This window comes from Anopheles moucheti, chromosome 3 (assembly GCF_943734755.1).
Source record: "Anopheles moucheti chromosome 3, idAnoMoucSN_F20_07, whole genome shotgun sequence".
Taxonomy (NCBI): domain Eukaryota; kingdom Metazoa; phylum Arthropoda; class Insecta; order Diptera; family Culicidae; genus Anopheles; species Anopheles moucheti.
This window is the reverse complement of record NC_069141.1, coordinates 88,408,332-88,930,265: the sequence shown is the minus strand read 5'-3', so window position 1 is coordinate 88,930,265 and position 521,934 is coordinate 88,408,332. Positions and strand designations below refer to the sequence as shown.

Genomic DNA, 521,934 nt, shown 5'->3' with positions numbered 1-521,934 from the left:
GTTTATTAAATATACACCCAAATAATTATACTTACATATGGTTTTATCAATAAAAATACTTTCGGATGCTGCTTGTTGCGAAACGAAAATCGCGAATTTAAGAGTCGAAAGACAATAATTAATTTGCATTGCTGTTAGTATTTTCAGTTTTGTATCATTTATTTGTTTATTCGTTTTTTTTATTACACTCTTGCTTTTCCAACAAAGTAATTTTGCTTTGTGTTTCGTTCGTATGTTTGATGAATATGGTAGTTTTTCACATTACTTTCGATTTGTGTTGTAGTGGTCAGGGTGTGTTTCGGCATTTATGCCTCCATTTCGACAAAATATACCTCATTTATTCAACTTGTGATGCTTTGTGATGCTAATTGTGATGCTTTTAAATATTTGCATGACCGTGCAGGAAAACTGCTACTAACGCAGGCGATTTATTTGTTCGGGAGTTGTATTTTGTTCCTTCTTATGTCAGCGCTTCTTCTTATCTTATGTTATATGAAAAAAAAACGTTATTTTTCACAAACTTTGTGATAATTTTATCACAACAATTCTTGCTCAAACTAAACCCAAAACAAAGCCGCTGTTGATTATCTCAGTTTTCCATACACACACACAGGGGGAACGTACCGTAAAGCAAACAGCAAACTACTTGTGTGAGCAAAACGTGGGTGTTGCCCACACACACGCAACACAAAACCACACAAGACGCTTCCTCTTATCTTATGTTATATAAAACAACGTTATTTTTCACCAACTTTGTATAATTTTATCGCAACAATTCTTGCTCAAACTAGAACCAAAACAAAACCGCTGTTGATTATCTCAGTTGTCCATACACACACACAGGGGGAACGTACCATACAGCAAACAGCAAACTACTTGTGTGAGCAAAACGTGGGTGTTGCCCACACACACGCAACACAAAACCACACAAGACGGTTCTTCTTATCTTATGTTATATAAAAACAACGTTTTTTTCACAAACTTTGTAATAATTTTATCGCAACAATTCTTGCTCAAACTAAAACCAAAACAAAGCCGCTGTTGATTATCTCAGTTGTCCCTACACACACACAGGGGGAACGTACCATACAGCAAACACCACTACTCGCGGGAGCAAAGCGTGGGTGTTGTCCACACACACGCTACACAAAACCACACAAGACGATCGTACCGAGGACCACACAGTTCCACTCGCCTGAGTAAAATGTGGATACAGATCTCATACACGCTACCCAAAGCCAAACATGGCGATCGAATCGCTCGAATGGTGTGAGCGAGATCAGCTGTCGATGCTAAAGCCGAGCTCACTACCGCGCGAATGAGAGAGGGGATTTTCCCCTTAAAGCGATGCAGGGTTGGTGTCGTCTGTATTCACAAGCCGTACTCGGTGTTGTTTTGGTCGGGAACAACTAAGCAAAGGTATAATATGCGTAGACAAGTTCGGTAGAGCTTTCGGCAGACCGTCAAATGTTTTTGCTGCCAAAGATAACTTGCTGAACGAGTCAATTATATGAGATACCAAACGAGCCAAACAACATCACGCGGAACATGTCAAAAAAGACCCCAAGAACCCTGCAAAAATATCCAACGTTGGGGAAACTCCTCTCTCACGCGCAATGATAACACGCGAGAGCGGCTCAGCTATATGCACGCTGCAGGGACAACATGTTACCTCTTGTTTTGGATGCTCTCTTGGTGTCGCAAATCTGAAAACGGCCGGTTTTGTATGGAATTTCGCAGCAGCCGACGGAAAGTTTGGGCGAGGATGCCGTTTCATCCACCTTCCTTACCCTAGCGATCGCTCTCACGGGTTTGATGGTATGCGATGCAATACGGATGGGGAAATTTATTCCACGCCTTCTTTACACTATCGATCGCTTCACGGGTTTGATAGTATGCGATGCAACAGGAATAGGCAAATTTATTCCACACTGCAGGTGTCACCGCTTGAAAAACATGCTTTCACTCAAAATTAACACGTTTATTAAATATACACCCAAATAATTATACTTACATATGGTTTTATCAATAAAAATACTTTCGGATGCTGCTTGTTGCGAAACGAAAATCGCGAATTTAAGAGTCGAAAGACAATAATTAATTTGCATTGCTGTTAGTATTTTCAGTTTTGTATCATTTATTTGTTTATTCGTTTTTTTTATTACACTCTTGCTTTTCCAACAAAGTAATTTTGCTTTGTGTTTCGTTCGTATGTTTGATGAATATGGTAGTTTTTCACATTACTTTCGATTTGTGTTGTAGTGGTCAGGGTGTGTTTCGGCATTTATGCCTCCATTTCGACAAAATATACCTCATTTATTCAACTTGTGATGCTTTGTGATGCTAATTGTGATGCTTTTAAATATTTGCATGACCGTGCAGGAAAACTGCTACTAACGCAGGCGATTTATTTGTTCGGGAGTTGTATTTTGTTCCTTCTTATGTCAGCGCTTCTTCTTATCTTATGTTATATGAAAAAAAACGTTATTTTTCACAAACTTTGTGATAATTTTATCACAACAATTCTTGCTCAAACTAAACCCAAAACAAAGCCGCTGTTGATTATCTCAGTTTTCCATACACACACACAGGGGGAACGTACCGTAAAGCAAACAGCAAACTACTTGTGTGAGCAAAACGTGGGTGTTGCCCACACACACGCAACACAAAACCACACAAGACGCTTCCTCTTATCTTATGTTATATAAAACAACGTTATTTTTCACCAACTTTGTATAATTTTATCGCAACAATTCTTGCTCAAACTAGAACCAAAACAAAACCGCTGTTGATTATCTCAGTTGTCCATACACACACACAGGGGGAACGTACCATACAGCAAACACCACTACTCGCGGGAGCAAAGCGTGGGTGTTGTCTACACACACGCTACACAAAACCACACAAGACGATCGTACCGAGGACCACACAGTTCCACTCGCCTGAGTAAAATGTGGATACAGATCTCATACACGCTACCCAAAGCCAAACATGGCGATCGAATCGCTCGAATGGTGTGAGCGAGATCAGCTGTCGATGCTAAAGCCGAGCTCACTACCGCGCGAATGAGAGAGGGGATTTTCCCCTTAAAGCGATGCAGGGTTGGTGTCGTCTGTATTCACAAGCCGTACTCGGTGTTGTTTTGGTCGGGAACAACTAAGCAAAGGTATAATATGCGTAGACAAGTTCGGTAGAGCTTTCGGCAGACCGTCAAATGTTTTTGCTGCCAAAGATAACTTGCTGAACGAGTCAATTATATGAGATACCAAACGAGCCAAACAACATCACGCGGAACATGTCAAAAAAGACCCCAAGAACCCTGCAAAAATATCCAACGTTGGGGAAACTCCTCTCTCACGGGCAATGATAACACGCGAGAGCGGCTCAGCTATAGGCACGCTGCAGGGACAACATGTTACCTCTTGTTTTGGATGCTCTCTTGGTGTCGCAAATCTGAAAACGGCCGGTTTTGTATGGAATTTCGCAGCAGCCGACGGAAAGTTTGGGCGAGGATGCCGTTTCATCCACCTTCCTTACCCTAGCGATCGCTCTCACGGGTTTGATGGTATGCGATGCAATACGGATGGGGAAATTTATTCCACGCCTTGTTTACACTAGCGATCGCTCTCACGGGTTTGATAGTATGCTATGCAATAGTGATGGGCAAATTTAGTCCACACTGCAGGTGTGCAACAAAAAGTATGGAAAAATAAATAATTTATAAATAAATACATTACATTAAATTAAAAATATAATTGTACAAGAAAATCTTTACACGTTGCAATTGTTTTTTTCTGATTTTTCCCTCTACGACCAACATGGAGCAAAGTACCCTACAAGATAAGCTCCGTCGAAAATTCCTCAAAACCTTGTGCAGAGTACATTAAATTCCATTTTCACTCTTATAACTCAGAGGCAAACCATACGTCCATAATGGTTATTTCTCCAAGCAATATGTTAATGCGAGTAAATTTGAATACAATTTTTATATGTACATTTTATTTTTTTATTAATTACGAATAATTCCCGAATGATTCATTATTAATATATATAAATGATTGCTTGTTTCGAATGTTATTGCTGGTTTCTTTTTTATATTATAATATGTGTGATATAAAAAAAATGTTATATAATATGTTGTGATATAAATTTTGCATTATAGTTCTATATACAAAATATACTGCTCCATACAAAATGTATGGAATACCCGGGTATGCTAGTTGCCAACTTACGTGGTAAAGTTTAAAATTAATCAGAATAAAAAGTTGGGGGCTATTGAATATTACAGGTAAATACAAGCAATGATCAAAAGTAATTGCAGTTTAAAGTTAAAAAATTACCCGTGTATCTGGTTGTCTACTTGAAGGTTAATACTTAACTCAAATACTGTTCAATAAATCAAAATAAAACAATAAACGTTTCAGAAAGTGTGTTGTACAGTAATTAAAACACATTAGCAGGTGATTTTTATTAAGTTGGTTTTATTTATACACCGCAGTTCCAATGCTTTCTCGGTTGGTTTAGACTTGACCTGATAAGTTTTAGAGTAGATTTTGACGTTGCCGTTACGGTTAATACAATTTGAATGAGTTTTTTTTTTATTTCGTGCAAGAAACATTATTTTGGGTTGACATTGCATTGAATTGCATTTTGCTTCATCATTTATCTTCATTTTTCATCCATCTGCTATCTGAACAGTATGCATAATATGTGGCCAGTATACTGGCTTTTACTGAACATGATAGATAACCGAAAATGTGTGACTGTAAAAAAACTCAAAGCTAGGCTTTTCCAATATCGAAACCAACGTGTGGAATAAGGATTCTACGCTTATATATTTTACTAAACTGTTCAATGATCATTGGCTTTCGATTAGATTCAGCTAGCGTGATAAAGAGAAGACGGGGCAGGGAGCTATTTTGTCATAAACGCTCCCATTCCGAAAACACAGTCACAACGATTCAAATTACTGCTCATGCTATGCATTCACCGTTTAGTCCTGCTCTTGGCGATGTTTTACTAACTCCAAGGATGATCACAACATAGTTTACTACAGTCCATTATCCTTCTATCAAATCAAGTGATAAAAATGCATTCTTAATCCTTCTATCATATCATGATCGCGTCTCTGCACATCACGCGAGTTTAATTTCTTGGAAATTCAAACATGCTTGATTCGTTTCCGGGAGAACGTTATGTTACAACCATGCTGCTGTCTAGTTCATAAACTAATGAAGCGATCATACTGTCTTGTCCAACGGATAGGTTCAGAAGGTGAATTCAACTGCTTAAAACCTTTTCCATTGCGGTACTGAGGAACGTAAAAAGTATTGCTATCCGCGAATCTTTCTCTCTGTATTTTGTTCCGCTGGACGATTTTGAAGCTTGCATCATTAAGCAGTGTTCTTTCCATTGTTACAGCCGGTTGGTGACGCCTAATGCTAGTTGGTATGGTAGTTAGCTAGTTAAATAGTGAGGTTATGAAATTGTGCCTGTTTTTAATCGTAGTATTACATCCAAATGATCAGTAGCTTCGTATGCTTCATGTTAGCGTAATGCAATATCTGCCCTGTATTCCAGCTTCATGTCCGTAAGTCTTTTAGGTTAGTGTTTCAGCAGCGTGTACGTGGAATAATCGTATCGATCCTACTTATTGGTTTAACTGTGATGCATGCATGATCGCCACTCGTCCGGAAGAGATTGCCTCTAAAGTACGGTGTTTAGTTAATGTTTGGTAATAATTTGAGAACTCTCCTGCTCTCTCCTATGTACATCGGATAGGCAATAAGTTGCTTGCTAATATCCGCTTATTTGCGTTTCATGCTCCCCGGCAGTGAACGTCCTTGCATGTGCAATATTGCGCAACACCTTCATCAAATATGGTTAGCAATTATTTTAAATTTTAACTACACTCACGATATTAATTGCTGATAGAAGAGATGGATAAATTCATTACACTACTCTGTTCCTCCACTTCGCGTGTGCTACGAACGCTCTTATGTGTCTGACATGAATTATGAAGCTAAATCGGAAAAAGTGAGATATTCCCTTACATTATCGACATTCGACTTTATTTATTCGAGCTTACTCCGATCTCCTGTCGAAGACATGGCAACCAATGTTGTTCTGTTTCCCGAGAGTTGCCTTACAACTCACTGACTTCAAGTCCTTGAAGTCACTGTCCTTTTGCTGGTAAAGCAATCACCTGTAATAGTTGTATAAAAATGCTACCTTACGGCTTACATGACTGCATCCAGTTGGTGAATGTATGAAGAGTTCTCAGTGATGCAAAGCGCATAAGGCAATCGTTCAAATGCGCCATGCGTTCGTATTCCGAGCCATCCGCCATTCCGATTACGTCTATATTCCTGTGGTTGACTAAATTGCAAGAGCCCTACAGCACAGACAGGAAGGTCTGGGTTGTCCGGCTGAGGCTGAAACTTTCCATTCTGAGGTATATCATCGGTAGAGATGTACATTTGTGTAAACGAAGTAGCTGAGTGTAGGTGGTACGGTATATTAGCTAGAGATATTTACTTTCTCAGAGATGTATGTACAATGTGCTACTAATTTACGCGCCTTTCTGTCAGTTCGATTTGATGCTGCCGTGATCGACGTATGTATTATTTAGTTCAGCAAAGTAGAAAAGGATCGTAAAATGTTCGATCGTGGCATTGGGAAAGAGCAAAATGTGTAAGGAGGGCCTGCTGATATATGTATATTTAGGTTTCTCTAATCCAGAGCTAACGAGGTAAGCACTTCAGCAAATCGTTTATCTACACGCTGTAGAGGACGCCGAAGCTTGTACGTACACGTAAGCCCGCATTTGCACCCCGATGCGCACGCGCAGATCATCTTACAGTCTACTTGTTTACGTTTTCTGAAACCAACAACGGAGCCAGGAAGATGAACAGCCGGTTGCTGTTTGCCAACACCATTTGCATCAAGTCCTGGAAAAACTTCGAAAGAATTTATTTGATTTGCTACTAAAGTAATGCGCATTTTTGCCAGCCTCGATTTACTCAGCTCACTCGCTTCTATCTCAGCATTTTCGATTTTTTCCCTATTGACCACCAGTCTCTCCTACACGCAACACAAAGCCCCACCAATTGTTGGTGGGCAATCAGTCCACTGGTGGTACGATCAGTCGTCGATCAGTTAGTTTGTCAGTCGTGGGGCGGGTGTTTCAGTCAGTCAGTCAGACAAATTTATCTAGTACACTACAACTACCAGAAGGCTAGCTGGTACGCTACGCATTCGCTGGTTATCACTTTCCCTCCTACCAAAGTGCCCTCGCACAGATATGAAACCTGAATCTAGTTTTAATCCTTTTTCACAATGGTATGATTTATTCAATTGGAACCCACTTCCACCTTTCCATTCTTGGGAGGATGTGTTTAAGTTTTGCTAATATACTGTTGAATAGCTCCCGTAAGTGCGCTAGCTTAGGGCAACATTCTGCGCCAATGTTGTTGTTTATTCCTCAAAAAAATAGATATAGCTCTGTATTTATATAAACAAATATTTCATCGTGAACGTAATTGTTAAAAAGTAACACCTGCAACAGAATATTTTATCATTTTTGATACTAAAAGATAAACCGAGGTAATACTAACACTGGAATCTAACCTTGGCTTGGTAGTATTGTGAGGCTGCAGGAAATCAGCCATGATGATACTAGAATAGTACAAGCTAAATGATGAATAATGCTACCTTCTGCGTTGGATGCTATTAAAAAGATTAAAATCGAAAATTCTAATAACAAAATTTTAATTCTACATAAGTACAGAGCTTTTCCATCTTTCAGTGAAACTCGTGAGATAGTCCTTCAGTAGTTCCTCCGAGCTAGGGCACGCAGTTTCCGCTTACTAGCCCTTTCCGGTGACCTGATCTTTCGAGCTCAACTCAACTGCTCCTGACACTTAATAAGTTTCTACATTTGAATTTACGGTACAGCTACAGGGAACAAGGGACGAGGGATGTCTAATTTGCTCTATTATATTACGCTGGGGATGAAAAAGGTTGAGTAACATTTCCGTAGCTGCTTTGCTTGTATTTATAGTACGATAACATGATTCCTTTCTCTTTACTGCCTTCAAAAGTCGGTAAACGCTTTGCTTTATGCTTCGAACTTTCTCTATTGATTTTGAACGTAATTGTTGTATGTATATTGAGGTATATTTGCCATTTTGTTTGTTTGCTTTTTGTGTCTCTGCATCATCTATTCCTTCGACTCGTTCGATTACTGTAACATTCTTCTATTATACGATAAATATTGCACATTTGTCCTCGCTCTTTGCAGTGTGTACTTTGAGTTGCCATTTTTGTGTGACTGTTTTTGTATTTCATTTGCTTTCCCTAACATCCGTATGTTAGTGATGAGGTTTATGTGGTTTATTTGAACATTTGGACTCATATCGTAAAGCCACACCGCAGGTTGTGGTGTTGAAAATTTTACTAAAAATTACACTAGGAACACTCGGCTAAAAAACAATTGGACTATAATCGCCTTTGCGAAACCCGGCTTGAGTGCACGGTTCGCATAGGTAAGATAAATAAGTTTACTCTGATAAATAAGTAATTATTAGCGCACGTTTTTTGTTTTTTTTTATCGTCTCGCTCTCTGTGGCGAGGATTAAAATTTACTTTTACGCTGGAAATAGAATGTTCTAGTACGGGCATTATAGCTTAAAGTACGTGTTTCTATTAATGATATTGGTTTCTTTTTGTCTTCTTCAGCCTTCCTACCTCAATTTCACACTGAAACTATGCCGCTTCTTCACCAAAACACGTAAGTTTGCAAAAATTTGACTAAAATTAACTAATATTGCGAACATTTCCGGATCATGGCTCAATGAGAAGCTCTCAAATGTGATCTTCCGATAGCTTCCGATCTGTACAATTCTTAACGCTAATGAAATTTCACTCTTGCTGTGTATGTGTGTCGGTATGTATCCTTCACTTATCGTTTCCTAAAAAGTCGAAAAGAGTACAACTAGTATCTGACGTCCAAACACTGAGAATAGTATTTTTTGTTGTTTTTCTTCTTAAAGTTGCTTTCCTTCCATTACATCACGAATTTTCGTTTTTGGACCACACCTAGAAGTTCTTGAGGGGTGAAAATATGAGTTCCCGAGCGGAGGCCACTTACGGAACTGGAATGGCTGTAAATGGTGTATGACGTTACTACTAGAAATGGATTCGAAAAAATGAAGTAAACAAATATATATATATAATATACATCTGTATAATTGTAATGGTGCATTAAAAAATTCGTGCCAATCGTGTGTCTCTATTGTGCTTCTCGGTCGATCAATGTCGCCCTTCCGTACCTTCTCCGTACGAGAAACCGTTTGTTGTTTCAATTTTTGCTAGCCTTTTTCGTTTTCCACCACCGTGGCAAATGCAACAAACGTCACTAATCAATCCATTTTCTTTTGCTCATAAGTTGTAGTCCACCTTCTAGTAGCGTGTGTGTTTCTGTTTTGCGTGTATTGAAGTTCATGAACATTCAAAGTTTAGATTAATTTTTTTTATCACATCCAGTTTGCCAATTAATTCAAAATGCACCACTTCTGTGTTCCTCTTTTCCAATTCTGTCCGATTTCGCTTATGATCGCTTCATTCCCGCCATTGTTTAATACACAGCCAATCGAAGTTCCGTTCCGACGAGTGTTTGGACATTGCATAGCTCCTGTTTGTGAGGTTGACACCTCTTCTAAGTTCCAGCATCAAATGCCGATTCAGACTTTTTCAGACTCTTTCTTTGAAGCGGAAAATGTATTTTTCCTTGCCTTCTTCAAACATTATAATTTCGACATGCATTCGATTAGACATGGTTGGTTTTGTAAAGCCCTGGTTTGGTATTTCAATTTGAAACTTCGCGTTTACAGTAAGAGAATATGTTTAGTTTTGTTTCGCTTGCTTATGGGTTATCTTCTGTTTAGGGTTTCATTTTACTAATTCAGTCTTTTCCAATTAGATTAACACCTGACCCTGACCATTGCGTCTCATTTCCTTACTCATCTCACACCTATTTCACCGTTTAATAATGATCATATAGCTATATTGACATTGATTTAGTACTTAGTATTATCGTTATGGACGTACAATTCAATACGTAAACAAACAAATGTACTAAAAATGAAAGAGTTTTACCAAAAACACAAACACGATTAGTATAGTAATGTTTTTGCAGTTTCGCCTTAACAGATGCTTGTCTTTCTATAATTGTGTTGGATTTTTTTGTCATAATTTTAACTACCTATTCCGGTTGGGAAATGTTTTGTTTAATATGCGCCATGTGAAATAATACAAACTTTTGAAAAAAGAAAATGCACATCGACCAAAATTCTGTTATACATATGTATTCCGTACTGCACAATTGCGCCTAAAGTTATACCTTCCGCATAACCGCCGTTTTCATAAACTATGCGACGGAACAATTTCACTTAACTTAACTTAAATTTAAATTACATAAAATATAATGTATCACGCAAACAAGAACGCAAACAAATTGTGAAAATTACAACCTACAAAACACAACAAAAAACAACGAAAGAAAGAAATCATAATTTATATAGCGTTTTATTCGTCACATGTCGGCTGAAACGCGCGTGATCTTAAAAGTAGATATAATTTTACACCACGGTTGGCCGCGCCGTTTTTTTACAACAAAATATGCACAGTTTTGTTTTGCTTAACCATTCACTAGCTTCTCTGTTTTGTTTTACGTATTCACTATCCGTTAATCCGTTGCTTCTGGTTTTTCATCAGTAACTTATGTCAGCTACAAACCTTTTTTTTATCGCGCTTAATTTTTTGCACTTCACGTCTATAAATTCAAACTTTATGCACTAATCTTCTCTCACACATGTTATTTTTTTATACAAATTATTTATAAACAATCCATTTTTTGCCGATGCTTCTCGGTGCTCGGAGCGTTAAAAACTAATTACTTAATAATTCTCAATTATAAAACTTTTGCAACAGTTTAAAAAACATTTGCCCTCTAATACACAGTCGAACCAAAAACCACATACTCACACCTACTCACACGGAATCGTATGAGTGAGAGTACCGCATTATGTATGATTTGTTTGCTCTTTTGTGTGTTTTTTGTGGTTTGTTAGTGTAGTTTGTGTAATATTTTATGATTTTAAACTTCAACTATATCTATTGTTTTAAACTGTTCTGTTGTTGCTTAGAAAGAACGGTAAGTTTTGATTTGAAATTGTATTGTGTTTGTCACATTGTGTTGATTCTGTGTTTCGGTTCACTTTGCTGGTAGTTTTCTGCAATTTTTCTGCATCCCACAATTAAGTTTGTTATGATTCACAACAACAAAATAACAATTTCTTTAACTGTTTGTTTGTTTTTTTTTGTTTTATGTTCTTGTATTTTGATATGATATTGCTTAGAAATTAAAATGGTTGCTCAAAGGGTTTTACTGTTGGGCTCGCTAAAGAAGTTGGTGCCACTTTATCCAATGCAGCATAACTAAACATTCTTTTACAAAGTACAAATAGAAACCTCTTTTTGATTGTGTTTTCCCTTCTTGTTGTTCTTTATCTGATGTACACTCACACACACGCAGCAAAAATTAAAAAAAATATCCGCAATGCATACGGACGTGACCAATACTCTTCCGGAGGCAAAGAAAGCAGATGAATAAATTAATGAGATCAAGATTCTAACAACACAACACAAGAAAAAGCGAAAAAAACTTTCCAGAAATATATATAAAACTCAATAAGAAAACAATAATAAAACCGAATTGAAAATAATAAACACTAAGGCGAAAAGGAAAACTCCACATGGAACATACTGGTTTTCCTTTCAACTCTCTCTCTACTGCTCTCTTTTTCTATATCTCTCTCTTTCTTTTTCCTCGTTTCCTTTCATCTTGCCAATTTGTTTGCGGTGAGTATAAGTTTAGATGGGGGTAGAGTAGTGGATGTTGGTAGTATCTGCACCATTCTACCTCATCGTTTAATAAAATGGTGGTGAGCTCGATTGTAGTGGTCAAACTGTGACACAGAAAGCAATTCCAATTCACACGTAAATCAGGGCAGTGGAAAGCTATGACAGTGGGGTTGAAGAAGGACACATCAGTTTCACAGATGTGTCAAAACAATCTCAAATTCCTTCCAGAATTGCATTTCTTTAAAGTAATTATTTTAAAAGTTGCAGGCAGCTCCCAGCCTTCACAATTGAAGCAGGTAAAATAGGCAAAGTAAACTTGCGACCATAAGCCACACGCGTTCCTCCCTAGTAGGGAACTCTAAAAGGTAGTAGTAGATCAAAATAAAAGTACTAAGAATAGATGTTCTGTGTGAACGGAACTTGCCGCTGAGCCGGTGACATAACCTAGTATAATAAAATACAACTTGCCTTCCATTCTTTACACTTTTTTTACAACTCGTCCTTGATAAACGACCCTTTCTAAAGCGACTTACCAATATGTTTTGTAATAAAAAAATGTACACCAAACTTCGTTCGCACCACCGACATAGATCGCTTTCTTATACGCCCTATATCAACACAAATGTACACGTTAAGTGCTTTGCGTCCTTTGTAGGCCTGCTCTCGCTTACTTTCCTTTACAAGCTAAAACGACTTAAGCCAACTATCTTACAAAAAAAACCATAATTACAATGAGAACTTTCCGCTCTTAAGACAAAACACGCACGCGCACACCTACAAAACAATCTCACACGTGTCTATTTTTATAGGGGTGTAAAAGTAAAATAAAGCACAAACAAAAAAATATATAATAAAACGAAAAATAGCTTTAAAGGCTCTCTAAACTGATCAAAGTTTATACTTCCAAAGGCAGGTTACTGTTACTGCAGGTGGATTAGTGTTTCAGTTTGTCTGATAACCTTGTGTGAGCATACATCCGATGGTAAGGTGTGTTTACTTAACTATTTTTATCGAAGGAAGTGAATTGGGAGAGGAGAATAAACTCTAACACTATTTCACTATTGCCAGCAACATCTCTTATGTTTTATGTGTGTGTGTTTGATTCTTTTCTTCTTCCGTTTTTGTACTCTTAGCTTTCAATTCTACGTATTGCCTTTTTAGGGGTGGGTGATGGATCTGTGTGTCTGTAGTTGCCATGTGAATGCGGTTGAATTTTAGTACCACAATTTCCGGAGCTTCTGCTTTGCTTGTTCAATTGTACTACTTGCTTGTGTCCGCTTTAGTTTTCCGGCATGTGTAATTGTGTGTTATTGTCTTTTTTAACTGTATAATTTAAAATATGTCTTGCATGATTTTTTTTGTAAAAAAATGAATCAATTTCACACCCTTGTAAGGCATTTCTTCCTACCGGACACAGCTACTCCACACAAATTATAAACCACAATTCATCATGGCGTGCGTATTTTTCTGTAAAAGTTTAACATATACACTCTCCACATTTGTGGTGAAGGAGACCGCATTACCACTAGCGTATAACAAACAAATAAAAAAACTTAAAGAAAGGACGAATAAATATCAAAGTGGTAAAACGATCCAATTGTACAAAACGATGGAGGCAGGGGAAGGGTTAAAGAGGGAGGGACAGCCAGACAGAGACTCCGCGCAACTATTCTGGTGAGGTGACAGTGAGAAGCGCATACGAGAGGATACCAGCACCAATTCCATCTGCCTCAAGCTCTCAGCTATCTCTCTATCTCTCTGTTTTCTGGAAGAAACCGGACTAGCGTAGGATTTGTGGTAGTTGTTGGTGTTGTTGGCCGGAGGATGTCCCGTCCGTGGGTCGCAACCCGCATCGGGTACGACCCCGCCGCGGACTTCAGGCACCGGTACAGTCGATCTCGACGATATCCTTCGGTACGTCCACGAACTGATACACCAGCCGCTGTCCGTCTACCTTCGCCAGTATGCCCCGCTGGTAGTAATACCGCAACGCTCGGCCCATCGTTTCGTAGTTCATGTCCGGCTTGTTCTTGTGCATGCCCCACAGCTTCGAGACCGCCTTCGAGTCGACCAGCTTGAACACACCCTTGTCCCGATTGGTCCACTTGATGAACCGCGGACAGTACTCACGGTCCTGAAGCAACTTCAGCAAGAACTCCCACAGGTAGGTGGTGGACCCTTCGCGGGACTTTCGCTTTACGCCCATCTCAAGCTTCGGCTTCTTCGGCTTCTTCAGCTTCCGGGGTTGGAATCCCAGCTCTAGCATGTAGGACAGATCGTCGTTACAGCTGGAGGATACGTTGTGTGGTCCGTGCTGACCATGATGTCCCAGCCCGTTAACAATACCGTTCGCCATCAGAGCAGCAGCAGCCGCAGCGGCTGAGTTCGCGCCACTGCCGACATGTCCGGTTCCGGCGTGGGGGTGATGTCCGAGATGCTGCTGTCCAAGATGTCCGTGGTGGTGGGCAGCGTTGCCCGCATGATGGGAGGCAAGATGACCATGTTGGCCCATCGCTCCATTGCCCGGTAGCTGTCCAGCAGTGCCTGCACCCGCGCCACGACCCAACGCCCCAGCTGGAGGACCATTGCTGGCAGTTCCGTTCGTAGCACCACCGGAAACGAAGTGGTTTGCGGCTGCTGCAGCGGCTGCGGCAGCTGCAGATGGGTAGCCATTGGGAGAGTTCATCGAATGCAGGTAGTGATAGTTGTCAGACACTGTGTTGGGAGGGACCAGTGAGAGAGAAGGATTATCAGTAACGGCGGAATCGTACAGTGACATTGAACTTGAGCAGAGCTGATGGAGTAGGAGGAACCGTAATGCGCAATGAAGGGTGCCGGAAACTGATTAGGGTTAAGTAGTAGTGCGTGGTGATAGCAGAGAGAAACAGCTGTAGGCAACGAGTCGTGCATTCTCATTGACCGAACCTGGCAGGGGTTCTCGCTTATCAGTGTCGACGAGCTGTCCCGAGTTACAGCGCTTCCTTGTTGTACGCAAAAAAAAACTGCACATGCTGCCTCCCTGCGGGTGTATGTGTGTCGATAAAGGCCAGGTTTTAAGGGCTTAGTGACAAGGGGGGAGGGAATGTCTAACTGTCGTTGCATTATCGTTCGATGCCATTAGAGTGTGCGCTGAGAGACGAGCCTTCAAGCGTGTTTTAATTAATTTAAACTATAGCGAAACTTCAATTTCCGGCTGATGACACCTGAGGTGAAGTGGCCGGAATTTAACCATTTTTGAAGGGATAATTATGGGAAATCCTGCTACATGACATTCTACCATTAATGAATGCTCTCGAGAGCAACCCATCGCATCGCAAGTCTAGACCAATGTTTTCCACCGGAATTCGCGTTAGAAACACGCCTGCTTCCTGCGGCCATGAATCAGATATGACGGAGATGTGTGGTCTATGTTTGCGCTACCTTTGTGGGCGGAAGTATTGTACGGGGTTGAAGTGGTACTCTAGTAGGATGCCCGGATATTTATACCCTTGAGGTACCCACTTGCGTAGAAATGGGTGAAAAATTAAGCACCCTTTACATTGTCGCTACATGCGAGAGAGTTCCCGCGTCTGGCCGCACCGTGACTGTGGAGTATCGTTCCACAAAGTGTGGTGTTTTCGTTTGTTTTTTTCTTCGTCTTTGTTGCTCCTATTGAATTCTTGTTAGCGTTGCGAGATATTTCAAGATTACATCCGCTGCACTACACATCGTGTAGCGCGGCAAGATAATTGCAACAAGAGAAACATCCGCACACAGGTTACACTTCGCACGGTTCTTCTCCGCCACGCTGTTCTTCACGATACGCAGTTAAATTGATGGACAATGCATCTCTAAACACACAAACCATCATCAGCAAACGGGCCTCATAACCCGTTCGCTCGGACAGTGCAACATGCGCAAAAAAGAACTCCCGACATTCGTCCGGACATGTCCGAGAGAACCGAGCCAAACGATGAGACTTAGACGTGGAGGACCAATGACCAGGAAGCGAACCGGTGCCGACTACAGAGTGACCTTCAAATGTTCCAGCATGCAGGAAGATGCACCTCACTCTCATTTCCTTCCCCCCGTACGGGAACTCTGGGGGAGGTAGACGATGATGCACACCACACCTGAAACATTATTTGCACTCCATTTCCTTCTTTCGCGCCAAGCCTCTGTCTCCATCTCGCTCACCTTGCTCCATAAAAGCTTCTTCTATTCTATCTTGTTACTTTTGCTTTCTTGCGTGATGATGCAGCTTGAGCTTTTCTGCGTGCACTCCCGGGCATTTGCTGATGCATTCCGGGTGCATCGGTTTCTGCCTGTTTCGCCATCGCCACATTTTGCGGCGTTCTCTCGGGGCGATTATGTTTTTAAAAGCCATTATCGTAATCTCTTTGAGTCATCGGACACCTCTGGGAGGTGGTGGAGGGTGGATTTATTTAAGGGATTTAAGTTGGAGAATTTTCCACAAATCCTGGCAAACTTCGAGAAGGGGCCGTTCCGCGATGGAGTAGCGTTATCGTTTTTAGTGGTAGATTTGTGATCGTTAGAGTTGAGAAGAAATTCTCAATCGTCGGGTTTTTTGGTATAAATGTACTGCAACTATGGAGGCCTCCATCTTCGCCTCGGCCTGCTGGTATAGGAACTTAGATAAGCGCAAGCCCCGCGTTCCCAACGTTCCTGGAGCAACGTTTTTACTTCCACCATCGGGTCGAGAGCGATTGCAACATGCTGCACACTGGTGTAAACCGATTCGCGACGCACCGCCACCGTGAGCGTGTTGAAACACAGAAGGCAACACGCAGCGGCGAAAAAAAGCGGCGAGCGGACGTAGTTCTAAACACAAAACGAAGACGGTTTGCATCGGCTGTGGGGAGCGTGTATACAGGGTTCGCGTCGAACTCGACTGGGGGTTATCCCACGGTGGGATGGGATGGGAAATTGAGGACGGCACGGTGACGACGACGCGCGAACCAAACCTCCCCGTAGAAACCGAAAGAAAAACGGAAACGAAGGGCAGCGCGAAGAAAAACTAAATAACAAGTGACCTTCTATAGAGCGATCACCCTGCAAATCTCACCCTGCAAACTCCACCATACACAGGGACCATCCCACCCCACCGCCGCATGCCAGTTGCTGGTGTGCGCAAATGCACATAAAAATGCATCGATGCTGTACAGCCGCACAGCACTGCACTGTGCAGGGTTTTCGTTTTCTTATGCTTCATGTGTTGCTGGTGCTTTTTCTCTGTTTCGCGTTGAAAATGTGAGATCTTCAGTTCTAAGCCCTCGCGGTGAGTAGAAGCAAAAAAAAAATGGGACGAACACAAGGGTTCCGGTAGAAGTTGGTGGTAAGCTGAAGTACCTCTGAACGGGTAGTTGGCGAGTTCTCGTTGCCACGCGTTCGGTCGTACGAAAGCGTTCGAGTGCATTGGGTGAGTGCATCACATGATGATGCATCTCGACTGATGACGCTTCAACACACTGTTTGGGCGATGGCTCTTCGCGTATTTTGCCTTTTTTATGCGACAAAAAGAAGCCAGCGTATGTGGAAGATCCACACATCAACAAAAGCCTCTCTAGTATAACAGTTCGGTGTATAACAGTTTGCTGCACACGCCAGACGCTCACTGTCCTAGCTGATGAGTTTTGCTATTTTAACTTTATTGTTGCTCTTACCGACTCAACTTCCTCCAGCAAAAAAAAAAGAGAAAAACAATGACACCACACCGTGATGCAACTGCATTTCGATCGCAAAACCCGGCGTAGCATTGTGCCTACGAGGTCTGCGAGGAAACGAATTTCCGGAACGTGAGACAGTGACACGATTGGCTCAGTGCACAGAACGCAATCGGAAGGAAATGACCGATGAAGCCATCCGAAAGACACGGGTCTCACCGCTGTCCCCTACCCCATCTCCCACCTCCGATGCCGAAGGAACGCGACTTCCCGCGATGGCAGGTTATTTTTAATGCTTACCAAACAACAAGCACACGCAGATACGTATCGCGGGGTCTTATTGGATTGGAAGTGAGTTCTTTTGCACTTCGTTCCTTGCTTTTTTGGGTTCATCCTTCCACCGCATCTCTCGCCGTGCCTGCCGTCACTGGCTCGGTGCAAGCGAACGGGCTCACACGTGCATCATTTAAAGTCCACAGAAAAAAAACCCGAACTAAGGAGGCGCTTGACGTGCTTTGGGCAACGAAAATGGAGGTGTGTTTGGTAAGCAAGTGTCACCTTGGTAAAAGGGAAACAAACACGTTAAACCGGAAAAGATGTGTAAAAAAAATGGCGTAAGCGATGTTCTAGCAATTAGGTAAGTGATCGACGGCCACGTGCGTTTACTGTAACGTGTTCGGTACCGGTTCTTTACGTACTCATAATTACCACAACAAAACCTGGGTCTCAAATTCCAACAGTATGTGACATAAAAAATTCTCTTAGAAAGTTGCATCTTCCACCATTTCCGTTTCCTGCCATGACGCGGTGCTCATGAACGGAACTGACCCCACAGCGAATGATGGGGTGAATGTTTTGCATTACATTACACTATTTTAAATTATTTCACACTTCTGTTCGTCTACTGTTACCCTGTTCTACGCTCCTGCTCACTAGACAAGAGGCGGGTATGTACCATTGCATTCGCTATTTACATCGTGGCCAGTAATTGATTGCGCTAATTCTGACTTTTCTCTCTCTCTCTCTTTCTCTTTCGCTCCTCTGCTCGCTTCCTCTTCTTGTTTACCACCCCCGCAAGTGGTGTTCCTTCCGTCAAACGACGAAACAAGAAGGACGGTGTCCGTAACGCGCATGCCGCGCGCACATCATCGTCAACCGCCACCGCGACATGGTCATCGACACATTGTCTTTGGTTGCATTCGCTGAAGGTCACCTGGGTGGCGCTCGGGGTGTATTGCGCCACTGTACCAAACACACACACACACACGAAAACCGGAACGGTCCGAGTTATCCAATTGGTTCGAAAAGGAATAGAGGGAACCTAATATTTTGCTAAGAAGGAATCCTATTACATCAACGATTCCAAGATGCGGTAATGCGGTACAGCTCATCTTAAGGTGTTTGGACATCGTAATCACACGAGTCTTTTTTATGCTGAATACTGCTAAACAGGCAAAACAGTATACATGGAGAATTCTGATGGGGTAATGAACGAATTCCTGAGGATCTCTGAGGTATTTAACACACTATTAAGCTGGATGAAAGCGCTCTGGATGTACGAAGTCACACAACATGTGCTGTTCAAGCTGTGCAAGAATTACTTCCCATCAGGATCGTCTGGTACTTAGGTAACAGAGAATAGCATTAAATGCATCCCGACACTTTGCGGCCAAAATAAAGCGGATGTGCAGCTGACGAACCAAACCAGACAGTAAACAAAATGGCGCAAAATCAAGATCAAGCAAACAAGGGACAAGGGAAGAACCACCCTACTGCTCCAAAGAACCTGTCTGAGTATTCTGGAGCCGACGGAAGCAGACGAAAAACTAATTGCCATTTCGTCGCGGCAGCAAACAAAAAAACGCCTCCATCAGGAAGTTACCTGCACCAAACCGTCTCGAGTGTTTCCGTGTGAATGCGATTTGACTGCGATTTGCATGCGCAATTTCACGAAAGTGCAACTCGCCAAGTTCGTTGTACGGTTCGGGACACGTTCCGTACATTTGGCGTTGCTGCGTAATGGCGGATGGGGAGCACAAAAGGAAGAACCTTAACCATCCTTCGCTATGGGGTAGCAGGCGCATGATTAGAGGTTCCATACCAGACATGGACCTCCGCGCTGGAACGATTAATGGTCGATTTTATTTTGCAAATTGTTGCGTGAACGTGATAGGGGGCCGACACTAGCGGCACTGCACAAAGTGTCATAAGGAAGTATACATAAAGCAGCTAGAACAAAAAGTCACCAGAATTGCGATGGAACTATTGCGAATGTAGACGTAATTCTGGCGAGGTTTCGGCATGAGCCGGAAGTGTTTAATAATGTTTAACTGGACGCGCGGCGTTAGTGTTCAGTTTGGGCAAGTGATGACTTCTTCGCCGCTGTTTTGTTCTCGCTGGTTGTGCAATAAATAAAACGCTCGGTGTGTAATAAAATCACTCTCGTGTGGTCGGACGATACGGCGAGCGATATGTTTAGCAGCGGGCAAAATTAATTGGTGACACCGAATTTAACAGTCCCCAAAACCAGTACTGTCATACCAGGCTTTATGTGTGCGTATATTTATGTACTGCACTGGACTGCTCCAACAGCTCGTAAAAAATGAGATCGCCTATTCTTCGACTAAACTGGCTCCGGTGTGAAGGATGCCATCCATGCCATTCGTCTGCTAACGATGCCGCTCCATGCCGCAGAAAGATGACGAACGGAGTATATCGAATCAATTAGCACGGTATAATATAAAATGTGAAACAAGCAGCAAAAAGATGGCAGACAGGAAACGCATAAAAATAAATTCCACATTTTCGCCGAAATAAAGACTTCGATTGAATGGTTTCGCAAGGCGCTGGCAAAGAAGTCGGCAACTGCAGTGGAGTGCGTGCGTATTTACGGCATGGTTTAATTTTATCTGGATACTCCACCATTTCCTATCGGAGGCGAAGATGCTCACTGCAGCTGATGGTTGAAATGTGATCTTTGCACAGTGTTCCACTGGTCCAAAAGGAACTGCTCCAACAAAAAAAAACACGCAACTGGAACGGCGTGTAAAGGCAGCTCGTCTCGCGTTTTGTTTGATTGCTTAATTTGACTCAATTTCGGTGAAGCTTACTACTTCGTTCTCGTCAGATCACTTTCGCGAGCAGCAAAGGTCAACGATCTTCGCCGCAAGTCGCAACAGACGCCCGAAACGGAAGCGGAACACTGTGGCGAATGTTTGGGTTTTATGGCTACCGTATGCCGTTGTGTGTCTTGGAAGTCGCTTGGAAGGAAGCAGAATTAATCGCCATCCCGGCGAGATGGAGAAGAAAAAGGAATAAAGACAGTAGAATATCATATTGCGCACAGAAGTAACGCACCGAATGCACTTGCGTTCGGCAGTTTTGTGGATGCACATTGCATCGGTAATGATGATGCGCCAGAATGGAAGAATGGACAAAGCAAAAAAAAACCTCCAGCAGATCAAAACGGATGAGAAATGTTCGGAAAAAACACGCTCAGACTGTTTCCCTTCGTTGATGGTGTAGATGAAAGATGCAGGATGCCTTTTTTGCGCCCATCAACTCCCGGAACATGAACGGAAGTCACGAGGAAGTCTGTCTCGATCCACCAGAGCTAACTGATGGGATCGCAATGATACAGACGCGGTCCATGCCCATGCAGAACAGGTAGCCCAGGGGGAACGAAGAATAAATTATCCCTTTGGTGCATACGAAAGAAGTGCTGCTCTTGGCTGAGATACTTCGGATGCGGACACCGAGACAGCAAGGAAGAGTGATAGTTCCGGACTTTGGGAAAGTAATTTACATAGTGTCCCCGTAAACCACTGCAAGAAAAGCTGATCGCAACGGGCTGATCGTATCTGAAGCGCATCCGACCTTCAGTATGCAAAAGTGTGTCCTCAGTTATTTATGAGGTTTTGTGTGTGTGTGAGGTTTGGATGTGGAATGCGATCCACCGGAATGCACGCTCCGCAGGTAGTGTGTTTACAGAGGTGGTTTGGAGAATGTGGCCACGGTGGCGGTGCATTTACAAACAAGTGTTGCATAGAGTGTGCTTCCAGCGGCACCCAATAGAACCAGCGTTCGTTCCAGCGTATTTCCTAAGGCTTCAGCTGCAACTTAGCTTAGCAACTTCAACTTCAAGGGCTGCACGTTTACGGTGCTACGCGCGCTGACGGTTGGTCTAACCGGTGGTAATATCCGGAAGGAAGGAATTGAGCACTAAACACCTCCACACGACATTGCAGTCTCGTGCAGGTAATGGTATCCGACCGTTGCGTCACCAGTGTAGAACAGTTACGGAAAAGGGCCAGTTGGGTACAACCTTTCGGGGTGATTCCGGTTCCACGTTCTCGAGCGTATTTCATAAGCAGATTGCTTTCGATGTGACGAGGTGAGTCAGTGGAAAGTGGAATAGGCGAAAAGTCTCTTACAGAGCTCACTTCAGCTCCGATGAATCACGGCCACGAGGGGATCTCGTTTGGAGCAGGTTTTACCGGCAAGAATTTACGATGCTCCGCACGTACCCGGGGCGCACTGTCTGAAGGTATTTCCTTCTCAACGGGGCACCAGACACGTATACACACGGGGGTGGTGGTGGTGGTGGTGGCGGGGTGTTACTTCCGGTTTGCGAATTCCATCCATCGGGTTAACCATCGAGACGGGTATATGCAACTTTCAAACTTCGATTCCAATGGCGCCGACCTCTTACGAAAGGGCTCAACCGTTGTGTTTCACTTCGGTGGCCTTCGTACCGTCTCGATACGGTAGTTTGTCGGTGGAGCTGGCTTGACCATAAGTTACTGCAGGATATTGCGCGTATATGTTTTTTTTTGCCCATAGGATTGTTTACCTACTGTCAGTATATCTGACACCAGGCGAAGTTTCTATTTTGCATAGAACGAGCGTGTAATGGGAAACCGCATGCCAGTAACCAAAAAAGTGGCAGGAAAATAAAAACGGAAAAGCGTTTGTTTTTCCTTCGCCGCTCACTGCTGTGTGCGTCGTTCGCGGATTTCTTTGGTTTGCATAAGCACCCACCCAGTAGTGGGGATGACTGCACTGGCTTACCGGCGACCAGAAGCCCAAGAACTGACCTTCAGCAAGTCGAAACAAACGGAACGCAACGCAGCAAACAACGGCCAAAAACGGTACCGTGACGGCGCCATTTCCACACATACACACGCCGAAGGTAGCGTCGTTTTGTTGCAAAGCCAAGCGGAAGTGTGTACGGACGCGTCCACAACGCGCACCCATCTTCGTAGGCATCGGTAGGCTTTATTTTCGTTTGACTATTCGCTGAGGTAATGCACCCGAAAAAGCTGCCCATTAGGAAGGGCCAAAGTGGAGTGGTGTGAAATGAGGAGAACTTTACATTGAAGGCAGAAGGCACGTCTTAATACTATACCGGGTAACGTTTTTCAGCGTCAGCTTGCTGCTTTCTTCCGGTTGTGCATTTTTTGTAGCATTTTCCCATTATTTTTCGTTGCTAGTTGCGGACAAATATTTGTCAAATAGATTTGCAGTAAACCCTTCTACTTGCTATTTTGCACAGGGGCTATGTTGATGCAGTTCTGCTAGTCTCTGATGCACCATACCTCAATTTTCTTTGTAATTCGGCCTTCTTCAATGAACGAGTCTCGATCGACTTATGCAGTCAAATCATTTCATAGTGAGGTAGTTTCAAAGTGATAGCACACAGACCCGAAAAGCTACTTTAATTTGACGTTTGCTGCTTCCCAATCTAAACACCTTGGGGTTTGCTTGAAGCATCAACAGTTGTTAGTGGCACCATCTTTTGGAAAGTGCTCAAACCGTATCGCTAGTGATCGTTCTCCGGTGTCTTTTCTTTACCCTCTGAATTCTACTAAGGAAGTATATTTTAGCAACTGCAAACTTATCACCCACCGACACCCTCTCGCATGGTGACTTCTGCACCCTCCCCTAACATCTCATCCAAAAACGTCAGCTATCATCAGACCGCTGCATGCGGTTGCGTTCGTCACGTATGCACCTCGCTACGAACAGTGCTCGCGCTTCTTGGCCAGCAAAGTGTCTTCTTGCCATAAAGTTGCCCTTTTTATTATGTCCGCATCGGTTGTGCGTTCTTCTCTTTCCGACTGAAGCTAACCACATCAAATCATCTGATTCCTCGCCTCGTACGTCTGCCCGTGTACGCGCGAAGGCAAGCAATCGCGAGCATTCACAAAAAAGAACCGAAAAGACCAAATAAAACTGAAACGCATTCTTATCGCAATTGGCAAGGCGAAAAAAAACTAACACACACACTCACGATGGATGCGGTAAGGTTTGCTTCTCACTTCACGAGTTTGCGTTATCAATGTCTGTCGACAAAAAAAAGAGGAAATAAAAACAACTCCAAGCAGATGAACGAGTTTCCGCGATTTCGTCTGCCGTTTATTAGGGAGGTTCTTCATCGGTTTTTTTTTGGGTCGCTACTCCCCTCTTAGCACCGGCCAGACCCGTCACGAAGCACACACACACAGCACCTCGATTTTGCAGCAAGTTGGAGTCGGGCAACGCGAAGGCAATACGGAAGTTGCACAGCCATTGGCTGATAATAAATTTACTGTGGTAACGCGTGTGGCCGTGCGCCATGCAGCCACGAAGAAGGATGCATTAATAGACGTGACGTGCAAATATTCCTCTTTGTGAAAAAAGACGAGAACCTAAGCGATACGTTTGACATTCGCGAACGTTGGCTAATTGTTAGCGCTGTTTGCTAATAGGCTCTTAAAACAATCTGCTGGAGTACGGGAAGATTCCGTAGCGAAGTAGCGAGGTGACATCGAAATGTAGCAAAATTAACCATTTTGTCGGTTCCATGGTTCGATGTCAGGATCCTGGTAGGAATTTACACACCGTTTAGTAGGCGACGCAAAGTGATCTGCGAACAAGCCAAAACCTGGTGGCACCTTCTTGACGTGTGGATGATGATTATTATTGCCAGCGCCATTCGTTGCCTTCCAGAGCATCTCTACCCGACCGTCCACCCCTTCCCGGCGGTTGAATCAGGTGACAAACGGCCGGGTTTATGAGATCACTCGACTTTATGTCCGCTGCCGAGCCGGGGAGCGGCATAAGTGATTCGTAATTATTGCTCAGACAGATGTCTTTTGGAGCAGTATTTTGAGTGTGGCGCTCAAGACATCCGCTAGGTGCATTCGTTTTATTGGAGCACACATGAAGGCCCGGACATTGGAATGACAGTGGAGTGATTAATGCTTTGTTTACGAGATGCGTGACGTGTGCTCGGTTAGGCACACGGCAAACACCTTCGCCCAGTGCTCCGTTTTTAACCCGGCCCGAAGGGGGGACACTAGGTTCAATGACCGGTCAGTCAACGTTTCCGGCGATTGGGGGATGTTGTCTTTTCAAAATATCCCCAGCTGCAAATGCAATATTTACCGAATCTCGAACGCAACATCTCAGCGCCTCTCCCACGCAGCCGAAGAGGAAAGAGTTGCTCTTTTTATTACGTTTTAAAATATATTTGCATGCATCCCACGATGTGCGGTAATGTCCGTAGTCCAACCCTGCCGCCGGGGCATGTAATACACACAGGAGGGTGACAGTTGGTGTGTGATTTTTTCTCTTGTTGCTGGTGCAACTTCTTCGCAACAAAATAATGCTTGTTGTTGGGCATGTGCGCTTGATGTGTTTTTTTTTGTTAAAAAGATATTCCTTTTTCCTTGCAGTAGCTTAAATATAGACGACACTAAATGATCGGCACGTCTGCGTCTTACGCGGCCAAGCTTCCTGAGTGCAGCGGCTGCTACATCAGGCCTTTCCGTGTGGGATATTTTTCGCACATTGCACGGATTCTGGGATCTATTATCGAGCAGATGACGATCGTGCATGGGATGATCCGGTTCAGTCGGTGGGGGATGTACACATCCTGTAACCGAATGACCTATCGCGTTGAAACGCATTTCCGTCTGCGGGAAAAGTAACAACAGTTTGAAGGGGAGGCGGAAAAGCTTCTCAGCCCAATCCCCACCCCAGTACCCCCGGAGTAATCATTAGTGACATATGTGAACCAAAATTTGCAGTGACATGCCTGTCACTTTGGTGGTGTGTTGCACTGTGTCTCGTATTGTTGTTCATCCCTGTTCCCTTATGTAGCTGATAATTTTAGCAATTTGACATCGTTGTTTGGTTTGTAAAAATAAAAAACCGAACATTTGTGTGTGTGTTTTTTTTGGTAAGACGAAAAGGGGTTAACATTCCACGGAGGGCGTTCTTCCTTCCTATCGCAAATGAGGTAGAATAAAATACGTGTTCTGGTATGAGGAAATAAAGAAACACACCGCGCAGCAAATTGCATATATGCTTCACGGCGTACAGCGCGAGAGCCCGGGCAGGAATGTTCATTCGAAATGTAAATGTTTATCCAGACGGACGGCTTCTTTTCTTTGCTTTCAACTTCCCTGGATTTCGTCCGGGTTGTCCGTGTGTCCAAAAAATTTGCCTCCACAATTTCGGTACCGCTCACTTACTCACCGCGTGGTGGTAGTGTGCCCCCACAGACGTCACGCACTCGCGCCTCCACCATATCCACGGCACGGCCGCGGCCAGTGACGCCTTTGCGACGTCCTTGAAACGCAAATTTCGGAGACGGTTCTCGCTCTCTTTCTATCTACTCGAGGCTGTTCTTCGTTGGTTCGATAAGAATGTTGCAAATTTTCTTCCGCAAAGGGAACGCGCGCTTTGGTGGTTGTTGTATTTGAAGCAACTTTTGCGGTTGAGTTGCCGATATACTTAGTTACCAAGCGCAGCACGCCCCCGATTGTAGATCCTGTTGTTTTTTAAAACGAGAGACGCAGAGGGTTTGATGGAGTCGGCACACAAGACGATGGTAAAATGAATTTATCTTAAAGCAATAGGGGGACCCGAAGGTGTGCAAAAATCGCTTGCAATTGAGACACCCATTGTTTGTTTGTGTGACGAGGGTGCTCCATACGTCACAACACAGCTAGAGAAGGGGGCGCATAGATGAGATTTTATTCAACCCCCTTTCGGTGTGAGAGGCCGCGAGCTTTACCTGATGAGCAATTCATACAGCTGCGTCACGGAGCGCTACTAAGTCAATATAAACTTTAAGCTCCCTATCCTAATTTTACCACGTCATTACGTAATCGGAGTAATCAATTTTTGGTCACTAATCGATCTTCATGACAATCGTACGGAATGTCCCAAAAATAGCTCCGACAATCCACTGTCCACCATTACACGATCGTACGACGCACGCTATCGGCGCGGGCACCACCAAGGTGTAGTGGCGTCTTCAATCAGGAAGTGTTTTAAAGTACAATATAACTGATAAAACTGTTCCCTTCCATGTCCATGTTGCTCCCAACCGACACTTTCACCCGCTGCGCCGCATCCCAATCCCAAACCGTAAACGTTTGTAGCGCGTTTCACAAAGCAAACAGTGTAAAATACACATCGACTAATGAAGGTAGAAAAGTAACAAGAGGCCAAGATACGGCCGTGGCTTATCGGAAGGTAGCGGCCCGTTTTGCGTCTTCCTTCGTGCGCGTTATCGGGTATCACTTTCAATGCACGCTGCATGTGCACGGTTGCAACCGAAAACGCTTGCGGTGCTTGTTTGCACCGTGAGAGTTGTCGGGCGAAAATTGATAACCAACTCGCCCTCTCGAAATTTACTACCATCCCGCGGGTCAAAGACTACGGTATTACATCTGCGAAATGTCGGGAAGCCCGAACTTGGCACGTCAGTCGGAGGTGTTGTGGAGCCCAGCAGTGAAACTGAGATACGATGCACCTCGCAACGGTGGCGTAATCTCGGCCCAACTCGGAGGCACCTTGGTAGATAAGAAAAGAGGCCGTGTCGTGTCGTGCGCGGTTTCGGTTGTGGCTCACTTTGCTGGAGGTAATAATTCGTATTTGCGATGCTGGATGTTGTAATGCTGCCGTAGCAATGGGTGGGGTGATTGTACTGAATTGTGATTGATGTACTGACGGGTGTATAGATGGGTGATAGAGAATATCGTAGCTGGCAGATCGCCATCATACGAACATGACGTTCAAGATTTATAAATGGTAGGAAGGATACGATGAATAAGAATGAAGACACTTACGTGGTACACTCCGCTGGTTCCAAATGTTGCGAAGTGGCGGCGAGTTGTGATGGTAGAAGTTTGGCCGCAAAAACGGTCCCGACTGCAGATGGGCGGCCTGCTGCTGAAGGTGCTGTTGGGTTGCGGCCGCAGCAACGGCAGCCGCCGCCACCTGCGAGAGAGCGGACGAGGACGACAGGGACGTTGCGCCCCCGTTCGGTGAACCGGTCCCCCCATTCGGATGCACCGAGAGCGGTTGGCCCTGGGGATGCTGATGTTGGGGCGGTGGTTGTTGGTGATGTTGCTGGTGATGTTGCTGTTGCTGGGACGCTTGCTGTTGTTGCTGCTGCTGGTGTTGCTGCTGCTGCTGCTGGTGCGGATGTGACGGTTGGCCGGGATTGCTGACCGGTCCGGTACTGCTGGTCGGAATGCCAAGACGCGCCTTCAGCTCGTCACTGCAGGCCGGCTGGCCTCCGCTGCTGGAGCTGTCCACATCGGACACTCCACTGTCGGCGGGACTCGGAGGTAGTGAGCCTTTTATTTTCGGGTGTTGGTGGTCGGTTCCGGAAGTCGAAATCGGGCACGATGGAAGAGACAGAAATGGAAACGAAAACATTAAATTCTTTTCCAGCAACGACAGCTGACGAATGAGATGTGTGGATGTAACTCAACAAAACAATGCACAAAAAAAATCGTACGGCTCTACACAGGAATGATGGGTTGTATCATTAGGACTAGGACTCACAATAGACGATTAGCGAACAGAATAAAAGCAACAGATTCGTTCTAAACTATGCTCTGATTTTATGTGTATTTAGCGCAAGTATTTATTGCGTTTCACCTCAAGCGTCTTAATCGCGAGAGCCTTACAGATTTAAAGCCATCATTGAGGCGGATGCACAGCATGCACGCTTCCTGCATACTCCTTGCGGCTTTCGGGGGAAAGGATTTTTTGAAAGAAAATTTCTGTTGCATTCCATTGTTACTGGCTGGCCAGAGAACGATTACATTTTTTTATGCTGTTTAATCCTCTCCGATCAGGCCCCTCTTTTCGCGATGACTTCCCACTGCGCGAGTACCTTGTACGACCAGACCATTATAGCGCCCGAATGTTGTTATTGTTGTGCGACGCAAAAACACATTCCAAGCTTCTCCTAATCCAAAGCAGCAAAGGCAAAAGCAGGCTGCGCGAGGAATAAGGAAAAAAGGGGTCCTTCTTGCGATCGGAGAAAGGAAACGGAGGAAAACAAAATCCTTGCGTTGCTTTTTGTGTGTCGTTTCGCATACATACCCGCAAATGAGAATAGCAGAACTAGGGATCGGTGCAGGTGAGAAGAGATATAAATTTTATAGCAAAAACCCTCGAACGGTACGAAGGGTGACGAATAAAAGAGATCGAAGGTGTAGGAGGAGAAGGCGGCCGAGGGTGGGCAATTTCGATCAGCGGTCGTACCCGTCGAACAATTGGCACTGAAAATTAGCCCTGAAAAGGTTCGACTACCGGAGCTATTCGTTGTGGGAAAGTGTAAAGAAAAGGCAAAAAAAAAACACGCTCTCACAAGGATCAAGCCACATCGTCGGGATCGAGAAGCGATCAGTTATTGCAGTTTTTTTTATTGGGCCATGAATGAGAACCGATCGACGAGGATCGCCTATTGGAATCTAGGTACTTGATTCAATTCAAGAAGCGGTTTGCCATTCACAGTGCTCAGAAATTGATAGGAGGTTTGGGATTCATTCATCCTTCTGCTCCGGAGCCCATTCGTATGTGAAATTATAATCACACGGCATTGGAAATGCAGCAGCCAAAATCATTAAGAAACGGTCGTCCCATGCATGATTGGCAATTGGAATAATATTTGTGCGCGTTGGAGACATTTGTGCGGACCCGAACCGTACCGAAAAGGACGCATGGCTGCCGATCGTGTGGGTGCAGTCCCTAGCAAGGCGGGAAAGAATAACAAAGTATGTGCGGAGCGAGCATAATGTGAAGATGTCCACATGCGAAACGTTTCAATGAACATGATTTGACTGTTTTCCTTCGCACGCATTAACCTTTTCCGTGATTTTCTGAGGATGTTTATGGAAGATTTTTCGTTGGAATAATTCCGCTACCTTTTGCGCTCGTCTATTTCGAAGCAATATCATTAATTATCATTTTTCCTTCTCTTGTTTTCCGCGAACGCAAAACCCTTTCCAATCGAGTTCACTTCAAAAAGCATCTTCGAGAATACCATTTGTCAACCGGCTGTGCAAAAACGGAAAACGAATCGTGGGAATCGTAGAATGATGGTGCTTCCTCTCCGGTGAGCATGATTCATAATGCAAAGAAAAATAGCAAATCATACAATAAACAATTCGGAAGCGTGATTGAACCTGTGGCGAATAATGATTAAATCTAGGCGGCCACTGGTCCGGAAAGGGAGTCAGATTGTGGCAGTGGATATGTGTACGGTAACCGAACGTGTGTTGATGGGGTGGGTTGTACGTACTTGCAAGTTTGAGGAACGCTTGATGGTGGGAGCTTTTTAACTTCTCCATCGACCGCAGATGGAAAATGTTCTCCAGGAAACCATCGTCGTCCAGCTCGAATGCGCCCAAGGTACCGGGCGTTGCGTACGGAAATGGAACAGTCGGACAAACTGCACGGGTGTGCGTGTGTTTCCGTGCGCAAGTGTGTGTCATTAGTGTTTATTTTAGTTAGTAAATTTATTAAACAATTTTTTTGGGGTGGATTTACATTAGAATATGGATAATATTAGATGGAAATAGTTGTAAATATTAAATTTATTCTTAAAAGTGATTTAAGATAAAAAATTTAAAGATGAACATTGTAGGATATTTTGAAAGGTGCAAAAGTATTGTAAAAAGAAGTAAAAAGTGAAGTGAAAAAAATCGAAATATCGCTCTTTCGAAATATTCAAATGATCAAACAAAGTATCTCAAGGCTATCTACTTTATAGCAGGCAAAGGACAACAAAATGAACACAGCAGTACGGCAAGAAAAAAAGGCTCGTTGTATTAATTGCTGGAAGCAATTGTGCGCCACGCATCAGCAACGCCAAGCCGACCTCAATAAACAACTTCCGGTTTACGGCTTGTTCACTTTCGATCCAACCCGGAAAGCAGCCCATGACCAAAGGGATAGATTATCCTGGTTGCTTAGGGAATGTTTTGTCCTGTTCTTCTTCACCCATCTCGACTTCATCAACGCGCAGCGCAATGTATGGAAACTGAGAGCTCGTTATTCTGGTACGTTTCGGCCATGCATCGGCGACGAAACGATGCTGTGCTTCAGGTGAAACCAGGAAGACGAACGATGTTTGGTTTGCGCGTTTCCCTACCGCCAATCCTTTCAACGGCATGGAAATGTGGTTCCCGCTGCTTTTCTTCCGTTACCGGTATCGCGAAGGAAGTATTAGAAGATCACCTTTCGGGCCACGGTGCCCGGCTTCGCTGCCCAAGGGTGCGCTGATTGAGCAGCGCAGCTAATCGCAACAATTTGATGGACTAGTTCAACACTGGTCATCAAACCAGACCCCAGCACGGAGTCCGAGATTTTGTCCAACCGTACAATGACATACCCTGGTTCGCCCTGTTCGGGTTGCGCCAAAGTGGTCGAAGGGTAAAACAACGGTAAAGGGGACAAATGGAATGAACGGGAAAAAAGGACCTCACCCTGGTCAGCAGCATCCCTTCTTTCAAGCGTGTGCGACCGCTCGCGATCTACCGCGCCCGTCTGTGTGTGTGTGTGTGCATTTGATTTCTTTGTCATTTATGTTTGCATACTTTGAATGCTTTCCCCGGGGTGAGTTTTCCCTACCGACATGTCTAAAGGATCTTAAAAGCAAAAAGAAAGAAGGAAGTGAAATTTAAGAACGCAAACGGAACATAAGTTCGCATCGGCAAGTAACAACAAAAAAAAAGCTACAAAATGCGGGAACTCAAACATAAGGCCGCGGAATGTTATGTTCAACCGGAAACTCGTTCGTATGCGTGTGTCCCTTTCCGCGCACGCATCAAAAGCATCCGAACGGTCAGTTTTCCAGCGTTGGAAAAAGAAAGCCCGAAAAAGGGATTGCTGGTCGGGCCCCGCCAATAAAATGTAATCTTTCCGCGGCGCGGTTTAATTTCAGTTCGGCCAAAGACGTTTCGACCGTTTTTCTCACGTTTTTCCACGATTCGAAAGATCCCACAATGGCAGGTTTGACGGTTTGCTTCTATTTAATTGCTTCGTTTAGGATGTGTTTTTCGTTTTTCCAGGGATGAAGCCGCGATGAAGGGACGCGAATGATTTATTTGCTCAATAGCTGGTCAGCGCACTGGTCCGGTTGTGAGTTTAAAAAAAAAGTTTTCTATTCGTTACCCAAGAAAGGGTCCGAACTGCTTGGCGAGGCGGCTGCGAAAAAGGTGACGACTGAGGTCGATCAGCCAGGCGACAAAGAAATGTGTCATCGTAATTTATTGCTTTTCGCTTGATTTGGTCACGTTTGGTGTAAGGAAAGGCACCCAACCGGAGGGATGGGAGGTGGCAGCGTAGGGACGTGACACGGAAAAGCCATCAAACAACGATCACTCACGCAAAAATTCTTGGCACAGCAAAAGCAGAAGCTGTTTCTGCTTCCGCGCGCGACAACAACGCAGCGTCTTGAATCCTTTCGGTGCTGGTGTCGCAGCGTCGGTTACTTTCTTTGTAGTCTTGTTCATTTTTCGAACTGGCTGGACGGATGTGTTTGCTTTAATCAGCAGGATTACGAGGCGAAAAAAACCAACCAGCTACCAGCGAACGAGCCAAGCGAAAGAATGAGATAATCTTGGCAGCAAGGATCATCTTCCAGGCCGACATGGTCTATGACTGTTCGCCTGGCGCAAGAGGGGGTTTCTTTTCGTCCTAAACGGTGTTATGTGTCCGACGGTTTGCCGGGCATTATTACTATTACGCTTGTGCCAGCAAATCGACGCTTCCTTCTGCCTATGGTTGCTTTTTGGAGTAGAGCGTGCTGCGTACTTTAGACGCGACCGGTCAACTTTGCGTAATTGATTCATCTGTCATTTGAACCGCGCGCGACCATTTGGACGATGTGTCCGTATGGTTGGGCCAGATGGTAGCCTTGATTGAGCGGTGGAATAAAATAGATAGAAGGGAGAAAATACTTCGAAATGATCTTTTCATAAACTTAAACTCCGAATGAAAGTTGTTTCAAGGTATAAAATATCAAGCTCTAGAAATAGCTCGTAATACACAATATTTATAATATCCCACCAAATAAGCTAATAATAAAGTAAAAAACTTCATCCGCTGTAGAATTAATGTTCTATGCAACTTTTTCGTTTTAGGCCACAGAAGAGTGATGTCATTGTAAAATGTTTGCTTTTATTTGAGTAATTTCTATCCGCTGTCTTTTTTATCAAATAAATTATTTCGACAGCAGCAAAGCAACACCCTCTGCGATGGATCGTCATTCATGGGGTTTATTTTTCTCACTAGCGGAAATTACGAAATCAACTTGCTCCAACCGGTCCCCGGAAGCGAGAAGTAACGTGAGTTCTTTTATGTCTTCCTTCTAGCGGAGGATGCTTAGGTACACCCGGTACAGATCGTTCATGAATAACTGATTGAGGAGTGTTGCGGGAAAATCAACGTACCATTTCCCGGGAAAAAAGATGCTGTAGCCGTATAACCTATTCCTGGTGAGGCCATCCCGGCCACCGGAAACTCGACGGCTCCACGGCAACCAGCCAGGGACAGGGTGAGGAACGTGGGCGGATGCTCCGTGAAGAGTGTAACACGATTTCCGGCATTCAGGGTGCGAATGTCGATTTCTAGAGGGTCCGTGTCCGAATAAAAGGACTTGTTCTTCGCCTACTCGGGCAGATGGAGAGTCTGGGTGGGTGTTTGTTCGGTGGGTAGGACACTCAAGTACACACCCGGAGGATGTATCGCAGACGTATTCGATTGAAGAGCACGGAAGAAGAGGGCCGGAACAAACCTTCCCATCATGACTCATGCATGAAGCCGGGCCTACACTTCACTTCAAACGGCGAGCTTTTGTTCCGATCCACGTTCGTACCACAGCACTTTTAGCGCACGGTGTTATGGCGAAAGTTATGTAAAATACCTCAACGATAAAAAGAGAGCGCGAGAGAGTGAGAGAGAGAGAGAGAGAGAGAGAGTGAGGGAGAGTAATAGAAAGATGGGAGGAAATTCTCCCGACCAAGGTCATTTGTTGCCGTGGGGATGACTTGCACACAGGACGAGCTTTCAAATATTCATCTTCCATCGTCCGGAAAAGGTTTTTTTTTGCGTTGTATTTCCACCCACACAGGAACTCGCCCCACTCAACCGTTTCATCGCCTTTCCCTGGTACGTCTGGTGCCCGAAAAGGGAAAAGCTTCATTGTGTATGCCGCCATGCCGGGATGCTGCATTGTTGAACGAAGGGACCAGGGATCTTATGACACCCGCTGGTCAGTGTGCAAATAAAGTCCTCGTTTAGGGTGTTTGCATTGGGCAATCCTTTAATACCGTGCTCGTTCGTCACCTGTGCCGCAGTGGAAAGGATGCGTCCGCCTGCACGGATCAAACGTGAATAGATGCATCTGCTCTCGGTGTCCCTAAACCCAGACACACACTCAAACACAGAAGCATCAAATTTGCTACCCTTCTCATCCTCCCATCCGACACGGTTGGCTTTAAATCCTCACAAATCGGTTTCGGTTTGTTCAATCGGTTTGTAACTTAAGCTCAACAGAGAAGTGAGTGCGGCTGTTACACCACATCGCCTTGTAGTACGATTAACCCCGTGACGAAGTATTGCATTGGAGCACCAAAGGCGGCAAGAGAAAAGAAACCATATGATCAGGGTTTTGAATGTTACTCAGTCGCAGCGGTTTTGTTACGATCGGCGTGTGATGCACAATGGCAAGGGTAGAGGTAATAGTCAAATGTTTATTATTCTCCTCAACACTGTGAAGCCTCGGTAAAAGAAGCAGAAGGATTATTGTGGGATTCTTTAGCCGAAGCGGGATTGTTTCGCTTCCGAAAATGGATCAATAGTGACGAAAATTCGTCGTACCTCCTTCAAAACCCGTCCCGTACCGGGCCCGGCCAACAACGCGTGCCATTAACGGATTGAGTCACAGGCCAATTTTGACAGTAACGGATGAGAGACGGGTCTAAAGGATGCACCTTCCATTCCCCTTTTTGTCCGTGGCCTGGTGTCCTATTTCCAAACGTCATCGTTTACCCAACCAGCTGCCAATTGCCGGGATGGGACGACCGCAAGTACAATGCGTCATTGATTACTCAATTGAAAGGGGTCAAACGGTCGTCACATTGTGCAAAAACCCGTCACCTTTCCCTGTCACAAATAATCATTCGCCTACGCATTTCCACACCGGAGTAAGCAAATTTGGGCTTTGATGACCATCCAGTTGTTCCGCAGCAGCTGCTGGAAATGGATTTCATTATCGTCACATAATCGCCAGCACCTTCCACGCGTTCATCTGTCGCAAATATTGATCGGCTTTCGGTGTTTGCACGGATGATCAGCAAAATTTCGGGAGGAAAAGCTGCAATTCTATCGATGTAACCCTTTCTGCTGCTTTATGCGGGGAAAAATCATTACTTTTTCAAGAGGATTGTTCGATGGGAGCGATTAGGGATGAAGTTGGTTTGGTGGTTTGTAACTGTGCGGATTTTGCAATATGATGAGACAACAGTTTAATACGAAAGTGGGCGAAAGTGCAATCATTGCAATGGCGGTTCATGGTTGGGGTAGTGAAATGTGAGTGCAACAACCCGATTGAATTACGATGACTCAGGACGTTGTCTAACACGATCAAGAGTAAAAGCAGAGGGCTGTATAATTAAATATTGCCAACAAGAGTATATAATCTCCACACATAGTACATGTTGATTACTAACTGCACAAAAAAAAATAGAAAAATCTAGAAATCTTAGACAGATGTCTTACTAATAAAACTTCTTTTATCGAGTGGACATGTTCTATCCGAATTTGATATTCTCTCCGAAGTCTGATAAGAAGTTCCTAATACCCCAACCTCGTTACCGATTTTAATCCCTTGCTTTCGCTTTACTTTTCCAAACTTCCTTCGTGCGTGTGACGATTTGCGTTTTATTTCCTCATATAAAAATAAATAAATCCAAACCAACCGCATCGCCATCGTCCATTCGGATCGCGCTACCGTCGTCATCAGAATGATTTGCCGTGAACGATAAATGGTCCGACCGAGCAAAACGCGCAACGGGTAATGGAAAGGGACTTCTGTGTGTGATTTGCATTTCTATTGCCCGGCCGGATTCCCATGCCTCGGCACCGGTTGTACCTGCTGCCTGCCAGGGATGATCCTTCGCTCCCTTGACTTCTGCTTGATGGGTTCCGATTTCTAAAGGACCAAGATACTTCCGGTTTCATAATGGTCACTACTCTACCTTTCCAATGGGTTTCAATCTACTGTGCTCTGTTTTTTTTTTTATATTACCTCTTCATTCCTGTTCGGGGAAATTCCGTTTGCCTGCCAAGATAACTGGCTTGTTTTTTTTTGTTGTTGACATTTTGAAAATTCTTCCAGTTTCTTGGTGGTCGCTGCTGATCCCTTTCGCGCTCTTACTTTTCTCGCATTTGAAGGCTTCAGCGACGACGAAAAAAAAGGTCGCGATCATTTTTCTTTAATACTTTCTGCACCATTGCGAGCTAACTGGAGACAAAAAAAATCTCGCGGATCATCAAAAAGGGTGTCTTTATTTCGCCGTGTGTATGCGTGTGTTTGCATACGGAATTAAAGCAGTAGGGCATCACCATGCGGGTACATGCCATATCTAGCGGCCGGTCAGTGTGGCAGGGAATATTTTGATGGATCCGCGTGACGCGCGAGCTCGCGTATCGGAGCGGCCTCATAATTACAACTCGTCATGTGTAATAATTCCACATAATCAACATGCGGGATTGATGGTCTTGTGGCCGAAAGAGAAGCGAAGCGACGCGTTCTGTTTCGTTTCAGCACTAGGAACTGATTGGATCACTGCATGCTGTAAAAAGTAATAATAAAAAAAAAACGGATGAAGGTAAACAACTACCGGAAAGGCGCACATATAACGCACATCGAACAAATGAACAATGAACGCAAATAGCCATCACTCCGAAAACCCGTTCCGGGGTTTTGTGAGGGAATCGCGCCATATCGCACCGGAATCGCATAAGTGGCGACATTGCCGTTCAGCACCGAAGACAAACCAACCATCATCCCGAAAAGTGACCGACCGGGACCATCTTGACGAGCGCGGTAACGCCGATCGACAGCGTTTGGCAAGGATCGTCAGAAGCATCCTCCCCTATGTGTTATTTTTCTCCTCACCTATTGTGCGCGTTTGTTTGGTGGAAAAGTTGCGTGAAACTTGACGGCACAGCAACCGCAACCGAAAGCCAAAGGACAAACAACGGGCTTCGGTTCGGGAAGGAAAACAATCGGGACGAAAGGGGTCGCGGACGTGGAAAGTGGTACGCAATCGTGAAGGAACGGTGTGTTTTTTCCCTTTCTTATTGTTTTCTTTAAAATTAACTAGGCTTCGACGAAGAGAGCAGCGGAAAAATCTTAGTGGAAACGGTTATGACAAGTAATGTGAAATATACAAAAACGAAGCAAACGAGCAAATATGTGAAAAGTATTAAAAAATTGAGAAATGAAATAAAGTCTAATAAAATTTAAATAGAAATGTCACGTACAAATGAAAACTTTTTAGATTAAATGATTATTATACATAATCTACAGTGCTTGAAAATGTTAAAATTGTCCATTAACATCTCATAAACATAAAAAGGCATGGTCAACGATTGATTTTTAAAATTGTGACATTTAAAAGTGAGAGAAAAGGAATATTATTCCCAAATATTGACTAAATTTCATCTCACCAGCACATATTATTAGAGTAAAGTAAATTGAAGTTCAATGACATGTAAACAAATGTGAGTAAAAGACGAGAACAAGAAATTGTGGTGCACTTTAGCGGATTGAAAAAGCTGTTTATGAAGCTGCAAGAGAATATTGCTCTTCTTTTACTTATAAATATAACAATAAAAACGCTTTGCTATTTTTATCCCAACTTCAGCTTGCAGCCTCACATTAGTCGTGCACGTGTTTAGTAGCGGGTGTAAACAAGAAACCGATGCAAGAGAACAGGGTGGCGAAAACATTGAGTTGGAATTATCATCACTGGGGCGCACTAACCTGTGCTGGACGTGCTGTAGCCACGATGGTACGGACCCTGCGGTATGTGCGTACCGCTCAGGAGCCCGTGAAGCAGGGGCCTGTGCTGCTGGGACGGCTGTAACGTGCTGGCCAGCAGGCTGGCCGTTTGCTGCGACTGTCCACCGGCCAGGGACGACCGTTGCTGCGGTGGAGGACTCGGCGACTGCGGCAGGATCGGTATCTCGGTGTCCACTGGAATGATAAAAATGCGCAACGCGAAAAAAAAACAACACAGAATTAGTGAGATCATTCGATTTACGATCGGACGTTGGCTCTTATCAATGGGTAAATAGCGGCTCCGCAAATGTCGCTTCTTTTCATCGCGAAGGGGCACATGTCGTAAAAGTTGAGGGGAAGCTAAATCTATCAGAAGAAAATAACACATTCCACCCATGCGAATGAGCCGGAACCGAGAAAAGTTCTAGCGGCACGATGTGCTTCGTGACTCGGCGATAGAATTCAGTCGAAGGTTGTTTCGGTTTTGACATCTTTGCTCATCCGAAACGTCCAAGGTATCACGCTGATCGATTCAGCAACACAATTCAACCTGCGAAACGTGTCGTGAATGCACGTTACACCAAGAGGGGCAGTGTTTAAATAGATTTTTACAGGAAAATAACATTTGATGGTAGAAGTAATGGGTATCGTTACGAGTCATTTGCCACTAGCTTCAAGAAGCAGTTACGTTACGAAGAATCAATCTTAATCGACTAGTGCAAGGATGCGGACAAAATATACGGACGATAGCGAACAAGTCTATTGCCATCGGTCAGTTTGAAGGAGGGTCTGATGTAAGAGACGTGGAGCTCAGAATAATACAAAGGCTCAATTGAAATCGTACGTACATTCACCTTCGCTAGCAGGATGTAGCAGGATACCGTCGAAGGATGTGCGGCAAGTTCACGTTCCGCGTTACGTAAAAGCTTCACGTTGTCTGGCAAAAACCGGAACCGGAGAAGCTTCGAGAGAAAAACGCTTCATAACCGGCAACGACACGATGGGGGGGGTGAGTGAAACGGGGAAAACAGAGAGAGAGAGAGAGAGAGAGAGAAAGAGAGCGCGAGAGTGATGCAAACCCAAAAACATGGGCCCCACCCTCAAGGGTGGAAAAGTCGATGAGTATGCGGAAAATTGATGAAGATCAACAGATTTCCTCGAACTTCACAAACACGCCGATATTCCGGCAAACGTTGCTAATGCAGAGCGTTTGTAAACAGTATTAAACCTTTTCACAATTCATTTGCACCTCATGTGGGCTAATGTTTGCAGCCCTTCGTACCGATGGAAAACGATTCATTCGAGGAGTTGTGTTCCTTCCCGGCATTAATCGATTCGACACGATTCACACGCGCTCGCATTCTCTGTAAAGGTCGGGCGCTCCATAGGAGCAGCGGATAGGCTCAGCAGCAGGATCTTGCGGAAACCATTAGCATAAGCCGCCGACGATTCTTTACCGGAGCAACAGATGGTTGTGGTGGAAATTTTCCCCGGCCCGGGTATTCCACACGAGTAGGGACAGATGACGCTGTCCGTGACCGTGCCGAGCGAGTACATGGATATTGATTTTCACCGCAGGCACAAAACCGAGCCAGAGCGGTTTCCTTCACAGACATCGCTTTTCCTTAATGGAGGCACCCGGTTGCTCATTTCGGGCATGGAAAGTTTGCTGATAAATAGCCAATCTTCCCTCCCGAAGCAGGCCGGAAACCGACCGGGCAATTCGGCAGAAATTGCATAACAATGTCATAAATATTCACTGTACCCTAAATATGATGAAAAGTTCCTATCGTTTGTTCATACATTTTTCATTAATCGTCGCACAGCAGCCCGGAAATTGCTGCCTGTCTGTTCTCGGCCCGTGTGAGAGCAATGGCCGCCCTTCCTCCCCGAAAATCCTCCTCCACATCCTTCGCAAGCAGTGAAACGGAACGATGTCGCTTAACAGGTGGAAATCGTTCCGCGGGAGGCCCGTTAATTCTGTTCGTGGAAATCGCTCTCACCGGCATTTCCCAACAGAAGGGAAATGGCTCTCGTGAGTGTTTTTCGGCCGAACTTCCGGAGAGTTGTTCACGGCGGTGGATTCGCCACGGTCCTTTCGCTTTCATTCGGTGCCGGGTGGCGTTTCCCCATGTTGCGGGCTGGCAGGAGCTGTGGAGGGCGAGCACTCAGCAAGAGTGAAAGTGGGGCGGTTTTCCGATGGGGCCGAGGAACTCACTGGCGGATAATTTAATAGGTGAAAACGAGCCGGCAAACGGTGGAAGCAACATTCGGAAACAGCTGTGATGGGATGGGATCAAGGTGCTTCCGTGGTTTCGAGAATGAGAACGAGAGTGGCCTAAGAGCAGTGGCGGGTTACCAACTCAACGGCAGCAGACAGATAGTGTTCGGGCTTCTCGTCGACCGAATCCTTGTCGCCGTGTGGTACGACAAAGGCACAGGGTAACGAAACCGGATCAATACGGCTAGACGGTTGAATGTATGGTAACAATCGTGCCGTGTAGGCCTGTATTAGTGAAAGCTCGTTTTGGGTGGGCTCTGTTCCGCTGATTTCCGGCAGGATGCCCACGAAACGAAGCAACAGCAGAGAAGGGATGCAAATTGCGTGGATGTTAAGCGTCCGGAGAAAGATAATGCTCGAAATGAATCCCGATTTGTTTCCTCGGCGCTTTCGTAACGACGTTTTTGGGAGATTACGCCATGCGCCTTGCGTAAACATGCCGGTATAGAACCGGACAGAAAAAGGTGTGTGTTTTCGTGCGATAACCCGAAAATTGTGACATCTTCCCGGTGCTAGCCGATGAGCGTTAATTGGAGAGTGAATAATTACCAGATTGGCTAAGAACAATTAGAAAAAGCAAGTTGAAGCTAAACGAAGACAAGTCTGAGAGACGGACTGAGCATTGTTTGGAATATTGGCTCGAGTTTGGCAGTTCCTCAAAGTATATCGTTAATGTCTGGAAGAACTTTCTGATCATTAGTCGGGGCCTGGTTGGGTTTATCCAAACCCACAATCCATGAGATCACAATGGCCAAAACGTGACAACGATCCCAAGCATTACTAATCTCTCGCTAGACACATCACTGTGCTAGTCATTGTTCCAAGAACCAATGTCCGGAAAACCCGAAATGTCTAAAACTCGAAGCTTACCGCACAGTTCGGCCATCTTTTCGTAATAAAACATTTCCGCTCGACAGTGCGAGTTCGGAGCTTGCCGTGGTAGCGAACAACACCCCACAACCTACCTCAACCAAAGCCACAATCAGTGTGATTAACCTTGGCCTACTGCTCACTGTTCCTCGCCTTGAAACTAGTCGGTGGCAGTCCACGGCGAGTCCACTGCCTTAGCTGTTCCTGGTGGCCGACTTCCGACTTTCTTTTCTCCTTGCGGGCTCTTGTTTGGAGCTGACGACGCGCTGTCAACCTCAATTCTCTTACCTCCGGACTGGTGTGGTCCGGTGGGGTTTTTTTTCCTTCTGATTTTGTTTTGCCCATTTTCACTCTCACCTTTCGCACAATTACAACCGGTAGGCAAGAAATATGATTGCCATTATCGTAATGAGATTTCATGTGCCAGCACCTGACACGGAGGTTTCCGTCTCCGGGAGGCTTTTTCCATTACCTGGAGGAGATTTTGCGCACTTCCTAGGATGGGCATGGAATTATGGAGGTGTAATGAGCTGGTGATGCTGGTGGTGCTGGCAAAACGTCCGCACCGTCCAGTTTTGCAGGCCTCTGATAAAGAGGCTTTTTGCCTGTACCTCCCGGACCGACATCCAACGTTCGACGTCGGAAGGGAAAGTCAAACGTTCCGAAAGACATACCGTTGGTAGAATGTTAATCGTTTGTTTCTTTCTTTCGCGCCTGCAGGCAAACATTAGCGACCGCTGACAGGCCACGACAGTTAACCGAACCGGCTTCCTCCCTCCACTGCACTGTGTGGCCCCTATTGACAGACAGGTTGTGTGAAGCAACCGACGAAAAGCATGTCATTTGCTGTGTGTGCTGTGTTGGATGTTTGTGCTGTTGTAGTTCCCTACTGCCAACACCGATTTCCCGAACGACATTCCACCGGTTGGATGGTTGTTGTTGAGAAACAATAGTGAGGAGAACAAGATCTCTCGCCGTCTGCCCTGTACGAACTCCACCACTTGGGGCCCGTTTCGGAGCTTCACAACTGTCACTCGTTCTCCTCGTTTGATTTGAGCGCGTGGTTAGGTATCGATTGCTTCACTAAAGTCCGTTTGTTGTGGTGTGTTTCCTTTCTGACTTTGAGACGAGTTCCCCTACGGCCCTTATGTGCGTCGATCTACCTCTTCTTCTTAGGTTTCACGCGATGTCTGATGCTGCACGATGCTCCTCTCTTTCTTCTTTCGCTGATCGATTCACAATCGTTTTTTTTCCATGCGAACCCTCTGTCGTGTGTCGTTTGTTTGCTGACGGTGTACTGCTGCTGGTGGTGGAGGTGCTGTTGTTATTTTAGTAAGCAATCCCTCTGTTCAACCTCCAACCTGCTTCCCATACATCCAGATACACACGGTAGTATCTTCCGGAACTTCCACAAATAGTAGTCACCCAAAGACCCAAAGCAGTCGGTGAGAAAGATCCGTCGGTGTCTCTCGCTTGGACACGTTGCACATGCGGGTCGGTGCACACATTGGCACACGTACACAAGTGTCTTCGTGAGTAGGGGATAGGGGAGACAGAAGGTGAGGGAAAAATGCGGGGAGAGACAGTGAGCAACCCATCCGCGATGGCGGCGCTATTATTTATGTATACCTTGTTGTAACACACTGAGTCGCGCTAAGCCTTGACCCAGATTGTAGGCTTGTTCAGTTGCGTCCGCCCCTGCTCGGGTCGCTCCGCATACTCCGCACCCGACCGTGTCGCCCCCACCGCTTCACAACCTCCCACCCAAACTCCCAACCAGCATCACACCAGGTCTGGTGGCAGTAGCACGCTCGTTAATGGTGGAACTATCGCCGCTTCTCAATATCCAACCGAAAAAAAAAATTTGCCACTTGCTGGTTTCTTACGCGATCGGAAACCATCAGCATTTACGAGCCCCCCAACAAACCCACACCGCGAACGATCGCACTTGATCGCGCTATTTTCGTACAATGATGGTTTGCAAACTACTAGCTACTCCATTACAATCATCTGTCATCAGTGCGCCATCTTTGTTTACATCGCCATAGCTGCATCTCCCACAGCAGGGAGAGCCCATGGCGTGTGAGGTGAATAGCATTTAATTGAGATCCCCTCGCAGTCTCCAACCAGCACCCACCTTTCTCCTCTCGATTAATCGAACCGTTTCACTTTCGTCACCTAGTTATTTTTTTTGTGTCCCATTCCACCATTGTACTATGGTAGTGAACTGTCAACTGGGCTACTCCCATTGCGTACGGCGTGGGTTTACTCGTTTGTTTGCCCGCTTGTTTGTTTATCTGTTTGTTTTGCTTTACACACGACTGTCACGCAAACGGCACGTAATCTTCTTCTCCTCCTCCCCATTTATCCAACCCCTTTCCTTCATGGCTTTGTAAGTGGGAGCTGTCAAAAAGCATTTTAATATATTTTTTTGACGTAATACGATCACGGTCGATCGTGACACGGGTATCGTGTTTGTGCTTTCGGTAGCACTTTGGCTTTGGGGATCACCCCATCACACGTGCCCATGTGTGTGTGTGTGTTAGTTTTACGTCATTTGTAGTCCTTCTTCGTCAAACCGTACGACGGATCCATTGATTTATCGACCCAATTTTTCGTTCCCTTCCCTTTTCAAATCGGCAGTTCGGACTGGGTGGAATATTCGGGGGATGACTCGCACCTAGGCCGGTGTGTGAGTACAGTTTATTTCATAATTAGAGCTGACATTTATGTGCGACTTTGTGATCTTGTTACGTAGCCACAAACGCTTCAATGGGTTGTCCCCGGAAAGGGAAATGATATGTACAGTGCTTACAGTCGGTGTGTGTTAGCGGGTTAGTATGCGGGGCATACAAAATTGACAAGTTGGCACGGTGTGGTGTGGTTGTGGTTGGGGTTGTAATAGTAATGATATGTTGGTTTTGATTCAGTCAAAACGAAACGAAAACATTCGAGCCATCGTCCAGCACTGATAAGGCGATCCGGGGAATGTTTCCAGTGAACGAGTAATAGGAATGGCCACCAAGCCACTTTCCCATCTTTCCTGGGAAGAAAACATTTCATTGGAACTGATATTTTTCCCCAAGTATCTGCTCCCGAGCAAGCAAGCAACGGAAAAGTAGCATCCTATTCAAACCCATTCCAACGCTTCCATTTCGATCGATGCGAAAGTTCCCTTTCAACCCTTGAAAGCGAAAACCGGAGACCAATTTGCAGAGCGTTGGCAGAGTCTGTTGTTTAATTAAACACTGAATAAATAATTAAAATAAACTTCGCTAGCAGCACCCGGGCCAAGTCCGGCGGCCCATACCAGACCGAGACTCAAGGCTAAACGAGTAGCTACCATCATGCACACCACACCGCCACCCCAGTCTGCCCCGTAACCGCAGCTATAATGTTGTTTCCCAAAATCGTAAACTACCCAAATGGTTCATTTCCCTTTCAACGAAAGGGAAATAGTCACCGGGGCTGTCGGTTATGCCACAGTGCTGACGGTAGCAACAAAGAGTCGTAATCGGGCAGACCTGATATCCTGCTGCACTTTAGACGAAACGAGACTGCAAACCGAACTCCTGTCGGTGGCCATTGACACTGGTGCGGTCGTACGTTTGTCTTCATCCAAGGATAGACGAGAGTGCATTTTGGAAGTACATCGCCCGGTCTGGTAGAATTCTTCGACTCGCTTTAGTTCCCCAAACTCCCGAAACCCCCAAAATGGGCTGAGTTCCAAATCCTTCAAACCGAAAGGCGATTCCTGGTACGAAAAAACAAAAAAAGGTGGGGAAAAGCTTAGCATACGCTCACTTCATCAGTGCACTATCGCAAAAGAGCTCCTACCAAGACCCGGGAGCTACAGCGGAGTGAAAGTAAAGTTGTACGCTTTATAGCATGCACACATTTTACATTTTACAGATTCAGAAGCAAGAAGCCGATAGCTTCGACGTGGTGGTCTGGGAGCGCTCGGGATAGAAATGCATTTCATGTCTTAGCCACTGTCTGGTATACGGTGGAAATGGCCTTAGTCTTTTGGCTCGATCCAGAACACAGAAGGAAAGGATGCAAACGGACCCATAAAATGTACGACAGCGTTTGGCAGCAGCGTCCAGAATTTAGATGGCTGCTTGATAAGTGCACAAGAATGGGGGATTACGTTTTCTACTTTTTGCACCGTCGTTCATCTAAATGAGTGCAACGTGCAGAGAGACGTGCACTAGCTCTGCACAGCGCAAGGAAGGCAATCTTCAGGACGAGAATAAAGATCGGTACGATGACAGAGCACCCCGCAAGCGAGGATGAGATGCGGTTCGTTAGTTTTAAAATTGGAAAATTGTTGGATTGAAGAAAACAAAAGGATGCACAAATAAAACGAGCTGTGTTGATTGTTTTGAGCAGGTTCGTGATCCGTTTGTCCCATAACTTCTTGAAGGAATTTATCGAATTCGCGACAAACACCTTTGTGCCCGCCGGGCTTAAAAATAGAAACAATACCACAAATTCGTTTCCTCAAACGTCAGTAAAATATGATTGCCAATTTAAAGTACACTGTACGGTGCGTTTTGACATCTGATCCGGCTTTGTTGCTCAGCTGAGCTGGTTCGCGCCTGTTTTTTGTTTGTTCCACCACAAGTGCACCGTTCCGCTTCGGTTGCGCGTTTGCACCGCGAGGTGATAAATATGGCGCGCGGCAATGTCCGCGAAACGATGTAAATGCAAACCCCGTTGACATGGTTTAAAGGTGTGTGTGTGTGTTGTTGTTTTACTACACCCCCCTCCACCCTGGTCGTGTTAGCGGAACGATTGTGAGCTCTCATTGTTTATCACTTCCGCTGTCCACCGACGCCATTTGCCCGGCGCACTTCCTGGTATCTTCGCAAGCTGTGGTGGTCACACCAGAAACGTCACACTTTGTCACATCATCGCTTTGACAGCTGTGATGATGGTAGTGCAATAGAGAAAAAAAACACAGTAAATCGTGGATGATTCTGCCCTCCCCTGCTCGTAGAAGTCGATGCCCGGATCGGAATGGCGCTAGTTAATGGCTTCCAATGCACATGATAGTGCGTGGGCGAGCAAGCTGTTTGCGAACCTGCATCTCCTGCAAGTGCTTGTTCTTCTCGTTGCAAGTGTAACTAACCTCACAATGCCTCACCGTCTCAACGCTAGAACAGACAATTCGATGCTCGAAGTCTGCAGCACAAACAAAGACTGGCTAAATTAGCGACAAACTAAATGACCGATTGACGGGGAGGGTTGTGTCACGCATAACAACAAATTTAGAACATTACCTCGCGCGAGTAGAAAGTTTCTTCCGCCTGGTTGATGGAACTCTCTTTTTAATTTTGGAATTATTACAAAAAAACAGCATATTGGATCTATTTTTTCAATTGCCATACAAAAAACAACTCTCGATTTCATTTGCCTCTTGGCGCACTTTAGGTTGCGCTAGTGTGTCGAACGATTTGCCTGCGTGTTACGGTTGAGTAGTTGGCGATGCACATATAAATGCATTTCCGACCGAGTTTCCTGTGTATACAAAACGCACTCGACAACTCCGCGCGGTATGCAATCGCGTAGGATATTGCGCACGGAAGTGCACGAACGCGCACGAAACCCTCCCCCCCCTTAAGATATAAACCCACCCCCTAATGCAAGCGCATACACTATGTGCGCACACACATGGCATTCGCGGAGGGGATGTTATTTTTAATGCTGCTACAAATGCATCATGTCCTACTTACCTCAATTTATAGACCATTTTACACACGTGTGTGCGTGTGCGAAATTCATGCCAAAAAGAATCCCCCCCCATAAGCGCGACAGAGTCCCTCTTCTACGATGCATCGATCGCAGCGTAACGCTCCCGGGAGCTGACCTTTTGCCAACGGTGTACGATTAGGGTGTGAAAGGGTTTGCACTGGGAGTGAAATCCAGCGCGTGAACCCATTCGCGAATGTCCACTCGGACATAATCGAGGAGTCTCCGACTCAGACAGAAGCACTGCGGCCGTGAGGTTGTTATTTCATTCAGTTGCATCGTCTTCCATCGGCCCGTGTGATCAGCATACGTCGTCTCAGTAGGCTGGGAGAATTCGCAAGACGTATCATGCACGTCAGCAAAACTGCTTAACTGCATCGCTAGACACCGCGAGCGTACCGCGGGCATGTGTGTCTTGACGCTATCTATCTTGACATCTTGCAGTTGTATGCATAAGACGTGCAGCAGGGGAAAGGGAGTCGGGCAGGGTGCAACTGTTGCGGCAACAGTTGACTTCTCCTGGCGCAATGTCCGGGGTGCGCTAGAGGAAGTTTGTTGCGCGTGGCGTTTCTGTGCCAAGGATGTGATGTTGGTTGAGATGGAATTTCCTGCTTCAATGCAGCACCATTGGAATCGAGACCAGAGCCGGATAGATAGTACGTGAACAACGTAAGGAAACGCTTACATGTGGGATTTAATTCACTCCCATTGTGCGCTATTTAGAATAGTCACTCTCTTCCGGTACAGCAGTCGAATATTCTTGATAATTTCATGGGAAAGTACAGTATTGGCATTTTCTTCCTGCCAGTCAGCTGACATCCCGCCATCTCACCTCCAAGCCTTACCTCCAACCTGGCATTGCGTTGTTTGAAGAGTGTAACAACCCACCATACCGACCGAGTCGGTCCGTGTATCCAAACAGGGGGGGATAGACGCAAATTAGTGTCGGCCTTCGTCTCTATGCTTCCAATGAGGTGGTTGGGAGATTTTATCTCTGCTAATGAAAACACATCGCTCATCAAGCCACGTTGCGTCACGTCCTGTTGCAGTATGTAACGTAATCGGGGGGTTGCCGGTGATAGGGTTGAAATGGTGGGGAGTGTAATAGGTAAAGATGATCGCTGCAGGGCGGAAAGCAACCCCGTTTCGATTACTTCTACCAGAACGCTTACTTCTTGATGTATCATTAATAATGAGGTAATTTTTCCGTGTCTTTTAGTAACGACTTTCTATTTGCACGATCGAGATCAAGAAGTACACTGTAACAACTCGTAATAGTGTAAAAATATGAAACTTTACATGGAGACTCTAGCTAAAACATAAAACAATTTAAATTTATTCCAAATTATCAAATTATCTAACTAGATAGACGAACAGGACGAACCCTGCAACAGAAAATTAAAGCAAATTTCGCTTTCATCGGTTAACGGACTGTGTCAAAACACCTACAGACAAATTTGAAGATGCGTTGAAACGTACCCACATTGATGTACCAAGCGAAACAAAAGAAATAAAATAATCTACTCTTGTTCTGAACAACCTTCCGCCAAAATGCAAAACAAAAAAAAAAGAATCAACTAAATTTGGTCACTATTTTGCACAGTAATCTTTCATTCATTTTCTCTTTTGTCTTCCATTATTTCTCCCCCACCCCTGCTATTGATGGGACCATTATGTACACTTTAAAATTTAAATTACTCGCTCATCTTTCCGCGAGCCGCAGTGCGAATCGTGGCGGGTTCGGAGCGAGCCCCAGCTCTTCATCCAACCCGTCAATTTGGAGTGCGATCGTGTGATCGTGCAAATAGTCGAGAGCGTCGTACGAGCGGGAGCGAGAGCGCACCGTGTAGCTACAAATTCCACCACAACCGCATTGACCCAGAAAAGAGCTGCGCGATGATGCTGCAACCCCTTTCGCTCACGCTGCTGTCACCCCTCGGTTCGCGGTTCGCGTTCCTTGTGCAAAACGCATGCCGATGGTAAATCGGGGATGGCTGACTCGCCATCATCGTCGTGCTACCACCACCGTACTGTTTTTGGGGGGTTTTTGTGTACTTTTTCCTCTCCCACCCCCTATCTACCCCTAAACCCCACCCCAACAATTGACGATCGCGAATCTACGATGTGCGGGATTTGGTGAGTATATGTGTGTGAATGTTAATCCGAATGCGTCTCTGGTATGCAGTTCGGTTATGATGGATGCTTTCGGCGCTTCCTTCTCAATGGGCTGCCCAAAGGGGGGGAATTTCAACGATGTAGCAGCAGTAATTGGTAAAAGGCAAAAATAGTGAAATAATTACTCTCGCCCTCGTGCTGCTGCTTACTACACCACAATTAGCGTGGATGGAGATAATTATATTTCAAGCAGCTCATCACTAAACCCCACCGTTGTAAACTAAATCGTCCTCTTTGAGAGAAAAAAATAAATATAGGAAGCAGGTTCTTACTGCTGTGCAAACGATCCTGCCATGGTGGGATTAACAGAGAAGCGTTTAACTCATCCCACCCAGCCGGGCCACAGTTGCTATTGTCACAGGGTAACCACATGAACCATAAAGTCTCATAAAAATACTACCCCTGCTGTCTTTCTCTTTCTGTTTATTTTTTTTTAGTTACTGCTGGTTGACTGTAAATGTTGCGGAATTTCTCGAATTAGTACTGTGCGCCGCGTATGCTTTCGACGTTGGCAAAGGAAATCGGGACGGAAATTATGCAACGCCGGTACTACTGTGAGATTCTCCATCGTATTTGTGTGTCTGTTTGTATTTCATCAATGACTCACGATGGTCTCACGCTGTTTGGTTTTGTGTTGGGGGCGCTGTTTTTTTTTGTTGTTGTTGTTACTATTGCATTTCCAATCCCTCTCACCTGTTGTTTCATTCAAAAAACGTGACCCGTGGTGGGGAAAAGGGTGGAACGGTTTGTTGGACGGACAGCAAGTGCAGTGGGGCAGTGAGTTGCCAAAAAAAAGACAAAACAAAAAAACACACGAAAAGAGACGGTGCGGTCACTTCACCTACTTAGGGAGCCGAATTCGGCGGATGTTGCGAAACGATTACGCGCTACTTTTCCGGTTCCCGCGTTGCAGTGTGAACGTGAACTATTCACCAGGCACGATCGGACGGGAAACCCTAATGACACTGGCTGGATAAGGGTTACCGTTGCACCTGCCCTTAGGTGAATACAAGAGTTTTATGAAACAGCGGATGATATTTTACTTTTTTTAAATAATCATGAGAATAAAAATGAAAATAGATATAAAATGGTTTGCTGCTCGACAAATCAAATTTCTACAGCATAGCAGTATATTATGATGCACAGTAACAGAACAGTGCCAACGCCAGGCAAGCACTAGACATAAAAGCGACAACATTGTGGATATACGCACGGTCTATCTCCGATTTTACGTCATCATTGCGTGATCGCTGTAGATTAAAGTTGCTCGGTTCTGGTTCCTGCTCGTAAATCGAGCAAGAAAAAATCGAACCATAAAAGCGAAACTCCCCATATACATCAGACATTGCCGTCAAACAGCTGAGCATCGGCAAACATTCATTGCCCGATCGTGTGTCATTCGATCGTGCACTGGAGCTGATTCCGCGTGAAGTTCTCTCCTGGTCGAGTGGAGGGGAAGAAAAAAAAGAAGCATAAAACATATCAACCCCTTTTTTCCACCCTCCAACGCTACGCCCGAGCACGGTAAAACCGTTCGTTAAACCCGTGGGCCACCGAGTCCGGTAAACCGGACTGAACGGGCCACAGACACAAAACAACGCCGCGCAACCGGTTCCGAGCGCTAGTAGTGGACGGCCCCAAACCATTGCGACAGTTTGAATGAATGATGCAAATTTCCGCTTCTGAAATGATTATTCGCCCCGCGGTTGGATCCCCACCTCAGGGGCACGGTGAGGGCGAGCCGTGGGAAGGGATGATGTGCGATAAAAACGCACAAGGAGTGATGGTACCGTCGGGTGGGGTGGTATGAATGATAGCGAGTCGTCGAGAGAAGGAGAATTTCCATCATTCATCGAAGGGTTTTGCGCAACGTCCACCGGAGGGAAAACCCCAAAGGGCGTGGATGCGGGTTGGTTGGGTTGTGAGCGGCTTACGCAAAAACAGAAACGAGCAGCCGGAAGGATACGTGTGGGTAATGGGTGGTGGGAATTTAAAACCTTCTTAAGAAAAGTCGAGCATCCAGCACGAGATTGATTGTTTATCACCTGGAGATGTGTTGAGCATTGGACAAAATGTGTGGGATGAGCCTCCCAAGAATTTGCTCAACTCGTAGCTCGCAGTGGTTGTAACCGATATAACCAATCCGATGTGATCATTAGAAGCTTAGGGGCGAACTTTAAAGAGTTCAGAAACTATTGCACGTATTGGGTGGCGCGAAACGGATTGCGGCACGGTTCTTTGTGATCATAAGGGCCTACCGAGTGCAAACGGTCGATTGCGCGGAACGCGAGAAAATTATGGCGCATTTAAAGAAATTCTGCTTTATATGGAGTGGCAAACGTTGGCCCGGCTTGGATTGGAGTTGGTTTTTTTCGTTCGCTTCCGTTACTGATCGATTCGAGCCTTATACGACAGGGTGACTGCGTAATCAAATGCTCCAACAGCGTCGTGTGCCGTCGATGCCGTGTGTTTGTTAAAGGGGTGGCTTACAGCAAAGCAGGTAATGTTACACTGGAACTCGTAAACCGTACCCCAGCACACACTGGAAATTCGTCATTTAATGTGATAAATTATCAAATTTTACGCATTTTTCATACTTTCCCATACGGTGCACGACCCACCGTTGATTCCCTTTTGTTGTAGCGGAGAGTTTGGAACAAATTTTACGACCAACAGGAAACAAACCTCCGGTATCCGTTTCCAAGCCAGTAGCAGCAGGGAGAAAGGTCGTAAAAACTGCACCCGTGTTGCTTCGTGTGTTGCAGTTGTATGGATCTGTCCGGATGACTCACCAGGGTTCACCAGCTTTCGGGCTGAAGTGGGTCATAAAAATATTAAACTTCTTATCGATCGCGGGAAATTCAGCAGCATTCTTGTCGCTGTTTACTTTTAATGTAAAGATGGTAAACGTTGTGCAACGGTTTTGGTTGAATGTCGCGCAGAGAGAGCGAAAGAGAGGCTTTCAGGTTAAGGTTGGAATGTTTAGAAAATTGTAACAATAAAGCAAGCGGAAAATGAGTCCTTTAAGGAGCTTCTGTTTGGGTAATTGTCTCGAAATGTAAGAGGATGTTTAACACACCAAACAACAAGGGTATCGGCGAACAACAGACCAAAAAGAGGATAAATAAGCAACCGTACATCATTGCAGTTGGTATTTCGATAATAAAAATTGTATTCTCATAAAAATACCATAAAATCCAAACGGTGGGAATCGTTGCGAGGACTTTCGCCTTGGAGTCCGACGTAACGCTCCTAGAGAAACAAGATTACGCCAAGCAAGGATAACAATTACCGGAAACGAATTTAGCACGGAACCATGTAATCTCGCACATCTCCTCTCCCGGGTGGACATGTCCTGATCATGGTGGAAATATTTTCATCAATGTGTGGGGCCACCGGTGGGGGTAAACGCTTCGTGTGTCCCATTCCCGAAACCCTTTCCCGACAGCAGACCATTCATTGTTGTATTTAATATTTATGATCTCAAGCAGTGCCTTCCGGTGTGGAGCTGATGGAAAGAGTTGGTAAAGCTTTCATCCCTTACGGCTGTAACATCCTTTTCTATCGTTGCCGGCTACATGTCTGCTATCATCCGCTGCTATCCTGACTTTCTACCGAACGTCAACAACTTCGGGGCGCTACGGCACAAACATTTCCGGTCTGGAAAAAGTTGGACGGGCAAGTCTTGGTCGGGCCTTGTCGGATTCGTGGAAAGGCGTAGCAAATACAAAGAAAAGCTTCCAATTTTTTGTTTGGTTGTTGGTCTGGTGTGTTTGTATGTGCGCCGTGTGCTTGTGTTATGCAACGCGCACATGTTAATGGAAAATAACTTGATTCGTGGTAAATCTCGCAGGATTTACCCAACCCGAAGCAAGAGTTGATAAATCGGCCCAGCTAATGCCAAGTTTGTTGTGGAACTCGACATTCGAGGGCCTAAAAGTTGTGCAGTCTTGTTTTATGCTATTTTTTCTCTTGTTGTTGGCTCCGACGAGAAAAGTTCTCAAAGCCTTGAAGACTTAGTGAGCCTTGAAAAGTTGCTAGAGAAAAAAAACGTAAAGTTGGAATAAGTAGGAAACTGTGGTACATGCACAATTTACAGAGCTTCTGAGAATCATTTAACAGTTGCTGAATGCGTTGTGTCAGATTGCGCGGATTTGATGTGGAGAATAAACCCAATTTTATCATTCACACGTGCCCTTCATAATCAGATCACCTCAATTTTGCGCTGGAAAAGGCCATAACGTATTAAGAACGCAACTGTACAAACGAAACGGGTGTGCCGGAAAAAAGATGTCCTAAATTTCCAATAATTAAAACTTCTACTCGTCAGATCTGTGCTGCATTACGCCATTTATGTACACATATGCTTGGAAGGTGTTTTAGACATTCGGGCAACCATACGAAAAGCATCATGGGATTTCTGGGAACGACCAAAAATTTTCCATCCTGTCATTCCCCATGGTACTGCAAATGGGTCAATTGCAAAATATTTGTCCAGTCTCACGCGGTGACAAAATGAGGTCTATTTATGTAGAGGAGGGGTAGCATGCGGATGAGGATGATGACTTGCAGGAACTTCGCTCAACACTTGAGGCAACAAAGTGTTAGATTTTTTTCTTGATATGTCGCGATCTTGTTAGCGTCTGATGAGAATACATACAGGAGGGTTTTTCTTCAAAAGTGGTATTCGAAATAAAAATTGTAGTTTACTCCACACAATTTAACACATTTAATGATCATTTTTCACTGGCGCAGAGGTTTCTAGAGGATATGAACTTACCATCTGTAGCGTTCACCATCTCTTACGCTAATCGTCAACAAAAAGAGCAGTAATTCAATGTTTACCGTAGCTTGCACCGGCACGTCAAGAATTCCAGCAACGGCAACGACAGCGACTGACGAGTTCGATGGAAAACGGTCATCTTATTATGATGGCATCCAGCAACATCCGTCTGATGTGTGAGATTCTATTGAACAATGCTTAACCGCACGCCTGCTAACACGCATTGCACGTTAGTCACTTCCACTCAATCCCAAGTGTGCCGGGGGATAATCGTGCGAGTAGTAAGCGTTATTATTTGTTTGTGTTTAATGTTAAACAACCTTGTCCTGAATTGTTTTTATTAGCACGCTTTTTAAAGCGACGCATTATATAAGCACATGGGTCGAGCGCGAGCGCGCGCGCGCGATCGTTCGTATGTGGTTGCCATTACTGTACGACGGGTCGATCGCGAGCTGGAGCCAATGAAGTCGTCGCATTTATTATTGCGCTTGGTTTAAAAATGTCGGCACTTTCTCTATCCGATCCGCGTGGCGCCTGCTGAGTGCATCAGGGAATGCATTCTCAGGCAGAGGTGATCTTTTCCGCGCGATCTTCGCATTAGCAATTCATGCCACGATATCATTACGATCCTAAATGTCAACCGGAGTTTCCAAGCGGGTTTGCTGTCGCTAATGTGGTTGCCTTGGGTTTACCTCTCGCTACCTTAGCTTGCGCGTTCGTATCGTCTCGTTTGTTTAAGAATTCTTGGAAAACGGTAAAGTTCCTGTTCCTGACAAGTGGTGCGCGAGACTGAACATTTTGCAGTTCATTCGCCCTGGTACCATGTACGCCCAATTCCTCAGTACGAGGGTTGGAAGAAATGAAAACAATTAACACATGTTTTTTAGCGACGAGTTGTGTGCTTTGCATTGCGGGCTGTAACGGACAACGAGGGGGTGTTTTAGTAGCACAAGAGGTAGATTTGGGCAAACACATATGAAAATTTGTTTGATTTTGCGATTGAACCCAACCAACCCTTGTGAAGGAAAAGTGCCAAGAAAAATTGTGTTGGAGGTTAAAGACTGGCATGATTAAAAAGTCAGCACGTTGCTCTCGATTATGATTTGATACTTAAAAAATACTTCTTACCTTACAGACTAGGTATTTTACTTGAAACTGTTTTAAACGAAGCTTCAAATTACACTTTTTCGAACACCTTGTACAGTATTAGTTATTAGGTGCAGCATTTATGACATTTAATACTTGTTCAAGACCCGATAAACTTCAAAGCGGTGGTTAAGATGGTGGAATATAGCGTGAAACGAATTAAAGGACCACACAGCATAAATATTACAATTTCTTAGAATCGTTGTAACAACTGTTGCTGCATATGTTTTCATTAACGCGCTATTATTTGTATTTACAAATAAATTTCCCGTATACTTCAACATCCCACTCAACGTGTGATGTTGTTCTACCTTCCTGCCTGTTTTTTCCTTGCTTGTCGCTTCCCTTTAAACCTTGAGCCGGCAAAGTTGTTTTTCATATCCAACGCCACCCTCACCTAAGCTGAGGGTCACACCGTGTAACCTAATTGTAAAAAACACGTTCGAACGTTTTGTGGCCAACCTTCACGAAAACCAAATCTCGACTAGTGGCACGTTCACGAAATTATCTCACATCCATTTGCAAAACGGAGGGAAGCGTGTGGGGTACGATGACGAAAGGAAACTAGAATTTTCATCTACATGTACCGATCAAACATTGTCATTAGGTATTTTTCAACTACAGTCTATGTTTAATTTTAAAGATCTTTACGTTTAACAAATTAATGTTGTTTTAGATTTTATATTAAAGGAAACATATTTCCGATATTGTTCCAACTCCCGTTTCTTCACAATAATTTGCTCAATTAACTTGTTCCGAGCTGGGTTAGGCGGTTCCACCAGGGGAAGTACGTGTTGCGAGATATACACCCCGGACTGACTCAATTTGCCCAATCCGTACCGATTAGCGATTTTAAACACGTACCGCTGAGGCATGGTGGCGTTGCATGGGAGCCTTCGCCATTCTTCTGAAATGGCCTTTTTTCTCTCCATCAATCCAAGCGGAACGCGCGCGCATTTAGGGGAAACCGAAGGCACAACCGAAAGAAACGAAAGCATAATAGTAATGGACCGATGCTCAGGGAGAAGAGAATGGTGGAGAAATGGGTGATGGCAGATGATGAGAAAGTAAGAAAAGCCCCAAGCGAGGCATGAGCAGCAAAGCGTAAGTCGGACAAGAAGAAAAGCGTCAGGTAGGTCATGGTCGATGGGTGGTATTTTACATAAAACAGCAGCGTGCTCACTATCGCAACACTTCCAAGTGACTCCCGGAGGAGTGGATGGTGTAGTTATTAATTATTTATCAGCATGGAAGGGATGAAAATGAAATCGAAATAATAGCTTTGCTGAAATGTACTAACTCTTACCAAAAAGGACCTTCCTTAGCGGCTTCTGTTACGTGCCATGCGCAATTGATTAAAACCTGTGCATAGAAACAGTTAACCCAATTTTTGCAGCGCACTCAACGAGCATGGTTGATCGTTTTTCAACCAATTACTATTACGCAGCATGTCACACTGACGCTTTCGCCCAGTATGAATTATGATCGTCCCTCATCTGCTAGCCGTTTCCCTGGGGAGAACACAAATTCATCTCCCGAAAGATGCAAGAGCAGCAGCAAGCAGCGTTAGAAAGCGAGAAAAGTAATTCAAACCAATAAAAAGAACGACAGCGTAACGATGCACACAACCAGCTGAAATCGTAAAAACCAATAATTTTCGCCACTGCACAGGCACGCAAGCGAGAGGCAAAATATAAAACACTCACGCTTTCGATAAGGAAGAACGAAAGTGAGGTCACCGGTTGACTTTGGTTGTTTAAGTTAATGAGCTCGGGAAGGCAAGAACCAACGAGAAATAATAAAAAAAAATAAAACTACCCCCCAAAAACGCCCATTAACCATTTGCGGGCGATTAGACCTTGCACATTGCAGAAAACATTTTTCTTTCCGTACGAGGTTTGTTTTTTATTTTCGTTTTTCGGTAATGTACGGTCGGATGTCCAACAGATGAAATACACGCAAAACCGCACACAATGCTGCATACATCGCGGGGCATAACTCATATGAGCGATTGAAACGGAACAAGTGTGAGGTTTTCTTTGGTTGTGCTTTGGTTTTGCTTTTCACTTGTCAGTTGTCGTTCGTTTCTTTGGTGGGGGTTTTCAAGCAAATGTGTTCCGCGTGTCGAGGAAAATCAAGCTGAGTTACAAGCAAGGCAAAACCACCAAACACGTATTAGATAACGTGTATTAAAATAGAACCATTCCTGCACAAGAACTGCATCGGCTCTGTGGGGATGAGCCGATCTCGACGAGAGATAGAATGAAGAATTTAATGGTAAATAAGAAACATGACGCTCGTCAACATACATAAATTGTCGCTGAAACAATCTGCAACCGTTGCAGCATCCGTCACAAGAAAAGTGCAGCAAAGATTAAATAAATACACCCCTATGAATGTGTTGTTCTCGAACAATCGCCCTCATCGTGACCCATGTAGAAAATAGGAAATGATGGAAAATTCACTTTAAATTTACTAAGCACAACACTCAGTGTTTCAAAACAACGTTCATATAGGCGTATCTCTAGATACTATGGACACACACGTCATAGCGCCGCCGATATTGCGAGACCGAAGAGATAGCGATCGACATCTCGCCACGGCGCACCATCGGAGCATCCGTAATGAAAAAGACCTTGAACTTGAAGCGACAGTACAATCTTCACGTTCCTTCGCTTCTCGGTCACTTTCTCGTTCGGGCCGTTAACACCGTTTCACACCCCTACGAAACGGTGCGCCAGCGTCTTTTACACTACCCACTGACACTACCGGACTCGTGAGGCAAACATCATAACTGCGGACATCTCATCATCATCTCACTGCGCGGCGAGATATTGCCACCGCGCGAAAAAGATCTTGGAGCAGCGGAGCGAGCGAGCGAGCGAACCGCATGATCAACTTTCTTTCCTGGATGCCTTTCTTCGTCGTCTTCTTCGCGGGCTATGCAAATGCGGACTAACACACGCGAACGAGGAAGCGCTGGAAACGATTGGACTCTTCCTGCATCTCCAGCCCAGTCAAACGTGTGTCAACACAACACCCGTGCCACCACAAACAACACCAAGACCACGGCACATCCGGTCGCGCAGGGGATGAGCGAAAAAAAAAACAAGGTGTAGGGGGTTGCGGTTTTGTTGCTTCTTGTTGTTGTTGTTGTTGCTTATCTCTACACCTTCGCAACTGCTACCGTCCACCCGAGCAGGGTTTGCGAATTGTACCAATACATGCGCCTGCGCTAAGCCCCCAATGGAACCTGTTCGACAAACGGGAAACGCGACTTGGAAACCGATCCGACAGTGTTACTGCAATTCCCGGAATATAGCACCACCCAGCATCAACTTTGGGGGGTGAGCAAGTGTTTCCCTTGCTTTCAGTGTGTGTGTGTGTGTGTGCGTATTCTGTCAATGTTCTGCAAGCGTTCCAAACCCACTTTACTCAGTGTCTGAGGGTGTTGAATTTTTTCCTACGTTCGTCAATCGGTATGATCGAATTTTGATCGGTTTTTGCTACTCGTTCGAGCGCTCGATCCCGGATGACGTATCGGGAGGAGTGTGAGTGATGCGTTGTGTAACGATCGTGGGTGATTGTCTGTAGTTGATCTTCAATTTTTCCCCATGTTTCGGTCGCAATATTGGTAGCGATGGTCAGATTTCGGTTGCTTACTAGCCAAGAGCACATGTTTTTGGGAGATACTGTGTTTATACTGCTCCCTTCAAACCTTGCGTCGGTTAATGCGACTATTTTATTAATACTAAATTTTCATTCACCTCCCATTATTGACTGCGTACTTCTCCTTCATTTTACGCGAACCGAGCAGGGGTTTTGTAGTCAGTGGGAAAGGGAAAGATCACGGTTGAAACTACTTCCAGTTTTAATGTGCAATATTTGTAAGGGTGTGCCCGTGACTTCCCAAAACAGTGAGCCGAAATGGTGGCATTTCCCCCCAGGGGGCCTTCCGGTGTTCAGCGGTAACAGCATGTCTGCTTATGTATTATTTCCGCACCATCCTTTTGCAACCTGATGAATATCGATTTTTCATCGGTTCGCTTTTCGCCCGCAGGCTGTGGCAAAGTTAAAATGTGCCCCGACGCCTGTCGGAACGATGCTTGCGATGCCGTAGCTTCTGTACTGAAGGGTTATGCGGTTTCCGTCGGTATTGATTTTTCGTGGCGGAAGTTATACAATGGTTGCGAAACGGCCCACCGCTCACCAGTCTGGCCTACATTAGGTGACTTGGCTGAACTGTCGAACCGTTCCTGCACATCAACTAACGCTGGTAACACCTTGTACTGCAGTATCTTCCAGATAGTTTTCGTCTCTCCCGAGTTGGTTTTTATGTTGCTGTGACTTTACAAACAGGAATCGACGCTTAAGGTTTATACCAAAACAAAAAGGGGAAGCACGGAAATAGTTGCCTAAAACGAGCGGCTGTCTTATGCAAATGACTTCCCAAAATATGGTGAAATCTAAACTGAAAACTGGTTCTAGTAGAAGGTGCACAAACAACCAAACGAACGGAACCTCAGGGGATATATAGTGGGATCGCACATTCCACGTTCGAATGCTCCAGGTATTGACGTCAATCGGGAGATGTTGGGTTCATCCCGGTGACGCCGTTCGGGAGACGACGATAATCACATCAATTAAAAATCACATCTTCTAGAAGATCTCAAAACTCGGGACGACCATCATGTTCTGCAGTTTAAAATATTCCTGCAAAAATGTCTCAAGAAGTACGCATTGTTCGTGGTTTCCAATGAAAGTGTCTAAGCTGTTTCCGGCGCACTGTAGTACGCACTTCAAACAATGTTTTACATAGAAACGTTGAAAATCGTTACAGCCAGATATAAAGGGTTCGGCCAAAATTCTGAAGCACTTTTTAGCAATTCCTTCCACACGTTCTTGGCCAGGAGTTACTGTACATAGTTTGAAGTGCACTTCTGAGTGCAGCGTTAGATCGTCGCGGTTAACACCAAACGAATTCGCGACTTCTGAGACGGAAATGAGAAAAAAACAACACAATTCTAAGGCACACAAATATTCTGGCTGCTTCCGTCATTCGTTTGCCTTCCGGCATTGTGAGTAACTCTCATCAGTTCGATTTTCTTTAAAGCATCGGAAGAAATGGAACCAACTCCTGCTGACTAACTCTTGCTGCCAATTTATGCACAGAAGAAGCAGGCAAGCAAACAAAAAAACCCACTGCAGAAAATGTATCCACTAAAGGCTAAAGAATGCCCATTATAAAGCAAATGGGAACCCCTTTTTCGGTGCGCTGACCCGTTTATAACAGTTACGGTAGTTTGATGACTTCGATCGAACACACCACCGTCACCACGCCCCTGCAGCTTCCACCGCTTGGCGCAGGGGACCGGTTCACACAAAAGGGCTTCATCCTTCAGATGTGTGCAAAACCGGCCAAGGTCGGCCGGTAGGTTCTTGTCGGGGTTTGTGCTCAAGAAGTTAAAAGGAGCTCTGTTTTCCCGGTGCAAATTCCGAAGGGATCGATCACCTATAGGGAAAAACCTTTTATTCTTTCTTTTCGGGATGACCTAATTCCCATGCAGAGACGAAACGGTTAGCAATGCCGAATGGATGTTGCTAGAGCAACAACTACTAGACCATATTGACCCCTTTGCTGAGGGATTTTTCTGTCGCATTAAATGCTAACTTCGCCAGCTTCTATCCCACGATGCTAAACAATCGCTTAAAAACGGCAACTGTTCAACTTTCGCAATTTAAACTCCCTTTCGCTAAATATTCCGCGTTTAAAGGGTAATAGTGTGCAAACTTACGGTATCGCTTCATTAGACTCTTCTTGTACGCGGCACTCTCGGGACCACGGCTGTGATGTTCGGCTGCCGAATCGTCCGAATCTTCCGTCACGGAGCCACTTCTGTGGCGACGCTTGATCTTCATCGACAGATCCAGTGGAGCGTCCAGATCTTCCTCCTCCAACTCTTCGTCTTCCTCGTCATCTTCCTCTTCCTCGGCGTCACCTTCCGCTTCCTCCTCGTACCGCTCCGTCCTGGGCAGGATGGTGTACCGATCGGGTCGGGCCAACCGTAATCGTTCGGATCGTTCCGTCTCTTCGGGTTCCGTCCGGACCACTTCCGTGCCGTGCGGAGCGTCACCCGAGCGAACCACCGCACTACCGTGGCTACGTTCGCTGTAATCGGAATCATCCTGATCGGTGATCATGCGCCGCGGACTGCTAGAATCGCGACCCGATCGAACATGGCCGCTGACAGACTTGTGGTAGAGTCGTTGATGAGCGTACGGCGTGGCGGCGGGTTGCTCGGAAATCGTTCGATGCAGCGCATAGGGTCGATACGGGCTGGAGCGTCTAGTGGCGGCTGCGTAGTAGTCACCAGACCGTGGTTCGTCCTCTTCATCGTCGTCCGCTTCGTTGCCCGTTTCGGCGCTGTAGTGCCGACGGCGATGCAACTCCGGTCGGGATTCCTCGGTCGACTCCAAATGTGACGGACGCCGGTCGGTGTCCATCTCTTCGGCTACGGAGCTGCGTCGTATGATGGAACTGGGACGTTCTTCCTTGATGTAGCGGATAACGTTGACCCGCTCCGCTGGCTGCACTGTCTGTGCGGGTGGTGGTGTTTTGGACCGATCCACCGACTTGTAAGGTGCCGGAGACCCGGCAGCAGATCTGGGAGATGCGGACCTACACCTGGACCTTGAACGGGATCGGCTTCGAGACTCGTGGGTCTGTGAGTAGTCGAGAGAATTTCTCGCGGGTCTTGGTGAGTGTGATGTGGCTACCTTTTCGACAGCTTCTTCCCGATGATCCTCCGACATGTTGCTGGATCGCTCCAGTGCAGGAGGTGATTGGGAACGGGGAGTTCCTGGTCGCGGTTGATGATGGCGTATGATAATTCGCGACTGTTCCGGAGCGTCCCTGCTGTCGGGTTGTTCCGCATCGATGACAGGTGAGGGCGGTGAGGAGGCAGTCGGTGGAGGTGTCGGTGTGTCTGAAGGTGCCGGAGGTGATGGAGATGCTGTGGCACTCGTCGTCGAACCGGCCGAACTGCCGACGAACGTATGAGACGGCGGTAGATGCTGTAACATCATCATCGTTTAAACCGTCTATATGCGTGTGTGTGGGATGGGGACTAAGAATAAGCAATTTTTCTATATCTTATCCACTTTCACAGTGGTATCCTTTCTAAGTCTGCTGATGTACTCTACTATGACACACTGAACAACAGGAGCAACACAATGTACTATCTTTGCTAAACATTTGCACTACAAGTTCAACGCTAACTTCCAAACTAACAACTGTCCACCCATTTGCTACACTTTCGGGGACGCGTCGTGGATTACTTCGCACTGGGAAGTACTGTCGCCTTCCGTAACATCTAAACAATTCGAACTATCTTCATCGCAACACTAACACGCGCACACACACAAACCCGATTACGTACATAAACTGAACGGGCGATAAAGAATATACTCTGTGCAAACATAAAAGAACCGAAAACTGTCACAAACTAACACAAACTTTTCGATCTACTGTTCAATCCATCAGACGCGATCTTTAGTGCGATCGTTACACATATTTACTACACAGTCAAGTGCATCTGACTGCGTCACCGCGCTACTGTCACTCGATTTGTACGAGAGATTGTTTAGCTAAAGACTCCTCCTAACTGGAGATCCTGACAGGACGACTACTTGGCTCGTTACTTGGCTCCATCATTTCGAAAGTGTTAGCTTGCACAGGAACGGGATTTCAGATACGGCGTGGTGGCGCATGTTTCTAACCACAAACAGAAGAATTCTTTGACACTGTACTGCTAGTAACGAGACTCCACCACAACTGACTCGTAGGGGGTATAAACACTGTTACAACGTCAACTAGAAACGTAACGAAACTCAGCTAAATGTTTGTTGGGACCGCGCTCGACTCGATCGCACTTTTGCTATACAATTTGCACTAACTTTGCACTATAGATGTGTTGTTGTTGTGTTCTTGTGAGGTAGATGAGTTTGTTTCAGGTGGTAAGGAAGGTATGCTGACGATTTACATCACCGTGGCCGACCAACTTCCCCGCTCACGCTTGGTCACTTCGGTCACCCACCAGCCGATTCGATTGATCTTTAGCATGTTGCTTCACACCATCTCATGTCGGTCTGCTCGCGGCCAATGCTTGAAGGTCTTTACCGCTGGTTCAGCAGCCGGCCAGAACATTTGCTACCGTACGGCACATGAAAGAAACGCCACGCCGCGCTGTGGGCCACAAATTTTCACTCTCACTTTTTTTGCCCACAACAACCCGCTGCCCGATTGACGGCCACGAACGAAACAGCTGGGCGGCACTTGGTTTGGTCGATGTGCCGGGAAATTCGGGAAAATTGTTGCCGGCTTTTTTTTTGCCACCCGCGAACTTCGCACACGGACACGATACGGGGTTGGAATTTTTCACCAGTGCGCGCCCGTTTGTGGTGTGCGTACGAACGGACCGGGAAAGCAAACAACCAAGAAACGCCAAGCAACTAAAACACTCAATTTCCTCTCCCGGAACTGCCGTGTCGTGTAGGTTAGAATTTCCCAGTCGCGGTTTAGTGGTCTTTTTTTCCACGGCCTACTGGGTGTTTTTCTTTTTCTTGTTTTGGGGCGTGCGTGTGTGTTTTACGTTTCTTGCGGCACTGGAGATTGGTGAACTTTTTCCAATATTTTTTTTGCACAAAGTGTGGCGCACCGTTTTGTTTTGTTTGCCAAGCACAATTTTATTACAATTTCACTAAAACAGAGGCGCTAAACCTGCACTCCACTGTACGGGCTTACTGAGCTGCTCGTCGGCAAAACTTCTCGGTTGCACTTATCCCACTCGGCTGTCGCGTGTGTTGTGTGGCAGCAAGTGCAGCGGGCACCTTTTGCAAAAACGTTGCTCTCTTCGACGCAACAACGGTTACGCGGTGACAGCGAACGCGACGACGACGACGGCGACGTCGACGGGAACGATAAAACAAAACGCGTACTCACGCGACCCGTTCTTGAATTGAAATGAACGTGGGTTCCATTCCGATCCGAAAAATTCATAGCGCTTCGAAGCGGTTCCGACCTTCCTCTACGCTTTTCTGCTTTTTCCCTTTGCCGGAGGGTACCCCGTTCATATGCGGAGTACCTACCCCTAAAATCCGACCGTACCGAACGCAGCGCGACGGCGATCGTGCGCACCACCACCACCACCATCACCATCAGCGGGCCGAGATCTCGCGGTGGTAGGAAACAGAGGAGAAGCGCTCGGTCCACGCAAAACGCGGCTAAACCTACACCAACATCCAATTGGACGCACTCTCGCTCTCGTGAGTGCTCTACACCCCTTGCGGTGCGAAAGCGAAATTGTTCGAAATGCACTTCTGCCGATTTTCCCCTATTTCTGCCGAGGGTTGGTTTTTCCCGAAGCACTCCCCTCCACTGGACTGGGTTGGACACCGGCACGGGTGCCACAAACAATACCGGAGACCGTGCAATCGCTGTAAGAAGGGGAAGTGCAATCACGCACCAGACGAAGATTGTGCAATGCCGTTTCGAGGGGGCTGTGTGTGAATGCTTCGTCTGTGTGGTGGTGAATTCCGAACAGGGTAACTCGGCCGTCGCGACAGCACGACGAACTCGGAGAGCGATTGTTGAACAGTAGGTTCGACTTTTTCGAAAAGAATATTTTTCTTAAATTATTGTAAAACAGATTCATGGAAAAATATATTATTTGCAGATAGAAAAAGTTCTTACGTCCATAGAAATCGATTTTACGTCAATAGCATTGAAGTGCTATAATTTTGTTTTATAACACACTTAAGGTTTTGTAAAAACACTTTCGAAAAAATATATCGTATTACAGCGCATTGCACAAGTTAAAAATTGTAAAATATAAGAACTTTATAACCAACTAAGTGGATTAAGTATGGAATAATGGTGAAGATAACAAAAAAAAATACAAAACGGAGAAGATAATATTGAGGAAACAGCACAAGTGGAAATCAGAGAACAGTACTCTGTTATATAATTGTTGTAATTCAAGAGCAAGGTGCCATGGACCCATCTGAAACACATAAAAACTTATAAAATATGAAGTTGCGATTCGATGAGTGCAGCATGAAGATTGAAAGAATTTAGAACCGACCATTTTTCACTAAATGAGAAAGAAAAATTTTCAATTCAACGTTAAAAATGATTCAAAATTCTAATCGCATTCCATTTGGCCATCCCTTGCTGAACGTTCGTCCCATAGTGTGAACGCCGTGCGCGCTTGTTGCGCGATGGTGAGTGGTGAGTGCCATCGTGAAAAGCGAAAACACCTCCCAGCATGCATCCCTTAGCCGAACGTAAACCAACCCCCTTTCGCGTTGCACGGTGCCGCAGCGACCGATTCGCTTTCGCGCGTCGTTGGAAAGGGCAAGAAGGCCAGCACAAAACGGAAACGGAAACTACGTCCCACCGTGCAGCCACGCACGGGTCGTGGGTTGGGTGGGTGAGTGAAGAAAAACGGCAGGATGGTGGCGGTGACTAGACGTTCGCACACACCATATGATTCCGAACCAGACGTTGCGCCCCGTCAATTCGTCGTCGTCGTCGTCGTCCGTCAGCTGTGTGGAAGAAAAGGGGAAGCAAGGAAAGGGACAGTTGGGACGAATGCATCGATCGTCGTCGAATGCGCGCACGAAAAGGATGCCAAGCGTCGGAAAAAGGGCGCTCGGTAGAAGGGAACAGAACAGTGCAAGGGCTTGCACAACGGTACGGTCGAGCGAAGGAGATGAAGAATGTGTGGTGGAATGCAGAACGGTCCGCAGGAGGTAAATGGAAAAGGAATAAGAAGGCGGGGACGCAGGAAAGGAGAAGGATCTGCCCGTGCCTGTGCCGAGGGTGTACTACTAATTCCGGTGATAAATTAATGATGATGCCCTGGCCGCGTGCGAGTACTCCGCTAATTATTTACAGAGCCTCTCATACGCACAGTAATCTCCTACGCCAACTACCCACATATGTTTGTGGTTTGTGTCCTACTGCACCAAGAACCGGGAGGGATCCTAATAAAACAGTTTCGGCCTTATTATCAAACCACTACTAGCGAACGAGCAAACTCCCATGTACTTACAACAGCAAACAAGCAACCAAGCAACACCTTTCTGCGCATTCCACTGTACGGTGGAAGCGAAAAACCTCCGCAAAAGGGAATCGATCGTGGGTGTGGGAATTTGTGTGGTGTGCTGGAAAAAAGTGTCACAGCAAGCGATTCCAAAGGAGCGAAAGAAAAAAAAAGCACCTGGTAAACACAAAGTAATGGCACGTTTTGCCGACGCCATTAGCGAGTGGGAAACGAAACAGGCCATACAGCATGTGTTTGGCAGGGTCATTTATTGCTTTTAAATTTAGAACTTTTAAAAACCATGTTAGTCAATACTTTGGCTTCGGCCACAGCGAACTCCTCGTTAATTTCCGCGACGTTTTTGATACATTAATGCTTATGTCACAGACTATTTGTCTTTCTCGGTCAATCAAAATAGGGCGTTCAGCCACGCTAAAAGTTTAATTGAAATAAAATCCTATTCATGTTCCATTCCAATTTACCGAGCAGTTCCAGGGAGGTTGAGCTGAATTTTCGTGCCCGAAGTAGTGATGGTTTCGGTCCTTTGCAGAATTATACCATGGCGAGCTCCTATGGACGTCATGGAATTTTCCACTTTTTACCGAACATTAACAACACCCCACACTAAACATCACCCTTCTATTCCTATCGAGCTGGTCAGCTAATACAGCTCATCCAACAGTACCTTTCAGAGAGCCTTCGGACATCCGATACCACCGGATTTCCACCGATCCTCACGATCGGACCACGTTGGGCCTCCCACAAAACCGTTACCAGTAGAAAAAGTTACCGAGCATGAACAAGGCCGAAGTTACGGGTTGGAGCAGGGCAGTCGGGCTAGGTCTAGCAGGGGGTCTAAATAGGACCAGAAGGTAAAATTATGCCTCTCAACGAGAAAAAAAGTTTCGAGATCGAGTTTTGGGTGAATAAAACACAATTATCTATGAGGCTCATCGTAGTCATCATACGGGGATGTGATGGTGCTGGCTAGAAAATTTCCAACATTCAAAAAAAAAAAGGAATATGTCTGCACGCGTCACAAAATTTGTTTGCGAGGGTTTCCAAGTTTGCAGACAAAATAAGTAACTTAATGACATAAACATGCAAATGTTTCCTTTCAAGGTCGTGAGCGCGTGTGTGAGCTAAGCTTTAAACTCTGATAAGCGTATGGGTTATTGCTTCTGATTATATGTTGTGGCTAAAGGAGTGGCATATTTGTTAGCACTAAACGGCATTTGCCTTATCGAATTTGTGTGGGCAATATTTTTGCTGAGCATGTTTTATAATTGCACAATTATCGGAACACCGGTTTTTTACAAATTAATTCGATTCTTTCCTCACACGACACGTACCAATCGTGTGTACAATGCAGTGCCAATGGCACCGTGTGCACGTTCATAAAGTCACAATCACCGTAAATAGCGTCACGGAAGTCATTTAGACGGTTCCGCAAAGCAATGAGAAGATTTCCGTTCGTCACAAATTATTTTGCCTGCATTCGAAAGGCCTCCTACGATGGGTAGATATTTTCCCTCTAGACTGGACGGACAGACTGAGCACGATGTTCCTCAGGGCGGGTGAATGCATCGATTGAATTGTGTCCACATCGGGGAGGGAAGCGTTGGGGGGTGAGAATTGTCCGGTTCGGATTGTCCACATGCAAAACACAATCCAACATTGTCGCATCTACATCTTGCGCTAGGTGTAACGTAGTGTTGGTATGGTCACGCGTGTCTAGAATCCGGAATGATGAGGAAGTCTTAATCAACTTGCGTCACCACCAGGCAAGGGCCGGATTGCGATACCGTCCGGATGGTTTAAGATTTTTCGGCAAAAGATATACGGCATGCAATTGATGTGTAAACCGAATAAATTGTACAGCAAACATTCGAGTCGAAAACGCCTTCGGTGCCTGTTGAATAATTTCATTTCGTCCATCCATGCACACGCAGCAGTCCCGCGCGATAGGAGCACATAAATCATGCGTGAATTTTGAGCATGTCTGACCCAGATTCGCTCGCCACTCGCGATGTCGCGTACGGAATGTGACAACATTTTAAAGCCACCTTACGAGGAACGAGTGGTGACTTGGGAGCGGGCTGTCCGTCGTATACCCGCTGCTGAATGTTGCGAATGCTTCCATCGGAGTGTGTGTGTGGAATTCCGGCGATTGGGCTCAATTTTGGGTTCAAGCGAGCATGATTCTTGGAAGAAAAAGGAAGTAAATCTCAAAGACTGACGTCTCTATCCTGCTGACATGAGTCATGCATTGGTTACAGTTCCGATGGTGATCAAGCGAATCAAATTCACATTAGAACCATATCAGGAGTTGTGCTTGTTTTTTTGTTTTTAATTCGTTTTGGAGTATTTAATTGGACACAACTGGCACATTGCTGTAATGAAAGCCACAACGAAGAGAGAGGTGGTGGGACACTCATAGAGCTTGGATTTCGCCTTCCTTGTGTGCGGTTTGTGTCCAATTTTTATAAAAAGAGGAGAAACATGCGCGACGTGCTGGCGTATCACTTACCGCACTTGCAATTGGACGAGCCGCAATAAAAATGCAAATTATGTTGCTTACCTGTAAAATAGAAAGAAAGAAAAATTAATGGTCTATTATAATTTATGCATTAACAAGGAGATATGAAGTTTTAATATTTTATATATCATGAGACGAGTGACGTTCATTAGAAGAATTGATAAGAATAATCTATAGACCGCAAAACATTATGTCTATTTCTGTATCAACTGCATACAGTACAGTGACCGATACTTCTAACCTGCGAAACAACATGGTGGTTAATCAGTATAGGGTCACTTCTCTGAATTCGCTACTCATTCGCAGTTAGCCTAGTTCACAAGCGGCATTTGAATTCCGGAACATGTTAACACCACTTAGATGTGTGGACAATAATTTTTCCATCGAAAACTTGCAACTGATACCCACCGACGACCAGAGTGTCGTCACAACTGGTAGGAGAATTGTTTCGACAAGTTCTAGTAAAAGGGCAACCCCGCGTGCGGCGGAACGTGTGGCTACCTTCCACGAAGTGCAAAACTCCGGGCAATTGGATTAGGAAAGCAGTGAGATGAAATTTATATAGGATTTTTTGTTGTTGCAATATTTATGTGCTCGATGTGAGCGAGTGCCAACATTATATTTGAGAACAAGGCAAAATTGGGCAATATTTGAACGGGCGACACTTGCCATCGGATGGACAACATTTCTGTTGGTTTGGGACTGAACATTCCCACAGTAATGTTAGTTTGGGAAAGGGTAAAGATATTAATCGCTGCGCTTAACATCCCACCGTGGGTGCAGATCAGGGTGAAATGAAAAAAATCATGGTGGAACATTTCACTAAGCTCGAGGGTAAGTGCCTTTGATATAGAAAATTATATCAAAATCTTATCTGTTGAGATAGACAGTTGGGAAGCAAAAAACAAACAACGCAATAGAACGCGTGCTTTCAGCAGCAGCGCGCGACAGATCATGCTCAACCACGATCCGGAAGTGTCGCCTGGTACGATGGATTTGCTAGCGCGAAAGAATGACGCAAACGAGGGGTGTTTGTTGAAGAATTCCCCACCCAAATTTTCCACCTCACTTTCACGCACTTGCAAGGAGTAACCGGGTGATGATTGTGATTTAAGACTGTTTTCAAATGGCGAACCAGACCCCAAAGCTAACGCGGGGCAAGAGTGACACAGGGTTAAGTGGATCGAACGGAACACAGATAAGCGCAATGGCCGCGGTGGAGCGGTAGTTGTGTATTTTTAAAACAAAAAAATTGTACACAAAACACAAAACATCCATCCAAAGAATGTTGGCTGCGATTATGCTCTGCGAAAAAGGGTTAGTGAACTGCTGACAGGCTGTTCCGTGTTTGTCGGGGAGGGTTTTGGGACGGTCGTTGTGTTTTGACAGATATATGAGACGCTAAGCTTACCTCCCCCGAAGGGGTCAATAGTCGAATGGATCACCGTGTGACGAATATCCTTTTTTAAGGGAAAGCACTCCAAGCGTCACTGGCGATGAGTCGTTCTATTTTATAATGTCTAAGCTCAAAGATACGCCTCAAAACGTTTAAATATTAGTAACATTTTTGTTTTAATTATGTCGTTCAATCAACAGGTCGTTAGAGGAAGTTAAAAGAAATTAATATTGCATATTAAGAAAAACAACACACAAAAGTGAGCTAGGTCAGTTTAAAAGCGACGATGAATCACAACGTACCAGAGCACGTACTACGTAGCGTTACCTAACGCGTAAGTTAAACGAAATGGTCGTCCATGCACCTGCCTCTTTGCTGCAGTCGAGCCTGATTTCAATTCCGTGGAATCAACACCTCCCTTTGCTTTATGAAATTGCGCTCGCAGCGACGCACAAACAAATGTCACCACCATTAGCTGCCATTAACCCTGTTCCCGGCCAAAAAGGGGTAGGAAGAACATACTTTCGACAACAAAAAAACAAACAAACTACCAATTGCGCCGTTTACGTCACTTTGCATAACGTCGCGCAAATGAAATTTCGTTAGTTTGACCATCGGGTGTGTATTTCTCTTTCCCTTTTTTTTTTTTTGGTTATGAGCACGACGAAACATACACCATTTTTTCTTCCACTGGTGTGGATTTTTTTGGTCGCGTTTCAAGTGCATGCGTTCGTGCGTGCCGCAAGGGACGGTAAACGCAAGAGCATTATTTAATAGGCCTCGGTCAGTTTGGGGTGTGTGTGTATGTGTGGGTTTAGTTTAAGTAACGCGCGTACATGTACGTGTTAATGCTATTTTTAAAACTATATAGTGAGCGATGGAACAGAAGCGGAAAGAAGACCCAGCAGAAGCAGCGCCTGATGCGCCTGTTCTTGCGCACACGTTTCGCCGGCGTGCGCTTGGCGGATGTGTTTCCATGGCGCGCAATGAAGCTGAAGTGCGCGAACCAGGCGTCCGCAAATGCCACACGATGCACACGAGCGCCGGTGACGGTTGTCGCCTAGAGTGGAACCATCATCCAGCCCGTGTTGCGATTAGTTCGGGAGTCGATCGAGGTATGGTTGAAACGTGCCATTTCCTAGTGTCCCCGATAGCCCCGAAGCCCTTCAGATGGGATTGATCAGTCAGTGAGGAGGATGAAGAAGGGATTGCTGGTGGAGTATGTTCTGGATCAAGTGGGATCGCTCACGGGATGGCGCATGGATGCATGATGTGGCGTAGTGGTGAGCCACGCGAATGCAAATATTTCAAGACACTTTGGCATTCAGATGGGACATGCTAGTTTGCACCATACCTACGGTTCACGGTGGAGAATGGACGTGCTGAAAGTGGCACTGAAGCAGGGATCGTCAATCGAACCGGATGTATAGATTATAGTAAGGAGTCTTGCTGGGACTGGGGGAGTTGTTGGAGAGAATATCTGAGAGCATATTCAGCTTAATAGAATTCTATTATAAGTAGATCTATTATCTAGTAAAGACTTTGAAAATGAACTTTTAGAAAGAAATCTCTAACAGTTCCACACACTCTCTGCGAGATTCTCAAGTACCCTTCCAGTACAAACGAGCTGTATTCCGGTTTATAGCTTTACGGTGGGTGTTAGCGTCCTGTTTCGATTGGCGCCACTGGATGAGTCGTCAATCGCCTGACAATGTTTACAAAGTGTTGCACGAGAACATGAGAGCATTGTGTGTGTGTTTTGTGATTGTTTTGTTTCCCCCTGTTTCCGTCACAAGAATCACACTACCGCCAGGAAGCGTTGAACTAATCTCGTTCCATGCATATTCCTAGCTTTGTTCGTGAAATTATCGCCACTGGCCATGAAGACGCGTTCGAAGGTGAAGGTGTTTTCCTTCCCGTTACGATATGCATCTCGCGTAATCGCGGCTAATGGTGGCACTTGCCGCGGTGCAAAACGTTGCAACGCGTGAAGAGGCCTCCGCATGGGGTGTAAAACGTTCCACACGTGGATCGTGCTATTGATTTCCTGGAGCATGCAATTTCTGGGTAATTGTGGCGGGAGCGGGATAGCAGTAGGCAAAAAGCGGTTCAAGCGTTCTGCACGGTTGATGATTCGGATTAGATGGGAGGATAAATTAAAGGGTGCTCCAGAGGCGTTAAGCTTAAGTGTTATCATCAATTTATGATACAACCGATGTGCTGAAGCAGAGAGGCATTACTTTGGGAGGTGGGGTTTATTGCATTCTTGGGTACGAGCAAGGGTTCCAAAAATAGGATTTGTTGAATAATCTGATGTTCTAGAATTAAAATATTCATTTACAAACTTTATCATTGTTTATTTGGATTTTATGAATTTCATTATAAACTTCGTATTTAGTTCTAAAATTTCTATCAATGTACACCATAAACGGGAGACACCCATTAATGCTATTTTAAACCTAACTTCCCTGCCCTAATTGACATTCTCTTGACACACTAGTTCGCTCACACTTAATTAAGCTGGTCTGCAAAAAATCCTCCCGATCCCCAAGCACGTAGAAAAGCCTTGTACTTTAGCTGGTCGACCGGTCGGTGAGGACTGGCGCAATTTTATGCCATCGGGTGTCGTGCCGGTTGAAGGTAATTTCCGCACCAATCTGAATCACAGCGAAAAATTCCTCCCCGTAGCGCAGTGTTCGCGGGGATCGCGCAGAGCTGCATGGTTCTATTTCCAGCATTGGAGGGTTTTGAATGTGCAGTGGAACAGACGCTTAGAAGTCAAGCCATCTTTTGCCAGCGTTTGGTGGTACACGTAACAAACGTAACGTAACCATCGCTGTCCGTCATGTTACGCGAAAGGGTTCGCTCCTCTTATTTCAGCTCGTTCTTGTGTTCCAGCTTAGCTGTGTTCTACGAAACTTCGACGAAAACGGGACAAGATTGGCCACTTCCGCCTGAGTTCTCTAAAGTTTGTCTTGGCGTTTGGCATTTTTAGTGAGCGACTTTATGTGTCTAATTCTAGATTTTTGATGGCAAATACACACACACACACACATACACTATCGACAGAAAAGGGAAGGAGGAGACGATAGAAAGAGAAACCACAGAGGCAACTATAAATAACGAAGTCCCGCCGCGCGCCGGCTCGAACTGGCTGGATTTGTTGGAAAAATGTAACGAGGCCAAGGTGCACTTGTGCGTACGCGCCGCAATTTCCTGCCTTTAAAGTTGCCCGGTACGCGTGACAGTTGGCGGTTTCACTGTCAACACTTTCCCGCAGCATCGGTTGCGGCGGCATTGGTTGGAAAAACGGTGGCAAGATCATCACCGGTGGTGCAGCAAAGCTAGCGAACGCAATGCAACGAGGAGAAGAATATGAGACGATGCATTAAAATAGCATCGATGCGTCGTGCTTTTTTCATGTTGCGACTAGTGATGCAGGAGGGAGAAAGATGGGCAGGGAGGAACGGAAGATGAAATATACCGGGAAACCATGATCAGCAGCCGCACCAGGCCGAGACATCGATGCGACCGGCGCTGCAGCATAAAGGGAAAGTGGGTAGAAAATTGAATGCTTGGAAAACTGTTTTCCACCACTGGAGGGTGGAGGTTTGGGAAAGCGCAGCGAAATGCACATGCACCAGCAGCGCACTACAGACAGCCGGTGTGATGGAGGAGCATGTGGACTGGGCAGGAAAAGATTGCTGTTATTGAATGGGAGGCATCAGAGTCGCGGGCAATTATGCTCCGCGTTCGAACCGGATCATGCTTGGGCGCTTGAATCCGAAGCTTACCGAAGGCGTCTCCTTAAGGGCCTGTTGTCTTTATCTCCGCAAGGAAGGAAAACGTGTTTTCTTCCTCTCCATCTTCAACCGTCCGAGTATCGAGGGGGTGGGGGCGCACAATATGGCGTGCAGGCGTGGTGAGATTTTCTTTTCGCCAAGAAGGAAAGTGTTGCCGCGATGCCAGGGAAAGCCAATGTGGATACGGAAAATGGATGGATGGATGGTTGTGGATTGTTTTCGCTTGCTGTTATCCGCGTGCACAGCTCACGCAATGTGACTTATGCTTGTCGTGCTTTTTGGCGCGGGCCAGCTACAATCGCGCGCAATGTTGTTCGAGCACTCGGGGCTGGTAAGCGTGGAAAGCAAAAACCCTCAAGCTTACAAGCGGAGAAAATCGAAATTTTGATCGATCACGTTAGAGAGTAGCTGCCGATAGCGTTAGAGAGGATTCTGTCAATACCGACGGTGTAGGACTTCCAGTAATAGATGAAATACTTGTACCAGAGACGATTTATCTCTGCTTGGACAGTCGCGACAGGTGGTTTGAAGAACCTAAGAATATATCATTAACCGTTAAGGTTGTTGGATGTCGGGATTGACTCTTAACCTGAAATTTTGGGCATCGTCAAAGGTGTGAGCACGTACCTCTACATCAACCCTTTGCTAATGGGCCTTTGTGTACAAATTTTAGGAGAATTGATTAGGAGAGTATAATTTTCGTTTTTTCACTGCAGAACACCGGATGGCCATCTACAGCTTTAGGTTAAAGACTAGATAATCCAGCCATATTCCCAGGCAGTTCTGTGAGGTCCTAAGAGTTTTTTATCCACCAACACTTGACATCTTGTAAGATTGATAAGCTCGGACGGTGTTCCAAAAGAGCTCATAGGCTTTAACCTGAACGTTAAATAAAGGAAGAGATAGTAGAAGTGATGCTCCACTATCTTCTCCGTGATCTGGTATCCAAATTGGGCATGAATCTTGAAAAGCTCTAGTAGATGTCTCTATTGTTGCTACATTTTGGCTTGAAGATTGAAGAGCAAGATGAAGATTCAATTCATACGGCTTCAATCCACTATTCTATATCTTCAATTTTAATATAGTCTGATACTACTCGTCGGTTCTGTAATATTTTAACAACAGTAAACTTGGAGCTTGAATCCGTTCTCGAATCAATGAAATATTTTAAATAAAAATATTAATTATATGTATGTAAACCACAACATGAGGGATTTCATTTCTTCTGTCCATAAAGCGAGTAGCGCGCACGTTGCGATTGTATGAATATATCGTTTCAACACTCCCGATCGGAATGAAGTCAGAAGCAAATTGAAATATATTGCCGAGGAAATGAATGTTCCGTAAGATGACAACCCACCCCCGTGAGAAGTGCAACGATACAGTGCAGTTATACTGCAAATGATCTAACAATCCTGCCTTCCGCCACTTTCCACCCATCGGCTCACTGCATCGTTCCGCAGGCACACTGCACGGAAAACAGCCCCCGTCCGGGAAAGATTACGAAACCCAGGGAAGAGCAACTGTCCGCCGCAGGAATGGCAATTCCATTCCGTTCTCGCTCATTCTCCGGTCCCATTGTCGCGCCGTGCATTCAGCTATGCACCGACGGCAGCACAATGATCTGTTACCACACATTTTTGTGTTTTTATTGCAACCCGTTCTGAGATCGCACAGATGCACCCGGGGATGGAAAAAACGTCTCGCAGTGGGGAAAGAATGCAAACTATCCCTGCCGTTCCCGGGGTGTTTCGGACCGAGACAAGGGGCTCGTTTTGTTGACTAACGTATTGCATACAGTCCCACAAACACACACACATTTATGTGCACAGTATAATCATAGCGATCATGGCAAATATTTGCCATTGCACTGCGTCTCATCTCGTCCGGCCGCTACGGAGTGCAGGGAGGAGATCAGCTTTGCGCAATCACCTGGTGCAGCAGTTGTGGAATGATCGCTTCCGGATGAATTATCATTGGTATTCGCTGGCAGTGGCGATGTTCCCTTGGGAGGAGAAACGATTTTTTCTTCGCCATTCCCGATTCCAAATAAAACAGACAAAAATAAAGTGCATTTAAAATAGACCACCAAAACCACAAAATAGTACAACACGAGAGCGCCAAAACGATTTGTTCCGTTCAGCAGGGAAACACCTGCACCGGCTTTGGCAGCGATTTGTTGCTTGATGGCCACCGGCCAAATAACATGTTTTTCCTTACTGCGTGGCTGTTTGGTGGGCAGCAAACGGTTTTCCAACCCGTCCCACGAAGCGAATCCTGTGAGTCATTCGCTTGACCAAGGGAAACATGTGGTCTAGAATGAGTGGGATTGTAGGATTGCAGGAGAACAACAGCCGATGCTTACACCTCTTGGCACGGTTTGACATTTACACGACCAGATTTTGTTTCCATCCTCTTGTACGCTTTTTTTGCGTTACGATACTTCAAACCCTCAGCGCTGCTGGCAGTAATTTGTATTGGCAATTGTTTACAAACACTGACAAACGCCGCCACCATCCGGGAATAATATTGTTCCCGGTGTGGAATGCAAATCGCAGCAACCGTGTGCCGGACATGTGCGGCATTTGTTACACGATTGATGAAGCTGCATTGACATTTTACCCGATGAGTTGATGGATTACAATGGTGATCGGTCGAATCCGGTTTGCTGTGGATGTGGCACAGAGTATGACGTTTTGGTAGAAAAAAACAGGTTGGAAATTTCCGGTTAATGTTCGCTGTAAATAGTTTTGTTTGATAGAAATACATTCCTCAAAGAAATATTTGAGTATTTTAACCTTGTTGTAACTTATTCCACCACTTTAATGTAAATTCACCACTGTCAAGCCAATTCATCCTTCCACTTCTTAATGGTAGCTAGAAAATTTAAAATAATTCCCCGAGATCTCGGCAACATCCACTCAACATGTATTTCTGGCGTTATGAACCGTTCCAAGAAATTTAAATCCCATCATATCGTTGCAAGCTGTCAAACCACTTGTCGGCATCAACAGGGATTTAACATGAAACTGTCAAAGCTGTGGTATGGATTATCTGCCATACATGCAGCGAAGTGTGAATGGTGCCCGAGTTTTAGGCAGAATTTCATTCAAAATTTGTCTGCATGGGAAAGGGATTCGGTGAGTAAAGTGTTTTCCATGCGTTGGATGCCACAATTCTCAGGATCTTTATCGAAATTATGAAGTTATGCAGTAAAGAGTTTTCCTTTATTGAATTCCTTTCCAAAAAATTTGACAAAGCTCATCTTTGACATCACCACGTCTCCAACGCCACAACATTACTCACAGAAACCGGCGCTGTCATGCCGGCTATCTAATGATTTTCCCCAGTGTGTGGCATTCCACTACCGTGTGGTCCATTGAGGGTGGTCATCTTTGGCGTTTTCCCTCTGGTGTTTGGCACAACACATCTGTCGTTAAGGATGTGTCAGAACGCGATGTGACAAGGGAAAACAGTTTCCGTGATGAACGGGCACGAAGAAAACAACGACACTCTCATCCCAACGCGTGTTGCTGATGCTCATTATCAACTCTAAAACATAATCGCTTCCTGGCGACCATTCTAGCGTGCGTGCGTTACCTTTTCACTCTCGACTCATTATCGTTCGCAGTGCTGTACTGTACTATCCATATGAAACTCAACGCAAATCCGATGATCCATTCCGTAAAAGTTGTTTGTCGCTAGGAAATGGTTTTATTTTATTTTTTTGCCCTTCCCACTGTTTCATCCACTGTTCCACTCCGTTGGCAGGAGAGATTTTTTACTTCTTTGGTTAAAGGATGATAAAATGAAACAAAAACAAAACACATCGTTTCGCGTTTTGTTGAGCATCCGCTTAAAAATAGCGCGGAAATGGGAGGAGAAAACACAACCTCCCGTTGCATAGTTGAATATAAATAAATCTCACATGTACGGCATGAAACGGAAGCGCCAGCCGTATTCGCGTGGAAAATGTTTTCTCGCAAGGAATGCGGGTTTTTTTTTCAATTTGTGTGAGTCTAGATTTCGGAACCACGAGATTTACGCCGCGCTATCGGCGTAGAACCAATAGGTGAAAATACAAATTATCCGTTTTCCGATATGAAAAATTCGTCTGAATAATTTGTCAGCATATCGTCAGCGCGGCCGGTGGTGCAGCATAAACGCGCTCAAATCGGTTCGGAAATAAGTCGTTACATCGAACATGGGCAAATTATAATTAGTCACGACCTCACGATTGTGCCAACCACTCTTTCACTCATGTACGGACACACAAACCAACACAGCGAACAACCATTTCGACGCGTATTGAAACGCCTTCAACCAGCACCGGGCAAACCGCAAAGTGTAGTCATGGCGGCTCCAAATGGTGGGAAGGAGTCTGAAGCTAATTTCATAATTGTCATAATCTGGCAAGATTGCAGTTGGTGATACAGTCCGGTCGCACTGGTGCTGTTGGTGGTGCTTCTGGTGTTCAATTAAAACGGCATGGTCTAGAATTGATAGATTAGCGGCGTAGCCGATCGTTAGGAGGGCTGACGTACGCCGAGTTCAAGCCGACGCCGACGACGGGTTAAACGGTTGACGGCTTCTCAATTCCAGCGCGAGCCTACTCGGAACCACCCACCACCACCTCCACCAGGAGTGGTAAGGGGGTTGATATTAATTTGAAATGACTATTTAATGAAGCTTTGAATAAAGACACCGAAACCCCCGTCCCGAGCTGGGGCTGGCTGGTCTGATGGTTCAAATTCACTCGCTTGGCGATTGGGGAGGTAAACACGGCACCGCACGGCACGGTAAAAGTGTTCGCAACCAATAGAATTTTCACCTGATTTTAGAAAAAAAGAAGGGTCAGATGTAGGGTGACATGGAAACACATCCAGGGGGTAAATTATGAATGTTGCTTTGTGGAAGCATCGTAGAATTTTGATTCTAATTGTTTAGGTGATGTGATATTTTTAAAGCATTTTAGAAAATTACTTGCGGTCGTTGAACTACTTTGTGGATGAGGACAAAAAATGTGACCATCATTTCGTCTCACTGTTCAAACAACTACCCCAAAAATTGACCAAGCAAATAAAAGCATCACTCATCGTTATGCTCTTGACGCAATACGATGCCCGACGGCAATGGAACACCATTCTAGCTGGAATGTAGTAATTTAATCAGCGAAGTTGAATGAATTAATCATTTAGCATGAACTGGCTGGCGGGCCGGTTGGTTTGGGTGGGAATCATGCCCTTTGCAGTCCCAGTTGATTTTGACACTGTTTCCATGTTCCATGTTTGCCATTTTTAAGCGTATTTTCATACACATCTGTTCTTAATCCATCTAAACTGTGTGTCTGTGTGTTTTTTTCTAGTGACAGTGAATCATTTCATATAATGAGGAAAAGAAATGTTTGTAATGAATAATGTATGATTTATGAGGCTATTTCTATGTTGAGAAAGATCCACTAAACGAAATAACATTGTATGAAATCAATGATTCGCTAAGGAAATTTGGTGCTATAAAAGCTTCACAGACCTAAATATTTGCTTAAGGAATGTGACACTATAGAAATGAGAGTTGTTGCTGTTTCTTGGATGTTTCTTGGACATGTGATATTGACAAATCCCCATTTTTCGAATAGATCAATATTGTTTTAAAACTACCGCACAAATAATTCCCATCTCCCAAAACCAATGTATGAGGTCGGAGATGGAACCTCTTCATCATAAAATCTAGTTACTATATTTGAAGCTTTAAAACCTTTTTCTTGGCGAGTTATTGATAAGAACTCAACAAATAATATGTGCTTACTACAGGAAGAAATAAATAAATAATGTGTGCTTACCTTGATATTTAATTTCATCTGAAAATACAAAAAAAAAATCATAAATTAATATTTTTGTACCAAATATTGCAGTTAATTTAAAAGAGAAAAAAACCATTAAAGAGAAAAAAAACAGAGAAAAAAACATTTCTCTCGCCTGCCCTTTATAGCCGTTTATATATAAACAACTCAATTTACTGTCTCCTCAATTGCGTCAGTAAGTCAGTCAGTCAGTCTGTCAGTGGTTCAATCAGTCAGATGCCCTAGACGACGAAAAAACCGGTATCTAATGCGATACTTTTTTGCACCATCACAACGATTAAAAACTTTCCCATAAACACGTCGTACGGCAGAAGCGTCCCCATCCGCAACCAGTGGCAAACGCGCAAACCGACCCTGATGACAATGAAAGGAAAGATCAGATAGCATCGTAAACACATCTCCCGAAGCTGCAACCAAAACCCGAACTAGACCATAAACATTAGCAAACAATTTTCCTCACACAGACAGTTTCCCGGTTTTCTTCTGTTCGTGAAGCGTAGTTGTATTTTCTCTTTCATTTGATTATTCTCGCATGAAAGAAGAAGAGTGGGAAAAATATGGCAAAGCAACAGTCAGCTAGTCACGGTAGAAAGGAAGGGGCGGTGGGAGGCGAATTTTCCCCAACTGTCGTGACGATAAAATCCTAACGCTTTTCTTTCCCCATCTCGGTGCAGCACGATGCAAAAAAACTGCATTCAATAGAAAGCGAAACGCGAAAACGGAAAGAAAGAACGAAGGAAAGTGTGATTTCGGTGCCTTCAATTGGAAATGACGGAACTGCGCACAAGGCCACCGGAGAACGAAGGAAGGAGAAAGAAAATGTAACTAGCTTGGGCGTGTTGTTGGTTGTGTCGCGATCGATCGCTTATGATTAGCCGTTTCGCAATGCATCGGTGCAGTTTTATCGTGTCTGGCCCGTGTTTGCAGGCTGCATCCGCGCTTGGTGCATGCATCGGGAAAGCGACTCTTGCCGCGCCGTAATGAGTTAATTGTTCGATGGAAATGCGGGGGGGATGTTAGTTGGATGCAGAAGCTCAGGTGCTGATGCATGCAACGATGAAAGTTGATCGCTGCAAATGGGAGATGTAGCTTTTTTTTTCGCCTGCTGCCTCTCTGTACTGCTCTGTGTTGCTTTTCTCCACGCGAAGCGGAATGTGGCTATCGTTTACCAAATGGGAAGTGAAATGCATCGCTTTCGGTAATGCACTTATCGGTGCATACGTGCGTGAGCAATACAAGAATGTACTGGTGTAGGTAATTAATCGTCATTTTTTTCTACTCACTAAAGTTTTCTAACAAAATCGTATGGATAACTTAAAACTTTGAAAGAAGCTTATTTTTGTTCTTTTGCCGTTCCGAACACAGTTGATGGTTTTTTTTTATAAGCGCCAGGGTCATCGTATCCGGCCCGGACAGAAGGGCACAGAGTTTGACGAAGAACTCAGTGTGGCCCTTTTACCACGCAATGGTTCCGCAATCCGGCTCGATCCGTCGGAACGGGTGACAGTGTGTAGCATCGTCCATCCCGAAAATAGATGGTATTGATCTAGATTCCAACTGCCACCGACGTTTAGAGCTAGAAATATCCCATTCCCTTCACGTTGCAGATTGACTGCGGGGTCTTCCCTCGGCTGTAGGTGGATTTAGTGGATAATTAATAGCGCCCCAGTCGAATGGGGTTAAATCTAAACCATGCACCGTGCGGTAGCAGCGATGCCGCACAAGATGAAAGACGTTTCATGTTGCACTGGTGTACGAGCGAGTAAGAAGGATGTAATTAAAAGCACATAATGTGGACAGATGTGCCAATGAGGTTGTGAATGAAATAATTTGTTTTTTTTTTTATTATGGCGGATTAAATGTGGAATATTTTAATTAATATAGTAGAACTCTACTATTGCTTAAAAGCTTAAATTAGTACACAGCTTGCAAATTAGTGTTTTTATTTGTAATATTGAAAGAAGAATAAACATGAAACTTAATTTGTGATCAAAAGAACGATTGAATAAATAATAGTTTAGAAATAATTTAAAGACACAGCCATCATAATCGACGCATATTTTCGAACCCATTTCGCTTCTCCTTATGATATTGTGTAACATTTCTTATGCTCTCTTCCTCAATCACCCCACCCGGGAAAGCCACTACTTGAACTGTGGCCACGGCTCATCGAAATAGCGACAACTCTTCACATACAGCGTCCGACAGTCTGCGATCCGTGCTGTAACAGTACCTTTGACACCTGTTTATCGATTCATCTTCCACCGCACAGGAACCCAACGGACCCTCAGATCGACTACAGCATCACAAGCCCCAAGTTATAAAAAAACAAACATTCGTCTGCAAAGACATCCCCCAAAGCAAAACAAAAAAAAAAACAGCCAACAGCCCCCAGCGCGACTCATTCACCGCGACTCATACGAATTTATATTTAGCGTGCAGCGTGCGAGCCAAGTGGGAAAGTAAAACTAACCGAGAAGCGGAACGTGGGCCCTTTTTGGATGGCCTTCCGGTTCCCTACAAGGGGCGGAGGGAGGGGAAGGTGTAGGGAGTCACGAAAAAGAAGAGGATTGAACTAGTTTTACGCGCGTCGCAAGTGATAGTGCGGGACACCCTCGCTCGATGACGCAGGGTGACATTTAACGATGTCTGGGCGACTAGGTCTTCGCCTAGGAAGTGTATGCGGGATGAATGGTGAAGTTTTTCAGCAAGTAACCACCTCACACCCCGTTCGGGGGGAAAAAATGACAGAAGAAGAAGTTTGGATGGTGGTGAATAAATATAGGTGACTGGTTATTGCCTAACATCATCTCCCGTTTGATGTAAACTGGCCGAACTCTGTACTCTTGCAGCGGAGTAACTTCGATTCTAGTGACGGTCACCTATTTTCGGACGGTGGTTGATTGGCGGCAAAAGCAAAACATAAAATAAACAAGTGATCTCTGATGATCATTAAACCGACTCGGGGGGAGTGGTAGATCACTTCACGCAAAAAAAAAGTCGAGACCTACCGCACCGCTTTTTGGGAAAAGTGTTGGCACGTTGTAGACATGCAAGAAAACACATCAATTGTCATCGGTTCGGTGCGTTTCCGCTTCGACAGGGGACGAAAACTTCTTCCGCTGTTTGGTCCCTTGGGAGTGAAGAGAGTGGGTGGGGATGAGGCAAAGGTCGGGAGGCGATCATATGGGTAGAGAACTTATATGTAGGTCAGTCTGGGTAGGTGATGCTGATCTAATGAGACATTGCACACATTAGGGAGCGTACGAGAAGTACTGTTGCTCGTAGTTTATGTCCGACACGCAAGATTGGATTGATTTATGGGAGAAAAATGAGGCAAACGGGTGGAAGATTTGACACAAATGCAGTACGATTTGGTCAAGACAAATGTAAATAATTGCGCTCATGAATGAACGGTGTTGTTTGTGCTAATATTTGACAACATTTGTGCGGTGCCGAATATTTGCACTCATATTTGTCCTAACCCAAATATTTTCGTAAAGGTTAAATAACTGCAATGCAGGGGTTTCGAGTACCAAAGTGGAAAAATTTTAGCTTTTTTAATGTTAAAAAAAGTGAAATAAAAGCTGTACAACTTAAATTAGATTATGTCAAGATAATCTTTTGAATTCTTCCCAATTTCTGGACCTTTAAAATGTTTTCTATTCATTCATGGGAAGAGCTTTCCGAGAATCAATCGTGGAAACTTTCATCAGATTTAGATTCCAGATCTTATTCTACACATGCTAGTTCGTTGGCACTTTGGAGCTCGGAAACCCTGTATTGCTGCTATGCAGCGGTATGTTTCTTAAAGCGTCAAACTAATAACGTGATTAATACACGTACGGTGCGAGAAAAATACACACTGATTGGCGCACTATTGATGTGTGCTAATCATTTCATGAACTTTACCCAACAGACTCGCACATTTTCACACCCCGCACACAGAACGATTTGTGTCTGTGCCCGTTCGGGTGGATAAACCATACACATGCCGCACTTCATCAATCATTTTTCCATCTTTTCCTTCCCCGCTACCTCGCGTTCCGTTTCGACAAACCCTAAAGCCCACCCTCGAACTCTCAGTCAGTCCGTTAGACCGATTTGAATGACGGGGCGATCGGGCTCGCTGTGGAACTGGGTGCGGTCAAAATGGCAACGTCTCAATTAACGATCTTTTCGAAGTAAAATCATTTTCATAAGCACTATGGTATTTCTCGCTGGGGAGGTGATGTTAGTGGAGGGTTGCTAATACCGGGCGTCTCCATGGTGAGGCGCAGTTAAATGCACTTTAACCGTTGACGATCGACGGTATGGCTAGACGTGTGCGATGATGCAATGAGACTTCGGCGAGATTAAGACGAGTAGGTGGAGGCAATGTAATGGGGCGATGCAAGGATTTAATTCAATTGTAGGTGCAAAAAGGGATTAGTTGCAAAGACAGACATTGGATGGTGGAAATGAAACGTTTAATGTATTTAATTTTTTGGATTCATGCTAATTATTGGTTGCTACAGCTGTTTCATCACCAAACACCCGTGTAGTAAAAGCGAAGGGAGAAAATGATGTATTGAAGGAGAAGACATTTAGACACTCACTAAATCAATGCATCAAGCATCAATTGATTTATTCATCTGCTAATGTGGATTCAATACTCAAACCCCTATTATTAAACGTTCGTAGCTCAATTATGGACCTCCGGTTTCGTTTGCCAACCTCTCTAATTGCATGGGGAATTAGTTGGTCATCTTTACTAAGACTCACTCCCATGTCTATAAATCAGGTTAATAAACACACACCGAAGAGAAGGTGTTTTTGCAAGCAACAAACAGGTTGAATATCGGAAGAACGTTCATGCGATTAACGATTAACGAATGCATCGTTAGAATTGTGTTCGCATGCTGTTCCACATTTTGCGCTCCGTACTAAATCAAGCGCCCCATTCTAGCGGAGCGGGGCTTTCTTAGGTAATCGTAAGGACATTGATAAATTGAATTCCGTATGAATGGACACCTAATCTTTGCGCCTTTCGCGAGTGTTCTGCTAGTGGCGCGACTGAGTCGGAGCGGTGTTTGAATGGAAAAAGGGGGCGCGAATTCTATTTGGGACGGTCGTAAATAAGCGAAGCCTGATGGTAGAAGGGCTACTGTATGATTTTCAGACCGGGCCGATAAATTATCGTCCAGACTGATGCGGGTCAGCATTATGCAAGGTGTTGCAGGAATTGCAATGTAATGAGGTGTGGAAAAAGGCGAAAAAAGTCGTTTAGAGTAGTTATTTTTAAAATTTGTTTAGCTAAAACGATTTCTACTAAAAAGCACATCACAAAAATAAGTTAACTAATTGATGTTGGTGAAAGTTTGCAGCTCTCGGTCGATTAACCGAATCAACGTCCATGGCGCTGTCAATCAAATGTAAATAGTGTAACATCAAACACCCAACACGCCAATATACCGGAAAGAAACCGGAAAACTATTGACCAACTTTAAACCTTCCGCTGACCTCGATTCCACTAAACCATAAACGGATCCGAAACGAAAGAGAAAAGAAAATCCCTCCTCTCCGTTTGATGGTGAAGATGAAAGTTATGGACACTTTTCCCGTACCGCGGCTGGCTAATGCCGTTCCCGACTGCGCCTGCAACTGCACTCGCCCGACCGGTTGGAAATGGAGATGAAAGTGAATTAGAGCATCCGAGAGCAATATCAACCGAAGAACCGGGTGATGTTTTTGCACGAGGAGAATGATCCAGTTTTCACCGCACCGTAACGCCCCACTGCCTCGCTCCCACGTACGGGGCATTGCGCACACCCATGACGTCACGCTGCAGTCAAGATGCAGTTGCATTCCATATCTCCCGTAGCCCTTGTGCTCACTCATTCACTTTTCTCGGAAGATCGAGCACGAGCATGGGCAGAGAAAATGTGCGTGAAAAGAAAAGTTGTGTTTCCCATTCGGTGAAAGACAGATGCGTCTTCTAAGCGGAGCTAGACGCTAGAAGCCGCTTTAGAGAAATCGATCATCAGCGACAACAGGTATGGCACTGTTTTGTTACACGGTTAGCTGTGGCGAAAACAGCAATGGGCGATGGAAGCGATGTGCAATTTTCTTGTTTTTCCCCTGGCAGTAGCTGTTTTAATTAATGAGTAATTATGCTGCCTTTTTTGCGTTGATGCGTGCGATTTTCCAGTGGTGTGTTTTTTCACGAATGAACATATTAGAAGGTGGTTGGGAGGTAAGCAAAATGTAAATGCGTAGTGAGATAAACACTGGTTTTCTCGGTACGAAGGGCAATCTGTGTGGTTTCCATCACTTATTTCGAAAGGTAGGTGAGAGAAATTCTTTTAAAGGCAATACCATTTCATAAATCTCAAAATGTCAAAAATTAAATGTCAAATAAACGCACAAGTTTGAACATTTGCCATGACACTTGACACTCTCCAGACAATGTCCAGAATCGTACAGAATTAAAAAAAATTGTGAACATTGGAAAGAGTGTGGCCGGGTAGTAATATTCACAGTGGATACTGTTACTGAAAGCTTAAATAATTTTTGGAGCTATCATTTCAAAGCATCTCGGATGAAGCAACACCAAGTTGTATTTCATTAAATTGAAAAGAAATCTAATTCAAGCAGATTTGAGTATTTTTTTACTTATTTAAGTTTAATTTCCATTTAAATATTTTGGACCGTTGAAAAATTGTGTACTATGAGCTAATCAAAAATATTTAAGAATGATTGTTACTTAAGTAACGTACTGTTGCTCCATCGTTCACTGATGCATTAGATTCATCGTTTCTATTGCCGCTACCGATAAAGAAACTCGTGAACGCATACGCAAATGGGAACGTGCACAACGCACCGTGGGGGTGTGCGTTTCTCCATTTGCAGCAAACATCTTGTGCTAACCACCGAGCGACAGCCGGCACCTAAGAAAACTGTTGTTGAGCGTCAAATTGGAGGTGGGCGCTAAATTCAAAACGAACGGGTACTAGGCGTATGCTTGCGCATGCGCATGGTACTTGATTTGAATTCAGCCTAGACCTAGAAAAACGGAAAACCCATAATAACCAATGATGAATGTTAAAGCGATTTTTATCTCTCACGCCGTGTCTCGAGTTCCCTCTGCACGTTCGTTACGAAGATGCGTTCCATGCAAAGCAGTGTAGTGTGAGAGAGCAAATTCAAAATAAACGAGCAGTGGCATTGCATGTGGGGCTGGTTTCGGTTTTTGCGATGCGTCCTGAGCGGATGTTTGATGGTTTCCCATTTCCCACGTCAAGGCTGCCAATACACGGAAGCCGCTACAAAATTGAGATCTAACTGTCGCCACGGAAAAGTGTCACATTTTACGGTGCCATAATTCATTGGCAGCACTGTGAGTCACATCTGGGCCAGTGGGAAATGAAATAGAGGAAATTGAAGACGCCCATCGGGCCTTGGTATGGGGAGGATCTGTTTTCTTGCTAGCGATCAGTAATGGACCGAAAGATTCACGCCGTCAGCGTGCGATTGATGGGGGCCGGTGTGTTGTTAGGTGCTGCTAATGTATGCCGTAAATTTTAGTCGGTGTGTATGGTGGTAATTAAACGCTTTTTTGCCGTCAGTTTCCAATTGGCGGGAAAGTGCAATTTTCTGTGACACTAAACGTGAAGGTGGTGTATTCGTCCACTTCACACGTGTTTATAGAAGAGTTGTAAGTAGATTAAGTGCTGTATGTTTTACGCTTAAATATGTTAATTCTGTAAGAATCTATTCTCCGCTATACGTATCGAAAGATGTTCCCATTTTATTAGGGCGATTGGTAAATTTAACACATCATCTTTTGGATCTCTCTTCTGCAAACCTTTATAATTTTTAATGCAGCACCCCAACAAAAATAACAAAAACATATGCAAATTGACACCATCGCGATTCGCAATGCAAACATACGCATCTTGCCGACTGCAGATGTCCCAATTTCCTGGACAGAATCCGTTCCACCCTACCGCATCCGATGGAGGTCGTCCGTCGTTGGAACCATTTCCATACGCATACGCATTGAAAAACAAACAACGCGCGTCATCTTTACGATCGCCCGATGACAACGATGGTAATTTTTCAAACGTCATCTTCCCCGCCATTCGGGGTACGGGGCATATAGTCGTCGACGTTGTCACGTTGCAGAATGCAATCCTCCACTCGTGATGCACGCTCTACTGTCTGCCGGGACACGGTGGCATACCTCCGCGACGGATCGACTATTCTGTTTTATTAATAAAAATCACATCCACACTTTTGCAGCTCATTTTCCGCTCCATTCGCAGCGCGGATCCGAGGATGCGGGCAGGAAGGATGCGGTGTAATTCTTCAGCCTTATTTTGAAAATTAAACAAAAAATATACACTCGATAGGGTGAGGTTGTTTTGAAGCATGCAGCAATGCATCCGATTTACCGCGATGCAGATGCAGACCGGATCGGAACGGATCGGATCGAATGCGTTGAAGGAAACGATGACGCTCGGTCGAGCGTCCGGATGTAGAGGAGGGGATGCGAACGTGCAATATTTATTAAACAATTAGGTCATTTACACTAGATGCCCATTCAACTTTAGCGCCTGTCGCAACGCTTCTGTTTATGGGGCAAAGCACGTCGAAGAACAGGATGGAATATTATTCCGAATCATTTACATCCGTAAAGTTCTTAAAAGGGTAGTGCTGCTCTCGAAGTTCTTGGCATGTATCATCACTATATGCTGAGTTAGTTATTTAATTCCTTATTTGTCATACTAAATGATTTTAAATTTAGTTCAATAATAGTTTAATTGAATCCGATTTATTTAAAAAAAAATGTTTAGAGCAATACTGGAAAAATAAACACCATTCTTCTTTAACATATCTTAGAATGATTCTTTAAAAGCATGCTACTGTGGTAGAATAAAATTCCAACACAACTCGAGCAGAAATCAATATAACGAAGAACTGTAACCGCCAGGGATGGTGCAGATTGAGTGAATTAATTTTTATCACCCGTACGCTCATCGACTCCGATTAATAAATATTCTTCCAAATGAATCCGAAACGATACTTTAGCTCCGTGTTGCCATCGTCTGAATGGCTTACCATCGGGCTTACAGTAGGGGAAAAACTGCGCCCCGACCGCACATTGAGAAAGCGGAAGAGAGGAACGACACAAACGTGTGGGATTTCGTACGATGCACCACCACGGATGAGGGCAAACGAACTTGCAAATATTTCTATTGCCACCCGCATCACCTACTTCGACGAACCCGGTGTGCCGGTGTTTCAGTGTGTTTGGTGCGGCTTTTCCATTGTTACGATTTTGTTTTTTGTTTTTATGTGTGTAAGTGATACAAGCGGGAGCAATGGTTCAGTAATGAGATCAATATTCCGGTGCGGAAATGCCAACTAAACAAAGGGGCGCTATGAGAACGGAGAATGACCGAACTGACCCGGATCACGTACGCAGCCAGTTAGAAGGCACGAAGAACCGTGCGTCTCCATTATTGGCCCGTAGTGATGGGGGATTTAAGGATGCTATTATTGTTACGCTTTTTTTGGTCTCTCTTATTAAAAGCAACGCATTATATCCCACTGAAATTTCTTCGACCTGTCACCGGACTAATGGGGATGCGTGTTGCCCTACGCGCTTTTAATCCTGGCATAGAGGGAGATATTACTGAAGCTGACAAATTTGACCCAAATTCAACGCTCCAACCGAGCTGCACCAAGCTGAGGGCGTTTATGAGAGGGTTTTACTGCGTTCGAACGAAAAACAAAGCACGTTCTTGTGTTGGTGACGTAGCCACCGGTCCCAGTTTCCACCGTGCCGAGCTCGGTTTTGCCAAGAGTGTTCGCTCGTGTTGCGCCCAACCGTTGTTCCTTGTGCCGTTGCATTGGTTCGATTAAAAAGGGGATGTGATGTGGCGTGAAAATGAAAACAGCTTGTCCGCCAGTCAGGCGTATCAATTCGCGCACTTAATCATCGGCACGCAAATCGTTGTAAACAATCTGCTACAGCGTTGGGCGCACAAACCCACCCAGCTGTGTGGACGGCATGAATGGGTGAAATTGGAATTATGAATAATGGATTGTGAAGATCGTACAAGACACAAGGAAGAAACCATGTTTTCCCAGGAGGAAATATTACCAAAGATTGTTAAAAGCGGTAACAAAACATTAAATAACTTTAATTAATATTAATTCTGAGCTGCTGCATGCAACTATCGCCACCAACCGGTGGAATGGTGAAGCCGTAAAATCTAATGAGCAGTTTGACGGTCCGAATCGAAATCATATGATGATGATGATGACCCACTTTACAGACGGTCTGCTGCCAACTTTTTTCGTAGGATCGCCACTCCTTTCGTCTTCACGCAAATTGTGCTCGTCGGAGACGTGGAGAACGACAAGAGGTAGAGAGAGAATTACAGAGGGACACTTCCAATTTAACAGGCTGGTCAGTTGTTTATTTTTATGGCAAAACTTTGTCTCGGTGGGATGCCGTGTTCTCTCCAGCCAGACCCACCCATCCACCGCACACCGAGGATTGGCCGGTGTCGCGAAAATTATCTACAATAAAAACACCACCATCCACCATATCCCCGGGGCGCATTTGCCGGTGTCTAGGATGCGATGGGCCGCCAGCGCTCGAAATCAACCAAACAGAGGAAGACGATACGTTTGTTTGCTTGCTTTATGGGTGACATTTGGGATTTATCCAGCCAGTCGGCTCGGGCATAATAACTGCTCGTAATTTTTAGTACACACATGATGGATTTACGTTTCCAAGCTGACCCAGTTAGTCGATGCGATGCTGCAGAAACAGATGTATTTCGTTACGTTTGTTTGGATGGAAACTTTGGGTGGTTTGTATAAATGCATTTAAATAAGCACACCTTGCGTCTTCCTATTTTGGGAACAACATTTAACAGCATTCCGCATAGGCAAAGTATGGAAAAATATGTAAAAGATCGAATATTCCAAAGATCTTCTCAGTGACCATGTGTAGGCGATGATGTTATCAACTAGTTCGATGACGGCTAGAACCTTCATCATGCTAGAACCACCTTATGTTTATTCTATCCACACTCACGGTTGCATGTTTTATGGATCGCGGAAAGATACCGCCTCGAATGAACAAACAGACAGTCCCTTTGGGATCCTTTCCACGAAAAAAAAGGTAAAGGTTACAGATGGATCGAGAAACGAAAACTTGTTAGATCAGCTGATTTGGATTAGATGGGTCATTCTTTGAGCGCGTGCTGATTGCATTTAAACAAATCAATACGCCACACGCCATGGTTGGACATAACGCACATTGAACTGTTGAGGGTAGTGCTGTAGCATTCGTTACACGTCCATGATTATCCTTGAAAGGCTAAAAGCGATTAAAAAACATTTAAAAGTCTCTTCTTACAGTATTAAAATAGCCACCCTCAGAAATTTCTTTAAAAACCCAACGAAGGGGGTGAAACATAATGAAACAATGAATGAATCTCACCCCCTTGCACACAAAGTAATCTCGGAGATCCAATCCCTGTTTCTAATCGTAATCACATCCGGATGTGCAAATCGATCGAATCTGACCGATAAGAATCACACGCGGAAAAGCAAATGCACCCTCAATCAATGCTTCAATCGCAAACTGAAAAGAAACATTACCCACCATCGGGTTCCGTGCTCACAAGCTTGCACGATTCATTCACCTTTTGCGGTTTAGTCGATATTGCTCAACCAGCTTGGCCGGTAGTGTTAGTAGCATCGCTAACATACCGTGTATTTGGGGTAGGTACATGATTTAGACCGTTTGCTTTATTTCCACTTTGCGAAAACGTGCCCCGTAAGGTTAACGATTCCCTCCGCGGACGAAAAAAAAGGGAGGAAATGCAAATCAAAACAAATGCCCCAAAGTGCACACGTCCTTCTTCTTCGCTGCCGAACGTTTCCGCCTTTCCGCTCCGGTCCTGTCTAGGATGCAAATATAGAGGCACTGGTCACGGTGGCGGTGGTTGCCAGATAGGAAGCGATTTGGAAGACGGCAAAACGAGCCACAAAACAAAGCAACAAACAAGAACGCAAAACGAAGCAGAACGAAAGGGTGAGTACACCCGGGGTAGCATAGATAAGGAAACGATTTGAATGAATGAGTGGCTGCTTTCCTTTCCAAGCGTGTTTTGGGGGTGATGTGGCGAAGGATGGGAAAGGTGCGTGGGACAGAGGGTGTTTCTTTATCTCGCTGGTCGATGCTAAAGCGTCCTTTTCTTCTTTGTAGCACGAGGTGGTTCAATTGGTGCAATCGAATGATTAAGATCAAAGCTTTCCTGTGTATTTTTTCCTATTTTTGTTGGGTGCTGGGGAGGTTAAACACTCCACGACGTGACGTTACAAAGAAACAACGCGCAGGAGAAATTTGCAATGACGACGTTTTGCTTCGAGTTTGCTGAGCTGTTTTAGCATGCTGGGGGTGGTTAAGCGTTATGATAGTGGGGTTATACAGCAAGAGTTAGGAGGATTTCTTTTGTGAGGAATGTCACCAGAAGGGCCTTGGTACATCGATCCCAAACAGGTTAAAGTAAGGTTGGACATTCTATGCCCCAAGAAATTGAAGATCATCGATTCTTCCGAAAAATAGAATTCGTCAAACTGCAACGAACCCTTCATGATCAGTATTCCGACATTGATATCTTGTATTGGGAAAATTTAATTTTAATGTTTGTAATACTTAAATAAGAAATAAAATCAAGGAAAAAAAGATTTGTGTCATAAAACAACACAAAAACATTTTTTGCATTTTATACAAAAGTAAGGGCAAAGTTAAGATCAAGCTCTAAGGAGCTGGCAAAATCCCAAATTCTTCCCTATGCCTTCGCAACAGACAGACGATGATACTCCAGCATATGGTCATCCGTCGGATCATTCGTTCTCGGCGGCAACCTCAATCTCACCCCCTCAATTCCACCCCTTCCCGGCACACTCGCTCGGCAGAAATAAAGAGATGAACCCCAAAAGACGATTGCGTGAACGCGAAAGCTGCACACTGCACTGTTGCGAGCTGCCATCGATCCGTCCGGTTTCTCCAAATACACAACCCAAACATGTACACACAATGCAGAGCGGAGGGAGACTTGATCTGCCGACCACCGCGTTTCACGAGTGCTTCACGAGTTGTGTGTGTGCGCGCGCGCGCTCCCAAGACGCGGTCAGAGAAGAAAAAATCGCCGAGTGTGGGGGGGTAAATGAGTGCAGGCAGTGCGGGCACATTGCAGCAATGAGTGGCAACTAGCGGAGTGCAATAGAGCTATATTTATATACATTTACCGCGTCTCGTAGAGTAGTAAATACGCTCTTGCTACTGCCCATTTTGCTGCTGCTTCTGCTGCTGTTGCTGCAGTTCGACGAACGAATTCAAGGCTGCGATTGCGGCGCGTTCGCCAATGCGCGCGCGAATTCACCTCCCGGCATGGTCGTCGTCGTCGTCGTCACTTCGCTGCACGTCGCAGCGGCGTCTGCGAGAGCCGAATGCGCTCCACACACGCACACACACACACACACGGGACGCATGTGTTTGGCTGCGTGGTGTGTGTCTGCGTAGGTTTCCTTCTACGGGATGCGATCAGATCGTGGAGCTTCTCGCGTGTGCGCGCGTCTGCATGTGGTCGTTTGTTCTCCGTTCTGATCTTGATGCGAAATGAGTGGCCACCTCTTCGACGTTGCACTTTTTGTGCAGTGCTTAACCTCCCTGCGATGGGCGTTACCCCGTCACGCTCACAATCCCCTGCCCTCTGCATGCTCATGCGTCCCAGCTGCATGGGGGTTGATTTCAATCAAAAAACGATCATCATCATCCTCGGTCCATCTTCGTCAGGGCGGCAAGTAGTAGCAATTCCCGGACGCTTGCCATGATCAATGAGATCAGATGCATGCGATTGCGATCTTCGGGAGGGTGTGGATTTTACCCACCCCTCCCGCAGGGGCAAGAAGCAGAATGTACGATACGGCCCGAAAGTGAGCTGATTGCATTTGAGAGTCGTTCGACTATCGAGCGGTCAACGGCATGGGTTCGATTCACTTATAGATGCATCATAAGTGATGCCATTAATTTATAGAGCAATTTCGTTGACCCTGGGTGATAAGGGAGGCCGTCTGAGACGAAAACTTCAGTCGTTGCAATATTGCAGACGACTTCACGATTTTCGTGGAGGATAATTAGAGAATTCACACCTGTGAGTGAAGTTCTTTAAGAAGTTAGTTCTATTCCATTTTGGTGGCATTTGCCCTATTTTCTACACCGCTTGTACTGAATTTTTAACAAATTATGCAGGAAATTTCCTCTTTGCATTTTGATTGGCTCTTCAATGTTCGAATTTTGAAGATCATTTAACTTAATTGTCTACTAAAATGATTGAAGGGGTAACTTTAATAAAAAAGAAACTACTGACATACATTTTTTTAAATGCATTTTGCATTTTTGCAAGGCCACCTCAATATTTGAATACAGGGGTTTCGAGTTTAAGTAGCACAGTCGGAGCCTTTTCTGGATTCTTTTCAAGTTGAATAATAATTTAGAAGTTTAGCCAGATCGAGTTGGTATATAAAGCTATAAAGCAATTTTATCTATATGAAGCTCTCTCGGTTGGTATGACAAAAGCTTTGCAAATGTCTGAATGTAAACTTCTGTAAATTGTAAATTACTTCTGTCGTATATTAACCGTAAATTGGACACAACATCTGTGTTTATCGAAATTTCACTGGTTTTGCACAGTTACCCCTTTGTTTGACTGTTCATTGATTGACAGTTACTGATCTTCAACTCCTTTCAACACCCGATAAACCCTACCTTACCCGATCCACTGACCACCACCGCTTCTGGTGTCGAATTTCGATTGAAATCGATTAGTTGGTAAAAATAAATTTACATCAAAAACGAACTGGTCGCGATTGCCGAATGTCCCGAGCAAACAACTGCAAAAAAAACTGCTGCAGAAAAACACAGAACCCGATTTTCAAGGTCCTCCACAGTGCAAGAAAGAAACGAAACCGAAGCAAACCGGGCACCGGTAGGCAAATATCTTTTGCAATTTAGCAACAGTTTTGTGACGCGCGTTTAAACTGACCAGGCGGGGCAGGAGAGTGCCAGTTTGGGACACGATTGCGTAATGGATTTTTTGGCGGAAAGAAAACAAATGCACCGTAAAACGAAAACAACACGAAATACAACAAGACAAAACTCATAAAACCGCTTCCAAAGAGCGCCATGCTTCTCACCTTTGCGCGCGGGCTACAGCTGATTGAGCGCAACCTTGAGCGTGCGGGCCCGTTGGTGTGATTTGGGTTTTGTTTTTGTTTCGGTAGCGATGTTATGAGCGTGTGTGTGTGTGTGTTTTTTTTTTGTTTGTACCTCGAAGCTATTTCAGTGTTGTTGGACGGTGTGCTTCGGACTGTGCGTGTGCTTTTTTTTATTTCTCGTTTTCTGGAACCCATCAACCGTGACCAGTCGGTTAGTCAGTCCATTCATTCCATCGGTACGGTCCCCGTGTGCGCTGTATCGGATAGCTTCTGTTTGGCTAGCTTCCGAAACGGTCGCCAAATCAGCTGATTTCCTTCATCCGTGAAATGCAACCAGATCCGTTCCGCTGAGCGTGCGGCAGCGTGTTTTGGGGTGGCCGGAAAATCTCGAGGTGGCGAAACGCGTAGGCCATCCCATCGTACCCACGCGATGCACTGAACCGTGGTCGGTGCACGTGGAAATCGAGCCACCGCTGCGACCTTGCCCTCTTAAGGTGCGTTGAACTGGCCAGCTTGAATCGCTTACCAAGAGAGCCACACAAGGGTGCACAAGGTCGGAAAATCGTACAATCGGAAAAGCGGCAAATGATTGATTTGTGATTTAAGACGGTCATGGAGGACAAGTTTAGTATGGCGAACAAATGAAAATAACAAACAATAAACAAAATAAGTAACAAACAGAAATATATTAATGTACAGGCATGAAAGAAAATATGACAAAAGAAGAAAAAAGAGACGAAAGAGAATGCAACAAAATAATAAAAATCAAACAAATTAAGATAACAATGTCGTGCTACATATTAAAAAAGGGAAAACTCGGAAAAACATGAAACATGTGGTTCAGAATAAAGCACAAACGTAATAAATTACATGAAAGAATAAAATGACATAATATATAGCCACCATGTTAGGCTCAATTGACTATTACAAGACAGTAAGAAACATGAAACATGAAAATAAGATGAAAAGTTGAAACGGAAAAGAGAACGAAAATGGGAAAAAATGAAAACATTATTCGAGAGAAGTAAATTCAACCGAAACATAATTACACATTATGCATGCTTTTTCATGACCATATGTGAGCATGTTGTTGGAAGCAGCTGGAGATTAAAGGAAGGAATTGCAACATCCAGTCTGCCAAACCCTTGCCCGGTGTTAGCTCATTAGCTTTTATTAACTCCCAGCCCCTTAGGAAAGCTCAATCACATCTAGGTCGATTATCCTAGTGCCGCTAAATGATGGCGGCATCTTGTGGGGAGATTCGTTACGCATCTCGGCTGCCAAAATGGGCGACATGGAGAAGGAAAGAGCTTTTGGCAGCGTGGTAGGTTGGGTTGGCCAAAACCGAGGGATCTGGCGGAGGGACGCAAGCGACGCAACGTAAAAGTAAAAACCCGTTGAGTGACCTTCGCCCAGAGATTGCTTAAGGTACCACCGAAAAAAACACACAGCACAAGCCTCCATCACATTGAAGTTACCTCGAAGACGTACGTTGAACTACTATTCCGGCAAATGAACAAAGTTGTTGTTGAGAGGGGGAGATGGAGGTGGGTAAGAGATGCTTTTTTTTTTTTTTTTTTATAAACAGCAGGGTTTTATTTTATTAAATGTTTTACAATTTAAATAAACCCTTACCCTTCCCCCTGACCATTGACCCGCGAGGGTTCTAGGTTGGCCAAGGGGTTAATGCTGCCTTGCAGCAAACGCATTAATGCCTAGGGCATCCTCTTTTTTCCCCCTCTCTCTTTCTCTATTTACGCCTAGCACTGAACTAGTGCTCCCCTTTTCTTTTTTTTTTTTCTTTTTTTTTGTTGCCCCGTTGGGCCATCGCGGATTGTTCACTATGTGTTTTTTTTCCTTTTATCATCATCAACGAGAAGAAGTTTCCGCCTCGATTGCGGCAGAAGCTTCCGCCGCAGTGAGGCCTCCAGGTTGCTCTTCAGCGAATAGCTGCCGAAGGTCTACTTCCACCCGGCGACGTTCTTGGAAGCGCCGAACTCGTTCCCTTATGACTGCCAGGTTGGCCGCTGTTGTTGGCGAGGAAGGTGGTGAAGGGGGCCGCGAATCCCTCCTTTCCTCTCTGCGACGCACCGTCTGTGCCCTTCTGGCCGCGTTGCGCCTCTCGCTGCGGGCAGTCGCAACAGCGTCGCGATCGGCCAAGGCTTCAGCTGCAGCTCTCTCGCCTTCAGCGGCAAGCGCTGTCCGCTCAAGATCCCACTCACGCTGCAGCGTGGTTGTGATGCGCTGGGCTGCTTCGCACACCCTGCTCCAGTTCTGTGATGACTGGAGCATGTAATTGACGATGGTGTCAGGCGTCGGCAGCCGTTGATGATCGTCAAGCAGCGCTTGTCTTGCCTCCGAAAAACGTGGACATTCAAAGAATGCGTGCTCCACGTTTTCCGGCACTCCCGGGCACCGCCGACATTCCGGGGACTGCGTAAACCCCATCCTGCACAGGTAGTCACGAAAGAAACCGTGACCAGACAGTACCTGTGACAGGTGGAAGGTCACGTCACCGTGCTTGCGTGTATGCCAGGCGCGCACATCGGGCAAGACACGGTGTGACCACCGTACGAACCGGCTCGCATCCATTTGAGCAGCATCCTCATCCCACGTTGCTTGCCACTCATTTATGGTCCGTTCACGTTCTTGGCGCCGAATCTCAGTACAGGACTCGGTGCGATCGGCAGCATGGAGTCGCTCAAAAATCCGAGCGTCCTCTCGCACCGCCCGGCAGATTGGGACAAGACCAGCCAACAGCACTGCCGTCTCGTACCGCACTGTCCGGAACGTTCTGGCGACCCTTTTGGCCGTCGTCCGCTGTACTCGCCGCAGAAGCCTGCGACACTCCTGCCTATCCAGTGCCTCGTGCCATACTGGCGCTGCATACCTCATTACCGAGTCCGCAACTGCCGCGAGCAATCGCGACTTGCTGGTACCTGGACCTCGATGATTTGGCATGAGGCGGGTGACAGCATTGGCCACCTTAATCGCCTTCTCCGTCGCGTGCCGAACGTGTGGCAACCACGACAGATGGTCCTGCAACTGCACACCAAGATACCGAATAGACCGGGACGACCGAACAACCACGCCACCGATGTTGATGGACACCACCGGAGGGTGCCTCAAGCTAGAGATGAGCACCGTCTCTGTCTTGGCGGGTGCGAGCTCCAGATAGTGTCTCGCCATCCACTCGCCGATTGCCCTGGTTGCTTCCTCTGCAGTTGTTGCTGCGGCTGCCGGTGTTGTCGCTGGTACCAATATCAGCAAATCATCTGCGTATCCGATGGTCTGCACGCCTTCGGGAAGCTGCACTCCAAAAACCCCATCGTACATCGCGTTCCACAGGGTCGGGCCCAAGATAGACCCCTGTGGAACTCCAGCAGTGACCCGACGCTCAACAGGGCCCTGGCTCGTCTCGTAAACGAGACAGCGGTCACTGAAATAGCTGCCCAAGATGGTAAGCAGCGATGGCGGCACTCCCTTATCTAGCAGAGCTTCGGCAATGGACTGCCAACTGGCCGTGTTAAAGGCGTTGCGTACATCTAAAGCTACGGCCAATAGGCAGCGCTTGTCCCGCTGGTTTGTGCGGTTGTAGGACATCGCTGTACGTCCTGCCTCGATGACCTGTTGAATTGCGTTGATCGTCGATCGTCCTCGACGGAACCCGTACTGATGGTCGGAGAGACGCGGTTCATCAGGATCTTCCAGGTGCTCATTCAGCCTGTTGAGAATGAGCCTCTCCAGAATCTTGCCTAATGCATCGAGCATGCACAATGGTCTATAGGAGGAGCTCTCCCCCGGAGGTTTCCCTGGTTTGGGAATAAGCACAAGGCGCTGTCTCTTCCAATGTTCCGGGAACGTGCCACTGTCAAGACAGTCCTGATACACACGCCGAAATACCTCCGGGTACGCCCGAACAGCTACTTTGATGGCCGCATTCGGAATTCCGTCGAGTCCTGGCGCCTTATTGGTTGACATCGAACCAACGATGTCAAGCAACTCCTCCGTTGTCACTGCTCGCATGGAGCTCTGTTCAACAGTATTGGGTTCTGGCCAGGCGACCGGTTGGTGTTCTGGGAACAAATCCCCCACGAACCTGTCCATTTCCGCTCTATCGGTCTCCGGTGGGACACGAGCGCCATGCAGCTGAGCCATGACGACTCTATAACCAACCCCGAATGCATTGTCCACTGCCGTGTCGATCAAGTCGTCGAACATCTGTCGTTTGCAGGTCTTAATCGCCAACTCGAGCGCCCGTCTTGCCGTGCGGTGCTCAGCTGCGGCAAAACTACGTTCCTGCAGATCGGTGGTCTGCAACACACGGCCATAGGCCGCATTGCATGCATCTCGTAAATGGTCGAGCTCGGGAGTCCACCAAAACAGGTTTCGGCTCGGTTTCTGGTAGGCAGTTGGCACTCGTTGCATGATTTCGGCGCACGCATCGGTCATCGCGTCTGCCATACCAGTAGCTGTTGTTCCCCTCTCGTCGAAACGCGCGGCCCGCAGCGCTAGGAGAAAGGCCGCCGGGTTAAACTGCGAAGTCTTAAAGCGTCTGCCAGCGTGTAAGACACGCCTCTGGTCAGACGCTTCATTTTGTCTCGGCGGTCTTTGCAGTTGCTGTCGTCGTCTCCGATGTTGTTGCGTACTCCTTTGTTGATGTGGAGAGTCCGGTTGCCTTACCTCGAATAAAATTAACCGATGATCCGATGCAATATATCGGCTGGTCACTTTCCACGTGCTCGGATCTGCAATGGTGTTACTGGCGAATGTCACATCTACAATGCTTGGACCGGCTATCCCGTTTCCTGTAAAGGTAGGGGTGCTTCCTCGGTTCAGCAGCTGTAAGCCTCGGGCTTGCATGGCATCTAATAATTCTTCGCCACGAGTGTTGTTCCTCGCGCTGCCCCACTCTACATGCCAGGCATTAAAGTCACCGGCAACGATGACCTTAGAGTGGGACATGGCCTCCAATTCCACAGCCTCCAGGAAGCGCTCATATTCAGCAGCAATCAGACGTGGTGGAGCGTAGCAGCTGATGTAAACAGTGCCCGCAACTTGGGCTGCTACCAAACCAGGTTCCTGACTGCTCCACACCCTCTGGATAGGGTGCCTTCCGGTGGCTACCACAGCTACGCTCCTAGACTGGTCGAACGCCCATCTCCCATTGTTGGCAGGTGGCCCGTAGACTTCCGACAGCAGCAGCACGTCGGCGCCAAGTTCCCTCGCTGCTTGAAGTGCAAGGTCTTGAGCCATCCTGCCATGTCCAATGTTGGCCTGCAACACTCTTACACCGAACATCGGACTGATGTTCGGGCACAATCTCTGTGGCCGATGTAATGCGGTCCACCACAAATTCCACACTTCTGTTCCTCGGTGCAAGTGGCAGCGGGATGACCCTTACCTCCGCAGCGAATGCACCAATCTCGTCGATCCGCCTGCGCCCGGCAGTTGCGTGCCACATGGCCGAACTCCAGACACCGGTAGCAGCGCTGTCGCTCCAACGGATTGTCTTTCACTTCTTGAATGAGGCAAGCGCATCCATGAACAAACAGGCGTTTGCCAACTAGCTCAGCGACCTTCGTGAGAGGCAAACGAATTCGCGCTCGCTTTGTACCGTTGAAGATGGTCCAAAGGTGGAATGCTGTAGCACCCGCCTTCGCTCCGAGTTTGCTCTCGATGGCAGTGAGCACGTCTTCTTTCTCCGCCATGGGGTCGAGGTGACTAAGGTAGACCTCCCCCATCTCAGTTATGATGCGCGCCTTCCCGTCCTCCCCAACGATGTCCTGCACGACATTGAGAACGTCCTCGCTATTGGCAGATTTGGACAACGGCAACCGAAGATAGGAGAGCTGCGTTCGGGTCCCCATTTGCACATGCTGTGCCACTTCCGTCCCTTCTAGACCCTTGCGCACCTTGCAGTAAACATCCATCCATGTTTTACCATTGGCCGGTGCCACCTCAATCATGTCCGCCTTCACCCTACGACGCGGTACGGCAAGTTGTTTCTGCCGTTGCTGTTGTGAGCGCTGATGTTGCTGCTGGGAGAGTTGCTGCTTCGAGCACTGCTGCGGCTGCGAGCGCTGCTGTTGTTGTTGCTGCTGCTGTGCAGGGCGTCGCTTTACCACGGTCGACCAACCGTCTGCAAGTGGAGCAGGTATGCTGATCAGGCCTGGTATTGAGAGCGAAGGCATTTGCTTTTGCAGCAGATGCTGGGACTGCTGTTGCAGTGGTTGTTGCTGAAGCTGCTGCTGTCCACGCTGCTGCTGCTGATACTGCTGCTGTCCACGTTGCTGCTGCTTTTGTGACTGCTGCCGTAGGTTTTGCCGCTGCTGCTGTTGTTGGTGTAGCTGTTTCAGTGCTCGACGCTCCTTTTCTCGTCGGCCAGCACGATGTCGACGTCGGCGCACGGTGGGAGCAGATGTAGGTTGTTGCTGCGACGCAGCCTGCGCCTGGAGGTTGGTCACCACTTGTGTGCCTTGGCGGTATAGCTCCAGCTCCTTACGAGTGTTACTGAGCTCTTTCACCAGGGAGCACACCTGAGCTGTGAGGCGAGCCAACTCCACTTGCATCTCCGCCTGCAGTTTGTCCCGAATTTGCAGCTGCTGACGGAGCACTGCTGCTGATGTATAATCGCTCGGCTGGTTGTTGTTGCTCTCGGCCGATGGTTGCGAGTTAATCTCCTTCATTCGCGTCGGCGGCACATCGAGCTCCATGTGAGCAATTCCGGGAACCTCGACAACCGTGTTGTCCATGTCATCGTCACCTTCATCGCTGGAGGAAAGAATGAGCTTGAGACTCTCCTCAGCGTTAGCCACGGAGCACTGTGATATCGCTCGGACTGTTGGTGGTGGTGGGGGCGTGTCTTCCATGCGTGCCGCAGAGGAAGCTCTAGGCAACGAACGTGTCCTTGACCTTAACACTCTCGTACAAGGGCGGGTATCATCACCCAGCCCTGACTGCATGATGCATTTAAACACCAAGCAGGTGTGTGTTGTAGGGAGTGTTATTCAGGACGTTGGTGTAAAAAATTCGAGTACTATCGAGCAGCTTTTGAGTACTCTACTGGGCTGCTAGCGACTTGATCAAATTTCTCAAAAGACACTCCCAAAATATCCCGGAATTTCTGAATGTTCGAGCACTTTTCGAGCACTAACGACCGTTACCGAAATTTTTGAAAATTTTGCCAGCTGGGTATCTGGTGTTATTGTTATTGTCTGAACACCGCTTATGGAAAAGTTTTCACTATTTTGAGCTCAGTTTTTAACCGTTTCCTATCAAGTTTTAACTTATTTTGTGTATTTCGCTCCCAGTTAAGCGAATAAGCACTTCACAAATTATTTTGGACAACTTTTTCACATTTTTTTCCCGAATTAACACGGAGCGTCGTTTGTTTGCAGCACCTCCAAAAGTGACAGCTCGCTCCTGGGTAAGAGATGCTCGAGTGTGGGGCGGTGTAACAGTGAGATGTACTGCCGAAAAATGTGTGCCATTGTGTTAGTGGTTGCAATGGCATCTTATTGCGGGTTGGTTGCCATTTGCAAAAGAGGGTTATAGCCTCACATTTCTAGCCAAGTTCCCACCAAATTGGTCAGTAGGGTGTTTTTGTTGTTGTTATTTTGGGGTGTTTTTTTGTTGTTGGTTTGTTTGAAAGAACAACCTTTAGATGAATCTCAGCATTGGTCATAGTGGGTTGTGTGTGTGTTTTTTTTTTGGCGATCTGCGCACAAACCTTCCTCACATCACCATGTTGCACTCTTGATCGTTGATCGTGTTTCCTCATCGTGGTTCCTCCTCCATGACGCCTCCCTCCGCCGCGGACACGTGAACCGGTTGTGAGCAGCCCGGCTGCTGGAAAAGTTGAGCAACGTCCTGATGCTGGTACCTTTCGTCCGAAACACACCGCTGGAGATCCGTCCATTGTGATGCATCACAATCTTGCCGCGCGCAAAAAAACTAACGAAAACGTTAGCACCACATTCAGTCGCGACGGTAGTGGTGGTAGGCTCTTGTTTTCCGACCGTTGGGATGTGAAATGATGGCATTTGGTGGTGGTGTTTTTGTTGCGCTACTGTTTCCTTTCGGCAATAGATCGACGGAGAAGAGCGGGAGAGTTTTTCGTCACCCCCTTTGGGTTTGAACAAAAACAAGGGTGAAGGGAAGGGTAGGGGTGCGTTTTCCGTTTCCCAAGAGCCCAAAACGATCCGGTCATTTGAGTGGTTCATGGCAAAATTCGGCGGAAATGTCGACATCGGTTGCGAGGCTGATGGGGTTTTTGGAAGATTGGTGAAGTGCGCTAAACCTAATCAATGTGTCATTGGAGCAGAATACGAAAGAGTGTTAAAACTGGTTCTTTAATTAACATGCTTTCAAACTGAAGTAGCTAGCATACGACCATGCATTTCTTCTGGAATTGCCCTATGAAATAAATTAAATGCTTCTGCGGAAATGATCAAGGGCGATAAAACTTCCTGCCATTGGAAAGGAGGGAACTCGCGAGTCATAAAAAATGCTCAAGAAATCCTGGAAAATGGGCAGATTCCATGAGGTTGTGTTCAACCTCCATACGAATGACGTACGTATCCCGACTTTGATGTTTTCTCCACAAACTTCCCATCCAGACATCGAGGAAATTGGAGGCAGTCCAGCTGGTTTGATGGCAGCGGATCGCATCGGCCGAGATCAGGAAGTGATCAGGTCTCGACAAAAAACTCGTTCCCGGCCCAGTCACGATGCATCCTCCTTTAATTCAATTCAAGACGTGAGTGCATGGAGAAAAACTGGACTTCAAGCACGAGGATTTTACGAGTGGAGTCTCTTCCCGGATGGAGGCTCGCCTTTAGAAGCAATGCACTGGTGTACACAGGAAAAATTAAAAGACAACTACACATACAACAAGAAGAGTCATTCGTCTTTAGAATTGCATTCGCTTGGATGCCTGTTTCCACGGTAAAAAAAATTCTAAAGAGATCACAACCTGCAGAATGCATCTTGCATCATGTCGTCGAGAAGATAATTTGTACCGTAGAGGCCTCCGCAAAGGATGTGTTTCGCTTTTTACACAATCCCCTCTTTCTCTTCCCCCCTTTTTCATACAGTGCCCGGGGAGTAATTTACAACTTCTTTGTCTTGTGCAGTGGCGTTCTAGCGACTGTTGACTTCCGCGCTCTGGTACAGCGTCGGCACACCTGAGATGCGGACGCCTGTCTGGTCGGCGACTCCACACACATACGGTCGCTTTTTCCCGTTTTCCCTTTCAACCGGTTGGACTGGCTGGTAATTTCGTTTTATGGTCGCTGTGTTCGCTGTTTCCAGCGTTTAGAGGCTGAGAGCCCGTTCGCCCATCGGGCAAAATGGAAGAAGGCGGAGACCGGAGCGAGTAAAGTATCATTAAATCGCTTATTACTCAATGCTACCGACCTGCTGTTGCTGGCTCTTCTTCGATGTTTCGAGCACGATCGCTGGAAATGCACTTTGATATTTAGCGCATTTAGTGTATATGGTTGAATGGGTTAACAAAAACCCTTTAAAATACACAGTGCCGTTCTCCAGTTCAGCGTCCAAACGGATTGAACCAATATCGAGCCGGCAGTGCGTTATGTAATGCAAATTTAAATTATTTTAAGCAGAAATATCGTAAAGTTAGGTTGAAGGAAGATCGAATGAGATAGGAGACTACAACATTGTTTGCCATGGTAGATGACTGTCAGCATCATTTCCTAACTTCAATTAACGCTTTCATGCTGATGGCCATGCTTATGCTGCGATGTGCTGCAACACTGGCGTCACGGGACAATACTAAAAGACGGTTGTAACAACACAGATACAACTCAAAACAGAAGGTAGACGAGAAGCGGAAATGATGCGATACTATTTGGCCTTGGGTTGTTTTTGTCATCTGTGCACACTATCAAGTCTATTTTTATCGCTTCTATTTTCTTAGAGGCACATCCGAGGGCGGGAGCTATCACGCCGTGATATAAATGAGGCATGCGGCAAGATTAAAATTGTAGCGCGTTTTGTTGCATATTGCGATGGGGGGATGCTACAAAATATCAAAAATTTCTGGGTCTTTTTGTCAGAAGTGGGATTCGAACCCACGCCTTCAGAGAAGACTACGACCTGAACGTAGCGCCTTAGACCGCTCGGCCATCCTGACTTATTGGCTTGAAACGCGCCAGCGAACGTCCGGCTTACGTTTCCCGTAGATTAAGTTTAAAGAAAACACACTACCAGACTGTCTGGTGTGAGCAGCAGCAAGGTGACGAAGTGTAGGCGCCTCAGCTCGAGTGAGAAATCGTGCCGCTGATGATGGCAAAGATCCGATAAGAACACAGCCGCGCACGGAACCCCACCGAATGGGCGCAAAATCTAAGCCAAGGTTTGAACTACTTCACTGCCACTTGGTAAATTCACTGCCGCGTCGCTCCTCGTGACTTGCCGTTGGATTGGCTCCCATGTGCCCGCGTGTGCATACGTCGCACGGGTGTCTGATGGGCCTTCCTGTTTCTCGATCTGTGGCCAGGTGAGACATATTTCCCCCTTAATGCCCATCGGAAGTGTCCACGTTGTGTTATCTGTGCCCTTGTTTCCTTCCATATTTTTTTTGTGCGCTGATGGGCAGCATAATGCATTCCCACCTATCACGAATGGATGAAGGAAGTGACACAAGACTCCGTTCTTACACAATCGCGATCTCCGACGGTTTTGTATCGAGTAACGTTTCGTGGAGGGTTGAATCACTGCATGTTCTTATCTTCCCCCAGAGCCAATTGAGGTAGCCCTCTCTCGTAGGGTGATATGTTGGAGGTTGCCGGTTGTATATACGCAACGAGGCTTAAATCAACAATCGGTCGTGCGTTCGCCGTTCAGCTGTGTGTCAATAGCTCTGTTAACATTGCTTCCGATACGCACAGGTGTCGGGTATGATAACTCGCACGTAAATACCGTAGTAAGGAGACAAAATATAAAACTACGTAAATACCTGTAACCGGTATCAGTTTCTGAGGTCCATAAATTATGGTGAATATTACCTGTAAGAAAGGAAAAAAAATAAGTCAATATTATTCAGAATATACCAATTCACAATTGAAGATAATAATTCTTGATTTGTGAGAGTTCATTTGCAATTTTTACATTAATGTATATGTGTTAATATAATTATATGTGTGGGAGCGGGAGTGGGCGATATATTAGGTCTTAATATTTTCAACGAATATATAATTGATTACAATATTTCCATGCAATTGAACGTTGCTGAATGCGCCCCCGGGTGGACTCGAACCACCAACCTTTCGGTTAACAGCCGAACGCGCTAACCGATTGCGCCACGAAGGCGATGTGATTGTCCCAAGCTCATATTGTTTCGCATCACCAATTTCCTTCACTCTTTGATAACGATATTAAACGACAGGATTATCAGAAGTTATACCATTATCAGCTTTGTATTTTGGCTATTAAATCATTACAATTTCGTTGCTCTTGTTGAACAGTACCAAACATCACTCGTTTAAAATATGCACAAATGACAGCGGTAAATATATGACCAAACTACTCGTTAGGGGCTTGTAATTTAGATTTAAAACTGCTTTTAAAGTTCACCAGATGTCGGTTAGTGTCGCATAAACCTGTCCCAAACATTACACCCAAGCGACAGTACGCAGTAAATTCTTTCAAACTATTACCTCCCTGACCTCAAAAAAGTGCACATACGCCAAAAATAGAACCGTACGTTTCCGTCCGGTTGAAAAATACTCTTGAAAGAAACGGCCCCGAGTTTGTTTCCACCCGGGAAGGAGATAAATTCCTCCCTACTGGAGGACTGTGGCTGCAGCGTGGAGTATGATTTCCACCGATGCATTAGACATTTCCCATCCCCAGCTTACCATACTCTCGTGCCGGGTGACCGTCATGCGGGCCGAGAAGTAATTCCGGTAGTCGTCAAGGCGCTGGCAGAAGGGGAACAAAAAGAAAGCCGCAGTGAAAAGTGAGAGGAGCAAAAAAAAAAAAATGGCTACCGAGTCGATGCAGCCGTAGACGCTGCGATGCTTTTCACTTGTGCCAAGTGGGGGGCAAACAAGCGTTGGGGACGAGGCGGTGGTCGGTCGGTCGGCCGAGGAAGGAAAAAGACCATCCAGAAACTAGGCCATTAGAAACTGCCGTGTGCATCAATTGCATCGCACATTGCATTTGCGCCAACCGTCATCAAAAAATGCTGTTGTTTGTCGCTTCTAGCTGTGCGAACTGCCTCGATGTGGGCTGATGGTTGGTGCATGATGATGATGACGACGATGATGGGGTGGTTTTTGCAAAAGGGGCGAGAAGATGGAAGTCAAGCGGAAAGCCTTTGGCGTTTGAGTTTGCGAGCTGGAGATAAGAAAACTCACTCAATGAGAGAGGCTGAGATGATTTTTGGTCAAAATATTTAAGCTTAAACAGTCATGTAAACAGAGAATGTACTAATTGGTAGTTAGAAAATATGTGTTTCAAATTAATATATTTATTGAAAGTAAACAAAAAAGTAATGATGCCTCCAAAAACATAATAAATACGTAGCAGAATCGTGCAATAAATGAGACCGGGCATGTAAATACAGCAAACTCGCCAGCGAAACCTCAGCAACTCCTGACACAGAAACAATCGAACCGTTTGAAGTCATCGGAGCGACCGTGAAAAAATAAGGGAAAGAAGATTTTCCGGTTGGATGTGCGTGTGGAATATGGCTTCTGCAAGGTGGACAAAGTAGGAGGCGAGGTTTCATGTTGCCAACCCCGTCCGTCTCACGGCAGTTCGATCCGGTTTCCCAATGGTAGCTAGAGCCATGTTTCTATTAAATATATGTGTGCGTTTGTTAGAGGAAAAGAAATGTTCATCCACATCATCCGCTTCCCAGCCTATCTCGGGCCACCCTCAACATAGAGGAGGCGTATTTTCTTTTGCGCAAATGTATCCCCATCTCGCTACACTGCATTAGGAAATGTTAGGGGGGACAATTTGAAATTGAAAATCATACAAGCTGTCTCTTTTTCCCTTCATTTCCCCAATCCTCAGTGCGTGCCCCAACACGACAAAACCTCGGTTGCAGGGATCACTGCTTCCATTATTGCCCGTTGTGGTTTCGATTTCATTTCAAGCCTCCATTTCCGCTGTGCCCTGGGGGAGAGATGGCTTGAGTGGGAGGGTGGGAAAGGGAATGGAGCAGCTGGGAAATATCATCCCTGCTCCAATGGATGGAAAAGCGCATATCCGATTTCTCGGAAGCGGGCCTATGCTAAATCCTCGCTGATGTTGTAGTTCCGCGGCGACGAGACGAGTGTGTGGCATCAGGGCGCGAGGCAGGAAAATGCTACTTTTGCAAATGTTTTGTAATTCCAAACTCAAACAAGTAGTACCTCCAACCCCCACCCCACAGATGTCCTGCGGGTACGTGAAACAATAGCAGGACTAGGCAACAAGGATCGTTTTTCGAGGAAAATCCAGTAACATGCAAATGTCATGCTTAGCTGATGGGAGCGTGTAGCGGGCTCCGAGCTACCATGGCGGTTGTGATGTGGCTTTGTGAGTTAATTTGAGTAGTGCTGCGAGTTTAAGAAACAAGATAAGGGTTTTACGTGAATTTGATAGGTTTGAATTGAAATATTTTAAATAAATTAGATGAAAAAAATTAAACCCAATACCGATGCCAATATCGATGCCAATTGAGCGGTTACGTTTGCTTTCTCGAATTCACAGATGAAGGAAAAAAAACGGAACAAATGGTTGAGTCACTTCCATTGCTGCTACACTGTTTGCTTAGTTGCGAGCAGCAAATTTAACGCTCGTTGAACATTCATTCCTATCCGATAACTGATAAGTTGATTTGATTGCATGACACGGTGTGATGATGTTCACGATGTTGGTTAAAGGTATGTAGTACCGTGTTGCGGCAGGGTTTCTATTTTCCCGTCCCTGCACGATGGTGCTATTGAAAGTGAATACATTTAATTTCCTATTCACTGGATAGCGAAGATTCATATTTCGTTCCAGTTCGTTGGTTGCTGTTTCTGGTTGCTTTCTTTGCTTTCTCTAGAGTGTTTGTGTTTTTGGTCTAGAAAGGTATTTTCCTTAAAATTTCCATCGATTTCAAAGGCTGGTCCAGTGGTTTAGAAGGGATTTAAGGAATGATGGCTTCGAAAAACTCAGAAACACTCAGATGAATTGTTTGATGTTCTCAATGCGACATAATCGTATACGGGTTGCTCGGAAGACCGCAACATGTATGTCGCCTTCGTGGCGCAATCGGTTAGCGCGTTCGGCTGTTAACCGAAAGGTTGGTGGTTCGAGTCCACCCGGGGGCGCAAGATTGGTTTTTATTATACTACTACACCCAAAAACGTCTTTATGTAATTCATTACAAATAGGAAACCTCCCTTTAATCATCCCTTAATAATTTAAACCCTTAAAAACGTAGTAAATTTACATTGATAAGAAATGAATAGGCAAACAATTCCTCCTTTGATATTGCGCGATAGTTTCGTTTTGAAACGAGGGCGGGCGCATCTTTAAAAAAAAATTCGCCTAATGAATGGCAATAACAATATGCAGGTGTCTTGTTTGTGGGGTCGGTCGAGTATGTTAAATAGTGCTTTTGAAACATATTCAACCCCCGTAAGAAGGGGTGGGCAAAAGGTGAATGCGGGTTGTCGGTTTGCGCAACGAATTCGCACGACTCGGGAAGGAAAAGTTTTCCCCCCGAGTGTGTGTGTGTGGGGTGTGTCTATATAAACTGAATGCGTGTGACTAAGTGTCGAAGTGCGTTGAGAATGCGCTTTCCCTTGTGTTTCCCTTTTAGCCAGGCTTGATTTAATGAGACGTATCGCTAAAGATCGCAGAATTCATCTCATTACGGATTGTGTGCGGAGGTCTGCCGATGCATCTTTGCCAATTGGTGGAGGAGCTGGTGCGCCTTTTGTTGCAACAAGCTTATCAGAGAAACTCGTTTTTTCTTTTCACTTTCTTGCTTGGCATCTTCGAGCGCTTCGGGAGGCCAGTATGGACGATCAAACTTTGCATGGAGCTCTGTTGTGCATTGCGAACGATAGGAAACAAGATTTACTAGAGAGTTTAGTAGTATTGATTGCATTAGAAACAGCTAAGTATTTTTCAAGGCTATTTTTTACTCTTCCTTATCATTTGAGAATTATCTATCTTTTGTATTCAGTTTAAATTTTTTGTTGTGGACATGACATACTCAAAAAAAGTGTTAAGAAGAGGAAGTGAAAGATGCACCGATACCATTGTTCAGCGCACATGGGTAAGTTCGATCTAGCCCCACGCCCCTTGGCAACGCTTTACTCAATCATGAATTCTGATCTCATCAAACGGCGCATCGCTTTTATCTTGCACGGTTGCACTTGCAATCTTCACGCGTATGCAAAGAAACCTCTCCGTCCTACTCTACCCGTATCACATACTCATTTGTCGACGGCATTCGACACAGGTCGTTCGACGTCTTCGCTAGCTCCAATTTAGTCACCCGTTGAGGATGATCCTTGTGTAGGTTCATCTACTTGATTAACGACTTCGGTTTTCTTTTCTCATTCTTCGTACATAGAAATCTCCATAACACTGGAAAAAGTGTTCCAATAATTATGGTGCACAGCTAGAGGGTAAATATTTCTCTACGGTGTGCTTGTGCACATTATCCAACGTCTGCAGATTTATGACGACAGCTTCTGGCTTGGTGCATATATGTACAACATGTACTGATATGCATAAAAAGGGATGCCTCTTGGGTATTCCGGCAGTAATGGATAAACTGGATCCATCCCATTTTGTGATAGGTACAGGAAGAGTATTGGCTTTACAGTGGCCTTGTTATTCTATAATAGAGCGGCGCATTGCCAACTACTCTAGTTGACCAGGCAAATAGTTTTCCAAGCAAATAAATAAATAATACATTAGGAAAGTATTAGCGGATTAGTTTCTTAACCTTTTAGATTTTTTGGACTTTTAAGGAGAATTGTTTTGTTCTCAGACCTTTTTCATGAACGTGTCTTTTTAACGCAAGTCGAACTACAATTCTTTTCAGCAAACTTCGGAAGCCAAACCTCCTGATGAAGTGAATAGCAAAAACCGTCAGAAAAGCAAACCCATTAAGAATGTTTCCTGAGTCGCAATAGAAAAGGTTTGTAACTTCAAAACCTCAAGGAAATTAATGTTGCATCATGCTTTGTTTACGATACCTAGCTACGTGACTCGTGGTATTTCGTGTGTGTTGTTGTCTCTGGTTTCATGACAAAAAAACTAAAAAAAAATATCTTCTCAATCTGCGTTGCACCTAACACCATCGGCGGCACACATTTGGCATTGGCGAAAGGGGTTTAGACTGCGACGTACCGCGCTCCGTTTAAGATTTGTGGATTGATTGACGGTCAATAAGACGACGATCCAAACTGGGCAGCGAAAATTGGGAATGGTTGGAGGAGGTTCCAATGGCCCACACTTTTGCTGCCGTGTACCCTTGAACGTTCGGTGCTGTCGAAAATTTTACTTCATCATGGTAGATTTTCGATTGTTTTGCTAGTTGCAGCAACTGATGGTGTGTACGCAGGGGTAGGAAAAAAAATGGTAAAAAACATTCAAACATACGGCGGTGAAAATGCTTAGAAGTTGCCTGTTTTACTAAAACGTAATTTTCCAATTTTAAGCAAAGTGAATAAAGTAATCACTTCCTTAATTTATAGGTAGTATCACATTTCGGCGTGGAGTATGTTAAACCGGACACACGATTATGTTGTTTACCAGCGTGCGAACAAAAATTCCAACATCCCATTATAGAACCAGGTGGAGAAAGAGAGAGGCACTCAGCTCTTTTCTGTGTCAATGTCACGTTTGACGTTTTAGGTGCGTGCGTTTAGACACCCGTGCTTAGTCGGCCGATCGAGCGAATGACAGGTGGCAATAGGTAGTAGTAGTAACCGAACGCCAAGACGGAAGCGAGGACGCTGGTAGAAGTTACCGGTGCAGCCATTTGTTTTTCGTGTTTTGTTTTGGTTACCCTGCGCAGTGTGTTTGTTTCAGTTTTTGTTTGTTGTTTGTTAAGTGTTGTGAGTAGCGAACAAAATGGCATTTGTTTTTGTTTTTTGTTTCATTGCCCCACTATTGTGCTAGTCTTCGTTCGATTGTGGATCTAAAGTGGTAAACGGGTATACTCTATCGCGCACATTCTATTCAAAGGAGTTTAATAAGTATTTTCACAACAGCTGAGGAACGATAAAGTGACTTAATTTCGACGCTCTTATCCAAAGGTGGAGTGCGTATGGCGCGTTTGAGCAAATCGATTAATAAACGGTCCCCGGTCCCCGGGTTTGCACTTTTGCTAGCAACTCCGTGTGGATGAAATGTGGTACCAACACCGAAGCCGATTCAAGGTGGACCTGTGGAGCTAAATTAGCAGCACACGACGGGTAGCAGTGTTTTGGCGCTTTATTTCCCCCCCCTGGTACCGCACGTTGGTGCGTGAACGCCATGCACAAACAATCGTGTAATCGGGTTCTTATGTTTTTTCAAAATGACGTAACACAAAATCCCCAGTCGAGGTGTTTGCAGTACAAAACCCAAGCGTAAACCTTCACAAATGGCCGTTACGATTGGAAATTTCCGTTAGCCTGTTTTTTTACCTTTCGATTTGTTGGCGCACTTAAATGCTCCAAAAACGGAACAGTCGGAACGTGCGGATGTTTCATCGTTTGGTGCCGGACGACTGGAGACTACTGCCGGGCTTTATAATGAATGGTAATTTTCGGAGCCTTTCTGTTGTTATTTTCTTCTTGTTGTGCTATTGCTTCATCATTTTGTTCGGGTGATTTACAGCGTGGAGTGCGATCACGTGTCGACGGCTTCTGGTGATGCTAGCAAGGACAAACATGTCTGCATCTAAAGTGCCGATGAGGATGCGATTTAATTTCACATGCGTAGCTAGAATCGATGCTTCGTTCCTATTCTTGTGAGAAGTAGCGGCCCTTAGTAGCGATGTTTAAATAATATTTTTATTGATGGAAGTGAATCCATTTAAATATGCTGTCATTTCGTGTAGATGAGGCTCCGATGTATAAACTTATCTGAATTTAAAGATGTTAAAGGTAAAACTATGTCATGATATTGTTAAGTATTGTTGAGTCCAAATTCTCGTTGAGGTTTGATAGACTAAAATTTGTTCCTATAATTTCTTCTATTTTACTTCTGCTACTCTCTACGCACCCAATCACCTTTCTTCACACTTACTGCGCCTCCCTATCGCAACCCACCCTACCTGCTGGGAGGTAGTAAATAATGGACAGGAAAATTCACCCTAATGAAGTTGACCGTTATCGGCACACGCACACGTCGGACAATTATCAGCCGGGCGCGCAGGGTGCAATAGCTCCGGTTTACATTTCCGGACCTTGACTGAAATTCAGTCGGGCTCGCACTCGGCACACCGACCGCACGTTGCTTGCTCGCACCAATGCAATGTGTTGCATACTCAGGATTGCATTACCACCAACGGGCGGGCCCGGTACGTGGTTGGGAGTGCAGTGCGAAGCGATCGGGCAAAACCAGCATGGGGGCGATGCTGTACAAACAAGAAGATATCTACGGGCGATGCGCTACGTAGCGGTGCGGTGGATCGTATCTTCCGGCGTTGCAGTCCCCCGTTTGACCATTGCGTACATCGGGCGTGGTGTAAATAGCTGTCGCCAAGGAGAGGCGGGTGGAGAAAGAAGAAATTCTTTCGTGTTGAGAGGGGGGGTGTTCGATTCGATCCGCAGGCATGGGGTTGCAAGGGAATTGCATAATGCTGCCGTTTGTTGGTCAACGTAGCTTGTTTTTTGTTATTATCATTCATGCTGCGCACCCTCGGTCGGCTTAATCCGACCAGACATGGAGACAACTTGTGCTTGTGCTTGCTTTGCTTTTACTCGGTACCGCACCGTACGCATAACTTATCTCCGGTGGCCTAGATTTTATTATACGCAACGAAATCGATTGGCCTCGACCGATCGAAGGGTTACGGGTGGTAAAGGCGGGGAACCGGGGGTCGGTGGTTTGAGTGGTTTCCGATTGATCGGCCTGCTTGAGATTTTGTTTGCCTATGGTAAGACGTTTTATGTGCAGGGTGTGTGAGTGTCCGGAGGGATGGGATGGAAACGGAAATAAAAGCAATTTTGCCGGAAGTGAGTGCGAAAAAAAGGTTCAATAGGCATACATCCGTTCGAGAATGTGGGGCAAAACATATAAAGCAGCAAATTAAAAAGTGTTTTGTTTTAGTCTAAGTTGTGAAATAGAGAAGTGTCAAACTGATAAATTGATGTTTGTAACTATTTATTTTTACTAGAAAAGATGGCATCATATTATAAAGTAGAAAAAAAACTTCACGTGTTCGACCATTGATCAACAGCCTTTAAAGTATTACAAATTGTTAATAAAAAATGATAAACTTACATATTTGATTTGCTTTAGACGCTCACGTCACATATAAGTTGTTATACGTCTCTTACCTAAAAAGAAAAAAAATGAACATAATAAATTAAAAAGATTTTCTTAATTAAAAAAGTGTATCTAAAGCGTTGTTTAATTTTTAAAAGCTGTATAATATCTTATCAGTGATGAAACTAGCAAAATTGAATTTTGCTAGACACCTCCTTCAACATCAAGAAAGGCCTCTCGAATAGAATATTAAGCAAATTCTAATTATTGAACATTTGCGTATCGTCCTGGAATTTTATACGACGATAATGAATTTTTCAACTGGATGATCATTGCCGCCAAAAAGAGGCAATAGAGGATCATAAAAATGCCATTTTCAGGAGCCAAGCGGAATAAAATAGAAAGGCTCAAATTGAGGAGGAGAGATTTCATTAATTATTCATTATTTTGGAATTTTCGAATGAATATCTTCTGATATGACGATTTTCGTCGGATGCATTTGGTAAAGAAATGAATCAAACATACTATAAACACACAAAGCATGGTTTAACGTCCCGCGCCAACGTATCCCTCTCGTGTCGTGCATCTAAGCTTTTCCGCAGGGATTCCCAATTTTCCCTATCGAAACGATGCCCCATTCCTGTGGCAGGACTCGAATGATTATGGGAAATGGGTTTGCACCACTAACTACGATAAGCACCAGTCCTACAAAGGGAAGAAAATGAAATGGAATCGAGAGGATAAAACCGAGCGCTGCCAGCTCGAGCTCGAGGTTTGTTGTGTTGTGTCTGATTTTCGTGCAGCCAAAGCACCGGATCTATTTGCGCATGAAATCAAAATCACCGGCTAGCCTCTTCGCCCCGCTTACTGCCGCGTGATCTGTCGTTCCCTTGTTGTTTGGGTGTATCCCGTAAGTAAAGGATTTTCGGCGAGTTACACGAACCAACATAAATGATTCGTTTGGCGGGCAACAGGATGGAAGACCGGTGTGAAGGCGGAAAGTGCGGGAAATCCTTACAACGGGATCCAACTCTTCCAAACCATGGAAAATGGAAGAAGAAAACGACCACGGCATAATGCGCCAGGAGAATTTGCAGCCAACTGCAGACAAAGGTGAGCGAGAAGAGGGTGGTTTCAAAGAGGACAGAGGGGCTGATGTTAAGGTGGTGGAAAAGGTTAATGCACCCCTAAAAATTGAAACGTCTCCTCTGAATTCGTTGGTAGGGCTGGTCGTGGTTGAAGGACGAAAAGGACGTTCCAGGAATATGGGGAACCAGGAGTTGCTCGTACGAATCAGGCAGATCCAAATAATCGAGAAAAGATGCAGGAGGAGACAGGTTCTGTTTTTCCTAGAGTAATAAATGCTTCTTCAACACCAAAGGAAGGAGCGTACGGGATGATAAAGACGAGTCCCGACCGAGCAGCAGAGCGCGTTGCTCAGAGTTTGTGTGTACTACTGATGCTACCGCTGCTGCTGTTGCTACTTCAACCGAACATCTTCACCAAAGGACGCCCACAAGCGAGACAGCTGCCTTTTTATTCGCTGCAAGTCTGCCATAGCACGGTTGGCCTGTTCGGACGAGACGAGTAGGGTAGTAGGAGAGAAATGTAAGTAAATGCTTCATCCTTCCTTCACCGAAAATAGAATCAACTAAAGGAATAAAGCAGGATTCAACGGCACACAGCCATTTTCGTCGACATTCATCACCACCACCAACTGGTTCGGTTCGTTTCGAACCAAACCTCCAAAATGCAAGCAACTTTCACTTTAGTATCTCAACCACCCACACCATGAGACGACCGGGAAAATATGAACAGAGAAAAAAGTTTAACGGAAGTCGTCCTTTTCTTTCGCAAAGTTTACACTCTCCGCTGGAAGCTGCTTGTCCGTACACTGCGAAAGAAACGTCAAAAGGGAAGTACTTGCGGGAATGAAATGGAAACACGAATGTGTGCCTAGTTAGGGAGCATATCTCGTCGGTGGAAAAATGAGGCGGAAAGGCAACTCCCCTCGGGGACGGAAGCCTTGGGCAGGATAACCCGACAAGCGCGTCGAGAAGAAAAAAGGTTCCCCGGATGGCGTCGGATTCAGTCGGAACAAATGAACACAAATTGTCGGGATCATGGCACGCTGCCAAGCTTAGCTCTTTGCTAGGGAAAGATGATGGAGGGATGTGGTGTAAGTAAGCCGGGGCGCTCAAAGCTAACGAACGGCATAGAGGCGCACATTGGGCGGTGAATGTTTGTACTGTTGGACAAAATATTTTGCCTGGAGTAACGTGTTAGAGGGAAGTATTCTTCAAATTTCAGTTACATTCCATACAACTCTTTAGAAAGCTAACAAACAATGGGATTAAATTTTATCAAAAGTAGTAGAATAATTTTAAAACATAAATACTAAACTAAAGTTTAATTTTGCATTACATTGTAAAGTCTCAAAAAATCATAAAATAAATGAAACAAAAGAAAAGTTGCAGCCAAAAGCTCGCATCCACCTCAAATGAAACGACATCAAATGCGACCTTTATATTTCCCATCCACACTAACAGGAAAGGGAAACCCGTTTCCCTTTTGTTTTCCACAAACTTTTCCTGTCCATCATCACCCCCGAGCAAGCAACGAGAGCGAGAGTTTGATTGAAAGCGAAACAAGCTCATGCCAGTTTTATGGAAACATCGTCCTCACGGTTTCGTTCGAGATCGAGAAACACCGAGCAGCGAACTCGCTACAAAACGGCAAGCTTTCCTGGCAGACCCACGTCCTGCGTCCTGCGCTGCGCTATGTTGTTTTGTGGAATAACACTTTTCCCTAACCCGAGACATGGCAACAACATGCATGCAAGCCTTGTGCGGTTCCTTCTGACTGTATGCATATTCCAGCTATTGAGACGAGTCGTTGTTGGACGCGGGTGGGAAAAATGGGCACTAGCTAGACGAAACGTCGCTACGGTTTACAGCAATCGTCATCATCGTCGCTGTTGGTTGTGTTGCTGTTCTCTGCCACAAAGCGATAAAATGAACGGAAACTATGGCGAAGGACGAACGAACGGTGCATGCTAGGAACGTTCACGTCGAGGACGATAGTAAAACTAAGCATGAAAATGAACAGCAACGTAGAGACTACATGCTGCAGAGACGATGAGGCAGGAATCGTCAAGCGAAACGCAAGACGCTGGCTGCAGTTTTACGCCCCAACCGATAAGCGAAACGAACACAAACAAGGCAAGGACAGCTCCAAACCAAACTATGTTTCTCATGGTGCTCCGGGATAGTACTGCTCCACAGAAGTTACACCTTTGCCGGTGTTTCCTGCTCCTTTCTTGGGTGTTTGCCTCCGCTATATTTACCTTGACTCCTTCCCATTTCTCTTCCTTCCTCTGCTTCGGTGCGGTAGTACAGTTTGCCTCTCGAAAGGATTCACATGAAGCAGAACGGAAGGCTTCTAGACGGGTGCTTGAAGCAAGTAGCTGTCTGCGTGTAGTTGTACGCGATACCGTGGGAACTGTTCCCCGATCAACAAGAGTACGACATCGCACAGTGACTTCTTTTTGTTTGCCCTTTCCTTTTCCAAAATGGCAAAATAAAATGGAAAGCTCCTTTCGCACTGGTTCTTGGTTGACTGCGGGCTGGGACTGAACGCTCCTGCGATGATTTTCGTACATCGGAAAGCGATCGAACGTGTAGGAGAGGAGACCAAAAAAAACTTCGTGCTAAAATGATTTTACTGATCATTATTGCATCGAACAAGATTGACTCGGTGGAAAAGCTGCTCCGTGCTGCTGGTGAGCAAAGTGTAAGGGCATACTTTCCGTGTGTTCCGGACGGTGTTACGATTACGACCTCGCTAGGAGGATGATAGCGATGATTGTAATGATGATGGCGCTATGACGATCGACAACATTCCACCCGCCGTTGGGTAAAAAGCTGGGCATCGGAAAACGCGACCAAATGTGATTCAATAACGGCATTGAATGGAGCTAGCGATGGGTCCTACATTTTCTGCAACGACTGAGACGTGACGGGATAGTCCGTATGCACCCGCTACTATACTTGACGGATCAGAAAAGGTGGGAAAATGAATCGTTGTTTCGGAAAAGTTCAACATCGTCTCGAAACTGCATCGGAAAAATGGTTATGGAATGGTGATAAGATGAGCTTTTTATACGGACGTGCATAAAATTGACGCCCCATCGCGTTCGAGGCATCCACAACTATGGTGTTGGGTGGAAGGAAATGAGTATCTTCCTTTTTCGGTGAGTTTTCCATTCAATGCACTGTTAGCAAGCAGCGAATGGAAAAGACACTATTTGCCTTGCTTTGAAGCGCATGCACTTACAGCCCGTTGGCAGGTTTTAATGACAATGGCACGGGACTTTATGATCGTAACGTGGTCCATTGTCATAATTGGTTGGGTTGCAGTCGACGGACCTCGAACTGGATCTTGAAACCTTTAATGTAACAGCTCACCTTGAGGATATCTTTCATACCCAAATTTTAAAGTCGGTTTAAAAATAAATAGATCTGTTGTGTATAGATCTAGTGTGTCAAGTGAATAATTTAATCAAAAGTCAGATGTATTTGGCAAAACTTAAAGAAACCAGATCTTTATTCCCTCTCCCGTAGAACAAGACTTACCCTAAGAATGCTCAAGATTCCTTTTCATCCTTTCCCGATAACTCCATCCATCACGACAACAATCAACCATCATCAGCAAAGGTTCATGAACTTGGATCATTTGAAAAGTTTTTCCTTCCAGAAAAGAAAAACCCCGGGAAATCCATTACTACACGCCAAATTAAACCTTCTATTTAATAAATTTTCATTTCGATTGCTCCGTCCGGTTTCCCTTGGCCGTGCTCCACCCTCTTTTCCAACCCGGAGAAAATTCCAAAATTTCGCGGTTAGACGTACCCATCGGAGCCGTCAAAACGGAAACCCCAGCACCATAGCCAAGCTCGGATGGAGGAGGATGTTTTTCTTTGAATCGTTTTCCCTTTTATGTCACACTTCCTTCCCGTGTTTTCACGTTGGCCAAGAGCCTGTGTGCAGCAGTATACGTCCTTATGGGTGGTGTAGCACAGGCGGAAATGTCAACGACACTTGTGGTGTTGGAGGATTTCTTGTTATACTCGGTTCTTTCGCGATTCGTGTAAAACCTTCAAACATCCTTGCAAGCGCAACTTCACGGACGAACGCGCCAGGTACCCGGGACTCATCAGTGCTTTGCCGACCCGGGTACAGACAGACAGACGGTGAAATAAAATCCTGAACAAATTAGAGACGAAACTTGCAAGAAACACCCCACATAGGAAGCCTTAGCGAATGGTCAGAAGTTGGTCTAATTGAAATGTGAATTTCTTATCGCGGTCCGGGCTGTCGATCCTTCGCGCTGGTGCAGGTACATCTGCTGACCGCAAATGCTGGTGGAACGTTCGGATATTAATTACTGAACATTTCACTTGCTCTTGCAGAAGCTTTCTCGTGCCACACCACCGGCTAAAGTTGTCGGGAAACCTCAATGAACTCCGCGTATCCTCCCTAGGGGACTAGTGTGTCTTCGCAGGTGCATCTCCAGTAAAGTGCAAATTCATGAAATCGTTTAAATTTTAATGAACGTAAATTTATATTCCCTTCGTCGTCAGCCATCACGGTTCAATCCCTGAACGTTCCCGTACAGTTCCAGTGGGAGTTTTATGGTTATGTTGATTTTGGTAGCATTTCTCCACCTGGTGGAAATCTCGCTCGCAAACATACACTTCCACCGAAACCGCCGGAGCACAACATTAAAATCTACCATTTTACCGTCGCTCCAGACTCGCGAAAGTATGTACCAGCTAAAGAGTTCATTGGCTTCGTGGCACTCGTGCATCGACCACCGCAAAACCAAGCTGCGCCTTTGTTCTTCACGCCAGAACGCGCTCGTCCTACGGGCTATGGTCGTCGACGGTTTCGATACCGTGTCGAAAAAGGGAAATGCTGCATGTGTCATTAAGCCAAAGTTTGCCATGTTCTGCTTCATGTTTGCCGCGTGCGATGGGAAACGGAAGATAGCAAACATCCTGGCCGCTTCCATCCCTGTGCACGTAATGGCGTCAAACCACGAAAATCCGTTTTTCCGTGCCGAGTGCCGTGGATGAAGGCGAGAATGTTTTTCCGTTTTTTTTTCTGCTCCCTCTTACTCTCTCCTGCTAAAACGTTTGTGGTAGCGCTTAGGTTATTGAATTTAATTAAGTTTTCCTCCTAATCTCCTTCACCACGGAGCAACTTTTCACTCCCACCCATCCGTGCCTTCAACTCTGTACGATTCCTAGTTGCTTTTGTCAGTGACAAGTGTAATAGTTGCATCGCTATGGAAGGTCCTCAATACCTGACCTGTCCTCTCGTCAATCCGCTTCCATTCCCTTCGACCGTTTCTTTAAAACATACCCTTTTTCCTTTGTTTTTTCTTGTCTTCTCGTAATCCCAACATGGTGTGACGGCGGATGGGATAGATTATTTCTTCCGCTGGCCGCAAACCGGTGGCATCGTTTTAAAACGGCCAAAATTGAATCAACCGTCAGCGGTGTAGCGACCGAATAAGCGACAGGAAGTCAAAAGACCATTTATGGGGGTAAAGCGCTACTTAGCGAAGCTCATTAAAACAATTTTGTTGAGCTAATTGAATTGAGCAAGACAGCGGGAACTGGGACGAGACGAGAGAAAGTGGGAACGAATTGCCAAAATATCGGTTTGCACTAAGATGGGTGGGTGGCTAGCGTGGTGGTGCAATATTATTTGCGTAGGAAAATGTTATTACATCCAGCCAATGGATTTGGAGCATTTGAAACATTTAAGAGAAGAAAATATGCTTCAATTATGTAAATTGCCGAGGCAGAGTTGCGTAATTAAAACGGAAATGTTTTGGAGGTTATTTGAAGCACAAATATTTCGCATTTTTATGGAGTTCACAAAATTAGTCTTACACTAATTGTACATAATTTATTGAGTAATTTCAAGTCTAATCAATAGAAAAGTTCCATTATTCCAAAAATATTGGAACATTATTTTGTTCGTAGAATAACAAGCTTGTTATGTTTTCGAAGGTCAAGATAATCAAAGAATTAAATGAATTTTCCATTGCGTGGTACTCATTACCACATAAGCTTTGGTAACTTAACCTTCTGCCTATTGAATTGTTACTCCATTTCTAATCATTAGAACTCAAACCAGATTCCCTGCCAAAATGAGTGCGACTATGGCAGATTGATTTCGTTACCAACCTCCAAACACAAGAAATCCCATCCCGATAACACCGAGACAGCTAATGCTCGCTTATCTAGTGGGTGTGCGTGTGTCTCGTAGAAATAAATGATTCAAACGGCTGGTGTTTTGGAAAACCTCCTTCAAACACATCAGCAACACTTGATTATCGCGTCTCAAATTTCATCCCTCTCAAGCAAACTCCAAGGAAGGGAATGAACACCTCGATTTCACGATCATCTTTCGATCGGTTTAACCACCAGAAAGGGATGGGGTGCTGGTGAGCGGAATCCATTCCAAAACCCGCTTTAACCAACACCGAAAGCTCTTTGATGGGTGTTTAAAATCCGTCTGGGCGGATGATTTTCGCACTAACAATTCATCACAGCAATACATTCATAATCCCTTGCCGAACTGCGCGACTCGCAGCCCTGATGGATAATCGTGAAGTTTGGTGCTCCTTTTTGGTGGCAGAAAGAAATGAATAATTGAGTTGAATAATTATGAAACACTAGTCCGTAGTAGATTGATCACTCCCGTGAGTGGACTGGATGGTGAGGGTGTAGAGTTTGCGAAGATGCAGGGTAACTGTGGACATATTTCATAACGATTCATATTGCTGGCTTAGGCGCACTAGAACGGGATTAACGCTCGGGGGGTGGTGAGAAAGAAGGACCTGTTGTGCCTCACCAACAGCACAGTCGATCATAGATACAGAGGGAGGATGTTTTCATTCCCATTCTCCCCTTTTTTCGAGACGATGTTGCGATTTATGTGTGTCTTTATGAAACCTCATCCACCGTGGCATTGTTTGCTAGCGTTTTCCTCACACTACAGACACCAGAAAAAACCCATCCTCTCGTATGTGCCACCTGTGTCTTTGGACAGGCGTCCCATCCTCCCTTTATGCAGCACAGAGAGCAAGTGTCAGTCAATCTGCGATGAAAATTATCCTTCATCATCAGATATCCTTTTCCAAAAATGGTGCGCTTTCGCCACACACATACACACGAACAACCCGATTGTTATCGTTGTCGAGGGATGCATTATACATCGGTTAGGAGCGTACGGGCGAGAATTACCGGCGTTTCGATCATACACATCGTTTTTATGGTCCGTTTTTAGCTCCTTTCCCTGTTGACAGCTTACCGAAATCGGCATCACATCAGTTCATAGCGCATGAAGTTCCCATTCGTGCTTGGGATGGGTTAGTGAGTGCGAGAGCTGAGCGTGGTGCGAGGCGAGGCGGGATTCAATTTGATCAGAAACTCCTGTCGAGTGCTGCTAGTGCCGGGTAGTATAGCATAAACCTGTTACGCACAGACACGCCAACAACCTGCGAGACAATCGGTGTTAGCCCCTAGACGCTGAGCGACAGCCACGGGTTTAGCTTTACCACTTAGACGCATCCTGCTTCTTCCGTTCCCATCCTACCCCAAGCATTAATTTGGTGTCGAATGGAAACGCGATACCAATGCGGCCCTTCCTCCGTATGGGTGTGTTTGGGTGTATGGGTTTTGTTGGGGGAAGAGATTCATGCTACCTCCTCGGCTAACCTCGTCGTTATTGAAGCCACAGAAACGTTTTCATCCAAACGATCCGACGACGACTACGACCCAGACTGCCAACCAGACAGAGCTCCGCACTCGAAATGTGCGGTCGGTGTGTATGTGTGTGTGTGTTTGTGTGCATTTTCTCCACCACATGGCCGGGCGAGGATTCTATGCATCAGTGAAGAAGGATGAACTTGAGACAGCATTCTGACTGAGGAACGTCCGATTCAGCGTAAGCTGCTGTCAATGTCAAGTGAGTCTTTTGGCTAAACAGATTTGTTCGACATAGGAGCGAGCGTTTGCTATACTTTTCTTTATTTACTTTTTTCCCTTGAATGTTCGATGTGTTATGCTATCTGTAAGATGTTACGGAAGCGTAGGAAGGAATGAATCGTTCGAATATATGCACCCTATAATCATTTCAGTTTCTCAAGAAAATTGGTTACGCTAAAATGACATAAGAAAAGGACGTTTTTTAATCCACGTTTTTAAGTAAAGATTATACGAATACAAAACTATACATGGATCTGCAAGCATTGCTAAATGAGGTGCAAGACACAAATAAAACAAATAAATGCTTATTAACATGAAGAATCCCTAAGATACTCGATGATACTCCTAGAGTTTTTCTCATAGTTTTGAGAGACTTTCTTCTCATTCCTTTCCGTGAATTTTGTCTATCGTTTCAATATTGAAGGTATTACCCAGAGCTGCACTTCAAAGTTAGACATCGTGTTAGCTATTATTGCTCAAATACATATAATGGTTCATTATACGTTTTGAATTTCTCTACATTTGATTTAGAGTAAAAGTCGTTCAGAAGGAGATTTTTAAGATTCCACCACGCGAACATTTATGTACCGTCTTCATAACGAAGTACGCATATTCGGAACATTTACTTTCATCTTTTACTTTCAAAATTAATCAAATGTCACTTCTCAAAAATTCTGTGAATGAATAATAGCGCAACCGAGGCTCAAACTGTCAGAACGTTATGGAACACAAAACATTGATATAATTTTCTAAGCTTTCTAGTATTTTAATTTTCAGACAGAGAAAGTCCAGCGGTTCAATCATCTACAGAGGTGCTGATAAAATATGTGACAAAAGCAACATTACTGCTAGGGACAAATTGATGCATGATCCTTTTTTTTCGAGCAACACAAAAACAGCTCCTTTTTTATCGCTTACAACTTCTTTTTCGGTGGGAGTTAGGGGAAGGTTTTCCCCGGCACGATTGAATTGTTAAAGAGTTGCTTTTTTTTGTTTGCTGTTTGCTGCGCCGTCTCGCTGTGCCAGCTTTGTCGGGTAAGGTCCACTAACCCACCCGACTTTTTGATGAAACTGGGAATGCATAAAGCGGATGGAATGGGTGTAAAAGAAAAAAAATGGTAAAGGTAAAATATGCCATCCGGCCGGCGCGACAACACGCGAACCGAACCCCCGGGTGTGTAAATATTCATTGAATTGACCTCGGGATGTGGTGTGGATTTTTTTTTGTTGCTGCTCTCTCCCAAGCACACACTTCCTCAACCCGTTCGCACGTGAACTCAGGATCCAGACAAGGGAGTAATGGCCTCGGTGGGCGAGTGTGGGAAGGGAAGAGAAAATCGTCTGGATGTGTGTTGTAAGGAGCGTGTAAATTGCTTGACAAGTTAATTTAACCAATAGGGAAAGCAAGAGGCTCTTTGCCGAGAGGGTATTAGCACGTACGAAGCTCTTTTCTGTGGATTGTTTTTCATTTAATTCAACTATTTTCAAAAAAACGAACAACCATTGAAACGAAATTTAATAAATCAATTCACTTAAACAACGACATTCAATGAGATTCGTATCGCCGCCATGTGCCATTGTATCGTCGGTGCCGTTTCTAACGCTAACTCTCCACTCTCGGCACGCGTATCCGCATCCGGCTGTCACACTATGTAGCCAAACGTCAAATAAAGCACGAAAAGCCAACGACACCGACCAGCCAACGAAGAGACGCGGGAAAACACGGGAATATCAGCATGTATAAGTTACCTGTTTCGCGCTTGATTTTTTATTATTACATTGCTGCCTGTTCTACTTTTGCTCTTTATTTTGCTCCACCATGCGACACGCGAAACATCAGCGATTCGCATACGGTACCAGATGCTAGGCATCTGTGCCACACAAAATCCCACACTTCTGTGCCGCATTTACCCGGTCGAAGGATGTGTTGTGATGTATTCCAAATGATGTTGTGCTTTGCAGCGTAAAGCTCATGTATTTGTGTATTTCGGGGGAGTGAGTGGTGACGGTTGGGTCACACGGGTAGCTTTATTTATTTATTTTTGTGCACACCTTTCTGTGTGTATGTGTGCGTGTGATTTCATCGTCTGCACGGAACACGAGTAGAAATGGATCCACCGAAATTGGGAAATAAGAAGGTAAAAGTAGTTTCGCAAGTGGGAATAAAAACGAAACGAAGCAGAAGGAATGAGTGAAAGTTATGCGCTTCTCCTCCCTTTCGGGCCATGTTCTAGTTTTGACAACACAGAATACAGAAGTAAAAATAAACCTAAACAAAAAAGCGAAGGAAAACGGAACCGAAAATAAGGGACCAAATCGTTGCCGTTCCCCCATTGCGGCGCATCGGTGCGCTCAAAGCGAGTTCAATGACTTGCCGAATTTTAGGGTCTCCACTGAATAAGAATCTGCAGCATGCACGAACCACTCGGTACACCCGGTCCTGCCACATCAGAGGACATCGACACAGGACACCATCGGGCAGAAACGGTAGCGGACCAGACAAAAATGTCTCGGGTTCTTCCCAGCGAAAGAAGCATTCTTCCAAAAAATTAATTTCCGCTCACTCGAGACGCGCGCTGGTCAGGGCTATGTCGGGGCGAAGGAAACGCAGCCGAAACTCTGGTAAGCAGAAGCAGCAGCCGCATCGTTTGCAGGAAAATGGAGACGCCCGGTATCGGATAAAAGCGACAGCATAAGCGAAGGTAACTTTTTTTTTCTTACCATTATTTTTTCCTTGATCGTGCAACCTCGCGCAGAACATTTTCGCCTCATCACTCATGCATCTGGGCAGCTGTGGCTGTGGCTGTGTGGGCTTAACAGGAATGCATCGCGTTTTCTTTGCCGCGTCTTTGCGAGTGAGGGGGAAGCAGTGTTTTTTTTGGGTTTTTTGTTTTCGTCCGTCCATCGAATCGTGCATACTTCCTCTCATTATCCCTTAATGAATTCCGCTTCAATTATAATTCTACTCGAGACGTTGTAGCAGCCGGGATCTTGAGAGTTGCGGCGGTGTTTTGTTTAGCAAAACTTTCGATGCGAAATGATACTTCAGGTGGGCTGATTTAAGTTGGTGTCTGGAGATTATAGTCATTCAGCGGATTTTGTTTTCATTGTGTTCCCAGAAACATTGTTTGAAGATTTAAATTAAAGTTCACATAAAAGTGGACAGAGCACGATACAAAGAAAGTAGGAAAAATGGTGAATGTGTGGATTTTGATGATGGCAACATTTACTGCTCGTAGTGAACTAATTAAAAATGGACCCACCGACATTTCGCTTCTATTCAAATAAATGTTTATCAATTGTAGGAAAAAAAATTGCTACATGACGAATAATGTCGTCTAGTCTGGTAACAATATACTCAGCATTATTTTCCACGTGCTCAAGTCGTGCGTTACAGTAGCAAAATGCTTCTTCTCTCCATTCCAGTCACAATATACAAATGGAAATGGTTCACGGTGCTTTCTTCCTGCCATGCTTCAGTCGAGCACAATGGACGAGCTGTTTCCTTGACATCGATTTCGTCCACACAGACGACGGTGGCATTTCTAGTCACACGCACGCACACCAGAAGTTTAGCTCCACTTCAGCAAGCTAACGAAAGAAGTGTTTGCAAATACCGTCTCCATGTAAGGCGACGGTACTTTAGCGAAGTGTTCAATTGAAGTTTTTCTGCTTTTGCTTATCGCGCTGCACTTTCTCCCAATCTCCACACCTGTCACGCCGCTCCGAGCGCTTTCCACGAATGCATTCTTAGCGAATCGTCGGGTTCTTAGAACTCTTGTTCGCCCACCGTGGTCAGTGAACGTCTTGCCTTCGCGACACGTAAGTCATCCGTGCCCGAGGGTAACTATTTCACTTTCACCACGACACCTTAACTCGTTTTTCACATTCGTCTGGTCAAAGTTGGACGGTTGGTGCATTAAAGATGAAGTATCGCTTTCGGCGGGATCGTTGACGCGACCTAAACTCGAAGGACTCCTTTCCACTGGCCGGGAAAGGAGCACAGTGTCCTATTTTGGGATCGTCCATCTTTTGGACAATTTCATTGCTCTATTCCTTATTTCAGCCGTCTAGGTGTTTATTTCACTCTTTTTTGGGGTTTTGTCTTTTATCACTTCCAAGAATTGTGCAGAAATTCAGCATTTCTTTTCATTATTTCAACTAACAAGAGTATGTTTTACGTCTGGAGACTTTCCACAATGTAAGACTAACATAGAGTTTAGTTACACAAATATGAGTCATCCAAAGGGAAATTTTGCACCTCATCTTGCATTTTATTTACTCACTTTTAATAGTAGTAATAACACAAAGAATAACCCCAGTAGCTTCACATATTGTACATATAAACACCACGACACTCACGAAACCCTGCGGTAAAGCTACACACCAGCATTTTAAGACGAAAAGTTTCCCCATGCCTGTCGAAATAATCGGTGGAATAATCCTGCGGACTTAAGCACCCACATCAAAATGCTCCTAAACGCCTCACCAGACTCAATCAATCTTTCCTAACGGATATACATTTGTCTCGAGCTGGATTTATCACCACCGTTCCTCTTTATCGAACGAAAGTTTGCTAAGATGACCCGAGCGTTTCGTGACCTGACGACTCCCAGCAGTCGTGCCTCCCGCGAACTCGCTTTTCAAACGGTCATAAATGCTAACTGACGTGGAAGTGAACGTCTCTTTTGGCGAAATCAATCATCACCCTCGCCGAAAAAAAAAATGGAAGACGTTGAGCAAGAACTTTCCATTTAGAAGTGCAGCCGGCCAACAACAGAACAAGTGATTTCTAAAGTGAAAGAAAAATACACTTCCCTCCATTGCAGCGTGATTGTTTTTCACAAACCATAACTCAAACTTGAACGTAAATCATGACGATGCTAAGAGAGCGTGCTACTGCCACTCGTCCCGCCCAGCATTCTTCGGGAGTTTATATATTTGCGTATAATTTGGATGCCATCGTGCAAACCAGTTGGACACTTTCTGCTGTCTGCACTGTTTTGCTTTCGCTCATTCTTTGCCCCGTGCGTAATTTGTTTCCAACGGAAAGCACCGCCAAAACTTTCCAGACGCTGTACCGATACTTGCCCGATTCTTGGAAACCTTCTGAGTCACTTGGGTACCACTTGTTGCAGCTGCACGACGCTTGTGAAGTATGATGCGACCATTATGACGGAGTTTGGAGCTGGTTGGTGGAAACATTTTCACACAGCAACCCCCGGCGTTGGGTGTAGCGTCCAGAAAAGTGAGAAAAGCAACCGAAACTTTCCTTGTTAGCGGCGGGAAAGCAAAATATTCACTTTTTAGCCTTCGGGAAAGTTACGAGTTTTTTGAACGGCTTGCCAAGGACCAACGTCAACCGGATGAAGGGTGAAGGGACAAAGAAAAATCTCGGCAGAAACTTGGGTGTAGGTAACGTTGGATAATGATGAGGTCGGACCCGTTTCCTGCGCACCCACCGTTTTGCGTTGAGGCAGAACATGCATACGAATACGCAGAAAAACGGTAGTCATGTTCGCTTTTTGGGCCTAAACGCAACCCACCTTGCGGCGATGGGCGTAACGTACACGTGCGGCTCATCCTTCCGTTACATTCGTGTAAACCGGCTGGTATTGAAACACCGGACGATCTGTCTTCTGTAGGCAAAACATCCGGATAAGGTAGAAACATAACCTCGCCCGAGGTACACTCGTGGCGAGAACGGTTTTGAGGTGGTTTCATTTTGCGAAGCTCCCGACCGGTTGCTCTCTTCGGTATTTTCGAGAATTCGATAAACAGATGAGGTGCAATTTATGGATAAAATCAAAACCGTAAAACCACGAAATATGAATATTTTAAACTTTTTCAAATCTTAAAGCAGGCAGTCTTTCAAAACAATAATAAATAAAACGGATGAAGTTCGAATTACTTATGGTGTAATTTATTTCAAAATTGTTGCTCAATCGTAGGCTGCATCCGTTTGGCGAAATGTTAATGTTAAAAAATCATTCTTTTGTTTCTAATTCCACACTAACGCTGCCTTGAGGGAAAGATTTTGCAAACAATCACTCTGAAACAACAAAAAACAGCAATGAGCAAAAAAAAACGGCAATCGGCAAAAATGTCCACCTCAACATTGCCCCAGGAAGGTGTCATCGTCCGTGCGCGAATGTCCATAGCACACCGTTTTATCTCGTCTGGTCTCTTTAACCTTTGATCAAAGGACCCGCTAAAAGTACCACGTGCAAACTCCGAAGCCGGCTAGCAAACAAACGGAAATGGTACTAACAAACGGTAACAGTGTTGCTTCGCAGTACAAAGAAAAGACGAACCAAACCAACATCGTCAAATCTTCGCCCCATTTCCGGTCCGGGGCCGGATGAGAATGACAATGCGCGAACATGGTGTTGTACGGAGCAGTGGGGAGCAAATGGGGGACATTTGCGAACGAGAAACAATTTTCGAGAGGATTTTCTTGCCCGGAAGCATCACAATGTTTAATGTAGTTTGGTTTCGTTTTAGCCAGCAACGGAAGTCCTTTGTGGCACAAGTGAAGTTTTGTTGAGCGTAGAAATACGCAAAATATACGGTGTTTTTCTCGTAAAAGAACAACGGTTTGTGGATAATTTCGACGATTTACAAGTATAAAATAAATGTCACTTGATTTGTGGCGCATGTCCCTTTTAGACAAAAATTTGCCATCTTCAAGGTTTTGGAGAATTTCATGGGAAAGCTCGAAAAATGTATTTTACGCCTAATTGAGTTTGCACTTCAAAGCATTACTCATACACGCTTGCAATGAAAGAGACCCAGCAAAGGTACCGTAAAAAGTTGCCAGATAAACTTCTCGACATTTACAAAACTTAATCAAACGAAAGCGCTTGTAAGTAACACGAACTGTCCTACAACAATTTCTTTACAAGGCCAAACTTCAAACTTATCGGAAACAGTTTCTGGGCGGCGAAATTTTAGGCCCAGCGCCACCGACACGCTTTCCAGCTGAGTTTATTATTGCTAGCCGGCTGTTTGCTCTTGTCTGCTCTTGTCCGGTCCAGCACTGTCTGGCCGTCTGTCGATGATTGCGTTCCACCAGTGGACATTCTCCACAAAACGCCCTCAGATACCCACACGGTGTTGGCAGCGAGTTGGACCGTGGGTTGACGTGAGCCGGTAGCTTCTGAAGGTGATTACACAGCTGTTATTCCAGTCTAGCCATACGCCGTTCTACATGTCTTCAAAGAGCTTTAAAAGTGATCTTCCTCTGAACAATTACCCATTTGGGTGCACCAATATTCTTGGTACGTCTTGGGCAAAAATACCAATAATCGCACACCCAGCGTGATGGTTCTATAAAAAAAAGACTGAAACAGATTTGTGTCAGCAGCATGATAACTGCAGCTTAGAAAATATATTATTCAGCCCAAATAAACTGTTTGTTTGTGCGTGTGTTTGTGTAAAACTTTGCCTGAGTGTGCAAATTGTACAAAAAACAGGCCGCCAAAATATGTCGGTTTTGTTTTCATTTTTCCAACAAGCGCTAGGAAAAAATTTTCGTGTGGGCTGTGGCCAAGACCTTGAATTCAGTTTCCTAGTCTCGCGTCGGTCGTTTCCTTACCAGTGGAGGTAAATATGCTTCTCATGGTTTGGGTTTGGAGGAAAATCAACCGCTCACAGCATGATGCTGCTAGACCGCCGACAGTGACTAACTTATGGCGCAAACACACACACACACAAACCACTATGCCTGGGACGGCTTTTCGGTGTACACGTGCGTGCTTTTCCTTCGTGAAGCTTCGGTGTTTGGGTGGCCATTGGTAAGCACGCTCGGAAAAGGCTCAGCCAACGTTGCCCCGTAGAACATAAACAAACGAACACACGCCTACAAAAACGCCGCCAGTTGCGCTCCCAGCACTAAAAGGCATCGTGGTAGACGTGGTTTCCGGACCCACCGGTCGGTGGACGAAGGCGCGAATCGACAAAACGGGAAAAGTTCCACCAACCCACCGAACTACAGACAAAAGTGTAAACGAGCAAAACTCTGTAAAATTTCCACTCGGAAAAGTAGACATTTCCGCTGTGTGTCTGGCAATCGGTGTGGAAAGCTCGCGATGGAACGACAATGTAAAGCGCTTTACGTGGAAAAAGTGGCAAAGGTACGGGTGGTGGGAAGCAAAGCCCGAGGATGAAAACAACAACGGGGTGGAAAAACTCATTTCTATGCTTCCGGCGTTTGGCAGCCAGCCTGGCTGTCTTGTCAGGATGAACCGCACAACAATCATGACGGCGGACTGTCGGTGGTGGTTGCCGAAACGCTGTATCAATGATGATGATTATGTGAACTTCAACCCCAAGGATTAGGGCGGCCGGTTTCGCATCCGTTTCGACATTTCACGAGCGAGCACGTGTGCGACTTTGCCTGAACTTCGTAATTTCCTTCTCCGCTCGATCTTCCCGATAACCCGATAGAGGGTTACGACTAGAGTCGTACAGCCAACCGGGTGCCAAAAGGGAGTCAATTTTGTTTGCCATGTGTTACAAGTTACACCCGTATGTAAAAGAAGGCATCCCAGTTTAGGCAACGAAGATATTGAATAATACAAAAGAAAACAGGAAATGAGAGACAGTACATGCCTTAAATATTGCTTCCTCATTGATCAAATAGGATATAGAACCACCTCGGAGATAAGTTTTATCGATTTTGAACACAAGAAAAAGCGATCATAAAATCACAATGGAGACGCCTGGCCGCTCACGGTATTGAACTGGCTGCGTACTTTCCACTTCCCATTTCCGTATGGTGTTAGTTGTGCTCGCACCACTCGTCAAAATGTTCTGGTTTCACCTGGTTTCTGGCTGACATTCCGGTCCGGTCTATTTCAGTACTTCAGAATCACTTCATGTGTTGAGAAAGGATTTAACACACGACTGAGTGTGCCAACGTTCAATGTGAATGTTCCGCCATGAATTTTCTTCGCTCCCTTTCTGACTGCATCACCGCTTGTGCGGAAGGGTATTGTGTAAGACTAGACAGAATGAAGCCTTGTTGTGATTTATTGGTGGTGTATTTCAATGTCTACCATCCGAATTGCGCGATGGTAGGAGGGTTCGCTCAGCTAGGCATAGTTGGTAAAAATCAATAACCATCATATGGTGCTGTGCGATGTGGCCATTGTGAAAGTAACTACCGTTCGATAATATGGTCCGTATCGAATAGCTCGAGGTCGAAGAGTTGAGTTTCTTTAAGCTGGATTAGCTCCTATCGATACCGCCACAAAAAAAAGAAGGAACATAGCCTTTGAGCGGTATCCGAAAGAGATCAATTACAGATGGAAGGTTACCTGTACAATATTGGCAAAAGCCGTGGGACGATGGAAAATGAAAATTTCTCGGAAAACTTTATACAGGAAAACGATCATTTGCAAACATTCTACGTAAAACATTTTCTCCAGAAGCATTCTAAAGCTATTACTTATCCTTCTATTGTTATGGAACACACCAGTGAGCTTAGAATGTATAAAATATACGCTTTGTAAACGATATTCATAAATTTATGTTATTGCTTAAGTGTAGCAAACTTTAAGAAAATGAATCAGTGCAGAACATGCCACCATGAAGATTTATACAGCAAAACCTCCTTCGAAAGTACTCGTGGAAATGGGTAGAAAAAAATAACCCCTAGAATTAAACCATCGCCGTGAAGTGTGCGGTTTTCGGTCCTTATCGATGACATCAACATAATTTGATTGCAGAGGCTGAATAACTTAACAGTAAGTAATCAAGGTGGTATTAAAACAATCCGGTCTTTGCACACTGGAACAAAAAAACACCCCTCCGAAAGCCCCCTAATCAATGTTATGCTGCACGAACACGTCCATTTACACCAACCAATTCCGTACAACCATAAAACCGGCCCGGTGTAAGTAACTAGTCGGCGTGCGTAATTCGTAACCCCCAACAACGACGACTAAGGGCGCAGAAAGCAGATTGGTTTGCGTTGAAAACTTTCGTCCCGCATTTTATTTTCATCATCGCGGAAAAGCGGAAATCATATTTCCTACTTGCTTCGGAGCGGCACAGCGCCAACAACACCCGAAAAAATGTGCCACCCAAACGGAGCGAAATGGAACCGCACGGTACTACACGCGGTATGGTTCTGGGGTGTTATTTTTTGTGCGATTTCTACATAATTCAGTTGCGAGAATAGGGCGTTCCCACGGCCCGCTCGTTCGCTTTTGGGCGATCAAAGGATGAAGCAGTATTTGTAGGTGTGTGTGATGGCCGCGGTGCGGACGTTCGGTTACTGACTAATAAATAAATGAATATTCATAAGTCATGGTTATTTTGCTTACGCTTGCGGAGCGTACAGAAATGAGGAAACCACTGGTTTGGCTGAGCTAGTCAACAACTCCCAATACCGTCAGGGACGTTCTTGTACCCTGGTGGACCTTGGTTTTGTTGCTCCCAGTTCTACCAGGTCCTTGTCGTTTTGCACGGCACAGGATCGATTCCAGCCAAAGCTCCATCGCTTATGCTCAATAAATTTTATGGAACAATCATTATGAGTTCCTTTTTTGTTGGGGAGCCACAATACCGTACTGGGCCCTAAATACAACTTTCCAGCCTGCAAAAAATCTTGCTTCAGTCTATGGAAGCCATGGTATAAAGCGCCAGGCTTGACTTTGGGGATCATAATAACTGTTGGACTGGATTGGTTCTTCCGGTGCGAGATGAGAAGCGAAAGTGTACTTCCTCCTCGCCGCGTTCGTGTAAGGTTAGACTCGTAATTAAGCCAATTATTTACGACTGCCTGGTTTGTTGGCTTCATTTCCTTCATGTCCAAACATTAAGGATGGCTGTTCTAGTTTTCTAGTACGAACTTTTGGCATGCGTCAAAATAAGAAAGAAACCCACCCAAAACATATTGACTTATTAATGTTTAGCGGTGGTGTCCTCGTTGATGGTGTGTCTAATGTAGGACTGGAAGGCAATAAAATTAACAAGTTTTATAATATCCAGTAAGGGCAAAGACACAGAACAAAAACACATTGGTAAAGGTGGACTCATTATTGAGAAAGAAAAGTTTTCGGCAAGGTAATTAAGCATATTGTTACAAATGACATCACGTGAGGTTTGGATCACGAACAAGCCTACCAGTATTATTTTATAGTATCCCAGCTTATTGAAGAAGGAAAAGCTCATGCAGAAATTATCAATAGTTTCATATACTTTACTAGTTTAAGTAGGTTTTGTTTGAGTTCCTCTGTTGATTAGTAAAAGAAGATTTTTTCCATTTATTTTTATTCATTATGTTTTAAGTATTAGAAAGACTTCCATTCAATTTCTGACATTAAAATGTAAGGTTTGATATTATAACAATTTGTGTGTAATCAAAAGTTCAGGAATGAATTCTAAAGCTAAATTGTATTTTGCAATTTTTAGCTAACCGATTAAACGTAGATAAAAAATAGCACACCGAATAGCACATCAAACAAGAATATTATAATTTATACAGACCGGAACGAACTTCAAGAATTTTAACTTCAAATAAATTCGTTGCACAGACTTCTGAAAGTTCATAAACAATGTTGTGAAGCAAGTAAATCAATTACGATATTTCCGATCACGATTACGACCCCTTCAGCAATTACTGGCTATTGTCGCACGGCACCCGTTTCGGTGCGAAGCTCGATTCTCCCCATCAATTCTCGACAACACACAATTGTCACACCGCACCGCATACGAGCAGCAATGAGTAAAATCCATTACGGGCAGTGAAAGTGAAACGCCCTTTTCGTTTTCGTTACGTACGATGAAATCGACCTCGCGGTTCCAAACGCTCTCTCCGGCTGCAACTCCACATCCTGGCGCAAGCTTCTGCTCCGGCACGTTTTGCCTGCCTGCCGCTGGCATGGATGGAAACGACGATGTTGCTCGAGACTCGCCATGGCGGCAAAAAGGAACAACAAAATTCGTCCTAAAAGAGTTCCAACCATGTCGGAGCTTTTCGCCAAGTGTTCGGTTCTCACCATGAGATTCCGGTGAGAGTTTTCTGTTTCGGGCAGTAGATATGTGAATTGTGTGCTGTCGGAGAGCCAGACGGTATACGGCGGTCGTGTCCTTGGAACAACCTTCACTCACCGACACAAACCCCGAAAAAAAAGGAAGCTCCCGCACAAGGCGGACGAACCACCGGCACCGCTGTCTGTCTACGGGGCGAGAAAGGGAAATTTTATGAGCAGAATAAATAAACGGAAACACTTTCACTAATAGCCGTGTCGTCGTCCTTGTTGTAGTCTGTGTTTACACACACACACACACACACATACACCAACACCAACGCGCAGCTGGTGCTGGAGCGTTCGGGTCGAGTCGGACAAAACAGAACGCCCCATGGTGTGGGTTGTGGAAACTCGTAATTTCCTTTGCTTTTCCCGATGCTATTCCCCCCTTCAGACGACCTTCAGACGAACGTTGGTAAAGCACAACCCGCCCGCTTTGGCATTCCCGAAAAATTCCGAATCGCTCAATGCATTCCGACGATCCGACATGGTCTGGAACGGTTCGTTTTTTCCCGTCTGCAGCCCGTTTTGCGCTGGTGTTGGTGAGCGAACGCTTGTGTTGTCGATTTCCCAGCCACACAAACCACACAGCCCGAGGCCGAATGCGCCGACTCCCGGTGCATTTACATCAAGCACGTTCGACAATAATAAAAGAAAAGCACACACAGGAAAACTTATGCCCTCGCGGCCAGAGCGAGCAAGCGAGATGGGACGCCGAAGACAGGACAGAAGGGTATGGTCCTGCGAACGGTGACGGTGCGGGGTCAATTGGGTGGGTTGGCGAGAAAAAGAAAGATGGCCCATGGCCTACCGCAACGGCGACCTGCTTGTGCCAGACACAATCGATGCAGGATACGGCGAAAGGGCCATCCAGCTGGGAAAGGGTAGCACCGAAAGGACAATCGAATGGGGTGTCGATGCAGGCGACCGCATGAGAGAAGGACAACTTCGGCACGTTCGATGGCGTTGTCTTTGTCGGCTTTCGGGGTGTCGATGAGCGCAGCGAACAACACACGCACACACAGCGACGGTTTCGTCTCCGACTTCACTCTCCATAAACCGCTGCGAGGCACCGTGCAAACCAAAAGGATCAAACAGAACCGGCAGCTGGAAGCTTTTATTTCGTCACGCGGGACGAGGGCATTTTGTTTTCTTTTTTGGTTGAGTCTTGGCATAAAGCAAAATTTATGCTACGTTCGCGCGGCAAGGGATTATGGAATATGGTGCGTGGGATTATGTTTGTGTAATTTACCAAACCCACCTCCATCGACATGCCCTTAGAAAGATGGAAGGATTTAATTGCTACGTTTTGCTAATGAAGTTTAAAGATTCACCACAAAAAGCGGGCTTAATGAATAAAAATCGGATTTCGGAGACTTATTTTAGAGCTGAGCTATTGTGAGTTACTAACAGTGCAATCGTTCAAATGCTACCTTATCGTGGCATTGCATCGCATACAGGAACTCAAAGTTCGTTTATTAATCGCCCTAACAAACGAAACAACTCAATCTAGCCACACCAAACCAAAGTCTTGCTAAACTATTTTTTGCACCAACATTTCTCCTTGCACGGTTCAACATTCCAGTAAATTAAAAGGACAAACTTCTTTCGGCTCTCCAATAGCGGGGAACACGAACCAGAAGTTCGTGTTTACAATCGAAAACAAAGATCAATTATTGCGCCGAAAGTTGTCCAAGAGGTCACAAATCAATTTGGCGTGATTTTTATGTTCTTTCGTGAAGCAAAGATTACAAAGCACAGAAAGAACGAAGCAAAGGTAGAAGAAAAACACGTCCTTCAAACGCTTTCTTTCCTCCTCTTGGTGGAAATTTCGTATCGTTTTCCTAAAAACCCTCCTTTTTTCCGGGCCTAGAGCTAGAGCCGAATGGGAGAAAGAAGGAAAACAACTCACAACAGCATGTAATAAAGAATTCCAATTTCGCAAAGAACGTACGCATCAAACGGAAAGTTTTGCCGGGCCAAGAATGTCGTCCGGCCCGGCTTGGCGCAATCTCGTCCCCTGCTAGTGTGGCCGCTTCCCGGCTTGCGGAAAGTTCGCATACATTCCGCAACGGGAACGGAACCCGGACTTATCGGGAACGGAAGCGCGTGAAATGGGAAAGTCTCACGCAAAAGTCACATTTCCGGTTGACCAGCTCCACATTCAGTCATCCGAGGTTTTGTTTCTTGGGGGGCCAATCATGGCCAATCTTACCCGGTACTCGGTTGTCGCACGCCAAGAGTTGCGGGGTATTTGTGGTATTTTGCTTCTAAGTGTCCTTGTATCTTGATTTCGCTTTGCACACATACCTGGAACGAGAAGAAAAAAGGCGACGAAAACAACATGTTAGTAAAAAGTTTCCTTTTCTATTGACTGTGGGAGTTTGTGTTTCTTTTTTACATGGTATTTTGTTGGAGAGTTGTCGAGAATTGCCGAATAGGGATCTACAAACGCTGGATGTCCCTTCTCGACCATGCTAACCATAAAAGGATTCTTTTCCTCCAATGATTTTCGGTTTACACACGACCAGTTTTCCGATCCCAAGCTGTCATACATCGAGCCCATTTTCGTTAGATGATTAATGCTAGACGACGGACATGTGGTCCAACATAGACATAGACAAACGAGAAAAACAAGGAAGAAATAAAATATCCCAATATCTTTCATTCGATTTCGCCCTGTTTGAAAATTGATTTAAAGCCACAACTCCGACGGGAATGTCACTTTCTCATTAGAAACCCCGAAGGGGGAAAACACACGGAATCAATAAATAACGCAGCGCTCCTCCCGACTCTACCCAAGTCGCTGAGACACAGACCCAATGCACATTACACACCTCGGTGTTGATAAAAACTGATATTTCCACTTGCAGCTGCACCTGTTTGAGGTTAGGGTATGTTTACTGCAATTACGCGTTTGCAGCAACTCCAGTTAGTTTTTACTTATTTCTGGTGAGTGAATTTGTGAATCGAAAGAGAACGTTGACGCCCAGCTGCGACCAACCGTGATCGACGCACCGATGACGTGTTACTCGTAATACTTACAAAACTAGTTTGAAATTGTTTGAAAACGAAGTTGTTTCGGGGCCCTCACAGCCCGGTAACTCTACTCAAAGAGATCGGTTTATCTGATTCATGGGACGGGAAACGTTAAATATTCTATTAGAGTTATGTGACGCTCTCACTAGCGCAAAGAAAGTTATGTCATGCATGGCACCAATACAAACATCAATTAAGAGTCGTAACATTTTTCTCAGTTTTTGTAAATGTTTTTCAAATGGGTAAACTGATTTTATTGCTACTCATTTCATGTCAATTTAATGCAGTTGTAAGCAATAGACATCGATGCTATATCACAAAACCGGATATAGAAAATATCTCCGATTTTGACGAAATCTGTGGCAACTGAGAATATCTTCTTTCGATGAAAAATATGAGGCTCTGAGAAGAATCAATCAGTCACACCATGAGAAAAATACATGAAGGTTACTCGGGCACGTTTTGAAGGCCTAACAAAATAATTAACAATTAACAAATAAACTATGACCCTTTAGCCTAGCTTCAGCACATGTTCCATTGCATTGCCCTTAGAAAGGGCTATCTTAAATGTAACACTGAAATAATCTGTCAGTACGATGTAATTCGTGGCAAGAATCGTTCAACTAACCTATCTATCAGAGACCACCAGTCGCCTATCTTAAACGCTTTATCTAACAAATATTGCAGCAAATTGCACCACCTCGGCCAGATTGGCGGTGTGACTTCATGCGCACAGTGCTTCCTTCAAATAACTTTCATTTATGAACTGTTCAAAGCTTTTCCTTTTTTTTGCCCTCCCTTGCAGCAAAGGTTTTGCAGCTGTCTTGCGTCCGTTTACACGTCGACGCAGGTCACCGTTGGGGTTAATGCTTTGTCGTGGAGCGGTCGAAGAGCTGAGAGAAGGGGGTGCCCAATCCGACACCGACCGGTTCAATCATTACATCCCTTCGCGCAAGGCGTTGGTTAGGCGCAAAAAAACGGGCAAGGCGTTGAGCCGTCCATCCGCGTGACGGTGTGTGCGGATTGCGGTTCTAAAGAGGCCGCCACACCAAGATGTCGTCTAGATTGCGTTGCCTTTCTCCCTTCCCAAAACCCATCGGGCGATTACTCCGCACACGATAAAAAAGGGAAAAGTCGTTCCACCGGCGGACGGAGTGCGTTTCGGAATGTGTCACCGAAGTGTGCAACAGGTTCAGGTGCCCCCAAACGCTAGCCCGGTACGACCTTTCCCGGTCGTATTCTTTCGGTGCGGCATTCACACACAAGGGGCAGGCGGGGCGTTCGGGTGCTGTTACATTTACAAACGGCGCTCTCTTGCAGTGCGTTCCGATGCGGTGCACATTTTTCCATCCCCCGGTGAGGAGAAGCATTATGCAATCGGACGGGGTGCACTTTTTTGCTTCCTTTGCGCACACGCGAATGGCGGTGCGGTGCTGCGTACGGAGCTTATGCGTGTCACACACAGAGACGCATGCAATGGAAGGCGCAACTCGCAACAGCGAAAAGTGCCGTTTGCGCACCTCGCAGCTCGCACAAGAACGTCCGCCAAAGCTCTATTTGTTGTCAATAACAAATGGAGTGTGTTTGCCTGCGTCGGCTTGACAGCATTGATTAGGCGTCGGTTCTTTTTTTATTATTTGTTGCTGCTGCTGCTGCTTGCTTGCTTTGCTGTCCCGTGTAATCCGTTGCTCCCGCCGTCTTCGGAGCAGGCAGTGGTTTTATTTTATTCCGCCCGTTTGTGGCGGCTCACGGAACGGAGAGTTGAAAGCGAAAGCGCCGTTGAGGTGGTGGCCAGGTATCCACCCCGAAACCGATCAGACCGAGGCTGCGCACGTGACGCGGGGAATCGCAAAAGCTCGAGCCCGTCTTTTTAAGTCCGTGAATTATTCGCTCGCGGTGCAGCGTTAGCGTCTGCTATCGTCGGATTATCGTGTCACTTCACAGCGATGGTTTTCCACGGTTCGTTTCCACGCAGGCTCCCGGGGAGGGTGGAGAATTGGTGCATCTTAGCCGGAGTGTCGGGGTTTTTCCTTCTAATCCACTGCGAACGATGGCTGCCATTCCGCTGCTGCCCGAACCTGAATGATTAGTTTCAACACCTGCAGCAGGGACGAATTTGACCCGATTATTCAACCATTCAACCCAGGCCAGAACCGAGCGTGTGAAATGTAGCTCCGGTCGGCAAGGAAAGCGTGCATAATCTGCGCGGCAATTTATGGCATCGTAAAATATACATTTATCACTCAGCGCGAGGTGCAGTTCGGCCAGCGCTGGTGTGTCTGTGTGAGGCGGATAGCAACGGCTAGACGATATCTGTGCCGGTTTTTGCTTCTTCGCTGCAAAAAAAAAGGCGACACACACTCGCAATTTACCAAGCAACCTGTACACCCGGGGTTGCATTATTTCTTTCCGCTAATCCGCCGCTCGCAAACGTTTCCAGCGTAGTAAAATTCAATTATGTCGAGGACTTCTTTCGTATATTACTGTACTGTGCTGTGCGAAAAAGGTAAACAGATTACCGGTTCGAGCCTACAAGACTCCGGCCCGTTTTTTGGTGTGTGCTTAGCCCCATTTCCATTTCGTATTGGAAGTAATGTTTGCTTTAGAACAATTTGCTTCATTCCTTCGATTAGGAATTTTTACAACGTTTCTTCTCGGTCCGGGTTTTTTCCCATCACTTTGCTAAAAAATGGAACAACTTCCACCTTTCAACTTTATGCTTAACATCTTTCGACAGAAGGTTGGTAAGATTACAAACATCATCCACGGCTTTTAAAACTTGCCCACACCTTGCGATCGTCTTCAGACGTTTCGGTCTGGCCGGGTTTCTAGAACCGGCCGGAGAGTTCATATTAAGCCGGCTAATTTGTACGGTAATTGAAAACACCCTCCCGTGCAGTTAGGTTGCGTTTTTCGGACAGGTGCACTTTTTCTCCCGAGCCGGACGGACCGGCGCTTTAATTAAGCAACTTTGAACTTAGCTTAAAGGGAGCATCATGAAAAGGGAGATAAAGTACGGGGTTTGATAGGCTTTTCTGTTTCATGGTTTCAAAGAATGTTTTTTTGCGAAAAAACCATGAGTTAGGTGCATTCGAAGGCATTGGTTTTAATGAATTTATGTTGAGTAAATATACTACGAGGGAAAAATTATTATAAAAGGTATTTTATATTTATTCGAAATTCTGGGTCACATAAATTTGGTGATTGGCAGTAAGTAGAAAGTGTACCTAAGTTTATATGCTTGAATATGTTTCGTGTGGCAGTGCGAATTACCTATTGGACCATGAGTTCTCACAAAATAACGTGCACACCAAGCAAGGGCATAATGCTCATAAGGGATAAAAGAAACATAACTAATAACCGTTGGATAAAAATTTACAACAGAATACAGGTAGTACAAAAAAATGACCATCAATCTACCATCGATTGATTTGGAACGCACTCGAGTCTTTATGTTATACATAAATCTAGACACATAAACACATAAATATTCATCAGCTTAAGGTTAGAGACTCCAACGCCAGTTTGGGTACATTGGAGCAATTATTCATTTAAAATTGTATTACATTGTTGAAATTCTAGCACTAACACTAATGAAGGTCATGGGAGAAGCTTATTTCAATGAACATTTCTGCAAAAAGGTTGAAAAAACTATGACTGCCATTTTGGAGTTTCCAAATCAAATACAAAACTGGTCAACTATGCTTTGAAGTCCATGCTAACAAATCAAGCAAATATTACCCAAACACAATTCATCAGTCAAAAAATCAGTAAACATGCCACCGCATGTTTTACCTTTCGCCATTAACTTACTAATGTCATATCGATACAAATTTACATTTAGCTCGTTTCGATCATCATGACAAACCAGATGTCTGTGTTGGCACAAAAATGGCCAACGAATGGTCAGACCCACCGACCATACCCGGTCCGGCGCTGGGGGTATGGAGCCCGCATTAAAATAAAAATAATTGAATTATTATTATTTGCTTCATTAAATCGATATATTCGTTTCACTCAACGACTGCCATCGTAACCGGCCGGCCGCGCTCGCGCACCGAAACGTCCGAGACCCAAGATCGGGCGGTCAAGATACCGGGGACATTTTGTCAGAGCAGGCCCGTTTAGCCGATTTCACTCTTGCCCGGTTGCGACCGAGCTCGTTGGTTGGTGGTCCAGTGTGCTGTAAGACAGTCTCCGGTTGGAGCCACGGCCACCACAACGTTATCCCAGCATCGTAAAGCGGGAAAGGCTCGTTTGCGTCGATCGACACGACATTGCCGATTATTGAATGCCTCCGCGTGTGTGTTTTTTGCCTCTTCACTATCGCGGCTACCGGACCGGAGCCACTGTGCTGTGCCGTGTCACACTATAAAGGGCCGGTTGGCGATGGCGGTGGCGTGCAAAACAAATTGTAAATTTTAAGCCCCGGTGCTTTGAAGGCGTCCACCCACAAATTGCCACAACCCCTGGCGATTCATTTTCCGGGAAAAGCGCCGATGGTGGGCGGGAAACGGGAGGGCGAAAAATCTAACGCAGATAACGGACGGGCCCGACTGTCTGCAAGGTGGTTAGCTGCTTCGCAGGGACGCTGCTTAAGAAGTGGCCGATTTTTAGCAGGAGGTACGTACATTTTGATCGACATGGCGTGAACAACAATGTTTTCCACACCGAGTACACGCGTTTTGAGGAGATAAATTCATCATTTGCGTGCCACCCACGCGACCGGTGAGCCTTCGGAGTGGGATTGTTTTTCATTATCTAGGTAATTAAGACTCTGAGATAAAGTGCCGGCTGAGCTCCCTCGGACGGACGGCGAAGGAACGATTTTGATTGCTTGCTGCTGGAGCTTGCTAAACATGCCTTAAGGTTATGGGTATTGGAATGCAATTACGAGGTATTTCATCTCAACTAACCACAGTAGTAGTACACCTCTCTAGTTATTGCACACATTTAGCCGCAGGACATTATCACCTTTTTCTAACGCTGATGAACAAAACAAAAAGGAAGGATCTTTGGGAGCATTACAGGAAATCACAATAAAAAGATAACTCTAATCCCCGGGGAAAGGCGCAGACAGAATCGCAAAATAAATGACGGTTATTAATAATTTAAATATGTTATGTCATTATTACAGGGAACTGCCGGTGCCGTTGGCGATAACGCGAGCTCGTGCAGGTTGTGTCCAGTCGTCCACAAACGAGGTCTAACCGGCCAGCGGGTCTTAGATCTGTCCTGGGCGATACTCTGGACGTTCCAAGACGTAAGCGGTTCGTGTCCACATGCCACACGCGCCATCTCACGCGATCTGGAGCGTGGAGTGTCAGAACACCAGCCAGTCACCGACCAGTCACACCAGACCCGCAGATGAATCTATGTGCCGTGTGTGTACAAACGGGTCGCGCCCTAAAGCTCCGTAACCTTTGCTCCGAGAGTGGAGTGGTTCAAAACGAGGTTAAACCCGGACCGTACGCGTCGTAGCACGGAAAAGGAAAAGTGCAGCGTCAGCACGGACTACTGCTGGGGCGCCCGGGTGAACTGTTTCATTTCGTTTTTAACCATAATTTAAACAGGCTTTTTCCCGTCATCTAAGCCGTTGCATCTGGAGAAGACAGTGCATGTGCAGTGCAAACGATTTGTTTATTCGATTTCTGCATATCCTAGCAGCGTTGAGCTTCTCGCAGTTGCACCTGAACCTGTAGGTCGAACGACTGTGTTTAGCAAAACCGAAACGAAAGCGAAAGGTTATGCAGACCGCCAGCCGAAAAGCAGTCACACAAATGTTGCCGTTTGAAAAATGATCTGTTTGTTTTGTGTGTGTGTGTTTGTTTCTATGTTTGCACGGTGCATTGTTGCACTCGAGTGCCGTTGAAGCGCGAAGATAAATCGCTTCAGGTGTAATCGAGTGAATGGGCTTCCAAAGGTAAGCGGACACCACCCGCTGCAGGCTGCAGGTCCTGCCCGACCAGTGTTTTTTTAATGTATTTATGCATGTTTGATCGAACGATGAAGTGTTTGTCCCATTGTAGGCGGGTGATTGTTTAATGAGCTTTAAACACGATCTAGCCACAGTTTTCTGTGTTTTTCCTCGCACTGCCCCTGTTTTCCGTCGTTCGTTGCGATTGTAATAAATTACCGCATGTTTTAAAGTCGCTGGCTGCCATTTTCGGCGCAAGGTGGCTGTCGTTCGTTGTAAACGGTGTGATTAATGAGGTTCCCTACAATGTACGCGTGCGATACAGAGATACTTGTCTGCAGGTACAAGATGTTTTAATTAGGATTTTTCACTATCTTGAACGATCCGCGGTTGTTTGATGTGTTTTGGTTAAAAGAAACTTTAACGGTGCGGGAGATGCAGATAGCAAGGGATATTAAATAATTGAGCTTCTGAGTTTGGGAATCAAATCGTTCTGGTGCATCGATTATTATTACATTTATTGCATTAATTAATCATTTTAAAAAAGGATAACACAGAAAGATGTTAATAAAGGATATAACAGACCGAGTTAGATGTCGTCGTTTGAGTTGAAGACAAATATTCAAATTTAAAATTGATACAATTCTCAATACAATTACTCATTAGAAACCTTTTCATATTTATGTGATTTACGAGAAGATACTAAGAGTGTATCCTAACCAATTCCAAAGCCAATCAACTATTTAGACCAACATAAACTGATGAAACCAACAACACTTCTTCTGTAGAATAGAAGAAAATTTCCGGTAAACCTTGGTATGTCCAACGAAAGAAGACCAAACCTATAAAATTCTCAAATAAAATTACTGAACACCTATTTAATGAAACCATTAAACTAGATGATGATGGAAAGAGCGCATAAATTCTTAAAAATCGATTTCATAAATTGTCACAAATTTAGCTTCCTGCTACCTCATCAGCTCCCTGACTTCTCCCACTGATTTATTAGCCGTTTATGAGCAGCCAATAAATTACAATTTCAATTCAATCAATTGATCTCCTAACTCAAACTTAAACGCACCAAGCGGACTTAGCGGATCGATACAGAACGTAAAAAGCAAGACGCAGGTTCAACCGTTCGGCCATAAATAAGCATCGGGCCCAGACGGCAGACAGCGGGAGTGCTTGCGATCGGCATTAAATAATATAATTACCACCTTCGCCGCTAGGCACAGGCCGGTCGGACGTTTGTGCCGTTGTGAAAATGAGCAGCGAAGGACGGTACGCGTTGCCGCACGATCGTGCTACCATGCTGCAAAAGGGAAAATTCGAGCTGCTTTTCAACTCCCTCACTCCCTCTCGTGTGCGGTTGCTGAAACACCCGATGCACTCATGCACGCACCAACGCCTTGCATCCCCTACGGGAAGGAAGTTGCTGTTCAAAAGGAACGGTGCAAATGCTGTTCTACCGATCGAGGACGAACGGCCATTTACGTGCTATTGCTACCGTGAGGACCATTCCGCATCAGGTCCCCAAAAATGCCAATCACGATGCGTGCAACTGCAGCACGAACTGCAAGTCCGAAAGGTATGGTTGAAGCATTCTGCACACCACATTCGAAGACGTGAAGCTTCCTTCCTTTCTTTTTGCTCCAGCTCACGCGCACGAAACGAAACGGTCGCACTCTCTCAGGTGCGTACGGTTTAAGCCCGAACCGAAAGAGCAACCACACTCGAGCGCGCGCTAATCGATGTCAAGGTGCACCACCATCACGACAACGCGTTCCTTTAAAGCAGTGTTGTCCATTTTTTTAACTACTATTTTTTTTTGCTTGCTCCTTTACTTCTCTTCTTTCCAATTTTTGCACCAACTCGACGTAGATCGACGTTCGACGATCGAAACGGTTAATTTTATGTTCGTTTTTGATAGTCGTTTTTTCGTCGTTGGTTTACTTTTGTGCTTCCATGTGTCGGTGTGGTGGTTTTTATGGTCATTTTACTTTATCCACGTTATCAACGGCCGCACCGCTGTGTTGGTGTGGCACTACAACATTACTACAATCGTTAACGCAGTGGTGTAAATGTTACATAAGACATCAGGTTTACTAAGAACACTAAAGAGGGATGGTTGCAAATGAAAAGCAGGCGTCGCGCTGTGGGAAACAGCCTCCGCAAAGTCCTATTCTTTATAACGTGTTAATAAACATTACACATTACGACCAGATTTACCTCAAATATTCTTGTCGAATCTGTCTAAAACATTGCTTACCGAATAGGTTCATTTACTTTCTGATACTTTGCCACAGTGCTTTAGGGGATGCAAAGACTCGCAGGTTTTGCGTGGCACAAATCAGATATCGAACAACCTCCTTCTTGCGGGGTAGCTGCGGAGTCTCGTGACTTTGCCTTCAATACACCGAGGGAGTGGTACCTTTGACATGGTTCAACATGGTCCAATTCCTCAAAGGAGATCAACCTATCACGGGGAGGCACTCGTCAGCAGTGGTGCTAGGAGGTTGTATGCTCGAGCACTACCTCAATGGTCTCTCTTCTTTCTTCTTAACGGTGATACGGTTTCGTGCTATAATTTAAGGATCGTGCCATTCGACAACAGGAACTTGCATTGTAATGACCGGTTACAGATTGTTTCATAATAATTCGCACGACAGGCTGAAAAAATCTCAGCACACGGTAAAACAGGTGCGGAGCTATTCAATAGCGTCATTCAGCGTCATACGGCAACATATAGATGAGCCGAATGAGATCTGAGTGCTCTTTTATTTTGGACCGGTTAGACTGAAGATACAATTATTTTTGAACACTACAGCTGACAGTTAGAGCTATAGTTTGACAGCTGTCTAGGGTGGTTCTAGTACGATTTCAATACTACTATAAACAAGCATTTAAAAGATGTACTATTAAAACTGAATAATATACAGCATTTTTTCAACATTTTTCCTTTCTAGTGAACATTCTAGTTAAGGGGAAAAACTATACCAATCACTATTAACACCACTTCGTTCTGCAAGCACGCTAAACCAGCATCTAAACACCGCTCGAGCTGCCACTCTCCACCGATAGCAGTTATCCTCGTGTGTGCGTATCCGCACCATCCCCTGTACACCTCTCACGTAACGCTCGATCTCGCGTACCACCGATCGGTTTTGAGTGCGCCCTGTCACTTCACCCTTGAACGAGGTGCATGAACCAATGAACCCGCCCGTCGGGTCGTGATAAAAGGCAACAGATTAAGCTGAAACCCGACCCAGGTGGGCAGAATGCACAAACTCACGCACGCACGTAGTCGACGCACACGGTGAATGTTGTTGCGACGAAGCAATTATTAAATCATAGCCTGCGCGAGCTAGTTTCGCTTACCAGAGCCACCCTACATATATACCGAGACCGGTGCGAATCGTGCGTTTGGAGGCGATCCGTAATGAAGCGACGCACCGCACTTAACCGGACTGGCGAGCTGGTTTTTCATGCGTACCGACATGGTGGTGGTGACATGTGGGTCAGGAGGAAAGGAAAAGGAAACGTACCATACGCAGAATGAGGAGGAAAACTTGCGGCTCACCAACACACAGCCCCTTGCAGAACAAGCCCCAAACAGGATGTGGTACGCATGTATGGGCCCCGCTCGTGGACGCACGTTCGGAGATTCTGAGGTCATCGTCGCTGTTGGTTAACGAAAATGCGGATTGCAATCACTGTTTGCCTCTGATTGATGTCCCACTCGTTTGCGTTGCGCAGGCTTGGGAAGTCTCGTGTGCGCGGGCTCAGGGTGAACCAGAAAACTAGTGCGTGATCGCCACCATGTGCAGGGCTGGTAAAAGTGCGCCGGCTCGCAAACGCTACCGTTACAACTTCCGATTTACACCAAGGGAATGGTTTTGGTTTCATACGGGAAAGAGGCATAAAATGGATGATGATGTTCACTTTCAAAATACCTATTGAGAAAACTTCACATACATTTTTTTTACATAAGTAATGTAAGACTACTTAATGTAAAATATTAAAAATGGAACTCATGTTTTCATGAGACTATTTAAAAAAAATAACAGACATCGACATGATTTAGTATAAAATATAATAAAATATTTATAATATGTAATATTATATACTTATACAACTCAATTTTTATGAGTTTATTTGTTATTATTACGAGTTATTTGTTCACGAAAAAATTAACAAGCATTGGAAATTCTTGCCTCCGAATAAATGTAGAATGAACTACACGGTAAGTTCGTACTTCTGTTTTTGTTTTAAAGAACATGTTCGTCTAATACGTATGCTAATGGACTGTGTGTCAACCGCACTGCCCACTCCCCCCAGTAAACCCAACGGCCCCGCGATCGATTTGACTTTCGTCCCCAAAAGGCGATAGTAAATATCATTTGCTTCACTGCACATTCCCTCCCATTTTCGAACAGACCCTTACACACTTTGCATAATCAACCCTTAACTCCAACACGAGCGCACGCGCGCACACACCGCTGTCATCTATCGTGCTGCACAAAAGGCGCGTCCTTCTAATGCAGATCGATTCTGCTGCATTTCGATCACCACATAATCTACTGGCTACTGCCCGAGATTGCCCCACGTGCGTTTCGACTTCGGTGCAATTTTTCCAAGTAATTGAAATTTTAATAGTTCAAGCGCAATGTCGCCTCCTGCCTTCCCTGCCCGTCTGCGCACAAAATCCCGAAATCCTGCAAACCCAGCCGCAGTCCGCTTGCAATTGGAAGATTTAAACGATTTCGACGGGTGCGTACGCACGAACTGCAACGGCAGCAGCAGCAGCGAATAGACCCACATAAATAAAGAATGCAAAGCGCCGTGCTTGCGCCCTCTTCCAACGGCCCTAATCCTTGCGTGGCGTTTCGCACTAAACATGTGCTAAAAGATCGCGATACGGGCGCACGAGATAGGATCGGTCCGCTTTCGCGTAGGTGGGTATGTTTGCAAATGTCGTACACGCGTGACCCGCGCACCTCCAAACCGAAGCCCCTTTCGCACGCGTGGACTGGCTTCGTTTTGCATATGGCTCCGCCCCCAAACATGCCGAGATTCATCACACACAAACACAGCCTCGGTCAGGAGGTGAGGCGGAGGTGAAGCTGCGTCTAGCGGTCTCACAGACGCCTGGCTTCGCTATGCTACGGTACACTATGCTCGGTTCGTCTCGTATGCTTCGCGCAGTATGTACTATGCTACGGCATCCGTCTGCAGGCGGTCTAGCCGAATGCAATCGAATGGCTGCGGCTGAGTGTCGGGTGCATGTGCATAATTGCATCGTGTGGACGACCGACCCGACGGCCCGGGTCCGATGCGATGAAAGGCGGCAAGGGCAAACCGTCACCCAGCATTATTGTGTTGTGTCACCCGCGGTCGGTGGAAGACAGATACACACACGCACGCGAACGCTTGGTAACAATTTGTCACAATTGTCAACGGAAGTTACCGTTCATTACCGTCGATGGAAAATTATTGAGTAGGTATTAATCGTACATTATAATGATGGAGGCTTGAAGGTAGTAGGTTTGCTTCACATAAGTTTCTTCGTGGATGGAATGTGTGGTACTCTGGTAGTATTCTAACTAATTTCATTGTAATTATTGAAATAGCAAAAAATACAATTACTTTCAGAACTTACTGCAAAAGCGTTACATTGTTACATAAGAAATCATCACAAAGTCACTCATGTCAGAGCCAGTCACACCGAACAAATTGCATCCAACACTTGGGACTATCTTTTAATCCGGTGCCGCTCCTTCCCCCAAAACATGCAGAAAAACCATTCTACCGCGAAGAAGATACAGCAAAACTTTCGCGTCTGCTTCATCATTTGTTTTGTCTGCAAAGTTTTCCCTTTTGCACCACATTGGCACAAGGGAAGTACCCATTTGCACCCAGTTCTTCCTTTCTGTCCCGTCTATACTGCAGTTTTTATACGCTTCATGTAAGCTAAAAGAACACTTTATCCATCGACTTAGCGTGAACCCGTGGTGAGTTCGCTCATAAACCATTTACCGTGAAGCACCCAAATGCCACCAATCGTCCAATACGCAAGAACAGCCAGTGACTGAAAGACGAGTAGCGTTAAACTTAATTTGCTTCCAGTCACTGCTTACATCCGACCGTTCCGAAATGGTGTTAGTTTGAGTTAAACGTTACTGGAATGTGGACACGAGTCGGTGGCGTTGCTTAGAATGAAACAATTAATGGATAATTAAATAACACAAACATTCTTACCCTGGCCGGCTAGAGCAAGTTGTGCAGAATCGCATGTAATAGCGCGGAATTGACGCCGTTTGTAATGGATTAGAACAATCAAACTATTTGTACGTCCGAAAAGTTTCGTTTGGGGTAAAGAAATTGTGGGACAAATATGTCTCGATTGCTCATCACTAATCACAAAAGCAATTTCGAAAGCTTCAAGATAAATCCTGAATAAATCCAAATATTTTAAATTGGAACTCATGCCTAGAACTCCAAAGAAGCATAATCATTGGGAGGTCCCCTTGGACACAGATTGCATATCAATACGATAGTTATCTCTTCCAGTAACCTACGCTGTACAAAACATTTACACGATATATTCGCCTACCGTTCAGCGCGGTACAGCGATTATGTTTTTCGAGCGGGAAACAACACGAAACTGCATGGAATGTTATGTTACCCTAACAGTCGTAAATATGCGCCCGAATCGATCCAACGCCATTATTATTCATACAATTATTAATGCTCTTGTTTCAGCGCCTTCGACGTTTCGCAGTGATGCGCTGACGGGCGGCTGCAGGAGTAAGTTTTGCCGGGAGGAGGAGATATACTTCATTTGCATCTGCATCTAGCCAACCGTGCGCTAGGGTCTGGTGGACTTGGTGCCGATACCCGGGATACAGATCACGACCTAGGGGTCTCGTATGGTCGCTTTAGTTCATGACACACTGTACTCGGGTGCTCTGCCACTGATCACCGTTCGGAGTTCGGGGTTTGAGCATTAAACGTGTGCGATGGATGTTGAGCTGGTACAATGTTGGTAAAGGGTGCTGAGTACATTATTCAAAGTTGTAGTTTAAATCTGAAAGGTTGTCTTGGCGGGGAAGGCAACGGGAAGGCGACATGTATTGCTATTGATTGGCTCGAATTAGGCCTGATGGATGGTCTTGCGGATTTGTGTCGCATGCAGTTAGATCGCTTATGGTCTTGCGACATAATAAGGTGCGAATTGCAATGATTTATCCTTGGAAATGAGGTATCACGCGGGGCAGGTGCGAAATAAAGGTAATTTCCCGAACGTGAGTTTCGAAAGTCGGGATACTTGAAGTTATCGAATTCTCGGTCAACATAAGTGTTTAAGTAAAATATCCTTAAAGACCCAACGCAACGCTCGAAGTAATGCAGCTTACGTGTAAGCTTCAAATACAATAAATTGGAAAACCAAATCGAGGACAGTGTTATTGATTACAAGCGTAAGCTTTTCCCCACCAACTTTAACATTCCCATACCTTGGACGAGGTTCCCTAGAGGGCGTCCGCACACTCGGTGACAAACTGTCCACAGCAATCTAGTTAAAGCCGTCCGTTGGTCGCTAGGTTCCCAACAAATCTCGCGCAACGTTGTATTTGTCAATGCAGCAGTAGAAGAAGAAAAAAAAAAACACACCCAAACGGTCTGCGCTACCAAACCTTTCCAGGACGAGTTCCATGCAAAGCGAGTATCAGGAGGCGGAAGGTTGCTGGGCGAGTTTGCGTTTGCTTTGCGTCGATAACTAATCCCGCCAGATGGTCACAGTACTGAGCTGCACCGGTGCGCAGTAATCGGGAGCGACAATCTCTGCGTAAGTGCAATGCGATCCGCACCGCGGTCGGGGTCTTAACGTCGGGGACTTGCGTATCCATTTTGGTGCTAACGCGTAGACAAGGAGGGGTGATATTTAATAAAGAAGTACGGTTGTCGTCTAGCCCCCCGGTCGAGCGCCACTCCTTGTAGCCGTGTGACACACTGTCCAGTGCGTTGCCACAAACGCAAGCGAAACTAAAGTACGCGATCGAAAATCATGAAATCCTGAAACCGACCCCGAGAGGTTTCAGTATATCCTCCAGCCATAGCCGGAGCTCCGGATTCCATCTGGCACAGAAGACACCGGGGGGTCTCGCTTCGACATCGACGACTTTTGGCGATCGCAACTCTACGACTCCGCTCCGATATATCACTAGCAAAAAAAAACGTTCAAAGATGATGGATTTTTTCTCACTCTTATCTGACCACCCTGAGACCCTCGAAGCAGTTTGACTCCAAACACTCCCTCTCGACAGCGTAGCTCAAACGCTTTTTTTCTTTCTAACGAGATTCGCACCAGAAAACAGCATACAATCGCCTTCGTCACTGTTTCAAACATAAAACACCATTGGTTGAATCGTTTTTGGAACTCTTTTTTCGACGAGTTTCTCAGGAATGTCAGTTATGCGTTATGCGCTGGCATATACATATTCACATACGTCTCAACCACAGTGCCCCAGCTGGAGCGAGCTGGATTGCGTATCGTAATTGGCGTTTCAAATTCGATGCCGCTGGGACCGTCACAGCCCTGCAGACAACCCTTCACCAGCACCGAGGAAGGCAACCTCGGTGATTCATGGCGATCGCAGCAAAACGATCGATTTGTACTCCACAAATTAAGTGGGCGGAAAAAAATGGACTGGGGTGCGTGAGGGGGTGCAAACGAGCAGAAGGGTGCTAAGCTTATGCTGGCTTCAAAATATGCAGCTGATTAGTTGATGCTTCCATTTTTGGAAGATGTTCGAGCCGAAATGGAAATGGTCGGATTAGCTGGTATGGATTAGGTTTGTTTCCATCGAACTGAACGAAACGAAAACTGCAAATGGAACTTACAAAAATGGTTTCAAAAAAGTGATCACTTATAGGCTGGTGAACAAAGCGTAATAATTTCAGTATGAAGGTGGTGTTTTCTAGTCTCTTATCTGTTTTATCCCGAACTCTGTTGTACAGTTCAAATTATGTTGAACATATAATTTTATGCACAGTTTCTAGCCGTCTCCGGACCAAATGAGTCCTAATCTTCTATAGTTTATTATTTAATTTAGTTCTTAACAGCAATAAATAAATTGCCCGGGTAAATGTTAGCTGCTATAAATTTCAAGAACGTGAGAGCAATGCTTCCACTAACCAGCACGAACGGGGTTTCGATCGCAACCGACACAGTGTTGTGGAAAATAAAGCGTTTCAACCGAGGATGTTTTGCCGTAACCGTTTCCTTAAACCTGTCGCACCGCCGGCACACCCTTTCCGAAAATTCCCTTTTTGCCGTTAATTCATTGCTTCCTTCCGGTTTCAGTTTCGCCGTTTCCGACGATCGTCACGACCGTCCTTGCCTCGTTGGTAAAAGTAAACATCACATTATCGCACGGTCGTTGTACGTTTGGATGAAGCACCGAAAGACAATTTGACTAAGTGAGCTCAACGATGGTGCAGACACGGAGTGCTTATGCAACACGAGACATCCGCGAGAACGTTCCAACTTACTTAAACGTTCCCATAAAGTGGCTAGTTCGGTGTGAAAAGACACGTCTTCCCGTGCGCTGTGTTATTATGCAAAAGAAGCTTCTACTACGCAAAAGAGCGCTTAATGTCTAGTTCCTTCTGGATAAAAGATCCCGGGAGTTTTAAAGCCTCTTTGCTATCCACACTCGTGGCTCCACTTACGGCAACCACTCGATCATGTGCCTTTATTGCTCCGATCGATTGCGAAACAATCCAACCAGCCAACCCTCTCCTCGTTGAAACTACAATCACATAAATCTGTAACTGATATCGATTTCGCGATAAGAGCCACTTCGCACCGTTTCACGGCGACCCTTGCATAAAGGTGCGTGGCCAAAGGGCGGCCCACTACTGACCCCTGGCATCCAGGCGTCGAGGAAGTCCAGCGGCGTGAATTTATGGCACGTTCAAGACCGGTTGTTGTCCGTTTGTCCAACCCGACCCGAAACCCGCAGTACCTTAAAGATTTCCGTCCTGGTGCTCCCCGCCCCATTTAACCGCCGACGTGTAGCGTGCAGCTGTTGACGCTCACTTGGAGTGCGATCGAGGGGGCCACTCGGGTACGGGTGCGAAAAAAAAAACACACACCCGCGGTCCAACAGCCGAGGTACCGAGACTGACAAAGGCTGCAATGGCTTACGAAACATGCGCACGTACGTGTACGCATGTCCGCTACGCAGCATGGTGCGCCTTGTGTGTTACGGGGAGTACCGGGTGCCCGGTGAGGTTGTAAATCAAAACTTTGTACCACCCGACACCGGCACGCAGGACAGTTGACCGAGTGGTACGCCTCTTAGAAGCGATTCTGGAGTGGATTTGAATGGATGTTTATGTTATTCCTTTCCAATAAATGTTATTAGATAAATGTTTGTTTCGATTGCGGTTGCTGTTGAGTTACGGGAAACCATGGGGGATAGTAAACTACCGAGATTACCTTGTATCGGGCGGGAGTGGGTCATATGATCTCTCGGCGGACACAGAGAGATCCGAGCGCTTTGAAGCATGAAGCAATTCTTAAAACACATTTTAACCCACTTATCTTATCCTTTGCCTGAAGTGAATCATAATGATTTTCCCAACAGCCCAACAGTAACTCGTTAAATCAACAACTCAACGAGTTGTTCCTGCCTCAAGTCGGCCAATATTCTCGCCGCCATGCGTGGTCATTATTCAATGTCCAACTATTTGCACATCGCTGCATCGGGCACGGACTATGCGCCTACATGCGCTTCAACCCTTTGCTGATCAATGATGATTGATTCGTACTTGCAGATGGAATAGAAATTCGCATGATTCATGACGTGACAGACAATGCACTAGGAAAATGGAATTGTTCTCCAATAAATGTGACAATTATACATCACTTCAAACTCGACTCAATTGTACAGAAGTGCCATAAATTGCCGAAAGAGGGCGCTAGTAAAGGGACATCATAAAATAAAAAAAACTTCATTAGATTAATTCACATAAAATGATAATTTCTGCTACCATTCAGCCATAATATGTTGTAAGCTCCTGCTAGCAAACAGGTCCCACTTCTACCTATCTTCATCACGTCCGATAAAAAGATAAACACTTCCAACCAACTGTCCTGCCGGTTTGTCAATTAAACGCATAACCAAACACAATGTAAGCGTGCGGTGCAACAAGTTGCACATTTAGCTGCTTACCTGCACCAGATAATCTCGACCGAATGTGTCTGTCCGGCTGAACACGGCGGAACACATTAGCGACAGGCGCGACTAATCAATCATGGCCACAATCAACCATCATCTCGCGATAATTGACACAAATACCGCTGGAAAACCACTGTCACTGTCCTGCTCGGTCTCGGTGGTAGACTGTGGATGTTGCCAGCATCGCCAAGTATATCCGCAGGGCAAATGGTGCGGACTTCTTCGCGCGACCAAAGCCAAAGGTTATGCATGCATTCGGAATCAAATCCACTTCACTGCGCGTGTCACTTCATCAAATCGGTAGGAAGGTGAGCACTAGCCGGCCGAACCATTAGCTCTCCGATTATGTCCTCCTACGTGGGACGAGTCCGCGGGGCGACGGTGAACGTTAGATTCTTTGCGGTCACATATGCCACCGCGCTGTACGGATTAACCGTTTTGTTTTGGGTCAGAGCAATGGCAGTAGCCTGCCAGCCGTCAGTTCGATTGCTTGGGGCCGTAACGCTCTAGCGCTGTCTTCGGTTCTGTACAGCGCGCTTGGCCATTCCCCAATGCTCCTGCCGAACAGTCCCAAGGGTACAGAACGGCATACCGCACACTAAACGGGCACTGGACTGACTCAAAGTCGGCAGCCGTAGCCAAACATTTATCACTCGGCGCAATTCATTACGACAAAACGGCATCAGAAGTGGTAGTAAATAAACATCGAACAAACGCACGCATGTGCCGGTGGGGGAGTGCAGGAACCTACCTACCACATCCCGGTTAATGGACTATAATGATCGTTATAAACAGCCCGAATAGCCATATCGCAAAAATTACATGATTGAATGGTACGCGAAAACATGCCAGTGTTGTCGTTTGCAACTATGCAGCGGTGCGCTATTTGGTGCCGTGACCAGGATTCATGCAGAAGAGGCGAGCCTCTGGGAATGGCAGTACCGAGTGCACATTGTAGTTGACTGATGTTTGGAGTAGCTCCACCGGATCAAGAGACGAGCTCTGTCATTCCTTTGCGGCACCGCTACCTTTGCGGATCAAATTTCAATTTCATGTTGGCTCCACTTAGACATGCGTACGACAGATTTGCACACATGAGGTAGTGGATTAATCATCATCACAATACTGTGAGTGTATAGAGTGTCTGTCTGATCAGTCTGTTACAAAATCATACTCGTCGGCAGCAGATTTCCTATGTTACAATACTCCAATGAAATTGTTGAACATACCTGGAAAGAGAAGAAAAAATGCTACATGTTAGTAGAGGCACATTACACTTGAGAATTTCTTCAATTATCGATAAAAACAAGCGATTGACTATAACTATAGTTGGGTAATGTAATGTTAAAATTATTTTAAATTTTGGACAACATTGATAGCGTCTTCTATTACACTGTATGAGACCTATTTAAATTATAACATTTAAGATAACTGGTAAAATTTATGCTGGAGTAAAAATTAAAATCTGATTTGAAGACTTATGATTAAATTCAAAGCATTTAATATTAAATAATTCATTTTGTCTTTCAAAATTCGTGGAATCATAACAATTTCCCTTTACGACAATTTTCCACAAATGTACATGTTCCTATCCACAAGATACATTTTCAAAACAATTCTCACCCGCTTCTTGAAATTTCAAAGTCGATTTTGTTATCATTAACCAAACCAAAACAAAGTGACAAAACTAAACCTTTCCTAATAATCCTCTTCCCGTTCCCATTAGCACCATTTACACCCATTGTCTAACCCGTTCCCTTCAGTACATCGCACGCCAAACGGAAGCAGCTTGCAATGGCATTAAAATATCACTTTTTACCCCCGTGTCGTTGCATTTGTTGTGCGACAGAATCCCGCAACTCATCATAAACTTCCTGTGTCCGTGTCACACTTGTTGGTACTTTTTTTTTCTTTCGTTTCCCCCATTCGGCACTTCAACAACAACCGAAGGAAGTGAGAAGCATCTCCGAGGGAGAGGTCGAAGATGTGCACACCAAGATGCACTTGGTAGAAAGTGATTATTGTGTTGAGGTGAACCCTCGCCCTAGAAGATGGGAAATGGAAAACACGAACGTGACTTTCATGCTGGGAAATTTTCATCGAACGGTGGCGCGTACTTCTTGCGCTACTCTACGGGCGACATCGCAAACGAGCCAAGGATAATTGATGTCTTCATGTGTGTATGTGTTTGAGTGGGAGTAGAATCCGAAACGAAAACAATACACCAAACCAATCCTTTAACCATGTTGCTCGTTCGAAAAACAGTTGAGGCAACAAAACTCGTTCGAGTGGTTGTTTCCACTTGGGCGTACAGGAACCTCTTGAGCTGTAGTGGTAAAGAATTAATATATTTGCTCACAAAATATATTAGGTTAACAAATCTTTATCCTATTTCATTGTAAGAATTTGAATCTTTGTATCATTCACTAACCGTCATACATCTGCCATCCTAGACAATGGATCGTTAAAACCACATTCCAGCCTTCTAGTCCACGCTAAAGGACAGACCGACATTAAGTCATTGCTCTTACACCTCCATCAACCAATTATGCAAATTAATAACTTTTCTGTCGCTCGTCATTTCGTCGATGCACAAGTGCCGATTGCATAGCTAGACCGCTCTTGTGCACACGCTCTGGGTAGTGGTTATATCGGAAATTAAGAAAAAAAAATCAGTAACCCCCCGTGGGTTTTAGCGAGATCGTGTCGGATAAATTGATGAAAATAATCGTGACACACATCCTGCGGGTACCGCATGCGAGTCGGAGGAGAAAAAAATGTAAGAACAGATTTGAAGAGTTGGCGTAATAATTGCATTACTCAATCGATCGTCAATCTGTCTGTGTACTAATTGTGCGTTGAAAGAGATTTAAACTGTCGGCTATATAAAATCAATCTTTTCTTTTCTGTGGGCTTGGTATATCAATTTAAATGTACGATCAAGTTTAGTAACATAAAACATCACGGTACATTTTCGTAAATTCAAAAACCCACCATGAAATACATTCAACAACTTCATCCGGCCAGACACACTTAAATAATATTCAAGATTGCTGTTTCGCAATGGGTTTTGTCCAATTTTTCTTCGGCCGTAAATTACCATCCCATTAAATAGGACAAATTTAACACCTCGTTAGTTCGCGCACCGTTCACTCCCCAGAGAGAAAAAAACCGCAACGAACAGGTTGGCTTCCCTGATGGCTTCATTAAAGTGCAGAAAAATATGTCCAGCATAAAACTTTACGCGTTTTCACACGATCCCCCACATGAAGGGGGTGTACTATCTACCGAATACTTTCGCGAATACGAGAAGCAAACGAAATCCTTATGCCAGGGTGTATAAAACACCATCCATCGTGCACGGTACCGGTGGTTGTTCAAGTACAAAAAAAGTTCGATTAAAATTTGCTACGAAGAACGCAGAAAAAAAACGAACATCAACGGTAATGTTGTTTTATTTTTTACTCCATCTTTCGGCGGCCCAAGTGAAGGCAAACGGTCGATGAATCGCGGTTCGGAAAGAATCAACGAAAGTGAATGAACGTCCGTGAACGAAATCCCGTACAGTGTGCCACCTCCGTTCGCACCCTAGACCCCCCTCCCGAAGGCCCTTGTGCTTTGGTTGGCCCTCGATCTCGATCTCGACGCTCTGCTACAATGTGCCGGCGGCGATGCGTCAGTCTAGGAGGGGAGCTCATACGGCAATATGTAACGTATGTTGCAATCGCAAATGCCGTACATTTTCAACGTTTCCGACCCCGGGTGGGTTCCTCTGCGGGTTGATCTTCCTGCGGGCGATCGTTCGATTTAATTGTGCGTTGTAGAAGGGCTGTCAGCCAGTGTGCTGGTTACTTCATATCATTGCGAATTGGCCGAGGAATTTTAGAATTATTGGAAACAGTTTCAACCATTAGAAATCCGTCATTCTCATAAGCTGATCTCCTGCAATCAAAGATCTTTGAATGTTGAGCTGCATTGGATTGAAAATAGTTTCAAAAATCTTCAAGGGGTTTGAGATTGATAGGAATTTGATGGTTAGGACATTGTGGCAGTCAATCAGTTTCAAAATAGTCGCCTTTAAAATCCTTTTGCTTTAAAACAGCATTAATGCAGTGAGAAACACTTCGAGCGGCTGAATATGAGCACAATTTTAGGAGTCCTACTGAGTGGTTGACTGACTTTTCCTATTTCTGACTGGTTTTATCAGAAAATTTTGGAAAAAAACAACTACAGTCGTGGATTATGACATTGAATATTAAAAATCTCAAAAGATTCCAAGCATATCTTCCTATTTCCTCATAAATCTTTCACATTTTGACTGTTAGCTTCAGTTTGTTAAGCTCTGTTTGTCGCAAAAATTTGCAACATAAAGAAACCCCCGCCTAGCGCGGTACGTACGGTTGGCCATTCCTTTCAAATGACATTTTGGTGATCGTTTGAGAGTTGCCATTTTTGTTAGTTGTTGTATTCCGCACAAACACGCCACCCAGAAATGGTGCAATAAGTCGCGATTGCATCAATGAGCTGAGCGCTTTTTGGCAGCCGCAACGGAACATAAACCTCGACCACGAAACAAAAAAAAAAACGAATCAGACCAAAACATCCACCGGAAAAAAAATACACCAACATAAATCTACGAAATAAGCTGCGTGCGCCGGTCGACCGACAGTCCGAAAAAAGCTCGCGGAGAATGGAACAAGAAATACCTCCAAAAAATGTAAAACCACCCTTGTTGCTCCCCTAACGACTTGTGGCTTTGTTCCATACATGCCGCCCCCTGTCAGCCGCCCCAAACCAAACCAAACCCACCGGTTTATGCTGGTCCGCGACCTCCGGCCGGGCCATTGGCACAGATTTTTCGGGCCCAATGAAGCCTACCCACCACGCTTCCCATCCCCCCTGTGTGCGGTGCACTGCCGGCAGCATTAAACCACCCCGTTTGAGTGAGAGTGAAAGTGAAAGGGGATGGTAAGAGCGAGCGAGCAAACAAACGGCGCAACCGACAAAAAGCTTCGTGAGAAGAATCACCGTTTTGTGTGTACGTACGCAAGATCGCGCGCGGAAAGAGAATGAAGAGTCGCGAGATCGCACATTACGCAATGCCGCCACTGCGCGGATCGGACCGCCATGCCGCCCGTGTTCCGTTCATGACGTCCATGACGACGACGCCATCATCATCCGGTGTGTGCGCTTACGACAGCGAAATGGTGGGATGTTGTTTTCTCTTTCATCCGCCGTTCAATGAACACCGGCGGTACGTGTTTCGTGGTCAACATTTGGATGGGCTTTTATCTTGTTTTTTTTTTTTTTTGGGAGGTTGTTTCGGTTTTTTGGTGGGCGACCTTTTAGCAAATCCACCGCACGGGTGGCGCGCGGTTTTGTGTGAGTGTATCTTGCGTGATGATGACGGAAGATGTCGAAGCTGTACATCCGACTCGGTGCTGCATAAAATCCGATTGCGCATGCTGCGGCATGCTTTCGGAGTCGGTGTAATAAACCGATGCTTTGCGTCTCTTCCATCCAATTGTTTCTGTTTTTTTATGATCGCACCGGGCGGATTTCATTCACTTTCGGCCCGGTTCGTGTATCGGATTAGATGGGAGAAAAGCAGGGCACGATGAGATGCGAGCGCGAGGAAGGAAGCGCGAAATTCACTAACCTACATTGCAAACGCCGCTATTGCGTGCCGGTGTTGCGTGTGCGCCCGCGTGGACGGCAATGAACCCACGCTGAACTCGAGTGCAAAAGATGCAGCCGAAGCCTTCAACCTGGTGGCATTAGACGGCGGCAGCAGCAGCATCCCGAAGCGCACCGTGCGTACACGAGCGAGTTTGCGATTGCGGAGTGCGTTTTTTTCTTCTTCTGTTCTGTTTTCGTTGGGAAAGGTTGCTGCGGGTGGCCGTAAATTGTTTTCTTTCCACACGTGCACACTAACAAGAACTTCACCCGCCTAAACGCAACTAAATACATAAATGAGCGATAATGACCTGCTCAGCTGACCTACTGAGTGCGAGCGCTTCATGCATGCTCCTGAGGGCGTTAATTGCACGCTTTTGCTGATGAACGTTAGCGATGCACAAAAAAAGGGCCGATGAATGTGATTATGGACGTACGGCATGGTTTATCGTGGTTGACCTGTTCCAATACAACTTCCAATAATTGTCTAGTACATTGTATTGTCTTCATTCTAGTACTAGACTTGGACTGACTTTGAAGATTACACAGATAACAAAAAAAGATGTCTGTTTCACGCGAATACTCAATAAAATAGGCAAACTACCAATATGTTTCTTTATTTTTATACCTTTCAAAATCAGATGTGCACTTCCGCTCAAATTTTTCGTATGTGTTTCTTTTGGTGCAACCTTTTAAAATCACTCCTCAGCTCAGATTAGCCCTCAGCATTCATACATGCTTGTGGTTCAACACACTGAAGAGAACACACACTTGGCCACAACACGGCAGCATAAAAGCAGGTGATGCAGTAAGACATGGCACGCTCACCGCGCACATTGATAATGCGCCCTACCAACCATGCAAATGTGAAAGGGTGGTTTAACGGGAATACACAGCCTTGAAAAACGTGATGCTTTCGAGCCACAATCACCCGTAAAGCATCACGATTCATTATCGATAGCTTAATGTGACGGGGCTTGTGCTATTTTAAGCATCGAATGCATGGTAGCGATTCAAAAGCGAGGAAAAAGTTGTAATTTCTGCAATTCCTTACAATTGGAAGAGGAGTAAAAAAAACCCCTAAAAAGCATGAGCTAAACCCTCACCACATATGGATATTGTTGTGGTTTGTGTGTGGCTGATCTAGTTGCGATCATTTTTTGGTCTAATGCTGCTAGAAAGGAAGACATTGCGCAACATCTCCAACTAAGTGCTTTAGAGCGAAGCATCGCACTCGCCCCAGTTGCCAGTGCTCCAACGGCCGTATCTTGTCTAGCAGGCATTCACTTCCCCGGAGCGTTTTTACCTGCCCGTAGGCAAACCTCAACCACCTCCCACAGACCACCCTGCCAGCCGTGCAACAAAATTCTCGCACCCTTTTGCTTTCATTAGCACCGGCGGACCGAGCCGAAGCAGCAGACACGGGTTTTTTGGAGTCGAAGTTTGGACCGGGCGACCTACTAAATTGCAAACAATAAACTGCTCCTCAGTGGAGCTGTGAAGTGAAGTGAATGCCATCCGTGTGTGCACTCGGTTATTAGACGCGGTTTGGTGTCGATAGACGTATGACAGTGTAGTGACCTACTGTACCCACCAGTGGACGGCACCTGAGCGGAGCAGAAGGTCCCAAATGGGCGCAGTAAGGAAAAGTAACAGGAACAAAGTACATCGGGGCACAATGAGGGCTTCAGCATAAAGAACTATGTCTATGGAATTCAGACCAATGGATGTACGTCTGGTGTAAAGTTGTCTTGGAATTCCTACATACATCGGGTTCATTAAGACTCTGATCAAGCAACCCGCCAGCTCGCCTTCACGATCCATCTCTTACACATTGTTCATCGATAATTGTTCTCATCATTAGCTTCCCATCTTAAATATGCACCTCATCTTCGATTCTCGCTGTTCCACAACAGCGCCACCCATCATCCGCAACTGCGGAAAGCTCTCGAGCCAAGGTGCTGCGGACCCACTGACGAGCGGAGTGCTTTGAACTTTTACCTTCAACGGGTTTTGAGAGTTGAAGCGCGAAAAAAGGCCAAAACCGAGCCGAAACCCGAGTACGAAACGCAACGCAACTTGACCGACTGAATTGTGCGAGACTCGGTCAAAGATGTTGCCGGACGCCTCGTGCCGGTTTGTGTGCGCTCGCTCACCGCGGGGCCAGATTGCATGGGGTCGAAAAACTTCCAAGGTTCCCCATGGTCAGTTCCCTCTGCCTGGTGGGTTGAAAGCTTCAGAAAATTTGTGGACGAAATCGAATACCAAATCAACGAATACTACAACAAGCGCTGGCGGTGCTGCAACTGCCTACCAGGGTGTCCCCGAGTTTCCAAGCGATGTCGAAGCGAACGTCGAAGATGGCGGACACGGAGACAGCGGCCTAAACTACCGTTTTGCAGCTTGGCCCCACAAACATGCCTAAAAGCGGAACGATCGGACAATTTTGGGGAGGGTCCAACCTTCTCCAACCGAAAAAAGTGGTGCCGTCCAGTGTTGCTCGTTGACTGTTCAAGGTGATTCCTTGTACCGTTTTCGGAACGGCCTGAAGTCTTTCGAGCGAATCAAGTTTTTTTTGTCTCTCTGCTGGGCGCTTTTGTTACACCTGGGTGAGGGAGATCCGAGATGGGGAAGTAGTAATCTGCAATCACCAAAAATAACCAGTTCACCAGTGGGTGCTCGGGGGGTGGCAAAAAACGGGGGAAAGCAAAACGCAGAGTTCCTCTTTGGCTGGCGGTGTTACCCAAGACACTGGACGAGTAATCAGCTCAACCATCGTCAATGCACGATAAAGGGTCAGAGGTGACTTTTGACATTTCGCCACGAAACAATGGGCCAGTAATAAGACTTTGGATCCGACCCCACAACTGACAGCGACCCATAGATTGAACAACCTCACCAGAGCACTGATCAATCGCATGGCACGAGATGAGACAAGAACAAGGAAAAAATCAACACGTCCCAATTGGTTGCGAAACTGTTTTGCCCAATTCGTACGCATTCGGTGCAACATTTTCCGAGTTGCTCGCTGATGGGATGCCGCCCGTTTGGTGGTGGTCTCGATCGTTTGCACCAAAAACCATTTGTCAGCCCATCGGCTGTTGACGTTCGTTAGCCAACTACGTCGCACCGGAGCTGTCAATCGGTTGGGAATGGGTTTTTCGGTTGATTTGATTCCCGAGATGGAGAATGTAGACCCTCGGGGCATGATTTTGGTTTTGGAAGGTGCTGTGTGCTGTTGTGCGAAACAATTACCGTGCGCGAGGCAGGATACTATGCGGGATGTGAAGGTTTTCGGTTGTTGTCGATCGTGTGGACACATACGATCACTATTTGTGAAAGAAAAGTGTGTATGAAATCAGAAAATAGCACATTAAAATGACGAATGATTTTCGATACCATTTTACATTCCTCCAGAACCTCCGTACGGTCGTCGGCCCACACAAACAGTGAGTCAACATCGCGGCGTCTAGATCCCCCAATACACTTGCTCCGATTGATCACCCTGGGTCAGCAAAGCGATAAATTGCACGCAAAATTTGGAACACGCTATTCGCAATCACGCTTGTGACATGCACGGCACGCAGTTTCGGATGGTGGGCCGGGTTTTTGCATTCCGGTTGCGTGGCCTAGCTGCATGTTGCATGACGTGCGTCAACTTGCGTCGACTCAAGGTGTCGGCACTCGTTTCCAGGTTAGATCCGATACGGATTTTGGTGCCTTCGATACGGTAAATTAGCATGCAATCAGGTCGGTTGAGGAACGCTTTGTTTACAGTAAGGTGTTATTTAATTGTTTGCTTTACGTTTTTTCCAAAGAATTTCAACCAAAATACATCACAACATAACCTCAACGGTTCTAAAAACGGTAGATGGTAACGAGATTTAATTCATGCCTTCCTCAAGCTTCGCTCGTTCGACAGTCTCGCTCGTTGCCCCATTATTTCAAGGTAAACGCGATCGTCCATTACACCGAACCGTACGCACTTACCGGTCCGGTACGGTTTCCTTACGCATCGCCAACGGAATGTCACATAATGCATGAGCCGTTTCCTACAACGGTTGTCTCGAGTGCCCGCTTCGTGGCCGGTGTCATGTTACCGAAAAAGGATCAACAAGAAGGATGTGACCCGTGTACAAGATGGAGCGAGTGTGTGTGCGTGCGAGGAAGAACCGGAGTTAAGGAAGCATCGGCGCAAACATCGCCTTACGGTGCATACGCATCGGCGAGGACGTCATGTTGTTGTGCCAGCAGCACCATCAGTACGCATCGAGAGTGCTTCACATCGGTGCACCAAACGAGGCGCGAACGCGTTCCGCAACTGCGCCGTGAGAGGAGTTCGAAAGCACATAAACAACGTCGAGCTATCCTTGACCGAGTAATCACTTCGGGTGCTTGACTTGCCGCGATGTACTGTGCAGTGCAGTGCGTCGCAATAGCGGTTGGAAAGAGATTGCACGAGGCAGCTCCGTCTCCGTTGCACTTGGCGGATGTTCGTGAACCGGCACCGTGCGTTTGCGATCAAGTGTAAAACGAAGGGTTTCTGACGTGTCTTCCATTGCGTATTCACAACGCGCTGAAGTATTTCCAGCTCATTCCAAGCGTCTCGCAAAACGCGTGTGCTAGTTTCTAGAATTTATTTTGGAAAACAACGCCTGAAAGATCCTAAATAAAACTAACAAACTTAAAGATGAAAATAGCAAAACACCTCACTGCTCAGATGACATAAAGAGTTGACAATCGACCACCGTACTCTCTACCACTTTATTGTCTGGCAGGTCCACACCCTGTTAGACGAATTCGCGCCGTCTTATTAAACACGGTTTTGTGAATATTCTTCCTTTAACTAACCTAGATACTTTCATCCCACATTCGATCAGAGTGTTAGACGAACAAAGAGTCGTTAGCAATTGAGGCCGTTGCACTGCACTATGACAAAGACGTACGTAAATTGGATTCTTTCGCTCTTGTGTAAGACAAAATACGAGCGATACTCTGTCGCTGCAGTTTTGTCCTACGTTTGAGGAAGTACAAAACATAACAGCATCTTAACGCATCTCGCATAACTCAACGTCACAACATCTTGAAATTGGATCCTCCACGCTAGTGTCCACCACACACTAAGGTCTCATTTTCAAACGTCAGAACATAAAGTAGCCTAATTAAATGCTTCATTAAAGGTTTCATGTTCCATTTCGCGAGTTATGGATAATCAACCCAATCACCCCCCAACGACCCAACAGGTCGTGGACAAGAAACGGGGCGAGTCACACGAAACGATCGCAGAATCTCACGCCAACATGGTTACCGCGGCTAAGTAATTCGCGTAATCGCAATGAATTTGTCACTGTGCCTAACCAACGACCAGGCGGACGAACCCCTCCACACTGTCTGCGGCCGGTGGGCTCGACTGCTCGGTCGGAAAGGAAAAGCCTTAATTTAAATGTCATTTTTACCCATTTATGACAGTAACCACCGGCGCGCGCAATGCTTCGGTTTTGTGTGAACGTGATAAGCTCTGCTACATACATACTGCTGCCTACACCTTTCGATTTGTGACCTGACCCAACACACTGCAGCTAGTGCCAGGTGTACATCGCGGGAGGCGGCCAGCGGATGCATCTTTGCGTTTGTGTGGTTGTTCCAAGTCGTTCAACAAGCCGTGGTCGGACCGCCGTTCGGAGGTGCGTTGGCGCAAAATCAGGGCACTATCATGTGGTCCCGATCGCAGGTGAACCAACGTCCCTTTCGAGTTGATGCGCGACCCTTCCCGCAAGGTGTCAAGTGGTCAGGGTAGGAAGCGGCGGTTAAATGGACACACGCCGCCCTTTCCGTAACGGTTCCATGTAGCGCCAACGGTTGTGATGGCTGACCGAACATAACCGATGACATGCCCCGTAGTAGTTGCGGCCGTTTGGTTCCCGTGTCCCGGTGATCGTGATTGCCCATTTATGGACCTTCGTGCTCCGTGCGGGACGCATAACCGTCTGCTGCTAGATGTAGGCTTTGCCGGGCCTGTGCGATCGTACGGAGTGTTTGGAATAGAGATGGCGTGGGCATGGTCTGGCGCCCAGCTCAAACACGGTAACTTACAAACGCATTACGCATTACGCGACAAACGATCGCAATGCACTTACCCGGTGGGTTCGGGTGTCTGTGAAGTGGGATTTCCATTTTCACTCACTTTACTTGCAACAGGAGCAACAGAAACAAACTACATATCCAAATGGTCATAAAAAGCGTTGAAAAATGCACTTGTCAAGAGCACTTAAATTGTAACAAGACGTTTTTTTTTGTTTGAGGAAGAAAAGAACACAAATCATGGAAAGATTCATCCATGGAGAGAGATCATATAACACAAGGAACTCAATATTCACTCAAGGAATCTTGTTAAATCAGGTAGTATTCTGAAATTTATTAGACCTGTTCTAAAACAAATTCCAGGAGTAGATTTTAAATATTACAAAAAAATATATTACCATTTAAATTTAACAAATAAACAATCCAAACAATTCCTTCCTTCAATTCCTTGTTCAGTGTTGAATTTCGTACGAACCGTCGCGATTTCGACAAACCCTTTACCAAATTTACTCTCGTTATCTAAAACACAATGAATCAATGAACGACCGTGTATTCCGTCTACCTTTTTTTCCCCTGGCCTCCAGACCAGACACAGACGATCCTGATGCTGATCAAGAAAAAGATGGTCCCATTTCCAAGCCCGAGCGAAACGGTTTCCAAGCATTCCCATTCACTTTCAACGAACATGCTGCTGCACAACAAATGCCCCGAGGTGCACTTGTTTCGTCGACTGATTTATGTCCACACTGCCGAACACACACTCGAGCGGTAGCAAACGTTACGCGTATGCGGGATCCTTCTCCTTTGCGCTCCGTTAGCAGCTCAGAAGCTAAGAGGCGACTTGCTGTGAACCCGACCGTGTGTATGTGCGCCACTTCAACACAAACACACGTACGCTAAGATGCATGAGATTGTTGGTCCTTTGCTTTCGGTCCGAACAACTTCCTCGTGGCACTGTTATCCTTGCCTCCGAGACCGTACAGGGAAAATATGTCCTTTAAGCCTCTTTTCTCCAAGAGTGTCGTGGATGGAAAAAGAAGGTGTGTGATGGAAATCGGTTGAGTGTTAAACAGTGGGAGCCTTTTGTTACAATTTACTTTCCTTCTCAGAACCGTGTACCGAGAGTTCAACACACTTGAAAAAAAGGATGTGAGGTGTATTTTGTCTCACAACAAAATGGGACATGTTTCCTAATAATGATCTTCCTACGAACACAATACTTTTAGGATGAGAACTACTTTATCTCTAATTTTATATGCAACTTTAGAGCTGAAAACATGAACGTCAAACCTTTCCGTCGTCGTTCGTACCCTCCAGTCACATTGCACCAACACTCAGGACTTCTTTACAACCTATCTCAATATGGCAGGTTTGTCTGCAGGATGGCGGGATAAAATATTCCTCAACCACAACATCATCCTCCATAAAAGCGAGGGGAAAAAAGCAACAAAAACCATCAAGCCACCGCTAAAAACGAGGCCAACAAACTTGCCAGCAAACTTTACACGCTCGTACGACGCTGGTCCCGTCCCGTCCCGTCCGCTTCGATCCTGATCGTCGCTTGTCCTGCTCGTTTGAGCTTTCGCACAACCGACCGACGGTAGTACACAATTTGCTACCTTCATCATTGTGCACTAAACGAGATTTTTCGTTCGAATTTGGCTAACAGGCTCCCCAGGGCGCATCCACAACAGAGAAGAAAAATCGGGAAAAACTTTCCTCCTCGGGAAAAAAACCTTCATCGTCGGCGGTTTGGAGGACGCCGCTGACTGACGCCGGGGGTTGAAAAATAAATGTTTTCAATACCTGCAGCTACGGATGCTGTCGGTATTGCAAGCAAAAAGAGCAGAATCTTCTTCGGATCAGTTTATTCTTGTGGCGGTGGTATCAAAATTGTTTCGTTTTTATGCTACTTTTCTACTTTTATGCTTGCTTTCAAGGAACAAAAAAAAATAGCACGTTACAATATTCGCTTCCAATCCATCCGCACCCGAGCGATTTGGCAAAGTTCATACAATTTTTTTTCGGGTTGCAGTTTTTCCGCTCCCTTTCAAACGATGTTTGGCGAAATATTTCATTCTGCAATTTTTTGCGACCGCTTTTCCACCGGTTTCCTCGTCCAACCATTCCAGACAGTAGTCGGGAAGGTCGTACTTTATTTTCTTCGGGCGAAAGTTAATCAAATTCCGCCCCGGTGATGATGAAAGTGTTGCTCTAACGGGTTACCCGTTTTTGGGGTGGTGGTGAGTTAGTGTTTTACTAATTGGATGACGTTCGACTCGCTTTGATTCAGTTTGCGTTAGGGAGGTACGTTCACAAAAGAAGCAGGCAAATAACGCGCCAAGCTTCGCAGTGGGTCCCCGGCCATCCGTCAGCACGTAACAACTCAATCGAATCGCAACCCGGGATAGACGATGGTCAGCTTTATGCGCACCGTGTACAAGCGTACTAGCGGGACGTGAAGTACGTGACCATTTGATTGTTTCGGGTGGAGTTTTTTGATGAGACTGACGAAATGGTACTAACAACGGCGGAATAAAACGATGCTCCCGAAATCCTTCCACGCAAGCCCCCGCTCCTGATTGATGTTGCCGTCATAACACGCGCAACATGGTGCGAGTACTCGGACAAGAAGTTTCTCCCAGTCAATGAGAATTGTATTTTTTTATGTGCGAGATCTGCTTGCTTAGAACCACCACACGTCGAGCTTCAATGAGAAACTGATTGACGGGATTGACTGATCGGGTGTCCATCGTTGCCTGAGTAAATGACAAAAAAAAAGCGAAACCCCTTAATCTAGACATCCTCCAGGCGATTCTTTACCAATCTACGTCTTCAATCTCGACCAAAAGTTTGACTGATTGACAAAATGATGATGCCATGTGATGATACTACAGTTTCTGCACCACACACCAACTCCCCTATTCAGTTTACCGCCCACCGAACTAACCATCGATAAATCAGTCAATCTGATCGTCGGAAGGATTGTGCACGGTGCGGGAGGCGGCATCACTCACGTCTCGCCACACACACTCACGCGTGTGTTGATGATGGCCGGTTGATGGAGTTATAAAATATATCTCACCGCCCAAGAACAACGCCGGGGCGGTCGGGTTGCCGGGTGCCGGAAGAACGTCCACCCATCCGACCAAGCCCATGTATCAACGGCCATCTCCATCGGAAACGACCGAGACGAACTTTATTACATCACCGATTACGCTGACGATGGCGTCGGGACATTGTATTGATGAGCATTTTGTTGTGATTTTTTTTTGTCGCTGGCTTTGTGTCCCCATTCATTGTGAGTTATCTTCCGTTTGATGACATGAAAATTAAGGATGTGTTCCATCATCGCAGCGCTGTCCTGGGGTGTGTAGCAAAAAACAAGTGCACGATGGCCGGTTAGTTAAGCTGAGCCACTGAGTGATGATAAAACATCGATTTGGCTATATGCAGTGATGGTTTTTTTTCGGTTTGTAAGCGATCTTCTTGCTTAGAGTCTCAATTTAAAGCTGCAAGACAACTTCTTTCTTGGAAAAAATGCATTTTGACGTAACATTTTGCAAGGCTATAACATCGATGAATATTTTGGTAGAATTTCGTGGTAGTTTCCAATCAGATCAGTAGTGTGAAATGTTGATTGTGTTTGATGTCCAAGAAATCAATTACGTATATAAATTCATGCATCTCCAACACTGGGCTCAAGAATTCGAAGTTACTGATTACTGGAGGTACTTCGATTCTATAAAACTCTCAGATACTTCAGAATTTTTTCCTGGAACCAAAACCACCCAGACATATTTTTATTACAAACGAAAGCGACATGAGTTCGGCAAACTAACCACACCCAAAAAAAAAACTATCAAAAATCTTACTTTCAACCTAGACACACCAGGAGGACAAACTTCAACTGCAAAACTACTTCCACGGGTTATCATCTTTTGCTCGACTCTACTTAATATTCATACACTTCCTTCACCGCACCATAACGATTCGGTCGTAAAATTTCCTCCCCAAAAAATAAAACGAAAGAAACCATCCCATTTTCCAACATAAACAAAGCAGTGGCCAGAACCCGCAAACCCATCCAGCCAACCCGTTATATGTGCCGAATCGTAGGGGGTATAGAAAACTGCTTGTAAAATTTTAAAGTGGCCCAATCGAGATTTTTGATTGTCAACTATAGCGACCGTTAAGAGAATCGGGTGCGGGAAAGCCACTGTTCACCGGATATGGCTTTCGAGAGTTGTCGAAGCAAAAGTCTGGAAGCGAGCGTTGCTTTCGGTTGAAGCTGCTCGGTTTTGGACTGGTTTTCCCGGGGCACCATCCGGTACAGACATCGGTTTCGGCTGGTAAACCTGCTACCTAGACACCATGTCAACGGATTGTCATAAAACCCAAGTGCCCACTGGGCTAAATGATGCTACGGCAATGGCTATTAAATTGCCAGAATGACATCGATAGCTGCTGGCTGGGACGCGACCAGACTACGGTTGAAACCCGAAGGGACGCCACCTCTCCTTGCCCGCATCCATCCATCCATCCTCCAAACCCGAAAGGAACGGTCAAAAGAAAAAGGCTCCCAATCCTCGAACGTCCCACAAATAAAGGACCCCACAAGTCCTCTGTCGACACGGATGAATCGGATGTTCCAATTGCAGCCGGGCAGACGGTTTCGTTTCAGTACGCGCGCTCCGACCCTCAAAACATGCCGCGCTTCACTTGGCTAAGGATGCGTTTGCAGAATTTGTCATTCCACTCCCGAATTCAGCTCGCGCATCCTTCCGTTGACATTTTGGTCCTTCTTTTCCATGAGCTTTTCTTGTGTTTGTTTGCCAATTTTTTTCCACTGTCTGTGCAACCCAACAAAAGGCAACCGCTCACGTTACAGACGACGAGAACGAAATCAAGACCGTCGTGCATGGCAATGGCATTGGTGAGTCGAAGCTCGAAAGCGATGACGCCCGTCGATGATGATGATGCCGATGACGACGCTGGTCAATGATCGGGATGCCCGGGAAAAATCCTCGCCCCAGCAAAATGGTGTCACCAACCGGAGGAAGAAGGACGAAGCCAAACAAAAAAAAGTGGACGCTCCCGAGAGCTCCCGGGTCTCGGGTATCGGGGGCTCTAATCAATTTCGTTCCAAAACAGGATGCCCGAATAGCATCCCAAAAACCTCCGGAACGATGCACTTTTCTTCATTTCCACTGCACGGAAAACTCGCGCCCGCCCTTTCTACTCTCCACTCGCTAATGCTCGGATCCATTTGGTTCTGCTTCTTCGCGTCGGTCTTTTGGTGCTTCGTGCGCTTTTGGTTGTTCGTGTCCCATTTTTCGGTGCCGGTGTGGTTTAGCCGTTCTGGTGCTACTGCTGCTGCTACTGCCACCAGCCATTGTAGCGCGCGGAAAGTTCTCGGCGCTTGGCAGCGATTGTGGCGCGGTAGTGGATCATAAATTTTATTGCTTTCGTCTGCTTCTTGTCATTATTCCACTTTCACTGCTTTGGCACGGTCTGAGTGCTCTTTGTGCCCTGGCGCTGCAGTGCCCCGGCGGTTGTTGGTTAACACTTGTCGCTTGGATGCTTTTTTTCTCTCCCTTCTTCGAGGTTGGCACAGTACGATCTCGAATATCCTGCCACCTTCTCTCTGTCTCAGTCACGCTCCATATTTTCCATTTTCTGCGATGAGTTTCATATTCACTGGATTTTATTATAATTTTTCATTTACTCTTTCTCGATCACGATCCGGCCCATAATGCAGGACGTCGCGTTCGGCAACTCCTTCCGAGACGTTGCCCATTCGTTATCTCAATACCAAAACGTTCGAAGCGGTTCGATAGAAGATAATCTACCTATTTTGCATACGCTCACCACCACCACCACCACGTCTGATTCCTTTCCGTCCTTTGCTAATAATTTGCATAATATCCCAAATGCGTCGAGTTTCCCTTTCGCATTTTCCCTGTGTGAGCATCTCGCATTTAGGGAACTATTCAAATTTTCCCACTCTGTCCGGTACGTAACGCGTCACTCTATCGCGGTGGAATGCGCCCATCCAAGCGTCACAAATTTTGACGCACAAGAAGGGGCACAAAAAAAAATGGAATGCTCAGTTTATCTCAAGGTGGCAATTTTTTTAACCTCACTTTTCACACCTCAACCTGGGGGTTAACCATATTGCTCCCCATAGGGGATGTACAATCTGCTCCCATGCACATATACCCACAATGCTTTCCGGTGCAGTGTCCTGTCTGAGGATGACAGCAAAACATGACAATGTGACACTCTATCCCAACTCCAGCTCCAGTGCAGCCCTCTCTCTATCATGGAAAGGAAATGATAGACGGAAAAGCAAAAACACACACACAATCGTAACAACAAGAAAAAAAAACAGCTAAAAACTAGAAATAAAACTATGAACCAGACAATGATTGCATGACAATTTTCAATTTTACCATTCTCCATTCTCTTTTCCCCACCCGGGATTCCGGGATTTCCCGGGTGGAAATTCCCTTCTGCCGGTGACTAGACTTTCACTATCTCAGTTTTATCGACCTCGATCTTCACTGCGCCACTGCGAGCGCTGTCATCGGGAGTTATCCTTCTGGCTTCTCATTTAACGTTAGGAGTTTCATTTTGTGGATGAAATTGGAGCTTTTTTATTCCATTTCGAACAGTTTGCTTTTTCTTCCAGCTCAGCACGCAGGGATGTCTTAACCGTGGGGGCTATGCGCTTCGGGTAGTTTTTCCGCTATTTTATGGGCAGCAGTTTTTTCGCTTGTCTACCGCTGTTCTACCGTATAGATGTAATTTTATGCAACTTTTCTCGCTTTTCCCAGACGGTAATATATTGTGCTGCAAACATGGTAGCAACTCAGTGCACTTTATAGCCGAGCGCGAAAATTAGTCTTGTATCGCGTGGATTTATTAATCGAATTTCGTCCACATTTCCCAAAGCTCACGATCAGCCCGTCACTCATGAGGCGTGTTTCCGACTGACGTTGGCTGACATCATCTACCTACAAGCAGCAACATTCCCCGTTCCCCGTTGTGCTAAGTAAATAAACAAACAGCAAAACCAGTGCTAAGAACACACCATCCAATTACGGCGGACTGTGGCGCATTTGGCTTTTATCACTCCCATCGTCCCCTTTTTGGAAGGGAGTAGAGGTGCATTTGGTTTTTGCAACCCCTCCCCCGTTTGCTGGGTGAGTTCAGAGCCCAGCTTCAACCTGTGACCACCTAACTAGGACAAAACTATCTAAAAACTTGTGCCACCGCAGACCAGCGAAGGTAAAAGGACACGCGTGACCTTTATCGGACGTCAGACGCTGCTGTGGATGGTGGCGTCCGGTGGTGCACCGCCGGTTGCGAATCGTGGATTCATGTTGTTGTTTTTCTCTCCCCAGCTTCACAACACACAGTGTGAAGATATCGATAGCCTAACGGACACGCGTGGTATTTGGAACGCACCTTCAGAACAGATCTCACACGACAACATCAGTTCCCGCTCGGATCTACTCGCGGTACGGAAGGCCCGGACCGATTGGCTCACCACCATGTTCTAGAACAACGCCGTTCGAGTCCCTTCGCACGCAACCGATGCGTACGATTCGATCGACTTTGGGCGGGTGGGCCGATCTGCATACTTCTGCAAAGCAAGCACAAGTAAGTTCCTCCAAGAAAGAGGGTCTCCACCTTTCAGGTGGGCACAACTTTAGATTTTATGCACAACTTCTACAAATCAATCGGAAAAACAAACATGACTACTTGACAGGCCTGGGGAGACGGTGTCCAAATTCCAAACCAACCTCTGGCGGTGGGGAAGAAATAAATTATTGGAGCAGTCGAAACGAACGCGAAATACGAGGAATTCCTGCAGTGTTTCAAGGCTTTAGGAGTTTCCTTCCAGTTAGTTACAATCCAATACAAGCTTTCGTTTCGTTTTATATTATGAAACAAGTTGTCAGAAGTAATACCTATAATTACTTCTTCATACTGGATTCAGAAATAAGCGTTATATGATAAAAAAAAAAACATTCAAAAAAGCCTTCAAATATCGTATAAGTACATAATTTCTAAAAATTAAGCTTTTGTTGTTAGCTTATTGAAAGAAGTTTTGAACTAAAATGATTTTTTTAATGCGGCCAGCAGTGGTTTTTTGTTATTTTGAATAGAAAATCAATCAAAAGAATAATTTATAATATGCAAAAATATGACAGATACAATAAAATAAAGTTGTGCAACAACTAATAAATAACATCACACACAAACGCAACACTTCATTAGACTAATCGCGCTCATTCAAGCTCAAAATCAGCAACGTCACGCCGTCGCGTGTGTCTCCTGCACGCCTTAACAAAGAGCGGGATATCGTTGACTCGATTAATATCATCGTTACCGATCGCTCGGCTAATCGATCGACCGGATCCGAACCCAGGCGGTAGACCGTGAACCGTGATTTGTGCCTTAATAACGCGCACACCACATTCCCATTTCGGGCAAAGCTCGCACGGTGCGTGGTGTGCGTATCGGCGTTGTTGGCCGCATAGGGTCACTTATTAATTAATCGGAAATGACTCCTACCCTGTCTGTTCCTTCGCCATCCACCCTTATTGCACCGTGTCCGAGAGTGTGTGTCAACCTGTCCGTCGTCCTGTCGGCCCGGTTTTTGTTTTGCTAAATCGAGAAGGATCAGGTTTTTCGGTATCAGTCCACCCCGAAGAAAGTCACCTTCGCGTTGCGTTGATCGATTGTTCGACGGGAGTTGAACGGGAAGGAAGGGGTATGGAGGTGGATCGTGTGTGGAATCGGACGGGTGGAGAAGCGAAAAATAAAAATATCCGCTCAGCCGGTTAGCCATGACCCAGTGGAGACCCGTGTTGGGGTTGCTGTGGGGCCTGATCCGTTGTTGTTTGTTGTTGACTGTGACAGGCGAAAAAAAAGATTGCACGAAGTCTCACACACGAACAGGCAGCGAACTTCCGAAAGCACCCAATGTTGGTGCTCAGGTATTATCGGAGATTTTGCAGCTAAACGGGTGCGCACTGGAGGGGGTGTGAACAGTGCGTGGAGGCACCGTCGCATTATGCATTTCCTTTGCAATATAACTAGATAGGCTTTGTGAGTGTCACAGGTATATTCGAGGGGGATTTTTATGCCTTTGATAGAAATGACACAAGAGATCCACGACATGCCCGCTTTGATAGTGGCGTGAATGGTGAGTTGAATGGTTTATGACAAATTGGTCCCACCCAATTCGGGATAACGGCTTCCAGTCTGACTCCAAGGATCAAAACACTGTACTGAGCCATTCTAACAGAAAGTCATACAGTTCGTCCATACCTTCAACTTCACACAGTACTATATGATTACCGCTAACAAACGGTGTTCTACAAGGCCACCGCTGACACAGCTTCGGAAACAATATTGTAAATGTCACAACCGCAAGATCCTATACGATCCAAACCCGTACGGAAAGGGCGCCATCGGACGACAGACAGAACACGGGGGAAGAAATATACCTGACACATCAATGGGCCAACCTGCCCAGAAGGAGATACATAAAATGGTGACCCCAATTATTGCAAATATTTTTCACCTCCTAGGTGGATGTCTTCGAGAGTTGACGATTGCGACAGCCCGGAGGGAGACACAAAAACTACACCCTTCAGGTGGTCATCTTAGACAGCGGAGCCCAAGATGCCTGCACCTACGCTTCACGCCAGAAACTCATCTTCATTCGGAATGTCGAATCGATCGACACCACACCGTGTCGAGTGGTTTGTGGGGGAAGACCGCAACCTTTTTGGAGCTGTGTACCGCAAGAGGTCAGGCAGTGATGTCAGATCTTCTGATGCGATTCGATCGTCTCACAGTGGGTCGGATTTCGCCTTTACACGAATCAATGCCTTTAAGTACAAAAAGCCGAAGAATTTCATACGTTATACATAACGAATCTGAACACTTTATGGCCGTTCGGTAATTGCCGCTAGATGGCGCTTTTAATCCACACAAAGCACAGGCACTATTTACTATTTCTGCTGGTATGAAGTAATCGCATGGATAAAGGGTTTGAGTGGGACAATTTGACTGTGCGAATTAATAGAATCGTTCGATACCCTTCATCTAGCGATCAAGCAAGCTTTTGTGGGGGCTTCAAGCAAACTCTTTAATTTAAAAATAGAAATTTCGAAACGGTTTCTGGACTTCTCAAATCGCCTCAAGCCATTTCGCTTAGAAAAAAAAGTGCTCTGTGTGGAGGTGAACAGACCGATTGGATAGGTCTTTGCCCGTTAAACAAACCATACACACATTCTCTTTCACACCCACAATTATGCAACAGGCCAAAGGGTAAACTGTTTCCACCAGATGACAACCACAAGAAACCTCTCCAATGATCCTTTATACTTTCAATACAATTCGAATCGTTCCAGCGGGATGAATCCTACAGCAGTTGTCAAAACTACACATTTTATGCCCAATTTTCGTCGAACAATCAATCACGGCTTGGATCACGTTACATCGAACTCATCGCGAACCACCATTTGTCAAGCGAGGCGTGAAAAAACATTCAAGCAACACCAACATCCCGTAAAAGGACACTGAAAAATTGCAACCCAAACAAAGCGTGCCAATGGGAGATGTGGTGGATTAGCGGGATTGTGTGAGACCGAAGACAAGAAGAAAAACAGACACTAAACATCCACACGATCGGTATGCGTTTAAATGTCATGGTTAATTTTTCACTCCCCTTCTGCTGAACATGTGCGGCCGGTTGTTTTCGCTTACGTGATGGGCAAAACGGCACATTATCGAAACACTTTAGCACGAAACGGAAGCCAATCGCGTGCAATGATAAAGTGAAATATCAACAGAAACGATCGGCAAAGTAAAGCATGAAACATGAAGAAGAATCCAATCGAACCCGGAGCCCAACATGTCGTCCGTGTGTGACATAAACGAGCAAATGGACAGGAAGCTGCGATTTCGAGAAAGAAATGTGCCTTAAAAGAGAGGGAAAGTGGATTGTTTTCGGGGTTTTCGGGGTTTTCATTTTCATTCCGTTCGGGGCACGCAGGCTTTTGTGCTGTGCCTGTGACGGCGGGTTTTTGTGACACACATTTTCTCTTGGTGGAAGTTTGTGTTTTTTCTTCTTCTCCCGCTACAGGACAAGTAAAAGTAACGGACAGAAGAGAAAAAAAAGATCGATTATGTCCAACGAAGAGTAATAACTGCTTCCTTTTGGGCTATTATGGCCCACTTTTTTGGACCAATTCTGTACCGAGCCGGCGTTCGAAAAGCAAAATCGCGGAAAGGAAGTACAAGAGACGTAATGTATGGAAGGAGTTACATAAGCGTGGCCTTTGCATGATTCACTCTGGAATTGGTGATCGGATGAGCTGTAGAAGGGGTTCCGATTGTTTGGTGATGTTTGATTTCAATGATTATGCACACGGGAAGCAGAGCATTTGTTTTTTAACGGGTCGGATCGAAATTACTCGAGAAATTTGGGAAAGGTTGAGGATTTGGGAGCAAATATGGACAGGAATATGTTTGTGTTGCATGAAGTAATATTAGGGTTCCTTATCGGTGCTTGTTCATTCATCTCTTTTCAAATGAGGCACATTTTCTGGACATCAGGAATTCTGGAGTTATTTTTCTCTAGATCAAACGTGTTACCATCAGGGTTGTACAAACACGCTAAAACGCGGATTTGTTCTTTACTACCAATATGAGGAATTTCGATGCGATTAAATAAAGAACATCTAAGTGTTCTATTAATTGCGATAAAACAGCTGAATATTGTCTTGCTTCTGACCCGTTATCTCAATCGGTTCCTTGACAAGGTACAATGACCTTCGCTTTGAGCGCAAAAATGTGTCGCAAAATAATTTACCTATCTTTGCCGAGCCTGGGAATTCAACTGACCGGGAATCAGATTACGAATTGGACGATGAGCAATATGCTGCATGCGTTTGACAATGAGGTGGAGTGTTGGTTTTGTTTTTACCTGATTCGCTGTAATCGGAACCAAGGTTGGAAAATGCAATTGTTTGCCACGTGAACGGCATATTCAAAATACTGTTGATGTATTTTAAAAAATATACGTGAAGGGACAAAGGTTCTGAAAGTTCACAATAGTTTCGAATGATAATCTCATCTTGTCTTTACTCTCATCTTTATACTTAATATAAGAAAATGGTTGTTTAAAAAGGCTCGTAAGCTCATAAAATTAAATTGCTCTAATTTTCAACATTTACGCATTAGTTTGATCAACTTTGGTTTGGATTTTCACCCATTATGCGCTACAACCCAACCGACAGATCGGATTGCGGAAACTTGAACAAACATTGCAACGCACAGCAAAACCTTCATGGTCCCGAACTCCACCATGCTTTCTTTTAACGGACGCAATTGCAAATTTGCCGACCATCGCTACACCAGCGAGGCCACTGCACTTGACCGTCAAAAAGAACCCTCACGCATCCCCTACTCCCAGTATCATCCACACCCTGGATCAAACCCCCTGAGGTGCTCAAAAACAAGGGAAATAAAATCAATTACTAATTGCATTCTAGCATGAGTTAAATGGTTCACCCGCTAAAATGCACATTCTTCACAATACAATAGCCTCCCGGTGGAAAGGATGAAGTTCTTTTCCTTCACTGTCCCCATTGGGTAGGCTTCATATTTCAGTCCATTCCGATCACTAAACGGGTCGTGCTTCCGTTTCGGGCTGCTATTGTGGGTTACCATTTGCGTTACCGTTTTTGCTGTCGGGCGGAAGGAAAATGCTGTGATGGCAGATTTTGTATTTTCGGTTTTGCAAGTCAAACACGATGCACAGTTCGTTTATGTTGACTGTGTCGCCAAAAGCGAGAAACAAGAGATGGATGTGAATTAATGGAAAGATTAACGGTTTAACCGATAGAGGCTTAAGTTATATGTTAGGGCCAATCATTATATCAGCTTGGCTATGCAGCAATACAATGTAAGATGGTAGTAAAAGAAATCATAACAAAATTATTGGTCCGGGATTGGTTTGTAAAATTGCTCATTGCGTAACCACAAATTCATAACAACTCAATTGCAATGAAATTGTTTGACTGTTGCTTGATTTACAATAAAATAGAATAAAAATGATTACAAATATAGCAAACCAAGGCAAGTAACATAAAGAACCCGAGGAAAGAATTCTCTATTGTTTCCTGAAGAGCAACGGACAAAATTCAAATCGTCAATCGCTATAACACCGTGAGCTCTCCATAGATGGCGCTAGTATGCACATCACATGTTGGATGTATTTTTGTGCATGATTTGATTACCACTCATTGTTTTAAGAAAAAATGTCCTGCAGTTGAGGATTACGTTTAAAACTTAATAGATTTATAAACTAATAACGATATATTATTTCGTTACGTGTCATGAGAACGATGGATAACTTTAACCAATGTGTAATGAAACGATACCTACTTTAGTGTGAAATTATCATGATGCAAGCAAAACTGTGCAGATACCAATGAGATTAAAGCCTAGAATGTAACTCCATGTACGCTTCAAAGGTTAATTTTGAATATGAAACATGGTATCTACCCTTATTGCCATATTGTACAAGAATCGAACATTTCTTTCCTAAGCTTTCGGTATTCACCAAAACAGCCATCCCTTACCTTTTATGACGATATCGGGAGGTTTGTTTGCTCTTCCGCCGTGACTGCTACTGCTACCGTTGCTACTGCTGCTATTATGGTGATTGTTGCCATTGTTGCTGCTGCTGGACGCTATACCGAGCGCATCGAGATTGGTAACACCATTCTGTGTCGAGTGTGCATGATGGAGATGCTGCTGTTGCTGTTGATGGTGGTTCTGCAGCAACTTTTCGGCGAGCAGTGAATTGTTAAAACGATTTTGCTGCAGCAATCCTTGTGCTTGAGCAAGTAGTAGCTGCTCTTGGAGCTGCTGTGTCGTTAGCGTACCGGACCCGACGAGCTGATCGTTACCGCCCGAACAAAGCCTTTGCAAGCCACCGTCGAGTTCGTTTGGCTCAGTGACGGACAGGGCGCTTAACTGGGCGGCGGCTGCTGCCGACGTTAGGAACTGACTACAATTCTGCAGGAAGATCTGTCCATTTGCTTCCTCATCCAGCTGTAGATCGTTATTATTCTCCTCCTAAAAAGAATGAAGCATTGTTAGATTGACGACCCAAACGCTCGCTAGCAGCCGATACTACTTACGACTTTTATCTCGGTGGCAGGAAAATCTTGGAAAAACTGTTCCAACTCGAACGTGTTTTCCGTCAACTGTCGTAGCAGCTCGTCCGAATCATTGTCCAGCTGATCCTCTAACGTGTTCAACTCGCTCGCCAGTTCGGCTGTTTGGCTTGCCGTAGCTTGGTTGCTCTCCTGCAGCGAAAAGGAATAAGTAAACCTCATTGGTACCACTATTTTCTAGCTGGACATTTCCTTCAACCAAACAGATAAAACATACCGTTTGCAAGCATGCTTGCAGATCCACCATCCGTCCATCGTTGTCCGGGGACCACAGCAACTCATCGTCGATAAATGGCATCGCCACGATGGCAGAGCCACCCCGTAAACTCGCCAACGCCAGCTTTTATTTTCTTTTCGTTTAAATTCTACCTAGTACGATACTATAGCTGTACATTTGCAACGAATGCACTAAAATTCTCTAAAAATAAACTTCAATGATTTGAAGGTAAAATAATTGATTCGCTTTCTCACCACGCACTACACAATTCACCACACATTTAGCCAAGACGCAAACACACGCGCGCGCTCACCTCGCTGAGCTTCCATATAATTGCGCCTAGGTGGCGCTACACCGATCTAACTTCACCACGATTTGCTATTTACACATTCACCACAGCACCGTTTCAAATATTGCTTTATTCACCACTCTCACTATAACGGTCGTTTCTATTTTATCGCTAAATTTCAACTTTCTACACACGTTAATCACGTCAGCTTTGTTTCGCCGAATTAGTATCATTTATCACAGATATCGTTGCGTTTGAAGGTTAGGTGAACGGAGTGTAACTTTTTTCACCGTTTCTTAAAAGTTCCTGCGGCCGTAAATTGTATTGCAGGTTATATTGCTTGTTGTGCTTTGCTAGTTTGAAGGCATATGGTATTGCTTCGGTGGAAATATTTCGGTAATGTTTTCCAACGACTGCTGTCTCCGTTGTTCGAGGTGGTGAGCTTGAGTAGCAGATGTCGGATTGGCGGGATAAGTAGTTGGCAAGATTTGGCTCGTTTCGAAACTTCAGTATCATTTTCTGGGCTCGTTCAAAAGGCGGTAAATTCAGGTGAGGGTCAGTGTACGATCATCACAGTGTGTTGTTTCTCCAGTTCAACATTCTGAAACGATAGAAAACGAAACATGTTACATTTTTATCATGTATTACATATTATAAATATTGCTCTCGTTTGTAACAATCAAAATGAAAATGAAATTTATTTGCGTCCTGTTATTCCCATGATATGAATAGGAACGTCGATCATAGCATTCAAGTAAAATTATGTAACACGATACCATCTTCAACAGGTGACTTGACTTCAAGGGCTGAAAGCAACTATTCGGGTGCCGAAAGCATTACATACGAGCTTCTCGTTGAAATTCAATCCTTTCGTCTAGTCATGGTATTACCGTGTGACGAAAATTACGTAAAAGCATAAGCCAGTTAGGGCCATCTCATTAACTAAAACCGAAGGAACTGTACGTACGCAGTGACAACAAGAAGATATAATTAATGACGCAGAATAACAAATTCGTAATGTTAAGCTACAATTCAATTAGTTGGTAATGATACTAAATAAGGGTTGGAAAACCATCTTTCCTACAAGTAATAACTTTCATTGCACACATGCAGTAACGCTTGATTTAAATACGTATCCGTTCGAATTTAACTTCGAAAACTGACATCCATTTCGAAACCTCGTTCGAATGTTTTGTTTTCAACGTCTAACATATTTTTTATTCCCAATTATTCCCAATAGTAATAAATTATACTATCAGGAAAACTAATGACTAACATGTCGCTGGTGGTATGAAAATATTTCGATAACAAATACTTGCCCTTGCACCACCCATCAAGATGAAAATAATGAAACCATTTTGATGTTCGAATAGTTGCGCACCCCTGATGTAAACAAGCTTTTGACAGTAGTCAGTACCGCACGAAATCATTCGCATCTGCAAGTTGTTAAATTTGTTCTCCCAAAGCCGTTAATGAATCGCAGTTAAAACCATGGCTAGTAGTGATTCTGAAAGTGAAACAACCGATTCAGACAGCTCCTCAGAGTTGGACGTCGGCAGCAAGCGATTTAATCCGCTAAAAGCGCTATATTCTGGCAATATGAAAGTGCCTGTTGCAACTGCCCGGCTACACGATAACGTTAGCGTACTGGAATCAAAGCAAACCATATTGGGCGGCTTCGCGGAACCGTTTGATGAAAATCGGCTTAAGCAAATACGTTCTGCCACCAGTTTGAGTAAATCAAAAGCGGAACCAACAAACCTGTTACCGCAAAGAAGATTTCTTCCAGAGCAAGGCAAGTAAAGAGTTTGTGATGGCACCATGCTATGACGCACTGATGTTTTGATCACTTTTCTCGATTTGATAGGTCCAGTAAAGTATGTGAAATCGGCACGACATACCAAAAACATCTTTCTCCGGATGGAAAAAGGTTTCCAAGGACCATTGGCGTTAATGTTAACTTGGATGAACGAACGGAGACGCGTCCGTGTGTACGTTCGCAAACAGAAAGGGATTCGGGGCCATATTACGGGTGTGATTGAACTGTTTGACAAACACTGGAACATGGCCATTAGCGATGTGTGTGAAACGTGGACCAGACGCAAATATCGTTACAGCCAGAACAACCAGCATCCGGACAGTTTGCCATCCCCAGCTGACTGCAGCGAGCGATTGAGGCGGCTCGGAATTGTTCTCCCCAAAACAAAGGTACGCTCGGAAGGTAAAAAGAATGTGATAATAACCCGCAGGCTACCACAACTGCTCATACAGGGAATGCAGGTAGTGCTGGTTACACCCGAATCGTGCGATCCACAACCGAGTTCCTCGAAGGATGTGAAATAAATAGCCATATCCTTATGAAATAATTAATGTTCATCGTAGCTAGTAATAGACATAGGAATAATACGTCCGATTATATCAAAACCACATCTATATGACTGAGAGCTTACTTATTCGGTACTACAACTACTTCGCAGTCGTGGTCATGTACTCGAATCCTCCAAATGGACGATCACATTGGTGACTGAATCCATCATCCCAGTCTCTCTGGTGGTCGTTTCATTTCAGTTGGGAAAGTTTGGAAGTACCACGTCTCGTTTGGATGTGGATGGGTTCTGCGATCTGCCACATCCAAATCCTGTCTATTATTTTCCTATTATGTCTTTTATGAATGGGTCAACTCGCTTTTGAAGTATTAGAAAGAATATCTTACAGGCAAATTTCATCACCGCAATTTCCCTTGTAGTAGCTGCACTCTAGCTTATCTATTTAGGAGAGGTATTTAGCACCACATAGAAAGGTAATTTTGTCTTCCGAATTGCATTCTTCTGGGCTAGACTGTATCAACGATATCAACAAAACTGTGTAGCGTGGTTAACCAATTATTTTTTAATGATCTTTTCAATAATTTTACTAATTAGTGCAAAGAAAATTTCCTTCAGAAAACCATTTCCTCGTTCAAAGTTTTCCATCCGACCAGCCAGTTTCCCTGTTCATTGACTTCTAACCGAAAGTTCGCCACAGGGCAAAGCGGAAAGTCTATTGCCCTCGCCTGTTTTACGTCAAGCATGGCATTATCCGGCAAGGGGAACCACCATTTTGCCACCTTCCCATACCGTCCCGCGCGAAACCATTTTCTGCACATAAACACCTACGTGCTTCTAGCGCCATTCAATTGCATCCGACAGTACGTACGAATCGTGTACGTACGGTTGGATAGTACAAAACGGCGATAAAACCATGATAGGAGATGGCGAAGCAGAGAAAGTTGAAATCATTTCACTTTTCAATACACACACACACAGTCAACAGTGCGGCGAAGAAACTGGCCAACATCGTTTCCTTCTCCTTGCACGTCATTCGCAATGAAGGCGGGATGTGAGAGGCGCAGCAAACAGGGGGGCTTTTGATAGAAGTTGCGCATATGTTGCATATTCTGCGTCTTTCCGGCTACCGGTTTGCACTTGCGTACGAGCATCCCAAGCTGCCCACCGATGTGCGCGATTACATCTCCCGCAGAGATCGCTGGCCTCTGCTACGATGGTAGGGTGATAACAGCCAGCAGTGCTGTCTTTAGCTTCCGTGCGGCCTATGGTGGCGTCATTACGGCCACAATCAGTCACAATTCAACTAACCTTTTTTTGTTTTCTCCACCGCTGGGGTTGATGATGAATAGGAGATTTTCTCCGCAGCAGTCGCGTATGAAAAGGTCACAAGATTGACCATGATGGATGCTGCATGGCTATATCAGTCGCTACGCTGGATGGATCTATTGACAACATGAGCACTATTATTACGGCGTCATCAATATTCGCACCAGCGTTTTCCGCTGCTACCGGGGGTGGCTTTCAATGGTAAATGGCGCACAAAAGCGTCCGGAGCGTTCATTGGCCTTCTTGCGCGTTATGTTGCAGCATAAGGGCAAGTTCCCGAACCGTGTAATGCGATTGCTTGTTTAGCAAAGTACCGTTAGCGAACCCGCCCGCTCGCACCCCAACCCAACAACCGATGGAAGCATTAGGGAGCGGAAAAATACATAGTTCCACACACACACACACGGACCCCACATGATCGGGCGCTCGGTCACAGCGACTGCAGCGCAAAGCAGGTGCAAACGTGCGATGCATCGTTGCGTGTGCGGTGCGCATCATTTGCGCGCCAATCGTGTTACTAAATGGCCACGAACCAACGGGTGGTAGAGGAAATGCATCCCCCCCATCCCCACACACAATTCCTCCCACCCACCCCACACCGTTCCCGTGGTGTGCGTCACAAGAAAAAAGGTCATTTTTCTTTCGCTTTCGCCTCGGTTTTTGTTTTGATCGTGATCTTCTGGCTGAGTTTGCTTTTGCTTTCTCAATGAACCGACCAAGTGCAACAAACTGTCCGTGCTTTCAACGTCATCGGAAGTCGGAAGTGGGTGTGTGTGTGTGTTGGAGTGAAAACACAACATAAGAGCGCGTGAAGAAATGATAAAAGCATGCAGAAGAAAGAAGCAAAAAAACATGAAACGTAACGCAGAATTGCTTCGCACAAGATAAGCGAGCAAAGAGATTCGCATCTTGTAAGGCAACCGAAAGAGCACAGGCATTAGAAAGGCCTATCCAAATTGCAGCTTGATTGTCGACAATTTCCTCCACTGTGAGCCCTGTGCCTTGGGGGGGAAAGTGCAGCCAAAAAGGGCAATGGACTTGGTGCGCCGATACCGCGCAGATCGGTTGCATCAGTGGAGTGAATGGGGGGGAGGGGGGGATAATGCAATTTTTAAATGATTCCAGCGACGGTAGATGGACGCCTGATCGCATTTTGCCATGGTGCACTTTTACCATTTCATAATTATCAATAGACTTCAATCAAGCGGGAAACCCTTCAACAACATTGTGCAGCAACACGCTCGAACGCATGAAAACACGATTACTTTCACTACTTGTTCGCTTGACATTGTGCACGGGAAGAACGGGCCGCTCCTACAATCTTGCCAAGCGTCACCGTTGGAGGGATAAATTGAAATAAATTAAATAATTACAAATAGTGCCGGGAAAGGCGCACCGTTTGTCGTGCATCTTTCCAGCGCCGCGCAGTACCCGGGAATTCCCGACCCGATGTGGTCGTTGATGTAATGCGCCACAAAATGATTAACATTCTTGCCACGCATTCGTCGCGCTCCATTCGATTGCGAGATCGCAGCATACGATACGTTCGCCATAGCATGTAACGGAGCCGGAGTACGGTAAGGCACACGCCACCACTTGATGACGGCTGGGCGCTTGAGACACCGAAATCGATACCTCCGGAAGCGAACCGGTTGATCCGCCGTTAGATATTCCCAACCCTCCGACGAAGACTCTCGTTTAGCCGGCGACAATGTTAAGATGGCTTGGGGGAGGTGAGTTAATTACACTTTTTCTTTAATACGATCGATTAGTATTCTAATCGACCCAACGACCCTCGATATCTGGCGATCGAGTCGTGGCGATATCGTGGAACAGGGGGCTGATTTATGTCGGTAGAATCGGTGGCCGATATGTCGCCGAGCTGCACCTATCGACACACGACACCACCCTTATGTCTAGGCCTCGCCTAGTGAGAATGCTCTCCTCTCGTTGTGCAAAACTTCCATAAGGTGTGCATTTTCCAACTGTGTACGGTGTGTACTGACGCCGTGTACAGTGTGTTGTTATTTATGCAAATGTTCTACGATGTTACTGCCATGTGCCTGACTAGGCTGGCTGACCCCGGTGGCTTATGACAGGTCGTTTGTCAACTGTGAGAATCTGAAGCACGCTCTGTTGCAAAGTTCTGTCCATAAATCGTTCTCCGGTTGATGGTCAGTGGTAAGGGGTCGAATTCTGTCGAATTCTTATATCTCCTACACACCCCCCCCTCTCTCTCTCTCTCTATCTCTGTCTATCGCCCTCAGACTATGCGATGTGGAAGTGTGGAGTTTGGAAGCAAACGCATTGGTGATCACCGGGCCCAAGACCTTCGACTCGATGCTCTGCTGGTGATCTGCGCCGTGTTCTGCCACTAATGAACCGCCATGACATTGAGCGCGTAGCATGTGTATCGTCGCGGTCCAGATGAGTGGCGTTAAAGTTGGGGTGAAGCTCGCTTGGCGGAGGGCTTTGAAACCTGTTAGGTGCTAGTTTGGTCTGGTGGTGTTTGATCGATCAAATGTTTTCCGCATTCGTGTTGAGAGCGGTTTTTTGTTGTTGTGTTGTTACCTCTTCCATCAAGCGACTGTTTTGATGGCGATGCCTACCAATATCTCCGTGTGCTTCTGGAGTTGGTGCGAGTTCTAGCGTCCAAGGATAACGTGAGCATAGTATAATAATGCAGAGGCAGATTTTGAGACGCCATAGACACAGATCGCAACACTAGATAGTTTTCAAAATATCCTAATGATATCTAATCCAGGTTCTAAATTCCACACCTAAACTATTTATGTCCACGATATCTTGGATCTTTTTCCCATAACGAGATGATGGAGATCTTAAAGGATCTCCGTTGCTGGATGGTGGTTCCGTATTTTGGAGGTGTAAAGTTCCAAAAAAAAGGGGTTGAATTGCAACTCCTCGGCCAATCCTTGTTGAAGTCCCCATGACAATCCGCCACCGTTTCAATGGAAGAGGACGTGCTGCATTTGCAAAGCACCGAACGGACAGCTTTGCCATCGATCGACACGACTCGTTTGGCCGCCAACCCGAATGGCGGTGAGCAACTAAAATTTCAAGATCAAACCCCTCCACCTACTCGCTACTGCTACTCCACTCCGTTGCCCCAATCGTGTTCCCATCGCACCATCGACGGCGAAACTTTCGTAAGGTCAACCACTACAGCACGCGATGCTCGAAAGGAAGGGGAAACTTAAGCGGCAGAGCTTTTGCAAAGCGTACTGAAACTTCCCGTCCCCACCAGCAAGACCCTCTCCCCGTTACATCCTCCAGATGCAAGGGGGCGGGGGGTTATGTGCAAAGTAAAGCTGTTCACGCGAGACGTAGTAGACGACGCAACACCGACCGTGCGTCTCCGTCGTCTTATGCCGCCCGCGTGTATATTCATCACGGTTCTCACTCACGGTCAGCATCAAGGGGGAACCTTGATCGTGACGAATAACATGTTTCCTCTGTCCCTCTCCCTCCCGCATCCCTTTCCCATCCCCGTACACCTGGTTTACGTTCGATCCACGTTCTATCAAACATCTTCTCGCGGCGAGTCGTCGATGACGTCACCGGTCATTTGGCGTTCAACAGTCGACTAGCAGTTTGGGGTTTTTTTGTATACGTTCCGTAGATCGTTTGGTTGGTGGTTATTTTTTTTGGCAACGAGACAAAACAGACCGCCATCGCTTCCGATATTGCGATCGCGTTACGCTACTACGTCCGCTCATGTAGTGGTGGTAGTGGTGGCGATGGCGGTTTGGGTTGCGTTGGGTGGCGCGACACTGGAGACAGATATGCGCGGCCTTGCAACCGCCGTAAGCAGCTCGATTCGTCGGTGTGGTCGTCGTCGTTGTCGTCGTCGTCGTCGTAGTAGGTTTTGATCGTGAATTTACAACCCCTCAGGGCGGAAGGTCACCGCGAATTGGTGGTCTGCTGAAGGCTAGCTATATTGACGAACATTTCTGGTTTTGGGTGTATTATTCGGTGGTTTTAATTGCACGAACCAAGGAAGCTCTACAACTTCAGCTGAATTGAATATTAGATGTCACACAAAACTAGTTTTCATTACATTGCATGGTGATCGTGCATTTTGCAGTCATGTTTTCTACAACTTCCCCCTAGCAAGATCGAGATTTTTTGTTTGCTGTATCCCACTCTTTACCGTATCAGACTGAAGAGATTAAAATAATTACACTACTCCCGGGGTCTAATAATAGCAAAAAAAACATTGAAAGCCGCCCGTTACAAGTGGATCGAATCATAGCGAGCAGATTGGACGACCATTTTGCGTACGGCCGCGCGTTGTAATAACACCGGTACCGGCTACACTTTGTGCCTTTGTAATGATCGATAATTGATTCGACAGCAAGCATTAATCGGAGCAATTGACCCTCGATCGTTTGGCGGTAATAAATCGAAACAGACGATTTCCCGCCATGTTCGCCCAGGGTTCTGTATAATCATTTCATTTTACAAATCGGGATCGCTTGCTATCGCTTGCGACTTTCCGGAGCAACAGGTGGCTTTGTGTGGTAGGTTATATGGTGTAAAGTGGTATCGAAGTGATTACCGTGTTGATTCAGGCAATGGTATGGCATTAGCGTTACGGAAAAGTATTACGTGTATGATTTATCTGACAATGGAAAGATTACCCTTGGATGTGTTTCAGAATGTTGCAGATTATATTTGCTCTCGAACGTACTTAAAACGGAACTGGTCTCATAGCGTCATCAAAACCTCTCTGTCCTGTCATACGGATGCGGCTGGGTTCAAATCCCGACTAGCAATTTCTTACGCACTCACTTGGTGAAAGAGTCAAACGAGGCTAGTTCGAACGACGCATCGTTTCATTGCCGTCTGCCTTAGTATTAATATTCACATGATCACTTTGAAATAAACAACCATTGAATAAATTAGTTACATGTATATCCGTGTAATGACTTGCTATTATATTCCTAGAAGTTGTTATTAACAGCAAGCAAATATCCTATATTCATCTTGCGTGCTTCGGTGCTATTGATCACGTGGGTTCTAATAAAAGCGTGTATGATCATGGGTTCTTTCGGCCCTCATATGTGTTTGAGGCGTGAAGAGTCATAAACTATCACTTTTATGTCCCATTTTATTGCAATCGATTGTCACTATGGATGAAAAAAGCCGGGACTTTACATCGTCTGCGTTTTACTCCCGGAACATGCGAGGTCAGGCTAATTAAATGTCTTTAGGAATTTTGCTTAACATCCACCGATCAATGGAACGCTTGCATTGTTGGAACACATTTAAGAAAGGGTCGTAAATGTCCATGCACACGAGTAGACAATAAGTGACATAAAACTTAAATGATTAAAGGCGTAATGTTGACATTAACAAATCGACATGACTGCAAATCATGTGAAGAAATAAAAGATTAGATAGAACCAAACAAACTAAATGTGAAATGTCTGCTAAATCGAAAATAGTTACATTTGCCCACCAGTTCCGAGACCCGTAGCGCAATGGAAGGTATTGGTGTGCCAATCTAGTTTCTCGAGAAACGACAACGATATGAGTAACTGCATCTCTGCACCAAACGCCTTTCCTTTCTATAGGCGGACCGATTCGTCATCAACTTGGTCGTTTTCTAGTTCTATTTCTAAGTGCGTTACGCCATTCCCATTCCGTACGTGCGAGCTTATTGCGTGCACATTCGGGTGGTGCCTCGCACCACCATGCTACCAATTTCACCCTTTTGCCATCTTGTCCTTGCCAAGATGACGTTTCGCAGCAGCGACGACGATGACCGACCCAAGCCGCAAACGACCAGGAAACTGACAAAACGGCACAAACCTCAGCCTCGAAAGTGTTGATCAGAATGTCCCTGAGCCGTTGATTGCTATTGTCGGCCATCTTGAACACACGCGCGTGAACGCAACGCGGTGCGTTGAAGTTGAGCAGCGTGTTTTGGTGAACAGTTTTAGTTAGGTTTTGTACCGAGTTCTTCTTTCAGGTGGACTTTGTCGTGCTGTTCGCTTCTATTAGCATAATTAGCTCTAATCGTGTTCATGATGATAGCGCGCCTTTGTTACACTGGCGATGACGGAATTACTGTTACAGAGTAGCCTGGAATTGATTCGATTACATTTACCTCTACGAACTTGAATCCATTTGAGAATTAGTGAAAGGAGAAAGTTGATATATCGTGAGAACTTTGAAATGTAAACAACTATCACATTCTTGACGTGTCAAAGTCAAAGGAGGAATTGTGTACAATAATCCTTTCTAAAACTTTCGAATCATGTCTAATAACGTGGTGAATGGTGTCTACCGATACTTCCACCAAGAATCAAGAATAGTCCCTTCTAGAGTGCTAAATAAAGCATCTCCAATGTCGCCATCTTGAATTCACATTGTTATCAACGCATTCCTATTACTTCGGATGACGCAACGCTCTACTGACCATGACTGAGGACCGCTTCAAGTGCCCCACAAGTGGACTGCGGTAGCTTCCGGTTCCGCACGGCTCGTGCATGCGGCTGTGGCTCAAGGAAACGAGCTGGGCTTTCATGAACTTTCAAAGTCGGCCACACTTCACGCACGCCTGTCACGCCATTCAATTATGGGCCCACCTCCTCCGTTTGACTGTCGTCCACCCCCCGGTGCTGGCCACGCATTGCAGTTCGGTTCTAAAAATATCTCCCGAAAGGATTCAAAGTATTTACAGATGCGCATGCATAAACCGGTTCACCGGTTCTCTCATGCCGAAGAGCGGTATCGACTTCTTCGGCCGGCCAAAGCGGCCGGCTTCCTTGCCTTGAATTAAATTCACTTCCTCCCGCATCTCGATCACCTGAATGGGGTGATCTAGTGCCTGCGCATGACAGAGAGTAGGAGGGCTTTAATTTGCCCTTGACAATGTATCTAGCCCTGATCAAATCATTGCAATTAACATGCGATCGTATACCTCCGCATCAATCACATCAATACGGTAAACATCATAAGCGATTTCCCATTAGACAAACATCTGCGATCGTAAGCAGAACAAGCCACCAAAACCACCTCCAATGCAGTATTCACCGAGATCGAGTTCTTTCGGGCCTTTTTCGGAAGATTGGCCACAAAGAACCGCGATCCGCGTACAACGTCACTCTATTTTGGTGGTGCGTGTAGTGTTAGCGTTTGATTCGCTTAAAATGGCGTCGCGCATTTCGAGAATAGAGCTTCTAGGCATCCACCGTTGCTATCAAAATAAAAAAAAAACCAGCAACAACAACACCCCCTTGTACAATCCGATCAGTCATGCCAACACGAATGGCAATTGCTCCGGTGTTTGCCACTGCTGCTTGCTTGTTTGCTGCACTCAACGACTCGAAATGGTGATGGCAAAATCCAGGAAGTAAATAGACACAAAACCCCCCAATGTGGTAGAAACGCTAAGCTCGTGAACATACGTGTTTCTGCGTTTCTTCGTGTGTGTATGTGTGTCTTTTCACCCCTTTCCATGTAACTCTTTGCACGAGCAATGAAGTAAACAATCATTTTTCCAAGGATACACTATTCGTCACTAATACTACGCTACACCGCACTGCCTTAGAGACCGAATGGTCGATGTACGCGTACTCTTTGACTCCGTCTGTTGGGCGGTGTGAGGAGAATTGAAATGGCTGCCTCGCCAACAACCATGTGAGTGTGTGTGCGCACAGAGAAGTGCGTTTAGAAAATACTACCCCATCGAGTCGGAGCCGTGAACCAGAAGGAGACGCACAATCTAACCCCTTGTGCGGTTATTTGCAGTGGCGAATTGCAACTGGTACTGGCAGTGTTTGCGACTTGAAGTTGTAGAAAGTCCATACAGGAAGTGGGTGCATGGTGATGATTAGTAAGTGAATGACTTACGATCGGTAGATTTGTCTCAATGACGGTGTTAGTCAAGGAGTTGCGTGCGTATATCTGACTTGGAAATAGTTGCTTGGGTAGTAGCTCAACTTTGTAGTAGCTCAGAACTCCAAGATATCTGTGCGGGATCTTTACACTTCGATCATCAATTAAACCATCTTAGAGATCTTGCATGCGAATGCTTGGAGTTGTTCCTTCCAACAAACACTTTATTTGCGAAAACTATTATTCCACCAATTAAAACCCAACATATCACACACCACTACTCCAACACACCCAGCTTGTAAGACAAGCCATTCACCAAACCCCCAGTGACAGTGATGGCGCGCCTGATGGAACCCAAACGCAGCGCAAATGACACTTTATGATTTATGACAGACAGGCGATTAAAAAGTACTACACGACGACACCCTCCTCCCCCGAATCGTGGTTTCAATCGTGCTCGTCACAGATAGTCGATCCACCGTGCACGATCGCTTGCCGCTCGCACTCGCGACAGGGTTGAGAAAGTGCATCCTCAAGGACCAGATCCCATCCTTCAGAGCGTGTTGCCGCGTGCTTACAATCGCTTTGTGAATGTTCATCCCCACCCGGCCCGTTGGATGTTGGGTGTTTGTTTCCAATTACTGTTTCCATTATAGCACATTTATTACATTCCGGCGCAGAATGGCGGAGAGCAAATGGGTTTCACTTAGCAGATTGATTAAAGCTGGAAGTTCAAGAACAAGGGCGTCTCGCTTATTGATTATTGATCATTTGCAATTATGGTATTGTAGGAGAGCATTTTCATAAACGTGATACTAAAGAAGTAGAGCATACAATAAATAATCCTTATGTCTACTTGACATTGACAGCTGTCATTTAGCTGAAATGAGCGTTGACAGTTGCTAAAACGTCAAAAGGAATTTGCTCACTTTATCTCAATAATCGGAACTTTATTGCTAATTCATGAATGATCATGCCACTCATTAAAATACTTTTTTCAAATGTGTAACTCACTTTCACTTTCCTACTTATACTATTCCTACAATCGCCAGTATAAAACGGAATTGCATTGCTTTATTGCCCATTTTCGATCACGAAGATGAATGTGCCGAAAATAAATTCCTCCCCTAATGACGAATGCAACTGAATCTCGTGCTTGCTTCAATTGCAAAACTTTCGCGTTAAATTTTGCTACCATTCTCGGTTCTCCCGCGGGAGCACAACATGCCGGCATTTAATACCGGTGAACGGAGTCAACAAGCGAACCGGTGCGTGGCGAGCGAGCGCGGAATGGTAAAACCGGATCGATCTGATCTATTTCTAGCAGAAGATAGGGGAAAGTGTGCACGCTCGAAACGTGAGCTCGTGATCTGTCACAAAAGCGGGATGCTGTTCGAGATGCGAGCGAGAGACTGCGAGTCGACCGGGACACTGGGAAAGGAATGCATTATTCCCGGTTGTTGGCATAGGTCCCGCGGTGTGGCAACCGCGAACCGCGAGAGAGAGAGACCGTTCTACACATGCGGGAAGCCCAAACATTGAAACCCGGACCTACCCCAACGGGAGCTACAGACTGAAGATGACGGTGGTGTCCCGCTGATTCCCGATTATTCTCGCGGTTAGCGCAAAAAATGAACCGCGAGACGTCAAGCGAAAGGGAATTGAAACGCATTGGCAACACTGGTTCTGTTTGATCGTGCCTTTTGGGCTGGGGGACGTATGCAAATTCATGTTTACGAAGCACCAGCCTGCGCCTGTTGTCTGTTTGGCGAGCGTGATGGGAGAACGATTCTCGGCGCGAGATGCAGGCGAGATTAAGCTTTCAACTCTCTGGTGACGCCATTGCCGCGGTGTCTTTCGCACTCAAAACATCCGCGAGCTGCTCTCGGTGCGCGTTGCCTTCGCCGTTGAACTTGGCGTGGTAAACCTCCGCCGCGTAAACATGTTTACATTGAAACGTGTGAATTTTGCTCTCGCCTAAAGGTGACGTTTCGTGGGATGTGGGGGGGATCTTGAGATCGCCCGAGAGTTCATTCATTCGCGAGTTCATCCGCCAGTCACTCACCGGTGGTTTGCTGCTCGTGCTTCTGTTCGGTACGGGTCACGTTTTGCTCAGGTGTAACGCTCAAACCAACGCGGTGTGCTTTTCCTCAGCTTTTCCGCTGTAATCCGATTTATCAGCCTGTAATGGAAAGGCTACCACATGGGAACATTTTACCTTGAGCACAGCGAAACATGTGCCATTACAGCACATGGTGAATGAAGCGAGGAGTACGCGTTAGTTAGGCAGGTTCAGCAGCTCCTGCCATGTGATGGAGCATACCATTTTCCCACTCATTTTACAGGAACCTTTGAACCGTACGGACGAAGTCATTATTGTCCCCGCTTGGAAAGCAGGGTTAAGGTAAACGAATCATTTTGCAGCAACAGCAACACCCAACAGTCGGTGTATCGAACACTTCCCAAGGGGCTTCCCTGCAAGTCTTTCAACATGTGGGTTTTTTAAGAAATTGTCACGATGTCGTAGAAATGACACTGCCTCACAAGTGGTCGCTTTCACGCAATTTATTTTCAGTACTGGCGCGGCTTGTTGGGAAGGAACGCGAAACGTGTACGCGTGATAGGGGTCGGAAAATATGATCATCACGTGCTGGTGCAACGGGTCGCTATTTCGGGGTAAGCTTGTCTGACTGCCTGCCTGCCTACCAGTCAACTATTTCTTCCGCTGGTCAAGCTACAGGTAGCTGGCACGTAAATACTGTCAGCAAACTGTGTGTGTTTTTTTTTCCTCAACTCAACTATGTTTACTTCCCGCGAAAGAGTTAATTACTCAATGTGGTCGCCTTAAAGTGGGCTTAAAGTGCACAAAGTAGGAGCAGCAAACGAACACGACATTCGTGTGTACGCATATTATTGTGCGCACTTCACCCGGCAACGCTAACGGGTTGAAGGGAAAATTCCTACCAAAGCTATTGATAAATACTCGTCGTGTTTTTCGCTGCCCCCTGAAACAAATAACTTAAATGACAAGCCACAGTTGGTAGCGTCTTTCGGTGTTGTTTTTGTAGGAAAAGCTCCCATTTCACCCATCCACACTATCAGACCGAACTCTGCATCGCGAAACCTCACAAGTCACGTACACGGGATGGCCGTTCTTGTTGCTTTTCCTTTCGCACCCCATTTACACCCCGGGGTTCGTGTCCTGCTTTCCTGCCAGTTCCTGAAAGGTGGAATGAATCGTGCGTCTCGATGTGCGTCCGGTGTGATTAGCCCAAGTCCATGTTAATATTGCGCTGTGAGTGTATTTTTTTGCGGTTCATATTATTGTGCAAAATATTTTCTTTACTACCGCCCTAACATTTTCCACGCCTATTACATTTTAACGCTTCCCGCTTCTTTCCACAAGCTACCTTTTGCCCTACGGCTGTATACGGGTTGCTTATGCCAGCCACAGTCCGCGGAGTGGTTTGCAGTTTCAGCTGCACAGCTGATAATTGGCTGATTCCCGAATAAGTGAAAACGCGCGTACCGCGGTGCGTTTTGTGCGATAACAACTGTTATCTCACGAACTGCGTTTCGTGCGTTCCGGGAGATTTGATTGAGTTGGCATATCTTGCCAAAGGTAGACAAAGAATGCTATTTAAAGATAGCCTTGTAAATCATTTTTGTATTTTTTCTTGATTAAGAATTAGACATGTTGCGTGCAAATCAGGAATGTCCCATAAAAGACAAATTACCTGTCGATTTAAAAAAAACCAGGAGCGAATACATTATTTCAACAGACAGATGTTTAATTTAATTGAACAAAGAAAGCGGTAAAGTCTGGTACAACTTAATCAATAGTCAGCCTGGTAAGACGAGCACCTGTTCATGTACTGTCCGTTACCAATTGCAGTGGACACTTATTTTTATAGCACATAATCTAGGTACTATTTTTACAACAGTGCCTTTATCAGTCAAGTTATCGGTTTACATTATTATTTATTGCAGTTATTTTTTAGCAACTTTAATACCATCGATTTTCTTATCTCAATTGAAATACGACATGTGAATCGTTTGGAATCCCATCCCATCCCACTTAACAACGATAACTTTAAACGATAATTTTACTCACTCTCCAGACATTGTTAGCGTCACTTCTGCATCACTTCATGTTCTTAAAGACAAGATACAGCACAAACACATTGTTTTTGCCACCTCTGCTTTGTTACTTCTTGCATTCTTCCGAACGAATCAATGCGTTATCACCCTTTACTGGCATGTCCCTTATGTTTGCTGATAGTTGTTGCATAATTCTTGTTGATTGTTCTCCGATTTAAGTTCAACGAACGACGTGACAAGATGTGATTCGGTAATCGATACAGTTTGATCATTAATTATGTATGACGGTCAATTATAGCATCGTTAACCGTAAACAAGAGAAAACATTTTTTACTGTTGCGCCGAGGAAATGTGTTGAAAGAAAGAGAAAAGTTAAACCAAAACAAACAAAAAATCTCGTGGGAAGAAAGTCTCAGGAATGTTTAAAACTTACTTCACAAAATATCCCTCAATTCTGCACTGCCATAAAATATGCATGCAACAAATGTGCAATAATTTACAGATCTCCCATTCTTTTTTATGCGAATTGCCTTCAAAATGCCGTCCACCGTCGTTGCGATATAAAAGTCAAACATGCTGATGCATCGATTAGATAAGGGTGTGCAAGAATGTATTGTCTGAGGTCAGTGGAAGTCACGCATTAAGCACGCTCCGGCCAACGACGGTTCACGTTGGCGATCAGCCTTAAAAATGGATGAAGCGTGAAGAAAAATGATCCATAACCGAACAGCGATCAGTCGTTGGAAGATAGTTTTCTCCAGCACTGTTGCAACTGGCGCACACGCTGGATGCAACACAGAAACGACTCGCTCAATGCATCATTCCTATTACGCTGGTGTCCCTTTTGTTTTTCATCCTCTTCGCCAATTCCTCCCCCTCCCCGCCCCGCCTCCCTTTTCCGATCCAACAAACCCCCTTCAAGCGAGGGCGCACGATGGGTTAACTGTACGCTTGCATAATTTCGCTCCCTGTTTGCATCCACCGGACCCCCGGATCGGCGAAGTGAAGACGAAACAGGCGAGAGAAAGAAAGAAGGAAAAAAAACCGAAAGGAATTTAAGTGCAACATAAAGCGGAGAAACACGCTGATGCGCTTGAAGACAGAAAGTGAAACGGGCGGGAAATTTATGTTGGGATGCGTCGTAAAAGGTAAAAGAGCGAGAGAGAAGAAACCAAAATGGCAAACAAGGAAAGCGGGACGATAACCGGTTCTTGGTAATGGCGAAGAATGAATGTATACACATACAGGAAAAAAAAACAAGACATAGATGGTACAGTATTTTCCCACAGGCAAACGAACATGTTGCAGGAATATAACAAAAATATGTTGGTACGAATTTTTGCCTTCGAAAAGAATTTTTCGTGTTTGCACAACAAGTGGTGACAACAATAAGGTGATGTGTATTAATTACTGCCTATTTAATTTAAGTGTTATTGTCGTTATTTAACCACTATCTCTTACCATCCAGATTGAATCTTCGTGTATCAGTTCAGTTTTTTCATTCCCCTTATAGCTCTTCTGCGTGTATCACAACTCACCTGCAAAGAAAAAAAAAATAGAATAGAAATTGTATCAAACACTAACTACCATGCGTCTCCATCACTAAATCTAATGTAACCGATTTAGAATCGAACCGAAAGCGCGCAACACAACTCATACGAATGAGAAAATGTTGCCGAAAACGATAAACAATAAATAAACAATCCATCACTGTCAATGCGTGAACGAGGGCAACGAATGAGATAATGTAAATATTCGGCGTTCGGCCCAAAATCGACACACCGGCGAGAGGGTGGTTTCGGATGTTTAATGGTGATCCGTTCGCTGGCACCATAGAAACATTTGTTACGCGTTCATCATTTGGCCAAAACTCACCCACGATGTCACGCATCATGCCAATAACCTTCACCTTTTTTTCTGTTTGTGTTTGCAGCGGAGAGAGAAGGAGAGTCCTAAATTGGGAAATGTAAAAGAATGTGATGCAAAAGTTTGTTTGAAAGTTGGAAATTACTGTCGTGAAACATAACCACAATTTATCTCGCGAGCGTTAAAGTCAAACTCAATAGTGTGTTATGGAAATTGCTTCTTACAACATCCAATATCTCGCGAAATGATCCGAGTTCGGAACGGAAACTCCAAACAATCTTCATCTCGCTTTTTCCGACCCACCCCCAGTGACAGCTTCAGTGACAGCGAGCAAACATGTGCTTAAAAGTCAATGGCTGAACTTGATCGGACACGCGAAGTCAATGGCTTCGGACGGAATTGAGGATAATAGTTCATGGTTCATGCTGTACGCTTGACGCCCTGAAATTGACATCGAGAGGGCGAAAATAGCAAAGCGAAACACATAAAGCATTCCGAAACACGAGCGCCACCCGAGTTGTGCGGGTTATTCGTCTCAATTTCGATTGTCATAGAGCGTCGATGCTGGAGAAAATCGGCATCCTTCTTCATGCAGCTCCGTTCGGGAATGGTGCTGTGAATGGGGTTGTGAAACGAATATGAAGAAAAGAAATGACCACAGCCCAAGATAATGATGAAGTGAAGTGCAGAGCGGAATAAAAAGTTACATCCATGCACTTCATCGTGGAGCGAGACCAACATCGTTTGCTTGATTGCATAACTCGTTTTGTAGGATGCATTTTGTTTTCTTGTTGATTTTGTTTCGTTCAGAAGGCATGTTTGATGAAGTCATCCTTCTTTTATTTTTGAATTCTAAACGTATTTTTATTTAATTTTTCTATTTCCTAAGTTTCTTGCAAGGTACTGATGTACATAAATTCAACAATTTATTTTGTTTATGATGATTAACGTATTATAAATTTGTGCTCTTCATTATCAGGCGATCGTGCACCATATTCACACAGCATCATCACACATCGAGAATATGTGGTATAACACAACTGAGTTGAACAGTTTCTTATTCCGTGCGTGTAGTAATAAAATTCGCAAATCCATGTCTTTTCTCTTGACCTATCTTCAAGCTCCAAATCTAGGCCATTTCTTCGACAGACCCATAATGTCTGCGATCGTTTCGCCGTACGCTTTTACTAAAACGCAACAACCGATGTGTGGGCGACTGGTGGCAGATTTATGTACGTCCGTATTTTCACAACCGGAAAAAGCAATTTGACAACTGAAAAGTGAGGTTAGAAATGCGGTTCCAACTCTGGATTGTGAAGTGATGAGAATGGTTTTGCGTGAGAATGATGTAGTATTAATTAATTATTTTAGATAACTCAATGCAGCCACACTACTCAGGAAGTAATTGAACGTGAGGGGAGGCGATGCGAATCGTATAAAAATAGGTAATTAATTTAAGCTACCAATTAAATCAGCAGCAACCAAGAACACGTGAGCAATAACCTCCGCGAGCAACAGCATAACACTCGAATCAAACACCCCACGGTGTATCAATGCTACGGCCACGGTCATGGCGCCATCTGACTCACTATCGAGTTGCGATCTTTAGCAAGCAAGCCAAGCCCTTCAAACAGTGCACCGTGACTAGCATTCCTCGTCGGCGGTGGTGATATTTTTCCCGTTCCATTCGATGCTCACGCACACACTCGCACATTAAGTCATCTTACACCCACGACCTCCGTCCTCGGTAGGGCAACATTGGCAGCATAAAAAAGGTACAGATCGGTCGTACATGTGAGAGCGAACGCTGGAGGTGAGTGGGATGAAGCGAAGTTTAGGGCTGTGAGCCGGGCAATCTCTTCCCTACGAATGCAAGTTTTTCTCGCATTGCTAAATGGGTCCGTTAAGCGCTCTCACCATTTTCTAGGATGGATACAGCCATTTGGCTTCATCTAGCCACCCACACAAGCAACTGCCCTTCCTCCCCCGTCTTCGTCGCCCTCTTCCACCACGTGATGCACTTTAATCTTCTCCAGCCTCTTCTTTCATCTCATGCAAAACCGCTAACCGCTGGTGTGTTCGCCTTTCGCCGGTCTGTCTTCCGATCTTCTTGGATGGATTCACATTTTTCTCTCCATGTGTCGATTGAGTTAAAACACACTAACAAACCATTTCTTTCATCCTCTCTTGCTCTTTCGTTTGCAACCGTTGTTTTGTGTGCAGATCTGTGCTGCAAGACAGCGAGTGCATCGAATGCGATCGGGCATGAGTCGGTAAAAGGGCAACAAACGGCGGTGGTGGAAATATTTGTGCATTATCTCAAAGGCAACGACCTCCGCCGACCTAGCACAATGCGAAAAGGAAAAGTGCAACGGCCAACGGGTGCATGCAGGAAGAAGAAAACGGAAAAAGAAACGAGAACGCAAAAGTGCAATGCCGTGATCGGGTGGAAAATGCACCGTGTGTGAAACGGGGAGACGATGTCTATGTGTGTGCGTGTTTACGTTAGAGTGCCTAACACCGAAACATTAGATATGGGAAAGAAATGGTGGGCATAAAACGAAATCACTTTAACGAAAGGAATGAAAACATTGCACCATTGGTAAGGAAACGACCTGCGGGAGCCGGGTGTTGGTGTGGGCAGGACGATAAAGTGAATGCTGGGTTAAACGGAAAAAGTAACTTCGAATGCAACTACAGCCGGGCGATCTTTCCCGATCGCAGTTTCCAACGTTTCCTCGTTCGTTTGGAATGCTTGGTGGTGGGTTGGTTTTGGATCAAACCGGCTGCTAGTTTGCCTAGGTCGTGGGTGTGCAGCATAATGCCATTTTGTATACGCTGTTTCGTGCCAGTGCGGCGGCTAAGGTTGCCGTTTAAATCAATGAGGGAGGAAAGCTTGAAGTGGGCTTCAATCTCACTTCCATTAAAGGTCAATAAAAGCTGGGATCACATTTCTTTAATGTTGGAGCATGGAAGTACCGGATCAGAAATAGGTTCAAAATTTAGAACAAATTAGAATTAGGACAAACAGTACGGAAAATAATTTGAAATCAAGTAACGATAGAAATTTACACTTTGTGAGATACAAGGAAACTATATGGAAAAATCGACGGTACCGAAATGGAAACAACAGTAACTCTGTCCATTAAGCATCATCATTGACAGCATCAAAGTAACATCGCAATAGTTTGGGTGAGAAATTATACGATTCGATAAGCCCCTTTTGATTCTTATCTTATATTGTGTTACCCAAAATCTCATTCGGAACAATCCACCATAGGCTACGCGGTAGTACTGCAAGCATGTTCTCGAAGGTCATGACGCCAAGAAAAGTGTGAGACTTAGTAAAAGCTTAGCTTTAAACACGCTGCACAACCCTGGAAATTGCCGTTGATTCTTTCTCCATTCGCAAGCAAGAAGCACTGGATATGTTATCTCGTATTGTATGCAAAATGGACCAACAGCTTCAAAGATGAGCTCTATCGACTGTCCAACGCATTCGACTTAGGCTCCAATATTTTTTTTTTATCCAACAACCTAGATCCAAAAATTCCTTACAGATCGTCTGTGAAGGAAGTCCTTTAAGTCCAAGAAGACATAGCAGGACCAACATAGAAGACCAACTTGAGCTTGTTAATTTGAATACACTTAAGAGGCAAGTTTTGTGACACTACAACCAACCAAGCGGTATAGGCCTCCCGTTTCTGGCTTTCTTTGACTTAATTTACCCGCAGCTGGGTCAGTCTTGCATAGTAGAAGCTCACAATAATGTTTCGCTAAATCGTGAGGTAATCATGTTTGATAGCTGGTCTAAAAGAATTATTTAATTTTATTATTAACCCTTTTGATCCGACCGTTTTTCCTTACCACAAAGTGATGTGACATTTACGGTACATTTACAACCCTGCACCAATAACACACCCCAATTTGTACTCATTAATCCTAAATCATGCAGGTCACCAGACGGGGAGCGATCCAACTTCAGTCATATGAATCGCAAGAAGCAGGGGGAACACACACGGTTGGCACCCGACCCGGGGTGGGATGAAAATGTTAATGCGTGAAAAATCCCTCCAACACCAGTGCAACATCGGTCGGTATGTGAGCTGTCAAACAACATAAACAGAAATCGCACAACACAACAACCAGTCACACACAGGCAGCACAACAAAACACTATCGGTAGGAAAAACACACTTTACTGTCCACTTGGGAGGGGTAAGCAAAAGAGAAGAGATGCTGTGCTCTCAAAAATAGAACGTCCTTCAGCAAGAGTGCGCGAGGAACGACCCGGTACGAGGTCTTCGTCCGTGCTGAAGGGACGCCGGGTGCCGACAATTACGAGCGAGAGTTCAAGTTTACCGAATTTGTTAAAAATAACGCTCCCCCTAATCATACGATGGCGCTAAAACCACACACATACATGCATTAGCATACATGTGAGTATCAATCGTAAGGAAGTAACCCGCAAAGACTTTCCGCTCGAAGGCCATGCCGAAGATGTTTGGAACGTTTGATCAGCATTTCGGGATTTTCCTGCACGTGCAGCACTCTGGAACGTTCCACTGCCGAGAATGGGGCTCAGCTGTTCAAAGAGCTTCCAAGCGAGTCGTGGATCGTAAAAGCTTCGCCAGAAATTGTTCAGCTAAATCCAGATTCGAGTGACGTTGCTGGATTGTTTACACACGTGCTGGCTGAAAAACTCGCGCCATACTGGATCGCGTTGCTTTTGCCAACGAGTACCGAAACCGCGAGACGCAAAGGAAAACAATTCCACAAACTACAAAGCAAAAAAAGTTGGACACTCTGTACTCATCCGAAACGCTCCCACGCAATGGGGAGAATGAGGGTAGTGCAGAAAATATTCTCGACTACAAATCGTTGTGTATGCTCTGTGGACAGTTATCGAATGTAAACAAGTGGGCAATTAATCAGGTGGCTGTGAAGGAAGACGTACGCACCCACGCAAACACGGAATGGGCGGTGGGTCTCGTGGCTTGCGGTTCGGTTGTGTTTTGTGCGTCAATTTGGTCAGGTGAAATTGCAGACCAGTGAAACGGAATGACGTATGGATAAATATGAACTGACGCGGTAAATAGCAAGGTCAATCTCAACTACTATTCCAATAAAAATAGCTTCAATACTGGAATGCTTAATGCCATTAAATGAAATGCTGGAAGGACCAACTGCAGATTGAAAATTTGTCAGATACCTTTGTACAACCTTGGGCATCGCCACTCGATCGTAGACCAGTTTTCTTAGGAAACAGATTCATGGGATCCTCGGTTTGTATCTTAAATATCATTATTTTTTCCGCTGGTTTTATCACAGCGGAACGATTCGTTGTGGGCTTTCGCACGTTTTAGCATTTCATTTCAACGGTGCGTTACAACCCTTACCTCAACGTGCTGAACGTTGTAACACAACAAAAGGTCACGTCCATTCGTACCAACATCTTCACAAAAGATCGCACTAGTATTGTTTGGCCAAAGTTCACTTCCGCCTGTCTATGGCGGAAGGATAGTGAATGCACAAATTTACTGGACAATTGAACAAACGGAGAAGTGAAACGCACAATTTCAAATGTCGAACAAATCAATGGCAAACCCAATGAATGATATTTAAAAAATAGCGCTATGAATTGACAACTATGAATTAGTGTTTTTGTTGCATCTGAGTCTTATACTCTGTTACAGAGAAATAAAACCTTCATAAAAAATAATAAGATGCATAAGTACAGCGAATGAGGAAGTCGCCGCAATACTTCAATTAAAAAACGCTATGAGGATTAGAACTGAGAAATCTTTTTGTTTATAAACATCCGGTAATACATTAAGCAGTCTTGTACTTATTCCAGCATCAAAAATGCAGCCTTTGTTCTCGCACGACTCCATTTGCAAAAGGGTCTCTCGAGTTTGCTGCTGTTAGTTTATTGCACAACTGTACTCAAACCCAACGAAAAGCATTCACACTATCGGCAGCGCTGGAGCAAAACATCATCAAGCCCTTATCACGTTTCGCCCACGCCCTGAGTGGCTACACACTTGATAGGAGGATAAATAATTGTGCGTGTCGTATCGTACTTATCTATTACTTGGCCAGCTGTTTGCGACGCGTTTGCTTCTGTGCTGCTGCGTCATATCGTGGGTCAATCTCAGCATGGAACGAGCAGCAAGTGGTATTTAATGAGCTTCATTTGTTTCATTAGTCGGAGCATTTTTGGGCCAGACTGCGTTGGAAGTTAATTGTTTGAACGGTTGCTAAAGAAGACCGCACCGGACATGAACATCAAACCTGCCTCTAACCGGACCAAGCATAGCTTCGTCACCATCCACAAGCTTGAAACATTGAACTTCATCACGGTCACTCCCCGGTCGCTAGACAGCTCACCTCAGCACAACGCACTGCTGAAATTCGAACTCAAACCAGCGACCCAGCCTACGGAAGACGACGCAACCGCAGGCGGATGGTGAGTAAATTCACGATCACCCTCTCTCCCAACCGCCGCCATCCCCTTCCTAAAGCTACCCTCATTTTAATCTCCAGCGCGAACGGGTGGGCCCACTAGTACCAGCACAATCTGGGTCAAAGACAAGGTTACTGCGTGTGATTTTGCGACCACCCCTTCTCACACTCCGACGCGATCCTCTCTCACACACGCATCTTTGGCGCGCTCCGGCCATGCATTACGCTCACTCTCTCGCCGTTGCCGCGGAAACGAAAGCTACCCTCAGCTGGCGCCGCCGTTTTGTTGTGTGAGTTTTTTTTTTCGGGGGGATGAAGCATCACTTTTGTGGGTTGTTTCCACCCCATCGTTCATGGTGGCGTTCCGTTCATCATTGTGCTTCGTTTCACTTTCATCTGAGTCGAATTTTTGATCCCGTTTCTCACACGAACCAACAATATAAAAAAACTAAATGTTGGTTTTCCATTTCGGTGGGCCTCAATGGGATTTTTTTGTTGTTACAATTAATAGAAGAAGCATTTGGAGAGAGCTTAATATATTGTTTCGTTCATTAAAAGACGTTTTGCTGAGTGACGCTATTAGCAGCAACATTGTGCCGTGTCCCGTGCAACTCGACTCCGCTCGTATCGAGCACCAGCACCAGTAACAGCATAATTATAAGCGAAAATGGTTCAGATGCGACTTCGTTTCTTCTGGCGCTGGAATTCAACCATCAACGGACCGCGGGAATGACTTATCGTGGAAAGGGAAAACACAAACCAACCGCTACCGATGTTGACATTGTTCGTTGATTTGTGGAACATTAAATGGAGCCATTAGATGGGGAGCTTATTAAAAACGAGTTAATATTTTTTTTCCCTGCTCCGGTGTGAGTTTTTAGCGGAAGAAGAAACCATATCAAACGAGGTGACATTTTTTTTCAGCTGCGATAAAGCATCGGTGCATATCGAAGCTGGAAAAGCCGCAGCATAATGTGTGCTTATTGTTGGTGAAGTTCGAATGAGCTTCACTTATTTTACACAGCTCTCTTTTTCCAAACAAAACTCACTTTCAAGAAAGTCATCCAGAAGCTACGCAATGATTGCCAAGCCAATTGCCACAATGTGATCATGTAACCGGTTCAAATGATGTTTAACCTTCGACTGGAAAGTAAACTTCACTCGTGTGTTCCACCGACCTTCGCATGCGGTCGCTTCACCCACTGAGATTATGCAAAAATGTGTAAACTTTATCATGACATGTTGCTATCTTCCGAAGCAGGGAAAGAGAGAAGACTCAATGATGTACGCTACTGCGAGCATATAAGCTTCCGGTTGTAGTACGATCAATTATAGTGAATTCTCTGAGGACCAATAGGTATATAGATCCCGTTCCACCAACCCAACCGATCACAGCTGTTGATAACAATGATAATCAACCTTCTCTTAAGCTGCAATGGTTTCCCTTGCACATCACGAATAAACCACAAAACCCGCCCAGCGAAGGACACCGAACGCCCAATTAGACCTTTGACACTTGCCAATTTGTGCCGCGCGTCTGCACACGCACACGTCTGTGCGGATGTTGTCTGGGGCCGTTGAGGGGGGGCCTTCAGTACGCAATGGACTGACCTCCGCACTCACAAACACAATCCAAACCCCAATCCGCTGGAAAAGATCACTCTTTCCGCGTGGTGGACATAGCTTCGCTCAAATAAAACACCGAAAACCACTCCGCAGCGTACCGACAAACCGAATGATGCTGAGAGCCCCGAACGGTTCCAGCGCGGCCGGCAGACATGCAAACCGACGAAATCACGCAAAAATAAATCGAAAGCAAAGCTAGCGTCGCGAAGATCGCCAAGAAGCCAAAACCAGCACGCGTTTATTCGGTTTTTGTGTCACGGTCACGCGAAAAAGAAGCACTACGTTCATTGAAAGCAAAGGAAAAGGAAGAAGGTAAGCAGGAAAGCGAACGAATCACAACCAAAAAAAACTCACGCGAGCTGTAGGGCGGATCGCGGGAGATCATTTTAACGCCCGGCAAGGGTAGCGATGCGACGGCGTGGAAGTAGTTGATTAAACATCATCAAGACGACGATCCTGACCGCAGGTTTCACACACTGTCGTGGGAATTTTTTTATACATGACTCGCTACAATCGCGCGAATGATGCGGAAAATTAAAGGCAATAGTAGCAGGATCAAACTGAACAAAAAAAAAACAGACCCGAGGAGCTCCAGACATTCAGATAATGGAGACAGCAAGTGGTGATTGCGTGCTGTTTGCATTTTACAAAGTATATTGTCATGACTCATCCAAAGTGGGGCTAACGTACCAGTAAGTCATGAGTGTAAATATTTATGTAATCAATATTGTCACGAAGCCGCTCAAAAATACCGTTTCAAAACCGTTGCAATATTGAGCAATTTGATGATGGGACTGAATCGGCATCATATATTATGAGTATTTTGTAAAATTTTGATTTTTAATGCATGTTTTTTTTTAAATTACTTTTTGGAACAAAATTTTAATAATACAATTATGGTTAATGTGCATGTTGATGGTGGGATCACGATAAATGGATACTATGAGTTGTTTCTTTTTAAAGTACCACTAATTGGTGGGACTAAATCTAAAAGGTACATTGCGAGCTGTTGGGATGAAATCAATTGTTATATTTTTGTGCAGAAAATATTGAATGTGGAAAGCATTGTATTAGGGCCACTTCGTACCTCTTAGTAATATTGTTTTGCATTTGCATCATATTCACAATCCCAACACTACCTTTGCTGAAAGTGAAACCCACCTCATTATTTGCAAAGGTTTCATTACCCACAAAAGATCACACAACGATCCACACAGGCCTCGAAAATTCAGCGCCCGAAGCAATAATGATATAATCACACAACGTAACGATGCAAAAGTTTAGATAAACCATATTGCTACCGGTTTCGTGCCGTATTGCAGTTTGGACAGGCAGGGGAAGCGTATGACGCGCATTCAACTCACGGGGCGAATGCTATCCCTTCCCGAAGCATTGCCTCGGGTCACTCGAAAGCTGGATTGCTGGACTGCAAGGTTTCGGCTCGGTAGGCGGGTTGCGCCGGTATTGAAAAGCTCCAAATTTCCTCACTCAATGTCAAGCTAATAATCGTTTTGGCTTTACGCAAATGGAACTGCGTGAGTGTTGCATATCGCTTGGCTTTAAGTTATGCCTGTGTTGGTCAGCGGGCAACCTGGACATGATTAAAGACATGTTTCATAAAATATGTCCCGCTTGATTATTTAAGCACATTGAAATTCATTTCCCTAAGATAAGATAGTAATTGTAGATTTTTTTTACATTTTTCATATCAACAATTATAATAACAACCACAAACCCGACAGAGCCAACGAGCCGCACGGTGAGCGAGGCAAAAACCAGCTTCCAACGCTTGCTGGACATGTTTTCATTAAACGACAGCAAGATTATTCAATTGCAAAATATTCCGCACCTAACTGACCAAGGTTGCACTGATTGCGATGCTTGTTTGGCTGCGGTAGAAGACAATAAATGAAACGAGAAAAAGCTCAAAAACGCTCCAGCAAGATGTGAAACAGTGAACAAACATCCAGCAAGAATAGCACATCGTCGGAACACAAAGCGAAAAATGTGCAATTAAAGCTTGGAAAAAAAGAAACACATAATTGAAGGTAAGAACATGGCAAATACACGCCCAAACTGAGCACATATTCATCAAGAATGCTGACAGCCTCCAGCCCAACCACACGATCATCTGTCTGGCAGCGGTCTGGTTGATTTCCATCGTTCGCACGTGATTGATGCAGCGATGCATTCGCGTCTCAATCTCACGTCGCCCATAATCGAACGCTCCACATCCTCGTTCTTAGCGGGTTCATCTTCGTCGAAGGACACCCGGATCGGAAGGAGCACGCTGAGGCACGCGCCAGATAGCTGGATGATTCGCGAAAACTATTGTCAACATCGCACCTTGTTTGGGAAATGGCGAGCACTCGATCGCTTGTTATCTGATTGCGGCTACGTTTCCGCCCGGTTTAGCTTGTGGCCATTTCCGTTGCCCTTGGCACTTGGCAAAAGGAAGGCTCTCCACGGGCAGAAACCGGAATGCAAATCAGCTATAAAAGCAGTGTGAGCCGCAGCGGATCGAGCTCGACAAGGCCACTCGGTTCTGTAGCTGTTGGTCACGCTAGTCAAGGTCATGGTTGGATCGTTCATCTTAATTTGACGATCGTTTAGGTACGATTCATAAAGATACCTTTAAAGAATAAAATTACCAAAAATATATAATGCTATTGTATGGAAACTGTTAAGTTTATTTTTAAAAAATCAACCCTTCAATGTTTTTGGCATTGCTTGTAGCATTATAAATAAAGTACAAATTATTAAGACAAATATTACCGCTTGAAATTACGTTTACGTTTTATTTAAGATGGCTATTCCTCCAACGATTCATAACACATGGATGTTGCGGAAGAAAGAGAAACATAAAAGCAGTAGGATAACCCAACCGCAAAATATGTAGGCCATGGCTAATGCCATTTATGTGGTGATGCTCGAACCGTCCGAGGGCAACCGGGAGCCGCACCGAAAAAAAAACCGAACTGAGCAACAGTCAGCAAACATGAACCGGACGCTCGGGAACTCCCGTACCCACCACCCGAAAGGAAAACACGCACAGCGTAGTGGGCGCAAAAGGTATCGAGCCGTAAAGGCAATGCAAACATTACCTGCACACGCACAATAAGATGATCGAAAAAGATGAAAGTAGTTTGGCGTTTCGGGGAGCAGTGATACCTTGTGCTGATAGTGATATGGTGAAGTTTTTTTTCCCTAAATTTAAGGGATCCAAGCCGCAACATCGAAAGGAGCGCGAATTTGACTGTAAAATTCCGAAAGCGAAATCTTCAAACAAACGAAAGTTGTGAGCGAGTTCGGGTCCGGCGGGTGGCGCCTTCCAGCGAACAATGAAGCATCCCCACCGCTGCTTCATATTGCTGCCATTTCGGAAGGTTTTTGGCCTCCCTATACGCACCTCACGCACTTTTTTGGAGGATAGTTCTGTCTCGCTTCACCACGCTTAATGTCAATGTTGTAGTTGGTTTGTCAATTAAAGTTTTTTTTTCCTTTATTCAAACCACCAACATCGCTCGATTTACATTGCACATTGATTTCACTGACTTTGTTTCCTTCTGTCTTGAGTACGTGTGTGTGTTTTTTTTCTTAATCATCCTTTCCGTCTCCTTCATTCCACCTTTTGGGTGCTGCTTTGCATGCTTATTTGGGAGGCGATGGCATTAGGTTGCCACAGGCAGGACAAGGTTTGGTCAAAAGTGCGTGGATTAAACCTTGGCTTTTTGGACTCTGCCGCCTCTTTTTCTCCTCAAACCCCCAATTTGTTTAACATTTGAGTTGAAGGTTCGACTTATGTGAATGTTGTCAAATAGTGGATAATCTTTTAAACATTTTGTAATGTTCGAGTATTTACACTTCCATTTCATTGTATTTTACACACAATACATCTCTTTTGAAAATCCTGTACTTTGAAGGTAAAAAATGCTTTATAGCAACTTCAACCGTAAGCGCCGCTCAAAATGTGTATATCTTTTCTTTAATTAAATCAACAATAGTTCATCTAATCACTTCACATCTCCCCACCGGTCAATCAACCACTCAAATTCACTTTCGTTCGATAGAGCCGTCATATCGCTTTCGTTTGCATTAGCGTGATGATGCGGCTTCGGCCCGGTAAGAGCAGCGCAACATTTCGTTGCAAAAAGAAGGTTAAAAATAGACTTCGAGGCGTTGAGAAGGCAAGAAAAAAAACACGAACATATCCAAATATACAAATTTCCATTTCACCCGTAGCTAATGAGGAAGAAAGTAAAATCATCGCTATCGACCATAGTTGACCCGGTTCATTGGGGTGCTGCTGATGGTGTGATTTTCCTTTCATTTTCATACAGGTGTGTCTCGATATGATCAAAAGTTATGATTATGCTTTTTTGTACTATTGGGGAATATGTGATCGAGCATTGAACTCAGCGCGTCCGAAAACTCTCTATGATTTCGTGGTGAAGTGTGATTTAAAGGTGAAGAGGATTTGTTTGGCTGACTGCTTTCTTTGGCGTGCCAAACCTAATAAGATGCCATTGGTCGGGTTATCTATCGGTGTCGGGCTTTGCGGAAGTGGTATCATCTTCTGCAAAATGGCCAGGCTGGCCGAAAGTGTGGTGAAATCAAGCAAAACAGGTTCAATGCTCGATAAGAGGACTCAGAGCTTTTATCACTTCGCATGTTGTTACAAAAAATATATTTCCACAGATATTTTAAAGTTTCATTGATAATATGTGGGATCCAGACGGAGTTCTTTACTTCAGACCTGCATAAAATCAAAAATTTTAAGTTATTACTATAAACACAATTATTGTTAATAAATTTTGGAGATCGTTCTAGTAGTAATGATGCTTTACCTATTCGTCGAAAACCCCAGTTTTAAAGACATCCACTCGTACTCAGACATTTACAGACATACAGATGAGCGTGGAACCTATTTTGCTTCAAATTCGATGCCTAATATGCTTTTGAGTGCTTCCATCGTTTGTATACCTTCGTAAGGAAGTTGCAGTAGTAGGAAGTAGCGATCGAACCAAGCTCAAGGTGATTAACAACGCTACGCATCTAAACCAATCGGTCAAGGGATACGGACGAGTTACCTACTGATCATCAAAACCTTCACAAAGTCTCGCCGTCAAGGTCACGATGCTCCAGCAATGCAACGTTCTTACCTTCGCCGTCCAGGCCAAACCAGTGCGAAGGTCCAACGATTGCCTTGAGGTGCGTAGCCGTAACATGTGCGTTGTGAAGCATGCAGCATAAGCATCAAAGCCGATCATCAATGCTCAAACAATGGAATGCTATGCTTGCCAACGCACACCTGTTAATGTTCGCACTACTCGGCAAAGGAAGGGGCCATATCATTGACATCGCGGAACACCGTACAGCCAATCAAACATCCCCCGAACACGAGAAGAATCGAATTCCCTTTCCATGTTTGCTGTAATTAAAACACCGCAACATTAAAATAAAGCGTTAGGTTTGGTGGTCTCCCAACAGCGATCATACTCTCGCATCGATCAAACGATGACGTATTCGCCTTCCATCCACCTTCTCCCCAGACAACATATCGCGTTTCGCATTGCAAAGACTAGCTCTGACGGTACATAAAATACCCCCCTTAAAACAACCCCCTGGTACCCGCACGGTGGTATCGCGACGTGCAGGCCAGAGCCAAAAACGAAGGGCATCGGCGCCAAAAGCCGCCAACGAAAAAACGCCTTCGTATCGCGCATTTCGCTGCGACCGCGCTCGGTGTGGTGGTGAGCGCCACAATGAAACGCAATCTCGCCACGCGCGTTTCCAACAGACAACACACATCTCCCAGCTCGAGGAAGACCGCCAAATTGTGCCATGATGGTAGTGCTGATGGTGATCATGATCATGCGAATGATGATGATGATGATGATGGAGGTGGGATGGAAACCTCCACCAGCGGTAGATGCGTGTGGGGTGGAAAATTTAAACTTAACACACTTTTAAATTTCAATAGCAGGCCAGGGTTACCTTACATTGAAAAATAAAATTCATACCAACACCGCCGAGTTCGACCGATCGCGCTCTCTCGTACACTCTCGTTCTCTCGCTTCGACCACCGTTCATCTTCCGGCAGTGTTGAAGCGAGTTAGGGAGGGGTGGAGAGTTTAGGTCGAACGTCGGTGCGTTGGTATTGCAAGCAGGGTTGAAGGGTGGGAGGGACAGTTGCATTGGTAAAGGTTGACGCAGCGATGCGCAAGACACGCCGATACACAGAGGGGTGAATTTTTCGCGGCCGCTTGCTTGCTGTTTCGCTTGCACCTTTGTAAAAGGTGTGTGAGTTTATGTGATCGTCGATATGTGAAGTCGATTTGTAGCTGAGCGAGATCGAAGTTCCCGATCGGAGGTATGAATGGATAGCCAGACCAGGTGAGATATGGAAGATCGTACGCATAGCTGATAGGGGGAGAGGACGTAGACATACCGATACGTAATCAGACATGTACAAGAACGCGATGGAGTGGTTATGGAAAGGGACTCATCGTGACCATTCGCGAGTCGATTCAGAGTGGGACCCTTTTCAATGTCTGACTGTGTTACGAGATCGTTGAAATTATGTGACTTTCCGTTGGATAGCCCCTGTATCATGACATAAGTGAAATGTCAGCTCCAGCTTTAGTATCTCCGTGTGTGGTACAATCCCTTCACCTCATTAATTTAACTGTGGCCCATCAGTCCGATTGTGATAATGACAATTCAGATAAAGCCTCCAGCACGCTCAAGTGCAAGGATCACAAGACGGCCATCTCCTCTACGCTCCACACGGGTGACCATCAAGCTCGAGCGACTTTGCAACGATCGTATCGGACCCCGGACCCCGAACACGCGTATCCGTACCTCAGGGTGAACATGTCGATACGCACCGCACCTTCGCACGAACCGGGTATAGGCTGGGATTGACTCCTTATTTGGAGGCACTATCGCCTCCGGGTAACTTCACCGACTAATGCGATACGTGTCCTTTATGTACTGCACGAGCGGTTTTGCAGAAATAAATCGACTCCGCATCGACAGATACTGGTCCCCTGTCCATACTACCGGTCTGTGTAGCATAGTCGGAGGGAAGATGTCGACCGAAAATTAAAAAAAACAGCCCCTTAGGGCTATCGGATGGCCACATAGACACACGAAACGATTAGTCAAGTTCAAGTTGCCTTGCGCAAGTTGACGGGCGAAACGCTCAAGGTCTAACCAGGTGACCAGTGGACACTTCGCAAAGACATCGTCTTCGGCTTACGTCGATTGCATAATTTGCGGTTGAATGAGCGTATTCGGGCTGGCTATTGTAAGTGGTGGAACTGGTACGTGCCACAGCAGAAGAAAGAAGCCCCAGCACACATCAGCAGACACGTTGTGTTACCCGATAATGGTGGTGAACCATTAATCATAAGTTACATAAATTTCCTACCACGGAGAAGAGTCACGTAAAGATGTGCTAATGAACCAGTGATAATGGATGATATTATAATAAGTCGCCGAAGTCCTCCAGTAGTTCCCGCGATATGCGTACCTGCAAGAGAAAGAGAGAATACCAATGGATTACTTTTTTGTGCCAAAATCCTCAACGAACACGTTGAAAGCTTCCCGTGATAACACCAAACGAAGAACTGGAACATATCTCTTTGAGAAGCTGTTGCTATTGCTCACTGAAGCATCTTTCACGGCCCATTCCAAACCGTATGATCGTACTGTATCATGAGCTAAAAATACACTGACCCATTTTTGAGTTTCGCTAAAAATAAAAACCTCCCCGCTCCTCTAGTCCTCGCACTGCTTTATCGCTCCAAACCGACCGCCATCCACGTCAAACTAGACAAAGTAGATAATCATCTTTCCGTTACTAGCCGCCAAACCAGACTCCACTCTCACATGCAACGTTTGTTAATGTCTGTTTAATTTCGCTCCATTTTATTACATTCAAGAATTAGGAAACATCTTCCTTTCTCCCATATTGGCACGCATATAAATCGCACAACTAGCGCAACAAACATGGTCATAGGTCACAACTTACGCGTCACAAGGAAAAGTGTTTTTCAGACCATTTCCATCAAGCGCACGCTTGTCTGTCGGTTTCGCGCCTGATACCATCTCGGATTGCCTTTTGCAAACGATGGCGCAGCTCATGTAACGTAATGTACGGTTATTACTAGTACTAGATTATGTACTAGAACACACGACTTGCGGCGCGTACCTCCCGGATAGGATGTGCGGTGTGACCTCGATATATTTATTTGCAACAAAAGTCGCCACGGCAGCCGAAAGGGAAATAAATACCATCCTTAATCGTCCCTTCGCGAGCTGCACACCCCCTGTCCCGCCACTGCCGGTCTACCATATGGCTCATCTGCTGAGCAAATTAGTTGCGAATCACAAAAATAAACTTTCCCCACCGTCGCACACCCTGGGGCCCCGGGTGAGGCTCGCAGATTGTAGAACCCCTTTGGTACGCCGGACGGGTGTTCTAAATTTAATCGGCTTGGTCTGTTCGTTTTCAGTTGGTACACTCGTTGTTCGTGCGACGAGTGTAAAGCGTGCAAAACATGGGTTAATGTCTAGCCAATACTGAACACTATTCGCGGGTCGTTCCAGTAATATGTTCAACTCATTAATATCCGCAGGAGATAAGAGCTGAGAATAGAGTAGCACCCAAAAACACAAGAATTATTATCCCTGTACTAAGCTTTCGATCTTCAACTATAGCAGAAGAACTATAATTATCGTATACATCCCAACTCAAGAAACTGAGGAAGCGCGATCGCCGGATGTCAAGATCGAGTGGTATACCTATCTTATTTAATTCCAGTTTTAATCTCGAACAAAAACAAGTTGACTTTGGTTGAGAGACGATTCTCAATGCTCCATATCATACAAAGACAGTCTTGTCCTAAGTTCCTCAATATTATGGAGCTCCTCCTCATGACTCTCGATGTCTATGTATGACCTCCTGTACAATTGCAAAACATTTGCCTACTGATGGACATGGTGTTGCAAATATAACCAATATATCTATGATCCACCGCCCCTAGGAACGCAACACCGGTCCAAAACAAACTTGAACAATCCATCATCACCGATAGACACCGAACACATTGGACTTATTTGCACAAGGGACTCTCAACAATTTTGTCAAATTTACTCCTTCATTTGCAATTTGCGTGTTTCTTCTCCGTCTTGCTCTCTGTCTATCTCTCTCACGCGTATGCAATTGGGTCAAGGTTGAATTCGCGTTTGGCTATCAGTTTCGGACAGCTTCCCAATCTTTTCTTCGTCTTCTTGCGGAACGGCTTTCTCTTCTTCAGCTGTTGGTCAGCTGTTTGTGGGTTCAGAGTTCTCTTCGACTTTCACAATTAGGCAAGTCTAGCAAGTCGCTAGAGCCCCGAGGGGCTCAAACGGCCCAACTTGGGTTAGTTCAAACATGTTTCTACTTGAAACGTAACTTGCACAGCTTTATTGGTACACACCTGCGGATACAACAGCCCGACCAGACAGGTGGAGGTAGTTTTGACAGCGTTGTCTTTATGACTCAGATTCGCAACGTGAACTTGAAGTTAACGAACGAGCTTTTTTCATGGTCTTCTATGTCTAAGCCTATTTCACCTATTAGTGCACGGTGCGAGATCCTTGGGAAGCGTTCCTCGCCGCGCACTCAGCGACACTTCTCCCCGGGGGCTGGGAGTCTACACCTCCGCCAGACGATCAAGGAAACGCCAAACTCACGTGACAGTAGCGGAACGGCCCTGGCTGTGACGAATGCCAGCAGAGAAACCGGCGAATGCACGAACCGGCGGAACGCATCCATGCCCGGCTCGGTATTGCTGCTTTTTTGGCATGGGGACAAAATGAAATGGAAACAATTGAACCATTTAACCGGCGGGGCAACAGAAGAAAACTATCCTACGCCCCCCTAATCTCCCACCGCGCTCCTTCCGTTGCTGTCAACAACTGTCAATTGCTAATCGTCCAACCGTGATGATGGCGTGTAGTGGGAATTTTGGCGTACTTGGTGACACACTAACTCACACACACAATGCCGTTTGGGTTTTTAGGTCAAGTTCAGTCGAAAGTTTTTTGGAGTCTCTCTATGTCTTTGTCTCTCGCTCGATCACTCCACTCTTCCGCATCTCGTCGATGTATAAGAACCTAGGTCTCATGACAAAATTAAAAAAAACGGAGTAGTCAGTAGACAAAATGGCAGATTGAGAAGCTTGACGGAGAAACGGAAGACTCTACCGAACAATGTAGACAGACATGTTGTGTATCCCCTCGATTACTTAAGCCTCCTATACAAAATGACAAATGTTTGAGCGTTTCCTTACTGTGTGCTGCATCATAAACTACCAATACGCGTTCCTTCCGTTCATTAAACGCATAACAGCGGTGTACCGAACGGTTGAGACGGTAATTAAATAATAATATTTTGATTTCTCGCTACATACACCCGTTCAAACAAATCAGTGGCGGAAACCTTTTCTCATCAAGGCCATCTGTAACATCTGTTTCGCACTGTACGCCCTCGGTGCAAAAACGAAGATAGCGATCATCTGGTTTGATGTTATTTTTAAACATATCACCCAGCAAAACCGCCAATTATCACAAATGCGTGGCTGCAGTACGGTGTAATTAGCCTAGCGTTCAAGAAGTGGGGGCTAACGTCTAGCTCGTGCGGTTCTTTCCTTTTGCTTCGCCAATGCTAATGTATCTACCACAAGATCACACTTAACGGCTGAATTGTTCTGCTAAGCATGAGATAACACTTTAGAGTAGAAGAAGCCATAGCTTTAGTCGACAAGATGCCGAGAAGGACTACTGCTGCTGCTGTGTATTAGCACGATTCCAATATCAAGTCAAATTTGACCCTTTCAAATATAAGATATAAAGCGGAATTTAACTATCTTTTTGTAAGGTTCGGTCATTAGTTGGCATATCCTTACACCGTTTGGCTGACTAATCGTTGACGAATTGGTGTATGGACCATTGACAAATCTAGATCACTCAACGTTCTTCACGATCATCTCCTTTTTACCGAAAAATTCAATGGCGGTACGCAATCGTTGCCGAAATGAGTTGAAAACCAATTAACCCACTGGTTCAGCAAAAATGGGTCACAAACCAAAACCAACGTGAAACCATTCTTCATCACTTTCCAACGGAAACCCTACGGCCCGGCGGTCGGGCGTTCTGTCGAGTGCAGTAAATTAAGTCAACCGAGCGAAACCTGGCCACCGCCAAAAGGGATCGTCCAAAAGGACGACGGTTCGTTCGTTCTGAGAAGCGGTTGTAGTGGTTGCGCACGCGATCTACGCGACTGTCAAACAAAGAGAAGATCAATCATCGTCAAGTAGAAGCCGGTCAAACCGTAAGGCCAAATGCGGTCAGCTGGGGGTAGAACGCGTACGCGCCACAATAAGATCATTTGTACACCGTGGCCATTTGCTAGATATGGGGAGGATTTAGTGGGACTGTTTACCTCAACTGCAGTCCCATTTCTTGCGCTATGCTTTTATTTTTCTCTGTAGTTAATCCTTTCGTGTGACGTAAACACTCAAGTAAAAAGACGACTATCCTTAGTGAGGTGCGAATATATTTTTCTCAAACAGCATTCGCAGAGTTGCGTCTGCCTGCTTTGAGCAACCACAATCCAACACCAAACCATGGTGATTGAGTAAATTGCACTGGTGGTGGATTGTTTTTACTTCGCTAATTATGCTACTGGAACAACCCTCAAACCCAGGGAACCCCTATTCAGGTAGCCCAGATTTTCGCGAAAACCATGCTGACAGCGCGCAGAAATGGTGGCAATTGTCACCAATATATATATTTGCCAATGGCGGTACATGTCGGTCAAACTCGGCTCGCTACCTCCAACCGATCGAAGAATTTGTGCTGAGTTCTGCAAATTGTTTTTACATCGCCTTCACCGAATGCGGTTCGATTTGTGCTACTTAAAACCGTGCGGATTTGTTGCTGTTGCGCGATTGTTTTGTTATGGTTCTAAAAGCGCGCCAGTGGTGTCCGAGCGATTCAGTTAATTCTTAGTCGATCAGTCGTGTCAAAGCTTGCCGTTGGTTTTGTAACGAAGGGTGTTCTAGTTTGCTGATTAGTAAGAAATGAGGTCTACTAATCTAGTGCAAGTTTTATATTCACCGAAGAGGTACTTCAATATTGGATCAGTACCAAACATCGGACAGCAGGCTTGACTTGAAGTATTTTATTTTAGTTTGAAAACCTCAAGAATGGCAAGAATTTCACCATCCCTCGTAACATTTTGGAGTCGTTTACAATATTTCACTCACTCACCATCAGCACAGAATCTCGGAAGGAATTCTAAACATCCAGTTCAATTTCGAAAACCGTCTAATCCAATTACGAAACTATCGTGCCGTCGTTTTGTCCTGTTGCTGCTTCGAACGCACTGATTAGCACGCCGAAAGACCTGCGACGCACCAGCATTCACGGTCATATGCTTATCAATAAACGGCGGTACGCTGTTGTAGCCTCCGTTTAGGTGCGCAGCTCCACAAGGCAGCCGAAGGTCGTCCTCCACTTAGCGCGAGTGCGCGAGGCGATCAATTTCCAATAGTGGAGCTCGCACACTCGGCGATGGAACGGTCCGGCTTCACCTTGGCAACTATCCGATAAGATTAGATGAGAGCACACAGAAGCGTACCGGTTCGAAGCACTGCAGTGCGTTTTATTATGAGAATCTATACTGTTTACAGTACCAGCTACCATCCACTTGTAGGTGGTCGGACATTATTTTCTAACGGATTTATGATGAGTTTTTGTTATATTAGGATTTTTGCAACTTCTTTCAATATTCCTACTCCAATACAGTAACTAATAGATTTGTGTGGCGTGATCATACGAATAGCTAACAAAAAGCTAAGGAGATCATCTTTATCGCCCACAAATCAGAACTAGAGCACAAAGATACTTTACACAGCCAGTATCTCCTGATTTGATCGTAGTGAGCTCTGGACACGCAAACGGTAGCAAAACCCAGCGTGCCAACCAGTAGCATCCAGTACAACACGCACCGAGGTTATCACTCGTCTAACGGCACGATGCTTCCGCTTTCCGACAGCTTTACATCCCATCCGATCGTGCGGGGTTTGCACCCCGAAGGGCTCCACTGCGCATGCTAGCACAGGGTCACGGGAGCCCCCCGGAAGTTCGCTGGGGTGATAAAAGTATGATTAACCCGATCGCAGAACGCAAAATGGTGCAACAACAGTGGGGGCGATCGATGCACGCAGCAGAACACGTACTCGTACTTCACGGTTAATTGGTCGCACTGCGCTGCGTGCTGAGACCGGGGTGAGCATGAAGGAAGGCTGGGCCTAAGGTTAGCATATTGTATGTAGGAACGGCACGGTGGCACACAGCCATCAATTAGGATAAATGGATTTGAGTTTGAAACAATTAGTGCTAGACACTACTGGAGCGCCTTATTTACAAATTATCGATACGGAGTAAACTGATGCTTGTGCTCAGCACCATTGTCCCGCATGCTTTGGAACTTAAATTCTCATCGAAGTTGGAGGACAGACCTGCATTCGTCATTCCCAATATTTTCCAGTGTGCCATGGCGCGCGTGTCCTCCATCTTAATGCATCCTTCTGCACCGTGATTATCGTGGACGCATCAGACGCTAGACAGATTATTTACAGACGCAGACTTGATGCAGGTATGCGTGCACCAGGAGCGCAATACATCCGTACGCTATTTATTGTGACTTCCACCACCAGACCCCCACAACCTAACGCAGAGCCGTCATCAACCATCAAGTTCGTTCTTTGTGCTAACAAACAACAAGCGACCAGGCAAAAGATATCGTTATTTATTCGTTTATCTTCTCCAACTGGGCGTTTGTTTTGTTCCGAGTTTTGCGATCCGAGATCGTCCGTCGGTGATGCATTTCGCGAGCTGCAACCATATGCATGCACGCGTACCACAAGGCTAGTTTTATGTCTTTACTCGGCCCGCGGGAGCGTTCCGTACCGTCGGAGGGGGAGATGTGCGTTTTACGACCCAACAAATTGCGCCAATCCGCAACAAGTACGCCCTCACAGTCCGTCACCGAACGGGTAAGGCCTACCTCCCTGTTTCGCACATTAGAAGTCGAACGAACCGTGCGGGAATGTGTAATATCTCGTCTAAGTTCACGCCTAATATCTTACACTCATCCCCATCGATCTACCCCGGCAGATGTAACATTCGGCAGCTTACAACTTGCGCGCAATGAAACTCACACCAAAACAAACCGCACCCCGGGTGGGGTGTAAGTTTTCGCGACGCCAAAGAAAGAGGGCGTAAGTCTCAAGGCCAGTGCGCACACATTTCACCCGCGCACACTTGTCACTAGCGAAGCGCCCCAACAATGCCAGTAGCAATAGTGGGCAATAGTTTGCAATAGTCTATCGATTTGAAGGTCGGGCACGATTTGTTTCGTGCTTAATGCGAGCGCAGGACCCGACATCAGGAAGGAAACAAAGAGACGGATGAGTTGGCCTTCTGCACTAATCGACACAAATGTGCGCATCTGCGGTCCCGGCTCGTGCTGGATCGAATCGTTCGTTACAGTTACAGAGAAGAATGAAATTCGATAAAATACTGCTTGGACCGCGTCCAACAAGATGTCGAGCAGCTCGAGTGGAACTAAACAGTCCGGGAAGTATATATTTAGGCGAGATGCACCGTATCCGTTACTGTGAGCATTCCTCAGATTCTAAGATCTATCGGCTTCGTAAAACGTGCTCGCAATACCTTACCCTGCGCACTCTAGATCCAGTCAAAGTATCAAATAAAGCGCACATCTTACCGCTCTTGTCTACTTTGTGCGGGTCGAGTAATTTATTCCACGTCTTTCGAATGCTTTACACCTGCACCGTCGGTCGATATGGTGCAGTACTGCACGAGAGATAAAATCAAGATTAGGATCACACTTATGCAAATTAGCTCTGAGGTGGAAGTAATTTAGATTTCCCGCTCTTCCTTCTCCGTGTGGCTGCGCTTAACACACCAGAATAGTCTCCTTGCAATCAATTAATAGCTTAATTAATGTGACAGCTCTGGCGACACTGGCTAGAACACCGACCCCCGTGTCTTGCGATCGAGTGCGATATCCCGTCGCTTCCCTTCCATCCAGCACGCTCGGTACGTTGTTTAATCGCCTTGCGCTCGTCTATAATTTCCCAGCGCGGAACCGTTCCAACACCGCGTGGCAACCTAAACCTTCTAAAAGCCTAAGCTTCGCGGCTCCGGAGGTCGCTGCATCTCGTGGGGTTCACAACCTACCCCAACACGGACGCGATGAGATCTGTTTGCGCGCCGAGACCCCCACACTTCCGACACCTACACCACAGAGTGCGCCGGCACCCTTCATGACGCTCCTCGCCACCGCCTGATAGCGGCCGCAGTGTCTATCGATTATGCTAATCCGACTAACGCTGCGTGGCCGTATGCATTCTGAAGCCCAGCCGATTGCATTGAGCCGTACTGCATATGGCATACGCGGAAGGTCTTAGAATCGTACCGCATATGACTCAAGCTCGTTAGGGTAATGGCGTATGCAAGTATTCTGAGCTGGAGCTCGCTGGTGGGAAGCAGCAAAGCTGCAAGCAGATGCGGTAAAAAAATTACAAAAATATAACAAACAATTGTAGCGATTGATACAGCCGATAAGCATCGCGTAACGTGCGATGCCATGTTTATGGATGCAATCTGTTTTGATAGCTGCCATTAAAAGTGTTACATAAATAACCAAACTTTAATACGAACACTTTTTGACGGCCTACAGTATTTATTGTTGTCAAGCGGAATGAACACAGCGGTTTAATCTTTGGTAAACAATCACGCATTGTGCTCTGGAGGATCGACTCGAAAAGAACAAACCACACAATTATGAAAGCAATAACATATTCTCCTGGACTCATAATACATAATAACCTTCCACCTAGCCTTCCGCGGTCACTCACGAACCGGATGACATTGCGGCAAAAGGGGGAGAAGTTTGCGCTTGACGCCCTCGTCGAACTTGCCGAACGATGCACTCCTGAGACACGAACCTTGCACCCCACGTGCAGCAGTGAATGGATGTTCTTGAGACGCTGAATATTATTACATCACTACTGAATTGTCTAATTCATAGTGAAATAATATCAGGCTATTACATTGGTGAACTTCTTGACCGATGAGTTGCTTCTAATAAAACAGAACGAAATTAAAGATAAAATAGCGTGTCCTTATTTGAGAGATTCGGGAGTCTAGTTATCAGAATGTTGAATGAGAGCTGAGATAACAGATGGGATCGATTGTGTATCGACTTAATAAGAGCATTAAAGAGGCATCCTCTATATCCATTTCTCGATTAAAATTGGAACTTACTCGGCATCTTAAAAAAAAACAATTTTTTCTTCATTACATCGAACTTGGGTGTTAGGAAAAACGCATTTCATACACCAACAGCTAAAAGGCAGCACATACACGCGCCGTCAAGAAGGTCGAATGCGAATGCGGCAAAGCCGCTGACGGGGATGGACGACTTTTACTTGGTCGCTCGTGTAACATTGACGGCGACGTGCTTTTTACATATAAACAGAAGCCGCGTGCCGCACTGGGCCGGGAACGAAATTTAACATTTTGCCAACGTAATACGGGTTCACCTCCCTTATTTTCTCCGTTCTCTGCTGCACCTTCTCGTAATTCCATACCGCCTTACTGGTTTCGTTAAACAAAGCTCTGCTGCACTGCTTCGCCTCCTTAACGTGCGCATCGTTGCGAATGCGAGTACGGTTTAGGCGCGTTTTATTTTCTTATGCCTTTTTGTATTTGCAAATTTTCTCCAGCACGTTTACTAATCTTTAGCTATCGACGAGGTTGACGGGACAGGAAAGATTGAGGTTTGTTCCCCTGTTTTCAGAGGTAACTTCGGCCCTTCTCAAACAGCATCACCATACGTCCCAAGCTACTTGTTCCCAACCGAGAAACGGGAAGGATTGGAAACGATCGCTTCCGGGAATTGGAGATCGTGCCAATGAGCGGGTTTAGCAAGTGGCTCGTGTGTGATTTACGAGGTAATTAGTAGGTTAAAAAAAATATATATATAACTGCTGTTACGCATAGGAGCTGGTAGTGTTGCAAATATTGCATTCTAACGGAATTTTATTGCTCATTAGCAAAAAAATTTGAAGCGTACGACAGAAAGCAACGTAACACGTAACATTTCCTAATTTATTCCCAATCAGCATCTCTTAGTGACTTCTGCATAGTTTGCAACTCCACACGTGGATCTATTTGCGTACGAGGAGCGATTGTAAATGTGTTCTGAGACGTATTACGTAGTTTCATGTTGACTCAAACACCTTCTGTTTCCTGTCGGTAGTAACACAGTTTTGCCGCTCTAGATACAGTTTTCGGCTATTTGATAACACAGATTATATAACATCACCGTGACATTGTAAAGGTTGAATCGCGATATTTCCCACACGCTAGACACGATCCAAAATTTGTATTATTTTTCTTCTTTGGTGTTATTGGTTAACGTACAGCTGCACTAGCCGACGTGTCTGCTGCACTTGTGCAAACTTACCACTGTTGACGTTAGGCGCGGCGTAGAAATACGTTAACACAAACACTGTATTTTGGAACCCCCGTAACCAACACTCTGCCAGATACACATTCTTTTCGGCACCGATTTGATTCATCCAGTGATGTAATTAACTCATTGCTACGATCGAATAGGTAGCGATGGATAGAAGGATGCAGTACTGACCTCGAACTTCTTCACATTGGACTGTGAAAAGTTGGTGTTTTGGGGTGGTTTGTCGTGAAAATTCCACACAAGGAAAATAAAAAATTGATGCTTATTAGCACTGTTCACCATTTTTATTCTTAGCTGCTGGGCGAAGTAAATCCCTGAAGTAAGTACTGATTTTTTTTTCATTCTCTTTTTCACACTTTAACCAAAGGAAACTGCAAACATTCTCACGCATCAATTCAGCAAAACAATACAAGCTCCCAAAAATCCTTCCTCCAGCGGATTTGGACGATTCACACTCATCCATGAACAATTTAATATGGAAATATTCAATTGGACGCTTATTTTGACCGTTTTAGTTTTGTTTCATGGCAAAAATACGCATTTTACCATATTTGATCTCACCCCCTCCGTTCTACCTCCGCTCCTTCCCTCCTCCTTCCGCAAGGTCACGATCAACGGGCGGGAAGCATTAAACATAAAAATGCAGATTTTCAATGTCGCAGCACAGAGAACTAAAACCACCAGTGGGGCTGAGATTCCAAAAACCATGGCAGGAAAAGGAAATCCGCCGGTCGGAAAATTCATCACAGTTGGTCGATTTTATTTCGCATCGGCAAACTGCGCGCCCCGAGCTGATGGTGTGCGTGTGTTCAACGGTACGATCGACATAGATGGCAAAACACAGCGCGATACGAAGCCGTGACGATCTTGCAAACTCTCAAGGCCGTGCCCCTCGGTGGAGGATTTTTCGATTCAATTTTTTTTTCGGGTGGCTCTTGTTTTTGGGTTGGTGGGGAGTTCCAAACCAATCCTTCATTCGCAAAACACTCAACGGAACGTTTACAAAAGTGCCTCGAGGTCACGATCACGAAGCTAGACGATCGAGTAGCATGACGAGATTTACGAATACCCACCCTACGTCGGAAGCGGGACTAGGAAGGGGTGGAGATCGAGTAAAAGGTGGGTCGGACTGTCAATCAGCTGTCAAACGCTAAACACATTTATTGATACACATCTTCCTACCGTCTGCTCACCTGTTTAGTACCACCCCTTTCGCTAATGCCGGTGACATTGGGCGATGAAGGTGATTTTGGCACGAAGGATACGATTTAGCTAATTGTCCAAAAACAGATTGTGCCACCGTGATAGGATTCGCTTATCGGGTGCGAAAACCGTCCACTAATGGTTGATTGTTTTCTCATAAATAAACCATTTATTGGTGTGACGGTAACATTTACAGCAATCCTTGCCGACAGATATTTATCTTTCTATTTGAGAAGACAATTATTTCAAATTAATTAAATGTTTAACATTTATTTAAAACCTATTGACCAACTTATGGCCCACTTTATCCGTTAAACGAGTTACAATCGTATTCCTTTCCAAACTACTTCCCCTGCACAAATTAAGCATTATCCAGCTTGATTTGATCAGCGTATCGGCAGCGGTGCTAGACACTAAGCGCTAAATCGTGGAGAAGGCTAAACGTGTATGGAACACCCTGACCTTCGACCGTGAAGCGTCCAAGCTCGTGGTCAACAAAGCCGACTCGCACAATCCCGCGCCCGTTTGGTGTGAAAATCGCCAGTGTGAGAGAACAAAAAAAAACTTTACCAAACGAACGTTGAAGTTTCGTTAAGTAAATGAGTTGTTTTATTGAATTTCTCGCCCAACTTTTAGTAAACGGAGTGAAGCAAATTTTATTAATACAAAAACGATTTTAGCACCACTCTGAAAAGGGCACGGCCACATATACAAAAAAGTGACAACCGGTCATTTATATTCGAATAATAAAAATATTTCATGGCCAACTACCTTCGGGTGATAATTAAAATTGAATAAAATGAAACACCTATAAATGCCAAAGTCCAACCATGCCGAAAGGTTTCCTCAGTATCAGTATCCGCAGGATATCCGCTATCATCTAAAGGCGGTCCACCACTTCCGTAACCTTGCTTAAGCATTCTTTTGGTTCCCTCAGTACAAACTTTATGCCATTTCTTGCACGGAGCGGATATTTGCAGAAATTGTTTGCCCAATTAAATAATTAGTATGGTTCCAAAACCTCAGTGATGTGTGCCGACAAATGTCCTTCAAGTTATGCGTGGCCATTTATGGGTGTGCACTGTACATCCATATTCATTTCTCTTATCAATTTACGGTTGCGTTTAAGCTAGCTTTTTATCAGATTTATGCATCCGTGAAAGGATCACAGCGGAAAAGAGCCTTGAGATATTCGTTAACAGCTCGGGGTGGAATTAAATAGTGAATGTTGTTGTTAAGGGTTTCACAAACATACACGGAACGAAACGGTGAATCTGTGAAGAAGCCTCACGCATGATTAGCGCTGAATACATTTGCATCTGTTTCACGTGAGTGATGCGTTTGAGTATCCTTTGTTGACGTTCGTTGGTCGAAAGGATTTTAAACAATTTAAAATTATTCCACTGAGTTGTTGGTGACCTTTGTAGGTTTGATGGTAGATATAAAACTCGAAATAATGACCAAGAATTCGATATTCTTTATTCTATCTATAATTCAAAGGTTTTGCGTCCATGTTGTATCTCTTACCTTGCATTCAATCGACGACTGATGTGGATGTCTCTGCTTCCGCATTATAATCCAAACTCCAATAGTACGAGAATAATCCTTTCGAGGGAGTGCGTATAATCCTAAATGGTTCGTTTGTTTCTTCGTATTGTGAAGTCTCGTCCTTCGGATGCTCTATCACTACTCCTTTTCCACCTTTAACCAGTTACACACCGTTTTACTCTCAAGAGTGACTTTCTTGAATCAAACCTATCGCTTGCGCCACACTTTGGCCACGCTTAACGGCACAATCAATGCTATTTTTCCGGAAGATGTTTTCCCGCGCACGGAAATTGTTGAGCGCACCGTAAAACCACACTCCACGGCCCGAGTGCATCCAACACTAAGCCGACCGTTGAGAGATCCCCCACGGATACTCTTTCCCTTCGATATTCGAGCCGTTCAATAAGCACAACACACGCACACTTCAGGACACTCCGTAAATCGGTACTTCACTCAGCAGGGGGCCATTGAAATTTGAAACCACTACAGACTAGGTTTCGGTTGTTGCGCGAAACTTATCGAACTTATCGTTGTATCTTAGCGTATTATTACTCATTCATCGATTATCATTATTTTCATTTTCTGTTGCTCGAAAAAAAAACACCTTCACCCCCAACAGCCAATGCACGCACTTTTCTTGATTGGTTTATTGCTTTTCTTTCTAGCTCCGTTGCTCGACACTCTCGATTTTCACAACTATTTTGCTTTTCTTTTGCCTTCGAAACTACGCGCGAGGTTGCACGGTGCAATATTTTATGTCGAGGGCAATTATCAACACCACCAATTATGTTGCGGTGCTTATTTTCTTATGCGTTGCTGATGATGTGAACTCCGGGCCGAGAAGGCGAACAGCCTCGACCACAGACGTCCGCCAAAAAGAACTGTAATGGATGCTCCAATGGCGCGTTGCACGGATTCTGCTGTTTGGAAAAGCTTGCTTTTCGACTCTTCCAATGAGGCACAAGAAATAATTTTGTTATGTCACTGCACAATTTCACTAGCTTTAATTCTTCCAACTTTTGCATATACCGGTGAAGGTTTTAAGAACACTGTTGCACACGAAGGCAATACGTCAACTTCATCCACAGTAAGGCACCACAGCGTTGCAGTTAGATCAGCGCGCACAAAGCCTACACGTGTGCAGTAATTATTAGTATTCTTTTGCTTTTATTCGCTATCGGTATCTTACACTGCTTATTATCTTTGAGCAGGTCAAAAGCGTCAACACACTTCTCCTTCCCCCTCCCTTCCTCTGCTTACTGTCGCACTCTCTCCGGGTGTTCCCCCAGCTGCACGCATGAGCCAAACACTTTCACTACCTGCGTTGCTTGTTAGCGCTTGTTGGAGCAACAAATCAAATTTTATCCTCCCAGAACGATCCACTCAACGCGTGCACGAGCGTATCACCAAAAGTTTAGTGATCATTGCACTGCGCCCTTTGATTCAAACGCTACTCAACCCACACACACACACAGTGACAAATCTGTTAAAACTCATCAAACGACTCCCGGTACTGACAGCGTCCTGCAGGACTGGGGAGATGAAACAAAAGGCGCGCACAGCAGGTAAACGCATGCACAATCACACGCAAACTCAAATTGCAATCGAAATCGAAATGGAAATTCGACGCGGACGCGGACGCGCACGCACAAAAACAAAACACACAACGCGCCACGGTACACGCGGGAAAAAGCACAAACAAAAACGTCCGAAAAGCACGCGTTTTTCCGCCTTTCGGAGCACGCGGTTACGGGAAATACGCGTCAACGCGAACGGAAAGTCACAAAAGAAGTGCTTGGGATCGGTGCGTCGATGGACGGCCGAGTGACTTGCGTCGGCATTTACCCCCACTACACTATGGGCTATGGTGTGGGTAAAAAAAGTTTTGAAATTATAGGGAACTTCATACTTGGTGTGAAATTCAGTGCATGTTTATAATTTAACTTGTAACCTGATTGTCTTGTGTGACTTTGCCCAAATTTAAAACATAATCTAGAAGAGTCTATTAAAAAATATGTTCCCAATTCATCCACACGTCTCACGTCTTTATTGTTTTTTTACTGTAGGAGATGACACAACTACGCATATATAAACTTAAAACACAACCTGAGCGTATTGTTATATGATTTCAATGAATGAAAATGGCTGATTTCTTAAGTAGTATCTTATTCGCTTTAAGATTTGTACACACAATGCTCCCATAGTGCAATACTACCGATACGAATTCTCTCTCTCTCGCGCGCGCACATTCGCTCGCAACATAACGTGAGATGATTTGCAGGGTTTTTGAACAGAACTTGCTCACCGTGAGTGGTTGAGTGGTGGTAGTGGTTTTATTTATAAAGACGTTCAATTTTTCGTATTTATTCCGCTAGTAGTTAAATCGCTATCCAATGTGTCAAAGTAGTAAAAGTATTTGTTAGCAGAATTACGCACTTTTGTTAATATTTTTATGTTTATTATATTATATTTGAGAACAATGATTACACAACTATTTCTTGAAACGATCGAGAACTACTTTGATTCAACTTTTTCTTACAAAACTCTCGGTGCATTAATAAAATCAACTTGTTTTAGTCAACCATCATCAACCCTGCCCACTTCGATTCGCGAGCACAATTTTACACTCTCTCACGTGCAAAATGAATTCAACCTTTTGCACGTTTTCCCACCCTCCATTTTTCCCTTGCACCAGCAGTGAGTAACCCACGCGAGAGGTGGAAAATCCTCCCTTACTGAGCGTCCGTTCATGAGGGCGGGCCGGATGGAAAATGGTTCATTTCTCTACTCGGTGTGCGAGCGAGCGAGATTTTTCCGCCATCGAACCCGATCGCAACGACAACGTTCGGGGCCGGAAAAGTTCAACGAAACGGTAGTCCCGGGACGCTACCGGAGCAAGGGAAATGTTATTGAACTTTCCTATTTCTTCATTTACCCGAGAGTCAACGAGAGTTACAGTGGGTTGGAAGTGTTGGAAAACTGGATATCGAAGGGTGAAAAGGGTGTGCGTGTGGCGAAGGGTGCTAATGATCTCTCACTTACAGCACAGCGTACTTGAAGTCCAGCGACTCCCCGAAGCAAATGGCCAATTGGCTAAGCGTCAGTTACGATGTGCCTTCTCTTCTTAAGCCGTTTTGAAGAACATCTTTCTTTCCGGCTAACTATTTTTTTATGGATGAGCGGCATCATCTTCAGCCTGTTGCAGCGAGTCAGCAAACGCTTGACCTACTTTTGAGTTCGTTCAGTGCTGGGTTAGTGTCAGAAAATTGTATACATAATAATAATAATTAATGTGTTCTTGTAATAAACTAAATTTTTATCGAGCAACACGATTACAAGTAATGTGTACATATTAGAACGAATTTCTTAACACTTCTTTATAAATTCCAAAAATAACGCCTTAAACACCTCAAACGAATAATATCCTCTAAAAGTACGCAGCAAAATAATTGGTTCAAACAAGATATTTTGTTCGTAAAACAAACACCTACAGATGCAAGAAAAAGAGCAAAAACACCAGACCAAAACAAAAAACCTTCAATTAAAAAGCGGAAATAAATAAATCGCTACCGATCCGCAGTAACAGCACCGTAACAGTGGCACGGCCGGTGCAGGTGTTGTGTGTAGCCATTGAAGCTAAAAACCGACACCCGCACACTTGTTTTCTGAAGGCTATCGCTAGCGAACCGTTAAAGGATTCTCCGTACACACAAGGCGTTATTATGGTTGGGATCTTGCATAATTGCCCTGACCGCGAACGAAAGACCGTACAGGCACTGTTAAGCTTCAAGTTCATTGTTTTTGTTTCTTTACGTTGCGATGTTTTTTAAGCTTTTAACATACAGATTAGGGGATGTGGTACAGGAAACATGTCAATCATGTTCGTTGTGATTTTATGTCAAACATCACTAAAGTGTGTATGGTTCAGTGGTGTTTATAATAATTTTAATATCAGTTTTCGAAAGAATTTTGAAAGATGAAGTTCAACGATGAGATAGTTTATTATAGATTAGCAATGAACTAATATAATATTTTAATTAGAGAAGAACCCTCTTGAATGGGAATCGTATTCACTGACTTCCCATTATTAATATCTTATGCTAACACTATGTTATATTTACCACGATATGAACAAGCGTTGAAATACTACATCATTGATCATTTTGAGAGTCCCTAACAGTTTAAAGTAGTTTTATTACTATATATCTTGCTATTTGTATTATCTATCTTCAGCACTTCCTGTGTCAAAATTTGAATACCTGCAGCGAACCGATGCAACCGTTACAGTTTAAGCTTCAAGTTCAATGCCCCACACGGGGCTTATGTTGCCTGAACTCGTTAAACCCCAAACAACTTTCTCGCCTCAAATGTGGTTGCCCGGCCAGGCCTCCGGTTACTCACTCCGGAGATGTTGTTGTTCGCCCCATCCCCGGGTCTTCAATTTCTGCACGGACTCTGCTCTATTGCATCCCCTCGGCTCCATCGGCTTCCGTCCAGCACTAGCATCTTCACGATGCGGAAAGTCTTCACTCTTACCTTCGATGAGCATCACACCGCAAACGGTTTAGCTCGCAGTACGCTCGAGTAGCAACAGTGATCGCTCGCTGTTTGTTACAACCGCAAAACCCGGGAACAGCGTCAGCCCTAACCGGCTCCGCAAGGGGCTTGCCGAGGTGCAACGGGATCTATTATATTACGAAAAGTGTACTGCACACAATAGACAAAGCCACCGACACCGGACGAATCTCGGCGTGGTTAAGCAAATTGTCGGTAAAGACGGCAATAGAATGGGCCCTCCGATGCAATAAGGGGTGGCAGCAGGTTGAGGAAGGCACTGCCCCTGGTTGGCTGCAACTTGGTTCCGTTTAACCAAAGCCACACTAAGCGGTGCGGTGCGTGAAAGGCGAAGGCGTTCGGGAAGGAGAAAAATTGCCAAAGAACTGCACTCCAAAAAACCGGTGCACTTCTCAGCACGGGGCCACTGCACTGTGCCGCAGCATTAGGGCACGCGGGAAGGAGAAAGGCGGGAGGGAAACCGAAGCAGCAACAGCAAAAAGCACGAGTGCAACGGGCCTACCGTGTGCCGGTGGGAGAGAAAGCCATAGAAAACATGCTGGAGAAAAGTGAAATTATTTCACTCTCGTGCCAATAAACCATGGACGGTGTAATCTCGTTCGGGCCAACCTTCTGCAAAGGCCTAAACTGATGGAAATAGCGATGCAGACGACGAACCCGTCCAATGAACATTTTGTTGGTGAGTGAGAGAATCGATGCGAGGAAGGGGATGGGAATTAGGGGTAGTTTTGGGGCCAATGGCCAACCAGGCTGGGTTCGGCCGTAGAGAGGATGAAAGTGGAAGTGTAGAAATAGAAATAGAGTGAGCTCGAAAGAGAGAGAAAGAGAGAGAGAGAGAAAAGGAAAGAATGAGACAAAATGGCAACAGGAAAAATGGAAGGAATTTGCATTTTGTATGCTCCGAACACGACGTCATACTGGAAACGATGTGATTGTTGTTCCCTTCCTTTGCTCCCACAGTAACATCGGTTCGATGACACTGATAACCGTTCGCTGGGAATAGGATAATCACATAACCTTCCCCAATATGCCTGGCCATTGTACCATTTCCGACAGCTTCGTTGTACGTTTAAGGATCTTGGCTAAAAATAGAAACACTATCTATGCAAGCCCTCCGCAACTGGCTAAACTCCAATCTGGAGGAAACATTAGAAAGGCACTAGGCACCGTTGTCCATGATTCAAAGGAGAGCATTACCCCGTACAATAGTTTCCCGATCGTGAAAATCAAACTGATCGCTTTGGTCGCTTAGGTCGATCCGTGCCGTATAGCATGCAATGATACGACCCGTGGGTTTCTACGACGCCCACGTGATAAAGGAAAGCGAACGGCAAACTGGTCCGTGGACGTAGCATAGCATGCACGCGAGCATAAATCTTACGAATATTAAACGTTGGTCGGCTTTTATCGCGTGGTTTCGGGGTGCAACAAAGTAAATAATTAATTCGAGCATTACTTTAATCCGTGTTTGAATTAAAAAAAAACAAGGCAGGCATCGGGTATTTAAAGAATTTAGTATTCGATGCATTTTATTAAAAGTTCCCAAGGATATAAGGTCGGTGGAACCGGTTTTGCGTACTATATTATGAGCCAATGAAGAACTTTCGATGAAAAAAGGTTTTCTTAAATAATTATTAATTATTTTTTGTTAAATGTTCATGTTAACATTAAATCTCTATTCAGGTTCTTAACTACAAAATTCGTCATATATTATGGAGAAAACATGTTAAAAATCCTTAAATAAACATCGGTAAAATGTCATAGGTTTATATACCATGAATGAATCTTCCACCTTTCCATCATTGATTCCAATTAGTTCCAAATGATTTCATATAATTTGCAATTACATTGCTGCTACCCATGTACTTTCATTTCAGTAATAAAAAGAGCTCCAATCACCTCGCCGAACCGATCTAATCCAACCCGTCCGGTTCGCTAGATCGACCACCATCGAACAACGTGACGAAACTCTAGCAGCGCACCGGAAAGGTTCGTTGACATCGAAAAAAAAACAACCCTCCGCACACGGAGTGCAAGTGCAGTTACGATGCAGCGGCTGGTGCAATAAACTTTTGCACTATTTTCCACACTTTCCTTAAGTTATGCAGCGTTTCAATCACCCTTGCGAGTTGGGCTGGGACGGGCGAACTTTTACGGCGTTCCGGTGTAGAAAGGTGGAGCTTTAATTTCTTGTGTTATGTTCGGTTTCGTTCCACGACGCGGCCCTCTTCCATTTCACTTTTGTTCTGTTTTGACGTTGATAATCCACCTGGACGCTAAGCGTTAGACGTGTGAGCGGCCACTATCTCAACGCCCACTATCAGGCATCCCTTATCAGCGGTCTAGGTTAGTTTGGAACGATCACAGCAAATAGAGGAAGTACTTGCACGCCCCATCGGGATGGAACGCTGCACATTAAGGGCTAATCTTTTGCAAACCACACTCACACAAACGCGAATGGTAGTTGAAAAATGCACACGTTCGCATACCTTCGGGAGCAAGCGGCGACATTGGCATTGGATGCAAAATTAGGTCATCGTCAAGCACTGCGCACGGGATGGGTAGGAAAAAAGGGGAATAATAGTTCAGAACTGGCGGTACGCTCCAGACGTTATCTGATCGTTTTGCTGAAGGGCCATCGTGTCCTCCTTTTGCTTCGTTTCGAACGCATCAGCACATCCTTCCGCACGGATCAGGTCATGAATTAAAAAGCGTTTGTCAATAATGAATGTCTGGTGTTTAAAGTGACGCCACTATCAATACGCTGCATACGGTGCACGGCGATTTGCATGCTGATTCACCACGCCGAGATTGTTTAACGAAGAAAGAAGGCAAACAATAACATCGGCAAAGATTGAGGATACGGGGCGTAACATGGAATTCGAATTATTTGTGTAGCAAATTGCTGTACGGGCAAATTTATGACCTACTTTTGCATCGTCGGAATCGATGGAATTGATGTTGTTATTGAAGGGATTAAAATGCCGTGTTGGAAATAGTATCAAACACCTCAAAACAACCATAGGACCGTAAACCACTTCAAAAGCTTGTAGAGCAATAAGACAGGAATAACATAGCAAACAACACCTTTCATTTGTTTTGATGTAGCTACGAGTTTTTAAGATTGCATGCTCTACTCTCTACTCTCTAAAGAACATTTGGAAAGTGTCTAAAAGTTTAGAAAATAAAACATTGACACACTTCGCCTTTGGAGATTGTTATGCAACAAAGAAGCAGACCGTAGCAGCAGCAGAAGCACCGTTTTGGTCCCCGAGAAGGATTTATGTCAACTCTGTCAAGACTCAGCAGAATGCTTGAAGAGTTTCTGAGGAGTACTAGGTTGTCATAATGTTTCCAGAAAAATTAAGAAAACACCTTGACACAATGTATGCCAATGGCTCCTTTGAAGTCTTCCAGAATTTCTCTTGTCTCTTTGGGCAGCTTGATCTTGAGTTGCAACTCTTAAGGAAATATTCCACTGAGTAAACTCAATGTGACGGTTGAAACTGTCGAACTGATCTCTTAATGTGCAGGAAATTAGGCTAAGGAATTGTCAAACAGATGGACATATCATTAGAGCGACAACAAATCCATTTATGCCGTCCACTAATTGTTAAACTTCCATATTTCTTGTTTTCCAACAATCCAACAAGTAATAAATCCAATCTTCACTTCCCTTTGGAATGACGTCAGGCAAACATCAAAACATTGCTCGTCAGTTCAAACCTCTACCACAGCCACGCGATCACCGTACCAGCTCTTTACAATGGTAAACAACAAATATCAGCAAATCCCCAGCCGCCTGTCCTTGGATTCGTGCGAGTGAAATTGCCCGCAAACGATATTCATTATCAATAACGGTCACACTTGAAAAAGAATCATCTCCTTCCAGCGTCTCCCACTGTTCCACTTCTTCCTTCCAGCCGAAGCGAAGGGATTTTCTCATTGCAACTCGAGTTGGATGCATTCGGATAGACGATCGTTTGCCCTTTCTGTGGTGACTTGACGTTTTCCACCAGCTTCGTCGCTTCCAACGCCTGCCAACGTTATCTGTCCGGGGTTGAACTCCAAGACATACTGGCACACGCTAAGAACTTCAACACACAAACAAACGCTTAATTCGAACGGAACGCGTGCCTATGGGGTGGGTTGGTAGCAGCTCTCGACTTTTGCTTACATTTATCTTGAATTTCCCGCACTCCTTTTTGCATGGGACGTACAGACCCTCTCGACCATCCCTTGCGGATGGGTGGATTTCGCCCCATTGTTCTACTAGCATCACGGAACGTTTCATTGAATTTCTCTCCCTTTCTCTCTCTCTCTTTGTTGTTCTCTCCTAGTTTCCCGTAGGCGTACTTTCTCGATGGCTGGAATTCAAGTTCTCTTTGGATCTCCGTGGAGCACGAACTTCATGCTCGAACTCGAAGGAGAAAAGACCAACTGTCCAACCCACAGCGGCCGTGGTAGCCGTGATCGTTTGCCATACTATTATTATATTTAAATTGTGTTAAATTCTATCAATGCCACTGCAGTGCGCATATTGCACTCGCTCCTTTATCCATTCTTGCATTCGTCCGAAGCTGTCCGAATCGAAGGGAGAAGTTGAGGGTACTTTTCAATTGACTCCCTGCAACTGTCCCAGCCGTTTGAGTGAGTGGAATTTTAAAATGATTTCAATACTAAAATTATTTGCTTGTTTACGAAGCTACTTAAACTAAAATCTAAATAGAAAAACAGACACAATTTGCATCACGAAAGTCGCATGCTCAAATATTACATTCGTGCCATCTATCAAAGGGACAAATAATAACATCATTTCTCCAATTACTATCGCTCACTTTCCTCACTGGTAACGTCTTTCAATGAGGTATGATTGAATTGTACCCTTCCGTTTAACGAAGATGTCCTTCGGGCATTATTACGGTTTACCTACAGACACACGCGCTTGCACGCACACACTGGCGGACCCTAGCAGAGTCACAAAGCTCATGAGTAAACATGCATACACACCCGATAGCGATTGTTAGCGACAATGGCCGGCCCAATGACACGGTAAACTGATACGGCCATCCAAAGTTCCCTCATGTTCCGTTCCATCCATAGACGGCCGTTGAATTTACGGAAACCGCGCATGTGTGGGTGTGTGATTATGCGCGTCGTATCAGTGTGTCCTTGACAATCGAAGGGTTTTGGCCCATTGCATACCCGTGCGCCTTTACTGCTGCTGGGGTGTGATAAGAGTTTTAAACAAAAAAATAACCTCTTCCCCTAATGGAGACGCATGGTGTTGAGAAAATGCAATCCGCTCCTCCGCTCAAAACACACCTCAGCACGAATTAATTCAATTTTAAATATTAGTCTTTCGTGTAAAACCCCCACCCTTTTACAATAGTGCCACTCACGATCGTGAACTTCAACTTCAAACACATCGGCCCCCTATCCGAGTTCCACCGTACGGAACGCCGCGAACACATTCGGACGCGTCACAACCACCACCAGTGACGCCCATTCGAGTGGTTGGCATTCGCCTTGGACGGCGTCGACGCGGTTCAGAGCATTTCAATCTTATCTGGTGAAGGAGTGCGGCCCTTCAAGTGACTTGCCTTCCTTCTTGCCCTTGTTCCGCCCATCCCCCCAGTATCCCCACTCCGTCGTACCTCGCCTCGTGACAACTCACTATCGTGGCAAAACCGGGCAGCCAGCGACGCACTTGATTTGGGGTGAAGGATGTCCATTCGTGGAGGGTTGAACAGCCCTGCGATAGCCCTTGGGTTAGGATTATTGTTCGGCGGAGGTGTCTTGATGCAATTAGATAATTACATTGTAATCGATGTTCGATCCTGCGATGGAATCACTCTCGACGCGAGCTCATCCAAGCAGGGTGGCGTAATGGTTGGATAGGTTCTGAAGAGCATTCCACGAAGAAGTCACGACATGACATAAGCCCAAGTGGTGTTTTCAGTGGTGGGAAACAGTATTCTTGGTGGAAATTTTAAAATTGGATTGATTATTATTACCATCAATGCCATACAAAGTAATATTCCAGCAAACCTCCTGAAGTTATGCAATCCACAAGACAAAATCACCTTATACTGATATATTCAACAATTTAAAAGCTTATCTTATCATCGCAAACTAATCTTAGAGCGAATTATACGATATTAGCTTACTCGCGATCAAACTGTACAATAAATATCTATGTAGAGCAATCTCATGCACTCGCTTTCCAATTCCACCGCAACTTCTCTTCCGAAAAGGTCAGCCAACCTGGCAAAACCGAATAATCCATCACATCACCCCAACGGGTGCACTTTTTCCCCAATCCGGATGCATCGAGCACCCGGCCCGCAATGCATCGAGCGAAAATGAAAACTTTACACGATCAGATCGTTGTCTCTCTTTCGATTGCAAAGATCTTCAGCCCGCTCGGGTCTTCCCAACATCCCACCCGCTTTTTTTTTGTCGTGACCATCCGGCAACGCGGTTATATAGTGCGGTACGGTGGACGCACGTTGCAGCCACAACTGCAGCCGAACACATCAAACGCGGTTGATGCATGTGCCCGGGGATTTGAAAACGGTTAGAGCGGTTCGGCACGATGCCGCCGCGGGTTCGCCTCGTGGAGGAAGGAAAGCGGTGGGCAATTTGAACGCTGGCTTTGCACCACCACCATCGCCACCACTTCCACCAGCAGCGCCCGGTGCTGGTCCGATAGGAACCGTGTAATAAAATGGTTTGGACTTGCAGATTGGATCACAGCATCAGCATCAGTTCAATGCACCCGAGACAACCAAGACGCGAGTGTGTGACGAGGACGCTTGATGAAGGTGACGCGCAACGATGATGAAGCGGACCTCAGCCGGCCGACGTACCAGTGTCGTTTGCTGATCCGCGTTGCGGGATGAAAAGCGGCATGCGAGAAAATCTGCGCCAATCTAAACACTGCGCGAAAGCGACCGGTCGCTGTAAACGGCGAAATGCAGGAGGTTAGATTTCACGGTATAAAGACGGTTTTGTTTCATCGATTTGGTTTTCGCTTCATTTCAATGAAGATCTCCGCGAGAAACGTCTCTTGCGTAGGAACGAACTCTCAGAGCACTGATCTATCCCAATGTTTTACGCTCGCGCTCTATGTCGTATGCTGTATTTTATGTTGCGAGTAACTCGCGTGTATTAAATTGCACTTTTAGTTGCACTCATCAACATAAAACGAACCCCGAGAGTGTCTTTTAATTTACGATTTTAACTCTCTTTGATATTTTTCCTATCGATTTTATGAATGTATTTTTTGTAATGTGTCCCTTTCTTATTGTCATACTTGGTGTTGTTTTAAGTATAATAAGTGATTTTCTATTGTTTTATGTTTTTACTTTTCGTTTAACCTTTTTTTTCTAAATTTGTTTTGATATTTTCTTATTCTTAAAAATGTTATGTGTTTATTATAAAAGCATTAGTAATCGGAAATATTATTTCAAAGTTCCCCAGTGACGTACAACAACAACCACCGCACAAGAAAACAAATTGCATCGAACGCGCACAGTTTTCGTGAACATACAGTCGGCGGATCGGGCAAAAACCAAAGGGGCTCGATCGTTCAGCCTGCCCGGTTCATTAACCCCATCCAGTGGCTAGCCGGTACATTGCAAACCCCGCGTGTGTGCAAGTGCATTGCAACCATTTCGTCCCCCGTTTCGAGTGCGCTCGATTTTTGGACTCGATTCGGCTGCGTTTCTTTTTGTTTCACTTCTTTCGGGTTAGTGTTTTCTTTCCCGCATGACACAGTCGATTGATATTTCCAAGCAGTTGCGAACGGATTTTAGTAAATCAGTCAGCTTAAACACCAGATCGCTGGTAAAGTGATGGAAGTGGTGTGATTCAAATGTGTGGACCATGATTTCAATATTAACCATTGCTCGATCAAGTACCTTAATGGTCAAGATTAATTTAAACACTGTTGCTTTCCTCCTGTGGTAATTAGGAAAATGATATTCAAATGCAATATTCCCGTACTGTAAATAAACGTATGCACCTTAAATATTGAAAACCTAACCTGCTTTGAAACAGTCCATATCTTGCGTTATGCATACAACGATCAACCGCTGTCAATAGACTGTCAATGAATTAATACATTATTTTGTATGCTTTTCCCTGCTGTGATTATTCGACAAAACATCCCAATCTTCCCATCTACCGTGACACATGGTGCGTCCAGTTCACGTTGCATTTTCTTCCGCGCCATTTTCTTCGAACTATTTCCAACCCCAACCCAGCAAAGCCCTTTGGATGGCCTTTGCCCGTTTGGGGCAACACAAACAGTACACACAGCCGTTTGCCACCGTATGGCTGGCTGGATCCCGCACGGTGAACGACATTCCGACCACCGGTTGCATTGGCATTGCTGACTGCATCCCCACGCGGGAAGGTGTGTGTGGGTTCCGGTCGTTGTGTTTTCCTCTCCGTGTCTCGAGTTCAATGCTCCAGATTGACACGCTTTTCGAACGTTGCGAACAGTCGAACGTTTGCGATCCATTCGGAGCTGATGCATCGGCACAATGCAACTGCGACGGCTGTCGACGGGCGGCGAAGATGGCGGAACGAATTTCCAATGCAAATTTTCTGCCTTTCCCGCCATCGCACATCGCCGGCCATCCACCAGCCAGGGTCGAGCCTGCAGACGATGACTTGTTTTGGGTGGTATTGATGGGGCAGCTCGTTCGACACTGGTCGACGCTTTATTTGTGTAATACAGAAAGGTGGATGAGTGTGGAACATAAGACAAACAAACTCCAATTTCAATATCGGAAAAGGCAATTTGTTACATGTAATAAATTACACACTGGAAAAAATGATCGCTGAGTACAGATCACTTTCCATTTCAATTTTAACCGCACATATCGCCCTCGGCAAATATGGCATAAAAGAAAACCTCCCAAACATCACCTACACACGTACATATATCGTGGCAATATAATCATCCTCGTCCGCAATTACAATCACATCACGCCTGCAACGAGAGCAAATGTGAGAATGGCGCTAAATTGCAGCGCCGAATTTAAATCATGGCGGAATCGGATGTGGGTGGAAAGGCCATTTTCCTTCCCGGCACATATCGCACCGAGCTGAAAGTGAAAATCAAGCGGCGCGGCGCTTGAAAGTGAAAATTCGATAGCTTAATCACCCACCACTTGCTCCCCCGCCCCACTCCCCGCTCACACCCGCCGCCCCTTTCCCCACCAAGCGAACATGACGGCATCGCGGAATAAAAGGAAAATGGCTGAAGCGTCAATTCCGAACCTGTCAGCGGTCAATCGATGTTGGAATGATTGAAGCTGGGAAAAAAGAGGGAATTTTCGCTTTTCTGGGTCGATCGATAAATTTTGCTTTTCACGATTGCAAATCGTCGGCGTTTAAGTTTTGCCTTCGGGGCGTTGCAACCCGAGTTGCATTCTGGAGCAAAATAATGACCCTGAGTGTGCTGATGGAAGCACCTTCGAATGGCATGCTGCAAAAGCTGTATAATGTAAAGTATGAACCAGCAAGATGAGCAATGAGCGGCTCAAAATGTTCCTTTTTTTGATGAAAATGATGAAAGATTGATACACAAAAATATTGCAAATTGTATACACTCAAGGGTATGCACAATAAGCACACTAATATTCCTAAAGTTATGCAATACGCATGGCAAAATAAGAGAATTAAGCTAGTATCTTAAAACAAGGATTAATTTATAAAAAAAACATTTGGGGTTTTCTTTTAAATTAATCATTTATACATGATTTTTAAAAAGTTTTCATACTTTTCCAATCGTAAAACCCTCACCAAGTCAACAACTCTAATCAACAGCTGTTTCTATTTGATTTTCCCTCTTCCTTCTTCTTTAAACAAACACCCGACACGGTCGTTGTCCTTTTGGTTTCCAATGCAAAATGGTTGTCGAACGGAGCCATTTCCCTTTTATTCGCAAGGGCACAATCGAGAGAACGCATCGGTTTTTATGCGGGTGAACATAAAATCTCCGCTGCAAATCGGTACAATCGATAGCAAAAACTCTGGTAAAAGTAATAATAGTAAATGCGCGTAGTGCGATAGTAAAACCAGACCACTAGCATAATAAACGAACACGGCAGTAGATGGCGGGACGGTGCAAGGCCGAAGGGTGCAGATAATAATGCACGTGCTGAATGGTAAATTAAGGCAGTGCCGGCGAGTGCCGAGTTGTGGGCAAGTTTGACTGGGCGGCAAAACTTTCACTCGTAGCTCTTATGCGAAAACTTTGCGCAGTGCCCACGGTCACGGTTTTGTCAACCGATCTTTAAAATGATGTTGCTCGCAGGAAGAAGAACGAGTTGTATGATTAGCTGCGAGCTGTGAGGGAACGAAAAATTTGCTAAAATTCCTGTTTTTCGAACAGAAACCCTAGCACATCTGACTCATTCCCATGCGCCATGCAAAGTCCCCCCGGCACAATAAGCATTGCCTTTTCGTGGTTCATTATGGATAGTTCTGGTTGGACAGGCGTGCACGCTTGTCTTCCCCGTCCAACGGTCTAAAACCCTGTCACCGAACGCAAGCCAGAAGGAACACCGGCAGCTGACAATCGAAAGTGACAGTAACTGTGGCTTGGGATACTGAGCTGGCGACTTGATTCGTTTCGTTTCATTTGTATGTGCTGTACTTTCTTCGGTACTTGCACACTTCCCGCTGGGGTGCATCACTCGTAGCAATGCACTTTTCCATCCGCCAGCTATCCCTCGGCTCGTCTGCCCTCCTCTAATGCAGCCCACCGCGGATGGAAGTCACCACCAGGTTCGGGGTGGGTGCACCAAGAGAGGACCCAGCGGTTGCGGTAGGTTTGGGAGTTTCTGGCTGGTTTCTTGACCGGTTTCCACTAGGTGCAGCCGACGGAGCAAGGCGCAATGAACATGTTTAATTAACATCGGAAAATTGCCCGCTGTAATGCGCTCCCACCGTAATCCGACGTTAGAAGCGATCTGCACTGAGGCCCCGTCTGTCGAGTTGAGTTGATTGAACTGTTACTTGACGTAGCGTCACACGTGGGAGGGGAAATGAAGAGCTGCCTTTACTTCACCAGCACAATTCGCAAAAGGAAAATGACCTCCACACAATGGGGTTTTCGTGTGTCCTATTATGGTTGATGTGGTGTTCCTGTCTCAAGCAGGTTTGGCGTTTTTAATTTCTCCCCTTATAGCTTATAAATTACCCATCAAGAGCACATGACGTTTAACCTTAAGAAGTGAAATGCACATTCCGGGCCGATAACACGAAAACTCCCTCCACACGCGTGTCCTAAAACTGTCAGTAAATATCTGGCAACGTCCTACGGAGTAGTAAATTATTTACCGGTCAGTTCGATTACTCTAGCGATGAAGTCCAGGCCGCAACTTTCAACATTGCGTGGGATGCTGCGCTGCGATGTCCACCATGCGGGAGGGAGAATATATTTCATATTCCAATGCCGTAGAAAGCAGCACCACACGCAGCTAAGCTTGCAAAGATTGCTGTCGGCAGTATTGGAAAACAACTCCCATGCCGAAACGGTCCTCCCCCAATTGAGCCCGATTACATCGCGGCTTGCTTTCCTTTGGCGGTATCGATGTGAAGGAAGGAAACATTTTCACGATGGGAAATCGTTAGAGGTGCCATAAATTAGGTGTTCCCTTAGTGTCCAGGCTGCTTATTATTGGATCTCTGCAGTTTTTCGACTTTCCGAGTTCAAGATTATCACTTAACTCCTAGAGTTGATATGAGGTCACTTACTGCTGTAGAGTATACTTGTTTTTTTTTTCTGTCAGATCACTACATCAGTACACATCCTTGAGAGACCTTACTGATTTCACTCTTCACACTCTTCACAAAAACTCGTCTTGTGAGAAATTTAATGTTTTTCATGGAGTTCGTTCCTTTCGCTATAATATTTTTATAAACCCAACCCCTAGTATGTGATAATATCTACGTTAGATATTTTGGACGCATTGGGGACATGTCGAACGCGAATGGTAACGAGTTGTAACCGGACACGTAGCATCTCTATCATCAACCGCATGAACAGGCAGTTTTCGTCGGTATGGGTTGTGGGTCATCGATCTTAGGCAGAAACATTTGACCAGTGCATGTGCCAGCGGTTCGTTATTACCCGCCACTAGTCCGAACTGACAGATAGAATCTAATGAGCAGTGAAATGCACTTTCGGCTAGATTCACGGGGCTGGCAATAACAATATCTGCGTGAGGCAAGATCGAGAGTCCTTTCCACATGCGAATCTCAAGATGACAGCGGAGATGAAGATTTGAAAGATTCTGTTGCACAGCGTGCTGCTAATAAGCGTCCTTAGCCGTTCGCCTTCGACGTCTAATGATAATTATGAAAACGAAGAATTGGCTCTGTTGCGTCGAGTTGCGTCACCATTCCGTCGACTCGGGAACGTTTGTCTAGCGTGTATTCGTGCTCCAAAAGCGGACGCGAAATTCGTGTGCAAGCCCTTGGATGGTGGCAAAGACGCGGTTCTGCCAGCCCTGAGCCAGACGTGTCGATCGCTAAAAATAGCGACGCATTCAATGCATCCATGCATGCCGATCCCGGTGGGTCCGAATTGGGGTAGGCCAGACCCATCGCTACGGTTGCTCTTCCCCATCGCATTAGCATAACATTGCGAGCGCATCGAAAATAGTTACATCCAATGCTGGCCATTTGTTTCGTTCTGTGCTGCCGGTGTCGCACTGCTTCTTCGCACTGCAGCGTTCCATCGTTCGCTTCGCTTATTGTGGTAGGTTAAGGTATGGGACGCTACTTTGGAAGATGATGTTCCGCGATGGACCATTTGCGTTGGTTTGCCGCGTGACCACTACATGTGCGCGGACGAACGATAAACCCGCGAGGAAAGTGTTCCGTGTCGCGGGATGAATCGACCCCGTGCGATAGGAAAGGTAAGCAGAGGGAGGAGAGCGAGGGTTAGATTATCCCGAACGAGAAGATTCCACTGCTGAGCACTGAGGTAGCATCGATGCACGTCTACTGATGTGCATCGTACTTGCATTCTGGTGCAGCGCAGGGATGACAAAAAAAGAGAGATGAGTATATACCCAGGCCGGGATATTCGTCGTTGCGCCTTGACATCGTCTGCGGTGAGCGTGGCTACGACAGGCAGAAGAAGAATTGATCTACGGTTCCTAATCTAACGTTGGGATAGGTCAAGTGAAATTTCGAATCAAGTTTATAAATACACGGCAGCTTCTATAGTCGATGCACCTTAGTACCAAAAATGAGTCAGCCTGCACTGCTTCGTTTATGTACTTAGGAAACGAAATCGCTATGTTTTATTTAACATCTTGTTACAATAACTGATAATGTATCAAAAAATTGTTACGAAAAACCGAACGAATTGAGGCAATGATGCTTGAAATGTGCATCTGAATTGTCCATATTTAAGATATTTTATCGCATCTATACAAAAGGAAGGAAAGTTCCAAAATGGGTTGAATAGAAGAAATACAAGCATAAATTGGTTAGGCGCAAAAATAAATAAATCAATGCCGGCAAAAGAATTGGGAAAATAATTTCGAACCCCATACGGATTGTACCTACCCTGAAACGTTTCATGCACACCATCAGCAGCTTTAGGTCATGCGTTGTGACAAATTTAATGACGAAGAAAACCCTTTTGATACCAATTAAGATGATATAAGACAATTTAAACTTACCAGAACATAATGTAGAAATCTATATTATACGCATATTAACGATGAATAATTAATAACGGACAGTTCATAAGCAATACCACAAATTCTCATATTGCATACTTCTAGGCGTTTAACGATTTTCCTTACGGCCACAGTGTGCTTCCCACATCACTATAATGGTCAAATTATTTTTAAAATGGCAGTTTTTACTGATTGTTAAAAAAAAGATTAACTTTTGATTATTCCTTATTTAGGTGAACTATAATTTAATCAACTACTACGAGACTATATACGAGACTATATTCATAAGTTTCTACGAGACTACGAGACTATATTCATAAGTTTCTATGGTTTGAGTATTTTTTAAATAACTTTGAAAAAAAAAAATTGCATTCCTGTACGCAAAAGATAATACCACACTTTATAGTGATCCAGTTGATTTCTTTACTTCTGGTAAGATTGGCCAGGTTCATATTAACGTTATCGCCAAACAGCATTGCGCCTAGGGACTTATCGTCGTGCTTTTATTTGTAGTAGACCAGCCACTGGACCTGACGTCTAATCGTCCGATCAGTATTGCTATCGTTCCACCATTGATAAAGAGCCTGGTAGCGAAGATAATTATCAATCAGCTCTAGCAAGACATTTTATCAGTATCTGCAGTGCTACCAGGTGCACGCCTCGCGTGAGCAGATACGGTAGACATCGATGGATGTGTCGGGAAAAACCCTGCGACACGCCTCACAATAAACTATCTCCAACGCGAACTCGATATGATCATTTCGAACATACTGTCTCACTTATCGTTTTGATCGTTATTGAGCTGATACTATGCGACTTTGGTACTAGATGTGAAAGTACAAACAACAAGCATCTGGCAGGTTGTCTGGACCTGAAAGAACTCCAATCCAATCCTTCAACCTGGACCTTAATCCGTTGCTATCGATACAACTACGCACGGACCTCGTACGTGAGAAGTGTTTTATCAGTAGAGAGAAATATTATTGCCGACCATTAGCTGGTCGCACGTTTCGATAAGCGAAAGGTGGTAGTCGAGGTCGATCGATGGTCGTAGGCGACGTTAAAAAGCGTCCGTCAGATACGGAACTCGCTTAGTTTGCGTTTAGAGTCCTGAAGATGAAATCCCTGTTCGTGTTTGCCCTGCTGCTGGTCGCCGTGGCGGCTTATGCGCCCCGTGACAAGCGTGTGGTAGGCAGTGAACTTGCCACCCTCGGGCAGTTCCCGTACACGGTCGGTTTGATCACGCGCATCAACATTCTGCTGACGGGACAGTGCGCCGGATCGTTGGTGTCGGCCAACTTCATCCTCACTGCCGGTCGTTGTGTATCTGGGTAGGTTGAGCATGGAAGGTGGAATTCTGTGAAATGGTTCACTAGCAGTATATTCGATTACAGCATTCAGAGTGCCGTTGCCGTGCTTGGTGGTTTGCGCATCGACGATGCTAACGAGGCTGGTACGGTGCGTGTCACCGTGACCAACTTCATCGTACATCCGCAGTATGAAACGGATCCGGACATCTTTGACGTTGCGCTGGTGGGTCTGCCGCTGCCGGTTCCATTTAGCGACCGTGTTCGCCCAGTGCGTCTGCCGAATCTGCGTCAGGTTGAGGCGACGTTTGTTGGACAGCAGGCTACTGTTACTGGCTGGGGACGTTTCGGAGAGGGTACTACCACCTCGGATGTTCTTCGCTTCGGACGTGCACAGATCATCTCGACGCTTGCCTGCCGCATCAGTCTGCCAACGAACACGATCGTCGATGAGCATGTGTGCACGGACGGCGCAAACAGTTCGCCTTGCCAGGGTGAGTTCGGCGCCCCGTTGACCATCGTCGATGCTGACGGTATCACCACGCAGATCGGTGTATTCTCGTTCATTTCGATTCTGGGCTGTGAGTCGGGCCGTGCTGCCGTGCACACGCGCATGTCATCCTACCTGACCTGGATCGGTCAGAACTCGGATGTCGAGATCCGTGATAACTTCTAAGCAGATGTTGTTGCGCTGGGTTGCGCTGGGTTCGATAAAAGCACACAAAATAAACTCCAGCTAATCTTATCAATGCGAACTACGTTTAGGATTAATTTGGACTCTTATTTTTGGACGATATGGCTTCTTCCTTGGGGTTTGTTTGCTGTACGATGTTTTGCTTCTAGAAATTGGAAAGATAAAAATTGCTAAAATGATAATTGGTTGTATAAAAATCCCACCAGAGGACACTACTGGCAGTCAGAAGTGAGTGTGTTGTTAAAGCGAACGGACTGGTAAAATAATGCAGAAGCTCTCTGTTACATTGTTACTGGTCTCGGCGATCTGCTGGACAGGTGTGGCCAGCAGTCCTGCAGTTGGTTCGGTGGTGTCCGAAGATGCCCCAAAAGGTCGTGTGGTTGGTGGCGATCTAGCATCCGTTGGGCAGTTCCCGTATTCCGTTGGTTTGATAACGCATTCGACATCCATCTTTACGGGGCGTTGTGCAGCTTCTTTGATATCAGCCAACTACATCCTAACTGCTGCAAGCTGTGTGCAAAGGTTCGTGTAAAGCAGGAATCGTAGATGATCAGAACTTAATACTAGTCCCTCTCACAGCGCTACATCCGCTTTCGCGTACATTGGAGGACTTCGGATCGACGATCAGTCGGAACCGGGTCGTGAGCGTCTGCTGGTGGAACGCTTCATTCTTCATTCGAGCTTTGTCGAGGGTGGCGAAAACTTCGATGTTGCGCTCGGGGATTTGCCTCGTAGTGTCGCCTTCAACGATCGGATTCGTCCAATCCGGTTACCAAACCGTCGCCAGGTACAGGCATCGTTTGCCGGGCAGCTGGGTACGGTATTTGGATGGGGTCGTTTCGGTTCGGGCATCAGCAATTCCGCCGAGTTACGGTTTGGCCGGTCAGAGATCATAACCAATTTGGCCTGTCGACTTAATCTACCAACGAACACTATAGCAGATGCACATATGTGTACGGACGGTGCGCTTTCCTCGCCATGTGCCGGAGACAATGGAGCACCACTCACGATCATGGACGCGGACGGTATCACCACGCAGGTCGGTGTATTTTCGTTCAACTCGGTGCTGGGCTGTGACGCAGGTCGTGCTGCTGTGTATACACGACTCTCGGCCTACCTGGACTGGATCGGTGCGAACTCGGATGTGATTATTCGGGAAGACTTCTAAGTCGGTAGCTGGCTAAAACTCTCTAATAAATCAATACCGTCGAGTACTTAACTTAGGGTTATCAACAATATTAGTCTATTAAATTTTGTAATACACAACGCTGTATACCAAGATAGGCTTGTCTGGAAGTAAGTTTTCGGTTACATACATCATCTCACGGTCTTTATTCATACAACTACTGCGTCGGAATTGTCTTCTATCCACGTGAGATACTCTGTGATACGCGTATGTACCGATGGCCAGCTACGTTCGCAACCCATCGAAAATCCATACGAATGTACACCGATCAAAATGGTCTGCCCATTCTCGGTAACCGTAACTGGACCACCTTCGTCTCCGATACAAGCAGCACCGGTCCCGGTCGAAGTACAGATGTTGGTCGAGCTAAGATATAGTGGGAAGCTAATCAGACAGCTCGTGTTGGTGATGACACGGGCCCGGAAGTACAGTAGACGACGGACCGGAACGACTTCACCCGTGTTGGATCCCGTCCGTCCCCAGCCGGCTATCGTGGCTTCGTAATTGTTAAACGAATGTCCAATGTACAGACGGCTAGGAAGTTGCGCGATTTGCAAACGTTCACTGAGCTGCGCTGGACGGGAGAGCGTCAGGATGGCTATATCGTTCGAGGTGAAGAAAGAGCTATAGTTCGGGTGTACCAATGCGGACGAGACGGTAATGAAATCCTGCACCGAGGTCATGTCGTAGGCACCGAGCATGGCTGTTATAGTACGATAGCTGCAAAATCGCAACACCCGTCGATTAGAACTAATAATTTCTTTCTGGATACCTTCACTTACCCATCGACACAGTAGGCAGAGGTGAGGATGTGGCGCAGCGAGATTAGTGTACCACCGCAGAAGTAGGTTTGGGAAGGAAACGTCACCAGAATACCCACCGCGAACGGTACATCAGTGGGACCTGCTTCTATCCCATTGTTGATTCGTCTCTCTGGTACGTCCAGCAGCGGATTGCCACAGATTGGAGCGATCAAACAGCAACACACGACACCAGCTAGAAGGAATACAGCCCAACGATTCCACGATGACCCTGCCATGGTTGAACGATGCTCCCCGTCTAAGCTTGCCGGACTACAGCGGACACTAGCGACAGGGAGCGTTCTATTTATGCGTGGAAATTCCCTTTACGCAGAAAGAGTATAACCCAGCTATGGACGTAAGTGATAAGATGATCAGACAGTTTGATGACGATAAAGAGGATTTTATTGCTTCCGAAACAGTACTTGTGATTGATGGTCGATTTACTGCCGAATCAGGGCGTCAGTATTCAGCTCGAGCCAGTTCATGTACTCCGTGAGACGCACATGCACGGCCGGACGGCCACGCTCACAGCGCGACGCAGTGAACACGTGGATTCCGATCAGGAACGTTTCGCCGTTCTCGGTGACCGTCACCGGTGCGCCCTGATCTCCAACGCACGGTGCGCCAGCATCGGTCGAGGAACAAATGTGCGTACTGCGGATATTGTTCAGCAGGAAGGACAACTCGCAGCTCAGGTTCGTGATGACAGGGCTGCGGATGAAGCGAAGATTCGGCATCGGCAGAGGTTCGCCCGTGTTGGTACCAGTTTCACCCCAGCCCGAGATCGTCGTGATGTAGTTGTTGAACGAGTGGCCAATGTACATGCGGCGTGGCAGGTGAATGATTTGGATTTGGTCTACAACGAAGCGTGACTGTTAGTGTGATGTCGTGTGTTGAATCACCTCGGAACTTACCATTCCAGCGTGGCTCACGGGCCAGCGTAAGGATAGCGATGTCGTCCCGATCGAGGAAGGAACTGTAGTCGGGATGCACCCGTATATGAGACACTGGCACAAAGTCCGATGTAGTTGCAATTGTGCTCGCACCCAACATCGCCGTAATGGACGATTGGCCATTCACACAGGATGCCGCCGTCAAGACGTGGGTCGGAGAAATCAGCGCACCGCCACAGAAACTCGTGCCGGACGTAAGAGACACAAGCAATCCGACCGCCCACGGTACATCGGTTGGAGTTGCGATCTGACCATTGTTGATGCGACGTTCCGGTGCGTTCGCCTTTGGATCGTAGAATCGACGCACCTGGCTCCAGTCAACATCCTGCGCTGATCGGATCTCGCCGGACGCCACACACAACACGGTCGCCAGGAACAGCAATGCGCAATACTTTGCCATCTTGCTCGTACTAACAGTAGGTGCACAATGAACTGTAGTCGATGGGAGTTGGCGGGTTTTTAGTTCGAATTGTCCACACCGGAGAATAAAGAACTCATTAACGTGAAGTGTGTGTGGTGGATAATGGTTCGCAGGGGGGATTGTCACAATTGAAGCTTTTCTTTCTTGACATCGGGACGCTTATCGTGATGGTGATTGGACACAAAAACAGGGGCGCATTAAGGAGCCCGTCCATACTATCGCACCATCGTGGTAGCTAATCAATAAGGCTTAATGGCGTAAAGGAGGGGTTTTGCAAATGATTTGACCGGGCAGTTATTTTGAAAGGGAGCAGGTGTGTTTATGTGAAACTTTATCGATAAGGAGCGAGTGATAAAATTTTGCGCCTTGATTGTAAAGCATGATGTGCATTCTAGTCAGGTTTGTTTGTGAAGCAATTTTTTCTAAAGGTGGTCGTATTTAGATTTATAGATTATTATTTACATATATTATTTAGATCTATAATACAAATAAACGTTAATAAAGGCTTATATCAAAATCATAATGCTCTCTTTTATCTTAAATTCTACTGTTACAAGATAGCTAGTAATGAATGCATGCAAGGATGTGGATCGATTGGATGATTGGAATTGTCTCAATCTGATAGCTAATGCACTCTTGATGTGAGAAACCCACATGCAATTAGACGAAATCTTATCAGCGTTGAGTTTGGGTTTGCAACTCTAATTTAAACATAGCTTCACCATCGAAGCCCCAGTTAGTTGCATTCCAAAAGTCACCCCAACCATGCACACACTGCAAGTGATCGTCTTAAGTCTATACTGTTTCGCTGTAATACAAGCAGCTAAAATAATCTCCAGCCCTGATGATATCGACTGGTCTACGGTACGATCGATAAGAGAAAAACCTGGCTATGCTCCCGTCGAGCAAACTTCGAATCGCTCTGAACGCATCCTGAACGGAATTACGGTAGCCCGCGGAGATATTCCTTATGCGGCGGCCATTTTGATCAGTGAGGAGTTTGCCACCTACTTTTGCGGTGGAGCACTAGTATCGGAGCACTTTGTACTGACAGCTGCAACTTGTGTCGATGGGTATGTGGAGTACTAGTAGCATTGTAGCAAATCAATCTATTTCGCCATCGTTTTACAGCGATCGTGATCTATCGATCACGGTTCTGCTAGATGCAGCGCAGATAAACACAGCGGGAGAGTTTATTGCCGTGTCGGAGACTATAGTACATCCGGCGCCGAGTGATCATAATATTGCATTGCTTCGTCTAAATCGTGCTGTTCGACTCAATGGTAAGCAACCGTTATGCCACTGTTGAGGTAGATCCCTAACAATACAAGGATGTGATCTTTTTACAGACAACATTCGTCCTGTCACTCTGCCCAACCGTAGACAACGCACCATGACATTTGTCAATCAGCTGGCATCGATTTCGGGCTGGGGTCGAACTGCGTCCAACACGAACGAAGCGTTGCCGCTGAACAATCTACGAGTGGTGCGTAACCACGTGATGAGCAATTTCAACTGTGGCGTATCCTTTCCGTTTCAAATTTCCGATCAGCACATCTGCATAACGGGTGACAGTGGTAGTGCATGTGCGGGTGACGAGGGTGGACCACTCACAACGGTGGACGTGGTCACGGGACGTACGTTTTTGATTGGCTTGTACTCGTTCACGTCGTTCCTGGGTTGTGGTATGGGTCGTCCGACTGTACATACTCGCATCACGGAATATCTGGATTGGATCGAAGCGAATTCGGACGTGATCATACTGGACAACTGGAATACAAGAGTGGTGTAGAAGTGAAAGAAATAAAGACGGGATTTCGTTTCCATTTTGCACAAAATGATTGTATTTAACGGTCGTCGGCTGATTGTCATCTACGCGCGAATACTAGCTCCAGTGTAGATTTCAATCCAGTTAAGGTAATCCGTGACACGCGTATGCACTGCTGGCCAGCTACGAGTGCAGCCACGGGAGTACGTATACGAATGGATTGCAATCACTGTGGACTGTCCATCATCCTCAACAATTGTCACTGGACCTCCTTCGTCACCCTGAAAGAGTCATAAGAGTCACACATTAAAATCAAATAAGGAGATGCAAAGAACCATCGGATAGTATTCTTACCACACAAGGAGCACCACCGTCCGACGAGGTGCAAACATTGGAGGACCTCAGATAAAGCGGGAAGCTGATCGTGCAGCTAAAGTTCGAGATGACTTGAGATCGGACGGAACGCAGCTGCTGCATCGGAAGTGCCTCGCCAGTGTTGGAAGCCGTTTCACCCCAGCCACTGATTGTGGTCCAAGCGTTGGCGAACGATTCACCTGCCTGTGAACGACGTGGCAGACGTGCAATTTCTATTTGATCTGCAATTCAAACAGGAGGATTGATTAATGGTAGCTCTAAATCAAACCAGACCTCCAATTACCGTTGAATCGAGGCTCCCGGGAAAGGGTCAATATGGCCAAATCGTTCGCTTGGAAAAAGGAACTAAAATCGGGATGAACCCGAACGTGACTGACTAGTATGAAGTCGTGAGCGCGCGTAATGTCACTTGCGCCCAGCAGCGCCGTGATCGACGATTGACCTTCCACACAGGTAGCGGAAGTAAGGACGTGTGTTGCCGAAACTAGCACACCACCGCAGAAGTACGTTCCGTGTTCGACCGAAACCAGCACACCGACAATGTAGGGAATGTCGGTCGGACCTACGATGACGCCATTGTTGATGCGCCCACTTCGGACAGGTGCTGGTAGCGGTTGTACCGGTTTCAGATTATCCAAGAAGCGATTGACGAAGCTGGAGGCACGGTTTGCCTTGAATAGCGGACTTTCCTGCACCGGACGTACCTCGGCCCAGTTGATATCTTCCAGACGCGTAATCGCCGCCTGGGTTAATGCGACAATCGTCACTAATAACACGGTAGCCACTGATAGTAACCTCATCGTTAGTGTGTATTGAATGACTGAACGAGGATTAGCAACTGGCAGGTGTATATATGCAGCTCCCTAGCAGACTTCCCGTCCAACATTACGGTGTTAATCTTATCATTTTGATTTGAAATCTTGGTTGGTCAGCCGATGGAAAAATGGCTTCGAGAAACACCGTTAACGAGTGACGCATTTCGAGAATTAAAAACAAGGCAGGCCTCGCCTTACAACATTCATTCAGGTGTTCGGTTGATACAACTGATAAGGGCGGATGGATTTATTTACGTCGAACATTCGGTACAACTATGGCTCTACAATGGCATCCGAATTCTGCTGGATCCAGTCCAGATACTCCGTGATGCGTGTATGTACTGAAGGACGTCCACGATCGCATCCGAATAGACCGGAGAAGTGGAAGGAGTGAATACCCACGAGCATTGTTCGTCCACTTTCAGTAACCGTCACTGGTCCACCCTCGTCTCCCTGGGAATGACAATGAGATGGAGTTTGCGTTAGTGCACGGTGTGTTCTCTTACTCTGCTAGCAGTTGTACTAAAACTTACATTGCAAGCTCCTCCATTGTCTGTCAGTGTGCAAATGTGCGTACTGCGAATGAATGTGTGGGACAATCCACAGCGCAGGTTGGATGTAACCGCATCGACAGCGAACTGTAGATTCTGGACGGGAATCGGCTCATTTTCCCGACGTCCAGAGTTGCCCCATCCAGAGGTCGTAGCAGCCCAACTGTTGAAATCATTACCAACTTGGCTCCGGCGGGGCAGATCGATCGGGCGGATCGTATCCCGGATTGGAGCTTCTTGTGATAGCGTCAGGATGGCAATATCATCCCGATTGAAGAAGGAACTATAGTTCGGATGTGACAGAATGTTCGACACACCGATGAACTCTTCGACGCGCGTCATGTCGGAGGCACCCAGCAGGACGGTTAGCGTGTTAGAACTGCATAAACCAAATTATTAGTAATGTGGACGTTCCATTCAGTGCTTACCATTCACAAACACACCCGGAAATGCAAACTGCAGCCGTCAGAACATGCCGGCGAGAGATCAGCACACCACTGCAGAAACTGTGTGACGATGAACCGGATATGAGTACACCGGCTGCCCATGGAACCTGTGTTGGAGATGCAATCTGACCGTCGGCTATCCGTCCCGAACGAATCTCATCGTCCGTCAGCGGCGGAAGTCCTTGCTTCGCACGGAAAGCATCAGTTTGCTGCAGAGTGCGTACCAACGACCAATCGATTTGTCGTGGATCGACAGCTATCGAAAGTACCGTGGACAGAACGGCAACGGTAAAGAGTAGTAGGGTTTTCATAGTAGTGACACTGTAATTCAACTATTAGACGTCGCGAACAACTGATCGATTGTCTTCGAAGCTCGGCTCAATTTATGTCTGTGACGGCACATCGGCGTTATCAATGAAAAATGATATCGTCACTCCGTTCCGGTCAGGCAGGTTGATAGAGTGCTATCTACGCAGTAACTTGAATAGTTTTTTCTGTAACTTAGCTTCCTTACAGAAATTTTATGTGTATCAGATAAGATTTTCTTATCAGTCTATCAGTATTTGATACCTATTTTTGTACAGCAGTGCACAACTGTATCACTTCAGGGTTCGGAAAGATTGTATGCAAGTGTCTGAATCAGATAAGCCCAGACCAGACACTTTCAGAGTTAAGCAAGTAAATTTGTGACATACTAACACCGTTTTGCAAAAGACCACAGTCACATCTCGAAACCAATAGTTTGCACGTCCTATTGATACGAGATTGTTGATTTATTAGCATTAGTGAACTTTGTACATTACATCTTACATCGATCGTCCTCGGCGTACTTCGTAGCGACTTTCTAAAAGCAAATCCTTACGAGCAGCCTCACTATTACTGAATGCTGACATCGGTGTTATCCTGGATCCAGCCCAGATATTCGGTGATGCGCGTGTGCACCGCCGATCGTCCACGATCGCACCCGAACAAGCCGGAGAAGTGGAACGAGTGGATTCCCACGAGGAAGGTACGTCCACTTTCCGTAACGGTGACAGGACCTCCTTCATCACCCTGGAAATGGAAATGGATAGTAGTCCGATTGTCAGTTAGATAGGAACCAACCAACTAACTAATCCAGAAAAACTTACATTGCACGGGCCTCCATTATCAGTGGAGGTACAGATGTGCGTGTCGCGGATGAACGTATGCGACAGACCACAGACGAAGTTGGAGTTGACAGAATCCACCACGAAGTGCAGCTCCTGGATAGGGATGGGTTCATTTTCACGACGTCCCGTATTACCCCAGCCAGCGGTCGTAGCAGCCCAGTTGTTGAAGTTATTGCTCGCATCACTCCAGCGTGGCAGATCGATCGGACGGATCGTATCCCGGATCGGTGCTGGGTTCGAAAGCGTCAGGATGGCAATATCATCCCGATTGAAGAAGGAACTATAGTTCGGATGTGCCAAGATGTTCGACACACCGATAAACTCTTCGACGCGCGTCATGTCCGAGGCACCGAGCAGAACGGTTAGCGTGTTGGAACTAGAACGGAGATGAAACTTTCATCACAATTTGCTGCTCACGAGATGGCTTGTACTGCTGCTTACCCAGAAATGCACACAGCAGCGGTGAGGACGAAACGAGGCGAAATCAGCACACCACTGCAGAAGCTGTGCGATGACGAACCGGATATGAGCACACCTACTGCCCACGGGAACTGGGTGGCAGTGGCCATTTGTCCATCGGCAATTCTTGACGAGCGTACCTCATCGTCCGTAAGGGGAGCCAGTCCTTGCTTCGCACGAACGGCATCAGTTTGATGGAGCATACGTACTGCTGACCAGTCGATCGTACGCGGATCTACCGGGGAGGAACATACCGTCCCCAGAAGAACGGCTGCTAGCACAATGAACAACTTCATGATTACCTGTACGCTGGGTGAGAGTTAACTAGGCAAGGGACCGTGCTGTGCAGTCCGTTTTTATAGAACAAGCTTATCACGAATTTTGATTGGAGAAGGATTTGGGTAGGCCCCACGCGTTGTGCGCCAGAACTGCCTTGCTACAGAGATTAAGGGAGCAGGTCGAGAGATTCTGTATATCACGAAAACGATAAGCTAGATTTCACGAATCAATAGGGCTACCTATTTTAAGATATTGGGGGGTAATCTGCATACCCTGTTTTAATATATAGGTACATTCTGCGATTCATTGCTGTACGTGCTATGCGGTGACAACTTATGACACTGAAAAAAAGTGTGAAATTTTCTAGAGATGTTAATAATTTTTACCTTAGGACCAAAATGCTTCATGAAATTTTCTTTCGGACTATCTAATCCCCCGTTTAAAAATGATATCGAAACAGATTTACTTGTTGCAGTTTTCTCTCCACAATTTCTCCATTTATTTGGGAAACATTTATGGTCTAATCACAACATCGGTGTTGTCCTGTATCCAGTCGAGATATTGGGTAACGCGGGTATGTACCGACGATCTGCCTCGATCGCATCCGAAGAGTCCGTCATAGTGGAACGAATGGACTCCGACGATGAACGTCTCTCCGCCCTCAGTAACCCAGACCGGACCACCTTCATCGCCCTGATAAAACATAAGGAAGTAAAATGAAGAACATCCTTTCTTACGCACAATGATCGTTCCATTGGCACAAAACTTACATTGCACGGTCCTCCATTATCAGTGGAGCTGCAGATATTGTCATCACGGATGAAGCTGTGTGAAATGCCACAAACAAAATTGGACACTACCGATCCGGTAGCGAACAGCAGCTGCTGCAGTGGGATAGGTTCGTTGTCCCGGTTACCAGTATTACCCCAGCCGGCTACGGTCGCTGCCCAATCGTTGAACGTAAAGGCCGTGTGGTATCGACGAGGTAAATTGGCCACCTGAACATTCGGTGTAAGATTAGCCTCATGGGACAGCTGCAGTAGGGCAATGTCATCCCTGTTCAGCAGCGAACTATACCCCGGATGAACGATTATGTGCGAAGGAATGTTAAGCACTGGGATGATCTGCTCAATGCGGGTCATATCAGTTGCTCCTAGCAGTACCGTGAACGTGTTGGAGCTGTGTTTTGTAGTAGAACAGAGTTTAGTGCATGTAGGAAAGGATCACAATGTACAGCCATGTCTTACCCAACGACACATGCTGCTGCCGTTAGAACGAAACGGCGAGAAATCAGAGCACCAGCACAGAATGATCGATCGGAGGTGCCCGATATCAGAATTCCCGCCATAAACGGGAACTGGTTGGGACCTGCCACCTGTCCATCGCTGATGCGCGTCGAAGGATCGCGTAAATCAATCGCGAATGCTGCTCCAATAGTACAGCACACAAGGGCAATCCACAACCCAACACCGCAGAGCTTCATCATGATGGATCGTTTCGTTCGAACTACACAAACTCAACTGAGCTAATGTTGTGAATGTTTCGTCCCTGTTTTGTGGTGGGATTTTCCCAAAGAAACAACCAATCATCAGCCATGAAATTCGTTCGTGATCGACCATAAAAGACCATAAAGTCGAACCCTTTTGTTGCTATTTTATTCAATTTATTGCCAACACAGATAAGATAAAGGATCAACGGTCGCTTAAGTCCGGATTAGCCACTGCAATGACGTACGGCGATACCTCCCCCACGTAGCACCCCAATCTGTAATGGGTGCGAGCAATATCTTCGATGTAGTGACCGATGGTTTTACGTTCTGATTACTGCGTCCGAGTTCCCGTCAATCCAGTTGAGATAATTGCTAAGACGCACATGTACCGCGGAACGTCCACGATCGCACCCAAACAGACCGCTGTAGTGGAACGAATGCATTCCGATCACGATCGGTTCACCGGCTTCCGTTATTGTTACGGGACCTCCATCGTCACCCTTTAGAGTAAAGAATCGCAGTATTACAAGATACTGTATTGATTGCAAAACGGACCAATATACCTACATTGCAAGGACCTCCAACGTCTCCGGAGGTGCAGATATGATCATCACGAATGAAGTTGTGAGACAATCCGCACACAGTGTTGCTGATCACCGGCGTCCGGATGTAATGAAGGTTCGGAATCGGAATGGGCTCGTTGTCACGGTTTCCCGTATTTCCCCAGCCACTGACCGTGGTTCCGAAGCCGTTAAACGAATTGCCCATATGCGACCAGCGAGGCAGGTTAGCCACCTGAATATAGTCGTTCAACGGAGTTGGACGTTCCATCGTCAGAATAGCTAGATCGTCCCGATTCAACAACGAGCTATAGTTGGGATGGACCAGAATGTTTGCTACACCGATAAACTCTTGGATGCGTGTCATATCGCTAGCGCCTAGAAGTACCGTCAGAGTTGGGTTGCTGTAAAAAGAGGAGTAGCTTAAACAACATTGCAACAGAACCGGATATAAGCTTTACCTCGATACACAACTAGCTGTCGTAAGGACGTGCGTTGGAGAAATCAAAATGCCGGCACAGAACGAATGGGCCGATGAGCCAGAAATCAAAATGCCAACGATGTAGGGAACGGCACGAGGATCGCTAAGCTCGCCGCCGGTAATACGGGAATTGGGTTGCAACTCCTGCGACACATCACCGATGGCCATCGCACCACCGGCAACAAACACAGAGAACACTAGCAACTTGAACATGGTCGGTTCAGCGTTTCGTTGGACACTGGGAAGTGTTCGGATGTAGAGTGGTTTTCGGGCATCTGCTAACATTGCTACCCCGCGATAAGTAGATGTGAAGTTATCTTTTGATAAGGTACGAAAAAGTTTGAGTATTGCTATGTTTCATTACGTACGGGTCGTTGCAGCTTGTAAAGAAACCAGAATCATGTGCAACCCCGGAAGCTTGTCTTAGAAACTTTGCCCCCCCTAGCACGACCAACGATGCATTGTATTTTCTATTTAATTTGAATTGTAAACAGGTAATTAATACCTGAGGTGTTTTGAGATGGTTCTTGATTTAGACTGAGAAATTTAATTGGTATTGTTTGATAAGTAAATACACTCTAACGTTGTTATCTTTTTGTACTGTTTTTGTACTGTACTTTAGTTGCTTTTGCTCTGATTTTTTTCTAAACGCGAATATAATAAATAAGATGGAAATTACTGATTACTTTAATTTGTAGTCTTTAAAAATAATTATTTCAAAATACGAAACATGTGCTCGAATAAAAATTCAAACTGATCGAAATCGTTCGGAAAAACTGCGTGTACTCGATTATTCGTGCTTGACGCAGGGAGTTTTCTACTGCTGGCTTAATGGTTTGTGTTTTATTGGAATTGAATACTGTGTGAAACACTGTGTTTGTTTAAAGTAGCTCAAATTATAATTGTAGTACTATTAAAACTCTATTAAATTAAAATGGTTTTGTGTTAGCCTTACCCCTAGCGTTCGAAAAAGTCAGATTCTCTCTCTCGCTCTCTCGCCTCTCTAACTGTGTGTTGTTTGTGTTGCGCATGAATAGAACACAGCCGTAAACGGTGTGCGACTCAGCTCGGTGGATGCTTCTGTAGTTGTGAGCAAACGCCGCTCACAGTCATTCGAGCAGCCCTAGCGAACGGACGTGCGTGCGGTGCGTTCGTGCCTCGCTCCGAATGTTTTGCTTAGAACAGTAATATTTTAGGTATATGCAAGCAGCTAATCGAACTGTGCCGAATACAAAACCAGTTCGCTTAAATCGAAGGGATTGTGTGCCAATCGTCCACCACAGGACAAGCTGTCCGCGGGTGCGTTTGATGTTTGCAGTGTGACTCTGTGTTCACCGTCTGTCTAGGGTCGGCAAAGGGCTTTGGTGCGCGCGGTGATTCGTGTAGTGATGGCTGTGTAGTGGCATTGTTTAACAGCTCGCGTCGCGATTAGAATTCGACGAAAAATCCGCGATAACACACCCCTGAATTTTGTTGGCTTAATTCTGTCTGCTGGTGGTGTTGTTGGTGTTGGTGGTGGTGGCGGTCGTGGCAAGTGCGGTGGGTGGTGTGCGTTCTGTTTGCAAAGGGCTCTCTTGATCCTTGTGTCGGTGGTCGTTGGAAAAGTTGAATGAAAAGTGCACCAGTAAGTGCAGGCGTGTAGAAAAGCATAATCTGCATCCGGTGAATATGTGAAGTGCGTTTTTAGCTTTTTCACTAGCGGAGGTCCATCCATTCTTTTGGGCTTCTTTGTTTAGTGTGTGCAGAGGTGTGAGAGCGAGCGAAAAGCTGTACAAAGATACAGAGAAAGAGAGAGAAAGCTAGAGCGAGCGAGCAGTGCACAAATACACCGCAAGAGAGCAGCGGAGTGCGTGAGAGCGAAAGAGCGAGAGAGGCGCTAGATGTCTACGAAACAGAAGATACACTAGCAGAAGGGAAAACAGCGAACAGCAGCCAACGACCGCGTAAGTTCTACATTTTTCTTCTTAAATTAAATGACAGGAAAAACAGTGGAAAACTAATGTAAAGACTAATGTAAAGTTTCCGCGTTTTGGCGTAAAAATTCGTCCCACGTTTTAGCAGTAGTGGTAGTAGTAGCCGTACGTTGTATTCCGATGCACACACAACATGCGCATTTTGGTGACTGCATCCAGAAGAGCGGCACGCACAAATTGGGCCAGGGAGTGTTTTCTATGCTGCTTTTCGAATTTCGTCTTGGCTTGGTGTTACTCATACTTGTTTACCTGTCCCGCAGCATAGCCAGCGCCAAGCAGCGTATATATCGCGTTGAAACCGGTTTCGGGGGAATGGGAAAGTAGCAAACAACAACAGCAACATTACAAACGCACCGAGTAGAACATGTCGCCGTTCTTGAAGAGATCAGTATTTTCCACGTCCTTAAATAAGTTACAGCAACAGCTCATAAATTTGTATTACCCCTTGTTTTCCTTCTGGTTTGGTCTCTTTGTTTTGCTCGGTTGCCCAAAGACTTGACATCCGTAAAATTGTCTTATGTGTAACTGTTCTCCAATTGGTTTCGTAAATTAATCATTTAGTTTATGCTATATTATGTTAATTTATCTGATATGTTGTGGCTTTTCATCTATATATTTGTTATGAAAAATTGAATTCAATTCGCATGTTTTTGTTCGTGCATTGATATAGCTAGTACACAACAAAATTAGGAGAGACCAATCTAGTCTCGTCTAATCGGTATAAGTTGGACACCGCGGATTATTTAAATTAGAAGTTAGCACCCATGTGTTCTATAGTCGGAGTCTGTGATGTATCTAAAACTCCATTCAGCTGAATCTTTCATAGCCTCAATATCGCCTCGCTCTTCTCTAGCGGCAGTTAACCTTTTTGCACCGATATGGTGTAACTTAGCACAGTCATAAACTGATCCTACAAATTCCAATTCCCCGGTCGTTACGCTAGAAGTGAGTTTAGATTATTCTACCCCTTTACGGCCACCTCCAGACGCTACGGCTACCGTCGAACCTTGAACCAACAAAGTTTCATACGAATCCGTCCTCCAATATCGATGAATCTGCTTCCGCTCCATCGGTTAATTGGTTTCAATTTTACGATTTTATTGAGCAAAGTGTGCCGGTACTTTTGGGATATAGTTTACGTAGTTCAATAAACTGATGCCTCCAACAGGCCAGGCGAGGTTCTTCATTTCACAATATTAAATCCACCACCAGCGCAGTGCAGCGGTCATGAGAGACCGAAAAGAACAACATCCGTTCTACTCGAGGTTAATTTAGGAAGCGCCTTTAGTGTCATGAACATTCGGAACATTGCCAATGCTAAACATGAGTGTGATGTTTTCGTCACGGAAGTATGACATGATGGATTAAACTTGATGGCGCAGTAATATGAAACACCGCTTGGACAGGCGTTTGCTGGATAGCCTATTATTCATTTGATTGAATTAATTATTATAGTGTTTTTATTCGTATAAGCGAATTGAATCCATTTCCATAGACTTGTTATACTTCCTGGCATAGTGATTTGGGTTTTCATTGAAAATGTTATTAATATGCATTATTTTCAAGTAAAGTTTTTGTTTCCTTAAACGTTTTGGAACGCATTGCGACGTGGAAGCGTGAAATCTTACCAGCGGGTATTGGCATCGAAAAACCATCGGTGTGAAAACGTGTTGAACTGTTCAAAAATTTAACAAGCCAATGAGAATCGTTTTGAATTTTTCATGTACCCTTCAGGAGGAGTGTTGAGAGTAACACAAAAAATGAGGAATAAAGTGGGCTGATAGTGGAATTGGATCGGCAACACGTTTGTGGTTGGTTTGAGCAATCAACACATTTAAAAAAAACAAGAACTGTAGGAAGGAACAACGAAAACGGTGACTAACCAATATCCGAAAAAAGGTTTCAATATTTCGGTGCAGTATAGTTGTGTCAGCAAAGCTCAACTACTTGAAAGTGTTTGATAGTATCCATTTTATCGGTACACCCAATTACTACACAGTGTCCTTGATTACATTCTAATGCTTAGTAAATGAAGACGCATGCAGAAAGGGCTGTTCCCTCCTCATGTTATGCCATTAAATCGTTTGCACAAAAGATCACGTAAAGCTAGAGTGATTTGAAATATTAAAACAGACAGTGCTAATCGGGGTTTCATGCTTCAGTTTGCCAAGATAAGTCCCGGTGGAATTATTGGATTTCGGGGTCCAACTTTATAAATGTGCAGTACTGCGTTTAGGTACTGGAACTCGACAGCATTCTCGTAACGCAGCAAACAAAGGACGAGAAATGGAGACTGTTATGGCGCAAAACCACCCAACACAGCATTATGGAACTCCAAATGTGTTGACCTGATTTTGGTGTTCCCCTAGCAGCAGCAGCAGCAGTAGTAAGTCGGTTTGAATGAGAAGTGTTGAAGGACACAGTTAGTTTTTTCTTATTTTGGGGATTTGCCCTGAAGGTCGTCTGTAAGATGCTTTTCGTATGCACCAGCACGGTATTTTCTTTGTTGATAGCAAGAACGAAAACTACTGCCAATGAGAAGGGCCGATCCTGGTCATGGCACCATAAAGTTCCACACAATGGAATCGATCGAACGCCATTCGATTTTTTTTACGAATTATGTGATTTTAGTACACTTCTATGCCGTATATTTAGTATTCTTTCACGTAGTATAACTCACTTAAGGTGATTTAATTTTCCTCAATGATTAAACTGTCCCTAGACAACATCTTTTTTTCTCACAAGTTCGCACAAAAGAAAAGAAGAAATATCAATTTCGCAAGTGTTTGTGCGTGACTCGTACTGTTTATGGTGTTTCATTTCCCGTTTGACGGCGATCATTATAATCCAAAGATCCGTTGATCGTTTCCATGCGATTATATCAACACACGCCAATGTGCGCTTCAGTTTGGCACCGGCTCAACCATCGTGAACCGGAAAGCGTATGCCCCCTTTCAACCAAACTTGTCCCGTCCGCCCCGAGAAGCACCATCCCCCAGTGCCCGATGATCTCCAGCCAGGCGGAAACTGGCCGTGTTGGAGGTTATGTTGTACCATTGTTTGTCTAGTGGTGCTTTTTGTTTTCCAAACTACCCTTTCGCCGGATAACGCTGCTGCCCCACAAGTCCCCATCGGAATGGCTTGCGGGGTCGGGGTGATACTCATTTCGAAAGGTTGATTTAGAACCTACTGGGTTGACTGGGTTGTTTGGAAACACGCGGGCCGTGCTGTGTCCGCTCGGCGTATGTGCACGGGTTCTGTCTTCCGGGGTACGAAACAGCCCGCGGACGGTACGTACGTTCCGGGTTGGGGTTTTAGTCTGTTTGGAAAATTTCGTTCTTTTCCGGGCTTTGTAGCGAGATAGCCGTGGACAGCCCATGGGGTGGACATGTGATCGGGAAGTCGTGTGATAACGAGGGCGTGCTGACGGTGCTTGGGTAGCCAAAGGGAAATTGTAAATAACGTCACAATTGTCATGGAGCTTCCCGCTGGGTTATGGACGGTGCAACAGCACTTCACTATTTGCCGTAAGGCCCTGCTAAAGCGCAATGGTGCAACCACGCATGTGTGTTGTTTACTGGCACTTTGAGAAGGTAAAGTTATCAGTCTTTTTCCGACTCATCGCAGCGTGTGGAAAGGGTCCCCTTTTTTAGTTGTTTGTTGTTTTCAAACAGTTGGACACGAGCTTGAATTTTAAGCGCTCCTCTACGCGATGCTGCTGTGTTAACCACTGTCATCGATGCTGAAAACATTGTTGAAATAGTTGCACTCGTTTTGTGATACTGTTATCTACATCACGTTCGTTTTCACGTTGATATGTTATGTTTTAATACTATCTTTTAAGAAACAACTTTCACAGTTCACAGAAAAATATGTAAATTCCGAAGTTAGTAAAATGTTCGCCTCATTTACTTTGAAAACGGTAAATTTTTGCAGACAAGGTTCGTATTTTTTTGCTCTCTTTGTTCGTGCACAGCCAATAGCATGGCCTGTTGATTTTTAAGGATAATTGGCCGCGCACATTGAGCATTAAAGAGTGATGTAATTTTACTCCGAAAAAAAAAACAGCCCCGAACATGAGCGCCACAAACTCAGAACACGCAACCATTAGGCCGTAAACGCATCAAGAATGCGCAGGCTCAGCAGTTTCTGTTCCTTTCTGTGGCCATCCATCAATTAGTGCCATTAGCATTAAAACCGTTGTTTTTAGTGCGTATAGGTATGTCTTTTTTGTTGCTGTTTTACTTTCATGTTCGGATGAGCTTTTGGAGGGCAGGTTAATGTGGTGCATGTGTGTGGCTTGGCCGTTCGACATTAACATTCAGGCCCAACCATTCGCTTACGGTTTCATTATTTTGGCCAACGACGCTGATGGTCAATCCGGTTCTGGGGGAGGGTTGTTCGCCTGACCATGGCATTGGGGAATTGATGGTGCCAAACTTGCTTTTGTGTGCCACCACCATGGTTTTGGTGACATTGTTACCGGTTAAGGTAAATTGGAATGGAAATAGCTTAGCTCGTGAAAAAACATAAAGGACAGTTTCATGGGTTTCCGGAAAGAAGAAATTCTGGTTTGTTTTCGTCCATGTGTGGATAATAAAATGTTGAAATTGGGGTATTAAAAGTTCCCCCTAAAAATATATTGTTATTTTTCGTTTAAAGTAAAATTGGGATATTTAAGATTGGAAGTAGGAGATCTTCGCTATGGACAATCGTCTACCCTTCTTTTGGACCGCCAGACAAATCGGTTATGATGTATGTTTGCTGCCGTCGTAAGAATGTGTGATCATAACTCTGAAGAGAACTCTTAACCTGGAACAGGTTTTCTACGCCATCTCAGCAACATTCACTCCCCATTGAATTGAGAGTCGCGGACAGATAAAAAAGATATTCCCATCGCTTCGAGGCTAAGACGAGTGGGGGTTGCTTGCAATGGCTAAACCGCTTTCCACAACCGGGAAAAAGTGTGCCAACTAAGCAGCTGAGAACAACCTTTTACTACACCCCGAGAGTTAGCAGGACGGGACGCCATCTTGTTCACACTCGACACTAATCGTCCGGCCACTTTCAAGCTGAACTCTTCAAACTTCTCGGCACTTCTGCGGGTGTGCTGTGTGTCGGAAGTGTGTCAGTGGGAAGATGGCCGATGGGAAGAGTAGGGTTTTTTGTGTGCGCCTACAAGGGGCTACAAGACCCCCTAGAGACGTGCTTCTTAAACACGAAGTGCACAAAAACGGTACCTTTTCCCATATCAGAGAGAAGACACAATGGCGTAGAATGTGCTTTGGTAGAATGATCCATCTTCGATCCTGTCATGGACAATGTTCATTAGCCTTTTTCTACCATTTTTCCGATCGTCCTTCGAACAAATGTATCGAAATGGAGGATTTGCAATACAAGCTTCATCACCGCCGGGCACGTTTCGTTGCAGCAGGTCTAGCCCAGTTCCAGACTACAAAGACAAACGCCCATCCCAAAGACAGTGAAAAAAAGAAAAGCATCCAGGGCATTGACGTCTCCTGCATGTCGCCTTCATTACGCTTTCCGACCACGTGTCGTAGCTTGTTTTCCCGCTGCGCGTTTCTTTCTTCTCCCTCCGCACAATTCTTGGGTGGTGGTGCAATTCTCGTGTGCGCTTTGTGGCCCGAAGAAACCTGGCAATGACTGCAGAAAGATGATGCCGTTAATGATGATTAACGTAACTGTTCTTAAACCTGCTCTGCCGTGTGTATGAGTCAACCGTAACGCGTAAAGAGGAAGAGGGCAAAGTGAAGAACATGCCAAGAAATGGCATCACACAACCTTAAAAGACATCTTCCTGTTTGGCCCAATGTTTCGTTCGGTGACTCATTGGCTCGGTGCGTGTGCCTTGAGATGGTAGAACGCCCGAAATAGACACTTTGACCGAATTTTCACGCATCCACGAAGGGATGACGGATTCATTGATCGATGCACAATTGTATGCATTTCGTGTGCTACACGCCCGCAACTGTCTGCCTGACGGGGCGCTACTGACTGTTGACATGGTTCCGTTCGAAGCCGCGTTCATTTTGCCATGGCTTTAAGCCTTCGCGTTTTTTTTTGTTCCGGGGGAGCGGAGTGTTTATACCACTTTTCTCGCTTCAATTTTTGCACTGCTTCAGTTTTTCATTTCTTTTCATGCATCACAGGCACACTTTAACAGGGAGTGGATCGCGTGTTACAACCCCTGCATGTGGCTGGGGATAATTTAAAATGCCCTTCCGAATAGAATGAGACCAACGCGGTGGTGGGGTGACCGAAGTGGGCCAGCAGCAATCAGGGCGAGAGTAGTTGGTAGTGGATGTGTAGTGCAGGGTCTTGTTTGGCCAATATCAAAATGGACGGCAGGGCTTCGCCATTCCATTAGGGTCTCCCTCTGCAAACGGTCCTCTGCAGCTGCTGCTGCTGCTATACGTATACCAGGAGGGCATGTACAAAATGGGTCTAATTTTACTGTTCCCTTGAGCCGCAGCCATTACTTCGTGCTCTGGGGGTTGTATTACACATGAAGGGTCTTGAAGGGCGGGGGTGAACTGTACTTTCTGTAGAGCAAGTGTAGAATTTGTAAATGATGACGAGGCGTATAATGGCGACCGGTCATTTACCCTTTGATGGAATAATGCGCCCTAGCGGGAATCGTTGGTACGGGTTCTACAAAGACTCTAGGTTAGTAGTTTTAGTCGTCCAAAGTAACACATTACCCATGGATTCTCAAATGTTGCCTAGAAGATTGCTTCTAGTTCGGAACTCTGTTTTTTGAAGTTTCATTTGTTAATACAAAGCCATCAGGATTTATTGTAATTGACGCTAAAATTGTAAGGCAATCGAATTTAGTTTCAGGAGTTGTGTGTAGAAATTCTAAGGATATATGATGTTACAACTACATACATAGTCCTCAAAAGTGTCGTGACATATTTTATAGAAGATACAGTTTACATATCATCTATTTCGTTTGTCTAAAACGTTGACAGTTTTGCGATATCAAATGAAAACTCCCGTGTATTGGGAAATGGTATGAAATGCATGAAGCTAAATTAATTCTTCTATGCCTATTGTCCTCTTCCCGATTGCTATCGCACTACAATGTACGTTAGATAATAGAGCCGACGATTGCAGCTACTGTGCAACAAAAGTGCATGGCAACAATGCAAGGTGCATATTCTGATGGAAGTGGAAAACAGAGACCTTAAAAGAGATTAAATGAAGCCTGGCATGATATTGTGTGTGTATGTGTAGTGCTCAGGGAAGGGACGGACAGAGGGTTCGTGTAAATTCTATTGTACCGTGGTTCATCGTTCGCTAAGAACCGTGTTTAGCAGGCTGGCTGGCTGACACGATCTCGCTTGGGAAGGGCGTGTTGGTAATGGCGAAGAGAATGGGTGGTGTGTATGTGTACTTAAAATCTCAGCTGAATGCGGATATTTAGTTTTACCTTGGATGTACTACGCAAGCAAACGCCGAGGGTAGGTGTGGAGCCAGGGAAGTGCATTTTGCAATTGCAATTCTTCTTTTTGTCCGGTGTGAAGGTAATTGAGAGAAAAAAACGTTGTACACGGTAATGCCCTGTTACGACTTCTTGAAAGCATTGATAAATATATCCCTTAATTTTGTATCAGTTTAATTTCTTTTTTACAAGATTTATTCTATCACACACATGACATAACTCTTAAATCGCATTGTGTGTTCGTGATAGAACGGTTTCTATGATTAATGCATTACAGTGGAATAAGTATTTCGAACAAAGAAAGCTTGTTGTTTGCGGTATAGGGATAAGTGTCGACCTTAAACCTCATACATCATACGCTGCGGACACATTGGCCGATACTAATCTCCTCGCTTCGATAAGAGTGGCTTCTAGGAACCGTAAGCCTCCGGTGCAAATGGTTGTTTTCAAAAAGGCTTCTGCGTGAATCCGCAGCCAGATGACTTTGTGTGACATCTGTGGAAAAATAGAACACACCGGATGCTCTGGACTGTGGAAGCATCTTGCGTGCGAGAATTGAACCGAGCTGTCATATATTTCTCAGCTTTTCTATGCGATAAAACGTGTTTCGCATTCGCAAATGCAATGGCAATGGCCCATAATCGGATCACATTGGGTTATGTTTTCCACAAGTAGCGAAAATGCTGTGACCGTGTTAAATGCTAACGTGTGGCTAAAAAATCGATCGATTCATTATTATCTCCGCTGGGAAGAGGCACACGAAATCACTGCAGTGAGTTTTAACAGCGAACGGTAACGCGTAATCTCACACACCAGCCTTTTATGGACTCGGTGCTGCTGCGGAACAGTGTGCCGCCTTGTTGTGTGGCGCTACACCGTTGACAGAATTGTGTCAATCGAGAATCTGTGTTTTTTTGTTTTTGGTGTGTGGCTAAAACGCACCGAAAATCGATCGAGCTCTGTTCGTTGCGCTTTGGAATGGTCCCTCTGGGCCAGGGGAGGGATTGTGTTTTTGCAAACCGATTTCAGAATATCCGAGATACGCAACCACCCTCCTTGACGGCGCCATACCAGCCTATCGTTTGGTACTGCGGCAGTGGAGCAGCAAGAACGCCATTGGGGGGTTGATGGTCAAGCAGTAAATTTATTTCGCTTCGTGTCGTGCTGCGTTATATTGGTCAGTTATATTGGTTTCAACCCTCCCCCATTCGTGTGGAAGCGAAGAGACCAGAGTACGGCAGCAGCTGAAAAGAAGGTCAACAGAATTCAATTGCTGTGGATCATTACCCACCCGAAAGTGCATTTGAGCAGTGAAATGTGCATCTCGTAGTGGTGTGCGCTTCCCTAGACAAAACCATTTTAATAGTATTGGCGGTAAACGTTGATGGATACATTTTATCCATTTGCTGCTCTCGTAGCCGTGGTTCAGCCGTTGCCACTGGACAGAATAATGCCCAGCAATGGTTTCGCTGTTAGAATCTCGATACGGTTTCGTGTCTTGTGTTGCTTGTGTTTGTCGAAGCGTAGCATAACGGAATCGACATCAATTGACATTAAGTTGTTCGAATGAGGGGGTAGTAGCAGCGCAGACGACACGGACGATCTAGTCTGGTTGTGGTTAGCACTGTGTTGGTGCTTTAATAAAATTCCACCAGCTGGTTCATGGGGCAGTCTGATGACCGTGCATTACTTCATTTTTACTATGATTATGGTTATATCATAGTTATTAAAGAAACTATAGCGGTGACTGTGTTTTGTATTCATCTTTGTATCAAAGTTGTCTTGATGAGATTTTAAGGAGTCATACGTAAACGACTATGGGCACAATAACGTGGAAGTGGTGTTTTGAGGTGTTAATTTTATGAATGAAATCTTTGGTGTTGTTGAGCCGATGTTAGAAGAATGATCTTCCCCAGTCGGGGTTTGTTATACTCTCATTTTAAAGTGAGCGAACGAATTGAAGAATGTCTCTAGGAATGTTTGGCGATACAATTTGTGTGTTGTTACGAGTTATTAGCTAAGTTAACTAATGAACAAAATAAAGAATATAATTTCAAAATTAAATAGCTGACCTATGCAGAAGCATACAATTGCTTTCTTTTTCCTTCAAATCGCTAGGTTTAACATTCTACCTTGTTCCTGCTAATTGCATGTGAAAATATTTACCCCATTCCCGTTGAAGGTCGTTCATAAACTGTGCAAATTCAGGGCATGTCTTGTCTCTCGCCATAATTTCACTTTATAACTTCTTCGACTGCAACTTTTTGGGGTTGAAAAATCAAATATCTTCACGTCCGACGGGGGCTGCTTCTGCTGTTGCGCTACTATTACACCCGCTGGATTGTTGATGAAGCACTCACTTGATTCGTGGGTAGCGTCTGAAAGTGCAAGTGCGAAAATGGCAGCGATCATCTCGGTACACAAACATCCTCACTGCATCTCTCTCCCATCCCGGTTTAGGCCAGCCGCCTTTGTCCGATGGCAAGCGTTGCATTTAAGTTTAATTATAAATTCACTCGTTTCCGGTGCTTGGTCTTGCCGTTGTGTTACTTCGCGCCGAGGCACGACGATGTTTTGGAGGAGAGTCTTTTGTGTGCCAAAGTGAGCATAACGAACGCAAATAATATTAGCGAAACCCATGCACAGTGGGGTGGCAGACGCCGGCAAGGTGCACCGGACGCCCCCCCCCCCCCCCCCGGCACGGTTCGGGAAATTTTGCACGGCGTGGAAAATTCGCTCGTCATGCGAACTGACTCCAGGGCGTTGATAAGGTATTGCACACAAGTGAGTGATCGTGGAGATAGTGGATGGAAAATTGGTAAAGCACACGGGGCCGGTTTGATTTATATCCGAGCGCTCTGTATGCAAAGTTGTTAGTGACACAGAGTAGGGTGGGCGAATGGGTGTGTGTTATGCTTCGTTGGATGTAATTGAATGCTAAGCTCAATTATAGCGCACACGGAAAGCGAGGAAAAGGAAGCGAGCTGGCATAGAAAATAAACAAAAAAAAAGAAAGAGGAAAATATGCACCGAAGAGCGCTCGGAGTGCAGGAAAAGCGTAGTGCTGCTACGGAGCTCGGCAAATTATAAGATTCCGGTGGGCATTTTGTTGGGACGAACGAGCTGATGGTATTTTGTTGCTGCTGAAATCAAACCCGGTCGAAGCGTGATGTAATTGAAAATTGGCAAAATTAAAATGGCATAAAAGCGTACGGTGTTTGCTATGCTGTAAAGCTGCATGGGAAGTATCTGACGGAGGTGAAGATTGCACTGTTTGTAGCTTTCTTTCGTTGTATTGTATTTAGGGTGTCTATTAATAGGCCCATTTCCTTTGCTAACATAATCGACTGACATAACAGGTTTTATTGAATTGTAATGGAATGGAATGGCATTCACGTTCAATGTGAGTCAGTAGGCTAGAGTGAAGTTACATTTGTAGAGAGGTCGTTGAAATAATAGATAGTGATAGTTGATGATATTTGAGCGACAAAATGAATAAACTGATGGTGGTGTCTCTTAGGTGCACCATTTAGTGCTCAATATTTGAAAGAACAAAACCTCAAATAAGTCGTGCAACGTTGGCTTTGTCTTTTTGCTTGGGAATTCCAACTCCCTTTGTGGAGTTTTTAAGAGCATAAATGTGTGTCTCTTGTGCGATACGATACTACCACAGCGAACTTTTATATTCACACATTTTGATAGCCGTTTGTTTCTTGATCGTCCGATTGAGTCATGCTATGGTAATGGATCGTATGGTGCAATTCCGTCCCTCAACATGGCTGAGTCTGTGAGTGGGTCGTTGCTATTTAGTACCGAACCGAGGAAACTACCGTAGTTCACTTCTACCCTGGCATCCAGTTGGTAGGCGTTGCTCTAAAGAGTAACGCTGGTTGCGAATAGCACGGCAAAAGGCAACAAAGGTTGTAGCGTTGGGGAGCAAAACCAAAACTGAAAGTCAGTTTACGGCGAATACACCTAGCGTTGGAAGGAGCTTTAGTTCGCCAACGGAAATTGTACTGAACACCGCGTACCAGTTGACCTTGGGCCAAACTGAGGCTAAGCCTTCTTACCTTTGGGGGTTTGCGTTTTTGGTATGCTTGCCCATCCGATCTTCTCCAGTTAATTGCTGTTTTACCCTCAAATCTGTTGTTTCCTTCAATGACGAAGCTTCTCTAAGGGTGGTTTTCCGTCGAAGGCATGCCGTCAATGATCATTAGCAGCAACAAATTGCCGGTGCGCGGTTGCATTAAATTGCTGGGTTACGCTTATTCGCCGGCCATCCTTGGACGTTATTTGCATGTCGTGTTGATGAAACATAAATTTGACGAAATTAGTGCCCGAACGAGCTGTTGATTTGTTGGTGGTGGATTGCAAGCTTAGTCGATTGATCTGTGCTTGTAGCATAACAAACGGGACAAGAAGAGGTATTCCAGAATGGTCAACATCGGTGATTGTGGCGCTAGCGGACTAATAGTTTCTTCCATTATTTGTTAATGCAGCACTTGATTTCCATTTCTAATTCAGCAAATTTGCTCACGTTTTCGGGTACGGGTCACAGAATCTTTCATTTGCATATTGCTGGGTGTACCTTTTTTTCTTCTGTAAGCGAACGTGCGTGTGTGTGTCCCTAATCTTTGTTGTGCTCTGCAGTGTAATTAACAACCTACCCCCGGGGTACGACGAGCATAAATTTTGTGCTGAGTGGTAGGCGGACAAAGCTCAAAACAAGGACCCGAAAAAATGCCAACGGACAATTTTGGCTGTCGGTAATCCTTTAGAGATGATCGGCAAAAGTGATTGTTAAACCCCAAGTGCCGCATAGGAGGTTGAAATCTGAGAACAGCATGATCATAAGAGCTGCTCATAAAACCGGGTAAGATCTCACGCACACTTTTGCGGCCTCGAACATGAGCATACGTAAAGGTACCTTTCCCCGGCCATGCACGTGTAGAGTTTACAGCCGACCTTCCAGAGTAGGATCTCAACCTTTACCACATGTTTGGGACCGTCTCGGCGGGTAAAACCGAATGTTTACCGACCGAACATGTTTGAGTGTGTTTACGTGATATAGACCCTAGCCGCATATTGCACACCCTGGCAAAGTGTTGTGGTAGATAATGTTCAAGCGCCTCTGCCTGGTTTTGATGCTGTACGCCATTGGACGCTGAACGGGGATAAAGATAATGGAATTGAATTCGGGTTGTTTAAAGCGAAAGATATGCTTCGACCATATGCCCTACGCTCTGTTCCGCCGGCTGGTAAAACCCGTGGCCAGTAGTTGATATAAACAAATCGTTCACTTTTAATGGCACCCCCTGCGTAATGTATTCGGGGGTGCGTTACTGTAGCGCGCGGGTGTCGGTGCGCATTGAAGCATTTAAATGGTGTTTAATTTGAAACGTGTATTATATTGAATTGTTTTCATCTTTAGGAGCTTGTCAATTGCGGTAGCTGTTGTGTAAATAGTAGCAACATTGGATGTTGAGGTAGGACATTCGGGAGATTAATTGCTTTTTTTTTCATAACATATCGATTAGCTCCAGCTCGAGCAGGAATATTCGGAAGCAGGAGAAACTTCCAATGGAAAGACATTTACTTTCGTGTCGCTGTTGCTAATCTTCCAATATTTACATCCATCATTTTAAGCCCTCTTTTGCACATAGCATCAAGGTGAGCTTATGTGATACACACACACACTCGATGGTATCGATTTACAGGAGCTGTCAAAAAGCATTTCATCAAACATGTTCCTTCTCCGAAGCATTTACCTTGCGACGAGCGTGAAGGTCGTCGATGGCAACCGATTAGCAAACAGACCGTTAAGTGATAAAAGTGTGAGACGCTCTTATCGCTGTCAATCTGATCGATTCATCGAGGCTTTAGGTGTGAATTCTTGAGTAGGGCTTATCAAACAAAGACGAGCTTATCCTATCATTGATTGGGTAGAATATTGCTGTGTAAAAATGATTAATATCTGATAAAATCTTTCTATTAATCATATCCTGTTCCATTTTTTTCATCAAGTATACAAGTACCCAGATGTTTTCAACGAGCTGTTTCTATTACTAGTAACTACTACTGCTATAGTGATCTTTAAGTTAATATCGAATATACTTAAGTTTTTGTGAATTAGTCATCTTTACCATATTTTTCCTGATATAGACCCGGATTAAGACAAGAATGATTCATTTGCTATCGGTACACCTCTACATTATCTTACTCGTATTACAGGATTGTGTATTCGGGCTTTATCTTTAGATTGTATTGCGATTGTTATTCTAAGAAATTTCTATCAATTACATAGTGACTTATGTACCTACAGTAAATTGAGTATTGTATATTTCTTCAAATTATTTGACCACCGATACTACTCGGAGGTCTGTTGATTATTGTATGGTCTTGTATCAACTTGTGTAGTAAGATCAACACATCGTTGTGAGTTTGCTGTATGAATAACCGTTCCCCGGTCGGACATTCTTATCAGTAATGTGTACCGAGTGAGCTCAATATTTGCTTTAAGATTTGTTCCGGGACGATGCCCGTGAAGCTGGTCTCCACACGCACAGGCCAACCCGTACCCACTAATCATCTTCGGAGGTGTTACGGAACGAAATTGGCTCCCATCAGCCAGCAACACTATTGCCAAAGATTTGCTTTTTTCCGGCGGTGTTTCGCGGCTCCGCAGGAGGTTCGCTCCGAGGTTTAATTTTCTCGTGTAATAAAGCTGAAAATCGGATCGCATTTGCGCATTGGACCAAAGCTGGATGGTGAGCGGAGGCACTATGCTGCAAGCGCAGGGTTTCGGTGTCGAATCGCGTGAATCCTCCGTCCATCGTGCGTAAATTGCGATGATGATGCGTTTATCAGCAATTTCCTGTATCTAGCAAGGGTAGATGGCAGCGTAAAAAAGGCAAAACCATGATGGTGAAGCGATGTTTGCCTCTCATTCGCTCGCGACACGGACAGTGGATATGTGTCACCTTTTGGGGAAGTCACGATGGGAGGTCAAACAAGCTCCACTATTTTCCACCCAACAGTAAAGCAGTGTACCTACGGGACATTTCTATCTTGCACGAATTAGACCATCGAAATCAGCATACGGCTACTAGCAGCTGTCTAATCTGATCATCACCTACAACACGGCGTTCCTGCGCGCACTATCTGATTGCAGAGGAGGGTACAGAAGAGCCAATAAAAATGCCAGCACCGGCGTGGGGAACAACACGGGTGGCAGACAAGATGCCAGCGGAGAGTAATCAATGAAGCAATCATTTCATTCCCCCGTCTAGCGGAGCGTGTTAAAGATGCGTCGTTGCGCGTAGTTCAACAAATAGCTTCACCATGTCTTTTTCCCTCCTCCACTGCACACGGTCGCATGGCCGAAGGGCGGAAAGATTCTTTTTCGCTCTAACAGTTCCACTGACACATCGTCCCACTCGACACGAGTGTTTGATTACCATATCGAGCCGACCGTGTTGTTGGCCGGCGGGAATATGTGGTTGATTAAATTTACAACGAAAATGGCGTGGCACGAGGGAAATTATGCGAATGCAAATATGTAGCCCATATTTTCTGCCTCAACATCGGGGAAATGTGTTTCCTATCGGACATGGCGTTCAATCGGAACGTCGATCAGTTTCTAGGAAATGCTACTGGAGATAGCAAGAATGCGCAGATAAGATGGAGGCTGCGTAATAAAGAGGCTTTTAAATGGAGGCATCGAAACACTCAAAGTCGTAGAAATGTTTGACTGATGTGCTTCCAAATACATTTGCTGGTCGTTAGCAAGAAAGTGAAATGGTCAAGGGAACATCAAAGGTAGTATCGGCTGCACGGCACCACCGCCCGTTCGTGGGAAGCTTAGCACTCGGGCCAGTTGAGAAAGTGGAACTAAATTGCAGGCAAAGTGAATTGTCTTGCGCCGTCGATTGTGTGCTGACCTAAAATACACGACAACACAAAAAGTGGAAACAAATCCCATACCGCTTGGGTGGAACCCACCATAGGGTTGGTTTATCCCTTCTTCAGTGGTCATTAACGCCGACAAAATCGGTGGAAAGTCGCTACCACCCTGTCGACGAATGTGCGGACGCGTTTTCGATCGTGTGAATTTCTCGGTGTCGTGCCGCCAAATACGTGATGACAAATCACAACCATCGGGTAGAAAAAAAATGTTGAAATGGCAGAATTGGCTTCGAACTGAATGAATTACTTTGTTTTGACAATGGTGTAGTTACATGTGGTTACAAAAAGGGTAGCTGCAGCAAAATGACATTTTGAACGATTCATGAGAAATGTGAAACTCGCGAAACCTGTTTGTTTGCTTGATTTATTTTCGTTGATTGAAGCGAAAACAACAAGTTTTGGGTTTTTTTTAAATACGTTTTCGAACAAAATCCCTTGGGTTAGTTCAAATCTTTATAGACTGAATCATTTGTAGCACTGAATTAACGATAGTTTTATTTCTCTCTTTCTTCCCGCCAGGTGTTGCACTTATTCCAAGGTGTGTATAAGAGCGAAGGCAGAGACGACGGAATTTCGTGACGATTCACACTTTCCGCGCATGCATCACGGTAAATTCCAACTGGCAACGTCACAAACAAGTTCGATTACTTCACAAATAAGCTCTCGCTGATTCGTACATTCGCGCATTTCCCATCGCACATAAGCAGCGGGCGGTGAAGATGTCGTCATCGCCTCTAGCACGGCATTTCAAAACTGGTCGTGGTTTGCATTTGTATTTGCAGCCGCGAAAACGTCAAGCCACGAATGCCCTGCGGAGTTTTGGTTGGATGAGATCAACTATTGGTGCTAAGCTGCAACTTCACTTCAGGTTCTTCGGGGTTTTTGGGTGAAACCTTTCAAGCGACTTCCCTCCCAAGCTTAACGGAGCTAGGGAGGAAGAGTGGTATCCGACAGGTCACTGGGTCACACACCTGGCACACTGCTGATAGGCATGGGAAGCATTTCAGTTTAAAGCTTATCTGTAGCAGTTTTTGTTGGGTGTTTTCGTCAGGTTCTGTGAGGACATTTTGGAAACAGAGAATACATAAGCTTTCTGGGTTGTTTTTGCTGACAACCTACTAGGTCGTATGTTTGCCATAAAATATAGTAACACATGTTACTGCATAGTCAGTCTTGATTCTTGACCACATTAGATTTAGGACATCGCCGGTGCATCTGTGGCCTAGTATGTAGAGTATGTCGCGATAATATAATGTGATAATCATAAAATTAATTGTTGTCATTATATGCGCAGAGATAATGCTAAGCGTTCGTTACGCCTTTTGAGCTAAAGATAACTTTGTTACAAAATGAATAATGTGGAGCGATACGCAGTGATTCCTGATATATCTTTTGCCCATGATATGTGTGGATTGTGCTTGTTGAATGTCGGTTTTGAATGTGTTAATCATAACTGCTTCCTCGGCGACAGACAATACACGCCAAATCCTGCTCCCTTCCATTACCGTGATTAGCATAGACAACAAAAAATAATCAGCATTAGTACGTCGTTTGACGGACGTGTCGTTGAGTGTGACAGTCGCACGATGAGCCATCGTCGGTTCAACAACACTCGTTTCCATATCGACCATAAGGAAAGCCAGAACCATATCGTCACGAATTGCCGGTTGGCTGCATGTGCGGTAGCTTATCGCGCGAAGTTGCAGGCATTTGGTAGTTATGTTGCTTTTTCTTTTTTGCGCTCCCTTGCGTAAAACGGCAGAACTGGTTGAACGCTGGAAAAGACATGTATGCTGATTGTGGGCATATTTCAGCCAGATAACCGGGCGCTGGTTGGTGGTGGTTAAGTTGGGTGGACTTGACGGCGGTGCGCGCACATGTAAACAGGTGTCCGATGTATCTTCCACACGTTCCACGTTTGACCACTGTCCCGATCGGTACGAGAATAGATCGGATGATAGGAGTGCCCGGCTAGGGTCTCTCTATCGTTAATGAAAGGCAGCGCCGCCACATGTGGATGCGGACGTTTTAGTACGGTGCGATTTGAGTGTTCGATGACGGGGTGTTGTCGATAGCGACTTCCAACGTTGAGCGACTTTTTCCAATTATTTTCTATCCCTTCTCTATACGATTATTCCACCGGATGATGGGGAGACTCACTTTCTAAGCAATTTGGGGAGGAAAAAAATAAAAGAACCTCCATGCCCTCTAAAGCCGACACTGCGTTGTGGGTAAGACTTAATGTAAACCGCTGGAAAGTCACGATTTTAGACGAACCGATGGAGGTGGTAAGCCGGAGGTTTCGTTAGTGTGTGGCTTCCTATATTCCCCGGCTCGGCGTATTGGTTCCTGCGCCAGAAGGCGATCGGTCAAGAGCCATCGTCATCAATATTGAACGACGAGGGAAGAAAAAACGGAACGGGGAATTGGGCGGGTGGAGGGCTCTGAGGGCCGCGATAGTAATGATGGTTCTCTGTCACGTTAGGGGTCCCGAGAGCATGCTCTGAATGATTGATGAACGGATGCGACGTGGACATGGGTCCGGTTGCTTCCTCTTCTGCTGCTGTCCACAGTAGCAGTGAATTTTTCCCACTTGTGCAAAGTGCTGACAGTTAGTGGTGCAGAGATATTCATCTTTATCGACGTTTGTTGTTTTAGTAGTTCTCTTCTGTGTATGTGAAAAGACAACCCCCCCCCCCCCAGAAACACACATCTCATTCGAGAGAATGGCACATTTGGAGCATATTTTTAGACATCCATATTGTTTCCAGGACGTGGAAACGTGGCGTACGGCAGGAAATTGAATCCTAGAGCTAGGATCAATAAATGATGTGGATTCTTTGAGCATCGATCGAAAAGGTGCTTCTGATTGATGTGCGTGCGAAAGGGCGGAGTGTGTGTGAGTGCGTCAATGGACATATTGTTGATGAATATTGATAATCTAAAACCAGTGCCTGGTGGGTGTAGCGTAGCATACGTTTTTCTCTGCGATTAATTTGATGTATGCTCCAATGAATAGGATAAAGGGTGAAAACATGCTTTAATTAATGTTTTAGCTTTCCCTTGGTTCTTTTTTACATCACCTCCGAGACATAGCGTGATTGAAGGATGTTTTTCTCACTTGAGCAAGATGGAGAATAAAAAGGTGCGATAAATTGTCGGTTAAACGAATTTCAGCTAGGTTTTTTTTTATGTTTGATGTTGCTTATAGCAGCTTTGGCGAACAACGACTAGTTATTCTAATTTTTGGCCTTTTTAATACGTTATATTGCGCAATAATTTTAGTACACTTTCTCTTCAAACTTTAATCCGAGCTAAAGCTCATAATATATTCCACAACAAGGCGAGTTAATCCAAAGCTGAACTATTGTGTATCGATTATCCTCATATAAATGTACTTAGGGTTTTGCGTTTGGTAAAGAATGGCCGCATATATTAGCCATAAATGATGGCGGTTTAGAAAGATGGAGCCAAACTCGCGGAAGAAATAGAAACTACAGCGCGAAAGGTGGTTAGTTATGCTGTTAGCTTCCTGCGACTTCCATGTTTTTTTTTCTTATCCGCTGCCCAAAATGACCCACTTTGGAAAAAGAGAACGTCACTGGAAACGTCACCAACGGGTCGGGTCGTTCCTGTCGTTGTGGTTGGCACTTTCTCGAGAGCTGCTCGTTGTTTGTTTGCAAGCGCCTTGTAAGGTGGTGGATACAGTGGGGAACCCAACAAAAAAAAAAGAGGGAAGAAATAAACAACCCTAGTGGCATTGTGGTGCCACAGAAAAGTTGAGCTTTAGGCGAACAGTCGAACCGTTTGTTCGATGAGCCAAATGTGCTGGCACTAACCGCTAACGCGTCTTTTACTGGTGAAATTCGTTCGAAGCCAAGGAAGCAAAAAAGCATGGGTTTGTGAATGGCGCCGTAGGAAAAGGTTTTGGATCGGTCCACAAATAGACTGTGGCTGAATATTTGAGTGTTTGTAGCAAATATTAACCATTTGGCAATTTAAATAACAAAAAAGAGCAATATGAAGTATGTAGATGAAGCATTATCATTATATATTCTCTATATAGAATTTATACATATTGTATCAATTCTTGTATATTATATTGTGGTACAATAGAACTGCCTATCTCATGCTACACTTGTCGCCCTAGCTGTTCTTTATTGTTAGAACCAGTTTATTGCGATCATCACAATCACCACGAAAGCGACCTTTTGCAATATAAACTTCCATGCACTGAAAGTCATACTCCAATCGTGTGCTGGCTTTGATCTGTCTTATCACTTTTTGGTTGAACTGTTTATACCACTCTGGAACAGCTCGAGTGCATAAAAGTCATAGCAGTGAACGGAACCCCAACAGGAAGCATTCTATCAATCAAGAAAGCGACTGTCTCTGGCCATGGGTCTGATGTACTGGAGGAACTCCCGATCATAAGCACCCGAGCACGCAGGCAAACGCAGACCAAGTGCAACGGGGAGGACCGTAAAGTCAACCCTCGATGATGATGACGATGTTGTTTTGTGTTGATCCGTTGTCGGTGAAAGGTAATAAAATTATTGATTTAATTTCCCTTTCCGCCGCATTGCCTCAAGGCCACTAGGATGAGGCTTTACTGCAGGAAAACGGCAAGACAAAGACAGTGAACGAAGGGAAACATTTTAAAAAACACACACACCCATTGGTTAACCCACATTTTGTAGGGTGTGGTGAGAAAACTCGACGATTTGGTTAATTACTTTGTAGGACTGTGAATTGTTTAGTTGAACCGCTCCTAGTAGTAAATGATCTTTCATCTTTTAATGTATCGGGTACAATGAAGTGTTAAAACTCGATCACTGATATAAGATTGCACGATGTTTACCGTCTTCTTTAATTGCTGACACGCGAAACAGTTTCCTTCACTAATACCCATTAATGGAGGTAAACTCCAACTGCCGTGTTTAGCTTCGATAGAGGATAGGAATTTGATGTAATTAAGCCACTCAAAAGCGACATGTACCGTGTAATAGTTACCATTTATTTACACGGTTACGGTTTCAACCAATTTCGATAGGAAATGGTTAATATTTCGTTACTTTATTTATAAGGTTCGTTTAGCAGATCTATTGACTCATGATTTTGGATACGACGTTTTAATTTTAAATGTATTGCCTTTTGTTCTTTAATTCCCTGTGTGTTTACAGAACACTTCATGTATTTAGAAACAAGCGATGAGTCGCCTACCTTATCATCGTAAATGAAGGCAAACGGTCGCATGATAACGAAATGAAGACAACACTCGACATAGAGCGATAATAAATGTTATAAATGAAGCTGTTTAATTTTCCAACGTGACCAATTATGAGCTGCAGCGCGTTTTATGTGAAGAGCCATGATTCATGGGAAATTTGCTTTGTAGCTCTGTAATGTAAAATCTGTTTATTGTAACACTATCTGAATTGTTGAATGGACCATCAGTAAGTGACGGAATACAGCAAAGAACTGAGAGCGTCTTTCACACCGATGAATGTTTATGATTCAGTGTTTTTGTTTCCTTCCACTCCCATTAGCATATTCTTAATCATCGCAATTTTCTTGTTGCATCATTCGCCGGCCGCGCAGTAAAGCAATTGCTTAAGAATGCACTGCAGATGAAACCATTTGCTTCCCAACCGCCCGAACTAGGAAGATAGACCGCAGCTGTCATGGGATGCGAACCGGGATGTGGTTAGGTTTATTGGATGTTTAAATTATTATTTTTGTCTCTCGTTCTCCCGGTCTGGGAGAGTGTGGTGCTCCATTACTTCACGTTGTTCGTTTGCAGCACAAGCGGCCACATGATGCAACAGAACACTTTTACAGCGATCGCAGGGGTTGATTAACGCTGCAGGAGATCTTTGCCCGGCGGTGGAACAGAGGAGAGTTAAGAATGGTGAAGTAAAAAGTTTGTTGGGGGTTTTACGTTGAAAAGACGCATTCGAAGTCAGGCGAGAAGAATGAACAACGTGCTGCTCATATGTGTGATAAAATATCGCTTAAAAATGGGACAACATCAACGGTGAAACGGATGAGGAGGGTACGACTCATGGGAAGAATGATCGCTTCTATCACACTTCTTCCGTGGTCGATCGGATGAAGCTTGTTATGACTTTGGTGGTTTGGTTAATTTGTTCTCCGTAGCTTCAAGGGACCACAGCAGCAGGTTAAACGAAGGATTACGTCCACTTTATAATGGTTCTTGAGAAGAAAAGGTAAAATAGTCTTTTCTGTAAAATACTCCGTTTTATCCGTTTTGCGAGAAGTCATCAATCCATTTGGGACATTATGCTACCAGGCACGATTTGTTTGGTTAAGGTGTTGCGATGTGCGTCGTGTTTGGTCTTTGCTAACACGTTCTGCTGCTAGCAAGAAATAACAAAACGCACTCGCGGCTAGAACAATGATTCCATTTAGTGTCTGTATCTAAAGGACCGGACGAATAGTGGAGTTGATAATTCACGACGACTCAACAACAACGCACCTCCCGGCCGATCCGCGCGGCTACCACCATACCGCGGTTGAGAAAACCTTCCTGTAGGTGCTTGAAATCCTTAACTACAGTTGGATTTAGGTTGTGCATACGACCTAATGTGTTGAAGCAGAGATTTTCTTTATAACTACAATATTAGTAATGTGATGTTGAATCATGCAAAAATGAGAAAAGTACTTTCCTTCGAGAGTGCCGTTGGGTGCATCTTTCTATCTAAGCCTTTTCTTTTTCTAGAGAAAGCTATCATCTCGAAGGGATGATTCACAGGATTGTTCATGATCTTTGCTTTATTATTGAGTTTGAGCAGTACGATCAAATGATGATAGAAAAAGAGGACGAACAACTGGCTCAATGCGTAGTTTGCAACCCACTTTTAACGGAGCAGTTTGTCATTAGAACTTGCCTATTAACACCTAAACGAACATTTCGTGATGCTTTCACCTGAACCAACGGTGACAGTGGAAGTCCCTAATATCGCCGAATTCTTTAGCGGTCCGCCAGTTGAAGCCGAACTGGAACTGAAAAAGGCACCGTCAAACGTGTATTCATGCACAGCTATCGTAAAAAAAGCGTGACCATCGAGCAGTGAGTCACGGACACAAACAAAACAAGAACGTGAAGAAGCAAAATGGGTACGAAACCAAAACCACACCACCCAAGGGAGAAATAAATTGAAACTGTGTAAGGCTACCTTTTTTCTGCTTTACCCCTCGATGAGGGGCGAATCGAGCCCAGCGAAAAGAGTGTGTGGTTTCGGACAGATTTTAGCGGCCGTTTGATTGATAACCAGTTCTACCCCACCAAATCTTATTTAAAATGGTCTGAATGGGTACGATCCTTCTTAGTATTTGTGTGCGATACACACAGCTTAATTGCTTAAGCAATAGTTTAATTGCTGAAAGTGGATTTGTGATTGTTATTCGCAAAGAATTTCCATCATCGTTGTAAATTGTCTTAATATTTCCTGCACTCTATTGGTTGCATGGCATCCGATACAAGACATCATCTGTCTGTGTAGTTTTATATGTTCTTAACGCGCTACAGCTAGCTTATCGGTGGCTATAGGGGTCATTTTATGGACGGACCTAACGGGCAATTTTTATGTTCCATAAACCGGATATCAATATTTTATAATAACTTGTAAGGTAAGGTCACGGTTTGTAAGACGTCAACCACATTACTGCAAAATTTAGAAACAGGATGTTCGGTACGTTCAAACACTATAAACCATGAAGAAGGCGCTTTGAACCATAATTATCGTGATAAAACGTACACTCGTTTGTATAACGATTACATTCTCCAGAAGGGACTTTAGAGGGACGCTCGTTCAGTGCAAAATGTGTTACAAGTAGAGACACTTTTAATTTTGACTTGGTCGCAGTAGGCAGGTCGCATTGTACGCGTATAATGTATTGATTTTCCAAAAACAACATGATAGTAATATGGCTTGTGTTTCCCCATTACTATACAGGTTCGTCACTGCTGAGGAGAATCATCGCGAGTGTGAAGAACATTCATCTGCTTCAACGTTCCCACCGACAGCCGGAAGTTGCTACCTTCGCACGGTGAACCTTTTGCCGGGCTCGCCGTATCCTTCCATCCACTGCCTCGTAACGTAACCAAAGTGGCCAAAGTAAGAGTCTGCCATCGAACCGATACCTAAACCGTGAACACACTCTGCCAATCCACCGCGGAAGCTGGACAACCACAGACGTGTTGTGAGGGGTCGGTGTATTGCACAACCGGCGTGTAGTGGTATCCATCCAGCAGCCATCATTTAATGCCAACATCCCGAACTCCAACCATGGCGCCGGTGGCCATGGCCTCTTCCACGGGCCTTTCCCGACGACAGATGCTTGGTGTCATCCTATTGCTCATCCTGCCTAGTGCTTTGGTAGTGGTAGTGCATGCGGAACCGATCCTGAAGATCCGCACGACTGAGTTTACCCGTTACAATGAAGTGATTGAATATCAAAGCTCAAAGTCGTACAATCCGCGCGGTATGGCACCGCTGTACGAAATCACTAATCACATCATCGATCTGTTCGTCGATGAATATCCCATTCCGGATGGTAAGGAGGGCTTTAAGTTATTAATTTTGAGCGAAGTTATTCATCCGGCTTTTCCCAATTGCAGGTTACATCACCGTACAGGAAGGCAACATTGCTGCAGGACCAAACGTTGCGGACAATAACTGGGGTCCGTTGCTGAAACAATACTGGGCGATCTTGCTTGTGGCGGCACTATGCATCATAATGATTGCGATCATGCCTATCATGGGTCTGTGTCTGTGTTGCTGCCGGTGCTTCGGCGGATGTGGTGGACGATCCCAGCCGTTCGACAAGAAACACGATACTTGCCGTCGGGCAATTTTGGGCTTCCTGTTGATTTGTTCAACCTCAGCATTGGTGTAAGTGTTTCTGCTCGGAACAGTGTAGGCATCCATACAAGTAATGATTATATTCTTTACTTTCTTTTTTTAATTGAAACAATAGCTTTGGAGTGGTGGTTGCGTTTGTCACCAACAGTTATATGCAACATGGGGTGGAAAACATTACTACTTCCGCTCGGCATGGTGTGCACGATACTCGGCTGTACTTGAGAAGTACCTCGTCTCATATCGATCATGTGCTGAACAAGAACTACCAAGAACTGAACAACGATCTCAAACAGATGCTGAACGATGCTTCCGGCACCATAATCAAACGGCTGGAGGAGCAATCTAAGGCTGAGAAGTTAACGACGCTGTACCAATTTGTCGAAGATTTGCCAGGAATTAGCAAAAATTTGGAAAAGATGAAACAGCTCACTAGCGAGTTACGGATCACAGCATCTCAGTTGAACGATGGTGAGTTTTACATGTCATTGTGGAGGCATAAAGCGAATCTGAGAGTAGTTTTACCGTTTCATTCATAACATTTGTACGTTTGCTCGTAGGGCTTCGTGGTGTGAAGAGAGAACTGCTTACTTCGCTTAATAAGTGCGGCACTCAGGATTGTATTAAAGTGATGGAGGACTACAAGATTGGACGCTTAAATGTGAATGGCATCGACTACAACTCGGTAAGTTAGTGAAGGATAGTGAGGTTCTTTCATTAGCGGTGAGGTTTGTGTTGGTGATGGTGGTGGACGTGCAGATAATTTTTTTATTTTTCTTAATGATTGTAAAGATATCATACCAAAGTAAGTTATCATGGGTGCAAAAACAAAATGACGAATGCTGCACTGATTGTGATACATTTATTAACCAAACAGTAGAAACAAATGATCCATAAAGAGACGTCAATGAAATGAACTTTTGGAATCTTAGTATAAATTGAATATTTTCTAGCAATACTACAATGTAATGCTTACATTGCAAGCTTTTTAGCTTGTAATATATACGTTATTTACAATATTATGTTATACCTATGACATTGTTCACAATAATAATGTTTAAAAAAGTATTATAACATCGTTGGTACAGGATTATAAATGTTTTTGGTTGTAATTAAATTAGAATAAGCCTGCATTTTCTACATTTTCTAAATCATATCGATCTTTTTTCTCATCATGATTGATATTCACCATTAATGTTTCATGCGTTGATATGTTTCACAAATTTTAATTGATATGTTTGCTTATTGAAACATTCAAATTCATTCGTCATTTAGATAGATGTTTTTGTTTTCATACTTATCATCCATCGTCAGATCATACGCATAAATAAATAACATATTAAATACTACCCATAAGCACCATTCATTAATCGTGTGTTGTGTATTACAAATCCGTTCGCAAACCTTGTGTAAGCGAATTCATTTACGACAAGATGTTTGTTAACGTATCATCTCTCACCACCACCTTCGCCACTCCAACACCGTAATATGTAACACCCACAAACTAACTCAATTAATTAAACTCTCAACTATTATTCATCCTGGACACATAAATCCACCGTACATACTTTCATCGTCGAAACAAGATACAAGACAGATACTTCCCGAGGGTAGGTGACTCTTTCGGCTTTATCGCTAGTGTTGGTTGTGTTGTGTTCGAGTTGTGTTACGTTCGTTTTGTTAACAGTTTTATATTTTGGTCTTGCCATGTATTTTATTTGGATCTATTCGTCCGAAACCCTGTACAACACTGTGTCATTGTGATTTTTGGAATAAGTTTGTTACATTATTTTTATTTCGTGTTATGCTATGCTCTAATTCCTTTTATTCTCGTTTTATTAATGTATCTGTTAATCGATGATGGTTATATTCTTTACTTTTGTTTTATTTGATCTACTACTATATCAGTTTTACTCCATTTATGTGTATGTGTGCGTGTGTTTGTGTGTGATATTATCTGCAATGTTTATATGTTAACCCAAACCTCATCAAATTGAACGATTGACGCGTGTGTAAGCGTTACAGCGATTGGAGAACAATATTGGAAGCACAAGCATCAAAAGACTAATATCATTTCATACAACATGTTGGCATCAACTTAAATCCCATGTTATACCATCTTTGCATCTTCGATTTTAATTTCTAAGATAATTATGCACTTTTTACGTGTGTAAGTACTCTCTGTTTTAGTGCAAGTCTTTTCTTTTGTTGTTTTGTTTTATTTCAATACTATGCAGCTTTTCCAGCTCCGTGTAGTGCGATTGTTGTGCAATGGGAACTAATTTGCTGTGATCTTTTCTGTATCCTTTAGCTGCCGGATTTATCGGAAATCATCGAGAGCGTTAAGGAGCTGATGGATAGCAGCCTTGGAAGTGCCATACGTAAAGGCGTCAAGCAGATGGAACAGCTCAAGAGTACGCTCAACCAGACGGTTCTGGAAAATATTCCGAAAGTGCAGGCCGCTTCGGATTCAACGGGAAATGCAATAAAAGACGTGTCGAACATGCTCACTTCGCGACTAAACAATGTTGGCGATACCCTGGATAACAATTCATACAAACATCTGGACACGGCAGATGAGTACATACAGCAGTATAGCATCTACAGATATTATGCCGGGCTGGGAATCAGCTCGGTGCTATTGCTGATTTTGATCTGCCTAGTGTTTGGGTTGTTGTGTGGAATTTGTGGCAAACGTCCGGACGGTTATGGAGATGATTGCTGCAATAAGGGTGCTGGTGGAAGATTCTTAATTTTGTAAGTGGTCGCATAGTCGAATGGAGTATCGGGAGTACGAAATAGTGGAAGTTGCTAATTTGAAATGTTATTTTCTCCCTTCAGTGCCGTTGCCATTATCTTCCTTACCTTTTCTGTGATCCTGGCGGTTGCTTTGGCTTCATTCCTGGCAGGCACACTCGCGCGTCGTGCTGCCTGTGACTCGCTCCGTGATCCGGCCAATGATCAGATTGTCAGCTATATCGATCAGTTTGTTGATTTAAACCGCCTGTACTCAGATTTGCGAGCACAGGCCGAACGCTCAAAACCCAAGCTGCCGGTCAGCGATAATATGGAACAGATAAGCATCGGCCAGGTGATTGTGGCCTGTCAACAAAATGAATCGATCTACAAGGTACTGAAGTTGAACAACTTCGTCGACATTGACACGATTCGTGATTTCCCGGAGCAGTACGGCATTACACGCGAATTGAATGCGCTTACGCTGAAGATTAAAATAAATCCGGTACAAATTCTTACGCCCGAGGCAACCGAAGACATTAAAGCATTACAAGCGTCGAAGCTAAACGACTTCGATGTGGATAAATTCACGGATAATGTAAGTTGGAGTGATGCAAAGACATGGAAGGTTTTACGAGTAATTTGTTATAATATTTCAGCTAACATACAACATCACCGAGTACAATCTGAATGAGATAGCCCAAAAGTTACGAGATGTAGCAGACCGCGTTCCGCCCGGCAAAGATATGAACGACATCAAAGTGAACCTAAAAAATCAAGCTTTGCATCTGTCTTCCTATCAGGTAAGAGGGTTTTTTGGTTAAACAAAAAAAATCGGACATAGATTGATATAACCTGTTGCATTTTTAGACCAATCTTGTTGATCCGATGATTGTTTCTACAAATGAGCTTATTAAGCTCTCGACTACGTTGGACAGCAGCTTGAAGTTTGGGGAAAAATCTTTCTCGGATGCCATCGACAAATTCTTGACGCAGATCAAAGAGGCTGAAAATTACATCAACAAACACGGCATGACTTTCGTGCAGAATATCACCGAGGAGCTGGTGACTGGTTTTACCAACCAAATTTATGCGTACATCAAGTTCGTGATCGATTCCACAGAGAACGATATTGGACTTTGTGGACCGATGTACAACGTTTACGAATCGGTGATTGTTGCATCGTGTGATAGGATCGTAGATCCATTTGTAAGTATACATGCATGTTGTGCTGTCGAAGCTGTTGAAGGCGGACGGTAACGACAATTGTCCTAAATATCATATGTTTTATATTTGTTTCAGAACGGATTCTGGGCTGGTGTAGTGTGGTGTTTGCTACTGTTCCTACCGTCAATTATTTTTGGCGTGAAGTTGTCGACATTATATCAAAAATCGGATCCTTACCCTGGCCCGATGGTGGAATCGTAAGTGCAAAAGCTTAGTGCTTCCATCCTCTATTTATAATTCACAGACTATAGTAGCTACTCAACTGCATGCCCATATATCTGCAAAAAGTAATCTTTATGTTAATAGCATGTGTTATTTAAACTAAAAAGTAGTTTTTGTAGCAATGATTGCATGAGGTGCGTGTGGTGGTAATGAAGGATGTTTGGAGGTGCTTGGATGTAGGGCTAGAATTTGCGCATGCCGTTCGTTAAGATGCTTCCGAAAGTAACAGTATTTCTATTAATGCATGGCTTCCACTCAAGTTCCACTTTTGCTTATAATTTTGCTTTATTTTGAGGAAAAAATAGTAATAAGAACAATGCTTTAACAGTATGATTTTGACTGAAGTATGTTGCAATGTAATTAATAATATTTATATATTGAAAACACTTGGCAAGTTAGAATTGATTGTGATTTCCAAACCAAATCATGTTTTATCCAAACGATAATAATTTGAAGGATAGAGTGGTCGCACTAAAATGAAAAGAGATTCTTCTTCGATATTGAACATATTTGTTTAGTTGTGTACTTTCGCGATCTTTTAAGTTTTACACTGTACATCGAATGCACTAATACGTTAGTTAGATCATGCAAGCGAGTTGTAAATATGGGATCACAATTTTGGAAATAGTGTGTTTGGTCCTAATATTGTTGTACATTTCAAAATAACCGTACAAAATGTAGAATAGGTAAGTGTAGAAGATAACATTACATTCGATAATAAAAATATTTGACAATAAAACAAACATAACATTAAAGGTTTGGCAGTCTGGGACTTTGATAAATTTGTGAAATATAATGGCAATTACATTTTGTTAGAATTAACTATGATATTGCAAAATCAAAACTGCGGTTCACGAAGTTCTTTTGGAATATGCTAAAATCTTCCACCATGTAATGTGGGAAAACGATATTTTGGTTAAAGTTTCAATATACAACAAATTCTCGTGAACTGTGTGTTGTGTTCGTTGTTCATTAGATGGTCGTGTAAATGTGTTGGACCATACTTTGGTATTTTTTCCCCCTCAACGATGCACGCGTGCTATAAAAGTGCTACACCTGACTTTGCAAATAAACCTGCATCGTGCACAGCACTGCATTACAGCAAGAGCAAGAGTTTGATTTGTTGTTTAGTTTGTTCTACATTATACCCATTTCATGTGACACTTCATTATCGGTTGATCCCGTTCATTCTCGTTCGTGTAGAATTGATTCATAGATTGGATATATTGGTTTTTTCACCGTTTGATCAGAGTGTATAATAGTTTATCCTTTTCTGTTTGGTTCTCTGGTATTAGTTTATTGAAATGAAAAAAAAAACGTTTCCAACAAAACATCTCCTACGGTTCTTGCAAGTGTTTTGCGTGTGGTGATGGTGGTTTATCCGGATGCGATATTTTATGTTTGTGGTATTGTTTCTCTTCTTGTCATTTTCCGTTCTCATTACAGTGAGTATCTGTATGATGCCTACACCGAGCGTGATAACATTCCTCTTGCGAGGTAAGTTCATTCCCCAGAGGCTGCCAGATTCCATTGCAAGAGAATATTGAAATATTGAGTGCTAGGAATGATTAAGCTCAGTTCTTCCAACCTTTTCCATCTCTAAGGACCTCAAATTGTACTTACAACAATAATCCAATGATCTCTTTTATGTACGAAACGTTTGTGTATCACTTTCATTTGTTAATCGCCTGCATTTTATGTTTCTTGACTGTCTTTGGTTCCGTAATATTAATTCTTCTTTGCAGTTTGTATTGGTTTGTTATTGTTTATCCCTTGTTTTGTTGCTGTTTATCGGCGCCAAAACGCCTGTTACTGGATATGTTTAACTGATGTTTTGAGATGATTTTTAGGATTCTTCTGATATATTTATGATATATTTATCGACTTGGAAAGTATTGTATCGTACCTCATTGTAGTGCGTAATGAAACATATAAGAATCAATATAATTAAAACATACTGTTATATGTCAACATTGATGGCTCTCTGATATGTTGTGTATTTGGAGCAATATTCTTACCTCCTTTACTGGATTTGTTGTGCTTTCAGTGGTCCAAAAAATAAACGCCGCAAGAAGCAGGATCGCCGCCGTGAATCTCGTGATCGTCGGGAAATCTATTACGAAGAGGGCAGCCCATCGCACAGTCGTGACCCAAGGTACAACGATATGGCTCCGAAGTAAGTTTTGAAACGGTAGTATAACGGATAACACACAAACATTGCAACTCTTTGGACCCTTATGTCAACAGTGTGCCAAAGTATTAACTACATACGAGAGTCACTGATTCGTGAAGTGCACCGATTCGCATTTTCATGCCATAACAAATTATACATACACATACACATGAACATGCATTGTACGATTCCATCACAACCAAGCATTTTTCAACGAAAAGATGCGCTTCAAATACATTTCACACGTAGTGAAAGTATGTGTGAACATAATGCGTGCATCGCAATTCATCATAACAGTTCAATAGCAGGACCCACTAGCAATGGTGTTGTTTTTTGTACCAGAATGGTATTAGTAGGATTGTAGTAGTGCTAGGGTAGATGTTTTCGGTCCTTTGGTAGAGTCCAGAATTTTTGTCTAGCTAGATACCATCCAAAAGTCACGTTTTAGGATTTGATTTCCTCGTAAGCACACCATGAACTAACTACTCTGTGGCATTTAATCAACCATCGTTAATCCCATTTCGTTCCATTTGCTGTTGATAAGCGAACGATAGTGTTCGTCCGCTGTGTCTCTCATAAAACAATACAACATTGAAATTCTTCATTGAACGAACGAAAAACAGCTTGTTTAATTGTCGTCTGATATCGTGCCAGTGACCGTACGTCACTAACTTCCTGCATCTCATTTCTGTACTTCTGAACAGTGTAGAGTCACAGATCCCTTCAATACTAACCCATAGCGGAAGCGATACGGCGGCTTCATCGCCTCCGCCGGTACTACTAACAACTTCCCACCGGCAACGCCATACTTTGCACCAACGTCACCACTCTACCCCCTTACCAATGTCACTGCCAATGTCGTTACTAACGTCGCATGAGTCCCAAGAACAGGACCCAACGGCGTCCTTCGCGATGTACCAAAGTACTAGTCCGACAGGCGAACGCACATCCTCGCCTATGGCCGCATCATCGTTTCAACCGTCGCAACCGCCAGGCACAGGATCACCGAACCGTATGCTTAGCCGACTGTTTAGCAAAAGCTTCTTTGACGACTTCCATATGGCACTTAAACAATATGACCAGTACGTGCCTGCTGGTGGATCGTCCGATCTGCTAACAGTGACGGGGCACGATCGACGAAACCACCATCATCAACCGTCTTATCTACCTTCAATGCTACAGCAGCATCAGCATCTGCACCAACAACACCACCAGCATATGCCACGTACTGGCAATGTGAGCCGAAGCAATAGCAGTAGCGTGGGATCGGTGCGATCGATGGCGCTCGTACCAACGCGTACTCCCTCACCGCTGGACTTTCGTACCATGTCCTTCCGGCGGCCACGATCATTAGCCAGCGAAGAGGGCGGTGGGAAACAATCGGCTACACGCACGGACAGTGGTTACGAGAAATACTAGCTCGCCGTGGTGTAAAACTCAGTAGATCCCAGGGAGATAATACGTTTGAGGATGAGAATCCAAACGTAACGCGCGTTACGATAATCTGCATCGCGTATCGATCCAGCAAACGGAAGTGTTGGTAGCTGCTACTAAAATACAGAGGAAGCGAATGTGCTACGTGGCAGGTTTTCCTAACTGACCTTCAACTCTCTATGAAACTCGCTCTTGTATGTTGTGGCCATACCATTACAACCCATCCCGTTGTGCTGTTGTTGCGTAGCTGCATTGTTGTCGTTTGTTCCTCAAAGCCCACCTGTTTTCACCCTCTAATTGTACTTTCCTTTGACACATCACTCTCGTTCCTGCTTGGTTGTTCCATGGTTGTGTCCTAGATCTTAGTATCACTTCCTGTTGGCGAAACAGAACGCTTCCAACACACAATTTGTTTGGGGAACTTTGCGGCGTGTCTTGCAAATAATTCTTTTGTCTAAAGCTTTTTGCAAATTCCCCGTGTATATACACAACTTCTTCAACCTGATTTGCAGCAAGTAGCATGGAACGTGATTTGAGCAAAATGAAGTTACTGTCCTGATCGTTTGGCTATTGCTGTCTACCCCACACACAATTGCATTTTGCGTCTACTTGTTCGTTAATGTCACTGCTACTTTGGATTCTCCTGTTGTTTATCTATTTCGTGTTAGTATCATGCACAAAATCACACATTTTGTAAGACTCCCATTAGTCTCATGTTTCTCATTGGTTTCCTCAAAGCCTATCGCTTATTTCTATACCTCCATGAGGTACTTGTACTGTCTTTAATATTATTATGTGGTACTTCATTTTAATGTGTGTTTTCTTTTGTACACTTTTATCTATTTCCTCCTCGTACTTTGTTATACTGTGTGTGAATCAATCGATTCTGTATCTACCCGAACGATACCAACGTCCTAACTTTGCTTCTCAACCGCGCGAAATAGATGCCACTATATGACCTGTGATGGTCGGCCACGACCCGGGTTCGGTTTGCAGCAACAGCAACAATACTATCGTCCTATTTCGTAAAGACTCTCTTGCGCTGTTACTAGCAAAAAACACTCGCAATAATATATTCCAAGACAGTCGACATACACAGCATATAGCCTCTACAGTAATCTGTGAGTAAAAACGTTCGAGTGCATACATTGGTTGCCCAAGAATCGATACCAATGATCCTCTTCCGTAGCCTTTCTTAGCACGCTCGCACACTTTCCCCATCCCCTTTTGTCGATGATTTTACCAGCTGAGAATTGATTTGGTTCTGAAATTTATGGTTTTATAAAAGCAAAGTCTAAGCGCATTGGCGATGATAAAAGGAAATTGTTACCGAGCTATAAATCCGAGAGATATGCAAATAATTGGTACTGTAATTAGTTAAGGAATTGAATGATCATGCCAGTTTTACAGGAGAAATGTAAAGAAAAGGATTGATTAAGTGAACAATCATTAGGCCCAAAGATGTATGTTCATGTGTATGTGTGTTGGTGATTTGGATGAAAGCGCGGAACTGAAAAGAAGCCCGCGTGCACGTGTAAATGTATATGTATGACTGTGTACATAGTAAAGGAAAATTTGCACTCGTTTCTATTCCTCCCTGCCCTCTCACACCTTTCTTTCTTTCGCATTGCTAGAAGTGGCGAATCATTCGCGAACTTGCCGACGATCGGTACAAGCCACGTTGCTAACAAGTGTTTCAATTGTGTTTGAATAATTTCAGAAATTGGGATGGCGCTCCGCCACGGTACCAGAATCCTCCGATGGCCCCACCAGCAGCAGAGTATGAACGCCCACCGCCGTACTACTATCCGGGCGCACCGAGTGAACATGAGTAAATGGGACAGTAGTGTGTGTGGTCATCACTTTTGGGAGGAAGCATCGGAACTGCTCTAAACACGACGTAAAATATACTCCGTGAAACAAGAATTTGATATCGCTTCTTCTACAAAACACCCCGTGCCAACGCTCAGCTCAGACAGTTTGCGTGTCTGAACATACGTTCGGAAAATATTCGTTGCAGCACTCGGTTGAAGGCGAGCTGAATTGGACCACATTGCGTTTTCTTTTTTACTATGATAAATAAGTTCGCCATCGACGATATGAAAGGAATAGTTTTTCATCGATAAAACTATAATTGTTTGTATTCTTAAACGATGTACTGAACATGTGTAGGACATGCAGAGAGGCATTAAACAATAAGCAGCAAAAGTATTGTTTAGATCAGTGCGTCAACTTGAATAGACAGATTTTTGATATTCTTCTGTTGTGCTCCGCATAGACAGTCAGCAATGTATTTCGTTTTTCCTTTGCATTTCACCTCTACAAGCTGCAAACGATTGGTAAAAGCATTTAAAAGATAGAAACAATGTATGCATACAGTACAGTTGCCTAAAGCACCAGTTTCGAGTGCAGGATCTGACGTGTGAGCATCGGCAAGATTAGAAAGCACCTATCATTACCTATTGGCACAATTTGATACGTTTTTAACGGGCGTACATGAACACACAGGATTACCTTTGGTTACGTTCTGAGTGGGAACATACCACATTGCAGACAGTAGATACAATTCATTCCAAAAAAAGACCAAGCGATTCGAATGAGATCAATCAAAACACATATGTCATCCGCGATAAGTACAAGCATATATATTTAAATCGGTCATCCTCTGCACACGGTCGTCTGTTTGCTCAACGATGATAATTTTACAAAGGCATAATTGAACTATTGAAAATGTAAACTAGATTATGATCGTGCGATCAATCAGTCTTTTGCCGGACAAGGAAATCATATACTGCCCTTTACGAAAGAGATTGAATACTGAATTCTTACATTCTGTGCGTTTTTCTACACTAATTGCGTTCAGTGGCGTTAACACAAACCACTCACTTTTCAATGTAATCGATAGTGAATTCCACCTCTAGATCTCGTTTAGGAACGGTGGACAATGCTCAGTTTATATCCGTAGGCATAGCATTATCGGTAGCAAGGGGGAGCGTGTCTGAGTGGTGAGTGTGTGAGAAAAATACGAAGAGGAGTGGAGGGGGCAGTACGGGTAAAGGAAGGGGGCCCAAATGAATTCATCGATTTTGTGGTTCCGAATCGATGGGAATGCTGAGTTTAGGCTATAGTGTTTCGCTTTGTACGAACAGGAACACGTTCCTTAGTTGCATGCAAATCGACCTGCCGGATAAAAACAAAGCAAAGGGTCGAACAATTGTGCTGGTATAATGCCCAAGGCTGATTAGCTGTATATGTAAGTAAAATTCCAAGCATGGCGTTGAAATTGCACAGAAAAGAACTGTTTGCAACGCAGCCCCAAAAAACAAGGCACTGAAATTCATTTCACATCTTTGCCCTTTGGGATGTTTAATATGTTGCTTTTTTAATTTTTTCGTTCACTTCGTCCGGTGCTTAGAGCAGCGCTAAGCCAAATGCACAGTTGAGTAGTTGAGTGGATTGAAAAAGGAAGCCCAGAATATCCTTTAAAAGTAGCAGAATCTCGCTTTTAGTTTGTATGTTCGTGATTTTATACTGTTTTGCATACAAAGCATACACATTTAAATTTACTGCTGGAACCCTGATTGCACCAGTGGATTAAATCTATAGCTATCGGTATTGTCACCGATGGCTTGTTGGTGTGTGGCTCCAAGGCTGAATTTGCAAATACGTGTGTGTGTTTTTTTTTTAATAATTCGAATGCTCGTTTAGTTTAATTTAGAATATTTAAAAAAAAAAAACGGAAACAGTGCATTGTGAATTCGTTATTCTTTAGTATAATTTGTTGCACCTCAGTAGCTCTATATTGGTTTATTATTAGTTCGAGCAATTTAGTTTTGTTTGGCAGCAAGTGATGCGATTGCTGCAGTGTTTGAACCATATTTAACGGTCGGGAGAATTACGATGGGCAAATAGTGTGGATCGTTTTACGCTAAAACATACTGAAAGGAAGGGCAAAAATATCTACGAAATTATCGTGCTCAGCAAATAGAATTTTATCACTGTGTTGATTAAGTAAATGAAAACAGCAAATCTACAATCTCACATCCTCGTCCTTTTGAATGCCAGTCGAAACCGTTTCGTTCGTTTCGCTTTCGTTGGCAGGATTTTTGCCGGAGTGTGCGTGCGTGGATATTATAATGCGAATGGGATAAGACTTTCTTAACTTACTATTTAGCAAACAAAAAATCACATAAACAACTTTCACAAACCTATAGATGTGACGTCTGCGCGTGCTTATGGAGAAACGGAACAGTCAAACACGATTCTAAATGTACGAACAATAGTACTAAAGCTATTAAGAAAAAAGAAAACAAACAAACCCTTTTTATCCTTCTAAAACATCCCGTTTCAACCAACGGCAAAGTAAGTGCACCTCAGCACATACATATACATACATAAAAACCAAGTGCAGGAACTTAAAGCGATAGTGTAAAGGGATGAGAACATTTACATAGATGATCCGCTCCGTGGTAGTAGCGTGGTAAGGTTAAACGATGATTTAAGAAGCGTTTCGAACGAGACTAAAAAAGCAAGAAGACGACAAAATTAGAATCGGAACCGAAATTCGTAACAATTCCACCCCCCCAGGTGAGGGTGTAAATTACATGTTGCTGAAGTTGTTGTAATGAACATTTCAATGTGGTTTTTCCCTTATGCATGGCAGAACAGCAGAACGAAGCATTTATTCGTGTATAATTCGTGTGTACCTACTACAGAACATGTGGCAAACATGGAGTATAAAAATTCGATTTCAACCTGCCAAACAGCAGCTGCTGCCACACACAGGCATTGGGCCGGTGATGTTGCTGCCTGATTGGTGTACATGATCGTGACACAAACATACATCATCCGCGAAGAAATTTAGCACAGAAGAAGAAAGATTAAACTCGTAATTAGTACAGCGTATTTGTTTTTTTTTCTACATTGGAGCTTAACAAGGAACAGATCCCCGGTATTTGAGGTGCGGTTTGTAACTGGGAGGGAAAAGAGAAGAGGCATATGAACCTTTCCAATGTAATACAAAGAAATACCATACACAGCAACCAGAGCAGACAGGAGCGATAAACTATGGCAGATAACAGAAAACAAACTAAAGTGATAATATATGAATAAAAATGACAAACAGTAAACATAATGAATTTGACGATCAGTGCACGATGAATTGATGATCATATGATCATATGATCAATTGAGAAGATGTCGATAAACAACGAATCCGGTGTACCTGTGCCAGCTTCGAACAGTGTACAGATGAGGTCAGTCATGATGACAAGCAATGGTCAGATCGCCAAGCCGCAACACTACGGCTGGTGGTGATTGCGAATCTCTATCCGCCTCACGCACACAAACGCAATTTCGCCGTGCAATCGAAGTCGCATATTGCACTTTGACAGTTTGCACATACAGCTCCAAACGGTGTTATGCAATCTAATCACTGCAACGCGAGAACGGCACACGAGCCATTTTGCCGGTGGCATTCTACCTTACCATTCCTATACGCCAACATGGCCGCCAGTTCACACGGTTGCCGATCGCGCCGAGACAAACAAAACAAACTTACACGAGGCGCGTCTGCAAGTGCCATCCTCTTATCCCACCTTGTCCTCGGTTTATGGAGTGCAGCTTCTAGATAATGAGTAGCAGCCTGTGTGTGGTTGAAAGCGAGCATGAAACGAAGGGAAATCCACCGGCAATACGCCATACGGCGACGACAGAGGAGGCTCCAGGGTTTTGGAATGTGAACGTGACGTTTACCGTGTATTCACACCATTAGGAAGCGTGGATGGAGGATGGAGCATGGAGTACGAAGGGCAGGGAGCGATCCGATCGTAACTACAACGAGCACACGCCCGCGCGTATATCTGCATCCATTGTGCATCTTGAGCTGCACCGGGAGGGGTTTTCGCGCCATTTTAGACGACAGTCGCAGTATGAATGTAGTAAAACCTTATCTGCTGTGTACTTTGAACCGTAAAGAGGGCAGAAGTCTAACGTAACTAGACTTATTTATACGTGATAGTTGTATATCGTCTATCGTCATCTATGTTTGAACTGTTAAGTACTTATTGGCATTTATAATGCTACAATCGAATATTGTTGTGTTCTGTCGTGTGTTCCATCCAGAAGTCCAGAATCATCGATTTGAATCCGCGGTTGAGCCGAAACTTGTGATGCATTTTACGAGGTCATATGCAAAGAAAGAGAACCCGACCAAGAATGGATTGCCCTCTGCCTGAGTGATCAGTTCCGGGAGAGTTCCAAGAAGGGCTTCTACAATGCTGGGCAGTTTGTGTTGTTGTCTATACGCTTCCAGGCGGTTCCTCCGATGAACCTGAATACGACCACCGCCGTTTACCATAAATCCATGCAAGATGAGGAGGGAGCCCTGAAGAATCTTCTTGGACTGGGATGAACTTGCCTGCCTGTGTATGGAAGTTGCTCGAAGTTGCCATTCAGTAGCTGCTAGCTACGGTCTCTGTTCGAAACCACGATCGATGGTCGGTTGTCACGGTTTGTCACAGTTTCGAGAACATTTACCAGACACTGCACTAATATACCCTCCATCGAGGGGGTGGTGGGGGAGATGCTGGGAGAATAATTTATCCGAGACACAGATTTTTAGTGACACACCGATTTTTGGACTTCCATTCCGTTGTGATTTTGTTAAGAGATGTTCCGATTGGACATCGAAATCGATCGCTGTGGGAGGTGCTGATGTGTTGCATAATGCTTTTCGCGATCGTGTTTAGAACGGTCTGGATGGATAGAATGGATAAATAGAGGCTGGTCAGAAGCTGGAAGCTGCTCTTGATGACTGTTCGAACGACTGAGAACTGGTGACGCATTGCTTGACGAGTACTCTTCGCATATGAAAGGAATTGTACTGAGGTAGAATTGGATGCAGACACTTTTTTATTGGGGAATTTGTTGATGACATTAGGAAGTGTCTATGGTTTTTTTTAAAGAACTCGTAATAATTTGCATGTTGGAGCCGTTATATTGTCCAAAAGGGTTACTTTATTGATATCTTAAACACTGTAAGATTTGGAATTTAGTTTGGCAGATAATACCGCCTAGAAGGTGTGAGTATTTGAGCATTTCTGGCCAGTATTTCTAGTGTGAGAAGTTGTGTACTAGCAAACGATTCACTGACCAACTGCATCAGGCGCGTGCGCCCGTGCATTCATGCATTCCCAATAGAATGAACGCTCGCAGCCGTCGCGAGATGCGAGAACAACTCTCTGATTCGCCTGCATGCGACTCCCTGCTGGCGCAATACTCGATGAACCTCCGACACAGCTCGCCAAAGCCTACCGTCGATGAACGCACCGCGTTCAGTTGGCCGTTGACGCGCGTGCAAGGAAGGGCCGTTTTTACGACACCAGCCTCCAACGACTGCGATACTCTGCTCAGTTTAATCCGTTTCGATACGGATATTCAAAAACCGGAAGCCAAAGGTATTCTTTCTTCGTCTACCGAGTGTCCTGAAATCGATGTGTGTGATTGAGACAAATTGGAATAGCAAAAATGGCGTTCTAATGAACGGTTAAAGAAGTCAATTCAAACACGGGTGGCGTGTGGGAATGTTTTTATTTAGTAGTGCTTTTAATGATTAGGCTTCGTTATCATCTGCTTTGTGAGTTGTTGACCGGGAGTGTACGATGCTGCCTCGTGTGTGGCCCGATACGGCCACTCGAGCTCGCACCCACTGCAACAAGTGACACCGATTGTGGATGGGGGTAGTTTTATCGTAATTTATTTATTGTTCATGGCGCGAAAGAGATACTTCAAAACAGGGTGACGGGTGATCCATAGGTGCACCGACGATGTTGGCGCACTATAAAAAGCATCGTCTATCAGGGAGTGTATGTGTGTGTTGCGTTTTGTTCTGCTTGACTCCAGTTGCTGTAGCTGCAATATGTGTGCCGTATGTCGTCTTCACAATCTCACCAACTAGTCTCACGATCATCTCATCGCGTAGCAGCGGTTGCTGGAGAAGCAGAAGTTGACGTACTATTTCGCGGGCTCTATTCCGACTGCACACGTGTCGCGTAGTTTTACCGCCCTTCCTCATGTGTGTGTGTGTGTGTGTGTGTGTGTGTGTCCAGTGACCTTGCTCTTGGGTGCGCGTGGGTTGTGGAGGGACGTGTGCAAGATGGAGGGCAGTGGGGGTCGCGTGTGTCTTTACAACGTTCGATGGAAAAAGAGGAAGAGTGAGAGCGATGCAAAAAACAAACGAGAGGAGATAACAGCAAAAGTGCAATTTGTTTAGCCAGCTTGCAAGCTTGCATCATCATCGTTGCGGTTTTCTTCGTGCCGGAAGCATTACGTGCGTACATGCACTCTCTGTGTAAGTTTGTGTGCGTATGCTAGAGCAATGCAATTCTACCTGTGATAATGGAAGTGAGAAGCCCACGCACACACACGCACGAGGCCATCGAATGCAGTTAAAGAGCATCAGAACTGCAACGATGCGATTTTTCGTTTGAATGCTGTTTGTGATTGTGACGTTGTGCGTTGTGCCGTTTGTGCAATGTTTGCGGTTTTGAATGTCAACCAGAGTGCGGATGCGAAACGATGGGCAGTGGATGATTAGAAAGATCGATTAATTAATGCCACAGTACGTGTGATGCTAATAGTAGTTTTGAAAGTTTAAACGTGTCTCTGGAGGCTACTTTCTGTGCGGAACAAGTGAGTGATTACGAGTGATCGAAATCGAAAAAAACACCGAATATCTTACGCCCAACGGAGGCGCCTGGTTGTTCGCCGTCGGGTCAGGCTGTTAATTCGCATTTGCTAATGTTCCCATAATTTGTTGTGTATGTATTGGTGAGATAAGGAAAAGATCATGTGAATATAATGGCGAGTGTTGTTTGATAGTTGGAGAGCCAATTTGATGCCTATCGCGCAGCCACACACTAGGCTAAAGCTTGTTGCGTTCTTACCTCAGCCCGAAGAAAACGCTACAAACCGGATTTTAATTGGATCTTACACATTAGCCATTGTTTTCGTTGTTTTCGCCACTGTGCTATCGTAAGCGTAATTGGAGAATTTTTCTTATTTTTGGCAAAGATTTAGCATAGTTACTTCAAATTATTTGAAGAGGAGAATTGTTTTATGTGGAATCTCTTCAATGTCTTGTTATCGAAGGTCTAGTCCTAGTCTAGTTCCAGACGAGAACCTCGAAATAGTAGGCATTAGTTGATTATTGCAATATGTTATATAGGTTTATGTGAAAGTTAGTAGATAGATTAGTTAAGGTAAATGGCTGAACTGTTGAATCGCGTCTTAAATATGTTCGTTCTGTCGATTCTTTTCATCCAAAATATATCAATAATAAAAGGTAATGGTTATAATACATCATCCAATTCATCTAGAGATTTTGTAGTTTTATATTCTACAACTAGTTCTTCTAGAATCAGTACCCTATTATTTTCCCAGTTATAAAGTTTTTTTTAAGACAAAAATGTGCAATTTGCAATGGGGAACCAAAGCATGGTGACTTTGTCCTGCTTTCTTTTGCCCATTACATAGTTACAAGCAAACGATGTACCGTGCCGAAACCGCAAAAGTGCCGTCCCAGTACCGGAATCCAACTCCAACGTACCGATTCGTCGTCATTTGCAGCGCCCTTACGGAATACTTTGTGCTTGGGTTGGTTTCATTTTTATTTGGTTTTTTATTTGTTTTCACTACTTGGGAGGGAACGAGGAGACGGTTTAGGAGGGGTGAGCGAAGAGGTTGGATATTTTCTGTCGTCCATATCGCAACAAACATTCGAACTTCACCCCACGTACCCAACCAACGTCCCCAAACCCCAGTTACATCATCATCCATCCCCAGTTGCCGAAGAACGAGAGCCTGTTGAATAACGCACACTCGTTCCGTCCTGCCAGTCGCAGGCATCGGGACCTTTCTCCAGCATTATTGATGGGAAAGGAAAATATACCGACTCCCGATGGTGGGAAACGGTGGAACAGGTGTACAAACCGTTGCGATTTGAAAAATATTCGCTTACTTTGTCCTGCATTTCGTCCTTCTTTTTCGCACGATGCTATTCTCTCTCATTCTCTCTCTTTCTATATTCCTTACTCTCTCTTTCTCTTGTCTCTCTATTTCTGTCTCTCTCACTCGTTTTCCCTCTTTCTGTTGGCGTGCATTCAAATCCAACGTTTCATGGTTGCTTGGATGGTTGGATGGCAGGACGAGTTCGTCTCGTCGTCTGCACCGCAAATACACGATCGTCGGTAGGGATTATACCAGGCAGGATTACCGTGGTGGGCACATCGTTGTAGGGTGAAACAACCGTTTGCGTAATATATGAAAAAGCAGCTTGCAAAACGATATGTTTTTCGGCTTGTATCTTCCGTTTACCTATCACTGGATGCGTTAGCGCCAGAGGGTTGTAAAGGAGTAGTGTGTTATAGTGTGTTGGTAATGTGTATGCCCATACACCTATGCAATATGGTGCTTAAGGACATTTTAAGTAACAATAGATACAATGTGACTGTGAGATTTGTTAAGAAAACTTCTCCTAAATATTATTTCCATAGCTTCATCGCATTTTTTTATTCAAATTATTCCTGGAAAATGTAAAAACTATTTGCTTCAATTAGCCTCATCGCTCCCGGTGTAAGCACAATTTAAAATATCTGCAATGGACGTGCTTGTGTGCAACTAATTTTCAATATGGAGGGGGTTGTTGATCAAAAGATTAGCGTATTTATAATGGTGGATAATCGTCCGCAATTGCCATGTTGGAATCAGATTAATATTGTGTAAATTGTTTCAAGAATATCATTCAAAATAGTTACGAATTCGTTTGGTAATAATACACAGCAAATAGTTGTACATGATACATTTTAGCTACCATACGGTGAGGTGAGTTATACGTGAATTCGAACACGAACTCCACTTCGAATGTCTAGGCTGTGCTACTTGTTGTGTTCAATACAAATACGTTTAAGGCGAATATAGCTACCACGTTTGTCGGAAAATTGCTGCCTTACCTTTAATTAAGTTAACGGCCAGGGTGGACGGAATGGAAAACTGACCGTCCACCAGGGGGCAGCAAACCGACTGCGCGTAACCGAGGAAACCAGCAAAATTCTATGGGAAATTCGAATACAACCAGGAAAAGTCATCCGTTGCCACACAATTGAATAAGAACTGTGGAGGGGTGAGACAATTCCGTTTGATCTCTTGCTATCTCCCTTTGCACGCGAGCCTTATTTATTGTTCCTCTCGTTCCACCCCATTTTCCAGCAAACTCCAGCGTCTGCATTATCCTTGATTGATTGTGGAAGTGCAAAAAAAGGAAGCAAAATAAGTTCTGCTCCGGTTGTTACCCGATACGGCCAGCGTAAGAGGGTGGGTGTGCAGTGTTTCGTTATTGTAGTGGTGAAGGCAGGAAGAAAAAAATCCAGCAAAAAGAAAAACCCGGTTTACTGTTTGTGAAAAAAGCAAAGTGAGAAAGGAAAAAAGAGGGTGAGAATGAGAGAGAGTGAGTAGTCGGAAAATACCGACACCGGATGTTCCGGCGATGTGAAAAGCAACAGGAGGCTGTTGGGCGAAAAGGAAAGAAACAGCATCCTTCTGCCACGCCGTCCAGATAACCTTCTGCGTTTGTGTATGTGTGTGATGAATTATTCTTATTATTTCACCAACGGAAGTACTACAGGTATTCCCTCGAAGTGAGTAAAAGATTTTCCCCAAAGCCGTGTGTGTGAGTGTGAAAGAGTTGAATCTGTGATGAAGAAGTGGAAAAAGTGATTCAAAGCGAGAGAAAAATGAAACCACCACTTCTTGTGTAGTCTCGGCGCAGTATACGGAGCAAAAGAAAATGGTTGCCTAGGATTCCATCAGTGTTTCCGATTCCAGCAAATGCAACGTGAGCCTAGGCGAAGTTGCTTCAGCATGGTTTCGTAAAGCAGCCCCTAGTCGGTAAGGCACTGCGATTTGAGTAACCCCGTGTAGGAAATCAACAAGTGGGAACACCTTTATTCGCTTTTTTTCTACATCAACCGGCATTTGGGAGACTTGCCGGAGACGGAGATTTAACGGCGCGTGTGTGCTTTGTGACTTTGAGGAAGATAGTGATCGTGAGCCGATAGTGTATTGGTGAGATGGTGGTGAAATACGAGCTGAGCTAGTATTATAGTGGGTGACGTAAGTTGCAAACGCAGTGTTTTGTGTTGCGTTTAGGTGGCGCTAGTTTGAAAAGCAGTTCCCATCTGGTCCAAGTTTTTTGGCGAATAGTGGAGTTTTCAACGAAAAAAAAAGTTCTCTGTGGTATATGTACGAAAGTGTCCTTGCTGTTGTGGTATGGTTAGTGCAAAAAGAGCTGTCAGTGATTTGCCGGAGAAGGAAGCATTAATCTAACGAAGAAATTGAATCAAAGGTAATCAAGTATTTCAACATTGTTGCAATTTTCCAGAGCTCCAAAGAAAATCCAAACCTATTCAGATAATTGACGAAACAGGCATGAGTTGAAAAGTGAGGTTAGATAACAACTTCGGGCTCTAGATACTAAACAGAAGTAGGCGAAAAGAGCAGGAGGAAAGCGTGGTGAGCTTCGGAATCGATTCGCTTGCCAATTTTCCAGCTGGTCGTTGGGTGGGTTTATCTCAAGAAGACATTCAAGCGTGTGTGATTCGATTATTCAAACATCCAGCACTGTTGAGTGTGGTTCAAGTGCAAAAGATGTAGTCCCGCAACTCCGTGGCATTAAGTGACTGATTATGTTGGCATATAAGTGCCAATAATTTGCCAATTGTCGTCGTGTGGGCAGTGTGTTACGTACACTGTGTGGCCTGCGTGGCAAGTTACTTTCTAACAACATCATCACTGCTTTCCCTTGGCAATGTCAATCGAGCAACCGAAAGATCACTAGATAGATCAACAACTTCGCCCCAGAGTTCATTGGATTACAGGATTGAATATACTCTTCAAGGTACATTGTTGATCCATCCACAAGACCGAACCGAGAAGCATATTATACTTGATAATATGCGATCAGACATCACGAACAATCCGGCGATCGTGTTCCAATATGCAAAACAGCACCATCTATTAGATCACAACGTACAGGAAAGGTTCAGTGGCGAATTGATTTGAACGGCGCCGGTAGCGTGATTCCGATTGCCGGCTTCTTCGTACACGTAATAGAAGCTGCACGGATGCTGATGGCGTCTTGCAATGCGTCAGAAGTATTGACATCCGCTCATGACTAGGACGCATCGTTCGATATCAAACTGTCAAGGTATATTGCGTTTGACACGCGAAGAAGAGACCCTGTACTGTTGAATAAAACATCCTCTAGCGAGATGATGGATGCAGTTTTGGATTACATTGCAACTTCTTCTTGTGTCTTCTCCTTATGTCGATTATACGTTATGTTTTATTATTTTCGTTAGCTTTGATAGCTAATTGATTCGTTCACTTCTAGATGCTACTCGTGTGTCTGTAGCTTTGGACAGAGATTGAGCACGGACTATTCCTTTAACAGGCGACGTTAGGCAAAGGGTGAATAATGCAAGGACTGCAAATTGAATACATCAGTACATGATGCAAGATATTAAGGATGATTCTTGATTTTTATTGAGCGAGGTGCTGATTTTTTGCTGAAGGCTCTTGTGACTTAAGCATGATGCATTCATTCAATTGCTGAACGCTTCATAGTTGAGACTGCCCGAGGAACCGTTTCGTTAAATGATTATTTGAATGTTTTTTTTTCCTGGTGGCGTCCTTTTAGAATATTCAGCTGAGTAATGTTTCATGCCTGGTTTACATTCACGTGAAAGATGTTAATTATGATAGATGATATTTAGACTGGCATGCATGACTCCCTGAAGTCTCTATTTGTATAGTTATGAGATTCTCGTCCTACTGGAATAATTAAGGAAAATTTTTGCTTGAGTATAATGTTTCAAAACATGGGAAAAACATAGACAAAATTTGAGAGAGTTCTAGAAAAAAGTGCACAGAATGAAAAAGAAATCATTTCGTGTTTTTGTTCGGCCTAACCGTATTCTTGTAATCATTTGCGAGAAGTCGAAATATGATTGACGTGAGCGAACCAACTCTCAACACGGTGTAATTACGCACCTTTTTGCAATCGATCCATGGGCAAAGTGACCGAGAACGGGTATAATGAAGCTTTCCACTACACAGCGAGGCGGTTCCCGGCTAAATCAAATTACGGGCCCACTCGATCAAGGCAAGCATCTTTGCTAGTCGTTGTAATGCATTTGCTGGTCGGTGTTACTATTGTGAACGTTCTTACAATCGCGAGTGCGATTCTAACGGTGCATCACTCACACCGAGTGCAGTAGCTGAGGGTGCACCCCTAAGTTCCTCCCGACGACTAAATGCATCAACGTAGTGTGCTGCAACTACACTCACGAACACGTCTCTACAGCAGCCACCATCACTAGTTGTGGTAAGTGGCTGGTAAGTCCATCACTAGTTGTGGCATTGCGTAACACCCCTTTGCCACTCACCCTGCTGCACTTCAAAGCGTTGGGGCACGGTGGCGTTGTCGCGACGACAGTCCACTTGTTTATGACGCGTACGCGTTTTACTACGGTTTTGTCGGCGCTTACAGTTGTTTGTTTGTACTGGCTTTTTCCTATCGCGACCGGAATCGTTCCACACTGTGGCAGGTTGTTGTGATCGGTTGTCGGAATCATGAACGGTACATATTTGCCTGCTGGAATAGATGATCGGAGCCGTTGTCAGGCTTCAATGAAGTGCCCGTGAAAACAGTTCCCTTTGCTCCGGTTGTATGCATCACTGTGTACGGTTTGTGTGTTTATTGAGGAATTGTTCCGGTGTTTATTTTTATCGTACAATCAACCACAAACTAACGTGATGTTTACTGGTGCTATTCTCTATGCCGGAGAGCTTTCGGATGCTGTTTTTGCAAAGTTTTTATTTAGTCTTATTCGTTTCCATATAAAAAATACCTTTACCTTTCAATAAAATACGAAGAATTTCAAATCAACTGGAAAAGTTGATCCTTAAGGTACCTGACCTTGGAATAAGTTAAGAAAAGAAAAAGGGGTTTTGCACTGCTTTGCTTATTATATTGAGAATATCTCTGACTGTCTCGCGAAAAGTGTAAAGCGACACGTGTTTGCTACCTATTCTATTGAAAAGTTATCCTCCATGCCTACAATGGCTGAAGATTTCTCCGAAAAGAAAACCTAAGGATGTTATTCACGTGTCAACGTTTTAGCCTTTTTTTGTAATTATACCGGCATACCTACTGGCCTCAAACGTTGACTCATCGCCGTTGCTGATTTTAGCCAAGTTGGGTTGGATATAGGGACACGTTTGACTTTTTCCACTTTTTTGGCATTTATGGCAAGACTTTTATTTACCCGTAGCTAGTACAGCATGTCCTGCCGTACGTAGGTCGCGCCGGTCGCGAATTTTTCCAATTTAATTCCATTTTCCTGCTACATTTCACTCTTTTTCACGCATTTAAATGTGTTGTTTTCTTTACAGATTAGCGACCCAATTCACTGTATAGCCTCAGCCCATCCAAAGCATGGCATTTCGATCTGATGATATTTGGTGTCAACAATTGGAACATTCACTTCCGTGCTATCTGTTTGCGAACGTAACCTAATCAAGAGACATAAAGAAATCCCTTGACCACATACGAAGCACAGACAATTAAACACAACCCGTTTCGAACAGTGTTGGAAGTAGCCGCAGAGATCCTGAATGTGAAGCGTCATTACTTCGCTAAGGATACGTATTGTTTTATTTTTTTAGGAGCTTAAGAAAATCAATCAGCGGGATCCGCGTTCTGACTCAGTCATTACGATCGGTGGTTGTCATTTAGCGTAACAGAGTATTCCAGACTATTTTCTTCGGTGAGCGTGGGTTTACAGACCGGCAAAAAGATTGAGGAACTAAAGCACAACCCCGCCCGGGGGACCCTGTTCGACGAGGTGGAGGGTTACGGCGGGTCGATCGATCTCGATCACCATCATCATCACCATCACCATCATCACCACCATCATACGGATTCGAACTCGGCCATGGACGAAGATCCCGACGACAAGGATGACACGAAACGGTAAGATCTGGCCACATATGTCATTTTCCTCTGATATACTGATGTGTTTATTGATTGCTTCATTGTAGAAAATCTCGCAATCTCAGTGAGAAGAAACGGCGCGATCAGTTTAATCTGCTGGTCAACGAGCTCAGCTCGATGGTGTCGTCCAACAGTAGAAAGATGGACAAGTCAACCGTGCTGAAATCAACGATCGCGTTCCTCAAGAGCCATAACGAGATTGCGGTCCGTTCCCGGGTGCACGAGATTCAAACGGACTGGAAACCATCGTTCCTATCGAATGAGGAGTTTACCCACCTTATTCTGGAAGCGCTGGATGGGTTCATCATCGTGTTCTCCTCTACGGGGAGAGTATTTTACGCATCTGAAAGTATTACCTCGCTGTTAGGGCATTTACCGGTGAGGAAGAGTGGACGACAAGTTACGGTTGTGTAAGAAGTAAGCCGAATGTTTTTTGTTTTCTTCTCCAGAGTGACCTCCTGAATATGACGGTTTACGATATGGTGTACGAAGACGATCAGAACGATCTGTACAATATATTGCTAAACCCGACAACCGTGGTAGATCCCCTGCAGACAGGCATTAGTCGCGAGAATCAGGTGACGTTTTCCTGCTACATTAAGCGAGGAACGGTGGATTACCGGGCAGATGTGTCGTACGAGCATGTGCAGTTCACTGGATATTTCCGTAAGTACCACAATGGATAACGTCTTGTATCGAGCGAACTTTAACGACTAACTTGAACCTTCCATTACTTGCAGGAAGTGACGTCGACACGGAATCTCTCATGACGACGTCCCGGTTTAGTGGCTACACGAGCGATGCCGACTCGCGGCTAGTGTTCGTCGGCACGGGACGGCTACAGACACCTCAGCTCATTCGCGAAATGTCGATCGTGGACAACACGAAGAGTGAGTTCACATCCCGCCACAGTCTCGAGTGGAAGTTCCTGTTTCTCGATCACCGTGCGCCACCCATCATCGGTTACCTCCCGTTTGAAGTGCTGGGAACTTCCGGGTATGACTATTATCATTTTGACGATCTGGAAAAGGTGGTGGCTTGTCATGAAGCATGTAAGCTCACAGTGTTAATAAATTACTGGCCGCGATCGGTTCTGGCAGGCACGTCCACTAATGGTTCGTCCATTTTCCCCTTCCAATCGTGCTTTCGTCGTAGTGATGCAGAAGGGCGAAGGTACATCGTGCTACTATCGGTTTCTTACCAAGGGCCAGCAGTGGATCTGGTTGCAGACGCGGTTCTACATCACCTACCATCAGTGGAACTCGAAGCCAGAGTTCGTCGTGTGTACGCATCGAGTGGTAAGCTACGCGGATGTTATGAAGCAGATGCGCAACCAGACGGGCGGTGACAGCAAGTTCTCTGAGGATGCGGACAGTATCAGCGTCCACGGTGTGGAGCGAAAGTTCCAACAATCGTCCTCCCAAAGTTTGCTGGCTACCTCGCCTTGGAGTTCGAAGAGTTCCCGTACGTCACGGGTAGCTCCAACGCCCGGCGTTTCTCCAACAGGACTATCGAACCGTGGGCGACATCGGTACAATACGTACCATGGTCCGGGATCGGATTCGGCCACGTCCATATCTACGGAATCTCATACCAGCCGTCAGTCGTTGGTAACGCAACATTCGGTGAGTCAGAAGTCCTTGGAAGAATTGGAGCTGGTCTACTAAACGGGTTTTATTTCGTCTGTTTTAGCGTTCTCGCATGCGTACCAGTACATTTCCATCGAAGGTATCATCGCACGGTAGTCAACAGGATAGGAATTCTGTGTCCCATTTCCTGCTACAACAACCGCAGCAATCGCAACCGAACGTGGGACATCATTTACAGCCCGCACAGCTTCAGCAACAGCAACATCAACTCCAACAGCAACAGCATCAACTCCAGCATCAGCAACAACTTCATCAACAATCCCACCCACTGATGCAGCAGCATCAACAAATGCAGGGACACCAGGCGCAGCAGCAGCAGCAGCATCAACCGCTACAACAACAGCAAACACAGCACCCAACGATGATACAAAACCCACCGGTGGTTGACGTTTATCCGCATCAACTCCAAGCCCAGCACCACCCCCATCAGCAACCGTCTCAACAACAGGTACATCAACAGCAGCAACAGGTAGCTTCTCTTCAGCAACAGCAGTCAGCTGTGCAACAGCAGCAACATCAGCAGCAGCAGCAACAACAACAGCAATCCATTCCACAATCGTCAAGCACAGCAGCGATACGACCGCCGGCCACGATCATCACCCCACCGGTAACGCAAATCATCACTGCGACCGGTTTTATCGAACCGCAACAGTATTTGACGGCCATACCGGTACAATCGGTAGCTGGCTTTACGGAAACCGCGCCCGGTGTCCTTTCGCCGATTCAGTCCACCTCCCCGCACGGTGCGTACGCTGTTGCACATCATCCTGCAGTGACTGGGACGGGCGGTGTCGTTCTGACGCCCAGTCAAAACCAAGTGCAGGATCAGCTGCAGCGGAAACACGAGGAGCTGCAACATTTGATACTGCAACAGCAGGAAGAGTTGCGTCGCGTACAGGAGCAACTACTTATGGCCCGGTATGGGTTGCTACCGTCCATCGTATCGCTCCCCTTTCCGCCCGGAACGGGTAGCGCACCAGGACCAGGGCCAAGTGTAGGACCGGGAGATCGTTGCAATAGCGGAGGTTCGTTTCTACAAGCACATCACCAGGCAGCACATGGAAACTCGTTCCATCATCACCATTACCATCCAGCTTCATCACAGGCACAGCATCCTCCTAGTCATTCGGGAGTGCTCCATGCACAACAGTCACAACATCAACAGCAGCTTGTCCAAGAACAACAACAGCAACAACAGCTGTGCGTAGTTCCTCCGGATCAGAAGCCAATTTTACATCCCGATCCGGAGCAGCTCAATTTCACCGACACTGGACAGGGCAAGCTGGCAGAGTCGAATGAGATGATATCGTACATGCAGCTTACACCTGTACCACTGCATCATCTGCAGCAACACCAATCAAACCAATCGTCCACATCAACACCCGCCTCATCCGTCCTAAATCAACAGCAAAAGCACCAACAGCAGCACCAGCAGCAGCAGCAGCAGCTCATGCAGATGGGTGCCCAACCAGACGGTGCAACGGGAACCAGTGGGAACGGCAGCAACCCCAACAATATGGGTCTGCTGCAGTATCAGATGGCGCAGGAGCAGGCGCAAATATTGTTTACCTCCGGCATGGAACAACAACAGGGTCAGCAACAGCAACAACCGTCAGCCCAGCAGCAGCAACATCAGGGGGCAAGTAGTTCCGATGCCGGATCACGGACCTGTCCCTCGCAAACTAGTGAAATGTAGGGCGGCGCAGAGTAGGAGAAACAGATTTCATCTACACACAACGAGCTTAATAACAACGAAACAACTAGTGATGGGGTTGAAGATGTGACGGGTCCGTGAGGTTTAGGTTACAAAAGGTGATGAAATCACCAGGCATGTGTAGCGTAATACGAAGTAATTTTGTATGAATATGTAAATGACGAGGTTTCAGCTTGTCCAGCAACCAAAGAAGAATTATTCCATAGTGCAGATTAGCGTTTATATATTGCAAACTGTACAACTATAGTAGCTACTAGCCCTTATTGAGCCATTGTACTAATTAGCTTATGTGTAAGTAAGTAGAGAAAAGCGATAGTTTCCTCTCTCGGGGAAGAGAGATAGAGAGAGAGAGAGAAAAAGAGGATAGAGGATAGTAAACAAAATGTGGTGATAAATGCAGATTTCTTCTAGGGTGTAACGAGACCATCCAAGGGAAAATCGGTCGTTTTAGTCGGTTTAGTACAAACCAAAAAGTATAGCCGTTAGTGACGTATCCACACAGATGTACACACCAGCAAGAGGGTGTGATGAAGTCGTTTTTTACCGTGTATTTTGCACACAATACTATATATTTGTACAATACTATATATGTGAAAGCAAACCTTTACTTTGATGCGCTTTAGGGGTGGTACTTTTAAAAGTAATAGGAAGGTAACAACAGGCCCTGGCAATGGGAACAAGTGCTTAGGGTTTGTAGTTTTTTTGTGAGATAAAGTGTATGATAGGCGGCTAGTGTGGAGAACAGATAAACGAGTCGAAATAAAAGAAAATGTAATGGAGGGATGAAAGCGAGAAAATTACGCAAATGATTGTTTGAAAGGCGAGACCATTCTTGAATGGTGAAGATGCTTTATAACCCTGGGTATTCTAAATTTAGTGTTTAGAAGCGTTGGTCAATGAGCAAATGCAAGTAACATCCCGAATTGGCGGCTTTAGAATTTGGATGCATTTGAAAGCGCCTAAAAGTATGCAATGCTCATGCGAAGAAATGCCTTTTCCACGTGGAATCTCACGTGTTGCAACGCAATTCAAGCCAGAGTTACAAAATGTTCTCTAGAACCCTTCTACAGCAAACAAACCTTTCAAAACAATGCTTCGGTATTCCATTCGTCTTTATATGACATTGTTTACGTGACTAATGAGTTTGTATTATTTTGTCTATTTTAATCATCCGAGCATGAGAGAATCATGTGCCGGAATGATAAGCTAATCTACATTTCGGGAGGCGCGACCTGGACCATGTTGTTTTCTTTGCTCAAACCATGACGAATCATGGCGGGAGATTTACATCGAACATTACTTAGTTTTGTTGTTGAACAAGAATTATTGTTTTTAAGAAAATCGTAAAGCAGCTGCTCTGTACTGTACACAGAGCGCTAAGAGCGTACCACCGACAGCAATCGGTGAAAACCAATAATCAGTTCGCATGATGACCTTGCGACCGGTTCCGCATGATCGCAGTGCCAATTGGCCGAAACCGTGACACAGTGAAATCGCAACTTTCGGTGTGTGATTTTTCTTGTTTTCGTGTCAAGTGAGACTAAAATAATCTTCCAATCGAATCAGGTCCGATGGCCTTTGTGTGTTGTTATTGCGAAGTGGCGTCTTATTTTAGACCTCCAGCACGACAATTATCAATATGTCTCTAGGAACACCACCAGAAACATCTGAGGGTAAGATGAGAGCAACACATAAGTAAAATAACAACGTGTGATTTTTATTCACCATGTAGCTTAAGCTTTTGGAGGATAATGCTTAGAAAATATCATTAAAGTTCGCTCGTTCTTTGCTCAAACCAAGCTCTTACAAACAAAAACTTATCTAAAAGCACCAGCATTGTACTGAATGGCTCGTGTAATGTGCCCTGTTCCCTTACAGCTTCTTAAACGCGTTCTGCAACACCTCGAACTCGTTGTGGATGTTGCGCATTAGGTTGGAGATTTGTGGCACAGAGTCCAGAATTTCGATGCTCTGCGTGTACGCATCGTACCGTACACCGAACGGGCGGGGAATCGTATTGGCGTAGTTGATCATCTTCTGGATCGCATCCTCGAAGCTGTCCGACACGAAGTACACCGGCTGGTACTCTGTGATCGGGTACTTCTGCTCGCACGTCTTGGCCGGATCGAACTCCCTCAGTTCCGGTTTGTCCGTCAGGCAGTATTGCAGCTCACCGAACGACGAGAGCAGACCGGCACCGTACGCCTTCAGTTCGCCATTCTGGCGACACATGCCGTACTCAACCGTAAACCAGAAGCACTGCGAAGGACAGAAATAGATGGTAATGAATTCGGAAGAAGGTTCCAAAACCTGGCGACTTACTGTGGCTAGCTTCTCGACAAACTCATCCGGAGCACCCAGCGATGCTAAACCGATCTCCTGCGAGAACTGCGCGAACGAGGGATCGGCAAACAACGGTGCATGACCGAGCAGCTCGTGGCATACGTCCGGTTCGGGTGTGTAGAGCGGTTTGCTCGGGTGCCGGATGTACTGCGTTGAATGGAACACACGGAATGCCAACCCGGCGAGGAAATCTCGCGACGACAGCAGTCCAGCAACGGGACGGAGCGTGAACCCGGTACAGTCCTTCAGGAAGTTGGACACATCCTCCAGCTGTGGGATGTTGTCCTCGCGATAGGAGCAGTTCTCGATCAGCAGCGGAAAGACGTGGTTGTGCTCACGGCAGGCATGCGTCGGGTAGAGCTTCGTAAGGTTCCGGAACACCGTACGCCAGGTGTTGGTTTCCTCCTCCGTGTAGTCAACGTGTGGCAACGGTTGACCGTGCTTGTAGTTGAACGCAATGTCGGCAAAGTACTTGCGGCGCTCTCGGTACGTCTGGTCGGTAAACCCGGGATGGTCGGAATCCAGCTCGGCACCGTACGAAAGGATCTGATTAGCAAACCTATCCAGATCACGGATACGTCTCGGGAACCACGGAACGGTAGCTGTTAGGAAAGGAACACATGCAGAGAATTAGTTTAAATATTCTTGAATCTTGATCGATCGTGCTGCATCATACCTTCGTTGTCCTTATAATCTCGCGAGATGATGTTGAAGTAGTTGCTCCGTTCCCGAATCGCCTCAATAGCGGGCCCAAGGGTACCACGCTTTCCGTCACACTCCACCATAAACTCGTACCCAGGACCACGGGTAGACGATCGGGACTCGATGTGGAGCAGATTCACTCGATGATCATCGAAGATTTTAAGCATCTTCGCCAACGCTCCCGCTTCTTCCTGCTCGGGCGAGAAGATGAGACACACGTTCTTTGCCTCGGCCGCATCGTGTCCCTCCATGATGTATGAGCCGCCTTCCTTAAGGGTGGGCTGTATAGAAAAGTTTTGTACAGGACGCAGAAATGGCGTGTTAGCAATTGTAACAGCACACAGTGAAAGTTCTTGCACTGTAGCGCGCAAAGTCGGAAGGAAACTCTATATCAACCGGCAGAAGGATTGGTAAACACTGATCGCGAATCGGATCGCGTACTGTCGCTTTATATGGGACCCCTTCCATTTTCTCTTGCCACTTCGCCTGCTGAAAGGAATTAGATCTCGCGCGCGGTTCGGATTTCCCACCCTTTGGAGCAGGTTAACCAGTAGCGGTTAATGGCGTTTCCGTATTGTTTGTTTGCTTTTGTGTGCTCCGCAAGACACGGGGCTGTGCAAGAATGATGAAACAATCGCCCAAGATTGCCGATTGTGTTCCATGCTATTCGGGACGTTTGGGATGGGAAGTCGTAGACTGGGCATTTGGGTTTTTGTGCCGTCATAAAATGTTCCGTTCTTATCACTGAACGAACGCTTGGGGAAAAGGGATCGCTTTAAAAACGGAAGTCACTGTAACAAAGTGAGGCACAACGGACAAAACCCCTTCCAAGCGGTGACACACTGGCTACTTTGGATCGAGTGCTGCTGCTGCTGGTGCTGGAACGAGGTAGCGGGAAAACCTGTTCACATTCATCATTGCACACCGCTGACATTGACGGGTGATTGCACTTCGCTCAGCGAACAATTTGCAGAGGCGCTATGGGCACGTCGTCGATGTGCTTCGAGGTGAATTTATGCAGCGGTATCTACCGTGCCCCGCAAGTAAGTGAATGCGGAATCAAGCACAATTCTCAACAAGATTTTAGTGTGATTGTTTCTTTATCGTTCGCACTGGTTGAGTAAAAAAAACGGTTACAGATGTTTAATTATGTTAAACATGGAAACTGGTTTGAGGCGATTTTTGCTGGGGTTTTTCTAAATACATAATTATACAGCTACCAACCCAGGGTTTGAATTATTCTTGCGTTCATGCACGATCCAAAGAGAGACGTTTTAAGCTCTAATCTGGAAACGCAATTGATCAACAAGCGAGTATGTTTTTTTTTTGTTTTCCCTTTCGTTAGCGCTATCAAGCCGTCCAATCTGCCACGGAAAGGATCGGGAATATTCGAGTAGCTCCACACAATTACACTACGTACCCCCTGCGATTCCTGACGTTCGTACATGATGTGGTATGTAGTTTCGATAGTTGAGGATTAAGCAACCTTAGCACAATTCACTTCACCAAACGAAAACGCGAAACGATCGCTGAAATAATATGCACAGTGCGGAGAGTAGCACACCACGAGACTTTTTCAGACCGTGCGTACCGGTCCAAGCGGTTGTCCAGCTAGGAATGTGCCGGTACGACACCAAGAAGGAAGCATTTAAATCGCCTTATGCCACACACGGGCGATAGCGCAACAGAGATCGCGCGATCTGGTGATCTCTGCCTCTGCCGCATGTGAAATTGGTCCTGGTTTGTGTGTTAGATGGCGTCAATAGCTCGCGGTATAACGTTGATAAGCGGCTGTATACGAAGCAGCCAACCAAAGATCGATGGTTCTGCGGCGATCGGGCAAACCGGGGTGTCCGGTACGCGTTACTTAACGCTGTGTGCGTTATCGTAAACCTCTGTAAAAAGAGGTTACCAAACGAGAGGATAAGGACTGCCAGAACCGAACAACGCACAACGGACACTGACACTAATTGGGCCACCAAATTGTCATCCCGGTCGACGGTTTATCGGGACCAGCTTCCGCGTGAACGCACTCATGCGAGCAGTTAATCTCTTATCGTTTTTTTTTTTGTTTCATTATTTTCAAACTGACCGTTGTGTGGGGTTGCAGGACCAATTAAAGAATCAATTACTGCACGTGCATGGGAATGCGTACGTGACTAAGTTTGAAGTCTACGATCAATCAAAATGGTATTATTATTGGGTGCTGATAATACGTGGTGAACTTTGTTGTGAAAGGTTCACGCTGAAAGTGTTGTTAGGCCGATATTTGTTTGCTGCTTGTTTGTTTTCCTGCTGTCTGTAAGACACTCACGAGTTAGTGATTGGAAAAATATGTTTTCAATCTACTGCCCAAGTTGAATTCCTTATTTTGATAGAAGTTTATGAGAGTTCAAACTGCACTTAACGATATTTCAAAAAAAGTTTTACTACACTGGAAGTCTACATTACCTTATCCAATTCCTGATTCAATCGATACATCCTTGAGCACCTAAAACGCTTGATGGGTTACTTAGATGGATTACAATTTCACTTGCTACTTGAGACTTGAAGTTTGTTGCGTCCACACCGCACGAAAGTAAAAGTACAACTGAATGATCGTTCCGGTGTCCAATAGACTGTCGAATCCGGTCACCATATGGCTTCGTGTAGTCGTTTGGGCGAGTTCAACGTTGTTGCTGGAACACGGGAGAAGGGGCAACCCGCCTGGAATGGGTTGTGATAGACCACCCTGTTTGAAACTACCCTGCATCAGATAGTAACAAGATAGAGGTGAGCGAAGACTCGAATGGTAATTAAGAAAAAACTTCTATTCCGATGACGCTCTAGATGCATCTAGAGGCGTTGCCAGTGCTGCCCTGCTGTGTGATGGAATGCAACTGCGCAGCTATGGAATATTATTGAAACTACACCTGGCAAATAAAGTGGCAAACACGTGCTTCGATGAGAGTAGTAATAATGCAAATAGTTTCATTTGCATCACTATTGAATTCATTAAGGACATTTGTTTTATTGATAAGGCAGTCATAGAGGGTAGTGAGTAACCCACGTTTCACGCTATGCTGGCCCATCGTCCGAAAATCCTTCCTTTCATTTTGATGAAAGGTAAGGTATCGTGTAAAAGGAACAACTGTATCTAAAAAGGATACAGATGTTATTGAAAATGTGTTGAAAATGTCCCTGAATTCCATGAACAGAGCTAATTTATCCAATTGAATAGTTAACATCCGATATCGCTATTAATCGAGCGGTTATTTTCAAAACGAGCTTTTACCATAGTGAGAAGAGTGCAAGACAAGTGAGAAGAATCTGGTGGATAGTGAGAAATGAGCTTGACGGTAGTTTCGCTACTGTCCACAGTGGCGCTAGTTGCTGTACCACGGTTTAAAAAAGCCGTTTTATTGTCATTACCAAAAATGTAATAAATTGTCTATAAAATAGTGTTTATTTAAATTTCTACTAGTTAAATCATTAAAAAAATACTCCAATTATTTTTCTTTTGAAATTATTACTACTCTACTTGGGAGTCATAATTATTATAGCGTTCCAGTAGCACTGAATACCTTGGTTGAAAATTAATTATTTCACATAAAAGATACTATTTTTAGTACCACATTTATCGGAGTTTGGTGTAGAAATGTTGCAGATGCATCTTAAAATATTAACCACCAACTGCTCAACCTCGGCTCACTATGCACAATGTACTGAAGAGCATGCGCACGTGAATCGGTGGAGGAGGAGAAGATTCACTTGCCGTGGCTTCGCGTCCGCTTGTTCGCACAGTTTCCGCCAGAAAGCCATTACGAGATGAGGCACGCGTTCGATAGTCGAGCAGTGTCGGTTACGGAATCAGCTCCTGTATTGTTGTTGGTGAACGTTTAACGCTTACCCGGTAGTAGACATCAACACACCTGCCAGACTATCAGCACTGACCGGTGTGTAGTGTAGTTTTGTTTTTCCGAAGGTCCTTGTAAACAATTGTAAGTGAAAGAGGACAAACTGACAAAGCAAAAATATGTTCAGATCAAAGGGGGAAGAAAAAAAACGGTTAGGATCATCATCGTCTGCGGTATGTTATTAAAGCCATCATCTAAGGCTCCCCGTGGAGTTGTGTCATTCGACCGAACGGTGGAGTATGTGTTTGTTTTTTCTCGCGTTAGGGGTTTTCCGGGGCACGTGAATCGTCCGCGCGACCCAGTGTGTGTGTATGTGTGTGTAAGATTCAAGCAAAAATCAACCGAAAGGACAACGCGTTCGCATTCCCGAAGTACCGTAACACCGGTAAGAGTAGCCAACGGTGGTCGGATTTCATACTGCTGGTTCGTTTGGGATCGGCGGGAAGTTTTCTCCCAACGGAGAACAAATAACACAAAACAATCTACCCCCGTTTGTGCTATACCCACCTATCCCCACCCCACCGAGGGGCCGTTTGAAGTCGTAAAGGTTCGTGTGTGCGTGTCTTCATTCGCCGCTACGCTTAAGACCACCGATCGTTGGTGCCGGTGTCGGTAGCATGGAGAGCAGTTGGTAGGGGGATCAAAATTATAAGCGAAGGACATACAACAAATGACCTTTTTTCCACGTAGGTTTGTGAATCAAGAAATCGGGTGGGTGAAATCGAATTCGCAAAAGAAAAATCCCTTGCTTGGGGATAACCGTTCGAGTAGATCAAAGCCAACTGCGATGTCTTTATGAAATTCAATTTTCATTACTATTACTGTACCTCGTGCATCAGTGACTGGGAGTTGTAAAAAAGGATTGAATTTGCTCTTTTCCGTGATTTGGTGAAATTGTTTGGTTAAATATTCAATGCACACAGAAGTGGCATTAAAAGACAAATTTAAAAGGAAGAAATCATTTTAATTAAATTGAAATAGCACTGACAACTGAAATACAATTATTCACACCAGGTAATTGTGAAGGTACGATGAATGTGTAAGGGAGAAAGAAACACTACAATAATATACTAACCTTTCTACATAAGACCAGCTGCACAACACGGCAGGAACGTACCAGTAGTTTGGTGCATTCTAGATAGATGAGTAAATTAAATAAATTTTCTCGAAAGAATACTTCGAGGTCGGAAGGATTTATCCCAAGCCGAGCTACAAGCAACCGAAAATGGCATGCATTTTTCAAGTTGCTGCATTCGAACGTGCTTTTCCCTGCCACCGTAGTGCTCGAGAAAGATTCTAATTTTGTTTTTCGTTATCTGTTTTCTATTTTTCGTTCCACTCGCTCTCCTTCTTATATCACAGATATATGTACGAATGCATTTTGCACGATAAACATATCCACGTGTGATTTTCCACTGTATGTGTGTGTACGTGTGTGAAGTGTGTGTATTTTAGAAGGAAAAAATATAAGCCGATGCGAACGTGCCAAGCCTATCCAAGCAACCGAAAGCATCCGAGTTTGGTGTGGTGCGTCTGTGCCGAATCGAGGGGAAGAGTGGTGTGAAGGTGTGCACATATGCATCATAGGTGGGAAAAGTTTCGCTAAGTAGGATTTTTCCGGGGCCCCAGTGAAAACAGCAGCAAGGGCATTTTTCCCCGGTGCGAGGTGTCTGTTGTGGCAAAGCAGAAGAGGAAATAAAGGAAAATGTGCTTTGGTTAGTGCATCCTTTACGTAGCAGCCTAGTGTATGTGTGGTTGGGTTCTAGTATTCATTGGTGTCCCTGTGTACGTGTGTGAGTGTGAATAACGGTGGGGGGGATTGTGTGCATAGTGAATCAAGGGTGAGCTTCCGTTCGTTGCCGTTTTCGTTGAAATACACGCAAGGAACGAATCACCATAGCAAGGGAAGAGCGAGAAGGCACATCAGCTGATCCCACATCTAGCCAGAGCCTGCAGGAATGGGCTGCTGAGTTGATTTATATTATTTGCTTCCTGCTTTCCGGGCGTAACAGTGCGCAGCCAGGTGTGCTTGGTGGTGGTGGTAATGACGGCACGGAAAGGATCTTCCACCTGATACGTTCCAATTCCGAGCGTTTGAACCACGAACGACATCGTTTTTAAGTTGGCACATCTAGCCGAGGGGATACGAGAAAAAAAAACGTAGGAGAAGAAACAAAGCTACGAGATTGTTCCTTGTTTTTAATGACGACAGCAACCGAAACAACACCATGACGTTAAGGATAATACCCATCCTACTCAGCGCGACCGCTCTCATCCTGCTGGCGTTAAACTTTGGTAAGTATCGTTTATTCTATTGAAGGAAAAGTCTCCTGCTAATAGGATGCTGGCAGTGAAAAAAGCATAATTTTCTTGTGTGTCCTTGCAGAGTACCGCGTTAATGTAGCGTACCTTACATAGCTAGACCTATACTGTGAAAAAGCTCCTTAAGAGGTTGAATGTTCCCCCGGTTTGGTGGGTTGAATTTTGTTTTACGTGAAGCGTAAAAATGGTTTAAGGTTTTATGGACCCCAAACTGCCGCCAGGTTCATAAATTTAGTCCGGTGGGAGATGTCTAGGATTTTTTGCTCTGCTTCTCTCACGCCCAGTCCACTCCCTAAGGACATGCAATATTTCTTCAAGCGTCAAGCTTTTTTACTGTGTGTGTGTGTGTTTGAATGCTGCTGTTACCTTAAAAGTTCTGTTCCACTTCCTGCAGCGAATGCAGCAAAAAAAGTGTCACGACACACGGAAAAACTTTGCCATTCTTTCTCATTAAAAAAAAACACTAAGGACCCGGTATGATCGTTAGTTGCTCTGCTTGCGAAGAATACATTAGGTGGCAGGATGCCTGGCGTGTGTATACATTCCAACCCCATGCACAACTCATTGCCATACACTTCTCGCGCTCTAAACGGTAATATTGTTCCAGACAGTTGGAAGTCAATTCAATTTTTGGACATTGCACTTAGTCCAAAAGTGGTGCAAAAAACCCTTCTACTAGGGAGTAGGGAAGCGAAAGTAAGTGGAAAATGGGCGTTAAGTGCTTCAACTCTGCCTCTCTCTTGTGAGATGCTGGAAACAGCGCGAAAATGAAAAGTCCAAAATAGTTGCATTAAAGTTTGGATGTAAATTCCAGACATCATTTTGTGGGGAAATAGAAGCTGCCTTCGTGCCTCTTGTGCCTTTTAATTCTTGGGCCAGGTGGTTTTGCTTGCTATTTTTTCCATCGAGGATCGGATCATTAACCCTATCATATAATTCCACATTTATGATCGTAGTCGATGTGTCACACTGACATACGTTATTACTATGTTTAATTTGTTTCATTTACTGCTGAGATACTGCTCCTTCTTTTCCTTCTTTATTCTCATGGTTCACTAATTCCGTTGACGTCTCGCTGATGTTAAAGATATTCGTCATCCAAATTGTTAATAAATCTATCAATACTACACCAACTGTAGGCCAACACATGTAGTGTTTCGCACGTGTTTCGAGTACGTCAATTATCTAAGTAAGATCCTTATTGATTGTTTATTTTTCAAAGTCTTTCACTCTTTCAAAATGAGATATTTTTGTGAAGTTACAAATGCAGAATTCTGGAGCTCTGGAGTGCTGAAGTGCAGAATAAAGTTGAGACATATTTAATCTTCACACTCAATATACGGGAAAAAGAACTTTAGATCATTAGTGTAAGATGTTTGAAAAGAATACTGCGAGATGAGAGCATCTCAAACGGGGTCAAGAAAATGCATCGCAGAAAAAAACAAGCCACTAGGATGCAGCTCGGGTTACACCGACACCATTTAACCTACGGACTCAACCACCACCATCAGCGTTCCTAAGCGCTTCTTGCTATCCGGTGTAATTTGCTCTCATTCTTTTCACTTTTGCAACCTTCATGATCGTTGCTTTCATTTGTGTCCGAGATGAACATTAATTAAAGTGAACTTTTTACTTCATCACCGTACTTTGCCGAACACCCACCCTGACCCCCCTGTCACTCTCGGCCATCTTTTAAGCAGCCCGGTAGCGCGAGCTGATTCTGACAGTTGGCGGCAAGCAAAAAATGTGTTACAAAAAACCCATTCCATCCCGCGGGGATACTTGCGTTAATTTTAACCACACTTTGCTGCAGCGATCGCGGTACACTCTTTGCAGGCCGGTAATGAAGGGATAGCTGGAACACGACCGGGCCGGTACGGCATGCAATTTAGAAGGTGACTCCTCTGATGTGAAACGTTGTTTGACGCTGCAGTGACAGGCTGGATACTGTTGGGTCTCTTTGGAGTTTTTTTTATTGTTTGTTTGCCGGTTGTTGTGCGGCTGCCTTCGTTTCCATTTTAACTTTTCTCCGTCCGGGAGCAATTAATGTTTCCGCCGATGTTAGTGTTGATCTAATGAGCGCTACAGAAAATGGGAAAACTTTTGACGCGTGTTATGATTGTTTTTTTCTCACTCCTTTGTTACTTTATGTTCGCCTCATACATACAGCTGAAGGTTGTAAAAGCGCGTAGTGTTGCACATTTTTCAACGCCTGGCGATGAAATATTTATTGAACGTTGTGCGGGAAAGGACAACATATTCAATTATAAAAAAATGTCAAACGAGTAAAGGTATTTTACGACGTTTGCTTATGACTTTTTATCGTATGTTATATGTAGTGCGTTGCAAATGGAAGCAAAATGCTTACGGTAAAATATTGTCACATACAGCTGCAAACAGTAGAAGAATTTTTCGATATAATATTTTCTGGTAAACAACGTCGATATTAATTTTGAATTTTCAACATTTGATTGGAAATGTCCTGGAAAAAAGGAAATCGCAACCATTCTTGGCAGTTCAGATTGCTGGTTGTGCAGAATAATTGGCATTTTGTACTCGAAGAAACATGAGTGAGCGGGGCAAGCAGCTAAAGTTATTTATGTCAGCTGTATTTTAAAGCACGTCTATCGTTTTATTGTGAGTTTTAAACTCATATAGATGAACTTAGCTAATTTTACTTTATTCAATATACTGTGTATAATTTTTTATCGTTCATAACTATTCATCGTAATATCGTAATATCAATATTTACCTTGCTGTCACGTGTATTTACGTGGTAAAATTATAGCACGGCAAGAGACATCCAGTTTCGACAAAAAAGATATCGTTAAGTTGAAGGCTTTTTTGTCAATTTGAATGATGGAAAAGAAATGTTCTTTGTGAAGCTCTTGTAGCGTTTGATTTCCGTAGGAACTCTCTTCGGAAGGAACCCACTATGACAAAGTTTTCGGCGTCTATCGTGAAAATCTTCACCGGAATGCCTTTTCCCGACAGGGGCATAAGCGGCAGAACGGGACATAATTTTGAAAGCCAAAAAGTTAGCGAAATGCAAGACTTTTGGTGCCGGAGTCGAACGAAATGCCGTGCCGTTTGAAAATCAATACATCCGATAAGATGAAACGGAGCGAAGAATGTGGACGAAGTGCACTTAAATTCCTTGATACAAAGTTTAACATTCGGTAATTAAATTTATCGTACCATCAACCCGGTCCCGGTTCGGGTGTGGTTTAGCGTTTCAACACGATTGCAAAACTAGCGTTTTTCAGGGCTTTGCACCGGAATGTTGTTAGGCCACTGTGGCCGTGGTGCATTGACAATCGAGGGTGTGACTTTTCTAAGGCGTACGATTCGGAACGAAAAGCTGTACGAGAAACCAAGGAACTAGCAACGTAGTTATTTGAAGGTTATTATTATTTTTCAATTCTCTCGCGGCCACATTTTCCAGTCGATTGCCGGTACCGTTTGGTGTGCCGTGCCGTTTGATAAGCGATTCAATGCATTCGAAACAACGTTGCTCGATTTGAAGCAGGGAGAACTGCATCGTTTGGGCGAAGAAATTGATTGAAAAAGTTCGCTCTTAACCTTTGATGTGTGCGGCCACGGTTGGGAATAGCCTTTTCGAAACAGATAACTTTTTCTGGGAAATTTCTTTCTTCTCCATCTTTTTCGACATGCCAAGAGTTAGCGTTGCAAAGAGCGGTACTGGGTAGAGGGTGATGGATTGAAAAATAAAACGAACTAAATCGAAATGTTTTGTTCTTCGCAGCGCATTTGTAGGGAGCGTTTTTTCCCATGGAACAGTTGTTTTAATTGTATTCACTATTTCATGGTGATGATTTCCATCGATTATGTATTGAAATGTAGAGCAGTGAAGTTCCACAAAGCGATCGGGTGTTTATGAAAAAAGCTGCATAAAATTAATCTGGGACAATACTTTAGTTTTCATATAAACGGAAACAACCGATGAATAGTATAAATAACTCATTGCAACATTTCCGTGGAATTGAAACTTTATGGAAAAGAAAGCTGGCACATTCGTTGAATCAGTTGCAAATTCAATTGAATGTTTAAATCCGTTTTCACGACTCTAGCTAAAGATTTAGTCATTCATTGGGTTCTTTACTCGGAATTTACGGCAAACGTAATTCTTCATCGTCAATGCTAGTAACATAAAATATTCCAGTTAAAATGAACAATTAGCATCACAGCAAATCATACCTCGCTCGAGCAGTTTGATTCCCAAGTGCATTGCATTTAATACTAATTCAATGATCAATTCACTCTTAAAATGCATCTAACAACGGGAACTCTTAGTAGCTGGACAACGAAGCAGAACAACCTCCCAAGGGTCACTTGAGCCCTGTTGCATCTCTGTTACACATAAAAAGACACTCTCCGTTACGGTAAAAAGAGATGAATTTATGGAGGAAAAATAGGAAAAAACCTCACTTGTTTCAAGAATCATCTCTTATTGACCTTTCCAGAACCATCCCTGTCCACCAAGGGACTAAAAGAGGGGGAAAATATCTCTTAATTTATAGTATGCGTTAAGAGCTTTTCCATTCTTGTGCCATTGTTCAGAAAACTTACTGCTGCTAGAATGAAGGGTTCGATATCGGTATGCTGGATGACCTTTTACTTGTCTTTACTTATGAAATGCCATTGGGTGCTTCGGTAAAGAATGCTTTGCATCATTGCAAACAATTGCTCTAGCAGGTTTGTTTGAAGATGAATGCAAATATGTGTCCATTGGTTATGCATGCACAAAAAAAGGTTTCAAATGCAGCAATGCAATTTTATGGCACATTGAAAGTTTTTCGCCTAACACCGTCACCTTTTTTGTTGAATGTGAAGTTTGATTTATGTGATAGCTCTCCTTTAGAAAGATTAAAACTAACGAACGTTATTGGCAACGCTTATCGATAAACTGTCAAAACTTATATCAAGTTGATTCGGAACTGGACGTCCATCCCATTTGGTCACACACATTAAGCTTAAACACCTTTTGTTTAAGCGCAAAAGTCGTTGGACTTCGCATGAACTTTTGCTTCGTAAAACATGAAAGTGTCATCATCTCACCTCATCGAACGGTGCAAAAACCGTGCTCGCATTTAGATTTGTTCACCCGTTTGATTCGAACCCGATGGCAAGTAAGGAATGGCGTGAAAAGTTGTCCTGAAACGATATTTTTTGCAGCTTAATGTCTCTACTTCGCTTTCTCGCTACCATTCACTATGTTTGCGTGAAGTTTTAAGTAACTTTAATTGGATTAACATTTGTTGGGTAGCTCGTGGGAGCAAAGTTTTTCCCTTCGTACATGCATTAACTCCTCGAAATGCTGTGTCCGGAGTGGTCCGGAAAAACACTGGTGAGTGGAAAGTTACGCCCGCCCGCGCTGGTCAAAACCGGACGCAGCACGTTGAGCATGAAATCCGACAAATCTTGAAGCACTCTGGCGAGGCAGATTATCGTTGGGATTTATTTTTTTTCAATCGTGTTGAGCTGCGTCTGACTGGGAAAATGGCAAATTGAATACGGGTTGCTGTAAAAACATAAAACGAGGGCGAGAGCGCTCGAGAAAGAGACAGTGACAGTAGAGTTGATTTTGCAAATGTTGGCGTTGCATTGACAGGCATTAGGATGAACAATTAAATTCTTAGTATAATCCCACAAAGCTGCCAAACTGAGCTTTTCTCCTCGATTTTCCCATCCGACACTTCCATTTGTGACCACCAGTCGGGTTTTTGCCGTGGTGGAGTAAAATTCTTAAAATGTTTATACCGTTGTGGAGGCATTCGGTTGTAATCCCTCCTTCCGGTGGGCAACCGGCTGAAGCTGGCTCTGTGGTCGGTTGTTGGAGCTGGATGAAATTTCATCGTTGATTAACTTTTGCTTTAATTCGCTCGTTCCGACGCTTGGTTTGATTTTGCCTTGGTCGAGATTTTGATCCTTGTCCTGGTGTTTTTTTTTGCTGTTTTCGTTGGCCCTGCTAAAGAATGAGCACTCTGTGCGAGCGGCTTTTGCAAAGCGCAGCAATGGCATTCGGTCCGTGGTGAATGTAAATGTTGCCCGAGAGCAGAAGATGGTACTGCACGATTGTGAGGTTATGTAAGCTTTTGGTAAAACAGTAAAATTCAAAATTCCATCGCCAGCCTTGAATGGAAATCGGACGGCGTGTTTGTGGTGGCACGATGGTATGGTGCCATAGCGACGGATGGTAAACAAAAATGGTAAAATAATCTTGCTAGCAGACGCTTCCAGAACGATTGGTGAAAGTGAGCAAGAATCATATCCGCGGTGGATCGACGAGCGAACGTGTGGAGGTAAGGATTTGGAATTCATGCGAAGGAAGTCAATTTGGGCGATTACGAACAATGACGGTTCCTGTCTTATCTTATCGTCAGTCCCGCGTCAGCAATGACAGCTGAGTGAAGAGAAAACCGACGGTTCGACGGAGGCGGCGGTAGTGGTAGCTGTGTGGGAGATGGGACATTAAAAGGATGAAGAAGTGTACTCTGCACTTGATTTCTGGCCTAGACTTACCGGGAACTGATTTGGAATCGAAATTGGTAATCTTCGCAGGGTTTAGTGGAGCTTCTAAAAGGGTCTCTAAAGTGAAGGTTTTTGGAAGAGGGCTTCAACAGAGAGCTAGAGAGCGTACGAATTATGGGTGGGGAGGAAACGCAATTCAACAAGACATCTTACGAATGCGCTGGTACCGTTGGATTGAATGCTTTAAACATCTCGAGAATTTGGTGATAAAGAACGATAACGAGGAAGCGTACGTTGAGGCCAACCGAGCGGTAAGGATGTTTTTTTTTTCCTGTCGAGAAAGCTTGTGTATAACGATAACGTTACGGAGTCCTAAGCGAACAGATGGTCGAGTATGCTTCTCAGCGTTCTTACTTGCGCGGCGATGATCGAATGTCATTGACGGAATGGCGTCATTGCTTGTGAAGGGTCTTGAAGTTTGAGTTCGAGCAGCGTCACGTTCAAGCGAAGCACACGCTAAGGGGGTCGTTTGAACATATTCGCCACTGTTGAACAGATGGTCGCCCAGCTTGGAGAGCGATTGCGAACGAGCATGGTCAATATGTACTTCAAACCAGTTAGCTAATGTTCGCTGCACGAAGTAACAGATTCAATCTTTTAAGATGTGAAAAAGGACCCTTTCCTGACCGTGAGTGCATCTCTTACCGTGCTCCGTGGTGAGTATTCTCGGCAAGGTTAGCGATGGCTTCATTTTTATATCCGGGCTAAGATTATGCGATGCCTTTCTACCATAAGAGCTTTTCAAGCTTTAAAGAGGAATTGTTGTGATAGTGTCGTTTTTCAGGGTGGTTGCAGGAACGCTACAAGCTAATGTTGGTCAGTGAATGTGTTGCATTATTTATTTATTTCTATACAAATTTTTATAAAAAAAACTGTCCGTATCAAACAGCTATAAGAAGTATTACACGCTTATTAAACACTACAGCTGTTTCGAAAGATCACTTTCAAATATCTTATAGCAACTGTTATATTACAGCATCAATTCATACGTCAATCAATTCATAAACATAATGCACTTCTCGCAAGTATCTCGACTCGGTACAATTGTGCTAAAAGTTCGAGAAGTTTTAAATTACGCCCTGTCAGTTGTCTGTCAGTTTTCGCTGTTACCGATTTCAGTATCAGGTCGTATCAGATTTCAATCAACGATTCGGAAAATAAAAACTTTCCTTCCGACTTCCTTTATTTGTGCGAGCAGCATTGTTTGCCTGTCCATGTCTCCCGGGGCCTTCCATGTTGCTTTCCGACGTAGCAGTGTGGTTGACGTGGGTACACGATGTCCCGGAACGTGCAACAAATGGTCTCGGAAAGAAATTGCCTGTAACGCCGATAATTTAATGGTTGTTCAAGATGTGCTCGGTGCTTTTTATGCGTTGCGTTAAACTTTCTGACATCATCGGTGAAGCCACTTCGCGATCGTATCCCCGCCGGCGAAATTGGGTGCGGTGTGAGGACCATTAGGTTCCGTTTGACTTTCGTGTGGCATCCCGCCGTATGCCACGTCTTTCGCGCGTCGCAACGTCGCACATTTCATTTTTCGTCGTCGCTCAGTAATTGATCAAGTTGATACTTTTAAACTTCCCTCGTGGCCCCCCGGCCGTGTGCGCACGGGTAAGGTATCCCGCTATGTTAGGTAGGTTTCGGATAGAAGCATCCCGACAGCTATTCAAATATCCTTCTTCAAGTGGTGCAAAAACGTGTCGTAGGAGTGGTGGAGTGGTGAAACCGATGAAACGGTGCATTGAGCTAGAACTGGCGCGCTCTGTTTGAAGAAGCGAGGGACTCTTTTTTTGCACCAAAAAGGCAAAAGACACAGACAGGAAAAGGGAGGGAAGGAAAATAAAAAATAAACGGAAGTGAAGTTGCCTGTCGCTCAATTTATGATTCATCTTGCGGAGATGCGTGAAACCCGTCGCGCAAGGGAACGGAAAATGAAAGCAAAATTGGAATAAAATGTGCGCTCGTGTCGAACACCAGCAATCAACCACATTTTCCATCTTCTTGATCTACCAAAGTGCAAAGAGAGAGAGAGAGAGCCCCACACACACACACAAACTCGAAGCGTCACAGACACAGCGACAAATACCTGACATTGGCTGACAGCATTCTTTTCCACGCGGAGGGTTGATTTCGGAAACGTATGTTTCATCAGCACATAATCATCATCATGAACATCAGTTCGCCTTTTATCGCCATCATCGTCGGGGGCTGGTGATGATTTCCGTAATGGAATGAAAGCACTGGAAAAAGTGTGAGATGTTGTGTTCTAGCGGGAAATGTAATGCTTTGGGTTTGATCACCGCAAATACCAACGCCTAAGAACAGTTTTGTGATCAAAACTATGCTTTCCTAAAGAAAATAAGACCTAATATGTTATGTTTAATGTTCAAAATTGATTTAAGCAATTCTTGTTATTGAATATTTGTACAACATTAATTGTCATCAAAATAAGTTGTGGTAACAATAGTTAAAAGTTTGCGAAAGAAATCATGAACTACCAGGCGTCTCCATTATTTTTATTTTTTTCATTAGAACGACCAGGCGTCTCCATTAGTGTAAGATTTATTAGTATTCAATTTTTAATTTAATTTCATTATTCTTGAATGCTTGGTTCGGCTGATCACTTCTATTGAACAGCTAGAAGAACCGTTTAATGACTTCAAGCATGAAACGGAAGTTGTCATCGCACAGTGTGTCTCCTGGAAAATGTGACAATCTTACTATCTTACACAAAGAAGCACAATGTTTATGTATTTCATTTGTTTCTGTGGTGCGCTTGAGTGTGAGTGTGGGAAATTTCCTTTGGAAGAAGTCGCTTCCTTACGGACCGATGAGCGAAGAAGGAAAAACTCAACACTGCAACAATGTTGTGTCGTATTGAGTGAAAAATGATGTCCAGTTTAGTGTCCTGCACGCTGTGACCGTGTCCTAGCGTAAATAGGAAACATGTAAGCGGAACCGAAACAAGTACGTTCAGTAGGTTTATGACAGTAGCAAAGGGCAGGCAGTGTGTTGAGAGCAAAACATCTTTGTATGACCTTATCCAACCCAAACGATGTACTCCGGTTCAGGTACCACCGGGGTTGGAAGTTTTGTGTTGTCCCTTCATTTGTTTTGTATGGTCTTTTTGTAACGTTCCTTCGCGCCGGTAGGCTGGGCTTGCGATTGTAAAATGTGAAAATAATGCTTACCGATGTTGCGGAAAAGCAGCAGTCTTAGCGATGAAAAGAAATGTTTCTTTTCTGGTTCCTTTACTGGTCGCTGCATATTTACCTGTCCTCTGTTCAGCGGGCACGGTACTATGGTACGGTATTGTTGTTAAAAAATGGGCTTTGCACGGTTAACCCGAAACTCGACACGGGCCGCGAGTCGTGGGTTGAATACCACCGCCTTTGTAACCGTTTATCCGCATGCCGATTCGCTGAAAAAACATGACCCCGCAGACTTTACCCGTAGTGCGAGGTTTGCTTTTCAGCTCTCGCTAGTGTTGTTTAGTATAAAGAAAAGGGGTTTGTTTTTTTGCTTCACATTGTTTTGTTGCGTTAGACTGCCACTCTCATTAACGCGTCTGCAAGGGCGGTATTGTACGATTTACTGTTTTTTGTTCGCTTCTGGGTGTATTGTAGCTGGTGTTATATAAAAGGTGCTCTAATTATGGTTTGAACCGGTCAACCTTTCCCGGCCGGGCACGGTTTGGAAGTTTGCGTGGGGCCTATAATGAGGAAAAGTTGAGTTGGAAAAGTAATGAGTTTATAGAAAATGTAGAAAAATGGTCGTATTGTGAGACGAACAATGAAAGTTGCTTGGGCGAAGGCTTTAGTGCACGTGTCGATGGCGTGACAGTGACGAGATGCTGTTAAAAATGGTTAAACACGTGGCAAGAAATTGGATTGTTGTTAACGTAACGTTGTTATGAAATGTCAAACATCTGTGTCTTTAATATAAACATATTTTTTAGTAATGTTTTGAGTATTTTATATATATTTTTTCATAGTTAAATGTCGCTATAAAGCAGAGCTGAATATTGAATCAAATTTGAGTGCACACATTCGTTTCGAGTTGTAGTAAATGACTTAGTAGAAGAGTTTCAAGATGCGATTTTTTTATTGTATCTCACATAAAATGTGCGTCTGCATAATCTAGTCATCAATCTGGCCTGGAACTAGATACTGCTCAACAATTTTGTCAAAATGACGTTTTATGACATTGTATAATCCCATTCCATATAAATGTTATGTGAGCAAGAAGCACGTCCAAGGATGGACTTGATTTTTCATAAATGTTACATGCTATAATCTTCGCCGTAAAGTAGCAGTCGTTGTTAATTCAAGGAAAGCATTTGCGGCCATATTTCCACTTGCTGTTTAGTAACGTAATATTGAGAGTGCTGTGCTTAAGGTGACACCTCCGGTTGTATTTCCGTTGATTGCAATTGCTCCCGTCCATCCACCGGGAAACCGTTGGCCGTTGTTTTGCAGTACCCCGGAGAGTGTTACTTAAAAAAAGAGTGCTCCAGTCGAGAGTGACAAAAAAAACCATAGCTGCAGATGAGATTTTTTTGCGAGCCCATGAAACGAGCGTAATGTTATAAAACCAAAACCGAAAGCGAACCCATGGGGTGTAAAAGAGGGACACTGGAAAATAATCTCTCGCTCCCTTAATTCAGCTGCCTCGCCACCTAAACAACATTTTTACAGCACGTCCCTAGCCGGGGCCTGTATCGGTGGTGAGTGGATTGAAACGAATTCGGAAGCCTCGGGAAAATGGCGCACGGCATCCAACCGCAGGACAAGACCATAAAAAGCACTCATTTCTAGCAGTTTTATATTTACTTTCCTTCATTTACTGCCCGAGCTGGATAACAAAAAAAAAACTCATACTCAAACGTTGAACAATTTGGTGACAAGCCGTAACATGACGATTGCATAGAGCCGTCTAGTTGGGAGATAGGAGAGCAACACGATGGCATGAATGAAAGCGAATTGCAACACTGCTTACCAGCATCATTATTTCACTCCAAGGAAAACGATCATCAAGTCATGGTGCAGGGGGGCAATGAGATGAAACCCGGTACGTATTGTACTGCTTCCCACACTGTAAACACTCGAACAAAAGGATCTGTTTCTGTGTAGCAACACTACTAAACACCAACAGTGATGCAGATTGTTGACCGAGTTTACTGCATTGTTTTCAAAATTGTGTAGCGTGAAGTTGGTCCGGAATATTTTAGATGAAATGATGAATAATGCAAACTTTTGCTGCAATGGTGATTGGGTCAAATGAAATGGATGAAATGAGAAAAATGTACATATGAAATCAGCACAAATTTAAGCATTAAAAAATACTCTGTCGCAATGGAAATTAATAAGTGGTGTATTAATTTTAATTGAGAAAAAGTCACGTTTAGGTAGTTTTTGTCGCATGGGTATGAAGTATCTTTATACTTTAGCTTGGTATTTAGTTATGTTTTAGTTATGTTAGTTATTTAATTAATTCAAGAATGAAAGTAGAAATTAATGCCGAAGTGATTTAAGCGCTGAGGACGTGAAATGGATTGACATTTTTAGTAAATAAAGAAGAATAACGTCATCGCGGTTAGGGTCAACCACTATTTTTATTGTAAAAGAGAGGAAAAATAAATTTAATTCTTCGTTTTCAACTCGTCAGCTATTTGAAATTATATCAAGCACGCAAATGAATTGTGAGAAAACAAAGTAAGTGCCCTCGCGTTGAGGATTTGCATTGCAGAAAGCTCAAGAGTCGGAGACATTGTGTCTCCATTGGTGTTAGATTATAATGGCTACTGTACAATCCATTGCCATCGGGGGAAGACATTCCAGGTAAGGGTTGTATCAACGGCTACCAGTTTAATTATATGTCGGTCATTTAGGATTATAGTACAGACTTGGGTGGGGAAAATTTATTAAATTGTATGCTTCCGTTAGATACCGGTGCACCATTTGACGAAACCATTTGATAGAAAGGAATCGTTGCGAGAATGAAATATACTTTTGTTTGGATTGTTTGATGATTGTTTGAAAGAACACATTTTGAATCTTTTCCGAGTGAATTTATTATTTCGTAAATACACCAATCTTTAATTGTTTTAAGTAATTTACAATGTATTTTCATAAAATGTTGGGTAAACTAAATTTTCCAATGGTACCAACACTTGTACCGTAAAACTTGTTGGTTGGTGTGTTCATGTGTTTTCCCTTTTTGCTTAAACGATTTTTCCTCTTCATATGTGACCATTTGCAAACAAATTGCACTGGTCGACTCCCGGCAGTAGTGAGTAAAGCAAGAAGAACAAATTTCATTTACTCTGATAGCAAATAATCACCACCAGTGCAGACGATCCTAGCAATGCCCACCCTGGGAGCATGGGAAAAGCATACCATTTTTACACAGTTTCGCTTCATGATTCGGTATGAAATATTAATAATAAATGCAACAGTTTCCGCACGGTGCGGTGTCTACGAGCGGGAGAAAAGCTATAAAAGAAGCCGCTATAGGCGCTACAACGACTGCAAGCGTACCGATAAGACAATGAAAAGTTAGAACCAGTGAAAGGTGGAAAATAAGTTTTCGGATGAAAGAGAGCAACAGATAGAGTAACTAGGAACGCACTCGGGTGTCCTATGTGTAAGTGTGTGTGTGTGAGTTTTCTTTTTATTTCGTGTAGTCTTTTGAACGGGCTCTGTTTGACTTTTCAGCAGGACAGCAGTACCGGAGCAGGAGGTCTCATCGGGAACAGGCCGATGAATTTTCCATTTTAACAGAATCTCCCCATCATCGCACCAGAAAATGGTTGGAAATGTGACTGTAGTTGTTGTTGTTTTTTTTCACTTCTCTTGTTGTTATTGTGCTAGCTTTAGTTTCCAAGACGCTTTCCGTGTTGTTGCGTTCGTCCTTTTTTTGTGGTGGCTAGGGCCACGAACTCTCTCACACGCAGCGTCTGTTTTGCTTTTCCGCATGGTGGCATCTTATCGCTCGGTACATAAATTCATTCACGTATCGTAGCCCCAGCACCGGGAGAATGTGTTTTCTTTTCATTTCGAGTTGGCACTGCGGACAGCGATGTGATACCCACACCGTATGCTGGTGTGCCTGGTGGTACCGTAGGCACAAGTGATGTTGTCCTTTCGTTTGGTGAGTTTTTATTTTCTTAAATTGCCTTTTTGGTTGCTGTGGAGGAACCGGGTCCGGGTGCGAGATGGGACGGGCGAAGCGGGAACCGTTGGAAAGCATATTTTCTTTGCGTCGCTTACAGTGGAATCGAAACGGCATTTTGGCTCGCTACAAATTTGAAACAAATTCTTAGAAGTGGCTAAAGAAAACTTTCAACCAAAAACGACGCTGCTTAATCTCATTTGCCCGTAGCTTTGTATGTTGCGAATGTTGAGGCCAACAACTTCATACCAACACACCACACTCAAACGATGACGTCTGAGACGTCTTCATTGCTTCACGAGCCAATGGGAAAGGCTTTAGGCAACTTAATAAAGGGAAAGGATTCTATCTCAACCACACGAACCTACAATCTAATAATAATCAACCACCGATTCAACCGAGCAACAGACACTTACTTTACCTTGCAATCTTCCGTCCACGGGTAGAAAGCTGGCCGGTGTAACACTGCTGAATGCACTCGTGTTCTTGCACCGAAATCGACCCGACAATAGAAAGGAAGCTGCTATTCGCGGTTTCTTAAGGACTTTTCCTTCGAATGATGCCCCGGTTTGGTTGTGTGTTCTAGGGACATCTGAAGGAAAAGGTACAAAATGAGCTGCCGTGGCGACTGGTGTCGTACCGAAAAGGAACGGACGCTCATTCGGCATTCTGGTATGCAGCAGATTTTAAATTTATGGGACCTATTTCCACCTCCGTTCGGGTATGACCGCATCTTGTTCCACCACCACCACCACGAAGTTAGGACGATTGAGATAGTGAGCAGGCGGAAAACAGTGTGCCGACGACATCGTGTTCGAGCAGCACACAATGAGGGTTGTGGTACGAACGGATACTGTTTACCTCGCAGCGGAATGGAAAAGATGAAGGTACACTGCAAGAACCCTCGTCTAGCATCCGCACCGTATCTGCACGTGTCCTGAAGGATAGCCAAGGAGCACAATAGTTCGTCGGTTCGATTCAAAGTTTATAGCGACGGTGCGCTTGCTCCTCGGATGGTTTGTTCGCCTTTAACTCTTTCGCCAGAAATTAGGTTTGTAGTGGGATGATGTCGCATTACCGACACATACACAAACGCACACTCACTCAACCGTGCAGATACGTGGAGGAGTGGAATCGCACATTGGGATGGATGCAATTTAATTTATTGAAAGATTTATTGGCCTCTTTGTCGCCGGGGCAAACACGGTGCCCTTGGATAGATAGGTTTTCTACGTTATTCTAGCCACTCATGTTGGCCGTATCGGGAAGACGGAGGACACCAGTTATTGGAACAAATACTGCAGTTAAAGTACATGATTGGGAAAGGTACTTTAAGAAATATATTTCTTTATTCCAATTATCACAAACTGAATCAAATATCGAGACTGTTGTACGATGTTCTTTTTTGTGTGTCAATAATAATGTCCCCTTTATTGTCATTGAAAGTCAGTAAATCCGCGCTTAAATTCGACAGGCAACAAGGGTTTTATTGATGCCTATCTTCTGCAGGAGACTTTTTCAAACAGTTGCCCAAAGGTTGTTGCAAATTCTTCCTAATTGGATGGATTATACTCCGCCTTTGACAAATAATCTAAGTGGTTTCTGTTTTTGCGACCTTTACAGTTTACAGGTCATTTTTTTGTTTGCCTCACTGTTCGACCTGATTAAGATGTAATCAAGTGAGATGTTTTATGCGTAACATTGAAAGGGTGACCTCAATTTTGACATTAGCGAACGTTTAAATCCTTTGAAATTATTTCCAACTGTTGTAGCATTCAAAGCTTTTTTGTGTTAGCCAAAAACCATCCCGCTTGCCGTACCGTTTATTTTGCGTTGCATAAGCTGGCGAATTTATTACATTCCAATAAACCCATTTTAGAACGCCACTCAGCTGGCACGATCGCTTGTTCCGGATGGAAAGTTTCACTCGTTCGAAGCCACAAATAAAATACACGAAAACTTTCGATTGCGCGAAGAAAAACCTGCTCCGCCGTTGCAGGAGTCGTGCTCAGCAAACACGGACACGGGCTCAGCCGCACGTCAAGGTGCACGGCCTCGGAAAGGTGAATAGGAATCGCAACCGAATGCTTTATTCTGAATAGCGGTTTCTGGTGAAAAAAGGAACGATTCCGTATCGTTATAATATGTGATCCCAACTCAACCTCGGGGCCGGGAATATTCACGGTGTTTAGAAAATGGAACCACGTAGTGTCCCTTTTCAGCGTTGTCGCAACATCGGGTCAACCCCTTTCCCTGTCCGCCGTACCATTGACGGTCTGAGGACGGAGAAATACTTGCCGTACGTGATTTAATCTTGGTCGGTGCTGGCACTATAAAGAACCATTAAATTTAATAACTAAAATTTTAATGGTTGCCTTCGGTCGTGAGCAAGCGCGCGTGCTGACGAAGTTTACTGGGGTCACGGGAAATAGGTTCCACGGTTTTCTCACATTGCTCTTGCCATGTTCCATTTTGCATTACACTGTTTTTTTCTTTGCCAAAGATGGGCCCACTGGGCGAAGGCGGGATCTGTAAGGTCATGGTTTTGCGTGAGTTTATCTATCCAGATGGGTTCCGCGTTAGGGTAGTTTTGGTATTATTAACTTAAAATATGGCGCTCGACACGTAACACACGAGTGGTAAAGAAACCAATGTTTGGTAATTTATTGAAAAAAAAATCGTGAATTTCGTTCGTCTCCAGAGAGAGATAAACGGTTTACTATAGTTAGGGGTTTTGGAGGTAATTTATGTAATAAAGCTGTTTAAGGGAATTTAGTTTTGGTTTCGGTTGAGATAAGTTGCGATAGTTGTGTGTGCTTCAACACAGCTCACAGGCTTACGGCTTACGCACTGTGAACAGTTACACAACCAATGACGCGTATTTGGAAAGGATTAAATCGATTTGCTGGTGGTGAGCAAAATGAGACATTCACTGTTTGAGGTTGGTGCTCCCCAAAATATGAACTTAATCCCATTCCATGCCAACGGCATCTGAAAGGATCAAAAGCTTCCACCCGATGTATGTAAATGTGCCACCGGTTTACTTTGGAACCCGTTTGCGGCGAAATGATAATTATGTGTGGTGATTCGCGGAAAGTCCTGGAATGTTATTAGTATGTTTAACCAAACATTTGTTTGGGACTTATTACTATTTGAACATTGAACCAACAGAGTTCATGCTGACGCGGGAACGTTTTCCGATGTTCATTTTTTAATTTTCCACGCTACTTGCTCAAGGTTAAGAAGACACAAACTATCCCATTTCTTGGGGGATGTAGTAGAACAGCATATATCTTAAAACCACCCCTTTCCACCCATTCATGTTTAATTAATGACCTCCGGATGCTATTGATCAATATCGTAAATATAAATTAAATTAGACCAACATTCGACAGCTCTGGTGACTGTACCGTTATAAAATTTCTAACTTTTTGTAAACTTTTCGACCTAACAATGAAAGTGGAGACGCGTTGCGTTTGACAGATCGACGTTCAACTTATTGCCATTTCCGGCTTCCGATCGTTCCCAGTTTATTCGTGTTGCTTCACACTTCCGCCACTACTACTATTTCGGAACCGCAGTCGACCGGAAGCATCGATTTCACTGCTGAAAGAGCGTCCTCAAGAGATTGTTATTTGTTCACTTTCTTTTTCTCATCCATGCGTTAGAGGTTGTGTTTTTTTTTGCGACTCTTCTGCAGCCCGCTAGCAGAAAGTTGATGTTAAAAGTCAACCATTCGTTTTGCCGTAGTGCGGGCTGGCAAGTGACAACCCGTTCTGCTGACGGTGCTTTACCGAGTGTGGTGCGATATCGAACGTTTGGCGAAATTGCACGTAATTCGAGCGTTCCGAACATACCGATCGAGATTGCACCGGGGAGTGGGTGTTCGCCGGTGGCAAGCGAAGTAACAACAATGTGAACTACTTTTGCTGCCCGAATTAGGAAGAAGCGAAAAACGGAACGGTGCCAAATACACGAACACATTTGCGCCGTGTATTGTAGTGTGGCACTTGTACGTTCTGTCGTACCGTTTGAGTCCTTTCAATGGGCCACCGGAAATTGCCCCCGAACCGATGATGTGTGTCGGGGGTGTGTGGTTTGTGATGTTCTGCGATCCGGGTTGCTGGTAGTTGTTTGCTGATTCCAGAATTTTACAGCGACAGCATTCGACCGGGTAACAGCAGAAATGTCGTCAAGCATCATCGTCTGGGTAGTGGCACTCGTGTGTATCTTGTCGTTTTTAGTGCAGAATGCATCCAGAAGGAAAAACAATTGGGAAGAATTTCATAAAGTTTACTTGCACTTACTGCCAACAGCACTGGCGGGTGGAGCGTCCGTGCAGCTCTCGCGCAGGTTGGTTGCTGGTAGCGAGGGAAAAGTTTTCCCGATCGCTGAAATATTATGTACACTCGTACGCTCTGCCCTTCGATGCATGGGCAGGAGCGCGAGTTCGAGTTCGCGAAGACCATTCCCGGAGGAAGTTTGTGCACAAACTATTCGTAAGGAACCTCGCCTCATCATCCCCCTTCACGGCTACCTTCGTGTCGGCTTCCGAGCATAAGTGAAAAGAGCATCAAAGTTATGCGATGTTGGCAGTATGTTTCTTCCGCGGCAAAGGTCGCCAAAGGTGAAATCAATTGTTTAGCGATGGCAGCGGGAAAATTAATGGCAAATTGTGTCCGCATTCGTCGTCGTGCTCGCTGTCATCCTTGGTTCCGGTTCGTGCCCCGCTCAACAGCCGGATGTAGCAACGGATGCGTGCTGCAGGCATTGTGCATTCGGCGCAGTGTTCAGATAATGAGAAAAGTTATAATTTCCCACAAACGGGTTCGGTGTGGCAGGATGGCTGTGCCTCACCCGATTGTCTCAAGTTACGGTTTGAATGAGAAGTACGAATAGTTTTGAAACGAGTGCAGATGGGATAATTAAATTCGGCTCATTGACGGAAGGGGTTTGGGCATGACAGGGTTTAGATGATTTAATTGAATTAGTTTCGCTCGTCACAAACGTTTTCGACAGCTTAATTACAATGCGCTTACTGTAAAAGTATGCCTATTCTTGTATTCTAACGCAAAGTTACTTCCCTCCTAACACCAATGCCCTATTACTATGCGCTCTGAGCCATTCAAATTAAGCTCAATTTGATTAGTTCAAACAGAATTGAGTAAATGTATGTGCATGTCAATTAAGGCTAATAATGTTATACTTCACCCTGTCCAGCTCACAATGCCACCGGGCATCAGTAGGCATTCGATTTCATATTATAAATTCATTTACTCGCTTCCGATAGTGCTTCGAGCAAAGTTTGAGCGACACCCCGGAAGCAGAAATGCAAACCCGTCCATCTCATGTTCGATAATCCCCTTTGTGTCAGGGTATGGCTTTACGGAAGTATGGTTGGGTCGTTTAATACGGGGTTTCTCGTTAAGCTTCTTGCAGGGCTGCATTTACCTTTCTATCGCACCTGGAATTAGATGGACTTTAGACCACCCCAAAGGCCATCTTTGGGTTTTATGTTAAAGTTCATCCAGCTGTGATAGTTTCCTATGGTAGAATGACTGAATTTGCGGACTGTAGACTGAGGGGTTAATATATAGACATTGTTCCACATCCCTTTTGTGCTAGCGGCACCTGTTGAATTTTTGGAACTTGTGACTGGTTTTACGAAAACGGATAAATCATGAGGAAGCTAAAGTTATGCAAAATGGTACGTTCATTTGATTTCTTTACAACAAACTTGTCTGAAGAAATATCGCCTAACGTAATTTTGGCGATCGATTAATTGATCACGTAACCAAATTCAATTTCTTGCCGATAGGATAACTACAACAAACTTATTACTACTTCTCGGTGATATCTAAGTACCTGGAAGATGTACGAAAAGTCGAAGTTTAAAGTTTTCTTCGATGATCATTTCGTCTCAGGCTTGAATTTATACAGCTTTAAGATCACTCCATGAGTGTGTCGTAGCCCCATGCATGCACATAGCGTCTTTCCTTTCCCTTTTTCAAACTAAAACAATACAACTTGCGCAAACATAAAACGTTCCGCATTGGCGTTGCTTCGCACACGATTTATTTGCATCAGACCAAGAACCGGTAAGCATATGCTAGCATCCGTGCCCTAAGCGAAAGCGTTGATAGATTGCGTCGAAAGCATTTAAACGTGTGCGTTTACTTCCGCCTACTTCATTACTCCTACCTAGCGAAGCCATCTAAACTGACACGAACCATCCATTTTGCTTTCCGACGCTCGCAATACCGTTTGCTAACGCCAAGGAGCACGCCCCGGTGCTCCACGTTCGTTAAAGACCCGCAACACAAGACACGTCGTTGGCCGGGTGCCGTTTTATCACCTGCAGTAAGAGTTTCGCTCATATTTCAGTTTCTCTTTTGTAACACCTTCCCCGGGAAGGCTTTTTACCGCTGCGTTACACTTTTTACAGTGACTGTGGAGCTGAGGGAAGATGTAGGAAAGGCGGAATGAAAAGGGAGGATGCTGATGATCGTTCATTTGCGGAAGATGTCCTCGGTACCCATTCACATTTTGCAGCAACATCCTTGTGTGTAAAAAGCAAGTTCTATGAGTGACTTTGTTGAATGCCGGCCTGTGTTGGCCCAGCCTGATGTCCATGCCTGGTATCTGGAACTGGTAGGGAATCTCCAAGAGACCGCAGAATGAACGTTAAGGAGAACTGAAAAAAATAGCTTTGCCTCAGCTGCCAGAGATCCGGATATACGGATAGTAATTTTATTCACTCAAAACTTGAGTCTTCATTGCCTCAAAAACGGCAGCACAAGGAAAAGGGTAAAATGATCACGGTAAACTTTTGGGGCCACTAGCGTTGCTTCCGCAATCAAGAGGAACCGAGTTGATGTTTGGCTGGTTATTATTTAGCAGCCATCAGTTTCTCAAACATTGGTGCATTCAGTTTGAGTCCCGGGAGGTTGCGAAGCGAACAAGAAATTGTTGCTTTACCATTAGCTTGCGTTCTTGTGCAGAATCCTTGTCTTCCATTCGTATCCTGTCAGACCTCAGCTGCAAAGTAAGGCGCTTATTAAGCAGATTTCGTCTCCTATCGCTTCCTCACTTTGCGTTTGCTTCTTGTGCCAAAGGCAACTCCCCCTCTTTCTCATTGTCCCTTACTCTCCCTTTCTTTGAATTTCCTCCCAAAATCATGGCGCTGTTTTTCCTCGCTAGCATATTAAGAAATAAGCTCGGCCATTTTCCCATCGTCTAACGACGCGAAAAAAGAGAAAACAGTAAAGCAGTGTTTAAGCAGGAGAAAAATTCAAACAGGAAATAGCATAATCAGCGACGATGGCTCGGTTTGCAATGAAATCGTCGACGGATAGCATGAATAGCAATGAGGTTTTGCGGCTCACGGGAAACACAAGGAGTAGAGGGCGCAGGCTGAAGTAGCAAAATAAACCCATTCAACAGGACGTCCTAGGGCTGTTTTCTTTATACGACGCGCATCTCGACGTGAAAGCTGTGAAGTTTCTGCCAAGGATTTTCGCGGTACCAAGTGTCAAACTAAACCGCAGCCGAGGAAAAAAAACTTTTCGCCATCATCATCTGTTGAATACCGGCCACAGGGGGTGCGTGTGTGTGTGTGTGTGCGAGTATCTTTCGCTTCCTTCCTGTTTCTGTCTGTACACACTCGCTTTGCGCCTTGCCGTTCTGTTTGGTTTGAAAATTGTACCCAATCAAACATTGTGTACACATCTTCCATAACAAGCGCCCGAAAACTTGAGCACTTTACGTCCGGAAGCTGGTAAACAAGGCTTCAAGGCTAGCGAATGCTCCGGTGAATGGAGGATATTCGTTTCGCCTTTAAAAATATCCGACCGCGAGCTATTGATGGACCCGCTCCTCCTACTTGCCCGGAATGTGCGTCCAATGTCCTTGAGGGATTCGAGGTGAATGGGAAAGCAGCGTATGAATCACGTACGTGTTGCGACGAGCAATGCCGTTTTGTCCCTGGCGCGGTGGTGGAACGTGAAGCTCAATCCGAACGACGTACCGAAAGGCTTAAATGGATGCGGGAAGTTGGATAAACTTTTATGACTTTGGATTTGGCATGTATTACAAAGTTAAAAAGAAGAACGATGGGTAACTCTTGCAGTTTACAGCCGAAACGTGGGAGTGTGGAGAGATTTTTGAATCAGTAAAAGTTAGCTGAAAGACCTCCGGGGCGTACGCGCTGCTACTTGTGAGCGAGTGAAGATGATCCCTTTGGTAGATATTGATTCTTACGCAGGAGTTTGTCATCGTGATTATTGTAATGGAGCGCAGTTTGTGGCTTCGGGGATGGGAAACCGTATCACATTTGCCTATGCCCGGCAGCAGAAGAAGACTTCGGTAAGAAGGCGAACTTTCAGAAACGGGCCAAGAGTTGTCATTGTAATGAAAGTTTTAATGGATTTCTATAGCGGATGGAAAGGGAGGGAATGTATTGTACGCAGCTGAGTAATTTCTTAAATGCATTGTCTATGTACAACTTGCCGTGATAGATATGAAATAGCAGAACGGCATATGTATTGAAACAGTGTAGTGTAAAAATATAGAGCTATATTGCTTTGTTTAGCTCGAGAACTGTAAATATGATTAAAGAACACAAAGTATAACAATGTTTAATTGTTATGCCTTTTTAATAAATGTAACTGTCCAACGGTTCATTAAGAAAATCCTTTTATGAGGGAAATCTTTTTACATTATCTAAATTTATTATAGCATTATATTTGCTAAAGCCTAGATTTTTTTTCAAATAATCATATTCTTTTTTATAATCAATATTTATTTAAAAAGGGTATGAATTGTGTTTACATTCGTTTTAAATAAGTAGGACGTTTTGAGAATGCCCTATCGATTACAATCCTATTATAATTCTGTTGATATGCTGGGTTCCCCTTTTTACGAGGAATTTTGTCAAAAAAGCTCTCCGAATTTGCGCCATGTTGCGAATAAAAACAAATTCATGCTATCTTTGTGCTAACGTTATCGATCTTCATTCTTATTCACTGTTTCCTAATGTGATCACTTTCACAACGGTAATTGGAAACATGAGTACAGCCTGCGCATTGGTTCCGCACCGAAACGCTTCGTCAGACATCAGAGCAACAATTTCGAAAATTCGTGGTGTCTTGTCTTTTGTCTTTGCGATACTCCAAACATCCGGCTAGTGATAAAATCCCACCACCTGTATTCAGCCCGCGTGCGTGTGTATGTTTGGCACGTGTACGATACAACGCTCGATATGTTCCTTACCATCGGCGTATCAGCTTTGCAACAAGTTTGAAACAATCCCTGGCAATAACTTTTGCTCGTGTAATGTTCCCACCTCGCCAAGGGCTACAACATTTTGATGGAAATGGAAATTGAAATTTTGTGTTTGTGAAAGCCATAACAAAGGTGAATGGGGGATGAAAAATAAAAGCGTCAGTGTGAGCTGAACAATGCTTTGATTAGTGTTCTCCGTACGCCCGACAAAGGCTCCAGCGTGGGGTACCGTAGAACGACATCCGGTGACGTGTGATTCGGTTGGTGTGAAAGAGTTTAAAATTCTTAACGGAAAGAATTGAAAAACTTCCGACACAAGAAGTGTGAAACAGGCGGGAGGGGGTTGCTTGTGATGAAAAATACTTTCGAGATGTGCGTCGATGGTTCAATGGAGCGAGACGAGCTTGTTAAACTGTTGTGCAATCTGGCACCAGCGAGGAAAAGCGAGATGTTGCGCTGTTGGAAAACATTCAGATAAGGGCGTGGAAAGAATGGTGCAGAAATAAAAGGCTCCAGTTGATCCCCAGCGATGTAACGTAAGCTTGGCATTGAGTAGAGTAAGGGAAAAGTATTTGGTATCGATCGGGGTGAGATATTTTTAATTCTATGCTAAGGGCCATAAGACCGGGATGGCATTTCATTCCCAAATTGAAGCATTTGAAGTGTGTGCTTGATTAAATTTAGATTCAATTTTGGTGTTCCCCTACTTGTGACAGTGGCATTACAAAGTTTGAGGCTGAGAGTGTGAAAATACCTGATTGTTGGAGTTTATTAAATCGTGTGAAGCTTTATAGGATCACATTTGTATTACAATTTCATTACACCGAAGGTTACGTTTGATGACGATCTTACACATCCTCATTTTTGGTTTATTTCAGTTTGTGTTCTTGTACTCCCGTCCATGTCCTTCCATCGGAGCACATCGGTGAGCTTTACAAGCGTGAAGCAAATCCGCCCACTGAGCATGCACGTCTCCGAACCATCCTCAGCTTATTCTTGCGGAAGATACGTGATCCTAATACGATGTTTCCGGTTTGTTTTCGGCTCCTAATCCCCTTAATTAATTTCATAAGCAGCTCCGTAGGGACGGACGTACGGTATCGTCGGTGAGATTGAGGGAAACGAACCGTTTCCGTCCGTCATCCGTTCGAGCTCGTCAGGTCAAAGGCAAGACGGGAAATCCCTCCGGTACGGAATGGCGTTGCTTGGTCGGCGCAAAGCAAACCACGCACACAAATACATACATACGCGTGCACACGCACGAAGAAATCTAGTAATGATGAGCTTAACTTTGACTGTGCTAAGCAGCAAATCTTTCAGTCGCTTTCATCCGCAACCCCGTACAACATCACGCCGTTGTTTAGGTCCACTTCCTGTACACTCAACCACCCCTTACGAAAACGAGGGAGCACTGAAGGGATGATGATGGGCTTAGCTTCCCCTTCTGAAACCGGGAAACGTGTTTATCATTGCTCCGTCTCATTTAATTACATTTTTCGACGAAAGAGGTTTTCCAGGTTCCAGGCTGGCAAACAATGCGTGTTGGGATGGATTTGGGAGCGAAGCAACCGTTCTTGGAGTTAGTATCAGTGCAGGGTTATGTTTTGTCCTGCCTATTAGTTGATGACAGGCACAGTACACTGAACCCCCCAAAAAAAAACCACTTGATGTGCGCTAATCAACTGACACAGCTAAACAGCAGACAATTCACTCACTTAGCGCTATTAGCAAGAAAGGATTGAACAGCTTGTTCGGTGAGGGTATGGAAAAAATGGAAATGATAGAATAAATTAGAAAAGAACAACATTAACCGACCTCCGCAAGGTTAGGGTAATTAATGTGTGTGCTGCCTTAAACGCTGCTGCTGTGTGGAAAAGGTCCTCAATGAATTTCTGGAGGAATTGTTTTATCGCAAGTGTTCCCGTGACTGGTCAAGTAGTTTCTGGTCACGTAAATATTTATTTATAGTCCTAATGGTAATTATTCACAATTTGCAAAAAGCAAAACATTTTGTGCCTGTAATTAACCGAATCATTTTGAAAAAGATTTGTGTTTAAATGGGGGTTTCAATGTAAATCGATTGAAATAAATATTTTTTGCGTACGAATTTCATGACATTTACAAAAATAAAAGAACGATTAGCAATTCCAAGATATTCGGCACATTTTCGCAGTGAGATGCGTCATTGATTTTTTCATTGAAACCTACCCTGCTAATAATCCTTACAGCCTTCCACGCAGTGCTGGGAAATTGAACTATTCTATCAATTTTTCGCAGCTCGTTGTCCTCGCTTGTAGCAAGTCGTTTATTGGTGTTATTTGTTTCCCGTTCGTATTTCATAGAAAATCGTTGGAAAGCTGATTGAACAATTGTTCGACGAACTCATATCAAAAAACCTCACAAGCACTAGAAAAGAATCGGTTGTGTGCTGCGCCAAATCGGCGTGAAACCCTCCTCTTTTCATCGTCACATTGCTCATCAACTCTTCGAATGAAATTGGAATCGAAAATCTGAACGAACAATGCGAGTTGAAAGATGAAATTGGTTGCCGTATTTTACATGCCAAGCCGGTGGTATGGATTTCATATTTCATTTGTCTCCTTTACATTGCTTGACGCAAACAGCCGCCAGAAGCAAACCGCAATCTGTGGCGCTTTTTCATTCTTTCGCGTATTGCGATAGGAGGCGTATTGGCTTTTTTCTCGCCTTCCGATTTGATTAATGCTCAAAACCTCATCTGGAGTCTGTATGATGAAGGGGAGTCTTTGTGCGAATAAATCTAATTCGAGTCGCGCGGAAAATGGAGTATTCTCCTATTCATTACACCCTTTCCTGCAGGAAAGCTTCGCCTGCCACCGACGCGCTTCATCGATGGTACGAGTTTGAAGTAATTTGTTTAAAAGAAGTATTCATCATTCTTATAATACCTGTCATGTCAGTATTATTGCTTTTGGAGGGAAACTTTACCGAGAGTTTCGAGAATAATAGACAGTATGTAAAGGACTTGACGCGCCGCAATCGATTCGGCTTAATGTTATACACACCAGAAACGGTTCAGACGATTCTGTCAAGCAGCAATTGTTTTATGGAAATAATTAATCATACGCTGTTGGAGTGAGATCGCTGGGAAGATGCTATTGTTGTCTGTTTCGCTTAGTGTAATAAAAAATGGGTCATTTATTAATTGTTTGTGCATAAATAAAATAAGATGAATAGCTAGCTCAAGAGGATACAGTTTCCGGAAGTAATTTCTAAACGCAGTAGAAAGCAGGATAAGTTTAATTGATTTTCTTTAATTCAAACACATTTTGTAGGATTACGTTTATTGAAAATTTCACCTTGTTATTAACTAAGCTCCAGCAAACAGAGTTTAATGCAAATTGGTTTATAAGAAGAGTGTTTAAATCTAACATTCTGTTAATTTATTTTCCGTAATCGATGAAGTTTTGCTGTACCCATAATGGTATCGTTATGCAGTATAAGGAAATCTGATTTGCATCATCATCATCATAAATGCCCAACGTACAAAGTTTTCATTCTGTAGACCGACACAGTTGTGAAGTCGAAGGCGGAATTGCACCACAATCCAATTTGCATTAGTTCGTATTGTGTTTATAATCCATTATTCCACACCCATAACGGAAGGTCGAAGCGACGGCACACATGTACAAGCCTATGGAATGCTGCAAAAAGAATTGATCGTGTTGATGAGTTCATTTTTTGCACTCGATTGCACTCGAATTGATGATAACGAATCTGCATCTTGCATCGAGTTCTGGGGATCTTACGTGATGCAATTCTTCCTCAGCTTAATAACCATTCAGGCAAACCATCCGTTCGAGTTACCCTTTATTGGCTTCGGTTGATTCTGTTTCACCAGCTCAGCTCGCTGTAAGGGGTAGGCTTCTTGTTTGCATGAAAATTAGGCCACTCAAGATGGGAACAACGAAGCTATGAAGCTGAAAGCGAGGAAATGAGGCGAGCGTCAAGATGCAAATTCCGATGGTAATTGGACGCCTCGGCCTCTCGAGGGCTTTGCACTGCGCCGTCGGCATACATAAAACACTGTACCGAGCATGAGACGTTGGTGCGTCTTGCAAGCGGCATGGCGGACGGTTGTCGCGCGAAGTGGTGACTTTTCCAGTGCAGAGAAAATAGACTCTGTTCTATCACAACGTTAAGGGATCGGTACACGGGACGTAGGAAAGCGATTCGTTGAAGGACTGGTGGGAATGAAAACAAATTAGTTTCTTGATGAAGTCGGCCAGTCGGTGTGCGGTGAGGTCGAATGCAATGTTCTGCGATGGCCTCTAGATATGGTGGGTGTCTCTTCTGATGCATAATGCAACGCCCTGGGAAGTGGCATTTTGGTTCGAATCGATAGAGCGTGTGGGATCGAATCCTGCAGTTACACACTGCCTCTCATCCCATCTGCCCAACGGCGCTGACTTTAACTCAACAGGCCCTTTGCGACGGATGATTCGAAAGCCGAAGACAGTGACTACATCTTTGCATACTAATTAAGATTAATGATATGTTCACTGCGCTGACTGCGTTTGCGAGGGAAAATGCCATATGTACGGGGTTTACAGTTTCTTCAACTGTATGACTCAATTGTTGGAAAAGAGCAGATGGTCATGGAATAAAATGGTCGATGATTAAACATTCATTTACTTACAACAATGCAGGAATGTCTATTCGTCATGAAGGATCTATTGCAAAATGAAATTTAATTTTATCCACTTGTCACGTAATAATATTGCTACTCTAACCATTTATTTGTGTTCCTTCTTTATTCCACAGGTGAGTACAGTTCCGATTCGCAAGTGCTGATATTAAATTATTTAAGGTAATTAAAGTCGGTGAGATTCGAACATTTTTGACTTGTATTCCAAAGTGAAGGTCATTATGTATGAAGTTTTGGATAAGTTTGATACCTTTTACTCTCGATTTGGAGCCTTTTTTTCTTATTTATCACCTTCCTTTAGCATCGGAAAGATCGATCATGCACAACAAACGTTTCACTGTTCGATAGAAAGTTTACAACATTTATCAATCTGGATCTCCCACCTCTCCAACCCTCTTTCTCTGCCCTGCCCTTAAAAGTTGCCTCTCTGCTGTAATCATTAATATTATGTCTAGTCTTTGGAGCATTTGGCAAAGGTTCCATTAATCATACACACCGTGGATCGAGGTTAGAGCATCGATAAGGGCGAGTAAATTTACGGGTCGGGATAAAATATTATGTGCTACCCGGCTGTTCAGGGTACCATTCATTCGTTTGATGATGCACACGGACCGTTTAACCTACCTTTCAGTAGCAATATATCAATGGAATCGTAGAAAGAAAATGAGCATTCAGGGGATATTTAAATTGAAATTTATAAGCCCCTTTTGTTTGTTTTCGTGTTCCGTTGAATGAAGGAGAAATATTTTCTATCGCCTGCAGATACCGTGGCCGAATCGAATTGTGGAATGTAGTCTCGTAATAGCTGTTATTGACTTGCATCAGTTTGATGTATTTTTACGTCGTTTCGCTGCTTTGTTTAAATTACACGAATTCATCAATATGCATTCATTAGCAATTTACAGAAAAGTATTTTTCAAGATTTTTCTGCCCGGTGATGATTTACAGGCGCTCATTTATCATTTATCAATTGAATGAATGTCAATATTTGTTAAACTCACTCATACACGAAGACCCGAACCTGCCCATTAACACAGTGAAACAGTGTCAGTAATATCGTTAGGCTCATTTGTGTCGTTAGTGCCATAAATATTGCTATAAATTACCATATAATCCTCATTTGGTGACGTTAAATAGGGACAAAACGATCGTAACATTTCTCCCCTCTGTTGCTCATTATGATTTGCCACAATTCCCCGTTAGGGTGCTTGTACAAAATAAAAAAGAAATCCTTGTTCCATTATCTTTTATGTCCATTTACGTCATTATCTGGCGCCCTTGAAGGAGTAGCCTTTTTTCGAAAAATAAATAGTAAAAATCTTAGCACAGCGCCGTTTTCCTACCAGCTGATAGCCAACGGTGGCCTAAACTTTCACGGTATTAGAAAAAAGCGTAGAACATTAACCGAATACTATTGCCGCAAGCAGTTGGATGCTCTTGAAAAATTCCTGCCCTCAGCCAGGCCGGGGACCATTAGCTAAAAGTGGGACGAAAAAGTCGTTCCGACAAAAGTGTAATCCAAAGTTGTTACGGTCTTCTTATGGGACGTGTGAAATGACCCGGCGCATATCTCAATTAGTAGCTCCCATTCCGTAATTCGCTTTCCAGTTTTGCTCCCTTTTTCCCTTTTTGCGCCGTTCGCAGCCGGGCGTCTTTGCGCCAAATGTCGAACAAATCTTAAGCCGTTTCCTTCTCCATCGGACCCATTTGACCACACACTCACACACACGCACGCTCACGTTCATACGCATACGTCCTGCCGACTCGTGGCCTCACTATTATGTTCGTTTTATTATCCTTACAAGTTTTCCATTTCCGTGGAAAACATGCTCCAGCAAGAACGAGACCAAATGGAGGCGATGATGCTCCATTCAGCCATTGGGAACGGAATTCGCTCCATTTGTTCCATTTGCTCCCCTAATATGCACAGCGCTGTTCGAACAATTTGTAGCACTATTGTAAATTAATTTTACCTACACACTACCCGATGGTTCGCTTCCATCGTTCCGGGATTTTAAATGTGGGCGAAAGGCGAAAGTGAGTGCCCAAGCAGGGAAAGAAAATATCTGGAATTCCTTGCAGACCCTTTAGCGGTTAGTGATTTCTTTGAGAGGAAAGTTTAGATTTCCTTTCAAATTGCCGTGAAGGTTTTTCGCACGGAAGGTGGCAGTTAATGTTGCTCCGTTGTGGGTGTGCTGTAGACCGTCACGTGCGTAGCAAGAATGTGATAAGGAGCGTACTCTGAAGCATAAGGGAAACGTTTAACTAAGAAGGTGGTGGTCAGTCAGTATTTAATTCATGTTCGGTCATGTTTCAATTATAGATTGATTCAGCAATTAGATGTTGGAAAATTAGTGTGTATAATTGGTTTTCTTAATTTTATATTATTTAAATGTCAATATAGGAACCACATGAAAACCACAAAATGATGTATTTTTGTAGAAGATCAAAATTTTTGTCCTGTTTGGACTCTGGTTAGTCTATGGCTATTATGGCGGTATACTAGAGATTTTGCTTGTTTTAGATCCATTCGCGAACCCATTCACTACAACGAATGGCAATTCAGAACATCTCTATCAGCGCATCGAACGAATCGTTCGCATTCCCCCATATCGCTGTCAAACTGTACGAGCTTGTTGCACGTTGCATGACTGTCAAGTGAAGCAATGGAATCGTTGCACTATCCCACTCGGCAGTCAAGACGCAATCGATCCTTCAAATGCTGTCAAGTGAACAAATACTTTGCACACCTCCACACTTAAGTAGAGAGCGTGTGCTTTCGCCGGTCGTGGGATAGATAGTGTCGGTACACATTGGTGAAATTGGCTGGCAATAAATGCCATTAAGAGGGAATGGTGAGCATGGTGTGTCTTTTATTAGAATGTTCTTGCTAAAGTGGCAATTACTGCGCGGAAAATGATTTCGACAAAGCTTTACCATAAATAGCATGGTGCTAGAGTTGGATGAACCATGATAACTATTGACTTTGTCTATACATAAGTTAACGTTAAGGTTAACAAAACAAACATTTTAGGATATTTCAGTATGGTTTAACATATACGTTTTCGTTGCTTAATTTTTGTTAAAATAGCATAATTTTTGAATTGTTAAACTACTAATCGTGATGGTTGGCGACGAAAGTCACGCAATCAAACCACATCAAATTCAAATGAAATTGATTTTATAGCAAATAAGGAAATCCGGAAAGGTGAACTGTGGTAAATGATTACACATTGGAATCGGAATTTGTGGCGCGACAACCACTCACAAGCATTGAGAAAGCGATAATGTTTAGCGAAGTGTAAATAACACATCATCCTGCATGCGTGATAGTCCAAACATAATGCTTCCATTAGCATGCTGTTAGGGAATTAGTTTTAGAAATGTTGCTGATAATTATGATGATTTTCAGATATTGATAGACCAAACAAACTGTGTCCAATAAATGATATTGACATAGCGTACACCGGTCACGAACTTGGATAAAATGTGTTCGCCCTGGGTAACATTCGACGAATCGCATCACATTGCCCCGATGTACCTGGATCTGGCCGTCAGGAACGCTTGAGGGATGAAAATTTCTATCGGCCGTTTGATGTTGACCGTTGGAACTATCAGCAAGCTGACGTTTCGAAATTGTGTCACAGTGTTCGATTTTTGCAAACACATTAGAACATACTGTGCCTACCGTGCCGACCGTGCCGGGTACTCCTGCAGTTCCCGTGCCAGTGCAAAAGCGCATTGAAATGTTCTCCCGGCCACAATCGATCGATCGGTGTGCAGCGGAGAAGATAAACAAAACTATGCTCCAAACTGATTTCCCTACGGGCGTAGCCGTGCGGAAACAAACCAGTACCCCGAACAGGAGCTACCCGCACCGTGCCAAATCGGATCATTTGTTCTCATGTTCCTGGTGGTGAAGGAGGAAGAGAGGCTAGGAATGGAAGAGTCCCGTTGGTGGGTTTCATTTTATTCGCCTCCTTTTGCATTACCAGTTGGCTGGACTCCAACATGGCTGCAGGTGTATTGGTGCGCTTGTGCCTGGGAGGGATGGGAGCGTTGTCGACAAAATGGTCGTCGCGATGACCAACGGACGGCTGGTGGTGCAATTTTAGTTTGTAATCCTTTTTGGTTTTCATTCCGGTGAGCGAACGAACAGGAGTTCGGATCAAGCCCGACGGTTTGGGAAACGTAGCTCCGTGGCCCGGGGGTTAGACCCGTACGAAATAATGCTCAACCATTGCACGGAGATGGGCCGCACATCACTCACACTAATACGATTATTAGTGTTGCGTGCGGACGACCGATAACGGGCAGGACGCGATGTGTTGCGCGAGGGCCACAGCAATCTGCCCTCCAGGCTGAAGGCATGGATCAGCATCCGCAGCATACGGAACAGAACGGTGCGGTTTCGTGTCGTTTCATTCACGTGGACCGGAAGCGGTACAACAGCGTTCTGTTATGTTTTGTGTTACGTGTAGAATTTTGAATATTTTTGCTCGCCAAACCAAAGTCAACCCCAGCCAAAGGGACTTTCGAAATCGCGTGTGTATGGGTGGAGGAAAATCGCGTACTCCACACGACTATTGCGTTTTGCAAATGATGACGCAATGTGTCGACGATAAACCCAAACAATTCACGCCACTCGCAATGAAGTGCCAATTCGGCGATTTTGGAAAGCCAAACATTCGGCGCGGGAGCGACGTGCGAGCGGGCGAGAAAATTGTAAATTGAATTCCACTTGCAATCTCGCCAGCCAGGGTGTGTGGCCGGGTGTGTTCCTCTGGAGGCTTATAATAATCCATACACCGCCGGCAGATTGCGACTGCGTGTGTGCGTTTTAGTCGATGGTGCGGTCTCTGTGTGGCTTATCGCGAGGCGTACAGCTGAGAAGCCGAAACGTTGGACAGAAACCATTTGTGGATCGATGTTTGTGCAGGTTCGCATGATGAAATGCGAAACAGATTTAATAGATTTGAAAAACAGCCCTGCTGGATTGCTGGAATGTAGGCAGGATAGACAGCTAAACCATTGCATGGGAAAACTCGCTGGCATTATCAATATGGTGCACAAATGCCAACGAGATATCTGCAGCCCGTTGCTGATGCCCAGTTTGAAAATCGCACTTTTATTGTGAGAATGCAATGCACACTGCGTACGTATAATAGAAAATTTCTTCAGTAGCAGTACTGTCGGACTTTGAACAAAAAATATGATAAAAGAACACAGGGGTTGATTTTAAACGAAGTTTGGTGCTTGAAGTTTAATATCGTGCGGTGTAACTTCTGAATATGCTGTACAGTACATGAAAGATCGCTTGTTCTCATAACTCCCAGGGAAATATCTACGACTTATTCAAATAAAGCCAAAGTGCCGTACTTTGCCATTCACTGGTTTAGGCCAATTGAGAATAAAATTTTTGAATTTTCAGCAAAACAAATCTCCTGAAAATCATGACATATGAGGCACTTGATCCTTCAAAACAAATCGTAGTAGAAAATAAATCATCAGCACCATAACAGCCAGCGCAGACATGTTTGATAAACTCATCGATTTTACCCTACGAGTGATGGTTTCATTTTTCTTTTATCCAACAGCGCACGAGAACAAATAGTTGATCGATCATAAATTTTGCTACCAAATCCAATCATGTGCCAATCGCATGGGCGAGCGTTTTAAGCAAGCACATATCGGCACATAAATCGCTCGTTGGGTCGCATTTCGATGCGATGGTTCAAACTCTGCACGGACGATCCGGGGGCCTGATGCGGCAAATTGCAATTGTTACAGCTACAGACACCGATCGGGTACAGGGTTTCTGCGCAAGCTTTTCTTATGATAACATTCCCCACCCAGGAGGGTGATATTCTGATTTGCACCCTTCTAGTGCTGACGTGCACACATGCATGCTTGTTCTAGTTCATCCCGTTGCTTCGCTGTCGATTTCTTGCCCATCCTAGTTGATGGCGCTTAAGCAAGTAAAGTTTTCTAATAAAAACTATTTCTATAAGCTGACTGCTTGATTGAATTATGAAAACTGCTGAGAACGAAACGTGTGCAGATGTGGCACATAATATGCGCACACGAGCAAGTGGAAGAAAGGCAGGATGGAACAGGCAATGAGAACGTTTTTTTTTTCATCTTGCTCGTGGTAAAATTCAATTTTATCGAAGTGGTCCTGAAGAAGTTCATGCGCGTTTGCCCATCCAGGTCGCGATGGAGATGAAGTAATGGTTCTATTTTCTCGTTGAGTTGCTTCTTTTCAGCACCTTAGTTGCTTTTATATTTCGTTCGGGTTTTGAGATCTCCGTACGAGTTCGCCTTACTTTGACACTGTCTCTGTGTGTTCGGTGGAGATAAAACATTGCTTCAATAATAGCTCAATGCTAACAGCTAAATCAGTGCAATACAATTCCCATCCCTGGTGGTGCACATTTGGCGAACGAAACGCGAGGGTAAAATAAAGGGACAAAAAATAATTTCATTTGTGAATCAGTGCAACCGAAACGATTGAAAATTCTGTGATGTAATGAGAAGGAGAAAAACCAACGAAACACGAAATTAACTCTCGCCTTCGCGCCAGCTGCCATCGTCGCTTGTTTTCGTTCGTTGATTTTCATTAGCAGCGTAAATTGAACCGAATTGCTGCCGAGTTTCAATTAATTGCGAACGTGTCCTCAAATTTAGTGTCCATCGGTCCACTTGGTTGTGCGTCCACGGTACGATCCGTCTTAATCTGGGATGAAAGTCCCGGGACGTGCTGGGCAAAGCTGCCCGGAGGGTATGGCGCAGTACTTGGACGAAGAGCTTAATTCGCACTCATTAAGTTCGCACGCTGGTAACGCTTGTGGATGGCCGAACTTAATAAGGCCCTAGCGATTGTAACTCATAAAAAAGAATCATTCGAGTAGCTATTAATGAAGTAGTACACAGCAAATGAGATGGCAGCGGAGACGCAACACTTTCCAGTGAACACCAAGTTAAAAATCAACAAACCTAGTAAATAATTCATTAAAAAATGTGAAATATTGAATAAATTCTTAAATAAAACATAAAAAATGTTGAACTGTAAGCTATAAAACCAATAAATAACGCAACTAATTAAAAAAAATCCACAATAACGAAGTTATGCACGGAAAAAAATACATCGATATGTGGATATAACATCCAAATATAGGGCCTGTTATCTTTAAATATGGGAAATAAATGTGATGCTTTTAAAAATTTCACGTAAATGTTATGTAGTGAATTGCTGAATGAATGGTTTATGTATTTTCACAATACAAACATGCTACATCGAAATGTTATTCCTAACGACGCACGAATCATTTATCCATGCATTTTCTACGTTAGTCTTGACATTTGTAGCTAGAAATGGAACTGACGTGTAATGAACTTTATCACAGTGGTGAATAAAAAACAAGTGTACATGGAAAGGAATTCTTACACATTTACAAAAGCTGTTCCTTCTTCTGCTCGCTGGTAGCATTCCTTTGCATGTAACGACGCTTTTTTTTTGTTTACATAGGCACATTTCAACGAGTCCCTTTTGCTGTCACAGATTCGTTGGGCCGGTCACCAGCAGCACACCAACTGTACTGAAAGGAAATGCAGAGTTGGGTTTTTATTTCGCTTTTTCCCACCACAAATGCTGCACACCACGGATGGGAGTTGTCAACGAATTTGAAATTCCAATGAAGCACCACCAAGCCTTGGAGGATACCGTGCGCTTGGGGTTTTATGCAGTATGTCTCACTGCAAGGCGGCCGAAAAAAAAGACCGGTTTCGCAAAGTTTTTCGCCCTACTAGTTACGGGAATAATAGAGGGTGGTGGCCTGGAATTTGTTGCCGGTGTCGGTAAATCTAGTTCTATGCAAAACAGTACGAATCGCACGCAAACGGTAGTTATTTCTTTTCTTCCGTAGGCCTGAAAGTGACTTGACTGGTCGTTTATATTAGTGCGTTACGAATGGTAATTTTGTGGATGTGGTTGTGCCGGCGGTCGTTCATTTCCATTGCCGATTTGCTTGCTGGTACGAAATTATTATTCTCCGCTCGATGCGGAAGCTAAGAATTCCGAACAAAAAATAACGGGAAAAACCTCCACCCAGCACTCACAAATCATCATCTCTTTCATCGGTGACCAACGGCTGCACGGATCCGTCGCAAGCATCAACAGTATGATCTGCGTGTTATTAACTGTTACCAATGACACGCACCACCGAACGGCACGGACTATGACGGATGAAGGCCTTAGCACCGTTTGTTCTTTATCGCTTTGATTCCGGCGGCCGGGGGTGGCACGAGATACGTGGCATTGTGTGCGTCTCCCGGAGTGCAAAGGGTGTGAAAATTTATGAGTTTTGCGTGGCAATTTATCGTTGACTTATGGAAATGGCCACCGGTGATTAACAGTGGTATTTGCCGGTGGCAGTGCGATGGTTGGCCTCATTAAGCAAGCTTTCCTCGTTAGTTACGGGTGAATGAGCAACGCTTACATTGCGCCAGTATGGTTCCGAGAATTGGAGGAAAAAGATTAACTATTCGTAAAAAAGCAGCATGGCAAAACTGCATTGTAAACTGTTTTATTGATCACAAAAGGGATGTGTGTGATTTGTGAGGAAAAGTGTAAACTTTGACATCGTGTTTGAATATCATGCCGGTGATGCGATTTTCTTGCTTGTTTCAATTTTGTTTCTTTGTGAATTTACTTAACGATTCCTTAAAGTTGCTTAACATAATCGAACGTTAAAGAAATTGATGTTAAGAACTATTTTACATTATGTCAAGTGTTAGGTAGCACGGAATATACACGGAAGATTGTGCTGCAACATCGTGCTACAGGATCCTTAAGGCTAGTGTATGAGACCAACCAGATGATGCGTCCACTACAGTACCCGATCCTGTTTCATAAATATTAACAGGATACAAAGGAACATATACAACAGGAGAACACCATATTTATTATCCTGTGTATATATCAAACCCGTGAGAGCGATCGCTAGTGTAAGGAAATGGATGAAACGGAAAGCATCGGCTCGTACGAAATTCCGTACAAAATCAGCTGTTTTCAAATTTCCGATACCAGGAGAGCATCCACGGAAGAGGTAGCACCTAGTACAGCAATTTTGCTCGAGAACCGCCGAAAGGTATGCAATGTTTAAACACTAACTTTCCGTACAAAACCAGCTGTTTTCAGATTTCCGATACCAGGAGAGCATCCACGGAAGAGGTAGCACCTTGTACAGAAATTTTGCTCGAAAACCGCCGAAAGGTATGCAATGTTTAAACACTAACTTTCCCGTTGGTGGAGAAAAATTTCTTCGAAAACTACCAGTTTCCGAATGTATAGTACCAGGAGAGCATCCACGGAAGAGGTAGCTCCTGGTACTGCGCCGTAAGGTATGCAATGTTTATACACTAACTTTGCAACCAACTTGCAATGCAATGCGCCGTAAGGTATGCAATGCTTATACACTAACTTTCCATACAAACCAGCTGTTTTGAGATTTCCGTTACCAGGGGAGCATGTTTTTCAAGAGGTAACACCTGGTACCAGCAGAACAAGATGGCGCCCAACGTTTCATGAAATGTTTCATGAAATGTTTCATGAAATATTTCATGAAATATTTCATGAAAATTTCATGAAATATTTCATGAAAGATTTCATGAAACATTTCATGAAATATTTCATGAAAGATTTCATGAAATATTTCATGAATGAAATTTTCATGAATGAAATTTTTATGAATGAAATTTTCATGAATGAAATTTTTATGAATGAATTTTTATGAATGAAATTTTCATGAATGAAATTTTCATGAATGAATTTTCATGAATGAAATTTTTATGAATGAAATTTTTATGAATGAAATTTTTATGAATGAAATTTTTATGAATGAAATTTTCATGAATGAAACTTTCATGAATGAAATTTTCATGAATGAAACTTTCATGAATGAAATGTTTATGAATGAAATTTTTATGAATGAAATTTTCATGAATTAAATTTTTATGAATGAAATTTTCATGAATGAAATTTTTATGAATGAAATTTTCATGAATGAAATTTTTATGAATGAAATTTTCATGAATGAAATTTTCATGAATGAAATTTTCATGAATGAAACTTTTATGAATGAAATTTCATGAATGAAATTTTTATGAATGAAATTTTTATGAATGAAATTTTCATGAATGAAATTTTTATGAATGAAATTTGCATGAATGAAATTTTTATGAATGAAATTTTCATGAATGAAATTTTCATGAATGAAATTTTTATGAATGAAATGTTTATGAATGAAATTTTTATGAATGAAATTTTTATGAATGAAATTTTCATGAATGAAACTTTTATGAATGAAATTTTCATGAATGAAACTTTTATGAATGAAATGTTTATGAATGAAATTTTTATGAATGAAATTTCATGAATGAAATTTTTATGAATGAAATGTTTATGAATGAAATTTTTATGAATGAAATTTTTATGAATGAAAATTTCATGAATGAAATTTTTATGAATGAAATTTTCATGAATGAAACTTTTATGAATGAAATGTTTATGAATGAAATTTTTATGAATGAAATTTCATGAATGAAATTTTCATGAATGAAATTTTTATGAATGAAATTTTCATGAATGAAATTTTTATGAATGAAATTGTAATGAATGCAGTTTTTTGCAATGTTTCATGAAATATTTCATGAAACATTTCATGAAACGTTGGGCGCCATCTTGTTCTGCTGGTACCTGGTGTTACCTCTTGAAAAACATGCTCTCCTGGTGACGGAAATCTGAAAACAGCTGGTTTGTATGAAAAGTTAGTGTATAAACATTGCATACCTTACGGCGCAGTACCAGGAGCTACCTCTTCCGTGGATGCTCTCCTGGTACTATACATTCGAAAACTGGTTGTTTTCGAAGAAATTTTTCACGACCAACGGGAAAGTTAGTGTTTAAACATTGCATACCTTTCGGCGGTTTTCGACAAAAATTGCTGTACTAGGTACTACCTCTTCCGTGGATGCTCTCCTGGTATCGGAAATCTGAAAACAGCTGGTTTTGTACGGAATTTCGTACCGTAACCTTTTTTATTCGATTTGGTGCTATAAATTCACTCTGCTGTTTAATTTCCAAATTCGCACAATTGGCACAAAATTTTTGGGGCCCCCAACACGGCGAGGCCCTAGGCGACCGCCTACTCCACCTACCGTTTGTTCAGCCGCTGGTCAGTTCTGTGTACGGAGGAATGGATGGGAAGTTGGTCCGATCCGTTCGTGTAAAGACAGGCGCCGCTGCCATCATGCCACCGGGCGACCCCGATATATTTTTATACTTCTTTGTAAATTTATTCAAAATGACTCTGATGACCTGATTTTTTCTCACCTGACTTACTTAAGAAACATACATACGTTGCGTTTATGAATATGTGTCTGAAATTTAATTCCAATAAACAATTTTGTAATGTGAATTTGCTCCGACTTGCATTAAAATTTTCCCGGTTTCAAAGCAATTTTCTACTCGTTTTAGCACATCTGTTCGCCCAAACAAGTTTATGCGCTAGACGCTTCTCGTTGCGTGTAGCAAAATGCCATCGTAAAGGAATTCAAGTGTCTTCTGGCTTCCATAGGGTGAAAAGTGCATCGTTTAAGGGTTGCCCCTGCAACACGATGCGCTCATAAACAGCATCATAAAGAACGGCACGTTTCACGAGTCGTTCGTGGATGCGAATGGGGACCATCGTCATGATGATCATGATTTTCATGACGTCTCGTCTCGTTGCATGGGTGCTTTGGCGTTTTGCTCGACCCATCGTTCGGATCATCCCTTGTGCAGCAATCCAATTTGAGCAAATTTCTTTATTTATCTCGGAACTTGTTATGTTCCTTGTCCATCCGTTGTACCAGCTCCGGCAGAAACTCGTTGGTTGACGCAAATAACGTTTCGGCATGGGATATTTTAGTGCGATCTAGGCGCTTTCCTTGCCAAATGCCACCAAAGAAGTGATGCGTTATATTGCTCTGTATCGATCACGTCACACTCAACACCGACACGCTATCGCACGGGAACGTTCAAACGCACGCGAAGTTTCACCATTACGGTGGCTAAATGCTGGTCGCACACCGTAGCAGTGCTGTTAATTTTTCAGCCCAGATACTCTGTCGTTATGGATCGATGTGCCCACCCGATTACTAGTGAATGATCCGAGTGCTTCATCCCGCAGTGCCGGTCCAAGATTCGATTGCGATAAAAACAGCCTTACCGAGCTAAACTGAACCCATCCGGCTCGGAAATAGTGTCCTGATGATGGTAACGATGCCATCGCATCGGCAGGACGCACCGGTATGGGAATGATACTCGCATCGTGGCTTGTAGGAATCCTTGTTCGCCCCCATCCCAACGCTCCCTTGCTGTCTCTTACCTAGCTGTGTCTCTCATCTTGGGATGTAGTGCTTGCATTGCCAAAGATAAAAGGTGATAACGAGTCCAATCACATCGATGCGACGTTGTGGTGAGGGTGGGAACCGTTGTAAGGATGCGGCTACCTCACGAGCGTCGTGTCGGGTTGCATGACGCATCAAAAGAAGGCAAAACTAAGGACATCGCTCGGTTCCTTCCGGAAGGGAACGATCTGCTGAATCAGTGACGATCGTTAGTGTCATTAGAAAGTGAAGCACTCGGCAAGGTTTCGCTGTTCTACCTAGCATCATTCTCGCTTCCCACATGTCATTCTATTTTCTGCTGGGTTAAGAAAATTTGCTCTTTAATCAACGTTAGGCTGACGCTCGACGAAATCAGGCGGAGTGTAAATTTTTGGTACGATTAATTTCTACACTCCAATCAACGTGAAAGTGTACCGGTGTGTGCCGTGCAAATATTGCTGATTTGTTTGCTGACGATGTGTTTGCTTGCGCTGCCAAATGTTGCCCTTGATGTTTTCTAATTAATGTTTGCTTTTTTATTTTTCAGAACGTAGCTTTTTTATAAAAAGGATTAAGCTGACAAGAAACATTTCCGGAAACATAAGCTTTTTTTTATAGATACATTAAGGGTGTGCTAAGTCTAAACGGATTACAACTTTTTATAATTAAATCCGTGATCAAGAATATGTGCATGAAAAAAAAATAATTACATTAAGCTCATTTGTAGAATTCAAGGAAATTACGTTATATCTCAATTACTAGTATTTCGCCATTCGCTTCAGTAGTTATCTTTTCCACAAGCTACATATTTCGACAACTGATGTTGGATATGGTTCCACAAAATAAATAAATTCTTTCATTGAAAAAAGCCCTGTTTGATATGTTGTTTTTACCAGCTGGGACCCAAGCGTTGGTTATAACAACCAATATGAGTTACTCTCGCGGTATGAAAACCATGGAACAAAAAAAGTTCCGCGTAAATATAAACAGCTCTGGTAGGATTAAAGCTTGTGCTGCAAATGTGGTAGCAATGACAGTGTTGAAATAAATTCAACGCAGCCACCGGAAAACAAGGAATATTAAAAATAATATTAATCCCCTATTGAATGCATAAGAGTCGAGCGAAAAAAGCGAAGCAATAAAAACAGGCCGACAATTGGGATGGCATAAACAGGGAGAAGAAAAAACACAGCTACAAATACAAAAGTCAAAAAACATCTGTACAAACTGTGCTGCTGGAGGTGGTTTTGTTGGCGGGCACAACCAAAATATTGACCGATCGAATCAGCCAACAGGCGGAATACAACTGGAGATAAAAAAAAAAAACGTAATGCCGTACTGTCCCGTGCGTAAAAAACGAACTGTCCCTGTGCTGTTTGTGGATGGAATGACCCGGTGGTCCGTACCCGTGAGTTTGTATCGGAATGATTATTAATTATTTTTATTAATTTCTGCTGAACCATACGGGATGGGTCAGGAAGGGGAAAATACACGCACACATGGCCACGCTGTTCGTGACTCCATTTTTGCAGCTCTGCTCATTTACGCAACGCGATAAAGCTGATTTGAGCAAAAGAGCTTATTAAGGCTTGCGGTTCAGCTTTTGCCGAGTGGTGTAATGACAATGTATGAAAACATCCTACCTGATACGGGGGTTGCATCGAAAACAAACCGGCAGACAGACAGCCCGACTGGGCATATCAATATCGGTTTGTTTTTATAGTAAAAAATCAGCAGAGGTATTTTCTCTCGCTTGCTTGCGTTTCACATTTTGAAATAATTGCACAATACCTGCAAATATTTGCATTTATTTCGTATAATGTAATGCAGGTTTGGCATTCGTGCAATAAACGCGGTCGATCAGTGCTAAAAATACATGGTAAATTAAACATTCAAAACTAGCTTCACAGTAATACGTGCGGATTCTTCGATGTTTCACGTATACTGTCTAACGCCACGTGCGACACATGAATGTTTGATTTTGTTTCTCTTTCTTCGCTGTGGTTTGCAAGCAGCGAGATATGCTGCTCTACGAAACAAGCCGGCCAAACCTTGAGAGATAACAATCTCAAGGCTCGGACGCAAGCATCAAAAGTTGAACCACTTGACCCGTGCCGAGGATTTTCTGTCGAACACGATGTGTGTTTCGTGTGCCTGGGAAAAGGGTCAGTTTGTTTGTTTGGGTTCGTTGAATAAACGAAACAACAGCACATGGCAGGTTGAGAGTGGATCTCCACTTTTCAAACGGCTCCAAAAACTGGGCGACGTGTTGCGTAGAAAATCTGGCAGATAACTGCTCTTGGTTTATGGCAAATGGTGTTATGGCAGTTGGTGATACAGCGAAGCTAGCAGGGATGAATATATTTGTAACACGAGAGCGAGATATCAAGCGAACGAGTTTGAATGTGCTCCGTATGAGCCGTGTGGGTTTAAAGAGCTACAACCGTGAAGGGAAAAGCTCGTAGCATTAAATTTTCCACACCGAAAAGGGAAACCGACCCGATAACGTTTCGTTGCCGAAAGAAACGAAGGAGATTGTCTCGCTCTGTAGCTTGTATCAGTGATGAAAAAAGCACGAAAGGTGATCATTGGAAACTATCCACTTGTGGTTGAAATTCAACTTGAACAAAATTGAAGCAGGAAGCGGAGACAGGGAGGAAACCTTAAACCACGTGAAGGGACGTAAAATTAATTTATGTTTGTTTTAGATTGTGGTCTACCAACGGCCATGGCATGGAGAGATTTTCCGTACTAGCAAGCTCGACGCGCAAATAAAATGTCCCATTCTTGGCCTTAGTTTGCCGATGTAAAAGCCGCCCAAGCAGGGCGGCAATGGAAAATGGTGGTCGAAAGGGAAACGACGAGTGAAGTGATAAGTACAATTTTGCTGTTCGAGGAAATTTTCATCCTTCACAAACTCATGGGAATGGTACACAGCTGCATAATGTTGTATCGCCACTTCTTGAATGGAAAGGAAATTGTCGAGTTGCAGATTTTGCGAGAGAGGAAGGTTGCAAATTTTGCTTATAAATAATACGACACTGTAATCTTCGTACTGCGAATATCGTCCAGTAGGATATGTTGTTTTAAATGCTGTACCGGTGCGAGCTGAGGGTTTGCCTTCATATATTGGTAAGCTCCCAAGCGGTATGTTACACTGTTGTGATTGGATGGACGAATGAAGTTGAACGAAGAATTGTGTTAGTGTGAGTGCCTGCAATTAAATAGTAATTTGCTCGCCCGCTGCATGAGTGCTGGATGATTGCATGGACTGCAGGCAACGATTGTTTGTTATTTGCATTGCTATCTTCTCAATAAACGCTGTCGTGCTTCTCAAGCCTACATTGTATCCTTGAAATGCCTTGCAAAGCCGGAACGGCAGGCTTTGAAATGAAATTAATTTAGAAATTGTGTTGAATATCTTTTCGCATCATTTTTTTTTCTACTTGAAATGAGTATTCCTATGTACTGTAAATTTCCAACAAAAAGTTGAAATTGAGAAATGTAAACTTTAAGAAACTGTCTAGAAATGTTTGCTCTCATGTTTTTTCCAAGTTTGATAAACAAGCAACACTTCGATGGGTATTCCGAAAGTGCGAACCATCGATATTTAGCCACCCGCAAGTTAAACCCAAAGCAAACGAATGCTCTTATCGTTTTCGTTTTCTAAGACCAGCACCATAGAGCAAACGATCGGGGCTGCAATGGATTCTATAGAGCCATGGTTTACGCGCTGGCTGTAACGTACTTTTTTGTTGTCCACCTACAAGCGCCGCTGCGATTACGGGTTAAGGTTTTACCGTGCCAGCCATCGGAAATATCTCACTTTTTCCACACTCCAAGTGGCTTCCGGTCGAAAACACCTTACGGCTCTAATCCTCCCATCGTTCTAACCCATTCGAAGGGGAATTTGTTTTCCCACCCCGGTTTCGCCAAACATCCGACTCCAAACGGAACCATCGGGCAACCGAGACAGCGGCAAGTGTTTGGTAAATTTGTTTTTGCTTTGCTCAGCGGGAAAATCTTATTTATGGTAGAATTAAACTGGCCCCGGCAAAAGGGCGGCCATAATTCTTCGCCGGTGTGTGATGCTTGTAAATAAAGCGGATCTCGAGCGGGAATAAGCGTTCAAGCGTTACTGGTACTGTAATGCCCACACACACACACACATACACAGCGAGGAATAAAGAAACCCGAACGAATTTTGCGAGGATGAATGCGGAAAATTTGTACAAAAGGTAAAATACAGATAGCAGGAGTGCTTGCTTTCGTTAAGATTTTTTTTCTTTAATGCTGCGTCTCAATTATTCTGAATGGAAAGGAAAATAAATAGGGAACAAACAAAAATGTAAAAAGGCCTGTGTTTACTGACCATTCAATTAATGTTTGTAAGAAGATGTTTTATATTTTTATTGGAATGCATTATAGTATGGGTGTGTCAGTTCCGAACACGTAATGGGAAGATGGTTTTTGATTATGACTAAAATAGTTTGAACCGAACATTATCTATATTAGAATATGAAATTTTCATGCTTTTCCTCTGCCATATTTAGAGGCTATGTTTTTTTAAACTTTATACTATGCCTTGAGTTGGCTCATACACTCACCGAGTGTTCTCAGAACAAATACTGTAACTTTTCGCAACATTCCATTACAAAGGACCAATGGTGGCGTTACATTCAACCAGTGGACGACTAGCGGAAATGTCGCCCTAGTTCCGCTATGAAAGAATCCAACAATTTCCCTTTCCTGCTTAGCTGTATGTGTCGGTGCATTTTTTTTTTCGAACACACACAAGCAACAAAATCCGTGACAGGAGAACCACCATTACCCATTGTCGTCCATGCGACTGCCGGGAAGTGGTGAATCAGTCGGTCGTGCATAATTATGCCTTTCTGTATAAATACGAAATTGAAATTTATATGCAGATTAGTCCGTGTTTGTCTCCACCGGCAGCTCCACCGATGCAGCGTAGCGAAGCGTGTGGGAGGGGATAAGTGGGTGACAGAGCCCATCCATTATTCCGTCCATTTGCTTCTCTCGGCCGCCCGGTGTGCCGCGTTCTCGTTCACGGGCGTTCTTATGGTATTTTCGCAACATATGGTCCGTATGTGTTGGCGTGTGACCGGCTGAGATATCCTTTCACGTTCGCGGGCACAACTGCACTGGGTATGAAGCCCGATGCTATAGGGACAAAGAATCGGTGGGAGCAAAGTATCCTGACAAGCGCGATGGTGTATGCAAATTGCGAAAAATTAGATTATACCATGCTGCTTTCGGGGGCGAAACTTTGAAGAAAGCGGTCCCGCCGTACGGTTAAACATTGTAACGGTGTAGCAAATGCTGGTCCGAAGCATAGCGACGATGGAATTAGAAGACGCATTAAATCATTTCTTCCCCTAATGTTGCTAGCGATCATCATCCTGCCGGCGGAACGACATATCGGTTCGTCGTGCGGTCGTGTCCATATGTGGCGTATAAGTAAACGACTGTTCTGATTTGGGATACCGTGGTTACTAATACGCCACAATGGATGTGTGTGTGTGTGTGTGTTTTAGCATAATTTCCAACTCGGAAAGGTGTTTTGGGTATAAATTCAAAAGTTTTCTATTGTGAGTAATAAAGAAACGCTACGGAAGGAAAAAATAATGCTTTAATAATGCCTCGCAATTGTTGTCAGAGTTCTCACAGGTGCTCGTTAAAGGTACGCTTTATTCCAAGAAAATAATAATTTATTATTAATACACCAAACTTCCCGAACTTTCAATGTGAATCGCTCCGCAATAATGCTTTCATACGAAGACGCTGTACAACAACATGATGACTGTTTATCATTTCATACAATTTCCCGCAACGAAGCCCATCAAATGTAACAAGCCAAAGCTATCATTGTTCTGTACAACGCAAATTCATTACTGGGTAATATTTTATTCAATAATCCTGAACAGTTTTCTCAGAACACTGTCCATTTATCAAAATTTGTGTCCGGCTTCCGTTCACTCTTGCGAAACAGATAAAATGCATTTTATTTTCCATGAAAGCATACAAATCCGTTTCGCGTGAAAGCTCTTCTCTGAACCGTGTTTCGCAAGAGTCCGGCCAAACAAAGCACAAAGTTCCATCTCGCCGCTAAACAGCCACCATTAATGTGACGCGAGTAGTTTGTCTTGCATGCGCTGTAGCGTCATTTCACCTTCCTAAGCACCGTATTATTTTCACGAAAGGTATACTTGCTTGATACAAGTGGAACAAATTTCGCCTAACGTAGAACAAAACGCAACATTCGAAACATTGTTGAGGGTACTCCGATCCTCGGTTACACATTCTTTTTTATCGTCTTTGTTCTGCTGTTTGTGATGCAAACCTCTATTTATGTCCTTTTGCCACTCGTGTCGTTAATATCCACGACTTGCACTGCTCGATCACGGCATGGCTTGGTTGGCAGCACTGACATTGTTCCTTCCAGCAACGAGCATCCTCTTCTGGTTGGATAAAATATCACTCTGCATTCTTTGCTTGACCCCTTCCGAAATGGTAACGTTTGCCTCCGGTTGGGTAGTATATTCCCGGTGCAATTTGCCGTAAGAAGATCGTTCCTTCTCACTCTTCATTTGCCCCTGCTGCCCCCTGCCTTTGTTCGCGCGCCTGCGAGTGTGGGTGGAGTTCCCGCTTGATGGACTGCCGAAGGGTGGCACGGCAGCTGCCAACAGCATCATTCTTCTTTGCCCTGACACCTTAATGCTTCCCTCCAGTTGCGCGATGGGAAAGGGTTACGCTGAACCGTAGCAAAACATTGAACCGATAAGCTAAACGTCAAGGTTAGGTCGCAGTAAGTACAGCAAGACGACGAATTTCATCCAAACCGGGAAACCGAATCCCTTGAAAAGCAGCATTGTGCCACCCTTCTAAGCATTTTCCGGCAGGTGGAAGGAGAACGCGTCCATGCGGAGGGCAAAGATTTACAGAAAAGTGGATTTATTTCGAGAACGCTTTTAAAATTTATTTCACTTGTCCTTTTTCATGCCTTTTTGCGAGGTTCAAGTTGAAATTCGCTCTCTGTTTGTGAAATGGTTAGCTGTTTTTCTTGCGGGTCGCTTGGTTTGTTTAAAACAAATGCCACTGGAAGGCGTATTTAAGCGTGCTGAAGTTGGCATGAGCTGTGTTGAAGAACAATATTTGATGTAAAGTTGGTATTGGGAATTAAACGGGGCATGCAGATGACAAGCATTGTGTTGTGATTTAATTTTCCTTTGTATTCCGGTCTGCTGAAATTTGGTACGTATTTGCTTTTCAAGTTGGTTTTTTATTTGATTCAATTACTTGCCAACCACCACTAAGGTGCTTGATGCCAATCAGTTCGAGTAGCATTTCGATCGGTTGAACACCTCATGAGTGCTTTTTCTATAATTAATTTTGGAATTTGTATAAAACATCATAATTATAGGGGTTCTTTGTGCTATATTATTTTATTTTCTTCAGCGTTCAACTTGCCTCGAAGTAATATTTCTTTTTCAAAAGATCTCTTGCTACTAATGTAAATTAAATAATTGCAGCGTGTTTTAATCATATGTAGAAGGATTTTGAATCTAGTCGTTCTGTAGCATTCTTATTACATAAATTTCTGTTTAGATCTCAATTTAACGAATAAAAAAAAAACAAGTAAAATACTCACTCTTTCAACTGAGCGGATTAAATTAAAATACTTTAGCAAATCCCGCTTAAGGGAAACTTACGGAACAAATGCTACTGCATTCCAGGACCCTCGAAAAACTTAGCAACGCTTTGCTCAATTGTGCTCCAGCAAAGCTTCAAACTCTTTTACCAAACATTCACCACCACTCAGTGCACATAATGCTGTTCAGTTGCGTTGAATGAAGGAAGCTGATTGCTTGGTATCATAAAACTTCCTTTGTTTTGATGCGCCTCTGCGCAAACATCATCCATCCGCCAGACTTATCGGAAAACTTTCCGCATGCTGCTATCAAAAACTGCTCGATGCTTTTTTCGGGTTTTTGTTACTCCATGCGATGTTGCTCGCCTTGAAACGCGAAACAGTTGCGGATTGTTGATGGCAGGAGATGGAAGGAAAATTTGTACTACTTCCCGAAACATGGTGCCGCTTCTAATGTTTCTTCCACTTTTTTGCCCTGCATAGCGGCAGAAAGCAGATAGCAGCTCGATGATGGTGTAGCACAGAACCGCATCGATCGATCCGTCGTGGGATGGAGGGCTTTTAGCTTGGATCGGTTTAGTAGGCGTGCAGTGGATGTGTGTTTGTGTGAAACAGAATTTTCATTCAAATTCAGTCAATAAAGATGTGCGCCCGGTACACAGACTGGGAAGGAAAACTATTCGATTTCCATTCCATGTATTTATTCCTCCCGCACACCGCTATTCTTGAAGCATCCCGCTAGGAAACCCCAAGTTCCAATTTTATCCTTCCCCGCTTTGGTAGGGACGAACAGCCGAAGAAAAGGATTGAATTCCGTTCAGTCTGTCTGGCAATTCGAAGCCTATCCGTTTCAATTCACCCATCGGCAGAAAGCTGTCCGGGTGAAAATTCCTCTATCGGAGCAGAAAATTTATTCGCTTCGTGATAAGGGCGGAATGGTTGTGAGGGCGTACTGCCAGCTGCATACGGATGGGCGAAGGCGTACACCGACGTGCGGATGCGTTCGGTGAGAAACATGCTTTTGCGACACGCAGCCCACTCTGTTCGTCCTTTCTTACACCTCCTGCGAAATGAGATGCAAACCTTTCTCTCTTGCGGTGCAAAAACGACATAATAACGGTCCCGGGGATTGTAAAGAGGGGCGTACAGCAAAAGGGGACAAAGCGAAAGGAAGTTCTAAGAATGTTGCGATGTAAACGAGACAAACGAAGCGAACTCCATATTGGATCATTTTCCCGTGCAGCAAACGACGAAGAATCGTGACGAGGTGGTGCGGTGCGGTGTAGGAGATGAGCCGTATGATTGAAAATATTCGGTTCCATTGAGTGGCTGGGACGAATGATATTTTCCAAACCCCAACATCCCACACGGTACGGTACAGCAAGCAGCTTGGTTGGGTTACACGAAAAAACCCTCTACGCATACACCGACACACGGAGATATTTGTTTGACATTATTATTTTGTTACATTTCGATTGATTTGTTTGATATGGTATCGAGCAATATAGAAAACTGTTCATTTGTATTTTTTTATTAGGGCTCGTTCGTGCGTGCTAAGGAGGATTGATGAAGAGTGTGTGTTCTTGCTAGAAACGATATCCTTTTTGTGGCTGATTTATCCTTCGTTAGCATTAAATCGATAAAAAATCCTGCGTGCAAAGTTTTAGTCGTATTTATCATGGGAGTAATTGTTACCGAGATGTATAATAACTCAGATTTGTTATGTGCTTGTGTGTTATATTTTTTCTAAAATATTTATTGAGTTAACTTCAAGCCCGATTGTGTCTTTAAAAAGGTTTGACAGATACTTTATCATCGAGATTTATTTTGTCGACAGAGTAAACATTTCATATCTGTGTTTCTGCTGTGGCACGTGGGAGTGTGTACAAAATCACTTAAGCCCTAGAAACACGAACCATATGAGCATGTTCAGTGGAATCTATGCAACAGAATAAATGTCGCAAACCGGTATTTACATCCCTTCGCAAACCTGACATTATCCTGTTCCACACGAGTGGCAAATTTTAATACTTTTAGATCGCACAAAATACGAGTTCCATTAAGGGTGTGTAAGTCATGCGGGACTATTAACAGTCTTTTACGATCAATGGCCACGTTGCATGTTGCGTCGATTGAATATTCCGTTATCGGGAGGAAACCCGAACGCTACCAAAATAGACTATTCCAACCACAATGGTGGGATAAGTGAATGAAATCCCACGATTCAGCATCTGTCGATTTATGTTTGGTACTGTGCCATGTGCTGGTTTGATGCTGGATAAATCAGGATTTATGTACCTTGTGCTTTCTTCCTCTCTTCACTGACTTTTCGTCTGTGCTTCGCTGCACGCTTTCCATTCCGTTGGTTGTGAACGGTGGTCGATTTACGCGTGTCGTAATCTCGTCATAATTTAGAATTATCCATAAATTGGTAACCAAAATTGGCAATTGACTGCAGGCGATTTTCCCTCTCGCTCTTAAGCTTTCTGTCAGTGCTTGGATTCAAATGAATTCAAAGCTTGGTTTTTTAGGTGTTTGGCTTCGTAGAGCAGCAGGAGGCAAAGTTTATATTTTTGTTGAGAGTATGTATATGTTCTGCATCTATGACTCATGCATCTCGAGCCCACTGTTTTATGTGGATGGATTTCACTCATTTGAATCTGATTTAATGTACTAATTCGGACCGTATGTGGATTTCCGAAGAAAGAAAAAATACGATTGTTTCATAAAATTCAGTTTGCTAATGCATTCTGAGGGTTTTGCTTCGTAATTTTGTGTTTGCATAATTTTCCATTGTTAATTAACTTTTTTTAAACTAAGAAACGGGTTTGCACATTCAGCGAACTCGGTTTAACCAACTTCACTCTTAAAATCAATGGAGGCGCCCAGTCGCTCACATCACATGCTTCGTTTCGATTGCGAGAAAATGAACAGAAGTTTTCTATGCTAACGCAAGCTGTTCACAGAACCGCACAAACATGAAAAACATACTGTGAAAGTATGTGAATAATCAATGCCGTCTCAATATCCCTTCCCCTAGGTGTGCTTTTCGATTTTTGCATGCGTTCTTGGAATAAATTTTCTTGCTCTGCTATTAGCCCGTTTTAGGTTTTGTAGAAAATTTCACCGTCTTCTATTGATATTGGTTCAACTGTAGCCTTTCTTCATCGCATACCAACCGCAGTTAGTCAACGTCAATGGAGGCTATTTTTTGCGCTGTTGAGGTACGTGTCTCGCATTTGTTTGCAATGTAATTGGTCATCAAAGGAATATCTTCATGTATGAGATATATCACTGAGTATGACATGCTTGTACGAAATATTTGCTTCCATTAGTAAGAATGGCCAGGCTTTCTTGACTTATTTTTACCACAGAGCTACCTGGGAGCGGTTTTAATGGCATATGAAGATAGTTCAAACATTTTCGGAAAGAAATAAACGAAAAGAATGTTGTATTTATTAATTCACATTATACGAAAACAACCAAGAGTATACAAAACTGTTGAAACAATATGTTTAGCCTTAAATAATACACTTGCGACACACAATGCAGGTAGCCTGCTACTAACTTTAATTAATTACTTTAGCTTACACATCGCAGCTCTACCTTCATGCATAGCAGAAATCAATTACAGAACACTGTTAAACATTGGACAGAATCACACTAAGCAGGTGAAACGAGCAACACCACGCTGTTAAATACAACGACGATGCATGCGAAACACCAATGCGACGTTGCGTGACAAGAGAGCATATTCAGTGTCCCTCGTTTTAGTGGTGGGACAGCAAACCACCACGGCCAGCTGGAAGGCGAAGAAAATGAAGCAGGAAAACAACAAACCTCATTTAGGTAAACCAAACTACTTCCTGCTAAAAGTGATGTTTGGCCTCGAGGACAAGACTGTCGCATTTCATTCAACGATTTTATCGCCCATAATTAGTTGGCGCTCATGTATCGTATGTTGGTGTGGCTATGCATGCGCCTATAACCTCGAGCTAAATAGGAAATAGAACCATCAAAGCCGGTGCTATGTTAGGGAAATTAATAACGTACGATATGGTCTCTCTCTTTCTGTCTCTCGCATTCTCTTGCTATGTTTCACTCACTCGTTTTCCGCATTTTGCGGAGGCTTGCCTCTATAAAATGGAATTCTCGGTTCGTCTTTCCAGAGTTTTCCTTCCGGCGTTGTATTCCGTTTTGTATTCGCATTTTTTTTTGTTTTTGGAAGCTCTTTTGTACACCACGCCATCATTGTCGGTTCTGTCATCACGAACAGAGCCGAGGCTGCTTTAAACACACCGTCAAACCTGCACTTATACACCATTTCCTTTGCTCCCATCTCTTTCACAGACTCGGCAACCGCTAATAATCATCAATTATCGTCATCATCATCATCAACCGAGGCAGCATCCAGCACGACAGTATCAACACCGTCGGTGGCAGCATGGGAGCATGGAAATGGTGCAGTAACGCCTCCGGCCACCGGCAGCCGGTTGCGAGCTGAAGCAGCACAATTAGTAGACAATAAAATCCACGACAAACTGCAACGGCACGATCCTGCCGACGGACGCTTGAGCGGTGCTCCCGCACAGACTGGGCGCCAGAAACGAGAAGATATTTTTAGCGATAATGTTCTAACAAATAATTATCAGCTTAATGGTGCCGCCGGACGGTGGGAAGGACCCGGGAACGGTGCGCTGCAGTCAAGGATAACGGAGGAGGTACTGCTCGTTAGCAATCTTACCGAGGAGCGGGCGCGCGAAGAAACCGAGCTGTTGGAGCATCTAAATCGGTAAGTTACTTTTCGCCTCATCTACGCTGTGGAGCAAAAGATTCCTTGAAGCGTAAAAGGGACCCAATGCAGCACATAACAAAGTATCATTCAAGTTGCCACGTGGTTATAAAATGGAACGTTTAAAAGGTTTCAGTTTTCTGTGAGGAAATTTCCCTTTACCAAGCATGAAAATAAAGCACCAGTGCATGCACCCTGAACTTTGACCATGATCGATGGGCAGCCAATTTGAGGGAATAAGAAGCTTAAAATCGTGCAGCTTCTGCACATAAAGCATCGGCGCTTTCGTTTAATCTCAAATTGTTCCGAATTTGATGTATCGCTTCAAGCTTTCGAGTGAAGCAATGGTCTGGCTCGGCAACGTACTTTGAAAAGACTGAAGCATAACTTGACGTGTGGGGTAACGTACGTACTTGCAGGCTTCGAGTGTTTTCATGTTGGATTAAATTAAAAGCATCCAGTGCAACAGTAACGCTGATAAGCTGTCAGCTGCAGCCGAAGGTGGCCCAACAAGTAACCCAAGGGAAGATTGTTTTCAACGCAGTGTGGATAACAATAAGCAATATTATCCTGCCACATGCCTAGGCACATGCTCTCAGGCAACTCGAGCAACAATTAATTACAAACATTAGAGCAATTTGCAAATGAAGAACTTTTTTTAAAGTTTAATTGAATAATAATTTCGTGGAAGTGTTGGAAGTAGTAAGCTCAGTAGAATTGATTAATTTGTGATAATACAATGCTCTTCAATTGCCTGAAATTATCGTTTGGAAAAATAGACTATTTGTTAGTATAGAATTGATATGTTTAATCTCAATAATTAAATAACATTGCATTTGAGTGTTTTTACCAATTGAGTGTTCTAATAAATACTTATTGCAAATGGAAGAAAAAATTGAGCTTACGGAATGCAAACCCCCGGATGGTTCCTTTCTAATCATTGAATCAATGGAATCTCCTGTGCCAACATTTACCAAGCACCATGCGCCTCCATTAAGCAGAAAAGTTTCCCAATAATCACGTTTTATTAATAAACCGTAAAATGAGGTTCATTTCGCGTGGCTGTGCGGTGTCGATTAAAACCTTGTTTAAGCCAGGGTTTATCACAACCCGCGAAGGAATTTCCAATGCGATTTGATTTGACGTGTCTTGATTTCACTTGAACCGTGTAGATTCAGCAAGCAGCGTTACCGCTGTGGAAAAGGGGTTGGGTTTTAATCACGTACGAAACCAATTAGAACGAATCCCTTTGATCCGTACGGTAACCCCTTAAAAAGATCCGGAAACGTGCACAGACGCACACACAAACACACACACACGCACATTCCACAGGGCGAAGTTCTTTGCCCCGTATCATCCATTTTGGTGACGATGTTCATTTGGGGCAAAATGGTTGTTTGTCTGTTTGCCAAAGGAGAAAAGGAGCGGTTGGTACAGGTGAGAAAGTTTCTTCCAAACTATTTGACGTTTCTTCGTGTCGCGAGGAGCCGGGTTAACCCCGGCAGAAACCGTCTTAAGCTGCGTGGGGTTTATGATCTCATTTGAAGTTTAATTTGATGCGAAATGAAATGAAATAAACTTCACATCACCGTTTTGCGGTTGTCTGATTTACCGGCATTGTGGTTAGCTGGTGGAGCTTTGCTCGAAGGTTTCAGCGGGGCTTTTTGTGTTTGTGTGGAATGTGTGTGTGTGGGTGTGAAATGCTTTTCCGACTAAATTCTTACCGTCACTGTACACAACACTTTGTGGTTAACTTTAGCACATGTGAAACGTGCTGCTAAGCCGTTGGTTGACTATGGAAAGAAACCGCCAGAAGTGTCACACATATTACATGTTAGATTATCCAATCGCAGTCATAATTGTGTAGAGCGTTTGTTACATGTGCGGTTAAAGATGCAACATGAATTTCATGACAGATCATGAGGAAAAGTTTTCAACATTTATCATCACTCGGTTTGCAATAATTATAACGCATAAAGTCTCTAAATTCTTAGAGCTCTAAATTTGATTGGGTTACATAATTATGAAGTAAAATGTTGTACATGTTACTCTTCTTTTCTTAAGAAGCTCAATAAGTGAATATATTTTAATTTGCTAGTAACATTAAAAATAAATAAACTGCATGTATATATGTACATAGGAAGTTTTTTTCTCTAGCCGGTTAACCTCACGCTAACGCTCGTTGATATTTAAGACGACCACTCCTTCCAATAACCTTAATCCTATGCTGAAACACGCTTTTATTTGTTCTGCGATTCGGACTTCCTGCTGACAGCGAATAAACGTAGATCCGACAGCTCGACCTGCCACCTACAAGTACATTGTCCATTTGCAATAGGGAACCCATGTAAAAGCTGCGAATCGCCGTCGAGCCTAGGCAAATGAAAGGTTTCTTTGATTGCAACCACCTTCTGCCGGAAGAAAGCGACGTGAAAACTGTTTGGATAGGATAAAATTGCCTTTGTTCCGGATTCTATCATGCACCTTTTTCCGGTAGCTTTTGTTTGCGTGCCCGTGTGTATGATTCTATTTTCTCGCATCGGTGCTCCCAAACTTAAATACGCATTCAAATTTTAGCCATCGAACGACTGTGCCATTTTTTCGGCATTGAATTAAATTTTTGCCATTCTTCCTTTTCTTCCCAGCGACCGTTTCCATGGCAGTCCAATCAAGCTCGATAATAGCGACGACCGAGCGGAAGCGAGAAGTGGCCCTCAGCGCAGCCGTAAAAAGAACCGCCGACGAATAGGACACAAGAAACACAAGCATAAGAAGATCAAGCTGCTTCCGGTGACGCTCGTCGGTGTGCCGGTGGACGAGGACGGCCAACCGGATACCGCCATCTTCGATGGGCTGACGAACGGTGCGGACGGTGCGTGGTCTTTAAAGCTTTCCTCCCGCACCAAAGCGCCGGTTTCGAATGGTTTCGAAGGCTCAACCGGTGGCGACGCTAAACTGGCAAAGCAAATTCATCCACCGTCGGACGAAGGTCTCGAAGGGACCGTTGATGGCAGCATGGTGGAGATGGTGGACGTTTGGAAGGAAACGACAATGCCTCCGTCGACCAGCTTCGGGTCCCCGCAGTCGCCGTCCACACAGGATATCGCCGACGACCGGCAACCGGCAATGGTTTCCGGTTTTCCACCGCCTCCGGTTCTGGTGCGCGATGGACACCTGGTGTTCGGTAGTGTGGGTGACATGCAAATTCCCCGATTGCCATCCGATCAACCGGACGCACAGCGAACGAAGTGGACCCGCGAGCAGAGGAAGCGCGAAAAACAGCAACGGAAACAATTACGGAAAGGTGAGCGTAAAATGGGACCCTTTTTATGCCGTTGGTCGTGGTTGCGTGTATGAATTTTTCTGTTTGTCGCACTCCATCGCACGACGAGCCTTTTAAAGGGTGTAATGAAGCGATACTAATTGTGTAGAAATTAAATAATACTCGATTCGGGCAGTGCCCAGCAATAGGATGGGTGCTTTTATTTGGAGTTCATTTAATATTCTAACTGATTCTATTGCATCCTATTGCGATTATTTGAATATTTAATGGCCGTATTCTCGAATTCTTATTTTAGTTTACAGTGGAAACAACTTTTGTTCAAAAAACACCTACCAGATTAACAAAACGACATGAAACCCTTTTCACACACGTAATATCCTTCACCGAAACGCAAGGATTTTTTCGATATCTGCCAAAAGAATATGTTTTGTATCAATCCTCAAGGTCAGTTTAGACTGGCCGCATATCGAAGATGTTCTTCAGTCAATGTTGTTATACTTGGTACGGCTAAACTCAGTTTACGTCTATTTTTTGAGGACTTTACTTACCTTCTGTTCTTGACGATGGTCTAGGGATTTTTTTATCAATTTATCGAGAAAGAGCAAACAGTCATACGTCACCCTCAGCGGCGGATCTAACGGTAGGAAGAATAGGCGGTCGCCTAGGGCCTCGCCGTATTGGGGGCCCCAACAAATTTATGCCGCAGTGCAATTTTTGAAAATTTTACAGCAGAGTTAATTTATAGCAAAAAACATTAATTTGAAAGGTAAAAAATTAATCAAAAATATCTTCCTTGGTTATATAAAACTTTGTTTCTAAGTGATAAACTAAATGCAGCGAAGAATATAGACTTTGTGAGTTTAAAGTATAAACGAAATTGAAGGATGTCCGAATGTATAGTACCAGGAGAGCATCCACGAAAGAGGTAGCACCTAGTACAGCAATTTTGGTCGAAAACCGCCGAAAGGTATGCAATATTCAAACACTAACTTTCCCGTTTGTGGAGAAAATTTTCTTCGAAAACTACCAGTTTTCGAATGTATAGTACCAGGAGAGCATCCACGGAAGACGTAACTCCTGGTATTGCACCGTAAGGTATGCAATGTTTATACACTAACTTTGCAACCAACTTTACGCCGTAAGGTATGCAATGTTTATACACTAACTTTTTATACAAACCAGATGTTTTCAAATTTCCGTTACCAGAGGAGCATGTTTTTCAAGAGGTAACACCTGGTACCAGCAGAGCAAGATGGCGCCCAACGTTTCATGAAATGATTCATGAAATATCCGCCATCTTGGCCGCCATCTTGTCCGCCATTTTGTGTCCGCCATCTTGTCCGCCATCTTGTCCGCCATCTTGTCCGCCATCTTGTCCGCCATCTTGTCCGCCACCTTGTCCGCCAACTTGTCCGCCATCTTGTCCGCCATCTTGTCCGCCATCTTGCCCGCCATCTTGCCCGCCATCTTGCCCGCCATCTTGTCCGCCATTTTGTGACCGCCATCTTGTCCGCCATCTTGGCCGCCATCTTGTGTCCGCCATCTTGTCCGCCATCTTGGCCGCCATCTTGTCCGCCATCTTGTCCGCCATCTTGTCCGCCATCTTGTGTCCGCCATCTTGGCCGCCATCTTGGCCGCCATCTTGGCCGCCATCTTGGTCGCCATCTTGTCCGCCATCTTGGCCGCCATCTTGTCCGCCATCTTGGCCGCCATCTTGGCCGCCATCTTGTGTACGCCATCTTGTCCGCCATCTTGTCCGCCATTTTGGCCGCCATCTTGTCCGCCATCTTGGTCGCCATCTTGTCCGCCATATTGGTCGCCATCTTGTCCGCCATCTTGTCCGCCATCTTGTGTCCGCCATCTTGTCCGCCATCTTGTCCGCCTTCTTGTCCGCCATTTTGGCCGCCATCTTGTCCACCATCTTGTCCACCATCTTGGCCGCCATCTTGTCTGCCATCTTGGCCGCCATCTTGGTCGCCATCTTGGTCGCCATCTTGTCCGCCATCTTGTCCGCCATCTTGTCCGCCATCTTGTCCGCCATCTTGTGTCCGCCATCTTGTCCGCCATCTTGTCCGCCATCTTGTCCGCCATCTTGTCCGCCATCTTGTCCTCCATTTTGGCCGCCATCTTGTCCGCCATCTTGGTCGCCATCTTGGCCGCCATTTTGTGTCCACCAACTTGTCCGCCATCTTGGCCGCCATCTTGGCCGCCATCTTGTCCGCCATCTTGGCCGCCATTTTGTGTCCACCATCTTGTCCGCCATCTTGTCCGCCATCTTGTCCGCCATTTTGTGTCCGCCATCTTGTCCGCCATCTTGTCCGCCATCTTGTCCGCCATCTTGTCCGCCATCTTGGCCGCCATCTTGTCCGCCATATTGGTCGCCATCTTGTCCGCCATCTTGTCCGCCATCTTTACCGCCATCTTGGTCGCCATCTTGTCCGCCATCTTGGCCGCCATCTTGGCCGCCATCTTGGCCGCCATCTTGGCCGCCATCTTGTCCGCCATCTAGTCCGCCATCATGGTCGCCATCTTGTCCGCCATCTTGTGTACGCCATCTTGTCCGCCATCTTGTCCGCCATCTTGTCCGCCATCTTGGCCGCCATCTTGGCCGCCATTTTGGCTGCCATCTTGTCCGCCATCTTGGCCGCCATTTTGTGTCCACCATCTTGTCCGCCATCTTGTCCGCCATCTTGTCCGCCATCTTGTCCGCCATCTTGTCCGCCATCTTGTGTCCGCCATCTTGTCCGCCATCTTGTCCGCCATCTTGGCCGCCATCTTGGTCGCCATCTTGTCCGCCATCTTGGCCGCCATCTTGGCCGCCATTTTTGCCGCCATCTTGTCCGCCATCTTGTCCGCCATCTTGTCCGCCATCTTGTACGCCATCTTGTCCACCATCTTGTCCACCATCTTGTCCGCCATCTTGGCCGCCATCTTAACCGCCATCTTGGCCGCCATCTTGTCCGCCATCTTGGCCGCCATCTTGTCCGCCATCTTGTGTCCGCCATCTTGTCCGCCATCTTGGCCGCCATCTTGTCCGCCATCTTGGCCGCCATCTTGTCCGCCATCTTGTGTCCGCCATCTTGTCCGCCATCTTGGCCGCCATCTTGGTCGCCATATTGTCCGCCATATTGTCCGCCATCTTGTCCGCCATCTTGTCCGCCATCTTGTCCGCCATCTTGTCCGCCATCTTGTCCGCCATCTTTTCCAACATCTTGTCCGCCATCTTGTCCGCCATCTTGTCCGCCATCTTGGCCGCCATCTTGGCCGCCATTTTGTGTCCACCATCTTGGCCACCATCTTGGCCGCCATCTTGTCCGCCACCTTGGCCGCCATCTTGGCCGCCATCTTGTCCGCCATCTTGGCCGCCATCTTGTCCGCCATCTTGGCCGCCATCTTGGCCACCATCTTGTCCGCCATCTTGTCCGCCATCTTGGTCGCCATATTGTCCGCCATCTTGTGTACGCCATCTTGTCCGCCATTTTGGCCGCCATCTTGTCCGCCATCTTGTCCGCCATCTTGGCCGCCATCTTGTCCGCCATCTTGGCCGCCATTTTGTCCGTCATCTTGGCCGCCATCTTGTCCGCCATCTTGGCCACCATCTTGGCCGCCATCTTGTCCGCCATATTGGCCGCCATCTTGTCCGCCATCTTGGCCGCCATCCTGGCCGCCATCTTGGCCGCCATCTTGGCCGCCATTTTGTGTCCACCATCCTGGTCGCCATCTTGTCCGCCATCTTGTGTCCGCCATCTTGGCCGCTATCTTGGCCGCCATCTTAACCGCCAGCTTGTGTCTACTATCTTGTCCGCCATCTTGTTCGCCATCTTGGCCGCCATCTTGGCCGCCATCTTGTCCGCCATCTTGTCCGCCATCTTGTCCGCTATCTTGGCCGCCATCTTGTCCGCCATCTTGTCCGCCATCTTGTCCGCCATCTTGTCCGCCATCTTGTCCGCCATCTTGTCCGCCATCTTGTCCGCCATCTTGTCCGCCATCTTGTCCGCCATCTTGGTCACCATCTTGTCCGCCATCTTGTCCGCCATCTTATATTCGCCATCTTGTCCGCCATCTTATCCTCCACATTGTCCGCCATCTTGGCCGCCATCTTGTCCACCATCTTGTCCGCCATCTTGGTCGCCATCTTGTCCGCCATCTTGGTCGCCATCTTGTCTGCCATCTTGTCCGCCATTTTATGTTCGCCATCTTGTCCGCCATCTTATCCTCCATCTTGTCCGCCATCTTGGCCACCATCTTGGTCGCCATCTTGTCCGCCATCTTGTTCGCCATCTTGTGTCCACCATCTTGTGCGCCATCTTGTCCGCCTTCTTGTCCGCCTTCTTGTCCGCCATTTTGGCCGCCATCTTGGCCGCCATTTTGTCCGCCATCTTGTCCGCCATCTTGTCCGCCATCTTGTCCGCCATTTGGTGTCGCCATCTTGGCCGCCAGTTGGTGTCGCCATCTTGTCCGCCATCTTGTCCGCCATCTTGGCCGCCATCTGGTGTCCGCCATTTTGTCCACCATCTTGTCCGCCATCTTGTCCGCCATTTTGTCTGCCATTTTGGCCACCATCTTGTCCGCCATCTTGGTCGCCTTCTTGTCCGCCATCTTGTCCGCCATCTTGTCCGCCATCTTGTCCGCCATCTTGTCCGCCATCTTGTCCGCCATCTTGTGTCCGCCATCTTGGCCGCCATCTTGTCCGCCATTTTGTGTCCGCCATCTTGTCCGCCATCTTGTCCGCCATCTTGTCCGCCATCTTGTCCGCCATCTTGTCCGCCACCTTGTCCGCCAACTTGTCCGCCAACTTGTCCGCCATCTTGTCCGCCATCTTGTCCGCCATCTTGCCCGCCATCTTGCCCGCCATCTTGCCCGCCATCTTGTCCGCCATTTTGTGACCGCCATCTTGTCCGCCATCTTGGCCGCCATCTTGTGTCCGCCATCTTGTCCGCCATCTTGGCCGCCATCTTGTCCGCCATCTTGTCCGCCATCTTGTCCGCCATCTTGTCCGCCATCTTGTGTCCGCCATCTTGTCCGCCATCTTGTCCGCCATCTTGGCCGCCATCTTGGTCGCCATCTTGTCCGCCATCTTGGCCGCCATCTTGTCCGCCATCTTGGCCGCCATCTTGGCCGCCATCTTGTGTACGCCATCTTGTCCGCCATCTTGTCCGCCATTTTGGCCGCCATCTTGTCCGCCATCTTGGTCGCCATCTTGTCCGCCATATTGGTCGCCATCTTGTCCGCCATCTTGTCCGCCATCTTGTGTCCGCCATCTTGTCCGCCATCTTGTCCGCCTTCTTGTCCGCCATTTTGGCCGCCATCTTGTCCACCATCTTGTCCACCATCTTGGCCGCCATCTTGTCCGCCATCTTGGCCGCCATCTTGGTCGCCATCTTGGTCGCCATCTTGTCCGCCATCTTGTCCGCCATCTTGTCCGCCATCTTGTCCGCCATCTTGTGTCCGCCATCTTGTCCGCCATCTTGTCCGCCATCTTGTCCGCCATCTTGTCCGCCATCTTGTCCACCATTTTGGCCGCCATCTTGTCCGCCATCTTGGCCGCCATCTTGTCCGCCATCTTGGTCGCCATCTTGGCCGCCATTTTGTGTCCACCAACTTGTCCGCCATCTTGGCCGCCATCTTGGCCGCCATCTTGTCCGCCATCTTGGCCGCCATTTTGTGTCCACCATCTTGTCCGCCATCTTGTCCGCCATTTTGTGTCCGCCATCTTGTCCGCCATCTTGTCCGCCATCTTGTGTACGCCATCTTGTCCGCCATCTTGTCCGCCATCTTGTCCGCCATATTGGTCGCCATCTTGTCCGCCATCTTGTCCGCCATCTTGGCCGCCATCTTGGTCGCCATCTTGTCCGCCATCTTGGCCGCCATCTTGGCCGCCATCTTGGCCGCCATCTTGGCCGCCATCTTGGCCGCCATCTTGGCCGCCATCTTGGCCGCCATCTTGTCCGCCATCATGGTCGCCATCTTGTCCGCCATCTTGTGTACGCCATCTTGTCCACCATCTTGTCCGCCATCTTGTCCGCCATCTTGGCCGCCATTTTGGCTGCCATCTTGTCCGCCATCTTGGCCGCCATTTTGTGTCCACCATCTTGTCCGCCATCTTGTCCGCCATCTTGGCCGCCATCTTGTCCGCCATCTTGTCCGCCATCTTGGCCGCCATCTTGTCCGCCATCTTGTCCGCCATCTTGTCCGCCATCTTGTCCGCCATCTTGTCCGCCATCTTGGCCGCCATTTTTGCCGCCATCTTGTCCGCCATCTTGTCCGCCATCTTGTCCGCCATCTTGTACGCCATCTTGTCCACCATCTTGTCCACCATCTTGTCCGCCATCTTGGCCGCCATCTTAACCGCCATCTTGGCCGCCATCTTGTCCGCCATCTTGGCCGCCATCTTGTCCGCCATCTTGTGTCCGCCATCTTGTCCGCCATCTTGGCCGCCATCTTGTCCGCCATCTTGGCCGCCATCTTGGCCGCCATCTTGTCCGCCATCTTGTGTCCGCCATCTTGTCCGCCATCTTGGCCGCCATCTTGGTCGCCATATTGTCCGCCATATTGTCCGCCATCTTGTCCGCCATCTTGTCCGCCATCTTGTCCGCCATCTTGTCCGCCATCTTGTCCGCCATCTTTTCCAACATCTTGTCCGCCATCTTGTCCGCCATCTTGTCCGCCATCTTGGCCGCCATCTTGGCCGCCATCTTGGCCGCTATTTTGTGTCCACCAGCTTGGCCACCATCTTGGCCGCCATCTTGTCCGCCACCTTTGCCGCCATCTTGGCCGCCATCTTGTCCGCCATCTTGGCCGCCATCTTGTCCGCCATCTTGGCCGCCATCTTGGCCGCCATCTTGTCCGCCATCTTGTCCGCCATCTTGGTCGCCATATTGTCCGCCATCTTGTGTACGCCATCTTGTCCGCCATTTTGGCCGCCATCTTGTCCGCCATCTTGTCCGCCATCTTGGCCGCCATCCTGTCCGCCATCTTGTCCGCCATCTTGGCCGCCATCTTGTCCGTCATCTTGGCCGCCAACTTGTCCGCCATCTTGGCCGCCATCTTGTCCGCCATATTGGCCGCCATCTTGTCCGCCATCTTGGCCGCCATCCTGGCCGCCATCTTGGCCGCCATCTTGGCCGCCATTTTGTGTCCACCATCCTGGTCGCCATCTTGTCCGCCATCTTGTGTCCGCCATCTTGGCCGCTATCTTGGCCGCCATCTTAACCGCCAGCTTGTGTCTACTATCTTGTCCGCCATCTTGTTCGCCATCTTGGCCGCCATCTTGGCCGCCATCTTGTCCGCCATCTTGTCCGCCATCTTGTCCGCTATCTTGGCCGCCATCTTGTCCGCCATCTTGTCCGCCATCTTGTCCGCCATCTTGTCCGCCATCTTGTCCGCCATCTTGTCCGCCATCTTGTCCGCCATCTTGTTCACCATCTTGTCCGCCATCTTGTCCGCCATCTTATATTCGCCATCTTGTCCGCCATCTTATCCTCCACATTGTCCGCCATCTTGGCCGCCATCTTGTCCACCATCTTGTCCGCCATCTTGGCCGCCATCTTGTCCGCCATCTTGGTCGCCATCTTGTCTGCCATCTTGTCCGCCATTTTATGTTCGCCATCTTGTCCGCCATCTTATCCTCCATCTTGTCCGCCATCTTGGCCACCATCTTGGTCGCCATCTTGTCCGCCATCTTGTTCGCCATCTTGTGTCCACCATCTTGTCCGCCATCTTGTCCGCCTTCTTGTCCGCCATTTTGGCCGCCATCTTGGCCGCCATCTTGTCCGCCATCTTGTCCGCCATCTTGTCCGCCATCTTGTCCGCCATTTGGTGTCGCCATCTTGGCCGCCAGTTGGTGTCGCCATCTTGTCCGCCATCTTGTCCGCCATCTTGGCCGCCATCTGGTGTCCGCCATTTTGTCCACCATCTTGTCCGCCATCTTGTCCGCCATTTTGTCTGCCATTTTGTGTCCACCATCTTGTCCGCCATCTTGGTCGCCTTCTTGTCCGCCATCTTGTCCGCCATCTTGGTCGCCATCTTGTCCGCCATCTTGTCCGCCATCTTGTCCGCCATCTTGTGTCCGCCATCTTGGTCGCCATCTTTTCCGCCATTTTGGCCGCCATCTAGTCCGCCATATTGTCCGCCCTCTTGTCCGCCATCTTGGCCGCCATCTTGTCCGCCATCTTGGTCGCCATCTTGTCCGCCATCTTGTCCGCCATCTTGTGTCCGCCATCTTGTCCGCCATCTTGGCCGCCATTTTGTGTCTGCCATCTTGTCCGCCATCTTGTCCGCCATCTTGTCCGCCATCTTGTCCGCCATCTTGGCCGCCATCTTGGCCGCCATCTTGGCCGCCATCTTGTCCGCCATCTTGGTCGCCATCTTGTTCGCCATCTTGTCCGCCATCTTGTCCGCCATCTTGTCCGCCATCTTGTCCGCCATCTTGTGTACGCCATCTTGTCCGCCATCTTGTCCGCCATCTTGTCCGCCATCTTGGCCGCCATCTTGTCCGCCATCTTGTCCGCCATCTTGTCCGCCATCTTGTCCGCCATCTTGGCCACCATCTTGGTCGCCATCTTGGCCGCCATCTTGTCCGCCATCTTGGCCGCCATTTTGTCCGTCATCTTGGCCGCCATCTTGTCCGCCATCTTGGCCGCCATCTTGTCCACCATCTTGTCCGCCATATTGGCCGCCATCTTGTCCGCCATCTTGGCCGCCATCCTGGCCGCCATCTTGGCCGCCATCTTGGCCGCCATTTTGTGTCCACCATCCTGTTCGCCATCTTGTCCGCCATCTTGTGTCCGCCATCTTGGCCGCTATCTTGGCCGCCATCTTAACCGCCAGCTTGTGTCTACTATCTTGTCCGCCATCTTGTTCGCCATCTTGGCCGCCATCTTGGCCGCCATCTTGTCCGCCATCTTGTCCGCCATCTTGTCCGCTATCTTGGCCGCCATCTTGTCCGCCATCTTGTCCGCCATCTTGTCCGCCATCTTGTCCGCCATCTTGTCCGCCATCTTGTCCGCCATCTTGTCCGCCATCTTGTCCGCCATCTTGTCCGCCATCTTGGTCACCATCTTGTCCGCCATCTTGGCCGCCATTTTGTGTCCACCATCTTGTCCGCCATCTTGTCCGCCATCTTGTCCGCCATTTTGTGTCCACCATCTTGTCCGCCATCTTGTCCGCCATCTTGTCCGCCATCTTGTCCGCCATCTTGTCCGCCATTTTGTCTGCCATCTTGGCCACCATCTTGTCCGCCATCTTGGTCGCCTTCTTGTCCGCCATCTTGTCCGCCATCTTGTCCGCCATCTTGTCCGCCATCTTGTCCGCCATCTTGGCCGCCATCTTGGCCGCCATCTTGGCCGCCATCTTGTCCGCCATTTTGGCCGCCATCTAGTCCGCCATATTGTCCGCCATCTTGTCCACCATCTTGGCCGCCATTTTGTGTCCACCATCTTGTCCGCCCTCTTGTCCGCCATCTTGGCCGCCATCTTGTCCGCCATCTTGGTCGCCATCTTGTCCGCCATCTTGGCCGCCATCTTGTCCGCCATCTTGGTCGCCATCTTGTCCGCCATCTTGTCCGCCATCTTGTGTCCGCCATCTTGTCCGCCATCTTGGCCGCCATCTTGGTCGCCATCTTGTCCGCCATCTTGGCCGCCATCTTGGCCGCCATCTTGTCCGCCATCTTGTCCGCCATCTTTGTCCGCCATCTTGTGTACGCCATCTTGTCCGCCATCTTGTCCGCCATCTTGTCCGCCATCTTGGCCGCCATCTTGGCCGCCATTTTGGCCGCCATTTTGGCTGCCATCTTGTCCGCCATCTTGGCCGCCATTTTGTGTCCATCATCTTGTCCGCCATCTTGTCCGCCATCTTGTCCGCCATCTTGGCCGCCATCTTGTCCGCCATCTTGTCCGCCATCTTGGTCGCCATCTTGGTCGCCATCTTGTCCGCCATCTTGTCCGCCATCTTGGTCGCCATCTTGGCCGCTATCTTGTCCGCCATATTGGTCGCCATCTTGTCCGCCATCTTGTCCGCCATCTTGTCCGCCATCTTGTCCGCCATCTTGTCCGCCATCTTGTCCGCCATCTTGTTCACCATCTTGTCCGCCATCTCGGCCGCCATCTTAACCGCCATCTTGGCCGCCATCTTGTCCGCCATCTTGGCCGCCATCTTGTCCGCCATCTTGGCCGCCATCTTGTCCGCCATCTTGTCCGCCATCTTGTGTCCGCCATCTTGTCCGCCATCTTGGCCGCCATCTTGGTCGCCATATTGTCCGCCATATTGTCCGCCATCTTGTCCGCCATCTTGGCCGCCATCTTGTCCGCCATCTTGTCCGCCATCTTGGCCGCCATCATGGCCGCCATTTTGGCCGCCATCTTGTCCGCCATCTTGGTCGCCATCTTGTCCGCCATCTTGGCCGCCATCTTGTCCGCCATCTTGGTCGCCATCTTGTCCGCCATATTGTTCGCCATCTTGTGTCCACCATCTTGTCCGCCATCTTGTCCGCCTTCTTGTCCGCCATTTTGGCCGCCATCTTGGCCGCCATTTTGTCCGCCATCTTGTCCGCCATCTTGTCCGCCATCTTGTCCGCCATCTTGTCCGCCACCTTGGCCGCCATCTTGGCCGCCATCTTGGCCGCCATCTTGTCCGCCATCTTGGCCGCCATCTTGTCCGCCATCTTGTCCGCCATCTTGGTCGCCATCTTGTCTGCCATCTTGTGTACGCCATCTTGTCCGCCATTTTGGCCGCCATCTTGTCCGCCATCTTGTCCGCCATCTTGGCCGCCATCTTGTCCGCCATCTTGTCCGCCATCTCGGCCGCCATCTTGTCCGCCATCTTGGTCGCCATCTTGTCCGCCATCTTGGCCGCCATCTTGTCCGCCATATTGGCCGCCATCTTGTCCGCCATCTTGGCCGCCATCCTGGCCGCCATCTTGGCCGCCATCTTGGCCGCCATCTTGGCCGCCATCTTGTCCGCCATCTTGGCCGCCATCTGGGTCGCCATCTTGGCCGCCATCTTGGCCACCATCTTGGCCGCCATCTTGGCCTCCATCTTTGTGGGGAAGGGGGGGAGGGGGATGGAAGATGTTACCTCTTGAACAACATGCTCTCCTGGTATCGGAAATCGGAAAACAGCTGGTTTGTATGAAAAGTTAGTGTATATACATTGCATACCTTACGGCGGTAATTTGGTTTCAAAGATAGTGTATGTACATTGCATACCTTACGGCGGAAAATTGGTTGCAAAGTTTGTGTATAAACATTGCATACCTTCCGGCGCAGTACCAGTTACCTCTTCCGTGCATGCTCTCCTGGTACTATACATTCGGAAACTGGTAGTTTTCCAAGAAATTTTTCACGACCAACGGGAAAGTTAGTGTGAAAACATTGCATAACTTTCGGCGGTTTTTAAGCAAAATTGCTGCAAAATTTTACTCGACCAACGGGAAAGTTAGCGTTTAAATATTGCATAACTTTCGGCGGTTTTCGACCAAAATTGCTGTACATTGTGCTACCTCTTCCGTGGATGCTCTCCTGGTATCGGAAATTGGGAAACAGCTGGTTTTGTATGGAATTTCGTACCAGCCGACGGAATGTTTGAGCGAAATAAAGGATGCTTTCCGTTTTATTGATCTTACTTATTAGCGATCGTTCTCACGTGTTTGATAGTATGCAATAGCAATTGTGATGGGCAAATTTGTCCCAAGCTGCAGATGTCACCTCTGGAAAAACATGCTCTCCTGGTATCGGAAATCTGAAAACATTTGTGTGCGCGGCAACGGTATAGTGGTTTTCACAGTTGCCCAGTTTATTTGGTCATTGGGCAAATTTGTCAACTCTTGTGGCCCTGCACATATTAATGTGAATTTCGATCGTTCGATTAAATTTCGCGTATTAAATTTGATGCTCCAATTTTACGTCGGTTGTCCGTGCGTCAAAAAATACAAGAATTTCTGGGCCGATCTCTTCGCTCATTGTGAAGACACTTGCGATCATTTCGTCACATTTACACTTGCACATTTACATCAGTATGAAACACACTATGTGCTCCTCAGGCACAATTTGAAAGTCAGTAGCAAATTATAGGGATACAACACCACAAAGCACTCACTAATTTTTCTCAAACAAATTGAGTTTTCAATGCAAAAAAACGAGACCGCTTTCAGCACGAACGACAATGTTTTAGCAAGACTACTGTGATAGGTTCTTCACTGAATACATCGTTTTGATATCAATGCATACTTGATTTCTTCAACGATTTCGCAGTGATGATCTCCAACCGTATGGATTTAGAATTGGAAATTTTAGAACAATTTCAGTCTAACAACGATGCAAACGTTACCGAGATTACAACAATGTACTTTGAACAGTATTCTACACGGGGATATGATGAAGTGTTTGGAAAGTGGGTGGACATATGCGGAACCTACAATCCAGCTTCGATTAAGTAATAATCAAGAAATACAGAAATTGTATTCCAAAAACCATGAGGTATGAAATATCAAACAGAACAGAGAGTTCTTATGATTACGATATGGTTTTATTCATTTTCTATGACAATGCTAGCTATTTCGTAGTACACTGACAGATTGTGTCGGTTGTAACATCATTACCGGCTTGCAAACTTGCACAAATTGTGACGATCAAAATATTAAACACAATACTCCACCACAATAATGTTGCACAACATGCAGGCAGGACATTTTCACGGTTCAATCGATGAGAGAAAACAATACAACACCACGAGTATCGCAATGGCAATAGCTTGCGAATATTACGCAAGTGAAAATAAGCATGGTTTCTATTCTAGCGTCTAACGGTAGGATCATTTACAAACAGATGAAAAAATCCCGTTCAAGAAATAGAATACATGAATAGGTTGAAGTAAAAGGGCATATAAGGGTTCACGGGGCGGCCAGATGGTGTATTGGTAGCGCAGTCGGTCTGTACAAGATAGGACCACGGAAAAATTTCATTTGGACCACCAAACCTCCGTACGCAGCACTGACTATCCTACGGGTAAATAAAGTAAAAAAAATAGAAATATAAATTAACTCTGCTGCTAAATTTCCAAAAATCGCAATATCGGCACAAGTTGTTTGGGGCCCTCAACACGGCGAGGCTCTAGACGACCGCCTACTCCGCCTACCATATGATCCGCCGCTGCCTCCACTGGTCACCCTACATCATGGTCATAAATGATATATTTCGATTTATAGATAGCAAAACCTCGATTTATCCACTCATTTTACGTGAGACCCTAGAGGCAAGCTGTCCTATGCGAGAATCAATTGTTATTCGTTCGATGTAACATATTTAATTATACAATCTAATTGTAATTGTGTCATATGGTGAAGTAAGATCGTATATTTCAATGAGCACGTTTTCAATATCGCTGCATTCGTCTGGTGATAATGAACTACGAACTAGGATTACGTATATCCAGCTGCTAATGAATGATTACGCAACTAAACCTCAAAATAGAACCATTAAGCTGCCATGTTTATGTCACACAAAACGCACACATCTGATGAGCATGGGAGCTTTAAGCCCAACATAACACTAATCTCTATTCATCTCTCGTTCTGTCTTCCCCCGTCTATTCATTTTATGCACCGCAAACCTCAACGTCCATTTGATGGTAACGCTTATCCGGATTTTCTGCTGCCCACAGTGGGCGAGGAGAGAAAAATCGTCAATCCACCGCTACCGCCATTACCGTCCGGTGTTACGGTGGCCAGCGCCAGCACGGTCACCTTTCCCGCGGACGATCACAAGGGCACGGAGACGGTATCGGTGGCGCGCGTCATCATTTCGGGTGATTTATCCTGCATGAAAGACGACTTCATCCCAGCGCCGGCGATCGCTAATGGTGACATCAAATATTTGCGGTAGGTATAGTTCTCGGAAAGAAGAAAAAAGGCAGCATCTTGCCATGTTTTTTTTTTGTTTGCGCCGCTTTGCGACCAGCCAGCAGAACAGTTTGATTTCCACGCAGATTTCGTTAAGCTGTGTGCCGTTTCATGTTTCATTCTTACACTCCATTCTCTATCCGCGCAGTAACGATTTGTACGGGTTGGAAAACTCGTTCCTCGAGGCGGAGTACCACTGCCGGATGGGGTACCGGTTGCGGACGAAGGACGGACAAAGCCGACCGGTTGTTACGTCGACCGGTGCCATCGCCAACGCCAATCTGGTTTGCCGTAAGTCGCGCTGGATCGGTAAAAGGCCGGCTTGTGTGCGGATTAAGCCTTCCCAGCGTCAGCCCGAACCGTTCTCCACCGTGTGGCCATCGAGCGCCACGAATAATGGTACGCGTTCGATGAACGTGAACGCCTGCGGCAAAGAACATCGTTGCCCACAGGCTTGCCACCGTGTGGCGACGGGCAAGGGCAGCTTAAATCGCACCACAGTCTGCTCCTGCTACAAAGGATTTAAAATGGTCAACCATCGATGTGTAGGTGAGTGTTCGGAATCGCTAACGCAGACATACCATTGACTTTCGTGACTTCTTTGCTTGATTGTGCAGTTATGGACATTTTCTTAGCTACGAAAGCGGAGAAAGTAAAAGCAGGAAAAAAAACACGCCACAAAAAAGGTTTCTCCTCTGTTGTCGGTCCTTTGAACCGAAAAGAACGCAAGCCTTAATTTATGGTTCGTTTTGCTACAGCCAAGCTTGTAATTAATCAGCTCTCCCTGCCATTACCGCTCAAAACATGAAACCTCTTGCAATGCTCATGAATGTCAACCCTCTCGGCAGGGTTGCAACAGTCCCGGGACCTCCCCTATGTCCTTTGAGGTTACAAGGATACCGATTTCGGCGTACGGATGCATGAAAAAGGGCCCACAAAAAATAGGAATATCACACAGGGTGAACACCCTTGTGTTTGTGCGATTGTTCCGCCTTTCGTACACTTACTGCGACCTTTCCTGTTTGTGGCCTTCATTCCAATTTCTCGTAAAAGCAATCCAGAAACACAAAGAAAAGGCTAGCACGTAGTATTTTTTTATTCATTTTGATGATTTTTTTCCCATCTCCACGAAATGGTTTGCTTTTTCCGAACATTATTTATCGGTGCACACACACACACACTCAGGCACACCCCGGAACCCGGAGGAAAATTTTAATTGATCATACTTTATCGTCCATAATCGATCGTGCGAAACCATGGACAAGTGCTTTCTTTTCTCAACGCTTTTCATCAACCCCTTCACCGCAAAGCCACTTATCATTCCGCGTTTGACGCGTTGGAAAATTAAAATGTTCACCCCGGGCAACGAACCGTTGTAGCCCGGGTTTGCACCCTGGAGGAAAATTCAATTATCGTAATGCATCGTATAGATTGTTCCCGTGGGATGACCAATTGCAGTGCGAAAGAACTGACGGAAAGGTAAAATAACAGAACCTGTGCCACCCAGCAAAGTGGCTCTCCTCCATGTGTACGTCCTTTGTATTTATCGATCGGAATGATTTATTTGCCATCTGTGGCTTCCGGGTGGCTTTTGTGGTAATTAAAATTTCAACTCCAGCTGGAGTCGAATGTAAAAAAGAGTCACGATAGCTTGCATTATGTGCTGATTTTTTTCCACCAACCGACCGAAAATGTGTTTGATCAACACTGTGAACCGTATCTCAATCTTAATCGGGAATGTTTCTCTGCTAGCGTTTTCGAGCAAACTGTTTTGTTTTCTTAGTCCGTGTAATGAACCCCACGGAAGCAAACAAAAGTGATAGGGTTTTTTTTTTTGCTTCGTTTTACGCTACAGAATCGTACCCGTGTCTCGAACCGGTTAAACAACATTTGAAGCAGAAGAACATTACAAACCGGTTGGGGTTTCGGGTCGTTTGGTTCCAGGGTCTGGTTGTTGTATGTGCGCTAACGCGAAGATTAAGGATCAAATTCTTCTCCACGCCCTTTGTTACGCTACATTTCGCATGGGAACGATGCGGAACAAGAGGATGGTCTCCTGTGAAAGCTTTGACCCACATCTCGGATGCGTCGTGCTTTAGTTTTATTTGTGTAAAATGTAGTTTGTTATTTACTTTTATGTTGGGTTGAAGCATAAAACGAAAAGCGATTTTTATGTTATAAAAAATTAGATTCTATAGTGCGAAAAACATTTTAGATAGTACCTAGTACAGCAACTTTGGGCGAAAACCGTCGAAAGGTATGCAATGTTTAAACACAAACTTTCCCGCTGCTCCAGAAAAGTACAGGCAGTTCTCAAGATACGCGGATTCAGAGATAAGCGATATTTGGAAATTTAACAGCAGAGTTAAATTATAGCTCAAAATCTAATTAAAAAGGTAAAAACTTGATCGCAAATATCTTCCTTGGTTGTATAACACATTTGTTTCTATTTTATAAATTAAATGCAAAGAGGAATATCGACTCTACGTCTTATAAGAAAAAAACGAAATTGTACCAGGATTTCCGAATGTATAGTACCAGGAAAGCATCCACGGAAGAGGTAGCGCTGTACTAGGTGCTACCTCTTCCGTGGATGCTCTCCTTGTATTATACATTCAAAACCTTGTAGTTTTCGAAGAAGTTTTTCTCCACCAACGGGAAAGTTAGCGTTTAAACATTGCATACCTTTCGGCGGTTTTTGGGGCAAAATTGCTGTGCTAGGTGTTAAGCTCTCCATTCATGGTAGCCCCGTTTATCTAAACCATGATTTTTAAACACAATAAATCAAGCCGCTTAGCATTGGTGACGGTATGAAACACGATTTGGTCGTAGCGATTCGGTAATATCGGATTATGATTGCTCCGCCACGGGCATACCCAAACACTCTCTCGCACGATTTAAAGCTTTACACCGTCCGAGAGCAAACTCTCGAAGACACCCGCTTATAAACGGTCGTTGATTTCATCAACCCCCAAAACGCCCCCCGACGGTAGTAAAGCGCCACTCCATCGGCCACTGTGCAACACATCGCAGTGAAAAGTGTGGTTGGTCCGGACGGTCCGGGCTGAGACCGTGAAACAAAAATCGTTTCTCCCTCTAAAAAGCTTTTTATTGAATACGTCAACTTCACTCGCCGTCACTGGTGTGGTGTTTGACCTGCTCTGCCGTCGCCCGAGGTTCCGGCCCGTGCAGTCGGCCAAGAGCTTAAAATACAATATGGTTCTATTGGGAAGGTGAAATGGTATTGCGCTTCGGGGTTTGGCCCGGAGAATGTTGCGAGAAAAACAGAAAAGCAGTAAAGGGAAAAATGAAAAGTAGATTTTCCCAAGCACGGCATATAAATAATGCAACTGTTGGAGAAATGTCTCACTTACCATTTTGTGATATCGTCTAGCATCAGCATCAACAGCATATTTTTTACACATTTCTAGCAGAATTGATGGTACGCCTGTGGTGATACTTGCTAAACCACCCACCGACCAGAGTGTCGTTTTTCGTCTTTTTTTTTTTTGGTTTCTGTTCACATTTGCTCGTTTGCTGTGTACCTTCCTAAATGATCTGACACAAACGTCACTAGGAACGGTAGAACTGTTGCCATCATTTTTATATGAATAAACATTGGCTACGTGTTTGTAATACGAAGCAGAGCACACAGAAGGTGTCGCTTCCACATGTAATTCGTTTAAAAAGCGTAATGGACGAATCTGGCAAAGTGCTGGGAGATGTTAAACTACAATTATAGGTGTACTGGGAGGATGTGTCGTCAATCTCACACTGTGGATTGACTAATCTAATAGTAATGAGCAATATTATTCTTTTCACGTGAAGCTTCAGTCGTGAAAAGTTGGTTTGTGAAAAAGTGAATAAAATTGTGTATCTTTCGTCACCATGCTCTAACACACTCGTCGTAATATTTAATCAATCAGATTGTGCACGCTGTGTGGACAGGAGCTGTCCACTAGCTTCAAGTTATTAGCAACACATGTGACTAAAATTAATGTTGCACTAGCCCGGTGACCTTTCAGGACGCGGCAGAAGAAAGCCGCTTATCCAACACCCCGAAGGTGACAAGTTGATGATTCGCCATGCTCGGTACGGTTGCACTTGCTCCCGCAGCGCGCTGCAGACACCAACGCTGGTGACGACTTGATGAATGATAGTTTGTGTCAGTAAGGGGAGGCAAAAAATAGATCCCATCTAGGGCCCGTCACTACAACAACACGAGCATAATGGCAGCCACAAACGAGTGTGGCTAATCGTAAATCTCGGCATCCCACACACTCCAGCCCCACAGTGAACTGCTCCGGGGAGTTCCCGGTCCAGGGGTACTGCTGCCCTAAACCGTACCTGTCAACCTGGGGTAGACGGGTGATAAATTGCCCTTCGACAGACTTACTGACAATCGACCGTAGCACTAAATCTCCCGATTGGTCGCTCTCAACCTTAACCAATCCGTCGCCGGATGCACCGAATCTTGAGTAATGAATTTTGAATATGGCGCTCGGGTTTCGGAATTGAATATTCATAAATAACACTAAGCTGTCGATAGTGGTGTGCTGGGGCGGTGCAGCTTTGCCGAGGGTTTAAATTTGCACATTAGAACGTGCATGACTATTATTTAGACAGGATACTATGCGTTGTCAAGTTAGCCATTTCTGGCAGTTAGTTGTCGGGCTGCCCTTTGTTTCACGTACAATCTCTTGATAACGATCCATTCTGTATTTTCTCCGTTCTGCAGCACAAACAATCCCCACGTACCGGTAAATTGCATCCTATGCTAACGAATATTTTTCATCTATCGACTCTTTATCGACAGACATCAACGAATGCATCGAGTACGGTGAGGATGTGTGCGAGTACGGCTGCTCCAACACGATCGGGTCGTTTACATGCAAATGCCCGAGAGGATTGCGAGTTACGGACAATAATAAATGCATGGGTAAGTTTTACCTCGGTGGCACACAATTTCCCACAGCTTCCTTCCTGTTCCGGAACCTCCCTTCCCTGACCGGTATGGTCCTGTTCTTCGGAAAGATGGTCAGACATAGGTGGATCTTGCCCAGTTTCGCTTGCGTAGCCTTGTTTGCTCGGGTTCGGAGGACTAAGAATGTTTGCGGGATAAAAGGAGACTCGTATCCCTTTCTTCGTGCAGTTTTCGATGCGAGATGAGTGAAATCCCTGGTTGAGCGCAACCGGAAGCGCATCTTCATTTGCATCATCTTTTTCCTGGGAAGCTGTCGGTTGGTTGGTTGGTTGGTTGGTTGGTTTCTTCCCAGCGCGAGGAGCGATAGAAATCCAGAGCTGTGGGGTTGCAGTTGTTATGTACTTAAGACAATAAGAGCCCGGGGCAGCTCCTGTTGGAACCTTGCAGTACGGTGTACCCTGCACGGAAACCATGCAATGGTGCATTCGGGAATGATTATAAATGTTTATGGAATTTAGATTGTTTTGAAATGTGATCTACATAATCAAATTTTCCATACCTCCACTATCGGAATTTGTAGCTGCGAAAAGTATCGTGCTCGGATGGGAAAACGATACATTTGCTTCGGAAAATGTTCGAGCTGTAAATGGCAGAAGCGTCGGGAAAATCCTTCCGGTAAGAACACTTTTGTAAACACAGTATCGAAGGTTTGTCTTTTCTTTACCTTTGCCATCGTACGGAGATCGGTTCGATGGTATTTGTACACACATTATCTATACAAATACATGACTCTCTCGTCACTCTCCGTAATGCGCTAGTACCAATGATTGGAAGTAAATGGAGAATGTTGTGCCATTGCAGGCATACCGTACAGTTGGCATGTACCTGAATAATTAAGGTTACGTTTACATTCCATCAAAATGGTATCCTTCCATTACCGATGATGTGCATCCCGGTTAAGCTTAAAAGGAAAAGTCCCAGTTTTGCGGCATGCTACTGGAACGTTCATGGAACTAATTTGATTTATATTACATTTTTCACTGCTGTTTTTACCATCCCTTACCATGCGGCGAGCGAAACGACAAGCGGTGACGCTGTACAATGTCAAAATTTAATCGAAAAAGGATTCATTAAAGTGTCGCCTCGGATGGGCACGGATGGGCACAACATTTAGCTTTCACCACGCGGGAGTTTGATAGAAAATGGTTCAATTTCCATCTACCCTCCCGGTCCGATAGCCTTTGAAAACACTTCAAACTGATGACTATCGGCGCCCTCGCCCAACAGCAGTCTCGCTGCCTTTATTTTATCGTGCCACTTTTCACGATGACTATTTCCTATTCTTTAAATGGTCGATTATGCGCATGAATTACGAACAATTTTAATTGGAAACCGAGTGCGGAGAAGCTTTAATCCAATTTGCTATTCTAGAAAAAAAACGTGCACATGCCTGCACGAGAAAGTTTAATCCAGCTGTGTGACACTTGCCGATAATCCTTTCAATTCCGAACTGCAATGATGGGTGACAGCAAAGGGTTTAGGAATTGGGACATGAGTTTGGTTTGTTGTTTTTGAAGCAAAAATGTATATTGCACATCAGTAAGAGGGAATGAAAAACGGAGAGAGAGAGAGAGAGAGAGAGAGAGAGAAAGAGAGAGAGAGAGAGAGAGAGAGAGAGAGAGAGAGAGAGAGAGAGAGAGAGAGAGAGAGAGAGAGAGAGAGGGTGTTATTTTTTGTGTATATGCATTTATCATCAGTTCATTCCATTTAATACACTCACATCACTAATTTAAACTACACCATACGTTTATAATGTAAGTCTTGTATTTAATACAGTTGTCATTCTCCAATTTTACTCACAATTTTAAAAAATCACGTGACTTTGTTTCAACATTCATATTATTTCACAAAGGACAATTCTCCCCTTATTTTCTCAACGATCTTTCATTGTTGTTTGACAGTCAACATACAAAACTATTTTGTGGATCCCCAAATCGACACAATGTTGAAACGATACAATGATTTGCATTGCCCCAAAACCAAACCACAAACGGTGCGGAAGCCCCGTGTACCAGGTCGGTTTTGAAATTTCCCAGAACAACGGTACTATTTTCCGGGCACGATGAGCATGGTGGCCAGCTCGTGGTGGAACATTTTTACGAAGCAAAACTATTGTACCGTTTTGGTAAAGTTGCAGTACTGTTCCGTTAGCAGATACCGATGCGCTCAATCCGGTCCGTGGTTTATGCGGATATGAACTGTTGTATATGTATTTGTATCAATGTGTATGTGTGTGTGTGCATGAAGAGTTAAACTCACCATTCTGAAAACCACGGCCCACGAACAGATTTTGAGCGGGATCGGGACTGACCGAGGTCCAATCTGTATGCGGCTCGATGCGTACAATAATGCTAAGCTTTATTCCATGTGCAACTATCTATATTTGTAGATGTTAGCCTGTCTCTGTCTGTGTGTGTGTTTGTGTGTGAAAATGCCCGCCTGAAGTTGGAAAAGTTCCCAAACCATAAAACTGTGGCATTTTGTTCCGAGGTTCAAAGATAAAACTTGTTTCCAGGAAATGAAACCTCCTCCACCGTACACTCGTTTCTCAATTTTCCAACCCTCACTGCAGTGTTGTGGAAAAATTTACCCCTGTCTAATTGTTTGCACAATTTGTTTCGTCTCATTGTGATCAATTGTGTAGGGTTGGTTGGCATTTTGTGCCAAAAGCACTGTGCACAGTCGAATGTTGTCGAATATTAAATCCTTGCAGCACTCTCTTACCTTTTCTGTCAAAACGATGGCCAAATCGGTGTCAACCGTGTCGCCTTGGTGTTAGATACGTGTAAGTCAACTGTTGTTTTCCGACCCAAAACTCATCCTTCCAGTCAATTAGCAAACGACGAGCAATACCGGTGTTATGGTCGGCAGTGCATTCCGTGCATGCATATGCCATTGCACTGTGGGCAGTGTTTAAATTACAGCAACAGTTTCCGCTTCCATCGGAGTGGGAGTGACCAGGAGATTACCAGTGCTTGACCACAGTGTGTCCTTCCGGAATTCAATCTCACTAATGATTATCCACAATCTGGGTGTGTTATCCTTCGTCTTCCTGCCAAGCACTTACACAAACGGCAGCTGGACGTGTCGGTAATGACTCGATTTCCCTTCTTCACGCACTTCCTCCCCTATCCCTCTTGCACCGGTTGTACGCTTGCCATCACAATACGGGGAAAACATTTGCCTTCACACTTTGGCCTCAGCCAGCAGGCGTGCTAGGGAAATCGTCCTAACGACAAACTTCCGTACATACGACCCCGAACAGCAGCTGTAGTTTGTGGTTCCGCCATCCACCAGGCGCACGATGACAAAACTGTAAATGAGCTTCGATCGTTGTTTAGCTTTCGAGGCCAAAGGATATCGGGGCGGTTGGTGCTTAGTATTTTCGTGAATGTTTTTTTTTTTGTACATTATTTGCCATGTTGTTCAACCCCCCAAAAACACTATGCTCTTTGGTAAGGACAAGTTGTAGGTAAATTAGGGATGCGAAAAATGGCATTCTCCTGCCACCGATTGCGCAACTGATTGTAGGCAACTTTTGGTATTTGAATGAGAAGTTTATAACCTCACCGAATGACGCCAGCGCCCGAATGAATGGGTGAAAAGCCATTCTTCCCCCTAGATGGTTCGAAATGGATAAAAACTTTCTATTTCACTCCGGTATGTTGAACGAAAAGAAAAACAAAACCCTCCATTTATGGGGAGACTTTCCTTTTGAGGCATGCAGATGGGATAGCTAACGAACGTTATAACGGCACCGAGAAAGCTCTGTTTGTTCATTTGTTTATCTCACTTTATCTCTTTCACTCTCTCCCTCTTTCGAAAATGCCTCTTGCCGAAAGCTTTCTCTTTTCGGTTTGCGTTTTTGATGCTTACCACTTCGCGGTACCCACTCACCACACCTGTATCAGAATCGGAAGCTTAACCAAATGATCTTACACACACCGGGCATGTTGTGATATTTCCCAACATCTCAACACGTGCGTTTTATCGATTGGAACAGCGTTTTTTCTTCATCGTGGTGATGGAATCAACACAAGCAAGCTGACAAGCATTGGCACACGGTCGGTGGCCAAAGAGGGTGAAAGATTTTTTCTTCTGAAGTTCAAAGAAATTAACGTGAGCATGCAGGGCACGTATGATAAGACTGGCAGGTGCACAATATGGAATCACAGAATCACACAATATAAAAACATTTGTTTGTGTTGTTCTTCGGGTGGTTGTTGTGTTACAACCGCAACATGTTTGGTTTATCGCACTGTGGGGAACTTCAATCGTAAAGAGTGTTCCCTTTGAATTGGACAAGTTTTTCTTTGTTTCTTTTATAGAACCAAACCTGGTTAATAGGTCTCGGGAAAATAAATGAATCCTTTGTTGTTGTTCATGTAAACAACATGAAAGTTATGTAGATTTTTTTTCTTCTTCAAGTTAATATTGTTTTCAGAAAGTCTTGTGCTTGAATGTTTTGTTAAACTGCGTTTAAGGCATACGTTCGTGGAATAAAGTCTGGAGGAGTTTAAATATCGATGATTTTTTATGCTCGCGATAAACTACCAGGCGTCTCCATTATATGAAGAACTGTCAATAATTTTAATAATTAAAAAATGTACTACATATGATGAAGTAAAATCAATAAAAGTTCACTCAAAACACATGCATAATGAATGCAAAAAGTATTTAATGAAAAAACAGATAAAAGTACTCTTTTTAACATTATTTTTTTAATAAAATAGAACACATGTTAAGAAATAATCAAGATACCATGCTAAAAGCTTTGACCGAATGCTGTTCCTCATAATATGATGGTAAAGTAAGTTTGTACAATAGACTTATATATTACATTCCTTGATTAATAACAGTCACCTGTTATCTACCGCTGCAAGTTATAAGAAATAAAGTAAAAAAAATATCAGCATATGACAACATTATACCAAACATCAACAGCGTATTTGCGTAAGCACAAAATGAATTGTGACTCGCTCTTCCATCATTCCAAAGCGTGCAATAAATTTTTCGAGCTTAAACCAATTCGTCTGCGACTCTAAACCCACAACATTTCTTGTGTCCATGTGTGGCCACAATCAAAAAGCTGGCAAAGGCTTAAAAGCATCGCAAACATACCAGCAGAATGTGCCGTAAAGTAGCGGGGAAAAGCTCGCTCGTGGAACATCCCCCCGGGTGCTGTTGAAAAGCGTAAATTAAAAACTCGACACACCAATAGAAAAACAATGCAACCGGGGCCACTGCATTCGAAATGGGTGAAAATGCACAGACCCCCTGGAATACGCATTTGTGGATTGTTTTCATTGAAATGCTATTTCCCAGCAGCTGCCAACTGTTCGAGCGGTGAGCATCTCAACGGAACCATTCGGCTGCCATCCCATTTGCGAAATGTATGTGTTTTTGGGGAATGGTTTCGGGCGATAAACAAAATCGAAAAGAAAAGGCTGCCTCGATGCAAAAAATAGGTAACGACTCTCACACGTCATCCACTTAAACCCAACCATAGCACGGGTTTGTGTTTACTTCCCATCGTTGAAAACTTCCATCCTCTGGGGGAGGTTGTTCCGGAGTGTGGGCCGTTGTATAGGATTAGAAGTGAACTAACTTTGCACGACGCTGGATGCAGTGTGGAGTGCGTTTCCCTATCCCTAACAGTATGGCATTACGGGTGCATAAAAAAGTGCACCTTCTCATCAAAGCGCTCCGTGCGGTAGAATGGAAAAATCTTAGCCTCACAAAAAACTCAATTTTTCCAACACTTACGGCCATCATTTGGTGCACAGTTCGAAGTTCATCATCACTCGGTAGTTACGCTTTGATTTATATGCAGCCAACGTACGGCAGCAAGTGTGGTTTGCGTTGATTGCATTTTTTTCCGGCCAACAATATGAAATCGTTTCGCTCGTTCTGCGCTGGGTACGATTTGGTTGCCATGCAGTGGTGTGTATGAACCGTACCAGTATCAATCGAATGATGAAATCGGCACAGAAGCAGTCAACAGTCCGATTCCCCGGTTTGGCACGATGTGAATAAAATTGGGTTAGTGACAAAAAAAGAATCATAGCGGACCAAAATGGGGGAAACTGGTTTGTTTAGCAAGCCAAAGACTTCCCACCCAGTTGCGAGTTCGCTTCGGTTCGGCAGATTCTTCATTATTTAATCCTTGGAATAGGAAGCCTTTCACTGGTCTTTAGTCACCTGTGCCATTTTGGCCCGGGTGCTGACGTTCGTCCTTCTCATTGCGCCGTACGATTTGCTTTCCATTGCTTACCAGATGTAAACGAGTGCCTGCTGCGAAACGGGCATGGACCATGCCAGGATACGTGCATCAACACGTGGAGCAGCTACAGGTGCACCTGCGATGGGCTGCCGGGCACGAGACTGGCGGCCGACGGGCATAGCTGCGAGGACATCGACGAGTGTACGGTCAACAATGGTGGCTGTTCGCACACCTGCCTCAATACGCTTGGAAGAGCGTTCTGCGTGTGTCCCGAGGGCTACATGCTGGACGAGGATTGGAAGACGTGCGTGGATGTGGACGAGTGCGCCAACCAACGATCGATAGCCAGCGAACATCGATGCCACGGACGGTGCATCAATACGGTCGGGTCTTACCGATGCGAGCAGGGCGCAGAACACGGTGGCAGGGAATATGTGCAGGGAAAGTCTCCTGCTGGTGCGGATGTTGAAGGGGAACAAGAGCAACCGGACTATGACACACTCTGCCCAACAGGCTACCATTTCAACACGACCATGGGCGATTGTCAAGGTGAGTTTAAGAAGTTGGTTGGAAGATTGTTGGAAAAATATTACATTCAGTGACAGATGCCAGCATTTCAAAGGAAAGCTTTATTTAAAAACCCGTGCGTCTCCAATATGTAAAATGGTCCCATGTAAGCCACGTCTGATGTGAGAATTCAAATCCTGCCGTGCATTGCAATTACTGGAATTCAACTAAATTTAATATACAATCACCAATTGTTTACTATTACACAAATAGGAATAACCGGGTCTTGTTGTCACCACAATGCATTTATGCCAGTACTTTATAACCTTCAAGTTGGTGAATTTAAATGATGAGTTAACATTATTTTAAAAGCTTGAACATTTTGCAACAAGTCCAGCTCATAGCCAAGGCGGTGAAGTTTACAATGGCCGCATGTAATAGACATGTTTGTGTGCTTGTTTACCCTGTTAAATGTTTCTTTGAAATTGTGGGGAATATCTTGCACAAGGTCTACAATGCCTTCCTCTATCTGCTTCCAGACACGAACGAATGCACCATCTCAAACGGCGGATGTCAGCAACATTGTATCAACAGTGACGGAAGCTACTACTGCTCATGCAAATATGGCTTCAAGTTGGACGTCGACAAGCGTTCCTGTTTGGGTATGTAAACATGCTTCCTTTGTACTGCGCTAGAAATCCCTGCTTGCAACATCAAACTCCCGGTGATTGTTCGACCGTTGATTGTGTTCTCGAAGCAGAAACATTGGACAGTGCATAGCAACATGCGTGCGTACAAATCAAATTTACCAGAACTTATCGAAGCATACTTCCACCGAACAGAAGTGGGTCAGTAGCAGTAGCAGTACGCGGTACTACGGTGCTGGGTCGTGAAAAGTCGCTTACCCGAAACAATTATATTAACATTTATCATAATCTAATTACCGTTTGATAGCCAGCCCTCATTGATTTATGACACGCACGTTAATGGAAAACGTCACCGCACGTCGTTGCGCTTCTAGCCCCGGAGGGTGTGAAAACTTTGGCTGATGGAACCGAAATTTATCACCGAACCATAAACGGGAGCATCGCACGCACAGTACCGTGTAGATGGTGTCGTGTACATCTTGAAGGCGATAATGCAATATCCGGAGCAGGAAGATGAAACTGGAGCCAATATCTTAATCTAGCCCGCTCACATCCGACACAACTTTGTGGCATAGTGTATTGAGGGCACGGCTGAGCGCTCTTGATATCCAAGATATGATCAGCACTGCTCATCCTTGCGTAGCGGGCAATAGGACTCGGTTCACTCCAACCGAACCGACTTGCTGGAGGCCTTGATTTATTTTCACGGCCCCCTCGAAGGAAACACTTCAGCATCCGTGCTGGCAAATGGGATAAAATATTACATCATTAAGATGGCTCTCGAGAGATCTCCATGGGACCGTATTCCATGACGCCATCGAAGACAACATTCCGCTTACCGTGCACAATCGCAAGAGGGTAATCTTCCCTTTGTGCTTACATGTACAGCTAGTTGAGTTGACAAATTAGCTTACAATAGTGATGGCATTTAAATTTACGACGCTGCCGATTCAAACACTCCAACCGAGGCTCTAATAGAGTGTCATCCGGGTGAATGAATGGATAACGAGCGGTACGGCCATCGGTTGTCCGTTGGGTGTTGGGCGCGTTCGGTCGCGTTTGGAAATATTAATTAAAAGTAGCCCTTACTTACTTTGCACAGCAAAAGCGGATTGCTTCAGTGCTCGCAAGCAAATCAGTTGTGCGAAGGCAGACTGTTAATTAATTTCCCTTTACAATGAAGATGAATTTCATTATTAAGGGCGCGTGGAAAGGGAAATCATTACAATCGCGAAGATTCTGTTTGTCCAGCCATTGTTTGAAAAATGGTATCACAGCGAAAGAACTAGAAATACTTTGCCCGAAGACGTCCCTTTGCGAAAAAAGGTCTCCCGAACAGCCAGAAAGTGTGGCCTGTGACATGAATGTCAATTTTCACTTAACGATTCAGAAAACGGTAACAATCAGCAACGAAAGAAAGGACTTCGGAGTGTCACTTACTTAATGTGACTTTTCCTGGGCATGATCACTGTTTTTGAACCAATCGTGAAAGTGATAAATGTGAATCGGAAATCAAACTCGATTGAGCACAAAGAGGGCCGGAAAAGGAATTGATAACTTGAAGGAAACTCTGGTGCCGCGCTGACCGGGGTTTGTGGGTGAAGGTAGTCCAGGAAACCCATCAATAGGAAGTAACAGCTCCGTCCACTTTAGCAACAGCAGGAGTTGTTGTGGAGTGAAAGCGTTTACATGGCGTTCGTCTCCCTTTTTTCTATTCAGTCAAAATGGCCAATTTTTGCGAAGGGAAGCGATGAAAATTTATAGCACGAACAATTGGAAACGAACGCGCGAGTAGGATTAAATAGGAAAGAACAAAAACGCCACGCACAAATCGGCAGCAGCTTCATTAACGGGGTGCCAAAAAGAGGAGTGGTAAGACCGTGATGTTGGGGGAGCCGTGGTGTGTAACCTTCGACCTTCATTTTGCTTCACCGCCACCGCCGGCATGATGGCACAATGAGGTGGAAACGTTGTCGGTGGCCATTTCAAATTAATTGAATTATTTAAAATTTACCTTTCGTCCGATGTGCGAAGTGCGATGAAAACGATGGCTGCAAAGATGGTTGGTTGGAAAATTGCACGCTGAATGGGAAAGTTTTTCGCTTCGAAACGAAAAGTGTTTTTAATGAAGAGCATTCTTTCGGGTGCCTTTTTTTTCCTTCTCATGTTCGCTCTTTCCTTGGAGTTGGCATTCTAGAATTTTCTTGACTTTTCTTGACAACAAGAAGCTTGCATGTTGGTGCCAGTGTGTGTGTGTGTGTCTGTTTGTGCGCCAGCATTTGACCCACCGCATAATGTTATCGCGATGGCAATCAAGGGCCTCCATGGCTCATTAGGCAAATATTCACGCGGGTCCGTTGCAGCAGTAATTATATCCCGCCAATGCGCGAATGGAAAACGAAAATTCATCCACCGGCGTATTCCTACCAAAAAAAAGTGATTTTGCGGTCACATTTACGGTCGGAATGTTAGTGCAAAACATTTTACCCAACCCCCCAGCTGGCGAATGAAAGAGAGTCAAGGACTGTTGGGGTCAAAACCGACCCACCGTAAGCCAGCAAAACGGGAAACTGGCTAGCAAGGCAAATTTCGATGAATTGAATGAATTAAATAACTTTTTCCAGTGAGTTCAAGTGGCATACAATCGACGAATACACAAACACATATACACGCAATAAAAAAGCGTTCGGTAGCGCAGTAGGAAAAGCGCAAAGTAGGTAAAGCGCAATGGAGGATGTGAAATTAAAAAATCTTCCTCGACGTGAGCTGCATGCCTGATCCCGGAGCTCGGAGGTCAGCAACGAACGGCCGGTGTAAGCGTAAAATTAATGAACGATAATGAATGGAATTTTGATTAAAAATGCAAATTTTCACACCATGATCTTCGGTCGGTGGTGAGCAACAGCGGTCGCTTCCTTTGTTCCGGTAAGCTTCGTTGGCATTTGTGAAGCAATTTCTGGGCGGATTTTGGGGCTACGGTTTAGCGGTAATTTAAGTGTCCACCGAGACACATTTTTGGACGACGAATTAAGACGGCACATCGGGCTAAAGCCCTGGATGAATGTGTTTCGTTTGGAAATGACATTGTTTAATCCGCAAAGGCCTTTAGTACAACTGCACAATGTTGGCGCTCTTTGCTGAAGTTAAAAAAGTCAATGTAATTTTGCGATGACCATAATCAACAGACAGGAATCATATCACACCCCCCAAAGGCACTGTAAAAAATCATCCCACTGAACTACGCGAAGTCTAAATAGCGTATAGTTAGTCCCCGGTACTAAACAACGCCAGAGCGCCAAAAAGCCATGAGAGGCAAGATCCAATTTCAGCTCCTAGCTGCAGTCTGCGGGGCCATTAGGGTCCACCACGCCGCCGCGAATGCGACTGCAAAAGAAAACTTCTAGCAAAACTTTACTTTTGAGCGACAGCCCCCGGTGGTAGACCATCATGGGCGGTGGTGTCCAGGCGTCCAAGGTGTCGGGGAAATATTTTAATTAAGTTCACTTCAGCATAAATTACAACCTCCTTTCCTTCTCAGTCTACACAAACACTCGAACAGGTGTCTAGAGCGATGCCTAACAGGGGGAAAAGCGTAGCTTTAATGGAGTCATATTTCATTGAACCGTCGGTATCGTTGGTGCAATTGACGGGATGCCTTTCTACGATCGACGAATAGTTTGATGGAAGTTGATGTTTACGCTGGGAGGATTCCGTTTACAGGCAATCGAAGCTTATTAATGCAAAGAAAGAAATCTAGCTAGATCATTTTACTGAAGGGGGTTGGTTTTAATTAAATGAAGAGAGAATTGAAGAAAAAGTGATACATGAAGGGCTTAAAAAGTGGAAGGAAGTAGTTCTTCAGAATTTCAAGCTCGTGGGTTTATTGAATTATTTGGAGCCACTTCCCGGGAGACGTGTACTGCAAAAAGACGACTGTAATTAAATCTCTTCTCAACAACCACATCAAACGAGAACGTGCTTCTAGCCCATCTTTGGGCGATTCTACCACAAATCTTGCCTATCTACATCGTGCCTCAAATGCAGTTTTGTTGCAATGCAGGTGATGATCTCCAGAAGAATTGCGTATAACCGTATGCCATTGGGTTTTTTCCGTCCGTTTTCCATCTCCACAGTGCTGAACGATTCGTTGCGGTTGGCGGATATAGCCTGTCCACCGTTGTTTCCTCCACGCCACGGTTACCTCGAGTGCAGCCGACCGATAGACGAAATAGCGGATGGTCCGAACGGTGGCAGCCTCAAGATTACCAACCGCCCCGGCAGCCAGTGCATCCTAAAGTGTCCGACCGGCTATCGACTGGAGGGGAAATTCTCCAAAATCTGTGGCACCACCGGCGAATGGATTGGCGATGAGAACGGCACCTGCATACGTAAGTAGATGCGCAAACCGATCGGAGTGCGGATATGCATAATTGGCTTCGGGTGCTACAATAGCCGTGAAATGGGGGGGGGGATTTTTTTTTCGTGTTGTCACTGCATGTCCGCAGCGGGTCACTTGTTTGTTTCTCTTTGGAACATCTTCCGAAAGGTGATTTCTTTTGTTGATTTCTGGTTCAGGAAATTGTTTCTTTTTTCTGTTCTGCTCATTCATTTTTTGTTTGTCCCCAAGCCCGAGTGTTGTGTGATATTTTATTGCCACCAAATGCCGCAATCACACACTGCGGGACAGCGAGGGCTACATTTTAATATAAAACGGGCCCACTTCCCGTCGGCTAACTTTTGCATCATAATGGCATGATAATTACGGCGAAGCGTTTTCCACCCAACCGAACACTGATTGAATGACGGTTTCAGTCGAGCGGAAGTGTAGGGACGACTGCGGTGGGGAACGCTGCTGCTGGACGAGCAGTGGCGAATGAAAAGCGTTAAAATAAACAGCACTTTAATTGGCTAGCTAGTGATATCAATTTGTGCTGCCTTTTATATGGAGCAATTTAAGAGCCGCGTTTGCAAATTGTTTTCCTTTCCGAATGCGAAACATTGTTTGTGTGTTTAAGCATTCAATCACGGCCATGTTGATATTGGTGGGTTTGAATCAGTGTGCTAGTTATACAAGTAGTAGGTGAAACAAATCACGCTTTTTAAAGTTGATTTTTAATTATTGATATGTGGTCCCATTCGGTGTGCGTGGTCCGTAAACTGTCAATACAGTAAGTACGCTGACAGTGGAAGGTGTTGAAGCGGACACTAGATTTATGCAGCTTTTTCTAGATATTTAATTGCTGATTTGATTACACATTCAGAGAATTAATAGTAGCTTAAATAATGAAACAACTACATGCAAACCATTTATGGAGATTCCAGAAATTTAAACATAGATTTCATCAATTAACTGTGGCCGTTCTAGAGCACGTCAATTTAATCGTCGCATTTTCTTTGCGTAGGATATCCTCAACCTAAGCTACTATGTCCGACAAGTGTTAACGTGGAGTTACACCCAAACGAAACCGAAACCACAACGGTTCGAATGCGACGTCCCGAAACGGACGTCAGCTGGGAGCGAGACGTACAGGTCGAACCGTACTGGGTGAAGAAGGATAGTTTCTCACTACCACTCGGTAGTCTAAACGTTAGCTACTCGGCCAAACATCCCGTCTCGAAGCTTCACACCGAATGTAACTTCCTCATCAACGTTCTCCGTAAGTATATGACGGTGGAGGAGGTGGTCATTGTAGCAAACTAACGTGTGCGGTATGATTTGTTTCATCGTGATCAGCTGGCTCACCGCCAAGAGTGGACTTCTGTCCGGACACGCAAGTGTACACGATCGAAGGACGTCATCAGAGCGTTAAGGCAACGTGGGAGGAACCCGTGTTTTCGGACAATGTTGGTGTAGTGACGATCACGAAGTCGAACGTAAGTAAAAACGGTTGTTCCACTTCTGACGATGCAACAAGGTGTGCTTTGCGGCCACCTCGCTTTAGTGCATTCAATTATTTTTAATAAAAAAATATAATTACCGTTGCATTGCACTTTTTTGAGGGGATAGATTAAATGTTTCAATAGCGTTATTCAAAAATTTGCATAACCTTACATGGACATTTCTCATTTCACTCTCCAACATAGAGCCCAGGAACAGACTTCGGAGCCGGTAGCCATCTCATCACGTACGAAGCGCACGACGACGCGGAATGGAAGAGCAAATGCGTGTTCAAAATCGTCGTGAACGTAAACCCGGAACAGCAACAGCAACCGACCGCCCCGTCCCACTTTCAGCTACCGATTCTGTACAATCGGTTCTACTTCTAAGGGGCCCGACTGCTCCTGTGCCCGAGGACCGGATCATCTCCAACGGAGACACGCAGCACGGATTGTACAGATGCAGAAAGAGCATATTTTACAAGGATGGGTGCGCGATAGTGCCCGGTTTTCGATCCAGTATTCGAATGCGGTTTTTGGATGCAGGCAGGTAGGCAAGCTTTTTATCGTCGCAAAACAGGCAATGGTGCTTGAATAAGTGGAATACAATAACACAAGAGATTATGCTATACACTACGGAAGGGTTGAAAAAGATGCAGCTGTACTGAGATCTTGTGGAAGATGGAAAACATCCTTCGACCGATTTCTTGTATCTCTGTTTGTGCTGCTTATTTTCCCGCTCTTTCTCACAAGAGACAAGAATGGAAGAGATTATACATATGCAGCAAATATCAAGCCGTACATATACAGATCCCAGTAGGCGGTAAGGAAACTTAGTCGTAAGCCAATCAGTATAAAACCATGCGATGCAATGCAGTTCCGAACGATCACTCCAAGGAGAAAGGATTAATCAAAACCCCCAAAACCAATATACACGGGAGGAAGTGATGATGTTTAGTGTGCGAAGGTGTTTTAGTTTCATCTAGAGCCACCGATGAGGAAATGAGCCCGGTTGGCATTAATGTACATAGCATCTTTCGCTGAATTTGCAAAAATTATTAATATAACACATAAGACAACACAACATCCTGTAAAGTAGGAATCAAGAAGTAGGTGCAGGAAAAATAAAACGGAAAGAGAATACTGATTTTCTACCCCAAAACAATAATAAGCCCTTGAGGAGTCTTGGGGAAAAGAGACAAACGAGCTGCTAACAAGGTGTTTCGTCCTGCAGATTGCATACTTGATTACACGTGTGTGTACTAACAAGCACCTCGAGGTTATGCGAATCAGCGGAACACCACCAAACACTTTGTGGAAAGCTTTTCTACCGCGCTGCGCGTTTGTCTCCAATCGGCAAGATTCGTAAAGGGGGTCCCCTATGCACATCGGCATATGGTCATGAACATAAGTCTCATTGGAAAGGTAAAGGAAAGAGGAAAGCGGATGTTTGAACCAAACTGTAGCGCAACGCTTCTAAGCAGAAGCTTAGCAATCGTAGGGCAAAAGCTTTAGTTTTGTGGTTTTCATGTAAGATAGAGCTGCAAATCCCTTCTTCAACCCCTCCTTCAGAACCCTCGTGGACCACCTGTTTCGGGCGAAAAGTTTAAAACGCGAGCCTGTTTCCGATGTACGATGAAACAGTGAATATCATCAACCTTTGAAAAGAGAGCTGAATGAAGTAGTATGTATAAAGCATTACGCTATGCCCCGCTCGGATTGGTTTGGAATTTCAATATCAATAAAACGAAAAGTGATGAAGCAATTTCAGAGAAAATGGAACACAACACAAGCGACACGTGGGTGGATCACTTTAGTCCTGTCCGAAAATAGACTTCTGTAAAATCTGATATCCAGCTCAGTTTCAAGTTGTTCTCCGTGGACGTAATGAAGGTATGTTTGCATTTTGTCCCCCGCTCTTAGGCTGTGCTTTAGGCTTTTAATGGTTTATAATGTTGTTTTATTTACTTAATAGTTCCAGAATTAATCGCTTCATGCTGGAGATGATGTACATAAATATATCATTCCGGCTTACTTAATCTAGGTATCAGTTGAAACTAACGCTAATAGTTCTATTTTTGCAGTAGTGACAATGTGTTAATAGGATCTTCATTACTATTGATGACATTACGTAAAACAGTGAGGCCAAAAGTTCAGTGCGCCTAAATTCATGCATATCGCATCACAGAATTATCGTGATCTAATTAACAGCTTGCTCATGTTTAATGGCGTATCTAACGACATGGATGATACAGGACACTGTGTTTTGTTGCGCGAAATTTTGGAAAATGATCGAAATGATTATGACGTCCTTTGAAATATTTTTGTATTGATCTTACTCTCTATTGGCCACCCATTTGCGAGGAAAGCTTTTCGTTCGAGATTAGAAAGCGTTTATTATGGTTGCTTTTTCGTGTTTAAAATGCATCTGGCATAAACGGCGAAAGGTTTAAAACCATCAGCTAGTTTGGAATAGTACCGAGTGAGTTTTTCGTCTACAGCAACATCAATCCTTTATTACTGATCACCATGTTGTTCCTGGGGATTGCCAGTATTCTCAGCACCGATACGCATTCCTTCAGTGTGCGCTCGGCTGCGCTTTTTCATCCAACGACGTGGATGTTGCTGCTGGTGATGCGGAGGTTGTTGATAGTGTGATACACTCATCGGGCCCGTGGAATACGGCTCAGCAAGCCTCTGGGGTAAGTGGAGGGCTCTCGACGATGAAGCACCATCCAGTGCGCTAGATGGCCTTGAAGTAGCCGCCGACGACGCGTAGACCTTGTCCCACGAGGAGTAGTAGCGAAGCAGATTATCTGCGAACGATAGCGCGAATAAGAGATTTAGCGCACATACGGAAAGAACACAACCTTGAAACCTTTTCACGCGTGTTTAAGGGGCCATTGCTTCGACATTCCTTCCGTGCACTTTCCCGGTTTCAAGATAGTGTCAATGTCATAATGCCAGATAACGATTTTTGAAGCGTAATAAGCAAAATATAGAGCACTTGAACTCTGCGAAGTGGAACTTACTGTAACGCTGATGCTGTTGGCGTATCAATGCCGGACTGGCGTTAGGTGATTCCTCCAGATGCTGCAGATGCTGCGCCAACATTCGCTGCTGATGGCGCAACCGGGCCAACTTTTGCTTGATGCGTATGTTCTTCACCACACACCCTTGCGGGACGTGCAACTGCAAGTTTGAGTAAAAAATATACATTAATGAAACTTATAAAGACAAATATAAAGTATAAAGACGGTTTGTCTATTTTTCCCTTCATAACATACGCATTATAGAAGTATTTGAAGCATTATTAGTAGCGGTCCTAAGCAAAATGAGCAAACCATTAATTTTTTTTTTTATTAAAAGTTGACATTTGTTTTGAGGCTTTTGTCATGCAGATTGTCTACTGCAAGGCGATTATTATTTTTGTAAAGTATTTGTTTAAAGGTATATTTTCTTGTTCACAATCCACCATTTTTTAAGAAGCATTGATGAAAAATTTAAGATTAGAAATAATCATGATCATTAATAACTTTTTAATCATTTAATCCATCATGTTCAAATAAGGATTTTTAACTGTCTTTCGTAATTTTAAGTACTTACCTCCTATCAAATGTTTCGTGAAGCTGTTTTGCAAGCGTGTTTAACAAACATTACTTCAAACGGAAGAAAATCAATCCAATGTATTCAATGAAAAGTGTGTGTTTCGCCACCTGTTACAAATGTGTGACAACACGAGTTTGAATGAATTTCTGGTTCTTAATTGAATTACCGAATTATAACAGCTAGTAATGTAATAATTTCTATACGAGACACATCACAACATGCACACCATATAAATTATAATTGCATTCTATTTTCGACGCAATTAACTCATAGATGTCACCATTCCCAAAATCAACGTTAAAGCATTCGACCAAAAATTCGAGGTTGTTGGTGCAAAAAATGAAATTAATTATACCACTGAAAGGGCAGCGCCGTCTCAGTGCAGTGACGGGAACGCACCTCACGCGGTCAGCGAAAGGACACACCGGAAGTGCTAAGAGCAGAACCCCACTTTGATCCTGCAGTGTGTGCGTGATTGTGTGAGTACGAGTCAACTTTTACGGTACCAAACCGGAAAGTCAAATAAAGTGCATCGAACCGGTACATCGATTAGAGCGACAGAGCCCGGTGCCGTTGGTGGGAAAATGGGCCCCTCCCAGGTGGGAGGTGAAACGCTGTTTGAACCCAAATCAACAGGGAAAGTTCAATCGATGGTGCGATGAGGTTTTCCCGCCCTCGTTCCCGATTTTGGCTTCGTGGTTTCTGTTGCGTGGTACGAGAAGTTTCAGTACATTGGGGTTTTTGAGGGTGGTAAACGGTGTGATTGTGGACATGTGGTTTTTCGATGCGGCCGCTCTCACACGCCGAGTGGTGCGAGTGTTGTTTATACGGTTGTAAGCCACAAATGCTGTTTACAGGGTACGCAACCGTACACACACACCGACTCGAGTGCGAAAGCAAACCTGCACCAACATGCGGTTTTAGGGTTGCACTGCGGATGTGGGACCGATTTTGAACGCAGAGAACATATTTTTAAAATGCACCAAACACTTCGCTAGACCCGTGTGGCTATCAAACGTTTAAATGGGATTTAAACAACACATTCCGGCCGATAATGACACAACTCTCATCAAACTTAAGCTAATTTGCCTAAAAGTAATACCTCCCTGTGCAATAAGGATTCAGTCACTAACTAACCATGTTCAATATTTGTTATTAAGGTTTTAATCCATACCTGGTGTTAAAATTCCTTCCATTATGTGTACCATTTTCCGAGTACCCCTTCAAATAGCTTTCAAAAGAACCGAATTGCTCATAGAACGGGTTCAAAATTACCTTTTCCAGCTCACTGCACAGCCGTTCGCTAATCAAAGCTATAACTCACATGCATGCGCGTTACGCCAATCTTTACGCACAAATACACTCGCTGTTTCGCGAGCACAAAAACCGCCAATTATGTGCAACATTCACCCGCTATGTCGGTGGCCGGGTAGCAACTCAAAAATATGGTTCCCGTCTCTCTCCTTGCCACCATTATCGCTCGTGCCTTGCTAAAAACACACCACAGTCACCTAACGTTTAAAAGGGGTTCGGTTTCAAAGTCAATAACCACCAAATGTGAAGCACCCAACGCTGGTGTCTGGCACAAAAATTCCAATATCGTAACCCTAGCCTGGGGCATGATATGTTTATTAGCATGACTGCGATTCATGGAAAACTCATTTCCCGCTTCGGGATGCTGTTCATGTGACCTTTCGAAAACCGAATTGCGTGAATTGGTGCTGAAGTAATTTAAAAAAATATATTTTTGTTGAGTCGTTCTGCGAAGAAGTTCCAAAATTAATAAATTAAATGTTCGAAACAGACTAAACTTTTTATAAAGAATAATCTATCAGTTAGTGGATTCGGCCATGCCGTTGCAGCTTACAACAAATTCGCCAGAATGTAAAGTTAAACCAGCAAAATCTACTTGCGTCTATTGCATCGTGGAAAACTTTTTCAAAATTACTACTTAAATCACAGAAACCTAAGCGTAAAGTGTTCAAACTACACTTTGCAAATGATACCAGTTGAAGAACACAGAATCCAAAACAAAAGCTTTCGTTTACTTGGCGAACAAATTATTATTCAATATTTCTCTCATTTCCCGACGGTAAATCACTCGCCAAGTGATAAACATTTCATCCCTCTGCCTCCAGAAACTTTCATCGTCTGCTTCGTCTGCAGCTGCGCCAACGAGTCACCAGCGACGCAAGCCAGGGTAAAAGTCTTTCGCATCGTTGTCACCATCGCCAGCAGGACATGCCGCGAACAATCGTTTGCTCGTTTTACAACTTGTCTGCGTTTGTTTTGCAGCCCAAACGGAGTTGGTTGCTTTGTTTCGCTGTTGTTTTTGATGTGATAGCAAGCAGGGAAACAAAAACTGCTGCTCGTGCTGGCTGACGTGCGATACGCGAATGCAAAAACGCTGCGTTCTTGCAATCACGTTTCTCGGTTTGCGATCGCTGCTGCTCCTCCTTCATTAGCTTTCTCACACTGTGTTTCCACCTTCGTAAAACTTTCACAAAATCATGAAAACACAAACTCACAGCTCGCGAGCTAACGGAATCAACAAAAAGTGAGCAAGAAAGTGCGAAAAGTTTCTCGCTCCAACGATCGACAGTACAAACATAAATAACCGTCGCCTCCGCCCTTCGATCCGCCGGTCCAGCCGGTCCAGCTGATAGAAGGAACAGAAAGTTACAAAACTTTTCGCCGCGTGGTAGAGATTCACGAGACCGTACCGAATGGCACAACTTTACCCTTTACAGCTTCACGTTTGCATGATGCAGCTTAAGAATGTTGCTAAACGGGCTGCTCTCAACACTTTTTCCACACCATCTGCCATGGTGAAGACGGCCAACTGTGTGTGCCGCTGCGCTGGTGTGCCATTGTTTTACAGTAATTTGGACACTGTTTCACCGTTAACGTCGGTGGCACAAGATTAGAACGAGATGATCGTGCATTTATTTGGTTTATTTTCTCGTTAACTGCCGGCTAGCAACTAGCACTTCGTAATGGTTCTTCGGTTAAGCGCAGGATACATTTCTAACTCAAATTTGATTTCTGTTCTATTCTTTAGGGCCTTGCCACTTTTAGTCAATATAGTACAAAAATTAATTCGTTCCGGTTTGATAAAAAAAACTGTAACTTTTATGTGTTATATCACAAAAAATGATCGAAAATTTTGAGAGTGTCATGGAGTTGATATGTGATTAATATCCCCTAGATATTGGAAGGACATCCTAAAATGGCCGTGAAGTTCCATTTTAGTGTTATATAATGTATGGATTTAAATTGAACATTCATTTAATGAACCATCAACAATGACAGTTTTTCTTTTTATTCTTTCTCGTAACTAAATTTGTGTCTAACGATGTGATTTTGAGCGGGATGAAATTGTCGACAGGAGGACAATATCAGCAATTCAATGATATGCAATGCTTTTTCTCACACTTTAAGTAGATTACAAAATACAATACACTACATATTGAACTACAATAAAAGTTAAAAAAAGCCATTTTCTGTAGGTCATTGTCTTATCTTATCACTAAGAATATTGCCAGAAGTTATCAAATTTTAAAGTGATTTTTTGTTTTGTTTTCTACACTACCCTGGGAAACCAAGTTAAGTGCCACGTAACCATGCTTGCCTTTTTGTTATATTCGCCACATATTTAACAGTTTGCTAACACTTCTCCTTATCGACATTTCCAGCCAACACCAGCAAGCGCTTTCCGAGCTTTCGCGTACTTTCGCTTACAGAGTCAGCAGTTTGGCTCTTTTTGCTTTGCTGTACTTTGCGAAAATGTACTCCTTTTGCTCCTTTTTGCTTACTGCACTCAATTGGCTAACTTTTTTCTTCGGTTGCTTCTCGGATCAACAAGAAATTGAAAAAGCAGTAAGCGTGCATGTGTTTGTGTGTTTAGCAGCAACGTGTAGATAAAGTGTAAAAGTTCCTGCGAAAAACACGACACCACGCTCCTCTGGTAATCTTGGTTTTTCCTCAATGATCCACAATTTTCTAAATAATCGTCAAAGGGGCTCAAAAGGAAGGTCTTTTCCTCGGCTCTTTTCCTCCCCTTTTTGTTTGTTTGCTGTTCGCTTCTTTTTATCTTTGCTTTGCTTGCCTTTCCCAAAAGTCGTTCGGAAGAATTTTTAATTAGCATCCAGCATTATGTAACGGCGGGGCACAACAGCGGGGCACAAGGCATGGTGGTGTACCGTTTGAATTTATCATGAGTCAAACTTTCAACTCTAGCGCACGTCCGGACAGGGGCATCATTTGCACTGATCGGAGGACAGCAGTTTCGAGCATCAAACCTTCAACTTCCACCAAACGATGGAAGGCGGCCCGATGCCTGCTGCCTGAATGGTACCGAACCAGCGAGGAGATTAAGCTTTATGATTGGGACTAAATCAAATTTTTCGAAACCCCTTCCCCCGCAAGCAAACCCTTCCGTCATAGTTTTCGACAACTTTTGGTGCGGTAATGGAACGTTTTGCTGGCATGATCTAATTACGAAACACTGTGGGCAAAAGTGTAAAATGGTACAAATAAAAAAGTACCTCCCCGAAACTGAAAACCTGGTGGGTCGATAATGGTTGGAGTGAAGGGAATAAATTTGCTTGTTTACAGGTAGCTTTTAATGAATTATCAATTACTTGTCCAGACGAAACGTCTTGCCTGCCAGTAGAGGTGGGTTACTTGAGCTCTGCAACCGGTACGGAACGTTTGTTAATGCATTAATAATTGAACGGTGGAGAAACGTTACAAAATTGGCTGTTTTTTGCAGCTTTTCTGCCTGGTATAGCACTTATTACCGTCGTATTAACACTTTTTGTTTATAAGTATTAGTATCGATCGAGAATATTTTGTGTACCTAATGTTGGTATATGCACAATCAGTTTTTCCAATAGGTTCATAACGATGAAACTTCAAATATGGTACGGAAAACTTATTTTAAGATAACGATTATTAGCGTTAACAATTTAGTGCCTTACGTATTGCATACTTTAGGGCGTATTGCACAGCAGCGTTGTATATGGATGGATAACAGCACATTGCTTACTACAATGCTTGTTCATTCGCATTAGTTTAACATTTGTTTTTGACAGTACTAAACAACTTTTTCACTTGTTTGCAGCGTTATAAGTTTGTTTGTTGTTTGTTTTAATAAGTTTGTGCTGTATGCGCCTAAAGGTATGCAATTAATCTTCATGTTTATACATTTGATTGAAAAAAAAACACATCCAAGCGTTTCGAAATATGTCTGCAAAAACAAATCTGTATGTTGTAACAACCTTCGCCTGAAAAAAATAATCATTGTCAATTGAAGTTAGGTACATATCAGGTTAAAAACAAAAAAAAACGAAAAGCACCAATCATAGAAACAAATATACTACAGCAGCAAAAACATCAACACATGAAGCAAGAGCAGCTAAAAAAATCACACAAATACACTCACAATAGATGAATAGAATGGAATAAAAAACCATAACAATAAAACGATCCCAATCGATTGGTGAACAACTGTCAAAGAATGCAAATCAAACACAGTTCACGGAACAACAATGAAATGAGCATACAAAAACAGAACCTATCTATGCTAGCTTATCAGCGGTACAAAAAGCTTACCGATGAATGGACAGGGAAAAAAAGCTCCAAACGAAACAGAACAAACTCGGCACAAAACCAGTCAAAACATGGCGAAACGATGAACAAACAAATGGTTTTGATAAAATAAAAGCGAATGAAAGACAGCAAATTTTACACAAAAGAAGGAAAACAACATAACACTCATGAGTTGCACAAATACACAAGGACACATCAGGCACATCGCCCCACGTTCGCCTACCGGCAATGGTGGTGAGATTTGATTCAATCTCCTCTGTGCGGTGGACATTCCTGGCTCAACGAAATCGACGAACGGCAAATGGTTCCGGGACAATGGACGATTGTGTTGCTGCTGCCCCGGCTCGAACCGGCCCCGTTGATGATGTGCGTGCTGACGGTGTTGGTGAAGAAGCTGATGGTGGCTGTGGTATTCGATATGCGATTCGCGCCACTGTTTCGGTAGCTGCTGTCGATGACGCTGCAAAAGTGAAACAAATGAGCCGTCCGGATAAGGCCGGGCATGAAATGCGATGGAAGATACCACAGGGACAAAAAACCACGCGCACCACGTGGACATACGGATAGAGGTGGAGGAAACCAACAGCTGCGACGCCGGATCGGTTCTGTTTTCGCTGATGACGATCGGAATCTGTCACATTGTCACAGTGTATGTATGTGTGTTTTTTAGTGTGGATAAAAAAGGACAAATTCCATCGACGTTGACAATGGGAATTGAGGCCGGAAAATTGATTGATTGTGTCATTAAATTGTATGCAGCGTATGCAGCACGATGCAATTTACCGAAAAGCGCTTACCCGTGCTCGACACGTACTGTCCGAGCCCCGTATCTGACTGCGCAGCCGAGATCTCAAAACCACAATTCGAAAGGCCACAGCTTCCACGCGGCCACAGCCAGTTGCAATCCACAGCGACCAAAGCACGGTATCGGGCTGTCCTGGGAAAATGTTATCCACCCGCAACACTCTGGTGGACACGATTGCCCAAAAGAGATTTTCCTTACCACACGCTCTCTAAAATGCGCCAGGAAAGGTTTCATCCGTGGGTGGTAGAGAGGACATGTGTTTTTAATTAATTTTCTCCTCCCAGTTTACCTTATGGGCCACACCTTCACCTGCTCCGTGAAAGTGTTGCGTTGGGATTTGGGTGGACAATTTACGGCAACAAAAACCACTGCTCTATTCAATATTTTTCTGCACAACAAAACGATAAAAGCCCAACTCCCAATTCCAATTCCCATTCAATACGTGTGCCCGGTGGGCGAAAAAGTGTCACTCCGTAAATTATAACGACCGTTGCCCCATTTATCACCAGCGATGGTTGCAATCGGGGGATTGATTCCAATTGTCCATAATTGATGATAATTCCACGCTTCCGGCCGATTCGCGCTAATGTAGAGCCCTGAATGGTTTTAATTTATCGTAAATAATATTTTTAAGAATTAACCCTCAATCGAATCTCGCCCCTTCATCACACGTGAATAATGCATTTTCCCTGCATACACGTCATTGCCATGCTCCATATGTATCGTGGCAACGTCCGGGCTAGCAGATATGGGTACATGCCTACGGATGGGACGATTAAATGATAGCATAATTTTATTATCGTTAGACAAATCGAGTAATATTTATTGGCTGTGCATCCCGTCTGGCTATGACGGTTGCGCGGTACAATTTTTACACACTGCGAATGAGGCGTAAATCAATTATGGAAACTGTGTTACACTCAGCACAGCACGGGAAGAACGATGTTGTGAGTTGTTAACTGACTGGTTTGGCTTACAAGTGTTGAGTGATGCAATAGAAACAGCATAATCAAATAATGGCCGTTCATGAGAAAATAATAATTGATGCACAAGTAGTATGCCATGAGTTTTCATGATACATTCACAGTTCTTCCCAAAAGTAATATATTTTTTGATAAAAAGAAGGAGGACCTTCAGCAACATTACATTTTTCAGATGCATCCTAAAGTAGGTTGGAATTTACTTAGGGCCTGCCTTGACATTTTTTTTGGATGCCCTCAATTATGCCCAAGCGTTGTTTTTCATGGATGACCAGGCGCCTCCATTGCACCGTATCAGAAGTTCAAAAGCGAGACTCGGAGAAAGTCCCATATCTGTCATTCTATTATGAGAACTCAGAGTTTACTAAAGTCTGGCCATATTTCCCACGAGATGGAAGGTCAGAATATAGACACGCTTGTGACAAATATTTAAGAAAACTCATCTATTTTCTATTGTTTAAAACTATTTCTCATCTAAATAAACACAAAACCTTCCCATTGCTAAAATATCACCGAGTTCCCTAAGTAGGTCTCTAAGCAGGTACATGCACTCACAGGCATGAAAGGAGGAAAAGTCCAAAACAGACGCCCCTACGCTCCTCGTCCCTAAGCGTATGGATTCCGAATGAACATCCGACGTGCTAAACCGCACGTCCAAATAATATCACACACCACGCACATGGCAGAGCTGTGGCAGATTCGGCACCAGGCCGTGGTGTTGACGTTGGTGTTGGTGGTGTATAATTGTTTATGTTTTGGAATTAATTACGGCTATAATAATCAATCGCAAACGGCAATTCAAATCCAAAACTCACACTCACCACAGCGTACGCCCAATGGTCGTCGCCTGTCAGTGGCAGATGGATGGCGCTTTTCACGTTCGAATTCCGTACCTCGGTTCCGTAACCCCCACCTAACCCGCCCTTAAATCGTGCGGTGGTAGGCAAATATCGATTTAATTATGATTCATACAGTGAAGAGCATTCAACCTGCTCGAACGTTCGCTCATTCGAATGATGTACGAACTGACGATGGTAATGATGATGATGATGTGAATGACGTTGCTGAAAGTAAACCACATTTAGCAAAACCTCAGCGGATTCCAAACTGGGAGGGTGGGAAGAGATATTAAAGCATGACTAGGTACAAAATTCCGCATCCGAGTGCACTAAGCCGTTTAAAGAACTTCTTTATCGGGTGATCGTTGATACGTCGAGTTGAGGAGGATACGGCGAATTAGCTGCAAACTTTCCACTTCCTGAACCGAATAGAAGGATGCAGGAGGTCGTGTTCTTGTACAGGTTTCCGGGGGAAAAGTGAAACTACTTCTCATGGTTGTATATTTTTTATCATCCCTAGAAGTGTATCAAGTTGATAAAAAAGTGGAAGCTTTTCGTTAAATGAAATTTGCTCATCGAGGTATTCTTTTGGGAAAGAGTTTATTTTCCCTTCAGTTTGTGCCCTAGCCACTGAATGATAAGCAGCAAAAATACACAAACAACGCGCAAGATTACAGGAACCTTTCATCTACATGGAAAAGGTACACTGCAGCAAACATTCATGGTATGGAAAATAATCATGCTATTTATCTTCCGTGATCAAACAGGAACATTTTTGAAGGAGTACTAACAAAGTAACAAGCTTTTGTGAGGTGAATTTTATGTTTTGTTTTCCAAGACCTGGTTAACTTATATCAGACCATAATACGATAAGTTGGTTTGTTTAGAGAACGAAAAGAATTATCTCCGTTGAAGATACAGCTTCAAACTTGCCGCCCCAAACGAACGGCTGTCAAGTGGCGGTCTTAGGAGAGAAATATTTATGGTATCGAAATCAAAGCCACCACCTACACTCACACACACACGATAACGGCCGATGTTAAGCCGTATGTCGATAGAATAATGGATCGTTTATTTTTAAATCCCATCGCCGAAAATATGCAGCGGATCGGTTCCGGCTCCAGCAAATCCTTCCGGTGAGTTATTATTTTCATTTAGCCCCGGTTAGGAATGTTCAATCCATGCCACGTACTGTGGAGTGTTTGGGTAGAATCCTCGATAATCCTTTCCTGAGTCGTGCTCTATTGCATAAACTTTCACTGCCAATCGGCAAAGTGTAGATCCTAAAATATGGCCATGAACGAGGGTGTTTACTATCCCATCCCTCTCAAAACCCGCTCACAGCAAAACGGTTCCATTCACGTTCATTGTGAGAAGGTGCAATATTGCTTCTTGCTTCTATTTCGTGCGACTCGATGAATCGTTGCTCGGAGAATACCGTCACCAAGCATCCAAATACTCATCATATGACGGAAATGAAGCGTTTTTTCCCTTTGCTCTACGTTCGCTACGATCAGCTCGTGAATACAATCGGACACAAAAGTGAAGGACTCGAGTATATGAATGCCTTTTGCGCTGAAGGGAAGTTTATGAAAGAGCTGTTGCTTTTTTCTCTTTCGTTGCTTGTTTGTTGCGTTTAGAGTTGTGGAGGAAAAAAGTATTAGCAAAGAAAGAAAAACACCTCAACCTCCTATGGAGCCTGACTATAAATAGCTTCGGAATATTGTCCCGCATAGGCAGTAGGTGATCGGAATGATCCGCGCCTGGACAATGTGAAGAGCTGTGCGCAAAGCATATAAAGGCAGCACAAGAAACACCAGCAGCAATGCAACTAACCGTGGCTGTTCGTTTGATGTGTTTGAATGTGCCAATATGAGTTTACGCAGAGTGCAACCGGAAGTAGCACGCGCTGAAGCATAGGACGCGCAGGAAAAAAGCACGCGCGTGAAACAAGGCCAACCATAGCATGGCAACCATTCAAAGAGTGAATGGAAAAAGAAATAGCACAACACTCCGCCTTAACACTTGCCCGATTTCAATGGAAAATGGTATCGGTCCGTAGTCCTTTCCACACCGAATACAAAGTGACCCACACACTGTGGTTGATGACGGCGCATTGGGATGAATATCATTTACGTTACGCCAATCGGATCAAACCAACCCGTTGGTAGGGTTTCTCCATTTGTTTGGTTCCCGAACGCTATGAACAGTGCTGAAAGGCATCCAGCAGTGACGGATATTTTCTTTGACGCAATTTCTTCACCGATGGACACGAGCGCGCCTGTGGAACAACATCCGATATGGGAAGAATTTCATTCGCTGCATAACGGTTTTGTTCCGTTTCGCAATGTCACACGCAGGCTGCGTACAATGGCTTTGTAGTCGATGGAATGTAGTCCTTCAAATCGGCCTCGCGATGCGGAGGTGGTTGAATGCGGGTCGGACAGAGCGGAAATACTACACAAATCTACCGAACGTCAGCAATAGCATTGCAAAGAAAACATTCCCATTGGTATGTACGGGATGGCTTCAGGCTAAACACAAACTATTAAAAACTTTGTCAGGAAGTCACTCATCCAATTGAATGAACGATTTTGTTGTGCAAATTGTATACTTTGAGGGGCATTACGTCCGTAGTTGGAAAACTATGCAATCCGCATAGCAAATTGCTGCAGTGATGATACTTTTACAAGCAAAATTTCGCTTTCAGCTGTGGGGTGTCATTGTCATTGCCTGTTGACACAATCCGATTCCGACTAGCATTGGAACGAGCAAACAGCTTAGTTCCAAAAAAGGAACTCAAGCTGCATCCGTGTACTCAGCGATCATGAGGGCATTTTCAAACAGAACACATCACTTGCCTTCCTCATTGCAGGACTACAATCAGTACGAGCGACAAATGACTACCCGATGATGCGCAACCGATGCCTAAACAATCACCATTGTGTTTGCCAACGGTATATTGAAACCGATTCGCGCAATTTAATGGAAAACTGATGGCCACCAGTTGGGCTTGACCAGAATTACAGAACTTTGCATATTGATCTATTCATTAGTGGCTGAGTTTTCAAAGCAACCATGCCTACTTCGACCATACAGCTATAAAGGGGTACTACCCATCCTATTAGCCACACATGACACGCCAATGCGCGACGCTTGTTTAGCGCTCTACAACTGTAATATGAACTGTTTGGTTTTAATTATTTCATTGCAATGGAATTGGTGTGGATAGTAAATTTGAGGAAGCCCGGCTCTATTCCAATGAACTCACACCGACAAAGAGAACGCAGAGGAAGCTGAGTTTCAGTGAAATGAGACGTATATTTACACATTAAATATTAAAATAATTTAATTAGCTCCATGATTTACCACCCATTGGAAGGCAGTTCGAATTTAACAGTAATTGAAAATGAAAACTTTGAAATGATGCGAAAAACATCGCGATTTGAATCGTTCAACAACCAACCAACAACCATTAGAAACAAAATTGTTACTATGCACGTAGCATAAGACGTCACAAAAACGAAACAATCGAAAGATAATTTTGTTATACAAAATACATACGCTCTCCGTTGCAGCCTTTGCGTATGCAATCCGCCGAACAGCAGCAGCCTTAAGGGCAGCAATACACATAACAAAACTGTCGTATTATGACTTATCAATGGTTGGTACCTACAGCCAACTGTGACCTTTTCCATACGGCTGTACCTTCCATAGTTCAGCGAAAAACCCACTGGAGTACATGCTAAAAATAGCCTGCTCACAATATGCTACCAATCATAATGTCATAGCTAAATGTTTGCCAAAAGTGTGCCCACACTATTATGTGGAGGATACAAGCATTTTGGAATCACGGTGAACCTCGTGCGCTCGTGTCCAGCCAGCTCGCCATCAACCCCAGGAAAAGAAAACACAGTTCCCATGCGACCCACCTCCAGTGCGCTTGATTTGGTTTTGGATAGGAAAACGAAGCCTAAGATAGTGCGACCGAACAATAATGGCCGTAACCGTATGGAATAATTTAATAATTGCTTTGCCGCCGGGCACGACGACGATGGTGATACGCTTGCTGCTGCTGCTGCGGTACGGTACTGCGAAGGATCCGTTGACGTCCTAAGCTAAGTGAGTGCTGCCGGTGCTGCTGCTGTTGCTGCTGCTGCTGCTGATGTTCCCTGACCCAATGGAAGATGTCGATAAAATATTCAACACTCGCCGCAGTGGTCTCGCTCCCGCCATCAGCCGTGACGTTTTCCTCCGCAGGCGACTCCTCACCACAGTCCGCCGCCTCCTCGCAGCACGCCGACGATGATCGATGTTCGATGATGTGTATTATGCGCGATCGATGTACTTGGTGCGATGGTGCGGAGTGTTGCCGTTGCGACCCGCTGGCATGGTTGTTAGGAGGAGGATGGTCCATGCGAAGCGTTTGGTCAGTGGCGTTCGTGCGCTTGTAAGTGGCGGAGGTGGCGTTGGTGGCATTAGAGGTTGTTGCGGGCCGTTGCCAGAGTAATCGACTCGGCGAAGCGACCGGAATGGTTGAGTGATAATCGTTCCGCAAGGGCAACCCGGAATGGGATGATTTCGTGTGGTTGGTGGAATGATTGGTGGCGGCGGCGGTGGTCACGGTTAGTCCCACGGCAGATGAATGATTACCTTGACCCATTAGTGGCGTTATGAGCGCGGTTTGCCCGGGTGCCCCTTGGCTGTTGCGGTTGCGATTGTGGTAATGGCGCTGATGTTCGTGGCGATAGCGATGATTATTATGATACCGATACGAGCCCACCGGCAACCCGGACGGGTTCTGATGTGGCGTATGTTGCAATTGCTGTTGTTGTTGATGTTGTTGTGTTTGTTGTTGGCGATGGGTATAATGGGATGATGGTGGTGGTGGTGGTGTGTGTGCAGATGTGGCTAATGCATACGGGTTCGTCTTATCGATCGAGGCAATGGACGGGATCCGGTGCCAAATGGTGTGTAAAACAATGTGCAGTCTACTACTTACGGGATAATTGTTGCCGTCGAGCCTCACGGGCGGTTTGCCGGGACAGATGAGATATGATTCGTGGTTTTCGAGGCGATTCATTTCCGCCGGCCTTGAACCGACGGTGCCCGGATGTGGACGTCGCGGTTCCATCACCTCTACCGGAGGACCTGCAAGAAGCCCGTAGGTTATGCCACTGCCCCAAAGGACGTTTGCTTCACCGAATCCTTACCTTTGACCACCACACGGAAGTTACAGTTGGCACTCAACCCATCCGCGTCGGTTGCGATGTAGTTGATGTAGTGCAATCCGGCTGCGAGCAGTTGGCCGGGTGTGTTGGATTTGTAGAGCTGCTTGATCTCCGACTCAGATTCGAACTTGGGCTCGGTCCAGAATATCGAACGGGAAGGTTCGTTGCGTTCCAGCTGTACCTCGAACGATTCGGGACAGTGCACCACGGTTGGCGGTTTTCTTTCTGCAATGCGTACAATAATTTGTAGAACTCAAATCCCACTTGTAAGATTCGTGTGAACCTCTCACCTCGTATTTTTATCACAACGCGGCACACATCGTTCACGTTGCTCGTTGGACTACGTGCGCGGAACGTAACGATCGTTTCGCCCGCAGGCAGTTCCACTTCCAGCTGTTTGCCCCATGGTGGATGCGAGTCTACGTACTTGTGCCAATCGACGTTCGATGTCGGTCGCTCGATCCTTACCTTCATCGTGTACTGACCCATCGGCAGTACCTCGTGCATATCCGGTGGACACTGGATGTATGGTTTGATGGTGACCGGCGCAACGGTGGATGAAGTTGTCACCGGTCTTGCTGTTACCGTTGGAGTATCCAACGGAACGCAACGGAGACTATCCCCGGGTACCCAAGTTTGGGACAAAGTGCAGACAGCAGTTCGCTTTGTCATCGGTTTAAACCCGGGTTTGCAGTGAAGCACACATCGTTCGTTGGCAAAAATCTTGCCCGCCGTACATGCGACCGGTAAGATGACACCATTTTCTGGACGATTCAATTTTGGACAAGCAAGAGCTAAGAAAGATAAGTAAGATAGGTTGGTTTAGACGAGCGGATCTCCAAGAAACAATCGCTGGAAAGATACTTACGAACACAAATGGATTCACCTTCGTCCCACTCGCCAGTACCATTGCAGTGGCGCACCGATGGTCCGTGCAGCTTGAAGCCCTTCTTGCACGTAATAATGCACTTGGAGCGATAGAACAGTTGCGTCTTATGTCTGGAACGTGTGCACCTCACCTCGGCATTTCGTGGTGCTTCCAACGGTTTGCAATTGTCCTTCAGCTCGGCACAATTTTTGCGATCTTGCGTCAGCTTGAAGCCCACTGGGCACGCACAACGGCTACTGCCGGCCGTATTGACGCACTGCGCCTTCGATCCACAGCCACCATTATGGACGATACACTCGTTAATGTCGATGCATTGTCCGAGATCGTTCTTCTCGTATCCAGTGTAGCAGTCGCACCTGTACGAACCTTCCAAGTTAACACACCGCTGCTGACAGTTGTGATCCTTCGTCTGCAGACACTCATTGTGATCGATGCAGGACGCTTGATTCGTCTTGTTCAGCACGTAGCCTTCCCTGCACGAACAGACCGGTAGTCCGGCCTTCAGGCTGCAATAATGCTGACAGCCTCCATTCCTCAACGCGCAAGGATTCGACACCTCGCAGGCCTTCCCGTCCACCATCAGGCTGTATCCCGGGTGACATCCACATCGATAGCCACCGTCCCGATTGATGCACAGTTGACTGCATCCTCCGTTGAGCTCGGTGCACTCATCGACATCGTCACACGTGGCTTGATCTTCCCCGAGCAACATCCCCTCGGGACACCGACACTGGAAGCTTCCCTCGGTATTTTGGCAGATGTGTGAGCAGCCACCGTTGAAGTTGTTAATTCGACACTCGTCAATGTCCACGCAGCTCACCTTATCAATGTCCAAACGTAATCCCGACGGACACGAACACTCAAACCCTCCCTTCGTGTTGGTGCAGTCGTGTGTACACCGCCGAACCTCATCGCTACACTCGTCTACATCGGAGCAGGTGCGATTGTCCACCGCTAGCCGATGGCCATCCTCACAGCCACAGTGATACGATCCGATCGTGTTGATGCAATGATGCTCGCATCCACCCCGATCGGGAAGTACTTTGCACTCGTTCACATCCTCACAGCTTAACCTGTTGCGACCCAGCTTAAAACCCTCGGGACAGTCACACTCGTACGCTCCCGGTACGTTCACGCAGTGATGCGAACAATCGTGACTGCCATCCGCACACTCATCCACATCGACGCATGTGCGCTGATCATCCGCCAGTTCATACCCGATCTCGCAGGCACAGCGATACCCACCGGGAAGGTTAATGCAAATGTTGGAACAGTTCCCATTCTCCGCCACGCACTCATCCACATCCTGGCACGTGTGACGATCGTGACGCAGTTCGTAACGCTCCGGACAGTGACATTCGTAGGACCCTGGGGTGTTGAAGCAATCGTGCGAACAACCACCATTGCGCTTGGAACATTCGTCGACATCCACGCACGTTTTCTGGTGCTCCGCATCCAGCTGGAACCCTTTCGGACACGAACAGCTCACCACTCCGTACTCGTAATGGCATCCATGCGAGCATCCGCCATTGTTCAGCTCGCACTCATCCACAAAGTCACACGTTCGATCGTCCTCCTGCAGGAACAGTCCCTTCGGACAGGAGCACTGATGTCCACCGAGCAGATTGATGCACACGTGCGAGCAGTTGCCGTTGTGATCTTCACACTCGTTCACGTCCATGCAAGATCGAGCATTATCCGCCAGCGTATATCCAGCATGGCACGTGCAATAGTACGAACCGGCCGTGTTGTGGCAGTTGTGATCGCAACCACCTCCACGCGCATTCGCACACTCGTCGTGATCGACGCACGTGCGTCTGTCCTCCTCCAGCTCGTACCCTTCGTAGCAACTGCATCGATAACCACCCTCGAAGTTAAGACAACTCTGCGAACAGCCGCCATTGTTCGTGTGGCATTCGTTCACATCCTCACAGGTGCGCCCATTTCCACCCAGCACCATTCCCGCCGGACAGAGACACATCGTCTCACTGTCCGGATCGCACGTGTGCGAACAGCCGCCATTGTTTAATCCACAAACATTTGTCGTTTCGCACGTTTTGCCATCCTCCGCCAGCTCCATGTCGTCCGGACAGTCGCAGTACGTTTCGCGATTGTAGAACGTACATATGTGCGAGCAACCTCCGTTATCCTTACGACACAGATCCATCTGCCGGCAGATACCGTACTCGTCCAGCTCTCTGCCCTCGGGACAGACACATTTGTAGCTCCCGTACGTGTTGCGACACTCGAGATCACCACACAAACCTTCCAGCTCGTTCGTCTCGCGCTGACACTCATCCACATCGTCGCAGGTCTTCCCATCGGCCGATAGCGTTAAGCCCACCGGACAGCTGCACCTGTACGAACCGGCCGTATTGTGACACTCGTGACTGCAATCGTGCCTTCCCAGCTGACACTCGTCCCGATCGTGGCAACTGTGATCGTTCTGAACGTACCCGTCGGGACACTCGCACCGATAGTCCCCACTGGCGCTACCGACCTTCCGACACCGGCCCGGCTCACACCGCTTGCGCTGATTCTCATCGCAGCTGTACGCGCTGTGACACGTCTTCTGGTCCACCTCATCCAGCAGATAACCCTCCGGACAGTGGCACCGGAAACCTTCCACCTCGTCGACACACTCGTGCGAACAGCGCGTCTTGTTCGGGTTTTCGTACAGATCCTGACAAAAGTCCCGCACGCAGGTGCGTCGATCGTTGTTCAGATGGAACGCGTCCGGACATCGACACTCGAACGAACCGATCGTGTTGTGACACTCGTGCGAGCACACCGACCCGCTCTCGTCTGTCTCTTCCTCACCGGCGGAACATTCGTCCACGTCCTCACAGCGCTTATCGTCGTTCGCCAGTTCGAACCCGTCCGGACAGGTGCACTGATAGCCACCGTGCGCATTTTGACAGTAGTCGCATCCGTGATCCTGCTCCTCACACTCGTCGATGTCTGAAAAAGGGGAAAACTAATCAATTGATGTCTGGAGACTGTTGCCATGAAAGTCAAACCAAAATGCACAACAGAACAGAAGTAATCTAATCTAAAGTCTTTCCGCTCATAAAATGTTTGAAACAGTCAACAAAGAGTTATACTTATCCGATTTCATCGCTTCCGTTAATGGTAAAATGATTATCCTTCAATATCCTTGCTACTGTTGTCGCTTATCCAACAGCAACTCTAGATTGCATAATACATCCCAACGACATATGTTGCCTTCCAAAAACCAATCCAGACAAATGTGTGTGCGTCCCGACCGAAATCTGCATCAAAAAACCACTCGCCCAAACCGTGTGTAGCACGTGTCGGTACAACATCCCAGTACAAGGCATAATCAACGAGCAAATTACGAGCCATGATTAACAGCGAACAAACGCGCACAAGAGTATTGGCCGCACGAATCTCGGGAGCACGGCATGGAGAAACCTGCCGCTTAAACATTGTAATAACGATCAAATCCGTTCCGCACTGGAGAACGCGCGCGAGTGTGTGTTTGCGGTGACACAATGAACGCTTGTACCGAAAATATCGCCCCGGAAAACCCTTGTATGTTTGTGCCGGCATACAACTGTCGCTGGCATGTGTCCCCTTGGCGGACAGTTTCCCACATGGTGTGGATTCATTTACGCGCGGTACAATATATTTTTTGCGCCCCATCTTTATGCTCTCGCTGCTCCCGGGATGGGCATTATGGCACGCGCCTTTGTGGGGCGGTTCATCGTTCCTAAAGCCGACCCGTTCGTGCAGGAAATTCTGCGCACCGTCTCGTTCTACCTTAGCCATCCGAGCTTTCTGCAATATTCAATTAACGGGCTACGGTGGCTCGAAACCGTGGCATGTGCGTTCCATAAACGGGTTTCAGCAAAAGTATGGCCAAAGGACGAACGACAAGCGTTTTGCACTCATCAAGGCTAGAATGCAAACTCGGTCGTGCTGGCTGGCAGATGGCAGACTGTGTTGTGCACAGCTCACCCCACGGCAGGTACACGGGAACCGCAAGTGCACGCGGGCACACGGCTGATGAGCTAGTACTGTGGCTTCGGCGCGAGCCCGGAACTATTTGCATAAATAGAGCGGGTTGTGGCTTTGCTGGGTTTTAGCGTTGTTGCGGCCAGCCGTGCTGCCAGTAGCGAGCTAATCGAAACGCTAACTAACATGTCGGCGTAACTTCAGCTGGTGATGAAGGTGGTCGCGCGTAGTCCTGTTCACCAGTATACAATATGCTGCAGGTAACGGTTGGATTTGAAAGATTTTAAAATTCACACATGTTGGCAGCAAGTTCTTAAAGCATAAATGTGAATTCATTTTCAAATTGGTATAATTGATCTTGAAGGAAAACAGATTCATGAAAATTATTGAGAAGGTACTAGAGAACCAAAAGAACAATAAACCGTTAGACCAGCAAAATATAATCTCGAACCGCAGCGTCAAAAGCTCTTACAAACTTTACACCCCAAAAGCTTTCGGTGCGTTTTGTACCTACCCCACCCCTTTGCTCCCCGTTGCCTTCTCTCGTCACCATTTAAAAATCTTCGAACGAACCGTCCTCAAAAGTTTTACGCCCCGAGCGGGGGTGCATTTAAATTATGACCGACCATTCCGGTCGACTTCCAATCGGCTTACGATGCACGGATCATTAACATTTTAACAACCACCGTCCCGTTACAGCACCAGCATCGCCAGGTGAGACCGCTGCAAAGAGGTTCGTTCGATCGATTACCCACCAACACCGAAAATGAACTCTTTTATCCAAACAAAGCGAAAGATTGTTGTCGCATAAAAGCGCCGGTGGAGTACTGGGCGCCTCCATTGTGGTTCTGAGCAGTGGGCCGCAGGTGAACGGGGCGGAAAACGGAAACGGGTTTATGTGGTGTGCTGCAAATAAAATTTTGTCGTAAATTCGTTCACTCACTTCGAATGGGCGGGGCAAAAAAAATAACGACCACAAACATTGCCATGGTCGTTTTTGGATGCGGTTCGGTGTGGTATTTCCCTGAGGGAAACACAACCAACCCCAACTATTCGTGAGCGCTTTGCGGAACCACAACCAATGCGGAAATGTTGTTTAAAGCTCATCCGCAAAACTTCCGGTGGTGACACGCGTCACCATCACGACCGGTTACGATGAACTCACTCACCTTCACAAGTGCCCGTCGTCGGATTGATTCGAAGCCCTTCACCACAACCGCGGGTACTACCTGAGGGTACTTGGTAGCCGTTATTCCGCTCGGTGCTTTCTTCCGAATCGAGCCCATTATCATCATCATCATAATCCGATTCGTTTGGTCCATCGTGGTCCACCTTGGAGGTGGTAATCTCACCGTGTCCATCACCCGACGTTACGACCGGTCTGGAAGGTTCTTGAACGTGAGGCCTCTCGGGGACACCGGCATCTTCATCCTCTTCCTCATCATCATCTCCATCCCCATCATCTTCGAGATCTTCCTCTCGTTCCTGTGACGCATCGTGAGCTTCATCGCGTCGATCGCCGTGATGATGCCGATGAGCGTGCGAGGAACCGACCGGAATCGACCCGTCCGGTATCGTTTCGGTCTCATTTTCCACGTCATCATCACGCTCGTCGCTGGAATCTTCATTCGTCGAGCCGCTTCCGGCGCTTTCCACTGATTGATGGGATTCTTGGGGCAATTCATTTTCGCTCAATCGATTATGCGCTTCCGATCGCTCTTGTTCCTCTGCTTCCCCATTGTCGTCGTCTTCGGTGTCACTCTCGCCATCATCTTCTTCATCATCGTACTCCGTTGTTGGTGGTTTGCCATCATCAATGGTGGGCTTTGGGCCCTCCAGGCATCGATAGGAACCGAACGTATTTTCGCATCCATCGGCACATCGTTCCGCGATGTCTCCATTTTGGCACTCATCGATATCTGTCGACCGAGGCGAGTTCGTTGGGAGAAAAGTTGATTTAAATTGTTCAATAAAAGTTGCGGTTTAATTGCATGTCTTTGCATGCCTCATTTGCGCAATACGATAGCTATCACGGCGAAGCAAAATAATAATGTTTGCAAGCAGTTTTTAATAAAGCCATTTGATGATCATTTTGATTATCAACGATTGATGTAATATAAGCATTAGTATGTAAGCGTGAAGAAGGTGAATTCCCTATAATCAGCGGCGGATCAAACGGTAGGCGGAGTAGGCGGTCGCCTAAGGTCTCGCCGTGTTGGGGGCCCCAAAAAATTGGTACCAATTGTGCGATTTTTGGAAATTTAACTGCAGAGTTAATTTATAGCACAAAATTTAATTGAAAAGGTAAAAAATGATCAAAAACATCTTCCTTGGTTATATAAAACATTTATTTCTATGTGATAAATTAAATGCAGAGAAAAACATCGACTTTGTGACTTTAAACTATAAACGAAATTGCACCAGAACCAAGAACCCTAATTTTCCCGTTAATTGAGAAAAATTTCTATATATAAAGTATAGTACCAGGAGAGCATCCATGGAAGAGGTAGCACCTAGTACAGCAATTTTGCTCGAAAACCGCCGAAAGGTATGCAATGTTTAAACACTACCTTTCCATACAAACCAGCTGTTTTCAGATTTCCGATACCAGGAGAGCATGTTTTTCAAGAGGTAACACCTGGTACCAGCCGAGCAAGCACAAATCACGCGCTTCCCGGTAGTTGCAATCCCAAGTTGTTGCATGTAAGATGTTGCATGCCAGATGTTGCGCAACATATGTTGCGCGATATATGTTGCATACCAGATGGTGTGCAACATATGTTGCGCAACATGTGTTGTGCAACATGTGTTGTGCAACATCCTGGTACTCGGCTGGTACCAGGTGTTACCTCTTGAAAAACATGCTCTCCTGGTATCGGCAATCTGAAAACAGCTGGTTTGTATGGAAAGTTAGTGTATAAACATTGCATACCTTTAGACGGGCAAAATTTCCAGGAGCTACCTCTTCAGTGGATGCTCTCCTGGTACTATACATTCGGAAACTGGTAGTTTTCAAAGAAATTTTTCTCCACCAACGGGAAAGTTAGTGTTTAAACATTGCATACCTTTCGGCGGTTTTCGAGCAAAATTGCTGTACTAGGTGCTACCTCTTCCGTGGATGCTTTCCTGGTATCGGCAATCTGAAAATAGCTAGTTTGTATGGAATTTCGTACCAGCCGACGGAAAGTTTAAGCGAGATTGAAGGATGCTTTCCGTTTTATCCATCTTCCTTACACTAGCGATCGCTCTCACGGGTTTGATAGCATGCAATGCAATAGTGATGGGAAAATTTATTCCACACTGCAGGTGTCACCTCTTGATAAACATGTTTTCCTGGTATCGCAAATCTGAAAACAATGGTCTTAAACATCAACATGAAAAGAAACAGGATTCTACGAAATTTCGCTGATTGTTACTGAAGAAGTAAACTTATTTGAATCTGTACCTTGGGCGAAAAATCGTAGAAGGCGTTGGACTAATCAGGAATCGTAAATGTACGTAAATCGTAAAAAATGCGATTCAAGTAGTGGCGTTATGGTTCTCCTTAGCGCATACAAACGTTTATATATAGACTAGCTTACTAGGCCCGTTTAAAGGGCTACGCAACAGAACTCTGAGGTGTACGCAAGGGAGCTTTCTTTCCGAGACTTTGCTGGTGTTGTTAAATCATGTTTGAAAGCGATAATGCCGTAGTAAAATTAAAGGCCCTGTTCAAAAAATCCGCCCTGGGCCTCCAAGGGGATTGATCCTCCACTGCCTATAATACTTTTACCAACAGTCAATTGATGCCGTGACCAGGATTATTTTTGAATATCCTATATTTACATGTCACGCAGAATTATTTTATTATCTCTGCGTAAATTATACTAAAGTTGACTGTCAAAAAGCCAAACGTTTCAAATTTACGATCTTGACGCGTAATGTTTTACGTATGAAATCATATTTTCCATTTTTTTTCTCCATTTATAATTTGCATATTTTTTACAAGGGCAAAACAATGGGCATTTCCGATGACATTTTAAAAAAACAAAAGATCATGCATAAAAATTATAGAAAATATTACAAATATGTTGCATCGCTATTTTTTCGAAATATGCGTAACATTCCTTACCATTCGAAGGCTTCCGAAATATACAATAACCACCCCCACAGGAAGCGTCCATCGTTGCAGAGCCCCCAATGGCTGATACAATATAACTTTCTCCAGTGATGTATTAAACTATTCTACCCCTAACGAACAAGCATTCCGGTGCTATTGTGTGCATCAATCAGACTGTGAAGACATACAAAAGATCGCCAACCTGCACGTCCTTCGGAAGTGTGTTCTACAGCTTGTTCTCACCACAGCATAAGTGTGCACGGTGTACGGGAAATGCATGTTTTGCCTGTAGAAACTCCTTGCCCTTCCTGCACTCCTCTCCTTCCTACGTGGCAAGCGGGCAGGCGTGTCGCAATTGAGTTTATTTCCTAGCAAGGTTTCACCAGTCTTATGATTGCACGCCAACAACACCGACGACAACCGCATCTACCGGTTTTGCGCATCTGACTAGATTTTTTCCCCAGAAAACGCCTCCACACCGTTGCTACATGTGGAAAAGTTGCCTTTTTCACGGTTCTCCCCGGTGCCTTTTCCCACCACTCGGCCACTATATTTCCGACCAAGCATTTCAGGCGGAAAATTATAAGTATAAATAATAATAGAGTGCCTTCGTATCGGTGCGACCGACCGGAGTGCATCTTCCGACGCAACGAGCTGTGTCTTTTTTTTCTGTTGTGTTGTACAGAACACAACGAAGGAGAGTTCATAAAATGCTTCTTCTTCGCTTTCCGTTGGCGTGCGCCGTTCCACCACACTGCGTCAGCAAACTTTGCGTCTCTTTTTTCTTTGTCGAACGAAATCACATCGCAGAAGGCACCGAAACACAGCAGAAGGTACCACAAACTCTACTCTAAATATGGTACGCTAAAGAAGAACTAATGCTGGAAGACAGCAGCAGGGAACAAACAAAAAAGAAACGGACCCAAGCACCAAACTCCTGTCAGATTCCGACGATAATGCGGATGATACCGGGACGCACTGCGATGATGTCTCGAAAGGGTACATCAGCCTAATACACCGTGCGCCACAGCACCGAGCGAAGGAAAGCGGGGAAAAAAATATAAAGAAGCAAAGTTCCCGATGCCAAAAACCAGAGCCGGCCTTGAGGTGGCTGTTTGGTTGTTTCGAGACTTTTTGGGAAAATATTTTCATAATCCACCGACCGCTTCGTCCTCGGTACAGCCGAGGGACCGGGTCGGTGAATTGAATGAAACTTTTCCCTTCCTGTTCTGCCTCTTGCGGAACCACAAAAAGGGCCACAGCTTTGTAGCGTGCCACGCGTTCCGTTCCGTTGCCTTACCGTTTGACGTGTTCGTCAGTGCGCCACACGGTTGATGAAGCCGTTCAAGCAGACATCCACCAAATGGAACTACCGGCATCTCACCACACCACCGTCAACAACGGCAACAACGAAACAATGTTGATGCAGCTCGATCATTCACTCATTCAGTACCGCACGCTTTGCGCTCGGCTGATGACCAACAGCGGGAAGAAACCACACACACACACACAACAGCCGGAAAAGTTGGGATAGAAATTCTTGTTTTTCATTTTCTCCACAAAATCGTTGTTCGATGGCCGGTTGTTCTGTGTGTGTGTGCTTAAAATATCGTGTTGTGCCAAAAATCACTTTCGCAGCTTAATCGCTATTAGTAGCCCTTCCAGCCATCCCGCTGTGGTTCTCCACACGGGAGAAAGTTTCAGTTGGCCAAAACCACCATCAGTGGGGTTGCTTTAGAAGTGGTGTAAAATTGAAACGTCGATAAATCAATCTCTTGCTAGAAGTGAAAACAAACCACCGAAACATCTAGCCAGAAATACTTTGATAGAAAATGTTCGCAAACAAAAAAGTATGAATCACCTTGATTGGTTTCCTGCCCGGTTGGGTCTAATTAAATCAATTTTATATCTTTTAATTATGTGTGGATATTTTTTGTGCTTGATTAGGTGTTTAAATGAAAATACGGCATTGCCGTCATAATATAAATTAAATAGGTGTTTAAAGCCTATTTTTTTTAAGTTAAATTCTCCTTTGATTAGATTTTCAGATGAAGAACTAGAAAAACCTTGATTGAAAATTGTTACTTGCGTAAATTTCAAATTTATAGGAAACCATTTAAAGCAATTTAAGAAATGCGCCTTTATGTCAATCTCAGAGCAGTACTGAACATCCTCCATATTTTGGATGATTTTAAAAGTGATGGCCTTCGAGGGTACATCGATAAACAGAAGAGTTTTCTTAGAACTCTTCAACATCGTAAAGGCCTTATCGCAATGATGTCCCCTTTCATCAGAGTTACGGTATCAGAGCATCTTCAATGAACTGAATTTTCAATACTTTAATAGTTGCTCATTCAACAAGAGGTCGACATCAGTCAAAGGAGCCTAAGCTGATCCATTCCGCCCTGTTTGCAGGGTGATGATTTGATGAAAAGTTTTTTTCCCTTCCACGCCCACGTCATTGAAGCGAACAGATCGAAGCAACCCATCACCGGATGGCTCTGTGTTGCAGTGCAATAGCTATCGATAGGTTCGTTTGCAAAGTTTGCCTTCCACGACCGTAGTTCTGCCTATTAGCTAACGGTTGTATTGAAAGATCGATAGTACGAGCTGGACGGCTGTATAATTTATAACTTTCAAATGCAAATTTAAACGGATGAGCAAACCTGAACCTGAACTCCATCCCTGAGTTCACTCGGGTACGATGAAATGACATCAAACACGTTCGCGTGTGGCATGGTAAGACTACGGTGGTACAGTACCAATGTCTCAATGCGTCTCAAAGTGCGGGATGGAAAGCCCTTCAACTCTTTCTCTCTCTCTCTCTATCTCTCTTATATCTGATGGTGCTCATGGGAACCAGTCCAGAAACGGGATCTGAGCCAAAAATAAGGTTTACCGGATGCCTACCTTCGCACGTTTTCCAATCCGCTCCCAGGCGCAACCCATCCGGACAGAGGCAGAAGACGCGCCCAAGCGTTGAAAGGCATCGATGGGAGCAACCACCGTTCGCCTTCGCACATTCACCATCGTCCTCGCAGCCGTGCCCATCCGCTGCCAGCCGCGTGCCCGGCAAACCTTCGCACCCGCAATTGTAGCTGCCCCAACGATTTTCGCACGTATCCTGGCACGGACCGTGACCATTTCGCAACAGGCACTCGTTGATATCTTATCTCCCATGGTGGTGATGACGGGATACGAGGGGAACGAGGAGTATTGGGGACAGGGGTGAGTTTTTAATTTTTTCCCCACACATTTCCATTTCGTTGTGGGGTGGAGGGGAAAATGGGAAGGGAGACAGATGGAACGTGGTCCAAGGGAAAGCGTGTGTGCGTGATTGGTGCGATGCGCATGGCGGTGCATTGAATAGATGTGATGGCGTTTTGAGTGTTGGTAGCGGTATGGAAAAAGAGTAAAAAAAAAGAATGACAAGTCGAGTCGTTAGAAATGATCGCAAATGCTCTTCTTGTACTCATGCTGCCCTGCTGGGGCTGCTGATAGAACAAACGAGATCTACTCCCTAACTCCCAGCAGGGTTACGTGTGAAAGGTGCATAAAATAATCCGCTACGTAGAAAAACTTTCAAACGAATAAAAATTGTGCAGCAACTAGTTTATGAAAAATGGAACTACCTGTATACCGATAGCGCAATAGATCGCATGAAAATCGTCTCAAAATACAATATCACAGCACCAAGAACAGTGTTGCCTTACAGATTCTTTTATGCATCATACGTCATGCGTTTTGCATTCTTTTAGGGGTTTTCCTCTTCTTGTATATTCCGTTTCATTCTTTATTAATTACACCGAAAACAGCACTCAGCTCCGTGAACTGCAATGTTAAAAAAATTCTACACCGGTTGTTAATACAGGATAATTAAAAATGTAGTAACTACATTAAATATGTTATTTTCTCTTACCCATGCTACCACACTACCTCCGAATACATTTTTAATGAGTCTTGTACGAGAAAATAATTCCCATTTAAGCATCACTCGACGTGGAAATTCGAACTACCTTCGCCGTACTTCGGGATGCAATATACACAACCATGCAAACACAGTGCAGTGATAATTCAAGTGCATCCTTGTTGATGATTCCGTGCGGAACCATTTACCTTTCAAGACCATCGTGGCCATACTTTCCACTTCTAGAACGTATGCACCTTTCGCCAACATGCACGCTCAATCCATCGTGCTTTGACAGTCTGTAGCGAGATTCGTTCAGAAGCAAATGTTGCCCTTCCAGTTACAGTTAACTTACCGCCGTCAGAGGTAAGTGACCCGAAACGAATTATCTTTTAGTTTGCAACAACCACTAATGAGCATAGCATTGCCTACTTGACACACTTACTGCGAAAATTTAAGCCATTTCGTGTACAAACCGGCAAAGAAACTAAACCACAAATATGTATCGTGCTGGAAAATTTGTTTCCAGTTAACAAAACAACATAGTGTCATACAGCTTTTGAATGGCACTACACTGTTTTATCTCTGTTGCAAAGCGTTTGCTTTTGTACACTTTCTTTCTAAACAAGCTTTCCTTTCACACATGTAGCGCATAATGAAACTGTTGCGAACACAACGGCTAGGTTTGTGAAAAATTGTAACTTATCATCTGGTATCGACTTCGCTGGCTGAAATAAAGAAAATATTTGAGAAAGGCCCGAGGCAAGAAACCAGAGATAAGCGTAGATCATAAAACTTTGAAAATAAGCAGAACCACAATGCGATCGAGAAAAATTAGACTTCAAATGGAAAAACATGTGCAAGCGGCATTATTTGAGAGTCATAAGCGAGTAACGTTGTCCTGCGCAATAAAACCCAAAATTTACGAGGTATTGGGATCTAAGATGCACATGTGTAAACAAATATGCATTGAGCATAGGGCTCATAGGGACCACAAGCCGACACTGAAGGAAACGGAATAACCGACGATTCAAGCGCTTGTTTGGAAAGGACCAACGCACAGATAACCAACTTATCCCACGCACAGAACATTCACCAACACATGTAAACACGTTGTCGTGTCGCAATTCTTACCAATACATCGAAACATTATTAGTATATAAGCAACACAAAATTGTTTAATAAAGTTAGATTTAACTCAGAACCGTAACGGAGAACGTCTCGACTTTCGAATGAATTTTCTTGATCTCTCCTAGGATTTGTTTGGAATCTCATCCGGGTCTTCTGCCCTCATCCGAACTGTTAAAGTTTCAATGATACACTTTTGCTGATAGGTTCCTACGCACCGAGAACACTAGCGGGAAAGTTTAACTATCATTTGAATACGATAACACCATTTCGGGCAGAAACCCAATTCTTATTTGTTTGCGGTAAAGCTAGGGACTTTAAGGTCATCCCTTCGCGTGACCTTCCGGAGTTTTGCCGTCAACAGAAACCTTATTCTCAAATGTAAAGTATCACTGTGCCAAGGGACAAGCAAGGTAAGTAAGGAGAACGGTTTTTTGTTTCTGTTTTTTTATGTGTCACCACTGTTCTAAACGCTTTCAATCCTGCGGCTGAATAATGTAAGCAAGTATGCTAGTAGCAGCAACATACAACGAAGCACACCCTTATGATTAAGGATTCCGGGTTCTGCTCACTGCGGCGCTAGGATAATCTAAAGCAATTACTTAACAACCATCGCCAACTGTGCGCAATAAGTGCCGTTGAAAATTGTCGACCCGAGGTTTACTCGCTTAAACCACCCATACCGAGAGGCAGGCCGGGATTCCCCGGGCAGGATATTAACAGGAAGGAAAAGTTGCATATGGAAAGGATTGCTTTCAGAACAGCTTGCGGCGTTCATTGTTTCTTTCCTATTTTTTTTTTTACTTTAAGCATTCCTATTCAGTGGATTGTGTAGCGAAATGGAATGGTAAGACTAATGAGTCAGAGATGTTCCACATTTCAATACGATAATAGAGAATGTACCTTGGAGATTAATTATGATTCATTTTCATGAACGAGTGGTTTTTGAAAATTATAATTGTCATGATTTTATTTTTTTATTCTTTATATTTGTCTATATTATCACGTAAATGACGCAATATAAACTCATTGATTGCATAGTTTTTCAAATTAATTTTCAAGTATTTTAAGTGTATCAAGAATTTTGGCTTCCGATCGCATAATATTCAATATTTTGAGGTTATGCCCTAATTGTTTCAATATTTTACAAACGTTTTAATTCTGATTGTTGCTTAGCTGAATGAGAATTTCACAAACGAAATTTACCTAGCCGTAAGCTCAACCCTCATTAACTTCCGTTGGGAAATATTTTCACATCAGGCATCACAACCAAGCGGACCGCAATGCGATAAGACATACTGCGCGTTGCTTTCAAAACATGTCCCGTGCTCAATCTCCGATAAGCCACGCATATATTCGACTTTCAACTCAGCGCAAACTTTACGCAAAGCTTTCACTTGCCTTAAAGCTTATCTTTCGTATCATCTCCCATTCGGTCGGGCAGGATGATAATAATACGTACCCAGAGCCATTCCAATCTCGTGGCCCGGTGCAAAGGAAGGAAAAAAAACTCTCCAACCACTACAGCGTATTGTGTGCTGCTAATGAGAGCAAATACGCTTAATTACGAAAATGAATGAAATTCCCCATGGCCTGCATTCTTACCTGAAACGCTCAGGGTTCAAAGCGTTCGTTCGCTTCCAGTGCCCGTCGCCTTTTTAGCGCTGTATAAAAGCCCGCGATAAAGGGTGATGCTGCCTTCGCTCTCCCATCCTCTTTCCCAACCCAGCTGTGCAAGAACCAGCTGAATAGGGTTGATTTCATCAAACATTGAAACACGGTTACAAGGCTTTCATACATTTCTTTTCTTTCTAGATTTTTTTTTTCAATATACCTACAAGCCCCCATGATTCTTGGTGAAAGTTTTTGGGCATCTTTCACTCCACCCAACCGCTACGGGCTTTTCTTTTCATTAAGAAGCAAGCGTGTCTTGCCCCCTTTCTGCACTGAGGTAGAAATGGGCACCCTTCCAAGAAACTGTTCAACCCATCCGTTTAGCCTGCATTCAGGCGCAACGGGTCGGAGCTCGGTTGTCACGGAAATGGGTTTTCCTTCGTCATTTCCTGGCGAATAGTGAAAATTCGTCTACCGCTTCGGTTGCCACGGTATGGGGTATGCTAAAATGGTTGCTGCTCAAGATACTCTCAGCACACTTCCGTTCGCTTTCGAGCGCACAAGAATGTGCAAGAATTTTCACACTTTCATTTTGCGCGCGGGAAGGCAACGGAAACCCCCGAAAACCAACGGATGAAGCGAAACAGAGTTAATCTCGGTTCTTACACCTTTCACGGCTGGGAAAGATATGGTTGTAAATTGCTTTTCATACATGAAAACCACCTACGCTACCGGTCCTCAAGGTTCATTCCCTGCCTTCGGGATATCATTGGACCATCCGCAAGCTCAACTCGCCAATGAAGCTAAGTGGTGCCAGCGGCGATAAAAGTACGTTCCTAGAAAGCCGTGAATATTTTATTGAACGGTTCGCGGAAGTTTGCATATTCATATACACATGCAAAACAGCGGACACCGATAAACCTCCGTTTACCATAGGAAATATGGCGATAGCGATGGTGCCTGCAGGCATGGTGCATGAAGTGGTGCGAGTTTTCGCTTAGAACGAAACCGCTTGTGCCATATCGTGGTCATTTGATTAAAGTATCTCTTAATTAAATCGCTTGCCAAGTAACTGTTTCCACAGATACAGCGATTCAGAAGCAATAATGCCGTAAACCTGCGCTATATCCGTAAGCCAATATTTATTTAAATTCAATGCCCATCCCTGTAGTTGTCCTATCCATTCCGGTGGAAACATTTTCCTTCCCAGAAGAGGAGATCAAATTTAACTACCATTTTTATCTGGTAAACAAACTTTGTAACATGGTCCCAAGTTCTTGACAGGAAGCCATCTTCTTATCTTCATTAAAGCCACCAGTGCGACATCGTACTGACCTGTAAAGCTGATACAAGACACTGCACAAATTCAAAGTGCACCAACCCAACCCACCGACGCAACGAAAGCATGGTTGCAGAATAAAGGCATTCATCGTAACTTAATGCCACCGGGCTTGGTGGAGCTGACCTGCCCTTCGGGTTTCGGTAATGGGACACGAGTGTCGGTAAGAAAAGCTCATCTTCCTTAAGGTGAGGTTCTCGGTACAGGTCACCTATAGAGCGTTTCGTACTGCGGGCGAACGTCGCATCCGTACGCTGAATGGTTGTGTGGCTTTCCATTCAAAACCCTTGTGAGTAAGTTCATCCGCACTTGCTGATCATTTGAGCCCAGTCGCTTCCGAGCGACTAATGGTCACCCGTTGTAGGTAGCCCGGGTGTGTCGATCCGTGGCCTGCCGGGAAGTGGGTGATACTTTTCATCGCTGGATTATCTACAATTACGTTTCATTTAGCTCCGGAACTAGGTTCGAGTAGATAAACGAGGCTGCAGACGGGAATGCAAAGGATTGACTTTTTCCTTATCTTTTTCTTAACTTTTTGCCCTTGCTAACGCACGGTTTTGCTTGCTTTGTAACAGTGCCTAATGGAAGTCACTTGTTTATTTACACTACACTGGATCTATGACACTCTAAAGTTACTCGTTTGTTCGTTACTTGTAAGAATGAGCTCCCAATGTGTATATACAGCTAAAGGTAAACAAAATTTCCATCAAATATGTCCCCTCACACACATTGTTCTTTGTCTATTTTAATATTTTAGCTGCATTTGTATCAAATCTACAAAACACTATCACTAAATGCAGTAATGCAAAATCTGCCTTCGTAAATCGCACAGCCAGTGGTTCAGCCTTTCACAAGGGGAAACTTAAACCACTTCCGTCAATCTTGTCGGTTTAATCGTACTCCTATGAAAGGTTCTTTCAAGGAAAAGACACAAGGCGCACGGCACAAACTTAATAGGCGATAGCTAATAGTCAAGACGTCAGTAGCTCTTAAAGTTAAACTGCTGCTAGCTACCCTGAGACATGCTGGTATGGGAAAGATTATGGGAAAGAGGACAGGAAATAATTTAAATTATATTAACCCGCTGTGAGACATAGTTTTAGCTGACGTGTTCAAGGAGTGCACTGCTTGATGGGAAGGAAGTAAAGCGTGTTAACATTGCAGGTGTTTTGTTAGAAATGGTGGCACGCTGTTAATTAGTTTTCTGTCCGGAGTAGGTGGCATGCAATAGAATGCTTCAAAATAATCCAGCTATTTACATTGTGTGATGTTCGGAAAAATGCCCAAGACTTTTTTTTTCAACAATGAAAGCTAACTCGTCATGAGAATTGCATACATGTCGGCGTTTAGTCTTCGGGGTTATGTATAACAGATGCTAACGAAAACCGCTTAAAGTATGCAATTATACTACAAATTACCGAATTTGTTATAATTATCATTCAACATTATTAACATTATAACATAATTAACATTTGATTGTACGTTATTATTAATTTGAATACTTCGAAAAACAAATAATAATAATGTATCTATGAATAATAAGTAACCTGCAACTCACCACAGAATTAGGCGGATAATGTACAATTCAAAGTATTACTATGCCTTACTGCAAATTAACCGCTTAACTATCGCTTCAAACCGCTTCCATTTTAATGGGATGAGACAAATTAGTGCAATTGTGCTTGCCATGCAGTAAGCGTGCGAAATAAAGATCAAAGCAATCGTCGTTTTGTTCGTTGAGCTTGACCACTTACCGATGCACGTGTGACCATTCAGAGTGTCGATTTGCAATCCGGGCTCGCAATTACATTCGTACGATCCGGGTTTATTGACGCATGTCTGCTCACAGCCGCCATTATTTTCCGTGCATTCATCAACATCTGAAAAGAATATCGTGTAGATTACATTGAATACTAATTTCACGCAATTTATAATCATAAAAAACTTGAAAACCTCTTCATCAAACGTGATGTAAAATTCTGCTGAATGTCACAGCAAGAAAGTAGCTACAAATTGAATAACGCTTACCAGCGAAGAGAGAATGAAATCTTTAAAATGTCTACCGAAAATTGTGTCAAAAATGCAATTCAAGAAGTCAACCGTCCGATTAAAAAACGATCCCAAAAGAACTGGAACCGGAACTTTCAAATCGCCACCGTTATCGGTGTCAGGAAGACGAGGGGATCGAGTAGCGAAATTGAATCAATAAATATGCTCAATTTGCTCTCCCTTTTCCTATACAAACAAACCCATAATACTTCACCGAACGGCACCGAAAACGATGCGACACCATCCGTAGCGAGCAGAACTGTGGAGTCCCACGTTCGTTGCGGTTCTCGGTCCGGTTTTGTGATTTTTTTTGCAGTAGTCTGGGAAACCGTATTTAATGACCCACCTTCCAGAAGATTAATTCTTCGGGCAACAAGCAGCAAAGCGTGCCACAAAAAATGAGGTTGGGGAATAACATTGGTCAGCCCGTTCGGTGCCGGCATACGTAAGCTGCTGCTATCCGACGGTAGTCTCGATCGATCCGGGGGAATGTTTGGGACATTTGTGTAATGTTCACCGATCAGTTTGAAAGGTTTGGCCACGTAGGTGGTAGCTAATTGATGACACATCGTTTATGCAAATCCGACCGTTATTATCTGTCATTAAACATTTTGTTAATTCGTTCGGGCCGTGGTTCGCCCGTAACGGTGGCGTTCATTGAAAATGATCGAAAATTAAGTGTTGAAAATGGTGGACTTTGTGGGACGGAAAACGGATTGGTGGTAACATCCGAAACAAACGAGGATTAAATCATAACATGTGCCAGCGGTGGTAAATTAGTTACTGATTGGACGGATGCGTGCTAGCGCTTCGGTGATGTCCGATGGCGGTACTGTTGAGTTAGCTTACTTCACACGTGACAGGTGTGACGCCATGTTTAACGCAACTGTCCGATCGCAACTTTGTACGCACGAGAGTGCGTGAGCGCGCGCGCGTGCTGACAATTAATCAGCGGGGTGTATTTTTGTGTGTGTGTGTTTCAACGCGTTCTTGGCTTGCGCCACCCGGCTGTATATGCGGCTGTCATCTAAACAAACGACTAACTAGCCCGGGTTGACGTTTCTGGCTCACAAATATGAGCGCGTCGGCGTCTTAATCCTGCAATTAGAGCTGTTGGTGCATGGTGGCAGTACGGCCAGTGGGCGCAGATGTTTGGGAACCGGTGCAGATAGACGGAACCTACACAAACTAGCTCGAGTGGAAACATAAGAAGGGTGTTTGTTTTGTTTTGAAAAGGATGGATTAAATTTATTCGTCACGATAAATACTCTAAACGCGACGTAGGACCATTTATGAAGTTCAGTTCAGATTTCTGCATAGTTTGGTTTGGACAATAGCACCATCATCGATTTAGTGATATTAGAGTTAAAAATAATATTGTTTGTTCAACTTTACCCAAACAATACCATTCACTCAATACCTCGTGAAGCTCTGACGTCTTGTAAAATAAGATTCTCTGCGTCCTTCCATTCGTTAAACGTGTCTTTAATTTGATTCTATCGTGAAAGTATTACATTGTCAACTTTATTTCCTTTGTTCTATGCTGCATGCTCGGATAAAGACACATTTGTTTAAAAAGTAATGAGGCACGATAAGCGAAAACGGTTCAGGGACGGTAGCGCTATGCTCGATATAGCATACATTCCTGAAACAGTTTAACTGCTGAAAATCATACTTTTCTCTGCGCTGTTGAACTTAATTTCTTGAAGAAGTATTCCTCTGCCTTATTTGAAGTAAACTGTTAAAAACCCACGAGAGTCGCACGATCTGATCACCCTAGCCAAGAAGGTTTAAAGATTTTTTGATGAACTTTTTAGAATGCTTTCGAATAAATTGATATGTATTTAGAATATTACTCTCATCCTCCAACCAGTAAATTCATTTATCTGTATTTCTAAAGACGTAATGTAATTTTAAGACAATTGGGATAATTTTAAATCAGGGAAGATACAAAGTATCGCTTTTAATACATTCCAAAACCATGCTCTGAATTAAATTATCTCACTCTACAAGCCTCAATCTGGGAGCAATTACGAAAAAGTCAATCATCTGATAACGGCCACGAATGTGTACAACGGTTAAATTAGGGTCTCGGACATCATGTTAATGTTTCCCAACATATTTTATCTCCCCAACACCCCTCCCTCCCATTACACAGCTTCCTCATCCAACATGATGTGGCCAAAGACAGCCACAGACCTGTCAGCATCACAATCGGACATCCGAGAACGGGTATGAATGTATGTCTTCTCGTGTGAGCATCCCAAAAAAAAGCAAACAAGCGCTTCTAAAATCCCACCCATCCATTCGCTTGCCTCGATCGAAACTCATTTCACCGTCCATTTCCATCACCCTTTGGACGGCAGCGCCAGAGCAGCAGAACTCGAGCGCACCCGCAACCGTGCGCTATTAACATCCCAAACCTGCACCGTAATTTGTCACCGGGAATTAACTTCCCCATGATTGGACTGGTCGGATATCGTGCGGAACCGGGGACAACCCCGAGGGCGGACAGAGCATCCTTAAGCCTGCTGACAACAAACACTTTCCACGTCGTGTCGGGCCGCTTTCTTAATATTGCATCTCTGCATCATCTCATGCAACTGAGTTTTCATGCGTTTTGGTCGAGTTTGTACCATCATTCCATTCCTTTTTTTCTTGCGTGTGGGAGTGCAAAGAAGGGCATAAGAATTTCCATCTAAATTTAGCCAATTGAGCCGTAACTTTGAATTGATTCGATCCGCATTGGACGAAAGCAACGAAAAAAAAAAACAAACTGGCGATATCGATACATCTGTTCGACGAACAAATTACTCACCGTGACAGGTTCTTCCATCACGCGCATCCAGCAGGAACCCCCGGTAGCAGCTACACTCGACCACCGGTTCCACCTCGTTGCCGTGATAAATCATTCGACATTCGTGATCGCAACCGCCACGATCGGAACCGCAAGCGGCCACCACCGTCTGCGGGGACGACGTAACTATGGATTCCGTTGATGAAGGTGGCCGTTCTGGTTCGGCTGTGGATAGTTCCTGGTGATCGTCTTCGCTGTGCGACGCTTGATGATCGTGCTCATTGTCTTCACCATCATCATCATCATCATCACCGCCTTCTTCCTCGTCCTCTTCGTCCTCGTTGTCGGGTGTCGATCGATGTTGATGAGTGTCATGTTCAACTTCTAGGACGGACAAATTGTCTGGCATGTTCGCTTCCGTTGTTGTCGCGCGTGGGTGAACGGACGTTAAAGTCGTTGTATGTAAAGGTTGTTGTGTCGTACTTGTTGTCGACGTTGTAGACGCTTCGGTTGTTGATGCTGTTGTTGCTTCTGTAGTGGAAGTAGCTGTTGTAGTTGTTGGCATGGGTGCCGTTGTTGCTGTTGTTCGCTCGTGAACTTTTTCATCACGTTCGGATGGTTGTTCAGAGCCTTCTTCGCCCTCTTCTTCATAATCTGTAAATGGATAAGTCAAACAATGCAATTAACAGGTTGTTCGTGTGAAAACATGGCAGAGTAATTTTATCGGAATGTGAGTTGAATTATTTTGTATAGTAAATTGCATACATTTAGTGATAATGGCTGTTTCCAGAACAGTCAAGCAAAACAACATTGATATTTGATGACGGAACAATATCCGGGAATAAAACAATTCCCTTCACGGATATTACTGAATTTTCCATTCATTGTAGCTTTTTTAGAAAACCTTCCAAAAAAACTCCATCTTATTGTTTAGTGCACTGAATATCCCAATCAAAATAGGAAAACCCAATTCTACCGCAATATCGTACCAAATTGTTCCGTTATATCAACACTATTTTCATCGTGTATAGCATTTTTGCTAGTCCACCAAATGTTTGCACAACATTTTTCATTTAGCAAAAATTGTTTTTCTTTTGCTTCGTGTTTTGCTACCGCTAAGCCAACGAAAATAAAGAACGCGTTCTATCTGCTACTGATGAAACATTCAACGCATTACATTCCTGCGCTTGTAATATGCAGTCAGCGTGAGTTAGCATCCAATAAACAACAAAAACAGCTGTTTCCACCGAATACCAGCGGAAAAACGTTCTAACACAACATTCCTCCTAGACAATGCATCCAACAAAACGAACCGCGCTGTAGTTTGTTGAAATGGTTCCAAAGGATGGAGAGCAAGATTTTGCCCCATCTTACCGACGGAGTGTGTCGGTGCCTGGCTAGGTGCTTTTGGATAAAAACCCAGCAAACAACAAAATCAGCATCACCATTTCGGACCCGCTGCTGCGGCAATGTCGAGTATGAAGACGGATGAGCAGAAAAATGGTGAAAACGAATTCCAAACCGGCTGGAATAACAGATCATCGCTTGGTTACGAACCCATCGGGCGCTGCTGCGATGGATTCATTCACGCTCCATTCGTTCGCTCCGTTTCGCCGTGGCCGGAGCCAACCTTAGGAACGTGCTGCGGTGTGGTATTGGCACAGCATAAGTTGGTCCCCACGTTCCGCACACGTGCATAATACTGGCACGCTCTCAGCCGTGTGGGTGGAGTTTGGATAAGGTCGAATTTATGCTACTAATATCTTGGTAGCATCACCGCGAGACATAAATTACACGTTTTACCTGTCACATTCGCCACATAACACGGCGTACCGTACGGGCGGCCAATGTGCTGTTGGGAGAAGTCAACGAAATAAAATAAACAGACACAAATACCAGCGAACTGAGATGTCCGCCTTGGCTGCATGATTTAACGATTGGTGCAAACCACACATATACAGTGTGTCGAACGTCTATGGAATAGTGGAAAAAGTTTATTCTTGTCCGTATTTCTCTAGAAGGTTATGGTATGGTATGGTAACTTTTGTAGAATAAGTGCACCTTGTATCCTATTTTAAAGATTATTGTATTCTAATATGCTGTAGCATTTAATCATTTTCAGTATATTTTAAAAACAAAAGTTTTATCTATTTTTTGTGAACTTTATTCTTCTACTCGTTAGTCTCATCGAGTACAACCTTCTCTATTTTATCTTCATTAAACTACTTTTCATTTTCCCTCACAATACTTCAATGGTCGCAGCACTCTTTTATACAATTAAAGCTTCTTTCCAGCTTCTTTGCCAGATCAGCTCCGACTTTCACTGGGCATCGGCGGCCATTGAAATGAATCTTCAAACATTGAACCACATTTTACCGCCAGCTCAATTGCGGGCTTCGAGCATCGATAGTGATCGGCACCAAAACCTTTTCAGAGTGCACAAATAGAGTACTTAAGAGATAATATTGATCTCTCGGTGTGAAATCAACGGAGTAATCGATTCGTTTCGTTTGTTAACAAATAAAAAAATACACACACATACACAGGACTGCCAACAGTGCGAGATGAGAAAATCAGGTGCTCGTACCGTCATGCTAGGAGCTTTCAATGAAAATCGTGACTGTCGTTTAAGAGCGATACGACTGAAGTTAGCTGGTGACCATGGAGATTTTCACGATTAGTGTCCGCTCTTTCGGTCGTCTTTCTTGGCAGTGTTGAAAGAAAGGTCAGATTGATCGATTTTTTCAATGCATTAGCAGATGGGAAGTCTGATGTTCAAACACAAAAATATACTAGTCTTTGGGCGATATAGTTCGATCCGAATCGGTCGATACAGTTTTTCGAGGTTTTATGTGTTATCTTATTGAAAGTCTTACTTAAAAATTGATTTATCTTACATTAAGTATGAAGATTTTAAATTCAAATATTTGAATAACACTAAATAAACATTAATTGAATCTTAAAATAAACATAACGAAACACTTTGAAAAACATAAATATGCTGTAACATGCTTTAAAACACTAATAAACTCATATGAATTGCTTACATTTAAGCACGAATAGAAATGTTTTAAAACGTTGCAAAAACGCTCAAAAGTCATTTTGATATGTACTTTTTTTCGGTCCACTTCAAACACAATGTTTTAGTACAATTTCCATCATCTACAGTTGAAATTATAAAATGTAAAACACACCGAAGTGTCAGGCAAAAGTTTATCTTGCTTCGATGGGACCAGCACCATCTGCTGCAGTTCCTAGACTTCAGTTCTTACCTTCTTCTTCTCCCTCCTCCTCTTCTTCCTCTTCTTCGCCCTCGTCTTCATCGTCTGAGCCGGATCGGGTTGTGATGCATTCCGGCCGTTTGCCGATCCACTTCCGTCCGCTGCAGTACAACCGATCATGCTCCGGTGGTTGCAGTTCGTAGTAATCGTCACACTCGTAGTACGCTACCAGGAAAATGTTGCCATTTTTCTTTCGCCTAGAAGGAAGAAAAAGTTGGAAACCAGAGTACAGAATGTCACCGGCACTTGTTTTGACGTCGAACAGTAGGTCTACATTGGGACATTGTTTCTCACCTGTTGTATTTCACCACATAGCCGTTGTCGATCTCGGGCGCCCTTATGAGCCCTTGGGCCATGCAGGACAGATCCAACCGAGCAGCCAGTTCCGGTTCAAGGTCGGTTTCCTCCTGAATGTTTTGACCACGTTGGCCGGGTTTCCGCTTACCATTTCCGCCCTGCTGCCCAACCGCCCCGTCCTGGTCGTGCGTTTCGTCTGCAAAAACGGAAGAAATTACGAAGGACAAGTGTTAGCGGAAAAACACGACTAACATCGGAATATAATTTTATGCATCGAACACACGTCTGGCACATCCCACCACTTGTCCAAAGGGACTCAATTGAAGGGGCCGGAGCAATGGAAATGAACAAAAGTTTTATCCGAACTGTAAAACCCACTCCCGCCTGTGTACTGCTAGCGGATGCTTTGGAACGAACTTATATCGGACAGTGCTAGGTACTATATACTTTTGGCCAGGGATACCCGACTCGATGCACCAACCAAGTGCACACAGCTGAGCAAAAGATTAATGTATTCATTGTTTTCACTCGCAAGTGCATGCTTGCCTACATGAGATACATGCTTTCTGACCGAACCACCCAACCCTGTCAAGCACCGGACAGCTTCCCGGAAAAAGTTTACGATGTGCCACGGTAGCCCTTTTTGCCTTCGGAACACTTTGCATACCAGAGTTTTTATTTTAAATTTTGCTGTCCCTCGCCCTTGCCCTCCAACGAAACAATGTCGCGTCCCGGGGTTTGAACAGGACCAGGACAAAGTTGAACAGTAAACAATATTCATAACGGAGCGTATGATAAACTGCACCATTCATCTTGTCCATTTGAGCTTCCACCGTTGCCTTAAAATCGGTGAATACTCTACGAAACGAATGTGCAAACTGTGTAATTGGGATTAGAGTTACCGTACATTCGCTTGTACCAGTGCATCGAAAAGGGTTTGTGGATGTTGGTCATGGTTTGGTGCAGCATAGGTTAAAAAATTGAACTTACATCTGTAATGGAATGTTTCAATTTGGCGAGCGAACTGAACGCCATAACATCATGAGTATGTACGGTGGCAAACGGACGAGAAGTTTCACTCCATTCGATTGCTTGCACCATGCTTTGATTTGGTGCATCTACTTCACTTTGTAATTAACGAGCATGCTTTTGAAAATAGTGTACAAAACAGGTGCAAAGTGTTTTGCTAATGGTCGTTACCGGTAATTGTTTTGATGCAATTAATTAAATTCGTTCACACCGATGCTATTGGATACGTTTGAATACTAAAGCATGTAGTTGAATATGTTTTCGAAAATTATTTTCCCATACTTTAAATAAAAAAAATATCCACCTATTGTATTTAAAAAATGGAGAATTTATGATTTTGGATACAATATCAAAGGTGTGGGTACATAACACACATAAATAATGGTTTTGATGAAGGGAAATATTTGTATTGCCTCCACTTATTATTTCAAGCATCATAAATTACAATAAAAATAAAAAAGCAACACGTAAACATATTTAATATGTAAACATGTAAACAATAAATCGATTACCCTCCCGGAATGATCGCAGTTTAATCGCATTAAACACTAGCAGAACTTCGAAACAAAAAAGCAGCAGTAGCAGCAGAAAAATAATGTGAAATAAGCGGTTCGATGCAATATTACACGGTCCACACCCACACAGAAAAACACACCAACCATTAGTGTGGTAAAATTTATCACCGGGATGAGCACGTTTTATTGTATCATTAATCTCCTTCGCGAAAATCCCGCACACGATTGCTACACCTTCTGTCTTGCGATCTCGGTTGGACTCGTGCTTCTGCTGGCACGTTTTTGCTTCAGTTATGCTTCTGTTGCAGAAGATAAAGGGGAAAACGTAAAGATTGTCCTATCGTTGTTGTTTTTTACTGGATCATTCATTGATTTCGATTCATCTGTTGAGTATTGCTGCTAAAACAATCGTTTGGTTTGGATTTTGTTAACTTTCACTATTTTTATAAAAAAATACAAGAGTTCTTACAGTTTTATTAAAATATTCAAGTAATTGCATAGTCACGCTGCGAAAAGTATGAACAACTAAAAACTACTCTACTAAATGGAACCAAAAACAATTTGTCTCAGTCAGTGTGAAATGGAATAATTTTTCTAATAATGAGAAAACCGTGTTGGTGTGCTGGTTTCGCTCAAGTTTTACTCTTCATTCGATATTGGTACTCTATCAAACCCGTTACCGACAGACACTTGGATTACTATGCAGCGTCATTTGAGCTCTGCTCTAGAACATCTGCCACCTCGAAAGTGCCCCCCAACATACATCTGCTCCGAAGAGCAACCGACCGAACCCGTGCTGCAGACAGGGAATGAATAACCCAACGTCGAGTGGTGAAATAATTCATCAAATTGAAATCCTTCCCGTCAAACCGGATGTGCCTGCCACGGTTCCGCGCAGCTAAATTAAGCGTCTTGAGATCTCCGCTACGAGAAAGATGAGAAAAAACCTCAAGTGGCACCGAATCGGAAAGGAAAACTTTCATCCTTCAAACCTCTCGAGATGCTTTCAGGCACGATTGAACGGTAAAATGTGCGAACCTTGGGTAAAACTTTATCCAGCGGCGTCCCTTCGCATTCGTTTCGTCAAGCGTTTCCGGTGTTGTTTTTTTACGCAGTGCTTACGCACTGAGTGCACACCGAAAAAAAAACAGTAGCACAAAATCCTTAACACACACAAAGAAAAAATACATCACCCATAAACCAACCATACCACCATCGAAAGCCCGTTGACTAATGGAAAGGGCTTACCAATCGGTTACGGTACCGGTATCCTTGAAGTCACCCCGCCCGGAAGCGTATTATCCCCAACGGGCAGTTGTTTGGGAGCGGTTTTTTTCTTCATCTCCTTGTTTTGGTGTTTTTCTTTGCCCGTTTCACCCACGGGGAAAGTTTTGTGCGACGCACAAAAAGTTTCCCGCGCGCTGATATTGAGATTAATATTTTTAGCACTGATCCGAATGGGACGCACCGATAAGCCGAGCGTTGAAAGCATTCGTATGAAAGTTTTTATGAGTTTCAACACTTTTTTACGATGTTAGCCCTCTTATTAAAGGATGTTCGGAAGGATGGGCCAACGCTATTAATGCGCTATTAATAAGAGGATGATGAGCGGTTTAATGTACTGCAGTGATGGCAAGGATAGGGATAAAGAAATGTTTTGTCCTTTTACTGGTTCAACGATAAGCTACTAAATTTAATCAATTTTCTATGTATTCTGCCGATTGGATTGCATACTAATCTTTATTTACTCGAAAAGCGCCTAAAGGTATGCTATTCGCAAAGCAACAACGCTTCGTTTATTCTTATCTACAACCCTTTTAACAACATTTCGAGAGAAAACACATAACAAAAATCAGAGGAAGAGGAGCTCTAATCCTATCCACCATACAACAATCATTATATTCTGATACAAATCTGATTTGATCCATTGCATAATACGTCTGATTAGGTGTCTGTGTTCTCAAGTGTGCAAACGACTAAACCCCCTTCTCGATATATCCTCGATACAGCCGCTTTGTTGTCTGAAGCATAGTATTTTGCCAATATTTTTCCCTCTCTGCTTCTCTCTTTATCTCTTTCTCGCTCTCTCTCTCAGCATAGTTGGCTCCAACGAATCAGATCTATCGGTTCCCCACGAACAGGGCTGAATCGTTCCAGGCCTTCCCGGTTGGCATGAACGAATCTAATTAACACAAACACTAGATCCAAAATCCTCCTGTGATTAAACGCCTGAAATTGGATTAACACCGATCTGCAAGCACGCGCGCACACGCACACACACACAAACACATAAATATACAAGCGAAGGTTTTACCGGCTCATAAGACAGCATCCTTCCCGTGGGAGGCCAACCTCGCTATACCACGTGATGACGCGTACCGATCCTATCCACAAGCGCCGGTTGTTCCCATCGGTGCAGACGGGTTCCATCAAGCATGTTCTCAGCGGAACCGAACATCCGATATACCGGCGGAAACTTGTTCGAAAGAACACTCAACACACACACACACACAAACACACACTAATTTCCGTGTGCCCGTCGTGCATGTATACAGGCGCTCCGAACCATACCAACAGTCGGGACGTATTGTTCCGTGACGCTGAGCGTATTATTCGCGTCTTTTGGTGTCCGAAGACACACCACATCAAGGGGCAACGATGCGGAATGAATTACCAGCCAGAATTGGAAGTCAGGAAGCGGAATATCGGCCAGGCACCGGTGCTTCATCGACCCGGACGACTTCTACCGGTTCATTGTTCGATGAAGCTTATTATCGGGCCCGATATCGCCGTGGGATCGCGCCGAAACGTCGAACTCCGGCGCGTTAAGCGATTAGTAGTCGAAGGGCAGGAAAATGGGTCGAAACTAGTGCAATGTTTCCAAACGGAGAGCTACAGTTGAATTAGCTGCCGATACAAACATTGTCCTGTTACGCCTTTGGCCGGGGAAATGTAGGGGCACGCATGCAGTGTAGGATCATGCAAACCTTGCTGCGAAGGTACCTTCAGTGGAAGCTTCGTTCCGGTTCGGGATAGGTCCCAAGAGATCTCGAACCAACTACGATGGTTCATGATTAGATTCGGCAAACTCTCACCAACCGGCGTTCTCCACCACTGCGGATAATGCCAATAGGACCAATGACCAATTCTGACATTCCAACCAAAAACAGCCGGCAAGAGTAGGGTTCCCACAACCTCCCCCAGAAAGTGCCCTGGAGATGGATAGAAGTCAATTTGCAAGCAACTAAATGAAATACCGATTACACGCGTGAGGCTCGTTCTGAGGCACGGTTTCACCATTTTCCTTTCTGAAGCTTCATTTTCATCCATCTCTAAAAAGGATAACAAAAAAACAGAAAAAAACACACCACGTATCAGGTTGGGCATACGTTGCTCTGACTAGTGTACGCTTACGAAGGAACGGATTTGGAGATGCTTATCGTGTGGACGTTGTAGCATGTTTGTTCAGCCAGTTGCACGATAGCAGATCAGCACTGGAACAAGCAGCATTACCGTTAAGAAGTCAAAGTATGGGACTAGATTCCACAGAAGTCCGTATTTGTTATTTCGTAGCACCCTACTCGTTCCTTCTCACGCATTTGAGAAGCTCTTTGATACTACAGTTGATGATCGGAGCAACAGATTGATGTGTTTCCGAAAGCCCTTTCATTGACTTGGGGCTTCGTTGCCTGTGCACGGGTTTGAAATGATATTGAATTTTGATCATCTTTTTTTATTGATCGTTAAAGCCTCTTCATCTCTTTGAAGAACCATTTGAAGAATCATTTAGCAGTGAATTAAAACTGTTTGCAAGCATACCTCCACATAGTTTATGATCTATGCAGTCAGAAATAAACTTTGTGGCGTGTGGTAGTTTTGGGGGAAAAAAAGTCGTAATAAAATGACACGAAAACAATTTTAGCTTTACGATATGGCCAAATATGTTTTCTCATAACGCATTTGCAGATGACGTAATGTCATCTGTCCAAAACAGTCTGGTGAAGTTAGTGGCGCTGGATCTTCGCACAATAGTACCAGAAACAAATCCCATCTAGGCTTCTTGTCTTCTCGAACAGCTTCGAGTAACTACTCAGTCAAAAATCCGAATTAATTGAAGTGCTATATTATTTTTTCAACTAGTATTTAGAATAACTTAAGCATTATTTAATACTTGGAAATAAAATTTAGTAACTGTAATCCATGGTGTCTAAGAATCCATCTATGCTTCAAATAATAAATCCGGTAGCATCTATCAAATTAAAATGAAATGGTAAAATGATTTACGAGAATATGTGTATGGCTCCACCAGCCCTAATTTATGGCCAACAATATCATCGTTAAAACTACCTGAAGATGAGCCATTATAGAACCCTCTCAACAATGAAGAGGATATTAAAACGCACCCATGATGGTGTGTATTTATCACCGATTCGCATATAAAACAGATTTCCACTTTAGATGTCTAAAACAATGGCTCCGCAGGAAGCTGACGCTATGCAATACCATTCCAAGTACATTCGTACACCTTCGCGCAACTGCATGATTTAACGCGAATAAAACATCGCGGTGACAGTTGGACAGCATAAACCCTGCCTCCCCACCCCACATGCATGCGTGGTTGAACAGTGTGCCAGGGTTATAAATCTGGATCGCATATCGACTAACCGCAGCGTGCATCACACATGGAGATGATATATCAGTAGGCTCCATCGCGTGTGTACATGCAAATAGCTAGTCAAAACAGCAAAAAATGGCCAACCCCCGTGTGTATGACCAGCCAGCTTTCAGCTACGGGAATGACACCCATGGGAAACGCACAAACGAGCGAGATGAGCGAGAGTGTGTGGAGAAGCCAGAAAAAATTGATTTACGATTCACGTCGTAAAAGTAGAGGAAGAACACATCAAATTGTTTCGTCCGTTGTTCCGTGCGTTCAAATCCGAACCGGCAAACCGGCGTCCCGCAAAACCGGTGAAGGTGTTTGTGGTTGTCAAACTCGTCGTTAATCGAAGTTTTCCACCATCAAATGAATGCCGCACATGGTCAGCACGGGTTGCGCGCAGTCCGGAATCCGACCACTTCAAGCCAGTAAAACAATCTGTGGAGCGGTCCAAGGCGGTCTTCTGAAACACCCGATGACGCTCAAGTGATCATAAAAATCAACATGCCTGTTGTTTTCGGTATCGTCTCCCTTGCCCGACTTTAGAGCACAGTAAGGCGCCACATTTTATGACCACGTTCCAGAGAGGAACGGACCCGAAACTTATCAATCCCAGTTCCGGGAGATTTTTTTTCTCGTGGGGTTTTGTGGAGATGACGTGGAGAACAAGTGTACTCGTGCTGAGTTCCTAGAAGCCGGCACACGACCACACATTTATTGCTTCGAGTTAAGGGAATCCATGGCACGGAGGCAACAATCAATTGCCAGACGGGCGCAATCTGAACGCGTGTGGTTTTTTCCCTAAACTACCAAATATCGAACGGACCCAAAGCACCACAGGGTGCCTCCACAGTAAAACACCAGTTCGGATTAGGAATGGGATTTTAATCGGCTTGCCTTCCGGACTGCTAAACTTTGGCGTTGACATCAACAGATATTCGAAAATCGTCAAACATTCGCTAAACAAGCGACATTAATCGACGTGATTCATGGAAAAGGCAACGCACTGTGTGCAATAAATATGTGCAAAATATTGCACGTCCGTAAAATATGGAAACCGATTCGTGACACGCTACACACCACAACGGTCGAGCTATTTCGCAGGATTACAAAAATTGATCCCACCGGGCCGGACAATGGGTCTAAATAATCTAAAACCATACCGTCCCCATATAAGTGTCAACGTCAGATCGTACGATGTCAAAACACGAAACTACTTTACTCGCCGTGCATGGAGACTTTTATTTCCGACCGCTATCTGGAACGGAATCGGTAGATCAATTTTTTTGGCAAACGATTTCACTGCTGTGCCGGTTTGGGCATGGGGTACAGACGTGCCAGATAAAATATGGGACCACTTATAATCTAACCGATTCTACCAGCTCGTAAATTGGCGATCTTTATTGAAGCAGGTCCGTCCATTTTCGGCCAATCCTTTCTAGTGCAACGAAAACGGAACGGAAATGTGGTTGTGCTTTATTACAAATTTCGTTTCTAGTTGCTTAATCCGTTCCAGCAAAACACTGTTGTTAAGTTGCCTTACTGCCTAAGAGTTGCTCAAATCGTGCCTTGGCTTTATAGAACCGTTTGGCACAATAATTCACAACAAATCTGATGTCAATTGTGCGCTTCTTTATGCGCGCTTTTGACCTCCGGAATGAATCTGGTCATTAACAAACGATCAACTTAACCGCAAATAAATAAAGTTGACACTCGGCTACGATGGCCATTGCCTTGATTAATGGTCATTTAGCGATAGAGGTGTTAATTAATTTCACATTACCGCATGTTGTGAAATACGACAAATTGATGTATGTGTAATCTAATTAAGCCGTCGGACAGATGAAGTTTTATTTTGTGCCATTATTTCACCAATCAAGCAGAACCCAAGCAAAATGATTTAATTCAATTTTTTAATTCGCTTGATTGTTCGCGCAACAATATGGCGGTGTTTCAGCATCACTTTAAATTTTAAAAGATTTAAGCAAGATAAGAGTCTTACAACCATAACTGTTTGAAGATAATCATAGAAGACGTTTTAATATCCTTATGATTATGGGTTGGTTTACAGGTGAATAACATCCAATCTATATTGACCGTATTACACAATCATTTCTCCAGTGCTTGCTTAGCTTAGAAAATATCCAAAGAGTCTCCTAAGCAACCCCCAACACTTCTCGTTTGCCCAACACACAACATTCGTTATTTGCTTGTTTCTTTCACGTTCGAGTGCGGCCTAAAACGTGCCGCTCAATAACTTTCGTAACAAGCTCTTAAAATGTCATCTGCTATTGATAGGCGGAAGGCCCACGGTTACCAATCGCTTGTTCGTTTCTTTCCTTTTCCACCGGTTCCGGACGGGCCGTGAGCTACAAAATTTATTCATCTCTTTACACACCGTTGGCCCACATGGTAATGGCGAATAAGTCACAAATGTGGGGTAAAAAAAAACTACCAAACCACAAGCGAATCTGTGACCACCAGCCTACCAGCAAATAAATAAAAAAATATCTACAAACATGGCCTTTAAGTAGCGACCTCACACTCACCGGTACGAGATGCCCAATTCAGTAGTGTAAACAGATCACCTAGATACCACCTTGCCCGAAATCAATCGAACATCCTCCTTCTGCTAGGTTCAGGTGTCTGTTCAGGGATTTTCGTATATGTTGGCGCCCACGCGCTGCCCGGCCAATATGTGCTGCCGACCGGACAGCCGAAATAGACACAGGAACGACGACTCATCCGCTCGATGATGAATCGTTTCCCAATGAACGGACCCGCGTAAGAAACTCCCGCACACAACGGATTTTCTCATAATCCCTCTCTCCTAACGCCGGGGTGCTACTATCGTGGTGCGTGGTAAGAATGTGTGCGACCTGGCCCGAAACACACAAAATGCACATATTTATTAACACTTTGTCAATAGTCCAGCTGAGTGTGATCAACGACGTATAAGGGCACGATCCTACACAACTTTTGGGGGAACATCAGCACACAGAAATCCTCCTGTCTTTCCGCAGCTCCGAAGGAAGTCAAAACAAACGACAAGAAAATTAGACCCACATCGGATACTAAAAATACAATCAAAGCCGATTTCTGTTTTTCGCATAGACAAACGGTTGCAGCACCTCAGACGAATAGGCAAACAAATAAAGCGATTGTTGAAGATTCCGACTGGAAGGGGTTGACCGTAAATCGGTACGCATTTGTTGTGACAAATTACGCTCAATGTCCACGACTATATTCATCCCAGAGATGATGTACGGGTGACCAGCCGGTTGTAGATAGCTCTTGTGTACGAGTGCACTTTGCATTATTAATGCCCGGTTGTCGGTTAATCACTGGTTCGGTGAGTAAATAATCGATGATCTGCCGATCATAATCACTCTTCGATGGGATTTCAGCGCATGAAAGAGTCCTCCATTGAAGGATTGTGAAAAGCTCCACTTCAGTTCAGGCTGTACACAATACCAAGCGCGGGTTTTGCTTCACTGTCCTCAAGGATCATGATTTCGGTATGTCCGTCATTAGGATGTAGTCATTAATATCGATTGATTGCTAACTGACCGGTTAAGGAGTTCGGTATGTTCATTATGATGATAATGACTATCAATTGGCGTGATGCTTATGATATTAAGCAATAGCTCATAGAACTCCACATAGGAGACGTAGCTGCACGTCTATGCTCCTACGTCTCAGTACCACGAAGCTCAGTCCATCACTCGGTACGGTGGAGCATATAAATTACCGAGCAAATAATCAATCTCTATCCCCTCTTGGGTACAAACTTCCCAGCTTCTCTGGCTGTTGTGTATCGTTCATCGCTCAAAGGTTAATTTGAATAAAATGTCGATTTATATTAATTTTCACACCAGCGGCAAATATTCCGCTTCCTCCGGGTTGACTTCTGCACAAGTATGCATGCGATTGCGTGCCAGAAAGCTTTAGAAGCGATTGCGTTGTGCTGAGTGACGTTGGAAGTATGGTTTTGTCACAGCAGCGTAATGAGAATTCGATCGATTTCGACGTCCCTGGAGCTACGTTGAGTTCATTTGGAGCAAATTAATTTTAACGTGCAATCAACAAACGAATGCCATTCTGGAGAAAATTAGGAATTTGACTTGCTTTACCAAGGGCGGTTGACAGAGGCTAAATCAACTGCTATAGGAACGACTTTAATTAGGTGCAATGATATTGAATAATACCTAATGACATTGATTCTGTTGGTAATGTGTCAAATATTGAAAATTTTATATAAATTTTAGGTAAAATCAGCGTTTGTATAACAGGGATTCCAAGGTCATTTTATTTCCTCGCGATACAGCTTTGAAAATATTTAACGCAGTTGATAGCTTGCCGGGAATAGACTTTGCTGTCGATCTCAGCTCCCAGTACACTATCGGCGGTAACATGTCGCAGTGGGCGATTATTTCCGGCTTCTTTTGTACAACCGTCCCACCAACGCCCAACAAAACGTTTTAGTGCTTGACCAAAAAATAAACTGGAATCCCCCAGCCAAAATATTGACGGCACGAAGATATCTCTCACTCTTTGTGTCACATTTAACACTCCAAATGGTGCCAAATTTAAGGCAAATCGTAAAATGGTTGTTTTTTTTTTCTCTCTTTACAATATCGCCAGCAGCAAACAAACCTTCGCTCAGCTCGCTGTGGGATTCCGCTGCCAATGGCGGGCAGGAAGATAACTGCCAGTCGAGCAAGAACAGACCCAGCAAAAGAATGTCGCTTGACGTATTAGGTTCCTTCACGAGCCGTAGTGAAATCTGTTCCGGTTGCTCAGAATCTCAGCACCTTGGATCGGTTTACTACCCTGCTCTGGTTGGCGAACTTGGCAGCTTGGTCGCAATGCCAGCTTCGGCCGGCAGACACTTCCTGCATTCCAATCGACCCGGAGAGTCATTCCGCTGCGTACGGTTGTAAATTTTGACGTTCCTTTCCCGAGCGAATACTTCCCGGTGGGGGGGGAAGATCATTTGCGAGGGTGGAACGGATGTTGGGAATCGTGGGAATGCTGGAGTTGGTTTTATTGAATCTAATCGGTGAAACAGTAGCAAAGCTGAAATTGGAATTTTCATTTCTGGCCATCAAACAGTGCGCTGCGCAATGTGGATATTATCAACTGTCACTCATTTAAAATGGGCCCCCAGTACGGCGGTGCCACAATCCGGACGATTGCATATTTGGTGCCATTTGCTTTACGACAATCATAACCATTTATAGTGGCGGAAGAAGGAATTATGCGCCACATAATGGGAGCTCGTAGCGGAATCAAAACGGGAACCAAATTATAACCTCAAATACTGTGCTCAGTGAGCTTTAACGGGCTACGGAGCTGATCAAGATCGGATGATAACAGCCAAATTACCTTTTCGCATCACATTTTCCTTAACTATCTTAACCTTTCTTACTCACCCGGTTCGACCGACCGCTCGTGTCTAGACACACTCGAGACGCACCAAAGAAGCGAAGGTTCATCGTTTCGTCCAACTGCTCCTTATCATGCATCGATCGATACTCAATAGTTCGGTCGTGCAAACAAATTGCCACCTCCCTCCCATCTTCCTGTTGCCAGTGGGAACTCCAATATTCCCTCGCACTCCGCGACTGTCCGAAAACCGCAATAAACTCCGTCGGTCCATAAATTACCCCACCATCCGAAAAGTGTGAGCCGGCCCTTAGCATCACATAAACTAAGCATTATCGAGGAAACGTGTTCAGCGTGTCTAGCACCGTTCGGCTGGGGTCTTTGCATTCGCTGTGGGTAGCAACACTGGCTGGCTGTAAAACAGTAGGTGTTGGTTTCGGCGTATGTGTGTCTGTGTGTGACAACAAACCGTTTTCAAACGACAGCAGCATCTGGAAGAAGCGCGTGCCCCAAAATTGTCAATGACATCCATATACACACCATATACCGCGAGCATGTGAGCATGATAGAGAGCACTTCGTCGATTGCGAACACGGAATCCCACCAGAAGTGACTCACTCCGCGAAGATGAACATCTTCTAGTGGAATCAAAACCACCCGGCTCCGGTGGAAACGATCGTGATGAAAATGGTGATGCTGATGATGATGAGGATGAGCACAGCATATTGATGTGACGTCCCCTGCACGCGCGTGTTTCTACGTTGGCAAATTAATTTCTGGTGTAGTTTTAATTGGTTAAGGTGCGTCCGCTTCCAACTATCCATTTTCGGATTCGGCACCACCTCGACACCGTGTTGTAAGTGCGTAAGAGGTTTTTAATGGTCCTCCTCCGGACCTCGCTCCTCGCTGTTTATGGACCAGCTGGACGTCCGCAGCGGTCCGAATGGTTGACCGCAAAAATCACTTCGTGCGTGTATCACACCATTACGGGTACGGTTTCCTCGGAAATCAGAATCACCCACTGGGAGCCGTGTTTGTATCCGCTGCCACTCATCTCACCAAACCCGACAGTTCTGGAAAGTCCCCCCTCCTGCTTCCTTTCGGATCACATTCACGAAGCTCGGCCCACGGGTGACCGGCTTTAAGTCCGGTATGTGTGTGACGGTAGAATGCCGTTCCAGAGATGGGTATGCAAACGCCCCAGCTAAAACCACCAACTGGCCACAGGTTGATGGTGCCATTTGCATAACTTCGACCGACTCCGTCGTCGGCAGGCTACTACAACGTTTCGTCACCACCACGGGCACAAAACACCCGGCACCACCAAACGGTTCAGTTCTTGGCAGGATGTTAATAAAAGTGAAAATTGAATTCGAAGATTATTAAATCTACGACACGATGTTTGGGGCAAACGACACGGTTGAAATGGAACGATGGAAGGTGTCGTAAAACTTTATCGACATCCTGTAGGTGGCGAGCTGGACTTCCAACATTGCGCTTGCTGACTAAAATTAGTAAATCCTTCATCCCGCCAGCCTAGAACACCTAGATGACTTCATCCAATATCTGACCAAGCGGTCGACGCCGTCGATCAATATGAAAGATTAATTCTGGGTGCTTGCCTGCTGATAAACTCGCTGAGCTCGCTGGCTCGTTTTCAACACCTGTTAAGCGCTCAAAGACATTACCAAATAGCGGTCCGGTTGTGGATCGCCCAGATGCAACACACAATGAAGCGGATTACACAAAAAGCACTATTTTTATCACTTTCATCAATCCAATTCCATCTCCAGAAAACGCAACAATTCGTTAGGGATGAAAAGACTGCACGCAGTCACGTTAATCGCCAAACCAAGGAAATCTAATCATGCATCAATTTGGATGCAAATTTCCAGAACATAACATCTTAACACGGAACGGATGGGAGATGTTTGAATGTAAGAAAATCTTCCCAAAAACCACCGCCGGGGAGATTCTTCAGCCGTGTCGTAGCTTATTCAAACACTTGAGTTACACCACACAATGCCCAAGCGCTTGTTCGAGTTCCCGCTTTTGAGCAGCCCGTTCACGCTATAACATGGGGGCGATGCGAGCCACGCGCTTGATCCATTGTTCACACGTGTATCAACCGTCCCCTTTTCTGTGGCGCACCGGTCCCTTAACCGTTCCGTTAGCACCGTGTGGCACAAGTGTGGCCAATAACGATGCTTAATTTATTGATCCCTTATTTGGGAATAGCGACGGTATAAAGGGTGCGAGTAATCTAAGCCGGATCTAAGCCGAAAAAAGCATCAAAGGGCGTGTGTGGCAGCCCTCTTTCCTGGATGGTTGGATTAAAGGCTTACAGGGCTTTCCAGCGTCTGTACGTATGAAACCATGCGTGTAAATATCTCACAAAAACAACAAGTTTATGCGATTTTGTTCTCTGTTTGCGTCGAAAACTTCACGCTATTTATAATTCCTTTTTTAACTGTGAAAGTTCGAGCTAGATAAATTAAAATGTAATTGCATGAAATTTAGCTCACTGCTGTGAACCCTGTAAAATGGAGCTGTCAATAAATGATAAAAGCGCTAAGAATAGATTTCAAAATCAAAAGCCTACGCGAACTCCCAATCGTGAGCTTAGCGTTGAAATGGCAACCTGCTATCACTGCCCGACCATCTCACTAACTACGCTTTTTTTTCTTCCATCGCTTCCACTCCACTTGCTTGTGCGAGAAACTGGCTGAAACTGCTCGCAATCCCTGCAGCACGACACGGCCATTCGCAACGAGAATGAGTTCATAAATAATAAAAATGCCCCAGCATACCCGGGCTTCCCGGTATATCGACATCGATCTAGGTCTGGAGCTGTTTGCCGGTGGTGAAGATGGATTACACGATCGCATACAATCGGAAACACTTCTTCAATGGGAATCGTGCACGGAACAACTCGCTTTCTCTTCACATCTTCCCCCCTGGGATAGGTACACGTGGAGATAAATCGTTCCGTTTATCATTTCCATTCGGACGGGCTTGCCGATGCCACACACCGGAGGTGGTTCTAGCGCTGCAGTGCATCACTTTAAGAAAAAGTACTCCGCACAGCAACTTGCGGCGTCTAGACCGTGGTCCAGGGAGAAAAAACAAGGTGTTCAGTGCTTTGCCTCACAGGTGTAGTGGCATGTGCGGCTGGCTAGTTTCCCAGTACCTGCATGTGCACCCGGTAACCCACTCAAACTGCAAGATGAGTTGTGCCGTAAAACTTGGCACGGAATGTACAATTTATTCATCGTTTTGTGGAATCTCTGTCCGTCCCGCTGATGGACCGGGTTTGCATCATCTCCGACCATGGAAGGGTGCAGTGCTAAACCGCTGGCCAAGAACAAAGGGAACACCAATCCATTCCCCAAACCCGAACGCCCAAAACCCGGTGAAAGATTCCTTCCTTCGATCCTCGTCCTACCAAATCCATAACTAACAATTTTTCTTCCTTTTTCCGATGGCCCGATGGTATTTGGCCCCAGCAAGCAAAAACACTGTAGAATGTACTGTATAATTTATTTAGCGTGCCTAGCCCAACCGGGGAATACCCATCCCATGCTGTAGCCCGCAAATCCATCTTGCGGTCCGGTGCTGTACCCGGATGGTGGTTGAAAATAAATGGTCCATTGTGGCCAACAGTTATACTTCTTGCTGAGAGTTTGCGAGTGTATGTGTGGTTTTTTTTTATTTGCTACTCTATATTTACTCAATTCTGATTCTGATGAATTGCAGTATGGCAGAATTCCTGTACGAAAACCCTCATGGAAACGTTACGAATGCGATCGACGGTTGCAATTTTTCCATCCTGTGGCCCGTTTGCTCTTAGAACCCCCTGTTCAAACTCTTGACCACCTTCTTGGGGGTTTTTTTTATCGTTTGTTGGATCCATATGGAAAACAGTGAGTACTGGAGCTGGAGTCTTCTCGGAGTGAAGTCGCGACCTGACACACCGTCTGTGTGTGATCGTAACCGCAATCGGAAGCGAAATAGGATAAGACAAATATGGTGGCATCAGCTCCCAACAAAAAAAGAAAGACTCTTGCGGGCTTTCGAAAGTCTTTGGCAACATCAACCGGTAATGATGGTACCACATCTGCCTTGACACAATGCAGCCAATCATGCACAATCTGTACGGTAACCGTAGCAGAGTACGGTCTGTTTCGGCTTCCTGCACCGAAGTACCAATCAATTCAATTTGTTATCCCTCGTTAAATTTATTCCTCTCAATTTCAGCATCCAGCACGGGGAACGTATGATAAAGTGGGTGGAAAATTGGTCGACTCCTTCGATCCAAAGTAAGAATAAAACAAAAACCGTTGAGTGCAGCGAGGAGCTTTTAAGCAGCACTCAAAGAGCGCTAGGTGTATTAGGATCTCCCCTTCACTCACCTGGCACACATGCCGGCAGTTTGTTCGATTCCCATTCGTCCGTCTCTATGCTGCAGCGTATTGTGGCTAGCTGCGGTTCCTGCAGCCGGTAGCCCGATTTGCAGGTGTAGTGTGCCGTCACATACTCTTCGTTATCGTCCACGGTTAGTCGGGCGGATCCGTGTGCAATTTCCGGTGGCTGCTCGCAATCCTCGTACGTCTCACCGGTGGCCAATCCTGCCGAGTAGAGGGATGGAGATTTTTTGTCCGAAAGGAAAAAGGAAGCGAAAAAAAGAGATAAAAAATAACATGTTAGTGCTTAATCAAACAAGCGTATCGGATTTTGTAATAGCACCGCTAATCACACGCTAAGCGTGCGTACTCCCGTCAACTCGAATTGGAATCGTTCGAAACATCAAAACAAAACGGCGAACATCCTCCCGTGGTTGGCTCGCCGGCAAACCACTGATTGACAGCCCGATGGTCCCGGCCCGACGTCAATTGACCCAAAAGCGAGCCACACAAATGCTCTACACGGTGCGTTCTTGCTCCCAAGTGCTGTAAACACCGTAAGCCAATCTCGGACCTATCAGATTGTGCGTCAATCAAAAATCGATCCCAAAAACCGGACACAACGTTCCACGTTGGCGGTGTCTTCCACCGTCGACATGAGGACCGACAAGTGTGGAGAAACCAACACGCACACTGGGAGGTCTCGGGTAACAGATTATTAGAATCTTTGTCGCATGCACATTTATCGTAAAGATGTCCAAATCGGAATACAAATCGTTTCGAACGTTAGCGCAGATATTTTTATGAATAATACTCGCTTGGTTTGATGTTTTATCGTGGAAGAATGGTAGACATTTTAGAATATTTATCGGAATAGCAGCAAAATTGACCTGTCAAATGCCTGTTCCTGGCTCGTAGTGTCCTTAGAGCAAAAACGAAGAGTCGAATGTAATTTCCTTTCGGGACGGACATCCAATCTCCGGTAGATAACAAATGGAATCATTTGCTGACCAATGCTCCTGTCACAAACTACATTGAGGCACTGTTTCTGCAGGCCATCCGTACGTCATAAATGATCTCCGCATCATTTCAACCATTTCAACTAACAGATTGTATTTACTGGAAACTGCAGGGCGCCACATAACCTATTAACCAATGCACTATATTGGACGGTAACGAACTTTGCTGGTGTAATCGAAATCGTTACTTCCGCTCGACTTTAAACCTTCTTCCCAGACATTTATAAGACGCCTGCTTTAATCAACAGCCCCCCTCCCCACACAGTTTGATGAATGGTAATGACACCCGTATCCAACACCTCCTACTCCACCCTCGCAGCCAAAAAAAGAGACCCTTCCACCCTCTTAAAACAACATAAAAAACCGACCAATTTTAGCGGAGTAGACGGGGCGGGTCAGCGTTACGCGATACGCAACGCGATGCACGGGTGACAAATTAAATTAAACGACATCAACATTCGGGGCTAGATTTCACCGCTTGATAAACCGAACACGGGGTGTGGATGAGTGTATTAGCCGGTGTCCCACGCAACCAACCGGTAGCCACCGACGACGGAGACAGACCGTGGCAAGTGCAAAGAAATAAACCCCAATTCCCATTATATCGGGAGCGGCCCCTAAAGATGCGCTCACGATAGAGGGTGCTTTATAGAGACGTGAACACTTTCCGTGGGTTGTCTTCCGGCACACGGCACGGGGTCTTGATTGCAGGTCACCGGAAATCGTCAACGGTTTATTGTCACATTGCTCATCCGGCAGAATGGAATGGCGCTGTGCAAACATATACACGCTGTATCGTTTACACCAGCACCAGCTTCGGTGCGAATCGGAGTTCCACGCGTGTTACAAGCGATCCTATGAAAGGATCCTGCTCGCCACAAAAACCGCCTGCTCTGGTAGCGAACCAAGGGAAATAATCATCCTAGGGAAAAAAAGGGAAAATCTCAACCCAACAACACCAATGTTCTTCCCGTCACAGTACGGCGAAGATAAACGGCGGAAGATATCACATTAGCTGTCATTGTCACAGTTATCTTCATCCCGTACCCACCAGCCTAATAGACACCCAGCAAACACAACCTCCACCTTCTGCACTGCCAATCCACTCCGCTCTGCAACACCACACCACGCCAACATGATGGAATGGTAGGAAGAAAAATAATGGTTTGTTACAAATTTCTGTGTGTTGATGCGCTACGACTTCCTGTCACGTTTTTCTTCCCTGCGCTGAATTTCAACGCAGGATGGATGGATGATGAAGGTGCGGCACCGGGCACGGCGCTACGGTGAGATTTATGTTCTCGCAATTGTGTGCCTCCGATTTCCGATTTCCTTGACGGTGGCGATCCTAGAAGGTGGCGTCAGCGGCATTGGGAAGTGGACCCGTGGACCACCAGCGCCACTGATGAAATCCGATCGAATCCCAAACATCGTGCTGCTAATAAAAATGAAATAAATTTTAATCCTCCGATGCGTTTGTGGTTCGAGTTTAGTAGCAGAGAAACATCGCTCGAAATGGCTGCTACTGCTGGCAGTGGCGGCAAGCTGTTACATCGTATCCCTTCCATCGAAACGACGTTGTCCAGAGCCAGGTAGGTAACAAATTAAAAAACCATTCTTCGAATGTGTTTGCAGTAAAACAAACGATGATCGCTGGCTACTTGGTGCTGTAACAAACAAATGGGAAATTTCATTCGGAACACGTACCACAAATTGATTCAATCATACCATCAACAAATGGGTGAGCGAAACGAGCGGATGACATGCGTGTGTAAATAATTAAATTACATTTTTCCAACATTTACTATAAGTTTAACAGCTAATGTCTGTAATATGGATCTTTGTTTTGCTGAGCATTTATGCAACGAATAAATCCATGCAGTTTGTAGAATTTTTACCTGTGTGAAATTTCAAAACAAACTAAATGTATTCACTTATGGCCTATAATTCATCAGCTTCGGCCACTAAATTATCTATGGGCAACTTAAACCAAAGATAACCAACCTTTAGCTAAGGCATAACACCGGTAACGACAGAAAAAAATAAAGAAGGTCAGATTAAACAGATCTGAATTCCTTCACAATTCACACTTGCATTTGTTACAGTTCCATACATTTAATTCCTATTTCATCCTTGCAAAATTATTATTATGATTAGCGAGTTTATTCTCCGCTAGTTTATTCAGCCCTTGTTAATTGACGGATTATATTTCTGGCTCATCCCCCATAAACCCGTTTGCGAACGGAAAAGTCGAAATCCATCATTTTGTGTCAGATTCATAATTGAAGCAAACATCACATTCTAAAATATTTACACTATTTCCTAGTCGATGCTACACACTGTGTTGTAAACCTCCAATGAGCAAATTTTGGTAATCAAACACAAACAACAGATTCATCCCAAAAACCAGTGAACACATTCCATCTACTCACCTGTCTACGTCACACGAAACGATCGGTAATGAATGGATGTCGTCTGTCGAGCGATAGTATTTTTCGCACATACAACTTTCCAACCATTTCCCTTCACGATCCCTCCTGCCATGTGGTTTACCTTGGACATAAATTATGAAACCTCAACTTCTGGAATCTGCATACTTGAAAAGCCATTTCCCACACAGTCATACTCACACACACACACACACCTGCCCATACTGGCATACAAATTCCCAAAATCCAAACCAGGATAAACCCGATGTATCGCAATTTATGCCACAAATCCTATGCCATATCCGAACCTCTGTCGCTCTGTGCAGCTAAACCGAAAAGTGGTATACCATCATAAATTCATTAGCACATATTCCAAACCCTCCAATGACAAGTTCTCCACACTCTCCGCTCTTTGTACCACCCCGCAGCGAGTAAAGATTTGACAACTGTGATTTTGGACCGTCCTCAAAACGGCACTGGAAAATGGTCACAAATTTTCCAACCATTCCGGGCAGCACTCTTCAATCGGTTTACATTTTCTTTTGCATTATTCCACACCGATTTTGAACCGGTGTCGTCTTCGTCACCGGTAAGGAACGGAATCAGTTGGTCGTGGTATCGAATATGGCTCGGATAAATAAAACATTGCCTGTTGTCAAGCATGGCATTGTGGCACGGACAAGGAGTGGTTTGCTTCTAGCTACACAACGCTCACCGAAGACACCGAAGCTGCCTGATGGGCTGCCACAGCGCATCCCATTAGTCTTCACAAATCTCACAAAACCGACACGTGACACGTGGGTTGTCGCTACCAACCGGTGACCGATCGTTGTTAAGCATCGAAATCACACTCTTTCGCCCTTATTTGGCCTTGTTTTCGTCCGCAGTGTCATGGAGTGGCGAGCTGCGACATAATGTGACCCCTTCCATAATGGACAACTTTTGCAATCGACGACGACCCGTTGGATTTGTTTGCTTGAAATTTGTTACACCAACGGGACAACGGGATCATGGTAGAAAATGAAAGATTAAAGGTGAAATGCGTGTCGGCTTTGAAAGGAAAATTCATGACTGCGTTCCATCAATCGGGATCGACCCGACGGAGATTGGAACTGGCCCATCGATTTTGCCGTTTGGGGTTTCTCGTTCGGTTCGCACCCAGCGCGTGCTCCAGCTGTTGCAAATGGCGCGAGGTGCTAATGTACATTCTGCTACGAAAACTCTCCACAACTCGCACGCCGGCCAGACCATGTCCGGTTCAACTTTTGCCAGCCCAACAATCATAAAACAGCCATTAACTTACTCGTCCCCGCGCACGAAACCGCCCCGGTGACATCGATCGGACAGCACGGCCAACTTTGTCACGTTCGCTGATCAACCTTCTGGCCGTCAGACGGAGAAAAAATAAGCACAATCGACAATTTATCGACCATATGGTCGGACGGTCCTGTGTACTGTGTTTATTTCGCAAAGAAAAACGAACAAACCACTCGTCTCTTGGCAAACACGGGCCAAACCAAGCGCCGCTCAAACCACTGACCACACACAGAAAGCTCGGAACGGGGGAAACTTTTTGACCTCATGAAAAGTGATCCATTTTTGTTGTGCTTTCATCCCTTCCATCTACTGCCCGGGTCACACTCGTACCCGGTGGTTGGCATTTTTTGATGGCAGTTTATCACATTTTTACCATCACCGGTGGCCAGTGAATAAGGATGCAGCTGCTCTAGGGCGTACAGAGCAGAAGACACACAAGAAGATGGGTTTTTTTGTGTAATAAAACAGCAAAAGCTATCACACTCCGCTTAAGCTGTTGTGTTTTGAGCGAAAGCTATCAAAAACCCATTTTTCAACTGTCGTGGCGGATGTCGTTGCTTCTGTGAAGCGTTATTTATGAAGGTGCAGCAGTTTGGCACATTAGTCATCATTTAAAGCACATTTACCCGTGGGGATTTAGCGTGTAATTATGCGATCGTTTTAATTGTTTTCCTTAAAATTTAAACTTTTCTAAATGTTTGCTTATTTTTTGAATTAATCCCTTGACCCTAATGATTAATCTCCTTCAAGTATCAAGTCGCCAAACGAAGCGAAGAAATAGTTGTGCAAAATTTCGATTATTTCGGGAAAACAAACAAAAGACCACAGAAACATAAAGAACATTTTAAATCTCTTCCAGAAAGACAAAGCGTCCATCATTTTTCATTATTCAACCAGCGGATTCTTCTCGCTTACCCACCAATTTATGGACATCATCAAATGCGAAGGGACGTCATTAAATTTCCGTTTTCGTTTTAAAACTGTCCCACCTACCCTGAAACGGGACGCTGATCGCCACAGTTAATACGAAATCTAATCAAACCATCCACCTAACCGTGATTCCGGTGACCGCACCGCACCACGGCGAGCTAGCTTCGAAACCCACCCAACCTCCGGCACGACAATGGAGGCGCATGGTCATGGACGTAGCCGGGTTGGATGATGCTAAAATTTCATCCACCGCGCTCATCACACCGCACTGCAACGGAATAGCACGAATACGCGTGGACGGTGCCGAGTTTCTAATCGATTTATGGTTCAATTTTCTTTCCGGAAACAATTTTCTTCCAGCAGCCAAGCAATCGCACTGTAATCGCCCGGTCGTTCGTCCAGCAGTTTGTGCGGGGAAGTAAAAAGTTCTTTGTGTTTGATAGCTGCCGTTTAAGATTTAGTTTGTTTTGTGTGAAAGCCACAGCTCTGAAATGGTATCATTTGATTCTTTTTTGGATTTATTGTCGCATCGTTACGCCTGCGGTAGTTACAGCTAAATTAAGCTGGTTATTCCTTTGTTTTTGCCCAAGTCCAACAGTTTCTTAAGCGAATTTCTAAAAATTTATCAGTTAAAATAAATAAAATCAGAACAGATACTGGAGGTAAAAGTATACATTTTTCAGATGAATATTAGATGAATATCGTATGAACAACCTTTTTGCTACTGCACATACAGTATAATATTGAAGTAACACTGTCCTATAAATTCCAAATTGTCTTCATGACAATCACTAATTAATTATATTGTCCGCAGTCTGTGGTACTAATTGTAAGTATGGATCAACTTAAAGCCATCTGAGAGTGCTACACAATTAAATAACTCTCAGATTAAGTGGAGGACTACAAGCGTTTATCCCTCGGTAAACCCTTCTATGACAGTCAACCAACCGATAGTTATCCTGAAGTCATTCTAGCTCGTCGGTTTTAATGCCAGGTGATTTAATTAAAGTCATCTGATAATAGTCCGATGGTTGAAGATGCTTCCCCAAGAAGTTTATTACACTCCTTGATCTTTCAACCTGTTGATACTGTACCTTTCTGTGTTTTGGGTTGCTCTCGAACAACTTGGGATGATTTATCATCTTGTGGAGCGAACCGCATTGCAAAGACCCACTTTGCATCGAACGGAACGAAGCGATGATCTCTTCCCAAAGCTAATCAATAACAGAAAGTGATTTGCTTCGGATAGATTCGGACCTAATTTATCATACTTTTCCTTTCACTTTCTGGGTAAAAAACGTTCGTGATACACCTCTTTTTGCTCTCCCGTGACTTTAACCTTTTCCAAAGTCTTTTTATCTCTCGCATACACCTGGGAATATGCACCTTTAACAATTCTCAAACAACGCCAAAGCAACACAAACAAAAGTCCATTACAACGGCAATCGATAAAGGCGAGCTGCAGGCGACAGAGTGGTGCGTGGTTTGTCCCACTGTAAAGCCTTTGGCCAGCTTCCAAAAATAAACGATCCCATCAGTATGTAGCGATATTGTCATTCGTTTCATTTCGATTCATGGCGTATTCGTTTTGTACGTTTTCACCATCCCAACACATAGCGCCATCTCGCCACTCGGCCGACTCTGCAGCTTAAGAACAGCATCACGACCACGACGACGGCGTACCGTTTCGTTATTCTGGTCGAAAGGTTCATAAGCTCGAACCGAACGGAAAATCAAACTGCGGCTGCATCACGCCCGTCCCGAGAGGAGGAGTGAGTAGAAGCCCCGACTGTGAGGGGGAGGACGTTCTTTCGGTGCAGCAGTCTGATCAGTTGTCTGCATTGGAGAAGCAGCAATGGCTACTGAGCACGCTCTGCGATGTTGTGATGCTGCGATGTTTGCATTATCCCTCCGCTGGCAACTCTTTACGGCTTACGAAACATCAACAGCGAAACCCCGTTTGTCCACCCAGTTGTGGGTGGTACGGCGATGGATGCTGCGAGAGAGAAAAAGTTCACACAGTGGGCGAAATAGATCGGCTTAATTTGTCAAATAGCGCACAGATGAGGCAATAAATCGCTCGCCCGCCGGTGAGTGTTTTATTTATTTTTCACCCGCGCGAGCGCTTATCGCGATGTTGCACATTTGCAGGGAGCGAAAGTGGGCTAGAGCGTTCGATGTGTGGTTGGTAATGCGGATAAGTGCACGAAAGCGGGTTTCGTTGTGAGATCTCGTTGCAAATGATCAATGAGTAGAGCAATATTAACAAAATAGACGAAAATGCCTCAAGGTAACTACTCCTCTTTGGATTTTATTTTCTTACTGTTGGGGGTTGAGTTTTCCGACCTATCCTTAATCCAAGAACTTTCAATACTCAACTAAAAGCAACATCATGAACTGACGACCTTGAAACTTCTTTACTCTCTGTCTAAATGTCATTAAAATCAATATTCATCACCAAAGCAAGAAATTCACCATTTGAGGGCAATACTTGTCCTTCAAAACTAACCAACGGTCGAAATCGATAACCAATGTCCATAAATTTGTTGTTCCACCCAAAGGCAAACCCGAACAAAATAAAAATGCCATATGAATGCGTAAAAACTCATTCCATATTCCGGCGCCTCATGTGTGCATCTCGTTTGATCTCGTACCCGCTCCGTATTGCACTCCCCACGGTGCAATAGTGTTCCGGGCAGCATACTGATGGCTGCTGCCGTTGCTGCTGCTGGTGAGCTGTTCCAAAATGGGCATATCATGCCATGGACAATAAGCGAAACACTCACCCCCGTACAAAAGGCGTTACACATTTCGGGACGGAATGTGTGCGTGTGTGTGTGTGTTTTCTTTTTGCTTCGTTATTCCGTTCATTCGTAGAAAATATCTGTCGGTTCGGGTGAGTTTTATTGAAGTGCTCCCTACTGCTGCATTAGCATTGGCGCAACACACCGGGTGGGAAGCGGACATTCCACGCTGCCGGTGGTGTCGCGCAGCATAATTTCATGCTGCGCATTACGGCACTCAGAAGCAGCATGCAAAGCCGGCGCCCACCTACACCTACGCAAATGAACGCAAGCAAACAAATGGTCACACTTTTGTGACAGACAGACAGACAGACGGTCGGGCGGACGGATGGATGGTCGGTCCATTTCTATCACCGTTACCGAAGGCAAATCGAAATCGTGACTCGTCCGACTCGCGTCTAATGTGACGGTACGTGGAAAGTGAAATGTCCGGCAGGAAGGGAGGTTTGGCTTTCCACCGAGCGGGCGCAGATCATCTTACACGGGCTGGGTCGTGATTTGTTTCTTTCTTCGATTGTTTACCCAGCTACTGCCGTAAGCCGCACACTGCGCACACGGGCCGTCTAACCGATTGGTGTATTGTTTTGTTTTTGTTCGATTTGGACAAACAAAATACGACACACAGACACATACATACACACGCACACTAATCGTTTGCTTTCCCGCCAGTTCGGATTGATCGACATGACTTTAAAATATTGATACTTGATGATCAGTTTGTTGCTGAAGAAATATCAACAAGGAAGATAAGACGAAAAATGGATCAGTAAATTGTTGAATATAACTTTTATGACAAATGATTACAAATGAAAAATACGAATATCGACTCAGTTTGTAATAATTAATTTAATTATCTGAAAAAGAACCTGATCTTTTGAATTTTTTGCAAGCTACGCAGTCGAAAGCATGGCCTACTTACGTACTGAAATGTATGCATAATTTGAGAAAACAGCATCGTTTCTATCTTGTAGAATTTCCAGATAGTGGAGAAAATTTCTTTCCACGACTTCATTTTCAAAAGTTTTCATCCATTTTTGTCACATTAACTCGACAGCTTGGCATGGGTTCCCTTTTTTACTTTCCACCATTAAACAATTCTTACAACAGCCAATGTGGTGTGCAATTACCAGATCAAAGACTATGGGGACATGCAAAATGGATTGGCTTTGTCTTGGTCGAGAGTCCCGGACCACCACGCCAGCGCGAGCACAAAAAGAAATACAAACCCCATCATCTTTCAATAAACACGTTAAACATTTAATCGCACAATCCATTTGACTTTAGTGCTCCCATTCACTAAATGACGCCATAACAATTGTTTCCATTCTTTCCGCTCCGACATTGATGCGGCAAGTTTACTCTATTAACATTTTTGGACGGATTTTTTTTTTGCCTGTTCTTTTTCTCATTTATGAATTTTCAGCTCAAGCACGACAATGACGGAAATGAAAATGGTGTGTGAAAATTTCATTATCATGATGTTTGTCCAACCGAATCTGTCCCGCTGTTTTTCTGCTCAATCTATCGCCGTACTTGGTAAAAATGCAAAACAGCGATAAAAGGAAAGCTATACACTGTACGAATTATTAATTTTTCTCCATTCAGCTTTCGTTTTACACTTTTTTTCACCATTTGTTCCGTGCTGGTGAAATGTGAACCGAAAAGCAAACACGCGGGTGAACATTTATGATTTTTGTGACATCCGGACCGCGCTGGACTGACTTCTGGTTTGTTTTTTTCTTTCTTTCTTTTATGCTCTCCCCCGCTTTGCGATGACGGCACGGCAGCACCCAAGGCTGCATAATCTAGCAATTTTCCATCATTCGCCTGCACTTATGTCAAGCTGCCGGAAAAATGCTGCAAGCGAGTGACATCGTGAATGTGTCCGTTCATTCGGGGACGAAAGTCATTTCCTTTTCTTTTTTCCCTCCATAACGAACCCGACCTGGTCTAAAATCCGGCAAGGCATTACTTCCGTTGGGGGTTTTTTCCCTCTTTTTTTTGGGGAAACGGTTTTTGTTTTTAATCCTCATAAATGATCTCGGCTCAGACAGCCGAGCGCAACAAAGGCATTACCTTCCGCTGTTTCTTCCGTTTCCTTTTCGCCGCCGACTGTTCCGGCTAAATACACTCACTTAGGCAGTGCTGCGACGTGTTATGCACGTCGGGTGCACTTGTTCGCTTCCGATTTAGCGAAAAGCGGAAAATTATCCCTCGCTAAGTTTTGGGCGGCACGACCAACTCAGCCCGATTTGGTGGCCAAGCAAGTGACCTTTTTCTTTCCCGCGCGTGTAGTGTTTTGAGCTCACCGGATTCAGCATTTACATGAAAATTGGGAAAGTGCCCGGTTTTGTCGGGAAAACCCGGGTATCTGCCCGGCACTGTCCGGTCGGGATGTCGGTACACCTGAATCAGGTACAGGTCGCTCCACCTGGACGGGGGCTGGAAACCCCATCAAGCCACAGTGGTCAGGGTAACATGAATAAGTCATAAGCCTTCAGAGAGTGGAAAGCGTATTTAATTACTCCCCTTTCTGTGGCCAATCCGCTCATACCCCGCCACCCTTGGTTTCAGCGAAAAAAGAACTTGGGATGGTCACGGGACCCGAAAGCACGAGCACGATGATGAGGTGAAAATACTACGGACAATGGACGTGTTAGTAGTTGAGCTATTTTTTCTTCCCCAACTGTGGTGGAAAACCACGGAAAAACGGAAGAATCACGCAAATGGGAAATCAACTAAGGATGCATCTTCCGGATTGATGCTGGTTCCTCCAGTTTCCGTTTTTGTTTTGTGTTTGCGGCCACCGAACCGCACCGGGGCGGGCAAGTATTTTGCATCGTTACGAACGGAGCGAGTGTGCTGGCGTTTTAAGCCGCATGGCACGAATAAATAGGAAAAACACCGTGTGCCGGATATCCGTCCCACGTGAAGATGGTCCTCGCAGTGGGTTCAGTGGGGATGATTTTTAAGTCCATTTTCCGGGAACTCTCGTGCTCTTCTCTCGGTTAACATTTCCACCCAACCATTCGCTGCCTTCCCCCCACTCTATTCATCAGCGGTTAGAGAGATGCATCCGTCTGTTGTTTTTCATGACAGTGCATGCATCATTTCCTCCTCGTATGTTGTTTGTTCAGGAGTTTTCCTATTTTTTCCGACCCATTATTTCCTTCCTAGTACGAGCGCTTTTGTATTTTCCTGTTTTGCTTTCTAATGCTCTACAGCACGACAACAGCTTTCCCGGTCATGGCTTGCTCGTTTCTGCAACGGACAAACAAATTCCGGCCAGTGCGGCAACCGCGAAGGAAACCCATTTTTCAAACGGATAAACCCCTATTTATTATATGTAAATTAAAACCACATTTAATTGCCACACGGTGCTGGAGCGGGAAAGTTGGACCGGGAGCGAACGGACGCCGGTCCTTTCCTGTCGTTAGTCGTAAACGAAAGGAACCGGCATAAACGCATCGTAATGAGGTTGCACCGAGCGGGCAACTCGGCAGCGGTTCATTGCGAGTGGTCAACAGATGCGAGTGCGGCAGCAGTACGGCCGCCCTTTTGGAGCACCCTTCAGACAAAGAAATATGCTCTCTCACTTGGACGGTGGTCGGGATGCAAAAGGAGTTGCTCTTTTTTGCGCCGGAAATCCGGTGACGGCGACCGAACAAACCGACCGGGCCGGGTTTACTATTTATCAACGCGTGGAGCATGTATTTCATTTCAAGTTTACAGTTTCCTTTTTTTGCATCCCATTATTAAACAACTAGCTTTGCTAGAGAGTGGTGGAAAAGTAGATCTTCCGGTGTGGTTTTTTTTTGTGCACTAGTAGTCATTACGTTGTTTCTATTGGGTTTTATGAACTGCTGGTCTACACGTTACACCACAACTACCTTTCGCTTGGGATGGTTTTTGCCCAGTTTCCGCTTTGGTTGAAGCTTTTCCCTCGTCCTGCGGTAAGCCTCTCAAGGTGTTTCTGTGTGATTTTTCATCCCTCGCCGGTAGTCTTTACGAGTCGACGGCCAACAATAACTTCCAGTGGAAAGTAGCTCTCTCTCTCTCTCTCCCTCTCTCTCTCTGTTGTTGTACAATGGTTAAATCACCATCTTGCCATTACGACTTTTAACGATAATTTACACGTTGAAACATTTATTGCATTTTCAGCTTTATTTGCTCCGTGTTCATTCTATCTTCGTTTAAATACTCTTTATTTATTCATTTTGAAGTGGAATGGCTTGAAGTTCCTAATGGCATTTAAGCATTCTTGCACTAGAATGTATAGATGTAGTTCTGGAATTCTACCCTGCTTTTGAAGCTTTTGCCAGTGGAAACTGTTTTTTTTTTTCAAGCTTTCCCAACTTTTTTCCGAATTGAGGAAGGTCTGAGCTGATTTAAATTAGCAAAAGTATCAACAAGAAGGAAGAAATCCATTTTCTACCTCGACGTATTCGAAGCCAACTGGAACTCGAATATCATGTGTCCCAATTATTTTACAAATCCCTTTATAATGCTGCTTTTAAATTTATCTCCTCCCATTTGCTGCTTCAATTATTGCTAATACGTAGATAATCTTCGCTACAAGGAAATCATGGTCAGACCGTGCCACATGATATCTTATTTACGACTCATCTCAGGCTCATCTCACCAAAAGACCTCCGTGTGAAAAATTGCTATGATTAACGGGAGTAATTGTTACGCACTGGAGATAATGTTAATGCGCCAAACAGACAATAGCCAGCAAGCCACCACAATAAATCTCCATCACAACGCACTTTACAGTGCATACATCCGCCTACAGCGCACAGTGACACACAGGTATATATGGCTTCTGCGAAGTTTAAAGTTTTTTAATCCCATTTTCCATTCCCAATTGGCAGTAAAATCCCAACAAACGCCCGCTGGATGTAATCGTGTCTCGGGCTTGCCGAAGAAAAAGGACAAATATGGACAGCATACCGAAAAGGGGATGCGTAAAAAATACACCCTCAGCTTAACACAAAAAGAGGATCCCAAGACGAAAGCATCATCGACCGTCCCGAGGACGCTCACCAGGTGCCGGACAAAATGGTCTGGACATAAATTACGGCGAAAGATAAAACTTCAACTTTAATGGAATGCGCGTCCGTTTGCATAACCTCAGGGGTAGATTCAGAGGAAAAATAACCGAAAAAAGGTACAAGCAACACTACACCGACATTTAGAAGAATTAAGATTTGTCGAAACGAGCGTCGCTTAAGTTACGAAGGAAGGGTGGGCTCCCAGTTCGCCAGTTTTTCTCCTGTGGCTGCACTGTACCATTTAATGTTCCATCATGTATCTTCATCATTCGCGATTAAACAAAGCTGGAGCAGCCCAGACGGAAAACCATCCCAACACACAAAAAAACAAACAAACACAGGTAGCAATAGCCATCGCCGTTTAGTGCCTTAACTGCCAATTTACTCAAGTCCATTTGCTACCGTTCCCAGGATGGTAGCAAGAGGCTGTTTTACTAGCAGCACGATGGCATAAAGCAAATATTGCAATATTTATTTATTTTAATTTCATGCTTGTAAATCACACTGCTCTTACATTGGGCAAATAATGGAATAACATTTTCTCGATCCCCTGTCGCACCGAACGGCCAAATGAAACAAACAAAACATACCGAACAAACACATCAATTCACCATCCATCCACTTAGCTGACGTTGATCCGGTGCAAGGGAAAGAAAGCAGACAAGGAAAATATGTTCTCATTTTCCCTCTCACGAGCGTCGGTCAGTGTGCTTCCCGGATCACTCCACACATTAACGACGTTGACCCACCGGTTTGTGGTGGGCCGAAAGGATCATGGGCTACTTTTCATCGTGCCAGTTAACCTGAAGGAAAAATATTATTTGTACGCGAGGTCGGAAAAGGAACAAACACGAAATTGCGTTACGATTGTGAAAAATCAATCCTCACACACCGCTTCGGTCGCTGGAGGAATGAGGCATGTGCCAGGAAAAGCAAGGCCAATAATAAATTGAATTCCTTTCGCAAGCCTATTTCAGGGTCGAGCCTTTAGCCTGCCGCCGTTCTTTGCCGCTTTCTTAGAAGTGCAGTTGCCTTGACGCGCTACAGAGGCGTACCGAAAATACCAAGAACATCATCGATGGCGATTCCTGATAATTCCAGCCCATGAAAAATGACTTTTCTCTGGATGGCTCGGGCAAGCAGCATTCTTTTTTTTTGTGTGCGGTCCGCCGTGACAAGATGGGAAAGGAAAAAGGAAAAACACTCGATCGAACGATAGGGACACGACCGCCTTCAAGCTTTTCCATCTTGGTGGTATGGTTTTGTGATTTTTTTCTAGGAAAATAGTTGAAAGTGTATTTCCTTCAACCATTTTTTTTATTTGCTCGCTCTTCTCCATTGATTGGGCTCGTGCAACCTAGCGTTGAACGTATCATGGCCCAAGGATGTCCAACCGGAACCTTTTAGATGACCACTTTCCTCCTGCTTACGACCCGCAACATCAATAGCAAAATGAAGCTCCCGACCGGTCCAGCCAATCGTCAAACACGTCCTTGTGCCAACAAGTTAGCCCGTTTCGTCTGCACTCGTCCCTGTTTCGAATCGCTGCGGAACGAATAAGCGCACCATCGTAATAGTAATGTTGCCTTGGGGACAACACACTTGTTGGTGGAGCGAAAGCAACCGCGTTGAAAAAGTATTTTAGAGAATTAACCATTATTGTTACTGCATCAGGATAAATTGCGATCGGAGAAAAAAAAACCGAAATCCGAAAACTGCACGACTGTTACACGGTTTGTGAGGTTTTCTAGGGATTTCTCCTTTTTGTGGCTGTTGTTACCGATTATGTTCATGGCGGAAACATAACACTGAACAAGCTCTGCACATGTGAACCAATTTTCAGCACTCGAGTGGATGGAACAAATTGTAGAACTTTGTTCAAGCGATTGATTTTTTAACAGTTGTTACGCAAGTAAACATTCCTGCGTGAAATGTGGGTAATAATGGAAGTACAACAACGCTTCAGGATGGGTTTGAAGGATGGGTAAAGGATTTTTTTCAGCATGATTGAGTGTCTCATATGTTAAACAGAGTTGCTCTAATTATTTACAAAATTTAAAAGGTGATACTTTTTCGAAAATATAAATGTAATTTTAATTTAATTGATTGGAAAAATTTAAGTGTAGCAAAATATCTATAATTTAAAAAGCTGAAAACTACCAAATAATTTTCTTTACTTTCTTAATAATAATATTTCTCATCTGTATTGTGATCTAAGATTAAGAATTTACTTGAAAAGATTGATCTTTTGAATTTAGTAATGTTTCGAACCAATACTGATTGGCACACAGCTATCTTCTTTAGCTAATAAAACGCTTTATTTTAAGCCAAATCATATTAAACCCTGTAATGGTCAACAGGTGCGGCATCACAGCTACCGATTATTGTAACTGCAACACTAAACAGTTCATTTACGAGTGTGTCATCAAGTTAGGAATGTTCCGTCCTGCGCTCGGGACACACTCACAAAGCGTGCCCATTCGAGTTCTTCGGCAAGTAATTGCTACTTTCACTAATGGCTTCTCGGTACGTATGCAAACGATGGCTGTTGCTCAATTTACGAGTGACGTCATGGTGAAAACAATGAAACGAACGAGAGAAAAAATCGCTCAATCACACATAAATGCCAATCAATTTGAACGACGCCTAACGCTGCAATCGATTTCCCAGCTAATACACGGTCGATATAAGTTGTTACGCCTCCTTTCCTTTTTTATAAGTTTCGTTCGGTACACGAGTTCTCGTCTGCTGTCTGGTTAGACAAAATCATTCCTTTCCTTGTTTTTGCCTACCAGGGAAAGCGTACGAGAATTTTATTGGGTCGAACCCGAATAATGTGCACCGAAAACCTAGAATTCCCGCTCACCCCGCGATCTCTGACCAACGACACGGGATAATTACTCTCGACCGGTGCTCACCCGCACAGGAAGAATTTACGATCGCATCGTGTAACGCAGCACCTTTTTCACCACAACCCCGAACAGCTGTCCGATTTTTCACCGGGGAAAATGTGCACCGTCAGTGGAGGCCGGGAAAGAAAAACAAATCGAAACCCGTGCTAATAGTTTTCACCGCTTTCATACGCGCTTTTCGTAGCCGTTTAGTGAGGGAGAAAAAGGCTAATGCTGCCGCTCAGAAGTCGGCGAACGGGATGATGATCGTGACGATGATGATGGTGTGCTAATGGTCAATTTTTACTGCAGCTGTGTCTGTGCAGGAAACGTTGTTGCACCCGATTAAGGAGCCCTGTTCGTTGTTATTGTTGAAGCACTTACCGGCCATCGATAGAGCTACAGCGGCAGCGAATGCAATGGCCACAATCCAGCAATGTAGAAGATCCCTTCGCTTGGAGCCCATCGTTTGATTTTAGGGGTTGGAATTTTCACTGCTCCATAAACACGCTACTCACTAGAAATACACTCACACAAGGTACAAAGGCACTTTACTAAAAAGCACAAATTACAGCAGCACACACTTTAAATGCACTACAGAAATACACGTCCACTGCAACACACTCAATTAATTGTAATTCAATTTCGACGCCATTCAAAACGCACTCTTTCGAAGCGGGATGGAAAAATAACTGCGTTAACTATTTCTTTAATGTTCTAGGAAGTGAAAACTGTGCGCAAAACGGCCAAATAAACCTTTGCACTATCGTCTAGAACGCGTTACTTTCCCTATCTAACATGCCTGAGTCAGTGACAGAATCACTCCGCTCGTCGAATAGTTTGCGGAATGTTAATTAGCTTTACTGGTCGCGTTTTCGCAAAGTCGCGGGTCTGCAAATTCGATCAACAGTGCTACTGAGCTACTCACTCAGCCACTTCCTGAATGTATCCACCAGATGATGCTGCTGATGATCGAAAGACGATACACCAATGCATACAGGGCCTATCATTTAATCTAGCCAAGAATTGCAAGATATCCTCTCACACGCACTCGGTCACGAGCGTTCGGTTCACACACCGACAGAACAAACCGATCAACCGATCACGATCACGCACCGACGATGACTGGCCGGGGTATGGCCACAGATCGGTACATTTTGTATAGGTTGCTCTCCCCATGGTGGAATAGTTGCCCACTAGGCGCACACACTTTGCTATCTAGCGGTGGATGACAAGTCGCCATGCTCCACCCGGCACGAATCTGGCGGAATGACATTCGCCGCGGGTGAGAAACACACGCGCGCGTCTGTGTCTTCTCAGCCGCGCGGAGTTTGATCAGATGTGATCTTTCTCGCTTGGTCGCCCGTTGTCGTTGGGAAATTCGTGGGCGACATCTTCGCTCTGTCGGTGGGTATGTAAAGCCCCGAAAACTGACGACCGGCTATGTCGCTGTTCGGTGTGATCCGATTTTTAGACTTACCATCAACTCCAGCAAGTAGCGCAGATTAGGCACTTTAATTACCGTAATTCAATTTGGCCACTGTTCGGCCAACTTTAACTCAATATTTGGAACTCGATCGTATCAGAATATATCATTTGGTCCAACGCATCTCACACAAAGGTGTAATAACTGAAACCAGAGGTACTTAAGATCTTGTAAATTACAAATTTAATAGAATCCTTACAACAAATCTTTACAACTACCCCCAATTACATGCGACCATTAACAATGCAAGATCTTTGGAAAGCATGAAATAGTTGTCAACTAATAAACTTATGATCCTAATGCAATTTACTTGAGCATACCCCACAAGATCATCAAGATTGTTTAAGCGTAAGCTTCCCAGAACACTTTTGATGTTCCGTTAATAAGGCACTTTAAACCTCTGCTCGATTCTAGAGCAGATAAAACGACAAAAAACCCCGGGCACGGCTAAAGGGTGCGTCCGAGCATGATTTGAAGAATACGGCTAGGTAAAATGCAAAGCCCTTCGTCTTCCACCACAGCTCATAAACATGTGTAGCTAATGGATGACAAAATTGAATCAAAGGCATATTTTATTAGGAGATAGAAATTATGTCACACCCTTCGGGTGGCGTTCGTGCCTTGGTGTTTATGGAGAACACCACCGGCGCCGATCGTAACTGATCTCTCTTTCCGAAAGGTATCGCGTTACATGATGCATGCTTTTGTTTTGCTTAGATCTTAGAGGAAGGTATTGGATGCGTCACGGATGAACAGCCTCAGAACGGGGCAGATGGGCATAGTTCTTAAACTATGAGAAGAATAGATATTTCCTGTTTGTGGAGTATGTGTTTCTTAATTCATTACATTTTCTTCAAATAATTCAACTTGGAATGCCATTTGCATAACTTACCTAACAAATTAATGAAGTTATCAACAGGAATATGTCTCTAAACTCTTGTTTTTTTCCTTTTCCTAAACACCTTTTCCTATTTCATTCTTAATGCATTTTTGTTCCACATTTTGGAATATTGAAGCTGTGCTCCTTGGAACTGTTAACATTCTCACGGGAATAAGGAAAGCCCAACCTCTGAACTGAACTGATCGACACGAGAAAGTGCATCGTGCATCTACGCTGGTGTATTTCGCACGACCCGCGCATTGCACTTTACTCAGCTTTCTGGCCAGCACACCGCACTGCTCGGAAGCTGTCTGCTAATATGCGAAAATTACGACGCGCGATAGATGGGCTCAAAAGCTCTGTTTGACCGACACTTGCCACCTACGCGCTTCCATTGGATGGCGGCGAATCATGATTCATAGGCAATAATTTGTTGCGTTGCGACCGTTTTGCGCTAGTGCGCCAAAGGCACGATATAAAATATTGGACGAATTTTATTAAGTCAGTGTCGGGCGACTGGGGCAGTAAATTTTCCATAAAACGAGCCCACCAACAAACGCACTGCGAACGATTAGCATATTTATGAAAGCTGAATCGTGTCCGCTTGCCAAAAAATCACTCGGCCCAAAGTGTTGAGGAAAGATTTACAGCGTTGATTTGAACGAGATGTGCCCATCGATCTTCCCGCCACTTGCAATCGCCTGGCGGGCGCGCAGAATGTCCTAAAGATGATGATGATAAAAAAAATAATGAACAAATGCTACCACACTGGCCGACAGAGGCAGACCGTCGGACACAGTTTTGCGAGTTGACACTTGATATGAATGATTTTCATGGAAATTAATTTTTATTACACTTATATTGTAATATTATGAGATGTCATAACAATACACACTCCACAAGATTCTATTTGCCTATGATGATACTACAATGAATTTTCGTACTCCTTCACATGATTGCTTTGCAACATGATAATGCAAGTTTCCGGAGGTGTTTCTAGATATGTTTTGTTAAGAATTGTTTTTGCTGATGTTTTCATTAATCTGGGCCAGCGCTAAATAACGAATCAAGCGACCTTTTAAATTTCAACTGTTTCGTCTACCGATTCGTGTACCGGTACCTTTATGGCTTGTGTGTTCCGAATTCCGATAGATGGCGGTAGCCGAGCTCGACTCTCTACAGCAGTTTGCTCGAACTGCTCGAACTGTCACATTGCTGTCAGCTTCGTCGGGAATGTTGTTTTCAATGTGGGATCCGATTGGACTGCAGCAGAAATTGTGTATTTTACGCCGTTTTTCATCATTTATTGTGCATCAAACCGCAATTTTCCGCTCAATCTCGATGCCGTGCGTCACATACCGACGAAAGTTATCGATTTTTTGTCTTACCATGGTTGGTAGCCCGCGCGTTCCGTGAATTGCTTTGTGAGCTTTTGTGTTGTTGTGATTAGTGGCAACTGGTTTGTTTTGTTTTTCTACGCGATTACGCAGAAAATAAGCTCGTCATTGGAAGACGACCCAGAACAAGACGGCGGAAAAGCGGTGTGCTGTGAACGGGTTAAGAAATAATACAAAAAAACATTAAGGAAATTTACCCACGATGGCATCGCAAGGTAGCTTGCAAGATCGCAATAGTCTTGAGAAGTACATTCGCCAGTTGGCGATGAAGGCCGCACAGATCATTGTGCAATCACGGTTGGGAGAGAAAATCGCCACGGAAAGTAATCCTAACTCCACGTCATCCGATTGGGTAAGTAGTGCTGGGACAGTTGTTGCATTCGTGTGGTTTTTGGGGAATCTATTTCTTTGTCTCTTAGCGAGGTATACGAGACGTAATGGTAAGCGCGGGACTAGGCCATACGCGTGATAAGAGAGGTTTGCATACACCAAGCATTCATCAAACGCTTCAAGTGTACTTCGTACTATGATCATACGCCGTAGGGGTGCGAATAACTTCCTTTTAAGGGGAGAAGATAATACTAATTTCTTAGTTTTAGGAGTGAAGAAAGGAATCCAATCTGGAAACAATTGAGTAATCAGCGAAACGAACATGAATGGAAGATGATATTCACGAATAATCGTCACAACTAGAAGGATCGTTCAGCTGTATTGCCTTGTCGCATAGCACCCATCTCATCCTCAAGTTGCAATGGATACATTCCCTTGTCCTAAACAAATTGCATCACAGCAAATGGCATTGGTTCGCAATCGAATACATCATAAATCAAACGCGCTAGAGATACACTGAGGCAAATAGCAGGAAGCACTGTTCCAATGCATCACGTCATCTTGATTCCGATCAAAGGCATCATGGATGGAATGACCCTATGTAAACCCGACGAACGATACACGATGCACTTGTAGAGTAAGCTTCCATTTATTAGACGAACATGCGCACGCAAGCATTGTCTTCGCTTGTGACGATGGCTTCGTCCTGTGTCACCGACCAGGAAGGAACAACTTTCCTCGCGAATCTAGGTTAATGGACGAACTTTTGCCCACCTTATTCCGACCCATGGCGGGATCGCTTCCATGTTTGACCGGTTTTCCTTTCACCCGGGTTGGACCAGTGCCGAGCAAAACGATAATTAGCGGAACAATATTCATTGGATTGGTGGGCTTCGCTTTATCAACGACGCCGTTTGGTTCCACTAACCAAGCTCCGAAGCGGGCAGTCGATCGCCATTATGGTCGGTGTATTTCAAGAGGACGGTGCTAGTAATCGATGCATTTGTCATTATTATCAGCTTCAGCTACCAGCCAATGAAAAGTTATACTAGATCAAACTGGTCCACATGCACTATAAGCCGTGAAATAAACATCCCTCTTTATTAGTCTCTTACACTTTTCGAAGAGTCGACATGTGGATTAAAATTTGCAAGAATAAATTCGTGTAGTAAAACGCTAAGATACATAATAAACTGTTATCAGCAGTTCCTACTTGCATCACACTATCTTGCACTATGCACTATCAGCTAGCTCTGCAAGTATAGTATGATTGCGCAATTTTCTTTCCAAGTAGGATGATAACTATTCGTTGTAAATTAGAACAGGCAGTGTAAACTGCATACATTGCGTAATGTTAGCTAATTATTGATAAGGATAAACTCTAAAAAGTTCATTTACTGAGCTTTATTTCAATATTCCAACATGTTTCATTAGCAAAATCATTTATCAAACTGTGTACTGCTATATCTTGTATACAGTTTTCAATAATTTATCTACTCCTACAATTTTTAGACTTGTCCAAGCTGGCCTTATAATGATTTGATAGGAGGCTACCATCGTCCCATACGTGAAAATTTAATTATAAATCTTTAGAATGATGTAGCTAAGAGCACAGTGCTGCCGACCCAGCGTGCAAATTAATTATTGTTGTTTTGCTTTTCACTTTCTGGAACTCTGGACATTAATCACGACTCGCAAATAATGACACAAACCTGTCAACTCTCTGCCACGACTAACTTCCACTAACGCCAGGCTCGTTCGCTGCGACCTGTTCATACCGCTTCACCGAGCGCCGCGCAGTAGAACCGGATCGAACCACTTCCTGTTGCAGCAAAAAGTGATCGAACCGAGTATACCTTTTAGAGTGAATTCAAATTGCGCAACGTATTTACAGTATACCGAACCTCGGCGATTGCACTTGTTGTTAAGAAACCCATAACAAGAATACGGAGAAGAGAGGAAAGATCAAACAGGGTCTTACATAGTTTCTATCACGACGGAATCACTTTTTCCCACCATCTACGCTGCCGCCCCGCATCCGGTAAGCTGCAACAAACTTATCTTGGTTCTAATAGTTATTTATACAATTCCCCTTCCTTCACAACCGCGGCCCACCAATCGGAGGGTCTGTCCGGTGTGTTCCTGTTTGAACCAGAATGCCTATGGCGTCACGTTTTAGCACTAGAGAACATCCGAATGCCTTCCGTGCTGTTGCGGATGATAATTCGTGATGGTTTATTTGGATTTGCGAACGATGGCAAGTGCATTTGCACACAATTGCACTTCAAAACACTATCATGTGTTATCAAGGGAGGGATTAGTTGTGGCGAAAAGCTGCTGACAGGTAGCACTTGACTTGCCACGGAGAGAGCGAGCGAATGAAGGAGGACGTTAATCTTGTTGACAAACAAACCGACACGAGATAAAGTGTCGCCTGCACAACCAATCCCTCTGTAGGGTTTTATTCGTCCCTTAACGGGCGACATTTAACAATTTTTCCTCTATCTTTTTTTTACAGAAAATAAAACAATGAACAGCTGCATGGGAAGTCGATTTTCCACATCATCGGCCCGAACGTTGTTGTTTGTTGAAAATGGATACAAAGGAAGCATTTGAACGCAGTGTAAATTCCCACCGAACGTCGGTCAATGTGCGGTCGTTGTCTCCTGCCGCTGCCCTGCAAAGGTTCAGTCCACCCTCCCGTCTGCAGCTTGAGGGTGTGGCAGAAGAAAACTTGTCATACGCGAAGAAATTGCGCAGCGAATTTCGGTTCATTCGCTTGTTCCTTTGGTTGGTTTTCTGTTCCACGTACGCATCATCACAAACGTACACAAACGCTTCTAGCCCCTAGACTGGATGTTATCATTGGTTGGTGGCAAACTGGCACCGATCCGTAGGAAGTCCTCAAAGAAATTGCTCATGTCATTGCGATTATAGCGCCAGCGTGAGTACACCATGTATATGTATATGTATATGTATGTGAGGGCCATGTATACGTAAGGAGGAAGCTTGAAGTGGATATAATCGCTTGCAACAATAAGGATTATGATGTTTGGTTACACATTTGGATGTCCTCACAAACCTATTGAATAACTGTTGGTTTCCATTGTTTACATGTAATATACAGGGGTTTTCAAATTACCCAAAGAATGCATTCTTCGAACGCTCTAATAAAGTGCAGAAATAATGGTTCTTCCAAGTCACGCCTCAAGTGTAAATAACATCAATTGGAAGAAACTAGCTAGCGTAATTTTATTTTTATTTGCCAATCATTCTCGCACGGTCGCGCTGGTAAATCATTCTGTTTACACGCCGACAACCGATCTCGTGCTAGGTCAAGATGGCAACGTGCTCGTCCGTACTGGCGCATGATAGTGTTTCCCACACAAAACAACCGTCTCATTTTGTCACCTTTTCCCTTAAAGATGGCGATAGCAATTTAATATTTGACGAGTAAGTGTACATTGGTTGATGACAAACATCGCTTGTTGCATCTCGTTTGCAAACCTCAATTTTGCTATTTGTTTTGCATGCTGACGACGAAAATTGTAGTCGGAATTGCAATTTGCTGACCTCCGTTTTCCGGTGCATTTCTATCCCATCAGAAGCGTGAACTTCTGTTGTTTATCATTTTGTTGTAGGTTGGGTCTTTTACCGCCCTATTAGACTTAATCATTCCAATGTGAAAAACAGTAGCACTGAAAGTCTGACCTTCCTTAGCAGACAGTTGACGACCGACCGTGGCCAACTTGCAATTTTCCTTCCACTAAACGTTCTGGTGATCAGTTTTATCGTGCGCAATGTTTGTCCATTTGAAATAAACAACGCTTGCTAGCGGAGAGGCAAACATTGACTTAAAATATTTACAAACAGAAACTGGTGCTAAGAAAACTAGAGAATTGAACATAAATATTCAAACCATTTTATTAAAGATGAGGATACGGGAATGCTTCGATGCGCTATCTACGTTTACAACACACTCGATTGTTTCATTCTTCTATAGCTTAAGAAACCTATTATGCGTGTTAATTAATTTAAAATAATTCCGTATTTAAACCGTTTAATTCAATGCTGCTTGGTACTTATTGTCGTCAACTCTAATATAAACATAAAAAGACACAACTTGAAATAGAAATTCTTCTCTTTAAAGGTACCAACAGCTTTCTAAATGTATGCTAAAGGAAACACATTCCTTGGCATCTGCTGTAGACATTAATTGCAATAAAAACAGATGCATTTGTATCTAAAAACCGGATAGCCATCGTTGCATTCCATGCCATGCCATTCATTCAACAATCAAAACATCGCCGTACACGTACTGGAAGGGAGTACAACTCCACTCCCTTTTTAAAGTCATGTTTGTCCTCAATTCCATCTATTTCTCGATACAGACGGAAGGTGAAAGAGAGCGAGAGAACAGGAGAAGAGAAGGCCACCGTGCACATTGATGAATGTTATGCTATTTTGTTAGGCACTTACGGACGTAGAAATGCCCGTTGAGTTATGCTGCAAAGATGAATGGAATACCAGAAACCACGATGGAGATGGAACACCCTTCTTCCGATCCCCCTGCATTGCTCCGTTCCCAAAGGCCCTTGGAAGTTTCTCTTGCGTAGTAAATTGAGTCTTTCAAGCGATCGTCGCGTCTCTTTGTATCGAAACTTCAAGCGAAGAGCGACTCTTCGGATGCTTGTGGAGTGAATTAAAGACCCTGAAATCGATGGCACTCTTCCCCCACATGTCGCGTTTTGAGTGCAGCATCCATTTATGTTGCGACCCTACGTTGAAGTGTAGTACCCAACCGCTTCATGAGTGACCAGCAGCATATTGTGGGACGCATTGTTCGATAAAATTTTGCTACCACTACAGCGAGATAGAGCACGAGCTGTCGAGTTGTGGTATGTGTGAGCTCCAACTGCGGCTCACACTGATATCTTCGCTGCCCGCCAAACCGCACGTACAACACACGTAGTGTGCCTATCCAACGCGAATGCCTTCCCCTATTAGCCTTCCTCCAACGTAGAGGCAACCTCTTTTGGTGGCAAACCAACGAATCGCCGTACGGCTGTTTCGTAAACAATCTTATCACGTACAATGGACTCCCCTCCGGTCCCAAAGAACAGGTTTTCACCAGTTCACTCTGGGGAATCCCTCGTATGGTGGGTGATCGCTCGGAACATTCGTGCTTGGATACAATAATACAATTTGTTGTTCATCTAGTAGTTAATCTTTTTTAGAACGCAAGGATCGTCTTCGGTTTCTGCATGGGATTCGTTCTCCGTTTATGAGATCACCGATCGCTAGGTGATGACATCGGGCTCTATCTATCGATAGCAAGATTCCATCATATGCCTTTAAAATCGGACCTCAAATGACTCATCAAAAGCTCAACTTTACTAATGGTTAATGGATTAACGGGATCCTCTTTCCCTTACAGACCCAAGGTCGTTAGTGAGGTTGTGGCAAGGTCAAGCCCGACAGCATATGTATCCCAGCGACAAACGGTGTTTACGCACAGTACGCACTTTTCTTGTGGCGTGAAATTGGTGCCAGTGTCATTGACCGACACGTGGTCTGCTCCGAGACGTCCAGACGATTTCGGTTCTAGAGAGGCAAAGCGTGAGAGAATAGTGGCATTAATGCTGAAACCATACCAAGAACACATTCCTGATTTGGCAGTACGCCGATAAACGTATTTGCTGCAGAAGAGAGAAGAACAGCAACCCAACCTGATCCACTACGGTATCCGAGGCATGCGCAGTCCACAGGGTGTGAGCCCTTTTTGCATCCGACGAAGAACAACGCACATCGAGAACATCGACCGACGTCTGGCGAATGTCTGGCGCTCCGTGAGCATTTGCACGTGGCCCATCATGCGTATCCCGAACCGAACGAAAGCACCAGGGCAGATAGCGAAGAAGAAAAATAACACCCAAAAGGGAACCGAATACGTCCGCACACTCTGTGATAAAACGGTCCAAATAACCAACAGGCGCGGTTAGTCTGTGCGTAAAGTCACGTCATCCATCCGGCCGGCGTCGTGGAGAGTCGTCAGTAGTTAGTAGCATAGATATTCTTATTGTTTGTGCTGTATGATGCTGACTTGTTTTCTTCTTGCTCCGCAAGGCCACAGCGGACTTGTCAGTAAACAAATTGTGTTCTTTTTTTAATGGTATCATGCCCTAATCATTGAGGGAACGAAACAAACACACTGCCAATGGCTGTGGACACGTGTACATCAGTTTGAAGAGCCGGTTGTGTACATCAGTTTGAAGAAAACAACGGTTGTTTTCGTGCATTGCAACCTTGAGGTTGTTTTGCTACGCATCCTTCATTCCCAAGATACCACCTGGGGAGGATTATAATAGTTCCCGAACATATTAAGCACAAGGACACCACGCTCAAGGAGCATGATTCGACAAGAGACACCATATGCGCATTAAGCGCCGTGAGCTGGAACTTTTAGCAACTCCTACACGAAGTAATGCTAAGATACTTCAAATTAAAAGTATGTACCACTGCGGGCAAACTAATGCATACGACTGTTTTACACCCGACCGGCAAGTACCGAGACTCCTACGTCATTTTTCTTCGGACACCACCAGCGTGGGCAGTGGAGTTGATTAAAGTGGGAGAAAAGAAATAAATAACTCATGTTCGCTTTTCAGCTTCACTGTGGACGATTTCTTTCCGCCCACCAGTAGTGAGATGCACGAGCGCAGAAGGGCAAGAAATAAATGGATTCTGCTGTTTGGAAGTCACCGAAGGAATGTGAGAAAAAGGGCGGATTAGTGCGCGCGGCGCCCATGGAGTGCGACTCGAACCGCAAGCACAGGCAGCAAGGGATGGGTTGCTCTACATTCACATTGTTGCAAAAGTGGCTCCGTCGGTCCATTCGCGTGGGAGTTGTGATAGTGGCAGACGGTAAGCTACCAGATGGTCAGAAAATGGTTCCCATTTTCACCGATTTCTCTTCCAGATGGGGTGTTTTTCTTTTTGCAAATCGAACAGCGAGCTAACGAGATGAAGCTTCAATCATTTGGATTGGATAAACCCATTTAACCTGCCCGAAACGCGCGGATAGACGGTAAAGAAGTAATGGACCCACCGCATCCCACGGTAGCTGTTTGATTGCTTCTTTGCGCGAAGGTTTCCTTTAATGGCCTTGGGTTTCTTCACCACCTGCCACATCGTCTGCTATGCTGCTGCTGCAGTTTTGAGCGCTGTGTCGCATATATCGAAGAAGGCAGAGCAACCAACGCAACATTATGCTACCCCTTGTGAAGGACCCGATTGCACTCACACTAATGTAGTTCGGTTCGTTTTATGCTACCTTTTGTACACATCCCCCATTTACGCTATGCAACCGCTTGCATACCTTTTGCTAGTGTGTGCGTGCATATCCTATGTTAACCAGAGGGTGAAAATGAACCAAAGCATGTCGATGTTCGCTCACTCACTCTTTCACACGGATGCGATGGAAACATTGAATGTTGGAAGAGCGCGCGCGTATATGCGGCGTGGCATCCGTACGACTGTGTGCGTGCTAACTTTTCCACCCCAACCGCGGCGAGTGTGTGAAGAGTAAAGGAAAAGCAGCGTTTTCATGCTTCTCGGTACGCGTTGGATAGCCACTTGAAACGTTTGCTGGCAGCATTTTCATCTGACTCTCCTTGCGGTAAATGTGTGTTTCGAGACCACGCGTTTATCGTTAAGAGTTTTCTTCCCAAAAAAAGTGCCCCGTCTTGTTTAGAAGCGAAAGGTAAAACGTTACTGGTGCAGAAGTGTGTGAAACAATCGGTGGAAAAATCATATCTCATTATTTGGTTCGGTGTGAGTCGGTTGTGTAAAAGGCGTACGTTGAAAACCCACGCCCTGTCAAACCGGAGCCATCGGACGGCATAGACACCCGGGCTGAAAGACGCCAAACGCAGTGGTGGTAAAATTTGGCTATGACTCAAACAGCGGTGACGTTTCGTACGAAAGGTGAAATTTTTTTCCCGAAAAAGAAAGTGAAGTGTTTGGAGTACAGCAAACCGAGTAGAAAGTGCTTTATCGATACGGTGAACATTGAGTTAGTGTCATAGTTTTAATGTATAAAGTCCGCTTCGTCGATTGATATTTCCTCCAATCAGTTATTCGGTAAGCGCCATCGTTCAATCTTCCCTTTTTTGCCCTTCCGGCTTCACATCGATGCATCTGTCAAGGATTCACTCTCGCGCCTTTTCAGGATCTCTCTCTCGCTGCTCACTTTTTCTCACCATCTCGCTCGTTTTTCACACACGTGTTTTCAGGTGAGTCCTGTTTGGGCAGGACTAGGTGACGTTTTGCTAGGGCCGTGGTGCGTAATTTGATTCCAGGAACCAGACGGACGATGATTCATGCGCCATTGCAAAATGGGGACCGGGAGACTTCAGGGAATTTTACTACATTCTGTTCGATTCTTTTGCGAGCTGAATTCTCACCCAAGCACTCACACTCACTTTTTCTGGTTTGGCAATGTTTTTCGATTCTGTTGCATCTGTAGGTGTGACAATGACACAACGGATTGCTAAAAAAGGAATTGTTCCCAATTCGCTCCACCCGTCTTCGGGTGTCCAGCGGAATTGCCACGTAGACACTTTCGAATATACGGGGAATATACGGCTGTATTTGTTGAAGTACTGTTGTAGCGAGCATCATTCCTTTCCACTACGCCGCCGAAATGCAGAATAAATTTGTCTCAACATCACATTAAATTGATAAAATCTATCTCTGCAATCTCGCATTTCTCAGCAGTACATAATAGAAAGATCTTACCAGCCCCAACACCGCCAACGACATGGAACGGGAAGACATTCATCTGCTTCCTTTCACACCCCTTTACGCTAGTCACACTTCCACGGCCGGATGTCGTCACTTGAGCGAACCGATGGGAGTTGTTGAGTGCGATTTTGCCATTGCCGTGGTCGTACACACTCATTCTTCTTAAAAGTCATCGTTCCTTGAGTTCGCCCAAAGAAAGACGGAGGTTTCAGATGGTCAATTGTTGAACCAACACAGAACAGATCGTTCTTAAACCGGAAAATCCCCGGGATTCGTTCCGATGTTTACGATGTTGGACGACAGAGTCGTATTTCATTTTCCGGCTTTTAAACGCAAAATGTAAATTACTGTTTAACTCAACAGAAAGCATTAGCTCGCTTTCTTAAGAGACGTGCTTCCGTTGCTACACTTGGTTCTAAATCTCCAATACATCCAACCCTAATGCTTGGTTTGGTTCTTAACGTCTGTGACCGAGACGAATAAAGCGTGACCGGAGATATGGGAGTCGTGGCTGATGGATAAAATTGAGGTCATCCACGTATGGAGCGGGTGGAGTGTTCTGGGTGAATGAACATTCCCTCGGATTTCTTTAGGCCCTTTCGATAAACAACAGTGGTACAACTGGGTTTGTTTACAACCATACGCTTATGCACTTATGCTGGGCTGTTGGCGTGAGTATGTAAAATTTGTCTCATGCTGCTAACCCTATCGGATCTTCTGAGCTTAACAGAGTTCCATCGATTGTTTGCTGGGTTAATGGAATAATGTTTTTCCGGCTGTGGAAGTGGTTTTAGCACAAAATTCAATATCCCACGACATTCGATCATATATGCGGCAAAGGTCCAAATCTTTACTGGATAGATGTGCCGGAAGTAAGTGGTGGTGAAGAATGCTCAAGAAATTAGCAAACATTTTCCCAGCTGCGATTTCCAAAAGCGAGAATACAACAGATGGTCAAAGGTCCCTTCACCACAGGGCGCCTAAGAACTTATCCAATTGCTGTATACCTGCTTTTATTTCGGTATGTTTCATGTTGCTTTTTCGGAAAACAAGTGAAGGTTCATAAAATTTCTTTATTGATTTCCCTCGTTTAAAATGCTCTTCACTTCCTGTAACAGCATGACGCACTCGAGCTTCAATAAAATCCCTTACATACCCCAAAGAATTAATTGAAGAAATTCTGCTCAATGAATGTATTTTGCTAAGAAAGTCTACTTTCTTTCACCCGAACCATAGACGCATAAAAATCAGATTGAATAAAATGGCCAACGGAGGGAACCGTTCGTTTAGATGATGTTTCTGTCTCGCCAGCCAGATCATTATATGAGAATTGTTCCTGTTCGGTTGGTCGGTTAATTACTAACCATCCGGTGGTAGATGATGACCACCCTTACTCTACCAGCACGACACGGTCGATATGGTTTATGACCATCGATAACCCAGTTCGGGCGAAGAATCCAATTAAATCCACAGAGTAACGAGAAAAAGCGGGAAAGAGCACAACACGAATCCTGCCGGCGAAGCAAATCGATCCAATTCGTAAGTCATTGTTTTGGGGTCACCGATTCGTGTCAGAAGGGGAGGATAACAGTGGTCTTTCTCACAACTAGAGGTTATTTTGCAAACTATCTTGAGAGGGGATTGTTAATGAAAAATGGTGCAAAATGTGCTGGTACCCCATACATCAATGCCATACCGGTTGTTGAATTGTTCAGCGTACGCGGGTCATGGTCAAATAATGTTACCCAAAATGAACTCGGAGAAATTACATACCAAACGGTGCGTCAGCATGCTTTCAGCTTTTCCGTGTGATGAATTAATGTTTCCCATGAGACCCCAAGAACGCCGTCTTTTATTCTTTGTGTAGCTCCCAAAGGAGCTTTCAGACGATACCCTGCAAAGACGTGACCTGTTTTATCTGTACTGTATTTATTTTGTCGAAATGTATTATATATTTCTCACAAACGTTTAAACCTTAAGTCACACATTCATGCTTCGTTAGACTACAAACAATCAACATATGTCACAATGTCCGTTACGTTCGAATGTGTGTACAAACATGAACCGGGAATGGTCGACAGAGAGACCGAGACACAGATTACATGTAATGACACCGTCGCTCATTTTCAAGCACCAAACAACTGCGGAACTTTCCGATCGGTTTGTCGTCCTCTGAGTCAGTTTGATTGATTTGTTTACCTAGTCTCGTTTGTTTTGTGTCCATTACTGCGGCGTGCCGCGCGCTCTCTATCAAGCCGATCCGATCGAGTCGTACTTTTCCGTTTGCCCGCCCTGCCAGATATGCCCACAAAGTCAAAGGTTGCGATCGTTCGATCGTATTTAATTTTTATTGGAAACGCGTGCACACGGACGGAATCTCCGAGCACTGTTCCAGGTACTCGGGTGCAAGGACGGGCGCAGATTCGGGTGGATGCATTTTTATATTGTACGGTGGTAGTTCCGTCGTGTTTGCACAATCGCTTGCCCTCTGTGGCGATCTTTCTACAGTGTGCAAGTACGCCGTCCTCGTGAAGGTTGAGGGTAATGGCTGATAGGATGGATTGTTGTTTCTTGTATTTAGAAGTCTTTCCCCTGCCTTATCCTCAAATCCCGACGAGGTCGCTATGTCATCATGCATCTGTTTACCGTACGATGCCCGGAGTGCGCTTATGTTTGTTTTCTGCTTGAGATAATCAACGAGACTTGGTTGATTATTTACCGAAGAACACCTTTGCACCTACCTGTAAATAAATCTCTTTTTGCGGGTTATCAAAGAAACAGAGAGTATTTCTTTCCGGAGCATACAAAAACGCAGAATAAAGGTTATGTATAGTGCAGAATTTCTGACCATCTAATGTGTGGAGAAGCAATAAACTAAACAATCATATTTGGTTCTCCATTTCCCTCAAGTTTTGCAAACGATTAATAACTTTCACGCCCCTTGCTACGGAGATATTGATTAACCTGGATTCTCTTGTTACACAGACTTACATGCGCCATTCGTGTGTAGCCGAAGGTCACAATAAGTGAAACGAAGGCTTGTCGTCGCTGACAGACAATCGATAATGATTGATTTTTTGTTCCTTTCGAGCGTGTTACTGAATACGTGATATTGTGTTACGACGTTATGTCTACTGCAGCACTACGGAATAAACACTTTCCTGAAGCACTATCCTATTCCTACTGTACTAAAAAATATCAGTTTTCTGTCTACTGAACTTTATTCTAAATATTGTTTTTCTTGTCGTACTTCACAGTTCAACATCTCCATAACTGATCAGCAATCCATCCTTGATGTTTTGGTTGAGACGAAGAAAATCCTACAAGATGGTGGCCCACATGAATCGATCATCACGCGACTGCCACTGTGCGTAGAAATTTCTCTACATACCGCCGAAGGTGGTAGTATGATATTGGAGTTTTGGACGCTAAGCATCAGAACGGACCAAACGAACGCACCTCAGCGAGCCAACCAGGTGATCTACAATCGTATGAGTTTACTGCTAAAGTCACTGCTATCGGTCACACGAGTAACACCAGCCTATCGAGTTTCGCGTATGAAACGCACGGATTCGTACGACATCTACTACCGGATCTATAAAGGCGAGCCCCAAACTAATCTACTGGGTAAGTATCTTCTGCTGGGAAGTACATTACTTCAACTAGTCGCAGATAGTAAGACAAACAAGACGATTGGACACGCACTAAAAGACCGTGACTGAATGCCGTGTTTAGGATCAGTTGAAGCGTTCATTGTACTCAAAGCGTTGTAAACATGTTTACACTTTAAGTTACACGGATTCCGGTTCCGGGAGGGATACGCCAAAATTGCAACTGACAGTCAGTCATCGTGAGTGATGACAACCGTAGGTAAGGTCGTTCCATCCAAGAGGACAGAGCGAGTGACCTTTTTACAGCAAAAACCGCTACTTTTATGCTCTTCTGGTTGCTTGCCCTGCCGGGTTTTTGCCTATAGCAAACCGACATTTCAAAGTTCCTTTTTGCGAGTCAACGTGAATGCAACTATGGCACGCACACATGTCACATAAACCACCATACCACCAGCAACGAAGTAAATGGAATTAAGAACAGGTTTTTTTTAGCGAGCGCTGATTGCCGGTGGGACGGTGCGTATACCTCCCAAACATGGCCGCAGGTTGATTTGCAGAACTTTGCCAACCTGGCGCCAGCCTCCTGTGAAGGTTGTTGATATGCTAAGGTAGTATCGGCAAAAATTAATTACCTTGAGTGGTGGTGGTCGACCCGCTCGATGCTCTTTTGCAATGATGGCGCCGGCAAAACTACCCCTTACTATTTCATAGAAAAGGAAAGAGAATGGTGCCCTGTCGGGGTTTCTTCTTGGAGTTTTATTTTATATCTGCGTGTGCATAAAGTCAATGTTCGCTTTTTTATTAGATTTTATCTTACGGATTAGGAAACGGTCACTGACCACCGAGATCTCTTCGGTTAGCACATATGTTTCTACTTTCTTCAGTATCTGTGCGTTTTAATAAGGGGTAATTGCTACAAATTTATGTACTGAATTCCTCGTTATCTTTGAAAATGCAACATCACTTTCAGAAATCCTTTCCATGTCAATTCGTGACCACGTGATCAGTTGCGACACTGCCGTGAGTCGTGTGTCATCCCTATACGAAAACCTGTTTTCTCATCTTCACATTCATGCCAACCTTCGGACGAAGAGATCGTGATCGAAGTGAATAACCATCAGCTCTAATGAAAGCTCGGTCCCAACGCTAAGTCGGCGGAACACAAAATCGTTCCGCGATGGTAGACTAGATAGCACAAGATAGTAACAAAAACGAATGGAACTGCGCTGTTGGCTGGTGTTGGTGCAATATCCAGTGCACACTACCGTTCGAACAGACGACCTTCGAACCAAGCCGCAGCATCACGTACACTCCAACCGACAGTTTCTGCATGCTGTAAGCAATTATCTCCTTTTTGCACCTACCATAAGCTCTGTCGGCAGGCGCACGGTTCGTGATGCAAAAATGGTTGCGCTTTACACGGACACCCTTCGCTTCGGCGTGCTCAAATGGAATCAGCGAAATTCATTGTTTTCATTGCTCTCTCGGTACGGCAGGAACAGCAGGTGTACGTTTTTTTTATTATGCATTTTAGATTCCGTCTGGCTTGCACCTTAGAAGATGCTCAGCGGTGCGTGACGACGCAGCAACGAAGCGCGCGATGCGTGCTGTGCATTTCCCATCGTACGCACCTCCGGTTGCCGATGCACCACCTGTGCGATGTCATGTTGCAACTGCGGCCCCGGAGGGAGATACAAAGAAAACCCCGCTGTGTAATCGATGAATCTGTTCAAGGAGGCCGCCATTGTTAAATATTTAAACAATGTTTCAATACGCTGGTGATGCAACTCTCGCTTAAAGTACAGACGATTGATAGATGGTTTTGTGACTGTTGCTTAGAAAGAAGATGACGCAGTAAAAGAAACACTAAAATGGTAAAATATTTGAACGATGCACTTAACATACATAGCGATTGCGATTGTGTAAATAGCGAGATCTGGAAAATTCAAACTATCAACAATAGCGTTTACCTAATGGTTTAACATTTAACCACTCTTAATGGATTCTCTACTATTGCGAAAGCACCATCTTGTGACACTTTTGAAGAAGCTTCTCTTTGTTTATACAAATTCCAACATCTTTCAAACAACAACTAAGTAAATGATAATTGCTCCGACAAAAAATCGTCATCATTCGAATAATATGTAGTCTAATGAACACTAATCTGCTCAAAAGCAATCCGCACATAATTGCAGATGACCTTGCTCGTACTAAATCAGCTTTAAAGCATGGCTTATCCCCATTCAAATCAGCACGATGAAACAGCACAAAGCAAAAATTGTATGTGCACGAGACCGTGCGAAATGGTGCGCAGCGTGCGCCAACTCATCACGCGCAAATTTCACGGAGCATGCGCTAGAATCATCGGCTGGCGCCAGAGAGAAAAGCACACTTCGGCATGGGAAGGGAAACAGTGAACGTGGAAGTATCCCGATAATTGGCTTTAATTAGATTTGATTTATGATGCATCGTGAGTCTCTCGCTGTGTCCGTCCCCTCGCGTCTCTGCGACGGAGGTAGTAGAGTCCGAAGGTCATCATAATTTTCTAAACACATACTATCATCTACTCTCCCCCGCTATTAGACGACGATCGACGAAGATCGCGATCGAAACGAGTAGAAGCAGCAGCTCCCTGATAGAGATGAATCAACACAGGAAGTAGACGAGTATGAGAAAGTGTACGTACGTTTGGAGCGCACGCAGGTTTACGGAAACGCATTGGGATGCAGTGGAAGTATGCCACCGCCAAACACATTGCTGCCTCTTTTTTTGCCTCGCCTTATATCTACAACAATGCACATTTCGCGCGCTGGATAGCAACACAATCTCCCACAGCGGCGAGCTCTCTGGTGTTTATAAAAATGTCAAGGAAGTAGAAACGGACACTGCAACAGCAACAAGCAACGGCAGCTCGGAAGGTTAGCAGCGCTGTTGCTAGGACCGATACGGTTAAACGACATTCAACTCAGAATCTCTCTCCGCGTCGACGTGAGTCTATCATTTCGTGCTTCCTTATCGGTAACTGCTTTGGGTGGGTCATTTTCATTGTTGGGTGCGAGTATCAAGAAATAGGCGACGGAACACATACGGTTCGGCTGCTCGGCCGCTACACTCCACACGAAGAACCAGGTCGTGAAGCTTCAAGCTCTAGCCGCGCCAGTATGCTAAGCAGGCTACAGATATAATGCCATCGAATTAAAATGTGGCTAGGTTTTATCCATTTTACCGCACGGTGCCTGGTGCCTTGTTCGTGACATGTTTTCGTTGGTGGTGAAAGATAAACGAAATTAATTAAAGATACACCCTCCCGTTAAGGTCATGTAATCTGGGCAGGTTGAAAAGCACGTGATACACGGGCACTTAAATTAGCTTAGCTGAACGTGCTGTGTGCTTCTACAACTCATTGTACCCCGGCCCCAAAAAACGTGCCGAAAGCGCGGGGAAACTTACAATACCAATACCAACGCAAGAACTTTACCGATCCGGCATTAATTTTATGGATGTTTTATTTTCGGTTGCGGATGTAGAAAATCGGAAACCGTATCGAAAATTCATTTACGATCATCCATCAATGGAAGTCGCCCCTCTGACGACAACCGGAAGGCGATGAAGTTTTTTTTCGTATTGTTTGTCTACGGCCCCATTGAACTGGCCAGAATGCATAGAATGGAATGTAAAGAATGCGACTTTTGTGAGCGAACTGTGAGCCCAACGGCGCGTAATTCCGGCCTCAGCGACTGTTTCGATATCTGCGATGGAATTTTAGGGGAGGAATGTTGGTTAAGGCACCTATGACAACCTTGTCCAGTTCGATTGGTCTAACCGTGGTTCGTTTTTCGGCAAGGGTAATAAATTCGAGCCCTTCTAGCGTGGCGTTACCGAGCACACACGTTTAGAAAGTGCTGGCGATGGTGTCGAATTGCCGTTGAAAGTCAAAGGAAGACAGTAGGTCATTCTGAAGTATTTTAGTGGAAGATTTCAATTTGCTTAGAACCCCTTAAAATATAGGTTGTAAAGCTTTATACAAAGTGAAGTGTAAAAGGAAGTAAACGTTTGCATAAATGAGGAACGCTTCTGTGTGGCGAATATCAAATCTGTGCCCTTATAACCTAATCGTTTGATTAAGTATATTAATAACACAAAAGGTAATGGGTAGACGTTCGTTTTTCCCACTTCTTACTTCTATGTGCTTTTGCCTATACCTTTTCACTACCCTTTTGCTCACCTTAGTGTGCGGGAAGTAAATGACCGAGTCGGCCCTTTGACCCCATTTTGTGCGGATAGCACACCGTCGACCACGGCTTCAATGTATCAAAACATTCATTAAATGCGTTCACCTTACCTGGAATAAAACCGTCACTGATCCGCATTATGCAATTTATGCGAATAAATTAGGCCCAAGCCTTGATTCGTACGGGAGGTCGTTTGACAAGAACCTTTAGAAAGTTTTTGGTTACATAGGTGTGTGGTCTTTTTGAATCGCTTTGTCCAAATACTGGATCATCAAATACTGAATACTGGAGAAATAGAATACTTTTATTTCAATCTACGACTACCAGCGACCAGCATACAACACCAAAAGCAACACTCACGTGATAACGTTTATTCGTGTGCTTGACACTACAACTACCTCTAGACACGCTACTGTATTTTTTTCACTAAACACCCATTCGCGCGATCAGTTAGGCGCCACCGTGGTGATAATTTAAATTTCACATTACCCCCAAACACGTCCCATTGGTTGCGGGACGGAATGATTGCTTCTCAATACATGCCGCAAGCCATCGTATTTGCACAGATGCAACTGCAAGAGAGGCATGTAATTGGAGGCAGATCGGGATGCATCCGTTAGGAAGTGGGTAACTACCGGACCCATCTCGTGCTGCCTACTTTGGATTGCGGCCTGAAAAACATCTTCCAATCAGTGGGAATCGACTGTAAAAATTACACTTTCCTGTTTCACTGCCACAGAGAGTTTGAAGACGCCAAGCTCTCCCCGGCGAAGCTCAACGGAAATAGCAGAGGCACGTGCCCAACAGCTTGTGTCGGCCGTTTGCTGTGAAGGTGCTTCGGTGTCAAGCAACAAATGGCTTGGAAAAAAAACGTTAAATTGCACTTCGTACGCATCGTCGTAATGGCGCGTGGCGCTGGATTTTCTGAACACGATTGCTGTGTCGCAGCGTAGCCTTACGACGACTTTTATGTGCCCTCCACGAAACGAAGGAGAGTGTAAGAAAGCCACAAAGCTGTGCAAATAACTTGCACACCCCGACAGGAACACATCCTCCGCACTGGAATCTCGAGTTGCGTTTGGCCGTCCTTTAGACTTAACCTTTTTTTTCTCCGCTAGGAAGTGCAGAATTTATCATTGAGCCGCGAACCTGTCGTCCGTAATCAAGGCACGGTTTTTCGAAGTCGCGACGCTTGTAGAGGGAATCGCTTGACCGATTAATTTGTTTACTAAGGTGTGTGGAAACACGTCTACTCCTTCTCCGTGGAGATATACTGCCACTGTCCTGTGTGTGCGCGCGAGCTAGCACCTGAGCAAAGATGTACGACGATAAAATATTAATTAGCAGGATATCTTTTTTTCTCTTCTGCCTACAACACACCGCTGCCAGTGAGGTGCATTTTAATCCATATGCTAATTGCGCATGGAAACCGGTTCCAGCTGTGAACTTTCCGTTCCCTCGCTGGAGCTAAAGATTCCCCATCGGACGACCAGCAATAACTGGGAATTCCGGTAATAAATGAGACGTGTCATATTTCTGCTCGCTATCGCGAAGCGTTCGTTTCACCGTCCTTTATCGGTGCAAATGTCCATGGTATGGACAGCTTTAGCCACGTAGCGAATGGTACTAGCACTATGATTCTCATGGGTCTGTGTAGTCAGGTTGTGCCAGGGAATACCCTAAGAAATCTTCATCAAACCGAAATAGTTGACTTGATTCATGATTAGCTAACAAACGAATGTCCTGTGCCCATAATTTATTACAAAAGGTCTAGGCGTAATGTATTCGACGATTGTATTGATTTTTAGCATGCAATTTTAATAATTGCCCATATGCTCCTCTTTTTTGAACTCCAATACGTGTGGGGCAGATTTTAAGCCAATTAGAACGTGCCTTTACGTCGTCCGAAAGAAAGTAAGAGAACCATACTACCACGTAGAATGTGTTGCATGTCAAGGTCAAGCACGATTAGAACTTTCCCGGTTCCAAGATTCTGTCGCCGCGCGGTTGCACCGTCGCTATGACATGTTGCATGTCAATCGCCCTCAGAAGCACTTGAACGGTTTCCTCAATATTCGCATTCAATTTACCCTGGCGCCTCCGAGGTGATTCCCTACGGGTACGTGAGGTGCTTTCCATCCGCATTCCCCAACAACCGTCCCCCGAGCTCGTCTAGGTTCTGTTGCATAAAAATAACACGAATCTCGAAGTTGCTGCGAAGTTCGTGTGGTGATAGTGATCCGCTCGAAGCATGTCCATGGCAATGCTATTTTTTTTTCATCCCGCGTTCACTGTCGTTCCCCAACGAATTGTTGAATATTGGAAAAAAAGGTTGCAAGCTCAGTGATATAATTCTGTTACCCGGTCGGACACAGTTGTGTATGCCTGCGGTATTTGCGTTCCAGTGACTGGCTCGCAGTGAGTGTTAGCTAAGGTACAGGAGAACGGAACTGGATGTGGAGTAGTATGCAGGGTTGTTTTTTATTTGCCATGGGTGCTTTTCGTCATGTCACACTAAACTGGTTCAAACCGGGAGAAGCCTTACCAGCAATTACGGATGGTTTCCTTTTCGAGAGTACCAGAGAGAGAGAAATCACCGAGAAGTACATATTTCCTGCATCCCAACAGATAACTCTGCTTTGTTTGGATGGACATATCATTATCAGTACCGGCTTTTAGTGCCTTGTCATTAAATGTGTACTAGTTATCATTACTTTGCTTTAAAATAAATTGCATGAAATGGGCAAGCCAAGTGTATATAAACAATTTATCCTTATCTGATAGCATGGTTATCATCGGTGACTCCCTGTCCCCCTCGAAACGCGATAATCACACCGGCGCGTATTATTGGCATTTCATTCTCACGAAGAGAATCATCAAAACACAGTGTCACGTTCCAATACCGTACGTACCGGAATTTTTTATGTGCAAACTTTTGTTCAATGTGTGATCTCACCATGATTAATCAAGTTCCCCTTTCGTTGGTGTGAACAAATAATTGATCCTTTCCGCTGACATTTACGAGAATGTCACACATGCGACTTCCGGAGGCAAAGTCAGATAATCAATCCGTTTGTATTTTCTAAATAGACACAATTGAGGACATTAGTCATGTAGGAATGCAGTAAAATGTCAAATTAATGCTCGATGATATTAAAGGTGCAGTAAAATATTTTCTAAAAATCTGCAACTCTTCCTAAGAAATGACCATTCTTTAAACTTCCCACTTTGTTCCATATGATTTTCATGCGCCTCGATGTTGACGATTCTGCACCAGCGTTGGAATCTAGTTGGATTGCATTCCTTAGGACATACCATTGGTCTTTATTGCGACATGTCCCTCCTTGTTCTCCTACTACCACCGAGAATTTTGTATGTTCAGTCGTGCACAACCGGTCATTTGCATACTGGCAAAAAGTGCAAGCGTACCGTTAGTCAGCCGTCGTCGGTGCATTTATTGTACTCCTATTTGTTATTCTTTGCTCTCAGTTTTGTTACGATACACACATGACTCGTACGGTTGTATTCGTTTCACCTGGCAATCCCTTCTCCACCAACCAACCATCCGAGACAACCGAGACATGCACATGCAATTAGAAGAACATGCTGCAAAACTGCACCATGCCATCGGTAGTGTACACAAATATAGCTCCCCAGCCGGTGCGAAACCGTAGTGAAGAAGTTTATTTTTAAAACAGTTGTATCGTATACCGCAGCTACGCTGTTCAATGTCACGGGGAGCCGGTTCAGGAAAATTACAAACGGTTTCCTCCTCGTGTGTACTAGAGATTCCGTCAATGCCGAGAACGCTCTACTGTGCTTCTATTGCGAACCTCTCACACTGCCAATTAATCGCCCGGTTTTTAATGCTGTTTTCCTTTACCGGTAAATGTACTAACGATCGTCGACATCTATGATGCATTGATCGAACTGAAAAGAAGGAGTGTCTGAAGTAGTAGTAGCACCCGTCTACCCGTTCGTTCTCGCTTATTTTAATCGTGCACTAAGCTAAAAACAGCCCCCAAGTGCGTTTGCTTGCTCCAATGTGTTTATTTTTTGTTGCAAGCCATGTCTAGTGCGATCATAATGTTGTTATTTTACCGGCTGTGTCCGGATGGGTGTTGTTTGTGTGCGATAGGAAACTGATCGTCCAACACCGATCGGTAAACATATCAGCATTAACATTTATACGCATAAAAACATTAGCATCGCTTCAACTCCATCCCTTGTTTTCGTTTAATGGGTGCATCTGTAGTTGAGGTTGTAAACAATGGTGTTGCTTTTGTCCCTCCTTCATCTGATAGCACTAAAATTAGATTGTTTTGTAGCTCCGTTGTTTTTGCTTTCGCCTGAGGTCAAGAGTCGCGTGTACGATTTTAGAACAGGAAAGCTTACAATTTACTTATGTTTATTAGTTTAATTGGAAGTCCTATCAATTATCGTACTGAATTCGTATTAAGACTCCCTGTATTCATGTTGTTTTCCCTTTTTGTGTTAGTACAATAGAGTAAATTAAAGTGAAAATGAACTTCAGAGTACACGCTCTGCTTAATGTGATAGAAGTTCGCTCAAACATTATGCATTAAGTATGGTTTAAAAGATATAGCGTTAGTTTATTGATGTTATTGCTGAGCATTCCATTGTCAACCTTGTGACCCTTTGTTAGATAACGAACAATGATAATGATAAGATATTGTTTTTCTTAGTTACAACAGCCTGTGGTCGACATGTTGTGTTCACGGTACCGATATCTGACATCATACGACTGAACTATGACCTACAGAACATACATTATCGTAACCGCAGCGGGCTCGTGGCCCTCACACCGATAGAATTAAAGAAACTTTCCCCTTTTTGCCGTCGGACTTATCGTAAAAGATAAGAAATTCATTTTTTACGTTGCGGTCCACCAGGTTAGGAACCTCCCCGGATGGCAGATAACCCCCCGGGAAGCTGATACTCCAAACCCAATAATCTTGTACGGCGTTATCCTGACCTTCTGAGCCACCTGGTCCCTCGGCCTGTAGATCACTCTTAAAGACGAATCAAAGGCATCTAGTCGAACGCGGAGCGCTTCTTTTTTGCGTATTATTTTGCACCGAATCCTCCGAATCGGCCCGGTACACATGAACCACCATCCCATCAGTCGGACTCGTTCTTTCTTATCAGCGAGCAAACGATTTGAGCTAGGCGTTCTGCAACCCACAAGGCAAAGTGTACAAACCAAACTTGATTGGAAAAAACGGAACAACCTTATCTTGCTTGCCGTACGCGAATTGACGTCAGCTGATGAATTAGCTACACACTCGGAGGTATGAAGCTGGCTCCCAGAAGTTTTGCTCAGATCCAACATCACTTTCCTTATCTGCGTGCATCCAAACAAACAACAACGGTCCGCTTTTCACTCATCTCACATAGGTGAATGGCGGGAAAATGCTTTGCCGCTCAAACAAAAGCGCCTCAGCATGACGCTCCTGTAACGCTCACCCCCGTCGGTCTAATGAACAACACCGATTAATCAATCGATGCTCAACGGCGCCAAACAGTCGGTTGTCTCTGAGACAGCAGCGGCGGTCACACGGGCTATGATGGATAGACAGGTGGGATTTAGGGCGATGCAATCTCAGTCCAAGCGAAACGGCCTCGTCTAATACCTTTCGTACGTTACATCTGACTGCATCACACCTTAACGCCCCCAACCTAGACGAAATGGAGGCCAGCCAGTAGCAAGTCTGAAGGTTTCTCGAGAATGTCTTTCCCCGGTTAAGGTGGACGACTCATCATCGCAATGTCTTGCCCAAACCCTCGCCACGATGAACAGCATAATCGAGTTACGAAAATTACAAAACACCAACCAAAAACAAGCGCAACACGACACGATCGTGTACGTGACATTAGCGGCGTGGGATGATGTGCAGTGAAGACATCGGCGGTTTTTTGGCGGGCAAATATTTTCAAGCTCTGGTCGCTCTGTTTTGTGCCAGGGGTTAGGTTTGGCAATCTCGCACATTTGTCCGAGATGCTAAAAATAAACCGTGTACCGGCTGTCGGTTCGTCCGGTATTTCTAGGCTATTATTATCCACCGGCCTGTTCGCTAGACAGAAAGGAAAGGTAATGTGCAGATCACCGGCGTTGTCGCCATCGTCTACGGCTGATGATCTCTCAAAAAACCCCAAGCAGGTGGTGTACACTTGTGTTTGTACTGTCGACAAAAAGCCGACCTGTATTCGGCGAGAGGTGGTGTCTCTGTCAAGTCACAGTTTTCGACACATAATCGGCAGGCATTCGGTTTTATAATCTGTTTTTGCACTTAGGCTTCGCTGCATAGCAACAGCAGCCACGCAGAAGCTGCATTTACACCAATGGGGTTGTGTGCTCTGTCAGGTGGCAAACACCCCACGGACGGAGACTATCGTCGACGAGATCAGTTGACGAGCAGTTCAATAGGGGATGAATGTTGTGTCGTGATTACACGCGCTGTTAGGCTTCACTTGTCCTGAACGTTTTCAAGCAGCGGAAGTATTGAGCCAAAATTGGATAATCGACGCCTGTCAGACGCAAATGACGCGGCCATCCAAGAGTGTGTGTCTCGTGACTGGGCAGAAAGACAGATATTTCATTTACCATTTATGTACTAGTGCGAACAGCCCACATTATTATGTAAGTGCGATATTTGTTTGATGACTGTTCTCGCGAAAGAAGCTATCAAATCGTTCATGGCCCGATCTTGCGCTACCCCACGCTGCAAGGGACCTTTTGAGGGCGCGGCTCCATGTTTAGGGTTCTTCATCCCAACAGTAGCGCGCACGCAGTCTCACACACAAACACATGCAGTCGTGCAAAAATGCAAATATAAACTGAACTCCCGCAACGAAAGACTCCATACACACACAGACTGACTCGGGTTGTAGAGGGCCTTTAAATATCAAAACAAAACGATTATCGCTATTTGTACTGTCCTCGGGATGGAACGAATAGAGAGCGAGAGAAAGAGGGGGCTACGAGGTAGAAAAGGGTTTCGGTATTTAAATTGGACAATCCATTCGTAGTAAACCACGTCAACAAAACGGCCGGATAGTACGCGAGAACAATGTGAACGCACTACACATACTAAGGGACAAAGGAGAGTGTGAGTGACCGGACTTTAAACCGCTGTAGGGGGTAGATTAGTAAGAGATGGTGCACATAGTACCTTTTTTTCATTCAGATTAAGCCTTGAAAGGTTTCAGCTCGATGGTATGACCCGCTCGATTAAATACCTCCAAGAAATTTCGTCCCAAAAACTTCACGACCTACAAATTTTCTCGCTACAGCGGATGGCTGGCGCCAACACCTAGAGCCATTTATGGTGACAGTATCAATCCCAATGTTGGCAAAATACGCGGAACTCAACCCTTCTTTTCTTGGTAACTCTCCTACGATCTGAATCGCGATCTCTCTCGCGCGATCGCGTGATCATGTCGTTGTGATCTGTTGGTTACGAGTACAAACGTAGCTTGGTTGGGGTGTCTCTTTCATTCAACAGATATCTCTCGCTCCCCACTAAGGGTGAAATATTACGAATGCACCGGCAAAGGGGGATGGAGGCCAGGGGGAATTAAATTCCCACACGATGACAAGACTGGCGCCGTCGAGCATACGTACGACCGTATCGCTCACCACCCCGACATACGGACACACACGCAACGAAAACGCACACCCGGACAGTGTGTGCGTGTGCGCGAGAGCACTCGCGGGCCGCGAAACACCAAAAGCAATTTACACTCATTCCGGTTCTCTCATTCATTTCTCAACCCTCGACACTAGGGGATGGTTACAACCAGGTTCGCGTCGGACAGTTGTGCACACAAATCGGAACGCTAAACATGGCAGTGGCCTACCGGACGAAGATTACGTTCTCACCAACGCAAACCGGACGCGACAACACGATCATGATGAAGAGCGATCACTTCCTGAAGGATATCAGCCCAAAGCACGTACGCTACAACTACAACAAGAAAGTGTAAGTATCCGACCGGGAATGGTTTCCTCCTCTCGATTGTTCTCTGTGGGGTGCGTGTGAAGTGTTCAGCTCAAACCGCCGACGGGCAGTGACAGTTTGGTTTGGAATTCGGTTTAAAAGTGTGTAGGTGCCCGAAAAAAACGGGGAATACCCGGATCTAGTGTTTCATGAACAACCTTGGCCAATAACTATCGTGTAGGTGGTGGTGAAAAACATCCTTCTTTGGCCGAAAAAGAACCTGCAAAAACTCAGTTGTCCGTAGTGGGAAGGTGCACAAGTGCCTTGACGAATATTGCAGCCCATTACGCACGCAGGGGACCTGTTCGCTTGTTTTTTTGGACACGTCCCCTAAAACCACGTCCACGTCCGTATGTAAAAACGCTGATTCATGCGCGCGTATCGCCGTCTCGTGCATTTGCGTCACCGTCGCGCCACATTCGTACAACTCGCTGTGTGTGCCATACAGATCGTGATGATGATCGACGCCCAAAGCGGCGGATATGGTAGAAAAAGGCGGACAATCAATTCTTCGCATGCTGGCAGCAGTCGCGCGCACTACGCCCCATGTTGATGATGATGTTGCTGCTTCGGATAAGCTGCAGTAGTGTGTTTCTTTTTCGGATTCCTAGCCATCCGTCAACGCAAGCAAAAGACGGATGGTTGCACGAAAGTGGAATAGATTGAGACATACAGAGATGCGCACAGTCGTATGGTGCATTCCTTGTGCGCTTGAAGCGGAGGGGGCAGATGAAAAATTATGCCATTGGAATGATGGTTTCGCTTGGGGTGGAAAATGCTCCCCACATTGGAATGCATTTGATTACTCCCCTTCCAGTGTTCCAGTGTAGGTGATAAACAGCGAGTGAGAAGAGCAGATCTTGGCTGCCATCGATGCCTGTGTGTCGGTTAGATCTATGCCATGCTCTAGGGCTTCCAAGTTACAACAGCAGATGGCGCTGTACGCATTCATTAGGCGCATAATCTTGGAGATACTAGATCGGTGAGGTTACCGCGGACGAGACATAGCGTTTTGTGAAATCGGTATCTGTCTCCATCCCATCACCCAGCCACTCGTGAAGGCTATACCCCGAGAACCGATGGTTTTGAGAGTTACGGGCGTTCCACGTATGCTCGGTTGTCTGTGCGTGACATTGTGATGCAGCCTTCGGAAAAACCCCCACGTATCGATCGACCGATCGTACAGTTGCACACTCGATCCGGTTGACGAAAAGAACCGGTTTAATTTTTGTAAATTCACAAACGCATCGAGCACTTCGGATGCTACAACGCGCTGGAAACGACCTTCCCTTCATCAGTCCTAATGGAGTTAGACGATCCATATTGGGAGTTGCAAATCGAAATGCGTGTGTTGGTGTGATATCTTTTTCGTGGCAAACAGACAACGACAGTGTGTCACTAACGCTACACACAATACTATGATAGAAATGGAAAGTGGGAGTGATATCATCAGCCAGTGTGATGTACACCCGGTCCTACTATCTACGATGCACACGCCTTAAAATGTAGTACATCCGCATGATGATAGGGCAGTAATTCCACGTAAAACACCGCACACCTTGGATGACTAGTTAATCTCACAAGGACCCCTGACGGCGTAATCTTTCAAGCACTTTACGTCGTTTGTAGTACACTCGAAGCTGATGTCTAGATAACCAGATAGGAACAATTTTATGGCACATATGGTGTACCTCTTTCTGGACATTGTCAGTATTTCTTCTTGCCAAAAAGACCCCGACCTTAAGTGCTGTGTTTCGCTCAATGATTACAATCATGTTCTAATCAATCCAATGCAGTTAAGCCCCAGATGAATACTCATATAAAATTATTGCCTAACTAGCAATGTACATTAAGAATACAACAACCTTCCGCAGGACATCATGCCAGGTGCCTTCAAACTGTTGGTGGTATGATTGTAATCAGCTTGATAAGCAAACCTGCCATAGATCTCCCAAAGCCGCAAATCTCCCGTGCAACGGGATCACATGAACGGAAGATAAGATTAGCCATCTTTTCCACTATCACTAGCAACAAAGTTGCGACATAAAGTAACTTTGCACCGCGAAGTAATTTACCATCTTTTGAGCTATAACCGGATCACTCCGTGAGTATAGTTACGTGATATTACCGCCCAGTTCACCATCAGAAGAGGGCATCTATCTTGCACCGCGGGTAGTTAAGTGGCCACTCACTTTCAGCACCTTAGGACGGGACGCTGCCCTGAGGAGGAGCTGTGCGGAGTTCCTGTCGAAGGGCATATAATCACACTTTTGCCTATCAGCATTATTCTGCGGGTCATTTTTGCTGACCACCATTTACTTGTAATGGTTTTACAGCATCGCAACACAGTAATTTGATGTTGCAAAAATCTGCACGCCGTTTCGGTTTTCCCACTTCTTTATCGCATTAATATATTTATTCTTGCGAAGCTTTCACTCCCGCTACTACGGCTTGCCATAAAATAGCATACAAAATAATCAAACCTTTCACTCGCGGTTTTGAAAAATTGATCGTAAACAGTATGCCCAGTGAGCGTGGGTAGATTCATTCATAAAACCACCTACCTGCATGCTCGTTTGCTTTAACGAGCTTACGGCGTGGGATCAATGCTGCCCTACGCGAGCTCCGGCCCTACGATGGTGTGCCTCACGTGGGCGTCAAATTCATTCGTTAGGCATCATGTGTCTTTGCACACACCGAGATAAACAGTCGGTACGGTACGGTTGGTTCGGTGGCTTCCCCCAAACCTGTCAACCTCGATGATCGATATTTCCTTTATTAAGTTCAAATCGCGTTACCGATCGCTGAAAATAGCCGCTTTTTAATAATTTCACATCGCAACCCAGAAAGACGATAACATCCCACACACACACCTTTGATGTGACAATTATACTGCAGTTGCAGTTGGAAATTGGCTGTCAGTGGTGCGGAAAAAGTGAAATATGGTTATGAAAGATCAGAGGTGTGTGCTGGTAAAGTGGGGTGATCGACTGGACCTGGAGCGACAATTTTCCTTTGCTGTCGCCTAGTGGTAGCACCATGTTGGTCTAATGGGGAGGCTTAAACCAGTTCGGGCCAACTCTTGGAGGCGCCTATTTATGGTCCGAAGTCGAAGACAGAGAATCGCCAATGAAACGATTACCAATCTGCATGACCGTAGGTGGGAAGTTTGCATGGTCTGTACAAGGTTTAGCCTTTGTTTCTGTTTAATACCCACGTGTAATTGTGGACTCTTATTCTGTCGGACAGATGGTTTCATTTCATTTGCAAAAGCCGTCGGTGTAAATCCAACTCAGCTTAAATGAAGCACATCTTTATATTTCTCAGCGTATGAATCATGCGTCCAGCAGTAATCTTATCACTCTCTTGCACGTTACTTTCACGTGACACGTGTACCGTACATGGAATGTTTCAATAAGAAAGGGCAACAGTTTATAAAGTGTTTGAATTTTCAGTCAATAGTGAACTCTGTCTCGCTTCAAAACGATGACTTTGATAAGAAACACTGCGCTGGTACAATAATTTAGTGTCGCTCGTACGGTGTAATTATGACTCAACCGCGACTTGAAAATACACAGCAGCAGCAATACAGCGTTGGTGTGTATAACCATCCGCGGCTCTATTGGAATTCCCAGCCTCCCTACACATTTAATGTCTATGAAAAACATTCATTTTATCTGAAAAAAGCGATTGCGTTACAGTTTCAATGACGCACGAACGATGGTAAATTGGCACAGAACTCTGTATCGAATGGTAAAAACACCCTTATAACAGAGCGTGCACGATTGTAAACATTTGCTCAATGGAAATGCTACGTTTACATGATAAACCGGGAGAAAATAGCACTTCTTTACACGCTCGGAAGCTGTCGAAGCAGTTTTTTTTTTTGCAGCACGATCGAATGCTTGTCGAAATTACCAAACCAATCAAACAGAAACTCGTAAAATAGTACTCATGTCCCTGAATTGAACTGAACTCTTATGTCCCTGATAAGATAACAAATTTTGCAACTACGCCTGTACTAATCTATTGCTCCTTCCTTTTTCGGGTTCTTTTGCAGGGAGAAAAAGGTTATCGATTTGGACAAACCGATGCGCTGCGGTGCCTTCGTAGATGCTTCACGCGTTAAAAAGCACACCGAGGAAGATTACACACTGCCCGAAACGCCACCGTTCAGTTGGCTGCTACCGAAACCACGCGACGAAAGCACATACCGGGACTGTGGCGGCGAAGACCGGGTGTCCCTCCACTCGCCTACCAACGTGGACGAGAACTGCTCCAACAACGCGAACAATCTCAACAACAACACCAGCAAAGGATCGTACGAATCCAACAGTGCCGCCGGTCCGATGCATTTCCGGTTGTCACAGTCGCCAAAGAGCGGACCCGAATCGATCGGCGGTGGTGCAATGCCAGTGCCGGGTGCGACCGTAGCAATCCCCGCCACCGGTGGAACATCACCCCCGAGCTCGCTGGGTGCTGGTGGTGAGTTCCGGCGCTCCTCACGATGGTCGATTCGGCGCGAACCGTCCGAGAACGATCGGATGCTGAAGGAGCTACAGTTTGCGTTTGCCGAAACGACGGCCCAGGGTGAGCTGGCGAAGTTTTTGCGCGAGTGTTCCAATGCGCCGACGTTGCAAGAGTTCGACATGATGCGTTCGAGCGGCGCGGACACGATTACGGAGGAAGAAAATATGGACGGTAGCAGGATACTGACGGAAGCCGATACGTGCCCGGACAGTGGAGAGGAAGATGATGAACTAAATGACCTCACCCGCCAGCTGGAACAGTTTGAAACATCCCTGCCAGAGTATGAATATCTAGTGTCCTCCCTATGTCAGTCGATCGACAGTAATTCGAATAGCTAAGCGGTAACAGCAGCGGCGATGTGTTCTACACCGGAGCTTACAGCGGGTGAAGAAGAATCATGTTGCGGGAGCATGCCGGGATTATTATTAATTTTAACGAGAGAATCAACTGTCGACTGATATTTTTTGATGATATTCATCTTCACACATACACAACACAACACACAGGCTGCATACAGGAACCAGGAGCACACATGAAGAAAGCGAGAGAGGTGGACATTCGCTTCTCGCTACAGTTCAAGGAGTCACAGGAACACTAAACACACAAACTAATGCATTATGCGGTACCACACGTGTACGGTAAAGATGAAATGAAGCGCAAGAATTCGGCAGAGGAATAAGGATTGGTAGCAGACGGCCAAAGAAAGGCATGGTGAAGTCACTGGGGTTTCTATTACAGATACACACACATTCATACACACTGACGTACAGCAAATGCAAATGCGACGGTGATATGCGTGTGATTAGTGAAGAGCGCAATCGGAAAGCCATGTGTAAAATGTGTTGCGAAATATGTTTCCTTGCCTTAGCCATGTAACGAAGCAAAATCTATAGCTTAGGCTCTCGCGTAGGCGCGTGTATGTCTGTAAAATCTATAATCGATACATCGATGAATCAAAGTTCCTTAGCGTGCGAGACTAAAAGGGGTCGGATCGTGCTAGTGCGTAAGCGTAGTGGAAGTAAGTTCGATTCCCCGAGATCTAAAACAAAAAGGATATTACATTCATTTGACACGATTATTGTTTATCCTATATGATGAAGCAAAATTATCTAACTATCCGCCATATACACGCGCGGCAAAGGAAAGCTTTCCGCCTGTTTCGCATATCGGGTGCGTTTTGCACTCTTTTTTTAAAATATTTGTAATTGAATTGGCTTTAAACCTTTTTTCTCTCCTTTTTTTCTTCATTTCGTTTGCTTTAAGCGCGATAGGGTAGCTAGTAGAAGAAATACGGTAAGAAAGATTGTTAAAACGAAAGCTTACGGTTTACGTTCTTTATGGAAATGTTTTTACTCGCCCAAAACGCAACCTCCAGCTTGTGTAAATAGTACAAAATCACGATCGTTTATCTTATTACATATTATATTGTATCACCTTAAACTCATTTGTATATAGCAGTGCATAAAGCTTGCTCATTTGTCACACTTTCGATGTTAGGATGGGGTTTCGATCAAATTGAGGGCATGCAGGAAAATGTTTACCATATCGAACGTAAACCGACACTTTGGGCGCAATGACATTAAGACAAAACTATTGTATGAAATCACTAATCAAAATCATCGTTAAAGCCAGATACCAGAAACCATCGAGGCCGTGCGAACGTGTTTTGCAAGGCCCCGACGTCTCCTATTGTTATTCACGGTTTTTATCCTTTTGTCAGATTATATTCAATTTAGAGCGGGGAAGTTTAGTAGTGGGCAATGTATAAAACCGTTGCATAAATCAAGCGACTTAGAGAGGGATAATGCAGTTTAAATATAAGCTTATGGAAGACTATGCTTTAGCCTTAGCCTTTTTTTGTTTTTTATTCTTGCTATACTATCTTATCCTTATCAACATTTACTTACTGCACTAAATTAGAGGATTAAGATATGCGTTCGCGAGGGAAACCTGCCCCCGATATGGAGGAGGAGGAACCTTATTTCTTTAGCATGACCACGTAGAATGGATTGATTGTTACCTTCGTTTTTATTTTTTCCCATTGCAAACAATATGTCGATTTAAATGGCCAAACATTATGGATAAGTACACGCGGGCTAGTGTTAGTATGTATTCACTGATCAAAAATGTTGCTTGGTATTGTTTCTATCGCAAATTTACTCTTTTTCATTTTCCAAGAGACTGACGAGCGTAAGCGTGTAGGAAAGTCATGTTTGGTTTGGTCGGGGCGGTTTATTTTGTTTTTCGCTGTATTTGGCGCTAAATTAATTGTAGCCTGAAATTCGAGTCATTTTTATTTGGATAAATTTTGTATGGGATTAAAACGTCGGTGGACCTAATTAAGACAAGTATATTTTTTCAAAAAAGGGTATAAACACATTTAAGATTGGCAATGGAGTGAACATTTTGAATCGATTCATGTGGTTTAGGTAGGGAAAGGCTTAGAGCGAAAGCGAGGGTAATGGAAAGGGTGGCATTATAATATTTAACATCAGAACCGAATACTTTGTTTTCCACCACTTTACTTTTTCACTTATCAAAACAGCAATTGAAATACACGTTAAAAATATATACATTCAGACTATCAATGGAATTAACCCCAGTAAAGTGCATAACAGCAAGATATCCTCATTAGTAAGCGATCAAACAACGCTCGGAAATAGTTTATTTCACCCTTTATTATACATACTTGTA

At 44.7% G+C, this 521,934-nt stretch overlaps 17 protein-coding genes and 3 non-coding genes across 25 annotated transcripts; 9 read left to right on the top strand and 11 right to left on the bottom strand.

Moving 5' to 3' along the window:
• Nucleotides 1-13,673: 13,673 nt before the first annotated feature.
• LOC128301518 (ecdysone-induced protein 74EF) lies at nt 13,674-62,054 on the bottom strand. Its single transcript, XM_053038049.1, has 4 exons — nt 60,761-62,054; nt 37,939-38,151; nt 27,713-28,225; nt 13,674-14,640 (listed from the first exon to the last, which is right to left on the bottom strand). The coding sequence occupies exons 1-4, from the start codon at nt 62,052-62,054 to the stop codon at nt 13,802-13,804; spliced, it is 2,859 nt and encodes a 952-aa protein (XP_052894009.1). The 3' UTR covers nt 13,674-13,801.
• Nucleotides 62,055-100,471: 38,417 nt separating this feature from the next.
• On the bottom strand, nt 100,472-101,828 carry LOC128303108 (probable ubiquitin thioesterase DG1039). Its single transcript, XM_053039964.1, has 3 exons — nt 101,246-101,828; nt 100,536-101,098; nt 100,472-100,477 (listed from the first exon to the last, which is right to left on the bottom strand). Exons 1-3 carry the CDS (start codon nt 101,826-101,828, stop codon nt 100,472-100,474), a joined length of 1,152 nt encoding a protein of 383 aa, XP_052895924.1.
• Nucleotides 101,829-105,032: 3,204 nt separating this feature from the next.
• Trnal-cag (transfer RNA leucine (anticodon CAG)) lies at nt 105,033-105,115 on the bottom strand. The gene has a single exon. It is a non-coding gene; the product is annotated as a tRNA-Leu (tRNA).
• A 1,104-nt stretch (nt 105,116-106,219) lies between these two features.
• On the bottom strand, nt 106,220-106,293 carry Trnan-guu (transfer RNA asparagine (anticodon GUU)). The gene has a single exon. It is a non-coding gene; the product is annotated as a tRNA-Asn (tRNA).
• Nucleotides 106,294-109,218: 2,925 nt separating this feature from the next.
• Nucleotides 109,219-109,292, top strand: Trnan-guu (transfer RNA asparagine (anticodon GUU)). The gene has a single exon. It is a non-coding gene; the product is annotated as a tRNA-Asn (tRNA).
• Nucleotides 109,293-183,676: 74,384 nt separating this feature from the next.
• Nucleotides 183,677-234,753, top strand: LOC128303107 (U7 snRNA-associated Sm-like protein LSm11). Its single transcript, XM_053039962.1, has 4 exons — nt 183,677-184,043; nt 184,116-184,456; nt 232,438-232,528; nt 234,719-234,753. Exons 1-4 carry the CDS (start codon nt 183,740-183,742, stop codon nt 234,751-234,753), a joined length of 771 nt encoding a protein of 256 aa, XP_052895922.1. The 5' UTR covers nt 183,677-183,739.
• A 12,860-nt stretch (nt 234,754-247,613) lies between these two features.
• LOC128303739 (collagenase-like) lies at nt 247,614-248,480 on the top strand. Its single transcript, XM_053040796.1, has 2 exons — nt 247,614-247,828; nt 247,892-248,480. The coding sequence occupies exons 1-2, from the start codon at nt 247,614-247,616 to the stop codon at nt 248,478-248,480; spliced, it is 804 nt and encodes a 267-aa protein (XP_052896756.1).
• A 283-nt stretch (nt 248,481-248,763) lies between these two features.
• On the top strand, nt 248,764-249,666 carry LOC128304542 (collagenase-like). The gene is made up of 2 exons (XM_053041734.1): nt 248,764-249,020; nt 249,078-249,666. Exons 1-2 carry the CDS (start codon nt 248,764-248,766, stop codon nt 249,664-249,666), a joined length of 846 nt encoding a protein of 281 aa, XP_052897694.1.
• A 167-nt stretch (nt 249,667-249,833) lies between these two features.
• LOC128303106 (transmembrane protease serine 9-like) lies at nt 249,834-251,840 on the bottom strand. Its single transcript, XM_053039961.1, has 4 exons — nt 251,402-251,840; nt 250,932-251,343; nt 250,467-250,787; nt 249,834-250,404 (listed from the first exon to the last, which is right to left on the bottom strand). Exons 1-4 carry the CDS (start codon nt 251,838-251,840, stop codon nt 249,834-249,836), a joined length of 1,743 nt encoding a protein of 580 aa, XP_052895921.1.
• A 786-nt stretch (nt 251,841-252,626) lies between these two features.
• On the top strand, nt 252,627-253,653 carry LOC128303105 (collagenase-like). The gene is made up of 3 exons (XM_053039960.1): nt 252,627-252,934; nt 252,993-253,144; nt 253,211-253,653. Exons 1-3 carry the CDS (start codon nt 252,627-252,629, stop codon nt 253,651-253,653), a joined length of 903 nt encoding a protein of 300 aa, XP_052895920.1.
• Nucleotides 253,654-253,733: 80 nt separating this feature from the next.
• Nucleotides 253,734-254,804, bottom strand: LOC128304471 (serine protease 1-like). Its single transcript, XM_053041662.1, has 3 exons — nt 254,288-254,804; nt 253,984-254,225; nt 253,734-253,910 (listed from the first exon to the last, which is right to left on the bottom strand). Exons 1-3 carry the CDS (start codon nt 254,802-254,804, stop codon nt 253,734-253,736), a joined length of 936 nt encoding a protein of 311 aa, XP_052897622.1.
• A 288-nt stretch (nt 254,805-255,092) lies between these two features.
• Nucleotides 255,093-257,722, bottom strand: LOC128303102 (transmembrane protease serine 9-like). Its single transcript, XM_053039956.1, has 6 exons — nt 257,409-257,722; nt 256,947-257,343; nt 256,697-256,869; nt 255,814-256,137; nt 255,353-255,749; nt 255,093-255,272 (listed from the first exon to the last, which is right to left on the bottom strand). The coding sequence occupies exons 1-6, from the start codon at nt 257,720-257,722 to the stop codon at nt 255,093-255,095; spliced, it is 1,785 nt and encodes a 594-aa protein (XP_052895916.1).
• Nucleotides 257,723-258,218: 496 nt separating this feature from the next.
• On the bottom strand, nt 258,219-259,188 carry LOC128304165 (brachyurin-like). The gene is made up of 3 exons (XM_053041318.1): nt 258,953-259,188; nt 258,476-258,884; nt 258,219-258,398 (listed from the first exon to the last, which is right to left on the bottom strand). The coding sequence occupies exons 1-3, from the start codon at nt 259,186-259,188 to the stop codon at nt 258,219-258,221; spliced, it is 825 nt and encodes a 274-aa protein (XP_052897278.1).
• A 326-nt stretch (nt 259,189-259,514) lies between these two features.
• LOC128304457 (chymotrypsin-C-like) lies at nt 259,515-260,457 on the bottom strand. Its single transcript, XM_053041648.1, has 3 exons — nt 260,216-260,457; nt 259,762-260,158; nt 259,515-259,694 (listed from the first exon to the last, which is right to left on the bottom strand). The coding sequence occupies exons 1-3, from the start codon at nt 260,446-260,448 to the stop codon at nt 259,515-259,517; spliced, it is 810 nt and encodes a 269-aa protein (XP_052897608.1). The 5' UTR covers nt 260,449-260,457.
• Nucleotides 260,458-261,840: 1,383 nt separating this feature from the next.
• LOC128301479 (prominin-like protein) lies at nt 261,841-299,443 on the top strand. 5 transcript variants are annotated; one of them, XR_008287345.1, is made up of 16 exons: nt 261,841-262,178; nt 278,158-278,176; nt 285,618-286,218; nt 286,283-286,556; nt 286,642-286,994; nt 287,084-287,208; nt 288,110-288,133; nt 288,835-289,280; nt 289,365-289,857; nt 289,919-290,062; nt 290,130-290,468; nt 290,562-290,683; nt 292,155-292,205; nt 292,756-292,884; nt 295,260-295,436; nt 296,036-299,443. XR_008287345.1 is itself a non-coding variant. In XM_053037983.1 (15 exons), the coding sequence occupies exons 3-15, from the start codon at nt 285,927-285,929 to the stop codon at nt 296,148-296,150; spliced, it is 2,907 nt and encodes a 968-aa protein (XP_052893943.1). In that variant the 5' UTR covers nt 261,841-262,178; nt 278,158-278,176; nt 285,618-285,926; the 3' UTR covers nt 296,151-299,443. The 5 variants fall into 5 exon arrangements, 4 of the variants coding, with proteins under 4 accessions (XP_052893943.1, XP_052893944.1, XP_052893946.1 ...); XM_053037983.1 differs by lacking the exon at nt 295,260-295,436; XM_053037984.1 differs by lacking the exons at nt 288,110-288,133; nt 295,260-295,436.
• Nucleotides 299,444-301,664: 2,221 nt separating this feature from the next.
• LOC128304255 (circadian locomoter output cycles protein kaput) lies at nt 301,665-314,140 on the top strand. Its single transcript, XM_053041412.1, has 8 exons — nt 301,665-301,772; nt 305,581-306,715; nt 309,826-310,405; nt 310,474-310,804; nt 310,876-311,092; nt 311,167-311,478; nt 311,582-312,051; nt 312,119-314,140. The coding sequence occupies exons 3-8, from the start codon at nt 310,368-310,370 to the stop codon at nt 313,769-313,771; spliced, it is 3,021 nt and encodes a 1,006-aa protein (XP_052897372.1). The 5' UTR covers nt 301,665-301,772; nt 305,581-306,715; nt 309,826-310,367; the 3' UTR covers nt 313,772-314,140.
• A 1,345-nt stretch (nt 314,141-315,485) lies between these two features.
• On the bottom strand, nt 315,486-319,315 carry LOC128304256 (protein henna). Of its 2 annotated transcripts, none has more exons than XM_053041415.1 (4): nt 319,286-319,315; nt 316,809-317,115; nt 316,112-316,734; nt 315,486-316,048 (listed from the first exon to the last, which is right to left on the bottom strand). In XM_053041415.1, exons 1-4 carry the CDS (start codon nt 319,313-319,315, stop codon nt 315,662-315,664), a joined length of 1,347 nt encoding a protein of 448 aa, XP_052897375.1. In that variant the 3' UTR covers nt 315,486-315,661. The 2 variants fall into 2 exon arrangements, with proteins under 2 accessions (XP_052897375.1, XP_052897374.1); XM_053041414.1 differs by lacking the exon at nt 319,286-319,315 and adding an exon at nt 318,255-318,721.
• A 3,635-nt stretch (nt 319,316-322,950) lies between these two features.
• LOC128301849 (uncharacterized) lies at nt 322,951-412,821 on the top strand. Its single transcript, XM_053038497.1, has 12 exons — nt 322,951-323,025; nt 375,198-375,639; nt 378,285-378,943; nt 392,579-392,795; nt 392,965-393,365; nt 397,633-397,755; nt 404,078-404,572; nt 405,070-405,192; nt 409,311-409,565; nt 410,580-410,834; nt 410,912-411,051; nt 411,262-412,821. The coding sequence occupies exons 1-12, from the start codon at nt 322,959-322,961 to the stop codon at nt 411,442-411,444; spliced, it is 3,360 nt and encodes a 1,119-aa protein (XP_052894457.1). The 5' UTR covers nt 322,951-322,958; the 3' UTR covers nt 411,445-412,821.
• Nucleotides 412,822-413,571: 750 nt separating this feature from the next.
• LOC128303101 (fibrillin-3-like) lies at nt 413,572-486,414 on the bottom strand. Its single transcript, XM_053039955.1, is given in 13 exon segments — nt 413,572-413,870; nt 414,087-414,246; nt 427,903-428,087; nt 428,090-428,356; nt 428,422-428,925; nt 429,000-431,981; nt 434,168-434,917; nt 446,840-446,965; nt 449,953-450,585; nt 453,204-453,409; nt 453,507-453,705; nt 469,514-469,729; nt 486,333-486,414. Coding segments are annotated over 13 exon segments (6,609 nt in total).
• Nucleotides 486,415-489,550: 3,136 nt separating this feature from the next.
• LOC128301864 (autophagy-related protein 13 homolog) lies at nt 489,551-521,395 on the top strand. The gene is made up of 4 exons (XM_053038516.1): nt 489,551-490,063; nt 502,104-502,473; nt 514,497-514,692; nt 518,771-521,395. Exons 1-4 carry the CDS (start codon nt 489,914-489,916, stop codon nt 519,576-519,578), a joined length of 1,524 nt encoding a protein of 507 aa, XP_052894476.1. The 5' UTR covers nt 489,551-489,913; the 3' UTR covers nt 519,579-521,395.
• The last annotated feature ends 539 nt before the right edge of the window (nt 521,396-521,934 follow it).

Excerpts from the sequence above, each read along its gene's own strand:
- LOC128303739 (XM_053040796.1), top strand. The coding sequence starts at position 247,614 with ATGAAATCCCTGTTCGTGTTTGCCCTGCTGCTGGTCGCCGTGGCGGCT. Across the intron at positions 247,829-247,891 it reads GCCGGTCGTTGTGTATCTGG|CATTCAGAGTGCCGTTGCCG; the intron begins GTAGGTTGAGCA and ends ATTCGATTACAG.
- LOC128304255 (XM_053041412.1), top strand. The coding sequence starts at position 310,368 with ATGGACGAAGATCCCGACGACAAGGATGACACGAAACG. Across the intron at positions 311,093-311,166 it reads GCAGTTCACTGGATATTTCC|GAAGTGACGTCGACACGGAA; the intron begins GTAAGTACCACA and ends CATTACTTGCAG. Across the intron at positions 312,052-312,118 it reads CGTTGGTAACGCAACATTCG|CGTTCTCGCATGCGTACCAG; the intron begins GTGAGTCAGAAG and ends CGTCTGTTTTAG.
- LOC128303105 (XM_053039960.1), top strand. The coding sequence starts at position 252,627 with ATGCACACACTGCAAGTGATCGTCTTAAGTCTATACTGTTTCGCTGTA. Across the intron at positions 252,935-252,992 it reads GCTGCAACTTGTGTCGATGG|CGATCGTGATCTATCGATCA; the intron begins GTATGTGGAGTA and ends ATCGTTTTACAG. Across the intron at positions 253,145-253,210 it reads TCGTGCTGTTCGACTCAATG|ACAACATTCGTCCTGTCACT; the intron begins GTAAGCAACCGT and ends ATCTTTTTACAG.
- LOC128304165 (XM_053041318.1), bottom strand. The coding sequence starts at position 259,188 with ATGAAGCTCTGCGGTGTTGGGTTGTGGATTGCCCTTGTGTGCTGTACT. Across the intron at positions 258,885-258,952 it reads GCAGCAGCATGTGTCGTTGG|CTCCAACACGTTCACGGTAC; the intron begins GTAAGACATGGC and ends TACAAAACACAG. Across the intron at positions 258,399-258,475 it reads ATAATGGAGGACCGTGCAAT|GGCGATGAAGGTGGTCCGGT; the intron begins GTAAGTTTTGTG and ends ATGTTTTATCAG.
- LOC128301864 (XM_053038516.1), top strand. The coding sequence starts at position 489,914 with ATGGCATCGCAAGGTAGCTTGCAAGATCGCAATAGTCTTGAGAAGTAC. Across the intron at positions 490,064-502,103 it reads ACTCCACGTCATCCGATTGG|TTCAACATCTCCATAACTGA; the intron begins GTAAGTAGTGCT and ends CGTACTTCACAG. Across the intron at positions 502,474-514,496 it reads GCCCCAAACTAATCTACTGG|GGGATGGTTACAACCAGGTT; the intron begins GTAAGTATCTTC and ends CCTCGACACTAG.
- LOC128301479 (XM_053037982.1), top strand. The coding sequence starts at position 285,927 with ATGCCAACATCCCGAACTCCAACCATGGCGCCGGTGGCCATGGCCTCT. Across the intron at positions 289,858-289,918 it reads TGGATAAATTCACGGATAAT|CTAACATACAACATCACCGA; the intron begins GTAAGTTGGAGT and ends ATAATATTTCAG. Across the intron at positions 292,885-293,585 it reads TACAACGATATGGCTCCGAA|TGTAGAGTCACAGATCCCTT; the intron begins GTAAGTTTTGAA and ends ACTTCTGAACAG.
- LOC128303107 (XM_053039962.1), top strand. The coding sequence starts at position 183,740 with ATGGCTAGTAGTGATTCTGAAAGTGAAACAACCGATTCAGACAGCTCC. Across the intron at positions 184,457-232,437 it reads TTGTTCTCCCCAAAACAAAG|CACTTCCTGTGTCAAAATTT; the intron begins GTACGCTCGGAA and ends ATCTATCTTCAG. Across the intron at positions 232,529-234,718 it reads ATGCCCCACACGGGGCTTAT|ATCGACCACCATCGAACAAC; the intron begins GTTGCCTGAACT and ends CCGGTTCGCTAG.
- LOC128304256 (XM_053041415.1), bottom strand. The coding sequence starts at position 319,315 with ATGTATCGATTGAATCAGGAATTGGATAAG. Across the intron at positions 316,735-316,808 it reads AGATTATAAGGACAACGAAG|CTACCGTTCCGTGGTTCCCG; the intron begins GTATGATGCAGC and ends CTTTCCTAACAG. Across the intron at positions 316,049-316,111 it reads TTGTCGAGAAGCTAGCCACA|TGCTTCTGGTTTACGGTTGA; the intron begins GTAAGTCGCCAG and ends TGTCCTTCGCAG.
- LOC128301518 (XM_053038049.1), bottom strand. The coding sequence starts at position 62,054 with ATGATGATGTTACAGCATCTACCGCCGTCTCATACGTTCGTCGGCAGT. Across the intron at positions 38,152-60,760 it reads GAGTCTAATGAAGCGATACC|TGGACACCGAGATACCGATC; the intron begins GTAAGTTTGCAC and ends TTATCATTCCAG. Across the intron at positions 14,641-27,712 it reads GAACCAGCGGAGTGTACCAC|TGTCTGACAACTATCACTAC; the intron begins GTAAGTGTCTTC and ends CTCCCAACACAG.
- LOC128301849 (XM_053038497.1), top strand. The coding sequence starts at position 322,959 with ATGACGTTAAGGATAATACCCATCCTACTCAGCGCGACCGCTCTCATC. Across the intron at positions 375,640-378,284 it reads CTGTTGGAGCATCTAAATCG|CGACCGTTTCCATGGCAGTC; the intron begins GTAAGTTACTTT and ends TTTTCTTCCCAG. Across the intron at positions 392,796-392,964 it reads GGTGACATCAAATATTTGCG|TAACGATTTGTACGGGTTGG; the intron begins GTAGGTATAGTT and ends CTATCCGCGCAG.
- LOC128303106 (XM_053039961.1), bottom strand. The coding sequence starts at position 251,840 with ATGGCAAAGTATTGCGCATTGCTGTTCCTGGCGACCGTGTTGTGTGTG. Across the intron at positions 251,344-251,401 it reads CCGTGAGCCACGCTGGAATG|ACCAAATCCAAATCATTCAC; the intron begins GTAAGTTCCGAG and ends GCTTCGTTGTAG. Across the intron at positions 250,405-250,466 it reads TCTGCCTACTGTGTCGATGG|CTATCGTACTATAACAGCCA; the intron begins GTAAGTGAAGGT and ends GCGATTTTGCAG.
- LOC128304457 (XM_053041648.1), bottom strand. The coding sequence starts at position 260,448 with ATGTTCAAGTTGCTAGTGTTCTCTGTGTTTGTTGCCGGTGGTGCGATG. Across the intron at positions 260,159-260,215 it reads ACAGCTAGTTGTGTATCGAG|CAACCCAACTCTGACGGTAC; the intron begins GTAAAGCTTATA and ends CTCTTTTTACAG. Across the intron at positions 259,695-259,761 it reads ACGTTGGAGGTCCTTGCAAT|GGTGACGATGGAGGTCCCGT; the intron begins GTAGGTATATTG and ends TTTACTCTAAAG.
- LOC128304542 (XM_053041734.1), top strand. The coding sequence starts at position 248,764 with ATGCAGAAGCTCTCTGTTACATTGTTACTGGTCTCGGCGATCTGCTGG. Across the intron at positions 249,021-249,077 it reads GCTGCAAGCTGTGTGCAAAG|CGCTACATCCGCTTTCGCGT; the intron begins GTTCGTGTAAAG and ends TCCCTCTCACAG.
- LOC128303108 (XM_053039964.1), bottom strand. The coding sequence starts at position 101,828 with ATGGAAGACACGCCCCCACCACCACCAACAGTCCGAGCGATATCACAG. Across the intron at positions 101,099-101,245 it reads GTCACAAAAGCAGCAGCAAC|ACGGTTGGTCGACCGTGGTA; the intron begins GTGGACAGCAGC and ends CTCCACTTGCAG.
- LOC128304471 (XM_053041662.1), bottom strand. The coding sequence starts at position 254,804 with ATGAGGTTACTATCAGTGGCTACCGTGTTATTAGTGACGATTGTCGCA. Across the intron at positions 254,226-254,287 it reads CCGGGAGCCTCGATTCAACG|ATCAAATAGAAATTGCACGT; the intron begins GTAATTGGAGGT and ends TTTGAATTGCAG. Across the intron at positions 253,911-253,983 it reads ACGGTGGTGCTCCTTGTGTG|GGTGACGAAGGAGGTCCAGT; the intron begins GTAAGAATACTA and ends TGACTCTTTCAG.
- LOC128303102 (XM_053039956.1), bottom strand. The coding sequence starts at position 257,722 with ATGAAGTTGTTCATTGTGCTAGCAGCCGTTCTTCTGGGGACGGTATGT. Across the intron at positions 257,344-257,408 it reads GCTGCTGTGTGCATTTCTGG|TTCCAACACGCTAACCGTTC; the intron begins GTAAGCAGCAGT and ends TCTCCGTTCTAG. Across the intron at positions 256,870-256,946 it reads ATAATGGAGGCCCGTGCAAT|GGTGATGAAGGAGGTCCTGT; the intron begins GTAAGTTTTTCT and ends TTCCATTTCCAG.